Source organism: Cervus canadensis, chromosome 25, assembly GCF_019320065.1.
Source record: "Cervus canadensis isolate Bull #8, Minnesota chromosome 25, ASM1932006v1, whole genome shotgun sequence".
Taxonomy (NCBI): domain Eukaryota; kingdom Metazoa; phylum Chordata; class Mammalia; order Artiodactyla; family Cervidae; genus Cervus; species Cervus canadensis.
In genome coordinates, this window is record NC_057410.1 from 1,002,491 (window position 1) to 1,523,145 (window position 520,655).

The window sequence follows — 520,655 nt, forward strand, 5'->3', positions numbered from 1 at the left end:
GTCCCCCTGTTACAAACTCAGTCTCAAAATGCATCGGCACTTCTGTGGGTCCCTGCCACGTTCTACCTCCAGCTCACAAAAGAAGCTATGGAGGGAATTCCCCGGTGGTCCAGTGGTGAAGTCAGGAAAACAAGATCCCGTGTGATGCAACACCAAAACAAAACAACAACAACAAAAAGCTCTGGAGACGCAGAGTTAAAAGAGATCAAATAACTGTGATTCTGATCTAGAAGCAACATTTAATTTCTCTTTTCAGTTTAAAAATGAACATAAACAAGTTACAGCATCCAGTTGGGAATTGGAAAGTAAAAGGTAGATAAATGGGGAAAGATTACAATATCCTTCATGTCTAGTACGTAATACATCCCCAGTATCTGACAAACAGAAATTGGGGAGAAAAATAGAGACTAGGACTTATTAAGAGAGGGGGCAGAGCTGACTCTGGTCACATGGCTTTTAGCATTGGGATCAAATGAATAGAATTGGGATCAAATGAATAGATGCTTCTGTCCTAAGCTTCTCAACATTTCTAACTACCTGTTCTGCCCAGTCCTTGTACACGATCTTATCAGAGACGTTTGAGAAAGGAAATAGGGTGCCTTGGAGGCCTTCCCTATCCAAAAATATCCTGGACTTGCGTCTTTATGAACTCCACTACAATGTGCATCAGAATGGTTGAGAAGCGCTTGATAAAGTACAGCTGATCTTGTATAGGCATTGTGAAGTCTTTCATCTCAGGGCTGTCCACTAGCTGGTTGCTTACTGCTTGCAAATGCTCCCAGGACTCGTCCGTGCACTTCTGGGTGACATCAATGGCAGCAGCTTTAAGCTCTTTTACCAACTCAGTGTTAGGGAGCTTCTCAGCAAATTCAGCTATCATTTTTGCTGTCTCATAGAGCACCCACCTATCTTGCTGCCTACATGCTTCCACAAGGGTAACTGAGCGCCTCACTCGCCTAAGCTCCCCTGGGGATCCTCCCAGATCCTTCAGCATGACCTTAACTTTGCCAATCCCTTCTCCTTCACTGTGCTTTTTGCTCTCACGGATGAGGGTTTCAGTGGTGTCCTTTCCTCCTGTCTTAACAAGCTGGAGCTGCAGAATGTGAGCCTCAGTTGTGCAACCAATCTCTTCCAAGACCACCTCCAAAGCTAAGTTGGATAGGTACTCAGGCAGAGGGGCTAAGGAGGGGGCCACATGCAAGAGATCTTGGCAAGTTTTAGGGTCTGGCAGAAGGATCTGGTTGGAGAGCAGGTTCAAAGGAAGCCCAGTTTCTGATATAGACGGCGGGAAGGTCGGGACCCCTTCCTGGGCATTTCTCGGGAAGGCAGCCACCGGGGACAGCAAGATACAGCAAAGGAGCAGCGCAGCCTTCATCACGGTGGGTCCCGGAGCAGCCCTGCTGGAGAGAAGCAGTGCTCAGACTGGGCAGTGGGGAGAGGCTCGGGAGGAAGAGACTCCAGGACTGCCCAGAGATCGAAGTGACTCCGCCCTTGGAAACCTCAGTTGCCCTAAACGTCAGAACTTATGGGCTGTGGGAGATATTTACCTGCTCCTGGAAAAAAAAGAAGCCAGAGGAATGAGATGATCTGAGCACGTCCTTTGCCTCTGTGCCGCTCTTGATCTGAATGACCGCTTTCTAGATCTGACCTTCTCTTTATCTCAGTCAAAACAGTTGACCCCTCTGACAACCTCAGTTGACCTCACTGAAAACAGTGAAGGATGCAACCTTCACAAATATTTATCTGCCTCTTCTTAGTTCAGGCTTTGCCCTTACCTTTGCCCCGAAGCTGAAATCAGGTTTCTCCCTCTGTGGATACTGCGCCATATCCCTCTCATCTTAGGATTTCTCCAGACCTAAACTTAGATCAGGAAAATTTCCTCTGTGTCTTCTGGGGAAGAGGGAGGTGAAAGGCAGCGATGCCAGTGATTTCTGGATAGGAGACACCAAAATAGTTCTTTTAAATTATTTTTTATTTTCTAATTGAAGTATAGTTGATTTACAATGTTTTGTTAGTTTCAGGTGTATAGCAAAGTGATTCAGATATATATATATCTGAATTATACATATATTCTCCGGATTCCTTTCCACTATAGGTTATTACAAGATATTGAATACAGTTCTCTCTGCTATGCAGTAGGTACTTGTTATCTATTTTACATACAGTAGTGTGTGTTTGTTAATCCTAAATTCCTCATTTATCCACTCCTGCCTTACAGTTTCCCTTTTGGTAACTGTAAGTTTGCCCCAAAATACTTCTTATTCAATGGACTTAATAGGTAGAGAAATAGAACAATAGAATCCACCAGCAAGTCAGACCAAATAAGAGCAACTTCTGTTTTTACATTAATTCCAATGCAGTTCCTTAATTAAACATGTCTATTACCTTACTACCCCTTTCTAAGCTAATATCAAAATATAAGGAATTGGGCTTCATTTCTCAACCAGGGGTCTAGGAGAGAAACTGCAGTCTGAACAATGAGGAAGGATGGCATATGGTGCCTCCTAAAACTGGTACAAAGCCCACGTGTGATCATGGCGTCAAGGTTTCTCTCTGGTTCCACAACCACCATGGCACACAGCGAAAGGGAACAGATCAATGAAGGGATCCCAGGTCCCTCCTCCTATCTTATTTACTCCTCTCAGTCCCAGGAGGGCCCCCTAATAAGCGAGAAGAAATCAATCCCTAGAATAAGAGAAGTAAGTCTTCGAGGAGCTACAGGGACACATTCCTAAGACTGGGAGAACCAGATGTAGAGATATCCAACACCGCTGCCTGAAATTCTTGGACCCTAAATCCACAGGGAACCTCAAGACTCTGCTGCTTCTGTAAAGCTGTTAGGTCTTTGGATCCTGCCAAATGCTCCCACTTCTGACTTGAGTCCCCATCCATGACTGGACCTCCAGTTCTACGATCAGGTCATCCTCAATATGACAATTACTTTTCCTTGAAATTGCTTGCATTTCCAACTCTGGTGTCTTGGGAATGACAGGGGAGAGAGAATGTGTAAATGTGCAGGGGGTGGAGAGCAGTGGTTCATTCGTCTCCAGGACTGAGGAGGGGAATGATAGAGGGATGAAGACAAAGTCTGGTCCCTCCAATCAGACTCCCCACCTATGCTCCTGTCCTCATCTGCTACCTGTTCCTCATCAGTTCCCATCAGCTATCACTCCTTGAGTGATGGGGTTTTTTTTGTTTGTTTTAACTAACAGTTTATTTTTGGGAATTCTCTGGCTGACCAGTGGTTAGAACTCCAGACTTCCACTGAAGGGAGCCCGGGTTCAGTCCCTAGTCGGGAACCAAGATCCTGCAAGCCACACACCGTGGTCAGTAAAATAAAATAAAATGGCTCGAGAAATTGAGTAAAAAAAAAGTTTATTGTTATAGTAGAAAAACTGAGCAAGAACCACAGAATTTCCAAATATTCCCTCTTCCCCAGTCCCTAAGTTTCCCTATTGTTAACATCTTCTACTGGTGTGGTCACATTTGATTGTTATATTATTTAAAACGTTATATATTATTATTACCTAGGCCCATAGTTTACATTAGGGTTCAGTTCTTTGCATTTGCACAGTTCTGTCAGTTTTACCAAATGTATGTCATAAAACTTTACAGTATCATACAGAATACTTCCACTGTCCTGAAAATCTCCAGTGCTGTTTTCAGTTGCCAATCCCTATCAGCCTGGTCTCCCATCAAAGTAACTTCACCCCTACACCAGCATGGCTGGGACGTAAGTAATCAGTAGCGGTCTTGCTATTATCCCTTTGGGACCCCAGACCTGTTCTCCTTTTGCTGGCTAACAGGAGGGCCTTTGGGCCTTGCCCTAAAGAGACTTGGGGTTCCACACTGGCTGAAGCTTTCTTCCTCCTCTGAGTGACTCAAAGAAGCATCTAAAATACTCAGGATTCAGCTTATGCGGACTCCACAGGAAGTTCTCCTATAGGGTCAGAGAAGTTGAAGAAGCAGTAGAGTGAAAGAACCAGCCTGTTCTTTCTGGATCACCAGATTGTTAGTATTAAGGACCGCTTTATGCTTAATTCTGCACGGGTGAAGATCAGTAAGCATGGTGACTCACACGTGAAGTGAAAGCCACGCAGTCGTGTCTGACTCTTTGCCACCCTATGGACGATACCGTCCACGGAATTCTTCAGGCCAGAATACTGGAGCGGGTAGCCTTTCCCTTCTCCAGGGGATCTTCCCAACCCAGGCATCGAACCCAGGTCTCCTGCATTGCAGGCGGATTCTTTACCAGCTGAGCCACTGGGGAAGCCCATTGTTTACCGAGACCTCTCCCTAACCCAGACAGTTATTTCCTGCATCTCACTTCCACTCCACCTCAGCTGGAAACAGAAGAGGGCCAGAAAGCTAATCGTTTCCAAGAAAAGGGAAGCACATGACATTTGCAGTGTTTCCCCACCTTTCTTGCCCAGACTTCTTTCCCTGTGACCCAGGCCGCAGACTGACTTTTCCTCCGTGTCTCCTGCTTCCTCCTGACGCATTTTCTTTTCAAGTTTGGCTGTGTAGGGTCTCAGTTGCAGGATTGAGACCTTCTGTTGTGGTGCATGGATCCTCTAGTTGCAGTGCTCAGGCTTAGCTGCTCAGTGGTCTGAGGGATTTTAGTTTCCTGACCAGGGATTGAACCTGTGTTCCCCAAGTTTCAAGGTGGATTCTTAACCACTGGGCCACCAGGGAAGCCCTCGACGCATTTTTTTTTTTTTTTAAATAACTCGAGGTATAGTAGATGTACAATATAAAATATATGACATAGCAAGTCACAATTTTGAAGGTTATTCTCCATTTAGTTATTATAAAATTACTGCCTATGTTCCCTATTCTATACAATATATCCTCGTGGTTTATTTTATGCATAGCAGTTTGTACCTGTTAACTCTCTACTTCTAAATTGCTCCTTTCCCTTCTGTTTCCCAACCAGAAACTAGTTTGTTTTTTTCAGATTCCATATACATGTGATACAGGTTTTGTCTGACTTATTTCACTAAGCATAATACCCTTCCAGTCCCTCCATGTTATTGCAAATGGCAGAATTTCATTCCTTTTCATGGCTAAGTAATATTCCATCACATATTTGCCACATCTTCTTTATCCATTTTTCTGTTGATGGACACTTAGGTTACTTCTATATTTTGGCTATGGTAAATAATTATGAACACTCGAGTGCATATATCTTTGTGAATTAGCGTTCTCATTTTTCAGATATATACCCAGGAGTGGAATTGCCTGGTCATATGGTAGTTCTATTTTTAGTGTTTATTTTTAGGACCCTCCATACCATTTTCCACAGTGGCTACACCAATTTATGGGGTTGACAGAAAAGTTCATTTGAGTCGTGCCAGCCCAGTATGTTCCTATCAACAGTGTAAAGGGTCCCCTTTCTCTACAGCCTAACATTTGTTATCCGTGTCTTTTTGATGACAGCCACTCTGATAGCTATCAGGTGATATCTCACCGTGGTTTCAATTTGCACTTCTCCGATGGTTAACAACACTGAGCATCTTTTCATGTGTCTGCTCTGATGCATATTCTTTTAACCCTAAAGGTTTATCCTGGACAAAGGATCTTTGAGGTAAGAATGTTTTTGTGTCTTTTGCAGGGAAAGCAAGAGAAAAGGGAAGGCTGACCTTTTCTTTTAAACCTAACAGTTAAAAGTTCTTTCACAAAGATGCAGGTGGAGGGTTGGGGTATTTAGATTGGTAAGTCAGATCAACATTGGCAACTTTTAAATTTTACATGTTTAATTTGATGCCAAACACCAACCAAACATAATCATCTGAAGAATACTCCATCTCAGCCTTACTTCAGTGGCAGGAACTGGGCTCAATCTGGTGTTTTGAAGGTGATCACAGGAAAGAAAATGAGAAGGGGAGCCTTTTTAAAATGCTGCAGTACCCACACGTATCACATCACGAGACTCCCCACCGAGTGCTGGGACCCACCTCCCGCAGAAAGCCAAAAGAACAGACCACTAAGAGGGGTCCAAGGTGCCTTCTACACACCTTGGACCACACCTCTCCTTTGCCAGGGAGTGCTACTAAAACCAAAGCAGAGGAATAAGTCTCCAGAGAGCGACTGAGACACACGGATAAAACTGGGAGGAGGAGGAAGCAACAGGAGGCCGACACTGTGGCCTGGCCTTCCTGGACTCTAAACCCACGCGGAAGTCTGGGGCGCCACAGCTGCTGTCCAGTAAGAGGAGCTTCCAGGTCCTGTATGCCCCTCCAAACTCGGATTCAAATTCACCACCTAAAAATGGGGTTTATCTCTGCCCTGGGCATCTGCACCTTCAGTCGCTTTCATCATCATCCTCAATCTGAAACCGTTTCTTCTTCCGGATTCCTGGAACTCCCACCTCTGGTGCTATGGGAATGACAGGGATGAGACGAGAGAGGAGATCTAAGTATGTTATGGAGAAGGAGGCTGGTAGCATTTATCTTCTGGACTGGAGAGAAGAGTGCTAGAGGTTAGAAGATAAAGCAGGTCCCGACCAGACTCCCCACTTCCGCTCCCACCTTTATCTTCCTCCTGCTCCTCATCACTGTCCAGCAGTTGTCGCTTCTTGGGTGCCATCATCAGCTGCTCTTTCCCACCACTGGTCCCTTCCTCTGAAACAACCACAAGAGGCATGAAATTAGGGAACTAGGTTCTTGTAGTCTCAGAAGTCTTGTAGACCCTCTTGATCGATATGGCCAGCACGCAGTAAGCATACAGTAGATAAGTGGTCCTGGTATTACCCTCTGGTGACACCAGGCCTGCTTTCTTTTTCCGGGCTAACGGGAGGGTCTTCAAGGCATGTGCTCCGTGCTCCTGTTGGTGCTCCTCCTCCTGTTGGTGCTCCTCTTCCTGTTGGTGCTCCTCCTCTAGGCCTGGCTCCCCAGAGACCTTAGATTCTAATCCTAAATGAAGCTTTTCCTCCCCTTCTGCTTGGCTCAAGGAAGCTGCCATCCTCCGGAGCTGGGTGGGACTCAGTTTGGCTGGAATTCGCCAGAAGATTTCCTATAGTGGCAAAGGAGTTGAAAGCAGGAGCAATGGGAAAGGAGAAGCCTCTAGCTCACCAGATTTTTATATTACTCACTGAATACATACAAGCCTACATTGGTGAAGCGCCACAAGGGTTGTGAACTCATTGCTTATTAATCCAGCTGTTAATTACTTAAGTAAATGAATGGATTCTAGGGCCCTAAAAGTGAGTCAGATACGATCCATGCTTTCAAGGATCGCACAATCAAACAGGAGAAAGAACCAATGTACTGCAACAATGTACCGTAACACCACAGGACTGGGGCTATACTAAGGGGACAAACAAATCTCAGCCACCAAAATGATTACAGTTGGCTCTCTGCATCTGCGGGTTTCACATCCATGGATTCAACCAACTACGGACCAAAAATACTGGGGAAAGAAATGAAAAATTCCAGAAAGTTCCAAAAGGAAAACTTGAGCTTGCTGCACACTGACTATGATGCACATAGCATTTATATTGTATTAGTTATGACAGGTAATCTATAGAGACTACATGCAAAGACTGTACACCAATACTATGCCGTTTTGTATTAGAGACTTGAGCCTCTGGTGAATTTTGGTAGGGAGTGTGGTTGAAGGGGTGAAAGAGACTGCTTTCTTGAGGAAGTGACAGCTGAACTAAACTCTTGAAGGTCGGGTAGTCTGTTCATCAGGAAGATGGGTGATCGGCCACCTGTGTGTGTGGCTGGAACCTTCCAGTAGGGGGAAGGTTCTGGCATGATTGACTGTTTACAGGTATGAAAAGGTCTGTTTGGAGGACGGAAAGTAGCTCAGGATGACTACAGTGTGAGGCAGGTGTTGGGTGGCATGATTGTGAGGCTGCAAAGCTTGGCCAAGGCCAGCTACATCACTCAGAGGCTGTGGACTTTGTCCTGCAAACAGTGGGGAACACCAAATGTTCTGATCAGGGGAGGGATATAATCAAAACTATATTTTAGAAAGATAATGTGGAAGCAGTGTGGAAGATGGACTTAGGAGAAGAGAAGATAGGTGAGGAAGAAGATTAGCAGGACAGCTGCTGCAGGAGTCATGGTCAGAGATGACACGGAGTGAGAAGATGCATCTTAAAGAGGCAACACGATGCTTGGCTGATGTCCTAACTGGTGCATTTACCTGTCCAGAGGCAGGAGGCCGAACCCCTAGCTTTCGCAACAGCTGTTGGAACTGTTCATTTTCCATCGCTTCCTCATTTTCTTCTGTCAGTGGCACCACTGGAACTGCCTGGGAGCAGCCTAGGACAAGACCCGGTCACATGGTGAAGACGTGAAGAAGGAACTGGCCCTCCATCCCATGGCAGGTCCCCAGCAGCCTCCAGACCCCAGTCCTCCCAAATCCGTCACTTATTCACTCACCGACCTCTTCCCGATCATCTGCTGCTCGGAGGAGGCAGTTCTGGAGCCAGAGGAGGGGAGCGGAAAAGCCTGAGGGAGTATGGGAAACTCACGGCTGGTCCACACGACCAACCCTGCCATCTGAGACACCTCTCCCAACCAAGCCCTCACCTTCCTGGTGCAGACTTTGCCCCAGGCATTCAGCTGAAAGGACGGAGCCAGCCTGGGCTTGCTCTGCTTCTGAGCCGCCTTCTTCCTCTTCATCCTCTTCATCCTCTTTCTCTGGCACGTTTTCCTCTTCGTCTAGATCTTCCTGGCAAAAATCGTGCAACGATTCCTCTTCATCAGGCTCCAATTCATTGGGGTGAGAAATGGACCAAAGGAGACAAGATAAGGAACTGCGTGGAGTCCTCGGTTCCTGACGACCCCACTGGGGGCGCCTATTCAGAAGAGCCTGAGGCAGGAAGAATCTGGGTGGGCTACTTCTAAGGAGCACTGCAGGGGGAGAGGGGTGGGAGGGGGGCACGCCCAGCTGGCAGAGCCAGGGCAAGACTGTTACCAAGCTTGAGGGTGCCAGCTTCTTCCGGCGTTTCTTGTACAGCTCCCGCCGCTCAGCCACCAGCCCCAGAGCCAGCAGTTTATCCACTATTCGGGCCCGTGAGCGTTTGGCTGTAATGTTCTTCATGATGTTACCCAGGACATCTATAGAGAGAGAAAGTGTGAACGGCCGAGAGCAGCAGGGGAGAGGGACTGGTACAGAAAAGAGAGAGCAGGCTTTGGAAAGGGGATAACTCAGTTCACTCAAAAATGACGCCACAAAAAAGCAGCATGGAGGTCTTTCAAAAAACTACACATAGAATTACCATGTAACCCAGCAATTCCACTCTTGAGTGTATATCCGAAAAAAATAAAAACACTAATTCGAAGACACATGTACTCCAATGTTCTTGGCAGAATTGTTTACAGTTGCCAAGGTATAAAAGCAATCTAAGTGTCCATAAACAGACAAATGAATAAAGATGTAAAACACACACAGGTGCTTACATCTGAAGCCTCAGATGTAAAACACCTGAGGCTTCCCAGGTGCCTCAGACAGTAAAGAATCCATCTGCCACACAGGAGACGTGAGTTCGCTCCCCAGGTCGGGAAGATGCCTGGAGCGGGAAATGGCAGCCCGCTCCAGTACTCCTGCCTGGGAGATCCCATGGACGGAGGAGCCTGGCAGGCTACAGTCCACAGGGTTGCGAAGAGTCAGGTACAAATTAGCAACTAAACAACAACAGCAACATACACTTATACAGGAATACTGCTCAGCCATAAAAAAGAATGAATTCTCGCCATTTGTGGCAATATGGATGGACTTGGAGGGCATTATGCTAAGTGAAATAACTAAGACAGAGAAATATTATATGGCATCACTTATATGTGGGTTCTAAAAAAATAAAACGAATGAATATAATAAAAAAGCAGCAGCCTCACAGAACAAATTAGTGGTTACCAGTGGGAAAGGGGGAGCGGCAATGCGGCGGGAGGGGATTAAGAGTTGCAAACTTAGGTATAAAATAAGCTACAAGGACATATTGTACAACATGGGGCGTACAGCCAATATTTTTTAACAATGATAAATGGGGCATAAAATTAAAGAATTAGTGACTATAAAAAAAATTAGTGACTATAGTGAATCACACTGCAGTGAATTGTACACTTGTAACTTATATAATTAAAAAAAGAAAAAAAAATCCTTAAAAACAAGCAAATGCAAATGTGACACCACAATAGAGCAGGTGGACAGAAAGGAGACAATAAGCTTCCCTCGGGAAGAGGCAGCAGCGGGGGCTCTCCTCTCAGAGGCTCCCCGAGCCCCCCCCGCTCACCGTCGGAGTCCTGGAACTCCTCAAAAAGCCGCTGCAGCTCAAGCTCCTGGTCCTCCGTCCACAGCACAATCTGGGTTCCTTTCCTGTTCGGGGAGGGTCCGTGGGGGGGCGCTCAGGGCTGTGCGCTGGGTTCCCGGCTCAGCCCCCGCCAGGGCACGGCCGCTACCTCGGGAGGTCCTTGACGCTGTCGGCCAGCCCCAGCCGCACCAGGTGGTGGATGACCTGCCTGCGTGTCCGAGGAGCGGCCTTCAGGTGCGCCAAGATGGTGTCCACCACATCCTGACCTGAGGCGGAGGAGGGTGATGCTGGGAGGGGGGTCCCGGGGCTCTGGCTGCCTTCCTCCCTCGAGCTCCTCGGACCTCAAGGCCTCATACCTTCCACATCCTTATGCGCAAGGTACAGTTCCCGAAGCTGGGCCTCCTCCTCTGGGCTCCACCTGGGGAGTCTGCCGCCAGAAGATCTGAGTGGGGAAAGGAGGGGATCGTGGAGGCTGCTGGCTCCGAAAGAGGAGACCAAGGGCCTTCCCTTCTGACAGGAGCAAGGGCGGCCCAGGCATCTCAAAGCAGCCAGCCAGCAGAGGCCCAAGGTGTGCCTCCTTCCTTTCAGTCTCCTTCTATTTAAGAATCCCAAAATCAAACTACGATCCTCCAGGTTGGGCCCCTGGAAGCTAATACTGCAGGGGCTGAGGGTATTACGAGGAGAGAGAAGAGAAAAGGAGAGGAGCCGAGCTACTCAGAGAAAGAGGACAGACATTTCTGTGTGTCCTTACGGCTTCCCAGCACTTCTTGGCATAAGGCACATACAGAGTCTCTGTGGGCCCCCGACTCTGACCGCACCCCCCGAACGCTGGTGAAGGAGGAGGAAACGAGGGCAGACAGGACGCTTGGGCTCGATCCCCGTTTCTCTCTTGGGTGAAATTAGGTAACACACTTCACCTTCGGGGCTTGTTTTCTCACGTACGGAAGGGAAAGAAAGGGGACACCGGCTGATCCGCCAGGTCCCCCAGCTCTGACACGGCGCGCCGGGTCGCCCCCCACCACCGACCACCAGGCCTTCCCCTGTCCTCAAGCTCACCCGCCGTCCTGGGAGCCGTAGCCCTCGGTCATCTCTCGAACCACAGCGGTGTTCTTCCAGAACAGCAGCTCCACGAAGGCTTTCTGGTTGACAGCGGCCAAAGCAAAGAACTTGCCCAGGATATACTTGGCAAAGGTCACCAGCTCCTGCGGGAGAGGGAGGCTGCTGCCAGGCCCGTGGCCTACACAGACAGGAACACGGGCCTCTGGGGATCGTCTGGACACCTGTTCCCAGCTGGCCCTCCTCGCTTGGCCTCTTCTGTCCTTCCCCACGCGGCTCCCCCAACCTGCCTGCCTCCGTCCTCAGCGTCCGCTCACGGCTCAGCCCTGACGCCCCGCAGGGCCTTTTACCCCGGGCCCTCCCTAGGCCTCCAGACCCCGTTCTCCCCTGCTGCCTCACTTGGTAGGCCCCGGCGGCAGGGTCGCTGAGCAGACGGTTGAAGAGGTAGAAGAGGGAAAGCTGGAAAAGCAGGGCTTCCATCTTGAGATCGTGGGCCAGCCGGTGCAGCATCTTGACCACGCAGTGGTTGGTGTGGGCGCCGTTCTGCTTGTAGCTCCGCAGCAGCAGCAGGTAGGCTCGGAGCACGGTCGCGTTTGCAAAGCTGCGCCGAGACAGGGAGCGAGACGACGTGGGCGTGAGAAAGACACAGCGCGGCCGCCTGGCGCCCCGGTCTGCACCCCGACACCAGCCCCGTCCGCTGGGCGCGCACCGTTTCAGGTAGTCCAGAAAGTTAAATTCTCTCTCCGACACCTGGACCACGTCCAGCACTTCCTCCTCCTCCTCCTCCTCTTCGTCCTCTTGCTCTGCCCCTTGTTCCTCCAGCCCCTGCTGGCCTACAGAAAGAGTGAGGATTACCAGGTGTCTGCGAGGCTGGCGCTAGAGAAGAAAGGGAAGGTGAGCGAAGAGAAGGGAATGGAGACTCACGGGGGAGCGGGGCCCAGAGGATTTGCTTCAGTAGCTGGATCTCCTCCTCTGGGGAGATGTCCTGAGCACCAAACACATCTCTTTCTGGCCACACCTCCCTGCAGCACAGAAAGAAAAAGAAAAAAAAGGCTTTTTGCCAGAGGGAATTTGGGCTTCCCTGGTGGTTCAGATGGTAAAGAATCTGCCTGCAATGTGGGAGATCTCAGTTCAATCCCTGGGTTGGGAAGATTCCCTGGAGAAGGGAATGGGTATCCACTCCAGTGTTCTTGCCTGGAAAATTCCATGGAAAGAGGAGTCTGGTGGGCTACAGTCCATGGGGCTGCAAAGAGTCAGACATGACTGACTGACTAACACTTTCACCAGAGGGAATCTAAATTATAATTTGAAGTAGTAGATGGAATTTAGACTTATTTTCCAACTGGAAAGAGAACGCAAACTGTCATCTCAAAGATGAAACAAAGACTCTAGGGAAATTTTCCCTCGTAAGCCTCACTGCAATGAAAATCATAGAGGAACAAAATGCAAGTTATCTAAATGCATGACATTTAGTTGGACAAATATACACAATGGGGTTTTAAAGCCATTAACAATTGCAGAAATATATCTGATGAGAAATAATGCTCACAATATATTGAGAATTGAAAAAAATACTATAAATCGGTATCATAATATTTTGATTTTGAAAAAGAAGGTGCATATGTCTATATATAACACAGAAGGGGAAAATACTCTGGAATGTAATTCATCAAAATGTTAACGACGGCTATTTTTTTTTTAAATGTGGAACGCCTCATGAATTTGCATGTCATCCTTGCGCACAGGCCATGCTAACCTTCTCTGTATCGTTCCAATTTTAGTATATGTGCTGCCGAAGCGAGCACTGACGGCTATCTTTGGCTCATAGAATTATCTCTATTTTTTCCCCCAACTAACTGTGCTGATATTTTTCAAAAGTGAAACAAAACAAACGATAAACCTAATAAAGCAAAACCAAGACGCCCCGGACTCAGCCTCCCACACAGACAGAGCTCCTGCGCTTCTGAGGGGTCTGCTCTCTTTGGAAGACTGGGAACCCCGTGCCCCAGTGAAAGCCACTCTCCGCCCCCAGAAGCCCAGGGGCCGGATGCAGGAGGATGGCGGGCAGAGAGAGCTCTTACCGGGCAGACCTCAGGAGGCTCAGGGCCTGCGGGGCCTGGCCAGCCAGGAGGCAGTCCTGGATCCGCACCATGGCTTCTGCCCGCTGCTCTTCCACCGGCACCTCTGAGGCCGCGTCAAAGGGAACCGCAGAGTCCAAGCCGAGCTCAGAACCCTAGAGAGGGATGATCAAAGCCACGGAAACGTGGAGGGCTGAGGGGATGCCGAGACAGCCCGTCCAGGGCACTGGACGCAAGAGAAGGTTTCTGCAGCTACTTGCCTGGGCACAGCACTGCAGCTGCTCGGCCAGGGAGGGCCACACGGCCTCCAGCTCCTCTGGGCTGTAGGGGGCATCGCCAGAAGCAGCAGATGCCTTCTTTCTCTTCTTTCTTCTCTTTCGTTTGTTCTAAGGAGAAAGAACTGTGAGAGGACAGCAGGAGAGCCAGAGAGGACTTTCCCCGTCAATGTCCTCTAAGAACTAATTAGTCAGAAGTCTGGATTAATCAGACATTCACGGAGTGACCACCATGCGCTCCTTGCTGGCAGCGGGTAAGCAGCAGCGACCAGCGCGTGGCCTTCTCCTTGGGGCCCCGGTGGGGGAAGCAGGGAAGTGGGTGAACGACACCACAGCGTGGATAAGACCTAGAATGTGGCTGAGCATAAGGTGCCACGGCAGAACACAGGAACAGCACGTGACTCATTTCTCGGGGCGACACCCTAAGCAGAAGTCTACAGAATAGACAGATTTGCTGTAAGGATAAAAACTGCTACATGAAAGGGCTTTGTAAAAAGGAAAGCATTCTGCAAAAGTACACTACGATTGTTTTCGTCCTGAAAAGCAGAGGAATGAAAGCCAATACCCTGAGCCTGTCTCCCCAACTCATGGCTGTAAATCAGTCTTTGCTGTGGGTAAAGATGTGTGATGAGGTCCTTAATGACATTCATGATATATTCAAGGAACTTCAAACACACCAAAGGTCAGGAGCAGGAGCCTGGATTCCAGCAGGTCAGAATTAAGGATGGATGCTAGTCATTTACCCGCAAGACCTCGGACAACTGGCTTAACCACTCTGCGGCTGCGTCCTGATGGTGTTGTAGGGATTATGGGAAAATCTTAGCACCACCTCTGAGACATAGTAAACGCTAAACGTGCCATACAGTACTGAGGATACAACAGGGTTCTGAGTGAAAAAAGACCTTTTAGAAAAGTCTCATTGGTACTACGGCTGTCCTAGGTGGCGCAGTGGTAAAGAATCCGCCTGCCAATGCAGGAGACGCAAGAGACTTGGGTTCGATCCTTGGAGCATGAAATGGCATGTATTGTTGCCTGGGAAATGCCATGAACAGAGGAGCCTGGTGGGCGGCAGTCCATGGGGTTACAAAGAGTTGCAGTGGATAGAACTGAGTGACTGAGTACATTGGTACCACAGCCCCTTTCAAGTTCACTCCTGACCAAGTTTTAAGCTGTAGCAAATAGAAGTACAGGAAAATTTTTACAAAGCAGAGTCCTTGCGTCTCCAGGATAGAAATTCCTTGACGTTTTCTTCTTGTCCCAGATTTTTCATTTATTATTTCATTTCAGGCTCATATGGGTAGATATTATAATCAACTCTAAAGACCTGGAGACTCACACAAGCAGCTTGAGTTATTCTAACAGTAACTAATACAGGATGACATCCCAGGTCTCTGACTTTTTTTATTTTTGGCTTCGCTAGGCGGCATGCAGGGTCTTAATTCCCAGACCAGGGATCAAACCCTGGCCCCCTGCAGCGGGAGTGCAGAGTCTCAACCAATGGACTGCAGGGCAAGTCCCCAGACCTCTGACTTTTAATGTAAGGGAGGGCCTTTCTATCTCACGACAGTGAGCTCCTGAAGAATAGCCAGGAAATAGCACAGCATAATTACTAAATTCTAAAATTATGGACCCCCAGAGTCTTTGTGCTTTTAGCACAGAGCAGGTGTTTAATAAACGGTTCCTGAATGAAGATATTTACGGTAGATCAGGAATTAACCGCATGAGGGGAAATTCACAAGGCCAACTCACAATGGCAACACCAACAAAACTCTTGGCCTCAGTTGAGAGTCCTTCTAACAGATCAGCTTTCCCCTTCCTCCTTTCCCCCCAGCTCTTTCTACACCCCTGGGCCGCCCCATACCTGCACCATCAGGTTCCTGCGGTTCCGACAGAACCGCTCCAACATCTTGAGGAAGAGGTGGGTGGTTTCCACCAGGTCACGAAGGAAAGAGCGGGGCTGGAATCTCTCATCAAACTTCCGAAAGAGAGCCAGGAAGAGCTCCCGGTACTCCATCACGTAGAAAATGTTGTCTGCAAACAGGGAAGAGAAGGGGATGGAAGGACTGGTCTGGAAAGCTTGGGGATGGGAGAGACAGGTGGAGCTGGGATGGGAAGGGTGAGGTCTGGGTCGAGAGGCAGGGACGGCAGGACCAGCGACCAGGCCAGGCCTCACTCTTGATGATGCGGCTGCTCTCCCTCACAGCCTCGTCTGGGCACACGTCCATCTCGTTCACCGTGGCCAGCAGCTCCTGATACGCCTTCAGGGCCAGGTGCATCCTGCAAGAAGAAAGGAGGGGAAAGGGAGGACAGCTTAGCACCCTGGTTCATGGAAACAGTATCACCCCTTTGCACCCCCACCTCCCAAAATAGTTCCATCAAAAACTGAATGACCCAGCCTGTCCTTGCTCCCCAGCCTGACCACCTGAAGCCTGAAATAGGGAAGAAAAGCACCATCCCGAATTCAGGCGTTCTGATTCCCAACCTGCCCGAGATGCCCACTCTGACCCCAGTTCTCCTCCCGCTCACCGGCGTGCCCAGGAGGCGGCTTCCTTGCGGTCGGTCAGCATCATCTCATAGTAGTTGGTGAGGTTCTGCTCAATGAAGTGGAAGGTGCGGACACTGAGGGTCTCAGAAACCAGGCCTGGCCGGAAGGAGGCAGCTCGGTTGAAGGCCATGAAGAAAGCCAGGGCCCACATGTAGTAGGTCTCGTCGTGCTGTTGAGCCTTCTCCCGAAGCAGGTGGTCCTACATCCAGGAAAAACAGATCACTCCATGACCTCAGGGCTCCCCACTTCCTCCTGTCCTACCATGACCAGGTGGACCCTGGACACCACTGTGACAATATACCAGGACCCGAATTTCCATCCTCCTCTTATCCTCTCCACGTTCCCTTCCCTTTCCTCTGGGGCAACTACTCCATAGTCTTTTTTGTCCCATCAATAACCACTCCCTCCTGACCATGTCTCAGGAGCACCCGACACCCTTCCCGCCTGCTAGTCCATGCTCTTCGGCTAGCTTCCCGTGGGCTCCTCACCAGCCTGCCCTTCCCCCACCAGAGGCCCGAGTAACCTCTCTGCTCCACCCTTCCTAGGCTCTCACCTTCACCGAGCCCATGAGCCGGTTGTAACAGTTCTCTAGGAACTCTGAGCAGAAGTCCCGGAGGAAGAGTCTCACGTTGAGGGCGGAGCGGCGCTGGACGGACAGCTCCCGGGCAGCCTGGCGACGCTTAGGCACCCGTCGGGGCTGCTTCCCCAGGTCGGAAGTGTAGTTTTGGAGCTGGGGGTAGAGGTTGAGGGGATCAGAATTAGCCCTGAGCACCTCCCTCACTGGCAGCTCTTTCCACATCCTTGGTACTTCAGTTTTCTCAGAAGAAACATGTAGAAGGTTCTCTCCCGCCAGTACTAAGTGAAGATGCCAGTAAAGACAACGCCAAAACTCTATGCCTCCTACGCCTCCAACTTTCTAAGCCCAAGAACAGAGATGGCTTGACCTCCAGAGATGCTTACCCTTTGTAGGCCCCCTACTCTACAATGTCCCCCCAACCGCCCCGATGGGCCCATACTCACATTGTGGAGACCTTTATGAAAGATGAGGTCCCTCTCCCCAATGGATTTCAAGCCCTGGATGATGTAGGAACCCCCAAACCGAGAATGCCTGCAGAGGGGAAGAAAAAAACAAAAAAAACTGCAGGGTGACCCCTGCATTCTGTGGAAGCTCCGTCCTCACCCTCTTTCAGTGGCACACCAGAGCGCGCTGTGACCCAGCGTTCGGCCCGAGCCCTGGCATCCCACGCTGCAGGAATGGGAACTCGGCTCGAGCGGCTGTCTGCCACTCACCTGTTGCCTCGCTGCAGGGCTCGGGTCTTCTTTTCCGCCATCTCTCGCTGGCGCAACACCTCCAGCTCCGCCACATCTGTCCTCCGCTCCTGGGCCAAGCGTCCCTGCCCTACTCCTGCCAGCTGCTCAGGGCTCTGGATTTAGAACAAGGAGGGGCGAGTCAGAAGGGCAGTCATTCCCTATTCTGAGCTCACCTCCTGGGGGGACAGAAAGAGTGACCGAAAACAGGACTGTTGCTGGGACCCCGGACTTAAGACATGGCTACTCCACAAGTCACCTGCCTTCCCCAGACATCTCGGTCATGACTCAAGAACAATTCTGGCCGCACGGCAGAAAAGGATGCGAGGCGAGGGACGGCGGCAACAGGCCAGGGTCTCACCTGGTCACGAAACATCAGGGAGATGACCTCCAGCACGTGGAGGCCCCACTGCTGCTCCGCGGGCGAGCTGGCCAGGAAGAGGAGCAGGTCGTCCAGGCCACTGAGGTGCAGCGCCCAGAGAAGCCGGTCGTGGACGCTGGCGTCATCGTCGATCCGCTGAGCGGTGAGCGGAGAGGTGGAAAGGGGGCGCTCGGTCAGTTCTCCCGCCCTGCCTGGGGGTTCTTCAGCTCACTCCTTGACCAAGGTGCCCCCCACCCAGGCCGGTCAGAGGACAGGACAGCGGAAAAGGGGGCTGCTTACCCTGACCGAGCATGAGAGCCCAGACCGCCCCGGATCACCTGCTCCCGCTCAAGGTCGGCGGGGACGTGGAGGACGTTTCTGACCAGCAGCAGGATGCGCTCGATCAGCAAGTTGTCTTCCTCCTGCCGTTCCTCCCAGCCCTGATCAGAAGAAGGAGAGGCAGAGGAAGAGACCCCCTGGGGAAGGCGGGAGGGACCTACCCTGACGAAGGGGCAGAGGCACAGAGAAGGGTCAGGATTAAAAAGAAAGAAAGGAAGTGTTGTTCAGGCAGTCCCGAGGCAGCAGACTCAGCGCAGTGGACTGGACTGGTACCCCAGGGGCCGGATCGCCGTGACGACGCCCTGCCTGGGACTCCGCGGAGGAGGAGCAGGGCGTTAGCTGCACCCCCGCACCCAGCCCGCCTGGCATCTTGGGAGGCGGAGACTCACCAGCTGCAGTAGCTCATACAAAGCTTCACTGAGGACCCCAAATGCCTTCTCACTGGCAAAGGCCTACGAAACAGGGAAACGGACCTTAAGCAGGCTCCACGTTCTCCTTCCCCACCGCCCCCAACTCTGCCCCACGGACTCTGGGGGAAAAACCTCACCTCTTTGTAAGCCTGCAAGTAAGCCAGCACCTGCAGAAAGTGGTGCCGGAGGCTGGGCTCCTGGGGCACGCCGCCAAAACACAGCAGGGCTGGTTGTGTCAAGTTCACCATCAGCCTGGGGAGGTCACGAGGGGAGGGAGACGCTGTTAGGGTTCCTCACCGGGCACCAACACCAAAGGCTGGCCCACGGTAAACCTTAAAAAGCTGAGGGATCAACAGTGAGATCCTGCGGCTTAGCACAGAAACTAGATTCAACAGCCTGTGATAAAAGCCACAGTGAAAGAAAACATAAAAAACAATGTGTGTGTTTATATACATACACATGCACATGTGTGTGTAACTAGGTCACTCTGCTGTCAGCAGAAATTAACACAGTGTTATAAACCAACCATACTTCAATTAAAAAGAAAAGAAGCTGGGTCATCACCTGATAACGGCATCAAAGAGAGGCTTGTCGCGGCGATGCTGGGTGAGGATAGGCAGGAGGTCGCTCTGCAGGATCTGAGCCGACCCCAGCTGCTGCCGCACGTCCCGCGTCTCATCCTCGTGCCTCAAGTAGCGGATCAAGTCCTTCACACTCTCTTCAGGGACAGAACAAACACTCACATGGAGCCGCGGAAGAAGCTCCACCCAGGTCCCTGCGCCCTTCACACCCATGGCTTGAGAAATTCAAAAGATCGCGGTTCAAGTAAGTTTTTTTCCTTTTTTAATCGGTTTCCTCAAAAAGGGACTCACCTAAGCAGTCTGGCTCCTTGTGGTAAGTGTCTCCCTCCAAGTACCCGAGGGCGCTGCATGTGGCAAGAAGTTCACAGTTCATCATGCTCAAGCCCACACATCAGTGGACGAGCCGAGGGACAGAGAAATGACGAGGCCTACAGAGACAAGGAGAGAAAACAAATGTGGGCTCCTCCCCACAAAAGGGGGGGGAGCGCACAGGGCCTGAACGCTTTGGGTATTCTGAACAAAATCCTCAAATGCTTCACTTCCATCAGCACCAACAAGTGTTGTTCCCAGTCTCAGGGGAAGCTTTAAGTTAAGGCTTCAGCCAAGGAGGCTCCAAGCCTAAGAGTTAAGCCATCCCATCCTCTAAACTGGGGCCTCCCAGATGGTGCTAATGGTAAAGAACCTGCCTAGCAATGGAGGAGAGATGAGAGAGACAGGTTTGATCCCTGGGCCCCAGTATTCTTGCTTGGACAAGGAGCCTGGTGGGCTACGGTCCATGGGGTCGCAAACAGCTGGACATGACTGAAGTGACTTAGCATGCACGCATCCTCTAAATCAGGTCTGAAACTGTATGTTTCAGAGTCTAGGTGATGTAGTAGGAAAAAAGGCTGGTTAGGGAAGGGCATCAACACCAAGACTCTCACCCTGAGAAAGCTCTGCAGCTCTCCGAGAGGAACGAGCTTTCCTCTCCCTTAAAATTGCCAGCCCCAGTCCCCTCCACCTTCCACACACAGTTATGGCTCTTCTGTACAAGAACTGAGAAGACCCAGCTGTGACTGTGAGGAGACCCCACTGAGCATCTGATATATCCCAGGAGCCCCGAGGCTTCTAAGGCCCTAGGGCTGGGCAGAGGAAGTTCCTTCACTCTCCCCCCCAAGTGACTCGTAAGCTTTGCTGATCTCAGTAGAAGCCAGCACCTCACAGGGTGGACAAGGAAAGACGTGAATAGGAGCCAGTTAAACTTCTTGTCCCTCTAGGCAGAAGGACCATCTTCCTTTTCAGAAGCATGCCCCCCTTTATAAAGGTCCTTAAGTCTGCATCAGATAATCAAGTAGGTACAGGTCCTGGATGTTTCAGAACCCGACACTAGTAACACACACACACACACGGGACTGTCCATCAATCTTGTCCCCTTATCACATTCAGCCATACTCTCAGCTTCCTCTAAAAAGACCTTTCCCATATGTCCCATAGAGGTTCCATATGTACCTCGAGCCCAGCTCCACCCCTGTTCCCCCACGGGAATGGGCATGTCCACAGGACCAAGGTCTGAGGCCTGGTGCTGTATCCCCGCGTCTATGTAGCCGGGTTATCTCTCTAGGCTGCTGCTCCCCCTTCCCCAGTGTGTTATACCCTCAGCCGTGTCCAGTTCTTCTGCAACCCCGTGGACTGTAGCCCGCCAGGCTCCTCTGTCCATGGAATTCTCCAGGCAAGAATACTGGAGTGGGCAGTCATTCCCTTCTCCAGGGGATCTTCCCAACCCAGGGACTGAACTCAGGTCTCCTGCGTTGCAGGCTGATTCTTTACTATCTTAGAATCTGATTATCTGTCGTAAGTGATCTACTCACACACACCTGCCCAGCCCATCACTTCCTAGACCCATGCCTTAGCTGCCTCTCTGGCTCTCTAACCCTCCAGCTCAGGAACACAAACACACACATTCTTAGACACAGAGCCCCGCCTTGCACTCTCCAAACCTTGCTCCCACCTTCTGGAAAGTCTATCTCCCTTAACTCCAAAAGTTCTAAGTCTATCTGACATTCACAATCCAGCTCAGTACCACCCAACTCCTCATGAGGACAGGAGTCTATAGCAGGGCAGGTTCTGACAGCACATGTCATTCTAAATGGACTGCCTCCTCCAGCACTGAACACTTCTTTATGTTATAATTATCTAGAATATATCTTTTCTCCTCCATTACATGTTTTTTTTTTTTTTTTTTTAAATTTTTATTTATTTGGCTGCAGCAGGTCTGAGTTGCAGGATCTTTTATTCAGGTGCGCAGGCTTAGTTGTTCTGGGCAGGTGGGATTTTAGTTCCCAGACCAGGGACCGAGCCCCAGATTCTTAACCAATGCACCACCAGGGATGTCCCCAAACAAGCCTTTAACTTATCTTTGTTTCAATCAGAGCACTTTATTCTCCTTCGTGTTTTCTACTTTGAAAATAATTCTCCCATGCCCCCTCTCTGACCCACAGCAAAGGCAAAACAGTAAAACCAGAATTCTGGATTGCTAAAGAACCAATAGAAAAGCAGAAAGGAAATTCTTTTTTTTTCCCTTGAAAAAGATGTTAGAAGTAACAAAACATGCAAGTATGCAAGTAAAAGTACTAACATTATACCCAGTTAACATATACCCAGAATGCCTGCAGTTATTTGAGCCAGGCTGCACTTCAAAACCACCTTAGAGGGACCCCTCTGGTTGTCCAGTGGTGAGGACTCTGATCAAAGCAGGGGGTCTGAGGTTGATCCCTGGTCGGGGAACTAAGATCCCGCATGCCACCACATGCGGCACAAACACAAAAAACCATCTTAGAACGTCTGCTTAGGCCGGATCCAGATATTCAGAAACTCCAGGGGCTGAGGGAAACGGGCACAGGCACAGTATTCAGGAAATACTTGCCAAATGACCCTGTAATTGCAAACTGCTTTAAGACACACAAGCCTGTTATGCTGGAGAAAAACCAACATGCAAAGGCAGCTCTACAACTGGATTCCGCAGTCAGCAGTGAGTGCTCACCACTTCCTTCTGTGCGGCGCTTTTTTGGTGGTTTTCTTTTGTTTGCTTTGTTTTTAAATACAGACTGGTATAATGCAGTAGTTCCCAAACTTTTGGATTTCATGGATGGGTCTTTAATTTTTTTTTTTTTTTTAATTTAGGGAGACTAACCTAAGGTTGCAGTCTTTAAATTTTGTAACTTAAGGACATTAAAAAAAAAAAAAAATACAGGCACACAAACCTCATTTTTGCTGGCAGAGGACTATAAAACAGTGCAGCTGCTGTGGAAATTGGTTTAGCAATTCCTCAGAATGTTAAACACAGAGCTAACATAGGGGCAGGAATTCCATTCGCAGGTAAACACCTGAGAGAAATGAAACACATGTCCACCCAAAAAATGCACACAGCTGTAACAGCCAGAGTGTTAAAAACCCCAGTGTCCATCAACCGATGAATAAATAAACAAAAAGTGGTATATCTATACAACGGAATACTATTCGACAATAAAAATGAATGAAGTACTGATACATACCATAATATGGATGAAATCTGAAAACATTATGTTCTGTGAAGAAGTCAGACACAAAAGGTCACATATTGTACAATTCCATCTACATGCAATACTCAGAATAGGTAAATCCATAGAGACATAAAGTATTATAGTTCAGTGGCTGCCAGGGTCTGGGGGAGACGGGGGAATGGGGCTGATTGCTAGTAGTCAGCTTATGGTTTCTTTTTTGAGTGATGAAAATGTTCTAAACTTAGACAGCAGTAACTGTTGCATATCTCTGTGAATTGTACATTTTAAAAGGGTGAATTTTATGGTATGTGAATTGTATCTCAAAACAGCTATTATAAAAAATACTCACACAATTACTACACATTCTGTTTTCAGTATTTAAACACCAAAAAAACCCCATGAAAACCTAACAAGGACAAAAATCCCAGGATAAAATAGTCCTTTACATTTCATATATTTGATTTTATGAAAAAATTCATTATGCTGTATTTTCACATTTCATCATAGACAGATGAGAACTTTATCAAACACCTTAGACAAAGCAGACCTGGACATTTAAAAGGAATATTAGTTAAGTTTCCCACTCAGCAGAGTACTAAGCAGTTGAGATGAGGCAGTAATCATCTGAAATTAATACTTGCAGGCCTCAAAATGCAAGACCCAAAGGAAAACAAAGCATGAAACATTAAAAATGCTTGTAATTCAAAACAGAAAACTAACACACTTCTTGAAAACAAAACCAAACAAAAACTTTGGCCCCAAACCCACCCTGCTCTACAAGCAGCTTTGAGTATCACTAGTATGAACAAAATGACACTTGGCATTGGAATTCCAGTTCTGTCCAGTACTAAGGTGGTGATCTTCAGCATGTGGCTTAACCTAAAGCTCAGCTCTCTTATCGGCACACTAAGAAAAATAAGTAGGGGGTGGTTCAAATGAGGTCACGAAACTCATGTCATCTGTGGAGCGGTGGCCCATTGGTGGTCCAAACAGTTAGCTGTCTGCTTCAAGATTAGTACGAAAACAAAGCATAAGCATTTAGAACATCTTATAGCAAGCTGACAGAGCCGATGTACGTTGAATCTAATAGTGAAAAGCATGAAAGTGCTAGTCATTCAATCGTGTCCGCCTCTTCGTGATCCCATGGGCTGATAGTAAAAATGTCTCTATTCTGTATATCTTTTTTTTATGTTACTTCTCTAGTAATTTAATTTTTCTAATAATACTATTCAAGTTTTATTATTTTATTTTTAAAATTAATTAATTAATTTTAAATTTACCTTTTTGTGTGTAGGGGGTGGGGTGCAGCGCCATGCAGCATGTGGCATTTTAGTTACCTGAGCAGGGATAGAACCCATGTTCCCTGCATTGGAAGCACGTAGTCTTAACCACTGGACTGCCATAGAAGTTCCTAGTCCTACTATTTTAAAACAGTTCTTTATATGTCAATTATATCACAATAAAGTTGGTGGTGAGAGGGGGAGAAAGCATTGGTCTGCAATAGCTTGGGAGGGGAAAAACCCTGGTCCTTCACCAAGAAAGTCTGAGAAGCACTGATATCAAACTGATATTTACTGAGTGCTGAGTACAAAGACTTCTCAAAATATGAATTTCCTCTCCAACTACTGGACTCTACAGTCAGTCATTAAGTGCTTACAAAGAGCTTTAGGCAAAAGTCAGGGCTCTGTGGGTGCAGTGGCTACAGGTGTTGAAGATATGTAAGGAATTTAGTTGCACAAATAAAACTCACCTAATATAGAGGAAACTATATAAAAGGCAAGTCAGCACAAGCTCTAAATGAGTGATATTGAAAAAAGATTCTGAAAAACTAGGGCTCTTTTCAGGCTGAAGTAGTCAAGGAGGTTTTGTCAGAGAAGTGTGATTAGAACTGGGCCTTTGAAGGCTGCCTCAGAATTTCCGCAGCTAGGAGGAGGGGAATTTGAGCAGACAATCTTCCAGAGCAAAAGCAGAGAGGGAACCACTATGAATAAAGGAGCTTAACAGGAGAGCAATGAAAAAGATGGTTGGAACTGGGTTTATGGGAAAACTTATTGACAATCAGTTTAAGGATTTAGAATATAAGCGTGGGACTAATTGAAGATTTCTAAGCTGAAAAACAAAATGATCAGACGGGGGTACAGCAAGCGGGAGCACATATCCTACTGTTTCACTACACATCACTCTTGTAAGGTCTCAGTCTTTTTTCCTCTTACTGCATTCACTCCACAAAAGATCCCAGCCTCAGATCAATGCAACCATTTACTTTCCAGGCTCTTGGATTCAAATCTAGACTGGGATTTGCTGCAGGAAACCAAACAACCCTGCACAATGATACACAACAGATGTGGTCGTCCACCCGAACAGGCCTTCAGCCTGGCCCAGCATCCTTAGTGTGCCTGGTCCTCTCCCTCTTCTGAAGGAGCAGCTGTTTCCAACGTTCACGAATTACCCTTCAGTCCTTTTACCCCACGGCTTCCCACCCCTCTCAGCTGGCGTCTCTGGTCCTTTCCTCTCAGAACAGCAGAAACCAGAAATGACCTCTCTCAAAAGCTCTCCACCCAAACTGAAAAACACATATTTCAAATGCCCACAGTGACCTCTTTGCTTCGAATCTAAGCTCTCCATCCGTAACAGCTCAATTGGAAGCTCAGTCTTAACCACTGGACCGCGAGGGAAGTCCCTGATCAATCACTTCTTATCCCTCAGTTGGTTCTTGCTCATTTGTCTCCAACATCCTCTTTATACTGGCTCCTTTCCCGTATAAGATGCTCAAAGCTCTTCCATCTTAGGAGGAGGGAAATCCAATAAAGCGAAAACCAAAAAACCAAAACTTTCCTCAAACCCATACCGGCTGCTCCTCCTCTCCTCAAGTGGGACGCTCCTTTTTATGTGCGTATGGCTGCAAGGCTTGGGGATCTCAGTCACGGCCTGAACCCTGGACACGGCAGTGAAAGCCTGGAATCCTAACGACGAGGCCACGGGAGACTCCTAAGCCTACACCTTTAGTCCTCTTCCTGTCTCTCTACACAGCTCCTTGGGCAAACTAATCCACTCCCACATCTTCAACTACCATTTCTGGGCCATCAGCCAGCACATCCGGTATCTCCTGCCACTTTGAGCTCGCTGGTGCCAGTCCCACACATGAATAGCCATCTCCATCTTCTTCTCAAATCCTCACACTTAATATGTCCAAATGCAACATCTTTTCCCTTGGTTGTCTTTACTTTTCTGTTGGATTTCTCAGGAATTGACACAGGCTACTCAGCTATTCACAAAAGAAACCTAGAAGTCATTCTAAATGCCTTGAGTCAGTCACTCAAGCTAACTTGACTTCCTTACGCTCTTCTGTCTGGCCCTTGTCTGTCCCCATTGCTACCGCCTCGCTTCAGGTCCTGAGTATCTCTTGCTTAGATTACTCAGCTGCTACCTAGCCTCTTTCCCTGTGTCCAGTTCTCTTAAATCTATCCATAATATGGTTACCAGGGCTGGCCATTTAACCACACTGCTTAAAACCTTTCAATGACTACATAAGAAACTCATAGTAATTGTCTCTGGGGAGAACTGGGGGACCTAGGTCAGGAGAAATAGTTATCTTTCTCTTCAGTACTATTCGAATTGTTTACCTTCAGCATGCGCTAATGCCTACAATACAAAGTCCTTCCTGATCTGTCTGCTAGTTAACCTTCTAAGCGTCTCTCCCAAGACACTCCTCTGTCAGGAACACCCTTCTCTCACCCACCTAGAGCCCATCCACTCGCCTTTCAGAACTCTGCCCACCTGGCACATCCTCCTGGTTTCTCCATACAGAAAGCATCTCTCTTTTGTGTTTATTTTGTGCCATAAACAGACTTTCATCATGGCATCTGTAGTTCATGTTGTACATACTACTTAAACAGACCGTTTAAAACATCTATCTCCCTGAATCAGCCTTCGATTCCCTGAAGGCAGGAATTGTTTCACATTTACCTTTGAATTTCAGAGTCCAGTGAGTGAGTCAGAATCTCCCGGGAGTGGGGCATGGACAAGAGTGTTCTGAAAACACTCTTTGGGTGCCTCTAACTCAAGCTCCTGTTACCTGCACTAAAATATAAACTCTTCTGAGACTAGAAATCTTTGTGACCAGCACAACATAAGTGTCAATACATTCTTTCTAAGCTGAAGTAGACAAGTTTTGAAGCTGAGGGAGGAGAGGCTGGGGCTGGAGATTTGGAGGCATCGGGTAGTTAGGTGGTCTGTCAGGCTGTGAAAGTAGAGAAGTTTGCTCAAGACAATTCCAAGTGAGCAGAGGAAGGAAGCCAGGGTGGAATTCCCTGGCACCCTGTAACTGAGCTCACACCTTCCAGTTCCTTAAGGGCAGGAACTCTGCTCTATCCATCTCCATCCATCTGGTACGGAACACAGTGCACTGTAGGAGCTGAGTAACTTACTCAATTGTGTAAGTGCCACAGAAAATGTTTAGTCGTGAAGTTGTGTCTGACTCTTTTGGACCCTATGGACTGTAGCCCGCTAGGCTCCTCTGTCCATTGGATTTCCCAGGCAAGAATACTGGAGTGGGTTGCCACTTCCTTCTCCAGGGGATCTTCCTGACCTAGGGATGGAACCCGTGTCTCCTGCACTGGCAGACGGATTCTTTACCAATGAGTAACCAGTGAAGCCCGTCGTATACAGAAGGAGGTGAAATACTTCAGAGACACAAAGGAAAAAGTGACTACTTTGGCCTAGGAGGGCTGAAAAGAGAGGTTTTCAAAGGGACAGTTGAGTTCACTCCTGAAAGAGAAGCTCATTTGGCAGAGAAGTGGTAAGGACTTCAAGTTCAGGGACAAGTTGGAGCACAGGCCTCAAAGCATGACAGACGCCATACAAACACCTTTTCCACAGGGCTGGGATTCAACCGCACGAGATGGAAAAAAAATGACCAGAACCTTTAGGAAACAACTGAGTCAGAGTCAGACTGCCAAAGGCCTGGACACCCACCTAAGGATTTAAACTTGACCGTGGGCAGCCAAAGAGGAGCTTTAAATGTAATCTGAAATGACCAGATTGACTTTTTATAAAGGTAATTATTAGTGGCAGCAGGAAGGACCAAGAATTGAGAGACTAGAGGGAAGGAGCCTCATTAACGGCTGATGGTCCAGCTAACAAAGCCAAGCAGAGACTGCAACCTCCAGAAGTCTTCTACCAAGGGAAAGGTCAGAAGGGAATGAGAAACCCATTTTATAAAAACTCAAGATTTAAGTCAAGTGACCACTGGATCCCGGCTCCTGCTGACCACCAAGTCGCACATCTGTTTTTTTCGGGTCTGAATTGGATGGGAAGTTCAGAAGCGGAAATTCCTGGGGAGCTCCTGTCTTACAGTAAAGGTTGCAAGCCCCTTTCCATCACAGCCGCACCCTCGCGGGCGGCCCAGGCTGTGCGGAGTGACCTCGGGAGAACAAGGGGGCGCCCCAGGCGAGCTGGAAGCGCCCGGACACCCACGGAGCCCCGACTGGGAACTGCGCGTGCGCACCCGAGCGCGCGGCCCGCCCCCTGCCTTCAAACCCGGCGGCGGGAAAGGGGGCTCCGCGCGTCCCCGGGGAGCCCCCGTGGCCACGAAGGGACGCAGTCCACCTCGAGCCTTCTTGCCCACACACGCACTCACCCGCTCCCCGCCGCTCCTGCAGATCCCCGCGGAGCCAGCAGCCCGGCAGCACAGCTCCGCGGCTGCTCCCGCCACCAGGGTGGGTCGGACCAGACCCTGCCTACGTGGGGAGCGGGGCGGGGCGAGCCGGGCCGGTCCACGGGGCCCTTGGCGGCCGGGGCAGTTGGTGATGAAGCAAAAGACAAAGGAAGCGAGTACCAGTGTTGTTTTATCTGAGTCGATCCCTTAGATTGAGCCCGAGCTCTTGCCGCAATGGATTTCCTGCTGACTTATGATCATTGGGATCTAAGTCCGAATAGAGGTGAATTTACAATAGAGGTGAATTTACATTCTTCCCCTTCTCCTAGTCAAGTGGATTATTCCAAAGTCTTAACAAGGTTAGTTAGAAAAGTTTGGCTTTATTTGTGAGGAAATGGAGCGTGCAGCTATGCGCAATAGTGGTCTCATGTGGGGCCAGGGTGCCTGTCTTACTGTAGGTGTAGGTTTAAAGCTTGCGAGGTGTGCAGTTGGCTCCTAAAAGGAAGAGGTCAACGTAAGTATTCATCGTCAAGCCAGGGGCTCCTCTGGCTCCTGTTGAGATGAGTGTATTTTCCCAACAACGAAGGAAGATAGGGATCAAACAAATAATATCTCGTTAATTATTAAGATTTCAATAGAAGGAATCAATTTCTGGGACATGAGGCTTTAGAAGAAATTTGATGAGGATGAAAAGACAGATGAGCGGAAAGTGAAAAGACACAAAAAAATGGAAAATAAAGACTATAGAACTAGTGATAAAGGCAGAAAGATGCCATTTGAAGATTATTTTGGGCTGCTCTAAATTAAAATTCTGAGTGTCAAATCCTCTTTCTTCTATGCCCCCACCCCTACCTCTGCATTTGCTCTAGGCATCAGATTTCCTGTTTTGGCCTTAGGGAGCACTTCTGGGCTTAAACGCCAGTGTGTTTGGAGGTCACACTGGGGTTTGTCAGGCAGAACAGTTAAGCTGCTTAATTTTTCTAGGTTCTAGGCTCATCCATTGCTTGGGTTGGGCTCTCAGTCACCCAGGGCCTCCAAAGAGATCCATCATGCCAGAATAACCTCAAACCCAGCCAGTGGATGTAGAGAGGGTGATGTGGAATTACAGAACAGTCCCAACCCCAGTATTTACTTTTCTCAGAGCTATTTTGCCACCCAAGTCCGTGGGGCAAGCATCCCTGAGATAAGTAGGCTACACTCTCCTGTTAACTTCTTCAAAATTCTTGGTACAACTGCCTCCTAATCTGGGGCTGATACCTACACCAGGCCCAGCTGCTTCTCCCAGCTCTTGGAACGCCTTGTCACCTCCACTTCCCTCCGTCTGCCTCCTCTGAGGAGTAACGAAATGCTTCCCTGCTCCCTCAGAAACCTGGAGCTGAACACTCGGCTGGCAGCGGGGTAAAGGCCAGAAACTGAAGGTCTTCATGCCCTGTACTTACCGCGGTGGGTTGGGAGAGGAAGGTATAGGGTGACAGCTCTCTTCCGTTCCCTACCTTTCATGCCAAGCCCCCAAACTCAAGACACAGGCACATTCACTCACAGTCATACGCACAATCATGCACACGCAGCGGCGAAGAGAGGGGGCTGGGGAGGAAGGGAAGTGTGCACCAAACAGCTCAGGAATGCAGCTTGAAAGATTTCACACGGCAAAAGGCAAGAAAAACACACACACAAATTTAAAAATAAAGAAGTACATGCCCCTCCCCACAGTCTCTTTCTTCATCCAGGGGCTGGCTCAGCCCCTCCATGTAAACCCAGAAGCTTCCTGCTCCCTCTATCCAGCTGGAGCTTTTACAGGGCCTGGGTCTTCAGTTCAACAGGTTCCCCTGTGACCTCTGGTTGTCCATTGGACTCACTGGGCCTGGTACCCTTGAGAATAGACAGTCTCTCAGAAACACTCTTGAGCCGGGGGAAGAGGAGAAAGTCATAAAGGAGACTGCCCAGGCCTGCTCCAATGACCGGGCCCACCCAGTACACCTGTAGGAAGAGGAAAAAAATAATCAGGTTTGGGCAGCGGACGAAGAGCAAGGTTGCTCTTTTTGCAATCCCACTGTTTTAAGACAGACATCCTGCACTTGGCACATACAACTGGGCGCTGTTTAAGCAGAAGTCAGTGTTCTAACCCTAACTCCTGGACTGCTCCACAGCCTGCACTTCAGAATTCATTTCCTTTCTGACTTATTATTCCTTTATCCTATACCTTAACACGTGTATATTCTATTTTTTTGCTTTTTGCTATCAATTTGTACTAGTTTCCATATTGCTTTTTGTTTTGTCTTTTAATATTTATTTATTTGGCTGCCCAAGGTCTTTGTTGCAGCGTGGAGGATCTAGTTCCCTGACGTGGGATCAAACCTGGGCCCCCTGCATTGGGAGTTCAGAGTCTTAGCCAGTGGGCCACTAGGGAAGTCCCTCCATATTGCTTTGAAATTTCTTTTTAATTGTAGTCAGTTACACATAACATAAAATTTCCCATCTTAACCGTTTCTAATTGTACAGTTCAGTAGTGTTCAGTATATTCATGTTATTGTATAGCCCATCTCCAGAAATTTTTTTATCTTACAAAACTGAAACGCAACACCTATTAAACAACTTCCCATATCCGCCACTCCCTAGCCCCTGTTACCTACCATTTTGCTTGTTTCAATGAATGTGACCATTCTAAATACCTCATATAGGTAGAATTATATGATATGAGTCTTTTTCTGATTGGCTTATTTCACTGAGCATAATGTCCTGAAGGTTCCTCCATGTTTTATTTACCATGTATAGAATTTCCTTCTTTTTTAAGACTGAATACTGCTTCATTGTATGTATATACTACATTTTGTTTACCTTTTCATCTGTGTGGGGCACTTGGATTGCTTCCACCTTTCGGCTATTGTGATAATGCTACCATGAAAATGAGTGTACAGCTTTGAAAAATTTTTTGAATTATTTACATATGCTTGACTGGCATAGGGCCAGACAACACCAGAATAGCCATTTTTTATTGAGGACTTACTCTGTATCATATTCTGTGCTAAATATTCCATACATATGATTTTCACATTTATTTCTCATAACATCCTGTTCTGTAGTTAAGGAAACCAAGGTGCAGAAGGATTGAGTTATCTGTCACGGTCACACATGAGGCTAGTGACGTGTTAGAACAGGGACAAGGCCAAGGCCCATTTGTGCTTATCCATATCCCAGCCTCTTGAGAGCAGAAGCTTTTGTCTTCCTCTTCAGTAGTCTGTCCTCATATCTCCTAGCTTTGGAATCCAGCGAATATTTAGTAAAAGAAAAAGAAGCCCTGACTAACTAGTGAAGGAACGACATGAGCAAGAGTTCATAATGAACCCTGCTCACACAGGCAGGCAACCTCTGTGCCAGCCCCCTCAGCTGAGGGCTGGTAGAAGAGTCAGCACATCCAGATAGGAAGCGGGAACCAAAGCTAGAACCTGCAGGCCACACCCAGCCAGGAGGGCTTCGGGGTCTGGCCCTCCTCCTGTCACTCACCCAGTGGTTGGTGAAGTTTCTGGTAAGAATGGCAGGAGCGAAGGAGCGGGCAGGGTTCATGCCTGCGCCCGTATAATACATCTGCGAAGACAAAGGTCGCTGAGACACCTTCCCCCCGCTCCAGCCCAGCTCCTCTCCCCCCACCCACCGCCCTCCAAGGACTGGCACCTTGTCTGCAGCCAGCAGCGAGGAGGGGTGCCAGCGTGCATGGAGTCCCACAGTGGGGTCACTAATGCCCGTCGGAGGACAGGCTGTGGGTTCCCTGGCAAAGCCCATGCCTTCCCGGGAGGCACGCTTTCTACAGTGGGGTCAAGAAGGACTAGCTACAGCTGTCGCTAGAGAGGGGAACACAGCGGGATTCATTCCTCTGTGCTGATACAGACGGAGGGGGATCACGTTCATGTTTGACAGTGAAGTGAGCGGGAAGAATGCTCAGAGGTTGGCAAAGGTTTGGGGGCCCTGCAATTTTAAAACAAGAAGTTGCAATCCCTTCTCCTGCTTACCCCAAAGAGGTGCCCCAGGGTGAGGGAGAAGCCCACGGCCAGGGCCACGGAGCCCATTCGGCCATTCCGCCTCTCGTCGTACGTGGCAAAGATGCAGAGCACGAACTGGAGCGTCAGGAAGATCTCCACGATGGTGGCCTGGCCCACGCTCACCCCAGGGTGCAGCTGGGCAGAGGAAGAAGAAGAGAGGCGGTGTCTCAGGGCCGCCACAGCCTTACCTCCTCACGGCTTCCCAGGAACCCCTTTATGGCATCCGTTCCCTGGAGAGGAACGCTATTAGCACCTCCTTCGCAGTAGTTGTATTTGCTCCTTAATTTCTCCTACTAATATTCCTGCATAGTAGAAATAAATGTACCCATTTACATGGAGGAGAAACTGAGGCCCCATAAAGTAAAATAAGTTTCCTCAAGAACCTGCTAGGAGCTGGAAGAAAAGCGGGGACCCGAACTCAGGTCCAGGGCTGGATGGCTTCCACACCCCCCACAGTACGTGTTGATCCTCCCCACCCTAAACATCCATACACCACACACACACACACAGAATGTCCCAGACCCCCGAGGAACTGATTTACCTGCCCAAGAGGAAGTCAAGGCACCAAGTCCCCCGCCCCACTCGGCCCACCATTACCGTGTTGAGCGCTAGGTTTCCTCGGACGGCCGACGGGGTGACGCTGTACAGCACGGCGGCCCCGGCCACGGCGCCCAGGAGCTGGGCCACCATGTAGCAGATGGCGCGGAGCAGGGACATCTGGGAGCCCACCAGGAAGGCGAAAGTGACCGCGGGGTTGACGTGGGCGCCGCTGATGTGGCCCACCGCCTGCACCAGGGTCGCCAGGGCCAGGCCGAAGGCCAGAGCCACCTGCAGGACGTGCAGGGGGCCCGGGGTCCAACGCAGCGAGGCCCCCAGCCCAAAGAAGACATAGAAGAGGGTGGCAAAGAACTCAGCAAATATGGCCCTCCAGAAGGAGGCTGACCGCAGCTCCCACATGGCAGGGGGGATGGGCACGACGCCTGGGTCCCTGACACCCCCCTGGCCTGATCTGGATGGACAGTCCCCTTTATAGAGGACTTCTAATCCCTGGGAGGGGCAGGCTGAGGTGACCGGCCCAGCCTCTTAACCCCTTCACGGCTGCGGCGGGCCGGCCTGCTCTGGTGCATCAGAAAAAGCTGCAGCATTTCCCCCTCCCTCCTCAGTTGCGAGAGGAGCAGAGCCACGGGCGTGAGGGTGGGGATGGGGTCAGGGCTGGTGTGAGGCTCCGAGAAGAAAGGACCGAGAACGGGGGGACTGGAGGAGTCTGCCTTTCTCTTCATGTCAAAGTTGGGGTTCATAGTCCTGACTGACATCTACATTAGAACGTTCCTCAGCTCTGCTGGGAAGGTTAGTGAAGCTGAGTTCATGTCACAGAGCATGAGGCTATGCTCCTGGGGGCCTCTAGGCTCCTCTGAACTGGCCAGGGGTAAGGGTGGGGGTGGGGGTCAGGAGTGGAGTCCGGCAGGGAAGCTGGATAACTGAAGAGAATTCTTTAGTTCTCTGGGATTAGGGGGCCTTCTCCCATTGGCTGGTTTGGGCTGGAATCTGTGGATCCTGCAGCCCTGGGACAGAATAGTTCTGCTGCGTCTGGCTTTCTCTGAGCCCGGGCTCCCTACCCCTGACCCATGCCAACACCTCCCTTTCCAAGCCCTCAGCCTGGCCTTTTACTTTTATTATTTATTTATTTGCTATATCACATGGCTTGCGGGGTTTTAGTTCCCAGACCAGGGATCGAACCCATGCCCCCTACAGTGGCAGCACGGAGTCCTAACCACTGGGCCGCCAGGAAAGTCCCAGCCTGGCCTTTTAAACAACAGGGATGGCAGGAAAGAGCTATCTTCCATGGGTAGGTTGGGAGAGCTGTTGGGGAGCTGGGAGAGGAAATCAAAGTGTGAAAGTGTTGGTCATTCAGTCATGTCTGACTCTTTGCAACCCCATGGACTGTACCCGGCCAGGCTCCTCTGTCCATGGAATTTTCCAGGCCAGAACACTGGAATGGGTTGCCATTCCCTTCTCCAGGGGATCTTTCCTACTGAAGGACCAAACCCAGGTCTCCCACATTGCAGGCTAATTCTTTACCATCTGAGCCACCAGGGAGAGGAGAAGAGAGGTTATTAATTAAATCTCAGAATCAGCTTGTACTTCATCTTTCCTAATTCATAAGGTCCTAGCAGGAAGTACTGAAGGAAGGAAATTGAGTCTTGGCTATGAAGCAGCAGGAGGGTCTAATGCCCCCTAAACTGGCTATGATCAGGACATTAAAGTCTTAAACCTTGACCCGTAGAGAAAGGTCTGGGGATGTGGGTATCTGGGGTAGCAGGGTGGTCAAGGAGAGGGAAAAGGACAAGATGGGGAAGAAAAGCTTGGAGAAAGAAATTCAGTTGTGGTCAGGCTTAGTGAGGAAGTCGGGAATCTAGTGATGGGCGCTGTGTGGTGGTGGAGAAGGCAGAATGGAACACACTGTTAGGTTTCACCATCTCCACACGGTGGCTCGTCATAGAGGCCACAAGCTGTTCCCATGAGAAGTACAGGAATCGGGAGAAGGGGATGTCATGAACAAATGACTATTCTGTGCACTTGAAATCCATAAATAACAGCAGGAGCAACAAAAGTCCTGCCTTTACCACTTTCTAGGTGGGGAAGTTATCTCCACTAGATATAAGCTCCAGGAGGGCAGGGGACTTGTCAATCTGTTCATTCTGTAAACCCTGTGCTTGACACACACTATACAGTAAATAAATATTCACTGAATAAATCAATATAAGCTCTCTCAGCCTTCTGGTTGGCTTCAGTCAACCAGGGGTGCTCACAGTGAAGGGAGGGACTCATTGTTTCACTCCTATTCATCGCTATGAGCCTGGGTTTCAGGAGTCAGAGAGCCAAAGAGGAAAGCTAGTGGGCAGATCTGTAAGACAATGAGAAGAATCCTAGGAAAGGCAAGGTAAAGACAGTCCATCCCTCACCATAGACAGTCAGGCCGTGAGCAGGTCACAACGGCGAGCCAGCACTTGGGTCACTGGAATCGGCAAAGGAAAGCATCTTTGAGGAGTTGCATGGGACTGCAGGGGATTCCTAGGTCAACACTCCTGGGATCACCCAGGACACGCAGTGTTCAACTGGCTCTTCTTTTCTGGCTGGTTTGTTCACTTTTTTGCTATCATTCTACTTCTTTCTGTTTAAACACTATTTTTGGCCTCGCCCAGCTCGGCATGTGGGATCTTAGCTCCCCAACCAGGGACTGAACCCGTGCCCCCCCGTTATTGGACGTGTGGAGTCCAACCATTGGATCGCCAGGGATTTCCCCACTACGCCATTCTTGTGTTGGGAGTTCTTTTCGGGGGTTGGCAACAAAGTTTACTCCTGGATTCTCCACATTTCTCTCTTCTGGCTTTAATAAACCTACAAACATTTTTTAAAATAAGCACTTCTGACTGGGTCTTCGTGGCCGTGCGGGGCTCCTTGCGGCGGCCCCCCCCTGCTGCGGAGCGCTGGGGGCCCCGGGCGCCCGGGACCAGCGGGTGCGGCACGTGCGCGCAGCGGCGGCCGCGCCCGGCCTCCAGGGCGCAGGCGCAGTAACGGCGGCGCATGCGCACGGGCTTGGTTGCTCCTGGGCGGCTCGGGGGTCTTCCCGACCAGGCAAGGCTTCTCCTGCGTTGGCAGGCGGATTCTTTACCACTGAGTCACCAGGGAAGCCTCTTGTAAACATTTTTGACGTTTTTTCCACTAGGAACTATGGAAATGGAGAAAAGGAATTTGTAAGATAACAAACCTGGGGTAGTTGCAAAGTTATTTCAAGTTTTAATGGCTTGTGATAGTAATCCCTTCTAGAGTCTCCTCTATCTCTACACTTAGATTCAGTTATTTTTGGTTACTAACCATCAGCCTTTCAACTTATTTCTGTTCCTGGGGCTCTGAGCCTATGTTTACTCCCCACGTCAGAAGACCCCACTTCTGTCCCACGGAGGTGCCGTGGGAGCATAATCCACACGACCAAGGAGCAAGTGAGTCTGTAGCCGAGCAATCTGCCTTGCTTCATTTCTGTACAGGGGTCCTGTGTGATGACTACAGCTACCTCTGAGGTTGCCTAGGACCGACTCCCTACCTTTCTGAAGCTACTCCCTAGCCACCCTGTATCCCCTGGACCCAAAGAACAACCCAAGTTTGAGTTCCATGAAAAATCTACTTTGCTGACAAATGGAGAGAGTTGTTCGGTTGCTCAGTCGTGTCTGACTCTCGCGACCCGGTGGACTGCAGCACGCCTGGCCTCCCTGTCCCTCACTGCCTCCTGGGGGGAGCAGCATGGGAATATACACACTATCATATGTAAAACGGATAGACGGTGGGAATTCTGATGTATGACTCAGTGTTCTGTGAGGGCAGAGAGGGGTGGGATGAGGTGGGAGGTGGGAGGGAGATTCAAGGAGGGTACATATGTATACCTATGGCTGATGCATGTTAATGTATGGCAGAAACCAGCACGATATTGTAAAACATTTATCCTTCAATTAGAAAGAAATAAAAAAAATAGAAACCCCAAAAATCCACTTTGTTGATCATACAGGATTGTATGAGGATAGGATGATATACACCTGAGCAATACATCCATGTTAAGTTGACTGCCTTGAAGTATAAATGAACCGATTCATGAATTAATCAGATATAAACACAATTTCATGGTTATCAAGTATGAACCATCCTCTTTAGCAATTACAGTGTGGGTAAATAGTGATGCAGTACTGAGGGGCTGGGTGACCATCCGTCTCTGCTCCCACCACGTGGAATCTCCATCCCAGCCCTGTACTTAGAATGCCAGGTCAGCATTTGACCCAGCTCCATTGTGTGGACAGTTTCAGTAGGACAAAGGCCCCAGCACAGCACAAGCTAGCCTAGCAGCCCCTTTGGCTAGCTCCTGAGGGCCCCCCTTCTCTCTCTTTCTCTGGTAATGCTTTGCTGACTGCTGACTCCTGGCAAAGTCCAGAACAATCACCAAGCTCTGAGGGCATCATCCCTCTCCCACTCATATTTAAGGGCTCCAATTAGCACTTGGATCAGGCCAGGGCCCTTGTGTGTTAGAAACAGGATAATCCAAGAAATAGAGTAAATGGTCTAGTCTACCCTGTCCTTGGAAGGACTGATGCTGAAGCTGAAAGTCCAATACTTTGGCCACCTGATTCGAAGAACTGACTCATTGGAAAAGACCCTGATGCTGGGAAAGATTGAAGGCGGGAGGACAAGGGGATGACAGAGGATGAGAGGGTTGGATGGCATCACCGACTTAAAGGACATGAGTTTGAGCAAGCTCGGGGAGTTGGGATGGACAGGGAATCCTGGCGTGCTGCATGCAGTCCATAGGGTTGCAGAGTTGGAAATGACTGAGCGACTGAACTGAACTGACCCTCTCCTTGCCTCCTTCTCTACTTTTTTTTCTGTGGAGTCAGATACAACCCAAGCCAGGCAGACCAATGCTTGCTATGGGTCAGGTCCCGTTCTAAGCACCTTTGTATCTCAGATACTGGTACTCCCTAGGATCTCACCTTCAGCTTATTCCCTACTTACTCTAGTTTACATCCTCTCCTTGGATGACTTCATCTAAGTCGTCCCCTCCCTTGAAATTTATATCCATATACCTACAGAATGTCTTTACCTACTTGGGTGTCCCTCAGATCACAAATTCAGCCTGCTCAAAACAGAATTAATTATCTTTCCCCATCCAAGCATGTTTTTCCCTGTGTATCCCCTCATTAAAATTTTTTTATTAGAGTATAGTTGCTTTATAATGTTGTGCTAGTTTCTGCTATACAATGAAGTGAATCAGCTATATGTATACATATATCCCCTCTCTCTTGGGTTTCTCTTGCCCCCCTTCCCTGGCTGTATCCTCTCATTAAGTCAGAAACCTATGAATCAAGTTTCCTCCCCCTGCCTCTCAATCCCATCTAACAATAACCACAGTTCCATCAGTTCTACTTTCTGGACAGCTGAGCCCACACCAAAGACTCCCAGAGGCTTTGGACTCTGCTTAACTGTTTCTAGTCTTATCCCCTCCAATTCACTTTCCATGTTGCTGTCAGCTCTGTGTTTGAAAAAGGACCTGTAATTTGTTATTACACTGTGTTCCCTTTAACAGCTCTTGCATTCCTGAAAAACATTCTTATCAGGGCACACATGACTCTTCATCATTCGGCATCAACTTTTCTAACTCCTCTCCTTATCTCCCGAGCATGTGACTCTGGGAATACTGTGCTTCTTGTTGTTCGTCTAACACCCACTCTATTTCATAAGCCAGTGCTTTATCCTAAGCTGGTCCCTCTAGCTTAAATGTCTTTTCCTTCTTTCTCAAGTAAAATTCTGTCTCTTCCTAATTGTTTATTATGCATGGAAATGTTCAAGAGTTAATTACTTGTCCATTAGCAATGAGGCAGATAGATTAACAGAATGAAAGTGAGTTTATCAGATAGATAGTCTGTAAAAGTGAAATAATCCAAGAGATAACAGGTAAGAAACTATTCCCTGAGCAGGGAATAAAGTGATACAGTTGTGTTCTGACAGTTGAGGCACATGGAGTGATCACTTCAGCTCTCAGGACCAGGAGGAACAGGAGAAGTCCTACAGAAACACAACTCTGGAACTTTCCTCATTATTGAGTGCTGTGTTAAGTCGATTCAGTCCTGTCCGATTCTTGGTGAGTCTATAGATGGTAGCCGGCCAGGCTCCTAGCTTGATGGGATTCTCCAGGTAAGAATTCTGGAGCGGGTCGCGATGCCCTCTTCCAAGGGATCTTCCTGACCGAGGGATCAAACCCGCATCTCCTGTCTCCTGCATTGGCAGGTGAGTTCTTTACCACTAGCGCCACCTGGGAGAGGATGACTCTGCTGAAGGAAAAGTCACCTTCACACCTGTGCTTCTGGTCTTGAAAAGAATGGAAACCTCTCTTCTCACACCCTAATAGGGATGGAAAGGCTGAGCCAGGCTGACCCCTGGTGGAAGGAATGAGATAGTGCATGCAAGAACGTGGGCACAAAACTCCCTTATGTATGCCTTCTTTCAAAAAGCGAACACTTACTCTGTTCTGAGGAGATACTGAGGCCCAGGAGCACAGAGAACAGGGGACTTACAGCCCCTCGTGGATTCACAGCCTAAGGGGTGGGCTAGTCTCTGTAAATGTCCCCTCAGCCTCACTGAGGAGAATGGAAGACCAGGTGCAAAGCCAATGCAGCAGACCAGGGGAGAAATGTGAGAGGGATTTAATAACAATCGGATATGTGAGAAGCTGGAATCAAGATTTCTGGGAGAAATATCAACAATCTCAGATACTCAGATGACACCACCTTTATGGCAGAAATCGAAGAAGAACTAAAGAGCCTCTTGATGACAGTGAAAAAGTTGGCTTGAAACTCAACATTCATAAAACTAAGATCATGGCATCTGGTCCCATCACTTCATGGCAAATAGATGGGGAAACAATGGAAACAGTGACAGACTTTATTTTCTTGGGCTCCAAAATCACTGCAGATGGTGACTGCAGTCATGAAATTAAAAGACGCTTGCTCCTTGGAAGAAAAGCTACGACCAACCTAGACAGCATATTAAAAAGCAGAGACATTACTTTGCCAACAAAGATCCATCTAGTTAAAGCTATGGTTTTTCCAGTAGTCATGTATGGATGTGAGAATTGGGCTACAAAGCAAGCTGAGTGCTGAAGAATTGATGCTTCTGAACTGTGGTGTTGGAGAAGACTCTTGAGAGTCCCTTGGACTGCAAGGAGATGCAAACAGTCCATCCTAAAGGAAATCAGTCCTGAATATTCATTTGAAAGACTGATGTTGAAGCTGAAACTCCAATACTCTGGCCACCTGATGTGAAGAACGGATTCATTGGAAAAGACCCTGATGCTGGGAGGGATTGGGGGCAGGAGGAGAAGGGGATGACAGAGGATAAGACGGTTGGATATCATCACCGTCTCAATGGCCATGAGTTTGAGCAAGCTCCGGGAGTTGATGATGGACAGAGAAGCCTGGCGTGCTGCAGTCCATGGGGTCGCAAAGAGTCAGAGACGACTAAGCGACTGAACTGAACTAAGAAGTGAGGGAGACAAAGAAGTCAAGGACTTCCAGGTTTCTGGCCTGGGCACCATTGTGGGTTGCACTTCACCAACTCAAGGGATAAAGGAAGAGACAGTTTGTTTAGGAAAGCAAAATTAGCTTAACCACCTTTGCTTTGCAAGCCACAGATAATGGCTTCTGGGAAGGCTCTTGCCAACAGTCCCTCATGTACTACTCAACCAGAGGCTTCTCCTTGCTTCCTGAGGATCCTATAACCACTTCAGTCACAGCACATAGTCCATGACAACGCAGCTGCCAATATTCTCATCAACCTTCCCGCTAGATTCACAGACTTTTGAAAGAAGAACTGTGCTTTGTGGGGAAAAGATGGTAGGCAGCAGTCATATCGTGTAAAACCTTGTCACAGTGCAAGGGAATTTGATGCAGGCATAGTCAAACATTTAAGTAGAGAAAAAACAAACAAAAATCAAAAGACAAAAGTAGCATGGCATGAACAGATCTGTGATTTTAAAATATCATCCTGAGGCTTCCCCGCTGGCTCAGTTATGAACAATCCACCTGCCAGTGCAGGAGACGCGGGTTTGGTCCCCGATCCGGGAAGGGCCACGTGTCGCGGAGCAGCTAAGCCTGAGCACCACAGCTACTGACCCTGTGCTCTAGAGGCCTTGAGCTGCAATAACGGAAACCCCCTCCACGAGAGAAGCCGCCGCAGTGAGGAACCGTGGCACGGGGACCACAGAGCAGCCCCTGCTCACAGCAAGCAGAGGAAAGCCCACACAGCAGTGACAACCCAGCACAGCCAGAACCAAGTGAACAGAACTTTAAAAATTCACTCTGACTGTAGCGTGGACACTGGAGGACAGTTGGGAGTCCCAGCGGGAAGTTGGGAGACCAACTTAGAGGCGGCCATATTACATTTAAAACAAGAAAGTCCCCGTTCAGGTCAAGGATGACAGTGGCCTGAACTAGGGACATCGCCACAGGCCCAGTAGTTGGAACTCTGGAATAAGAGAATAATTTTTGGTAAATTAGACGCTGAAAGATCTGAAATCCCTTTTGCGGGGGAATAGGAGGAAGATGGTGATGCCAGAATCTTGGCTGTCTGTGTGCTAATGCCAAACAAAAATAGGGAGCTGGAGTTATGGAGAAGAGTGGTTTTATTTCTTTGCCAGGCAAAGGGGGACTGCAGTAGGCTAATGCCTCAAGAACTGTCCCACTCCCCTTTCCCCCTAGCCCTCCAGTGTGTAGGAAGAGGTTATATAGTTAGGCAAGTGTATGTGATAAGAATCAAGGCAGTAAGTTGCACATGCTTCTGTCTTTGCAAAGTTTCAAAAGAGTGGGGTTGTTGACAGTAATAGGGTGTGTGCTGGTTTTAGCAACCAGTCTCCTAATCTTGATGAGCTTCTCCAGTCCCTTTAATCTTGCCTCAGGTGGTTTTGTGGCTGGTCTGCCCTTTGGAACTCAAGTCATGGAAGCTGGAGTCATGTTTACAAGAAATGGGGACAAAAAGGCCTCTGTGCCTGGGAGCCCCACAGAACCCTGGTCAGCATCAATGGGATGTTATTTGGGTGGCCAGTAGAGTGTTGAGAAGAGCCTTTATAATCCTAGAAAGCAGGGATATAGAGACTCAAGCAAATAAAAACGTTCAAAATGTAGGCCCTCCATAATCACCCACTTAACTGATCCATTCTGAACCAAAATAGTGATATTTTGGGGTAAGCTGAGAAAACCAAATATGGAGTTAAAGCTTCCCTTGCCAGCCCTGAAAACACAAAACCAACATTTATTAGTATTTATTGTTAACAACCGCCAAGTACACAGTGGTTGTTATTTGTCAAGATGTACTCTAGGGTATTCTCTCACTTAACTTTTTTACTATGGCTGACAGCTAGCCTTTTTTTTTTTTTCCAATGAGACTATTATGGCACAGAAAAATTAAGTGGTTTGGAACTGTGGTGTTGGAGAAGACTTTTGAGGGTCCCGTGGACTGCGAGGAGATCCAACCAGTCAATCCTAAAGGAAATCAGTCCTGAATATTAATTGGAAGGACTGATGCTGAAGCTGAAGCTCCAATACTTTGGCCACCTGATGTGAAGAACTGACTCATTTGAAAAGACCCTGATGCTGGGAAAGATTGAAGGCAAGAGGAGAAGGGGACGGCAGAGGATGAGAGGGTTGGATGACATCACATACTCGATGGACATCAGTTTGAGCAAGCTGTCTGAGTTGGTGATGGGCAGGGAGGCCTGGCGTGCTGCGGTCCATGGGGTCACAGAGTCGGACACGACGGAGCGACTTAACAACAACCACACAGGTGGCGGGCTCGAACCCAATCATTGTTTAATTCTAGAATCTGTACTTATAACCATCTTGTTACACTTTCTAAACGTCCTATTTATTTAAAATAAGAACAGCATTCCTCTCCGCAAAAAATCCGATGAACCAACCCCCGAGGTAACAGAAACAGAGCTCATTAAGATGGCGGCTCCCTACGTCATCACACGGCGCGGCGCGCTCTCGGGCGCCACGTGCGAGGGCCGCAGGCGGGCAGGTGGAGCGGGGTCTCAGCTGGGGGCGTGCCCTGTTCATCCGCGGCACAAGATGGCGCTCCCCTTTGCACGTTCGTTGTGCCTGTGCCGCAGGGGAGCCAAACGATTGGGGGTTGCCGCCGCGGAAGCCCGCAGAGGTAGGATTCTATCCTTTTACTCTCTTTTACGTCCAAAATAGTTTCCGTCTGATATTCCTGGAGCCCGCGGGAGAAGCAGCCCCAGCCCCTTCGACTCATTCCCGTCCTCCACCTGCGTTGCAAACGCGGGACACTCTCTGGTTTCTTTAAATTACACGGTTTCTCCAGTCTGAGTTTTTCGGCTTCTCGGGCTGCCCCTACTAAAGCGCCCCCGCTCTCTTGTCCGTTCGACATTCTGACTCTAACGTGTTTCCTCGTGGTTTGTCTGCCTGTTAGACATCGGCTTGTATCCGTTCTAGAGTTCTAGCTCACGTCACCATCCAGTCTTTTTGCTCTGCCCGCAGGCATCAGTTTCAAATTGGAAGAAAAGACAGCCCACAGCAGCCTGTTACTCTTCAAAGGTGACACAGGTGTCAAATACGGCATGGTGGGATTGGAGCCCACGAAATTGGCCCTTAACGTGGAGCGCTTCCGGGAGTGGGCAGTTGTGCTGGCAGACACAGCTGTCACCAGCGGCAGGCATTACTGGGAGGTGACAGTGAAGCGCTCCCAGCAGTTCCGGATAGGAGTGGCAGATGTGGACATGTCTCGCGATAGCTGCATCGGTGTTGACGATCGTTCCTGGGTGTTCACCTATGCTCAGCGCAAGTGGCACACCATGTTGGCCAACGAGAAAGCCCCAGTTGAGGGCATGGGGCAGCCAGAGAAGGTGGGGCTGCTGCTGGAGTATGAGGCCCAGAAGCTGAGCCTGGTGGATGTGAGCCGGATTGCTGTGGTCCACACACTACAGACAGATTTCCGGGGTCCAGTGGTGCCTGCCTTTGCCCTTTGGGATGGAGAGCTGCTGACCCATTCAGGGCTTGAGGTGCCTGAAGGCCTCTAGTATGTCCATGACTGGAGTCCCTAATCACTCTCTTGGCCTGCCTCCTGCTCTAAGTGTCTGAAACCTTTTAACTGTGCCCGAAGAAACCGCTGGCTCCCAAAATTCAGTGACGGGTCCTCTGTGCAATATTTGTCATCTTCCTTTCTCCTACTTTGTGAAAGCTAGGCATATGGCCCCGCTCTCCCCTCCCCCAAACTACTGCCAGTTTCCTAGGCTACTATGAATGTACTTTCTCTGACTTGCATCCTTCACTCACTCTGCCTCCCTGTGTCCCGGTCTTTCTCAGACTGTATTCAGTCCGGGGGGGTCTTACCCTTCAGCTTTGTTTGAATTTCGTCACTGCACTACCTCTCCCTCCCTCTGCCCACATGTAACTCGTTTGTTTTGGGGGCTCTACCTAAATTTTCCCAGAGTAAATCCTTTCTACCTCTGGCTGGAGGAGTGGCACCGTGAGTGACTTGGCCCTTTCTGTATAGCATGTAGAGTTTGGGCTCTGGCTCCCTCGGGAAGTGCTTTACTGACCGTGTCAGGATGAGAACAGAGCCCTCCTTCCCTGATGCCTCAGTGTTAAGACTCAGCCTCACACAGCTGCAGGGCTCCTCACCCTGAGTCCATCTGCCTCAATCGCAGACCTCTGATAACCTGGTCATCTGTTGCAATCACTGGACCAGTTACAATCATGACCAAAGGGGAAGAGACACATGGGGGATATTGAGGGAATTAGTGCTAGAAACTTTTTTCTCCAGGCAGTCCATCTTCATTTCAGCCACAGTTTTGACTTCCAGAGCAAGGAAGGAGGCCTGAGGTGTTACACAATTCACTTGGGGGTTTGTTCAGACCCAAGCAGTTGCCCCCACTTGGCAGCGGAATACACTTAATCTAAAGCAGTATTTGGGATTGAGGAAAACCTAGTGGGGTGAGTATGTATGTGAAATATGTATTCTTTGGGCTCTGTCTGACCCTGTGGTTCCATCTTACTCTACAATACCTTTATGATGGTGATGCAGCTGGGTGGCCCTAGGGGAGAAAGAGGACTGGGTCTGGCAAAAATAATTTGTGTGATTAAAGTTTATTTGAGCACAAAATACTTCCTCTGTCTATAAAATTGCTATTAGCAGCAGCAGCACTTCTGGCCAAGGGGGAAGTCTCCAGACTACCAAAGCCCGGTACATAGCCCCCTCTTCCTCTGTGTATATACACACGTGTAGGGTGGCTAGAGCCCCCCGCTGGACACTCTCTCAGAATGGCTTCTTCGGAGAGAAGAGGGGACCTGCGTGAAGACCTGGGATGATCTGCAGTGGGCTAAGCCATTAGTCTGTACTTAGAGGAAGCCCACAGTCTTTGCAGGTAGCTCTACTGCAGGGGTCCACAAAAGGCACTTCTCTATCCTTTTTCTGCCAAGGGAACGGGGTATTTCAGCTCTTTCACAAAAAGCACTGGCCTTAGTCCTGGTCTCCACTGAAGCCGTGCGACCCTCCGTAGCATGTTTGGTGGTTATATGTTAAGTGTGTGGCCAGCTCGTGCTTTTTCTTGGGCAGGGACCATGCATGCCCCATGCTCACACCATGCTCTCTAAGTTCTCTTTGGACAGGGCCTCCGCTGCAGCCTCGGCCCAGGTCTCAGACGGTGTGTAAGACTCCTGGTAGTCTTGCAGCAGTCTCGCCACCTCCAGGTGGTTGAACTGCACCGCATCGTCCAGGGGGGTGTTGCCCCACCTGAGAGGAACCGAGACCGCCCCGGTTACCCGCCTGACCGGTGGCCGGAGCGCAGAGGTGGGGAGGTTGCCGCCCATTTTCTGAACCCCCCCCCCCCTGCAACTTTAGCTTAACCCTACTCACCTGTCCTTGACAAAAGGATTCACTTTGCAGGCCTCAATCAGGAATTTAACAACTTCAATGTGTCCTAGGAACATGGGCAGAAGGAACACGAGAGGGTACAGATCCTAATGCTTTGGTGTTAGCACGAATGCAGACACTCCACACTCCACTGGAGTCTGAACTGGAAGGGGCGGGGGAAGGCTTCTTCCCAGTTCTGCTCCCTGCAGCACCCAGTAACAGCCTGCACACTGGGGGCCACCCAGACAAAACTAGCTGTTGCCTCTGTAACCTTGAGGGCACACGTAATGGGGGTACTCTTGGTAGAAAAGAAAGGTCTTGGGATCTGCTTCCCCTCTTATTTTTAACCTTCAGATACCTTCAGCAGCAGCAACGTGCAGGGCGGTGCGGGAGTCATAGTCTTTCTGCTCCATATCCATGGCCGACAAGGCAAACCTAAAGGGGAGTAGAAAGTAGCTGGCGTTGCCCAGATCAGCCCGGAGTCAGTGGTGGCCTTTCTCAAGTGGGGTCAGACTGGATGAGTTCCAGAAGAAGCAAGACAGAGCTTAGGACGAGATCTGCGGACTCTGCACAGTCTGTGTTGTCCATCTGATGAGACTGCCAGCTCCTGTCAGGTGGGCGTGTGATGGTTGCGGGAACATCACTGCCTACCTGTAGGAGGTGCCCAGGACAGACTCATTGACGCTGGTAGTCCATTTGAGGCAAGGTCCTTACCGACCTCCTCGGACTCTGCTTTTATCACCCAGATTAATCACAACAGTGACTACCATTAATTAAGTTCTTATCACATGGCAGTCACTGTAAAGAGAAAACCTCCTTTAAATACAGCCTCTGACCATTCAGTCTGACTGTGAGGCTGAGGCACTTAACTATCTGGCTATGTTGACGGCTGATGAGATCTCTGACTAGGAGTACTTTTTTGTGTTCATTTGGTCAGAGAAGTACCTTCGAAGAGCTGAGACATCTCCACTAGAGGCAGCAAATAACAGGTTGACCACAGTCTTGTTCTGGAAAACAAATCAGACCCACCTGAGATGAACTGTGACTTTGAACCCACCCATGCCCAGCTCTTCCCAGTCAGCCTCCCTCACGGGTTAGCCTTAGGGGTTAGCTTAGCCTAGGGTTTTACTGAAGTGTTACATAATGTTCTCTGAAACAATCTTATGAGTCCCCCCCTCCCAGGGTCTTCCTTACCCGGACTTCTCCCCCTTCGCGCCGTGGGTCTAATTTTCGAGCGCAGTGCCTCAGGTTATCGTAGTTGTGGAAATTGAAGAGAGACACCAACCTCTAGAATTGTAAGGCAAGGAGACTGTTTACTCCCTCCCTGCACTTAGGAGGAGATCAAAATTGCTTTATTTTCTCATTCAAAAATAGGAAGTACTATATGCAAAGTAACTTACTTGGCAGAAGTTGACCCCCCTGTAGCTGTTCCCCAGCTTGTCCAGTGGAGGTGACAGACACATCATGCCCATGACGTTGGGCACCACCAGGAGGACGGCTCCTGACACAGCTGATTTGGCCGGCAGGCCCACCTTAGGGACAAAGTTGGAACTGAGGATGAACCAGAGATGCCCCAACTCCGGGTTAACAAGTTAGCCAATCCCAAATGACTGCATGGGCAAGGCCACGCCCATCTCAAACTGTTGGCTTGTCAAGTACCTTTTCTTATGCCTGTCCTCCCCCGCCCTCTTAAATTTGTGGCTTCAGTAAGGAACCTATCTACTCTGTGCCTGAAGCTGTCTTAGAGCTAGGACAAAGCCTGTCAGTTAACTTACATTCTGGTGGTAGGAGGTAGACAATAAACAGGTAGACAAAAATAAAAATAAACAGGTAGACAAAGGCAAAAATAATCACAACTTAGGATAACACTGGAAAAAGAGCAGGGTGCTGTGACTGAGGATGAAGTGGGAGGGAGGGATGTATCCAGCAGAGAAGTGGGTGGTCAGAAAAGCCTCTCTGGAAGTGACCGCCTGCATGAGACCTGAAGAGTCTGCAGCCATGTGAAGGGCGGCAGAGGAGTGCTTCTGAAATTGTACCCGCCTGCGTTCAAGTGTTTGAGGGGCCTGCTGTGTTTGGCAAAGTCCCCTGAGGGTTCTCGGCCTGAATTGCCCGGCTGGAGGTTAGTGAGAGGCAGGAAGACAGGGCCACCTCTCCACCTTCAGACTCAGCGCCTCTCCTTGGCTCTGGGCCCGTGACGAATGGATGGCAGGGCCAGACGCACTCACGTGGAAGGCAAACTGGCCCGAGAAGTCGTACATGCCGCAGGAGTGCATGAGGCTGAGGGTGTTGCGGACGGCTTCGGCGCTTAGCACGCTCTCCCCGGTGATGGGGCAGATGCCGCCATTGGCCAGGGTGGCCGCCATGACGCTGCCCGATTCGCAGGTCACCTCCACGGAGCACAGCTGTGGGGACGGGGCGGAGCTGAGGTGTGGAGCGGCGTTCCTGACACCCTGACCCCTCAACAGACTGCCCTGGTGTTTCTGAAGGACCCCGGCACCCCTGGTGACCATCTCGGGGGTCACAGGAAGGAAGGCGGTCTGTCGTATTCCCTCGGCCTTGGGCGGAGTGGCGGCGTTTGCTCACCTGGAAGTAGAGATCAAGGGCAGCCATCATGTCCACCCCTTTAGGAAAGCACTGCGAGGAAGGAGAGGAGGGAGCCATCAGCAGTCCCCGTCACGCTGCCCTACCACCGGCCGCAGGGTCCCCAGGGGCCTGCTCTCCCGCCTCTCCCGGTTACCTTCTTTTCCTTCAGATAATACCCGATGGCATAATTGCGATCCCCCGTTTCCTTCTCTGACTGGAATCTGAAGCAGACGCCCAGTTTAGTAGTTGACATTTGAAAGATGGGTGTGAGGAGAAGGGGGAAAATACCTTCCCTGAGCGAGAAAACTAGATGGCACACGTCAAGCTAAGTCAGCCCTTTCACAGATTCTCCCAGCGGCACTGGAGGAAGTGTCTGAGCCTACGCCAGCGCCGGGCCCAGCGTTATGGGGAAAAACACAACCAAACGCCATGGTGTGGTCACCTAGCCTCGGAAAACGGCGTTTTGGGCCTCGTGAAGCTTGGCAAGAAAGGGCCCAGGTGCAGACTCTCACGCTGTCTTTCACATTAAGTACTAAACAGAAATGGAACAAATTCTTTTACAAAGCAAACAAACGTCGAGGATGGGGCAGGCAGGAAGCTGGGAGGTCAGAGTTCCCCTGGGATCCCTTCCTCCTAACATTCTCTCTGTCCTCCTCCTTGATTCACCATGTCCCCCCACGGCGCCCCCCAGCAGGTGGGGGAACACACTCAGAACACCCCCACACACATTTAGCCAGTCCTGTGGACAGGGCCTTACGTGGCATTGCTGAAACCCATGTATTCATTCCCAGCCATTTTGTTCAGATATTGCAAGACCTGGAAGAGAAGAGGGCGCATGGGAGGCACCACATGCATGAGGACCCCTAGTGAACACACACAGGCTTCTGGGAGCCTCAGGCCTTATCCCAACAGGGAGTCTGAAGGGCTTCTTCCTCCCTGACACCAGATGCCCACACTTCTGGAAATAAGGCTTCCAGTACCGGCTGGTGCACCATCAAAGTGGGGTTAAAGCCAGGCACTGGGGCAGCTGGAATGGACACCTTGCCACGGAGAAGAGCAGCCAGGGGCTGAGCAGCGAGGGAACTTACAAAGTCAAACTTTTCTGCTATGTTACAGTCCATCTGCAAGGCAATGAAAAGAGCTGTCAGTGTTCTAAGCCTAGGAGGCTGACAGGGCAGCCCAGAAGGACCTAGCGGAGACAAACTGTTAGACTGGTTTTGCTACTCAGCATGTGTTGCGTTGTACAATGGCTTTTTTTTTCAAACTGAGAGTTTCTGTATCCATGTCTACGTAGTGATTTTAAAAACCATTTAGAGTTTATGATCAAGTAATGAGCCCAGGTACTTTCACCCCATCTGCGGGCCTCACCCGTCCCTGAGTTTCACTCCCATCTCCATTCTCAACGCCAGTCCTCATCCCTCACTGCCAGTTCCATGTTCCTGCTTCCCATCCCGTCCCCAAGCCCCGCCCCTCCTCCTGCGCCCCATCCTCATTGCTTATGCCCCTGCTGGAGCCTTACTCTCCTATCCCTGACGCCCACAGCCATCTCCAAGGCTGGAGTGAGTGATGGGAAAGGGAGGAGGGTGTGTGCGGCAAACACTGTAATTCTCAACTGTATAAACTGTATTGATAATTGAAGTAAAGTGAAAGATTTTAGCTGAGGGTCATGTCACTAGGGCCTGTTTAGATGGGAACGGGATGGGGCAGGTCCCAGATACAGGGTTGTAGACAGAGTGATCCCAGAGCAAGGGGAGAGCCTGGTCCCCGCCCCAAACCTCCAATTGCTTCCTGTCTGTGTCAACTACAGTGTCAACACAGCAGGAACTCTGACACCCGGGTCCCTGGGGGAGGGCTCCTAACACCACCTTCCTCGGGAGGGGCTGTGATTGGCTCTGGATTGTTGCTGCCCACGCTGCTCTCAGGTTCTTGCTCAAGCCCTGGGAGGCCTACAGCTGACAGGCTGGCCTGACATCCTTGCTCAAGGCCAGCTCACAGCTCCAGGTGACGTGAATAGCTGCCCTGGTCTGGCCATTCACCCTTCTTTCCTTGTGTCCCTCACCCAGAAGTGGCCAATCAGTACCCAGAAGAGCTGTCCTCCCCTTGTGTCTGGCATTTGGCCCGTGGTCCTAGGCTGGGGTCAGGACCTGCTGTCTTCTCTCTGGGCCAGGAAGCTCTGGGCTCCAGACTCAGGGGTGGGGGCAGGGATACAGTTCCTCTTACTAATGTCCTCGGCATAATTTATGAGTCCCTGCTGTGTCTTCACTGCCCCCTGGGCACCCTCAAAGGAAGCAAGGCCCCACCAGTCTCCCTGGAGAGACAGGCAGATATAAAGGACAGCTAGAGAGCAGTGCCTTCCAGAAGCCCAGGCAGCACTGACCTTGATCAGGGAGCTCACGACAATGGCGCCAGCATTGACCATGGGGTTATGGGGGATTCCTGGGGAAGCACAAACCACCCAGAGTCTTATCAGCCCCTGAGTGAAACCTTTACAGCCTGCCCACTCTGCAGGGTAGATGGGAAAGGGTTCTTTGCTGGGGAGGACGGCGTGACAGAGCTGGGCAGGAAGGCCAGAGGACTTCCCTGGTGGCCCAGTGGTACAGAATCCCCCCACCAATGCAGGGGGCACGGGCTGGATCCCCAGTTCAGGAAGACTGCACATGTCACAAGGTAACTAAGGCCGTGCGCTGCAATTCCTGAGCCCGAGCGCTGCTGCTGCTGAAGACGGGGTGCCCCAGGGCCCGTGCTCCGCAAGGGAAGCCACCGCCCTGAGGACAGCGCACCGCAGCTGGAGCAGCCCCACCGCCACGCTGGGGAAAGTCAGCACAGCAGGGAGGACCCACTGCAGCCAAAGAGAAAAAAAGGAAGGGCAAAGCAGCACAAGCCCTTGGGAGAGGGCTGGGACAGGAAGGGGCAGCTGTGAGTCTGGTCTGGGCCCAGGGGGTGCTCACCTTCCTCATTGAGGGAGAGCGTGTTGTAGCGCAGGCCGCTGGGCTCCTTGCCCACGAACCTGTGCACGTAGTCCGTGCCCAGGGTGCTTATGGAGATGGCGTAGGTGAGGGGCTTCACGCAGGACTGCAGGCAGAAGGGGACCTTCGTGTGGCCCACGGAATGCCTGGGGGCAGACGGGCCGTGACGGGTTGGCCCCTGCCCTGCACCGGCGCCCGCGCCCGCCCTCGCCCGCTCCTCACCGCTGGCCATCCACGGTGCACAGCGAGACGCCCCACAGGCCCGGGTTTGACTTGGCCAGCTGAGGGATGTAGGCTGCCACCTGGGTAGGGGCGGGTAGGGAAAACAGACAGAATGGAGAAACGGACATGGAGGGGGGAACAGAGCTGAGGGTCAGATCAGGAGAATCTTTTAGATAAGAGCTAAAATTCCGACTTCTGCAGGACAAGAGGGTTCCCTCATTCCTGGTGTTCCTAGAGACACCGAAGCCTTAAGTCCTAGGCCTTACCCTTCTGCAGACCCACTCCTATAGAGATATCAGTCAAGCGCATAAAAGGTATTAATACAAAGAGAATACTGGGTTAGCTTTCCTTTCTCTTCTTAGGCTCAACAACCCTATAGTCTCTTTCAAAGTTCTATTGAACCCTTATGTCAGTTGTCTCCAAAAAAACATCAGATTCCCTCACTTGCTCTAGAAATCACAGGTAAAAATACATAAAGCCCCTGTCCCCCACTTTTAGAGGTTCTGCTTCTCATCTCTTGTCAGTTGGGTTTCCAGCGCCAGGAAATCCCCGAGAAGCAAAGTATGCCTGGCCCAGCACCCTGGCCCTCACCTCGCCTCCAGTGAGCTCTTTGGCATCCTCAAAGATGCGGTCCACGTGGCTCGTGAACTCCTCAAAATCAGGAATGACAAACTTCTTCCGGAAGGCCTGAGTCAGTAACACAATGTTGCTGCTCACACACCTGGATCCCAGACATGACTGGGTTAGAGGGCTGGAGAGACACGGCTGTGACTCATGTGAGGCATGGGGCTTGGGAATAAAACGTGTGAGTGTGAGTGGTCGTGGTTTGGGACCAACAGCTGTGTCCCCTTTGGTCTATCACTGGATCTTTCTGGGTCTTGTTTCTATGCCTCTAAAATGAGGGGCTGTAATGACAGGGAAAGATATTCCAAGACATAATGTCCTGGGATGGGAGGAACAAAAAAACATGAATAATCTGTATAGTAGGTCAGTTTTATATTTTAAATCTTAAATGTTTACATGTGCATATGGATATGCATAGGACATTACCTAGAAGATACCTACTAATCTGTTTACTTCTGGAAAAAGGGACTGGGATCGGGGAGAGAGGGAAAAGAGAACATGTATTTCTCTGTTGTTTGAATTTTTTATATAAGTATAGGCATATTCACGTGTTGCTTGTGTAACCAGTAAATAATAACATTAAGTGAGGGGTTGACTTGAATCCCTAGGATCCCTCCCGGCTGTTAAAGTCTGTGTCCCCAGAACAGTTTTGAGAGGGGGTGCCCATGTTTCCTGGGCCCTCACTTTCGGAAAAGATCTCGGTCCAAGAGGCCACCACTGTTGGACTCTCGAACCATGCGGCGCATGAGGCTCATGCAGTCCCGGAGCCGGGGATCTGACGTCTGCAGTCCGGTGGCCTTCAGCGCCTTCCGGGGAAAGAAGCCTGGTAAGGTCAACTACAAGGACAACAGTCCAATCCTAATCATTTTCCACAATAGATAACAATGAACTCAACCCTAGCTACTGCAACAGGTGGAACAAATGGGTTTTCAGACTAAGAAAGGATGGAGTATAACAATTTTGAAGGCTAACATGGGTTTCCTGCCCTTTTTCATCAAGGCAGCTGGTTTCTGAACCCCAGAAACCCCTGGTTTCTGTCCCCTAGCTGGGACAGCCTAGGCTATCTGCTATCATCAGCTGTTTTTCATCCTCATAATGAAGCCGCCCATTAGCTGCCTTGTACCTGTCCTACCTTCCTTTTCCCAGTTTCCAGAGATCCTAAGGGACTAGTATCCTGAGTAGGTGGAGAGGAACTTACAGTGGTGAACTTGTGGATGGGGATTCGTTCCTGTCCCTCAGCAACCGTGTAGAAGAGCAGGTCACCCAGACGGGACAGCATGCCACTCTCTGAAGAGTCACTGTTTGGAGGCAGAGATGGGGAGGGGGACAGGAGCCTGAGAACTGCCCCCTGCTCCTCCTGCTCGCACAAGGGCTGATCAGCAGGGAGGCGTCCTTGGTCTACCCTCCTCCCTGAACCATCTGATCTATCCCTATAATTCTAACCTTCACCTTTGTCCTGTTCTCCAGCTTTCTTTTGTTCCTAAACTTCAGACATATGTTTCTAGTTGCCTCCTAAATAATTGCATTTCTAGATGTACCATAGCACTGCAAACTCAGCATGTCCAAGTCTGAGGTCATCTTGCCTGTCTCCCTCCCTCTGCTCCTCCTCTTGTGCTTCCCATTTGGATTAACAGTGTTACCACTTACCCACGGGCCAAGCTGGAAACGTGGAATCATTTGGAGGATCCCCATACCTTACACCCATAACCAAACCTGGATGAATCTATCAAATCCACACGCTTTTCTTCTCTCCCCCTCTGCTGGAATAGGGTAGTAGAAAGTACAGAAAGTAGAAAGTATTGCCTCATAATAGCTGTGTGATCTTAATATGGATAGTAAGTCAGGTTATTTAATACAGCTGAACCTGCTTCCTCATCTCTAAAAGAAGGGTTTAATACCTATTTCACATGGGTAATGTGAGGTTTAATTTCAACGACATTCCATGAAAAACTATCTTTCACAAAGTAGATGCTCAGTGGCTCCTTGTTTGTCCATTACACATTCTCTTGCAACCCACTGTTCACAATGTGACAGTTATCTTTCTAACACTCAAATATTATTTCTTTAATCAGACCTTTGATAGCTCCCTAGTACCTACAAAGTAAGTTCTATTTCTTGGTATGGCATTAAAGGTTCTTTAAAACCTGCCAACATTCCTTTCCTACTTTCTACCATGCCCCCACACTCCAGTTATGCCAGGAGTAATATTAAATAAAAGAAGCAAGCTGAAGAACACTGTTTATACTACGTTTACACTATGGTATTATAGTATGTATTACTATATATTATGGTACAGGTAATGAATACGGGGCCCCCAAAGGGGCTAAGGCACTGTCAGGATTCCTGGCCTTTGCTGTGTATACTGAAACTTCTGCATGGAAAGACCTTCTCCTCCTTCACCCGCTCATCCTGCTCATCCTACAAGGTCCATATCAAATGTTATTAACTCTGTAAAGGCTTCCCCAGACCCCTAGATTTTGCTTATGCTGCTGGTATGACACAACATACCATCTTATTGACAATCGTCCCTGCTCTACTGTCTTGTCTTCTTGGGTTTTTTTGGAGACAGGGCTGGGCCAGGCAGCATTCGGGATGTTAGTTCCCCTTCCAGAGATACCAACATATATTTGTTGATATTTGCATAGAATATCTCTAGAAGGTTGTACAAGATATCAATGAAAGATGTCTCTGCGGAGCAAAATTTCCTAAGAATTTACTCTAAGACATAATTGAACAACTGCATAAGAATATGTAGTAACCAAACTGGAGATTGGTTAAATAAATTAGGATATCTCAATACAACGGAATCTTACAATGACAAAACAGCAGCCATTAAAAGGACAATATCATGCATGCACACATTAAATCAGATTAAAAGCTGTTTATAAATGGAAAAGATAGGCTATCAAAGAATAGGAACACTATGATCCTACTTTTGTTAAATTTTTATATATCCATATATAGCATACAGTATATATGTGGATATAAATCATGGATTTATATTGAATACAGATATATGGTTACCTCTAATATTGGGACCTTAATTTTTTCCTTGATACTATATTTACCTTGTTTTTCTTTAATAATCAGAAATAAAGCTAAATATTAAAAAACAAAACAATAACCTGAATTACAGGGCTTTTCCTCTTGGCTGCCCTCCTTCTCCACCAAGAACATGTTCCTCTCATGGTGCCACCTTCCCAGAGCCCATGCCCCTCCATGCCCTCAACTCCTGCCCAAAGGAGGGTCAGTCCAAGGCCTTTACCAAGAAGTCTCTGGGCGCACAGGCAGCAATAGGTAGGAGAATCAAGTTTCCTAAGAACACTTCCAACTGTAAATCAAATACTCCAGTTAAACACACACACACCACTTCTATTACCTGAGCCACAGGATAAGGAAGGAGGTGTGTGTGTGCAGGAACCAGGGATGTCTCTTGCTCCCCATCCCACAGAAAATGTGAGGGTGAGGGAGATTAAACCTTTTCTCTATCCCACAACTGTTTCTCTCAAGGTGATTATTTGGGAAAAGTTTGGATGGAGAGTAGACAGGGAGACAGAAGGTTTATTCTTTACAGTTTAAACATTCTGTGTCTCCTTGAAAAGAGGCTGATGTATAGCATAGTAACAATTCTTACCAATAATAAATTGTTTAGTTGCTAACTCTTGTCTGACTCTTTTGCAACTCCATGGACTGTAGCCAGGCAGGCTCGCCTGTCCATGGAATTTCCCAGGCAACAATATTGGAGTGGGTTGCATTTCCTTCTCCAGGGGATCTTCCCCACCCAGGGACAGAACCGGAGTCTCCTGCACTGGCTGGTGGATTCTTCACCACTGAGCCATCAAGGGTAAATAGATAAAGCTTATTGCATGTTACCTGTCCAAGACAGGGGGCTTCCTGGGTGGATCAGACGGTAAAGAATCTGCCTGCAAAGTGGGAGACCTGAGTTTGATCCCTGGGTTGGGAAGACCCCCTGGAGAAGGGAATGGCTACCCACTCCAGTATTCTGGCCTGGAGAATTCAACTGACAGTCCAGGACAGGAAATCCAGTGGTGGCGAGGTAGAGGACAGAGTGGTCTGTCTGGTTCCTTTAATTATAGTGTGCATGTCTTTATGATTGCCATCAATAGATGTCAATGACAGGGAAGTTGGTTCATTTCTTATTTTTGCTATAAAAGAGCATGGGCTACCTGCATAGTGTCTGTGTTGGCTTCTGGGGATGACAAAATTTCCTGCTCAGTCTGTTTCTGCGTGCGGAAGACAAGAGGCTCATCCACCAAATGTTCCCGGGTTGTGGGGGAGCGAGGTTCAGCCTCGAGGGCTGAATGAGAGACCAAAGGAAGGAAACACCTTAAATCAGGGAGCCGCCTCAGCAGCACGTTTAATGCTGCTGGATCTGGTTTGGGAGATCTGCGTCTTATGCTCTTCCCCTCCATTACAGATTTTCCTCCTTCAAAAACCAATCGGAGAACCACCCTTATTCTAGATTAGGGAGTCCTGATGACGCACACAACACATACCCAGAGGACACACGCACGTATCTGCGTACCAATAACACTTGAGCATCACACATTACATGCCGAAACACAGACAGGCCACACACAGATCCAAGTACACCAGGACACGAGGCAGGCTGTTCCACACCCACGCATCCCCGAAAATACACACGAGGATCAGGGGGAAAAGGAGGGTGAGGATGGGCAGTGCTCACACTGCACTCAGACACGTGCACCAAGCAACACTCCGCGCCCACCAGCATTCCCAATTAAGTACGCACCTTGGATAGGCACCATCCCGAGCGCCGACCTGCCCAAAAGCCCTCCCGGGCGGACGGCGCGTTACCGCCCGAGCGTGGCGGACCCAAAGCCCCAAATCTAAAGGAAAAGGCATCGCAGGCCAGTAAGCGAGGAGAGGAGAAGGGAGATGGGAATAGGACTCGGAAGCTAGCGGGAGCCGCAGTGGGAGTGGGAGCGAGCCTGTCCCTTGCCCCTGTCCCGCGAGTCTTACTGGTCCTGGTGCTGCGTCTGGAGGCTGTGCGGCGTCTCCCTGCCCTGCGCCGCGGCCTCGCTGAGGTGGTGCCGGGCGCCCCAGCCAAGGAGAGGGTTCTGGCTCAGGTGACCCCAGCCTCCCCGCCGGCAGTGACTGCCGGCCCTGCTCAGCGAATTCTGTAGAGCCTTGACGGAGCGCATCCCCCCAGCTTGCCGCCCGCTCGGCCAGAGCGCCCAGGCCGTGTGAGAGGTGGTTGGAGCGAGGGGCGGAAGAATCGCAGACCAGGTGGAGAGCGCTCAGTGATGGAGCGCAGTGGAGAGGAGAGGCCGGTGGGTGGGGTTGGCGCAGGAGGAGGGGCCGGTCTCTACAAGGCTCGGACAGGGCCAGGCGCACCCAATCCCCCCGACACAGGCATCGCGGAGGCGCGCGCGGGCGCAGAGTACCTGGCGGGGGGCGTCTACCCGCGGGTGAGAAGGGGGCGGTGCTCGAGAGTTGGGATGGACAATGCCCAGGTCCAATCATTGAGAAAGTTAGAAAAAAAAAAACCAACTTGGGGGCGGAGATAAGATGAGGCTACCCAATGAAAGCAAGGCGGCGGGCCGTCCATAAAGGCGGACGGATTCCTCCGCGCCCCCGCCCGCTGCGGATAGCGGTACCTGCGGGCGCTGAGGGCGGGAAAGCCGAAGCGGGGGCAGTTGCGAGGGCCAAGGACGCGGTGGCGGTCAGGACGATGGAAGTCTCGGGGAGAGGGGAGAGCGGTACCCCTTTCCACTCGGATAAGAGTGAGCCCTGTTCAAGAGGCCTCTTAAGTGACCTTCGACATTCGAAGGCCAGAACCCGCCCTCGTAGTGCGGCATCGAGGCTGAACGCCGAGTCTCCAGCACGTGGTGTTGGTGAGTGAGGACTCAGATGGCTGGAAATTACCCGGGCTGCAAACAGCCCGCAGCACTTAAGTGAGATCAGTGGGCGGAGGAAAGATCCCCCTAGGTTGCTAGGGTGCCTGGGTTTTCGTTTTATCTCTACTACTTAGTGGCTGTTTAAGATTTAGGTGTCTTTAATTCCGAGCTCTTAAACATTTTATAAACCGTTAGGTGCTCCCAAAATTTTATTTTATTCGATTGCTTGCCTCTGTATTCCTCACGGTTAGAAAAGATGTACAAAAACAATTTTGAAAACTAAGCGCATTCAGAAATTTTATCATTTGCGACAAGGAGAGCATTCGCCTGTATCATGACAGCATTTAGTAGAAGCTCATGGAAATAATAACTCTTATGGTGTGTCAACCACTTTATATAGTCTCCCTCCTTACCAGAGACCTAAAGAATATCTGTTATTAGTCCCATTTTGAAGATGAGGAAACTAAGACTCAGACATTAAGATTTTTCTCTGACTCAGATAACCCCTCTAATAGGTACCAGGATTGGGAATCAGACCCAAGTCTCCTACCTCAAGGCCCGCTCCATCGTGCAGCCCTTACCAAATTTAACCATTGAATTATCCCAGGAAATGACCTCTTTCCTGAAGGAAGATTTGACCAGGATGATACACTACTAAGAGTTGGTTAGAGGCTCACTGTATCACAGAATGTCACTAGCTTTCCTTTTTGTTTTTGGAATAAAATGAGCATCAAGGGTAACTGTGGGAAAAGAAATATCAAAACCATACCCTGGTGTGTTCTGTGGAAAGGCAGTTCTCCTTTGGCTTGGTTACGGTTGGAATGTTTAGTTTGAAACCAAGCAGAGTGACCTTTCCTTTCTGTTTTTTCTCTGCTGTCGTCGCCGTTCCTTAACTGTCCCATCCCTTCTCCTTTAGGTAGGACTCTAACTCAGCGACTCCAGCATACCCTGACTGCCTTACTAATGACTTTGCCCATTACTTCTTTTTTTATTATTATTTTTAATTGGAGGATAATTGCCTTACATTGTTGCCTATTGATTCTTTAAGAAAGTTCTGGGTCTTAATACTTAGTGTAAACTTGAGCCACCATTGATTTTTCCAAATGTAGTAGGCTAATTTTATCCTTATTTCACAGGAATGTTGTTTCTCTGAAGCTTTTTGAGCTGTCAAGAAAAAGATGACATGCGTCAGGGCATTTCTAAGCATTACCCAGAAGGTATTTGCTTCTTTTTATTTCCTAGCCCCTGCTCTTTTGAATTAGCTTTAATGATAATCAGTAATAAGTTCCTCACTCTCTTTCTCCCTGGTTCTCTCAGATAGTGGAAACTGCTGGGGCAGTGAAAAAAATCTACTGGTAGAAGGGGAGGTTCTTTTCATAGAGACTTTGGACTCTGCATAGAGTTCTTTGGCTTTTGACCTGATTCTTCCACTATAATGTAGCTAGTTTTGCATGAGGATGACCGATGACTTGAGAAGCCTACGGCCTTTAAGAAGACACAAGTTTGTCATTCTAGGTGGTTAGAGTTTGGCAATGTCAAGTTCTTTTTCTGTTTCTGCTGGGAAAAGGTCCTATCTAGTTAAATCTTTGCAGAAGTATTCGCCAACTGTGACATGGCCAGCTAGATCTGATTTTTCACAAGTGAAGGAAAACTTTCAGGTATCTCTAATAGTAGATTTTTAGGTCAGTGCCTGGTTGTGCTAAAGTTTGTGGTATAAGGAGAAGGATTTCGAGTTTTTAAAATCAGAAAAACTGTATCTTCCGTGGTACAAAATTACAAACTTGATGCTTATCTTTGGAGGATGTTTATTTGTTATGATTTAGAGACTCATTTGTTCTACTCTTAGACTGTAGTTAGAATCTCAGTCCAAGTGAAAGATTATTTCATGTAAGTTATTTTTTCATTAGTGTTTGTTCTGCTAATGTTGCTTTCAGTTCAGTTCAGTCACTCAGTCGTGTCTGACTCTTTGCAACCCCATGGACTGCAGCACGCAAGGCTTCCCTGTCCATCACCAACTCTCAGAGCTTACTTAAACTCTTGTCCATTGAGTCAGTGATGCCATCCAACCATCTCATCCTCTATCGTCCCCTTCTCCTGCTTTCAGTCTTTCCCAGCATCAGGGTCTTTTCCAGTGAGTCCGTTCTTCCCATCAGGTGGCCAAAGTATTGGAGCTTCAGCTTCAGCATCAGTCCTTCCAATGAACACCGGGACTGATCTCCTTTAGGATGGACTGGTTGGATCTCCTTGCAGTCCAAGGGACTCTCAAGAGTCTTCTCCAATCCCACAGTTCAAAAGCATCAATTCTTCAGCTTCAACTCAGCTTTCTTTAGTCCAACTCTCACATCCATACATGATTACTGGAAAAACCATAGCTTTGACTGGATGGACCTTTGTTGGCAAAGTAATGTCTCTGCTTTTTAATGTGCTGTCTAGGTTGGTCATAGCCTTTCTTCCAAGGAGCAAGTGTCTTTTAATTTCATGGCTGCAGTCATCATCTGCAGTGATTTTGAAGCCCCCCAAAATAAAGGCTATCACTCTTTCCACTGTTGCCCCATCTATTTCCCTTGAAGTGATGGAACTGGATGCCATGATCTTAGTTTTCTGAATGTTGAGTTTTAAGCCAACTTTTTCATTCTCTTCTTTCACTTTCATTAGGAGGCTCTTTAGTTCCTCTTCACTTTCTGCCATAAGGGTGGTGTCATCTGCATATCTGAGGTTATTGATATTTCTTCTGGCAATCTTGATTCCAGCTTGTGCTTCATCCAGCCCAGTGTTTCTCATTATGTACTCTGCATCTAAGTTAAATAAGCAGGGTGACAATATACAGCCTTAACATACTCTTTTCCCGATTTGGAACCAATCTGTTGTTCCATGTCCAGTTCTAACTGTTGCTTCCTGACCTGCATACTGATTTCTCAAGAGGCAGGTCAGGTGGTCTGGTATTCCCATCTCTTGAAATGGGTAGCCATCATAGTCAACAAAAGAGTCTGAAATGCAGTACTTGGATGCAATCTCAAAAACAACAGAATGATCTCTGTTTGTTTTCAAGGCAAACCATTCAATATCACAGTAATCCAAGTCTATGTCCCAACCAGTAATGCTGAAGAAACTGAAGGTGAATGATTCTATGAAGACCTACAAGACCTTCTAGAACTAACACCCAAAAAAGATGTCCTTTTCATTATAGGGGACTGGAATGCAAAGGTAGGAAGTCAAGAAATACCTGGAGTAACAGGCAGACTTGGCCTTTGAGTACAGAATGAAGCAGGGCAAAGGCTAATAGAGTTTTGCCAAGAGAACACACAGGGTCATAGCAAACACCCTCTTCCAACAACACAAGAGAAGACTCTCTACGTGGACATCACCAGATGATCAATACCGAAATCAGATTGATTATATTCTTTGCAGCCAAAGATGGAGAAGTTCTATACAGTCAACAAAAACAAGACTGGGCGCTGACTGTGGCACAAACCATGGACTACTTATTGCCAAATTCAGACTTAAATTGAAGAAAGTAAGGAAAACCACTAGACCATTCAGGTATGACCTAAATCAAATCCCTTAACGATTATACAGTAGAAGTGAGAAATAGATTCAAGGGATTAGATCTGATAGACAGAGTGCCTGAAGAACTATGGACAGAGGTTCATGACATTTTTCAGGAGGCAGGGATCAAGACCATCCCCAAGAAAAAGAAATGCAAAAAGGCAAAATGATTGTCTGAGGAAGACTTACAAATAGCTGAGAAAAGAAGAGAAGCAAAGGGCAAAGGCAAAAAGGAAAGATATACCCATTTGAATGCAGAGTTCCAAAGAATAGCAAGGAGAGATAAGAAAGCCTTCCTCAGTGATCAATGCAAAGAAATAGAGGAAAACAATAGAATGTGAAAGACTAGAGATCTCTTTAAGAAAATCAGAGATACCAAGGGAACATTTCATGCAAAGATAGGCTCAATAAAGGGCAGAAATGATATGGACCTGACAGAAGCAGAAGACATTAAGAAGAGGTGGCAAGAATATACGGAAGAACTGTACAAAAAAGGTCTTCAGGACCCAGATAATCATGATGGTGTGATCACCAATCTAGAGTCAGACATTCTGGAATTCAAAGTCCAGTGGGTCTTAGGAAGCATCACTACAAACAAAGCCAGTGGAGGTGATGGAATTCCAGTTGAGCTATGTCAAATCCTAAAAGATGATGCTATGAAAGTGCTGCACTCAATACACCAGCAAATTTGGAAAACTCAGCAGTGGCCATACGACTGGAAAAGGTCAGTTTTCATTCCAATCCCAAAGAAAGGCAATCCCAAAGAATGCTCAAACTACCACACAATTGCACTCATCTCACACACTAGCAAAGTAATGCTCAAAATTCTCCAAGCCAGGCTTCAACAGTGTGTGAATCGGGAACTTCCAGATGTTCAAGCTGGATTTAGAAAAGGCAGAGGAACCAGAGATCAAATTGCTAATGTCCGTTGGATCATCAAAAAAAAAACAAGAGAGTTCCAGAAAAATCTACTTCTGCCTTATTGACTATGCCAAATCCTTTGACTGTGTGGCCCACAACAAACTCTGGAAAATTCTGAAAGAGATGGGAATACCAGACCATCTGCCCTGCCTCCTGAGAAATCTGTATGCAGGTCAGGAAGCAACAGTTAGAACTGGACATGGAACAACAGACTGGTTCCAAATAGGAAAAGGAGTACATCAAGGCTGTATATTGTCACCCTGCTTATTTAACTTAGATGCAGAGTTCATCATGAGAAACACTGGGCTGGATGAAGCACAAGCTGGAATCAAGATTGCCAGGAGAAATATCAATAACCTCAGATATGCAGATGACACCATCCTTATGGAAGAGAGCGAAGAAGAACTAAAGAGCCTCTTGATGAAAGTGAAAGAAGAAAAGAGTGAAAAAGTTGGCTTAAAACTCAACATTCAGAAAACTAAGATCATGGCATCCAGTCCCATCACTTCAAGGGAAATAGATGGGGAAACAGTGGAAAGAGTGACAAACTATTTTTTTGGGCTTCAAAATCACTGCAGATGGTGACTGCAGCCATGAAATTAAAAGATACTTGCTCCTTGGAAGAAAGGCTATGACCAACCTAGACAGCACATTAAAAAGCAGAGACATTACTTTGCCAACAAAGGTCCATCCAGTCAAAGCTATGGTTTTTCCAATAGTCATGTGTGGATGTGAGAGTTGTACAAAAGAAAGCCGAGTGCTGAAGAATTGATGCTTTTTATTTATTTATTTATTTTAATTGATGCTTTTTATTTATTTTTTTAATTGATGCTTTTTAAACTGTGATGTTGGAGAAGACTCTTGAGAGTCCCTTGGACTGCAAGGAGATCCAACCAGTCCATCCTAAAGGAAATCAGTCCTGGGTGTTCATTGGAAGGACTGATGCTGAAGCTGAAACTCCAATACTTTGGCCACCTGATGCGAAGAGCTGACTCATTGGAAAAGACCCTGATGCTGGGAGGGATTGGGGGCAGGAGGAGAAGGGGGCGACAGAGGATGAGATGGTTGGATGACATCACCGACTCAATGGACATGAGTTTGAGTAAGCTCTGGAAGTTGGCGATGGTTGGGAGGCTTGGGGTGCTGCAGTCCATGGGGTCACAAAGAGTCAGACACAACTGAGTGACTGAACTGAACTGAAGAATTTTCCACGGTTTGTTACTATCCACACAGTAAATGGCTTTGGCGTAGTCAATAAAGGAAAAGTAGATGTTTTTCTGGTGCTCTGTTGCTTTTTCGATGATCCAGTGGATGTTGGCAATTTGATCTCTGGTTCCTCTGCCTTTTCTAAATCCAGCTTGAACATCTGGAAGTTCATGGAGATTTTCCATTGTTCTGTTAAGATATCATATTACATTAATTGATTTTTTTGATATTTAACCAGCCTTGGCTTCCTGGAACTAACTGCAGTTGGACATGGTGTTTAAACCTTTTTTTATATGTTTCTGAATTTAGTTTGCTAATATTTCATTGAGGTTTTTTATATCTACATTCATAAGAAATATTTGTGTATAGTTTTTTCCTTATGATCCCAGTTTTTAATTTAATGATTTTTAGTACCCCTTGATAATCATTGCCCAGACCAACTGTTTTCACTAGCGTTTTCTATCATTCTTTATTTATTATTTTGAATTCTTGTATAAATAAGAACTTTGCTTCATCAACTATTTAGTCATTCAGGGATACAGTTCGTATAGAAAAGGTAGGCTGTATATTTGATTTGTTTCCCTTTACTTGCCAATTTATAGAATAATAAATTGGTTCCATAATGTCAAAAGTGATTAGTTAGAGTTTTAAAAATTACTATGAATTTGAACAACTAAAATGTTTACATTCTTGCAATTTTTATTCTTTCTGATGCTCAAATATCCCATCTCTGGATAGTGGGAGACCCCTGAAGTTGTCTCTTGAATCCTTTGACACAATCCTGGTAGTTTTTTTTTTTTTTTTTGATGGTTGACAGATCTTAACAGTAAAAAAAAAAAAAAAACTTCACACTTGTGGACTTCCCTGGTCCACAAAGACCCATTTCAGTACAAGGAACGTGGGTTTGATCCCTGGTTGGGGAAGTTCCGCGTGCCTCAGGGTGTGGCCCAAAATTAATTAATAAATTCAAAACAACAACAACAGCAAGAGCTTCACACTGTTTATGATAGGAGAGTAAGTGTTTCTTTAATGAATAATTAAATGAAAATTACCTGGGACCTTACAGGACTTTTAATGCACACTAGGTTTGCTGTATATCTTAGCTAAGACTAGCTTGCTGCTGTCATTAGAGTCTGACCGAAAGTTAGCAACAGTAATTTATAGAAGATTCACGTAGTAGATTCCTAAACATTAATTCTCCCGAAATAAAATCAGGAAATAGAATTCTATTATGCTTAGTTTTAGAGATGGTTCATAACACATGTCAATTCTATGATTTTGATGTTGCCTTTTCAAAGATGTGAAATACTCGGAATACTGGCCCCAAATAACTGAGATGCATATGAAAGAAATTACTTCAGCGAGCCCAGACTCCTGCATCTTTTTTTTTCCATTTATTTTTATTAGTTGGAGGCTAATTACTTTACAATATTGTAGTGGTTTTTGCCATACATTGACATGAATCAGCCATGGGTGCACATGTATTCCCCATCCCGATCCCCCCTCCCACGGACTCCTGCATCTTCCCTAAAATAGAAAAGCAATAAATTCCTTAACTTGAGAAACCTAGTTTTTCTTAATTAACAATAATCTTTTGATGTTCAGACTACTTGCCCCTCATTGCAAACTTCTGTGTAACCCTGACCCCTTCCTCCGCCGCCTCTGAGCAGTTCTGTCAGTCACTAGAAATGGCTGTCTCCTGGGCTTGAAGTCCTAAAAATTCCCTCCAAATAAAACATTACTCAGTTTTTAAGTTGTGACTATTTTTAAGTTGACAGAGGGTAAAAGTATATGTCCTTTTGCTTAATAGTGCAAAAGGAGACAATGCTATTTTACATTTGCACACACAATATGTGATAGCCTTTTCAGCACACTCTGTCCAATAGTCTGTTGTCAAGCTTCTGGATTTTTGCCAGTCTGGTGGGTGAGCAGTGGTATCTCCAGGTAATTTTAATTTTATGCTCAACAACGCATTTTAATAAGTTAATGACAGTCTACATTAACATATAAAGAAAGAAATTTGCCATTAGACATCTAAAATTTAATGATTGGCTCTGATCCTCAACCTGCAGGTTATTTAGTTAGATTTGTGGTAAGAAGATGGATTTGTTAAAACAACTATTATGTTAATAAAATACTCAATTAAAAAAAGATGGATTTATTATCCTCAACATGGCAGAGTAAATAATCAACTATGGTCTCATACTTGGAAAATGTTTTATAATCAACAAAACACTTTTACAGTCATTATATTTGACTGTCATGATTATTCCTGAGAAATAGGACAGGTGCTACGCTCGTTTTGTAGAAGGGAAAACTGATAGAGATTTTCCAGTTTAACACAGCAAATGATAGAGCTGGTTTAAATTTCAAATTTCTGATCTACCTCTATACAAATTCTGTGCTTTCTCTTCCTGGTATTTGCTAAAGAATGCACGACCTATATTACCCAGGAGGTGGCAGTGCTCTCTTAATGTTCGTTGAGATTCACTTTCACACTGGAGACACTTAAAGGAAATTGAAAATTGTATTCTTCCAGCTGGTATTCTTGAGCATAAGTTATGTTTAGGCGTTAAAGATAAAAGGATGAATAAAGTTGGTGTCTGCTTCCTAAGAAGTCACCATGTAGGTACAAGAGTTGGGGCAGTAAGTAGAGTTAAAAGCCTACAAAATTGTGCATAAAATGCTATGGGAATACGAATTTATAGTGGGCCTTTTGGGTGGTGTCTTTTATGTAATGGTGGGGGTATAGTTTTATCTAGTACACAGATGAGAGACACAGGTAAATTCTAGCTTTCTGATCTCCTAATGACAAAAAAAACAAAAACAAAACACACACACACACAAAAACCCACAAAAGGAAAATCATATGCATTGTAAATGTAAAGGAAAAAGCTCCTACATGTCCTAATGTGCCATTCCGTCACTGTCAACACTATATTCAGTATTTTTAACATCTTTTCAGATGTAAATTTAGTGTTGAAGTTCGTTCCATTTGTTCATTAACCAAAGTTTTTTTTAAGTGGTGTGTGTGTTTTCACGTGTGTATCCGAAATGTGTGTGTTGAGATGGTTTCTCATTTATCCTGATTTAGGGTGCTTTTATTTTTTCAAATTAATTAATTTTTTATTTTTGGCTGTGCTGGGTCTTCACTGCTTCACGAGAGGCCTTTCTCTGGTTTCTGTGAGCAAGGTCACTCCAGTTGAGTGTGAGGGCTTCTCTTGAAGAGCATGGGCTGCAGGGCGAGCGGGCTCAGTAACTGCGGCTCTTGGGCACAGTCTCAGGAGTTGAGGTGCACTGGCTTCGTTGTCACGTGGCGTGTTGGGGCTTCCCGGACCAGGCATCGAACCTCTGTTCCCTACATTGGCAGGTGATTTCTTAACCACTGGACCCACCAGGAAAGTCCCAGCGTGTTTTTGCTGCTGCTTCTGTCTACAGGAGCCTGTCTCTGTAAGCCCTGCTTTTTCTCCTGTAGACTGCCAGAGGACAGGTGAGCAGCCAGCACGCAAACCTGGCATCTGTGCATGACCAAAGAGAGTGTTGGTTTTATAGCGTCTGGGCATTTTACATCCACGAAGTAGAAACTAGGGTTCCACTCTAGACAGAGTTTCCTTTCTCCTCTTTTCTTCTAGAAAGGGATGAAGGAGATCCTTTTCAAGAAGCAAGCTCTCATGGGGAGGTTGTCACTGCTGACAAATATTTTTAAATGTTAATCTAGCCAGATACTGTTAAATACTGGGGGTATAATAGGGTACACAAAACAGTCACAGTCCCTGTCCTCATCAAGTCTGTGATTCTGGCAAAACCTCCTAGTGACTAGTAACCTCTTAAATAATGTATATTGATGTTTTAGAAGCCACTTCTTATGTTCAAATCTTCTTGTGTTTCATCTGAGAGTTTCAGGTACAAATTATCCCTGAGAGGAAAGCAGAATTCAAACAAATTACCTTCTAAATATATAATGAATCAAACCTCAGGTAGAATCTTGAATATTTAATTAGCAGCACTTCCCAACAACTGTAGTTTTCTATAAATCTTCTTGTTTGCATTATAGGTTTATCCCTAGAAATATCCTCCATTGTGCAATTTAGGAACAGACTGAAATATTAGATATCTCTGCTACTTGAGATAAAGAGTTGATTTGAGGGAAACAGTTGAACTTTCACCTCTGGAATCTTAGGATTATTCCTTTATTAATTATGACCCCTAAATATATATTTATCAGAATTTTAAATTTTACAATCAAATCACACTGATACGGGAACAATGCTGAATTAAGACAGAAAGTCTGGATTCTGGTGTCAGATATTATTTGACTCCCAGGACCTTATGGAAGTGAGTTTACCTCTCTAGGTTTGTTTTTTTTTTTTTCTATCTGAAAATAAGACAGTTCAAAGGAAAGGAGGTATCCAGTTCACCAGCGTTCTGACTCGTTATCATCCTTACTGCCTTACACTTTTTGCAGTGTTGGATTTAATCACATGAAATTACCAGTATTTGACTATTTGAAAAGATTCTGTGTTTAACCTACATAACCAGCCATTTCATTTGGTTCAGTCTAATTGTTGAATTCAGTTGTGGGCTTTTATTGTGATTATCTGAGTTATTTATTTTAGGGAAAGCTGAAGCTAAGCAAAATTAATGTCTCAAGTGTGAAGGAAACATGCATTTGGAGACTATAATATTACCTATCAACGCAGTCCATTCTGGGTATCCATAGAATCCAGTCTAGTCTTTTCTTTCTATATTATGCTAATTTTCTGGTCCATGAATGCTAAATGATTTGATTGCTGTATTTCTTTAGTGTCTGGCAAAGGAAAAGTTACTTGAAAGTTTTGTTAGGGTTTTCTCTGTAATAAGTTTTGGCCAGAAGTATCTTATTATGGAAGACGAGGATATACTATAAGTACTGATATCCAGGGTATGAGTTAAATAATGCTTCAGAGTTGCCTGTCTTTTCCCTCTCTTTTCTATGAGTTATGTCAAGGAGTTGAAAGACCGAACTTTCTCAATTTTTAGTTTTAGACCAGTTTTGTCATTTTGTCTTTGCATCCTACATCTGAAGGGGACAGGGCTAAGTTTTTCCAGTTGTTTGATGCAGATCATTAAATATTCCTGCTTGAGTAAGCTGATGTGTTAAACTTTTTTTTCCCCCACTTCTTGAGGCATTATTCATCTCTTTATCATTAAATAAATTGAACTTTTGGGTCTTTTGTCGTTACTTAGACTTTTGGATGCAGAAGTTAATCAGTGAGAGGAACAATAACCCAGAGAGAATTTTTTTTAGTTCCCCAACCAGGGTAAAACCCAAGCCCCCTGCAGTGGAAGTGCAGACCATCAGAGAAGTCCCAAGACCTCTGACTGCTCTACGTGAGACACTTAAAGCTGTTGTTTTGTTACTGAGTTCATGCTTGTACTGCTTGTCACGGGACAGGCCAATAAATCGAGAGACAAGTTGTTGAGGCAGGGAATAGTGACTTTATTTGGAAAGCCAGCGGACTGAGAAGATGGTGGATTATTGTCCCAAAGAACTGTCTTACCCAAGTTAGAATTTAGGCTTCTTTTATACTAAAAGGGGAGAGGGGATGTGGTTGGTTGTTACAAACTTCTTGGGGTCAGAATCCTTTCTTCTTGCATCTGTCCTCGTAGGTCAGGTTATATTGTTTCTGTGTACCTCCAACATGACAAATGTTTTTCCGTTCTGTAGCCTTTTAAATCTCTATGTGACGGAAAAGTGTTATACCTTAAAAGTCAGAACCTTGAAAATGGGCTATTCTTTATATTTCAGGCTATAGGCAGCATTCTTAACTTGTAGCAAAAGCAATAGAATACAAAGGTTAACATAAACAGATCCAGTATGGCGTCAGATTTGTTCTTCCCTATTACAGGTTTTTCTGGAGAAATCACATACTAGTCTATATAGAATCTGAAGTGTAGATATCTCTTTCTGAGAGATGTTCCAAATAACTATTTTACTTTTTCCCCTCAGAAAAACTCTTGGATGCTGGGCCCAAAAGAACCAAGAATTTGAGAGGCATCGACTAAATCTAGAAAAATGTAACAGTCATAATTGGCAAAGCAGATGGGGGGAGTGGGTATCAAAGTAAACCCACTGGAAGAAACAGGATTCTTCCTCTTCGCATACACTTTCTGAATCTAACTACAGAACTCCATCACCGTCTCTCTCGCTTCCGTAAGATTCTATCACTTCCATTCTTCCTCTTCTCATGCACTTTCTGAATCTAACCACAGAACTCCATCACCTTCTCTGTCGCTTCCATAAGATTCTATCACTTCCTTTATTTATTTTAAAGATATTTATTTGTTTATTTAGCTGCACTGGGTGTTAGTTGCGGTGAGTGGGTTCTCGTTCCCTGGCCAGGGATCAAACCCGGGCCCCCTGCATTGGGAGCACAAAGTCTCAGCCCCTGGACCACCAGGGGAGTCCCTGCCTGCTTTAAAAATACACCTGCCGGGGACTTCCCTGGTAGTCCAGTGGCTGAGACTCTGCAGTCTCAGTGCAGGGGCCTGGGTTCCATCCCTGCCTGGGAACGAGAGCCCACACACTGTGAGCAAGTAAAGCTCTTGAGCCACAGGCAGCAAGTCCGTGGGCCCAACAACAAGTCCTGCGGGCGGCAACCACGACCCCACACAGCCTAACGAATGAAAACATATATATAATAGAATTTATTTAATTGGATCCTTCTTTATCTTCCTTCTGATACTGTCTACTTTTAGAATGGCAAAAAGGTGTTAAATTTTAGGGTATATGAAGATCTTCCTTTTTAAAAAAATCTACTTCAGTTTCTTAAAGTAGCAGGACTCTAGAGAAACGGGAGCTGGGATGTCTTGTCTAATGTGCTTTGATTCTGTATTATCTTGTTTCTTTTTTTCCCCCTAGAGATAAGAGATATTCCACCAATTTCAAGAGATTGGAGTTATGAAAAGAATTTTCAAATAATCAGATTGTTTGCTTCTGGAAGATAGAGAAAAGAAATTGGGATGGATGATTCCTGAAATTTCTTATTCAGTATTTCCACTTATATAGTTCAGCCTATCTAGTCCTAGTATGATCTTTTGAATGTAACTAAAATACTAGTTTTTGGAAATGTTCACATCAGATCATAAAATCTGGGTTATGTAATGCCCAGAGGGATACACACTGGGAGACAGAGTAATTAATCTAAACGGAGCTAACGTCTGCTAGCTTTTTACCAAGTGTTTACCAAATGTGCCACGTACCTTCCTAAGGGCGTTATATGCACTGCCTTATTTCACTTCATTACAGTTTTAGGAAGTAGAGGCTGTTTATTTACTGTATTTTACAGATGAGCTAAGTGAGGTTCAGACATGTGAGGTCATTCTCCAGTGTCACTCAGCTTGTGAATGAGAGGACTGAACCAGCACTTAGATTTGACCCTAAAGGCTAATGAAGGAGCTATTATCTCCGTTTTGGAAATGAGTGCGTCAGAGATGTTAAGTAACTTGGCCTAGAGATAAATAACAGTAACTAACAGTGGTGTCAGGATCTGAATGCATGTCTGCTTTTCTCTAAAACTTATGGTTTTAACTATCCTAAATTCTAAGATATCGTTGAGCCTTAAGGAACACAATAAGAGAACACAGCACAGTGAGAATATTAGGATTTTTAAGAAATCAGGTTGGGCGCTGTTACACACCTCATCATATTTATTCATCTCTGCTGGGTCTTGGTTGTCGCACACAGAATCTTTTTAGTTGCAGTATGAGAATTGTGCTCTAATTACTGTATAGAGTTGAAGTGAAGTGAGGTGTGGGTCGCTCAGTTGTGTCCGACTCCTTTCGACCCCCACTTCACTTCAACTGTATATAGTAATTAGTTCCCTGACCAGGGATTGAACCCAGGGCCCCTGCATTGGGAATGCAGCGTCTTAACCTTTCAAAGATAAACCCCATTATAAATCAGGTCTTAAAGACTAAGGTTTTGTGCCACATTGCTAGATTAAGGGAGAAGGACCTAAATGGCAGTGATAACTTGGCATATAGTGAATGAGAACCTCTGAGGGCAGGAAAGGGACTTAAAAAAATATGGTGTCCGTGGGAGATGCCTTTATTGATTTATTGACTGCATTTGGCTGCTGTGCTTCCAGTCTCAGTTGCAATTCCCACATGGAGGCTGTTCCCACCCTTCCTGTGTCCCTTGAGCTTAGCAGGCACTTCCTGTCCTATTGGAAATGAAAGTTAGAGATTGGGGGTGTGGTGTGTGTGTATTTACTCTGCAGAATGTTGGTACTGTTTGTCCTTTTATTATAGCAAAAAGGTGACAGGAGAACTAGAATAGAGACTGGGACTTCATCTAAGGGAGGGTTTGGTCTTAATGTTTGTTGTGGCAAAGCAGACAGGTTAATTCATTTCTTAGAATATGCACTATGACAGGGAGGGGGCCTTAAGAAGGGATTTGAAGGCTTTCATCCTATATCCCTGTTCCACTTGGACTAGATTGGTAAATTACTGGATAGCGTTCTTAAATTTTTGGTTTCCTACAAGTTTATTTTATTGTTAAGGCACCTTCTACAGCACATTCCTTTTGTACTATTTAGAGGTAAGTGTTGCAAGTGTGTTAAATTTTTTACTCTTAAGTTAATGTTCCTTTCCTTCTAAGATCTTTGTATTTTTCTTCTCTGTGAAGCATGTCTTTATTTAAAATAGTTATTTATTTATTTTTCTGCAGTTTAGAGACAGCTTGAAGCAAACATCCCAACTCTGTGAACTTCAGCTCGGGCATAAACTTCAGATTGGGTGAGTAATCGTTTCAGTTTCATGGACCTTGAAGCTCGGAATAGTGGGATGAAGATTCATATAAGGTAGCTAACAATTGTCAAAGAAATCACTAGGCAATTATGTCTCAGTAAAGCTGGGGAAAAGAATAAAGAAAGCAGTAAGCATCAAGTTTCATGACATAGTCCAGTTTGAAAAATCCTTTTTGAAGTCGCACCTGGGGGAATCTGAAAGGATTAAGAAGCATCAGCCCATTAGCGTGACCCAAGAGGAATAAAACTGTCCGAGGGTCTGAAACTAGTTATTTTCCATCCTCTGTTTTGCTTGTCTCTGACCTTAGATGAGCTGTTTGTTTGTTATTCTGTGTGTTAAGCTCGCTGTAAATATAAAGCGGGGGGGGGGGGGGGGGGGAGTAGTGAGCTTATTTTCTTCGCTTGTTCTACAAGGCAGTGTCCCTTTAAAATCAAGCTTGGAATCTTACAGCTGAGATCTAAGGAGAAAATGTCCTCTTTTTTTCCATGAGAATCTGAACTTGTACAAAATAAATAGGGAAGGGGATAGAGTTGAAAGAGGTAGACCTAAAAACTTCTTTTTGGTCTAACTGCTAAGCCTATGAAAAATTAAAAAATAACATCTTGGGCATTAGGACCCAGTGGAAGAGCCTCACTCAGACTGGGGTTAACTTCTATCAGTGACGTGAACAAGCAGCCCTGGCTCATTCTTCACTCCCCCCCTCCTCCCTTCTCCCTCTCCCTTCTCTTCCTCCCTCCCTCCCTCCTTCTCTCCCTTCTTTCCTCTCCCTTTCCCTCTCCCTCTCTCTCTCTTAGCTTCCTGACATTAAAGAGAAAATGCTGCTATCAGTGACGTCCAGGCCTGGGATTTCGACTTTTGGCTATAACAAGAACAACAAGAAGGTAGGGAAAAGTGCTGTTTTGGAATTCGGCTACTTCCTTTTCTGGGGACCGGGGGCGCCCTTGGCTTTAACACTCTCCTTAAGAGGGAGCAGGCTTCCTCTCCTCTCAGCTGCTCTCTTTTTCCACCTCTTTTTTTTGGTCATCTTTTCTTACCTGGTTCTGGAGTTCCAGGAATTCACAGTCCCTTACCTGAGGCCTGAGAGTGCAGTGGAATTAAAAACAAATCACGCTTTGCAAGTTCGGAGCTTTCTGAAGTTAGTTTGACTTCCTGCTGATGTATCCAGTTTTCACAGGGAAAATATGTCACCTCAAACCCTGGCCCCCAGCCTGCTCACTCCAAGGTTATTTCATTGTTTTGATTAACTGCCTTCTCCTCCAGCCCACCTTCCTTCCTACCATTCCATCAGCATTATCAGGTAGCTTGAAGACAGTCAGTGAAATCACAGCTTCATCTGAGCACTGAGCCTACTCTTGGAGCTTAGATGGAGACTCTACTCCACCCAGCCTGTAGGCTAGGAGTTTTTAAGATAAGACCTTGGGAGTTGAGGCAGAAAGTTCTGGTCTTCTTTGGGGTCTGCTGCTAAGCTGGGGCTTCCTGCTCTGCAGATAGCCAGGCTCAGCAGGGGTCTTTGAAGGCTTTTTGATTAACCCACAGCTGCCAGAGAGCTGTGCGATGCTTGGGCACAGGGGCAGTCTGGGGCGAGGTACACAGCTGTGCCCACAGTTGCCAAGGAGTATCCCTGGGCGGTTTCTTGGCATTTCTGACGAGGAGGAACTTTATGCCGTAGCAGAAAGACCCTTTACCTCTGTCTTGATTTTCTAGCTGTTCTTTGTAGAAAAAAGGTGCCGTGTATATTTTAGGATATTTTGCTCATCTGATGGATTGTTGGGGTGTGGGAAGGGATTCTTGATACTTTCTTAAACACCCAAGGAGACTGTTACAGGTGAACAAAGTATCTGATCAAGGCGGTGAGTCAACGTTTGGAACCGAAACACCTGGTGTTAGTTTATCTGGCATTCATTCTGTCATTGCTTCCCTGGGGGCTCAGACAGTAAAGGATCTGCCTGCGATGCAGGAGACGAGTCTGATCCTCGGATCGGGAAGATCCCCTGGAGAAGGGGATGGCGGTCCACTCCAGTATTCTTGCCTGGAGAATCCCATGGACAGGGGAGCCTGCTGGGCTGCAGCCCATTGGGTGGCAAAGCGTCGGACACGACTGAGTGGCTAACACACACATGCGCACGGGTACACACACACACACACACACACACACACGCTCTATTATGTCCTTAAGAAATAGGGGTTCATGTGTTATCAATTTTATACACACACACATAAATCAATAGGATTTTCACAGAGGGATAGCTCATCTGTCTTTATTCTCTTCAAATCTTGTGTAGTACTGTATAAAAGTTTTCCTTCCTAATTTTTTCCCTCCAGGTCTCTCAGATTACCCATTAAAATACAATAAAATGAATTCCAGAAATTGGTTTTTTCCTATTAGTACCCATGGATTTGATGCTATCTAAAATATTCTTGTTTCTTGGCTCTGTACTTCCTTTTCCCCTTGTTGTATAGGAAACATTTAACCAGCCTCTAAATCTAGGATATTGTAGGGCAGGGGTCCCTAACCTCTGGGATCTAATGTCTGATGTCCTGAGGTGGAGCTGATGTAAGAGTAATAGAAATAAAGTGCACAACGAATGTAATGCTCTTGAAGCATCCGAAAACCATCCCACTCCAATCTGTGGAAAAATTGTCTTCCACAAAACCAGGCCCTGGTGCCAAAAAGGTTGGGGATCACTGGTGTAGGGGCGAGGGTTATTATTGTGGACTGGGATTCAAATATCATCTCTCTTTCTGATAACTTGTAAGGTTTGAGAAACGCATTAAGAACCCTGGGATGGGGTAGATCTGTGATTGCTCAGGGTATTTATCTAATGTCCTTTGGGTTCTTACAGGTCAGAGTTATGACGGCATCACTTTGTGACTGTGACGCCTTGTGTGTATATATAGGTTTGTAGGTACTGGGCTTATTTAAATGAAGTGATTACTGTGTTACTGTTTGTCTTTTTGTTGGTATGTACAGCTCAATGTGTTCATTTTTTGAGAAGAATGTTTCGAGTGAATCTGATCGTGTAATTTGGCTGTTTTATACCAAAGGTTAGTTTTTAAAATAAGTTGTTAGTTTTTAGTAATAAACATAAGACATATTTATTTTTAAAATTTAAGCATCAAGAGGTATATAAAACAAAAAATCTTCCCTTCATGTCCTGAAGTTACTTACCTAAATCCCACCCGTTAAGGGAAATAATTAGTAGCAGTTTGCTTTGTCTATTGTCCCACATTTTTTTCAATGACAAGTTAGTTTTAATTTTGACATTGGCTTACTTGCCATTTCTATTAATAACTAAGTTTATCAGGTAGGACAAGTCTATGTAAAAAGTTTTGGAGATGTCTGGAACATTTAAAAAACTGAAATAAAATTCTAAATTTCTGAAAAGGTACACATTATAAATATCTGCTTTTCTTTTCCATCATTTTGTTGTACCAAAATCTGTAAGTAAACAGATTTGTAGAGATCCGTTTTCTTTAAGGAGTATTTTTATATCATAATTTACTGTAGTTGTCACTTTGGGTTAGTGGAATAAAAATAATTTCTTGAGTGAGCTCAGTTTGAAAAGATTTATTTGTACCGCCCTTTGGTAACTTCATTAATTTTTGTTTAATGTCTTTTAAAAGTGGAATTGTTTGGGGACTTTCCTGGCGGTGCAGTGGTGAGGACTCGGCGCTCTCACTGCCATGGCTGGGGCTCGGTCCCTGGTCAGGGGACTCAAATCCTGTAAGTCCTGCAGTTCGGCAAAAAAAAAAAAAAAGGATTGTTTTATTTTGAAACAAATTTGTATATTTTATCAGAGAAATTGTTTCCTGAGGAGCCAAGGACAATTACAGTTTTCTTATTCTTTCTTGGCTGTTGTAAGTATAGGTATACAATCAACAAATGTATAATGCCTGATAAAGGCATGCACATTCTTTCTCAGGATGTAGTGTTGAATATCCATTCTTTTTAATGGAATTAAATAATCACAAGGGCTTCCCTGGTGGCTCAGTGGTAAAGTGTCTGCCTGCCAGTTCAGGAGACACTGGTTCGATCCCTGGGTCAGGAAGATCCCCTGGAGATGGAAATGACAACCCACTCCAGTATCCTTACCTGGAGAATTCTAAATCACAGAAAGGAGAAAATGTGAATTTCAAAGAGAGATTCTGAAAAATGATGGTATTTAAAAAAAAAATCTATCTTAATTATTCTTAGTTCTTAAAGAAAAAAAAGACTAAAGGTGAAAAGATCAGAGTTCTAAGGTCTCAGCACTTCCTTCAGCTTCTGAAAGAGTTGCCTCGGTCTAGAGATTTGTGTGTAGGTGAGTCTGAAAGAGGAAGTGTTTGTGAGTAAAGGAATTTCAGACTTGTAAAGAGCCTAACCACGCCTTCCCTGACATCATCCTCCTGGTATGTGTTATTATAAGTTAACTCCTCTGAGCATCAACAACCATTCCCTTTGGAAAAAAAGAAAAGAGACGTTGTTTAACTTGGGATAATTTGCCTTCCCTGACCTATTTTGCATAAATTTCTATTTCTTCTTGATCTTAACATATTGAAGGCCATATTGGGGTGGGGAGTTGCAGGGAGTGGGGTGGGGTGGAGGAGCAGAGGCAGTGATGAGTAGAACTGGCTGGTAGGCATTGCCAGATTTTCACTCTTTGAGAAGTTTGAGTCGCCTGAAGTTTTTGGAAGAGTTTACTCAGGAGAGCAGACAGTGGGAAACGATGCTAGGGTGGTTTATACTTCTAACAGGGAGAGGGGATTTCAGTGTGTTTGCTGCATTTTCATGGAGTTTTCATCGAATCAAATTCAGTAGAACTTTCACTTTTTAGTTTTATTTTTTGGCCACACTGTGTGGCGTGTGGGATCCTAGTCTCCCCCACCAAGGATTGAACCTGTGCCCCTTGCAGTAGAAGCTCGGAGTCCTAACCACGGGACTGCCAGGGAATTCCCTGGCGGAACTTTTAAAGTCCAACATCTCATGACCACTGGCAGCTAATAGTTCCGTTATCAGTGATAAAGTGAACTCAGTTGCTTACAGTTTACTGGTGATGTCTCTCCATTGATTCCCCCTTTTTTAGCTCTACTATGCTAACTTAGGCTTCCCTTGTGGCTCAGAGGGTAACGCGTCTGCCTGCAATGCGAGAGACCGGGCTTCGATCCCTGGGCTGGGAAGATTCCCCTGGAGATGGAAATGGCAACCCACTCCAGTACTCTTGCCTGGAGAATCCCCATGCGCAGAGGAGCCTGGTGGGCTACAGTCCACGGGGTCGCAGAGTTGGACGTGACTGAGCCACTTCACTTCACACTGACTTAGGCCCTTATTACCATAGTAATAAACATCCCACAGGATCCCCTGTCTCTGGTTTCTTCACTCCCTACCCCTTGTCCCCAAGTAATTTTATACCCGCTACCATAATAATCTTCCAGCATTCCAACAGCATGGTGCTGAGCATTTCTTGTATAAAAACCTTTGATGGGTATATGTGTGTTAGTTGCTCAGTCATGTCTGACTCTCTGTGACCCCATGGGGTGTTGCCTGCCAGGCTCCTCCATCCATGTGATTTTCCCTGCAAGAATACTGGAGTGGGTTGCCATTTCCTTCTCCAGGGGATCTTCCTGACCCAGGGATCAAACCTGGGTCTCCTGCATTGCTGGATGGGTATATATTACCTGCTAAACCAAGTCCAAATCCTTAGGCCCGTGCCCACTGATTTCCTTCTCTTCCCCACCTCCCCTGCATGCTTTCACTACACCGACGCTGCTTGAACCAGTTGTGTTATCTGCCGTTCTCTGGCAATACTCTTTGGTGGTTGGTTTATATTTCTAATCTCTTAAGAAAATATGCTGTAAGACAGAAAAATACAGAAAAGAAACAAGACAGAAGAAAATACAAATCAGAATAAGAAGTCAGGGACTTTCCCTGTGGACCAGTGGTTAAGGTCGTCATCTCCAGTGCAGGGCACCAGCTTCAGCCCCTGGTGAGAGTGTGCAGTGTGGCCAGAAAAAGTCAGCTGGAATTAAAATGCAGATGTGCAAACCGTAGGTAATCCTGGAAGATGAAGACGGATGAATAATCATGATTTTATCGGTGGAGAGGTGGTTGGTGACTTTAACAAGCAATTTCAGATTGGGGAGTAAAAGCAGGGTTGGAGTGGGTTGAGTGAATGAAAGTAAGGAAGTATAGATGGTAAATACAGACTGATCTTTTAAGAATTTTGATTAAGATGAAAGTGCAGGAAAAATAATTTTAAAACAGGCAAAATGTCTGAATAGATATTTCATCAAAGAAGATCTACAAATAGCCATGAAAAGGTGTCCAGCATCATTAGCCAACAAGGAAGTCAAAACCACAGTGAGATACCACCTCACACCCACAAGGATGGTTGTAGTCAAAAACACAGATAATAGCGTGGTGTAATTGTACCCTTATAACCTGCTGATAGGAATGTAAAACGGTGCAGCTGCTTTGAAAAACATTTTGGCAGTTCCTTAAAAGGTTAAACATATTCCTAGGTATATGCCCAAGGGAAATTAAAACATGATGTCCACACGAAAAGCCTGTGCATCAGTGTTCATAACAGCACTATTCATTATAGCCGAAAAGTGGAAACAATCCATATATCCATCAACTGATGCATGGATAAGTAAAATACTGTGTTTACCCATACAATGGAATTTTGGATTTTATTCAGTGATTAAAAAGTAGTAAGAGTACTGGGACTTTGCTGGAAGTCCACTGGTTAGGACAGAGGGCATGGGTTTGATCTCTGCTTGGGGAACTAAGATCCTACCTGCCGTGTGATATGGCCAAAAAAAGGAAAAGTCATAGGGTACTGATACAGTCTACAAAATGGATGGACCTTGAAAAAATTATGTTAGTGAAAGAAGCCAGTCACGAAAGACTACATACATTTGGACCCTTGAACATCGCAGGGCTTGTAACACCAGCCCTGTGCAGCTGCAAATCCACATATACGCTATATTTGATCCTCCGTATCCGTGGCTCCTCCATATCCATAGTTCTGCATCCTTAGAGTAAACCAGTTGCAGAAAACCCACACGTAAGTGGACCCGTGCAGTTAAATCTGTGTTGTTCAAGGATCAGCTTGATTTGATTTGATGCTTCCATTTATATGAAGTGTCCAAAATAGGCAAATCCAGGGAGGTAGAAAGGAGATTAGCAGTTGCCTGGAGATGGAGTAGGAGAGTTTGGAGGGAAAGAAAAGTGACTGGTAATGGGTATTGGGAGAAGGCAATGGCAACCCACTCCATTACTCTTGCCTGGAAAATCCCATGGACGGAGGAGCCTGGTGGGCTGCAGTCCATGGGGTCGTGAAGAGTCGGACACGACTGAGCGACTTCACCTTCACTTTTCCCTTTCATGCACTGGAGAAGGAAATGGAAACCCACTCCAGTGTTCTTGCCTGGAGAATCCCAGGGACGGGAGCCTGGTGGGCTGCCGTCTACGGGGTCACACAGAGTCGGACACGACTGAAGCGACTTAGCAGCAGCAGTGGGTATTGGGTTTCATTTTGGGGTAATGAAAATGTTCTAAAATTGATTATAGTGATCCAAATACCATTGAAATTATGTTTTAAATGGGTTAATTACATGGTATGTAAATTACATCTCAATAAAGTTATTTTTATTTTTTAATATTTATTTATATTTTTTTATTTGGTTGTGCTGGGTCTTAGTTCTGACATGTGGGATCTAGTTCCCTGACTCGGGATCAAACCCGGGCCCCCTGCATTGGGAGCATGGAATCTTAGCCACTGGACCATTAGAGAAGCCCAAAGTTGTTACTTTAAAAAGATGGGGAGCAGAGAAATGAGATAAAGGCTGGAAGAGCGTGGTAGTGTGGGGAGAATTTTCTCAAAGATGGGAGATACAGAAGCCAAAAGGTAAAAAGGTTCATGATGAGTTACTTGACACTTTCCAGATGTGTGTGTGTGTTCACAATCCCTCACATTCTCTGATTCTCTTGTCTTTGTGCTTCATGTAGTATTCAGCCTCTGATACTTTTTTGTTGTTGTTCCTTCCTTTTGGAATGGCCTTACTGTTTATTTGTTCATTGACTCACATTCATTAAATAGCTCCAGAATGTGCTAGGACCTATGTAAATAGACTGTTATTCTAAGCGTTATATATACTAGCTGTCTCCAGTTTATTTCCTTCCATTACTTCTCTTTTACTATCTTTAATATGTTATTTAATAACACAAAAGATTACATGTAACTATAAAGCATATCATGTACAGATATGAAAGTTGGACTGTAAAGAAAGCTGAGCACCAAACTGATGCTTTTGAACTGTGGTGTTGGGGAAGATTCTTGAGAGTCTCTTGGACTGCAAGAAGATCCAACTAGTCCATCCTAAAGGAAATCATTCCTGAGTTTTCATTGGAAGGCCTGATGTTGAAGCTGAAACTCCAATACTTTGGCCACCTGATGTGAAGAACTGACTCGTTGGAAAAGACCCTGATGCTGGGAAAGATTGAAGGCGGGAGGAGAAGGGGATGCAGAGGATGAGATGGTTGGATGGCATCACTGATGCGATGGACATGAGTTTGAGCAAGCTCTGGGAGTTGGTGATGGACAGGGAAGCGTGGCGTGCTGTGGTCCATGGGGTCACAAAGAGTCAGACACGACTGAGCGGCTGGACTGAAACTGATGGAGCACAATGAGAGGAACGCCTGCGCGCTTCCGCGGAGACGTGGGTTTGACCCCTAGCCCAGGAAGATGCCATGTGCCGCAACCGCTCAGCCTGTGCGCTTGAGCCCAGGCGCTGCAGCGCCTTACGCCCACACACCCCGGAGCCGGCGCGCCACCGCGGGAGGGACCGCACGGTGAGCTCACGCGCTGCGGGTGCTAGAGAGCGGAGCCCGCTGCCGCAGCTGGAGAGGCCCTGGCCGCGCAGAGACCCGGCGCGGCCCAAAGTAAAGACAGCAGTTACAAAGAGGCACAGCTGCAAACCCGTCTGCCGGCTTAGGAGCCGGAAGCAGCGCCTGTAGGTTACATGACTCGGGAGTGTTTCCCCATCCCACCGCCTACCTCCCTTCTAAAGGTAACTACTCTTAAATTTTATAGCTATCATTCTATTGCTTTTTAAAAATGTAGTTTAAAACCATGTTTAATTCGCTTTTTCACATTGTTCTAAGTGCTTTACATACATAATTACATCCTCATGACAGTTTCATTATTATTTTCCCTGTTTCACAGATGAGAGCAAATGAACTGCAGAGAGCTGAATAATGGATGGCCCAGCCGGGGTTTGAACTCAGGTCGTTGGCTCCTGATCTGTGCTGTCAGCCACTGCTTCATTGTCTTATGGCAGCACAGCCTTCTGTTGGTTTGTCTCCGTTCAGTATTACATCTTCATGGTTCATTCATGTTGTATATTTTACTCATTTTTTCTTGTATAATATTTCATTTTGTGAATATACCGTAGTTTATCCATTCTTCCACCAGTGAGCGTTTGGGCTGTTCCAGGCATGTTCGCTTTTGCTGTTCCTAACATAGCTGCTCAGAATATTATCATATATGTGGCACAGTCGTGTAAAAATTTCTTTGGAGTTTGTACGTAGGAGTGGGGTTGTGGAGTATAGTTTGTGAATGTTGACCTTTAAGAGATGATGCTGGAGAATTCCCTGGTGGTCCAGTGGTTATGACTGCAGGGGGCATGGCTTGGCTCCTTAGTGGAGGAACTAAGAGCCTGCATGCCCCATCGTGTGGCCAAAAAAATTAAAATACATGTGTGTGTTCAATCGTGTCTGACTCTTTGAGACTCCATGGACTGTAGCCCGCCAGGCTCCTCTGTCTGTGGAATTTTCCAGGCAAGAACACTGGAGTGGGTTGCCATTTCCTACTCCAGGGGATCTTCCTGACCCAGGAATAGAACCCGAGTCTCTTCATCTTGTGCGTTGGCAGGCAGATTCTTTATCACTGTGCCTCCTTGGAAACCCCAGTTTAAAAAGAGGCAATGCTAAATTGCTTTCTAAGTCTACTACTGTTGTCTCCATTAGCAATATAAAATTTACTGTAGATTCACAGCCTCCCTACTTACTGGAAATGTCATACCCCTCTCATTCTCTCTTAAATGCAATCTAGACTTTTATTCCCAATGCTCCACCAAAACTGCTCTTACAAAGGTCTGCAATGACTTTTCATTTTCCTGAGTGGTCAGTTCATAACCCTCATCTTACTTAATCTGTTATCGACACTTGACACATTTGATCACACAATTGCGTGAAACACTTTCTTCGTTTGGTTTACAGACCACCATAGCCTCCTATTTCTCTAGTGTCTGGCCTTTTCTCTGCAGGCTTCTTTGCTGGTTCCTCCTAATTTTCCTGATCTTTGAACGTTGGGAGATCCCCAGGGCTCAGTCCTTGAATTTCTTTTCTATCTACACTTCTCCATTCATAATTGTATTGAGTCTCATAGCTTTAAATATTATCCATATCTAATGGAAAATCTGAAAAGGACTGTGTGCATACATAATATGTAACAGCCCCAGGCGGCTCAGTGGGTAATGGATCTGCCAGTTCTACAGGAAACGTGGGTTTGATTCCTGGGTCGGGAGGATCCCCTAGAGGAGGGCACGGCAGCCCACTCCAGTATTCTCGCCTGGAGAACCCCATGGACAGAGGGGCCTGGTGGGCTGTAGTCCATGGGATCACAAAGAGTTGGACAAGACTGAGGCGACTTAAACACACGCTCACACATGTATAACCGAATCCCCTTGCTGTGTACCTAACACTACCACAACACTGAAAATCATCTGTCCTTACGTTAAAAAAGAAAATCACCCACAGGGTGACAAATCTCAAATTAGATTTCAACCTGGACTGCCCTTCTGCAATCCAGATTCGTATTCTAACATCACATCTCCATTTAGATGTTTATCCGACATTTCAAATTTAACGTGTTTAAAGCCGAGCTCCTGCCTGCTTTCTTCCTCCTCACTCTGCTGCAGCCGTCCTCCTCACTGTCTTCTCCATCTAAGTAAATGTAAGTTTACTGTAAATTTCATTTCTCCAGATGTTGAAGCCAAACTTCTCGACTTACCCATGACTGTTCTTTCTCCTACAGCCCCATATCTAACAGCATAACATACGAGTACCTACTTGATTGGACTCTTAGTAATTAATGCCTGCTACATAGTAAATGATCATTAAAATTACCCATGGAAGATATGATTCCATTCTTTTTCTTCCTGTGTGCATATAAACAAGCTTATAGTTTCTTTCACCTTAAAGCAAAACAATGGAAAACCTGCTTGATCCCGTCTCCTGCCAGTTACTGCCCCATTTTTCTGATCCCTTTTACAATCCACCTTCTTGAAAAAGTAGTTCCGCTAGAATCTCTGCTTCATTACATTCCACTCTTTTTCTCAATATTTGCTCTCTTTATATTTTAATTGTAAAATATGTATAACAAGATTTGCCATCTTATCCATTTTTAAGTATACAGTGTAACAGTGTTAAGTACGATACGTTTACGTTGTGCAGCCAGTCTCTAGTAGAACTTCCATCTTGCAAAACTGAAACTACCCCATTAAACGACTCCCCATTCCCCCTCCCTCCAGACTACTGGCAGCCACTGTTCTACTTTCTGTCTTTTATGGGTTCTCTAAGTCATATACATGTAGTCACACAGTATTTGTCTTTTTGTGATTGACTTACATAACTTAGCATAATGTCCTCAAAGTTCATCCATGTTGTAACATATCAAGATTTCCTTGCTTTTTAAGGCTGAATAATATTAAATTGAATGTACATACCGCATTTTGTGTATCCATTCATCTGTGAGACATACTTGAGTTACTTCCTTCTTTTCGTTATTGTGAATAATGTTTCTGTGAACGTGGGTGTATAAGTATCTCTTCAGACTCTGCTTTCAGTTCTTTTGGGTATATTCCCAGAATTGGAATTGCTGGATCATATGGTAATTCTATTTTTAATTTTTTGAGGAATTACCATATTATTTTCCTTAGTGGCTGTACCATTTTATGTTCCTACCAGCAGTGCACAAGTTCTGATTTATCTGAATCCTTGCCAACACTTATTTTCCATTTCTTTGATAGTAGCCATCCTAATGGGTGTGAGAAAGTATTTCATTATAATTTTGATTTGTATTTGTTTAATGATTAGTGATGTTGGTCATCTTTTCACGTGCTTATTGATCACTTGTATATTTTCTTTGGAGAAATACTGAACTCCTTTTCCCATTTTTAAAGTGGGATTTTTTTGTTGTTATTGAGTTTTAGGGGTTCTTTATATATTTTGGATATTAATACCTTGTCAGGTATATGATTTGCAAATATTTCTTTTTCAGGAAGTGAAGTTTCATAAACAAGTTCTACAATGAAAAGAAAAAAGCATCTTGATACATAAAAGTTTTGTGAAAGTTTCAAAAAGATTTTAAAGGGTTTTGAAATTTAATTTTACTTACTTACTTTTGGCTGTGCTGGGTCTTAGTCGCTGCTCAGGCTTTTCTCTAGTTGTGAGCGGGGGCTGCTCTCTGGCTGCAGCGCACAGGCTTCTCGTTGCAGTGACTTCTCGTTGCGGAGTACGGACTCTAGACCTGCAGGCGTCGGCAGTTGTGCCTTCCCGGCTCTTTAGCGCAGGCTCAGTAGTTGTGGCTAACAGGCTTAGTTGCTCCTTGGCGTGTGGGGTCTTCCTGGCCGAGGGATCAAATCCGTGTCTCCTCCACTGGCAGGCAGATTCTTTACCACTGAGCCACCAGGGAAGTCCTAAAATTTTTAAATCAGAAAGTGTTTAAGACTGCGTGGGTGCTAAGTTGCATCAGTCATGTGTGACTCTGCGACCCTCTGGACCAGCTGTAGCCTGTCAGGCTCCTCCTCTAGGCGTGAATACTGGGGTGAGTTGCCAGGCCCTTCTCCAGGGGATATTTCCCATCCAGGGATTGAACCCACATCTCTCACATTTCCTTCACTGGGTTCTTTACCACCAGTGCCACCTGGGAAGCCCCATTTAAGACTAAATTCTTCCAAGTGTTCAAACAAAACGAAAAGCAACCTATTCAATCTCAGTAATAAAATGTGTCCTTGGGGCTTCCCTAGTGGTCCAGTGGTTAAGAATCCACTTTGCAATGCAAGGAACAGTGGTTGGATCCCTGGTCCAGGAAGATATCACGTGCTGTGGGGCAAACGAGCCCACCCGCCACAACTCCGGAAGCCCACGCGCTTGGAGCCCACGCTCTGAAACACGAGGGGCCACCGCGGTGAGCAGCCCACGCTCGGTGGCTAGAGCAAGCCTGCTGGCAGCAGCGAAGACCCCGCACGGCCAAAGATAAATGAGTGTGAAAAAAGACTTGGTCTTGGTGTGTGATCCTTTTAACGTGCTGTGAATTTGTTCTGGTGTTTATTAAGAATTTTTGCATCTATACTCGTCATGGATGTTGGCCTGTTTTCTTGTAGTGTATGCATCTGGCTTTGGTATCAGGGTAATGTTGGTCTCATGAACTGAGTTTGGGAGTGTTCCCTTCTTTTGAGTTTTTTGGAAGAGTTTGAGAATTGGTGTTAATTCTTTGAATGTTGGGTGGAATCACTTGTGAAGTCATCTAGTCCTGGAGATTGACAGTCTCCTTACTAGTCTGTTTGGGTTTTCTGTATTTTTCATTACTAAAACTTGGTAGATCATACATTTCTAGGAATTTATTCATTGCTTCTAGGTTGTCCAATTTGATGGTATATGATTGTTCATAGCAGTGTCTTATGATCCTCTGTTTTTGTGATATCTCCTCTTTTGTTTTTAATTATATTTCTTTGAGTCTTTTTTTCCTTTATAAGTCTAGCTAAAGGCTTGCCAATTTTATCTTTTTTAAAAAACTAACGCTTAGTTTCCCATTGTCTTTCCATTCCTGATTTTATTTATTTTTGCTCTGATATTTGTTATCTCCCTCTTTCTTCTGACTTTGGGCTTAATATGTCCTTCTTTTTCTTGAGGTAGTTTGACATTTTTTTTTCTTCTTATCATGTGTGTTAACTTCCCTCTGTGCTCTATTTTTGCTGCATCCCATGAGTTTTTGTATGTTGTGTTTCTATTTTTGTTTCAAGATTTTTTTTTTACTTTATCTCTGACCCATTGGTTGTTCAGGGGTGTGTTTAATTTCCACACATTCGTGAATTTTCCAGTTTTCCTGCTGTTATTTGTTTCTAGTTTATACCGTATTGGTCAGAAAAGATACTTGGTATAGTTACGATATTTTTAAATTTACTGAGACTTTTTGTGACCTCATATGCTCTATCCTGGAGAATGTTCCAAAAGATGTGCTCTATTATTTTTAGATGGAAGACTGTTAGGTTAGGTTATTTGATCTAAAGTATAGTTCAAGTCTATTGTTTCTATATTGATTTTCTGTCTGGGTGATCTGTTCATTATTGAAAGTGGGATATTTAAATCCTCTGCTATTATTGTACTATCTGTTGCTCCCCTCAGATCTGTTAACATTTGCTTAATATTTTAGGTGCTCTGGTGTTGAGGTCCTCTTAATATTTTCAGTTTAGTCCAGTGCTCAGTCGTGTCTGACTCTTTGCGACTCCATAGACTGTAACACGCCAGACTTCCCTGTCCATCACCAGTTCCCAGAGTTTGCTCAAACTAATGTCCATCGAGTCAGTGATGCCATGCAACCATCTCATCCTCTGTCCTTCCCTTCTTCTCCTGTCTTCAGTCTTTCCCAACATCAGGATCTTTTCCAGTGAGTTGGTTCTTTGCATCAGGTGGCCAAAGTATTGGAGTTTCAGCTTCAGCATGAACCCTTCTGTGCTGTGAATCCTCCTGATGAACTGACCCTCTTATAATCATACAATGACTTTGTCTCCTGTTACAGTTTTTGACTTTTCCCCTGATGTAAGTGTAGTTACCCTTGCTTTATTTTGGTTCCGTTCGTATGGGATGTCTTCCCAGCCCTTCATTTTGTTCATTTTGTTCTTATGTGTGTCCCTGTAGCAGAGTCTTTGTCGGCAGCATAAACATCAGGCTTGTTTTTTAACCCATTCAGCCACTCTTCACTCTTGCCTTTTGACTAGAGAATTTAATCTATTTACATTTAAAGTGATTATAACTCAGTAAGGACTTATGGCAACCCACTCCAGTATACTCACCTGGGAAATCCCATGGATAGAGCAGCCTGGTGGGCTACAGTCCATGAGGCTGCAAACAGTTGGCCACGACTGAGCGGCTCACACACACCAAGGACTCACTGTTGCCATCTTGTTGATTGTTTTCTGGCTATCCCGTAGTTCCTTCCTTCCTCTCGTCTCTTACTGTCTTATTTTGAAATTGATGATTTCTGATATGGTGTACTTTGATTCCCTTCTCTTTGTCTCATGTGTATCTATTATAGGTTTTTGTCTTGTTACCGTCAGGCTCACCTGAAACATGTTACAGGTGTGACAGTCTATTTTTAAGCTGATGACAACCCCACTTTGATTGCGTACAAAACCTGCCCTTTCACCTCCCCCCCATTTTGTGTTTTTCATGTCACAGTTTGCATCCTTTTATATTGTGTATCCGTTAAAAAATTATTGTAGCTATAGGTATTGTAATACTTTTGTCCTTTAACTTTCATACTAGAGTTTAGTGGTTAATATTATGATACTAGAGTATTCTGAATCTATGTTAACCTTTATCAATGTGTTGTGTATTTTCAGGTTATTAGTTAATATCCTTTCTTTGCAGATTGAAGAATTCTTTTCAGCATTTCTTGTTAAGGCAGGTTAAGTGGTGGTGAACTCTCAACTTTTGTTAGGGAAAGTCTTTATTTCACCTTCACCTCTGAATGACAACTTTGTTGCGTAAAGTATTTCTTGTTTTGCATTTTTTTTTCTTTCAGCATTTTGAATATATCGTCCCACTCACTCTTGGCCTGCAATATCTCTGATGAGAAATCAACTCGTAGCCTTATGGAGACTCTCCTGTATGAGAGACATTTTTTTTTCTGACTTAAAAAAAGAAGTTTTTTGTTCCTGTATTTATTCTTCTGACTGCAGTGGGCCGTCGTTGCTGCGCGTGGAGGTTGGTTCCTCCGGCTGTGGCGCGAGGCCTTTCATTGCAGTGGCTTCTCGTTGCAGAGCGTGGGCTCTAGGCCCTGCAGGTCTCAGCGGTTACGGCGGTGGGCCCAGTTGCCCTGTGGCATGTGGGATGGTTTTGCTGTAATACATCTTGGAGAAGGTCATTTTGGATTGACGTTTTGAAGTGAGCTCTTAGCTTAATGAACCTGGATGTCCACATCTCTCCCCACATTTGAGAAGTTCTCAGCCATTATTTTTTGAATCAGCTTTCTACCCCTTTCTCCCTCTCTTCTTCCGTGACTCATGGTATGTGGACTCTGTTAATGAGCCCTGTAAGTCCCGTAGGCCTTCTTCATTCCTCTTCGTTCTGGCTTTGTTTTGTTTCCTTCTGGCTGGATAATTTCAAATGATCTCTCTTCAGGCTCACTGATTCTTTCTTCTGCTTGGTCTGGTCCGTAGTACTTTTAAGTGGTTTGTTGGTTGTCTTTTATCTTGCATAACCTCTTATCTTGCTAGAGTTGACCATTCCCCATTTCTTGGCTGTCTTTTGTTGCTTCTGGTAACACCACCTTCTTGGGTCTTGCCCTTTCCTCCTCCTCTTCTGACCTTCTTGTCAATTACCCTACTCAGCTTCTGAGTATGTTTAGTTCTTTAGGCTTTCTTGCCCTCTCTCTAAATATACCTTCTTTCTAAATTTCACTTATTACTATGCTAATATGTTTACTGATAACTACTAGATCAGACTTCTCTGTGTATCCAGCTTCTTAATTGGTATTTTTTCCTAGAAGTCTCAGAAGTTACTAAAATTAATGTATTCAAAATGTAATGATTGCTTTGTAGTCCTCAAGTTGGCTCTGCCCCCCATCTCTGCAGTAGTAGTGAATGATACCCATCCATCCAGTTACTCAAGCTAGACACTATACTTTCCCACATCTACTTTATTATGTAAGTAAAACCTTAGATTCTACCTGTAAACTAAGTCTCAAAGGTTTGCATTTCTGTTCGTCTTTATAGCCGTCTCTCCAATCATAGGCTGTATTGTCTCTGGTTTGGACTATCACAGTGACCTCCTAATTGAGCTTGCCACTTCAACTCCTGTCTTAACTCTTGTTTATTCTTCCCGTAGTAGCCAGAGTAGTATTTTGAAAACCTCCATCAGATCTTATAACTTCTCTCTTACATAAAATTATTCACTGTCTACAGGGTTGAATGAAAGCCAAACCCTTAAGACAGCCTGAGAGTTTGTACCTGTACCTTTGTCCTTCTCTACCCAAGTGTCACTGGCCTTCTGTTTCTTTGGGATTCAGTTGCAAATCTCACTTTTGCGCATTTCTCTTTCTGGAATGATCTTTTATTTCATTCTCTGAATGACTGGTTTCTGCTTATCCTTAAAGTCTCACTTAAATGTCACCTTTCCAGCTATAATAACTAAAAGTAGGTCACAGCCTTCTGGTCTTTTTTTTCTTCCCTAGCCCATTTATCACACTCGGTAATTATACAGTTACTTTGTGATTATTTGATTAATGGCTGTATCTCTGCTAAATGCTGAATTCCCTTAGGACCAAGACCATCTTACATCTTTGTCTCTAGATCATCTTTAAGTCAGCGTTTTGTTCTTGGTACCTGACATAGTGCCTGGTATTCTAACATGGGCATTAAGTATTCATTGAACGCATGAATGTGAGCTCCTTTCATATTTCAAGCACTATAAGAGCTTCTGTTGTTCAGTCTCTCAGTTGTGGCTCTTTGCGACCCCATGGACTGCAGCACGCCAGGCTTCCCTGTCCTTCAGCATCTCCCAAAGCTTGCTCAAACTCATGGTGATGCCATCCAACCATCTCGTTCTCTGCCGTCCCCTTCTCCTCCTGCCTTCAATCTTTCCCAGCATCAGGGTCTTTTCTAATGAGTCGGCTCGTTGCATCAGGTGGCCAAAGTATTGGAGTGTCAGCTTCACCATCAGTCCTTCTAATGAATATTCTGGGTCGATTTCCTATAGGATTGACTGGTTTGATCTCCTTGCAGTCCAAGGGACTCTTAAGAGTCTTTTCCAACACCACAGTTCGAAAGCATCAATTTTTTGGCACTCAGCCTTATTTATAGTCCAACTCTCATATCCATACATGACTACTGGGAAAATCATAGCTTTGACTAAATGGACCTTTGTTGGCAAAGGGATGTCTCTGCTTTTTAATACACTGTCTGGGTTTGTCACAGCTTTTCTTCCAAGGAGCAAGCACCTTTTTATTTCATGGCTGCAGTCCCCGTCTGCAGTGATTTTGGAGCCCAAGAAAATGAAGTCTGTCACTGTTTCCATTTTTTCTCCATCTATTGTAGATGCCATGAAGTGATGGGACCAGATGCCATGATCTTAGTTTTTTGAATGTTGAGTTTTAAGCCAGCTTTTTCCACTGTCCTGTTTCACTTTCATCAAGAGGCTCTTTAGTTCCCTGTTTGCTTTCTGCCATTAGAATGATGTCATCTGAGGTGTCACTTCATATCAATATCTGAGATTATTTATATTTATCCCTGTAATCTTGATTCCAGCTTGGCTTTATCCAGCCTGGCATTTCGCATGATGTACTCTGCATGTAACTTGAATAAGCAGGGTGACAATATACAGCCTTGACGTACTCTCTTCCCAGTTTTGAACCAATCTGTTGTGGAGTTCTAAGTATTGTCTCTTGACCTGCATACAGTTTTCTCAGGAGGCAGATAAGGTGGTCTGATATTCCCTTCTCTTTAAGAATTTTCCACAGTTTGTTGTGATCCACATAGTCAAAGGCTTTAGCATAGTCAATGAAGCAGAAGTAGATGTTTTTCTGGAATTCCCTTGCTTTCTTTAAGATCCAGCAGATGTTGGCAATTTGATCTCTGGTTCCTCTGCCTTTTCTGCGTCCAGCTTGCACATCTGGAAGTTCTTGGTTCACGTACCGTTGAAACCTAGCTTGAAGGATTTTGAGCATGACCTGGCTAGCATGTGAAATGAGTGCAATTGTGCAGTAGTTTGAACATTCTTTGGCATTGCCCACTTTATATGTATGTATTTTGATCCTCACACTAATCATATTACACAGTTGCTGTTACTGTCTGCATTCTGCAGGTAAAGTTAAGCAACTTACAAAGTCACACAGCTCACACATGGCAATAGTAGAATTAAGCCTCAGTCTTTTAATTTTTGAGCCTGTGTTTCAACTACTTTCTGCTAGATAATGGGCTCTATAAACAAATACACTTTTTGAAAAAACATTTAGTGAACATTGAGTCATTCCCTACTCAATTGCTAATTGAATAATGAAATAATTGAGTGCTTATATCAAAACTGAATCTTATTTTTTTCTTATTTGTAACATAAAGATCTTACATTACAAATGAAAATTATTTTCTTTGTTGTCCCAAATTTAGTTAATACTAAACCATTATTTTACATTTACAGAATTTGTAGACTGGTATGGCTAGGCGTGCTAACATTTTACCCTGGCCTCCACTTCAGCCATCAAATACTTGCCTAACCCTTAAAGACTGGTGGGGTTTGGGGGTTTCGGTTTGAAGCATCCCCCTTCTCCACTCCAGTTGAGAAATAAGAAAAACGTTTGACAAATGGAAATAAAACCAACAGCTTTATTACTGATAAAGCCGACATTCACCACGGTGCGTCCTCTCTGTGGGCCACTGGATTTTCTAACACTGCCAGAATTAGGCAGACTTTTTCATCTAGGTGCAGGCCGTGATCAAAACCAAACCAAACAGAAAGCTATGGTCTTCCCCTGTGAGGCAGCCCCTGTGAAGGCTCACCAGCGTGTCAGGTAGCGAAGCTGAGTGGTGCTCCCGGCAGGCAGCTGTGCCCCCGAGTGGAGCTGCCTGCCCCCAGGGACGGCGTGCTGGCGTCTGCCTCTCCTTAGGGAAGGGGGCAGTGCGGTGGGCACTAGGGGACCCCCAGTGAGGGTGCTGGTCAGATTCCTCAGTCCAGTTCCATTTTCACGCACCAGGCCAGTGCTCAAGTCTAGGAGATTTTTAAACACTCTGTCTCTGTTGGGCCCTCGTTGTTGCGCACAGGCTTTCTCGAGTTGTGAGGAGCAGAAGCTGCGTTGTTGTTGTGTGCAGGCTTCTCGTTACGGTCGCGTCTCTTGGTGCAAAGCACGGTCTTTAGGTTCAAAGGCTTAGCGAAATATGAGTTCCCCAACCAGGGATCGAACCGTGTCCCCAGCATTGCAAGGCAGATTCTGAATCACTGGGCCACCAGGGAAATCCCTAATCTGGTAGATTTTTTGATGATGTTTTAAAAATTTTATTTATTTTGAATTGAAGTTGTGTCGGTTTCTGCCGAACATCAGCATGAGTCAGCCACAGGTGCACACGTGTCCCCTTTCCTGACTCTCCCTCCCTCCTCGCTCCCCACACCGCCCCTCTCGGTGGTTACAGAGTTCCCCGAGTCACACAGCAAACTCTCCTGGCTGGCTGTTTTACCTGCGGTGATGTCTGTCTCCACGGTGCTCTCTCCGCTCTCCCTCCTCCTCCCCGCTCACGTCCGTGAGTCTGTTCTGCGTGTCTCCACTGCTCCCCTGCAAACAATGTCATCGGCACCGTCTTTCTAGATCCCACGTGTGTGTGTTAGTGCGTGATATTTCTTTTTCCTTTCTGGTGTACTTCCCTCTGTGTAATAGGGCCCAGGTTCATCCACCTCACCAGAACTGACTCACGTGCATTCCTTTTTATGACCGAGTAATATTCCATTGCATGTATCCACAGCAGCTTCCTTACCCATTCATCTGTGGATGGACATCCAGGCTGCTTCCATGTCCTGGCTACTGTAAATAGTGCAGTGAGCACTGGGGTACTTGTGTCTTTTTCAGTGTCGGCTTCCTCGGGGTATGTGCCTGGTGGTGGGACCGTGGGTAGTGAAGGGTGAAGAAGAGGAATGCTGATACTGTGTTAACAACCGGCTAGTTGTCAATTAAGGACACCGCTGAAAGCCACTGTCAGGAGTAAGCCTAAGCAAAGATAGAGAGGAAGGGAAAAAATGGAAGAAGAATGCAGAGGAGTAAGAGAGAGGATGGAGGGAAGAAGGGGGGGCAGTAGAGGGTTGCCTCTAAACTATAAGGCTGTTATTCTCATTCTAAATTTTCTTTCAGTTTCCCCTCTAAAGGATACCAAAAGTAAGCAGGAGCCTGAGATTCTGCTCTGTAAGTGCTATCAAAACTGTTTTGTAGTAAGGAGAGAGGAAAACACCTGTTTTGTTTTAGTAAATCAGCCTAAAAGAATAGGGATTTTCCCTTTTTCTATATTGTCTATGGATTAAGCATACTGTGGCTATTCTGTAAATAATGTCTTTATGTGGGTGTGGGTACTAGATCTTGCAAAAATTCTTACAGAACCTCGACATTACTATCCAGGGACTAGATAGAACTTACAGAACTTTCTCTCCCTCTTTTGGAGACCTCATCCCTTTGTTTATAGTTGGCTTTTGGTTTTCAATTGTTACTTTGGCAACCAATCCCTTATCTCCAACTTCTGCCCCATTCCCAATTGTGGTTTAAACCATGAGTTGGATAAACTAGGTTAACACTTTCCTAAGGACTAATTCTATTCAGATCACTGTCTTTTTTGAGATTCAAGGTATGTTAGGAACTCTGAGAGCATGGGTCCAGGAGTCAGGCTGTATGGACTCAAGTGTTTTAACATTCTATCCTAGTTAAAGAAAAAAAAGTATGTCAGACTTTAAGAGACTTTTGTTTGTTTTTAAATAGATAATAGATGTATGGACTTAGTATTAAATATAAAAGGTTCAAACGCGTATAAAGGAAACAAAGAAAAAGTCTGTCTTCAATCCATCCTCCATATACCTAGTGTGTCTTTCTAGTGGCCATCATTATTAACTGCTTCTTGTGTCTCTTTCTAGAGATATATCTATGTATATTATATCAAACTTTGAAAAATTATTTCCAAAGTCCTTTGTGATTTGTAAAACTAAGCCTAGATAAAGATCAAACTTGATATAGTTAATGTGAGGCTAGGTGGTTGCCTATATACATTTTATTTTGATCTGAAGATAGGCTAGGCACGTATGCCTTTCATATTCTTGGGCTAGGCTACTTCCTTCAAATGTGTAGTGTTGCCAGTATTTATTGTTTGGTGAAACAAAAATATTTCTCTAATGACCACAGGAACAGAATATTTTGACGACTTTGAGATTTTCGGCCTTGGTGAACCCAGACCTCTAATCTACCGATCGAAGTATTCTTTCTGTGGGTAGTGTGAGGGTGAAGAAGAGGGTGCTGGCGTTTCCTAACTAAGGGTCTGTCATCTCTGCACGTCTGACCAAAATGAAATTGTGTCAAATATGAAAACAGGGTAAAAGACAAGGTAGGACAAAACAAGCTCTAGGCAGACGTTATCTTTTCCTTCATCTCTTCTCTGTCTCAGGTGGCCGTTTTGTGGAGGGAGGCTCACACCCCTCTCTGCAGGCTCTGTCACCCTTTTCCGCCCGGCAGTGCCTTCTCCGGCCCTGTCCGCCCCCCGCCCTGACCACGGCTGACCCGGCAGCGAGGCTGGGTGGTGGGGGGGTTGGTCATGCAGAGTCACGCTCGTGGGGACTCAGCCGTGTCCCACCCACGTTCTGCCCAAGCAGTTGGTTGTCGTGTTCACACTTAGGCTGCTTAACCTTCAAAGCCCGTTTTCCTGTCCTGAAAATTAAACTTTGTCTGTGCTTCCTGGTACATATGAGATGCTGTCACACCGACGTGCACCCACACGCGGACGGCAGAGTCGGTCATTCCCCGGGACGCAGGCCTGGGCCTCTGCTGCCTGAAAGGGCCGTGCCCCCCGCAGAGCTGCCCGCAGATTCCAGCCGAGGGCTCTTGCTCTGCTCAGTCTGCGTAAGCACCAGTCTTACGTAGGTTTTACTCTTAAGTTATTTGGTTCCTGGTTCAAATGCCTTTGTTTCCTAAGTGTTCTGCTTTGGACTCGACATCACCTATTCCCAGGGAACTTAGAACTGCCCTCTTCCCAGAAGGGAGACGAAAAGAGGTAGGGTCATGTAAAGAATCGTTTTACTCAGCTCTCTGCACCAGTGTGGATACTGTCCATCTTAGGGTTTCCCTTACTTGGTTCTGCTTAATAAAAAGTGGAGTGACATACCAGTGGGAATGTTGAAATAAAATTAAGACTCAGTTTCTAAGTTTTAGAAGGAAACTAATAACATATTCCCTGCTCTACATCACAGAGTCGTTGGGAAGATCAAATGAAACCATAAATGTTATAGGTCTTAAGATACTGTTTAATTGTTAGACAAAAAGATACGGTCCAGAACTCTGCATCACACTGTGCCTAGGGGATGCAGTCTCGAGGAAAGCAGAGTTTCTCAGGAGTTTCTGGTACGTATCCCGTGCACCTGAGTCTTTAAGGTAGAATGGTTTGGTCGTCATTCAGGGCCCCAAAAGGAAACAGAGGCATACCCAAGCAGAGTAGTTTGAGAAAGATGTAGTGAAGGGACTATTTACAGAGAGACTTGGGGAAACCAGTGGGAGCGAGCAGAGCACGCTGTGGCCAGCAGTTACAGAGCCTGCGTTGCTCTAGGTCTAAAGGGGGAAGAGCTGAGGGGGATTGCCAGAATCTAAGAGGCGCTGTTCGGAGAGAACCTTGGGCCCTGTAGCAGTGTGCAGCAGATCATGGCGTTCTGGCAGGGGAAGGAGCCAGGAAAAGAAACACTCTGATCTCGTTCCCCTCCTGCCCTCTGATATCCTGCTGGTGTGTGTCTGGTTCACCAAACCCAACTGGACCCCAGAGGCCAAGGGAGCCTGTTCACACACTCTTTATAGTCAGCTTCCAAGCCACAAAGCAAGGTGGACAAGAGTGGCGAGCAGATCTGGAAGGGCGAATGGGTGGATCCCTGGGCAACAAGTTTGATTGTTTTATTAACTGAGGATTCTTTAGTTATTTTGACTTAGGGTTTAAAAATGTCGATTTTATATCTAAGACCTCGTTTAAGTATCACCTGGTGTGAATGTGAGTAACTCCCCCTGGCATTAAAGGAATGTGGAAAACAGATCACTGGAGCCGTGAAAGAGAAGTGGGGAGGAGATGAGCTGGAGGTGGTGTCAGGGTTACTTGAGCTGAGAGGAAGTGGTGGACGTGCTGAGTCAGGCTTTGAGACCAGGTATGTTGGGCGCATCGGGGCTGTGGGTTCTCTGGCTTAGGCTCCGCATGTTGCAGAGCATCCTTTCTGTTGTTACTGTTTTTTGATAATTTTATTTATTAATTTCTGGCTGTGCTGGTTCTTCGTTGCTGCAAGGGCTTCCCCTCGATGCGGCGAGCAGGGGCTCTGCTGTTTTGCACGGGCTTCTCATCGTTTGGCCTCTCGTAGCGGAGCGCAGGCACGGTCTCTAGGGCCAGTGGGCTTCATCGTTGCAGCTCGTGGCCTCAGTGGTCGTGGCTCCCGGGCTCTGGAGCACAGGCTCCGTGGTTGTGGTGCACAGCCTGAGCTGCTTCTCGGCCTCTGGGGTCCTCCTGGATGAGGGGTCGAGCCTGTGTGTCCTGCGTCGTCAAGTGCTTCTTCACGGCTGAGCCTCCAGGGAAGCCCCTTGTTTTGTTTTTAACGTTGTGGTTTCCTTTTTTTCCAGAAGGAAGGATTATTGAAAATACTCCTTTTTTGTTCTGATACGGTATAGAGTCTAATTCATATTTCTACTTGAATTTCAATAAAGTATGTTAATTTTAAGACTTCTCTACCTGTAAGTGAGGTAGGGTGATGCCAGCTTAGGCTGAATCCTGTGCTAGGTCACGCTAGCCCGTAGGACGTTTGCAGTGGTTGGAATGTCCTCTCCTCTCCACCCATCTCTATGAAATTTTTTTTAAATTTTTTTTAATTTAATTTTATTTTTTTTGAAAATTTTTTTTTTAAATTATTCACTTCTTTATTTGACTGTGCTGGAACTTCGTTGCTGTGCCTGGGCTTTCTCTGGTTGTGGTGAGCAGGGGCCACTCTCCAGTTGCCGGGCGCGGGCTTCTCATTGCAGTGGCTTCTCGTGTGGAGCTCGGGCTTCCAGCAGTGGTGGCTCCCAGACTCTAGAGGGCAGGCTCAAGTTCACGGGCTTAGCTGCTTCGAGGCACGTGGGATCTCACCAGACAGGGGATCGAACTCATGTCCCCTGCATTGAGAGGCAGATTCTTAACCACTGGACCACTGGGGAAGTCCCTCTATGAAATTTTTATAACAGCTTTATTGAGACATAATTCCCACGGTGTACAATTCACCCATTTAAATGGTACAATTCAGTGTTTTTTGTATATTTGCAGAATCATGCATCCATTACCATACTTTTAGGGCATTTTTGGTACCAACCCCACAAGGAAACCTCACTCACACCGCCATCACTTCCCAGTTCTTTCATGATCCCCCTCTCCTAGCCACAGGTAGTCACTCATCTACTTTCTGTTTCCAAAGACTTGCCTGTTCTACACACTTCATATAAACGGAATCATATAATTGGTGGTACTTTGTGATTGCCTTCTTTCACTTAGCATGTTTTCAAGGTTCACATCATAGCATGTATCTGTATTTCTTTCCTTCTTAATGACTGATAGGCTCATATGTGGATGTACCACATTTTATTCATCCATTTATCAGTTGGTAGACATTTGTGTCCACTTCGGGCTATGGTGATGCTGCTACTAAATTCTTGCACGGGTTTTGTGTGGACACATGTTTTCGGTTTTCTTGGGTACATACGTAGGAATGGAATTGATGAGTCATGTGATAACTCTGTGTTTAATTATTTTAGAAACTGCCAAACTGTCTTCCAGAGCAGCTGCATCATTTTACATCCCCACCAGTAGTGTACAAGGGTTCCAGTTTCTTCACAGCCTCACCAACACTTGTTATTTTTTACTGTAGCCATCAAAGTTACTTTGGATTGAAGCCATAATCTTTTTATTATAGCTATTCTAGTGGATATGAAATTGTATCTCATTATGATTTTGATTTGATTTTCCCTATGACTCCCTTTTAAAAGTTTACCAACCTACTGGTTTTTCAAAGTAAAACCCAAAACATTTTCTTTGAGAAACTTTTCCCTCAGGAATTGTTTCTTCTTTCCTGTTCTCATACCATTTTGCTTGGATCCCCATAAAAAGCTCACACATTTTGTTCTGCTAGTTATCTAGGTTGTATGCTCTGGTTTGTGAATTACTTAATGGCTGCTTGTGAAAGTGAAGTCACTCACTCGCGTCCTACTCTTTGTGACCCTATGGACTGTAGCCTTCTAGGTGCCTCTGTCCATGGGATTTTCCAGGTAAGAATACTGGAGTAGGTTGCCATTTTCTTCTCCAGGGGATCTTCCTGACCCAGGGATCAAACTCAGGTCTCCTGCATTGTAGGCAGACCCTTTACCCTCTGAGCCACCAAGGAATCCCAGTGGCTTCTTGTGGGTATGTGTTTAAATTTATTATGAAATATTTCACTTATACACTTATTCACCTATGATTCCCCACTGCATCAAGCAGAGCTTACACATAGTCATTCATATATTTATTGAATGATTCAAATAATGCAGAGGGCCTCATGAGTGAATATTAGGAGGATTGATACTTTGCAGGGAAAATGAACTTTATTAGGAAACATGAGAGAACTCAGGAAATAATGTACTTTTAGATAAAAATGATCAGATGTGTTATATGTCCCAGAGACCACTGGCTCCAGAAGCTTGTCTTGTGGATCATCAATATCCATATTGTAATAGGAATTTCAATGTCAGGCCACTGGATTATGTATCTGTGAGACTTTCTTAGGGGTTTATTAAGATGATACACAGTTAGCAAACCCCCTAAATTTGTTTTACGCCTTTTAGTAAATATCCATGCTTATATTCTGTGCCAGGAACTTAGCTGAGCACTAGACATGGGGCAGAGCTTTCTCCGGCTCTGGTGATAACTTATAAAGTTAAGGGCTCAGGATGGGGGTGACTTTGACAGCAAATGAATGGATACAGGGCTTGTGAATTTTCTTAAACCAGGCAAAGTGAACAGTTGATCTGAGAACCTTATTTTCAGAATAAAGACAGTGTTTTACTTGCATTATATTTTACTTAGCAAGTAACTCATCTGAATGGGTCATTCTTTTAAAGTTCTGATGAAAACTTAGTGATTGGGAAGTAGGCTGTGAATCTCTGCTGCCATTGTGATCTCTTGCAAGAGAGCAGAAGGAAGAACACACTCTTGTCTCCTCGTTTCCTGTAACTCAGCAAGTCAGGAAACATAAAGTTCCTGCTACAGGAAGAGGGGAGTTTGCTTTTTCTTTTTCTGGATGAAGATGAAGGAGTTATATATTTTTTTATCCCCATGCTATAAGCCCTTCCCCAGATTATCATGCCCCAGAGATTCTTACAGGATATTTTTACAACATAGTTCTCTAATCATCCTTTAAATACCACCCCACCAATCTTTAATCCCACCAATCTTTAAGAAATTCAAGTCTCTTCAATATTTTATCTTAAAGGTCTCAGCCTTAGACAGTAAATGAAGAACAAAACAGAAGGAGCTGTTTTATAATCGAGACATAAGTAACTGTCGAGGTGTCAGAGAGAGGTAGTTCTCGAGATGGTTAGGACCCACTCGCTGTCTGCCTCCTAACCTCGTATCTCTTCATGCGCTTTCCATAAAAACGTCTCTCCAAACTTTTCCTGGATCCTTAAGAACTGCTGGGGGAAGCATCAAGTCTCTGAAGACAGATGATACCTCAATTTGGGTGAGTTATCTATATTCTGAAAGGAAGGATTTTATCCTTTAATTATAGAACAACTTCATTTTTTTAAACGATTCCAACTTTTAAAAGAATAGCTGTAACCGACAGTTTGTGCTTGCCGCACGCCAAGGCCCGGGTTGAGGACTTTGTATCCATTCGCTCGTTTGTCTTGCCTTCTCTGCCTTCTCTTACGTGTGGCTGGTCACTCTGCAAGGGGAGTGGTCTGTCTGGGAAACAGCGCAGTCCTCCCCATGCTGGTGCTCCCGCACACCTTTTCCTGAGAGATGCTGGTCTCCAGCCAGCCTTCAGTTTGCTCTTCTCGGGCGTTTGCATTCAGTCAGTTCCCCTTTGCAGCCCAGCCAGTGTTCTCTGTTTTGCCTTGGTAACCTGTTGCCCATAGGCATCTGAGTTTCACTGGAAGATCCAAAGCCATAATGTCCTTGCCCTGAGATTGCCTCCCGTCTTTAGGGATCACAACTGAATTTATTCCATTTCCCAGGAATTAGTGCAATATTAGAGCTGTCTAAAAGCGTTAATACCTACTCTGTAAGCCTACATTTCTAAGGCGCTATGTTCAGTTTTAGCTAAGAAATCAAATTTTAAGGCTCTCCAACACTTAACTACTACGCTTTTCAGGCCTTCCCTGTGTAGTATTTCTAAGGTATTTAAATGTTTATTAAATGAATAAAATTAGCCAGTATTTATTCTAAAAGCATTCACATATATGTATCAAGCATATCACTTCAAATTCTGCAAGTTAAAATTTTTTTTCCAAGTAATTCCAGTAGAGAGCTTCCCTTTTTATTCCTATTATATAGCAATCTAAATCAACAAGAAAGGAAATTCCTAAAAAATTTATGAACACTAATTTAATGAAACAGTAACTTTTAAAAACCAGACACAGACAATGTGACATACACTCTTGGCAAAAAACTGAGAAACAGAATATTAACCCAGAATATTAAACAAAAACAACTTTTAGTCTCCCATTCCCTGTTCCTGTATCAACTAAAGATTCTTAAAATAATTTAAAGCACTTGGATATCCTTGGAAAGTAATATTAAAATGTACAATAATATTTCTGCATTACATTTTCATAGATAGGATTAGAAGGAATAGTAAATTGCATATTCTTTCATTCAGAATATGGAAATCTGAAATATTAAAACAAGTTTTACAAAATTATAATTGGTTTATGCTGGGTTTTACCTAGTTTTACAACAATTAGTTATGTTTATTACATACTACATACATTTGAGGGCGTAAGAAATATATTTTTCTTGATTGTACAAAATGATTCATTGAAAAATGCTTAAATACAGCTCTCTAGGAACATTCCCATGTTCTTATCAGTAACCATAAAATGAAGAGAAGGCATTTTTCAAAATTTTGAATGTCAGTGTGGAGGAAAGTGGGATGGAAGGTGACTGAGATCCAGAGTTTAGGTGACTGGCAAGGTCATCCGATTAGGAGGCTGCAGAGTTACGGGTGGACCCAGGATTTTCTTACCTAAAAGTGCTTCAGATTAGTGTACTCCAGGAGAAAGGGCTCGGGGATCTCATCACGACTGTGGAAACTTTCAGAACTCGATGAGGTGTGTGTTCGGCCGGCTGGTGCCGGGCTTTAACGCCGCCTGTTGCCGTAAGCGCCGCGTTCCACCACAGCCCCAGCTTCAGCACACGTGCTGTTAGCAGCTCATTCTTTTCCACAGAGATTCACAAACAGGGAACAGAGTTCTCACGCCTCTTCTCCAGAGTTACAGTGACGCTGCATGCTCCTTCCTCTTACTCTCCCGCCAGCGATGGCTTGAGGGGCGATAAGAATGTCGCCAGGCAGATCCAGTATAGAGCCCTGCTTGCCATTTTCTGTTTCCCTTAATTTCACGTTTAACAGTGTATTAACCGTTTGGGGAAGAAGTTCTTTACCAGCTCCCTTGAAAAAGCACACGAGGTCCCTAATCCTCCCTGGACCTCCACCGCGCACTCTGCCTGGACATTGCCCTCGGCCTGGCGAACCTGCAGCCGGGCGTCAGGCGCTCCTGCGGGGCCGGGCCCGCGCTGTCCTGCCGCCGTGGGTGTCCCGCAGGGTCCAGCCCCCCGCACAGGCCCAGCCCTGCAACTTTGAATTTAACTTCTGTTTTTCTCCTGCCCTCCCTTCATGTCTAATACCTCCTAATTAGTCTCACTACCTCTGGCCTCCTACCCCTCTGAACCAGCTGGGATAATGCGGCCAGTGTTAGCTTTCTTACATATATGATATCATGTCATTTCTCAGCTTATAATAAACCTAGTAGTGTTTCCCAGTCACTTCCAGACTTAAATCTCCTTCATGACATGGCTCATGCCTACCTGCTTCTATGGAATAACTTTACATATTTCTTTGCTACATCATTTATTTCTAAAGGCAAATTTAATACAATCCCAGGTGTCTTAAGATCCTAGGCCAAATGTGAGGGTCCTTGCTTTAAAGAGTTCAAATCTTGCCCTTCATTTTCTAGCTTAGGCCCTGACAGAGGACCAGTGGCCTCAGAGGACTATTTGAGACAAGGAAGACAATTCTGCCCTCCCCTTCCCACCCCCAGTGAAAATACCTCAGTCCTCTGGGCTCTCATATGTATTACCCTTTTCTCTTTTACATATATAGGTAAACATGGATCATTAGTTTACTTGGTATTCTCTCTCCAAATAGTTTCTTTTGGGAAGCCAGATAAGCTTTACTTAGAGGCTTGCTCAACTTTATTTCGTAAATTCTCTTGAAAAGAGAGTATTTTTCTGTTTTTTCTCTTTGGAGCCAAACCTGCATAGCAGTTTCAGAAGCTATTTGGGAACAGCAAGAGAGAAAAAAAATGTTTCTTTCTGAACTACGTTTTTTTTCTAGGAATTTTTCTGGCCTTTTTTTAAAATTAATGACTAAGTCATGTTCTTAGATTATGGCTAAGACCTTACTGGAAAAACCAAGATTACAAGCCTGGTAGGAAACCAGTAACTTGTTTTCGATTCTTTCTTTCCTCAGTGGCCCTGTGTTCTTCTCTGGACAGTCCTGGCATCGCTGATACTTCCTCTTGGGAATATTCTCTCACGCTGGGAAAGGGGGTGGGTGAACTCTGATTGAGATGATGACCCGTGGGCTTGTGCGTGGACACGATGCTGCTAGAGTTGCTCCTGCTGTCGCCGTCTGCCGGCTCCATCGTCATCCCCAGGCCTGGCCTCTCACACTGGTGACTGCCGGGGCGTGAGGGTGCTGCACACCGTCAGCTTTCAGGATCTTAGTTCCCCAACCGAGACTGGACCCAGCCCCAGCAGTGAAAGCGCTGAGCCCTAATCACTAGACCTCCAGGGAGTTCCCTAGAGTCTTATATTTAGAAGAAGCAGCTTGGCTTTCTCAGCTAAGAGGAAAGGCATGCCTTAGCGAGTGACCTCTAGCAGTGATCGTCTTATTCTGAATTCAGAAGCACTCATGATTAGAATATAGGTCATAATCTTCTTGCCTCTAAATCAGACGGTGCACTTACCATAGTAGTGACAATGGGGGAGGTCTTGACCGCTAGTATTTGATTATTATTACTTAGATTTGTTTATTTATTTATCTGTAAGTATTATTACTTATCTACTAATTCACTGGCGATTTCAACATCGTTCTTAAGTACTGCCGTTTCTAGCACTGGATGTATGACTTTGAGGCTTGTTTGCCCTGTGTTTGTCTTCTTGTCTGAAAGTTGCTAAAAAATACGCGTGCCTCGCCCTGCACTCATGGACTGTCCCTGCCACCGCGGGGGAATGATAATTCATATTCTGCCAGCATGTGGATCGTTTTCAGATTATGGAAAATCCTGGTATTAGTGCTGGCAAAGCGGTGGGGACGGGGATAGGAAATAGAGGGGCATGTCAGGAGCTGCAGTAGGTCGTGAGTCTGGGCCATTCCAGAATGCGACATTGAGTTTCTTCTTCGCTGTGTGTGGAGCTGAGGATGAACAGTGTGTTTGCAAGTGGATACAGGTGTGTCTTTGCACATTTTTTAATGACGGAAATAGGGAAATACTAGTTCCTGTCTGTCATTTTTGAATAGAACTTAGATTTTTATTAATCTTGTCTCGTTACACAGTTTACTTAAGAGGCATACGTCAATTGTATTTCCAGCATCTATATAATAAGAACACTTCTCTATCACAAGGTATCTTTTTTCTAAACCTTTAGCAAACATATTTTGACCTCTCATTTTCCGTGAAAAGGCAATTAAATATTTTCTTATTCAGAGTAGAATTCCTTTAGTTTATTTTTTTTTTTCCATTTTTTAAAAACCCTTCTATGACGTCACTGCTGTCCGGGTTTGGAATCATTCTTTCCGCGGGGCCGAGATCTTCTTCACTCCTGAGCATCTGAGCGTGTGATTTTTCTGACCTCTCGCTCTTCGTGTCTCCCTGCAGCCATATGTGTCCCTGTCTCAGCAAATGGCACCTCCGAGTCCAAGCCGCAGCACCCCGAGCAGCAGCAGTGGGGGCGCGGCCAGTGACCAGCTGAGCAAGACCAACCTCTACATCCGGGGGCTGCAGCCGAGCACCACAGACCAGGACCTGGTGAAGCTCTGTCAGGCGTAAGCCGGGCGCGTGCGGGTGGGTCTCCAGGGACAGTGCAGAGTCGCTGACGCTGGCTTCTCACCCGATGCGCTTGTCCTGAGACGCAGTGGTGTTGTGCTTCTGCCCCTATGGGGACAGGGTTACTCAGCAACCCCTCCTAAAGAAATCCTACGTGCTGCCAATGCGTAAAGCTTTCCTGTGTTTCTCTGAGCAAAGCCAGATCAGGCCGACCTGGAAAGCCTCGTTAGTACTGAGTTTGTTTCCAGCGTGTATCCAGAACCGATGGTCTTAGTGGAAAGATTTCTATCCTTACACCTTGAATAGAAATGCTCGGGGACGTCCCTGGTAGTCAGGTGGTTAGAACTCGGTGCTCCCAAGGCCGAGGGCACAGGTTCAATCCCTGGTCAGGGAACTAAGATCCCACATGCCAAAAAAATAAAAATTATTAAAAAAGCATAATTAAAAAAAAAAAGAAATGCTCACTATCTCTAAAGATATCGATCAGAAGATAGAGTTGGCGGTGAAGATAAAAGAAAGTGGGACTAAACTGATTTATGCTCTTAGGAGAGTTTCTGCTGCTAGAGATATTTCCAGGGACCCAGAGGGGCCCTCAAACTAGTGGATAAAGAAGAATATGAAGAGAGAGTTGTCACCTGGCATTTACCCCCTAAGGACCTTTGGGGTTCTTTTGCATAGACTTGAGTCATGAAGTAGAGATAACTACCATGGAATTAGTCCAGTTAGGAAAGCCAGAAAAATTGCAAGAATGCAGAGATACCAGCTCAGTTCTATGTAGCAGAAAAATACGTGTTTCAGATCACTTATGTGGGGGAGTCCTCAGAGGCTGGTAGGATGGGGGCACTAACAGGAAGGAGAAACCGAGCTTGTTTATCTGGCTGTGCCAGGCCTTAGTTGCGGCCAGTGGACCTTCATGCAGCACAGGGCTCTTTGGTTGCAGCACGGGTTCGCTATTGGGCCTGTGGGCTCGGTGGCTGCATCACCCAGCCTTAGCTGCTGCGAGGCGTGTGGGACCTTAGTTCCCCTACTAGGGATCAAAGTCACGTCCCCTGCATTGGAAAGTGGATTCTTAACCTCTGGGCCAGCAGGGAGGTCCCTAAATTTACCGTGGTTTAAAACTGTTGGCGTATAACAAGCATACAGAAAGTGTACAAATCCCAAGTGCTTGTGGAACAGGGAATTTTCGTAAGGTGAACACATCCTTGTAGGAGTCCCTTGTGACGGAGACCAGTGGAACATTATCAGCTCTTTAGAAGCTCGCCTCCTTGTGACAGTCTCTCTCCTACCCTCAGAGGTACCTACTGCTGACCTCTGAACGGCCACTGTGGCTTGTTTGAGCGTCACATAAATATAACGATGCAGCACAGACCAGTTCATGTCTGGTTTCTTTTTCTCGGTGTTGTTTGGCAAATGCATCCACACTGTTGCCTGTAGCAAAACTTTGTTCATTCTTCTTGCTTTCTAGAATTCCATCGTAGGAATATAGCACAGTTTATTTAGTTGTTCTACTGTTGCTGGATATGGGGTTGGTTTCCAGTATGTGACTGTTATAGATAGGAATAATGCTGCTGTGAATCTGTGCAAGACTTTTGTTGCGTGTGTATATACATTTATACTGGTTATAGACCTAGGAGTGAAATTGCTAAATCATAGGATGTACGTTTGTTCAGCTTTTGTAGATACTAGTAAACAATTTTCTGAAGCGGTCAAACTGACACAAACTCCCGTAACAGTATATGTGTGTGCCAGCTGTCCCAAATCCTGGAGAGGCTGAACATCCTTCCCCCAGAAGGCATGAGGCCTCGGAGGTACTCCGTAAATCCCTTAGTCTTCTGAAGTCGTGGTTTTGGAATTCTGTTTGCACCAGGCTGCACAGAATCAGTCTCTAAAGGCTGGATATGTGTACAACACTGGATCCTTTACCTCAGCTGACCTTGTTGGAAAAGTATTTAAATGAACTTAGGGGACTTAGTCTAGGGCTAGTAATTTTTGGGGGGAATAGGAATTGGCCAGAATGTCTTCAGGAGACATAAGAGACATGGGTTTGATCCCTGGGTTGGGAAGATCCCCTGGAGGAGGGCATGGCAACCCACTCCAGTCTTCTTGCCTGGAGAATCCCCACGGACAGAGGAGCCTGGCGGACTGCAGTCCATGGGGTCACAGACTCGGACACGACTAAAGTGACTTAGCACGTGAAGGAAAAGAGTACTGTGTCGATCTGGTTCCTTGATTTCTCTACCCTTTGTTTCTTGAACTAAATATACTGTGCCACAAAGATCAATTCTGTGACTCCACAAGACAGAGGAAAAGCTCGGTTCTGCTTCACGATACTCTTAGGCTTTCCTTTTGTCCTTACTGATCTTTGCCTTACCTTCTGTTGTGTCTGAAGGATGAGAATAATCAGGGTCTGCATAGAGGATGGGAGTAAGGAGCCCAGGAGGGGACCGTAAGTAGGAGTGCAGCAGAGAAAAACAGGTGCTAGATGAGTGATGATGGAAGGGCAGCTGAGAGGAGCAGGTGGGTGGAACCCTCACAGGCCTGTGAGCTGGGAGGTAAGCTCTCCAAGAATGGCGTTTCCCGTGCATAGAAGGACTTCCTGCCTTTGTCCCAGCTCACTCTCTAGGTCTTAGGGGAAGTAGCGGTGCTGGATCCTTAGCCCTGGTGGGCAGGAAAGAGAGGCGTGGAGTCTGGAACCGGAACCCCTGGCTCTCTCTTGGAGGGGCTCCTTCCGTGGAGGAAGCAGCGCGCTCCAGCTGTTGCCAGCTGCAGTGGAAACTCTGAGCTCAGACTGCTCAGACCACAGCGAGCCCCACCCTCGGGCCTGGGTGGGGAGAGCAGCGCGTGTGTTCTCCTTCACCCCTTCCCTTGCCTAAATTTGGGGAAGAATCCAAGTATGCAGCCCAGAAGGCTTAGGATCACATCTATTCTGGCCTCCAGGGCCCTGCTTGGCTTATTCTGTCTAATCCGAGGGTCACAGAGCCCCACCAGAGCAGTCAGGGGCTGCCAAGGAGCAAAGCAAATACATCAATCATCATGTGTTCTTTAGGGATGGAATGGGAGGAAAAGTAGGGGGAAAAAAGGCTTGTTTCAGGTAATTCAGTCCCTGCCAACTGTTTCCAGTTACATTTTATCCTCCTGACTTTGTTAGTGACTCTGTTCTGTCTCTGTAATACGGTTCACCCTCCTGAAGTGGAATGTAGAGACTTCTTCCGAGTAGAACACTTCTCATGTATCCCAGAACAGTGATACTCCACTGTTCACAAGTTTGGGGCACTCCACAGGACCCTGCATAGCTAAAGTATAATTTTATTTTATTTATTTTTTTTAAAGTATAATGTTAAAAGGTTGAAGAATATAACTCTCCTACAAATACAGGTGAGCCTATGCCAAATGTTTACTTTACTCATTAATGAGGGAACTAGCAGAATGGTAAAATGGGTTCAAAGAGCATTTGAGAGACTGAGTATCGATAGTACTGAAGAAAGAAAGTTGGAATAAGATTGCTAGGTTACAGAGAAAAATGCTTCATACCCTCTAGAACAGTAAAACAGTGACCTTTGGGATTATCTTTTCTAGGGGACAAAAATTACTTGTATCTCTACTAGATAAAAATCTACAAATTAATATGTATCTTCATAAAATCTGAACCTCACCAGTAATAAATAGCAAACCAAAGAAACATCCTTCTAGATAATAGAATATACCTTGAATGGGCCTTGTAGAGAGTGTTCCAGGATTGGAACACATTGGAAGAAGGTGAAATCCTCATTTTGCCTTATCATCAAGTTTTGGGTAATTTTCTTAACACAACGATTGCATTTAGTCTAATGCCCAGTCCCCTCCCTAACACACTGAAATCTTGACAGATAGAAATCAGGGAATTCCTCGGTGGTCCAGTGATTAGGACTCGGGATCCTCACTGCCAGGGCGCTGGATTCAGTCCCTGGTTGGGGAACTAAAATTCCGTAAGCCCCGTGGCTCAGCCGAAAGGAGAGAGAGACGTCTTAGACACTAAAGCCCAGAAGAGAGCCATCTGGTTAAATGTTGAGGTCCTTTGGATAGAATACTATAATAATAGCAATTAGCAACGTTCAGGTGCTTTTTGGTAGACGGTAGTGCTTTGTATTCATGATCTCATTTCATATTCCCATCAATCTCTCCATTTTACGGATGGTGAGTCTGAGGCACAGAAGGATTAAATGACTTGTCCAAGATCACACATAACTAAGAGGCAGAATCAGGATTTGAATAAATGCAGTTTGGCTTAAGTTGGCCTTCAATCAGGGGGCCAGTGGAAGAGAGGAGTGGGATGTTAGAAAAGAGAAATAGATTTTCATGGGAGAAATGGTGTTTGTCCAAAGGAAGATAAGTAATTTCAGGGATTACTTTTAGTCTTCAAGGAATTCTTGCCAGAGCTCTGCCCTTGCACGCTGCTGAATGGACGTCACCAAGCTTCTTTTCCCCCAGAAGGACAGGGGTCTCTTTCTAACTAGTGTCTGAGTCTTATTTGGGGGAGAAGAGAGAAATGTGTTGACAGTGTAGGGACTACAGTTACCTTATTTCTTGTAGATGCCTTTGGGGAACAGGTTTATATGAGAAGTGTGACATTTTAAATCCATTTGTTCTTACTGCTAAGGACTGAGGAAGGACAGTTTTTCCTCGTGGGAGCGAAGGCAGGGCGTGGATTCCCTCAGACGCCGCAGTCTCTGTCCTCGTCCAGACCCCTGCCCCCAGATGATCACTTTGCACTTTCTTCTCCCTTAGATACGGCAAGATTGTCTCCACTAAGGCCATCCTGGACAAGACCACAAACAAGTGCAAAGGTGAGTACAGCTCCCGCCGCTGGCGGAGGACCGCCCCGCCTCGCCTCCGCCCCTCACTGCTTCAGGCCCCTGGTTCCAGGACCGGCGTGGCGTCTCTCGGGTGCAGGCTTGGAAGTCAGGTAGGTATTTAGATTCTTTGGTGACCGGAGAGCTTCAGCTAAAAATGCTCTTTGGGGCACCCAAGGCTAGAAGCCTGCAGAGTGCCTTTGAGTCCTGCTCCCCTGGACCGGATGGTAGGTATGGGTACGTGAGACCATTTCTACTAGCAGAGCACTGTACATGTATTTTATTGGTGTAGATGGGGCAACTTAGTTTTGTTGGGGGTTTGAGCAATTCTAGGTGGAGAGGGAAAGAGGGAAGGGGCTGGATGCTGGGGTGAGAAGGGGCCTCTTCCAGCAGGTGGCTGGCTATCTGCAGTGGAGAGGCTGTATTTCCTACATGCCTAGCGTTTCTGGGAGGTGGCTAGAAAAGAGGAGGGAGTTCTTTTGGAAATAGAGGGGGCCGTGAGTTACTAGAGGAGCCTAGCTCTTGAAACCTTGGATTTTCTTAGGGGAGAGGGAGGAAGGCAAGGATTCCCCAAAGACCTTGTGGCCCTTGGCATTCTTAGCTGCAAAGTAGACCAACTCTTACAGGGTTTGGGGAGCCCAGGGATGACCACCTGCCACCTCTTAATCTCTCTTCCTCCCTGCCACTTCTGTCATGTGGGTCGTGACTCTTCCTCTGTTCCCTGAAAAGCCGGGGCCTCCTCCCTCCCTCACACCTCCTCCCTCCCAGTGATGCCGTTTCCCTCCTCCAGGCTACGGCTTTGTGGACTTTGACAGCCCTTCAGCCGCACAGAGAGCGGTAACAGCGCTGAAGGCCAGCGGTGTGCAAGCGCAGATGGCAAAGGTGAGGGTCCTGCCCCCGTCTGCTCCTCTGAGAGGTGGTAGTTAGCCTCCAAGGTGTCCAGAGGGTTTAAGAGCCGTGTGGTTGAAGGGCAAGGGCTTTCTGCCGTGCGTTTTGACTATATCCAGTCTCAACCGGGGCCCCACCGAGTGCCTCTGCTGCTGGCGGAAGGCGGTATTCAGAACCCACGGCAGGTGGCTCTGTCCGCTCTCTTCCTCTCATCAAGTATTATAAGCAGGCAAGAGGGTCCAGAGGCGTCTTCCCTTCCTCCAGCTGTTTCCCTCTCTCTACCCTGGTCCCACTTCCCTACCAAACAGCTTGTGGTATTTTTGCAACATTCTCTGAAGAAGCCAGTTGTGCAACTGCAAAGTTCAGAACAATGCTTCCCACCCCCCAGCGCTGTTCCCTGAGGAAGGGGCGGGCGGTGTGTAGGGCGTGGAGGGGCAGATGCTGCAGAGAGAAAGGAAACTGTCCCTTCCTTTCTCCCATCTGTCTGCAAGTTTTTTATTTTCATTTGGGCCACTAGAAGGCCAGAGACTTTTCCTTTCCAAAGTCATTGTGAATCCCTGAGAGGGGCTGATGCAGCAGGCCTGCCGGCCGTCCTTTTCTGTAACGGTTGAAGGAAAAGGAGCCCTGAAAGGGGAGGCAGGCGAGGGAGTCAGGTTGCAGGTGGCCCATGGTCAGGGCCGGGCGACGGCTTAAACTTCGCAGCCCAGCGCTGGGAAGTTGCCGTTTTCCAGTCTGCCCCCTGGAGGTGCTCTCGCAGCTCTTCTTTCTGGAGAAAACCCCTCTGACGGGGGAGCGGCTTCAGCCTCCGGTGAGACTGGAGCTTCCGGGGCTCCGTGCTGACCCGTGAGCTGTGAGCTGACCCTCGCTGCAGCCCCCAGCACCGTCCTTTTCTCCCCTCTCCTCTTCCAGCGCTCCCTCCATCAGGGAGTGTACAGACATTCCTCCTACGGGAGTCTGCTGTGGCCGGAAGAGGGGGAGGGAGATTACTCACAACAATCCAGCCCTGGAAGCGAAGGCAGTCCCGGAGAATCCAGCCCCTGGGGCAGGCTGCTGGGTGGAGAGGGGAGTGCTGCTGGCCTGGCTCTTAAAGCGACAGCCGGAGCCCCGTCCGTGACTTGTCTCACGGGCTCCTGCAGCGCTGGAAACGGTTGGCCTCTGGGGTTTCGGCCTGGACTCAGCACGTAGCCCGTGCCCCGTGGCAGTGGGACGAGGTGTTCCGGATGGCTGCTGAGATTCTCTGGTCAGTCATCCCTTCCTCCTCTCTCTTTTCTGAAATGTCACTTTGTGAATAATGGCTGAGGGTGGGAGAGGGTTAAGAGATACGAAATCCATTTTTTCACTTCTATTTCCATAGCAACAGGAGCAGGACCCCACAAACTTATACATCTCCAACCTCCCGCTGTCCGTGGATGAGCAGGAGCTGGAGGGGATGCTGCAGCCCTTCGGCCAGGTCGTCTCCACTCGGATCCTGCGCGACACCAGCGGGGCCAGCAGAGGGGTCGGCTTTGCTAGGTGAGAGAGGCCGAGAATGGCAAATGATGACGTTAATAAAGGATGTCACATAGAAGGTCGTCAAAAAGTCTGTGTCCTGCTCCCCCCGGGACCAAAACACTGGCCAGAAGTTCTTGACAGTAAATCAAAAGTTCTTTTAATTATAGGTCACAGGACTCAAAAAAACTATTTGCTCTCAAATCTCTATGCTTTCGCCACTATTTCCTGTTACTCTAGCCTTTGTTCCTTTGATCTAGAGCTAAGCAGAACAGAAGATTATGATTCTGTATCCTGTTTTAGTTTCCTGAGTATTTCTCATCCTATTATCTCATTTGGGCTTGCCTGGTGACTCAGACGGTAAAGAATCTGCCTGCGATGCAGGAGACCCAGGTTCGATCCCTGGGTTGAGAAGATACCCTGGAGAAGGGAATGGCAACCCATTCCAGTATTCTTGCTTGGAGAATTCCATGGACAGAAGAGCCTGTCAGGCTACAGTTTATGGAGTTGCAGAGAGTCAGACACAACTGAGCAACCCTCTGTCTGTCTATCTCATTTACTCTATGAAATAAATATTTTTTATTTAAAAAAATAAACTTTATTGATAGTAAATGCAGTGAAATTCAATTTAACTATACAGTTTGAGTTTTTACTTATGTACGTAGTTTTTTTAATTTTTAAAAAATTGGAGTATAGTTCCTTATAATACTGTTGAAATAAATACTAATTCTCTATTTTATGGAAAAGAAAACCAAAGTTCTCAATATGAAGTGATTTGCTCAAGGTCTCAGGAGTGGGTGGTAGAGTGGAGCCCTTACCCTCGTGACTTCAAAATAGGTAGGATTAAATGGAAGATCTGGTCTACCTTTTCAGCTCTGTTGAGAGCCTTAAATTCTCCATCCAGCTCTACCACTAACTGCCCCTGTGGTATCAGACCTTTATGAGCCTTGGTTACCCTGTGAAGTAGAGGTTTAGATGAGTGATTTTCTTTTTTTAGAAAAGTTAATTTGTTTATTTTAATTGGAGGATAGTTACAGTACAGTGATGGTTTCTGCCTTGCATCGGCACGAATCAGCTCTGGGCACACACGCGTCCCCGACCCTGGACCCCGCTCCCTCCCCGGTCCCACCTGCCCCCAGGCTGTCCCGGAGGCCGGCGGTGGGTGCCCTGCGGCGTGCGTCTGACCAGCCCTGGCCGCCGAGTGTTCGCAGGCAACGTGTGTATTTCAGTGCTGGTCTCTGAAACCAGCCACCCTCCCGCCGGGTCCAGCGTCTCGTCCGCGGCCCTGCAGGCGGGCTCACCGGCGCCGGCTCTCTAAGCTGTCTGCTGGAGCCGCCGGTTCTCCAGGCGCCTTCTGTGGGGGGCTCCGGCTTTCCCTAGCCCACTCAGGAAACGGTTTTTATTCAAGATTTTGCTTGAAAGGAGATTCTGATGCCCTTCTGAAAAGCCCTGGACTACGTGGTCTGAAAGTCCTTTCTTCTTTTATGATATCTCGTCTGCTCCGAGGACACTGCTTTCCTCGGCAGCCTTCAGACCTCGGGAACGTGGAGTAGACCTTCCCCAGCCTACTCAAGCCCGATGGCGCCACCTGCTGGTGACCCCGTGTGTAACTAAAGGGGTTTCTGAGGCTTGCGATCCAACTTTTTTGCTCCCACACTCGCTTAAAGCAGAAGCTCCATTTCGTCGCCATGATTTTTTTTGCCCTCAGTTCAGTTCAGTCGCTCAGTCGTGTCCGACTCTTTGCGACCCCGTGAACCGCAGCACGCCAGGCCTCCCTGTCCATCACCAACCCCCGGAGTCCACCCAAACCCATGTCCATCAAGTCGATGATTCCATCCAACCATCTCTTTCTCTGTCGTCCCCTTCTCCAAAAGAAATACTTAACAGTTTAATTTATCAAGTAATTAAATGGTCTAAACATTCAAGAAATGTTTACTGTTTTAACAGCTTTGTAGTTATTTGAAAAATACATTGAAAGAGAAAATATTTTTATCTCATTCTTTAAATAACTATACTTTGAGTGGATGTGGGCCTGTTGGACCCTGCACAGTTCTCAAACCGTGGAATCATACTGAACAAGGACACCCTCATTTCCTGTTACACATTGGTTTTCTTTTTTTTTTTTTTTTTGCACATTGGTTTTCTTATGGTACTTGCTTTTGTCATAGCAACTACTGAAAAACCAGATTGTGGAAATATTGAACTGTTTAGAGTCAGTAGTCTTTACGATAAATAGCCAATAAGTGTTGCTGTATTTTCTTCAGAAAGCTGAAGTATCCCTTGCTATGCCTCTCTGAGCTCATCACGATGACCCAGGGTGCCTCAAAGCCCAGTTTAGGAACTATGGCTTTGAAGTCTTGAAAAGCCATGAAATCTCTTGTATATTTCTACATTAATAACTTCAAATTTTCTTCATACATTTAGATTCTACAAAGTATAATTTCCAGCAAATTATAAATCTTATGTTAATAATATTTACATAGTGTTAATAATTTAGACTATGTTAGTCTAAGTAAAACTGTCATACTATTTTGAAATATATCCAAATGAAATCTAAATGTAGCAATTTAATACACAAAATCATTTCAAAAATACATGGGGCATTTCTTTGTTTTAAGTCACAACTCTTAAATAATTGTTACAGTATTCCTTTCTCTCTTCTTGATCTTGTATTGCCATCTTATTTCCCTACAGAATTGTATTTTAGTTTAAAATATTTTTATAGCCGAAAGTCTTTGTATGGATCATTCTGCTATACTTCTCTGCAACAGAAATATAAATTTATTTTTTTCTTGTGGGTCTGAATCTTTATGCATTAATCCATAAGGAAATTATCTTTATAAATAGTGCACAGTTGCCCCAAACAACATAAATATATTAAAATGTTGATACAAAGTTGTTTTACATGAAACAAATTTTATTGGAAATGCTTTTTTTAGCTTTTTATAATTAAATCATGTAGCCCTCAGTGACGATTGTTTATTGCTGTAACAAGACAGAATTTAATGTCCATTCTATTTGTATTTTGTTTTCATGGTAAGGAACCTTGTTCACATAAATAAATGGGAATGGAAAGAGTTTTGTTAAAATAGGAATTGTTTGAGTTCCTTCTGGAATTATATGCCAAGAGCCAGGGTGATCTGTCATCAAAATTGACTTTTTTTAATGTGTCAGTGGACAACTTGTTGAGTCCTTTAGCTTTGTGGGAAGGAAGAATTGGAAACAGGTAACTTAAAAAACACTTTGTAACTCAGTCCTCAGTGCTTCCTGTTGAGCTCTGGGATGAGTTGGAAGTAAGCAGAGCAGAGTAGTTGTGAAAGGGGCCCTCAGCCTCGATCATTAGTGAGATGAACTCCCTCAGACACATCTGTTCTAGGACAGAGTTCATGAGGAAGTTGAATTCCTGAAAGTGATTCTTTTAAAACCCTACATGCCTGTCACCCTTTTGAAAGACTCAAGAGTAGGAGTAACCCAACTAAACACTGTTTGCTCTAGAATGCTCCGCATGCTTTTCACTAGGAGGTTCCATTTAAGGTCTTTTTCTAAGTAACGGCCAACATGGAGCTTGTTCAAATCTTTGGTGGTTATTGGCATAGAAAATATGCTGACTGACTTTAAATGTGGGAAAGGGGGAAAACACTGTCCATGTCTTACGTAGATCTTCATATGATTTTTAGAACGCATTTATACACATTATCTCATAAGGGGGAAAATACTGTCCGTGTCTTACGTAGATCTTCATATGATTTATCGAACACATTTATACACATTATCTCATTTGAGCCCTGTGTAGTAAGGTAGACGGAGATTTCAAGCAGAAATGAGGAATGAGTCTGGAGGACTTCCGTGCATGTTCTAACTCACAGAGCCTGTGAGTGGTGACCAGGCACCACTAATTCCTTACTCGTTTTCTCTTTCCCCAACAAGACACTGTAGCTGCGTAGCTTCTAACATTGTTCTATCACCATAAACCCTGTCTTAATACTCTTTGTTCCTACAAAGTCATGAAATCTTTTTTTCCCTGTTTAAAAAATAATTGAAGGATAGTTGGATTACAGTGTGGTGGTAGTTTCAGGCGTGCAGAAAAGTGGCTTATATATTTTTCATATGTATGTGTGCACATGCACACGTCTGTCTTTTTCGTACTCCTTTCCATTTGGCTTATTACAGGATACTGGACATTGTTGCCTGTGTTCCACAGTAGGACACTGTTCATCTGTTTTACATTTAGTAATTTGTGTCTGCTCACCTCACACCCCTAATAAGCCTCCCTCCCCCGACTCATGAAATCTTAAGGAGGTTATCGGTAGCTAATTAGACCTTTATAATTATAACCAGAGCAAAAAAATAGATATTGGCCAACTCTTAGCTTGTACGGCTTTATCAGAGTGAAGGAGCAGGGAAGTTCCCTGCTGGTGCAGCGGTTCAGACTCAGCCCTTTCATTGTTGTGACTTGGGTTCGATCCCTGGTCAGGAAAGTAAGATTACGCAAACAGAGCCAAAAAAACCTAGGAAAGTTTCCATTAGGAATTTTGTAATAAAAAATAATGGTAACAGCCACTGTTTACTGTGTTCTGATTCAGGAACCCAGACACAAACTGGGTGCGAGACCCTCCCATCATGTCTTGGGAATAGTCGTGGCGTGCAGACCCCCAGTGTTCCTTTCAGGACCCCTAGAGGAACCAGTTGCGAAAACCTTCGTCAGAAGCTGGGGTTGCTTCTCTCAGATGCCCTTGACTTTGTGTGGAGGAAGCCCCGTTTCTGTAGTGACAATTCCTGGAGCGTTTGTGGGGCTGGGAACATAAGAGCTCTCTCTTTGAATGTAGGGAGGGTATAGATCCTGGAGAAGCTAGACCCTAACTCCTCTTGTGCTCCTTAGGATGGAGTCCACAGAGAAGTGTGAAGCCATCATCACCCACTTTAATGGAAAATATATTAAGACACCCCCTGGAGTACCAGGTGAGGCATCTGGGAATCAGGCTGAGAGGGCACAGGTTATGACTTCTGTGAAGATTCTGGAGGCTTTTGCATGAGTGAACGGGCTAAGTGAGGTGGGACTCAGCTGCCTGTCTGCTTTCTCTCTCGGCAGCCCCATCTGATCCCTTGCTTTGCAAATTTGCTGATGGGGGTCCAAAGAAACGACAGAACCAAGGAAAATTTGTGCAGAACGGACGGGCCTGGCCAAGAAATGGAGACATGGTAAGAGGCCCTCTCGGAGACGAGACCACTGGTGACGTTAAAGGGGAAGGGGTGGGACTTCCACAGCAGTTCAGCAGGTGGGGCTCTTCTGCTCCACTGCAGGGAAGGCGGTTCGATCCCTGGCCGGGGAACTAAGATCCTGCGTGCCGAATGGGGATGCCAAGAGAGAAAAAGCAGGGGTGGGAATTTGCATGGCTTGATTCCTGGGGTGGGCTTGAGAGCTCCAGCGTGTAAGTGAGCAATGCCGGCTGCTTCGCACACGCTTCGGTGTGAATGGGATTGTGCCCCCCGCACAAGCAGGCACAGCCCGGAGCGGTTACTGTGGGGGCCAGTCCAGGCTTGGCTGTGAACCAGTGGAGCCAGACGCGTCCCCGGCCGTGAGCCCTGGGCCGGTCCTGTTCGCACCTAAGCACTCACGGCGCGCCCTGTGTTCTTTCTCTCTAGGGCGGCATGGCTTTGACCTATGACCCCACCACGGCTCTTCAGAACGGGTAAGGGTGTCGTCTGTGAACGGCGCGCCTGAAAACGACACCGCCGCGTGTCCAGGCCCTCGCGTGGTTTACCTCGATGTTCGTGGCTGTATGTGCCGGGGGGGGGAGGCCTGGCCTTGCCGTCTGCCCTGCTGACATGGTCCCCTCCTGCAGGTTTTACCCCGCTCCTTACAACATCACCCCCGGCAGGATGCTGGCTCAGTCTGCACTGTCCCCGTATCTTCCGTCTCCTGTGACGTCGTATCAGGTACACTCATGCCCGGAAGAGGGCTCGGGGTTTGCCCGCCGTCGTGTTTTAGGCTGGACACAAATCGCTGTTTTTTCCGTTGTTTCCTTTGCACAGATTATATGCAGACAGTTTCACGTAAAGGTGTAGCGCGTGATCACCTCCCACGCGTCCAGGCTGTTGTGGAAGCGCCCTTTATACCCTGCCCACCATTCCCACAGCAAACGCATGTTAGTTTCCTGCTAGTTTCCCCTTTTTTGTCATTTTCATATACATATAAATATATGGTTTTGGAAGTCATTGTTTATGTTATAAAAACTTTCCATATTAAATGTCCTTTTTACACTTTTCCCACATACTCCACCAGTGACTCTCCAGGCGTGGTCCCTGGACCTGCAGTATCAGCGCTATCTGGGGGTTTGTAGAAACAAATTCTTGGAGTCTACCCTAGATCCAGAGGAACTCTGGGGGATGAGTCCCTCCCAGCCTGAGATTTAACAAGCACTCCAGGTGGTTCTGTGCAGCTCTGTTCTAATTATTTCTCCTTTAATAGTCACATTATAGTTCATGCTGCGTAAACACCAGAATTCTTTCACTAGACCCCCGTGAAGGGCATTCTTGGATTTCAGTTTTTTTTTTTTTTTTTTTGGATTTCAGTTTTTTTCTGGTGCAAACGATGCTCTGGTGAACATGCCTTTGCCTGCGTCCTCACAGATGAGCGCTTTTGTTTCTGGGGGCTCGAGTCCGAGGGGTGAGGTTGTAAGGTGGAATGATACACAGACTTTTGGCTTTATAGATGTTACAGATTTCTTTCCACAAAGGCTGTGCCAATTCCTATTTCCACTGGCCACAGATGAGAGTACCCATTTCCCTCCAGCCAGAGGGGGCATTGCTCTTGTAAAGCTTTTCCTATCTTGGTAGGTGTAAAGTACGATCTTGCTTTAATTTGCACTTCCCTGACTGAAGCTGAGTTTGAGCATTTTTTGATCATATTTTGATTTGTTCTTTCTGGATTACTCTTCATACACTTGGCCCATTTTCCTGTTTATTAGTTCTTTTCCCATCAGCTTATAAAAACCGTCAGTGTTACTGGGACATCTCTGTCGGTCCAGTGGCTAAGACTTCGTGCTTTCAGGGCTGGGGGCCGAGGTTCTGTCCCTGGGTGGGAACGAGACCCCACTGGTCACAAGCAGAGCTCCTGCCTGCTGCAGCATGCCGCAAGTAAGGCCTGGCACCGCCAAGTGAAAAACAAGACCAAACCTCCACGGTGCGTGCCCATCCCGTGGGACGTTCTGCAGGCTGGAGGGATTTATCTCTCAGTTACCCACATACGCATGTCAGACTGTCTCCTGGCTGGCTTCTGGGCAAGGAAGCAGGCTCAGCTATGGTTGTTTATCACGTGCTTTAAAAAAAACAAAAAACTGTCAATATTATTGGAATTTCCCTGGTGTTCCTGTGGTTAAGACTCTGAGTTCCCAGTGCAGGGGGCACCGTTTCAGTCCCTGGTCAGGGAACTAAGATCCTGCATACCTGGCAAAAAAAAAAACAACAAAAACACCAGCTATTATAAGTGCTAATCTTCTGAATGTTATCTTTGTTACAAGTTTTTTTCCAAATTTTTTTTCCCACTGACTTTGTGGTCCTCAAACTTCAGCTGTGCATCAGAATCATTTGGGGAGCTCATTCAGGTCAGTTCAGTCGCTCAGTCGTGTCTGACTCTTTGCGACCGCATGGACTGCAGCATGCCAAGCTTCCCTGTCCATCACCAACTCCCGGAGCTTGCTCACACTCATGTCCATCGAGTCATTGATGTCATTAAACCTAGGTCAGAGAGCTTATTAAACGTACGGGGCACCACGCTGAGAATTTCTGATTCAGCAAGTCTAGGGTGAGAGGTGTTTGTATTTCTAACAGGTTCCCAGGTGTTGCTCTTGCTGCTGGTCCAGAGAGCATACTTTGGGAATCATTAGTTTTTGCTATATACAAAAGTTTAACATTTGTATATAGTTAAATATGTGTGCTTTTTATTTATATTTTTTTACTTACAGCTTTCGAATTTCTTAATTCAAAAGGTCTTCCCAGTCTGTATGTTGTTCATGTGGTCCCCAAGATTTATTTCACTGTTTTACATTTAAATGTATAGTTACCAGGAATTTATGTTTGTATATGACATAAGATAGGGGTCCTATTGTATTCCCTTCAAGGTACTCACCAGTTGTGAATTCACCAGTAGCACCAAATTATTAAATAATCCATCCTTTTCCTGGGCTTCCCTGGTGGCTCAGCTGGTAAAAAAATCTGCCTGGAATGCCAGAGACCTGGGTTTGATCCCTGGGTTGGGAAGATCCCCTAGAGGAGGGCATGGCAACCCACTCCAGTATTCTTGCCTGAAGAATCCCCATGGACAGAGGAGCCTGGCGGGCTTTAATTGAAATTACGTTATACCTATATATTTGTTTAAGAGCATTGACTACTTAAAACGTACAGTCTTTTCACCTGAGATGTATTTCTTTTCATATTCTCAAATCTTTGCTATGTCCTTCAGTAGGATTTTAATTTTGTTTATGTAGGTCTATACATTTTGTCCGGAGAAGGCAATGGCACCCCACTCCAGGACTCTTGCCTGGAAAATCCCATGGATGGAGGAGCCTGGTGGGCTGCGGTCCATGGGGTCGCTAAGAGTCGGATACGACTGAGTGACTTCACTTTCACTTTTCACTTTCACACATTGGAGAAGGAAATGGCAACCCACTCCAGTGTTCTTGCCTGGAGAATCCCGGGGATGGGGGAGCCTGGTGGGCTGCCGTCTATGGCGTCGCACAGGGTCAGAGACGACTGAAGTGACTTAGCAGCAGCAGCATACATTTTATCATCATCTTTAGGTGCTTATTGATACACTGAAGAGAGGTTATTGATTTATGTTCATCTGTTTTATATACAGCTCACTTGGCAAATCCTCTCATTACTGTTAGTAATTTTTTAACTTAAATCTCTTAGGTTTTCTAGGTATGCAGTTATATCACTGATGCAAAATAATAGTTCTCTTCTCCATTTCGATTTTATGCCTGTTTTATCCCAGTTGTAACTCTTTGACTCCGCTACCTAATAGGTCACCATAATTGCAGTGTTTTTAATGTGGGTTAATGCTTGCAGCTAAGTTTTTGGTAATAGCCTTTAATATATGTGAGTAGTTTCTTTTTAGTCTCTATTTTACTTTGTGATATTTTTTAAAATTTGTTTTTTGGTTGTAACTCTCGGCTCTCAGAACCTTAGTTCCCCAACCAGGGATTGAACCCAGGTCATGGCAGGAAAAGCTCTGAGTCATAGCCACTGGACCTCCAGGGAATTCCCTACTTCATGATTTTTCTTTTAAGTAAATGGCTGTTGGATTTTATAAGATGTCTTTTCAGCATCTACTATTACGCTGACTTTTCCTTCAGTTTTGACTTGTTTGTAGAGTTTCTGATTTTGAACAATCCCTACGTTTGTGGAATAGACCTACTTGTTTATCAAGATGCATTTCTAGCTTCTCATTGCTTTTTTTCTTTTAAAATTGAGATATAAATTACAGACTATAAAAGTTTGCTTTCTTAGAGTATACTAGTCAGTAGTGTATCTTTATAGAATTATGCAGCCATCACTATTATCTAATTCCAGAATATTTTCACTACCTCAGAAAGAAACTCTGTGCCCATTAGTAGTCATTCCCCATTCTTCCTTGCCCCTGGAAACCACTGACACACTTTCTGTATCTATAGGTTTGCCTATTCTGGGCGTACGGTGAAAGTGGAAGTGTATAGTAAATGTCTCTCGGGTCTGGGCTCTTTCACTGAGCGTATTTTTGAGTCTGTTCACGTGTAGCGTGTGTCAGCGCTTCATTCTTTTTACGACCGAATCATGCTCCGCTGTGTGGACATGCCCCATTTTGTTAATCTGTTTCTCAGTTGATGGTCGTTTGAGTTGTTTCTACTTTTTGGCTCTTATGAATAATAATATTCATCGTATTATTGGGTGATACTGCTGTGAACTTTTGTGCATGATTTTTGTGTGGACGTATGTTTTCATTTCTCTAGGGTATATACCTAGGAGTAAAATTGCTCAGTACCTATTAACTCTACGTTTAACTTTTTGAGGAACTGCCAAACTGTTTTCCAAGGTCACTGTACCATTTTACATCCCCACCTGCAGTGCGTAACATTTGTTATTCAGTCCTTTTAAAATTGTAGCCGTCTCAGTGGGTGTGAAGTCCTATCTCATTGTGACTTTGGTTTATATCTCCCTAGTGACTAGGGGCTTCCCTGGTGGATCAGCGGTGAAGAATCTGCCTACAATGCCGGAGATGCGGGTTCGATTCCTGAGTCAGGAAGATCCCTTGGAGGAGGTAATGGCAACCCGCTCTGGTATTCTTGCCTGGAGAATCCCAGGGACAGAGGAGCCTGGTGGGCCACAGTCCCTGGGGTCGCAAAGAGTGGACGCAGCTGAGTGACTAAGCGCAGCGGGGCGGCGACTAGTGATGTCGAGCCTTTGACTGTGCTTGTTGGCCGTGTGTGTATCTTCTCAGAGAAGTACCTACTCAGATTCTTAGCCCATTTTAAAATTGGGTTACTTGAACTGTAAGAGTGGTTAATATTTTTAAAATATCCTTAAATATTTCTATTTTCTAAGGGGGCACTGAGATTGAAATTGTTAGTCACTCAGTCGTGTCTGACTCTTTGCGGCCCCATGGACTGTAGCCTGCCAGGCTCCTCTGTCCATGGAATTCTCTCCGCAAGAACACTGGAGTGGGTTGCCATTCCTTTCTCCAGGGAATTTTTCGCACCCAGGGATCGAACCCAGGTCTCCTGCGTTGCAGGCAGATTCTTTACCATCTGGGCCACCAGGGAAGCCCCACACTCCAAACTCAGTTGTGTTTTGCTGAAAATTCTCAGATCATTGGGTGAAATAATAGTCTCCAGGAAGTTAACATTTTGTCTGTTTATTTTTGCTTGCATTAGAGAGTGACTCAGACATCTCCTCTACAAGCACCTAACCCGTCTTGGATGCACCACCCCTCATACCTCATGCAGCCCTCAGTGAGTGTTCAGAAGTGGGCAAAAGCCAAAGCGGCAATTTGATGTAAAAGAGAACAGTGGGGTTTGATGAGAGGAGGTGTGGGTGTGTGTCCTGGCTCAGTCTCCGGTGTAACCAGGTGTCTGAGCTGAAATTCTGTGAGTTTGCTGTTCTTAGACCAGGATGCCTCCAGACCGGTGGTCAGAGCGCATGCTCCTGCTGCAGGGCCGGGTGGTTTCTTGCCCGTCGTTTTCCAGGATTTGTAAATGTCTGTCATCAGTGGTTCTGGTCGCCGTGAACCACTGCTTCCCGCAGCCTCACAGCATGCTGCCAACTAACTTTGCCTTTGTTGCTGCTTCTAGGGTTCAGTTCTGACACCAGGAATGGACCATCCCATTTCTCTCCAGCCTGCCTCCATGGTGGGACCTCTTACCCAGCAGCTGGGCCACCTCTCTCTCAGCAGCACGGGCACGGTAAAGCAGGATATTCCTCTTACAAACTCCTGCCACACAAGGAACACCTGTGTAAGGCTCTCAGGTTTAAATACTCTTGGATAGGGATGGGAATCACTTCACTGTCATCGACGACACACTCCGAAAAGGAGATGAACTGAAAAAGGGTCAGTCTGTGAGCAAGGAATGCAGCCTTCTACTCTGAAACTCATTTGTTTTAACTGATTCCTACTCATGTAACTAAAGGATCAGTGCTTCTGTCTACATATTATCAAGGAGGGGTTCACACACATTTCCTGAAAGCCTTATCAGAACAGTAATAGGAAGAATGGGCGAAGCCCGTTAGGTTTCTCAAAGCTCGGGTGAGTTTGGTTTGTGGAGGACTGCTTAAAGCAGAGCGGGCCTTGGGCTGAGAAAAGGCAGAAGACGGGGGAGGAGGAAGATCCGCCGTGTAGGTAGAAGCCTGTCTCAGCCGGCGGACTGCAGAGTCATCGCGTGGTTTTAAAAAGCACAATTGGGTTAGCCTCTCTGGAGAGGGAACACAGGCACTTCTAGCTCCCCAGGTGTTTTAAAGGTAGCCAAGGGTCACTGCTCCGAGCCTGTCGATGCGTCTCGTTCCAGTACGTGCCGGCCGCTGCAGCGCTGCAGGGGGCTTACATCTCCCAGTACACGCCGGTGCCTGCTTCCAGTGTTTCAGTTGAGGTAAGAACTTTATTGTCTCTTGGGGTTGAAGACTGGAAGGTGATCAGAGGCAGGTTTTCCACTGGTCACAGTCTTCCTCTGGCGGTGTCGCTGATTTCTGTGTTCGTAAATAGCTGGTGGGTGTGTGAAGAACGCAGGAGGAGAGACTTAGCCAGGCTCTTCCTCTCGTTTAGCCGGGCAGCAGTTCATCCCAGGGCGCTGGCTTGCGTTGACCGTGTGCCCTGGGATGAGGACAGGCTGCTCTGACGTTGGGGACGTGGCGCTGTGCGTGCGCGTGTGCGTGTGGGCACGTGCACGCGGGCAGGTGTGTGGCAGGGGTAGGTCGGGGCGGGCGCTCGGCTTGGTGCGGGGAGGGAGCGCGCGGTGACTCACGCCTCGCCCTGGTGCAGGAGAGCGGCAGCCAGCAGAACCCGGCGCCGGTGGACGCGCCCGCCGAGCACGGCGTCTACCCCTTCCCGTTCAGCAAGTGACGGCGGTAAGAGGCGCAGGGCCGCGAGCCGCCGAGGGGGACCGGTTCTCACGCTGTCACCGCCCCGCCCGCCCTCTCTGGCTTACGCCTTTTTTAGGGTCTCCCGCCCCGCCTTTGTGGAATATAAAAGAATTCTGGGAGATGCTGATGCTCCGGACTGCAGAGGGCTGCCCGGGAATACGGCCCCCGGGGGCCAGCTGAGCACGGACACGGTGGTCGGTTCGCACAGGCCTGGGCCCGGGAAGAGAAAGCCCTGCACCCCCGCCCTCGCTCTCCGTCCGGCGGTGGAGCCTGGGGAGGGGCGGCCCCTGTCGTGTGCGCTGCGGCCAAGGACGTCAGGAAACTTTTTTCCTTTGTGAAGAAAGTTTGCTGTTTTGCTTTTAACTGCAATATACTCTTATCCTACGCCAAAGAGACTGGTGCCTGGGACTTCTCATCTTTGTGAAAAACCATTTTTGATGTGTTGGACTTATTTGGGAAGGCTTTTTTTTTTTTATAAAAAAATTTATTTCTTAAAAAAAAAGATGTGGTGCTAGCACATTGATGGGGTCCTGTGTGGGCCCTTCTTTCTGAGTTTAGCAATGGACCTTTTTTGTGGGGAGGTGTGTGAAAGAATACAGACTTTCAATGTTTTGTTTTATAAAGCTCTTAGATCACGCATCCCATCTCTTCTTCACATACATTTTATGCCTTCTTTTTCTCATCCAGATTGTTCTTTTTCTCTTTTCCATACAGCAGAACCTGCTTGCTTTAACCTCTTTACAGCTTTTAATTTTGTGAATTTCTTTTTTGGATGAGACTTCCTATGGAATTTGGAGGGGCGGGGCTAGGAACAGGTGGAACCCTAAGTAGGCAGTGGAAGCGGCTTTTCCTGCCTCTGCCCTTCCGGAAGCAGAGCCTTGGCCTCGGCTGACCAAGGAGACGGTTCCACAGCCTTTGGAAGCCATCTTTGATCCACATTGGGATGAAGACTAGGTTTTCCCTGGCAAGTTCCAGAGGAACAGACCTACTGACTTCTGATTCTTCTCACTGCTGAGGCCAGCACCACACCCTCTGAGAAGGTGTCTTCCCCAGCTACAGCTTTTCAGGAACACCTGGCTTTTCTGCTTTTCCCTGAAGATCTTTCCTGCCCTGGGCCTCAGGGCCCCCGTCTTCCCTGTCGCATGTCGTTGCCATGCTCGGAGCCCTTGCATTTGTGACCTTGCTGAATCCACTTAGGTTCCTTCCCCACCGGGGACCATCAGCTGCTTCGCCTTCAGACCAGTGACTCTCCGAGAGGTGCCTTGTCCCCTGGAGGCCATCTGGCAGTCCATGGAGGCCGTCTTCAGGGTCGTGTCTGGGCGTGAGGCTGTGTGCCGCCATCTACTGGCCGCAGACTCGGGGTGCTGCCGCCCATCCTGCAGCGCCCAGGGGAGACCTGGCTTCCCACCAGAGAATCCGCTGACTCAGGATGTCAGTTGTGCCCGGCTAGGAGACCTCGATGAAGGCGGTGTCGAGCCTGCCTGTGTACCAGAGGGCTTGGTCAACTCCCAGCCCTGGACACAGTGCCTTTGGACCCCCAGGCAACTAGTTGAGACAGAGAACTGAGGTTCTTGAATTTTCCGCAGGCGCTGACCTTTGGCACCTCTGTGTATGCAGTGAGGGCTGCCCCTGAACGGCTTGGGCCACGTGCACATTGAGGGGATGAGGCGGGGTGGGAAAGGACAGAGTTCTTTGTAACTGTCCAGAGCATTTGGGCCCCTTTCCCAGGGAATCAGGATGTCAAACATAGTTTTCCTTGTGGAAGGGCAGCAGGGAGCTAGGAGAGAAAAGAGCAATACATCCATCTCCGTTGTCCCAAGGTCAGGAGCCCTTCACAGCGAGGCTCTGTTTCGCTCTTCAGCCCCATCTCTTTCTGCAAGACCTGACCTGGCGCCTGCAGACGGGGCGGAGGAAGCCTTTGCCCGCCGCCTGGGAAGTAGGTCCTGTACCTCCTCTTCCCAGTCGCTCCCTTCTGCGCGGAAAGGAGAGGGCCGCCCCCCTTCACTTGCAGGCCGGGTGGTTTCCCCCAGACAGGCAGACAGCCCGCCCGATGACGGAATGGAGGAGGGGAGAAGCTGTGATGTCCGTTGGCAGAGCCTGGGCCCAGCTTTCCCCTCCCTCACCCGGCTCAGGGTTGAGAGTCCTGATGCCCCCGCCCCGAGCGTCCCCTTGTGCATCCCGAGGGTGCGGGGCGGGGGCAGCAGACGGTAGGTAGGGATGGTGGGCGGTGTGGGAACTATCAGAGACAGAATGGCCACAGTTTTCTCACGGGTACGTCCCACCTCAGGAAGGGTTTATCTGGTGTCAAACAGCCCCAAGTCCAGTAACCTTCTGGGAGGGTTTGCCTGGGCAGGCAGCTCTTGCTCCTGAGTCTCTAGTCCTTAGTCAGGAAAGTACAACATAGATCTCGTCAGGGCCCTTGAAGAAAAAGAGAAAAGTCTAGACTCCTGTTCATTTAATTAATAGTAGTTTGGGGGAACCTTGCTTTGCCAGGAGGTTTGGTGAAATGATTCCCTGGTGGCTCAGAGGTTAAAGCATCTGCCTGCAATGTGGGAGACCCAGGTTTGATCCCCGGGTCGGGAAGATCCCCTGGAGAAGGAAATGCCAACCCACTCCAGTACCCTTGCCTAGAAAATTCCGTGGGTGGAGGAGCCTAGTAGGCTACAGTCCATGGGGTTACAGAGTTGGACGCGACTGAGCGACTTCACTTAGAGAAATGAGGGCCTTGCGTGTGTAGAAGCTGTTGTTGACATTACTGGTGCCCCTTCTCTGCTTCTCAGAATTCTTGGTTCTACTTTCTCTATTTAAGTGTCTAAATGGCTTTTACTTTGCATTGTTTTGCTTTAAAATTGTGAAGTTACCTTTTGTGCATTTTCCTCATGTGAACCTGCTTAATGGATTTTATTAATGAATGTTTCTGGTTTGGGCAGGTTTGGGCGTGGGAAGTGATGGAGTGAGAGCCTGAAGTTATTTTTGTAGTGGTTAATGGTATCGTGGAATTTCGTTTGGACCCTTTTGGGTTACACTCATGATACTTTCCCCCTAATTGTTAGTTCATTTCTTGACAGTTCATAACATGGGTGAGTGATTGGAAAAAGGAGAGAAGGAATGAGGGCCAGTTTTCCTCTCTGTCTCGAAATGGCCCACTGGGGGCAGGGGTGCTGCCGAGCAACTGTCGGGGGTCTTCAGGCTCATAGCCTTGGGCTGGGCCCTTTAAACGATGCTGGTGTTTTCTGAATCCTGTCTTCATGGAGCCCAGCTCATACTCTGCCTGTACTTCACATCTCACCCCTGGTCATTATGGTGCTCATGACATTCTTAAAATATTTTACTACTTTGCATTTCTCTCTTTTCAGTCAGATAGAACATACTAGAGTCACCTTCTCAGGTGATCTAGTCCTTTACTAGGCTTAGTGCCCGCCTGTCCCACCTCATGCCAATATCATTGCTGCGCCTCTCACTCTGGATACTCAGACCTGAGGCTTTTTGGAGGGTGTGGGTCGAGGTTAGGGGAAATGTATTTTTAACAAAGGATTGGAAGAGCTGCCCAGACTAGGAAGCCTAGTGGCTCTGAAGAGTAAATAAATACCCCTTGTCAGGAATCATGGGGCAGTAGGGGGACATTACGTGCACCCTAACCTACTGTGAGGACTAGACTGACCCTCCCTGGATCGGGCCACCTCAGCCCAGTTCCATCCTTCTTTTCCTGACTTACCGACCAGTGCGCTCATTTAGCCCCTGGAGCCTGCATTGCGTATCCTCTGCTGCTTCAGTGTCTGCCGTTTGGGGCGCCTGTTTGTGGGTGGTTATTTTGCTCCACAAAGGTGAAGTGAGAGGGCTTGCTGGAATGGAGTATAAACTTAAAAAAACCCGAAGCAGAATGTTCTCTTGTGCACGGGTGCCACCTTCTGGGAGAGCAGCGGCGTTGCGGACTGGCAGGTTGTCTCAGCCTCCTTGGTCTTGACCTTGACTGGGGTCAGTCATCAGGTCTAAACTTGGCCCGCTTCAAGGAAGAGGGTGGTATTGTAAAACCAGGCTGTAAGGGCTAGGTCTGACCTTGTGCCTTGCCACATTAACCCTTCCTGATTCCCTCCTAAACCAACTATGCCATTTCTGTGCTTTTGACTCCGTCCAGGCATTAGCAGATCCCGCCTTCACCCAGCCTTTACCCTTTCCTTTCGTAGGAGGGCCTTCCGTCAACAGCTGAGCCAGGCCTGTGAGCTCTCCCGCCCTCCTCCTCTTTGCTGAGTTCTGCGGCACCCCCTAGAGGTGCTCCCCACAAGACTAGTAATCAGAGGCAGGTGCCGTCTCAGCCCTGACCACTGCGGCTGCTCCGCGGCCTGGCCCCTGCATTTCAGATGAACCCAGGCGTGGCCCACAACCTCCCCGTCCTCGTTACAGACCTACCTCACGGTTCCACGCTCGGCACGGGCACGGCCCGTGGTTTACACGTGTCTCCTTCCTTCACTGTCCTTCGCATCACGAGGGTTAGGAAGCTGGGGGCTAGAAAGGGCTCACGATCAAATGCAAAAATTCCTCGTTATTTCTATTTCTGGAATGTCTTCTTTGAGACTTTTACCTCACTTATCGCCCTAGAATAGTGTGAAATCTTCAGTTAGATCTTGCTGTGGTAGGCCAAATGACGACTGCTTAGGCTGTCAGTGCTTGGGGCCGCCCCCGGGAACACCAGCACTGGAGCAGTTTATCACTTGATTAGGTTTGCCAGTGGCTGCCACTAGCTGAGAAGGTAAGCAGGCACCAAAGTGGCCATCTGAGGTTTTTGTGAGGCTGAAAACAGAGATATTCCTTCTCCTATTCCAGTTAGAGGGTCACCAAAACAAAACTTCCAGCCTTCAGTGTGATAAGCTTTCCCAGCTTGTAAAAAGTTCTCACAACATTTACTGGTGTCTGCATCCCCCAACACACACAATTTTGGGGGTGGCGAGTACACTCCTGCACGCACTTACCACCTTGGACAGGAAATAAGTTTAATTATCCTCAAAACACATCCTTGTACATTTTTTCTTTATCCAGAGGTTTCTAATTTTATACTCTTGCCATGTTTGTGCCAGTGCTACCCAGTCTAATTTTCCTGACCCTTGGTATTCTCATGTTTCTTCCCTATAATTTGGTAGAACTTTGTCTTATTTCAACTTGTGAAATAAAACACAAAAGTCTACCTCACGGTGTCTCATCCATGGGTGGGAAGCTGGGGAAGGTGGTGATGAGCACACACTTCCTGTTATGAGGAGCACAGGCAGCAGCCTTAGAAAGCCAAGGCCACGCCTCACACGGTAGGGACTCGGCGCACGTGAGCCCTGTTACAGCACCTCAGCCAGGAGCACCCGCTCCTTCACATAAACAGGAATTCTGCCCTGGACGCCTCCTGGAAAAGGAAGGGCCAAGCCTGGAGGTTGCGAGAGAAATGCTGACACTTAGGGGCACATTGCTCTCCTGTCTGCACTGGGGAACTGTCTTCTCCATCAAACCAGTCAGACACCACCCGGTTTTCCCCTTTAGGCAATTACAAGAACCTATGTTGAAGGAAGATAAATACACAGAGTCTTTTGAGTCTCTATCAAATGTGGTTTTTATTCAACTGACAAGCACTTTTCTACAGCTGCACTTGTGGAACATCACATGGCAAAAACAGGAGTTTTTTTTTATCTCTAGACTTTTTTTTCCTTTTTTTACCTTATTAAAAATGAGATTGGTCCTAAAAATATAGAAAGAAATAAATTTAAATTCACAAAAAACTGTACATTATCAAAAAGTCACTAAAACACCACATTTGGTTATATAAAAAGTCAAGTCCCTTTTGTTGTAAAAGGAACGTGGAGATTTGTTGGTGTTGATGGTGTGGTTTCTTCCTGTTACCAGACTGATGGGGGAAGGGAAACAAAGGGGCGGGGGTGGGTTTTATTTACTTTTAACACTTGCCTTCCCTATCAAACACTCTTGTCAAGGAGAGAAAACCCACCTAGCTCAGGGGCAGTGAAGATGAGGAAAGGAAAGTGAGAAATGGCCCCTTTGATCAGCCCTATCCCCACCCCCCATCAACCCCCACTCCAAACTGAGGCTAGGACTCCACCCCACCTTCAGAGCGCCTGGTCCCTAGGGAAAGAGATGGAGCTGGGAGAGGAACGCAGAGCAGGAACAACTGAAACTTCACTCCCCCGTCCACCTAACCTCCAACGGTAAAATTAATCTAGAACATTTTATACTGGGGAAAACTGCTGTGGGGAAGAAGAGCCCCCAACTATAACAGTTCCAAATGCCTGACTAACACAAAGTTTGTTACAGAGCAGTTATTTAGATAAAATATAAATATTTATGCATAATATAAAGTCAATTCAAATATTCTTCAATCCACCTCTTATTTAAAAGCAAAAAAAAAAAATCTCAAATAAAATTAAAAGTTCTGAGGTTTATCTGACAGAAAAGGCGACTTTAGAAATAGGCTATGGGGGAGTAGGGGCATAAAGAAAGAAAGGGGCTGCCCTGGGACCCACACCGCCCCACCCCCTTCAGTGGCTAGTCAGTGCTGCTCGAAGGACAGGAACGCTCCCCCTCGCCCGGCACCCCTCTCCCACCAGTGGGACATCTCTGGGATGCCTCAGCTCTCTGCTTGGGCCAGCCAGCAGCCACCTCCCCAGTGCAAGTACCCGTAATCTCTGATGGGAGGGGCTCTGCTGAGCAGGAAGGCAGGGGGCCAGGGGCCCATGGCTATAGCTGGGAGTTAGCAGCTTTCCTCTCACATGTCGGGCAGTGGTGGACCCAGAGCGTCTCCTCCCTACCCACTTGTGCTCTGGGGTCTCTGCTACTGGGGAAGGGGTCCCAGGATATAAAGTAGCTACGGAAGGAAAGCACAACTAAACCCACAGAAGCGCATGGGATCAGGAAGAGATCCAGTTCTGCCCCCTCCCTGCAAAGGCTTAGGACTCAGCGCTGCTCAAAGGAGAGGGTGTTCCTGCTAGAAGATTGCACAGTTGGAAGAGGCTGGAACAGAAACGACTGGGAGAGAGGGAAGAGACACAGCTTTGACCCAGAAAAACTGTTCCTGTGGTTTCCCAAAGACAACATGATCGTTTGAAACAATGAGAAAGGTGTTTCAATGGTTTGAAACAATGGGAAACAGATACTTGGGAAAAAACTGAATGGATGCCACCAAAAACAGGGGCACAATCACATCCTCTCTCTCACACACACACACCCACACACCTCTCTCTCTCTCTCTGAGGCCAGTCGATTGCTACCTGGCCTCCATCTTGGGGTGTGCCCAAACTCAGCAGTAGTTGTCCCTGAGGAGTTCCCAAGAGGGAGGTTTGGGTAAGAGGTGGGGAAGGAGGCTGGAAGGCCCAGGGTCCAGGGTGCCTCCCGGCCCTCTCCCCAGTTTACTGAGTTTCAGAAAAGGCTAGAAACTCAGCATTTGAGGAGTATCCAACATTATCGAGGGGCTAGCTATTGGCAGGAAGATGAGGACAGAGAGAAAGACAGGGACCTCTGAACTTTTTCCTTTGAAGGGAAAAAAGATTTGGGGGAAGAGAAAAGGATGGAGGAACCCGTACACAATAGTTTTACATTACTGGATGAGAGACAGAACTGAAGGGGAGAGGGGGCTGAGAGAGAGAGAGAAGCAGGGGGGACTGAGCATGGAAGCAGCATGTTCAGGGCCCGGTGTCCGGCTCGACACGCTTGGGAGTTAAGTCCACTTTACTGGCCGTCACTGCGGGTCCACACACAGTACAGAGTGTTTCTCGGTTTCACACATTCACTAGAACTATTGCTATTGTTAAATAGCCCCAGAATGCTGGGGCACGTACAGGGAAGGTGAGGAAGCTGGGAGGAGGAAGTAGGGGCTTCTTTCCTCCTCCTCTTATTTAATTAGGAAATAAAACAGAAAGGAAAAATTATTTTTTCTTTCTTTTTTGGCTTTCAGTCCAGAAGGACCTCATCTCTGCCCCTCTTACTTGAGGAACAAGAGGAGGAGAGGGAGAGAGGGTGTAAGGATGAGAAGACATAGGGTGCTGCCAAGGGCAAGGTCAAGAACCGGGGTTCTCCCTCTGAGTCTGGACCCAGGGCAGCATCAGCAGGTGAGAACGGCAGGGTTTGTGTGGAGGGCAGGGGGCAATGCCACAGGGTGACTCCCCACTCCCATGCCTCACAGACTGGCCTGTTTTCCCTGATAAAACTCCTCCCAGCGGCTCTCAAAGAAGCGGCGCATGGTGTGCCCAGCCCTGCCCACTTCAGAGTCGTCCTCATTGAAAGTCTGACAGTTGTCAAACACCAGGAGCGCATCAGCGGCAAACTCCTCTGAGCTGGCGTACCTGGGCAGGGGCGGAGACAGAGCCGTCAGCTGGGGCACCAGCAGGGGCAGAGACACAAGAGCCGGGAGCATCAGCGACGTCTGCTTACCCTCCCCGGAGCAGTCGCTCCCGCATGGTGGAAAAATCCATAGGGTTTTTGATGATACGCCGGTACCCGCTCACCAATCGTGGGTTCACAGGCTCTAGGAAAGGCCAAGCTGCATCATGGGACTCCATCTCCATCAAGATAATCCTATTACGAAACAGACAGTGATGATACACGGTCAGGAAGCAAATCACACACCCATCCTAGCCCTCTACTCTGGAAAACGTAGAGCTGGTTGTCTCCAGAATTCACTCAACTCACTCGCAGAACGTGAGATCACTGTGATGATTCCTCATGGAGACGCGCCGCCTCTTCAAGGGGGACAGCCCTTCCTCTGAGCACCGGGGCGCTGCTGGGCTCTCTCGGCCCCTTGGCAGCAGCCGGCGCCGGCGGCTGTCACCGTCTGGGAAGTTCAGCACATAACTGCTTTTCCGCTTCTGGCCTCGTTTTGGGAAACCAGATTTCTGAGTCAGTTCTCCTTCCACCTGCTGAGGATGAGAAAAAGGTGAGGTCAGCCGCAGCGAGAGATGCGTACTCTGCTTGCTCTCCACTTTGTCACAGTCCCTACTTGTCTGGGGGGGTCTCCCAAGTGGCACGGGTGGTAAAGAACCCGCCTGCCAATGCAGGAGACGTGGGTTTGACCTCTGGGTCAGGAGGATGCCCTGGAGGAGGTCATGGCAACCCGCTCCAGTATTCTTGCCTGGAGAATCCCATGGACAGAGGAGCCTGGCAGGTTATAGTCCACAGGGTTGCAAAAGAGTCGGACAGGGCCGAGTGACCTAGCACAGGACCACCTGTCTGAGTGTGACTGAGGTTTCAAAATACTTTCATGCGTAAGTCAGTGAATTTATTATTCACCCTTTCGGGTTACGTGAAAAAGGAAAATATAATCACTCCCATTTTATAAGGAAAGCAAGTCAGGTGGTAGAATTTAAGTGACTTGTGCAAAAAAGGACCAGAACCCAGGTCTCCTAGCACGTCATCTGGAACCTTTTCCCAGGAGAGATGGAAGGCATGGTAAGAATGATATTTTTAAGACTGGTGGTAAATGGGATGAGAAAGAAAACCTCTGCTTTGCTTGGGAGTGGAATGAGATAGCAGAAGATGTACCTGGGCCAGACAGACAGCACAGAACCAGTCTCCTTCTGGGACAGCCTCCATCTTGGGCCGAAGGCAGTAAATGTGGCAGCCACGATCACATCCATCACAAAGCAGAAGAAACTCATCGTTGTCACCCTTCCGGCAGACTAGACAGGTCTGGACCAGGGTTGTGAGGAGTCAGGGTGAGCCCTCGCACCTCTCTGCCTGCCACTCGCCCCAGCCATCCCAGCGCCACCTCCCCGGCTCCCCAGGCTCCTTACCACTCTGTTGACGGACTTCTCCCAGGCAATGGACCTCTCCAGCTGGCCCAGGCACAGACAGACCTGGGCCGCGCTCCGGCATCGCTCTAGCGTTTGGCGCCAGGCCCGAACGCGAGGGGTGATCTCATACGATCTGATGGGAGAAAGGGGTGATCTGGGGATGAGGAGCAGGATTTGTTAAATCGACGCCTTCTCCCCAAGACCCAGGACTGGAGGGCAGGCACTCACATCTCCGTGGGCGCGCTCTGCGGGGCGCTGCCGGGCGTGCTGAGCAGGGCCTTCTCCAGCACCACCTCGTGGGCGGGCCACAGGGGCTCCCGCAGGTACCGCCGCTCCACGTTCTGCTCCAGGGCAGCAAGCCGCGTCACCGCCAGGTCCAGGGGGTTGGTAGTTTTGCGCTGGGGTGCCAGACCTTCCTTGCCCCGACCCCGCCAGGTGATGTCCTCCTGGGAATCAGCTAGGTGCTCACAGTAGGCCAAGTCTTCACGAGTGGAGTCTGGGCTGGGACATGTCCAGCCCTGCAGGTGGGAGAAAGAAATAAAACTCATTATAAAGGAAGGACATTAAGCACAGAAAAAGATGTGACCCATTTAGGGCCATGGGAGGTCACTTTGCAAAATGGGAAGCCCAAGTTTTCCTAACAGCGTGTACGAGATGAACACCCTCTCCTCAGCAGCCCCCTACCCAGTGTCAGCCCAGGGTACCCGAATCTGCAGGTCAGACAGGATCACCCGCCGTTCCAGCTCCTCCACCCACTGAAGCACGGCCAGGTCTGTCTCGTACGTCTTCTCTTTGGGGGTCCAGCTCACAATCCCTTCTTCACAGGCAGGTAGCTGACTGGGCTCAAAGATGGGGTCTGAGAAGACAGAAGGCAGAGAAAACCCCGTCAGGCTGTTCACTACCCACAGCAGCAGCTCAGAACTGCCCTGGGCTCCTGCGCTCAGGCCTGACCTGCTGCGGGCCGCAGGCAGACTTCCTGCAGGAGGTCCCTGTGTTTGCTCAGGTGTTTGTGAAGCGCTTTCTCTCGGATGCCTCGGGGGTGCAGGGCCTGGAGCGTGGCATCCAGCGTCTCAGGATCCCGGATCCACCACCAGCCGGAGCGCATCTCTGTGAACACAGTTCACTTGTGTGACGTGGGCGATGGGAACTACAAGGTCCACATCTGATGCCACTCCCACCTGCACCCTCAGTCCATCCCGTCCCGAGCTCACTCACCGGGCGGGACAGGCTGGGCTGTCAGCTGCGTTAGGTAGCGCTGCTCCATCTGTTTGAAGAACTTACTGGGAGGCCTCCCTCTCCGCTTCGGCTGTCCCTGCCCTGCAGGGCTGTGTGGTGTTTCCCCAGGATCTCCTGCTCGCCTTTTAGGAGCCATGCCCAGCAAAGGCGTGGAAGAGAATGGCCCTGGAGAACAGGAGCTGGCGGCACTGGCTCTGCTCCCCTATGAATGAGATGAAACACAAGGTGATGGATGGGGGTGTCTGCATGTTGACAGGACCCCACTGGCCTCATCCCTTCCCCCCAGCCGTGGCAACAGCCCACAGTCAGGCAACCTAGCCTGTGGCCAGATGAATATAAGTGCATACCACGAATTCTGGCTACTTACTGGCTTGGAAGAAGCAGGTAGCTGAGGGGAAAGAGTGGGCTGGTCCTCAGAAACTGCAGGGGGTGGTGTAGGGGCAGCAATGCAGGGCATCTGGGCTGAGAAATTAAACCAGGGAGCTTGAGAATCAGGGCTGGCTTCTGTCTCGTCAGGTTCTGGCTCTTCCGGGGCATGTGACGGGGCCGGGTCGAGTTTTCCGGGACTGCTGTCAGGCGTGAGGACCGAGCTGCTGAGCAGGGAGCCGTGGTTCTGAGTCTGGCTCAGCCAAGACAGGAAGGCTGACTGGCTGAGGTCATGCTGGCTCTGACCCAGAGACAATGGGGAGCCTTCTGGCTCCAGGAACCCATTATGAGAGTGAGGATGGGACTGAAGCTGGGGCTGGGCATGAGCCTGAAGCTGAGGATGGGACTGAATCTCAGGCTGAAGCTGGGTCTGAGGCTCTTCTGAACCTTGACCCTTGGAAGGAGATTTCAAGTGCCTAGGTTGCATAGAGCCAGGCTTAGTTTTCCGAGGTCGGCCTCGGGCCCGGGCAGGAGAACTGGCAGAGGTGCTGGAGCCAGCTAACTCCCTCTTCAGAGAGAAGGAGGCTGGGCTGGTTGCTGAATGGGTTGCCACTTTTAAGGAGTCAGTTTCCTGCTTTATCACATCCTCAGGAACTGTAAAGCAAAGTGAAGAGCATAAGACACACACTGATATATAATGGGAAAGAAAGAGGGTGTACAAACACAGGACATATACTTTCTCTTGGGACTTAATCCCCCACTTTTTGAGACTGCAATGGAAAATGCTTATAGGGCAACCAGCATTGTATCTGCAAAGGAAAAACTATGTTCCCAAGTAATTATCATCAGCATAAACATAAGCTAATATTTATTGAGAACCAGCTATGTCACACATTATTCTAAGTTATTATTCTATTAACTTACTTTAATCCCCTCAATAGCCCTATAACATATACACTGTATTATTAATTCCATCTCACAAATGAAAACAGAAGCATACAGCTGGTAAATGGCAGAGCAGAAGGTAGGCTGTCTTACTCCAGAGCCTGCGCTCTTAACCACAGCATGCTAAACTGATTGTCACACAATCAGAAACGCCCAAGATGCTAGGCAGAGGAAAAGGAATCGCTTAACTTTGTCAGCCAGGACTCGACCCAGGGTCCTACGACACACCTACCTAAGCTCCCCTCTGCTCCTTCCACAAAGATACCAGTCAAACAGGGCAACACCCAGTAGCGGCGTCTGTAGCGGTCCTGACCCAAGGAGACTGCTCGAAGCATCTGGGATGAGTGAAGCAGCTTTTTTCTAAAGAAGAGCTGACGCTGGGTAGGCAGTGGAAAAGGAAGATGAATGAAAAACACACTTGCAGGGTGAGAATGGTGACTTCGTCCAGTACATGGGAGAAGGGCATGGCTCTCAGCTTCCCTATAAAATTGATACCATCGAGGCCCAACTCATAAGGTGACCAGTTCCCACCCAGCCCCGATCTCCAGCTCCTGGGAGGCTGAAGCACAATACCTTGCTCAGTTTCTCTATCTGGCGCTCTAGCTCTGGGATGCTAGCTGCTGTGATATCAACCTGGAGAAGAAACAAGTAGACACCGAGAAAAAGGGAATCATCAGATTCGAGAGAGAGGAAATCGCGTTCTCCACCTCCCGCTTCCCCGGGTCTGGGCTGGTACCTCTGCGTCCCTGCGAGCCCTGCGGCTGTGGACAGCGGCTGCGGCCGCCTCCTCCCCATCCTCCTCCTCCAGGCCGCTGGTCTCCTCCAGGACCCGAGGGCTGCGCCTGCGCCCCAGGCCTTCCTCCGGCCCCTGCAGCTCGAGCTCAGGTCGCCCCGTGCGCTTGGCCAGAGCAGTTTTCAATCTTGACACACACAGGTTAAGGGAAACTGTGGTGAGGAACATGATACCGCCACAAAAGGAACACCTTGAATCAATCCATCCTGGGCCCTGGACCAGTCTCAACCCCAGGAGAGGGGCTAAGGACACCAAGTTCCAAACAGAAGTCCTGGGTATGCTTCACCCCTTCCCCCTTCTCTCCTCTGTCCTGTCCTTACCTCCGCAGTCGGCCTTCAACAATCCACTTGTTTTTCCTGTAGCTGGACATACTCTCGAGAGTCTTGTCAATCTCGCTGCAGGGAAACGGGACAGTGTCTCGAGGGAGAAGTGTCAACACACACAGAAGCGGGGTCCAAGGGTGAGAGGGTCTCAGCCTAGAGCCCAGCCTGGGTGAGCGGCAGCGTGAGGCTCACGCTCTCCCAGGAAGGAGAGTGAGATCCGGTCCAGGTCATACCAGCATGCCCAAAGCATGGCTGCAGACACACATCACCCAAGATTTCTAGATGGTAAACCCCTCCTCTACCCCAGTCTGACCAAGGCACATGATAACCATCCCCACCCCAGCCACTCACTTGATGATGAGGGTGGAGCCATTGAGCTCATGCACAAGGAAGGCCAGGACAGCAGCCTTCTGTTGGGGTGGCTGGGCTTGAAAAGGCTGGGTGCGCAGGCTGTCACAGAGGGCTGGCTCCACTCCATATGCCATGAGGAAGCAGCGCAGGATCTCAGATACATTGTCTCTTGTTAGTGGGATCTCGGACACCTTCTCCCCCAAGATCTTTAAGGACTGTTTGGAGGAGAACATAATAGGGAGTTAAGAGAGAAAGAGGAACAACTTAAGTCAGTCTGGAGCAGGAAACATAGAAGGAGAGAACTATGGGGTTAAGACAGAAAAAGTTAAGAAGGAAAGCCGGTAGGATAAGATGAGAGAAGAAAAAGGACAGGGACAAAAGAAAACTGTATTAAAGGAAAATGAATAAAATAAGCAGAGGGAGATCAGAAGGAAAAATAAAAAATAGAGGAAAACAAAACCAGGAAAAAACTACAGCTCTTCCTCCACTTGGCCCTGGAGATAATAATGGAAACTCAGGACCTAAAATCATAAAGCAGCGAGAAGGAACCTAAGAAAAAAGGCAGTACATTACAAGGGAGAGCGTGTAGTATACAGATCTTCCTCAATTTATGATGGGGTCATGTCCCAAAAAATCCATCATAAATTGAAAATACTGTAAGTTGAAAACGCATTTAATACACCTAATCTACAGAACATGACAGCTTAGCCAACCCTACTTTAAACATGCTCAGAACATTTAAATTAGCCTAGAGGAAGGCAAAATCATCATTTAACACAAATCCACTTAATAATAAAATGCTGACTATCTCACACAATCTACTGCATACTGCATTGAAAGTAAGGAACAGAATGGCTGCAAAAGTGACGTGCGTGGCTGACTCGCTGCCCAGCACTCTGAGAGTGCGCTATCGCATGTCTCCAGTCCAGGCGAAGATCAAAATCAAAACCTTAGGACCTCTACTGAAGGCCTATCACTCTCGAACCATTGTGAAGTCGAAAAACTGTTACGTCAAACCACTCTTTTTGGGGACCATGTGTGTGTCTCCCTTTGCTTCTCCGGATCACTCTGGGAGGGGCGTTCATGTGCTCAACTCAGAGAACGCAAAACTGAGGAAAGCACGGACCCCAGCCCTCGGGCGCCAGGAAAGGGCCTCACCTGGCAGTAGCAGGGCAGGCCAGGGTCGCAGAGCGCAGCCTTCAGGAGTCGCACCAGGAGGTCCTGCACCTCGCCCGAGCTGCCGCCTTGACAGAGGAGCCCCTCCTGCAGGACCCCCAGACTAGGGACATCTTTGGCGGGGTCAAAGCCCAGCACCTTGCCGAAGCTGTGCAGGAACTCCACGATGGTCAGGCAGTCTGAGAAGGCCCCGCTCGGCAGGAGCAGACCCGGGATGCGGGAGAAGTCAGGCAGCGGCTGTAGGGATGAAAGCGGCGGGTGTTCCGTCAAACACGCGGGACGGCAACAGCCTGGGCGTCTAGGAGGCTCCTCCTTGAACACAAGTGTCTTCCCGGACGGCCCTCCAGGACCTGCTCGCCCCTCACTACCTGGTGGTCGGGCAGACACATGTCCTCCGTGGGCCTCTTCATCTCCTCCAAGATCATCTGCTGCCTCTGCCGCTCCTCCAAGCGCCGCTGGGTGGCCAGCACTTTATCTGCTTTCCCCGCCGGCGTGGTCTTGGCCGCCGCCTCCTTCTCCTTCGTCTTCACCTTCTCCTTCTTCTCCCTCTTGACTCTGTCCTTCAGTTTTTCCTGCTTTGTTTTCACCTTCTCCTTCTCAGCCTGTCCACCCAAGGGGGAGAGAAATCAGGAGTGCCGTGAAGACTCAAATCACCACCCTTCCCTGGTCCCCATCCTCCCCACCTTACACCTAGAAACATGACTATAAAACATGACCAACTCACATGTCTTGCAAAATCAGTTTGGTGACTTCCAAGTTATGCCTGTGCATATAAGTACCTACCTTGGATTTCTTCTTGGCTTCCTTTTGCTTTAAGCTCTTGGTCTCTTGTTTCCTCTTGGTTTTGGCCTGTAAACCATAAAGGAAGTCATTTCTCCTCAAACTCTAAAAGCATCACTGCTTGGGCTAGGATTCAAAAACAAACAAGGATGCTGAGGAGAAGAGCTGAGACATGGGATGAGGGGTTGGCAATGGATCAATTCTTTCACCCTGGAGATGCCCACATTATTTTTGAACAAGCCAAATTCTCTAACTGGCAGGTGGCAGGCGTGGGAGATGGAAAAGACGGCAGAGTAGCTGTAGGGGAAGCTAACCTACTGTGGAATCTCTCTGATGTCCCTCACCTGCCCTTGGTTTGTAGTCTGACACTCTCCCCGCTGCACCTTCTGCTTTATCTTCTTCTTGACTTTACACATCTTTGCTTTATCCTCCTCATTCAGTGTTTCTGTGAGAGCAAAAAGAAAAATGAAGAGTGAGGCAGGCAGACCAGTCTCCAGCATCCAGACCAGCACATGCCTTTCACAAAGTTGGCCTCCAAACAACTCCCTGAAGAAACTAGATGCCTGTCTTTTTTTTTTTTTTAAGTATACATAAAACACTGGGAGAAAAAAATGTACGAGAGGAACCTCCTATGGAGGTAACACAAATGGCATCTCATGCCCAGAAGCACCAGCCTCTGAAACTTAGACTGCTGCAGAAAGGGTCCTGGAGGCCAGAACAGCAAAGCAGCCTTAGAGACTGTCCCTCTCCCAGGCTGCCTGACAAGTTGATTTTAGAACTAAGAAAGGAAACAGAAAACTGCCAGAGAAAGCAGGTGGTCTTGAGTTGGAAGCACCAATTAAGCAGGAATGTGCCAGAAAGGAAGGGCCCAGATAATGGACACTTTAGTAGAACCCTATCAAGTCTGACATAGTTATTGCCTATGTTCAGCTCCTATGTCTTGCTCCATTAAAATATCTGAATTTCTTCTCCTTTGGAAGATGATGTTGAGGTGTGATTCTGCAGACAACAGTGTTTTAGAACTGACGTTTTTGATACAGTAGTACCTATCCTATTCTGGCACAGAAATACTACCACCACCACATCTGTGCAGCAAGCCTCTAAGTTTAGATAGATACTATCTGCAGACGAACCACTATGAGGCTTTCAAAATATAAGTGACTTGCTCCAGGTCATACAGTCAGAATCTGGCAGAGCTGGAATTCTGAATAGGAGATACTTAATTCCAAATTCTTTCACATTCTTCATACTATATAAGGGTAAGGGCAATATGTACTGAAAAATTATAGACACTTCCTACCTGTCCATCCCACTAAAACAGTACCAATTATCTTTTGGATTCAGATGTGAATTCTGAACCTCTATGATGGTGGCAATGAGTGTTTACACAAGACAAGCCAGACCAGTAAGACAGGTAAGAAGCTAAAGACGGTCAGAAAGAGCATGAACGCTCTCTCCTTTCATAATTATTCCTGGGATACCACCCCCACCTCCCCACACAAGGCTCCACTAAAGAGAAACTCAAGAAAGGAACTGGTTGTTTAAAAAAAAAAAAATACCACAGAAGTGCTAGGACCCTGATGCTGCTTTCCAGAGAGGGGAAGGTAATTCAGATTAATTCCATCCAGATGTCAGTCACACTCCTGGGAAACCCAGGCGTGAACCAATTCATCACCACTTCAGATGCCTCAGAGCGAGCAGAACCCGCGGGTTAACACGGCACCTGGGGCCTCCAGTCTCCTCAGCAGGCGGGTGTCTGTCTTGCTCAGCAGCTCGGCGCCTTTGACCTTGGGCGGCCGACCTCGGCCCCGTTTCACCTTCGGGGCTTCCTTGGTCTTGGCCTTCTCAGTGTTCCGAGGTCGGCCCCGTTTCCCAGTGATTGCCTGAATCCTGGATGGGATCTCCTCAGCTGAGAGCTGTACCCACTGCAAGCCCTGAGGTAAGAAGGAAGACATTGTTACAACCGAAGTTCGTGCAAGCCACCAGAACCTCAGAACCATTTGATGCCGGGGAATCTCCAAACCCCGTGAGGAAGCTGCAGCTTGTCCACCAGCTCCTCCTCATATTTACAAAAGTATATTTAACCCTTGGGTGTGCACCTCTGGTGTGTCTCTCTCTTCGAAGAAATCACCGACAGGCATACGGGGACTGAAGCTGAAGTGCTCCCGACGGACGTTGTGTACCACGTTGCGGCTCAGGTACTACGAGGAGGAGGTAAAGTGGCGTCAGTGAAGTTACAGTCCTGCCATGCCCTTTGGCCAGCAACACGAGCAGAACAAGCCCCAGAGCAGACAATGCCAGCCTGCTGCCACGGGGCCTGAAAGAGGAGCCTGCGCTTTCCTACGCGAGCCCACGGGCGCCCCGTTACCTTGATCACTTCCGGGAACTGCTTCATCCTCTTCCCACAAGGGCCGTAGTACCAGGTCTCCCCCTGCCACCGGTGGCTGCCCTTCTTGATGCGCACCTCTCTCCGCCATCTGCCAGAGAAGCACACGGGCCCTGCCGCCAGGTCACACCCCTACCCACGCTTAAGCCACCCAGAAGCCAACCCCACTAAGCAGATGGCCCTCCCCGCACCTGTCTCACTAGAACTGCAGGTAGATGCAGAGGCCCATTCTGAGATACAAGCTTGGCCAGAAAGCAGGCCTGAGCCTCAAGCCCCTCAGTGCCTCAGCGGAAAGCAACACGCCACACTGCACAAGCCCAGACAGACCTCCACCCGTCCCGCACAAAGTCAGTGAGGGGAGCAGTCAGAAACCCCTCCCTAATGCCATTCGGGACAGATTACTGGGCTTCCAGCAAAGAGAATACAGACCTAAGAGAATAAAGGCAGAAATGACAGAGGACAGGGAGGCAAGCAGAGGAATAAACTCACTGCTGACTCCATGAAATGACTCCGTAGAGGCCAGGGTTTAGTAAGGAACTCTGTGTTCTGAGCAACAGATTATTCTAAGACTAAGCCTTATCTTTCTCTCAAAACTTAAAGCAGAACTCAGACTTGGTGACCACAAGTAGCCTAGAGGGGTGGGGGTGGGGAAGATCAGGAAGGCAGTTATTCCTACAAAGCCCTTGGTGTTAGCTGGCTTGTTCATTCTGGTCACATACTGTTCCTGCCCTTAGAGTACATTAAAAAAAAAAAATCCCAATTCATGGGGATGAAGCCACTCCCCATTCACTGCTCTTCCTTCTCCAAACATAATAGGACAAATTAACTCATTTGGACACCTGAACCCCAGACCCACCAGCTGAATTTGGAAAAGATAACAGCACTACCCCTCGAGGAAAAAACTAAGTGGCCACAAAATGAGGAAAGAATGGGTGAGGGAAGGAAGACCACGACAAAGGAAGAAAGAACGCCTAAGCATCTTGTGCCCAGAAACATCATCATTGCAGATAACTATCCTTTAACCCATTCTTGTCTAGTCCATTCCTCCCCCATCTCAGATGAGAGCTCCCTGCCCTTCTTCCTAGAATCATTCATTAAATGTGTCAAAGGTCAAGGCATGTAACAAATTAGAGCATTTACCCATGTTGGAGGGGAAGACGAACTTCTTCCGGGGTAGCAATACGTCTCCTCAGGACATCACCTGGGGGAGGAAAACAGGGATACCCAAGTTAACAGGTCAAGCAAAATACTGAAACAACAGGTCAATGAGGACCTGGAACCAGTCAGGGGTGGGACAGAATCTAGAGACTCACCGCTCCCAGAGGGAGGGACTCCTTCTACAATGGTGTCTTCCAGGTCAGCAGTTGTTTCAGGAACACTGCTGATATCCTTGTCTGCTGGGGAGGCCGTCGGGAAGACAGCTGCCGGGGAAGCTGCAGGGGAGGCTTTTGGGGAGGTCACTGGGGAAGCTGTCAAGGAGACTTCTGAGGAGACTGGTGGGAGGGCTGCTGAGGAAGCTGGAGAGACCGCTGGGAAGGCTGCTGGGGAGATGGCTGGGGAGATTTCTGGAGAGGCTGCTGTGGAAACTGCCAGGGAGACTTGTGGGGAGATTTCCGGGGAGGCTGCTGGAGACACTGCCAAGGAGACTGCTGAGGAGGCTGTTGGTGAGACTGCTGGCGAGGTTGCTGGATGCAGCTGAACAGTGGACGACTGGTCAGGGGCTGGCTGGGTCAGAGGTGGGAAGTCTGGAGCCTGAGTCTCCATTTCCTCCTGTTCTGCATCACTACCATTATTCAGGTCAAAGCTATTATCTAGAATCCAAAGGGACAGGATGGATAAAGGAAAAATGACCCTATAAAACAAGAGAATCCACTCAGACAAACCTGGACTAAGTTAAGCCAGGTTACTTCAAGGGCTTTCCCCTAGGATGGGAAAAAGAGAAACGGCCTCTGGCTGTCCTGCCCTACCATTCATGAAGGTTAAAGGGCAAGACTGCTGCTGCCACTGTCTGAATACCTTTCACCTGGAGCCAACAAAGGCCTCTGGGCTCCTTTCTCCGGTAAACTCCAAGTCTTATCCCACACGTTCTTTTGCGCACAGAGCAGAAGTCAGAATGCCTTTTCTCAGCCCCACCATACACCGTCCCACGGCCCCTGAGCTCCCAGCAAGGTGTTCTCATAGACCCCCGGCCCTCAGGCCTGCATGTTCACCTTTCCCTAGGTCAGGACTCTGTCCAGCTCTCCTCACTCACCTTGCAGAACAGACTCCCCGAGGACAGGTGGCGAGGTGGGGCTGGCAAAAATAGAGGCTGAAGTCTGACTGTCATCTGCCAGGAGACTGAAGGCCGTGGCATTATTGAGGGAAGGGCAATCAAGGGCAGATATCACAGGGCTGTCCTCTAGAGGCAGCTTGGCCTCTGCACCCATCAGCTCTGTGTCATCTATGCCGTAGAGTCCTCCACTCACTGGCTCTTCAGGGGTAGAAAATCAGGAAGTGAGATTTAAGAAATATTAGTGTGAATACATCCAATTCTAGTTCCTACGGGGTGAAGGTTCTTTCTAATATTAGGGAAGGAAAGGCAACGGTTCTATTAACCCACAGACCAACACAAAATTCTAGAATCTATCATAAAACAGTATGGTAAAACGTAATGTTTTCTTTCCAGTTAGTGAGAACCCAAACAGCCCAACTGTGTGGTAAGAAGTCCCTATCCAGGGCTCCTGGCCAAAAGGAACACTGGGAGAGAATGTGGGAAATGAACCAATTCAGCTCAGAGTGCAACTGGCGCAGTCAGGCCAGGGGCATGAATCTTTGATCTGCCACAGGATCCCAAACAGTTTCCCTGGATTACCATCTCTTCTAGGTGGTGTAAGTCAGTTACCCTCTGCACGGACAGGTTGAAGGGAGTCAGTCTCCAAGCCTACCCGGAGCCAGAGTGCTGAAAGACTCGAGAGAGACTTCACTGAGGATCGGAGTGCCTTCCAGTTGGTCAGGAAGATGTGAAGGATCATCTAAGCAGCTCACTGTGGGATCAGGGACCAAGACTGAGACCTCCTGGTGTAATGATTCCACAGAAGGGACGGAGCCGTTGTAGCCACACATCTTTAGCTCTAGGATATCCCAGGAGAGGGCAAAGGTCAGAGTCAGTGCCTCCAACGGCTTAGTCAGCTACAGTAGGCAATCTTTGCTAGAAGGACGGATGATCCTTCTTTCAACATTTATGGGTGCCAGTTCTATGTTGGGTACCGAAAATACCAAGAACTTTGATTAAACCAAGATGTGTAAGGTCTCATAGCAGATAAAAAGGGAAAAGAGTGGGGTCTGAGATAAGAACCCATCATGTTTTCAGCTATTTTCTCCCGTCCAGTGGGAACAGGTGTCAGAGAAAACATCCTGTGATTTTACAGGGTGGTCACCCCTTGTTCTTGGAATCAACAGCAAATTACATTCTGAGGGAAAGGATGAAAGGGACCACACAGGTACCCATGCCAAGGACAACAGAAAAGAAAGGAGACCGAGGAGACACCACGTGTGCTCTGCGCGTCCCTCCCTCCTTCCCGTGCGGATCACTGCTTAGGGCTCAGCCCGCTTCAGTAGCCAGCCTGGCCCTGCCCCAGTCAGACTGAACTGGCCCCTGTGCCTCCTGCTGATGCCCCAGCCCCTGCCTGTGTCTGAGAAGCAGCCTTTCTTGACAGAGGGCGTCTGCTGGGGCTGCTTCGGGTGCGCCCACCTGCCCTCTCCAGGCCAGCAGCTCTGCATGAGCTTGAAATAATTTGCACTCCCACTCTCGAGCTGGTGCTGCTGCCACAAAAACACCAGCCACTTGGCTCTGCTAATCACCAACATGCAAATCAGCCTCCACTGCAGAGAGCTGGAAAGACAAGTTTTCCTCACCTCAAAAAGCCACTGCCCCCCACAGCCCCATTTTCCCTCTCCCAACCCAGCTCACGGACCCACATGAGTTATACCTGGCTGCTCTTCTTCCAGCTCCAGGCTGCCTACTAAGCCAGCACCATTCTCTGCCACAACGGAAGTAAGTTCCTTTTCTGCTGCCTCATCAGGATGGATACCACTGCCTACTTCCTGGGAGGAGGGTGCAAAGGTCTGGATGCTGGATCCCAACATAGGAGAAGTCTGTGGGGAGGTGAAAAAACTAGGGGGTCCATTGGGCATAATCTCAAAATTCTGGTCAGGAAAGGAATCATAGAGTTCCTGTGAGTCGAAGTTAAGCCCCATGGGACTCTGGGTACCGTTGGCCCAGAACTCCTGGCTCCCAGCCCGAAGGTTAGTGTTGTGACTTGGGGATGAAGGCTGCCGGCTGCCCCCAAGGATGCCGTTGAGTGGGTACTGTCCCCCCGAGAACTGGGAGAGAAGGGGTGGGTCCTTGAGGTTGCTGCCAGGATTGGCAGATGAGTACTGTGAGTAGTTCCAGAGACAGTCGTAGGCCACGTTGGGGTGATGGAGGTGTGAGGTGCTGGAGGAGTGGGGAGCAGAGTTCAAAATCCCTGAAGTAGTAGTGTGAGATACAGTAGATAAGCCATTAACATTCACATCCCCATTCAAACCTGGCAGAGAAGGAGGGAAAAGGGTCAGTTTCAGATATATATGCAAGTAACAGTATCAATTCTACCAAAGGAACAGCACTGACTAGAAAAAGAAAAGGGAAAGGGGTGGGGGACTCCCCCTCTACTCTAGTTACAGTTTTTTTGGTCTCCAGGGAACACCAAACCCAGATGCTCCTGGATGTAAGCTTAGCAACTGCGGCTGAGGCTGCTGAGTAGAGGGCTGGGGAACTCTCTTGGCCTACTACAGAAACGACCAGCAGGGAGATGGATGCTGCTGACGCTCAGGGCTTTTTAATTTTTTTTTTCTTTCCTAAATAAAACTGTCTGCAGAATCCCTACAGTGACTTGCGTTCTTCCCCACCCTCACCCCCTGGAGGAGTTCTCCCCTTGGAGTGGCATGACTGCATTCTCCGTTTCCCTTCCCCCGCCCCCTGCCTTCCCCAGTGCCTGTCTGGCCCCACGGTGGCACCAGAAGGGACAGCCTCCACCTCACTGGCACATGCAGACCCAGCACTTTGTGCCGGGCTAAGAATAGAATCTGCAGTCACCACGGCAGCAAGATCCCAGCTCAGAAGAGACCGGACTTGGCCCCTCCCCATAGGCACTGTACCCCACAGGGTAACAGGCACCAAGTGGAATCTCTGCATGACCAGTACTGCAGACTTCACCTTTCAACACCCATGGCAGCCTCTGGACTGGAGGGCAATCAAACAAAAGAAACCAAAACACTAAGGAAGCTTCAGGTGAGGTGGGGGTGTGAGGGAGTTTCTATCTGCAACCCTCTTGTTGAAGACAGGAGGGAGTGGTGGTTAAGCATAAGCCTATGGCAGTCTTTTTCTGCTGCAAGGAAGGAGGGAAGCATATGCGCTTCCCATAAAGGACCTGACTGAAACCGAGGCAAGAGTAGAGAGGTACTTGGCAGAGCCACTGCAGAGAGCAACTGATAAGCCAAACCCAGCGGAAGACCTGATCCTGGCAGCAGCACTTCCGTCTGGAATTACAGATGTTTCTCTCTGGGGAAGTAGGTAAACTTAAAACTCTCCCTGTCCCTCTCTTCTATCCACAAGGACAGGAAGCCGCACACACACTTCAAGCATCTGCCCTCTTCTCCGCTGCACAAACTAAAAGGCAAACACATCCCAACCCTCACCCAACGCCTCCTCCTACAGTCCCAGGGGCGGCTACTCCAATCTCTAAAAACAGTTTCTCAGAGGACTGACCCTTTATCTCTTTCTCACGGGTGCAACCTGGTTATCAGAAGCAGTAGCCACCTCACCACTTTGGGGCAGTAGCCAGGGAACCAGGCTAACAGAAGAACAAGCTAAGATGAAAAGGCCAGTATATTTTTCCAATCTCTTCCAACCTTAAAACTAACAGCGGTTCTTCCATAAACCCCTAGAACTTGCTCTAAGAAGCTTGATTTCTCTCCAGCAGCTGGAGTTCTGAGGATTCACTTCCTCCCTTCCCACCTGACATAAAAGAGAGCTGCGGTGAAGTAGCCAACCCAGAGGAGAGCCCGCTGACCCCATCAATCCACTCTAAAGAAATGATGCCCACTCCCTCCCAGGCCACATGGCCCTCACACTCACTTTTCCCTTGCTGGGGGAAGTTCATGGGAGACCCGTTAGTGTAGAGCCCCTCCCCTGAGGAGGGAGAGGGTTTCAGTCCTGAGGCAGCAGGTGCAGGGGGAAGGCCAGTAAAGTTAAAATGGTCGTTTGCCTCCATTTCTGTAGGAGGGGAGAGAAAGGGGAAAAAAATACTGGCGGTTAAACAAGGTTATGTCACCTGAAATATTCTAGAAGGAATGCCCCCACCCTTCCATCTACCTTACTTACCCTTCTCCTACCTAAGCATGGACAGGGCAGAGTGGGGAGAGAGGGGGTTGAGGAAAAAGAGCAGAGAAGAGGAAGCATGCTCCTAATCTGGGCAGTGACCGTATGGCAAGTATTCTTAAAAAGTCAGCCTTGTAGTGATACAAAGAGTTAGGGAGAAGAACCAAAATAGCCGCCTAGAGGAGTCTTTCCCCGGTATAAGCACCACTCTTTTAACTCCCAGCCCAGGTTACCCCTCTGTGTTAGATATTAGCCCTCAATCGTTAATATTTAACATTCTCCATCCTTTTTTCTCCCCCTCAGTTAAGGCCAGAGTCCCATTCTCAGGGTCTACAGAAGATTCCCAAAGCCATTTTTTGACAGGAAAGCATGGACATGTTGGCAGAAAAAGTATATTTAATACATATCATGTTTCATTATTATAGTTGTTAATTTTCACGTTATCCTATCTATAGCCTCAGACATCAGAAGAAGACAGTATAGTTACCCGACTAAAGGAATTTGAAAAGCACACAGTTCAGGAAAAGTGATCATAACGGCAAAACTCAAATCATCAATCAAGCAACACTTCTACTCCTTTTTCATGGGAAATACTATGGTCTCAAGAACACAGCTCTGAAAAGTGTCAGAGCTGGAAAACTGATTAAGAGTGCCCTAAGGAATAGTATTTTGTTGTGTCTACCATGACTACTTTCCCATGTTTGGGTTTTGTGGCTTAAATGTAAAGAAAGGGTTGCTGAGAGAACTGCTAGTACTTTTTTTTTTTTTACTGCTAGTTACTTAAACTGTAAAATGCAGTGGCTCATTGGGGAGAAGTATGGTTAAAAAGTTCTTTACCCTCTACTGAATATGAGGTGATACACTAGTAGGAATGATGATCAGAACAAATTTATCTTTGGAGCTTCCCTGATGGCTTAGTGGTGAAGAATCCGCCTGTCACTGGAGGAGATATGGGTTCGATCCCTGGTCCAGGAAGATCTCACAAGCCACACAGCAACTAAGCCCGTGCACCACAGCTATTGAGTCTGTGCGCTGGAGCCAGGGAGCCTAAACTGCTGAAACCCACGAACCCCAGAGCCTGCGCAGCACAGTGAGATGCCCGCACACTGCAACTACGGAGAAGCCCCCTCTGTACAAAACTACAGAAAAGCCCTCGCAGCAACAAGGACCCAGCACAGCCAAAAATAAATAAATACATAACATTATTTTGAGGAACTTCCCTGGTGGCCTAGTGGTTAAGAATCTGCCTGCCAATGCAGGGGACGTGGGTTTGATCCCTGGTCTAGGAAGAACCCACATGCAGTGGAGCAACTTGGCCCACGCCCCGCAACTGCTGAGTGTGACCACCCCAGAGTCCGAGCTCCACAAGAGCAGCCGCCACAATGAGAAGCCCACACGCCACAATGAAGACTCGCCCCCGCTCGCTGCAACTGAACAAAGCCACTGTGTGGCAACTAAGACCCAGTACAGCCAAAAATAAATAGATCTTAATAAAAATTTAAAAAAAAATTTTTTTAAAGAATAAATTTATCTTTGATAGAGCAAAGAGAAAAAGGAAGAAAGATAGGAAACAGAAGCTAGGATTACTGACAAAGTCTGACACATCAGATACTTAGGATATACTAGCACACACTAATTTGACATGTGAGAGACATGATCTGTTGTGATACAGAAAAAGCAACTCCTCTGGTTACTACATTTTGAAAAAGGACAGACAAATTCAGGTAGAAAGATTTATCAAGCTCCCAAGATGAAATAATAAGCAGACCGAGGTTATGTCGGTTTTTAATGTGTAATTTTGTTTACTTATGGCTGTGCTGGGTCTTCGCTGGCGTGAGGGCTCTCCCACAGTGTGGAGAGTGGGGGCTACTCTGTGGCAGGCCCTGCAGCACGCAGATTTCAGCAGTTGTGGCACATGGGCTTAGCTGCTCTGCAGCACGTGGAATCTTCCTGCACCAGGACTGAACCCGTGTCCTCTGCACTGGCAGACAGAAGCTTGCCCACTGCGCCACCTGGGAAGTCCTAGGTTATGTTTTTTGTTTTGTTTTTATTCGGTTGTGCATGTGGGATCTAGTTCCCTGACTAGGGTTCAAATCTGGGAGCACAGAGTCTTAACCACTGGACCACCAGGGAAGTCCGCTAGGTGAGGTTTTTTAAGTAACTTCTTAAAAAAATAAAACAAAAAAACTAGAAGTAAAGCTTTTTAAAGAATGAATAAATTAGTTAAGAATACGTAAGAATCATATTCTTGACCATGCCAGATAATGCAAATTGGCCACCATCAGGTGAACCTGAGACAGTTCTGAGCACGAAACAAAGCCCAGCATAGCGCACGGTGTGGCAGCTAAGAGACTTCCCACGCTCAAACCGCAACTGTCTCCACCTCCATCAATGTCAACTAGAATGTGAAAAATAAAAGCCATTCTGTATTTTGTCAACATAAGGGAGGAAAAGTTTTTAGGATAACCTTATTTTCCATATAGGATTTCCTATCTTCATTCTAAAATAAGCAGCAGATCCAAACTTGCTAGGCATCAATGAAGAAACTGCGACTCTATAGAGAAGACCTCAGGGCCCTCCAAGATTTCCCTATAAAGGCCTCTCCTCAGCACTGACAGTCTGAAAAATAAGCATCGTGAGAAAAGTGATCCTTCCAAAATGAAAGACATTAAGGAAGAAAAGTTCATCCTCTATCCCGTAGGTTGCATGCACGCTCACTCACTAAGTCATGTCCAACTCTTTGGGACCCCATGGATTGTCGATCCTGTAGACTATAGCCCACCAGGCTCCTCTGTTCAGGGGACTTCCCAGGCAGAAATACTGGAGTAGATTACCATTTCCTTCTCCGGGGATTTTCCCAGGGATCAAACCCACGTCTGCTGCATTGGCAGGCAGGTTCTGAGCCATTTGGGAAAGCGTACGTCACAGGGAACTCCCTGGTGGTCCAGTGTTTAGGACTCAGCACTTTCACTACCAGGGCCTGGGTTCAATCCCTGGTCAGGGAACTAAGATCCCTCAAGCCAGGCAGTACAGCCAAAATAATAATAAGCAAAGCTATAAGCAAACTTATATCACAGAGAGGATATTCAGTAATTCATTACACACGTCTAGAAATGCTATGCTTGATAATCAGATGAGAGCCAATCTCATCTGATCCCCTCTCCACTCCTCCAGTTGCATGCACAGCCACACCTCTGCTGGGGTGTGTGAGACACACATCTTCTCTCCTATATCCTCTGGACTATATTCTCCCACTCAATGACAGGCCACAGTTTGTTGTCCTTTTTCTGTTTGAATCCATGAGGAAACTAGTGACTTTTTCATCTCTGCTAGTCTGGGACAGTATACCATTTCCTGTCTCACAAATTATATACTAATAAGCTTAAATGGGGAGAAGGAAATGGCAACCCACTCCAGTATTCTTGCCTAGAGAATCCTGTGGACACAGGAGCCTGGTGGGCTGCTGTCCACAGGGTCACACAAAGTCGGACACGACTGAAGCGACTTAGCATGCACGCGTGCATTGGAGAAGGAAACGGCAACCCACTCCAGTGTTCTTGCCTGGAGAATCCCAGGGACGGAGGAGCCTGGTGGGCTGCGTCTATGGGGTCTCACAGAGCTGGACATGACTGAAGTGACTTAGCAGCAGCAGCAAGCGTAAATGGATGGCTTACAGAAATCAGGTAAGTAAAAGGGATGACAAGTTATCCAGTGCCTGAGGTCTGTTTCTCCAGTAGCCTCTACTGAGGGGTCACAGGACCAGAGTCACTTCATTTATAAGCAGCTCCGAGAAACATACAACTCTGTGCTGGGCAGTGACATCAGTGGAACAACAGTGGCTCTAGGTGCAAATTCCAGCTCTACTACCACTGGCTGTGTGACCTTGACAAGTTACTTTAAAACTATCACTATTTTACTACTACGAGAGATATTACAAAAGCAGGGATGATCCTCCCAGCCAGACTCACTGTATACTTTTGTTGTTCAGTCGCGCAATCGTGTCCAACTCTTTGCAACCCCATGGACCGCAGCACGCCAGGCTTCCCTGTCCTTCACTATCTCCCAGGGTTTGTTCAAATTCATGTCCATTGAGTCGGTGATGCCATCCAACCATCTCATCCTCTGTCACCTGCTTCTCCTCCTGCCTTCAATCTTTCCCAGCATCAGGGTCTTTTCCAATGAGTTGGCTTTTTGCATCAGGTGGCCAAAGTTTTGGAGCTTCAGCCTCGGCATCAGTCCTTCCAATGAATCTTCAGGGTTGACTTCCTTTAGGATTGACTGGTTTGATCTCTGTGCTATCCAAAGGACTCTCAAGAGTCTTCTCCAGTACCACAATTCGAAAGCATCAATTCTTCACTGCTCAGCCTTCTTTACGGTCCAACTCTCACATCCATACACGACTACTGGAAAAACCAGAGCTTTGACTATATGGACCTTTGTGTCAGCGAAGTGATGTCTCTGCTTTTTAATATGCTGTCTAAGTTTGTCACAGCTTTTCTTCCAAGGAGCAAGCGCCTTTTAATTTCAGATGTCACTTAAATATGGCATCACAGTACAGGAATGCAAAGAAAATGTGGGCAGCTCCTCTCAGCAATAAAATCAGGGTTATTTTATTTCAACCTTTCTACCCAAGATGATTTTCACGATAAGGCCTGAAGGTAAATCATGTCTTCCCATCTAGAGCTAATGAGAACGGTAAAGCAAAGGAGAGTGTCTCCCTTTAAACTAATAGGATCTTGGCCAAATGAAAAAAGGAAATCAGTTAGTGCCCAACCCCTAGAAGAGTAGACAGCTTTCCTGACCAGGAAGTACAATCAGGCCAGAACCCAGCCCAGTCCCAGTAATATGTAAATGTACCTCTTAAGAGCCTTTAAGCTTCATTTATAAGAGTTAAGGGAGGGACACTGCCCCTTAAGCTTGAGGCAGTAAAGCTCTTGCCACATGGCCAAACAGCCTGCTCTTTCTCTCAGTTGCAACTAAAGGGGTACTATTCTGTGGACCTGTGACAGGGCTTTAACAGAAAAAGGCTGACAATGCACAAAGTGTTGAAATAAACATTGCAAATTTCAACACTGTTGCAGGTGCCCTGACCAACACAACACTCAGACCTCTGAGGCTACCTACCCCCAAACAAGACACATCATCACCACCATACAGCTGGACCCTTGAGCAATGCCTGCAGCTTCTTGCTTCATTTTTCCCATACAGAATGCTAAAATTCCACAGAGAGATTTCTAATATGGGGGGCTAGGAAGAGATTTCAAACACCTGTCTTTACTAAACGGTGAATGTAAATCTTGCAGTATAATAAATAAATCATATTACTACATTTTAGATTTGTAATGGTGCATGTTATGTTATTTCTGAACACTGAACATCTCTGGATTCACCCACCATACTCTAACACAGTAGTTCCCAACCAGGGTGATTTTGCCCCCAGGGAACATTTAGTTATGTAGAAAGGTATATGCTACTGACATCTAAGAAACTGATACTGGGGATGCGCCTAATGATCATGTACAAGACAACCCACCACAACAAAGGATTATTTGGCTCTTGCTCAAGGTTGAAAAACTCTGCTGTAATACAAAAGCTGCCTCATTTCCCATTCCTATCCTATTCTCTGGGGAAGATCCAAAAGTTCTCACTCATTCCCAATTCCTGATGCTGCAAACAAGGATGCCTTGCCTTTCAAACCTAAAAACCCCTTCCCTGGTTAGGCTGTCTTCCTCCACCAATAGAGTTCCAAGTGTCAAGCCACAAAATCAACATGCCTTCTTCTCCTGTCAGGATAGCCCATTCCGACAGTACTGGTAACTGACTTCCCGTGGAACGCTGATTCAGACTACAGCCATGCTAAATGAGGCTCATTCTCTCATAAAGTCCTCTCCTTAACCTCCCTTTCCTAGTCAGGACAGCGAGGCAGAAGGAAGATGATGAAAGAAGGAAGGTTATTATACTAAGGGAAGCTATTCAAAGACAACTGCCATGTCCAAGTTGCACAGAACACAAAGATGACTGTTCTCTGTTCTTATTTTTTTCTATACTATGTAGGTTCTAGGGGGCCCAGGTGGCGCAGTGGTAAAGAATCCACCTGCCAATGCAAGAGTTCGTCATCGGTTCAATCTCTGGGTTGGGAAGATCCCCTGGAGTAGGAAATTGCACTCCAGTATTGCATGGAACACTCCATGAACTTGAAGAGCCTGGTGGGCTACAGCCCACGGGGTCACCAAGACTCAGACAGACCGAACGACTGAGCACACACGCAGGCTCTACAGCGACACCAGGGTTTGTTCTCTCCTTGCACCCCCAGCACTTAGCTCAGCACTGAGTACCTAAAAACTGAAAGGAAGTATTTGTTAAACCTGTAGATTGAGCAAATGAATGAATAAATCTATCTTTTCTGTCACTATCAATTTACTCATCCAATACAGAATATGGTTTTTTGCTCCTACCATTCTCAGAGAATCAAAAAATTCAGTTTCATTCTTCATAGAGGTAACTCTTCCAGAGGGAAGAAAGGCCCCAAATCTTGACATATTTTAGACAGATGTCTCATGCATAAAATAAGGCCTAGAAACAGGGAAGCATGATTTAACTGAACACTCAAGGTATATAGCAGGCTTTAAAATATTTGGTAACTGAATAAAGGAACCACATACCAACCATCTAGGCTAGGTTTTCTGCCACTGCTCTGGTCACTTCACCAGAGAACTGGAAATGCCTTTAAGACTGCAGGACATTAAAAGCCACACTCCAGAGGCTTTAACAAGGTTATTTCCTTTTCAAGCTCTGTTTCTCAATTTCAGCTTTAACAGTTAGACTTCACCCCTTTTCAAAAATATATTACCCTCCTCCTCAAAAAAAAAAAAAAAAAAACTGAGCTGAGAAGGCAGGTTAAAGATCCCATTTAGTGAGGCAGGTTTTATAAATTTACAATTTTATAAACCAGAATTATGAAAAAAAATCAGAATTATGAAAAACAACAAGTTGGTGAAAAATGCTCCCTCTGACCCATATGCAACAATGCTAAGAAAGTATAATCTTGGGCTATGAGGTATATGAGAACATTCATATCCTAAAAAACAAATCCAGAAGATTATTTGCCCCCAAAAATCCTCAAAGAGTTTTATAAGTCACTCTATCTCATAGGAAATAAAATTTCTGGCATTACTGCCTCACTGTACACATCTCACACAAGACTGAGCAGCATACCAGTTACTGGAATAACTTCCACACTATTTTAACTATTTTATTATTTTAGTAAAAGAGTATAGCAGACCTCTTCAGAGGTGAGAAGAAAGGTCAACAGGAGCAAGACACAGTAACCCTAACAAGCTTTGCTTCTCCCTTGGCAACACCCGATTCCAGAACCACAAGACTGCAAGATGAGCCTCTCAGGGCATTCTAGATTTCTGACTGACTCTGAGGTTGGCCCACATAGTTCTTTCTACACCTCAAATTTTCTCCTCTACAGAGAAGCTTAAAAAAAAAAAAAACAAAGTCAATATTCAGAAATCCACTTCTGAGAGAAAAATACATCCATTTTACAAAAAGGCCACGAAAGCTTTACTTCATTCAGCTTTCTGATCAATCATGTATAGAATGAAGCCATAGCTATCTCAAAAATCAACTTCTCTTAAAGAGTCCAAAGAAACAGGAGTAGTCTTTCTCCTTCCTTCACTGTTTTAATTTCCAACAGGGAAAATCAATTGACTACTCTGTCAGGACCCAATCTAGGTAAACAAAGGTTGAAGAAAGGGGAACTTAAAAATCAGTGTCAAGTCAACCCTGTCAGAAAGCAACTCAAAGGAGCCAACCAGTCAAGCAGAGGGGCAAGAAAAAGGGCAATGACACTGAACTTGTTTTTACTGTTTCCAGAATATCAACTCCAACAGCCCCAGTAAAAAGAGCAATGCTGCTATCCTAACAGTGATGCTGCTGCTGTCACATAATCATATGTCTACCAGGTCCTTCCTGGACCTTTAACCTAAGAATCTACAATTCAGGTGGAAAACATTGAAAAGATTATTTAAATGTTAGGCTTAAGCCATCTTCAGGATAGTTCAAATGATCTCAATACTTCCATCTCTCAAAATATAAAATCCTGTGGCCAACTCATCTCAAACCAAACCCAGGGTCTAGCTAAGCGCCTGGGGGCACAGTACACAGAGTCCATCACTGTACGCTGCAATAAAAATCTCCTGGAGTTATCAGGTGGGAGAAAGAGAAAATCTTTGCACAGACACATGACTTTGCATAGAACAGGGGAAAAGGTTACCACTCTCCATGAATGGTAATGAGAGAATGTCTTTTATGAACTGAGGCGTAAGTCATATGATAACTAACTCTCCTAATGAGTTGTTTCTGCAGAAGGTAAACCATCCCCTATGTTAACTAGCAGGCTTCCAACAGGGACTTATTCTTAGGCTAGAATTACCACTGAGGAACAAGCCCAAATCAGTCCTACCCCAACACACAAATCCCACTCAGTTACATCTTCCCCCTTCCCTCCTCTTCTTCCACATCTCAGAATTGACTTCTTCATAAGCTCACTTGCTCAAGTGGTCTGCAATACAGAAACTGTCATGTAAGAATATATTTAATATTCATATACACATATAAAGCAAGATCCCCAAAAGTCACTCTCATGCCACAAAAGATCCCAAGTCTTCCTGGCTGCTCTTTACACTCAGGGAATTTGCATCACTTGTACTGAAAGTGTAGCCTTGCTGGTGAATGAGTGAGTTTGATTTTCTATGACCTCTAGCTCAGGAGAAAAAAATCCAGACAAGGAGACAGAGATGCTTTGGAGGGGGAATTGGGATCAGTGAGTCAACCGCAGTGACTACTTCCAGTTGACAAATTAAGTTTACTAAAAAGAAAAAAAAAAAAAGTCGAACGAAAGGACTCTCTGACCACATGGTTGGCAGGATCCAAGCTTGCCTGAAGGCCTCAGAAAATGAAACCAAATCTGATTAAAATGGACATTTCAAAACAACAAGAGACGCAGCAGCAAACGCACAGCTGCCATTTCCCGGCCACTTCCTGCGGGAGGCTTGGGGGAGGGGCTGTTTGTGTACAGATGGAGGTGGAAGCTATCCCCCCGCATCGCCCCCCGAAGGATGCAAATCTCTCACTCCAACAAATCCTACAAAGGATGACTACTGATGGCACTGCCTTCCTCTGAAAATTGGGGACCTCAGGAAAGAAAGGGATGATGCGGGATCATCTTTTCTGCCATGGAAATGGGGATCCCCTTAGCGAGGGATCCCCCTTGGAAAGGGTTCCCTCTTTATTCTTCGCTCCGGCCCCTAAGCCCAGCTCAAATCCGGACGCCTTAGCACCGGCCCTACCAAGCCCCATCCCTGGAATGGGGGATTCTCCCTGGACTCGAGGGCCCCAAGCCAAGCACAGTTTCACTCCAGCAAGGCTCGCTCCTGCTCGCCAAGCTCAAGAGAGCGTGCACCCCACCCCCCACTCCGCCAAGGAGACACCCCGAGACCCCTGGAAAGCCCTTCAACCTCCACTCACCGTTGCCAAAACGCCCCAACCCCCACAAACGGAGTGTGTAACCCGTCCAGGGAAACCCCTCACCTACCCTTCGCACTCGGGCAATCCCCACCCCTTCGGAAGAGGTGGAGCCCCTCCCGGGGATTCCACCCCGAGTCCCCCACAGGAGTCATCTCCACCAGCCAGGCGGCTTCTCCGCCTCCTCCTCGCAGCCGCCGCCGTCGCCGGGGGCCTCCACAGCTCCTCTCGCTCCCGCCCCCGCCGACCCATCCCGGGTCTACAGCAGGCCGGCCAGCCCCCTTCTCCTTCCAGCCCCCTGGGCGGAGAGACCCCTGCCCAGGGATGGGTCCTAACTAGAAAGTCGGCGTCTCTCCCCCTACTTCCCCGCAAGGCTGTAGGCGGCTCCAGTCTCCGTTCCCTGAGGGAAACCTCGGATGAAAGCGGGGCTCCCTCCCCTCAGGCCCCCAGCCACAGACCCAACAGACCTGAGGCGGCGGCGTCCAGCCAGGCTCGGGGCTTGTCTCTCCCCGGGGGACGGGCGGTTCACATGGCCGCGCTCCGGGCGCCAGGAGGGGAGGGGAGCGCGGGGGAGGGGGTCTGGGGTCCGGGAGGGGGGAGGGGGACGCGGCTCAACCGCGGGGCCCGAGCGGAGCCAACATGGCCGGCGGGGGAGGAGTGAGCCGAAGCCGGAGGGGGCGGGGAAGCTGCGGCCGCAGGAGAGCCGCCTTCCGCCGCCGGGTCCTAGCGCCGGGCGTCCCGGCTCCCTGACCCGGATCTGGGTCCTAGCGCCGCGGCGTCACCCTAGCCTACCGGTAAGCTACCTCTGCACTGTTTCATTGTGGGCGGTAGCCCCGCATCACGTTGAGCAAGCTGAAAGGCGTGCCCTGAACCCAAGGCTAACCTAAAAGACTACACCAAATTTCTAGGACCGAGATATACGCCAGTCCCCTAAGGGGGGGCGGGGCGGGAGATGGGAGAGGGAGATCATTTCGGGGGCAACTATTTCCCATGGCAAGTAGTGGAAAAGTGCAAGTGCAGAAGCGGAAAGGTTAGGAAAAATTCAGTCCTGGTAAAGAGGTGGAAAAAGGCAAGCTCCATCTGCTGCCCACTCACCTGTCCCGTGGATGGCAGCCCGGTCCTGCCTGGATCACAAATTTCCCGGCGACATCAGCAGGACCCTGAGGGTCAGGAAGATTCCTGTGGGTAAGAAAAGGAACCTTGAGCCAAGAAAGGGAAGGCCAGAGTCTAGCCTAAATCTGGTCAGAGGGACAGGGGAGGAACAGGAAAACCTACCAGCAAATAAGGTGCCCCAAATCACCACTTTTTAGATAGTTCCAGTACTTTTTCTGATAGGGCTATATGTGAAAACTTCTGAGAAGAGGAAGGAAAAATCTAGCAGAGGACTAGAGATTGGCTATCACCTGAAATGTCTATTGCAGAGGCCCAGAATGGAGAACAGTGTCATATGTGATGTTATAATTTAGAGAATTTCTAGCTCAATCTTCTCTTGTTAGATGAAGAAATTATGGCCTGAAGAGAGTAACCAACTCGTCCAAGGTCAAACAGTGGATAAAATGTGACCAGAAACCAGGTTTTTTTTTTTTTTTTCCTTGCAACTCAACAGACTTTGGAGGCATCAAGATAATTCCTATTCAATTCATTGCAATGCAGTTCTACAAACAACTGCCTAACTGTGCAAAACTCAGGCTGAATTCTCTGGAAGAGGAACAGTTTCAGAGTGGGGATGATGAAACTCTGGCAGGTTGCGGGGGTCAACAAATACTTTTTTCCTCTGGGAGTCTGGGGAGGAAGAAGATCTGAAAACTGGGTGATACCATAGTAAGGTAGGACCAAATCCATCAGTCTAGATTGGATTTTCTTACTCCACAGAGAAGTGAGTTCTTCCTGAGTTTTGACAGACTTCATTCACCACAACAAACCAATGGCTCAGAAAAGCTAAGAAGGAGGTGAGCTTCAGCAAAGCTCAAAGTGTGTAGGACAGAGACAGGCTAAGGAGGGTTAGGAGGATGTCTCTCCTGAAAAAAATAGGTTGCCAGTGGGAAGGAGCAGACAGAAATAAAAATCCTTTTCTCCTCCACGACTCAACAACAGATTTAAAGGGTCACCTTGAATAAAAAATCAAGACCCCTAACAGCCTACTAACCTGAAGTCTCTGGGTAAACAGGGATCACACTCAGGGTAGAGGGGGGGGTCCTTTCTTTTGGTGAAAGGAAGGATCCAGCAAACTTCTGCTAAGGAATGCCTCCCCCATCCCCCAAATAAAGACAAGTGAAGAAGAGAGCCCAGGGCGTGGAACTGGCTTCCTAAAGGGCCGAGAGAGCGAGCTAGGTATCCTTTTTCTTTTTTTCTTGTTCCTTTTCCAGGGCAGATGAGGGCGAACCTTCCTACCTCCCGCCCCCAATCAGAGGGCAGGACAGTCGGAGGCGGGCGGCAGGGGAGGAGCCTGCGCCAGTCAGACGGGTGTAGCCACGCCCCCCCCACACCACACACCCACACACACCCACCCGCTGGCTCCGCTCCTCTCCGGAAGAGCCGGTTACTCTTGTGCCCCACTGACTACCCCCACCCCTTCCGAGCCTCAGGCCTAGTCTCCAGGGCAACCCCTAGGACTATCCCAGCCAGGAGCCGTTGGGAAGGACGGTGTTGGATAGCAAAGGGCCACCCGGGATTAGAAAAGAAAGTGAGGCAGGATCCATTCTTTCCCATCTGATGCAGAAAGACTACAGTCACCTTCCTCCTTGAAGGAGACCCCTCCTCGTCCCTTCCGATCAGAGGTCTTCCTTGCTCTTCGAGGAAGGGTGAGGGTGGGGTGTCAATATGCCCCCAGCTGGGTGTTTACCTCTTGCCAGAAGCCACCCCAACCAGCAGCTGTGCTTCTCCCCGACATCCAGACGACAGAGGGCAGACTGATCCTTTAGATCCCCAGACAGTCCTCAATCCTATCAGACGTGGACAATTCCTACCCCGTCTCTCTTTAGGAAGCTACTAGAAACGGGAAGGGGCAAATGGTCATTTTTTTTTTCAGCAACTTGTGAGAAGAGTAGCTGGAGAATCCTCTGAACCTCTAACAAGCCAGGCCAGTGGGCGGGTAATAAAGAGAATGGGGAGGGAGGAAATGAGCACCTGCTCTCCCTGTCTCACCCTCCCTGTGTTCCTGCTGTCCCACCCTGACTGGGGTCAGCTGCCGGAGTGCATGGCTCCACTGAGGAGCCAGATGGCTGGAGCTCAGAGCGGGAAGAGACAGAAAGGAAGAGAGGGCGGACTCGTTTGTAGCCCTCTCCCTCTCCTTGTCCAGGTACTCCTGGAATTGAACCCCAAACACCACTGCTGATCACCCTCTCCTTCATCCCCCACCCAGCTCCCTCTCGGCCTGTGAAACATGACTCAAATCCAGACACCCTGTCCCTTCATTCTGGAGTGTGTTGTGCTGGGGACAGTGGGGAATGAGAGGGCAAGAAGAAAAGGGGCAGAGCTAAGGTCTCAGCTGGATTTGGGCGGTGGGGAATTCTCTAATGGAGATGGGGTAATTATCAATATTAAAGACCTCCCTCGCCCTCACTGGCTGAATGGTTCACATGTTAATAGGGTCTAGTGGGGAGACAGCCTTCAACCTGGTAACATTCCAACTTGTCCCACTTTCCTCTCCAGGTCAATGGAAAACAGTCTCCTCCCCCCATCCCCCCACCCCGTATTTTGGGGAGGCCAGATTCTCCCCATCAAAAGGACCACAACTCATCCCTCTTCTCCCCAAATTGGTATGGTCCCCTCAGATTCAGCAGTCTTCTTTCAAACTCTCCAAGGAGCTTATCCAGACTGGTCTCAGAAGAGGATGGGGAAAGACCTAATTTCCTCAGGATTCCTTTTGCATCTGAATAGAAAAGGCCGGGCTTCCCAGGCCTTCCTCACCACCCCCAACACCCTTAGAGACTTAGTCCTAGCCCTTCAAACACTGTTCTCCAACAGCCCCTTAAGCCCATAATCACAAGATTCTGGGTGCCCCCCCCATTCCCTGACTCTGGGGTAAGAGCGGTCTTAGGCGGGACTGGCCCACCCCAAGCTTAGAAGGGCCGTTCCCACCTGGGCTGGTGCTGGGGTCGCACCCCCGGAGTCTGGGAGAGATGCGGTAGGGTCAGGGCGTCAGGGAAGCTTTAGATGAGAGTTAGTTGAACTTGAATGGCTAAACGGAGCAGGGCCTGAAAGTGACTCTAGGCTATGCTAACCCCCACCCCGCTTACTACGGGGAAGGAGAGGGGTTGGGGTGGCGGTTATTCCCCCTCCCAATGAAGGTTAGGATGGCGTGGGAAAGCGATGGTTCCAGAGGGGAGGAGGCGAAACCCAGACCGCGGGAGATTTTTCTGGCGAGGAAGGCGCGGGGGAGGGGGAGATCCTGGGTCCAGAATAGGAGGGGTACCCGGGAGAGGTTGGCCGAGAAGCGTGAGAAGCCTCCGGATTCCGGTCGCAGAGGACAGGGGAGAAATGGGCGAGGAGATAGTGCGGGGGAGAGAGGAAGGGCAGCTCCCGCAGGGGGAGGATCAGATCCGGAGTCCCGGGCAGCGCGGATCCCGGGTAGGAGACCGCAGGGGCGGCCGGCCGAGGGACTCCGGGACCGGACGTGGGTGCCGGGCCTCACCTGGAGCAGGGCCGGGCGGTGGCGGCAGCGCAGGTGGCCGAGCCGGGCGGCGGCGGCGCCTCCTCCCCCAGCCCTGGGCCGCCGGCGGGGCGGGCGGGGGGGTGGGGGGGAAGCACTTAAAGGGGCCGGAGCTACTGGGGTAGGGACAAGCGCGCGGGCAGGGCTGTCGCGAAGAATCCGCTGGGGGAGGGGGAAGCGGGTGGCGTCTCCTAGGGGCCAGAACCAGGAAGAATCCCAGATGGAGGAAGAGAGCAGATCCCCAGGAAGAAGAGACAGAAACTTCTGCGGTGAAGTGGGGGATGGTGGTGGGTTCGAACTGGAGGACCTGGGATAGCTCCACCCGCACTCCGGGAGACACCGGCCGAGATCTCGTCACAAAGGAAGACCAGGAAGGCAGTGAGGGTCACAGGGACTCCGGAGGAATAGAGGTGTCCGAGAGGAAACTCACGGCCGAGCCTGCTGCGGGTGACGCACAGCGGCCCTCCTAGGTGAACAGGTTCAACTCCCCGGGAGCTCAAGCCCTACCGCTGTGGGGAGACGCAGCCTCCTTCCCCCGGCACGACCCAAGTGTAAAAGCTTCTGGAATCAGGAAGCCACGAGGGCAAAGACCTCCTAGGCCTTTCAACCTCAGTCTTGCCTCGCCCTGTCTCTCAGTGCCTGGAACGTGGGGGCCGCCAGGAGCTGCGCTGGTGAAGCTGATGTGGGACCGTGAGAATCGGCTTTATTCTAGTTCAGTTTTCCCCCAACCACCGCCACCCTTGCAGCAACCTCTGGGGCAACAGGAAGCAGCTGCTCGGCGCGGACCCCACCTGGTGGTGGGTCGGGGGTGGGGTAGGGGGGAGAAGACAGGGGCTCAGAAAGGCCTGGGAAAAAACAGAGGGACGGGCACCTTAAAAATTCTCCAACGTGACCCAAAGTGGGCTTTACTTTGAGGGGGAGGCCACCAATGAGTGCTGTAAAATATTTCTTGAATCCCAGCAGCTTAATGGGGAGGCACAAGGAACTGGGGGGCTGAAGGGGCGGGAGTTGGCGGGAGGGAAGCCCCCATCTAAGGTGCAGACCAGGATCTTCCCTGAAGCTGGCGCTTGCCAACGCTCACGATCCCTTGGTCAGCAGCCTCACCAGCTGAGCCCTGTGCCCCTACAGTCTGGTTTCCCCTCCTTCACCCCCCAAAAGAGCAAAGGTTAGGCCCCACCCCTGCTGAGTCAGCCAGGGAGGGAGGTAGGCATCCCTCAGGCCTTCCCGGGGGCTGGTCCTCATACGTACTCATGTCAGGCTGGCAGGGCTCCAGGGCTGGGACCACCAGCTCCTCGCTGTCCTTGGTTCCCCCTTCACGTGCAGGCTGGTGTTAGAGCCTCCCAAACTATGAGCTGTGAACTAGCACGAATCAAAAAGCCAATGAATGCCTCCTGCGAACCACAGCCCGAACTGCCGTGATGTCCCCGTGTGACAGGCCGGGGCGGGGAGGGCGGAGGGGGCGGGGCTTTCTCTGGGTGGGGAGGGAGGAGGCGCTGAGCGCAGGGCAGAGCCGGGAGAAATATGGAGGAAGGTTAGATCTGTGTTGACACCCTAGTGGCGTGGCACCAGGAGTGGTGAAGGGGGAAGGAAATAAATAGTTGCAGCTAGTGAGAGGGAGAAGGTTCTCGATGAATGCTAAGAGACAGAAACGTGTGGGGGGAGGGGTAGAAGTGTGGGAGAAACCACCTTTAGGATCACAGTTCCTAGGTCCATCTGCATCTAGATAACATGGGAAAACAGAGCAGAAAGGGTGGACCCACAGCCTGGGGACTTCTGCGTCAGCTTCTTACCCACTCCGGAGTCAAAACCTAGAGGATGTGCCCACACCCCCGTAACTCAGCATTTCCCCAATCCAGGCTTTCCTAGGGGCAAACTTCTGAGCACGGGCGGCGCAGGGGCTCCACCTTCCGGCCAAACCGTGACACAGGCCAGACGGGTGCCACGGACGTCAGAGGCAGATGGGAGGAAACTTAGAGGCCCCTACTCCACCCCTGGCACCTCTCCCAAGGCCCCTCCCCAACCTTCAGCCCCCAGGGGCCTCTGAATTGGGATCTCAGCTTATCCTGCCCTGCTTTTACCCAACTTGAATGCCTCGGGGTGGAGCTTATAGATTCGGGCTCCTCCTCAGGACAAAAACCCCAGCTGGTTTGTAAACAGTCATTAGCAAAGAACCACATCCCAGCAAATGGCCTTCATGGATTTCAAAATGGTGAGATCAGAGTTCTTGCAGAGCCTCCGGTCCTACCACCAGAGGGCAGATGGGTCTGGGTCTGGGCCTGGGCCTGGCCCTACAAAAGAACATCTAAGGGGAACACCTAAGGGGCACCAAACCCGACCTTGCACTTTAACAGGCACTTGTTAGGCAGCTGTTCTGTAGTCCTTGCAATCGTCATTTTAGTAGCCTAAAATGAAGGGAAGATCGTCTAAATTCCATTATTTAGCTCAGAAACTCAAGCCCAGCAACCCTGGGCTTACCTCTAAAAAATTTTATTTTGGTCCCACCACAGGGCATGTGGATCTTAGTTCCCCAACCTGGGATGGAACTTGCACCCCCTGCAGTGGAAGCAGTCAACCGCTGGACCACCAGGGAAGTCTTTGAAAATTACTCTTCCTTTAACATTCTTTCCCCAATTTTCTTAAGGAATTTTAGCAAACCTCACAACAGGCCTTAAGGCACTTTATATTCAGCATTGCCTCAAGGAATCAGACAAACAAGTCTTGCCCAAAATATGTTAGGAGGTAGTAGTCAGGGACACCTTCTGAAAAAAATGAAGGTGGTAATAGAAGAGAGCCCTTTTGACTCAGCTTTAATCCCTCAGAACATACATCATTTCCAAAAAATTTAATTCACTGATTAATCTGTGCCTTCTCTTAGAATAGCAGTTATTTCTAAACCCATTTTCTCCAAAATGCTCTTCTAAAAATCCTTTTGCTTTTTAAAAAAAGTAGGACTGCACTACATATATTTGAGGCAAAACTCAACTTGCTTTGAATGACATAAAAGGGCCAAAAATGAGGCCCTGTTAGGATCCCGTCATCCCCAGAAAACCCCTTCACAAGACCCAGCTATTCAACAATCCAAGACGATGGCTTTTCTTTTCGGACGACCCCATTCCAAACATGTATGTATGGCCTCCTTTGTGCTGTTTCTTGCGGCTGTTCTAAAATACTATTAAAAACTTCAGCACTGGCTGTGTTGTCAGGACCAAGAAAAACAGACAGATGTTGAGGGATGTACATTTTATTGGAAACCTTAAATATTCCTCAGACAGAACACAATATCTTCAATCGAGGCTCTCACGTGGCCTACAGAGAAAACTGCAATTTCTGGATTAGGAGCAAGGAGATGGACATCATGGAGGATGAGTGCTTAGTTTGCCAGAAGGACCCCTCACGAGTGCTCCTCAGCCAGCTTATCAGCTTTCGCCACAGCTTCTTCAATGGGTCCCACCATATAGAAGGCCTGTTCTGGGAGGTGGTCATAGTCACCTATATGGAAAAAAAAAAATCCAACTGCTGAGAAGTGAAGGACATCAACTTCTACAGTGTTCACATACCTCACCACTTGAGGCCACCAGTCAGAACGTGATGAAATCCTGTCATCTTAGGTTCTTTTCTTAAACTTGCCTCACAATTTACAAGAAATGCTACAGTACAGATTAAGAACATATGGTCTGGAGTCACATAACTCAGGTTCAAATTCTTTCTGGCTGTATCATATTGGGGCCAGTTAAACTTTCCACGCTTCAAGCTTCCTAATGTGTAAAATAGGATAATAATGCCTTCTTTATAAGGATGTTGTAATTCACTTAGAAGAGCAGCTGGCACTGAAAACCAAGACTCACTAAATCTAAGGCTCACTCTCAGATGGCACTTTCAAAGCAAACTGATGGAGAATAACTTATTTTCATATAAAAATTAAGTAATTAGGCACAATATATTTATATACTGCTTGATGGTTCCTTGAACAGGAACACAGCACAGCATTCAAGGGAGTTCGGCTTCTATGCCACTTTATGTTCAGCCTTATACTGGAAATCCCACCTGCCAAAATCTGCTGGAATCCTTTGATGGTCTCCTTGAGGGGTACCAGCTTCCCCAAATGACCAGTAAAGACCTCAGCCACCTGGAATGGCTGAGACAAGAAACGCTGGATTTTCCGTGCACGGGACACAGTTAACTTGTCTTCTTCAGAAAGTTCATCCATACCCAGGATGGCAATGATGTCCTGGAGGGATTTGTAGTCCTATGAAAAAACAAGATTAGAGAGGCCAAGTAAATATTTACATTCCTCAAATTTGGACAAAAACTTAAGGGTTAATACAACTTTATATTCACAATGAGCTTTATATAGAGCATTTTAGCACTTTACTGCACTTCTTAACTGAAACAAATCATGAGGACCCTCAGCTAACACTGGCATCTTGTTTCCCCTACTCTGAATCTACCGGGTGCTGTTATAAAAAACTGTGACTCCAAACCCGGAAACTCAGGAGACCTCATTAACACTCACTAGGAATTCTAGTCTCTTCTTTCCTTGCTCTAAAGCAAATCACACAAATTACCAGGGAAAATCTTGTCCTAATATAGCCCCCAAATTCTATGACTTTAGGGCCACTGATCTCACCTGCAGAATCTTTTGCACCCCACGGGCAACATCATAATGCTCACTGCCAACAATGTTGGGATCCATGATACGAGACGTGGAGTCCAGAGGATCCACAGCTGGATAGATGCCCAGCTCAGCAATAGCACGGGACAGCACAGTGGTAGCATCCAAATGGGCAAAGGTAGTGGCCGGGGCAGGGTCAGTCAAGTCATCGGCAGGCACATAGATAGCCTAAAGTGAACCAAGAACCCATTATGAGCAGCAGGAAGCCAAGTAATTCTACTTAAACCATCCCCTTTCCTGACCCCTCCTCATTATGTTACTCCATGTTCTCAACATTCAAGAGTCCAACAGAGACTCTTACCACTCCTCACGCAGAGTATTAGTGGTTATATATTATCTGGTTCTTCCCAGCTGTAATGGAAGAATTTTATCGGCAGGCACATAGATAGCCTAAAGTGAACCAAGAACCCATTATGAGCAGCAGGAAGCCAAGTAATTCTACTTAAACCATCCCCTTTCCTGACCCCTCCTCATTATGTTACTCCATGTTCTCAACATTCAAGAGTCCAACAGAGACTCTTACCACTCCTCACGCAGAGTATTAGTGGTTATATATTATCTGGTTCTTCCCAGCTGTAATGGAAGAATTTTCATTGTTATTCCTTTTGTTCTTCATCCTACTTTTTAACTCTAAACCAAAAAACTCACAGTACTCTATCAGGAAAATGAATCATGAAAGTTAAAAAAATTTAGACAAAGTTTCTGATAATTTTACTACATACACCATCTACATAATTTGAAAATTGTAGTAGCTAGTGTAGTACATATTTAAAGCTCACTTCAAAGTTCCCTTCAGATTGGAAACCACTATTTTGTGATCTACATTTACATATATACCTTCAATTAGTTCAGATGAGTGGTTTCTTAATCTTTTAGGGTCTTAACATGCACACACAGAATTTTAAATATTATTTAAGCTCCAGTACCTACTTAAAAAAACTAACGAGATTTTATACCTCTGTACATGCCTTTACACAAACTAGACCTTCATCCATTTAATTGTTCTGACCTGTACAGAGGTGATAGATCCCTTTTTGGTGGTGGTGATTCTTTCCTGCATGGTACCCATGTCAGTGGCCAGGGTAGGCTGATAACCCACAGCAGAAGGGATTCTGCCCAATAAAGCAGACACCTGGGAAAAAAAAGAAAAACCATATCATTAGCCTTATCTGCATCATTTCATAGAAAGGTCAAATGAACCAGGTTCTCTCAAGCCTACCTCTGAGCCAGCCTGGGTGAAGCGAAAGATGTTATCAATAAACAGCAACACATCTTGACCTTCTTGGTCTCTGAAGTACTCAGCTACAGTCAGTCCAGTCAGCGCGACCCGGGCCCGAGCACCAGGTGGTTCATTCATTTGACCATAGACCAGTGCGACCTGCAGCAGTGATAAACAGTCAGGAATCCTGGCAGAGGGGTGTGAGAGTCATCTATCCAAGGTCCCCAAATCACAGGCACTACCAAAAACCCCTCCTCCTCAGGTGTCTAGGTTTTTGTTCATAAATTTCTTTTCCCTTTTAGAGCTGCAGTTCAAAACAAAAGATAATTTCTTTTATTACTGAGGCAAAATTCTTCTGGTAGGAAGGAAATAAACTGTAAATATGTGAAAGGCACAAAATAGGGTTATTTGAGACATTAAGAACCATGCTTAATGCCCCAGAATTAGCTTTCAAATGATGGGTCTATATATCAAAAAAAACAAAAACCCTAGAAATGTTATCTAATATTAAAAAGGAAAACACAATGTACATGAGTGTATTAGAAACGGGGGAAAATACTGATAGAACTTGCCTTTGTACGTCCTAGGACAATAAAATGAAAATACAAAACAAGTCAACTTCAATAGTTTCCTGACACTACTTACAAGGACACCAGCTCAGTGCCCACCTTAGAGGTAGCATCTTTTAAGTTGATAACCCCAGACTCAATCATTTCATGGTATAAGTCATTGCCCTCACGGGTCCTTTCTCCAACGCCAGCAAACACAGAGTAACCACCATGGGCTTTGGCAACGTTGTTGATTAACTCCATGATCAGTACTGTCTTGCCGACTCCAGCACCACCAAAGAGCCCTACAAGAGGTTGAGAAAAAACAAATTAAGAATTTCGTTTCCATATAAGCAAACTTCAAAAAAAAATTTTTTTTGTTTCTTTCCATCTTTTCCCTTCTCAGAAATGGCATCTGGCTTCAGCAAACTCAGAAGAACGAAAGTCAGAAGCTGTTCATCAGTGAGGGACGTATCTCAGTACCCACTCATAACATGGTAGGATCTGTGTCCCACATTAGGTTTGGAAAATATCTACCTGTCACTTAACATACCAATTTTGCCACCCTTGGCATATGGAGCCAGCAGATCCACAACCTTGATACCAGTAACCAGAATTTCCTGCTCAACACTCATCTCCACGAATTCAGGAGCCTCAGCATGAATAGCAGCAAATCTGTAAAGGCAGATGAGAAGATCAGTATCTATTCACCTCATTAAAAAGTTCTTCTCAATTCTCAAGCCTAACCCTTTACTCAGAGTCTCATCTCTTAAATAACACTCTAGACAAATTACCACCCACCATCAAGCCCAAATACTCTGCAATAAAAGGAATACCATTATCTCAGGAAGCAATAATCCCATTCCCTGACAACTCTGTCATAAAGTTTTCCTTTTACAGAGTCTAAACATCACTTCTTCACATACCAATATGAAATACAAACACCACTGGTATTAAGATGAACTGACATAATCAACCTATGGAGTTCAGTTTTCTCTTTTTTATAATCAGAATTTCTGCATCACTAATTTTCTTCATAAAAAATTGCATTGTGTGGTTTAAAGAAATGACTAGGAATTTTAGGGATTCTCTGCAGAAAAATTCTGCTATAGAGGTTGGTGCCCCCTTAACGTATAAAACTGCTAGGCAAAAGTTCCTTTGTGTGTAGATACAACAACAGGAATACTTACTGCTTGGTTTTGATGGGACCCCTCTCATCAATGGGTTCTCCAATGACGTTCATGATTCTACCCAAGGTCTCAGGGCCAACAGGAATTCTGATTGGAGCGCCAGAATCCAGGACTTTCTGGCCTCTAACCAAGCCTTCCGTGCCGTCCATAGCAATAGTCCTGACTGTGCTCTCACCTGTCAGATACAGGCATTGTAGGCTTACACAGAAGCACAAACTGGCTTCGTGGCATTTAATTAAGTTGTAGCTGGCCTTAAACACCTAAATCGACCAAGACTTCTTCTCAGTACCGAAATGTGGCTTCAGCAAACTCAGAAGAACGAAAGTCATCTTGATAAAAATCATCATAGAAGACAGCCTGGTTTTGAGGGATATTTGGGTCGAACAAGACCTTTACTATTCCTAACAAATTCTACTTACCCAAATGCTGGGCCACCTCCAAAACCAGCCTGGTCTCCCTGCCTTGCACCTCCAGGGCATTTAGGATGGGAGGCAGTCCCTCATCAAACTGGACGTCCACCACGGCACCAATGACCGCCACGATGCGCCCAGTGGTGGCGCCTGCCTTTGGCGATGGAGATGCTTGAGCGGCATAGTCTCTGGCTAACAGACAAAAAAGATATTGAAGAAGTTGGCGTTAGGACAGTTAAAGGTCATCGGACGCCCGGACTTAACTCACAAGGACTGGTGAACGCAGCCCAGGCCCGGCCCCCTTCCGCTTGCACGGAAGGCGGGTCCAGAGGCAGGGCCGCGCTAGAAGCGGAGAGCGAGCCGGCACCATCTTCCCATCCTCATGCACAAAACTCCACTATTCGAGAGCGCGCGCAGTGCCCCCATTCCACGGGAAGGTCAATGCACCTGCTCGCACTATTACGTCACACAGCGCCCCTCTTCCAAAATAAGACAGAATTAGATCGTCCCTGTTCTTGTTCTTCCGCCGTTAGAGGGCAGGGCGCTGGCCCTGGCGACCTTCTAACACCACAGATCCCTTAGGCCGGTGCAACTATGGGCCCCCAGGCTCAAGGTCATGGGACGACAGACGCGAACCCAGCTGCTAGAGCAAGGCACTTACCAGGCTGGAGGGCTGCAGGAGCGGCCCGCAGTAAGAGCTGCGCTTGCGGTAGCGGCGCTGAAGGGCTGAGTCCCCGCAAGGCCCCGGAGGCCGAGGAAGCAGCCACACGACCCACAAGTCCCAACATGGCGGAGCCCGGGTGGAGACTGAGCGCTGCAGTGGTCTGGCCTCCAACTGCCAGCAGTTGGAGGCGGGACCTACTCTGCAGTAGGCACGGCCATTGGGTGATTTTTCTGCTTATCACTCTGGCCGCTGCTCCTATAGGCCAATAGTCTCTCATCTTCTCAGCCATTGGCCAAAATTCGTGCTAATCTGAATCCTTTTTTTTATTGGACAGTGACTGGCTCGGTGCAACCCTCAGAGCTTTGAAACATAATTGGACAACAGGGATGTCAGTCGGAGAGAGCACTTGGAGGAACTGCGTTTGCGAAAGGGGCCGAGTTCCTGGGCGGAAGCACGTGGGCTGTCTTTGGCTGTCCTTGGGCTCTCTCGTTAGATAGGACCTTGAGCTAGGTGACAGTCTCAGAGGCGGTTTTAAAGAAGTGGTAGCCTCATGAGGCAACACTGACTGACCTTGGCTAGTTAGGAGTCTTTCTAGAGTCAGACGGTTTTTCTTCCGCAGTAGGGAGTTTGGAAGTTTTTAGACAATTCAGCAGGTCAGGAATCTGGACAGAATTAAAGCTACAATGAAAGACAGTCATGTAAACCAGTCTTTTAAAAAAAATGTGTGCTGGCCATTTGAGGAATCAAAGATAAATAAGACTTAAAGAAAAACAGATGAGCAAAAAGTGCAATAAAGTGTAATAGGTCTTGGTTAGCACAGGGTAAAACAGAGGAAGGGATCAATTTAGGTCATCTAGAAATGTGAAAAAAAAAATAAATAAAAATAGAAATGTGAAATGTAGGTGGAATTGCCTTTAAAGTGGAAGAGGCGGACAGACCTGTTGGGAAACACCGGTAGAATTCCTAGCGTAAAGCAGGAAGGAAGACTATTCCATTATATATTTGTATTACACAGCATGTTTCTTTTGTGGTACTGCAGGTGAGGAAGGGAAAAAAGAGGTGAGTAAAGAGATGAATATAGAGAGAAGAACCAGTTCTCAGGGACTTGGATGGGAGTGGAGGCAGGGCAGAGGTAAGTGTGTGGTGCTTGAACAAGAAAAATCATAAAATAAACAGGACATCCATCCTTTAATGTAGTATTGATTTTATTTAAGGTATTTTGGAGCAGGGTGGAGGAAACCCTTAATCTATTGCAACAAACATGGCTAATGACAAACATGGCTGCTGGTCAGCATGAAACTACTTCCCCAGACTTTCTACAACCAGGACACATTAGTTCTCATTTTTCTGCGTGATAGTGAAAGTTTTCTACTGTTTGGTAGCAAGAACTATCAAAGAACTTAAAAGGAGAAAGCGGAAAAAAAAAAAGGAGAAAGCAGGAACAGAAGAGAATTAGAGAAAGTTTAATTTGAAGTGTCTGTGGTTTCCCAGGTGGCACTAGTGGTAAAGAACATGCCTGCCAGTGCAGCAGACTCAAGACCTGGGTTCCATTCCTGGGTTGGGAAGATTCCTTGAAGAAGGGCATGGCAACCCACTCTAGTATTCTTGCCTGGAGAATCCCATGGAAAGAGGAACCTGGTGGATTACAGTCCATGGCATCCCAAAAGTTCACATCTAAAGCAACTTAGCATGCACACAGGTCATCTTGCCTAGTAAGAGGGAAAGAACCCAAGAAAACAGCAATGTGTATGGAGCAGGTAGAAAAAAATAAACCATCTTAGGAAACGGCAGAGGAATAATGAAATCAAAGAACATACACTATGTAAGAATCAAGTAGAATATTGAGAAAGTGGTCAATAGTATCAATGACATAACTATGCTATAAAATAAGGGCTCAAAAGAACTAGTTGGGTTTGGCAACTAGGAATTCATTCTGCAGTGATACAGGGTCAAAGAATTTCAATGGGCTGCATGCAGGATATACATTTTTGGTTTGGAACTTGTGCTTTTCTGATTACATGGGGGCAGCATCCCATTTAATAGGAACCTATACATTTCACTTGCTTTTCTCAACTATTAGAGTTGAAGTTTCTGTAGAAAGGGTAAGATACTTAAGAGTATTGCCCCTGGAGCCAGACTGAGTTTAAAATCTTTTTACAGTTACTAGACATCATTGAGCAAGTTTAAAATCTCTGTATATCATCTTCCTCATAATAAGAGATGAGGATAATCTCATAGAGTTGTCTCAAAAATCAAGTAGATTAAAATGTGAAAGAAGCATTTAGAAAAATGGCACATAATCAGCACCATATCTGTGTTGACTAGTATTTTCACTTATTATTGACTTAGGGTTAAGATCCTTTGTATCATCACTTTTGGTTGTGGCCAAAATTTTTAACCATCAAACATTTAAACTGACACTTCACTTAATCCGGGTGTCCAAGGAAATATTTCAAAATAGAATTTCAGGTAACTGAGGCTCATGAATACTTGAAATGTTTTTACACATTTAGGATATTATCAGGAAACCTTATTCTTTGGGCAGTTGGATTACATTAAACAAATCTTTGTATCACAATGCAACGCTAAATACTCTTACTGTTACCGAGGTGGATATATAAAGCTATTTCTCCACTATGCTCATTTGTAAATTTTTTATTTTTCTAACTCCTTTGCTGTCAGTGTTTGCCCCAGCCACCTCCAGTCCTCTTCTGAAATTAACCTGCTAAATTTATAAATAATACTATCTAAAATCTGCCTACAATGCAGGAGACCCCAGTTTGATTCCTGGGTGAAGAAGTTCCCCTGGAGAAGGGATATGCTACCCACTCCAGTATTCTTTAGCTTCCCTGGTGGCTGAAACTGTAAAGAATCTGCCTCCAACGTGGGAGACCTGGGTTCAACCCCTGGGTTGAGAAGATCCCCTGGAGGGTATGGCAGCCCGCTCCAGTATTCTTGCCTGGAGAATCCCCATGGACAGAGGAGCCTGGCAGGCTACAGCCCATGGGGTCACAAAGAGTCAGATACAACTAAACACAGCACACTTAGTTTTGACATATTTTGGTCTTGCTTATTTCTTGATTTCCAGATAGCCCAGGTAGTATTTCATGTAAAATACAAGTTACTTTCCATGGGATAAGAGAGACCACAAAGGCTGAACCTGAAGTTAATTTCAAATTAACTAACCTCTCCACTTATGACTGGAAACCTTAGGAATTTCATCTTAAGGTGAAAATTGTGTTTGCTATGAACTTTTTCTTTTGGCTGAGCAGCAGCTTTTGGAATCTTAGTTCCCTAACTAGGGATTGAACGCACAGCAGTGAAAAGATAGTTCCAACCACTGGACTGTCAGGGAATTACTTACAAACTCATTTTAACTGCCATACGTAACGGTCAAGGCCCACATTCTTTCAGTACTTTGTCTCTACCATATTTTTTGACAATCATGTTGGGTGATTTTCAAAAATAATCCAACCAATCCCCTGGCTTCAGAGTTTTTTAATCTCTTCAATTCCAATTAGTTTTGAACTGACATTCCACTTAAGTATCCTACTCAAGTTGTACCTCGAAAATCTAATATTCTCTTGTCAGATCACAATTTTTTTTAATGCAAGTAATACATGAACAAATTGTAAGCACACAGGATCAGGATAAATCCTTCCATCACTACCCAAATCTCATTCCCAGAAATAACCATTAAAAAATATTTTGCTTCTATGCATTCACTTTCATTCCATCCCATGTCCATAAAACATATATTCTTGTCTTTTAAAAAACTTCAGTGGAGGTACACTACAGAAAACATAAGGTTTCCGATCTTTATGTTTTTGAGAACTTTGTGTCAGTTTACATTTTTGATTGTAGCTACACCTTATGCCACAGAAATGTGTAATAACGTACTGCATTAATGGTTATTTGGATTGTTTTAAATGGCTATTATATGCAATATTGAAGGAAAAAAGGAAATCTTATAAACATGAGTACACAATCTATTGCTTCTTTAAAATTACTAGAAATAAAATGGTTATGTTCACTTAATTTAAAAATTTTTATTTTTGGCTGTGCCGCAGGGCTTGTGGGATGGGGGAATCTTAGTTCCTCAACCAGAGAGTGAACCCAGGTGCCTGGCAGTGGGAACACAGGATCCCAACCACTAGACCAGCAGGGACTACCTGACCTGTGTTTTTTTAGATCTCTCCTTTGTTCCTTCTAGATTTTGTATCATTATTGGGAGAATTTCCCATCGTTAATAAGAACTTGACTTTTTTGCAGTGAGTGGGCCAGGAACCACCAGCACCAGAATCATCTAAACCTACATTATCTACTATGGTAATCACTAGCTATATGGGATTAAATTTGTTAAAATTAAGTAATTGTTTTTAGTCACACTAGCCACATTCCAGATTTCCAATAGTTCTATGCAGCCGGCACTCACTGTATCAGACAACGGAGAGACACAGAACAATTTCATCAGTCACACTAGATGGGATTGCCATCTCAGTAGGACCAGCTGATTCAGAATCTGCATTTTAGATCTAAAGGAAGTTGTCAAATTTCAGCGCACATCAGAATCAGCTAGAGGTCCTAAGACCCTACAGTTGTTTCTGATTTGGAAGATTTGGGGGCCCAGGATTTATACATCTAACAAGTTCCTAGGTGAGTCGGATGCTGGTAGCCAGGACACTTAAAAAGAAGCCCAAACTACATCTCTTGTGGCTGCACCTTGTGGCGTGTGGCATCTCAGTTCCTTGACTAGGCAATCAATCCACTGCCCTGTGTACCAAGAGCATGGAGTTTTAGCCACTGGACCAAGGAAGTCCTGGGATCACACATGTCAACTATCAGTTAAATTGCACATTTCTGCACCCCACATGTACCTACTATCCTAAGGCATATCTTCTGGTTGGGACTTCTGAATCCACATTGACCCAAGGTGGTTCTATAGCTACAGGGCTACAGGTACAGGACAGGAACTAGAGCTTTGAGATGAAACTTGGGAGAACACAAAAAAACAAGGCTGAGAGAGGTAAACTCAAGGGGCTAACTGTACTGGCAACAGCTTTACAGCAACCCCTCCTAAACCTGTGACTCCCGAGATATGGGAATGGGTAAGAGAGAAGGAAGTCCAGGTCACTGGACTTGAGGCAAAGAAATTTGAGCTAGAGGTCTGGATAGGTTCTTCACATAAACAATGAAATTATCCAGGCTGACACCAAAAGCTGTGAGCAACTGACATTTCGTCTTCACTTTAGCAGGTACTGTCCTCAGGGTGGGATATTTAGTGGTGACAAACACCCTTCACTGTTCCTGAAGAAATTACCAACTATCATCAAGTATGCAAGCCTATCAGAGTAAAATAATTTGGGAGTTAAGAGTAGGCCTTACACAAACCTGTCTACCCTCTCCTCCCCAGCCTTTATGTTCTCAAGGGTAGTACAATACTGGGAGAGCGAAGGGGAACAGCAGCTGATATTCATATACAGGTGAAGTTCATCATCACACATCAAAAGAACTCCTGCTAAACAGAAAAACAACCTGCGCAAAACAGAACAGGTAAATAAAACCTAAGCTGTAGCAACTAATCACTTCCCTTTCTTCCTTGAAGGTAACTTTACAGTTCAGGAAGTTGAATATAGCCATCTTTATCACAAGTCACAATAGCCAAATGGTAATAGAGATGCTATCTCCCTTATTCAAGCTTAAATTCACCAAATGATCCTCTCCCCAGTGACTCTTTAAGGCAAAAGTAGCCACGGTTCAGATTTGCAATGCAAGGCCAAATAGTCCTCCTTGTTTTGGCCTGTCAACTCACCTTTTGGCATGATATCCTTTTAACTTAAAGAGGGGTCAGATACCATTGAGAGGCCTTCGTGCAGCTCTAAGGATTACTGAAATCCCACTATGGTATTTGAGCACAAAGCAGGTTTGAAAAAATCTAAAGAAACAGGATGAAATTAGAAATCCATCATGCTGTATTTTAATGCTGTAGCCCAGTGGCTGGCATTAAGCCAATAAATCATTAATGACACTCTAATTTCCAAAACATACAAAAATAATTGAGAGAATGAAACTAGAGTTTACTTCTTTGGGAAAATTTAAAGTTTTTCTATGAAGCAGTACATTATCAATCATACTGATACCTCTGGCATGCTCCAGAGAAAGGGGACCAAGTTTAAAATAATTTTCTAGAAGTACAGAAGTTCAAACATACCTAATATGGAAAAAACTAAGGCTTTGAAGAAAAATTGTATTCCCGTAAGAGGACCGATGTAACAAAAGAGTTGATTGCCCAGTCTCTTAAGTAGTAAGATTTTCTATTTGTACCATTTCAAGAAAATGGCTTTGAGTATCATTTAGAACAATTATATACTTAACAAGGAAAGAATACGCTATCCACACCTATTACTACATTGGCTGTTTCCCAAGTTTCTCTTCACTATTTGTGCTGAGGCTTAGCTTGTGATGTGTGCTCCCTAAGAATACAATTACCTGAAGGATTTATCTTTGTATCCCCTGCCCCCAGCACTTGAACACTGCCTGTAACAAAGGTCCTTAGTGTCTGACATGAGAAAGTACTGAAATATGAAGCATTTCTATGCTATGACAAATACACAGAAGCTGGAAGGAATAAAAAGTGCCAAAATGCGAAAGCTCAGATTTAGAGGAGGACAACACATTTAGTTTTATTTCAATCAAATCACAACACTTTCTTTTCCAACTGTTGCAAAGTGCATCTACAATGTTCTATTACAGATCCACTTTTAAAAGGTTTTCTGTGACATTACAGCAAGCCTTTGTTTCCCCCAAACAGAGGAATATTCCCAAATTCTTCCTCAAGTAAAAATAAAAACTCCATTCCAGTAAATGGCAATACATGAAATTACAGTAAACCAGACACTTGAAAGGATAGCCAAGAAGTCTTCCAACAGTTTATTAGAAAGAATGTAGACATTAAAAAAAAAACCCTCATTGTCATGAACATAAATTGAGGTTTTCAGCCCAGATACAAGCTGAATAAAAAAAAAAAAAAAGGGAATTAAAAAAACCCAATAGTGTATTAACAATTTTTCCACTCATCTGCCATACTGACAGTGCAAATACAAATTTGGTCTAAATGTACAGACTCTCAAGCAACAATGTACAGCCTTTCTTCGTCCTCCATGCTAAGAGATGTAAAAGTTTAAGGGTCAAACAATACCAAATGTACAGGCTTCAAAACCATCTAAGTTAGGGCATTCACTAGTTTTAAGCTAAGATACATCTGAACACTGACAAGTGATCACTTACATACAATAATGTGAAGTAAATTTTTTGAAAAATAAAACTTTAGTGGAACAATCCTGAAGGATATGCCAGAGGAACATGTTACCAGTTTAAAGTATCAACCAATTGTTTCAGCCACTTTGAGTCCATGTTCTAAAATCTAAAATTTAGTTACTTTCCCTAAGCCAGAGAGCTTCCTATCATGTCAGTATCTATGTTATGAGTAAAGGAGACTTAGGTGAGATTTTTATTTATCACAACTGCTGTGTCAATTGCCTAGGACCTCAACAGCATCATGGAAATCTGGGAAATGTTCATGCACAAGGTTATTGCCTTAGCTGACTTAAAACTGCCCCATACAATGGTACATGTCAACCCTTAGTGAAGCCTTTAAAAAAACAAACAGGTTGAAAAATGGGTTAAAGGAGGCAAATACAGCATCTGCCTTTAGAGCTATCAACTCAGGAATTCTCTCAATTATGAAATCTTGCAGAGAAGTTACTTTTCTTTCTCAAAATCCAGCGATGACAACATTCCTTACTCCAGATCTGGCATTTCTGAAAAGATTTTTAAAAGATTAGTATAAATTACAAGGATAATAACCCAACTACTTTGAATCATTCAAATTTTTGCTTTAGCTATTTGTTAGAGGCCATAAAGAAATAGTCACGTATCTTCCATAATCACGGATCTTCTTAGAATTTTAAACAAGTTAACTTCTCTTATTTTGAGAGTTTGGTCTTTGATGTGAAATATCTCTGTGTAGATTTATTTTTACAAAGATACTTACTTTCATCATCACTGTCTTGTGAATCCTGCAGAAAGAGAAATAAAAAATTTCAACCAAATTGATCAAATATTCATCTGCTAACTGAACAGTTTGCCCCCCCCTTTTTTTTAACAGTTTGTCTTAAAGTTGAAGCACTACCCTTTTGACCAAAGTAGCAGAGACATGTGGTTACATTAATCTCATGAACTTATCAATGGACTGAAAAACAGGTTTATTTAAGATGAACAGTATGTACAGCTGAGGATAATATATCTTCCTATAAGGGAGGGAATAGAACCCATCCTTTGAATTTCTTCCTACTAATCGAAATGAATTTTTCTATAAAATGGTTTCTTTTCTCTCTTGGCATTTAATGCAAGAGAAAAATGGCTCAACATGAAGACCACTGGAATGACAGAAAACAATGAAGTCTAATCCTAACTGTTGAACTATTTAAATAAATATTTTCCAAACTAGATAGAAAAACTTTCTTAAAGATGTTAACAGGATGCCAGGTGGGAAAATGTTGAGAAGAGTGGACCAGTATATCCTTACAGATTCACAACATCCATCTGTTTACTGTATGTCTCTCTGACCATCCTGCTGTTAAAACCTGTTTAACTTTGTCAAAATATTGCCTAAACTGTTAATTGAATAAGGCATATGTCTCTGTACAATAATTATTCTGAACTATAAATCTGGTGGTCCCTTTAAGAATGATCCATGGGACACCTGTTTCCTTCCTAGTAGGTATCCATCCCTCTAAAATGAACACTTCTAAAGAATTGGTTTTCCCTGTAATATTTTTTAGGAAAAAAACCAACCAATGGCAAAAAAAAAGCAGTCTCGATTTAAATAAAACAGCCTGTAAATACATTATTTCTTACTATTTTATTAAACATAGAAAAGAATTTATAGACTTACATCATCTGCTCCATCTACTTCTGGTAAATCTACATCCTCATCACCACCCATGTTGTTCATCATCTATTTGAAGTGTAAAAATTAGTTTTAAAAATGATGTTAAATAAAGCCCTAATTATTAGGTTGCACACTCCAGAATAAACCTTAGCTCTGCCGTAGATTTCCACCAATTAAAAAAAAATTCAACTATAGGTAAGTTAGGTATTTTCCTTTCTGGAAAAGGTAGATTTTATGTAATTACATAAAATCCTGAAACTTTGTAGGAAGAATAAGTTCTCACTGAAGAAAAGTGAAGTTTTTAAAATTCATCCAACAAAATACATATATATGATGCAGAAATTAAATACCACAATCCTGAATAGCAGGTACCTCTGGTGATTAATAACGGGATTATTTTTAGTTGTAAAGTTTTGTATGTTCAACTAAGTGGCATATGTATTATGGTATTCTCACTGTAGTTTTAAATATTGTGAAGAATCAATGGTAACTTAAAAGTCCTTTGGGCTGAGTAGTTTGTATAAAAGGCCTGAATACTGAATTCAGCTAAACACCAGTAACTAAGTTAAAAACAGAAAATAAACATAATCCTTGAAAGAAAACATATAGGCTGTGTAAAATACTCTTATATACTTAAACTGGGACCAACAGAGTGTAAGAACTGCAACATATTATGTAAAGAGGTATAAACAAGCAAACTAAATAATTCATATGAAACTTCAAAAACACATGTTTACCTGAACTTCAGAGTTAGAAGGGGTCTTAAAAAGATACTGAATCAAAAACCTTTCAGGATAAAAATCCTGAGCATCTACTCTCAAATAATATGAGTAACTAGCGAAGAGTTTTCCTACATCTGAAGACACTACATACTGATTAAGTTTCTTTGAGCAGGAAAAATACTCAGAAGGCTCCAAGTGGAATACTAGATGTCAAGACACGATGGCAATAGATGTAGAACTGAATACATTTAAGAGTTTACTTAGGAGATAAAAAACAGACAACAAAGACAGCAGTTAATGTCATACCGGATAGAGAGAATCAGAGAACGAGAACAGTGTTAAAAGTTGGCACATGCACATCTGGGTAAATGGTGGCACCAATTACTACAGGTAAGGAGTAGCACAGTTTAGAATGAGTATCATTTCTCCCTTCTCTCTTTTGAAATCAAGGTGCCAGAGCCATGTGAGGGATGTTAAATAAGCAACTGCATACATGAAGTTGGGTACTTACTTTTTAACTCTTTGTTTTCAAAGAAACAGTAAAAACCAGCTGTGTTGTACTGACATAGTTTATTTTTTTCCCTTACACATCAAATTTAGAACTTGACACTAATTTTTAAAAACTCATAAAAGAATGTTAAATGACCACTGTTAAAATCTCACTTGATTTTCTGCAAAAGTCTTGAAAGTAAAGTAATGCAGGTCCTTACATATCACTAGGCCTTTAAAACCAAATTAAACTGACTAGAAAGAAGTATCCTGAAAGGGAGGTGGAAGAATGCATTTAAAAGAACTTACCTCAGAGAAACGATCAAAATTAGACATGTCTTCATCGGAATCATCTTCCCAGTCTTTCCAATTATTAAAGTCCACACTAAGCCAATTAAGCTATAGATCAATACAAATATCACCCTATGATTAGATTATTGAATTGTGGGGTTCATACTCACTAGCAAGGCACTGAATCAGCAGAAAAAAAGAACAGACTAGAAAAATCAGTCAAGTCAAATGCAATATATTAATATTAGTAAATAGTTTCATGAAGTCTCAGTTGTCAGAAACCTTTTTTTAAATTAATAGAAACTATTCAAATTCATATAATCAATTACCTTATTATTTTTTAAATGCCACCATGATACACTCTGATCTGATATTTGAGTAATTTATACTTTAAGTCTTTACTTTGGCCACCTCATGCGAAGAGCTGACTCACTGGAAGAGACCCTGATGCTGGGAGGGACTGGGGGCAAGAGGAGAAGGAGACGACAGAGGATGAGATGGCTGGATGGCATCACCGCCTCGATGAACTTGAGTTTGAGTAAACTCCAGGAGTTGGTGATGGACAGGGAGGCCTGGCGTGCTGCGATTCACGGGGTCACAGAGTTGGACACTGAGCAAGTGAACTGAACTTGAATGCAAAACAGCCTGCATCAATTAGTGACTGATCTTATTCTGACCGTCCTCAGTATTAACAATAATAAATCTCAAAGTAGAGAAAAGCATATGGAACACAGGGCCTTAATAGTATTATGCCATGAAATAAACACACTATAATTCTTCATACCAATTTTTAAAAATACCAGTTCCAGGTGTATAACATTGTCACTCGACATCTGTATACAACTACAAAGTGATTCCCTTCCAAGTCCACTTATTGTCTGTCATTATAAAATTGACTCCTTGTACCCCTTTATGTCGAAGGTAATGGCAACCCACTCCAGTACTCTCGCCTGGAAAATCCCATGGACGGAGCAGCCTGGTAGGCTGCAGTCCATGGGGTCACTAAGAGTCGGAGACAACTGAGCGACTTCATTTTCACTTTTCCTTTCATGCATTGGAGAAGGAAATGGCAACCCACTCCAGTGTTCTTGCCTGAGAATCCCAGGGACGGGGTAGCCTGGTGGGCTGCCGTCTATGGGGTCGCACAGAGTCGGACACGACTGAACCAACTTAGCAGCAGCACCCCTTTATCCACCCCTTCAACTCCCCCTCCCCTGCTGGTAATCATCAATCTGTTCTCTGTATGTGTCTTTTAGTTTTGTTTGTTGTATTTTTTAAAATTAGGTTTGTCTTTTTCCTTCTGACTCATTTTATTTATTACCCTCAAGGTCCATCCATGTTGCTGCAAATGGCAAGATTTCATTCTTTCAAAACGGTTAACTACTAATCCGATGAACAGACACACACACACATCGGTTTACTATTCATTCATCAATGGATACTTTGGCTGCGTCCATATTTTGGTTATTTTAAATAACCCTGCAATGAATAGAGATGGCATTCATCTTTTCCAACTAGTGTTTTTATGTTCTTCAGATAAACACCCAGAAGTGGAATGCCTAGATCATACGGTAGTTCTACGCTTAATTTTTTGAGAATCTCCATATGATTTTCCATAGTGGCCACACCAGTTTATAATCCCAACAACAGCATTTCTTTTGGCCTTCTTGACATTAGCCATTCTAACAGTTAGAAGATGATATCTCATTGCGGTTTTAATTTGCATCTCTCTAATAATTAGTGATGAACCTGGGCCAAGGCAATGAAAGCCTGGAATCCTCATCACTAGGTCACCAGGGAACTGCTCTACCTGCTCCTTTGTTGTTTAATTTTTATTTTATATTGAGTATGGCAGATGTATGCCGCTTTTTTAATTGGATTTTTGTTGCCGAGTTGTAGGAGTTCCTCATATACGTTAGATATTAACCTTTTATCAGATACATGATTTGTAAATATATTTTCCCATTAAGTAGGTTGTCTTTTCATCTTATTGATGGTTTTCTTTGCTGGGCACAAACTTTTTTGAGTTTGATGTCAATGTATCTCTAATTATTTAAAAATACCTAACTTTCTGGTGGGAATGCAAACTAGTACAGCCACTATGGAAAACAGTGTGGAGATTTCTTAAAAAACTGGAAACAGAACTGCCATATGACCCAGCAATCCCACTTCTGGGCATACACACTGAGGAAACCAGATCTGAAAGAGACACGTGCACCCCAATGTTCATCGCAGCACTGTTTATAATAGCCAGGACATGGAAGCAACCTAGATGCCCATCAGCAGATGAATGGATAAGGAAGCTGCGGTACATATACACCATGGAATATTACTCAGCCGTTAAAAAGAATTCATTTGAATCAGTCCTAATGAGATGGATGAAACTGGGGCCCATTATACAGAGTGAAGTAAGCCAGAAAGATAAAGAACATTACAGCATACTAACACATATATATGGAATTTAGAAAGATGGTAACGATAACCCTATATGCAAAACAGAAAAAGAGACACAGAAATACAGAACAGACTTTTGAACTCTGTGGGAGAATGTGAGGGTGGGATATTTCAAAAGAACAGCATGTATACTATCTATGGTGAAACAGATCACCAGCCCAGGTGGGATGCATGAGACAAGTGCTCGGGCCTGGTGCACTGGGAAGACCCAGAGGAATCGGGTGGAGAGGGAGGTGGGAGGGGGGATCGGGATGGGGAATACGTGTAACTCTATGGCTGATTCATATCAATGTATGACAAAACCCACTGAAATGTTGTGAAGTAATTAGCCTCCAACTAATAAAAAAAAAAAAAAAAAAAAAAAAAAACCCTAACTTTCAAAAAAAGGAAAAGAAACCTACCTTTGCCCTTTCTTTTGTTAACCTCGGCCATGACTGGCCAGATTCTCCTTTTCGTAAACAACATAAAATCGATCTGTCCGTTCTTTTATGCTTGGAATCCTAAAACAAAATAAGTGTTATCACACTGTTATAACTCTCTAGTATCAATATAGGATACAAAGTTGCTTGTTGTCATTTCTTTCCTCCTTTCTTTCCCTACACCCTGAAACATCCCCTAGGCTACTGAAGATTTTGTAAGCTATCCAATAGTAAAATGATCATTTTTTCCCTCCCCTGAATAAGGTGAATAGCACAGAAAGTTTGAATTAGTGAACATGGTGTAAGCATAGAACATACTTAGCTACATCTATGCTTAAATAAGACAAGCATCAAGAGTACTGTCCTTACATTAACTACACTGCAATTTTAAAAAGGTTAAAAAAGACAGTACTGTCCTGAGTCCAAACATTGATGACAACAAAAATAATATGCAGAGTAGTAGTTACAAGATGGAAAACAATGCAAACCATATAATTATATTTAGCCTCTGAACTGTTAAGAACTAGTATTTATCTCTAAAATGAGTATTTAAATTATGTCCATTTTCTCACAATTTAAATCGGGATTAAAGTTTCAAAACTACTTACATTTGGATCAATACAGTGAAAAAGATCAATTTCATTTAAATGTTTAAAATTATCACTTCCTCCAAGACAACTGTACAAAAAAAAAAAGGGGGGGGGAATGAAGTCTCTTCAAAGAGGTAAAAATTAGTAATAACTTCAGAGAAAACACAAAACAAGCAAATGAAAGCTATTCAAGCTGTCTGAAACAAGTTTTTCACCCAACGATGTAAAAATGGTAATTTACCTGAATGTAAGTTTTGATTTTTCAAAATTTACATTAACATCTTTACTGTCTTCAACACAAAATTCAATGAAGACATAGTCCCTCCGATCGTACCACTTTGCAGAAGCAGGTTGCCTATAATGAGATAAAATTAGACAAAGTTAAGCTGAGATTCACTAAGTAGGTATTTACATAACCTCCAAAATTTAGCATGTAAGTAACATACTTCTCCATCAGAGCATTATTTTGAGGCAGTATATTAAAATTTCAAATGTGAACTATTAATATGTTTTTTCCCTAACAGCTGCATTTCAGTTAAAATGCAATGATACGGTTTCATCATAGGAAGGGATTTTAAAACATGAGAACCCCTCCAACTAATAAAAAATTAAAAAAAAAAATAAAAACAAAAAAACACATGAGAACCAAAATGTTCAATGGAGTTAACCACCATTTAGGTAGCCCTGTTAAAACTTGTGTGCTGCTTCTTTACAGTCCTACTCTTAAAAATTCAACTTCACAGGATTAAAAAGAACTAACTGTCATCTGAAATACAGTATGCAACATTTCTACTTCCAATTCTAGAAAACTGTGGGGGGAATTTTTTAAAAGTATGAGAAATGACAGCATTTTAAAGTTCTGCCTAAAGCTCTACTCATCCATTAAAAACTATGCTTTAGAATATAGCTAAAAATCTGCTAGAAACAAATACAGTCAAATATGGTTAATTAATAGGCAGTAAAGATTATAAGCGCTTCCCAGGTGGTGCTAGTGGTGAAGAATCCACCTGCCAATGCAGGAGATGCAAAAAGACATGAGTTCGATCCCTGGGTAGGGATGATCCCCTGAAACATGAAATGACGACCCAAACTGTATTCTTGCTTGGAAAATCCCATGGACAGAGGATCCTGGTGGGCTAGAGTCCATGGGGTCACAGAGAGTCAGACAATACTGAGTGCACACACACACATTACATGTGGTAAATAAAATTTTTTCTTTGTTATCTTCAAGGCCAAGACAGGTTACTTCAATAAATATTTACACACTCATAAAAACTGCAAGAATAATTCTCACACACACATACACACAGGCATGCACGCACGAAGAACAGGTAGATTAACAGCACTTGCCTCTAAAGCATGAGCCAGAAAGAGAAAAGAAAGGAAATAGAGCCATATCCATCTCAACTGTTCCAATTATTTAAAAAACCTTTTATTTTGCATTTTGGGTGCAATTACTTTTTAAAAATAAGTATGTGCCACTTTGAGCACCTAAAAATCAAAGTTACAGAATTATTTGTGGCTTTGAAACTTTTCTATAAACCCAAAACTTTTAAACAAATTAGTTATATATATGTTCAAACACTACTCACAAATCAACTCAACATAAAGGAATTGCTTCCTTCCGAAATTCCCAATCCTAAGGTGTAACCGTTTCAAGTTCTAAAAAGTTACAGCCACAGCTCATTAATATTCTCACACAATGGTTAAACTAGTCACCACACACTACTCTGGAAACAGTGATACCAGATCTGAAATTAAAAATTATTAATGACGGGACTTCCCTGGTGGGTCCACAGGCTGACTCCAAGCTCCCCATGCAGGAGATCAGGTTTGATTCCTGGTCAGGGAACTAGATTCCACAAGCCACAACTAAGATCCAGCACAGGTAAATAAATATTAAAAAAAAAAAATTATCAACAGCAATTCCAAAGCCTGAATACCAACAAATCAGCAAGAGTAACAGCTATTTCTTTAGGCATCTACTGGCAGAGGGGGGTAGGATTTATTTTATTTTTTTTGGGGGGGGGGGGCGGTTAGGATTTAAAAATATCTCTGAAAAATGTCTATGACTTCCCTGGTGGCTCAGACGGTAAAGCGTTTGCCTACAATGTGGGAGACCTGGGTTCAATCCTTGGGTCAGGAAGATCCCCTGGAGAAGAAAATGGCAACCCACTCCAGTACTCTTGCCTGGAAAATCCCATGGATGGAGAATCCTGGTAGACCACAGTCCACGGAGTCGCACACAGTCGGACACGACTGAGCGACTTCACTTCACTTTGAAAAAGAACCAAACTTCTGTGGACTAAAAACAATAAAAATAACAACTTCTAATGTTACCATGTCAAGGTACATAAAATAAATGATTTAGGAGTTTATTAATAGGTTCCAATAGGCCACACATTACCTCTAGTTCATTTTCTTGCCCAAAGAGCTTTCTCAATATGTGGTAACATGTTTGGCCTTTTCTATGCAGCTTGTGGGATCTTAGTTTGCCAACCAGAGATCAAATGGGTCTTCAACAATGAAAGCACCAGAAGTCCTAATCCCTGGACTGAAAAAGAATTCCCCCCATGTTTGCCCTTTAACGGAAAATATTTAGTATTTGTTAACTTAACTCATTATTGACTAGGAAATTTTTGCAAAAACACCAGTGGCTGGAAATTCATTATATAAATGAATATTTAAGCATCTCTGATCAATAATGTTGGGTAAGAAGTGTTTGGGCTTCCCAGATGGCTCAGTGGTAACGAATCTGCCTGCCAACGCAGGTTCGATCCCAGGGCTAGGAAGATGCCCTGAGTAGGGAATTGGCAACCCACTCTAGTCTTCTTGCCTGGGAAATCCCATGGACAGAGCCTGGCAGGCTACAGTCCATGGTGGCCCAAAGAGTCAAACATGACTTAGGAACTAAACAATAAAACAAATTAATATCTCTTTGGTCAATAATGTGTTGGAACTTCTCTAGTGATCCAGTGGTTGAGAATCTTCCTTTGAAGGGAACTTGGGTTGAGCTCTGGCTGGAAAACTAAGATCCCATATGACTCAGGGAAACTAAACCCACTAACCACAATTACTGAGCCCGGGGCTCTGCAACGATAGGCCTGCACACAGCAGAGAGGCCGCCACATGCTACAACGAAGACCCAGCACAGCCAAAATTTAAAGAAATAAAAATAAAAACAATGTTTTGCCCACTTGAGGCAAAAAAAGTAGGGTGTCTCTCTCCTTGGCCAGTGACAATTTGAAAGAAGGACTGCAAATTGATCCAAATACACTGACTATAAATACTCCAAATTTATACTGATTAAAAAACTACCCACAATTCTAGATCACCAGAAGATGATATAGCTCCAATTATTTACAAAAACGCAACTAAGAAGAAAGAACAGGCGTCTACCCTCTTTTCCCTTTATGAATCTTTAAGTTTTACTCGTTTATATTTTATTTTCGGTCGCACTGGGTCTTCGTTGCTGCCCTCAGGCGTCCTCGGTCTGCAGGCTGAGTGGGCGCTACGCTCCAGGCGCAGCGCTCAGACTCCTCCTGCTGCACAAGTGCGAGTTCTGGGGTGTGCAGGCCCCACTCCGGCTCCAGTGGAGCGCGGGCTCAGCGGCTGTGACGCACAAGCTCAGCGGCCCTGTGGCATGTGGACTCTTTCCAGGTCAGAGAGAGAACCCACGTCCTCCCCATTGGCAGGAAGATTCTTTACCACTGCACCACCAGGGCAGTCCCCTTTATGAATCTTTATTCATGATACCTGAATAGGACCATTTCACGAAGGAAGCTTCCTTACAGAATTCTAGCTCTGGTGTGGAATAAAATGTGAGAGGCAAAAACAAAAAATAAAACCACCATTTTTCAACGTTTATACTGATTTGGCAATTATTCATCAATAAACAGGACCATGAGTAATGATTAGATGAATAGCAGATAAAGAATGTATGATCTCAGCATCACCAGAAGTGGGACAACCAGACATTTTCCTCCTGATTTGATCAACATGATTCATTGCAATCTAGAACTTAACTGTTCTAGATTAAAAGAGACCTAAGAACTATTGAACAAGCACAATTTGTAAATCTGGTATGCATCTCGATTCAAAGTGAATATAAAAGAAAGATTCCTGAAATGGTGGAAACCTGTCCTAGATACGGACAGAGTATTAGACAATGTGAAAACTGATAGTTTTGTTAGCTGTGAAAAGTACTGCTCTACAATAGGAAAAAAAAAATTTCCACTCAAGATTAAAGGGAGAAGTACATGAGGCTTGCTTTAAAATAACTAAGGAAAGGAAAGGAGGAGAGAAAAAGCAACGTGGCAATGACCTGCTAAATGTTCAAACTGCTAAGGGTAGATGGATTTATTATTTTCACACTTTAGAAAAATGATATTAAATGGTTTTGACATAGAATGGTTTGTTTCTTTAGAGCAACATAGTCTAATGGCGAAACTGTGTTATTTAAAAAGAAAAATCAATCTTTTCCATTCAATTAAGACATAAAACAACAAAGACTGCAATAGCTACAGCCCAGAAAATCTGTCTAGGATTTATTGTCCAACTGTCATTTATTCTCAAGTTTTAGAAATTGTTGTTTTTGTAAACAAGAGTTGCCCGTTGCCAAAGGTATACAGATTGCAGATGCTCCTTATTTAAAGGAACATGTCTGGGATTTTCTTCAATATAAAATCCACTGGGGGAAAGGGAGGGGGGTAGATAAAATAAGAATAACCTGTACTGAGAAAGGTTGAGACTGAATAATGGGTTTCTGGGTTTCTGAAGAATTCATTGAAATATTCTACCTTTCCTGTTTGGGGCGGGCGGGCGGGCGGGCGGGCGTGCGTGCGTGTGTGTGTGTGTGTGTGTGTGTGTGTGTGTGTAGTAACGCTAAAAACAACTACCCAGATTTTTTAAAAAAATCAACTTTTATTGGCCCAAGGTGACTTATTACAATGTTGAATAAGCCTGATTAATGAGAAGATTCTTCTCCCATCATGTTTACCAATGGCTATTTCAATACTGGTAAACACGCTTTTCCAGCTAATTTAACAACGTAATCTGAAATAGTTAACAGTATCATTTACTATGTTAAAGTAGAGTATTTACCTTCTTAAAGTGGAGTTACGCATTAAGAACCTATAGTAATGGAGGAGAAGCACCACTGGTGACCTGGCGGCTCTATCAAAAACCAAGTACATAAACTCCTCAGTTTCTGTTCATACCAAGGACAGTGGAATCAGGGAGAATCTTTCTTCTTTCCTTGAATTCACATTCTGTAATCTAGATTTACATCATTGTTACGGCCTGAATTGTGTCCCAAATACCTATGCTTAAGTCCTAAACCCCCAAATTCCTATGTTAAGTCCTAAACCTCATGTGACTTTATTTGGAGACAGGGTCTTTAACGTAAAATGAGGTCTTAGAGTGGGCCATAATGCAGTATGACTAATGTCCTTGTAAGAGATCAGAATAGTTACAAAGAAGCAACCTAAATGTCCATAGAGGAACTGATAAAAAAATGTGATAGGTATATACAATGAAATATTACTCTCAGCTGTAGAAAGGAATGAAATAACACCATTTGTAGAGACATGACTGAACCTAGAGTTTGTCATACAGAGGGAAGTCAGAAAGAGAAAAATAAGTATAATATCGCTTATATATGAAGAAAAATGGTACAAAAAACTTATTTGCAACACAGAGAGAGTCAGATGTAGAGAACAAATTTATGGTTACCAAGCAGGGAAGGGAGTAGAGGGAAGAACTGAGAGATGAGGACTGACATATACACACGACTGCATATAAAATGACAACTAATGAGAACCTGTCGTGTAGCACAGGGGGCTGTGGTGACCTAAACGGGAAGGAAATCTGAAAGAAAGAGGGCATGTGCATACGTAACTGATTCACCATGCTGAACAGCAGACACTGTAAAGCAACTGTACTTCAATAAAATTAATTTTATAAATAAATTAATTTTTTACAAAAGATTAGGACCATTACAGAGGGAAGACCCTGTGAAGATAGATGAAGGCCACTTGCAAGCCAAGTAGAGAGGCTTCAAAAGAAACCAACCTTTCTGACACCTTGATCTTGGACTAACCACCCTCCAGAATTGTAAGGAAAAAATTTTTACTGTTTAAATCACCCTTCCTCTAGTACTTTGCTATGGCAGCCCTAGCAACTAATACGATCATTTACCAGACAATAAAAGCAAAATCAAATGATCCAAATCGGAGGTTAGCCCAGGAGCCATTTGGGGTATATATACACATACGCATACATATATGAATAAATCACTGTTTTTGGTTGTCCTGGTCTTCACTGCTCTGTGCAGGCTTTCTCTGGCTGTGCTGAGCGAGGCTGCTCTCTGCTCCGATGCTCCACAGCACGTGGAATCTTCCTGGACCAGGGAATGAACCTATGTCCCTTGCACTGGCAGGCAGATTCTTATCCACTGTGCCACCAGGGAAGTCCTAACTTCTGTAATGTTTAAGAGTTGCAAAAATAAGAATGTGAGACAGGGATAGTCGTGGCCTGTAAATCCTAATATTTACCAAGTGACCCCGATCTAAACCATCAGAAAATACAAAAGAGGAAATCCTACCCTTAACCTAAACAGTAACAGGCACACATATTCACTCACTTGAAAGGCAAACCAAGTGTTTATGAAATTCCTTTTTGTCTTCTGTGAGGATCATATCACATTACTCGTTTTTCCTATTAACCCAGAGAAAGGTTGATTTTAAATTCTAGCATCTAAATTATGTTGGATTTATCTCTAGTCTTACACAAACCCTGGCAAAATCCCACACTACCATTCAAGCCTGTTAATCCATTTTTTAATACTAACATAGATGCAAAACCTTTCTCATCTCTCTGTGCATTATGTGAATGAGCCACTAATTATACCACCACCCAAAATCCCTGAAGTGGGACATTCCAAGTCCTTCTGACAAGTATTTTCAAGTTCAATATTTAGGGCTATGTCATTCGAACAATTAAAATTTGCATCACTTAAAATTCTCCTCTGTAGTTTTGACTAGAATTTCTTAGTTTGTCTTAGAATGACAGAGTGGAAACCACATTTGTTCCCAAATACTGCTTTTAACGTACTAGAATCTGGTGCATCTTAACTATGGTTTGTGGGAAAACAAGCACCTCTCTCCTTATTTTTAAATTGGAAAATGAGTCTTTACAATGTTGTGTTGGTTTCTATCTTACAACGTGAATCAGCTCTAAGTATACATATGTTGCTTAGCTGCTCAATGGTGTCTGACTTTTTAGCAACCCCACGGACTGTAGCCCACCAGGCTCCTCTGTTCATGCTTTTCCAGTCAAGAATATCGGAGTGGGTTGCCATTTCCTACTTCAGAAAATCTTCCAAACCTAGAGATCAAATTCACATCTCCTGCATTGCAGGCAAATTCTTTACCATTGAGCTCTCAGGGAAGGGCACATCTCCCTTTAAAAAAATGGACGCACCACTGACTTCCCCTAGTGGTCCAGTGGTTAAGACGTCATTTCCCCAACGCAGGGGTCACGGGTTCGATCCTTGGGCAGGATCCTGCATGCGGCACAGCTTGGCCAAAAAACAAAACAAAAAATGTTCTACTTTTGTAAAAGTACTTAAGGGGCTGAAAAATGTGATATGAGCACATGCTAAATAACAATAATGTTTGTGATAAAACAAATACTGTTAAATGTGTTAAGTTTTGGGACTTCCCTGGTGGTCCATGCTCCCAATGCAGGGGACCCAGGTTCAAACCCCGGTCAGGGAACTAGATACCACACACCTCAACTAAAGATCCCACATGCCACAACTAAAAGATCCCGCATGTCACAACTGAAGATCCCACATGCCACAATGAAAACTGGAGACACGATGTGCCACAACTGAGACCTGGCACAGCCCAAGTACTAAGTCCATTTTGAAAAGATAAATCTGGGCTTCCCTTGGGGCTCAGTGGTAAAGAATCTGCCTGCCAATGCAAGAGACACAGGTTCGATCCCTGGTCCAGGAAGATTCCACATGGCACAGAGCAACTAAGCCTGTGCAGACTCTATTGAGTCTGTGCTCTGAAGTGTGAGAGCCACAGCTACTGAGCCCATGTGCCATTACTAGAGCCCACGCTCCCCAACAAGTGAAGCCACTGCAAGGAAAACCCCGGGCACTGCCACTAGGTAGCAGCCCTCCTGCTGGATGCAACTAGACAAAAACCCATGTAGCAACAAAGACCCAGCACAGCCAAAAATTAAAAAAAAAAAAAAAAGTATTAGGTTTTATCTTCAACTGATGGGCACATATAGAAATTAATCAAGTAGGAAAAGTCAAAGCATTACTATTTTACTGAAAGGCCAATTTCTTTGGATGTTAAAAAAAAATGGAGGGGAGAAGAAAACGGCAGAATCTTTTAAAAGAGAATCTATGGTAATCATTCAATTAAGAGAAAGATCAGTCTGATCAAATTATAACTAATAAATATTCCCAAAATAAACATTTCCCTAATAAAGGGCTCACAAACAAGTCACATGTAACTTGAGGGTATATAGTCATTTGGTGGTACTTCTTTTCCAGATTTCCCCCAATACAGCAAAGTCTCAGTTAACAGAATCTAAAAGCTCACATTCAAGCTGGATGACATTTAGCCCAAAAGTCTTCTATGAAACATGGGGGTAGATGGTTCAGATCCATTACTAGCTATGGCTTATCTCTCTTAAAGCATAAATATGTGATACACCATAAGATACTCGTGTTGGTTAGCACTTTGAAAGGTAACTCATCTGTGTATTTAATTGTAAGATACATCATGACAAACAACCTCACATACTTTATTCAGAAGTAATGATAGTTCCCTATGAGTTCATTTTTAATGGAACATGAGGTTTGTTTGAATTAAAAGATTACTTTGAATTCTAAGATACAATAGTAGTCAGAAAACTAAATTTTTTTACTTAATGTAGTAAATATACTCTATGTTTAGAGGATAAACTGAACATTTCTAGTAAATGAAAGCTTCTTCAAGACTAGAATCACTCATTTTTAATATGTCTAGAGTATTTTTAAGCATCTAGAAAAATTACAGGGACTTCCCTGTGGTCCAGAGGCTAAGACTCCACGCTCCCAATCAAAGGGGCCCAGGTTCTATCATCCCTGATCAGGGAACTAGATCCCACATGCTGGAACTAAGACCAGGCACAGCCGAACAAATAAACATTAAAAATAAAAAAATTCAAAAAAGGAAAAAACTGGAAAAAAAAAGTTTAAATAAGATGTCACAGAAGGTCAGAATAACTGAGCTTTAAGTCTGTCAACTGGTCTATCATTTACAAAAAAGAAACTGGTAACCTATTTCAGTTTGTATCAAGTGAGGAATGATATGGAAACATGAATATTCTTTTTTTTTTGGAGACATATTCTGCTAAAAAAGAAAAAAATCAGTTCCAGTTAAGTATTATCAAAAGTCCTGCCTATAAACATCTAAAACCAAACTCTCTTTCACATATTCTTTGCTCATAGAAACCCTGATATGCTTCTCATATTTTCAGATCTTCTGTATGTCAGTTGCACTACTATGTAAGATTTTCTGGAAAAGTGACCTGAACATACATACAAGTCCAGTGATTCCCAAACTGAGCGCCAAGATGGATCACAGCTCTATGGGAGAATTTACAGAGCTGCCACAGGAGACTTCAAATTTAAAAGGAATTCAGCGATACTCAGCTTCAGTCAAGATACCAAGTAGCTCAGTTTCAACAGTAGATTGCACTATATCCCTCTTCTCCACTAAGTTTCACCTTTGCAAAGCTGAATTTCTGGAGGCTGTTCTAATTTAAAACTAACAAAATAATACAACAAACAAACCAAAAACAAACAAAAAAATCAATGAGGAATTGAGATGGAAGTATCCAATCTGATTTCAAGGTATAACAAGTTATAGAGTGCCCAAAAGGCAGACATCTTCCACTAATAACCATAATTATACAAGAAACTACATTTTTCTCACAATTTATGTGTATTAGTTTTCCAAAGAGTTAAGAGGTTGTTAGGACAAAGCATTTAAGTTGTTTGGCTCCAACTACCTAATAAACAGAACTGCTAGGTTATGCCATTTGGCAGCTAGCAGCACCATTAAAAAACTAACCAACCCCAAAACTTAAAACAGTTAACAACAAAAACAGAAACACTACCAAGACACCAGGGAGGAGTGAACCAATCAAGTCTGTGAACCTCTGTGCTAGTTCCTTTCTTTGGTAATTACCACTCTAAAAAATAACAAAGGCCAATGTGTTCTTAAATACACTATTCCCACCCCAACATAGTGCCTTTCTTCCCAGCAACTCTATGACTCTCTCACATTCCCACTTTTGTGCACACATCCTTTCAACACTGTCAAACCAGGTAAAATTTTTCATTTTTCTTCATACAAAGAAAACTGAAGTAAGGTCAATCTCTCATTGCTTCCACTACAGACTTCAGAGCCTCATATCTCAGGAAATGGCAAGCTTTTAATAGAAGCAGTTATATTAGATAATAAAACTGAGCTACAGACATGATTACTTATTGGAAATAAAAGAACCACTTGGAGAATTATTCTCCCTTTTCATAAAGTGGGGGGAAAAAAAACTTTGTCAGAGATTCTAGGTTCAAATCCTAGTTGAAGAACTAAACCTTGTAATAAAACTAAAAATTTAAAAAACACCTCTATGACTTACATCCTTTCAGTACACAAAGATAATTAAGCATACTGAGGTGTAAGGAGCCCTGACAAACACTTTCTGGCAATCAACTATGGGTACATGAGAAGATCAACTATGGCACAGAAAATTAACAACAACACGTTTTATTTGGCTCTGGAATACAACACAGGTGAAGTAGCATCTTCCTGGAAAACCAAAAGTTCAAAGGTGTTCTGGGGAAGTCCGCTTCAATGTAAAATCTATCACTGCCAATCTACACAGCAACTAAAAAGACTTTAAAATACACTAGATACAACAATTTTCAATGTAGTGTTTCAGAACTAGATTGATTCTAACAGTTGATATTACAAAGGGATTTTTTCCTGGGAAGCAATTATCACTAACCACCTATGACCCCACAATGATACAGGTTCTAGAAGATCGTTAAACACAATTCAACAGGAAAATTTTAACAATACATACTGGTCTGCACTCAAGTGATCTGTCACTTTGCTTCTACTGCCTTCTAGTGCAAACACAGAAAAAAAAAAAAACAAAAAGAAAATCCAGTTGCCAGGTTACAGTGGTTAGGAAATCAACACTGAACAAAAGCCATCATCATCAGTTACTCTTAGTTTATAGAAATTAACCATATGCTGTATGGTCATTATTACCACTTGTTTTGGAGATTGAAAACAGATGGACTTTATTTTGGGAACAATCTTACAAAGCTGAATGATGGCAAAGTAAGTAGGATGTTAACCAATGGTAACAATAGTCACAGTATGTTTCTGGACAGTGTAATAATTTAAGTAAAAGACATTGAAAGAATGACTTCAAATAGCTCAAATCTAAACATTTCACTCCCTCTCTTGTTAATAGGTCCAACTTAAATGAAAACCAGCTACAATAGATTAAAAAAGAAAAAGTAAAGTAGCACCCCCTACAGGGGATTTGTGTGGGTCTCAAACAGAGGAGAGGTCCTCAATTCCCAGCTTTCTCCAAGGTAGGAGGATGACTCCCCTGGTGGTTCAGACGGTAAAGCGTCTGCTTATAATGCGGGAGACCTGGGCTCGATCTCTGGGTTGGGAAGATCCCTTGGAGAAGGAAATGGCGACCCACCCCAGTTCTCTTGCCTGGAAAATCCCATGGATGGAGAATCCCGATAGGCTACAGTCCGAGAGTCGGACACGACAGAGACTTCACTTCTATGCAAACTACTCGACAAAAGTTTAAAAACTTGACTGAAAGAAATTTACCTAGGAAATGACGACTGAAGAGCTAAGAAATAATAAAAAGCAGACCCTAAACCCTTGAGATGTCTGGCAAAAATGTCTTTCTCCACAACTAAAACAATGTTTACAGCAGACCAATACTCATCTTGTAAATTCATTCAGTCATTAATAACGTCTCCTAAAGAATTTGCAAGAGGCTATATATGGAGTTATCGTAAAAAGAATGAGATTTACCTGGACTCTTCAAAACACTCATTTTGTAAGTAGCATTCTTAACTACAGACAGACTGCTTTTAGAAAGTGATTGTTACACTTTTCCCGAGTTCTTAATCTATTTACAATACTTAATCTCTTACCTATTTTAACTATTTCATATGACCTCCCAGAGTGTCTCTATTTCAAACCATATTCAACGTACTATTTCTTCGTGAAAAGATTTGCTTGGCTACATTAACCTATTACAAGTTGGTAATGCCTTAAGTGAGGATTCATGTTCTCAGTTTTAAAACTTGACAATCCTCGTACATTATCTGGAATACGGATTTCTTAGGGTAAAACACAAACTACGTAGATTAAAATCTATTATATACTTTTGGGGGTGTAGGAATTCTTCCAAATTCTAACATATTACTTTACAATAAAACACGCCTTCTTCTTAAGGCTTATTTTCCATCGTTAACTGGCTCTGCTGTTTTTTTCCATATCCATTTAGATGTCTAACTAAACATACTCACCGCAATATTATTTTATTAAGTAAACCCTTCAAAGTACATTATTTTCTCCAGGAATAAAAATTGTTCCCCTCAATTGCTCTCCATATGCAATTTTTAGGAAGCATTTAGTGCCAAAAAACTCTCACATCTGAAAAGGTAAAGCTTTCCCTGAGAAAAATTTAAAGGCTGAAAGTGGCGGTGCCAAGAATTCTAATTTGGTTAAAGTCATCAAGGTTTCCCTGTATCATAAAACTTCTAAAGTATCTAGTCACCTCAGGTAAACAAATTTGAGGCAAGGTAATAACATACCTGTTTCATCCTTAAATTAAGCTAGGATAACGAAAGCTCGCCTAAAGTTTAATATAGAACACAGAAAATGCCCACAAGTATCTCTCGGCTCCAACACGTGCAGAACTCCCCGCTCAATGGTAATTCCTCGCTGCCAGGGACACGATTAGGTTTTGGCAACCTTCACTCCCTTAGAGAGACTGGAGTCAGAAGGAAGTCTGGAAAGACCACACTCAAGCAATCACGACACCCGAGAGGGAAGTTAAGTTGCGAAGAAGGTATGGCATCCCTCCAGTCGCCTAGAAGTACCTGTCGCTCGCGGGGGAGGGCCGCGTGGTGCTCTACGACGAGCCCCAGCAGCCTCGTGGTAGCACCCACCGCAGGTGCACTTGGCCCCGGGCCTAGTCCCAGCATCACAGAGCGACAGGGCAAACTGCTCCTGGAGCAGAGCAGAGGCCCACGAGGGTCCACGCCTCCAGGGCGCCCGCGTGGTCAAAAGCTCACGGGAGATTAAGGCCTACGGCTAAGTTACCGAGAGTTACGAGCGGCCCGCCCAGCCCATGAGGGGTAAGTGGGATTTCCGGCACGAGGAAGCCAAAGGCCAGTTTAGAGGTGGGGGAAGCGGACATCGGAGGAAAAATGTCCTCCACCCGCCAACGGTAACCGGAACTAGGATAATGAACCTCCCACCCCCAGGCAAGAACGATTTCCACCGAGGACTAAAGCCGAGGGGGCCGAAAGCGGGGGAGGGGAAGGGACGGCTTCCCGGCAGCCCCCCGCGCGGCCTCGGCCTCCCTCCCGGACGACCTTCTGTCGGCGGGGTATCGCACTCACATCGTGAACGGGGCAGGGGGACGGGCGAACGGGTGGGCGGGCCTCTCCGGCGGCAGCTCCTGGGCAGGCGAGTCCTCTCCGGTGGCGACTCCGGCGTCTTCTCCCCAGTCGCGGCCTCTTCTCGCTTTCCTCAAGCGACGGCGGCGGCGGCGGGCTCGACCTGGCTCCCCAGAATGCACCGCGCGGGGAGAGCGACTCCTCCGGTCGGAGAGAAGAGGAAAGTGTAGGAAAACGGGCGCGAGGACGGAGAATGAACGTGCGTGCGTGCGAGCGAGGGGTGGTGAGGCCGGGCGGCGGCTGGTGACGCAGCAAAATGCCCGGGCCTAGCCGCCGCGCGTGCGCACTCTTTGTTTTCGGGCTCCTGCGCGGCTTTCTAGAGATATCTACGGAAAGGGCGGGGCCTCCCAGCTCCTTCGCGATCCTTCCCGGCGCTGGCTCCGCCCTACGTCCGCCGCCTCTGGCAGGACTGGTTCCCGCCGGTCCTCCCGCGCTACCCCCTGGCGGGGGAAAACCGTTGGCCGTCTAACCGCCGCGCCACGCGCCTCGAGCTATCTCCCAGAGAAACGGCCGCGTTGATCGCGGGAGAAAGGCTGAGGCGGAGGGTGCGGAGTCCAGAGTCTCGGAAAGTGAAGTGGCGGTTCGGTTCCTCTTAAAGAGAGCAAACCAGTCCGCTCACGAAACTGCACCGCAGAAGCCTCTGCTGTTGATATTTGCGGAGACGGGCTAACTTCTGAATTAAGGGCCTGGGTCCACCTCGCCATTTTTCTGAGGGTTGGAGACCCTGTTAAGAGGCAGCGAAAATTTGAGGTCTTTTGAGGGGGAAGTTTTTACCCTTTGGGCCCGGCATTTGCACCTACTCTGAGAAATTAGTGCTGTAGGTGAGACCGGAAGGTTATTAGCCGTTTAAGTTTGTAGGATGGAGAGATTAGGACACTCCTGTCTCCAGGCACATCAGTTGGGGGATAGGCCCCCTCCCATCTTTTTTCAACAGTTATTTGTGGAGCTGCCGGTTTGTGTAAGGCACTGGTTTAGGATTTTGAGGGTTGGTGATCAATCAAAACAGTTCCTTGTCTACTCTAGAAGGTCACTTAACCCTGGAGCAAGGAGAGACACACCAGTGCACCGCTCATTAGCAGATACAGTTTAAGGAAAGTGCAATCGACTTGAGAAGTGTTTGGGGGTTTGCATGTTCAGCATTGAGGACTTAGTGTTTATTCTGTGCAAGGCAGATGTAGGGAGCTAGAGATTGACCCAATACTCAAATCTCAGAAAAAGGGGAGGTTAAAGGCCAGCTCTCATATACTATGATTCTACGGAGCCTAGTACTTGTTGGGGAAAACGGAGGACGCACACAAGTCAAGATATTTGAGTCCTATAATGGAGGTACAAAATACAATGGGTACATCAAAGGAGAGGATGAATTTGACTGGAAGGGTTAGAGGCCTTATGGGGAAAAAAAAAAAAAAGATCTAAAACATGGAAATGAGTGGAGACATGAATAACCTTTCAGTTCACTCTGGGACATGGTTTAATGTCTGCCCAAGGATGAGTCTCTAAGAGAAGGTACCTGTGTTTAACTTTGCTACTTGTTATATAATTAGAGCTCAAACGTTGTGAAGTTACTTGAGTTGCAAATTTCTGACTGATAGAAAAGGTAACCCCAAAGTTTAGGGTTTTATTGCTCTGTGGGACGCTATCCAGTTTTGTTTAACATGCAACCTTATTTGAATTCTTTTATGCCCATAAATAACTAGTCCCACAAATCCCCTTGGAACCAGCTTTACCATCTTACTGGGTCCCTCAATGATTTGAGTACATGCTTAAGTGTAAATGTTAGTTGCTCAGTCATGCCCAACTTTATGGACCCCATGGGCTGTAGCCCCACCAGGCTTCTCTCTGTCCATGGAATTCTCCATGCAAGAATACTGAAGTGGGTTGCTATTTCCTTCAGAGAGCATCTTTCCGAACCAGGGATCTAACCTGGGCCTCCTGCTTTGCAGGCAGAGTCTACCATCTGAGCCACCAAGGAAGCTTAAGTTAATGCTTGGCTCGTGTTGATTTTATATTTGTGGGAGAATCATGTTTTGAAAGTTTTTGAAACTTTTACCTTGAATGAGTGGGAGTAGTACATTCCAGGCAGGGAGGGATCTTGATAGGTTAAGCGATAGGAACAGAAGTGGATCTCCGTGGGACTGGCAAACTTTCTGGAAAGGGTCAGATAAGACCACAAGGTCTGTACTGGAACTTTTGAACTCTACTATTGTAGCGTGAAATCAACCATAGAAAATATATAAGAAAACCAGAGTGATTGTGTTTAAAAAAAAAAAAAAAACTGCTGAAATTTGAATTTTTTATGTCCACGTGCCACATTATTTTCTTTTCCATCCGTTGTAAATGTAAAAGTCATTCTTGAAGGCCATACAGAAATTAACAGCCTGAAGCCTGCAGGCCAATCCTTGGCATAGGTAGTCCAGAGGGTAGGGGGAAGGTAGGTTGCAACCAAATAATGGTGGCACTGAGTAGCAGGCTAATTGTTTTCAACTTATTTCTCTGACAATGGGAAATTATTGGTTTTATTTGAAGGGGAGTAACACTTGTGTTCTAGAAAGATTAATTTGGCAACAACATATAAGATGAACTGAAAATGGAGGAATTGAAGATAGCATTTGGAAGTCTGCAAGCTGAAACAACTGGCAATTTCTCTAATCAAAAGAAAGTGCGATGGGAAAAATTGCTTTCCATATAAATCGTTTGAAAATTCAAATCCACTGCATTGTATTTTATAGTTTATTTACTACCCCCGTTGCACATATTTTAAAGGATTTCATGTTAATGTAGCTCTGGAAGTGGCTTCTCACTCAGAAGTTTCACGAACACCTTGTAATCAGGATTATCCATGCATTTACAGCTTATCTATTAACTGATGGGGACCCAATTTGTACCAGATCTGTTTTTCAAACAGATTGACTGAAACGTTTTATTATCTAGTAAGGAACAAAATCTAGTTTCAAAGATGTGTAGCTATGGTGTCAGGGCTCTGGGGAGGAAAATATACAACCCAAATTGGCAGAAACCAGAGAATAGTTGGTATTAGCTGCCATTTCACAAATTTGATCTAACAGTCTTCCAAGAGAAAAGAATTCCCAGGCCAGTTTAACAAACTATTGGACTTCCCTGGTGGTCCAGTGGTTAAGAATCCATCTGCCACTGCTGGGGACACCAGTTTGATCTGTGGTCCGGGAAGATCGCACGTTCCTAGGAGCAACTTAGCCCACGTGCCACGACTACTGAGCCCCAGGGGCTGCAGCTGTTGAAGCCCCAGCCTGGAGCCCGTGCAGCGCAGGAAGAGAAGCCGGGACAGGGAGAGGCCTGTGCCCCGGTGCAGCGAGAGAATAGTCCCTGCGCCACAAGGGGCGGAGCAGACCCAGCGCTGCGCAGGAAGAGAAGCCATTACAGAGAGAGGCCTGTGCCCCAGTGCAGCGAGCGAGTAGCCCCTGCTCCACAGCGAGAGGAGCAGACCCAGTGCTGCGCAGGAAGAGAAGCCATTACAGAGAGAGGCCTGTGCCCCAGTGCAGCGAGCGAGTAGCCCCTGCTCCACAGCGAGAGGAGCAGACCCAGTGCTGCGCAGGAAGAGAAGCCATTACAGAGAGAGGCCTGTGCCCCAGTGCAGCGAGCGAGTAGCCCCTGCTCCACAGCGAGAGGAGCAGACCCAGCGCTGCGCAGGAAGAGAAGCCGTCACAAAGAGGCCTGAGCCCCAGTGCAGCGGGAGAGTAGCCCCTGCTCCACAGCGAGAGGAGCAGACCCAGCGCTGCGCAGGAAGAGAAGCCATTACAGAGAGAGGCCTGAGCCCCAGTGCAGCGGGAGAGTAGCCCCTGCTCCACAGCGAGAGGAGCAGACCCAGCGCTGCGCAGGAAGAGAAGCCGTCACAAAGAGGCCTGACCCCCAGTGCAGCGGGAGAGTAGCCCCTGCTCCACAAGGAGAGGAGCAGATCCAGCGGAGTGCAGGAAGAGAAGCCGTCACAAAGAGGCCTGACCCCCAGTGCAGCGGGAGAGTAGCCCCTGCTCCACAAGGAGAGGAGCAGATCCAGCGGAGTGCAGGAAGAGAAGCCGTCACAAAGAGGCCTGAGCCCCAGTGCAGCGGGAGAGTAGCCCCTGCTCCACAGCGAGAGGAGCAGACCCAGCGCAGCCAAAAATGGAATTTTAAAAAATAGCAGTAAAAAGGAGCACAAAGAATTTGTCAGTTTCAGTTGTAGCATCCATCTTTCCCCTGATATTTTTCCGAGGCCGGAATTTAAGTGTGTGTCCACAGTCACTAATAGCAACTAATAGAACTTTATAGATTAGATTGACTTGAGCCATTTTTTAAAAAGTCCAGTTTTATGAATGGGTTTTCTAATAAGACAAGAACTTTTGTAAATAAAAGGTAAATAAAAGGAAAAGGAGCTGGAGAAGAAAATGGCAACCCACTCCAGTATTCTTGGCTGGAGAATCCCAGGGACAGGGGAGCCTGGTGGGCTGCTGTCTGTGGGGTCACACAGAGTCGGACACGACTGAAGAGATTTAGCAGCAGCAGCAGCAGCATAGTGCAGATATTCCCAACAAAATTAATATATTTTGTGAGATTAAACAGTGCTTATATATGCTTGGCCTTTCTTAAAATATGTTCATTTCAAACTACATGAATGTACATTTTTATAAAACATACATATTTTCAAAAGCATATCAGGCCCACGAATTATTTCCTCACTTTTGCAGTTGATGAAATGCTGAAATATGAACCACAGAAGTTTGTCAAATAAATCATTTTAAACTGAAAAAAAAAAAAGGAAAAGGAGCAAAATAGTAATCTGTTCTAGGTATAGGGTATAAGAAATTGGTCAAAGTTTAAAGGAGACAGCACATGTTGTAAATATCACATATCCCATGATATAAACATAACATATACCAACTTAAATTACTTTATGATCATAAATTACTTTTTTTTTTTTTTACTTAAATTACTTTATGATCTCTGATACCATCATATCTTCCTGCTAGAAACATACCCTGCCAGCCTAGTTGGCAGTAATAGAAAGGGGTAAAAAAATGACTGTCTTATGTTGAGCTTTTTCATATCCTGAGTTTTGCTGCTACTTTCTCACAGTAGAATGACAAAGGCATGAACTGCTGTAAGTGAAGGAAGAGGCTTTAAAAAGCTAATTTCATTTGAAAATAAAATACATTGAAATAGCCTAAAAATGGTCTTCTACCCCAAACATCACCTGACTGCAGTTCATATTGTAGAAAATATGACAATAAATAGTGACATATTCTTAATTCTATGTAAATTATCAGTACTCTCTGGGATCAGAAAAAATGAGGTAATAGTTTTTTTTTTTTTAGGTAATAGTTTTAATTTCAGAGTCTTCATGACACAGAATGTATGTTCATGGGTGACTCTGTTTGCCATAGGTAAATAGGTCATTGTGCTTTTTCCATTGTGTAAGGTGGGAAGTGACCAGAAGGAGGTTACATATACATTCAGACATTAGATTTTGGTAGAGTATTAATATTTTGTTCAGCACTTTGCAGGATAATGGGATGATGGAGAAAAAGGATTACTTTTGAAGTTAAAGGAGCCTTTTTTTTTTTTTTCCCCTGATTTTTTAGTTGTTCACTTGAATTTTTTTTAATGCTCCCTTTCCTAGGAAATAAAGACTACCATTTGGGGGAAATAAGAAAAGACCAAGTGCTTAGAGATTTCATGTAAAAAATATTTGGAGGTAATTCCTTGGTGGTCCAGTGGTTAGGATGTTATAGCCACGCTTTCCGGGAAACAAACTCACTCAAGGACAATACAGATAGTGGAGTGCAGTTTATTACACCGGCGGGCCCAAGGCAGAGTCTCCTCTTAGCCAAGGACCCCGACCAGCATTTGTGAAAATCTTTTATACCCCATGTGTACGTGTCCAAACCCACCACCCCAATCCCTTGATGCTTACAAAGGAAGGGTAAATACAATCACAATAACCCCATCATTCACGTGTTATGTGTTCAAACAGTTAATAATCAATAAGCCTGTGGTTACATTCCAATCAGTTAGTAACCGATAAGCCTGTGCTTACATTCTGATAGATACTGTCCGGAGGCAGGGGTGATTAGTGTCTGTTTTCTCTTAGGTGATGAGTAACCTGGATATAATCTTCAAGGTTCCCCTGTCTGGAGGGGGTCTTATCCTTCCATTGTTGTTCCCATAGGCACTAAGCAGAGAGTTCAGAGTCCACTGGAGAGGTGGCCGAGCACGACCAGCACGGACAGGCCTGTGATGGAGTCCAGGCCCTATGAATTCCTTCTTCAAGGACTCTACTCTTTCCCTGCTGTGAGCCTGGTTCATCCCTGATCAGGGAACTAAGATCCCACAAGCCACCCAACGTGGCAAAAAAAAAAAGGAATTTATCATATGCCTGATACAGCAAAGCAACACTGTTCCTGACTTGCAGGAACTCTAGAAAAGATAAATGAGTAAATAGATAAACTATAATGCATGGCGATGAGCACTGTATTAGAGCTGTGAACAGAGTACCGTGGGAACAGCAAGTGGTGAAGTCTGGGAAAGTGTCAAAAGGGGGTGATGATCAAAGCTTGAGTTTCAAAGGCTGAACTACGCTATGGAAAACAGTGTGGAGATTTCTTAAAAAACTGGAAATAGAACTGCCATATGACCCAGCAATCCCACTTCTGGGCATACACACTGAGGAAACCAGATCTGAAAGAGACACGTGCACCCCAATGTTCATCACAGCACTGTTTATAATAGCCAGGACATGGAAGCAACCTAGATGCCCATCAGCAGATGAATGGATAAGGAAGCTGTGGTACATATACACCATGGAATATTACTCAGCCGTTAAAAAGAATTCATTTGAACCAGTCCTAATGAGATGGATGAAACTGGAGCCCCTTATACAGAGTGAAGTAAGCCAGAAAGATAAAGAACATTACAGCATACTAACACATATATATGGAATTTAGAAAGATGGTAACGATAACCCTATATGCAAAACAGAAAAAAGACACAGAAATACAGAACAGACTTTTGAACTCTGTGGGAGAAGGTGAGGGTGGGATATTTCAAAAGAACAGCATGTACACTATCTATGGTGAAACAGATCACCAGCCCAGGTGGGATGCATGAGACAAGTGCTCGGGCCTGGTGCACTGGGAAGACCCAGAGGAATCGGGTGGAGAGGGAGGTGGGAGGGGGGATCGGGATGGGGAATACGTGTAACTCTATGGCTGATTCATATCAATGTATGACAAAACCCACTGGGGAAAAAAAAAAATGTGATGACTAAAATAAAAAAAAAAAAGAGTTTCAAAGGCTGAACTAATATCTCCCAGGCCAATGGTGAGAGGCAGAGAAGAGGTTATTGCAGGCATAATTTAGCACATAAAAAGCAGTGGAATTTTCAGGGGTCTATGCAAAGTTCAGCATGGCCAGAGCTTAGGAGAGACTGTAGGTAAAGGAAAGTAGTGAGAGATCAGGCAGCAAATTCAGTGGGCTCAGGGCAGCTGGTAAGTGGCCCTATATTCTTGCTTGAGGAGTTTGGATTTCATTCTGCAGGCAGCACGTTTCTTTATCAATTGCACAGGAACTGCAGTGTTGAGTGGACAGGCTTGACTGTAGGGACTGGCGTCATATCTTTGCGTTTCCAGTGCCAGACATGTAACAGACGCTCAGAAGTTTGTGGAATATAATTTGCTGTAAAAAGACTTCAGACAGGCCAGTTGTGGTAGTTTAGGCAAGACAGTAGACCCAGAACTAAAACAATCACTAAAGACGTGAAGAGAAGTGCTCACCCAAAATTTTGACTAATTTCTGACCTTGGAGACCAGTTAGAAAAGGGGGAAGAGATAAAGAGGCTTCTAGCTTGGGCGAGTGGGTGAATGACACCATTAGCTGAAACTAAAAGGGATAGATGGAGGAGTAAAAAGAGACACTTTAATGTTGTATACGTTTAGTAGTTGAGGGAAGGTTTTTTGTTTTTGTGGCTTGTTTAGGAATGAGGAAGGGTTTTTGTTTGTTTTGTTTTTATCATGTTTGAATAGTAAGAGAAAAAGCCAGTGGAAAGGGAGTGGTCGAAGACAGGCTAATTGAGAGCACAAGGTCTGATCTGAGGCAGGAGAAGATAAAACCCAAAGGAAAGAGGGAAGGGATGAATGTCTAAGGGCTTTTAAATTACTATATAAGCAAGTTCTAAACCCCTTAACATACAAAAACTCAAGGCTTGGCTTGTAAGGAGATCTCTTATGTAGTGTATACAGATAGAACTATTTTGGTACTCTAATCCTAAATTTTGGATTTCTGTGATAGACTGAATGCTTGTGTCCCCCCAAAATTCATAGGTTGAAATCCTGGCTCCCAATGTGATGGTATTAGGACGTGGCAACTTTGAGAGGTAATTAGGACATGCGGGGGAACCATCATAAATGGGACTAGTGCCCTTTTGGAAGGGAACCCAGAGACCAGCTGCTCTCGCCTCATCTTCCCACCCTGTGAGGACACAGTGAAAAGTCATGGTCTGCTACTAGGAAGACAGACTTCAGCAGAACCCAACCATGCTAGTACCCTCATCTCAGATTTCTTAGCCTCCAAAACTGAGAAGTAAATTTCTATTGTATCTAAGCTACCTAGTACATAGTACTTTGTTAGAGCAGCCCAACCTAAGACAATTTGCCAGAGATGATCAGTCATATATCAAAGTGATGATTTCATACAGATCCAATCACCTTTGTATGAACTTTAATGATAATAGGAATGAGGGTATTCCTTTTTTAGTATTTATTTTATTTTTATTTATTTGACTATGCCTAGTCTTAGTTATGGCACAGGGGATCTTCGATCTTCATTGTGGCACACAGGATGTTTAATTGTGGCATGCAGGATCTTTAGTTGCAGCATGCGAATTCTAAGTGGTGGCATGTGGGACACAGCTTCCTGACCAGGGGTCTAACCCAGGCCCCCTGCCTCGGAAGTGCACTGGACCACAAGGGAAGGCTCAAGAATGGGAGTACCCTTGATAGAGTCCTGATATAGACTCAAGAGTATTTTGTACTGAAGCTCATATAATGTTATGTGTCAATTGTATCTCAAAAAAACAAAAGAATACTTTGTTACCTAAATCGTGAAGTTTCATTACTTTAATATTCTTATTTTCAGTATAAAATTGTAGGTTCCAAAGAGTCAGAGATTTTGTCTTGTTTGTTGTATTCCTAGGGCCTGATATGTAATAGATATTTCTTCCATTCATTTATGCAACACATTTATTAAGCGCCTTCTATGACCCAGCATTGCTGTAGATGCTAAGGATATAACAATGAACAAAAATCCTTACCCTCAAAGAGCTTACACTATAGCCAGGGAGATGGTAAAGAAGCCAGAAATATGCTGAGATGTGTTATTGAACGTCTTTTACAAAAATATTTAAGAAGTTACAATCACTGCCAAGTATCTAATATATATTAAAATTACACAGTCTCAAGTGTGTGGCCAAAGAAGTTTGCAAAGAAATGAAGTTATGGATAAGTTACAGTTATTGGTGATGATAAGGCCAAGACCATTGAAATGAGTGGCTCAGGTATGATGTAGAATATCATTGGGGGAGAAGAGGTCAATGAACTTGAAACATAAGGTATTGAAGAAATATTGATATCACCAAGAATTCTGACAGTTTTGTCCCTGGAGAGAGTCACAGACAACCAGGATCTAAAATCTTAAAGAAATGAGTAGAAGTGACCTGGGGGAAGGCAATAAATTACAGGAGGAGCTAGCGAGTGTGTAGTATACAGATCTTCCTCAACTCACAGTGGGGCTATGTCAAACCCATTGTTAAAGATGCATTTAATGTACAACCTACTGAACAACATAGCTTAGTTTAGCCTACCGTAAATGTGCTTAGAACACATTAGCCTACAAGTTAGGCAAAATCATCTAACACAAATTATAATGTTGACATAAAAAATTGCTCAGCATCACTAATAGAAAAATGCAATTCAAAGCTACAGTGAAAGGGACTTGCCTGGTGGTCCAGTGGTTAAGAATCTGCCTGCCATTGCAGGGAACACAGGTTCGATACCTGGCCCAGGAGGATCCCACATGCTGTGGAGCAATTAAACTCCTGTGCTACAGTTACTGAGCCCGCACTCCAGAGCCCATGCTCCACCACAAAAGGAGCCGTTGCAGTGAGAAGCCTGTGCACCACAACGAAGAGCAGGCCCCCACTTGAGGCAACTAGAGAAAGCCTGTGAAGCACAATAGAACAAGGTGTCCCTGAATTGTACTAAAAGTGAAAAGCAAATTGATGATGTGGGTACAGAATGGTTGTCCGCGTATGGCTTGTTTACCCTCTAGATCACATGGCTGATGGGGAGCTGTGGGTCCCTGCACTGCCTCGTATCACAGGAGAGTATTAATACCAAATAATGCTAGCCCAGGAAAAGGTCAAAGTTTAGAATTTGAAATATGGTTTCTACTATATGCATATTGGGGCTTCCCAGGTGGCCCTAGTGGTAAAAACAAACAAACAAGCAAACAAAACCCACCTGCTAATGCAGGTTAGACATAAGAGACACAGGTTTGATTCCTAGATCGGGAAGATGCCCTGGAGGAGGGCACGGCAACCTACTTCAATATTCTTGCCTGGAGAATCCCATGGACAGAGGAGCCCCAGGCTACAGTCCAGAGGGTCACACAGAGTTGGACATGACTAAAGAGACTTAGCACGCACACATATGTATATTTATTTTGCACCATTGTAAAGTTGGAAAATCAACCATAAGTTATACAGTTCAAAGGTGGGGGCTGTCTGCAGTCTGATAACTTCTGCTTTTTTAAAGAAATTTATTTTGGCTGTGCTGGGTCTTCATTGCTGGGCCAGCTACTCTCCAGTTGCAGTTCAAGTGCTTCTCATTGCGATGGCTTCTCTTGTTGCTGGGCTCAGACTCGAGGGCCTGTGGGCTCAGTAATTGCAGCTCCCGGGCTCGAGAGCACAGGCTCAGCCGTGTGGCACATGGACCTAGCTGCTCTGCGGCCTGTAGGATCTTCCCAGATCAGGGATCAAACCCGTGTCTCCTGAATTGGCAGGAGGATTCTTTACCACTGAGTCCCCAGGGAAGTCCAACTTGTGTAAAGAGGACACCCACCTCCAGGCCCCATGGTCCCAAAGACTGTAGGAGAATAGTTACATTCAAGAAGGCTGCGGGGAGACGCTGCCATCGAAGGAGAGCCAGGTTACACTTAGAGCACTAAGGTGAATGTTCAGAAAAGAGATTGAGAATGTAAGTGATTTTGCAGATATTTGATCTTGAGTTCAGTTGTGAAAGGATTTCAAAATTTAGGAAGGGGTGTGAAATAAAGTTAGAAGTGATGATATGCAGACTGTAGGAATTTTAGAGATCAGGATATAAGGCATGGCTGGGGAACCCTGGATTCTAATGATAACTGACTGAACAGGGATAAAGGGCATAATGATCTCAAGGGAGATGGCAGTAGAGAAGCCGTGAATGTTGAGTAAAATGGGGACTTTTGCCAGGACATGCACAGTTCTGGGGTTCCTACTTGACTGCTGCTGACAGAGGTCAGCAGGGAAACATGCAGAAGCTGTTCTTACCCTGAGGATACTGACTCCCTCATTTTTTTAAAAAAATAAGGTTTTGGGAGTTCCCTGGTGGCCTCATGGTCAGGCTTCCAGGCTTTCACGGCTGTGGACTGGGCTCAGGCTCTGGTTGAGGAACTGAGATCCCACAGGTGACATGGAACAGCAAAAATAAAAAAAATTTAAAGTGTACAAATCTGAGTCCTCTCGACTTATCAGGAAACTCTACTCCACCCTTAAAGAGGGACATTTTTAATTCCTAGCCCATGGGTCACTCTCTTGACTCCCGCAGTTGCCAAAAGCATCTGGTTTTATTTCTAGTGGCTTTTTTTTTTTGGTCATGCTGTGGGGTATGCGGGATCTTAGTTCCCAACCAAGCATCAAACCTGTGCTGCCTACAGTGGAAGTGTGGAGTCCTACCCAATGGACCACCAGGGAAATTCCTATTTCTAGTAGCTTTATCTTGATTCTTGCTCAATAAATAATTTGTTGAAAGAGTGTGTCAGGTGCCAGATCTGTGAGGGAAATAATTTTTTAAAAGATCTTTAAAGTCCTTATTCTTGACCTCTTTGAAGCATGTGACATAATTGATCAATCACTCCTTTTTCTTGAAATGGCTCCCTTCTAGTTCTCGTCCGTCTCTGTGACTGATGACTGACTGGTCTTTCTCTGTCCTTCACTGACTCTCTGCTGACCTCTAAAATATAAGTGATCTCCTAGATTCTACTCAGGAGCTCTCCATTCCATCACTAATGGTTGCCAAACTTTCTTGGTCACAGTAACTTATTAATATATATATCAATCAACATATATATTTCTCTGCACATATCTGTAAGATTACCACTAATTCATAGATATGAAATCTGTGAATAATAATGATTAGCTGTATATGCACATATATTTTGTTGTTGTTCAGTCGTGTCTGACTCTTTGTGACCCCATGGACTGCAGCACTCCAGGCTTCCCTGTCCTTCATTACCTCCTGGAATTTACTCAAATTCATGTCCATTGAGTTGGTGATGCTAAACCATCTCATCCTCTGCCGCGCCTTCTCCTTTTGCCTTCAGTCTTTCCCAGCATCAGGGTCTTTTCTAATGAGTCAGTTCTTTGCATAAGGTGGCCAGAGTATTGGAGCTTCAGCTTCAGCATCAATCCTTTCAATTAATATTTAGGGTTGATTTTCTTTGGGATTGATTGGTTGGATCTCCTTACAGTCCAAGGGACTCTCAAGAGTCTTCTCCAGCACCACAATCTGAAAGCATCAATTCTTTGCTGCTCAGCCTTCTTTATGGTCCAGCACTCACATCCATACATGACTACTGGAAAAACCATAGCTTTGACTATATAGACCTTTGTCCGCAAAGTGATGTCTCTGCTTTTTAATATGCCGTCTAGGGTTGTCATAGCTTCCAAGCAGCAAGTGTCTTTTAGTTTCGTGGCTGCAGTCACCATCTGCAGTGATTTTGGAGCCCAGGAAAATAAAATCTGTCAGTGGTTCTACTTTGTCCCCATCTATTTGCCATGAAATGATGGGACTGAATGCCATGATCTAGTTTTTTGGATGTTGAATTTTAAGCCAGCTTTTTCACTGTCCTCTTTCATCTTCATCAAGAGGCTCTTTAGTTCCTCTTCACTTTCTGCCATTAGTGTGATATCATCTGCATATCTGAGGTTATTGATATTTCTCGTGGCAGTCTGGATTCCAGCTTGTGAGTCATCCAGCCTGCCATTTCACATGATGTACTTTGCATATAAGTTAAATAAGCAGGGTGACAATATACAGCCTTGACATACTCCTTTCCAAATTTGGAACCAGTTAGTTGTTCCGTGTCCACTTCTAACTGTTGCTTCTTGTCTTGAATACAGGTTTCTCAGGAGACAGGTATGGTGTTCTCGTGTTCCTGTCTCTTTATAAATTTTCTAGTTTGTTATGATCCACACAGTCAAAGGCTTTAGTGTAGTCAATGAAGAAGAAGTATTTTTTTTAATTCCCTTGCTTTTTCTATGATCTAACGCATGTTGGTAATTTGATACCTGGTTCCTCTTCCGTTCAGGTCATTCACTCAGTCAAGTCCAATGCTTTGAAACCCCATGGACTGCAGCACACCAGGCTTCCCTGTCCATCACCAACTCCCAGAGCTTGCTCACACTCATGTCCATCAAGTCAGTGATGCCATCCAAACATCTCATTCTCTGTCTGCCTTTTCTAAATCCAGCTTGTACATCTGGAAGTTTTCAGTTCACCTACTGTTGAAGCCTAGTTTATTAGGACTTTTGAGGATTTCCTTGATAGCATGTTAAAAGAGTATGGCCATAAATAAAATAAAATCGTTTCTTCTCATACTTCAGGGCTTCCTTTCTCTGTTGGCTTTGAGGCATGAGGGTGGTAAGATATCACTTTTTTTTCTGGCCATGGTGCAAGACTTGTGGGATTTTAGTTCCCCAACCAGGGATTGAAACCCAGGACCTCAGCAGTGAGAGTACAGAATTGTAGCCACTGGACTGCCAGGAAACCCCTGAGATGTCTTTTTTGTTTTTTGGCTGCATTGGGTCTTATTGTAGCATGTGGGATCTAGTTCCTTGATCTGGGATCAAACCCAGCCCCTCCCACCTCGGCATTGGGAGCTTGGAGTTTTAGCCATTGGACCACCATAGTAGTCCCAGGCCTCATTTTAAAAGGAGCTTGAAAGCTATACCTACTTAATTGAAATATTGTGGGGATTTAAAAAAATGTACTTAATCACACGATGTAGCAGATAATAAAAACTGGATTAATGTCAGTTGTTGTCATTAAATCTACTGTCCATCCTCATTTGGTAGAAAATCTTCCAGTGGAATAGCATAGGGGAGGGTTATAGCCCAGTGCCAGTCTAAGTTAATTATTTTAGCTTTCTGGGTTCTGTTCAGTTCAGTCACTCAGTCATGTCGACTCTTTGTGACCCCATGGACTGCAGCATGCCAGGCCTCCCTGTCTATCACCAACTAACAGAGATTACTCAAACTCATGTCCATTGAGTCGGTGACGCCATCCAACCATCTCATTCTCTGTCATCCCCTTCTCTTTCCGCCTTCAATCTTTCCCAGCATCAGGGGCTTTTCCAATGAGTCAACTCTCCGCATCAAGTGGCCAAAGTTTTGGGGTTTCAGCTTCAACATCAGTCCTTCCAGTGAATATTCAGGACTGATTTTCTTTACGATGGACTGGTTGGATCTCCTTGCAGTCCAAGGGACTCTCAAGAGTCTTCTCCAACACCACAGTTCAAAAGCATCAATTCTTTGGCGCTCAGCTTTCTTTATAGTCCAACTCTTACATCCATACATGACTACTGGAAAAACCATAGCCTTGACTAGAGGGACCTGTGCTGGCAAAGTAATGTCTCTGCTTTTTAATATGCTATCTAGGTTGGTCATAACTTTCCTTCCAAGGAGTTAGTGTCTTTTAATTTCATGGCTGCAATCACCATCTGCAGTGATTTTGGAGCCCAGAAAAATAAAGTCTGACACTGTTTCCACTGTTTTCCCATCTATTTCCTATAAAGTGATGGGACCGGATGCCATGATCTTAGTTTTCTGAATGTTGAGCATTAAGCCAACTTCTTCACTCTCCTCTTTCACCTTCATCAAGAGGCTCTTTAGTTCTTTGCTTTCTGCCAAAAAGGTGGTGTCATCTGCATATCTGAGGTTATTGATATTTCTCCTGGCAATCTTGATTCCAGCTTGTGCTTCATCCAGCCCAGCATTTCGCATGATGTGCTCTGCACATAAGTTAAATAAGCAGGGTGACAATATACAGCCTTGACGTACTCCTTTCCCAATCTGGAACCAGTCCATTATTCCCTGCCTGGTTCTAACTATTGCTTCTTGACCTGCATACAGATTTCTCAGGAGGCAGATAAGGTGGTCTGGTATTCCCATCTCTTTCAGAATTTTCCCCAGTTTATTGTGATCCACAGAGTCAAAGGCTTTAGTGTAGTCAATAAAGTAGAAGTAGATGTTTTTCTGGAACTCTCTTACTTTTTCAGTGATCCAACAGATATTGGCAATTTGATCTCTGGTTCCTCTGCGTTTTCTAAATCCAGCCTGAACATCTGGAAGTTCTCAATTCATGTACTGTTGAAGCCTAGCTTGGAGAATTTTGAGCATTACTTTGCTAGTGTGTAAGATGAGTGAAATTATATGGTAGTTTGAATATTTTTTGGCATTGCCTTTCTTTGGGATTGGAATGAAAACTGACCTTTTCCAGTCCTGTGGCCACTGCTGAGTTTATCAAATTTGCTGGCATATTGAGTGCAGCACTTTCACAGCATCATCTTTTAGGATTTGAAATAGCTCCACTGGAATTCCATCACCTCCACTAGCTTTGTTCATAGAGATGTTTCCTAAGACACACTTGACTTCTCATTCCAGGATGTCTGGCTCTAAGTGAGTGATCACACCATCATAGTTATCTGGGTCATTAGGATTTTTTTGTGTAGTTCTTTCATGTATTCTTGCCACCTCTTCTTAATATCTTCTGCTTCTGTTAGGTCCATATCATTTCTGTCCTTTATTGTGCCCATCTTTGCATGAAGTGTTCCCTTGGTATCTCTAGTTTTCTTGAAGAGACTTCTCATCTTTCCCGTTCTGTTGTTTTCCTCTATTTCTTTGCACTGATCACTGAGGAAGACTTGCTTGTCTCTCCTTGCTACTTTGGAACTCTGCCTTCAGATGGGAACATCTTTCCTCTTCTCCTTTGCCTTTGCTTCTCTTCTTTTCTCAGATATTTGTAAGGCCTCCTCAGACAACCACTTTGCCTTTTTGCATTTCTTTTCTTTGGGGATGGTTTTGATCACCGCCTCCTGTACAGTGTCAGGAACCTGCTCTTTTATTCCAAGGCAGCTATTCCAGTTCCTCCACTATCCTGCTACTCCTTTTGCTTTTTGTTTTCTTTCCCCTTGTTTAGGCAGGGGCAGCAGCCCTCAAGGCATTTGGCTGGCTGACCTGGGCCCACAGGCAAAGTTGGATCCAGCCCTGCCTGTAGGGACATGGCAGCCTCAGAGGACAGAGTCTATGAGCAGCCAGACTGAACTCCTGAAGAGCAGATAGATCTGGAGAATGTCTCATTGTTGATGCAGAAGCTGCTGCCGAGATCCACCGCCTGTGGTAGGAGCTCAGTGAAGCCATGAGTGAGGGTGCCTGGAGGCCACTGAGGGCAGTGAGTCCTTGCAAGGGGATCAGAACATGGCAATAGTTAGAAAGAACTTCAACAGGGATCCCAAGAAGGGGGATCAAGTTCTTGGTGGAGAACAAACTTCTCCAGTGCACACCCTCAGGGGGTCACTTCCTGTTTCCTGTTCAAGGGCAAGGGCCTGAACAAGACAGTCATGGGACTACTTAGGGGAGAGGAGAGAGCTGAACCTACCAATGCTCCATAGCTTCATGGTTCTGCATGACTGCTGAGGCCCTCAGGCAATTGCTATGGAGCTTACTGTCTCCCCAGAGAGGGCCAGAAGTTTGATCAGATGATGGAAGCCTTTGCCTGTGGATACTGCAGGTGCCACCCTGGGATTATCCAGTCCACAGATGCCTACTATGTACTGTCCTTCACCAGAGATAATGCTGAACACCGGCCTTCACAATCCCAACATCTGGAACAAGTCAGGCCTGGAGCACTTTGTGGCCATGAACCAGCACAGCAAGTAGGGTGGGACCTGCCTAAGGAGCTGATTTGGAACTTCTAGGACCACACCCAAAATGATCCCTTCGAGAGGCCTGAGGATGATCAGGAATGATAATCTGAAATTCTTCAACAGTGCCCAAAATGTGGAAGCAGCACTGGTTAATCCTCCCAGACAACTGTCTCTACTATTTTGAGTACATGATGGATAAGGAGTCCAGAGGAGTCATCCCCCTGAAGAATCTTAGCATCAGAAAGGTAGGTGACAGCCAGAAATGTAACTACTTTGAGGTTTATATCCGCAATAACAAGGAGCAGCTCATCAAAGCCTGCAAAACACAGGCAGATGGTTGGATGGTTGGGGGAAACCACGTGGTGTACTTGATCTTGGCCCTATGCAGAAGTGGACCAGAGGATCAAGTCCACCCAGGCAGCTGTGAACATGGGCCCTTTCCAGAGTCATTGGTGGCAAGGAAGAAGTGGCTTTATGTTAACAAAAACCAGTAAGAGCCCTGCCACTTTGTACCCACTCCGTTATTTCGTAGAGCTGCCTACCCCAGTGGCTGACTGGGCCCTGCAACTGTGGATCCTGGTGCCCTATTTAGAAAACTGTGGAAAAAAAAAAGAAAGAAAACTGTGCATCCTAGCACCTCGCTCTGATTTGTAATAAACATGCAGTTAGTAATCATTAATTATTTAAACATCAAACAAATTAATAAACAAAAGTAGGAGAGTCCCTACTTGGTGGGGTGGTTATTCTAAATAACACATTAGCAAAGAGAATCCATCAGTGTGCAAAAGAATAATACTCTGCAACTAACTCAAGATTATTTTTGGAATGCAGGGGTGGTTTAATATTAAGGAAACCAATTACTATAATTTATTATGATTGTATTTGGATTATTATTAATGAAAGCTGAAAAACTTTTTACAAGTCAGTGTTTATGCATAACAATATAAATAATAAGTCTAAGTAAATAAGAATTCAAGGAAACAATTTAAATAAAAGCTATGTTATATCCAAACAAATTGCAAATATTATCCTAAATGGTAAAACACTACAGCAATGTTTAAATCATAAACTAGTAGGGATGGCCTATTACCATTTATTGTTATTGTGTAATTTTTATCAAAATTACAGAAGAATGTGGTTTAAAAGAGTCATTCAATTCTATATATTATGAAAAAATAACCAGCCCCCACAGCCTTACTCCCCATTTCCAGTCAGAGACAACCTCTTATAAAGGCAAACATATAGAAATCAATATCTTTTCTCTGTTTTAGCAATAGGCACCTGAGAAACCACCATAGACTGCTAATGAGGAAGGAACTATGCGGGAAGAGTGCCAGGACTACTGCTCTGGCCAACAGAAAGTAACAGGGATTTAGTCTAATCATACCAGGCTGTTCGTGAAACGATTGTTTTCAAGACTTTGAACATCAGATAACAAAGGCTAGTGGTTACTTAAAAATTACAGATCAATGAAGTGAACCCTATGATTGTCTCAGTTTAGTGCCTGGAGATAAGTTCCGGGTCATGGCACGAGGAGGAAGAATCTAGGAGGAACCTGGCCATTACCTTGAGTAAAGGAGGTGGATAAGTAAATTGATGCTTTTGAGAATTGACGCTTTTGAACTGTGGTGTTGGAGAAGACTCTTGAGAGCCCCTTGGACTTCAAGGAGATCCATCCAGTCCATCCTGAAGGAGATCAGTCCTGGGTGTTCATTGAAAGGGCTGATGCTGAGGCTGAAACTCCAATCCTTTGGCCACCTGATGCGAAGAGCTGACTCATTTGAAAAGACCCTGATGCTGGGAAAGATTGAGGGCAGGAGGAGAAGGGGCCGACAGAGGATGAGATGGCTGGATGGCATCACCGCCTTGATGGACATGGGTTTGAGCAAACTCTGGGAGCTGGTGATGGACAGGGAGGCCTGGCGCGCTGCGGTCCACGGGGTCGCAAGGAGTCGGACACATTGAGTGACTGAACTGGACTGAGAGCAGCTGGAGGCCGAGGTGTCGTGGGGTGAAGTGTCAGAAAAGAGAGATGCACACGGAAAGATTTCTAGAAGTCTTTAGGGGTTCCCTCTTAGGTCTTTTCCTGAGTATTGTTTAGTGCAGATACCTGAGGAAAGAACCTTTAGGGTGGGGAAAGAACCACCTGAAACAAAGACAGCTTTGAATGTAAGATAAGATCAGGAATGATGCTTATTCCCACCAGCCAGGGTAGAAAACCTCATAAATGATTGAGTAGGTGTACTTAGGAGAGTTTGCTTCAGTACTGGGAAAAAATTAGCCCTAGACCAAGCTCTGCCCTGCCCTCATCTAACAAAGTTTGAAAGTAAGACCTAAAAGAATCAAACTGTTTGCAAGTAATTTAACTGCACCTCAGAAAAAAATCTCAAGAATGTTTATAGAAATACAAAAACATCGAGAATCCAACAAAGTAATATTCATGTCAGAGTACTCAATCAAAAATTAACATAAGGGCCTTCTTGGTGGCTCAGTAGTAAAGAATCTGCCTGCCAGTGCAAGAGACAAGTTCAAATCCTGGTTGGGGAAGATTCCACGTGTGGGAGGGCAACAACTACTGAGATCATGCTCTAGGGCCCCTGAGCTGCAACCTTTGAGCCTGTGTGTGGCAACTATTGAAACCTTTCTGCCTAGAGCCTGTGCTCTTCAAAAGAGGAGCCACTGCAATGAGAAGCTCATACACGATGAAGAGTTCCACTCATTGCAGCTGTAATATTGCAAATGATGCTGCCAACAAGGGGTTAAATTCCAAAGTACACAAACAGCTCATACAACTCAGTATCAAAAAAAACAACCCAATCAAAACAATGGGCAGAAAACCTAAATAGACATTCCCCCAAAGAAGACACAGATGGTCCACAGGCACATAGAAAGATGCTCAGTATTGCTAATTGTCACCTCACACTAGAGGAAGCCCACGGGCAGTAATGAAGACCTAGCACAGCCGTAAATAAGAACAAAATTATTATTTTTAAAAAAGGACTGCCCAGGTAGGGGACATGGGCTCACCCCTCGTCTGGGAAGATCCCACATGCCATGTGTGCTAAGCCTGTGTGCTATAGCTACCGAGCCCACGCACCCTAGAGCCTGTGCACCGCAGCAAAGAGTAGTAGCTCCCTCATGCCGCAACTAGAGAAAGCCCACGTGTAGCAACGAAGATCAGCACAGCCAAAAATAATAAGATTTTTAGATAAATGATTGTTTAAAAATACACGCACCCTAGTGTTCACAGCAGCACTGTTTCCAAGACATGGAAGTACCTATATCAACAGGAGTCTGTGACGGGGTCAGGATGACAAGACTTTTCTTTAAAAAAAAAAACACAAGATAAAATTTACCTTTTTAATCATTTTTTAAGTGTACAGTTCACTGGGATTATGCTCTTGTCATTGTGCAACATCACCACCATCCGTCTCCAGAAATTTTTCATATTCCCCAACTAAAGTTCTGTACCCGTTAAACACATTCTCCCTTCCTTTCTCCCCCAACCTCTGGCAACCACCGTTCTGTTTTCTGTTTTTGTGAATTTGACTAATCTAGGTACTTCATATACGTGAAATCATATGCATTAATATTTGTCTCTTTTGACTGGCTTATTTCACTTAGCTTAATATCAAGGTTTACTCTTATAGCATGTGCCAGATTTTCTTCCTTTTAAAGCAGAATAATATTCCATTATACGTATATACTGCATTTTGCCTTTTCCTTCATCTCCAAGGGACACTTAGGTTGTTTCTTCGTTTTGACTATTGTGAATGATGCTGCATGGGTGTATAGAAGTCTCCGAGGCCCTGATTTTGACTGGAGTGTACATACACCCAGAGTGGAGCTGCTGGATCGCACAGTAATCCTATTGTTGATCTTTAAGAACTGCCATACCATTTTCTGTAGCAGCTGAAGTCCTATATAGTCCCATCAGCAGAGCAGTGTTCCCATCCTTCACATCCTCGCTTGTCATCTATTTTATTTTTTGATAGCAGTCATTCTAATGCTTGTGAGGTGGTATCTCACTGTAGTTTTGATTTGCATTTCCCTAATGATTTGTGATGTTGAGCATCTTTCCATGTGCTTATTGGCTATTTGAATAACCTCTTTGGAGAAATGTCTATTCAAGTCCTTTGCCCAGTAAGTTGTAGTTATTTGTACACTGTAGATACTAACCTATTATGGCCCCCAAATTGTCATTTGCAGGTACTTTCCCCCAATTTCTGAGTTGTCTTTTTACTTTGTTGATTTGTGTCCTTTGATACAAAGAAATTTTAAATTTTGGTGAAAAATCTAATTTATCTAATTCCTTCTTTTGTTGCTTGTGCTTTTGTGGTTTTATAAAATCGTCGCCAAATTCAAGACCATGAAGATTTCCCCCTGTTTTCTTCTGAGAGTTCTATCATTTTAGGTCTTACATTTAGGTCTTTGATCCATTTGTAGTTATTGTTTATTTTTTATATATATTTTTGGCCACACCATGAGGCTTATGGGATCTTAGTTCCCTGACCAGGGGACTGAATTTAGGCTCACAGCAGTGAAAGTGCTGACTCTTAACCACCAGACTGCCAGGGAATTCCTTGCAGCTAATTTTTGTATATGGGGTAAAATAAGGGTCCAGCTTCATTCTTTTGCATGTGGATATCTAGTTTTCCTGACACAATTTGTTGCAAAGACCAAGTTACTTTTTTTTTTTTAATTAATTTTTGGCTGCACTGCATGGCTTGCAGGATGTCAGTTCCCCGACCAGGAACTGAGCCCATGCCCTCGGCAGTGGCAGTGAGGATGTAGTGTCCTAACCACTGGACCACCTGGGAATTCCTTTTTTTTTTTTTTTAACGTGACTGAATGAATAGCTGTGTCATTCATTAACTGTATTAGCAGAAAATACATAAGGGAAAATTTTGACAGGCTAGATAATGTTAAGAAAGTTAATTTGAAGAAAGACAAATGCAGCCATGCATGAAGTGTCCGTCCACTGGACTTAGCAACTAGGTGCCCTGGATGAGAAACAGTTCCTGGAGAAGTAGAGATAAAAGGAAGACAACAGTGGACTGGGAAGGGAATGAATATATCTATCATCATAGATAAATCTTGGAAAGTAAGTTGAAATGAAAAGCAATTTGCATGAAGATATGTAATATACAATTTTATTTAAAGTTTTAAAATTGCAGAACACTAACTTTTTTGGTATATTATAAATGTATGTTAGGAGTAGGAACCCATGTATAGGAGTTTAAAAAGCCAGTTTTGGGGATTTCCCTGTCGGCCCAGTGGTTGTCTGTCTCCCAGTGCAGGGGGGCGTGGGTTTGACCCCAGACTGGGGAACGAAGAGCTCAAACACTGCACGGCATGGCCTAAAAAAGCAAAATGAAACAAGAATCCATTTTTAAGTGAATGGGGCTTCCCTTGTGGCCCAGTGGTGAAGAATTGGCCTGCCAGTGCAGGAGGTACAGGTTCAATCCCTGGTCAGGGAAGATCCCGCTAAGCCCCTGAGCCACAACTACTGAGCCCACACACTCTAGAGCCAGTGCTCTGCATCACGAGACGCCACTGCAACGAGAAGCCCGCGAAACTCAGCTAGAGAGTAGCCCACGCTCGCTGCAACTAGAGAAAAGCCCGTGCTGCAGTTAGGACTGCAGCGCAGTCAAAAATAAAGAAAGAGAATTTAAGTGAATGGTTGAAACATGAACTCTCGCTAAGTAAATAAACTGGCCCATTAGGGAGCTTTTCATTTTTCATTTAAAAACACATGTTTGCCCAGGTGGGATGCATGAGACAAGTGCTCGGGCCTGGTGCACTGGGAAGACCCAGAGGAATCGGGTGGAGAGGGAGGTGGGAGGGGGGATCGGGATGGGGAATACGTGTAAATCTATGGATATCAATGTATGACAAAACCCACTGAAATGTCGTGAAGTAATTAGCCTCCAACTAATAAAAAAATTTAAAAAAAAAACAAAAAACAAGAAACAAACAAACAAAAACCACATGTTTATCTCTACCTTTGATTGCACTGGGTCTTCGTTGCTGCATCCGGGCTTTCTCCAGTTGTAGGGCATGGGCTTCTCATCGCAGGGGCCTCTTGCTGTGGGCACAGCCTCTGTCTAGGCATTGTGGTCCTCCGTTAGGCATTGCGGTCCTCTGTTATAGGCATTGCGGTCCTCTGTTAGGCGTCGCGGTCCTCTGTTAGGCGTCGCGGTCCTCTGTTAGGTGTTGCGGCCTTCTGTTAGGCATCGCGGTCCTCTGTTAGGCACTGCGCTCTTCTGTTAGGCGTCGCGGTCCTCTGTTAGGCGTCGCGGTCCTCTGTTGGGCGTCGCGGTCCTCTGTTGCTGCAGCATGTGGGTTCAGCAGTTGTTGCACATGGGCGTAGTCGCTCTGGGGGCGTGGAGCCCTCCAGGACCAGGGATCGAACCTGTGTCCCCTGCATTGGCAGGAGGACTCTTATCCACTGTGCCACCAGGAAGGTCCTCGTTTCTTATTTTAATTGTATGTATTTTTGGTTGCGCTGGGTCTTTGTCGCTGAGCAGAGACTTTCCCTAGCTTCAGCGAGTAGGGGCTACTTTTTTTTTCAACGTGTGGGCTTCTCATTGCAGTGGCTTCTCTTATTGGTGTGCGGGCTCAGTAGTTGCAGCACACGGAATTAGCTGCTCCGTGGCATGTGGAATCTTCCTGGACCAGGGATCAAACCCCTGTCCCCTGCACTGGCAGGCAGGTTCTTATCCACTGTAACACCAGGGAAATCCTTTTCATTTTTATTTTAAATCAGAAGGGTGATTTAGTAAATAACCTGTGCCAATTTCAAATTCTTATCAAATGCTTCTAACCATCCTATATATGTTTGGGGAGTATTAGGTCTACTGTTACAGATGGAGGCAGAGATTACTTGAGATTTCACTGATAAGTGGCCTATTGAGTATTTGAACATAGGTATTTAATCCGTTTGAGAACTAAGAAGGAACAATTCCTCTTTAACAGGTTTATCCAAACTATACATCCCCTAATTTGAGAACTAAATATTTAATCATTCTGTAGCAGAGGAGGTTAGTTGTCCATTTTAAGGGTAGTAGATAAAAAATGGTTGAAGGAGTTATAGGCATTCTTAGTTTTATTTTGCTTTGTAGACACCGTGTTTTTTTTCTCCAAGTTGAAGGCTTGTGGCAACCCTGCGTCAACTATTGGCGCCATTTTGCCAACAGTACTTGCTCCCTTCATGTCTCTCTCACATTTTGGTAACTCTCACAATATTTCAAACTTTTAAATTACTATATTTGTTACAGTGATCTGTGATCTTTGATGTTACCACTGTAATTGTTTTAGGACATCATGAACCATGCCCATATAAGATGGTGAACTCGATAAATGTGTTTTGACTGCTTTACTGACCAGCCATCTCTTTCTCTCTCTCCCCTCAAGCTTCCCTATTTCCTGAGACACAAGGATACTGAAATTAGGGCTAATTAATAACCAAACAATGGCCTTTAAGTGTCCAAGTGAAAGGAAGAGACTCACATCTCTCATTTTAAAGCAAGAGCTAGAAATGATTAAACTTAGCGAGGAAGCCATGTCAAAAGCAGAGATAGGCTGAAACTAGGCCTAAATTACCAAAACAAAGCTAGGCCTAAATTGCCCAAACAATTGGCCAAGTTGTGAATGCAACAAAAAATTTCTTGAGGTAAATTAAAAGTTCTATTTCAGCAACACACAAGGGAAAGCAAAACAGTCTTATTGCTGATACAGAGAATTTCTAGTGGTTTGTATAGAAGATCAAGCCAGTCACAACATTCCCTTAAACCAGAGCCTAATCTGGAACAAGGCCCCAGCTCTCTTAGATTTGATGACAGTAGAGAGGTGAGGAAGATGCAGACAGAAAATCTGAAGCTGGTAAAGTTGGTTCATGAGGTATAAGGAAGTAAGCCATGACATAAAAGTGCAAGATGAAACAAGTGTTGATGCAGAAGCTGCAGCAAGTTATCCAGAAAATCTAGCTTACATAATTAATAAAAATGGCTACACTACATAACAGATTTCAGTAAAGATACTATTCAGGACTTTCATAGGTAGAAAGGTCAATGCCTGGCTGAAAAGCTTCAGTGGGCAAGCTGACTTTCTCATTAGGGGATAGTGCAGCTGGTGACTCTAAATTGAAGCCAGCTCTCATTTATCAACCATTCTGGAAATCGTAGGGCTCTTAAAAATGCTAAGTCTATGCTGCCTTTGCTCTGTAATTGGGACAACACAGTCTGGATAATAATAGCACATCTGCTTACAACAGGACTTACTGAATACTGTAAGCCCACTGTTAAGACTTAACTGCCAGAAATAAGGATTCCTTTCAAAATATTACTGCTCATCAACAATGCACCTGGTCATCCAAGAGCCCTGAAAGATGTATAGTGAAATTAACGTTGTTTCTGAACATATCCATGATGCAGTTCAGGAATCAAGGAGTAATTTCAAGTCTTATGACTTAAGAAATACATTTCATAAGGCTGCAATGATGATTCCTCTGATAAATCTAGGCAAAGTAAATTGAAAACCTTCTGGACAAGATTCACCATTCTAGAAGCCATGAACATTAGTGATTCAAGAGGTCAAAACATCAGTGTTAAGAGTTTGGAAGAAGTTCATTCTAGCACTCATGAATGACTTTGAGGGGTTCAAGATTTCAGTGGAGGAAGTAGCTGCTGATGTGGAAATAGGAAGAGAACTAGAAATTAGAAGTGGAGCCTTAAGATCTAACTGAATCGCTGCAATCTCATGATGAAACTTGAATGGATGAGTTGCTATTTAAGGATGAACAAAGTAGTTTCTTGAGATGGAATCTACTCTTGGTGAAGATGCTGTGAAGATTATTGGTATGATGACAAAAAATTTAGAATATTACATAAACTTAGTTGATATGGCTGTAGAAGGGTTTGGTAAGATTGACTTCAATTTTGACAGAAGCTCTTCTGTGGGTAAAAACAGTATCAAACAAGCATTGCAGGGCCTTCCCTGGTGGTGCAGTGGCTGGGACTCCACGCTCCCAATGCAGGGGGCCAGGGTTTGATCCCTGGTTGGGGAACTAGATCCTATATGCCAAAACCGAGTTTGCATGCAGCAATGAAGATTGAAGATCCCAAGTTGCTGGTGCAACCAAATAAATAGTAAATGTTAAAAAACAAATTAAAAAAAAAAAACAACATTGCAGAAATTGTTCTTGAAAGGAAAAGTCAATTGATACGGCCAAACTTCACTGTTACCTTAAATTCCTTGGTGGTCTAGTGGTTGGGACCCCAGGCTCTCACTGCTAAGGCCCAGGGTTCTACCCTGGTCCAGAATTAAGATCCTACACACCGACTTTGAACCAAATGGCATGGCCAAAAAAAAAAAAAAGTTACTCTCAATCTTCAGAAACCCCCACCTGATCAGTTGGTAGCCATCAAGACTTCCACCAGTTTAAAAAATCCACCTGCCAAGCAACAGACACGGGTTTGATCCCTGGGTTGGCAAGACTCCCTTGAGAAGGAAATGGCAACCCACTCTGGTATTCTTGCCTGGGAAATCCTATGAACAGAGGGATCTGGTGGGTGATAGTCTACAGGGTCACAAAAGTCAGACACGACTTAGCAACTAAACAACAAATGCCTGTAATACATGATATAAAGGGTAGCAATAGTTTGAAACGGGAATACACTACAGTTATCAGCGGCAGTAATAGCCTTGAACAAGATACTACTCTAAAAATGTAACCAAGAACTGGCAGTTTGTTCTCTCTGTAGAGGGAAGGGTGAGGAAATGGGAGTTAATATCCCTAATTTCTCCTGAAATAGTTACTACCTGACTCAGACTTGGCAGACTTCAGCCTCTTGAGACTTCTGTTCATTTAATGATTGTTTTACTCCAGAGAAATAGAAGCAGATCATTATTTTCAGCCAGACGTCAATCTGTTCTTCTCTAGGATAGCCTACCAGTGAAAAGGCTTTGCTCTTTGGGGAAGTCATTTAACCTTTTGGTCCTCATGTCTTAATCCCAACTCCTAAAATAATGCCTACTTTCTCAAAGGGACTGAGAATAGTAAAAAGATTTAAACTTTAGTTCCCAAAATGTACCACAGCGTCTAATTTTTTTAAAATGTAGCCTTCCTATTTTCAAATTTTAGCCCTCTGCTCTCCGCCAAACCACTTCCTAGTAACTAAAGAGCTTCTAGATGAAAGTGAGAGAGCAGAGTGGAAAAGCTGGCTTAAACTCAACATTCAAAAAACTAAGATCATGGCATCCAGTCCCATTACTTCATGGCAAAAAGATGGGGAAACACTGGAAACACTTTGACTTTTTCTTGGGCTCCAAAATCATTGCAGATGGTGACTACAGCCAGGAAATGAAAAGACGCTTGCTCCTTGGAAGAAAAGCTATGACAAACCTAGACAGCATATTAAAAAGCAGAGACATTACTTTGCCCACAAAGGTATATCTAGTCAAAGCTATGGCTTTCCCAGTAGTCAGTCATGTATGGGTGTTGAGAGTTGGACCATAAGGAAAGCTGAGTGCTGAAGAATCAATGCTTTTGAACGGTCGTGTTGGAGAAGGCTCTTGAGTCCCTTGGACTGCAAGATCAAACCAGTCAATCCTAAAGGAAATCAGTCCTGAATATTCATTGGAAAGACTGATGCTGAAGCTTCAACACTTTGGCCACCTGATAGGAAGAACTGACTCATTAGAAAAGACCCTGATGCTTAGAAAGACTGAAGGCAGGAAAAGGGGATGACAGAGGACGTGATGGCTGAATGGCATCAACTCAACGGACGAGTCTGAGAGTTGGTGATGGGAGTTGGTGATGGACAGGGAAGCTTGGCATGTTGTAGTCCATGGGGTTGCAAAGTTGGACACGACTGAGCAATTGAACTGAATAACCTAAACTCACAAACTTCACTGTTCTTATGACTTCTAGAGTTATCTGTATTGTGTATTTATCACGACTGGCTAAACTGTATGTGCCAGTTTGCCTGAAGCAGTTTTGATTTCATTTACTATCGTAGCACAATTATGGCTACCCTAATCATAATTTATAGATCAATATGTCTGTACGTCTAAAAGCACACAGCATGCGCACTGTCTCTAGTCAAAAATCTCTCTTCATGAGGTACCTTCCTTTAAAAAAATATTTAACCTGGGCTCCCTGCATCGGGAGTGAGGAGTCTTAGCCACTGGACTACTAGGAAAGTCCTAGTATCTTCACTTTTTTACAAAGTACTATCTGAATACATACTGGGCCTCATCTGGCCTCTGTGGCAAGCATTTCACATCTGTTACTTCCAACCCTGTACCAAGCTATTACCTGACAAGACGCCAGATGAGTCCCAATGTTTTCAGAAAGATCATAGGTCAGAGGAGGGGATAATTATTAATAAAGAAAAATCAGGATTTGCTAAGAGTTAACATCTAGGAAAGAAATGAGAAACTTATAGTTAAGTTGCAGTCTCTGAAAACAAGTTTCTAATAACATGAACAGTATCTTCTTACAAGAGGTGAAAAGGCTGAGACGTTAAGAGGGAAACCTGTGGCATTAAACCTGTTTAACTGAAGCTGAGGTCTTAAGAGTTACAAATAAATGTGTTTTCATTTCTAGAGCTTTTGTCCCCCCACCTCGCTGAAGAGATCAAGCACCCACCGAGTTCATCCAACAAGAAGCCATAACTTTATTAATGATAGAAACAGTACAAATTTCAAACCCAGCTGCAGTTACTCTTTTGAAACACCAAAAAAAGGTCCTCTTTTCAGATGGTTACATTGTTAATTCCTGTAAGAGAAAAGAGATCATCAGAAGTGGTTACAGGCAAATTCAGAGAATACAGGTCACTAAAATCCAAGAAAACGCAGAACAGGCTCTGGAAAGAGGCTTCTTAATTGGCTGATATTAAGCACAAAAAATAGTCACCCACAACTGGTCAGGGCAGAGGGAGCCCAGGAAGAAGCCGGACACTCACCATAATAGCGTTTACGATGTCATTGCTGTTGTTCTTCAGGGCTCGGACTGCCTTTGCTCTAGACACGTTTGCTTGTGACATGACCAATTCTATGTCCTTAACTTCCACACCTGTTTCATCAACCTAAGATAAGGAAAAAATACTTAATAAACTAAAGGCAAGAACAACTTCAATAGTTGCCAGGCATCTCCTGAATCAACAGATAGTACTTAACATAAGTCAAAAGCTACTTAACTCATGGAGAGCCTAAAACCATATAGAACACACCCATCAATACAAACACAGTATTATCTTGAGAGGATTTAAGGTACAAAAGATTTCCTTATATACCTCTTCCTCTTCACTCTCCTCTTGTACAGTTGGAGTCTGTGTGTTTTCTTGGATGTTTGAGACAGCTTCACCTTGAACTTTGAATTTCTCAGCAGCTGCTAACTGTGCTTGCTGAGATAAATCCTCAATCTATAGGACAGAAAGTACAGATTCAAATGAGTAGATCAATCGCAGTCAATCAACAAAATGATATCTTTCCCAAACTCTCACTCTAAATCTAACTTAAATCTAAATCACATTAACTTACTACCTAGCCTTAAATCACTTGATCTAACTCAGATTATACTGAGATATCCCTGTAGACAAAGAAATAGCTTATGTCTAAAGCAGTGGCCCTCCATTGGAGGGTGATTTTGTTCCCCAGGGGATATCTGTCAAAAGCCTGGAAATTTTGTTGGTTATCACAACTACAAGTGATACTGCTTAATGGATAGCCCTTCTACAACAAAAAATTATTTGACCCAAAATGTCAACAGCACTGAGGTTGAGAAATCCTGGTCTACAGCAGTTCTCAAGAAAACTTTCCTTACCTTGGCTTCCCCAAAAACAATGTAGGTATCTGAAGCTGGGCTCTTGTACACATCTGGTTTTGTGATGACAAAAAGGATATTCTTAGATTTCCGGATAGTGACTCTAGTAACCCCTGTAACCTGTCGAAGGCCCAGTTTGGACATAGCCTAAAGAATGAAAAAGAATAATAGGTTGTCAACTTCTTTAGAACCAGCTTCAGGAAATACACTCAACAAAACTACATTCTAAGCAAAGACTTTTTGTGGATAAGAAAGAAAAGTTTATACAGGAATACATCATTGATTCTCAGGCTTCCTGCCACTACCTTTTCAGTTCTACCACAGATCCCCCTTTCGAAAGCTGCTCCATCAGAACCTCTAACTTTATAACCTCAATTCTTACCTTCCGTGCCTTCTTTTCACTCCGGCTCTGTTTTGCTTTACTGACTGGTTCTTCATCGATTTCAGCTGCCGCTGCCAGCTAAGAAAATAAAATAGCTGTGAGTAAACTGGAATGGAAGACCTGGATACCAAAATCCCCACGTGGTTTTCCCTTTATGAAAGTTCACAGCTCCAAACGCATAAGCCAGCTTTCTCTGATCAACACTGGTTCACCAATGTTTCTCTGACCCTAGTACTTACACTAGTAAGTTAATACCCACCTGAGCTTGCTGTGTGGTTGCCTGTGTAGAATCCTGCTCTTCAAGCTCTGGGACTGATTCATCACTATCAGATTCTGTTCCAGACCCTAGAATGGCAAATAACTTTTACTAGTTTACTAAGTAAAGATTACAAGAGGACGTCACCATGGCCTGCCCACACCAAAAGTCACTGGTTTACACCAGACCTCAGAAAATTTAGTGCAAACCAGTGGACTTATGTGAAGTTGGCTCATGCAGTATGACAGCCTGTAAGTCAGTCACAAACTAGTGTGCACACATCCATTAAAGACCCCGCCCCAGAAACGCTCGGCACAGCTAAGCAGTTTGCGTAACTGCGACTTCTCCTTCAAGTTCTTCCCTTCTCGGCACAGGCAAATACCAATGATTTATGCAACGCCAGATTCCACCCAACAGCCCATCCGTCTCAGAAAGGTTCTGGTGGGCAGGGTGCCTCCAGGAATACTTCAGTGAAAACAGTTACGATGACATCGTGGAGGCAGTCTTGAGGGCGTTGTGCGGAGAGACACTTTCCCCTCATCCTTTAAACTGGTTTGGGGGAGGCCAGAAGCAGTTGTGTACACATTTAGCTTTATTTTGAAACTGCTAACCCTAGCAGTTTGATCTAATCAACACGACTCGAAGATGCTAAAAATGCTGATCTATAGTTCTAATAGTCACTTCTAGATAATTGTCCTATGACCTCAACCATTTCTTCCAAATGTAACTCACATATTTAAGTTTCCCTCAATTCAAAGGCCAAGCATCAACAGACTACTGAGGGAAAAAGCATACACCTCCACCATTCTCTGGCTAGGAAAAATAGGGCTTGGAGGAAAAGAGTCCCTGGGCACTGTTATTACCAAGTTTAAGATGTGAAGAAATTCAAGCAGTTCTACATTTCCCAATATTTTAGCAAATCCCAGGCCCAGGGACAAGGTTAGTGATGTGGTAGAGATTAGAGCAGATTAAAGGTCTAGGAGGTCTCGGTTTTCAGTGTCAGATCAGTCAGGTAAGGAAGATGAGGGACCCAGAGTTAGTCTGGACCACGTTACACAAGATAATACACAATGGACTATCTGAGGCGAAAACCAAGACTGTCTCACATTCCTAGAGTTTCTGCATTTACACTTATCGTTCTATGCCCAAACACAAGCAGATGTCCTGGAGAAAGCGGCGCACCCTATGGTTAGTATCGGTGGGTAGCCCGGGAGGGTTGTGGGCAACACACCATGCACACGGCAAACCAAGGCAAATACCCTTATTGTTCTTCAAAACAGGCTGCTTGGCAGAGGGGGTCGGGGCAGGGATCCCGGCAGGTTTGGGGGTGGGCATGTTGACGAGGACCGGCTGGAAAGGCACTCCCCCTGAGATTGGTTCCGGGGGAATCAGAGGCGGCAGCTCATCCTCATCAGCAGGGGCTGAGGGCTTACAGGGTGATTCCAGCACCAGCCCAGGTGAGGACGGCAGAAATTGCTGTTTAGGAAGCAGAGGGGGAACTGGGGAGGAAGCAAGAGGCAGAGAGACTGACGGGGTAGGTGCTGGAGAGACAGACGCTGATCCAGCTCTAGGAAGGACCTTCTCTGGGGCAGCTGTTGCTGAATGGGTAGATGTCTCTGACTCAGGAGGAGGAGCCAAGGGGCCCTTTGGGGAATGGAGAGAATCCTTGCCCTTTAAGGGAGAGACAGGGAGGGCTTTTGGAGCCTTTGGAGAAGAACCTTTCTGAGTAGAGACTGTCAGTAGAGGAGCTGGAGCCACTGCAGGAAGGGGTCCTTTAGTACCATTCTGAGCTGAGGGATCTGGGCAGACAGGTGGTGAAACAGAACTCTTCTTGGCTGGTGGACCTTTCTGAGTGGGAGTTGTGATGACCGGTGCACTTTCTGGAGCTGAACCATCAAGCGCTGCTTTGACAGCTGTGGGGCCTTTTTTTACTGGGGGCCCTTTAGATGCCTGAGGGGCAGTGGACCCCAAGGGACATGTGACTGAAACTGGGGAAGCAGGGGCCTCTTTGGGAGAGAGAGGAATCACAGTTGGGGGAGTGGGAGCCCCTGTGGAGGATGAGGTTGCTGGGCCCTCTTTGGGGACTGGAGACTTTTTTGGGGAGGGAGGAATTACAGCTGAGGGAGTGGGTACCTCTTTGGGGACTGGGGTTCCTGTTGCTTTTTTGGTGGAAGGAGTCACAGCTGGGGAAGTAGGGACCTCTTTGGCGGCTGGAGTTACTGAGGCTCTTTTGGGGGTCGGAGTCCCTTTGGAGGAGGGAGGAGCCACAGCTAAAGGAGCAGGGGTTCCTTTCAGTGATGGTGTTGCTGAGGCCTCTTTGGGGGAAGGAGTCATGGCTGCGAAAGTGGGGAGCTCTTTGGGGTCTGGAGTTGCTGGAGACTCTGTGGGAGCCAGAATTGCTGAGGCTCTTTTGGGGGAGAGAGGAGCCACAGATGGGGGAGCAGGGTCTCCTGTGAGAGGTGGGGTTGCTGGACCCCTTTTGGGGGGAGAAGTCATAGCAGATGGAGTGGGGGTTCCTTTGGGTGATGGAGTTGCCGGGGCCTTTTTTGGAGATGGAGGAGTCACAGGTGGGGGAGTGGACTCACCCTTTGGAGGTGGGCTAGCTGGGGCTTTTTTGGGAGATGGAGTTGCTGGGCTCCCTTTGGGGGAGGGGGGAGTCACAGGTGGGGGAGTGGACCACCCTTTGGAGTGGGCTAGCTGGTTTTCTGGGAGATGGATTGCTGGGCTCCCTTGGGGAGGGGGATGTCAACAGGTGGCGGATGACTCACCCGTTTGGGTGGCTAGCCGGGGGCTTTTTTGGGAGATGAGTTGCTGTGGCTCCGTTTGGGGAGGGGGGAGTCACAGGGGGTTGGACTCACCCTTGGAGGTGGGCTAGCTGGGGGCTTTTTTGGGAGATGGAGTTGCTGGGCTCCCTTTGGGGGAGGGATGGGGCACAGTTGGGGGAGTGGACTCACCCTGTGGAGGTGGGCTAGCTGGGGCTTTTTTGGGGGATGGGGTTGCTGGGGCCTTTTTGGGGGAGGGAGGAGTCACAGGTGGGGGAGTGGACTCACCCTTTGGAGGTGGGCTAGCTGGGGCTTTTTTGGGAGATGGAGTTGCTGGGCTCCCTTTGGGGGAGGGGGGAGTCACAGGTTGGGGAGTGGACTCTTCCTTTGGAGGTGGGTTAGTTGGGGCTCTTTTGGGAGATGGAGTTGCTGGGCTCCCTTTGGGGGAGGGGGGAGTCACAGGTGGGGGAGTGGACTCACCCTTTGGAGGTGGCTAGCTGGGCTTTTGGAAGTAGGGAATGCTGGCTCCCTTTGGGGGAGGGGGGAGTCACAGGTGGGGAGTGGACTCACCCTATGGAGTGGCTAGTGGGGCTTTTTTGGGAGATGGAGTTGCTTGGGGCCTTTTGTTGGAGAGGGAAGGAGTCACAGGTGGGGAGTGGAACTCACCCTTTGGAGTGTGGGCTAGCGGGGGCTTTTTGGGGATGGAGTTGCTTGGGCTACTTTGGGGGAGGGGAGCACAGATTGGGAGTGACTTTTCCTTTTGGAGGTGGTATGGGCCTCTTTGGGAATGGGTTGCTGGCTCCCTTTGGGGGAGGGGGGAGTCACAGGTGGGGGAGTGGACTCACCCTTTGGAGGTGGGCTAGCTGGGGCTTTTCTGGGAGATGGAGTTGCTGGGCTCCCTTTGGGGGAGGGGGGAGTCACAGGTGGGGGAGTGGACTCACCCTTTGGAGGTGGGCTAGCCGGGGCTTTTTTGGGAGATGGAGTTGCTGGGCTCTCTTTGGGGGAGGGAGGAGTCACAGGTGGGGGAGTGGAGTCCTCCTTTGGAGGTGGGTTAACTGGCGTTCTTTTGGAAGAGGGAGGAGCCATAGCTGGGGAAGTGGGAGCCTCTTTGGGAGGTGGAGAGGCTAGGGTTTGTTTTGGGGAAGGGGTTGCTGGGGCTCCTTTTGGGGAGGAAGGGGTCACAGCAGGAAGTGGAGTCTCTTTAGGTAATGTGGTTGCTGAGCTCCCTTTGGGGGAAGGAGGCGTCATAGCTAGGGGAGTGGGAGCCTCTTTGGGGGAAGGAGTTGCTGGGGCTCCTTTGGGGATGGAAGGGGTCACAGCTAAAGGAATAAGGGTTTCTTTAGGGGATGGGGATGCTGGCCCCTCCTTGGGGGAAGGAGCCATAGGTGGGGGAACAGGAGTCTCTTTGGGGGATGGGGGAGTAGGGGAATGCTTCTCGACTAGTGATCCTTTAGAGACATGAAAAGGAAGATCGGCCTCTGGAAGAGACGAAGCTTCAACTGGAGAAACAGTGAATGAGAGATTTCCAGCAGGAGTATCAGGGATAGCAGGTACACTTTTAGAAGCAGAAGGGGCAAGACTTAAGGGAGCAGTAGCTGAACCCTTCTTGGTTGGAATTCTTTTAGGCTGAGGAGACACAGTAGTCCCTAAAGGAGACGGGGAGTCAGCAAGGCACATTCCTTTGGAAGATGCAGTAATAGAAGCACCAGAGTCCTCAGTTGGGCACCCTTCAGGAGGGGAAGCCACAGATGCCAATGGTGAGGTTTGAGAAATGCCATGAACTTTCTTTGCACCCTGAGGAGTATGAGTTGGAGGCAGAAGGGTAGAAGACTCAGACTTGGGAATCTCAGGGACCTGTGCCATAGGAGCTAGAGAAGGAGAAGCACTCTGGGGAAACAAAGTCACTGCTGGAGCCACAGGGCAACTTTCAGAGGCTGGAGGCATCAGTGGTAAAGTAGGAAGAGTGGAAGGACTGGCTAGAGTGGAAGGAGTGGAAGTACCTTTGGCAGCTGTAGGAGCCATTCCATCAATGGCAGCACTTTCCAAAGGAAATGGAGCTACAGTTGGGGTAGTGAAAGAACTTTTGAGAAGCAGGTTAGCTGGGTCTGGGCTTGTGTAAGAATCTGTGTTGATCACAGAGACTGGGGAGCTAGCACTCAGAGAAGAGGGAGAAGTGCTGGCTGGCTTCACTACAGGGAGAGGCTCTGGGTAGCTTTTTGCTGCCAGGGTGGCTTCAGGAGAAAGAGCCGTCTCTGGAGAAGGTGATGTACTCTGGGGAGAGGGGGGATTCTTAGGCGCTGCCAGGGCTGCTGCACTAGGAACATCTTTGAGAATGAGAGGGGCGGGAGGAGATAATGGAGAAGAGGCAGCGACATCTGAGGAGACCAGGTCAGGGACAGCAGAGATGCCTTTGTCAGCAGACAGAGCCAGAGAGGAAGTGGGAGCCCCCCCTGGAAAAGCAGCCACAGCAGTAGGAACCACCTCATTTCTGGAAGGAAGGGGAGGAATTACAGATCTCTGAGAAGTGTAACAGGGATCCATAGAAGAATGATCTACAAAAATAGTACCTTCTATGGGATCTGACAGAATATTAGAACTTGAAGTTTGGACAGGAGAACTCTGATGTAAAGGTGTAAGATGAGAGCCCAGAGAAGTGAGGAAAACTGGGGGGGACGCAGCAGCCACAGCAAAGGACTGAGTTGGAAGAGATGGAGCAGCAGGTGGACCCTTCAGGCTGAGGCTCACAGGGTGTTGTGGAGTAGTCAGAGCTGAGGAGATGGGGACACCTTTGACTTGAGGGGAAGGGATGGCGGGTGGTATCTGAGAACATGAGGCTAGTTCAGACGGAACAGAGGCCAAAGGAGTTACAAGATGGGAAGGGATAGCACTGACTATACTTGGAGGGTTGGGGGTATCCTTTGGATTAGGAGTTAGTTGAGAGGGAGCCTGACTAGGAGAGGGCTTTGGTTCTGAGCAAGCAACTGGAGCTGACAGCGATGTCACTGGCCCTGACTCAACCACGGCAACTGAGGGAGGTGCGCTGCGGGGGTGAGGGGGGCCGTCAGGGCTCTTCTGAGCTGAGTGGGGAGCCACGGCCACCAGAGCCAAGGGGGCTGAGGAGGAATGAGCACCTTTCAGAGTTGGAGTTATCATGGGAGAGGCCAGAGCTAAGGCGGCTGGGGAGATAGGAGGCCCTATTAGGTTTGGTAAGAAAATGGGGGGGTCAGTGGGAGGGGCAGCTCCCAGAGGCAGGGCCGTCCCATGGGATGACTGCAGAAAAGGAGCTTCAAAAGGGGCTGAGGTCATGGTCGAGGGAGAAAGGAATGGGGAAGGCTGGTTAGGGGCTGCCACAGGGCACTGCTGGGAGGCCAGGGAGCAGGGAGGGGCGGGGGCGGGCTTGGGCTGCCCTGGAGCAGCAGTGACGCTCAAGGTTGGAGACACAGGCGGCACAGCTGGAGGAGAAAAGCCAGGAAAGGGGGGGATGGAGGAGGAGAGGGAGGAAAAAACAAAAGTGAGTTATACAGCCCGACTTGGTACAACATGCCTCACACAAGAAACACTGGAAGTTTAAATCTGAGAACGAATGTGACCACGCAGGATTAGACAAAGGTGACAAGCAACAGCGACCTCCCCAAACACACTTCAGAGGTCAAGTAGAATACCTCATTCTTCTCCTTTCCCAAATCTACTAAAATAAGTAAACCACTTTAGGGTGAAGAACAGTCCAAGAGCCGTCTGTTGGTCTTTAACTGGGGAGCTCCAGCCCAGGAGTAAGTTGGCAACAGCAGGCTTCCTACCGTTCCTTCCGAGATGTGCCCTTCTCTTCCCACCTCAAAGGGACCCTAAGACCTTCTCACAGACCACGGAGTCACCACTAGAAAGTTCTACTCTATCCAGTCAAGGAGCATGAACTGAAACAAATGCTGAAAACTAGAACAAGGAAGGTAGTGAGTGGCAATAATAATGGAGAATCAGAGCTGAATGAGAAAAACAGGTCTCTAAATGCTCAGGCTTCAGAATACTCAATATTAAATACTAAGTCACCGAGCTTCCCTATACCTCGTTTTACTCACCCAAATCAAACAAACCAAAAAACCAACCGCAAAAGTGCGGACTCCACAGTCTCTAAGCAATGTTAGCTCTTCAGACATCAATCTGGATGAATCAGACCACGAGTAACAGAGCTTAGTCACAAGCGTAGGAAACTGTAATCCAACTTGTCAAACTAGACTGTGGAGAGAATACACTGGGTCCCCACCCCTTAAGCTGGATGAGTATGCCACTGTGCCAAACAGGCATTACTTGGCACCACAATGAAGCTGTGCAAAAGATTCTGAATGACTGCTCAACACCTAGAAGGGAGTATTATTATTATTTTTTAAAAAAGCCTAGAGCATCCAGATTCACAGTTCACTCAACCAAGAGTACCCTACTACAGAGGTAGGCTCAAACCAGTCTTTCCTGGAAACTTGGTAGCTCAAAGTCTCTATGACTACAGTGCAAATGCTCTCAAACGTATTAATCAGAATTTGAAACTTAGAATGTTTTCTTCTCACTGAACCTCAAAACTCCGGGATAAGGCCCAAATGACTTGCTTTAGACACCATAACCAACTTCCTAAGTCCGTTTCCTCACTTACTCTAATAATTATTTAGTTATAGTTATGTATCAACCCCCCCCCCCCAAAACAAACCCTGAGTATTCATCACAGGCACTTAATCTAACCTACAATGCAATCTCAAAATACTCAGGAATAAGTTTAACAGTTCTGAGGACTGCTTCGGAAGCAAACAGCATTAGTTTTGAAGCTTGATTCAGATTATTTAAAATTCATCTGAATTTCAGTCTCCACACTTGTAAAATCAAGTTGAGATTCTCTTAAAGTTTTGTCCAACACTGAAACTACAAATCTTCAGAGACTACTCCTTTATTTTTTAACCTTCCTTAAGTCCCAGTAGTTCAAGGATTTCACATAGCTCATTCCCCAGCTCAGAGGCCCCCTCCTTTTTCTTTTCCAGCAGCTGTATTAATCCTTTCAGCTGCTAAAATCAGACAGGTGGGGAGGGAGAACCTTAATGCTTTCAACTATTTTAATTCCAGGAGACAGAAACTGCCCTTAAGTGACAGGTGGAGTTTAAAAAAAAAAAAATTACCATGGGGGCGGGGAGAGGCAAGAATGGAGGTCATAGCCTGAAGATTCCCTTCCTTTACTTCTGCACAACTGAACAGCAAGAAGACTACCATAAAAGTTTTTTTCACTACCCCCTCTCAGGTTTTGTAGAGATGTATTTTAAACAGAATTCAAACCTTGCATTTACACTACCTTCTACATTCATTAATTTCAAAGCCGAAGAGCAGTCAAAAGAAGGCTCTAATTCATTCCTGGGTTCCAGATAAGCTGTTGATGCAGGCATTGTTCCGGGACACTGGAAACAGCTCAGCACCAATCCACAAAACAAGTTAACCAATCTAGGAGGTTCCCAGGGCCCAGAACACATTTACCACCAGCACACACCTCATCCATGCATGTGATGAGGGCACAACGCCAAGCACCGCCATCTAAAACCTTGATTCAACTTGCTGGCTGGGACCTCACAAAAGCTCAGGTCTCCTTGGCCTGCCAGTGCATCACCTATTTCCCATAGGTGAGTTACTATTATGGACTCTCCTCCCTGGTAAAGCTACAGACCCATCTTCTTTAATGAGAACCAATACTAAGTACAGTCTATTTGTCACTTAACCCACCAAATGATTTTAGGGCCAATCTTACAATCTTAATTAAGGGCAAGGGGTCCAGGGGGAACCTACCTGTCTCAGCCTGGGGCTGTGGCAACTCCTGCTCTGTAGCAGGGACGGTTTCTGTGGCTTCACCGGGCATTTCTGAAGGGAATAAAAAGGAGGCCTGAATTGACTAGGATCCATTCTGCTGTCCAATCCAGAGTCACGCTTAAAACTGCTGAGGGCTGTTAAATACCGTAAAGGTGTGTGGGACAGCCCTCCCCAAAGTAGCTGGAATAGGTGAAAAACACGACGTAACCCTCACATTTTTGATCAAGAGAATCACCTTTTTTTTGTCGCTCCTCTTCACTCCGCGGAGAGCGGATTTCCCAGTGCCCAGGGATTCGTTTTATTCCACACTCCAAATCCCACACAGAAGCAATTATCACTGCGTTCTCAACCCGAGGGAGAGGATCCCGGTCTGGCTCCTGAGCACGGGATGGGAGACTTCAGACGCTACCTTGAAACGCCGCGCCCCCTCTCCCCCGCGCGCTTTCTGGGCGAGGACCTCCACGACCCGCGTTTGCTGACTTCCGGGACTCAGAAGGGGACAGAGGGTGTCTTAAGTCCCAACACTGGCTTGTCACAATAAGGGTGTGTGTGTGTATACACGCGCGAGCGCGCGCGGGGGTGGGGGTGGTTGTTCCAAAGCTGTGACCCCTTAACCTCCTCTGGGTTCTGGCGAAGCCGGTCCCAACAGCAGACGCACCCCACTTCCATCCCCAACGGCTCCCATCTCCCCAGCTCTGGACTCCCTGGCCCTTATGCCCTACTCTTGCCAGGACACCAAGAGCAGACCCCATTTTGTCCGGAGGCCCCAAGGCCACACTGCCCAGGGTTGAATAGGAGCCCCATGACCCCATAAAACCTCTAATTATCCTTAGCTCCTATTCTGCGCGGCGCCTCAGGCCGCAAGAAAGACGGATGGCTATGGATAAAAAAGTAGCGGCGAAGACAAGCACTTACTGTGCGGGGAACGCGGAACCAAGATGGCGGCAGAAAGAGAGCGAGCGAGCGAGAGCGTGACCCACGCCTGTTGCAGAGCGAAGCCTGGCGGAGGGGGCGGGGCCAGGATCTAATTCCGGGTCAGGAGCTGCTTGCAGTCACTTCCTTTAACCAGTGAGCCATCCGGCTGTTTCCAGTTGGGGGTGGTGCCGAGGTCTAAATAAGGGTATGAATTTAGAACAGGAGTCGCTGGCCTGGCAGAACTCTCTATCCTGAGCTATGCAGTCCTTAGATAGCCGACCCCTTCGCGTCCCTCATGTCGAGGCATTTTTGATACGCGAAAGCCAGCAGCCTCTGCTCTCGCGTCAGGAAAGTAGCCACATTATTACTTTCTGACTTCATTTTATCAATTAATTCAGTAGAACGACGTTATTAAATAATGCCGAATACACGGAGATTGTAGTCACACCAATGAAAGGTAGCTGTGACCTAGGCTGTCAATTATTTTACTTTGGAATACATAATTTAAAGTGAGATTATCGTGAAGGTGTAAATTTCTATACTCAGTATATTTCTTTTTGCCTCTATTTTGGACACTGTATCCTGAAACTCATCCGTTCTAGAGGATCCCATTCCTTATACAGTAGAGTTATTGAAAAGTAGAATGTAAATGTTTTGTTAATGAAAAGGTTAGGGGTCCTGAGTCCCATATCCTCTCTCCAAAAGGACTCAACAAATACAGTATTCACACTTTCAGTTCATTTCAGTCACTCAGTCGTGACTCTTTGAGACCCCATGGACTGCAGCACACCAGGCCTCCCTGTCCATCACCAACTCCCGGAGTCTACCCAAAGCCAGGTCCACTGAGTCAGTGATACCATCCAACCATCTCATCCTCTGTCGTCTCCTCCTCCTGCCCTCAATCTTTCCCAGCATCAGGGTCTTTTCAAATGAGTCAGCCTTTCGCATCAGGTGGCCAAAGTACTGGAGTTTCAGCTTCAACAGCCCTTCCAATGAACACCCAGGACTGATCACCTTTAGGATGGACTGGTTGGATCTCCTTGCAGTCCAAGGGACTTTGAAGAGTCTTCTCCAACACTACACTTTATTTATTTTTATTTTATTTTTTTATTTATTTTTTAACACTACACTTTAAATGCACTTAAAAGCTAGTGGCTTTAAGACAATTGTGGCTACCTTTTAAGAAAAGTGGGCTTCCTATTGTCTCAGATGGTAAAGAATCTGCCTGCAGTGCAGGAGATGAGGGTTGGATTCCTGGGTGGGGAAGTTCGCCCGGAGAAGGAAATGGCAACCCACTCCAGTATTCTTACCTGGGAAATCCCATGGACAGAGCCTGGAGGGCTACAGTTCATGGGGTCCCAAAGAGTTGGACATGACTGAGAGCCTAACACTTTTAAGATAAGCATTGAATATTTTAAATGCTCTAAAAGCTACTTTAAAATTTCACCATTTTACTATAGTGGTGAGGATTACTTCATAGGATTGTTAGGAAGGTAATGTAAGCTAACTGATTGTTACTATTAAAATTTTTGATAGAATTTCTGCTTAGTAGTGATCTGGGAGGCTTTCAGTGCATTCCATTTACCGTCAGAAGGGCCCATAATAGCCAACTGTGGCCTTAGATACCTAAAACATTCTGACTACGCCCCTTTCTTTCCTAGCAAGCCCACTGACTTATAACTGTTAATCGTTAGCTAAGGAAGGATGAACTTTCTTTGGGTTTCTTTATAAACTGGGCCTTTAACTGGCCCTTTGTTTCTACAATTTTCATACATGGATGAGTTGGCAAATCAGAGTTAGAGAAGTCAATTGTCTTTGAGCATGTTTCTGCTATTTTCAAGAACCAGACATTGTTATATACAAGCACAATATATTCTGTAATTTAGTTTATTGGCTGTTATACCAGTTTTTATCAAGGACTCTAATATTAAAGCGTTAAAATGCTTTAATGCTAAAACATCTTTTGTTGAACGGGTAATCCCACCCAGTTTTTCTCCTCTCATTCTGAGTACTTAAGATGGACTAACTTGTCTTTAGTAATTTTGTATTCAGGAGTTTTAATTGACCAGTCACTGTTTTCCAAAAAGAATGAACAATATGTAGCAAACAGAAGTTCAACAGAGGAATTATACAATAGTCTTTTTTTCTTAAAAAATTAGAAAAGAGAAAGAAATGCAAGCCATTTCAGTGTGTTGACTGTATTACACAATCTGTTTTATTTAAGTCAAAAGACAAAAGAAAAAAAAAAAGACTGTGGCTATGGTGAAAACAATGTTATAGGTAATGCAAAGGAAAATTTTCATACCCCATGGAAAGCACCAGCCTGAAAGCCTGCTTCTCAATGTTTCTCAAAAGACAATGTAAACTAGAATGACTGTTTTGTTTTTAGACTGGCTGTAAAACCAGGCAAAAGAAATCTGACATTTCAGAATCTATCACATGAAATCAAATATGGAAGAAATGAAACCTTTAAAATTAAATGTAAGTGTCTAGAGATATACAAAGTCCAAGTGTTTTGACAAGTATAAAAGTTTATGCTGGTGAAGTGGTTTATTTTTTCTAAATTGCTTAGAAAATTATTCTCTGAGGGAAGAAGTTAGGAGCTACAATTGCCAACAGTTATAAAAAATACTCTATTTGACTCTAATATTGTAACAGTATTAAGTCATATCTTTTGAAGTAAAGTTATTGTAGGTTTGGATGCCCATTTTAAAATGATTTTTTAAAAGACAGGGAGTGGGGTATGGCCTGACCAATAAAAATATCAGTAAACAAAATGAGGAAGTTACTGAATACATGCTCCAGGTATAATTAATCAAGTGTTAATTAAGAACAAAACCTTCATACACCTAGAAATATGGAGGTTGGATCTGGTGAGCTGACGTTAAAGTCTTGGTCATATTACTACTCACTTACTTCTATATATGGCAACTACTAGAAGTTAGTGCCTGTATCAGTAATCTTAGCATTATAATATTAAATCTTACAGATTAATCTGCATTCACTTATATCCTCCCAGTATTGCTCCTTCCAGGAATCTGAACATTCTCCTTTGGTGGTTTCCTGAATCTTTTCAACATAATTATTTCTCAAGAAAAGGAAATTTTGCTTCGAGCATTAAGACACATACACAGTTCTGCTACGTTTATTAAATGGCTCTTGAAGTATTTGATTCTTGGTTGAAGGTAGAAGATAATCCATATTCATATAAAAGGAGTTGTTTGTTATCTTCAGAAGTCTTTTTGTAAATCTAAAATAGAATAGATTTTTATCAAGGATAGTAAAGGAAAACAAAGCTCATTTATTTCACATTCTGATTTGCTTAATGCTTCCATTAAATTCACATCATGCATAAAGATTTGCTTTCACATTTGCTGAAGCCCACATTATAGGCTGAGTTAGTACAGAACGAGAATACAAAGGACTTAATATGCCCCATTGGAATGGCAGCTTCAGTGAGGCTTTCCAAGTTCAGAGTCATCACTGTTCATTCAACAAGCATGTATTTTGAGTGTCTACGATGAGTAAAACATTATCTTAGGCACTACTATTTAGTCATCACACATTTTATTAAAAAATGAAGTGGAAAGGGGGCTTGTATTTCTATAACATTGCCAATTTTCTATGGTATTCATCAATCTCTTGAATAATACTCACTACTGATTTTTTTCCTTTTGCCTTACACATAAGCTTGGGTGTCTCCTAGTCAAAGAACTTGATAAGCTCATTGAAACTTTCCTCTTGCTTGGCTTCTGTGACACTTATACTTAGATCTTTCAGCTTCCAAAAAAAGTCATTACCAAGTTTCAAGGATGGCTCTAGTATCTGCACTTTTTGGAGATCTCCAGCTCTATTTGTCCTAATACTAATAGCTCAATCTATTCCCTGTTTCTCCCCAGATACAGCTAGTAGATTTATCTTTCTAGATACAACTACAAATCATGGCACTCCCTTCCTCAAAATGCTTTACTTGCTTCCCTGTTCATGTGAATTAAACTCAAACTCCCAAGACTGGAATTCAAGGCAATCTACACTGTGGCTTCTTTGAATTTCTATCTCATCACTTCCTGATGCATCTTTTCCCAAATAAGCTATACGACTTGATGGCCTCTAGAGTGACTGATGCTTTCCTGCTTCTATGCCTTTGTTTCTGCTGTTCCTTCGAGAATGAGCAACCTGTCTCCTTCCTCCACTCCTGTATCTTTATCTCATCAAATCTCTGTTTGTGGAATTCCTACTCATACCTCACTCAAGCCATGATATATTGGCACTGGGGACTAGAATTCATGCAGTAGTTCACTGAATAGAGTTAAATGCCATTCTTTTCATATAAAATCTTCCCAGATTCTCTCAGTCAGACGAGACCTCTATCGCTTTTTTAGCATTTTATACTTTTCTTTTTTTTTTGGCATCAGTTAGTATTCCCTAAGGGCAGGGAGCCATGGTGTGGAATTCATCCTTGTATAATTCATTTTTATTTTTCTCATAGAACCTGATATATAGAAAGTGTTAAATAAGTATGTGCTGAATTGAATTAAGGGACCTCAGTTTTCAAAACACTAAAGATGGTAAGATAAACTAGTAACTTTTCTTGAGAGGGCAAAGATTAGAGCTCTAAAAATTGTTCACTCGCTAGATGTTTTAAACTGCCCATACTAAGATCAAAATAGCTATAAGAGAAATAGAATCTTACCACTCTTCTTGAGAAGTTCTCCTTTTCGGGATTTATCCAGGTTTTCAAGAAACTGCTCGAAAACTTTTACAAAAGGAGCTAGACTGGTCTTCTTATAATCTAAATTATGAAGACCATGAGTTATAATTAGCATTTTGGCAGCAAGAATAACACGAAAGTATAACTTTTAATCTCTTGTAAAAATTCTGTACAATGGTGCTGTGTCCAATAGAAAATAATGAGAAATGTATAATTTAAAGCATTCTTGTAGCCACCTTAAAAAGGTGAAATTAATTTTAATAGTATATTTTTTTTAACCCATTATATCTTAAAATATTTCAACATATGATAAAAAGTGAGTGAAGTCGCTCAGTTGTGTCTGACTTTTGCAACCCCGTGGACTGTAGCCTACCAGGCTCCTCTAACCATGGGATTTTCCAGGCAAGAATACTGGAGTGGGTTGCCATTAAAGATTGAAATATTTTACATTCTTTCATACTAAGTCTTTGAAATCTAGTATTTTCTACTTAAAGTATAACTCAACTTATTGACAGATACTATATTATCATATCATTGGAAATACTTGATCTAGATTTAAATTATAATATATGTAGGTAAAAAAGCAAGCTCATATAACTAATTTTTCTAACATGCTTAAAAGTTTTCCAATAATTGAACCAGTTATCAGTTTTTAAGCTTAAATTAATTAGAATTAAAAAAACAAAACAAAACCCTGTTCTTTAGTTATACTAGCCACATTTCAAATGCCTAATAGCCACATATGGCTAATGTATTAATAGACAATGCTGCTCTAAAACATCCAAACTATATGTATATAACTACTCTAGTAGTCCGGCTTTCTGGTATTAGACCAGCATCATCTACTGCTATGTATTAAGTCCCACCAAACACTCCTTTCTTTGGAAATTGTGGCTTCAATAATAAATAGTTTTACCAATAGATCAAAACACTGAAAATGTGAAGTGAGGGCCATACCTTCTGGAAACAATCAGAAGTTTATAGTCACATGCATTAAGTATAGGTATTCTCTGATTTGTAAAATAGTCTTAAAAATGTATATAAAACTTTGAATATAGAATCTTAATCATCCATTTAATTATACAATCTATAATTAATACCCAAAGGAAGGGAAAAATCTAATTGAGATCAAGATGAGATTTGGATTTTATCTGCATGGAATTAAGACTACTCATAATAGTTTACTAAAAAGAATTTAAAGAAAAAAAAGGAAAGGAACCAGGGACTTCTCTGGAGGTCCAGTGGTTAAGACCCCATGCTTCCTCTGCAGGGTAGGGTTCCATCCCTGGTCAGGGAACTAAGATCCCACATGCCATAATTATATAGAGCACTATGCTAAGTTATAAAAAAGTATAATCCATACATACTACTTCATCTCAAGAAATTTTTATGCTTTAAAATATTTATTTATTTATTTGGGCCACTCTGAGAGGCTTGCAGGATCTTAGTTCCCTGACCGGGGATGGAAGCTGGGCTCTTGCAGTGGAGGTATGGAATCCTAACCACTGGACCATCAGGGAATTCCTTCAAGAAGCTTTTAAATGAATTGGAAAAACAACCCCTATAGAGGAGTAACAGAAGACAATATATAATTAAAGGCCAAACAGGCATACAGATAACTTTGTGTCCAAAGAACTGACCAATCAAAGTTGACTGAGGTAGCTATGAACTGGGTCTTAGAAAAAAGATTTAATTAGATAGTCAGTGAGGAGGGTAGAGAACATACCAGTATTTGGGAAGTAGAAGGGAAGGAGCAAATGGTACTAATATGAAAATGGACAAAAGTTTAGAATCATAGAAATTAAAAAAATAATAAGGAACTTAAATATCACCTATGCCAGCCTCCAACCTTATCTAAAGCATCCCTGACTTACTGATGGTTAATAGCCTTTATGAATACTTTAAAGTGCAGTTTATTTCTGAACACATATTATAAAGCTTCTCCTTATAGGGAGCCAAAACTTGCTTCTTTAAAACCTCTGAACAAAGTAAAAAGATGTCCACAAAGAGATCCTATTAAATTTAAAAAGTTGTGTTAAAAGTAATTTGTTAAAAAAAAAAAGTAAAATAGTACTAACAGGTTTATGTGGAAAAAAATAGCAGCTCCCTGCCCTAATTCTAACCTTTCCATCTTCTTGAATGGCAACTACTTTTTTCTTTTCTAGCACTTACTTCTAAAAATGAATACTTCCATTTTTACTTAGAAATTTAAGGTCATTCTTCCTAGGTCCTTGGCTTTTTTGTGGGGAGGGACTGTAGGAAGGGGGTCTGAAAGCTCTTAAGATCTTCTCTTAATTCTCAGTGTTAAATTTCAAAATGATGTGCCTTGGTGTAGGCATATCATTCTCATTATGCTGAGCCCTTTCAACAAAGGGCTTATTTCTGGGATGTTTTCATATATAATTTTGACAATTTTTTCCCTCCCTGTTTTATTTGTTCTTTTTCTGTCAGATATCAGACCTCCTGAATCAGTCTTTAATTCTGTTTATCTTTTTCCTCCTTAAAAAACATAACTAACTTGTCTTTTTTCTACTACTTTCTAGGAAATCTCCTCTTTTCTTTTCCAGCCCTTCCAGTGAAAGTTTTATTCTAACGATTATGTTTTTGATTTCTAAGACCTCTTTCTTATTCTGAATGTTTTTTTTCCCATAGCATTCTGGTCTTGCTTCATGGGTACACTGTCTTCTCTTAATCTCTGAGGATATCAGTTTTTAAAAAAAAAAAAAAAAGGTTTCCTCTGTTCCTTGCATTGTTTACTTTCCCTGAGTTCTTTTTTTTTTTTTTTTCAGTTTATTATTATCCAGTTTATTTGTTAGAGACTTTTGTCCATTATTTTAAACAGAATGCTTGTAATCATTCTATAAATATTGATGGAGGAATGTACCTTGTTTATGTTAGAGCTGAAATATATGAAGTGACATTTGAGCTTGGATTCTGAAAGAAAGGTAGCAACATTTGACTAAAAAGATCAATCAGAGATCTGTTCTGCCCATTACAGTAGTCATGAGTCACATGAGGCTATTTAAATTAAATGAAGCTAAAAATTCAGTTTCTCACATTTCAAGTTCTCCAAAGTCACGTGAAAAGGCTAGTGATTACATTTGGACAGTGCGTGACGTTTTCAACATAGAGCTCACTGTTGAACTACTGCTATAGTGTCTCTTGGGTGTTGGTATAAGATTTGACTTTCACTAATAGGCAGTTTTCAGAGAAGGCAAAGGCACCCCACTCCAGTACTCCTGCCTGGAAAATCCCATGGACGGAGGAGCCTGGTGGGCTGCAGTCCATGGGGTTGCTAAGAGTCGGACACGACTGAGCGACTTCACTTTCACTTTTCACTTTCATGCACTGGAGAAGGAAATGGCAACCCACTCCAGTGTTCTTGCCTGGAGAATCCCAGGGAAAGGAGCCTGGTGGGCTGCCGTCTATGTGGTCGCACAGAGTTGGACACAACTGAAGCGACTTAGCAGCAGCAATAGGCGGTTTTATATTCCCAGCTCCTTCAAATTCTTGGATATACAATTCTGTTACAGTTTAGACATATATTTAACATAACACTCATCTGGATACAAAGACAAAGTACAGAACAAAATACTGCACACATAGTAGTTGTCAAGTAAAGAGTTATTGAATCTAAGACTATGAGATTCAAACAACTGTCAAAATCAATTGACAATTTAATCTTTCAGTATAGATCCTGGCATTAAATGTTACTTTGTGAATATCTGTTGACTCAACATTGGATTCAACAGCACCATTTGGGCAACTGATGAAGGAGAGAAACATTGTGATCATATTATTTGCTACTGAGCTGGTTTCAGGATAAACAATGATCCATTCTGGTCTGAATCCAAGGCAAATTAATTACTGGAGTCACAGAAAGATGTCAATATAAAAAGACTATGTTAAAGTGAGACTTCAATGTACTAACCTACCTCTGGTTCTGGGTTTAATATCAGATTCAGCTCCCTTCTCTTTTTCTTCTTTAATAGAAATAACATCCAATTCATGGCAAATGGAACTAAAAATAATAGAAGAAGATAATTTTAAAGTTGATTCTTGGTCAACATTACCCAGTGTATGAAAGCACATGAATCTCACAAGATTTTCTGTGAAAAAAATGTGGCCACATGAATTTGGGATATTCTAAACATCATACTCTCTTTCTGGAGTTTTCCATGCATGTTAGCATATTAAAGACTAGGAAATTTTGCTTAAGTCAACATTTCTCAAACTTATTTGAACTTTTTTTTTTTTACATAATAGTAGCTGAAAAACTTGTGTTCTGTAGAACTCACTAGGAAATGCTCTTCTGGAAGGGCACCATCATACAGCCTCAGAGAAGCTGCCTCACCAGAAGGGATCTAATCCACTTCACTTCACATTTACAATAGCCACAAACAAAAAAGGAGTGATCAGTGATCTGGAACATACCTTATGGTTGGAACAGTGAGTGGATCAAACTGATCCACTTTCTGTAAGTCAATAGGCACAGAAATGCGACCTGTGAGAAACAAAAACTATAAACTGAATACTGTACAATACAAACAATTATAGGCTGTGTCCTGTGAGTTATTTTTGGCTAAAACTTTAAGGCTTAGAAAGAGGGTTACACTAATCTGTTAAGAATATTTATTTAGAAATATAAATTAAAAGTACTTTCGGGACTTTCCTGGAGGTCCAATAGTTAAGACTCCACACTTCCAATGCAGGGGGTATGATTCTATTTCTGACTGGGGAACTAAGATCCCACATGCCATGTGGCCAAAATGTTTCAAAAAATACATAAATACAATAAAATTGGGTCTTAAAAAAGTACTTTCACATTTGTGCCTTTATCTCTCTAAAAACACCAAAAAATAGATGTGAAAGACTGTTGAGCTATTACCTAGTTGCTCTTATATCTATTTTGATTTCTGTTTTCCTCTTCGCTATATCCTTCAATATTTAAGTATGGAACAATCTCAAATTTAGTGAGTCCTGAAGATGGAACACAAAACAGATGGAAGTAGTTTACTTCATTACTTTGATTAATTTGCTGAAATCAAAACAGACACCTATGTGTTGAGCATCTTTGGAAATAATATAAATGACATATTACCCTTTTACAAAATCCACAACTGGGACATGACATAAAACTCATATCTGAAAAATGAGATAATGAATTTAAAGAATGGCAGGTGACTAACAAAATAATTAAGGGAATTGGGAGTTACAGGTGGAAGGCAGAGTGAAAAGACTATACCCATTTAATGGGAAAAAAATATAATAAAAATGTATACTTACAAGTGAATATAATTTGTTACTCAAATCTTGAATATTAAATAAGGGGAATACTCACTGAAGCTTTAGAATATTAAGATAAATATTAAGAAACATTAAGCTTATTACCAAAATAAACTAAAAACACATAATTGGAAGATTTGAAAAGGGGCAATATAAATCTATACACTACAGAGTCACTGTAGACTATTAAAGAACACTAGGCGATTTGGGAGTATTGAATATGTGACAGACACTTTTCTAAGCATTTTACCTTTTAGATCTTCACCATAAACCACTGAGGTATCTCCACTGTACAGATGCTAAAACCAAGGGTAGTTTGCTTAACTTCCCACAGCAAGTGGCAGAGTTGAATTGTTGACACTAAAAAGGACAACTAGATACTTCTAATTGTGTCCTCTAGTCGGATGGAGCAAAGTTTATGCCAATATATCTACTATCATACTTATTGTAAAGTCAGTTTTAGTCCATCAAATCTTATCCAGAAGAGTGAAAGAAGAAAGCTAAATCTACTGAAAAAGACCTGAGGGAGGAGCATAGTGGAAAGAGCATGGAATTTTTTTTTAACTGGAGTATAGTTGCCTTACAGTGTTGTTAATTTCTGCTGAACCGCAAAATGAATCAGTTCTATGTATACATGTATCCCCCCTCTCAAGATTTCCTTCCCATTTAAGTTGCCACAGATAACTGACAGGTTCCTGAGCTACACATAGGTCCCCATTACTTATTTACATAGCAGTGTATATATGTCAATCCCAGTCTCCCAATTCATCCCACCCCCTGCTTCCACCTTGGGAACCAGAAGTTTGTCCTCTACATCTGTGATTCCATTTCTAAAAAGCACGGAACTTTGAGTCTTAAGAACTGAACTCTGTTATCAGTTCTGACATAATTTTTTTATTTTTGGCCATACTACAAGGCTTGTGGGATCTTAGTTCCCCGCATGGCAATAGAACCTGGTCCCCGTGAGTCAAAGTGCCGAGTCCTAACCTCCCTGGATCACCAGGGAATTCCCCAAAATTTGTTTTAAGACTGTGGACAAATCCCTTTAACCTCTGGAGTCACTGTTTTCTCATCTGTACAATATGTGCTGTTGTTCTGTGTTTTAAGTTCCTCTCCAACTCTACTTCTAACGCTGAACCTTAGAAACCCAACTGAAAATTATTTACATAGTGGAAACTCATTGAATAACTACTGACAATAGAAAAATAAGTTAATTCAGATATTAGTTGACAGAACAATTCTTCAAGGTTTACTATTTCAGACTTTCACATCCAGTGACATGCTTTCTATAACAAAAAATAACTTTGAGTTTTCTTTTTTCTTTTTTACATAGTACCTGTTTTAGGATGAACACTAAAAGGGCTCTTCAGTAAATGATTGATTCCTTTGCTAACATTGATATCCAGTCGTGGAAAGCAATATTGGAGCATGATCTCCCACTCAAGCCAGGGTCCACATTTGTCATTTTTGTTGTTTTTCTAAAAACAGATGCAAGTCCAGCATGAGGATCAGTAGGAACTTTTGAAGATTTCTTTAAGGTGGTGAAAAAATGATCTTCAACCATCTCTAACTCAGTAAGTGAAAAAATGAGAATTCAATTAAGAATTGCATTATTGTATTTGTAATACAGATTTCAATGGAATATACCTGAAATTTGTTGATGGTGTTCTTCAAATTCTCCCAACGCTGAAGTGAATTGCTATGCCTTTGGAAGCCTTGTTGAAGTTCATCACGCATTGGTGATGGATCATTAAGGAACACACTCATTTAGGGTACATCAATGAACAACTTATTTTCAATGTGTATTACCACAAGGATATCTAAAGATTACATAAAAAGTAATTATTGTTTTCTAAAATACAAATATTAAACATAAAACCTTAGAAAAATTCCTGTTAAACTGTATTAGGTACGACAGAATGAATGCCAAAATAGCTGTAAGGTTTAAGGTAAAACTGGTCCGTGATCTGTATATATTTTGATGATGATTTTGCATCTGTTAAGTAGTCACTAATTTTAGGAGGATCAACTTCCAAAATGAGGAAATTTATTTACAAAACAGCCTCACTTCTTATTGTATTCCAGACTAGAGATTAAAAAAAAATGCAGAAATACAGGAGATGTATTGTGTAAAAAAGATTAAAACTATATAAGTACATGAGAACATACAGGTAGAACAAATTTATAATATCATAGGTCAGTACAAGTAGCTCACATAGAAATGGTCTTGGGAAAGGATATTTTCAGGAACAAGGGCTAAAATTTTATCCCAGCTTTCTTTATTCTCAAGAATATCTTGATCAACTAAGGCATATTGTTCAAAGTATTTTTTTATTATGTTTATAGATTTTCTGTAGGAACAATAATAACAAAGTCCCAACACTATTAGTGACATATATGGCACATGGCTTTTGTTCACTAGGGAGGCTAGTACTTATTTTCACTGAATTTCTAGAACTTAATTAGATAAAATGGTAATTATACCTCTTCACAGGGTTATGAGAGTTAAATGAAACATTCTAAGGGGAAAGAACCTAGCAAAGTATTTGGCTTAGACTAGATATTCAAGAAATGTTTACTTCTTAAATCCCACAATTTAGAAGGTTAATAGCATCAGAGACATGTAACAAGGGCAGAAAGCAACCAAGTCAGGACAATGTAATAATACATCAGTAGTAGGATGTGGGATACAATCTACAGTTTCTATTCTGAATTGCTTGCTTTAGCATCTCAACACTTACAACGTGCTTTGCATTTTGAAAATAGACTTTGTATCTACTGTTTTATGTGTATATATTTGTATGTTAGGTTACTAGCTTTTATTTTATTTTATTTATTATTATTATTTTTTTCGCTGTGCAGCATGCAGCATGCAGGATCTTAGTTCCCCAGTCAGGGACTGAACCCATGACCCCTGCAGTGGAGGCAGAAAGCCTTAACCACCGGACTGCCAGGGCCCTCCTACTGCTTCATTTAATCTCTGCCGCAACTCTGAGGTAGATGGAGTAGACACTGTTCTCCCCATACTGATAAGAAACAGAGTCTCTAATATTTTATCAGGGTCATATTAAAGTGGGAGAGTAGGGATTCTTACTTCTAATGCAATGCTCTTTCCATTATCCTAGAGAAGTAGTGAATTCAATGGAAAGGGTATGGTCTTTGGAATCAAGCAGACAAGGACATGTGTCCTGATTTTAATAATTACTTGCATAAAGCCAAACAAATTATACAATCTCTCCAAATCTCACTTCTCTCATCTGTAAGTGGAGATAACCATTATGTATCTAATGAGGTTGTTGTGAAGACCAATAAGAACATTTGTGAAACACCTATCAAGAATACTGGAATGTACAAAACAGGAAATTAATTCTGGCTATTAATGTTGTAAAATGCTACCCTGGTACAGAAAATTGATAAGGTAATTCTAAAAGCACATACAGGTAAATCAGACACAACTTAAACTTCATGGAGTCTTCCCCAACAGACCTGACAAAAGGGTGAATTTTTTCACTTAGGTGAACTTTCTTTTTAACATCTTGACCACCCTGAAAAACAAACCATCAAAAACAAACAAACAAACAAAACTTCATGTATATTATATAACATAAATGAAATAAATCAAAATTTTCTTTAACGTGTTCTAAAGATACTGATTAAATTCTGTCAAAGTATAGAATCTTGCATGCCATTTTATACAGTCTCAATACCTGTAATTTTCTTGGTTAACTTTACTTGACATACTTGGGCCAGAAAAGTAAACTAAACTTCCTTTTGCCACAAAGGAGGATACTTACAGCAAAATATGAGATATCTTAAAAAATGTAACTACTATGATTTTAACTGATCTACTGGTAAAATCATTTACTCTGAACTATGAATGCTTAAAAGATAGTTTGCTTTTGTTACTAAGCATACAAGGCTGGGTCTAGCTAACGAAGAAATGTAAACTATCATTAAGAAGACCTTACCTTTACAAGACTCAAATATTCAACTATCCCAGAACGTACTGCAGAGGACAGTTTTCTAACTGATTCATCACAGACCCAACAATGAACACCTCTCCTTCCAGAATATACCCAGAGACGATGTTTAAATCCAAAGTCCTCTGAGGAGGGAAGAAATAATCAGTTTTAAAATAAATTTGTAAATTTCTGGTTCTTGCATATTTCTCTAGCTTGATTTTTTTTTTTACCTCTTATCTGTACTCATTTTAACTATACTACAGTTGATCCTTGAACAAACTGGGATGCCGACCCTCCCACTAGAAAATCCACATAAAACTTATGGTTGGCCCTCCATAGAAACAGTTCCTTGAACTTCCTGGGTGGTCCAGTGGTTAAGAATCTGCCTGCCAATGCAGGGGACACAAATTTGATCCTTGGCCAGGGGAAATTCCACATGCTGTGGGGGCAACTAAGCCTGTGTGCCACAGCTACTAAGCCTGTGCTCTGTGGTAAGAAAAGCCTGCGCACCGTAACGAAAAATAGCCCTCCCTGTCAGCTGGAGGAAGCCCACGCCTAGTAATGAGGACCCAGTGCAGCCAACAAATAAGTAAGCTGTATGTGTATGTATATATATATAAGGACGCATTCCTCTGCATCAGCAGTTCCTCTCTATTTGTGGTTCCACATCTGCAGATTTAACCAACTATGAAGCATACAGTATTGCAGTATTTACTACTGAAGAAAATCTGTGTATGTAGACTTGCGCTGTTCACACCCGTGTTGTTCAAGGGTCAACTGTACATCATTTGTAGTTTCCCATGCTCCCTGGGCTCTTGCCTTCAGTTCTTTACGTATCCTGGTCACTCTGCTAAGAATTTCTTCGTGCCCCAGTACTTCTATTTCTCTCCCTGACCAATTGCCGTTTCTCTCTAAAGACCCAGTCTAAGAATACTAAAATAGGTAACAAGTGTTTGGAACAGTGCCTGGTACATAATAAGCCTCTTATATAAGTTAGCTGTTATCACTGTCATCCTCGCCATCACCTCTTCCAGGAAGCCTTTTCTGATCTAACATCTTCCCATCCCTGTATGCACTCCTGCTGTTCTCCACCCCCACAGCACCCTGTGCCTAGTAACACATACGTAATCCTGAATTTTCTGGTTTCCTCTTTAGACTGCATAACTTACTCGAGGTAAGAATTGTTATCTTTCATAGTTCCCTCACTTAGGACAGTAATGGGCATGCAAGAGTTGCTCAACAGATGACTGAATTGGGGAAAAAATTACATGACTTGATCAATAGCTTTATCAAAGACTTTAATCTTTTATTTTCCCATCATATATTTCAAAGAAACATGTCAGAAATTTATGAGAATTGATTATAAAATGGTGTAGACAGATTAATATTCAGAAAAAAAAAGATTCTTGCATGTGACCCCACTGAGATACTGCTAACACTTGCCTTTCAGCGCTCGGTCGATGATACGTATGGCCATCGTCATGAGGGTCCAGCACTTGGAGCATATGTCTGCAGAACTGGGGCAGAATGCTCGTTACTCACTGTCAGTGATATCACCCCCCCTACTCGCAAAGCATGCGGAACCCACCTGCAACATCTCCTCACATCGTCATAGTCTGTCATGTCAATGTCAAACACCAGTTCTTTTTCCTGAGCCTGGAAAGCTCCCAGCTTCACTGTATTGTGTTGGTTGGGCTAAAGGGACAAGATATCAAGCAGTTTCTATAAGAGCCACCACACTGTCAGATATGCTTATTTCCTACCTATAAAGAAAAAGGGGCCAAAGAGAAGGAGAGAAACCATCTAATGCCAAGTCTGTCCGTGACTGACAGAAAAGCAGCTCACTGATGTGATCCTACACAGCCAGAAGTGATCACAGTGTAACTTTCATAAAAACAAAGCTTGATAAATGCTTTACCGTAAGTATTTGTTTTCTTATAATCCTACTGAGATATAATTGACATATGACATTGTATAATAAACATTTGTTGATCAATAGAAATCATAATAAAGCATTTTTAGGTTTCTGATAAGAAAAGGTCCATACAAATAATTAGTAGCCTACTGCAAGATATTTTAAGGACCTTTAATTGTTATTGGGCATGTAAGTAACAAAAATGTGTTTAAAATTTTTCTATAATTCAAAAAGATCTCCCAAGACAGTCTGGCTCAAGTTCTAAGTAATTTCCTTTGAGGCTATGGACTATCTGGTAAAGAAAGCAGACTGAATGCAAATACTTATTTGGCTTCCTCTAAACCTGCACAAAAATAATTTTTTATTTTTAAAGACAGGTATAAGTCTTTTTAAAAAGAACCAGAGAGGAGACAATACCACCACAATTTTTATAAGGAGATTCAAAAAGCTGAGTCTTCAGCTCTCAGTAAAGAAGAACAAGAAGAAACCCAATTTACATCTCAGAATCCCCAAGTCTTAGGAATAGGTGACAACAGGTATCTCTGGAGCTGAGATTAAAAACAGGAGGATTGATTACAAACCTATTTACAAAGCAGTTAGTGCTAAACCTACTCTGTGGAGCTAGGTGACTGTGCTTCCATTTCCCTGGTGAAGACACCTGAATCATTACCTGGGGAGCATAAAGCAGAGGGTTCCTGGACTGAGAAGGGGAGTGGGCACAGCTGAAAAAAGGCTGTACTGTGCAGATATTCAGGGGACTAATTAGACATTTACTTGTGGACTGCTGAGACCTAGCTCTCTCCTCTGTACCTTCCCGCTGCCACCCCAGGAAGGAGACAGGAAGATTCCTCTCTCAAGACCGACCAGGTGTATCAGGCATTGTTATTAGGCTCTAGGAACAGATCAGTGATCAACGGGAGTTTTCATTCTAACAAAGACCTGGAGAAACTGACATCAGAGCTTCCCACAATAAAATGGCCCAGTCAGATCACCCTGTAGTAAAGAAATCTCAGCCACGTATACAGAGCTTCCAATCAGCTCTTTGGTACTCTATTCTTAAATATAAGCCACAAGCAAGAAATCACCAGATATATGAGGAAAACCTCTGATAACAGTGGAAAAACAGAAAAAAATGTAACTGTAGAGAAAACAGCCTGTGTAACGGAAGAAAATGTAAAAAACTGTCATTGCTATCTTCAGCAAGATAAGATATATCAACGAAAAGAGTACAGGATATGTTAGGAAAAAAAGGTTCTTGGAAATGAAAACATAATAGCAGAAATGAAAACCTCTGAGGAAATTCCCCAGAAAGCAGAGAAAATGAAAACAAAAAGTAGGAAGACAGACTTCCCTGGTGGTCCAGTGGCTAAGACTCTGCACTTCCAATACAAGGGGGCCTGGGATTCAGTCCCTGGTCAGGGAACTAGATCCCACATGCCACAGCTAAAGATTCCATATGGTGCAATGGAGACTGAAGGTTCCTTGTGCCTCAGCTAAGACCCAGCACGGCTCCCCCCCGAAAAAGAAGGTTGCCTCTTGGGAACAGAAAATAGGGGCAAAAGTAGCAGACCAAAAAAAGAAAGCTTAATTAATAGTAGTTGATTTTTGTAAACTACGTGCATATATAACTAATAAAAACACACAAAGATGATGTATAGATGTCTGTCTTGGCCCAGTTTAAGAAATGACACCTTTTCCCCCTTCTGTGCTAGAAAGAAGGAGTAGAGTGAACCTTGGCTCTTCTATAGAGACTTGTTTTAATCTCCATCCCTAAAAGAGGAGTAACCTGCTCCAAAGTATTTTCCCTGCCTGCCTTTTCTTACCTCCTCTCCCTTTCCTTTGGGATTTAGAGTCAGAAAACCTGGATTCAGGTCCTATCTCCCTCATTTAGAAATTATGTAACCTAGGCCAAATTATCTAAGTTCTCCTTTTAAAAAAAGAATAATGAAGAATGATATGAAAAACAAGTCATACAACATTAAGAAAAGGCTCCATACAAAAGCTATTATTCTATGTGTATCTTTTCCCTACCTGTGTGTATTTTTAAGGAGAGGAAGAAGGGCAGTTTTGGGCAATTACGTTCATTCATTCCACAGACACTTATGATGTACTCTCTCTGCCTGGCAGTATTCTAGGCACTTAGGATATATCAGTGAGGGGAAAGGGTAGGAGGAAAGGCAGGCTACAGGCCTCTCTGAGTAAGGACTTGAAGGAGGTGAGAAAAATGAACCAAAAAGATGCTTCGGGAAATGGTTCTAGGCAGTGGAAATTGATTGAGCACAGACCAGTGACAAGATTGGAGTGAGTGAGGGAGAGAGAGGGGCTCGAACTCTGGGTGAAATGAGAAGCCACTGGAGAATGGTTTGAGCAGATGAATCAAGATGATCTTACTTGTTTTAAAAGGATCCTTTTGGCTGCCGTGTTGAGAATACAGTCTAGAGTCTACAGGAGCAAAGTGTTAGGAAGTTTTTACAGTAATTCAGATAAGAGGTGATGATGATGGTAGTGGCACTAGCAGCAGTGGTTAGTAGATATTATTATGGTAGCGCTAAAGAGATTACCTAGTGAAACAGATATAGGCGTGAGAGAAATGGAGGAATCAAGAATGATTCTCCCCAATATCCTCTGTGTTCAACCATACTGACTTCTTCATTTAGTCTTTAAAAAATGTTTTTTCACCTATTTATTTTGATTGTGCTGCATGGGCTTTCTCTAGCTTCGGTACGTGGGGTTCTCTTTGGAGTGGCTTCTCCTGCTGAGCAGCATGGGCTCTAGGGCGCCTGGGCTTCAGTTGCAGCTCCCAGGGTCTAGAGCACAGGCTTGTTGGCTGTGGCACACATGCTCAACTGCTCCACGGCATGTGGGATCTTCCTGGGCCAGGGATAGAACCCAAGTCCCCTGCATCCACTGTGCCACCAGGAAAGTCCCTCATTTAGTCTTTTTTTTTTTTTTTTAACATTTCTTTTTTAATGGACCTCATTTAGTCTTTCAGCCAGATATTGGCTGAAAGTTTTTTGTCCTACAGTGAATATAGCCAATCCATTTCCAAATGATTTCCAGTCAGTCAAGTATCAAAGGACATTGAAAAAACAACTTCCTTGCAAAAATGGTTGAAACGTGGCTCTTCAAATAAAATAAACACTACAAATTTATCTCAAAATGCTAGGGGCACCAATCCTTTCTTGGTTTAAAAAACAACAAACTACATACAAAACCGATTTCTTACTCTGTGGGAATATACTGCGCCAATATCAATCTTGTATGGATTCATTTTCTGCATCTCCTTTTCCAGCTCACTTTGGTTGTTGAAGGATTGGTAGCGAATGTAAATATCATCTTTCAATGTGAATGAAAATTCACGGTGCTGAAAGTAATTCTTTACCACTGCAAAATAAATGTACACCTTAAAGTTAATTTGGTACTTTATCCAGCTCAGAGCGTTAAAACATTAACCAATGAGAAGATATTTTTAATGAGTCCTCTGTTACATGTTAAAAAAAAAAAAAAAAAGACAAGCACTAGTTCCTAATTTGAAGGGGTTTACAAAGATGAGGATAAAGATGCAGAAATATTTTCAATATGTAATACCACCTCTCTTTTCTTGGTGGGCACTAATAAATTCAAGTGGGAAGAGTTAAGTACCCCTCCTCTTTTAGGAGATGCCCCTCTGTCCCTGAGCAGATCACGACTTTGCAGCTTCATGCTACGACCCCGTACCTTCCCCCACCCCTCCCCTCCCGCCCCGTGGTTGCAGGTAAACACCAAACGGAAAGTGAGTCCGACCATTCGGGCCGGAAAAATTTCACGGACAGAGGAGCTGGTGAGCTATAGTTCACAGGGTCGCAAGAAGTCGACATGACCGAGCGACTTAGCACACACCTTCCAGTGTGCGGCGGAGGCTGGTCAGCACATCCTCTCTCGGCCCACTCACCCCCAGAGGCGACGGAGAGGGCGCGAGATAACGCACGACAACGCCTGGCACACAGGAGGCACTTCACATTGTCATTCCGAGGTGCCCTCCCCAAACCTCCTCACACGCCTTTGCAGACACACCACCACCCCCTCCCTGCCTCCATCACCTCCGCCATAGTTGAGCCAGCGATAGTATTGGCCGTAGGGAAAGAGCCTTCGGTAATAAAGCTTAAGCAGCTCGGGCAGCTCGGCAGGGTCAAACGCCTCCATGGAACGCAGAATTCAACCCTCGGAGGACTACCGCAAGAATTGGCGGGAACCACACAGGGCGAGCCTGCGCCACTGCGCAGGCGCATCGTGGCCACGGCCCGCCGTCCGCAGGGGCCTCTGGGAATTGTAGTTCCTATTTGGAGGCTGGCCTAGGCGAGGCCGCTTCTGACCGACTGGGCTTCCATGGTAGCTCAGCTGATAAAGAATCCCCCGCAATGCAGGAGACCGCGGGTTCGATTCCTGGGTCGGGAAGATCCTCTGGAGAAGGCATAGGCTACCCACTCCATTATTCTTGGGCTTCCCTGGTGGCTCAGACTGTAAAGAATCCACCTGCAATGAGGGAGACCTGGTCTCCATCCCTGGGTTGGGAAGATGCCCGGGAGAAGGGAATTGACTACCCACTCTGGTTTTCTGGCTTGGAGAATTCCATGGACAGAGGCGCCTGGCAGGTTATAGTCTATGGGGTCGCAAAGAGTCGGACTCGACTGAGCGACTTTCCCGTTCACTTTCTGGTCGAGGGCGCTGCTCCTGTGGTCTCAGCCCATTTACTTCTTCGCTAGGTTCCCTGCACAGGTGGGACGAGGAAGACCACGCCCATTCCTGGGCGATTTACTGCGGAAAGATGAGCCCTGGCGCATGTGGTTGTTGTCCACTCGCTCAGTCGTGTCCGACTCTTTGCGACCCAATGATTGCAGCACTGCCAGGCTTCCCTGTCCTTCACCATCTCCCAGAGCTTGCTCAAGCTCATGGCCATCGAGTCGGTGGTGCCATACAGCCATCTCATCCTCTGTCGTCTCCTCCTCCTGCCTTCAATCTTTCCCAACATCAGAGTCTTTTCCAATGAGTCAGCTCTTGCCATCAGGTGGCCAAAGTATTGGAGCTTCAGCTTCAGCATCAGTCCTTCCAATGAATAGGGTTGATTTCCTTTAGGATTGACTGGTTTGATCTCCTTGCAGTCCAAGGGACTCTGAAGAGTCTTCTCCAACACCACAGTTCAAAAACATCAATTCTTTGGTGCTCAGCCTTCTTTATGATCCAACTCTCACATCCACAGGTGACTACTGGAAAAACCATAGCTTTGACTAGATGGACTTTTGTTGGCAAAGTAATGTCTCTGCTTTTTAATACGCTGATGAGGTTTGTGGTAGCTTTTCTTCTAAGGAGCAAGTGTCTTTTAATTTCATGACTGCATTCACCATCTGCAGTGATTTTGGACCCCAAGAAAATAAAGTCTTTCACTGTTTCCATTGTTCCATCTATTTGCCATGAAGTGATGGGACCGGATGCCATGATCTTAGTTTTCTGTATGTTGAGTTTTAAGCCAACTTTTTCAATCTTCTCTTTCACCTTCATCAAGAGGCTCTTTAGTTTTTCTTTGCTTTCTGCCATAAGGACGGTGTCATCTGCATATCTGAGGTTATTGATATTTCTCCAGGCAATCTTGATTCCAGCTTGTGCTATATCCAGCCTGGCATTTTGCTTGATGTACTCTGCATATAAGTTAAATAAGCAGGGTGACAATATACAACCTTGACGTACTCCTTTCTCAATCTGGAACCAGTCCATTGTTCCATGCCCGGTTCTAACTGTTGCTTCTTGACCTGCATACAGGTTTCTCAGGAGCAGGTAAGGTGGTCTGGTATTCCCATCTCTTTAAGAATTTTCCACAGTTTGTTGTGATCCACACAGTTAAAGGCTTTAGCATAGTCAATAAAGAAGAAGTAGATGTTTTTCTGGCATTGTCTTGCTTTTTCTATGATCCAGTGCATGTTGGCATGCTGGGAGCCAGCACACGAGATCCTACCCATGACAAGGTCATGGGGAGAAAGCCTGACGGGCAAGGTGGATCAGGTTTTCAGGGATTTCGAAAAGCTGCCCCCAGCTCTCACCTTAAAGATGATATCTGTCTTTCTGATGCCTGCCTCAATAGACTACTCCCTAATTTCTCTGACACAGGCAGAAGGCCTTCCCCCATCTCTTCCCAAATAAGAATCAATTTAGAACTTTAATCAATAAGTTTCCCAGGTGGTGGTATTTTATGAGATTATCCAGGGTGAAAGGAGTGTTGTAATTTAAACTCCTTTGCTGGTATTTTAGTTTGTTTGGCAAATGCATCTTTGCCCTTGGTACTAATATGCATGACTGCTTATATTAATACCCTAATCATAAAATAGCATAAAGAACCTGATCATATAAAGGCCCTAGTAGACATAGAGCCCTTTGGGGAGTGAGGAAGTCCTATTAGAAAACATAAGAAAAGTTATTCTAAAGGTGGTTATTGGGTTGATGTTTGCTTGCTGTGTTTTTGCTTTTAATGTGCTAAGGTTGTGTTATAGAAACCATTGTTAATATAGCTAAAGATCTGGAGAAATAAGAGCCTAGAGAAATACCACCCTAGTGTGGTAACAATGAGATGGTTGTTAATTGTCAGCCAGGAGTGCTAGGCAGAAGCTGCCTCACCGAAGCCGCAGAGTCTGTGTGGGGTAAACTTCTTAGATAAATGCGACTGACAACTTCTGCAGAAGGATTAATTTTTGTGCTAACAAGGTTATACTTCCACTCTGTACTGTTGCCCTGTTAGACTGCTACCTTTCAGTTAAGGTCACCATAGAAACAGAAAATAGGTTTACATTCACCTGACCTGCATAAAATGTTAATAGGCCCCAAGGCCAGAAGATAATGTACAAGACCCTCATAAACAAAGAAGTATGCAGAAAACACCCTGGTTTCGTGATGTACAAGCTGATGTAATGTTAAACTATCTTCCCCTTAGAAATGTACTAATTTAGGGTATAAAAGCTACGGTAAAAAATAAAGCATTGCCAGACTCTGCCAGACTCTGCCAGACCCTGCAAGCACCCCCGTCTGGTCATTCTCTCTCTCTCTCTCTCTTTCTTTCTCTCTCCCTCGCAGACTGGGCCCTATCAAGGCTGGTCTCATGTGTCTTCTCTCTCTCTCGCCGACGCCGTTCATCCTGAGGGTACCCCCTGGATACTGCCGGGGCTGGACCCCGGCATTGGCAATATGACCTCTGGTTCCTATGCCTTTTCTAAATCCAGCTTGAACATCTTGGTATTCCGGGTTCACATACTGTTGAAGCTTAGCTTGGAGAATTTGAGCATTACTTTGCTAGCATGTGAAATGAGTGCAGTTGTGCGGTAGTTTGAACATTCTTTGGCATTGCCCTTCTTTGGGGTTGGGATAAAAACTGACCTTTTCCAGTCCTGTGGCCACTGGTGAGTTTTCCAAATTTGTTGGCATAGTGAGTGCAGCACTTTAACAGTATCATCTTTTAGGATTTGAAATAGCTCAGCTGGAATTCCATCACTTCCACTAACTTTGTTTTAAGTGATGCTTCCTAAGGCCCACTTGACTTTGCATTTAAGCATGTCTGGCTCTAGGTGAGTGATCACAGCATCATGGTTATCTGGGTCATTAAGATCTTTTTTGATATAGTTCTTCTGTGTATTTTTGCCACCTCTTCTTAATATCTTCTGCTTCTATTAGGTCCATGTATTTTCTGTCCTTTATTGTGCCAGTCTTTGCTTGAAATGTTCCCTTGCTATCTCTAATTTTCTTAAAGAGATCTCTAGTCCTTCCTATTCTATCGTTTTTCTCTATTTCTTTGCATTGTTCACTTAGGAAAACTTTCTTCTCTCCTTGCTATTCTTTGGAACTCTGCATTCAGTTGGGTATATCTTTCCTTTTCCCCGTTGCTGTTTGCTTCTTTTTTCTCAGCTATTTGTAAGTCCTCCTCAGACAACCATTTTGCCTTTTTGCACTTCTTTTTCTTAGGAATGGTTTTGATCCCTGCCTGCTGTACAGTGTTACGAACCTCCGTCCATACTTCTTCAGGCACTCTGTCTATCAGACCTAATCCCTTGAACCTATTTGTCACTTCTACTGTAAAATCATAAGAGATTTGATTTAGGTCACACCTGAATGGCCTAGTGGTTTCCCCTACTTTCTTAAATTTAAGTTTGAATTTGGCAATAAGGAGTTCCTGATCTGAGCCACAATCAGCTCCTGGTCTTGTTTTTGCTGACTGTGTAGAGCATCTACATCTTCGACTGCAAAAAATATAATCAATCTGATTTTAGTTTGACCATCTGGTGATGTCCATGTGTAGAGTCTTCTCTTGTGTTTTTGGAAGAGGGTGTTTGCTATGACCAGTGCGTTCTCTTAGCAAAACTCTGTTGGCCTTTGCCTGCTTCATTTTGTACTGCAAGGCCAAACTTGCCTGTTACTGCAGTTATCTCTTGACTTCCTACTTTTGCATTCCATTCACCTTTGATGAAAAGGGCATCTTTTTTTGGGGTTAGTTCTAGAAAGTCTTGTAGGTCCTCATAGAACTGTTCAACTTCAACTTCTTCCTTATTAGTGATTGGGGCATAGACTTGGATTACGGTGATATTGAATGGTTTGCCTTGGAAGCCAACCAAGGTCATTCTATCATTTTTGAGATTGCACCCAAGTACTGCATTTGGACTTTTGTTGACTATGATGGCTACTCCATTTCTTCTAAGGGATTCTTGCCCACAGTAGTAGATATAATGGTCATCTAAATTAAATTCATCCATTTTAGTTCTCTGATTGCTATAATGTCAATGTTCATGCTTGCCATCTCCTGTTTGACCACTTCCAGATTACTTTGATTCATGGACGTAACATTCCAGGTTCCTATGCAATATTGTTCTTTACAGCATCGGTACTGCTTTCATATCCAGACACATCCTCAACTGGGTGTTGTTTCTGCTTTGGCTCAGCCTCTTCATTCCGTCTGGAGCTGTTTCTCCACTCTTCTCCAGTATCCTGTTGAGCATCTACCGACCTGGGGAGTTCATCTTTCAGTGTCACATCTTTTTGCCTTTTCATACTGTTCATGGGGTTCTCAAGGCAAGAATGCATATAGACTTAGGTTATCAAGATGAAGTAAAAGAGATGTTCTCTGCTAACTTTATGACTGTTTTAGGAACAACACAATTAAGCAATTGAAGAAGGTTTGGAAATTAGTTCTTCATAGAATTTCTAGGTCCAATATATGGAAATAAATGACCAACCAAATGAGAAAAGCAGGATCTATGTATTCAAGAACTTGTTTTATACAGAAAGGGAGTCAGCCACCCTCACTTGTCTTTTGACAGACTCAAATGTAGGCAGAGGAATGGGAAAGCTTTAATAGGGACAAGAGAGAAGGTTTCGGGTATATCCTGAATCAAGGCTCTTTGCATTGGTCAGGTATAAGTGGGCTAACACACATTGGGGCATCCTATGTCATTGGTTAGGTGTGCATATTTGGCTTTCTCTGGTTGGTTATAAATTGGAAGTGGGGAAAAATTAGGGAAGCTGTCAGTTTTTAATCAAGTCTTGACTCTTTTGGGTGGATCATTATATGGGTTATTTAGCTTCCTGGACTAATACTCCAGACTGCAGTCTCACTTCCTACAAGTATGACCTAGAGCAAGCTGGCTTCCTGGGCTGTTTATTATAGATAAGGGAGTTGGTTTCCTGGGTATGCTTTGGGCAGATTGTGGATCAGAGTTCTGTTTTTGTATATGGTCTGGTCATTATTTGTTTGTATATTTTATCTGTCATATAGAACATCCAGGAATACTAAAATCTGAACCCAAGGAAGCTTGCAGAACCATGGAGTTTTGTGTAAGTGTGAAAGGAGCCTGTTTACTATTGATGTGCAGATTTGCCAATCAGTCTTACCAGGTAAAGATGCACGCCACTACAAGTGTGGGCCGGGGTGGGCAGTCTGATAATTACATCAGGATTGTGTTGCTTGAAAGCTATTATTTTCATGAACTTTAATTTTTGAAAGTGGTCATGGTCCCTCATTTTCTGTAGGCAACATGGTGAAAAATAGTCTCTAGGCAGATCATATTTATTTGAGTATTTCTAGAAATGTGATGTTCTGCACAATATTAGTTGATTTTCACAATCCCCAGAACACCTGTTTTGGGTAGAGTGAATTTCATTTCTGGGAATGTCTTCACTCTAATAACAGTAGCAAGAGTGCCAATAGAGGGACTTCCCTGGTGGTGCAGAGGTTAAGACTCCATGCTTCGAATGCAGGGTTTACAGAACCTTGTTGGGGAACTAACTGAGCTTCCCACAATTAAGACCTGATGCAGTCAAAAGTCAAAAATTAAAAAAAGAACAAAAAAGAGAGCAACATTAAGAGTTATCTTTTCCAGAGCTGCATACCCTTGGGCCTTTTAATGGAGGTTTTGGTGTTTCTTTACTGGAAATTCCTTATTGCTGCCTTTAGGAACTAATTTCTTTTAGCTATTTGGGAGTCCCCTATTTGAATTTCAGGGCCATTAAAGAGGGCACAGTGTAAGGAGCTAAGACATCAGGGAAGAAAGCAAAGGAAGTTTATTTACTGAGTTCCTATTGTATGCTTGGTTTATTTAACATTTGTTTTTCTCATTAGGCAAAAGGACATAATAATAGCTAACATTTGTATAGCATTTGCCATGCTCTCAAGGACATATGTGATCGGTACTAACCATATCCCTATTTTACAGATGGAGACATATTTGTTGTTGTTCAGTCATTCAGTTGTGTCCGATTCTTCATGACCCCATGAACTTCAGCACGTCAGGCTTCCCCGTCCTTCACCATTTCCCAGAGTTTGCTCAAACTCATGTCCATTGAATCAGTGATGCCATCCAATCATCTCATCGTCTGTCATCTGCTTCTCCTGCCTTCAGTCTTTTCCAGCAACAGGGTCTTTTCCAATGAGTCAGCTCTTGCCATCAGGTGGCCAAAGTATTGGAGCTTCAGCATCAGTCCTTCCAATGAATATTTAGGGCTGGTTTCCTTTAGGATTGACTGATTTGATCTCCTTGCAGTCCAAGGAACTCTCAAGAGTCCTCTCCAGCCCCAGGTGGAAAGCATCAGTTCTTTGGTGCTCAGCCTTCTTTATGGTCCAACTCTCACATCCATACATGACTACTGGAAAAACCATAGCTTTGATTAGACAGAACTTTGTTGGCAAGTAATGTCTCTGCTTTTTAATATGCTGACAAGGTTTGTCATAGCTTTTTTCCCAAGGAGCAAGTGTCTTTTAGTTTCATGGCTGCAGTCACCATCTGCAGAGATTTTGGACCCCAAGAAAATAAAGTCTGTCACTGTTTCCGTTGTTTCCCCATCTATTTGCCATGAAGTGATGGGACCAGATGCCATGATCTTAGTTTTTTGAATGTTAAGTTTTAAGCCAGCTTTTTCACTCTCCTCTTTCACCTTCATCAAGAGGCTCTTTAGTTCCTCTTTGCTTTCTGCCATTAGGGTGGAGACATATGCCGAGATCTAATTTGTCCCAGTCACAAAGCTAGTAAGTGAGAGAAGCAGACATCCTGGCTCCATAGTCTGTGAGATTAACTCCTATGCTGCAAGCTATTTGTCTACAAGGGGTTGTTGTGAGGGTTAAATGAGATAAACTAAGAGGTGCCTGGCACAAGTTCATAGCCCAGAACCACTCAAAGTGAGAAAGTTGTTTTGTGGAAGTGCTTTGATATAGAGGTCTTTATCCCAAGGGCCACTGGGAGGCGATATTGCCTTTCAGTTGGTTTCCCCTTGTGTTTTCATCCTTGTACTTGCAAAACCCCTTTGTCCTTCTAGTCTTCCACTATCTGCCATCTTTACATTTACTGCTTATGTCTACTGTCAACCTCTTTGGGTAATCTGTCAGCCCTCCATCACTCTCTTCAAGTTCTTTGCAGACTTGGACACCTACTTCATGGACTTTCAGTCCAGCTCTTATTGTTTTTCTGGATGTTTTTAGCGTGTAAAAGGATGATCTTGTTTGGGAAAGATATGGTTCATCCAGTCATTTTTTAACTAATTCATTTATCCTGCAGTTAATAAAAATTTGTGTTGGATATTTAGCTAGGCTCTGGGGAGAAAAATGACATGGCTTCTGCTTCCAAGAAAGTTATAGTCTAATGGGGCAATTGATAGAAATCAAAAAGTAAAATAAACTGTTATAGATGAATTTTTAACCCAGTTGTCTCTTGGTGTCAGTATCGTTTTTTTTTTTTTTTTAAAGACCTGGGCAAGATTGGTGCAGGAAGGAAGGGCTCCAAAGTTTAAATGGCTTGGTGTTCCCAGGAAACTGCCTGTGACAGCTCCACACGGTCAGAACTCATTCAAGGAAGGCCCAGTAAAAGATGAGAGTGTTAGGTAGTTAGAATAGGGAAAAGGAGTCCAGAATGGTGGTGGCTAAAAGACCTGGAAGAGAACCTGAGGTAAAACAAACAACAGTCCTGGCTGGCCCAATTTACATAGGACAGGCCCAGGGACAGAGAAACATATAAAAAGAGGAGCCAAAGCCCTCTTCTCTCTCTCCCGCGCGATGGGGCGCTCTTCTCTTCACGTCTTTGGGTTGACGTGCCCTCATGCCTTGAAGATGGATTTTCCTGCTATTATCTAAATAAAATAGAGCTGTAACACTGATTTATTTAAGAGCTATAACACGGTCTGTTCGAGACCTGAGAGCTGTAACACGGCCTGTCCTCTGAGAGCTGTGACCTGCCAGGGGGCTTTAATGTCCGTCACTCCAGATTTTTGTTGTGAGGGGACAAAGCACCGAGGAGCACCCTCGCCTGACAGGACAAGGGGCAAGCGACGGCCAGAGCATTGTGTGCCCAGCTAAACAGTGTGGAAATAAGTCATTTGTCCATTTTAATTCAGTTTTGATTAAAATTAAAATGAAATATTGATCATATCTGTATTCGATGAGAAGCCTTGGGGATGAATAATACTGTTGAAACAAGTTGAAAATTTGAATTACCCTGTGCTAGTTATTTTCCTCCTCAACAAAGTAAGAGAAGATAAGAAAATCTGTTATGTTCACAGAAGAGCAACATCGACCAGGGGAGACTGTCTAGGTGGAGCCAAGATCACACTTCAACTTATGATAACTTTTATTACTTGTCATCAACTAAAAAAAGTAATAAAGAGTACCCTCATTTTTCTTAATGACAAAGTTTTAGTTAAATCTCACAGGAATGATTCCTTTAACCACAAGCAAATGACGACTTCAATGCTGATAAAACGTGTTATAGGACTTTACAATTGTTTTTTAACCTATTTGATGGATATAATATATGAAATTGAATTTTTTCACTTAAGCTATACATGAACCCACAATATTAAAAAAAATTTTTTTTAAATTTTATTTTTTTTAACACCAAAAGCATTTTGTATTGGGGTATAGCTAATTAACAATGTTGTGACAGTTTCAGGTGGACAGTGACGGGACTCAGCCATTCATATACACGTATCCATTCTCCCCCAAACCCACCTCCCATCCAGGCTGGCACACAAGACCAAGCAGAGCTCCATGTTCTGTACAACAGCAAACCCACCAGATTTTTGATGAGTAACCTGCCAATGCACCTCCTGAATAGATTTCTTGTTAATTATAAAGTTATATACATTTTGGGTCTAGCTTCCTCCTTGCAGACTGCTTAAAATAAGGGATGGCAGATTCAAATCAAAACACAACATCAAAGTTTGTTCCTCCTCAGGAATCTGTAGTTGTCTGAAGATTGTGGGGACTCTTGGAAGGCTTTTAAGCAGGGAAGAAACTTAATCAGAACTGCTGTTTTTAGAAATAAACTGTGGGGACTTCTGTGATGGTGCAGTGGGTAAGAATCTGCCTGCCAATGCAGGGGACAGGGTAAGATCCCTGGATTGAGAAGACTCCACATGGCACGGAGCAACTAAGCCTCAACGTACAACTGCTGAACCCTGTGCACTCTAGGGCCCGTGACCGCAGCAAGAGAAGTCATCGCAACGAGATGCCCGCACACCACAACGAGCAGTAGCCCCTGCTTGCTGCAACCAGAGGAAACCTGCACACAGCAATGAAGACCCAGGGCAGCAGAAAATAAATAAATAAAATTTAAAAAAAGAAAGAACCTCTCAGTTCAGTTCAGTTCAGTTGCTCAGTCGTATCCAACTCTTTGCGACCCCATGGACTGCAGCATGCCAGGCTTCCCTGTCCATCACCAACTCCTGGAGCTTACTCAAACTCATGTCCATTGAGTCCGTGATGCCATCCAACCATCTCATCCTCTGTCGTCCTCTTCTCCTCCTGCCTTCAATCTTTCCTAGCATCAGGGTCTTTTCAAATGAGTCAGTTCTTCCCATCAGGTGGCCAAAGTATTGGAGTTTCAGCTTCAGCATCAGTCCTTCCAATGAATATTCAGGACTGATTTCCTTTAGGATGGACTGGTTGGATCTCCTTGCAATCCAAGGGACTCTCAAGAGTCTTCTCCAACACCAGAGTTCAAAAGCATCAATTTTTTGGCACTCAGCTTTCTTTATAGTCCAACTCTCACATCCACACATGACTACTGGGAAAACCATAGCTTTGACTAGATGGACTTTTGTTGGCAAAGTAACGTCTCTCTCTGCTTTTTAATATGCTATCTAGGTTGGTCATAACTTTTCTTCCAAGGAGCAAGCGTCTTTTAATTTCATGGCTACAGTAGACTGCAGTCATCATCTGCAGTGATTTTGGAGCCCAGAAAAATAAAGTCTGTCACTCTTTACATTGTTTCCCCATCCATTTGCCATGAAGTGTTGGGACCAGATACCATGATCTTAGTTTTCTGAATGTTGAGTTTTAAGCCAACTTTTTCACTCTCGTCTTTTGCTTTCATCAAGAGGCTCTTTAGTTCTCCTTCGCTTTCTGCCATAAGGGTGGTGTCATCTGCATATCTGAGGTTATTGATATTTCTCCCAGCAATCTTGATTCCAGCTTGTGCTTCCCCAGCCCAGGATTTCACATGATGTACTCTGCATATAAACTAAGTAAACAGGGTGACAAAATACCGCCTTGACGTACTCCTTCCCCGATTTGGAACCAGTCTGTTCCAATAACCTCTGGAGCCCTGTAAAGGGCAGATAGAAGGGGAAAGAGCAACCAGAGGCAGCACCATCCCCAGAAAGTGTTGTTGGATCCAGGGCACAAACACTGTGGCCTGAACTAAGGCAGTAGAGGTGGATGTGACTGGGTGGACATAAGTGACGAGAAATATTGCAAAGAATTAATGTTGATTGGAGGTAGGGGATGAGGGATGGGTCTAGGATGATCCCCCAGGTTTCAGGATTGGGCAGCTGGTTGGAAGGGAGTTGTTTAGCATCTAGTGGGCAATCATTAAATTTGTTGAGTAGCTGTTGAATACATGTGGGGATAGGAAACAACATGAAAATGAGGAGGATCAGATATTTATTTGTAGGAGTGTATATTTAATGTCTATTTTCCTACTAAAATGATAAGTTCTAAGATTTCAATTATCATGCCAAATTACTCTCCTCTATTAGCTGCAGAGGCTTCCCTGCTGGCTCAGTGGTAAAGAATCTGCCTGCCAATACAGGAGATGTGGGTTTGATCCCTGGGTCGGGAAGATCCCCTGGAGAAAGAAATGGCAACCCACTCCAGTATTCTTGCCTGGGAACTCCCGTGGACAGAGGAGCCTAGCCGGCTGTAGTCCACGGGGTTGCAAAGAGTCAGACGCGACTTAGTGACTAAACAAAAGCAACAACATTAGCTCCAGTAAATAGCACTGGACCTAGCACATAGTAGGATCTCTATATTTATGGAATGAATGAATGAATGAATTCAAGTGAAAGATGCCCAGCAGGCAGTTGGATATGAGGAGCTAGATGTCAGGAGAGATCTTGACTGAAGGCAGAGACTTAAAAGTCATTAGAATGTAGATCAGGTTGAAGTTGATGATGACTGAGGTCCCCACACAAGGAGGGTGTGTGCATTGAGAAGAGAAGAAGGGCCTGGATAGAACTCTTAAAGATACTGACTTTAAAAATTGGGTGGATGAAGAGAAGCCAGAGAAGGACAAGGAGAACAAATAGAAATAGAGGCGGGAGAGCTAGGAGATGGTGATTTCATAGGAGCCGAGAAAGGAGAGAGTTGTGAAAGGGTGCTGAAGAATTTTATACCGATTCCAATGTGAGGGAAGCATGTGTTTACCCACACCTCTAAACCAGTTCTTTGGATACCAGCTGTGTGTAGTACAATTCAACTCAGTCCTGATACTATCTACCCAGCTTCAGGAGACAGGTTTGATCCCTTGGTCGGGAAGTTGCCCTGGAAGAGGGCATGGCAACCATTCTAGTATTCTTGCCTGGAGAATCCCATGGACAGAGGAGCCTGGTGGGCTACAGTCCATAGCATTGCAAAGAAGTGACTGAACATCCATGCCGCCAGAGGTAGTGTCAGATTCCATAGATCCAAGGTTCATCCCACAAGACTCCCCGCACCTCAGATGCCAATCGCAAGCCCAGGTTGTTACCTGTGCTTTTGACGGACTGGCTTTAAATTGAAGGTTCCCACGACTCCCTCCTTGGGTTTGACTGATTTGCTAGAATGGATTAGGTCACAAAGTAGCAGCAGGTCTTTTGGAAACGTGTCTGACAGCCTTAAGGCCCAGAGCCCCAGTTCGCAGAAATTGATCTCGGGTGGGCAGTCTAAGAGCGGGCTCTGCTTCCCCATTCCCTGACTCCAGCAGAGGCTCCAACTTAGAGAATGGGGGCTTTCCTGTTTTGATTTTGACGGTAACAGGTCTGATTCTGCAGCTGAACGAGGCTGGCACTGTTGAGAACTGCAAGCAGGGCACAGGCGAGTGCGGCGCCCTGAACTCTGACCACAGCGAGGTGTTGTGAAAGCGGTGCCGAGGGTTGGGACGGGCAGCACGCAGGGAAGGGGATGGACCTTGCCCGGTGGGGTTCGTGAAGTCCTCCGGGAACTCTTCCCGGACAAATGGTGTGAGTGTGTGTGTGTATTTTGGGTTGGGAATAAAATCTGTTTGGAGAAAGATCTTGATTTTGGCCTATAATTTTCTTAAAAGACCCTTCAACTTTGATTTCTGAAAGAAAATTCATCACCATGACTTTTCCGATGCTGAAGCTGAAACTCCAGTACTTTGGCTACCTGATGCGAAGAACGGACTTATTGGAAAAGACCCTGATGTTGGGAAAGACTGAAGGTGGGAAGAAAAAGGGACAACAGAGAGTGAGATGGTTGGACGGCATCACCGACTCAATGGACATGAGTTTGAGTAAACTCCGGGAGTTGGTGATGGACAGGGCGGCCTGGCGTACTGCAGTCCATGGGGTCGCAAAAAGTAGGACATGACTGAGTGACTGAACTGAACTGATGGTTTCCTCTGCTTTTTTGATCTTTATTATTTCGCAGTTTAAATGTTGTTTAGAAGTTGAGAGTGATTTTATACTTACACATAAGACCGCTTGGATATGTTCTGTAAACTGGGAATCTTGACAGTGTGGAAAACCAGTTCTTTTTTAGTTAATGCTGGAAGCTGTGGAGTAAGTTCGTGAACTTTTGGATAAGCAAAAGCAGCTTTATGTAATTAAGCCCTGAGAGTGTGTTGCTGAAGCTCTGTGATCTAGTTCTGTCCTGAACTTACCCTACCCCCATTTCCTACACTGAGCAAGCTCTTTGCAGTGGGAGTGGTGAAATTTTTTTTTTCTCTTTTTTAACCCATGTGACCAGTAAACGAGGGTTTAATAGTCCCATTATTCCTTCTCTCTTGTTACATTTCTAACCCTGTGGAGAACAGAGAAGACATAAAATTCCAAAGGTAGGTGAAATGAGATGTATATTCACAAATAAAAATTCCTCAGGTAACATTTTTCCTTTCTCTTTGTGGAATCTCATATACTGATATGAAATGAAGTATGATATATATATGTGTATATATACATTTTGTCATATTATACATAGATAAATGTGTATATATGTGCCAGTACATGGCATCAACTACTGTAGTATTTGCTAATTTTTTTCCCACTTGGCAGAGGGATTGAGTCAGCTTTTGGGATGAGACTGAGGTTGGCGAATCTGTTAGATTTTATTCTTGGACAAATGTAGCATCTTCAAAAAGAGTTTGAGGTAATCTATAGTAAAAGACACATACACACAAAAAAGTTATTAAAATGCAAATGGAAACATAAATAGAAAAAGAAAATTAATGTGCTGAAAGAGAAGAGAGAGGAAGAAAAAAATACTATTTATGAGGATTAATAGAATTACTATGACTGAACATTAAATTTGGCCTTAAACCACTAAGATAATATGGAAAAATTAGATAATTTAAAAATAGTCAATAGTATATACTATTTACTTAGAAAAGACAAAATCTTTCCTGGTACTAAATGCATGACAGGATTTATCATGTGGGATCTTACACAGTGTATAGATGGACAGTGTTCTTGATAAGAATTTTATGACAAAAAAAAAAAAGAATTTTATGACAGATGCAGAAGTGATTTTCTTCAGACTGTTTCTTTTCTTCTCTTTTTAATCAAGGTGGTATTTTAATTTTTTAATTTGAGCGGAGAACACACAGGGGACAGTTCAATGAATTTTTACAAAATTCGCACTTCTGTTACAGCCATACGGGTCAAGTAATAAAACATGAGCACCAGACAGTCCACTAATACCTTTCTCATTCGTTGAACCCTACCTCCTCCCCAGAGTAACCAGTAATATGATTTGTATTAATATCAACATAGATTAATTTTAAAAGTTTTTTATAGCTTTTAAAAAATATTTATTTTCATTTATTTGGTGCTCCAGGTCTTAGTTATGGCTTCGGGATCTAGTTCCTCAACCAAGGATTGACCCTTGGCCCCCTGCACTGGGAGTGTGGGATTTTAGCCACAGCACCGTCAGGGAAGTCCCAACATATTTAGTTTTGTCTTTTAAAACTTTGTGTAGATGGAATCATGTAGTATGTGTTCTTTTGTATGACAGTATTATGTTTGTGAGACTCATTCATGTACCTGTGCGTAGCTATAGTTTGTTTTTGTCACTGCATAGCATTTCATCGTATGAACATACCTCAACTTATTTATCCATCCTACTGTTTGTGCATGCGTGGGTTGTTTCCAGCTTTTGGCTATCACAAGTAATGCTCCTCAAACACATCTTACGGTGTACATATTTTGTTGTGGTTATATACCGAAAATGGAATCTTTGGGTATAGGGAAGATGGATCATTATCTTTGGTAGATAATGATAATTTGCTTTTTCCAAACTGAATGTATTTACTTGTTCAATAGCAACGTTTGCTTGTTCTTGTGAACTCTTGTTTTTTAACTTTTATTTTTGGCTGTGCTGGGTCTTTGTTACTTTGCTCAAGCTTTTCCCCTAAGTTGCGGTGAGCGGGCGTCACTCCTCACTGCGGTGACCTCTCCCTGGGGCGCAGGCTCTCCAGCGCGGGCTCTGTGGTTGTGGCGCTCAGGCTTAGTTGCTCTGCTGTACCTGGAAACTTCCCAGACCAGAGATCGAACCCGTGTCACCTACACTGGTAGGCAGATGCTTATCGACTGCACCACCAGGATCAGTATCTGAATTAAAGATTTAAGAATTGATCTATGTATTTATTTGGACCGCGCTGGGTCTTCACTGCTGCCTGTGGGCTTTCTCTACTTGTGGCGAGCAGGGGCTGCTCTCTAGTTGTGGTGCGTGGGCTTCTCACTGCAGTGGCTTCTCTTGTTGCAGGGCAGGGACTTGAAGGTGAACAGGCTTCCGCAGTTGCAGCTCTCAGGCCCCAGAATGTGTGGGCTTCAGCAGTTGTGGCCTATGGGTTTTGTTGCCCCCGTGGCCTGTGGGATCTTCCCAGACCAGAAATCAAACCTGTAGCCCCTGCATTGGTGGGCAGATTCTTAACCACTGGACCACCAAGGAAGTCCTCAGTTAATGATCTTGGTGCTTTTTTTTTTCTGTATGAGAAGATGCAAAAATCTGGGTTCATTAAATTTTTTCCACCTGAGATATCTCGAACTAAGGCATCTGTTTTTCCAAAGTAAAAAATGCCTTATCACATTCTTCATCCTGAATTCTTTTCAGAGTGTACTGCCAGTCAGTGACTGCAGAGGCTAATGACTTGATCCTTGTAGAACTGGATAGTGGGCAACATTCTTTGTTTTACAAGAAATGCCTAGTTTGTATGCCCAGTGTGTGAACAAAGAACGTCACAATGGATCAGTCCATGAATCCGTGTGTTGTTGATAGACTCACTGTTAGCATCAGTGACTAGACTGATCGAACCTTATAGATAAATCCACGTCTGAAGATTTAAAAGAAGAGAATAAAGGCTATTCCTTATTTTGCCTTGTGCTATATTGCAGAGAGACAGGTCCTCTACCTGAGACTCAAGAAGGTCAGGGTGAACTAGTATGGCCCAGTGTAGTGATAAAAAGCATATAGAAAAGACCAAGGATGTTGCAATGCTTGGAGTTGCACACACTGAAAAAGTGACTCTGATAGGACCTGGAGGAAGAGGCAGGGTTCAGGGATAAAAGCCCAGAATGGCAATAATAAAACAACCACCACCAAAGTAATCCTAATAGCATCTAGAAATTACATAGTGCTTTACATGTGTTAACTCACTTAAACTCTCCCAGCACATCACTGAAGGGTCCTTTTCCCATTTTGAAGATGAGCTCACAGGTAGAGGACTTCCCCATGGTGCAGCGGGGAAAGAATCTGCCTGCAATGCAGGAGCTGCAGCAGACTGGGGTTCGATTCCTGGGTCAGAAAGATCCCCTGGAGGAGGAAATAACAACCCACTCCAGTATTCTTGCCACAAAAAGTCCCATGGGATGGAGGAGGCAGGCGGGCTACAGTCCATGGGGTCGCAAAGAGTCAGACACGCCTGAGCATGCACAATAATAACACAGGTAGAGAGGTTAATTCACTTGCCCCAGGCTACACAAGTAAATGGTAAAGCCTGATTTGAACCCAAGTAATCTGACTTCAGAATACATGCTCATATTCCTATGCTATCCACAAAATCAGGGCTGAGGTCAGGGGAACTCATGCAGATTGGAAAGGAATAAAAGCAAAGGTAGGCAGGGTATTAGCCAAGGGTCTCATTGGTATAACAGACTCCAAAAAAAGTGTTCTGAGAAATGGAATGTGTTCTGGACTATATATATTTTTAATTCAGCTGCACTGGGTCTTCACTGTAGTATATGAGGTCTTTAATTTTAGCGTGAGGGCTCTTAGATATGGTCTGTGGGATCTAGTTTCCTTACCAGGGATTGAACCTGAGCCCTCTGCATTGGGAATGCCAGAATCTTAACCCCTGGACCCCCCAGGGAAGTCCTTGCTCTGCATAGTTGCTGAAGAGGAAAGTTACAGAAGCCTGAAACACCTCCAGGTTTGGATGTGAGAGTCTTCGGCACATACCAGGTACAGTGAGTGGGTTGGGAAGCCCAGTTTAGCAGCGAGCCTAACCTTGAGGATTGCCAGCCTCCCAAGGACTTTTCCTGGATTTTTCCTCTCAGTTTCACACCTCTGTCAGGTTTTAATGGTTGCTCTACTGAGAGATAGATGACACAGTATTATGGCTAGTTTTTGCTGGTATTTTCAGGTTTTAGAGAAACCAATCAGGGGTAGTAGTCTATATTAATATTTCTAATATTCATACCAGTGGCTAGTGACCCTGTGTTCATCTCAGATTCCAAGGCATCCAGAGGGGTCAGTTCATGGGGCCCCAAACCTTCCTGCTTCCTCCTTGGGGCCCTGTCACTGAACAGGACCTGGGCTGGTGAGGATGGACTCCGAAGACTGATGATGGCGGGAGGAGAGACAAAGAAGGGACGTCCTGGTGGGTGCTTAGGCAGAGATTAAGCCATCTCTACTTTCTCCTGGAGCCCCTGGACACCCCCTACTTCCCCACACCTTTTCTACCTTTCTTTCCTCCTCTGCTATACTCTCCCTTTCCTTTCATGCTTACATGGCCCCATCCACAAAAACAAACACCGTTCCCGTAGAGAAAAGCTCACTCTGCTAAGTGGGGAGAGCAGTAAGGGAATCTCAGGCAGGGGGATGGCCAGATGAGCTCTACGGTTCATTGCAGACATTCTTAGGATGAAGTCTCCAAGACAGAATGGCCAATGACTTTGCTGTTGGTAAGGAAAAGGCTCAGAGGAAACACCTATAGAGTCATGTTTCCATCTGAGAGTCTTCAGTCCAAGGAGGTGGCTTGGTGAAGACACCTGCTAAGCAGAGCCCAGCCCTCAGTCCTGGCCTGAGACTTCCCCTAGGCTTTCCCTCTCTTTCTCCCAGCCTCTTTAGGCTGTTCTAGTTGTTCAACATTGGGACTGTTGACATAGGTGGATTTTTTCCCTTATCCTTGGAAACACTTGTTAACTCTTGTCTTTTTGATAACAGCCATTCTAACAGATATGAAGTGATAGCTCGTTCTGATTTTGATTTGCATTTCCCTGATGATTACTGATATTGAGCTTCTTTTCACATATCTGTTGGTCGTTTGTAGGACTTCTCTGGAAAAAGTCCACTCAGATCCTCTCAGTTCAGTTCAGTCACTCAGTCGTGTCCGACTCTTTGAGACCCCCATGAACCGCAGCACTCCAGGCCTCCTTGTCCATCACCAACTCCTGGAGCCCTTTTGTAATTGGATTTATTTTTCCTATTGAGTTTTATGAGCCCCTTTTATATTTTGGATGTTAACTCCTTATCAGATATACAGTTTGCAGATATTTTCTCTCATTCTATAGGTTGCCTTTTCATTTTGTTGATTGTTTCTTTGGTTGTGTAGAAACTTTTTAGTTTGACGTAGTCCCACTTATTTTTGCTTTTGTTGCTTTTGGTTTCACATCCCAAAAAAAATATTGCCAAGGCCAACATCAAAGAATTTTCCCTATGTTTTCTTTTAGGAGTTTTATGGTTTCAGGTGTTACGTTTTAGTTGTTAATCCATTTTGAATTAATTTCTGTGAGTGGTGAAAATAGGGTCCAGTTTTCTTCTTTTACCTGTGAATATCCCACCACCACTTATTGAGGAGATTATCCTCCCTAGCTTGCCAGTGGCATAGTGGTAAAGAATCAACCTGCTAATGCAGGACATGCAAAAGACAAGGGTTTGATCCCTGAGTCCAAAAGATCCCCTGGAGGAGGAGTTGGCAACCCACTCCAGTATTCTTGCTTGGAAAATTCCATGGATAGAGGAACCTGGTGGGCTACAGTCCATGGGATTGCAAAGAGTTGGACACAATTGAGCGACTAATTGCACACACACGTCCTTTCCCCATTGAGTATGCTGGGCTTCTTTATTAAATATTAGTTGACTGTATATGTGGATTTATTTCTGGGCTCTTGATTCTGTCCCATTGATCAAAGTATCTATTTTTATGCCAGTCTATATTACTTTGATTACTAGAGCTTTGCAATATAGTTTGAATTCAGGAAGTGTGATACCTCCAGCTTTATTCGTCCTTCTCAGAATTACATTAGTTGTTCCGGGTCTCTTGTGGTTCCATAAGAATTTTAGGATTGCCTTTTCTGTCACTGTGAAAAATGCCATTGGAATTTTGATAGGGACTGCGTTGAATCTCTAAATGTTTTGGGTAGTATGGACATTTAACAATATGAATTCTTCTAATTTGTGAATGTGGAATATATTTCCATTTGTTTGCATCTTCTACAGTTTCTTTGGTCAAGTCTTGTAGCTTTTCATTGTATAGTCCTTTCACCTCCTTGGTTGAATTATTCCTAAGTATTTTATTGTTTTTGATACTATGGTAAATAGAGTTTTTCTTTTTTGGATTGTTCATTGTTAGTGTATAGAAATGCAACTGATTTTTATACGTTTCTTTTTTTTGACCCTCAAACTTTACTGAACTTTTTCATTAGTTCTAACCGTTTTGTGTGTGTGTGTGTGTGTGTGTGTGTGGAATCTTTGGCATTTTCTGTGTACAAGTCCATGTTATCTGCAAAAGGAGACAGTTTCACTTCTTTTCTGACTTGGAGCCTTTCATGCGTTTCCTTTCTGGTTGCTCTGGCTAGGACTCCTTGTCCTACACTGAGTAGGAGTGGTGAGGGGCACCTTGACTTATTCCTAATCTCAGAGGAAGACGTGCCTCCAGTCTTCCACCATTGAGCATGATGTTAACTGTGGGCTTGTCATGAAATGCGTGCATGCTCAGCTGCCCAATCACGTCTGACTCACTGCAATGCCATGCACTGTAACCAGTCAGGCTCCTCTGTCCATGGGATTCTCCAGGCGAGAATACTGGAACGGGTGGCCATTTCCTCCTCCAGGGGATCATCCTGACCCAGGGATCAAACCAATGTCTCCTGCATCTCCCGCACTGGCAGGCGGATTCTTTACCACTGTTTCCACCTGGGAAGCCTGTGGGCTTGTCATATATGGTCTTTATGATGTTGAAATATGTTTCTTCTGTGGGGCTTCCCTAGTAGCTCAGCTGATGAAGACTCTGCCTGCAATGGAAGAGATCCCCGTTCAATTCCTGCGTTGGGAAGATCCCCTGGAGAAGGGCATGGCAACCCATTCTAGCATTCTTGGCTGGAGAATCCCCATGGACAGAGGAGCCTGGCGGGCTACAGCCCATGGGGTCGCAAAGAGTGGGACACGACTGAGCGACTAAGCACAGAACATGCTTTTCACGTAGTGACATCAACAGGGCTGTGCTTGAGGAAGGTGATCAGACAGCACTGCGTGGGGGTGAGGAGGGACCAGCACCCTGGGATGGTGAGAAGGCTTCTGTGGCAGGTCAAGCAAGAGGTACTCAATGGTGAAGGTTTGAACAATGGCTGTGACCATGGGAGTGAAGGGTAGGGGACACGGGCTCCAGATACTAGAGCGCTGGACTCTACAGCCTCATCTCTGGCGGGAATGCATGGGGCAACCAAGAGAAAGTGTCAGAGCCTGAAGACTAAAAATGATACAAATAGAAATTGGGAATCCTGGAGGAGAAACAGTTTTAGGAGAAAATATGATGTGTTCTACCTTGGATATATTGACTGTCTGATTCAACATCTGGCTGGAGAGTACTTAAGGAAATTAGATACACATGGTAGAGCCTCAGAAAATGGTCAGGTCAAGGGAGATAGATATTTGCAATAGTCAAGACATCTCAAGGCTTTTGATTCATGTTCAACGTTGGCTTATGTTTTGGGATTCTACCTGGCCTGGCATATCTCTTTCTCAAGTTTAGTCTTACTATGTGGTGGTTGAATAGTAATACATAGAAAGGCTGTGGGTTCCAAGCTTCCTCCTCACGAGGGACATGGATTCTCATCTTTGCCTGGCATCAGGAAATTACCCTTTTAGTCGATACACAGGCAGGATGAAGCTCTGTTAGTACAGTGCACCAGAGAATGATGACAGGGCAGAACAGAGGCGGTTGGGGAGAGGACACAGGACTCTTATTGGAGAGAGCAGAAAACATGGGGGAGGGGAGAGAACATGGAGGTAGGGGGAGGAGGGAAAGGGAGAGAAAGAGAAGAGGAGGGAGGGAGCGTTAAATGTCTCTATCCACTGTTTTCTCCCCTTCATTGGCTCCTCGTGTTCTATTCCCCTCTACCTTCAACAGTTCTGGACCTAATTATAAAAAATGATTCTCTGCAACACCAGCTAGGTGTTTCACAATACAGCTCAGTTCTGACGCTAACTACAAGCAGACAACATTAGATTCCACAGGTTAAGGGTTCAGTCCTACAAGCCTACTCTCTTCACCCCTCACTTTGGACACCAGCTGCAAGCCCAGATTATCACCCGTGCTTCTGACGGACGGTAGATTGGAGGATCCAGCAACCCCATCCTTGGGTTTGATTAATTTGCTATAGTGGCTAATAGAACTTACAGAGGGACGTTTTCCTTATCTGAACACTGGTTTATTATAAAAGGATATAACTCAGGAGCAGCTAGACAGAAGAGATGCTTAGGGCAAGGTCTGAGCTTCCCTCATAGCTCAGTTGGTAAATAATCTGCCTGCAATGCAAGAGACCCAGGTTCAATCCCTGGGTCAGGAAGATCCCCTGGAGAAGGAAATGGCAACCCACTCCAGTATTCTTGTCCGGAGAACCCCATGGATACAGGAGCCTGGCAGGCTACAGTCCATGGGGTCGCAAGAGTTGGACACGACTTAGTGACTAAACCACCACTGTGGGGAAAGGACCCAGAGTTTCTGTGCCCTCTCCAAGCCACCTTCCCTGAATCTCTGAATGTTCATCTCGAAGCTCTCTGAACTCTATCCTTTTTGGTTTTGGTGGAGGCTTCATTACATAGGCATAATTGATTTAAATCATTGCATGCTTAGTCGCTCAGTCATGTCTGACTCTTTGTGACCCCATGGACTGCAGCCCACCAGGTTCCTCTGTCCATAGGATTCTCCAGGCAAAAATACTGGAGTAGGTTACCATGCCCTTCTCCAAGGGAACTTCCCAACCCAGGAATTGAACCAGGGTCTCCTGCATTGCAGGCCGATTCTTTATGGCTGAGCTACCACGGAAGCCCCTTAAGTCATTGGCCATTAGTGATTAAGCTCAATCTCCAACCCCTGTCCTCTCCCTGGAGGTCAGGAGGTGGAACTGAAAGTTCCAACCAGTTCAGCCCAGTGTAGGACTCTACTGGGCAGTCTTTGTTCAAGGACTCTCATCAGCCTGGCTGAGACTTTCTCAGGGCTGAACTGCAGTTTAAGTTTCTCCCTTTTAAATCCTCTTTTCCTTCTCTTTCTTGTTTCAGACCTGTATTGGCACCCACTCCTGCACTTTCCACCTTTAGTCTCTTTAGGTATTTTCCCCCAGTGAGTGCCTTGCCTGTCTGTTTCTGTCTTGGCATCTGAACTGACACGCGGGGATATTGATAGGACCTACCTTAATGGGCTGTTATGAAAATTCAATGACTTCATATGTATGAAATGCTTAGAACAGGACCTGTAATATAGCAGGTGCTTTGCAAGTGTTAGCTGCTCTTACTATAAGTTTATTAAGCTTTTGATCTCAAGTTATATTTTATCCTCACTAGGAAACCTCTCAGTTCCTGGCCTGGCTTGGAAGCCTCTCCTGAATGCTTCAAGAGCATCTGGCCCTTACTTCTGCTATGGTTGGCCCTCCATATCTACAGGTTTTGCACCTGCAGATTCAACCAACCACAGATTAAAAATATTAGGAAAAAAATTTCCGGAAAGTTCCAAAAAAGCTAAACTTGAATTTGCTTCATGCCAGCAACTATTTACATACCATTTACACCGTATTTACAACTAATTACAGGCATTTACTTTGTATTTTCACCTATTTCCATATCATTTACATTATATTAGGTATGGTAAGTAATCTAGAGATGATTTAAAGAGGATGTTCATAGGTTATATGCAAATGCAATGTCATTTTACATAAGGGATGGAACATCCTCAGATTTTGGTATTTGTGAAGGGTCCTGGGACCAACCGCTCATGGATACCAAGGGATGACTGTATATCGCATTGTTTTCTTGTCAGTCTTTACACTTAGACCCTGAATTCAATGCATAATGGAATCTTGTTCTGTTCACTTTTGTGTATCAGTGCTTACCACTGTGTCTGACTCATAGTGGATGTTGAATTGACGTTGTTGAATGAAAATGATTCAGTGGAGTCTTAACAGATGAGTATTATTCGTCAAATGGATGAGAGCTGGGAAAGAATTATAGAGAGAATTGTATACTGGGGCATGAAAAGCCTGTACTGTGTGGGTTATTGAAAGGTGCTTATTACAACTAAAGAGTAGGGTGCAAAAGAGGGTGGTAAAAGAGGAGGCGAAGAAAGAAATCTGGGACCAGAGCACTGGGGAGACCTTAAAGCCAAGCTAAGGTAAGCATTGTGTAGGCCTTGTGATGTCCTAGTGGGCCCAAACCCATCTATTTTAAGAAAGCTTTATTTACGGCTGCTCTGGGTCTTTGTTGCTGCACTTGGGCTTTCTCTAGTTGCGGTGACGGGGGCTGACTCTCTGGATATGGCGCATGGATTTCTAGCAGTGCTGGCTTCTCTTGTGGAGCATGGGCTCCAGGCATGCAGGCTTCAGTGTTTGCCGCGTGTGGGCTCAGTAGTTGTGGGTCTCAGGTTCTAGAGCACAGGCTCATGAGTTGCGGTGCTCAGGCTGAGTTGCCCCATGGCAGGTGGGATCTTCTCAGCAGGGATCCAGCTGGTGTCCCCTACATTACAAAGTGCTTCTCAACCACAAGACCACCAGGGAAGCCCCTACACTCATCTTTGACTTCTATCTATTACTTTCCCGGTGGCTCCGTGTTAAAGAATCACCTGCCAATGCAGGAGACACAGGAGATTCAGGAGATTCGAATCTGATCCTTGGGCTGGGAAGATCCCCTGGAGAAGGAAATGGCAACCCACTCCAGTATTCTTGCCTGGGAAATCCCATGGACAGAAGAGCCTGGTGGCTACAGTCCCTGGGGCCGCAGAGAGTCGGAAACGACTGGGGACTGAGCACGTACGTGACTTTATGAGTCATGTTAGTTCAGCCAGAAACTACAGATTGTCCCCAAAAGGTGGATGCTTCTCTAGAACTACTTATAGAAGTGTAGGCATCTCTGAACATTCATTTCAACAATGCATATGATTGATCTTATTTACAAACTGCTTTGGCTGCAATGTCTCACCAAACTGTTGGGTCTCCTAACTAATCTCTTTGCCTTCATCACACCGCTGGTTAATCCATCCTTCATTCCCACTGTGAGACAGATCTTTCTAAAGCTAAATCTGGCCCTCTTAGCCTTCAGTTTAATAACTTCTAATGGCACACCCTTGTTGCCTATAAGATAACATCCAGATTCCTTAGTGTGGCTTACAGGACCCCTCCTGGTCTGGCCCTTGACCACTTCACCTTCCATTTCTTCTTCCATATGCTCTCTACATCACCTGAACTGCTTGTAGGGATCAGGAAGTTTTATGCTGCTCACCCCTCCATTCATGTACACATCATTGCTGCCTGGAATGTCATTTCATCCTTATCGACTTTTTGAAATCTTTACCTATTTTATTGGAAGTATTTCAGAAATCATTGCCTCTGTGAAGCTAGGTCTAACTTAGCAGGCAGTGGGGCACCCTCCCTTATAGCTCCATCAGACTGTGTGTACTTCTGCTTGGCACCTACCTCATTGCAATGCAGTTGTTTGGTTACTGCCCTGACTCCCCTCTCTAGACTGTGGCCAGAGGGTAGGACCATGTATTAGTTAATACAGAGTCCTAGCACATAGTGCAGTGGTTGGCACATAGCAAATACTGGTTAAAGAAAAAAGGAAGGAATAAAATGAAAGCTGTCTTTTTCTTTTGAAGGAGTCCTCTCACCATGTGGCTGCACCTGGTGGTCCTCGTGGGCCTCTACTACCTCCTGCGCTGGTACCGGGAGAGGCAGGTGGTGACCCACCTCCGGGACAAGTTCGTCTTCATCACGGGCTGTGACTCGGGCTTCGGGAACAAGCTGGCCAGGCAGCTGGACCTGCGAGGCTTGAGGGTCCTGGCTGGGTGTCTGACGGAGCAGGGGGCCGAGCAGCTGAGGAACCAGACGTCAGACAGGCTGCAGACGGTGATCCTGGACGTCACCAAGACAGAGAGCATCGCTGCGGCCACCGAGTGGGTGAAGGAGCGTGTCGGGGACAGAGGTATGGGGAAGTTTTTTCTCCTTTCATTTACTCAGGCATGAAGATGTTAACATTTTATGTGCATATATATTACCCATATATAATCTCAAAAGCAGGGCTTGAAAGACTGGCTTTGTCATTTGAAACAGTTGTGATCTTTGGCAGTGTTTCCTTTCCTTAACAATGTTTGTATTAAAAAATGAACCCAGTAGATTTCAGGCTGTTATCTCACCTTGCAAGTGAAGTATTTACAAGCACAATTCTTTTCTTCACAATTCTTTATGTTTGCAGAATTTTCAAAGGGTTCTTAAGAATTAGCTTCTTCTTCCCTTGGCTAGCATCTAAAAATAGAGACATTCCTAGAAGCCAGCCTTTGATCATCTTCTTTTTTTAAAATAAATTTTCATTTTATTTTTTCTAATTAATAGACTGTATTCCTTAGAGCAGTGATAGATTTACAGAAATGTTAGAAAGCATACAGTTCCCATATGCAACCCCCCTCTTATAGTTTCTCCTATTATTAACATCTTGCATTGGTGTGGTACATTTATCACACTGATAAACTGATATTGATACATTAGCATTAATGAAAGTCTACAGTTTACACTAGGTTCCACCTTGTGTTGTATGGTTCTATAGGTTTTGCCAAATGTGAAATATCCTGTATTTACCGTTATAGGATGATTCAGAATACTTTCAGTGCCCTTAAAATCCTTTGGCTCCACCCATTCATCTCTTCTGCTCTCCCCACCTCCTCCCCAATCCTGGCAACTGTGCAGCCTTTTACTCTTTCCATGTTATTGTTGTGCAGTCACTCCGTCATCTCCGACTCTTTGCAGCCCCAGGGACTGCAGCACGCCAGGCTTCCCAGTCCTTCACCATCTCCCGGAGCTTTCTCAAACTCATGTCCATCGAGTCAGTGATGCCATCCAACCATCTCGTCCTCTGTCGTCCCTACTCTTTCCATAGTCTTGCCTTTTCTCAGATGTCATGCAGTTGGAATCATATTGGATGTAGCTTTTTAGACTGGCTTCTTTCATTTAACAATATGCGCCTAAGGTCCCTCTGTGTTTCTCTGTGGCTTGAGTACTCATTTAATTTTATTACTGAATAATATTCCACTGTATGTACTACAGTTTGTTTATCCATTCACTTACTGAAGGACATCTTGGTTGTTTTGAAGTTTTTGGCAATTATGGATAAATCCTCTTTTCTAAAGTTCACTTTCTCTGGATATTATCCAAATCCTCTTTGATCCCCTTTTCCTTCTCTAGTTGTTTTATGATTCATTAGGACCTGATAATTGGACCTCCTAGATATCTACTCATCCAATGAGTTCTAAAATAGTAATAAAATTATTTTTTTGGATTGAAGAATGTTTATTTTTTTTTAAATTTACTTAAATTAGAAAACTGATTTTAAAATGTTACTCCTACCTGAGGATGTTCTTGACTCCAGAGTCAGAAGTTATGCTTAGTTATAGCCTCTGTGCTGTATATAGTGGTTTATTTCAACTGTACTGTTACTATTATTGTTACTGGTTTCCCACCTGTTAGAGAGTGTGCTCATCAAGGACGTGGATCTTTCGTAACTGTCACTGTATCCCCGTTTCTAACATATTGTCTGCTACATGTTAGTGGCTCAACAAGTGTTGATTGGATCTCATTTACCCATAGTTTAATCTATTACCCTTATGCCCTTGATTTCTAAATTATTTCTTGTTCATCACACCTAAATTTCCAACTACTTGCTGGTTTTCCCAACTGGAAATTCTACTGGAAGCTCAAACTCACCATATCTGAAGGAGAACTCTTATTGTCTCATCTTCACCAAATCTGTGTTTCATTTTGGTCCTGAGACTGATTCTTCTCCTCTCCCTCCAACCCCAGAGCTCAAGACAGGAAGTTATACTTTCAGTCCTTTGGAAGTACTTTCTGTCTCACCCTTAAAGTGATAATATAGCCATTTAATCCAGAAAGAGTCTTTTTTATTAGACTCCTTACCTTACTGGGCCTTGGACTTCGTATCTTCTAATTGTGTATATTTTTTGATGCTATAAATACTAAAGTTCAATTCACATTGGTTGGCAAATTCCCTCAAATCAAAAGCCATCATTAGGGTTCTGTTTGTCCTCCCTGGATTCCTGCCTTCTCTTTGTTTTTGGCTTGACCTTCTTTTATTTTCTTACTGATAGACATGTTTAAGATTGAAAGAACTTATTTTGATTTGTTTAAGATTGAAAAAGTATATTTTGTCTAGCATTTTTAGCTGTTTTCAGCAGAAAGATTGACCAAGGTAGCAGTCTGTCATTTTTGTCTAAAACTAAACTCCTGCCTTGATTTTTGTTGTTTCAGGGCTCTGGGGTCTGGTCAACAATGCAGGCATTTTTCACTCCCATGGCTGCGCTGAGTGGCTGAAGATTGAGATCTGTAGGGATACCCTTAGGGTGAACCTCACTGGTTTGATAGAGGTGACCCTGAGCATGCTTCCCCTGGTAAGGAGAGCACAGGGGAGAATTGTCAATGTCTCCAGCATTCTGGGAAGAATTGCTTTCTTTGGAGCAGTCTATTGTTGTTCCAAGTATGGAGTGGAAGCCTTCTCAGATGTTCTGAGGTAAGACTCTACAGTTAAAACAGTCTAGAAGAGTGGGATGGGGAGGGAGATGGGAGGGAGGTGTGGGAAGGAGGGGACATGGCTGATTCTTTTTGATGTATGACAGAAAGCCACAAAATCCTGTAAAGCAATTATCCCTCAGTGAAAAAAACTAAAGTGGCAAAGAAACCCCCAAACAAACAAAAGCAACCACTAAGCACTTAAATATGTGTTAGTCACCACTACCTACTAGTCACTAGTCTCTTTCACCTATGTTATCTTACTTCATCACTTCCAAAATCTGGTATGTTTACTAGATATTATTTATTAGACAATAATTAAATACTATTGTTTACTAGATATTGCTAGTCTGTTTTATACAGAAAGCCGAGGCTCAGATTTGGTATCTATTCAAAGCTCACCTGCAACAGCGATGATTTGGCAGAACCGTGTTTCAACTCCAAGTCCTTGTCTCCTGTTACCACACCACATTTTAACTCTCAAGATATATCCTTGATAAAATTTTGTTTCTGAAGAGAGCATGACTGTCCTCTTTCCTCCTGTCCTCCTCTCTTCACGGCAACTCTTTCTGGTGCTCATCTGCTTCCAGTTAACTTATTTCATCCCTTTATTCTGTATATCTTCTCTTTATCAAATCGTTTCTTTTCTTTCTTATAACTTTAGTTTGCCACAACCCTCTAATGGCCCTGCCTCTACCTCCTGGCTTTTAAAAATACCTCATTTCAGCTTCCTGCTCCTCTATCAGCAGTTCCTTCTTTATATAGTCCCCTTTGTATTTTAATTTCTGAGACAGAGAATCCTGTTGGGCCTGAGACCACTTTTGTGTGTGTTCTGTGTGACACTGCATGGTGTGATTTTTTTTGCACTTGCTATCTGTTAGGCACTGCTGTGGGTATTTTGCATCTAATGAATCATTTAATTTTCATAGCAACCCAGTGAGGAAGAAGTTATTTTTATCCTTATTGTATGTCTAGGGAAACTGAGGCACAGAGGTTCAGTAATTTGCCACGGCCATCTCGCTAATAGCAGGCTGAGCCACTGTCCAGTCCTAAGAGGGCTCTCCTCCCATCAAGGACCCTTCCCGGTCCTGCCCGCTGTAGACATGAAGATGCAGTCACGCGGTGCAGAAGAGTGTGACTCTCCTTTAGCAGAGGCTGGCTCTAGGGGCAGCTTCTCTTAGAGACAAGCTGCAAATATTACAGACACCATGAATTAACTTCCTATGGCAGTTGTAAGAAGTTTCCACAAGTAATTTACGGAGCATGGTATCTTACAACAGCACACATTTATTCTCTCACAGTTCTGGAGTCTAGGAGTCTGAAATCAGCATCACTGGGCCAACGTCAGTTGTCGACAGGGCTGTGTTCTTCTGAACGCTCTAGGAGAGAATCTGTTACTTGCCTCCTGCTTCTGGTGGCTGCTGGAATTCCTTGGCTTGTGGCCAATCAACCTCTGCCTTTATGGTCACTTTGCCTTCTTTTCCTCTGCCTCTCTTATAGGGACAGTTGTGATTGCATTTAGGATACACCCAGATCACCTGCCACAGTCTCCCTAGCTTAAGATCCTGAACTCAATCAAACTTGCAAAGTCTTTGCCACATAAGGTAACATTTACAGGTTTCAGGGATTAGGACCTGATATGTTTGGGAGTCATTATTTAGCTTACCACACGCCATGACTGGTATATATCTAATACAATGTGCATATCATATTATCTGCTTAGGAAAGGAGTAGGGAAATAACCGAGGACATTACATCAGTTGTTACTATACGGCAGGCATCTTTCCTGTCTTCCTGCATATCCAACATTTTGACCACCTCCATGGGGCCGCGGCCTGTCGATTTACGACCGCTCATGACTCTTGGACTCCTTGAATCATTCCCAGGCCAAGAGCGAAGACATGCCCTTCCAACCTTGAAATCATTATTTAGTTCCTTTAGGAAATTCCAGTTTGCCTTAATTATGCTAAGGATAAACAGAAAAAGGAAGTTTTGTCCCCCATTTGAGTTAGAGTTTTAAAGGGGATGGTGATGTGGTATGTTGGCAATGTATGAGAAAGCTGCATGGGGAAGTGAAATGCAAAGGGCCAAAGCACCCCTGGCTTGCCTAGCCCCTCCTTCTGCTCCAATGCACACAGGCACCTGGAGAATCATTTTCTGAAGCTCTAACTTGAAAGGTTTTAGGCTTTGGATTGATAAGGGAGGGTTTTCCTTTAGAGCAGTGGTTCTTAACTTTTAGTATGCCTCAGAGTCACCTGGAAGTCTACTTTGGACAGATTGTTGATTCTTAACCCCAGAGTTTCTGATTTAGTAAATTTAGACTTGGACTCAGTAATCTGCATTCTCAATGCTGTATTCCTAGATGCTGAATCTATTGATCTGGGGTCCACACTTTGAGAACCATTCATTGCTTTAGAGGATCACGATGCTTTGTGTTTTATATTCTTATGAAACACTGCTCCAAACCTTTCTCCTTGACATCAGCTTGGGCTTCATCTTCTCTAGAAGGTGCTCCAACGTCTAGAGCAGGGAGCACCCCTCATCACAGTCCCGGAGTACTGAAAGCATACCTCACAGGGTGCACAATGCCATCTTACTTCACTCGGTGAAGGCAGCACTTCGCGTAGTGCCTGATACACACACAGCCCCCTGATGAATACTTCTGGAAATGTTTTTTGAACTAACCCGAATATTCTGGAGTGACCAGTGACTTGTCAATTTAATGCCCACGTCATGTTCCACTAACGGCCTCTTGCAGTCTTTGAGCACACTGTAATTTTCACAGCCCCTGCTTCTGTGTGTGCAATTCCATCAGTATGGTACTCCACTCCACTCGTTCTTCACTTGGAAATTTCCTCTTTATCCTTGGAGGCTCAACTGAAACATTTTCTCCTTACTGAAGCCTTCTTTGACTCCCTCAGAAAATCTACATCCTCTTTTCTACTATGTAGCCCCCTGAATTGGAGAAGGCAATGGCACCCCACTCCAGTACTCTTGCCTGGAGAATCCCATGGATGGAGGAGCCTGGTAGGCTGCAGTCCATGGGGTTGCGAAGAGTTGGACATGACTGAGCGACTTCACTTTCACTTTTCACTTTCATGCATTGGAGGAGGAAATGGCAACCCACTCCAGTGTTCTTGCCTAGAGAATCCCAGGGACGGGGGAGCCTGGTGGGCTGCCGTCTATGGGGTCGCATAGAGTCGGACCCCACTGAAGTGACTTAGCAGCAGCAGCAGCCCCCTGAATACCTTGCCTTTATAATTCTTTTGACTTGTGTTGCAATTATTTGCTTATTTATCGGACTTACTCACTGTGGGCTTTTCAGGCGTGGTGAGCAGAGTCTTAATTTACTGAGATTGTGCATGCAAAACACTTAGCCCAGTAGATACCATAAAAACGTTAATTTTCCTTATTATTCATTGTATTCTTCATTTTTCCAGTGTATAGCACATGGTCGAAAGTGAACAACTCTGTTAAATGAATGGATGTGGAATTGAATGGTTATGGTAGTTTGTATAATCATATCCCAATTATTGCACCTAGGGATGTATAAAATTTTATTTTATTCCCCTCCATTTCTTTATCCTTTAAAATATTCAGCAAAGGTGTTTTTATAACTATTTTCTTTTGTTTTCTCCCTGAAAGCATTGAAATTGTGGTATCTTTCAATCAGAGGAGTTAACTTGAAGGTTTTCGTTTTTTCCCCTAGGCGTGAGCTTCAACATTTTGGGGTGAAAGTCAGTATGGTTGAACCTGGCTACTTCAGAACAGCAATGACAGATGTGCAGAAGTTCTTAGAGACAATGAAACAAGCCTGGAATGAAGCCCCTGCGCATATTAAGGAGACCTACGGACAGAAGTTTTTTGATGCCTGTGAGCTTTTCTTTTAATGGCATGATGGATAATCTTGCATGAAAAGGGCAAAGGCGGTTGGTAGAGAGTGATTGGGAGATCTTCTAAGAAGAAATCACCTTCCATAAAGCCTTCCCAAGACAAGAGGGAAGGTTCAGGAAGGTCCCAGTGCCTTCATAGTTGGTGTGGTGATGGCTGCTTGGCTGGGGAAGAGGCCGTACAAGCAGCCTCAGGCCAGAGCTTGCCCTGCCTTGTCACCTGTGGGCCAGGACCCCGGAGCACCAGGGAGGTCTTATGTGGCTGGAGGCGTGGAGCCTCTGGATTTTGTGAGGGGGTGCCTCTCCACAGATTGAAGGGGCTGGTGTGGGAGGCCTGCTTAGCTGAGCATTCAGTATTATGTACTCTTTGGGTAACAGCCTAGCCACAAACTCCACATTTTATTATGAGAGGTGGGAGGATGCATGTAGGTGGAGCGAGGTAACTGGGTTAGGACAGGATTTGCAGGGCACTGTCAGCCACTGCCAGAGGCTGGGCCTCATGTGCAGGCCATGGGAGTTTTGCAGGAGTGAGGAGGTTTAATTTCATGGCATGGAGGAGGATCGGTTTTGGGAGAAGAGGGAGGGCTGTCCTTTAAGTAGAAGAAAGTCATGCACACTAGTGTGGGGTGCACCTTCCTGGGGAAGGGGTACTTTTTCTTCACATAAAGAATTTAGCAGCTTGCCACGGCCAAAGGGAGCAGCTCTCTTTTCCCGTTCACAGAAAGGCCCTGGGGCAGGTAGCAGTAGCCCTGGCCTTGACTTTGGGTGATATCTCAGTGCAGAGAAAGGAGAAGGGGAATGTGCACATGAAAGACTCCTGACCTACAGCCCTGTCTTCTGGGTACATCAGGCTTAGGAGGGAGACTCTCCACAGAGGGGAGAAATTGGATCAGGGGAAGGCTGGTGGAAAACTTCCCGAGCCTCTCAGAATACAAAGCTAGGGATCTACAATTCTTAACAAGTCAGGCGGCCAGCTGATCTTCTGAGCTCTTCTCTACCTAAACTTTTGAACTATTAGAGAATTTGTCTCCCCTTGTGGGTACATATATTTGACAATAGAAATCAAAGGAAAAGAGAATTTACTAAGAAGTGGCTTTATGTAAAAGGAGGGATATATGTATTTAATGATTTAAAGGAGTTGAAATTTTTCATTTATTTGTCTTTAGATCAGAATAATTTAGATCAGTGCTATCCAATAGATATATGAGAACCATATATATAATCTTAAATTTTCCAGTAGATACTTTTTAAAAAGAAAAAAAGACAGGTTAAATTAATTTTAATACATTTTACTTTAACCACATATATATATCCAACATACTATCATTTAACATTTATTATCAATATAAAAGTTATTGCTAAGATATTTTATATTTTTTTCCCTATTAGTCTTTGAAAATTGATGTGTAGTTTACACTTACAGCACATCTCTTAGCGACCCCATGGACTACAGCCCACCAGGCTCTTCCATCCGTGGGATTTTCCATGGATTTGCTCTGTCCACGGGGCAAGAGTACTGGAGTGGGGTGCCATTGCCTTCTCCGCATCTCAACTGGGATACTAAATTTTCCTAGGAAGTACTTCTGTATTTGGATTATTACAATTGATAGTTGCCAGAAGCATTATTCATAATAGCCCCAGAGTGGAAACAACTCAAATGTCTATCAACTGTTGAATGGATAAACGAATGTGGAATAGCCATACAATGGAATATTACTTGGTAATAAAAAGAAATGAAGTACTGATACACACTGCAACATGGGTAAACTGTGAGAACACTTTGCTCCCTGAAGGAAGCCAGTCACAAAAGCCCATGATCTACGATTCTATTTATATGAAATATCCATAAAAGGCAATCTGTACAGACAGAAAGTAGATCACCATTTGCCTAGGGCAAGGGCGGGTTGGCAGGAAATGGGAGGGTGATTGCTAATGGGTATAAGGTTTCTTTTTGGGATGATGAAAATGTTTTAAACTTAGACTGTGGTGATGGTTGCATAATTCTGGATAAACTGAAAGTCATTGATTTGTATATTTTATTTTTATTTATTTATTATTATTTGATTATGTCATTTGGCTTGTGGGATGTCAATTCCCTAATCAGGGACTGAACCCGAGTCACAGCAGTGAAAGCATTGAATCCTAACCACTGGATCACTATAGAACTCCCTGATTTGTATAATTGATTTTTAAAATTTTTTATCTACTTATTTATTTTGGCTGTGCTGGCTCTTCCTTGCTGTGCATGGCTTTCTCTTTAGCGGCGAGCAGGGACTACTTTCTGGTTGGGGTGCCGTGGCTTCTTCTGTTGCAGAGCACGGACTCGGGGCACGGGCTTCCGTAGTTGTGGTGGCCAGGCTTAGTTACCTGTGGCATGTGGGATCTGCCTGGACCAGGGATCCAAGCAAACTGAATTCTTAACCACTGAACCACCAGGGAAGCCCTGACTTGTTTACTTGAAATGGATGATTTTTATGAATGTGAATTATCTCAATAAAGATGCTAAAAACTTTCCAATTGAAAAGTAGATTCACATACCTATATTGTTCCAAACATATTTAAAAATTTCCAATAACAGAATTGAGCTTTAAAATTAATTAAATTTAAAAATTCAATTTTCAGTCATACTAGCTATGTTTCATGTGCTCATTAGCTACATGTGGCTAGTGGCTGTTATACTGGGAAGCATAGGTCCCATAGGCCTAATTCTTGCGGAACTGAAGTGTAGTTAGACTTCTGTGACCGCGTGCAACAGGATCTTAGAAATATCAACAATAAGTTGAGAGTGAAAGTGAAGTTGCTCAGTCGTGTCCGACTGTTTGTGACCCCACGGACTGTATCCTGCCAGGTTCCTCTGTCCATGGGATTTTCCAGGCAAGAATACTGGAGTGGGTTGCCATTTCCTTCTCCAGGGGATCTTCCCAACCCAGGGATCAAACCCAGGTCTCCTGCATTGCAGGCAGACTCTTTACCGTCTGAGCCACTAGGGAATCCCTAAACAGTAAGATTGGTAACCACCAGTTTTCTTTTTGTTTACAGATCACGACATCATGAAACAAGGGATGCTGGGTTGTAGCACAAACCTAAACCTGGTCACCGACTGCATGGAACACGCTCTGACATCTGTGCATCCCCGCACTCGATACTCAGCTGGCTGGGATGCTCAGTTTTTCTTTGTCCCTCTATCTTATTTACCTACATCCCTGGCAGACTACATATTGACTAGATCTTGGCCCAAACCAGCACAGGCAGTCTAAAGAAAAATGATTTGATGGCCCTTGAAATAAAAATCTGCAATTGACGGTGTCTCGATAATCCTAATGCATAATCTGTAATTTTTCTAGCAATCAACTTTCTTGCTTAAATTCATTTATCTGACACCATCAGAGAACCAACATGTTAATGTTATAGATAATCAAAGCTTACTCCCTTTAGCTGCTAAATCTGTACTATTTTAGTCATTTTTGGATGACAATATTTCCAAAATGCATCAATCTTCCTTGCCCTGTTAAAGTATACTAAAAAGTTTAGCTTGCTTTGATGCTATTTCTTTATGTAAGTGAATCGCTGTTCTGTGCTGTGATCAGCTGTTGCTCAGGTACTATTGAGAAACATGGGTCTGTTAATTCTTACTTGAAACAGGTCTGTACTTTGGAACTTTTAATAAATGATTAATTTCATCTTCTTCCTATTAGCCAGCTGTTTTTGGATATGTTTCTCCTTTATTTAAAAAGAACTGATTATTAATTTTTAAAAATTTAAAAGTAATGTAGTTATTAATTTAATATAGTTAAATTTAAAAGTAATATATGCTTAGTTAAAAATTCAGTTATTACTCAAAAGCTTAAAAATGAAAATATAATTGTTTCCCACCTGCATTGCTGCTCCTCAGAGATGAGTGCTTTTGACTTTCAGGTATTTCTTCTGGTATATATCACTGTATTTTTTAATAATATACTTCATACCATTATTTCTTGATTTATTAATATTAGATGCTTTTGATTAAGTTACTGTTAGGATAAATGAGAATTTAGCTCTTTACACCACTTTCCTGACCATTTTCTTTATCTCCATACTTCTTTCTTTTTTCTTAAATTTATTTTTTATTGAAGTATAGTTGTATTACAACATATTAATTATTTCTGTTCAGCAAAGTGACTCAGTTATACATATATATATATACTCTCTTTTTCATATTCTTTTCCATTATGGTTTATCACAGGATATTGAATGTAGTTTCCTGTGCTATACAGTAGGATTTTGCATGTTACCAACAGAGGATTGGGTAAATACAATGGAATATTACTTAGCCATAAATGGTACACACACACACACACACATATATATATAATGGAATATTACTCAGCCATAAAAAGAGTGAAATAATGCCATTTGCAGCAACACTGATGAACCTAGAGATTATCATATTGAGTGAAGTAAGTCAGACAGAGAAAGACAAATATGATATTGTTCATATGTGAAATCTAAAAAAAAGGTACACTTGTAAATCCATGGCTGATTCATGTCAATGTATGACAAAAACCACTACAATTTTGTAAAGTAATTAGCCTTCAACTAATAAAAATAAGTGAAAAAAATAAAAAAAAGGTACAAATGAACTTACCTACAAAACGGAAATGGAGTTACAGTTGTGGAGAATAATCTTAAGGTTACGAGGGGGTGAGGGAGGGAGGGACAAATGAGAAGAATGAGACTGACAGATGGTCAGTCCTACACATAAAACAGAGAATGAATAAGGACTATGTAGCACAGGGAGCCCTGCTCAATCCTCATGTGATGTCCTACATGGGAAAAGAATCTAGAACAGTAGGTATCTGTATATGTGTCACAGGTTCACCTTGTTGCACACCTGAAACTAAAATAATGCTGTGGATCAACTCTACTGCAGCAACAATTTTAAAAGATCTTTTCCGAGTCGGGCAGTTTTGGAGAGTATGCTGTGCTGTGCTTAGCTGCTCAGTCATGTCTGACACTGTGACCCCAAGGACTGGATGGAGCCCAGGTCTCCCACACTGTAGGCAGATTCTTTACTGTCTGGGCCACCAGGGAAGACCAAGAATTCTGGGGTGGGTAGCCTATCCCTTCTCCAGGGGATCTGCCTGACTTAGGAATCGAACCAGGGTCTCTGCATTGCAGGCGGAGTCTTGACCAGCTGAGCTACCAGGGGAGCCCTTTGAAGAGTATGCACTGTGTCTGCTTAGTCACTCAGTCATGTCCGGCTCTTTGTGACCCCATGGATTGTAGCCTGCCAGGCTCCTCTGCCCATGGGGATTCTCCAGGCAACAGTACTGGAGTTGGCTGCCATGCCCTCCTCCAGGGGATCTTCCCAACCCAGGGATGGAACCCAGGTCTCCTGAATTGCAGGCGGATTCTTTACTGTCTGGGCCACCGGGGAAGAGTACAGGCCAGTTATGCAAAGCGTCCCCCAGTTTGGATTGTGTGATCCAGTCTCATGGTCAGATCCAGGTTATGCCTTTTAGCAGAAATGACATAGCAGTGCATCACTGTGTCCCTCTCAGTGCCTCCCATCAGTAGGCACACTGAGGTAAGTTTATCTCAGTACTGGTGATGTTAAGTTTGAACCCTTGGTGAAAGTAGTCTGCCATTTTTCTCCACTATAAAGCTAATTTTCCCCCTATGTAATTAATACATAATTTTTGTACAATAATAAAAAATTTAAAAATGTCATACAGCTTGGAGATTTCACAGCAAATATAAACACCTAATATGTGTACAAAACAGTAAAAGTAAAAACAATGATCAAAAAGATCATGATCTTGATATTTCAGAAACACAGAAAGTTATCACCAAACACCTTCTGAGTTTTGGCACAGTTTTTACATTGTATTTTCCATTAAAATAAATGCTTATATTGAAAAAAATAAAGTAATTTTTCAGGATATTTCAACATTATATAAATGCCCCATTCCTCATCAAACGTTTACCCGCTCATTTTAGAATTATTTACAATTCTTTTAAAATCAGTTCTTACTATGATGGTTGCAAATGGTGATTTTTTAGCTCCATCCTTTCATCTATGTTTACAAGATGAAATTTCCATTTCCTTTATTTTTTATTTATTGTAAGAATGGATTGATGGATTCTTATCTTATTCAATTAGTTATAGACCATTTATGTCATAATATGTTTCATATTTTTATAACTCCTATATCCATAGCAATTAAAAAAAGCAATCTACTTTTGGGGTTCAATATTTACTTGTGGTTTTTTTAACTTTAAATTGAAAATATATTTAGAACTTCTAAATATTTGTTTTTTTTCCTTCCCATTCAATGTTGTTTATTATTCATTTGGGGCTTCCCAGGTGGCTCAGCTAGTAAAGAATCTGCCTGCAATGCGGGAGACCTGGGTTCGATCCCTGGGTTGGAAAGATCCTCTGGAGAAGGTAACTGGCTATCCACTCCAGTATTCTGGCCAGGAGAATTCCAGGGGCTGTATAGTCCATGGGATTGCAAACAGCTGGACGCGACTGAGTGACTTTCACTTTTACTTTTTCATTATTCATTTGAAGTATAATTTGGCTCATTCTTTTCCTGTTAGTATTTAATTTGGTATCTTCCCCCACTCCTGCATCCTTATCAATATAATTTTATTTTGTGAATCCATAAAACATGAACATGATTCTAAAGTCCAACCTGAATTATTTTGAAGAAATCTCAGACATCATACAGAGACTTAAAATGTCACTATTTGTAATAGCAACAACAGAAATATAAAGTACCTAGGAATAAATTTAACAAAAGATGTATAGTATCTTCACATAGAAAATTATAAAATTTTATTGTAAGACATTAAAGAAAGTCTTTGTAAAAAGATACAATATTCAGGAACAGGAATTTTTGAACATCAGGAAAAGGTATAGATGTATCAACTTCCCTGCAAATAATTTATGAGTTCAGTGTACTGCCAGTCCAGTCAATGTTCCAACAGCATTTTATTCAAATTGGGAAGTTTGTTTTTAAATTTAATTGGAAGAGCAGAAAGGCATGCAGAACCACGAGGATTTTGGTGAACAAGGTGAGGAAAACTTGCCTCCCCAAGCATTAAGATTTGCTATAAAACAGTAATAATGTACACAAAGCAAAGACAGACAAATAGATGTGAAGAACAGAGTGAGGAGCTGATGCACATGTGGAAACTTGGTATGACAGCAGTATCATAACAAGGTAGTGGGGAAACGATTCAGGAACGGTGATAAAACAACAGCTTTTTCTTAAAGAATACATTAAAATTAGATCCCTACCCCACCCCACATACAAAAATGAATTCCAGAGGAACCAATACCTAAATGTGAAAAGCCAAAATTTAAAACTGTCAAAACCTTGAGAATATATTATGTCTTTAGGATAGGAAAGGCTTTTTATATAAGATAGACACACAAAAACACAATCATAAAAGGAAGAGTATCAAGTCTGCCTATAGTTAAAATTCTTCCCAGGTGGCACTAGTGGTAAAGAACTTGCCTGCCGGTCCTAAGATGGCAGAGGAATAGGACGGGGAGACCACTTTCTCCCCCACAAATTCATCGAAAGAATATTTGAACACCGAGCAAATTCCCCAAAACAACTTCTGATGCTGGCAGAAGACATCAGGCACCCAGAAAGACAGCCCATTGTCTTCAAAAGGAGATGTTTTATCATCAGTGCTATATGGATGGAGAAGTCTTGAGGCTACTGTAAGAGTAAGACTGAAAACCAGAGGCAGGAGGCTTAGGTCCAAATCCTGAGACCAGAGAACTCCTGACTCCAGGGAACATTAATCGATAGGAGCTCATCAAACGCCTCCATACCTAAACTGAAACCAAGCACCACCCAAGGGCCGACAAGCTTCAGAGCAAGACATACCACGCAAATTCTCCAGCAACACAGGAACATAACCCTGTGCTTCAATATACAGGCTGCCCAAAGTCACACCAAACCCACTGACATCTCAGAACTCATTACTGGACACTTCATTGCACTCCAGAGAGAAGAAATCCAGCTGCACCCACCAGAACACCGACACAAGCTTCCCTAACCAGGAAACTTTGACAAGCCACCTGTCCAAACCCACCCACAGCGAGGAACCTCCATAATAAAGAGAACTCCACAAACTGCCAGAATACAGAAAGGCCACCCCAAACACAGCAATCTAAATAAGATGAAAAGGCACAGAAATACTCAGCAGGTAAAGGAACTGGATAAATGCCCACCAAACCAGACAAAAGAGGAAGAGATAGGGAATCTACCTGATAAAGAATTCAGAATAATAATAGGGAAAATGATCCAAAATCTTGAAAACAAAACGGAGTTACAGACAAATAGCCTGGAGACAAGGACTGAGAAGATGCAAGGAAGGTTTAACAAGGACACAGAAGAAATAAAAAAGAGTCAATATATAATGAATAATGCAATAAATGAGATAAAAAACACTCTGCAGGGAACCAACAGTAGAATAACGGAGGCAGAAGATAGGATAAGAAGATAGAACAGTAGAAATAAATGAAACAGAGAGGAAAAAACAATTAAAAGAAATGAGGACAACCTCAGGGTCCTCTGGGACAATGTGAAATGCCCCAACATTCAAATCATAGGAGTCCCAGAAGAAGAAGACAAAAAGAAAGGCCATGAGAAAATACTTGAGGAGATAATAGTTGAAAACTTCCCTAAAATGGGGAAGGAAATAATCACCCAAGTCCAAGAGATCCAGAGAGTCCCAAACAGGATAAACCCAAGGTGAAACACCCCAAGACACATATTAATCAAATTAACAAAGATTAAACACAAAGAACAAATATTAAAAGCAGCAAGGGAAAAACAACAAATAACACACAAGGGTATTCCCTTAATGATAACAGCTGAGCTTTCAATACAAACTCTTTAGGCCAGAAAGGAATGGCAAGACATATTTAAAGTGATGAAATAAAATAACCTACAACCCAGATTACTGTACCCAGCAAGGATCTCATTCAAATATGAAGGAGAAATCAAAAGCTTTATAGACAAGCAAAAGCTGAGAGAATTCAGCACTGCCAAACCAGCTTTCCAACAAATACTAAAGGATCTTCTCTAGACAGGAAACACAGAAAGGGTGTATAAACTGGAACCCAAAACAATAAAGAAAATGGCAACGGGATCATACTTATCAATAATTACCTTAAATGTAAATGGGTTGGATGTCCCAACCAAAAGACATAGACTGGCTGAATGGATACAGAAACAAGACCCCTATATATGCTGTCTGCAAGAGACCCACCTTGAAACAAGGGACACATACAGACTGAAAGTGAAGGGCTGGAAAAAGATAGTCCATGCAAATAGAGAACAAAAGAAAGCAGGAGTAGCAATACTCATATCAGATAACATAGACTTTAAAACAAAGGCTGTGAAAAGAGACAAAGATGGACACTACATAATGATCAAAGGATCAATCCAAGAAGAAGATATAACAATTATAAATACATATGCACCCAACATAGGAGCACCACAATATGTAAGACAAATGCGACCAAGTATGAAAGGGGAAATTAACAATAACACAATAATAGTGGGACACTTTAATACCCCACTCACACCTATGGATAAATCAACTAAACAGAAAATTAACAAGGAAACACAGACTTTAAATGATACAATAGACCAGTTAGACCTAATTGATATCTATAGGACATTTCAACCCCCAAACAACGAATTTCACCTTTTTCTCAAGCACACACGGAACCTTCTCCAGGATAGATCACATCCTGGGCCATAAATCTAGCCTTGGTAAATTCAAAAAAATTGAAATCATTCCAAGCATCTTTTCTGACCACAATGCAGTAAGATTAGATGTCAATTACAGGAGAAAAACTATTAAAAATTCCAACATATGGAGGCTGAACAACACGCTGCTGAATAACCAACAAATCACAGAAGAAAAAAAAAAAAGAAATAAAAATATGCATAGAAATGAATGAAAATGAAAACACAACAACCCAAAACCTATGGGACACCATAAAAGCAGTGCTAAGGGGAAGGTTCATAGCAATACAGGCTTACCTTAAGAAACAAGAAGAAAGTCAAATAAATAACTTAACTCTATACCTAAAGCAACTAGAAAAGGAAGAAATGAAGAACCCCAGGGTTAGTAGAAGGAAAGAAATCTTAACAATTAGGGCAGAAATAAATGCAAAAGAAACAAAAGAGACCATAGCAAAAATCAACAAAGCCAAAAGCTAGTTCTTTGAGAAGATAAATAAAATTGACAAACCATTAGCCAAACTCATCAAGAAACAAAGGGAGAAAAATCAAATCAACAAAACTAGAAATGAAAATGGAGAGATCACAACAGACAACAAAGAAATACAAAGGATCATAAGAGACTATTATCAGCAACTATATGTCAATAAAATGGACAACTTGGAAGAAATGGACAAATTCTTAGAAAAGTACAACTTTCCAAAACTGAACCAGGAAGAAACAGAAAATCTTAACAGACCCATTACAAGCATGGAAATTGAAATTGTAATCAGAAATCTTCCAGCAAACAAAACCCCAGGACCAAACAGCTTCATAGCTGAATTCTACCAAAAATTTAGAGAAGAACTAACACCTATCCTACTCAAACTCTTCCAGAAAATTTCAGAGAAAGGTAAACTTACAAACTCATTCTATGAGGCCACCATCACCCTAATTCCAAAACCTGACAAAGATGCCACAAAAAAAGAAAACTACAGGCCAATATCACTGATGAACATAGATGCAAAAATCCTTAACAAAATTCTAGCAAACAGAATCCAACAACATACTAAAAAGATCATACATCATGACCAAGTGTTCTTTATCCTAGGAGTGCAAGGATTCTTCAATATCCATAAATCAATCAACATAATACACCACATTAACAAATTGAATAATAAAAACCATATGATTATCTCAATAGATGCAGAGAAAGCCTTTGACAAAATTCAACATCCATTTATGATAAAAACCCTCCAGAAAGCAGGCATAGAAGGAACATACCTCAACATAATAAAAGCCATATATGATAAACCCACAGCAAACATTATATCAGTGTGAAAAATTGAAAGCATTTCCCCTGAAATCAGAACAAACAAGGGTGCCCACTCTCACCACTACTATTCAACATAGTTTTGGAAAGTTTTTGGCCACAGCAATCAAGAGCAAAAAAAGAAATAAAAGGAAATCGCAGAAATTGGAAAAGAAGAAGTGAAACTCTCGCTGGTTTGCAGATGACATGGTCCTCTACATAGAAAACTCTAAAGATTCTACTAGAAAATTACTAGAGCTAATCAATGAATATAATAAAGTTGCAGGATATGAAATTAATACACAGAAATCCCTTGCATCCTATACACTAACAATGAGAAAACAGAGAAATTAAGGAAACAATACCATTCACCATTGCAACAAAAAGAATAAAATACTTAGGAGTATATCTACCTAAAGAAACAAAAGACCTATACATAGAAAACTATAAACACTGATGAAAGAAATCAAAGAGGACACAAACAGATGGAGAAAATTACTTGTTCAAGGATCAGAAGAATCAATATAGTGAAAATGAGTTATACTATGAAAGCAAATCCTAGGATTCAATGCAATCCTCTGTCAAGCTAACCAATGGTTATTTCAGAGAGCTGGAACAAATTAATTTCACAATTTGTATGGAAATACAAATCCTTGAACAGCCAAAGCAATCTGAAGAAAAGAATGGAAATGCAGGAATCAACCTGCCTGACTTCATCTCTACTACAAAGCTAAGTCATCAGAACAGTATGGTACAGGCACAAAGACAGAAATATAGACTCAATGTTAACAGAACAGAACACCAGCAGATAAATCCACACCACCTATGGACACATTATCTCTGACAAAGGAGGCAAGAAACATACAATGGAGGAAAAGACAACCTCTTTAACAAGTGGTGCTGGGAAAACTGGTCAACCATTTGTAAAAGAATGAAACTAGAACACTTTCTAACACCATACACAAAAATAAACTCAAAATGGATTAAAGATCTAAATGTAAGACCAGAAACTATAAAACTCCTAGAGGAGAACATAGGCAAAACACTCTCCGACATAAATCACAGCAAGATCCTCTATTACCCACCTCCCAGAATATTGGAAATAAAAGCAAAACTAAACAAATGGGATCTAATGAAACTTAAAAGCTTTTGCACTACAAAAGAAACTATAAGTAAGGTGAAAAGACAGCCCTCAGATTGGGAGAAAATAATAGCAAATGAAGAAACAGACAAAGAATTAATCTCAAAAATATAAAAGCAACTCCTGCAGCTATCAGAAAAATAATGACCCAATCAAAAAATGGGCCAAAGATGTAAACAGACATTTCTCCAAAGAAGACATACAGATGGCTAACAAATACATGAAAAGATGCTCAACATCACTCATTATCAGAGAAATGCAAATCAAAACCACAATGAGGTACCATTACACGCCAGTCAGGATGGCTGCTATCCAAAAGTCTACAAGCAATAAATTCTGGAGAGGGTGTGGAGAAAAGGGAACCCTCTTACACTGTTGGTGGGAATGCAAACTAGTACAGCCACTATGGAGACAGCATGGAGATTCCTTGAAAACTGGAAAATGAACGGCATATGACCGCAATCCCCTGCTGGCATATACAACGAGGAAACCAAGAACTAAAGAGACACGTGCACCTCAATGTTCTTCGCAGCACTGTTTATAATAGCCAGACATGGAAGCAACCTAGATGCCCATCAGCAGATGAATGGATAAGGAAGCTGTGGTACATATACACCATGGAATATTACTCAGCCATTAAAAAGAATTCATTTGAATCAGTTCTAATGAGATGGATGAAACTGGAGCCCATTATACAGAGTGAAGTAAGCCAGAAAGATAAAGAACATTACAGCATACTAACACATATATATGGAATTTACAAAGATGGTAACGACAACCCTATATGCAAAACAGAAAAAGTGCACAGATGTATAGAATAGCCTTTTGCGACCTCTTGTGGAAGAGGGCGAGGGCAAAGCGAGGGTGGGATGATTTGAGAGTATAGCTTTGAAACATGTATATTATCATATGTGAAACAGATTGCCAGTCCAGGTTCTATGCATGAGACCAGGTGCTCAGTGCTGGTGCACTGGGATGACGCTGAGGGATGGGATGAGGGGGGAGCCGGGAGGGGGATTCAGGATGAGGAACACATGTACACTCATGGTGGATTCATGTCAATGTATAGCAAAACCAATACAATATTTTAAAGTAAAAAAAAATTAATTAATTAAAAAAAAAGAAGATATGCATAAATGCAAGGGGAAAAAAAAAAGAACTTGCCTGTCAATCAGGAGACATAAGAGACACGAGTTCCATCCCTGGGTTGGGAAGATACCCTGGAGGAGGGCATCCAGTTCCACTGAAGTGGCAACCCACTCCAATATTCTTGCCTGGAGAATCCCAAGGACAGAGGAGCCAGGAGGGCTACAGTCCATAGGGTTGCAGAGTCAGACGCAACTGAGTGACTAAGTACTGATTACAGCAGAGCTACATCAAACGCATGCCTTGGGACTTCCCTGGTGGTCCAATGGTTGGGAATCTGCCTTGCAATACAGGGGATGTGAGTTCAGTCCCTGGTCTGGGGACTAGGATCCTATATGCCATGAGGCAACTAATCCCACGTCCACATCAGAGAGCCAGTGTGTGGCACCTAAGACCATAGATGGCAACTGCATTTATTATGAAGCCAAATAAATAAATAATATTAAAAAATGTATACCTTACATAGGTCAAAAGACAAGACGCCGGTTGGCAGGTATATTTGCATCAGAGGTAACCACAAAGTCTTACTGTTAAGAAATAGAACTCCTTGAAATTAATAAGCAAAAGAAATTTTGGTAGAAAAATGGACAAAGGGAAAGAAAGTCTGCATGGCCAATAAATATTCAAAATATGCTCATTTTAATTAGCAATAGGAGAAAAGCAAAGTAAAACCATAGCCAGATACAATTTCACATTCATCACACAGCAAAAAATTAAAAAGCCAGCCAATACAAAGAGCGAAATTGTAGATCAAGGGGAGATCCTACACTTCTGGTGCAAGGGTTAATTTGTAAAATCCTTTGGTGAGCAATTTGGAAAATATTTGATGAAGCTGAAATGCATTTGCACTCTCAGATGTGTATCATTAGTATCATGTACACAAGAAGATTAGTATGAGAATCTTAACTGCTCTATTGTTTGAATCAGGATAAATTGGAGACAATTGGTCTGTCCATTCACAGGAGAATGGATAAGCGGTAGTATGTTCATACAATGGTCAGTCTATCTGTCTCTGTCTCAGTATCTCCCTGTCTATCCATCTGATGCTTAACATGAATAAAGCTAAACTATGTGTATTAATGTGGGTAAAACTTAATAACATAATAATGAAAAAAATAAGTTGCAGAAGATATGAATAGTGGTATGATATCTTTTGCTTAAAGTATTAAAACTAGCAGGAAGTGTCATATACTATTCATGGATATGTATCTATATAGGAAAAGTACTAAAGATTTTCTTAAGAAAAAAAAACAGCAAATTCATGATGGTAATTACCTTTGAGGTTTGAGGAAGACTATATTGGAAATGTCAGTTGAAATAATAATACTGTATTTCCCAAGTTTGGTGGTCAATACACAGGTGTATCTGTATGCAGGTCAGGAAGCAACAGTTAAAACCAGACATGGAAAAACAGACTGATTCCAAATGGGTAAAAGAGTATATCAAGGCTGTCACCCTGTTGATTTAACTTATATGCAGAGTACATCATGAGAAACACTGGGCTGGATGAAGCACAAGCTGGAATTAAGATAGCTGGGAGAAACATCAATAACCTCAGATATGCAGATGACACCACCCTTATGGCAGAAAACAAAGAAGAACTAAGGAGTCTCTTGATGAAAGTGAAAGAGGAAAGTGAAAAAGTTGGCTTAAAGCTCAACATTCAGAAAACTAAGTCCATGGCATCTGGTCTCATCACTTCATGGCAAATAGATGGGAAAGCAATGGAAACAGTGACAGATTTTATTTTTGGGGGCTCCAAAATCACTGCAGATGGTGACTGCAGCCATGAAATTAAAAGATGCTTGCTCCTTGGAAGAACAGCTATGACCAACCTAGATAGCATATTAAAAAGCAGAGACATTACCTTGCCAACAAATGTCCTTCTAGTCAAAGCTATGGTTTTTCCAGTAGTCATGTGTGGATGTGAGAGTTGGACTATAAAGAAAGCTGAGCACCAAAGAATTGATGCTTTTGAACTGTGGTGTTGGAGAAGACTCTTGAGAGTCCCTTAGACAGCAAGGAGATTCAATTAGTCCATCCTAAAGGAAATCAATCCTGATATTCATTGGAAAGACTGATGCTGAAGATGAAGCTCCAATACTTTGACCACCTGATGCAAAGAACTGACTCATTTGAAAAGACCCTGATGCTGGGAAAGATTGAAAGCGGGAGAAGGGGACGACATAGGATGAGATGGTTGGATGGCATCACTGACTCAATGGACATGAGCTTGAGTAGGCGCCGGGATTGGTGATGGACAAGGAAGCCTGGTGTGCAGCAGTCCATGGGGTCGCAAAGAGTCGGACACGACTGAACGACAGAACAGAACTGACTGAACTGAACACAGGTGCAGATGTTAATTAACATACATACTGTTTTGTAGTACTCAAATATTTAGTAATAAAAACTAAAATTAAAAAGAAGTAATAATCTGTTTAATCTCAAACTATAGGAACAACCTCTTTAAACACATTTTCCTATGCCTTGCGTGTGGCTGGCTGGCCAACTAAGTCCCTTTAGTCGCTTCTGACTCTTTGCAATCCTTATGGACAGTGAGCTGCTAGTCTCCTTTGTCCATGGGATTCTCCAGGCAAGAACACTGGAGCGGGTTGCCACTCCCTTCCCCAGGGAGTGTTCCCAATCCAGGGACCGAGCCTGGGCCTCCTACGTCTCCTGCATCAGGCAGGTGGGTTCTTTACCTGCACCACCTGGGAAGCCCCCATGCCTCGTGTGTAGTAACAGTTCAAAAAAAAAAAAAAAATGTTGACTGTAAATAATAAACTTTTTTTCAATAGAGAGTAGTTATTTTAATCTACTTCTATATATTCTCATTTTAGTGGATATTGTTGGAAATTTTAGTGAGGCCAAAGAATGTTTTAAAAAATTTGTTCAAGTAGATCATTGATAGACGGACTTTTCTATCTTGTCAACTGATTGAGGAATAGAACATTTAGAGGGCACCAGCATTATGAAATAGCTTAGTCCCTGGGAAGGAAAACATCAGTAAATATGTCAATAAAATGTGGATCTCTAGGACTTTGCCTAAGTTACTTAATAACCCAGTAGTTATTAAATAAATACTTGCTGAATGAAACAAATATAGGAAATGTAAAATTATGTGAAAAGTAAAGGCTTTTTCTCTGATGCTTTGGGAGGGAGATTTTCTTGAGAAGTTAGCAATTCTAGCAGCAAGAGTCAGAATTTAAATTGTTGACCGGACACAGAAGAGTAAGATCTCTCTATGCATGGTTAGGAGTCTTCCCCCACGGACCACACTATTGAGTAATGCTGGAAGCCTCAGAACATTAATTTAGATCTGGTGGACAGGGTAAACAAAACAGTGATCTTCCTGGAAATGGCTTCAGCAAAATCTGTAAATCATTAACTTCTTATCTACATGAAAGGCTGTGTCTGAGACACATACATCATTAAGTCAAAAACACAGGGTCACATGTATAGTGTTGGGAAGAGGAAAAGTTGCCTTACCCTTCCATTCTTTGGATCTTTTTTACTTGTCAAATAATTAAAATGACATGAGACATATAAACTCAAGAAAATTGAATTGAATTTTATATGTGTGAGAACCCCACAGACATGAGAGGTTCAGAGACAGAAAGGTAAAATGAGATATGTATGCCATCCCAGGCTAAGGAATGGGATAGGGCCTTGGGGCTTCCAAGGGCAAGAGAGTTATTAATAGTACACAAGAGCAGCCGATGTTAGTAATTAGAGGTTTGCTCTGCCACATATATGGGGTTACTTAGATAAAAGCCATATGTGACAGGGACTTCCCTGGTGGTCCAGTGGTTAAGACTCTGAGCTTCTACTGTAGGGGGACACGGGTTCCATCCCTGGTTGGGGAATGAAGGTCCTGTATGCCATGTGGTATGGGCAAAAGATGAAAAACAAGTTGTATCTGGTAATAATTATTTTTCTGGAAAAAGTTCCCCAATTTAAATTCTTCTAGGAAGTTAGTTCAGTTCAGTCACTCAGTCGTACTGACTCCTTGTGACCCCATGGACTGCAGCACACCAGGCTTCCCTGTCCATCACCAACTCCTGGAGCTTGCTCAAACTCATGTCCATTGAGTCGGTGATGCCATCCAACCATCTCATCCTCTGTCGTCCCTTTCCCCTCCTGCCTTCAACCTTTCCCAGCATCAGGGTCTTTTTCAATGAGTCAGTTCTTGCATCAAGTGGCCAAAGTATTGGAGTTTCAGCTTCAGCATCAGTCCTTCCAATGAATATTCAGGACTGATCTCCTTTAGGATGGACTAGTTTGATCTCCTTGCTGTCCAAGGGACTCTCAAGAGTCTTCTGCAACACTTCTCCACAGTTCAAAAGCATCAATTCTTCGGTGCTCAGCTTTCTTTATAGTCCAAATCTCACATCCATACATGACTACTGGAAAAATTATAGCTTTGATTAGATGGACCTTTGTTGGCAAAGCAATGTTTCTGTTTTTTAATATGCCATCTAGGTTGGTCATAGCTCTTCTTCCAAGGAGCAAGTGTCTTTTAATTTCATGGCTGCAGTCACTATCTGCAGTGATTTTGGAGGCCAAGAAAATGAAGTCTGGCACTGTTTCCATTGTTTCCCCATCTATTTCCCATGAAGTGATGGGACCAGATGCTATGATCTTAGTTTTCTGAATGTTGAGTTTTAAGCCAGCTTTTTCACTCTCCTCTTTCACTTTCATCAAGAGGCTCTTTAGTTCCTCTTCACTTTCTGCCATAAGGGTGGTGTCTTCTGTGTATCTGAAGTTGTTGATATTTCTCCTGGAAATTTTGATTCCAACTTGTGCTTCATCCAGCCTCGCATTTTGCATGATGTACTCTGCATAGAAGTTAAATAAGCATGGTGACAATATACAGCCTTGACGTACTCCTTTCCCGATTTGGAGCCAGTCTGTTGTTCCATGTCTGGTTGTAACTGTTGCTTCCTGACCTGTGCACAGATTTCTCAGGGGGCAGGTAAGGTGGTCTGGTATTCCCATCTCTTTAAGAGTTTTCCACAGTTCGTTGTGATGCACACAGTCAAAGGCGTTGGCATGATCAATAAAGCAGCAGTCGATGTTTTTCTGGAATTCTTTTGCTTTTATTCTATGATCCAGTGGATGTTGGCAATTTGATCTCCAGTTCCTCTGCCTTTTCTAAATCCAGCTTGAACATCTGGAAGTTCATGGTTCATGTAGTTTTGAAGCCTGGCTTGGCGAATTTTGAGCATTACTTTGCTAGTATGTGAGATGAGTGCAATTGTGCAGTAGTTTGAACATTCTTTGGCATTGTCCTTCTTTGGGATTGGAATGAAAACGGACCTTTTCCAGTCCTGTGACCACTGGTGAGTTTTCCAAACTTGTTGGCATATTGAGTGTAGCACTCTCACAACATCATCTTTTAGGATTTGAAATAGCTCAACCTTTAATTCCATCACTTCCACTAGTTTTGTTTGTAGCGATGATTTGTAAGGCCCACTTGACTTCACATTCCAGGACGTCTGGCTCTAGGTGAGTGATCACACCATTGTGGTTATCTGGGTCATTAAGATCTTTTTTGTACAGTTCTTCTGCATATTCTTGCCACCTCTTCTTACTATCTTCTGCTTCTGTTAGGTCCATACCATTTCTGTCCTTTATTGCACCCATCTTTGCATGAAATGTTTCCTCATATCTCTAATTTTCTTGAAGAGATCTCTAGTCTTTCCCATTCTATTGTTTTCTTCTATTTCTTTGCATTGATCACTGAGGAAGGCTTTCTTATCTCTCCTTGCTATTCTTTGGAACTCTGCATTCAAAGGGGGTATATCTTTCCTTTTCTCCTTTGCCTCTCACTTCTCTTCTTTTCTTAGGTATTTGTAAGGCCTCCTCAGACAAGGGAGAGGCAATAGTTTCTCTTGAACTCGGACTTCCATTGCCTTTCATTCAAAATAATCCACATGCCAAAGTATCATATCTTGGGGAAGCCTATTCTTAACTCCCACAATAGTATGAAACCTCTGTAAAATTAAATTTGTGTGTGTACATATACATATATCAATTTCTGTAGGGTTGTGTGTGAAATGCTTCTAACTGTTTTGGAAGAATTAATATTGTTAAAATGGCCATACTACCCAAAGCAATCTACAGATTTAATGTGATCTCTATCAAATTCCCCATGATATTTTTCACAGAACTAACACAAATAGTTTGAACCTTTATATGGAGCCACAAAAGACCCAGAATTGCCAAAATAATCTTGAGGAAAAAGAACAAAGCTGGAGGCATAACCCTGCCAGACTTTAGACAATAATAAAGAACCATAGTAATCAAACCAGCAGGGTCCTGGAACAAAAACAGACATATGAATCAATGGAACCAGATAGAGAGCCCAAAAATAAATCCACACACCCATGGTGAATTAATTTTCAACAAAGGAGGCAAGAATATACAATGGAGAAAAGATAGTCTCTTCAGCAATTGTTGGGAAAGTTGGACAGTCACATATAAATCAATGAAGATAGAACACTCCCATACACCATACACATACGTACAAAAACTCAAAATGGCTTACAGACTTAAATATAAGACCATAAATGATACCATAAAACCCCTAGAAGAGAATGTAGGCAAAATTTTTTCTGACATAAATTGTAGCAATGTTTTCTTAGGTAACTCTCCCAGGGCAATAGGAATAAAAGCAAAAATAAACAAATAGGACCTAATGAAACTTATAAGCTTTTGCACAGCAAAGGGAATCATAAACAAAATGAAAATACAACCTATGAACTGGGAGAACATATTTACACATGATGTGATTGACAAGGATTTAATTTCCAAAATAAACAAACAGCTCGTTCAACTCATTATCAAAATGAACCAAACAACCCAATTGAAAATGGTCAGAAAATCTAGAGAAACATTTCTCTGAAGAAGACAAACAGATGACCAGTAGGCACGTGAAAAGATGCTCAACATCGCTAATTATTAGAGAAACACAAATCAAAACTACAATGAGGTATCACCTCACACTGGTCAGTATGGCCATCATCAGAAAGTCTACAAAAAATGAATTCTGAAGAGGCTGTGGAGAAAAGGGAAGCCTTCCACACTGATGGCGGGAATGTAAATTGATACAGCCACTATGGAGAATAGCAAGGAGGTTCCTTAAAAAAACAAAAATAGAGTTGCCATATGATCTAGCAATTGTATTCCTAGCATATATCAGGAGAAAGCTCTAGTTCAAAAAGATACATGCATCCCAGACTTCCCAGTGGTTAAGAATTTGCTTGCCAATGAAGGGAACATGTGTTTCATCCCTGGTCCAGGAAGATTCCACATGCCACAGGGTATCTAAACCCATGAACCTAACTACTGAGCTTGTGCTCTAGAGCCCCCAGGCACAACTGCTGGAAGCCTTCATGCCTCATAGAGCCTGTGCTCAGCAGCCAGAGAAGCCACTACAACCAGAAACCCAAGCCCCTCAAACAGAGAGGAGCCTCTGCTCACTGTAGCTAGAGAGAAGCCAGAGCAGCAATAAAGATCCAGTGCAGCTGTATGTAAATAAATATTTTTTAAAAGTCTCATTTGGCTTAAAGACAGAAACAAACAAACAAACCAAAAAAACAAAAAAAACCTAAGAAAGTACTAAAAAAAGATACATACACCTCAATGTTTATAGTAACACTATTTACAATAGCCAAGACATGGAAGCAACCTAAATGTCCATTGACAGAGGAATAGATAAAGAAAAAGTGGCATATATACATATATATATATATATATATATATATATATATATATATATATATATATACACACACACATACACACACACACACACACACACACACTAGATTATTACTCAGCCATAATAAGACTGAAATAAAGCCATTTAGAGCAACATGGATAGACCTGGAGATTATCATACTTAGCGATATGAGTCAGAGAAAGACAAATACCATTATGATACCACTTATATATGGAATCTAAAAATGATGCAAATGAACTTATTTACAAACAGAAACAGATTGTTGACATAGAAAACAAACCTATGGTCACCAAAGGGTAGCTAGATATAAATTAGGAGTTTGGGATCAGCAGGTACAAATGACCATAGATAGGATCATTTCAGTTCAGTTGCTCATCATGTCCGACTCTCTGTGACCCCATGAATTGCAGCACACCAGGCCTCCCTGTCCATCACCAACTCCCGGAGTTTATTCAAACTCATGCCCATCAAGTCGGTGATGCCATCCAGCCATCTCATCCTCTGTCATCCCCTTCTCCTCCTGCCCCCAATCCCTCCCAGCATCAGGGTCTTTTCCAATGAGTCAACTCTTCACATCAGGTGGCCAAAGTATTGGAGTTTCAGCTTCAGCAACAGTCCTTCCAATGAACACCCAGGACTGATCTCCTCTAGGATGGACTGGTTGGATCTCCTTGCAGTCCAAGGGACTCTCAAGAGTCTTCTCCAACACCATAATTCAAAAGCACAGATAAACATTAAGGTCCCACTGTATAGTACAGAGAAAGTGAAAGTGTAAGTCCCTCAGTTGTGGTCTACTCTTTGTGACCCCATGGGTAGCCTGTCCCTTCTCCAACAACCTTTCAACACCAGCTCTGTTCACTACATAGACCCAACTTTGTAAACTTCTTTATTGAGTTAGAAACTGAATTTCTATTTCAATGCTGTTTAGTTTTAGGAGGAAGAGTAATGTGCTTTGTTGCAGCAGAGAAGTTCTTCTATTCTGCTGGTCTAGTGAAAGGTTGTTGCTGAACCACAAAAGATGCCAGGATTCTTGGCCTCCGGAGGAGAAGAAATCAATCCAGGGCCAGAGACGAGGCTTGATTGCTCAGAGCTTTTGTGTAATAAAGTTTTATTAAAAGAGATAGAGAATACTTCTGGCATAGACATCAGAAGGGGACAGAAAGAGTACTCCCCCAGCTAGTCTTTAGCTGGATGTTATACAGCTTCTAGCAGTCTGCTAATAAAGAAAGGAAATGTCTCAAAACTCAGAGAATGGCACAAGGCCCCTCACCCACAGATACATTTTGAGATAATCTTGGCACCAGGTGAGTCATCCTGGGCCATAAACCGATTGACATGAATCTTGAAGAAAGGCAGATTTCCATACAAATATATAGTTTCATTAACATAGATTAGGAGAACAATGTATCAGTATAACATACTGGTTCTGAGTCTTTAGGCGGAACTGACTTGAAGACAGAGTCAAGGGTAAATACATAGTACCTTAACATAGCTTAAGACAAACATTTCCATAAGAAAAATGTATTGGTTAGCTCAAGGTTTGAGAAAAGTTAAGTTCAGGTGGAACCAGCTGTCATTAGGCAGCACAGAATTTTCAGAGAAACTGCTTTTTACATTTGTATAGAGAAGAGGAAAAAATACAACACGTTTGTTTTCTCCTGCCACTTAAGAGAGAGAGAGAAAAAATGTCTGACACTTGCAGCCTATTTCCTCCGTTTGGAGACCCCTGGCCTTCCTGCCTGTTAGCCTCTCATGAGGATACACTGTACACTGTACAATACACAGACGTATGTATTGTAGCCACTTCTCACTAACCATAGCAGCTGAAAGGAGAATATATGTGCAACATAGCATAGCGGTGAAGAAACCATCTGCCAGTGCAGGAGACGCAGGAGATATGGACTCAATCCCTGGGTCGGGAATAACTCCTGGAGGAGGAAATGGCAACCCACTCCAGGATTCTTGCCTGGAAAATCCCATGGACAGAGGAGCCTGGCAGGCTACAATCCATGGGATCGCAAAAGAGTCAGACACGACTGAACACATATGCTTCATGTACAACAAAGTTTCCCTAAAGTTTAATAGCCTTACTTTAAAACGTTGTTTCTAGATGGCTTGTATCATGCTGATATTACAAGTTATAAAGGTTTAAAAGGCACAAGGAAAGCTGGGACACAGGAAGTACAGGATGTAATGACTTTGAAAGCGTGAGTTGCAGAAAGAAAGCTGGATGCACCCTCATCCATCATTATTCAGTGTCTGGATGTATGTTTATAATAGCGCCTTTGTTTGTCTGAAGCAATGGGTCTCAAGGGTACTGCAGGGGATGTCAAGAGAGATTGTTCCCTGAATATAATAGTTGCTTAATAAATATTCATTGAATGAGAAAGCAGAGACAGGCACTTCATAGCTTTGCTGATATGAAAAGTTGTTCATTGAGATTGCTGCAGGTTTTTGGTGTGGGAGGAAGTGGTAATAAGATGGTGGTTTTATGTGGAACATGTAGGACATGGAGGCAGTTGAATGGAAAATAGTGCCATAAAGTTTCTGATGTGATTATGCAAAAAAAGTTACTCAGAGCTGAGGACTCTTGAGTCTATGCCCAAGGAAATCTGATGTCCCCTAAACTTTTCTTTCACTTTTCTTTTTTCAAGTTGGTGTCCATGTAGCAATGCTGAGTCCCTTTAGGCCAGGTACTGGGGCCACAGAGGCCAGGAGGCAGAATTCCTGCTTCTGGAGAGCATATTGTTGAGACTGTGGCAGGCACCTTGTGTGGTGCCTATCCCATTGTGGGGTTGTGACGATGACTGAGACTAGGACTGTAGGGCTCAGAGAAAGAAGCCACTACTTTGGAGGGGTGGGAGGAAAGAAAAGAAGCTGGGGGAGGTTTTCTCGGAGAATGTCACAGATAGATGAGCTAGACCATGAAGCAGAGATTTGCTGCCAAAGAAACTGCACGTGTATGTGTGTTAAGTTTTAAAGAGAAAGGCCTTACAAGCCACAACTGATTAAGCATGAAGTGGGTGGTCAATGAAATCTGAGGTCGTCAAAAATCATCTTCAAGGATTTGGAATCAGTTAAAAGTTATGCTGAGTCATTCTCCCTGTGGCTGGAGTTTCTTTGGGCTGGTCTTTTCCTGAGAGGGTCGGGGAAAGTAAGTGAAAACAGAGTCTCCCGATGGAAAGAGGAGTAGGGAAGAGAAATTTCTACTCTCATTTGAAGAACAGAACATGGAGACTAATAGACAACAGACAGAAGGGAAGAGGCCTAAGTGCATGTCATGCTCTTTCAAGACAGCCTGTCCTTGCTGAGCCCCCTCGCCCCATGTGCCAATCCCTGCTCCCTGACCCCCTCCCATCCTCTTACGAGTTCTTGCAGAGCTAGTTTCTGGCTTCACCCTGGGTGCTTTGCACTGTACATCTTCTTGTGTGCATTTGTTGTGCTGCCCTTGAGAGCTAGCACCTTTTGCATTTCTCACGGTCTCTCTAGGAGCTTCCACAGGCTCTGGGAAGATTATCCTGGCCTCTGAATGGGCCTTCCGTGTCTAGCTTTCACTGCTCCAACCTTCTTTTCAGAATATTTTTTTGGTGGCAACCTCAGTTCTCTTGCTCATAAACTTCATGCATACTTTATCTGTGAAAGAGTAAAAAAGAGCCATTAAAAATCAAATGGTAGAAGGATGATGCTTAATAAATGGGAGATGTTTGTGACGTATGGTTAAGTAACATGTAGATTATGTTTCATAGGACCCATATTTTGTTAAAAATACAGGCCAGGGACTTCTGTGGTGGTCCAGTGGTTAAGAATCCACCTGCCAATGCAGGGGACATGGGTTTGATCCCTGCTCCGGGAAGATTCCTACATGCCATGGGGTAACTCAGCCTGAGCGCCAGCCATAACATCTGAAGCTCATGTGCTCTAGGACCCACACACTGCAAAAAGAGAAGCCCCCACAATGAGAAGCCCGCACACCACAGCTAAGAGTAGTCCACACTCACCACAACTAGGAGAAAGCCCATACACAGCAACAAAGACCCAGTGCAGCCCAAATAAATAAATAAATAAAAATAAAATTTAAAAAATAGGTCAAATGACTGAAAGCATATAGATCAAGATGAAAGGCAGCACTGCGGCTTTTTGTGAATAGGCTGCAGCTGGTGCTTTTTCCCTTCTCTAATTCTGCTGACTAAAGATACTGAAACCTTTATTCAGCTTCCCTGGCATTGTTCCTGCTCCTCAGTATAACATTTTTTTTCCAAAGAGACTGGCCTCCTCCCTCTCCCTGTTAATACCCAGCTTGTTTTTTTTTTTTTTAATCACCATCTGTGCTCATGCTATCCCTCTTGGATCATCTTCCCTTCTTTTTCTTTCTTAAGCCTCTCAGAAGCCTTTTCTGACCCAAACTTCTTCCTTCTTAGATTGTTCCCTGTGGTACCTGTAGTCTATATCACACACTTTGGAACTGTACAAGGAATGAAACTTGTTTAAAGATGAATGAAAATGCATAAAGCCACTAAAGTTCATCAGTATAGGATATATACACAGAAGAGTTGCTTTTTTTGATTAACCAGATGTGGTGGTTCTCTGTCCTCTAGCTCTGGTAGTGTCTGTGTGTTTGCTCCACTTAAACCGCAAAGCAGAACATCTCTCCAAATTTTCCCCAGAGTCCACTTACAAAAGAGTAGTGGTGAGAAATGTAGCTTTTACTGAGGATTCTTGTGGGAGAGAAGCCACAAGGTAGTTATATGCCTCAAAGCAAGGAATTTAAAAAGCATAATTGACTTTGATTTGATTTCCTCAAACCTATTCTCTACTACATTCGTTACAGGGGCTTCTCTCCCTGAAGCTCTTTTAGCTGCACCCAGCCTCTTGACTTCATTCCATTGCTCTGAGTTTTCCCTGAAAATATCAACTTCTCCACCATGCAGACTGATTTAGCTTGGTCCCACTTCCTGTCCCACTTGGTCTCACTTCCTGCCCCATGTGGCAAGTCCAAGTCCCTCTTACTCTTCAGCAAACAAAGGGTTCTTCAGTAATGCAGATCTGTTCTCTTTATGGGATTCATATACCTACTTTATTTCTACTTCTTGCCCACTTTATCCTTATTACCTCAGCACAATTATTCATTCTCAAAAATGAATTGGTTTGGACAACAAATTATATGTTCTAAGTTGTAGATAACTTTTCATCCTTAAGTAGCTAGTTCTTTAGCATCTACTTGGTTTCTACCACACAACTACCACATAGTTGCACTCATCTCACATACTAGTAAAGTAATGCTCAAAATTCTCCAAACAAGACTTCAGCAATACATGAACCGTGAACTTCCAGATGTTCAAGCTGGCTTTAGAAAAGGCAGAGGAACCAGAGATCAAATTGCCAACATCCGCTGGATCATTAAAAAAGCAAAAGAGTTCCAGAAAAACATCTATTCCTGCCTTATTGACTATGCCAAAGCCTTTGACTGTGTGGATCACAATAAACTGTGGAAAATTCTGAAAGAGATGGGAATACCAGACCACCTGACCCACCTCTTGAGAAACCTGTATGCAGGTCAGGAAGCAACAGTTAGAACTGGACATGGAACAACAGACTGGTTCCAAATAGGAAAAGGAGTACGTCAAGGTTGTATATTGTCACCCTGCTTATTTAACTTATATGCAGAGTACATCATGAGAAACACTGGGCTGGAAGAAGCACAAGCTGGAATCAAGATTGCTGGGAGAAATATCAATAACCTCAGATATGCAGATGACACCACCCTTATGGCAGAAAGTGAAGAGGAACTAAAAAGCCTCTTGATGAAAGTGAAAGAGGAGAGTGAAAAAGTTGGCTTAAAGCTCAACATTCAGAAAACTAAGATCATGGCATCTGGTCCCATCACTTCATAGCAAATAGATGGGGAAACAGTGGAAGCAGTGGCTGACTTTATTTTTTTGGGCTCCAAAATCACCGCAGATGGTGACTGCAGCCGTGAAATTAAAAGACGCTTACGCCTTGGAAGGAAAGTTATGACCAACCTAGACAGCATATTAAAAAGCAGAGACATTACTTTGCCAACAGAGGTCCGTCTAGTCAAGGCTATGGTTTTTCCAGTTGTCATGTATGGACTGTGAAGAAAGCTGAGAGCCGAGGAATTAATGCTTTTGAACTGTGGTGTTGGAGAAGACCCTTGAGAGTCCCTTGGACTGCAAGGAGATCCAACCAGTCCATCCTGAAGGAGATCAGTCCTGGATGTTCATTGGAAGGACTGATGCTGAAGCTGAAACTCCAATACTTTGGCCACCTGATGTGAAGAGTTGACTCATTGGAAAAGACCCTGATGCTGGGAGGGATTGGGGGCAGGAGGAAAAGGGGATGACAGAGGATGAGATGGCTGGATGGCATCACCAACTTGATGGACATGAGTTTGAGTAAACTCTGGGAGTTGGTAATGGACAGGGAGGCCTGGTGTGCTGTGATTCATGGGGTCACAAAGAATCGGACACGACTGAGTGACTGAACTGAACTGAACTGGTTTCTCAGAAGAGACTGATGGCTCTTTTAGGCAAGGGACCCAATCTTCTACATGTCTGTGTCATTGTACTTGGTAGCAGTTCAATAGGTACTTGTTAAATTGGATAACGTGAGTCAAAGTGTTTGAGCAGACCTCTGCAGGTGTGAGTTGGGGCAGAAGGTACCTTCCCTAAAGAGAACATTCATGCTGGGGAACCCTGGTGAGAGATCAGGTTTAATGGAAAATGTGGGGCCTGTAAGAGGCAGGAACCACACGAAGATAAATGAGATTGTGTGTGTGTGTATGTATGTGTACATGAATGTAGACAGATTTCACTACAGTGGCATGTAGTAGGTCTTCAATGAATGTTCATTTCATTCTGTCATTTATATCTCACTAGATTTTTCTCCCCCCAGCTTTATTGAGGTATGTGTGCATGCTAACTAACTTCAATAATGTCTGACTCTTTGAGACCCTATGGACTCTAGCCTTTCAGGTTCCTCTGTTCGTGGGATTCTTCAAGCAAGAATACTGGAGTGGGTTACCATGACCTCCTCCCGGGGATCTTCCCGACACAGGGATCAAACCTACATCTCTTAGTCTCCTGCATTGGTGGTGGGCTCTTTACCACTAGTGCTACCTGAGAAGCTCATGGTATATACATGCAATAGAATATTACTCAGTCATAAAAGAATGAAATATTGCCATTTGCAACAATATGGACTCAGAGAATATAATGCTTAGTGAAATAAGTGAGAGAAAGATAAATACTATAACACTTATATGTAGAATCTTAAAAATAATACAAATGATTGCATATACAGAACAGAAACAGACTCTCAGACAGAAAAAACAAACTTACGATTACAAAAGCAGAAAGGGCAAGGGGAAGGACAAATTTGGAATATGGGACTAACAGATACTGAATACTATTTGTAAAATAGATAGGGACAAAGATTTGTTTGTTTTGGTTACCCATTATCCAATATCCTATAATAACCTATGAAAGTGAAAGTCATTGCTCTGTCGTGTACGACTCTTTGCAACCCCATGGACTACAGAGTCCATGGAATTCTCCAGGCCAGAATACAGGAGTGGGTAGCCTTTCCCTTCTCTAGGGGATCTTCCCAACCCAGGGGTTGAACCCAGGTCTCCCACATTGCAGGCAGATTCTTTACCAGATGAGCCACCAGGGAAACCCTAGAGTTCAATTATAAATGAAACCGTTCAGACAGCTTCCTCTCCCTCTTAGTCTCCAAAGGAAGAGAAGATAATGTATAACAGAATATAATCGGTAAAAGACTGAATCACTGTTCTGGGCACCTGAAACTAATGTAGTATTGTAAATCACCTATACTTCAATTAAAAAAAGAAAGTAAGCTATCAGAGTTAATAAATAAGTTCAACAAGACTACAGAATGCAAGATTGATATACAAAAATCAATTGTATTTCTTCACAATAGAAATGAACAATACAAAATTGATTTAAGAAAATAACTCAATTGACAATAGTACCAAGCAGAATAAGATACTTAGGAGTAAGTTTAATCAAACAAGTGTAAAACTTGCACACTAAAAACTACAAAATATTGTAGAGAGAAATTAAAGAAGATCTAAATAAATGTAAAGACATTACATGTTCATGAATGGAAGACTTAAGATTCTTAAGATAGTTCAGTTCAGTCGCTCAGTCGTGTCCAGCTCTTTGCCATCCCATAGAGTGCAGCACGCCAGGCCTCCCTGTCCATCACCAACTCCCGGAGTTTACTCAAACTCATGTCCATTGAGTTTGTGACGCCATCCAACCATCTCATCCTCTGTCGTCCCCTTCTCCTCTCGCCTTCAATCTTTCCCGGCATCAGGGTCTTTTCAAATGAATAGCTCTTCACATCAGGTAGCCAAAGTATTGGAGTTTCAGCTTCAACATCAGTCCTTCCAATGAACATTCAGGATTGATTTCCTTTAGGATGGACTGGTTGGATCTCCTAGCAATAACCCCCAAATTCATCTATAATTTCAATTCATTCCCCCTTAAATTCCAAGCTGTCTTCTTTGCACAAACCGACAAACTTATCCGAACATTCACATGGAAAGTCAAAGGACTCTGAATATCAAATGCAATATTGAAAAGGAAGAACAAAGCTGGAGGAGTCATACTTCCTGACCTCAAAACTTAATGCAAAGCTGCAGTGTGGTATCAGCATAATGATAGACAAATGGATCAAGGAGATAGAATTAGAGACTTGAAATAAACCCTTACGTTTATAGTTAACTGATTTTCAACAAAGATGGCAAGACAATTTAATAGGAAATGAACAGCCTTTTCAAGAAATGGTGTGGGAAGAATTGGATATACACATGCACGAGAATGAAGCGGAACCTCACTTTAGACTGTATGCAAAAGGTAACTCAAAATGGATCAAAGTTTAATTAGGTCCCAATCTGAGTTTATTTTTGTGTATGGTGTCAGGAAGTGTTATAATGTCATTCTTTTACACATAGCTGTCCAGTTTTCCCAGCAACACTTACTGAAGAGGCTACCTTCTCTCCATTGTATATTCTTGACTTCTTTGTCAAACACGAGGTGCCCACAAGTGCATGGGCACAAGAGATATCTGGGTTTTCTGTCTTGTTCCTTTGATCTATATTTCTGCTTTTGTGCCAATACCATGCTGTCTTGGTGACTGTAGCTTTGTAATATAGTCTTAAGTCAGGGAGGCTGATTCCTCCAGCTCTGTTTTTCTTTTTCAAGATTGCTTTGGCTATTCTGGGTCTTTTGTGTTTCTTAAAAAAATTGTAAAATTTTTTGTTCTAGTTCTATGAAAAATGCTATTGGTAATTCAATAGGGATTGCATTGAATCTGTAGATTATTTTGGGTAGCATAGTCATTTTCACAATATTGATTCTTCCAATCCAAGTATATAGCATATCTCTCCATCTGTTCATGCCATCTTTGATTTCTTTCATCAGTGCCTTATAGTTTTCTGTTCATAGGTCTTTATATCTTTAAGTAGGCTTATTCCTAGGTACTTACTCTTTTTCTTGCAATGGTGAATAGGTTTGTTTCCTTCATTTCTCTTTCTGAATTTTGGTTGTTAGTGTATGGGAATGCTAGGGATTTCTGTGTATTAATTTTTTATCCTGTGATTTTAAAATGCATTGATTAATGCTAGTAATTTTCTGGTGGCTAAATCCTAATTCTTTGGGCTTTTCCATGTATAGTATGGGCTTCCCAGGTGGCTCAGGGGTAAAGACCACCTGCCAATGCAGGAGTGGCAGGAGACGCAGGTTTAATCCCTGGGTCAGGAAGATCCCCTAGAGAATGGAATGGCAACCCACTTTAGTATTCTTGCCCATGGACAGAGAAGCCTGGTGGGCTACAGACCAGGGGATTGCATAGAGTCAGACAAGACTGAGTGACTGAGCATGCACACACACATGTATATATCATGTCATCTGCAAACAGTGACAGTTTTACTTCTTTTGCAGTCCAGATTCTTTTATTACTTTTTCTTTTCTGATTGTTGTGGCTAGGACTTCCAAAACTATGCTTTGATGAGTGACAAGGGTGGGCACCCTTGTCTTGTTAGAGGAAATGCTTTCAGTTTTTCACCATTGAGAATAATGTTTGGTGTCAGCTTGTTGTATATGGCCTTTATTATGTTGAGGTAGGTTCTTTCTATGCCCACTTTCTGGAGAGGTTTTTTAAAATCATGAATGAGTGTTGAATTTTGTCAAAAGTTTTTTTTTCATCTATTGAGATTATCATATGCTTTTTGTTTTTCAATTTGTTAATATGGTGTGTCACATTGATTGATTTGCATATATTGAAGAAGTTTTGCATGCCTGGGATAAACCCCACTTGATCATGGTGTATGATTCTTTTGGTGTGTTGTTGAATTCTGTTGTAGTGTTTTGTTGAGGATGTTTGCATCTATGTTCATCAGTGATATTGGCCTGCAGTTTTCTTTTTTTGGTAATATTTTTGTCTGATTTTGGTATCAGGGTAATGGTGACCTTGTAGAATGAGTTTGGAAGTGTTCCTCCCTCTGCGATTTTTTGGAAGAGTTTGAGAAGAATAGGTGTTAGTTCTTCTCTAAACATTTGATAGAATTCACCCATGAAACCATCTGGCCCTGGGCTCTTGTTTGCTGGAAGATTTTTGATCAGTTTTGATTTCAGTGCTTGTGATGGGTCTGTTCACATTTTTTACTTCTTCCTGGTTCGGTCTTGGTGGTGGTGGTGGATTAGTAGCTAAGTCATGTTCAACTCTCGTGGCCACATGGACTATAGCCTGCCAGGATCATCTGTCCATGGGGTTTGCCAGGCAAGAATACTGGAGTGGGTTGCCATTTACTTCTCCAGGGGATCTTCCTGGCCCAGGTTTAGAACCTGGGTCTCCCATATTGCAGGCAGTCTTCAGTCTTGGACTGGTGAAATTTTCTAAGAATTTGTCCATTTCTTCCTGGTTATCCATTTTATTGGCATATAATTTCTTGTAGTAGTCTCTTATGATCCTTTGTATTTCTGTGGTGTCTGTTGTAACTTCTCCTTTTTAATGTCTAACTTTATTGATTTGAGTCTTATCCCCCACCTCCTTTTTTTTTTTTTTTTTGATGAGTCTGGTTAATGGTTTATCAATTTTATCTTCTTAAAGAGGCAGCTTTTAGTTTTATTGATCTTTGCTATTGTTTTCTTCATTTCTTTTTCATATATTTCTGCTCTGATCTTTATGATTTATTATTTCACTAATTTTGTGGCTTTTATTCTTCTTTTTCTAGTTGCTTTTGGTGTAAAGCTAGGTTTTTTATTTGCGGTTTTTCTTGTTTCTTGATGTAGGATTGTATTGCTGTGAACTTCCCTCTTTGAACTAGTTTTGCTGCATCCCATAGGTTTTTGATTGTCAGGTTTTCATTGTCATTTGTTTCTATGTTTTTTTTTCTTATTTTCTCTTTGATTTCTTCACTTATCACTTGGTTATTTAGAAGTATATTATTTATTCTCCATGTGTTTGAGTTTTTTACAGCTTTTCCACTGTAACTGATATCTAATCTCATAGTGTTGTGATCAGAAAAGATGCTTAATGTGATTTAAATTTTCTTAAATTTACTGAGGCTTGATTTGTGACCCAAGATGTGATCTATCCTGGAGAATGTTCCATGTGCACTTGGAAAAAAAGTGTATTCTGCTGCTTTTCAATGGAATGTCCTATAAATATCAATTAGGTCCATCTGGTCTAATGTGTGATTTAAGGCTTGCATTTCCTTATTAATTTTCTATTTGGATAATCTGTCCATTTGTGTAAGTGGTGTGGTAAAGTCTCACACTACAGTCCATGGGATTGCATAATATTCTCTGGGGCCTCCTCTTTTATATATGTTAGCATTTGTCTTATATATTGAGGTGCTTCTGTGTTGGATGCATAAATATTTATAACTGTTACATCTTATTCTTAAACTGGGGCTTCCCTGGTGGGTCAGTTGGTAAAGAATTGCCTGTAGTATGGGAGACCTGGGTTTGATCCCTGGGTTGGGAAGATCCCCTGGAGGAGGATATGGCAACCCACTCCAGTATTCTTGCCTGGAGAATCCCCAGGGACAGAGAACCCTGGTGGGCTGCAATCCCTGGGGTTGCCAAGAGTTAGATACGACTGAGCGATTAAGCACACACACACTCTTAGATCGATCCCTTGATCCTTATGTAGTGTCCTTCATTGTTCCTTGCTGGTGTTGTTCAGTCACACAGTTGTGTCTCTTTGTGATTCCATGGACTGCAGCACACCAGGCTTCCTTGTCCTTCACTATCTCCCAGAATTTGCTCAAACTCATCTCTATTGAGTTTGCCATCCAACCACCTCATCCTCTGTTGCCCCCTTCTGCTCCTGCCCTCAATCTTTCCCAGCATTAAGGTCTTTTCCAATGAGTCTGCTCTTTGCATCAGGTGGCCAAAGTACTGGAGCTTCAGCTTCAGTATATATCCTTCCAATGAATATTCAGGTTTGATGTTCTTTAAGATTGACTGGTTTGTTCTCCTTGCTGTCCAGGGGACTCTCAAGTCTCTTGTAATTATCTTTATTTTAAAATCTATTTTGTTTGATATGAGTATTGCTGCTCCAATTTTTTTTTGATTTCCATTTGCATGGAATATCTTTTTCCATCCCCTCACTTTCAGTCTGTATGTGTCCCTAGGTCTGAAGTGGGTCTCTCTCTCTAAAATACTTATTTATTTGGCTGTGTTGGCTCTTCGTTGCAGCATGCAAGATCTTTGTTGTGTAATGTGGGATCTTTCATCGCAACATGTGGACTCTTTAGTTGTGGTGCATGGGCTCTGGAGCACAGGATCTCAGTAGTTACAGCACATGGGCTTGGTTGCTCTGTGGCATGTGGGATTTTACTCGCTGACCAGGGATCAAACCCACCTCCACAGCATTGCAAGGTGGATTCTTAACCACTGAGCGACCAGGGAAGCCCCTGAAGTGGGTCTCTTGTAGACAGTATATATACAAGTCTTATTTTTGTATCCATTCAGCCAATCTGTGTCTTTTGGTTGGAGCTTTCAATCCATTTATAGTTAAAGTAATTATTGATACATATGCTCCTGTTGATATTTTATTAATTTTTTTTGCATTTATTTTTGCAGATCTTTTTCTTCTCGTGTTTTTCCTGCCTAGAGAACTTCCTTCAGCACTTGTTGTAAAGCTGGTTTGGTGGTGCTGGGTTCCCTTAACTTTTGCTTCTCTGTAAAGCTTTTGAGTTCTCCTTCAAATCTGAATGAGATCCTTGCTGGGTAGAGTAATCTTGGTTGTAGATTTTTCCCTTGCATCACTTTGAATATATCCTGCCACTCCCTTCTGGCTTGCAGAGTTTCTGCTGAAAGATCAGCTGTTAACCTCATGGAGGTTCCCTTGTATGTAATTTGTCTTTTTTCCCTTGCTGCTTGTAATATTTTTCTTTGTGCTTAATTTTTGTTAGCTTGACTAATATGTGTCTTGGCATGTTTCTCCTTGGGTTTATCCTGTATGGAACTTTGTGCTTCCTGGACTTAATTGATTTCTTCCTTTTCCATGTTAGGGAAGTTTTTGATTATAATCTCTCCAAATATTTTCTCAGACCCTTTCTCTTTCTCTTCTTTTTCTGGGACCCCTATAGTTAGAATGTTGGTGCATTTAATATTGTCCCAGAGGTCTCTGAGACTGTCCTCAATTCTATTCATTTTTTTTTCTTTATTTGGTTCTTCAGCAGTTATTTCCACCATTCTATCTTCCAACTCACTTATCTGTTCTTCTACCTCAGTTATTCTGCTATTTATTCCTTATAGACTATTTTTTACTTTCAGTAATTATGTTGTTCATCACTGTTTGTTTATTCTTCATTTCTTCTAGATCCTTTTTAGATGTTTCTTTCATCTTCTCCAATCTATCTTCGACATTTTGGATCTTTACTAGTAAGGTTCTGTATTTCTTTTCGGGTAGTTTGCCTATTTCCTCTTCATTTATTTGGTCTTACGGGTTTGTACCTTGACCCTTCACCTGCATGATATTTCTCTGTCTTTACATTTTGTTTAATTTTCTGTGTTTGATGTCTCCTGTGCTCAGGCTACACGGTCGCAGTTCTTGCTTCTGGTCTCTGTCCCTGGTGGGTGAGGTTGGCTGGGGGCTAGTGTAGGCTTTGTGGTGGTGGGGTTTGCGCCTGAGTCCTGGCAGATGGAGGGAACTTTCCCTCCATGTCAGGTGATGTCATGTGACATGTCAGGGCCACGTCAGGTGATGTGTTTTGGGTGTTTGTGGGCTTAGTATGACTTTAGGCAGTCTGTCTGCTGACTGCTGAGTTTGTGTTCCTGTCTTGTTTATTGTTTGGGTGAGGCATTCAGCGCTGGGTGCTGCAGACACTTTAGTGGAACCAGGTCTTGGATTTGGAAGGAGGCCGTTGTGGGAGTTCTCACTGATTAATATTCTCTGGGGCCGGGAATCTTTGGTGGTCTAGTGTCTGGACTTGGTGCTCTCACCCCAGAGACTCAGCTCCGACTTTTGGCAACCAAACTGAGATCCCACATGCTGTTTGTCATGACAATAAAGGGGATTTGAAAAATACAAAAAAGCAAACATGCACAAAAACAAAAAAGAAAATATGAAACCCAGGTAAATGGTAAAAGAAAAATCAGCCAAACAGAAACAAGCAGAAGCAAAGACAAAGGAACACACACACACAGAAGAACCAAAACTGAGCCGACGAAAGCGAAGTACAAGAGAGCAACCAGATGAAAAAGAGAAACCAAAAGTGAGATTGGCCAATTAAAAAGAAAACCAACTAAACACAAATGGAAAACAAAGCCAAAGCAGAATGCCAACTGAGGAATAAAGCCAAGAAAACAAAGCAGACAGAAACGATTTAAAAAAGAAAGAACATGGAGAAGGAAATGGCAACCTACTCCAGTACTCTTGCCTGGAAAATTCCATGGGTGGAGGAGCCTGGTAGGCTACAGTCCATGGGATTGCAAAGAGTCGGACACGATTGAGTGACTTCACTGGTGGTAGACTGAAGGAATGTAGAGGGATAAAAATGTTTGTCCTTTTCTCCTCCTTGAGAATTCCAGACTCCTTTCTCCTCCTTGGGGACCCTGGACTTTATCAATCTGCCTAGGAATTGACTCTCTCAATGCTACAGAGGGGAAACAGATCATAATAAAAAATATCATAATAAAAAAAATAAAAAAGAAAGAACAACAGAAAGGCAAAGTTAAAATAGAAGTATATATAAAAAAGATCTGTATTTGGTAAACAACTACAGCAACAAAAAGAACCAAAACAGCAACAGCAAAAACACAGAACATCAGAAAGCCAAAGTAAAAGTAGAAATACATAACATAATGAAAAGCATGATTAAAAAATCCTCTACACTTAAACAGAAATAATAATGAAAGCGACCACCACAACAGGGGAAAAAACCCAGAATCAACAATAGAATGAATCAAAACATAATAATAATAAATGTTTTCTTATGGTTCCGCCTGTCAGTGTCCTTGCCCCCGCCGTGAGCCGCAGCCCAGCTCTGCCTGGCTGGGAACCCTCCCCACGCTGGGGAGAGCTGGCCTCGGGACCCGCTGTGGGGCCTGTGGGGCAGCTTGGGCATTAATCGGGCCCTACTCTTGTGTGTGCTTGCCTGCCGTATCCACAGCCGCCAGAGCCAGAGTGTTTTCTTTGTGGGAACACTGCACTGTCCTTTCACATTTTCCACAGACACAGAAGGTACCTAGTTAATCATGTGGATTTAACCTTCAGTTTGTGCAGCTGATGGAAAGCTCCTCAATCCTCTTCCTTAGCTGCTCCACTGCCGGAACTCAGCTGTGGTTTTAGCCCCACCTCTGGCTGTGGGCCGGCCACGGGAGTCTGCTTCTGAGGCTGCCCTGGAGGACTGGGGTAGGGCGTGCAGGGGGCACGGCTGCCTGAATCGTGGGGGGCCCAACGGAGCCAGGTGTGCAGGGAAGCTGGTGACCACGGTGCAAGAGGCTTTGCAAGGAGCCCTTTAGCCTCCTGCAGCAGGCGCGCAAGAGGCAGCTCTGGCTGGTCCTCCTTGGGCTCCAACCCTTGCACATGACTCGGTAGCAGTGCCCTGCTTTCGTGACAGTTCGGTTTTCCTCCAAGGCATTTCTTATTGCAGATTTCCTCCATCCTGTTTCCTCGAGTCATCTCCCTGCTGCCAACAGCAGTGCTTGCCCCAGGCTTGCTCTCCAATACCCACGCTCTAGCTTCCAGGCCCTGTGCACACCAGTATACATGTGTTCCAGTCCAGGGTACGTACAGTTCGTGGGGTACAGATTGTCTGTGTGGTTCTTACTCTCACCAGACTGTCACAGATCAGCTGCTTCACCCTCCTCCAATAGCCTCAAATGCTTCCCTTCCGTCCCAGCCAATTCCCCAGACGCAATAATCCATTTCCTGCTTCAGCCCCCCACCCTGGGGTTCAGGTCCTGTCCTGCTTGCTCTTCTACTCCCTTCTTTCTTTCGTCCTACCCAGGTATGCGTGGATCCATATGGCCCTTTCCGGTGGTCAAGGACCCTGGCTGGTATTCAGCCAGTGTTCTCTGAGAACTGTTGTGTCTGTAGATAGATTCCTGATGCATCTGTGGAGAGAGATGCACTCCATGACCACCTACTCCTTTGCTCCGCCATTTTGGAACTCCTTATAATGATATTTTGAAGAAGTTTAATTCGTAAGGAAAGTGCTTCAGTTAAAAAGGCAGGACACAAAAAAAAGCTGCATATCAAGCATAGTCTCAACCATGTATGTATAAACATTATTTAAAAACTAGAAGGAAACACATCAGTAATTTAAATATCATCTTTAATTGATAGGACTATGGATAACTTTTTTCATGTTTTCTGTATTTTCATAGTGTGTGTGTATCATTTTATAATTAATAAAACAAAATGTGCACATTCTATTATTATTGTAGTAAAATATATATAACATAAGGTCTACCATTTGAATCATTGAAAATGTACAGTTCAGTAGCATTCAGTTCAGTTCATTTCCGTTGCTCAGTCGTGTCCGACTCTTCGCGACCCCATGATTCTCAGCACGCTAGGCCTCCCTGTCCATCACCAACTCCTGGAGTTTACCCAAACTCATGTCCATCGAGTTGGTGATGCCATCCAACCATCTCGTCCTCTGTCATCCCCTTCTCCTCTTGCCCCCAATCCCTCCCAGCATCAGGGTCTTTTCCAATGAGTCAGCTCTTCGCATGAGGTGGCCAAAGTATTGGAGTTTCAGCTTCAGCATCAGTCCTTCCAATGAACACCCGGGACTGATTTCCTTCAGGATAGACAGGTTGGATCTCCTTGCAGTCCAAGGGACTCTCAAGAGTCTTCTCCAACACCACAGTTGAAAAGCATCAATTCTTCAGCACTCAGCTTTCTTCACAGTCCAACTCTCACGTCCATACATGACCACTGGATAAACCATAACCTTGACCAGATGGACCTTTGTTGGCAAAGTAATGTCTCTGCTTTTTAATATGCCGTCTAGGTTGGTCATCACTTTTGCATTCATATTGTTGTGCAACCATTACCACCATCTGTCACCAAAACTTTTTCATTTTTCCCACCTGAAACTCTGTACCCATTAAATATGAACTTCCCATTTCTCCTTCCTCCAGACCCTGGTAACCACTTTTCTGTCCCTATGAATTTGCTTATTTTAGGTACCTCATGTAAGTGGAGTCATATGATTTTTGTCCTTTTGTGACTGGCTCATTTCACTTAAACACAGTGTCTTTTGAGGTTTATCTATGCTATTTGTTATAGCATATATCAGAGTTTCATTCCTTCTTAAAGATTGAATATATTCAACTGTATGTATATATCACATTTATTTATCCTTTCATCCACCTGTAAATACTTAGGTTGCTTTGTTGCTATGAACATGAGTGTACAAATAGCTGTTTGAGCCCTGAATTTCAATTCTTTTGGCTACATACCTAGAAGTGGAATTGCTGGATCATGTGGTAATTTTGTTTAATTTTTTAAGCCATACTGTTTTCCACAGTGGCTAATTTTTTTAAAGGAATTTTATTTTTAAGTACTTAGGAAGGGTGATATTGTGAATCTATCCATGTTAACAAGTGAATTTAATGTAAACCAACTGGGTTTGGCAAGTTGATAACAAAGAACACCTGGAAAAAAAATGCTTGGGAATATTACAAAACTAACTGAAAAGCAACAATGAGGGGAAATTTGCCTCAACAAGTGTCAAAACTCGTTTGTCTCTAGTGATAGAACCACGTGGTACTGAGACTTCCCTGGTGGTCCAGAGGTGAAGAAGCTGCCTTCTAACGCAGGAGACGGGTTTGATCCCTGGTCAGCGTGCTAGGACCCCACCTGCCTTGCGGCAACTATGCCTGTGTGCTGCGGCTACCAGCCCGCGTTCTAGGACCTGTGCTCAGCAAGTAGAGAAGCTTAAGCTGCAACTAAGACCCAGAGCAGCGGGAGGAACAAAGACTTCTCCAAAGGTCATAGATGGTGCTGGCTAGAAGTGTGGTGTACAGACTATCATGCTCTGGCTCCATCTTGTTCTTGACAATTTGGCCTCGTTTCCTAAGCCTTTCCTTCCTGGGAAAATAGAAGTAAAGACCATACAGGCCAGTAAAGCCCCAAGACTCTGAGAAAGTTTAATCTGTGATTCAGGAATCTGTAATAAAGGCACGCAAGGGAGACAGTGGCATTGGAACTGTTGGAAAAATACTGTCCAAAGTGGGAAGCAGGCGAGAAAAAAACAAAACAAAAAGCAATTGTGTGGTGCTAACACAGAGATTTGCAAATAGCTTTGTAGGAGACAGAGTCCCTGAACAGAACCAGGAACATATGAAAATGTAAGGATAATGCTTTAAATAAGCATTTAAATTTAAATAAGAATGAATGTTCACTAATTGGTATTGGAACAATACAGTGTCTGTGCCAATTATCAATTTATTGCCTCTGAACTCCAAATTCATTCTTCAGAAACTGCTGTAAGACTTTGGACTGGACTTTTCAACAAGCAGTTTCCTAAATTATGCATTGCCAGTAGATGCCAGTAGAGGGTGCTGGAGGGACATTATAGGAGAAAGGGGATTTTTCCTGATTCAAGCTGTGTGTGTGCGTGCGTGCGTGTCTGTCTGTGTGCTCCATGACCCTTAGTGACCTCACAGTTCTAGTCTAGGCCTGGTGACCACCTTACTTTGGCCCTTAAAATGCAGACAGTTTATTTTTATAAATTTCTTTTTTTAAATTGAGATATAGTTGATATAAGTTACAGTACAGCAAAATTTTTAAAATTCACAATTTTTAAAGGTTATAGTCCATTTATAGTCATTATAAAATATTGGCTATATTCCCTTCTAAAGAACTAGAGAACCTCTTGATGAGAGTGAAAGATGAGAGTGAAAAGGCTGGCTTAAAACTCAACATTCAAAAAACAGATTATGGCATCTGGTCCCATCAGTTCGTGGCAAATAGAAGGGGAAAAAGTGGAAGCAGTGAAAGATTTTATTCCCTTGGATTCCAAAATCACTGTGGGTGGTAACTGCAGCCATGAAATTGAAAGACACTTGCTTCTTGGAAGGAAAGCTATGACAAACCTAGACAGTGTATTAAAAAACAGAGACGTCACTTTGCTGACAAAGGTCCTTGTAGTCAAAGCTACGGTTTTTCCAGTGGTCATGTACAGATGTGAGAGTTGGACCATAAAGAAAACTGAGCACCAAAAATTGATGCTTTTGAATTGTGGTGCTGGAGGAGACTCTTCTTTGTTGTTATTGTATTTATTTTATTTTAATTGGAGGATAATTACTTTAGAACATTGTGATGTTTTTTGCCACACCTCAGCATGAACCAGCCACAGGTATACGTGTTCACCCCCTCCTGCCTCTGCACCTTACCCCTCCAGGTTGTCACCGAGCACCGGCTTTGTGTGTCCTGCATCACACATCAAACTCACACTGGTTATCTGTTTCACGTGTGGCAATGCATACGTTTCAGTGCTATTCTCTCAAATCATCCCACCCTCTTCTCCCACTGGAGAACACTCTTGAGAGTCCCTTGGACTGCAAGGAGGCCAAACCAGTCCATCCTAAAGGAAATTAACCCTGGATATTCATTGAAAGGACTGATGCTGAAGCTGGAGCTCCAATACTCTGGCCACCTGATGTGAAGAGCCAGCTCATTGGAAAAGACCCTGGTGTTGGGAAAGATTGAGGGTAGGAGGAGAAGGAAGTGACAGAGGATGAGATGGTTAGACAGCATCACCAACCCAGCGGACGTGAATTTGAGCAAACTCCAGGTGATGGTGAAGGACAAGGAAGCCTGGCGTGCTGCAGTTCATGGGGCAGCAGAGCCAGACGTGCTTAGCAACTGAACAACATTAACAAATATTCCCCTCCAGGCTTCCTCAGCCTGCGGCTCAGTGGCAAATAATCTGTCTGCAATGCAGGAGATGCAGGTTCCATGCTTGCGTCAGAAAGATCCCCTGACGCAAGGAGGAGGAAATGACAACCCACTCCAGTATTCTTGCCTGGAGAACTCCACGGACAGAGGAGCCTTCCGGGCTACAGTCCATAGGGTCACAGAGAGTCAGACATGACTGAGTGACTGAGCAGGCATATACTCCTCTCCCAGTGATAACCACTAGTTTGTTCTGTTTTCCACAGTGGCTCCACCAACTTGTATTTCCATTATCAGTGCACAAGAGTTCCCTTTTTTCCATATCCTTGCCAGTATTTGTTACTTGTGTCTTTTTTGATAACAGCCATTCTGTCGGGGGTGAGGTCATATCTCATTGTGGTTTTAATTTGTCTTTCTCTGATGATTAATGATGCTGACCATCTTCTCATGTGTTTGCTGATCATCTGTATGCTTTTTGTCTATTCAGGTCTTCTCATTTTTAAATCAGGTTGGGCTTTTTTTGATGTTAAGTTGTATGAACTGTTTATATATTTTGGATATGACCCTCTTATTGGTCATATCATCAAGAAATATTTTCTCCCGTTCAGTAGGTTGTCTTTTCATTTTGTTCATGTTTTCTTTGCTGTGCAAAAATTTTAAGTCTAATTAGGTTCTATTTGGGGCTTCCCAGGTGGGGCTAGTGGTAAGAAAAACCCACCTGCCATTGCAGGAGAGATGCAGATTTGATCCCTGGGTGGGGAAGGTCCTCTGGATGAGGGCATGGCAACCCACTCCAGTATTCTTGCCTGGAGAATTCCATGGACAGAGGAGCCTGGTGAGCTACAGTCCACAGGGTGGAAAAGAGTCAGACACGATTGAAGTGTCTTAGCACACACACACAGATTCCATTTGTTTATTTTTCAGTGCAGACCACTCTTGTTTGAGGCGTTGAGCCCAGGGCTTTTCCAAATCTTGTTGATTGGAACCAAATTCAGGCTTCCACACAAAAAACTGATGAACGTGTTCATCACTACTTTAATCAACTTCAGATTGTTTTTAAGGAAAGTTCTGGTCTTTCGTCCAAGGTGGTTTTTAACTCTATATTTATTAAGGGGTAAACCAGGAGCTTTCCCTCTTAGTAAGAAGGACCAGGATGGAATCAGAAACTATGTCCACTCCAAATTTTGTTAATTTGGTAAAGCAGCTCTCTTCCACTCTCTAGATGAGTCATCTCTAAGGAAGACCACCAAAATTCTTAATCTTCAACTCTGGAAAATGAAGGCTCCTAAATGAAACTAAACCCTCCTATTTTCTACTATTTTTGCAAAGATCCAGGATATTGGGAAAGAGACTGTTCCAAATTTAATCACTTTCCAACTTCCTCCCAACTCTTACGGATGGGGCTCCAAGGAACTACAGGTGCTCTTTCCAACCCTCCTTCTTAATCAACTTTGAGAATCATTTCTCCAGATTGGGGATTAATTTCTTCCAGTCCTAACTGACACTGTAGCCACATTCTTGATGCTCAATCCCACTACTGTAAAGCAGCCACTGCCTCAGAGAACTAAAACAGTTCAAATAGTGGAGATCTTTAATGAACCTCAAGAGGGCCTGTCTCTGAACCAAATAGGTTTAGACCTTTGTTTAGACCCTTTGACAGAGACACACCTTTTTTCCCTTAGGAACTCTGCCCCTGTCCATTCTGATATTCATTCTGTATTTGAGACTTCTTAGAAGTATTACACCAGAATTTCTTTCTCCCAAAAGGAGGAAATAATTCTAGAATTTGACAATAGTCATCAAAGTAAACCATCAGGTGAATTGAATGGCATTTTGACATCTTTTACTTGTTCTATTTCTGATAGTACTAGAGCTGATTCTGGAAATATCCAACGTTTGTGTTTATTGAATCAACTACCATCCTTCTTACAGGTAAAATCTCCAAATGATGTTGGCAAAATTTACAGTGCATCTCCCATCAAAATTCAAATAGGTCTCTCAAAACCTCTTCCCAGAATTAATCAATTCCCTGTCAGTAAAGAAAGCCTCCAAGGCATAAAGTTCATAATAGAAGATTACAAGGCTCTGATGCTGCTGTTACAAGGCTCAAGGCCTCATTATTCCTTTGCACTAGCCCCTACAACATTCCTATTTTGCCAGTAAGAAAACCTAAGGATCGAGGGTGGAGGTTTGTCTAGGCCTGAGCAATAAATAACGTTTTTATCCCATACCCTGTTATCCCAATGCTCATGTAGTACTAAGACCATTCTCACTGAAAGTAAACTCTTTTTTAACTTTTATATGGAGCAGGGCTGATTAACAAGGTCGCGTTAGTTTCAGGTGTACGGCAAAATGACTCAGTCATACATACACATGCGTCTGTTCTTTCTCAAATGATTTTCCCACTTAGGCTATCACAGGCTGTCGAGCAGAGCTTCTGTGGTGCACAGCAGGTCCCTGCTGGTTACCCGTTTTAAAAACAGCGTTTGTAACGTCAGTAGAATCCTTTCTGAGCTCTCACCACGTCAGCATTTCTCAGCCAGTCACCTCAACTCTTATGAAGTTTTGCTAACTGCCCCTCACATTACTCTTTCATATTGTGGTAATCTTAACCTTGCTACTCATTTTTTATATTATTTTAATAAAAATTACATAAATTTAAATGATTCTCAGGGAAGGATTAAAAATACCTCCATGTCCATATTTCAGCAGAACTCATTTTATACCTGTTATTCTGTTTTAAAAATTGAGATATAATTGACATTATGCCTTAGATTCATACATTATAATGTGCATATTATACATTATATTAGTTTTAGGTGTACAATGTAATGATTTCATATTTGTTTATATTGTGACATGATCACCACAATAAATCTGGTTAACATTCATCCCCATACACAGCTACAGAATTTGTTTCTCTTGTCCTGAGAACTTTAAAGGTTTACTCTTTTAGCAACTTTCAATATGCAGTGTTAATAGAATTGGCATGCTGTATGATCCATCCCCGTGACTGATGTATTTTTAACTGGAAGTTTGGTATGTTTTCATCCCCTTTGGCTTTTTTCCCTCCATTACCAACAAAGTCCATCACAGTGTCTTAATGCTGACAGATCATCTTCTGACTCCTGCGATGATCTACAGGAAATACCTTTAGGTAACACTGACTTCTTATGGTCCCCGATGGTTCTTACTTAAAAGGTGACGATGCCAACACTGCTAAGTATGCTGCTGCAACTTCCTTTGATGTTGTTAAGACAGTATCTTTAACTAACGGCAACTCTGGCCCAGCTGTCTGAATTATATGCTCTTACGTAGGCTTGCACTTTAGCCCGGGACAAAGCTGCCCGTATTTACGTTGACAGTAAACATATTTTCTGTTCAGTTTTGGTGAGTCCTACTATTCCCTGCAAGGTCACTGATTCGTTCGTCCGTATCATCTGCCGTTGACCTTCTAGTGCGTTTTAACCTTAATTATTGTGCCCTTCAGCTCTGTTTGGTTCTTCTGTATATTTTCTGACTCTTTGCTAAACTTCTCACCATGGTCATCCATCCTTATTCCAAGTTTGTTGGGCATATTTATGAACTTTACCTTGAATTCTTTACTGGGTAGATTGCTTGTCTCCACTTTGCTTAGTTGTTCCGGGGTTTTGTCTTGTTCTTTCATTTGGAATGTCTACCTCTGCATCCTCAGTTTGACTAGTTTTCTGTTTTTATTTCTATGGACGACTAAGAGGTAGGTTGGCTACATTTCCCAATCTTGGAGAAGCGGCCTTATGGAGGAGACGCCCTTGGGGCCCAGCAGTACACTCCCCTCTGGTCATCAGAGCTGTATTCTCTAAGGCTGTCCCTACGTGGGCTGCATGGACCTTTCTGTTGGGACAAGGCAACAACTGCGGGCAGGCTGGTCGGTGGGGCTGGGCCCAAGCGTGTCCTGGGGCTTGTGACAGCCTGCTGGTGGGTAGAACTGGGTACCCACTTGGCTTGGCCTGCTCTCTGACATTTTAAACTGCCTAATGGAGCATCAAGTTCTGGCAGACGGATTTCTTACAACTTCCCATGTCTAGTGGATATAAATATGTTTTAGTCATTATCTGTATGTTTTCACACTGGACTGAAGCCTTCTTTTGCAAGCAGGCTTCTGCCTCTTCTGTGACTAAATTCCATCTGGAAAACATTATCCCTACCTGGGGAACTCCTCTCAAGCTACATAGTGATCAAGGAACCCATTTTACTGGCCAGATACTTTGGCAAGTTTGCACTGTTTGGCCAGTTTTACAACACCTTTATTATGATTACCATCCTCAATTGGCTGGCTTAGTTGAATGCACCAACTGCATTATTAAAACTCATTTGGCAAAATTTGTAGAGACTCTCCAAATACGTTGGCCAAAAGCATTGATGTTGGTCGTTTTTTATCTTGCATCTGCCTGTTTTGGAACTCATAAACTCTCACCCCTTGAGATAGTACAGGACACCTAACACAGTTTGCTCTTACTTATTTTGACCCACAACCGATAAAAGGAGAGATATTCCAGTATTGCAAAGGCCTAAACGTTTCTATGAAAAATAACCATGTTTTGGTAGAGAAAGCTTTTCACAGTGGACTCGCAGGAGGTGAAGACCTTAAGTACCACAAGTTGGAAACTGGAGATTGCATCTTTTGCAAAAGATACCTTCAGAATAACTCCTTTCAACCTTGTTGGAGAGGTCCCTATCAGGTACTGCTAAGCAGCACCTGTGCCACCGAACCCCAAGGAATAGACTCCTGGATTCGTGTGATACACTTAAAGAAAGGACTGAACCTTGACTGGACCTATACATCATCTGTTAACCTAAAAGTAAAGATTTCCTGGAATCGAAGCAGATGACATCTGATGAGACAATTTTCCTAAGATATCTGGGTCAGGCTCCTTGAAAATTTGTTGCCAAACCTTTGATGATACACAATGGTGCAGATGGTCTCCAATGTCTGCTGCAGCTGCTGCTAAGTCGCTTCAGTCATGTCCGACTCTGTGTGACCCCGTAGACGGCGGCCCACCAGGCTCCCTCATCCCTGGGATTCTCCAGGCAAAAACACTGGAGTGGGTTGCCATTTCCTTCTCCAATGCATGAAAGTGAAAAGTGAAAGTGAAGTTGCTCAGTCGTGTCCGACTCTTCATGACCCCATGGACTGCAGCCTACCAGGCTCCTCCGTCCATGGGATTTTCCAGGCAAGAGTACTGGAGTGGGTGCCATTGCCCGCTCTGCTCCAATGTCTATTTTCCTTAAAAAAAAAAAAAAAAAAATCGTTTTTTTGACTGTGCTGGGTCTCTGTTGTGGCACACAGGCTCTTTGCTGCAGCCCAAGGGCTTTCTCTAGTTGTGGCTTGTGGGCTCCTCATTGTGGTAAGCAGGCTTCTCTAGTTGTGGCATGCAAGCTTTCTAGCTGCAGTGCACAAACTTAGTTGCCCCACAGCATATGGGATCTTAGTTCCCCAACTAGGGATAGAATCTGCATCCTCTGCATTGGAAGGCAGATTCTTAACCACTGGGCCACCAGTGAAACCCCACTTTGATAATGATCACTGCTTTGAGCCCTGTCTTGGGTAGATTATCTATCTCTACTTCACTTAGATCTTCTTCCTCTGGGATTTTATTTTGTTTCTTCATTTGTTAATGAGGCTATTGCCTCATTTTTGCCTAAGTTACCATTTTTTGATTTCATGTATTAACATGTTTTCATGTATTAATATTTTGTATTCGTGTATTAATATTTTTTTGTGTATTATATCAGGTTGTATTTCCCTGCCTTGGAGAAACGGCTTTTTGTAGAAGAAGTCCTATGTATCCCAGCAGCATATTTTCTTCTTGTCCCCAGAGCTATGTGCTCTCAGAGCTCCCCGTAAGTGGACCGCATGGGTCCTTCTGTTGCGGTGGGTGACACTTTGAGCAATCTGGTAGGGTTGGCTGGCCCCTGGTCTGGCCGGTTGCTAGGCTCTGCCTTGTGCAGAGACTGCTGGCTACTTGTTAATGATTTGGGACACAAGGCAGCGGGCGAGGAGCCCCGGGGACCCTGTCACTAACTGGACGGTTGGGTTCAGCAGACCCCAGGGCCGGTGCCTGTCCACCAGGCCCTGGTGCTTGCGCCAGCCCACCGGCAGGCAGAGCCATCTCCTGGTGTCTGGCTTCAGGGTCAGGAGGCCCCAGAGCTGGTATCAAATCACTGGTGGGTGGGGTCAGTTCCTGATGATGGTTGCAAGGTCTGGGGTTCCCAGAACTTGTGTTGGTCTGCTGGTGGGTGAGTTGGGCCCCCAGGCTACAGGGCGGTGGTGGTACTGGGGCTGATGTTCACACACTGGTGTGTGAGGCTGGGGTTCAGCTAGTGCCAGGGTCTGCTTGTGAGTGGGCTGGTTGGATGTGAGTGGCTACAGTTGTTCTGGGGCTGTCATCTGCCCACTGGTGGGTGAGGCTGATTCAGAGCTTAAAGCCTAATTTTCTTTCTACTTCCCTGGATAATTTCAATTGATCCATCTTCAGGCTCATCTATTCTTTCTTCTGCTTGATTAAGTCTGCTGCTGGAATTGTCTATCAGATTATTTTGTTCAATCATTCTGTTCTCTAGCTCCAAGATTTCTGTTTGGTTCTTTTGTTTTGTTTTCTCTTTTTTGAACTTCTCATTTTGTTCTTGTACTACTTTTCTGATATCATTAAATTATCTGTGTTCTCTTGTAGCAATGTGAGCATCTTTTAGATCTATTATTTTGAACTATTTGTTGGGCAGTTCCCACGTCTTCATTTCTTCAGGGCCAGTTACGAGAGGTTTACTGTAATCTTTTGGTAGAGTCATGTTTCCCTGATTCTTTGTGATCCTTGTAGCCTTGTGCAGATGTCTGTGCATTTGAAGAAGCAGTCCCCTCCTCCAGACTTTGTGGGCTGACTTCAGTAAGGGAAGACTTTTACCTGCCGTTGGGGGCACTCTGGAGTGCTGGGTCATGGGGTGGCACAGAGTACAGGGTGAAAACCTGTGTAATCTCCGGGGTGACTGTGTTGAAATCTGCTGGAGAGCAGGTCACTGTGGACCGTGATCGCTCCTGCTGTGTGGCTGCTACTGGCAGCCCCTGCTTTTCTTCCTTGTTCCTCGATATTTCTATACATCTCAGCTTTTTTGGTCTGGGTGGGTTGAAACAAACATGGGATATTTGTGCAGCACCCCAAAAGGCTGAGGAAGCTGGTTGCTTACCCTGCTCTTCTGTTCCTGGTGAGGGGAACTCTTTCTAGTTGGAAAATTCCCTTTTGACCCTGAGCAATGCCCATTTGGGGGATGGAGTCAGGCAGGCAAAATGGGATCAAAAAACAGTGGAAGAAAAAACCTGAGAATAACTGCACAAGAAGAATCATTGTGAAATCTGACATCCGGTCAATGTGGGGGTTGGTCACCAGTCCAAATCCCAGCTCTGCAGTAATTTTCATGTTCCTGTTCAATTTAACCTCAGCTATGCTCTCTTTGACTTTCTTTAATACTTTACCCCACCCTTCTCCACTTTTTTTTCCTCAAAGGAATTATATTATTTTTAAATATTATTATGCAATGGAATACTACTCAGCCATAAAAAAGAAGGAAATAATGCCATTTACAGCAACATGGATACAGCTAGAGGTTATAATACTAAATGAAGTAAATCAGAAAAAGAAAGACAAATGCCACATGATATCACTTATATGTGGAATCTAAAATATGACACAAATGAACCTATCTGTAAAATAGAAACAGACTCGTGGACATAGAGAACAGACTAGTGCTTACCAAGGAGGAAGCAGGCAGGGGAGGGAAGAAGTGGGGATGTGGGATTAGGAGATGTAAATGACTATGTACAGGATGGATAAACAACAAGTTTCTACTGCTGAGCACAGACATCTATATCCATATCCTGTGATAAACCAAGAGGATATTAAACTAAGAACGTCTGTATGTGTATAACAGTCACTTCACTATACACGGCACTGCATTGTAAATCAACTATACTTCAATAAAAACTTAAATATTATTTTATTCTGTTATTCATTTTTAAAAGTCAAATCACTGTTGACTTACAACGTTGACTCACAAAAATCATTGTTGATTTACCCTATTGTGTTACAATGTGTGTCCAGCAAAGTGACTCAATGACACAGGCATATATATTTTCTTCAGATTCCTTTCCCTCACAGGTTGTCACAAACATTAAGTACAGTTTGCTGAGCTCACAGTAGGTCTTTGTTGGTTGCCTCCTTTATATACAGTAGTGCGTTTATGTTAATCACAAGCTTCTAATTTATCCTTACCCCCCATTTCCTCTTTGGCATCCGTAGGTTCATTTTCTATGTTTGTGAGTCTATTTCTGTTTTGTATATAAGTTCATTTTTATCTTTTTTTTTTTTTTTTAAGATTCCACATTTAAGCAATATCATAAAATAGTTGTCTTTTTCTTTCTGGCTTACTTCACTTACCATGATAATCTCTCAGTTCCGTTCAGTCGCTCAGTCGTGTCCGATTCTTTGTGACCCCATGAATAGCAGCACACCAGGCCTCCCTGTCCATCACCAACTCCCGCAGTTTACACAAACTCATGTCCATCGAGTTGGTGATGCCATCCAACCATCTCATCCTCTGTCGTCCCCTTCTCCTCCTGCCCTCAATCCCTCCCAGCATCAGGGTCTTTTCCAATGAGTCAACTCTTCACATCAGGTGGCCAAAGTATTGGACTCTCAGCTTCAGCATCAGTCCTTCCAATGAACACCCAGGGCTGATCTCCTCTAGGATGGACTGGTTGGATCTCCTTGCAGTCCAAGGGACTCTCAAGAGTCTTCTCCAACACCACAGTTCAAAAGCATCAATTCTTCAGCACTCAGCTTTCTTCACAGTCCAACTCTCACATCCATACATGACCACTGGAAAAACCATAGCCTTGACCAGATGGACCTTTGTTGGCAAAGTAATGTCTCTCCTTTTTAATATGCTATCTAGGTTGGTCATAACTTTCCTTCCAAGGAATAAGCATCATTTAATTTCATGGCTGCAATCACCATCTGCAGTGATTTTGGAGCCCAGAAAAATAAAGTCTGACACTGTTTCCACTGTTTCCCCATCTATTTGCCATGAAGTGATGGGACCGGATGCCATGATCTTAGTTTTCTGAATGTTGAGCTTTGTTGCTGCAAATAGCATTATTTCATTCTTTTTTAATGGCTGAGTAGCAACACAATTTATAATAAGAAAAAGAATGGAAACATATAATGAAAGCTTAATAGGCTCATTATTTTCATTAAAATAATTCTTTTAGTAAGAAAAAATTGGTTGGTTTCTATGTGAGTCAGGTTCTGGGGACTGAGCTGGAGACAAAATAGACACTGCCCTTGCCCTCCTGGAGCCTTGCAGGGGAGACATACATTAAATAACTAAAGACACAAATAGATACATAATTACAAACTCTGACAACTACTATGTAGACTAAGGGAAAAGACCACTTAGAAAAATCCAACAAAATGTGGGTAGCGGAACAGGCAGCAGTGTAGAAACTCAGAAGGAGCCTCACAGAAGACAGAAGTTGGATATCTTCATGTGCTAAAAAAGAGTTCATTGCGGGTATGCACAGTAAGGAAAGCCTGTATGGCTTGGGTAGAAGTCCATGTGTGATTGGTTAAAACAAGCTCCACTGTTCTTTAGTCAGTAGTGATTCTTCACTTAGGTCTAACGAAGATCTGACATACCCCATTTGCTCGAAGTTCACAGTTCTCTAGTATCTTTGGCTGTTACAGTTACAGTAAAGGCACCGTGCTCAGTTCTGATATCCCGTGGGTGCATGTTGTCTCTTGGGACCTTTCTTTATCAGCTGGAAAGACAAATGGATGATGAGAAGTGATCCCGGAAGGTCTGACTAATTCGAATTGCTGGGTCAGAACAGTCCAGATGTACCGAAAGTCAAGAAATGAAAATGACTAGACGTTTCCTCAGATGAAGACTGGGGAAAACAGCGTCCAGCATAGAGGTCACAGGGCATCTTCCATACTCTGGAAGCAGTGAGCAAGGGAGAGCAGGGTGTGAGCTGGAGAAGGGACTTGTCCCATCAGGCCTTGTCACTGGTTTGACAGGAGGCTTTGTGCTAAGGACAAAAGGAGCCGTGCCGGGGCGCCGTGACCTGCGTTGTAGCTTTGTGAGACCACTCCAACCCTTGGGTGGAGAAGGACTATAGAAAATCAAGCAGGATTCAGAGACCATTGAATTCCTGTTTGAGGGACAATTGTAAGGTTCAGCCTAGGTGTGGTAGAGTCTCTGGACAGACTGTGGAAATGGAAAGAAGTTGTTGGATTCTAGGTTTATTTTAGAAGCAGAATCAATGAGACGCAGTGGAGGGGACTCTACTCCATGCTCTGTGATGGCCTAAACCGGAGAGAGAAGCTGCTCAGTGGCGTCTTACTCTTTCAACCCTATTGACTGTAGCCCGCCAGGCTCCTCTGTCCACGGGATTTTCCAGGCAAGAGTACTGGAGTGGGTCACCATTTCCTTCTCCAGGGGATCTTCCTGACCCAGGGATCAAACCTGGGTTTCCCGCATCGCAGGCAGACGCTTTACAGACTGAGCCACCAGGAAAGCCCGAATGGGAAGGAAAAGCAGAGAAGAGCGGATATATGATGCGCGCATGCTCAGTCGCTCAGCTGTGTCCGACTCCACGTGACCCCATGGACTGTGGCCCACCAGGCTCCTCTGTCCACGGGATTTCCCAGGCAAGAACACTGGAGTGGGTTGAGCAAGCTCCGGGAGTTGGTGATGGACAGAGAAGACTGGCGTGTTGCAGTCCATGGGGTCGCAAAGAGTCGGACACGACTGAGCGACTGAGCCGAACTGGGTTGCCATTTCCTTCACCAGGGGATCTTCCTGACAAACCCGCGTCTCCTGCGTCTCCTGCATGGGCAGGCGGATTCTTTACCGCTGCGCCACCTGAGAGTTCCAGGATTTGTGTGTATAGCTCAGTCGGGAGAGCATCAGACTTAATCTGAGGGTCCAGGGTTCAAGTCCCTGTTCAGGCGGTGTTAGGATATTAGGCTTCCCTGCGTCTCAGCGGGCAAAGAATCCGCCCGCAATGCGGGAGACCTGGGTTTGATCCCTGGGTTGGGAAGATCCTCTGGAGAAGGGAACGGCTACCCACTCCAGTGTTCTGGCCTGGAGAATTCCATGGACCCTATAGTCCATGGGGTTGCAAAGAATCAGACACGACTGAGTGGCTTTCACTTTGGCTTCCCTGGTGCCTCAGACGGTAAAGCATCTGCTTTACTTTGCAATGCGGGAGACCTGGGTTCGATCCCTGGGTCAGGAAGATTTACTTTGCAATGCGGGAGACCTGGGTTTGATCCCTGGGTCAGGAAGATCCTCTGGAGAAAGTAAACGGCAACCCACTCCAGTATTCTTGCCTGGAAAACTCTATGGACAGAGGAGCCTGATAGGCTACAGTACATGAGGTCGCAAAGAGTCGGACACGACTGAGCAACTTCACTTCATGTAGTTTTTTCACTGTTCTGCAGAAACTAATGCAACAATGTAAAGCAACTATACCCCAATTAAAAAAAAAAAAGGTACATCTAATCAACATCTGGATTGCACATGGAGCCTGAGGGAGAAAGAAGGGTTAGGAATGACTCAGGTGTCTGGTTCGTGTAACTGGGTGGAGAGATGCTATTTATTAAAATAAGAAAGATTTAAGAAGGAAGTAATTTGGGGCAGGAAGATGAATAATGGTTCTCTTTCAAGATGTTAAATCTGATATGTTATTTCTATTTGAGTGTTGTATTTTATATTTTATAGGTTACCATTTTTATGAACCTGTGATTCTGTATAACAGAGATGTCAAGAAGACAGTCGGGTACATGAATATGAATTCTCTAAGAGAAATATCAATTAAAGTTACTCTGGGAGAGTTTCAGCCCTTTGGAAGTTACTCATAGCTTTCATTTCTCCAGCCATATATAATCTATCTTTCTTCTTTGATCTTGGTACATCTCATGGCTTTTATCTTTCTCTCTCTCTCTTTTGATTTTAAATTTAGAGAAGTTTTAGAATCACAGCAGAATTAAATAGAAAGTATAGAGTTCCCATATACACTCTGACCCCATGCATGATAGCCTTTCTCACTATGAAATGCCCCACACCAGAACAGTGTATTTGTTACAGTTGATGAACCTACATGGACACATCACTATCACCTGTAGTCTATAGCTTACACTGGCTGCACTCTTCGTGTCATGCCTTCTGTGATTTTTAACAAATACATAATGACAGGTATATCTGTGGTAGGAGATAGGTGGGCCTGTGGCCTGGACAGCTAGTGTTTGTCAAGTGGAGTAGAATTGAAGCTTTTTTTTCCCACCCTGACACTCCAAGAACAAAGCTAGTGGTAGAAGCTGAGCTCTGCTGAAGTGAAGAGATAAAATGACCCCTCCTGAGGTCAAGAAAAGCTCCGTTGTCTGAACACGTGGAGGAAGGCCTCTTGGGGGTCAAAAAGGGAGGGGGTGCCACCCAGAATTAGTGTGGACATACACCCACAGGCCTCTGTGGTGGGGTCCATCTTAGCAAATAGTTGTGCTCGAATGTTGCAGAGGGTCCTAGAACCAATCAGGTGTGGGGAAAAAAAAAACACAACAAGATAATTGGCTAAAGGTGAACAAAGACCAGGAAAGATCATCCTATATAAGTGATTTAAGTCACCTCTTTACTGGGCTCCTCCTCATTAGATAGGATGCCCACACTCTTTTTCTTTGGGTGTGTAATATCTACCTTGCTTCTGTCTTAAATAGTTTCTCTGTATGCTCTCCTACAAGTAATGCTGTGTCTGCAAAAATAAACTTTGTACCTATTTTTACAGTTTTTGCCTCCTTGAAATATCCTTGCTTTCCATGGGAATAAGAGCCAGGAAAAATGTGCTTCTGGCTTCTATCCCCTGGAGGTCTAGTGGCCAGGGTTTCCAGTTTTCATCCAGGCTACCCCGGTTCAACTTTCAGGCAGGGAACAAAGAACTCTTTTCAGTACTGCTCATTGTTGGCTGTCTGAGATCATGCCCACCATTGCACTAGCATCTAGAATAGTTTCACTGTCCTAAAAATTGTCTACCTTTTACCCATTCATCCTGCTCTCCTCCCAGCATCTAGTTATCACTTCTTAGTGTTTTTACAATAGTTTTTGTGTATTTCTTGAGTTTCCCTTCTTGATCTTAAGTATGCATATTTACTTATTTATCTTTCCCCTTCACTGTCTTTACATAATAGGGATGTTAAAATAAATTAATACTTTTGAATTGAACATTAAATATCAGATAAAATTAAGATTAAATTAATTATAGTTATGATCTCTATTCTATAAAGTTGCTTAAATGTATTTTTTTTGTTTGTTTGTTTAAAGGAGGAGAGAACAAAGAAGGAAAAACCAATTTGCAGTCTGCATATCTTAATAGCAACACTTTTAATTTTGACAAACTCAATTTTGAAGAATCAAGATGTATCTATTTCTGAATGCTTGAAGTTGCCAACTGACTCATTATCTCCTTTCTTTACCTAATATCAGTACATCTAAATTTTTGTCAGATATTCCTTTTTTAAAACAGCCTGACCAGAATAGGAGTTTCATATTAATTCCTAAACCTGATAGAATCATCCTGCTTTCCCATTTTCAAATACATTCCTCAAAAGCCTCTTAAATAACCAAACTTCAGAATTATTATATCGAAAGTTAATCTTTATAGGAGTCATTAACTAAATTGAGTAGATTAAGGGTAAACTAGAAAACAATAAAAAAGCAGGCAAACATACATTAACCTGTTTGAGTCTGGAAGAATTTTCTTTTTTCTTAAAGGGAAGGACAGGTTTCTGCCTTCCCTGTGGCTGCACCTGGCGGTCCTCGTGGGCCTCTACTACCTCCTGCGCTGGTACCGAGAGACGCAGGTGGTGAGCCACCTCCGGGACAAGTTCGTCTTCATCACGGGCTGTGACTCGGGCTTCCGGAACCTGCTGGCCAGACAGCTGGACCTGCGAGGCTTGAGGGTCCTGGCTGGGTGTCTGACGGAGCAGGGGGCCGAGCAGCTGAGGAACCAGACGTCAGACAGGCTGCAGACGGTGATCCTGGACGTCACCAAGACAGAGAGCATCGCTGCGGCCACTGAGTGGGTGAAGGAGCGTGTGGGGACAGAGGTATGGCCAGGGGAAGTCTGTCCATTGGATAGGCTGCTTTGTCCTCGGTGTTTTAGAATTAACAAAAATCCTGCCAGGTGAAAAGTCTTGGGGATCAGGGTGAAGATATATTTGGGACACGTTTAATTACATGAAGACCCCAAAATACATTAGCATTCATGGAGTAAGTGAACATATTTGGGACTGGCCTAAAAAAGTCAGGTTGTACGGAATATGTGTGTGTCAGAGCGGAAGGTAAAACAGTGAGGAAGCATGTTTAACAGGTAAGAGTATGTATAGGTAGGGAAGATAGGATGAAGGCTAGAACGGCAATGAGGGGAAAGAGGTGACTGTGGTGCAGAAACTGTAATTTGCATGTGTGGTGTCCTCTGAAAACCCAGAGTAAAAGTGTTAACTCTGCCTGAGCAGGCTGCCATTATGTTGCTCATATATAATTTCACATGTCTTTTCTTGGGAACAGTATAAACCTGTCTTTCTCAAACTTAGCAAATGGTGAGAATCAGAAAAACCTACTGTATACGGGGAGGGTTCTGGAAATGTCTTTATTGTTCAGTCTGTGCCGACAGTGAATTTGAGAAAATAATTGAGATCAAGGTATAACCAAACTCTTGTCACCAAGACCCAAGGAAAATCTGTGTGTACTGTCCCCTCTTATCAGTCCTGGCATGAGTTTCTCAGACAGCCCAGGCAAGCAGCAGAGAGGGCTTCCTGTGAAGCTGAGTAGGTGCCTGACCTTTGGCAAGGGAGCAGCCAGATTTCTCAATTTTCTAGAAGAAAGTCCAGGGCCAACCATTTGGGATCTGAAAGTGGTGTCCTTCAGCTGAGTGAGCATTCTGCAGACTAATAGCTGTAGGTGTTGGTTCTTTCTCCCTTCCTTGCACTCACCTGGCCTTGACCCATGTGCATCCTGGGCAAGAACTCTGAATACAGGGGATCCCTGAGAGAGAGGCTGAAGCCAAGGAAAGGCACGTTGACCGTCCCTCTGCCCGTGCTGCGCTCAGCATGAAGGAACTGCTGTTGCTGCTCAATCACTAGGTCGTGTCTGACCCAGTGGGCTGAAGCCTGCCAGGCTCCTCTGTCCATGGGACTTTCCAGGCAAGAACACTGCAGCGGGTTGCCATTTCCTTCTCCAGGGGATCTTCCCACTCCAGGGATCAAACCCACATCTTCTGCATCTGCTGCATTGGCAGGCGCATTCTTTACCACTAGCACTACCTGGGAAGCCTGAAGGAACTGCTGCTTTCTCTCAAGTTCTGCAAGTTTCTTCCTTGCATAGCCCTTCTGCTCCCAGTGCTGAAAGGAAATCAAGAATTAATTCCCTCTGTCCATGCTGTGTGGTCCTCTCAGCTGCAAGTGTTCCAGTCGTTGGCACAGGTGGAGGACACTTTATCCTTATTTTTGTAAAAGGCTCTGGGACCATTTTGTTGGTGGGGGGGTGGGGCATTGCTGTTTAAATGTCTTCTTTGGGCACTTTGGCAACATGCTTGTTCACAATTACTGAGAGCAGCATGATTTTCTAGTTTCAATTCATGACCAAAAAACTTATTAAATTTTTATTTGAGCTACATAGCTACTGAGGCCACATAAAAGAGGGTGAGATATTGCCTTGCTTCAGGCTGAATGTCCAGCTGGTCGCTGTAGAGGCCCCGCACTGCACCTCAGATCAAAGGCGTGGGAATGCATCCACACCCACGTAGAGAAAAGACTTTCTCTTAGTTAAAAAGTAAATTTTAAAATAAAGCTTTATTTGAAAACAAACTAGTGCTGGAAATAAAACTATCACAACTAACTATAATTCATTTTAATTGGTGATTGGCTGTGACTCTGTAGCTATCGTTACCAACACTTGGAAATTCTGCTGATGTGAGAAAATTGAACTCTTAAATTGTTTACAGAACAACGAACCATTAATTAGGTTGCAATGTATTTTGTAATCATTTATTTCAAAAAGTGTTCTATTTGGTCACTGTTGTTTCAAGATCTTGGAGTGAATAAGGACTTTTTACTGACTCAAGTATTTTTACAAACACCCCAAAATTCCTTGAGCCCCAGGATGCATGTCTCCTGTGAAGTTTCACTTTTCTCTCCCTCTCCCATAGTAATGAGAGAAAAATGAAAAGGGGGTTTGGCCCTTTCAGAGATAAGCCTCCACATGTTAATGAAAGGTTGAAGCCTCAAAACCTCACACCCTCAATGTTCCAGAAATAAGCCTCCTCCTTAAGGAGCTAAGTCTGATGCCTTTGGGGACTGCTGATGCCCATGGCTTCCTGTGGTCACTTTTTTCTTCATTCTTCATCTCTGAATTAGAGCCTCTCCTTTAAAGGCCACTCCTGGCTGAAGCCTTCTCTCTTAATCTAGTTACGCATACTTTTCTGACTTTTTGGAATTTAATCTTGGTTGTACTAATTATCCAGCGTAGTCCCTTTTTCCAATACAACTTTTATTGCAAGCAATTTTAAATTTCTTGAGGGAATGATTGATGTCTTAACTATTCGCATATACATTATTTACACACACAGTCTCCTATGAGACCGGATGACACTGGCACATAAGAACCAGTGAACACCCAGCACAGATCCCCACTCTCTTCCCCTTAAAAGAAAATGGGATATACTTGCTTTCCAACATTCTGTTGGTCTCTGCTGTACTGCAAAATGAATCAGCTATAAGCACACATGTTCCCTCTCGGACCTCTCCTCCACCCCGTCCCCCATCCCACCACCTGGGTCATCACAGGGCCCTGCTCTGAGCTCCCTGTAAGACGCAGCAGGTACTCCCTGCCTTTTGAGAATGGGATCTCTGAAGTGGAGAGTGGCCTCTGTTGAGATTTTGAGCCAAGGACATAAATTGTGGCAGATGTCACTTCTTTTCTATTCACATCCCCATCCTCTGCAAAGTTCTAAAAAATGAATAAAGGAGAGAAAGGAATATTGTTAAAAAAAAAAAAGTAATACTGATATTGGGGAATCATTACTTAAAGACCATTCTCACAATACAAGAGCGTATATTCTCTTCCTTCCAGTCTTTTTGGGTTATGAGAGTGGTGGAGAGAAGACCAGGAATTGTGAGACAGTGAAAGAAATGTGAAGGGGTTTCCCAGGTGGTGATAGTGGTAAAGAACCTGCCTGCCAATGCAGGAGATGTAAGAGATGTGGGTTTGATCCCTGGGTTGAGAAGATCCCCTGGAGGAGGGCATGGCAACCCTCCAGAAGTCTTGCCTGGAGAATCCCATGGACGGAGGAGCCTGGAAGGCTATGGTCCCTGGGGTGAAGCGGCTTAGCACACACACACACAGGAAGTAACATGAAATTTAAGACCTTTCCCTGTGTTAACTTTTGTAAGTTACAATCTGTTCTCTCTGAGTTACTGCCCTGTTGCCAGGACCCTGCCACCTGGGTCAGTTTACTCTGCACATCGCCCAACATTGGCAATTCTTGGTCAGTGTGTGTGAAAATGCCAGGATGTATAAAAAATCACGGGGATAGTACAGTAATTTATTGGTTAAAAATTAATATTTTAATTAAAATTAATATTGGTTAAAATTAATATTTGAGTTACTAAGTTTGTCTTCCCTGGTGGCTCATAAGGTGAAGCGTCTGCCTGCAATGCGGGAGACCTGGGTCCGATCCCTGGGCCGGGAAGATCTCCTGGCGAAGGAAATGGCAACCCACTCCAGTGTTCTTGCCTGGAAAACTCCATGGACGGAGGAGCCTGGTAGGCTACAGTCCGTGGGGTCACAAAGAGTCGGACACGACTGAGCCACTTCACTTCAAGGTTGTACAGGTTTCAAGATAAATTGGAAAGGAGTTAAGATTATCTTTGATTTCACTCTCTGTTGGTCACTCACATTTCCATTGCTTTTAAAAGGAAGGGAAGTGTAGTACTATCATCTCAGGTATGGGGGAGTGTGAGAGTTAATAACTGAGTCACGGGAACATAGTGCTTCAGGATATCGCATGCAAAGCTTAATGACATAAAAATAAGTAATTTTTGGTCCTGTTGTTTACTGAGCTCTGCAGGGTTTTCTACTCTTGCCTGGCAAATCCCATGGATGGAGGAGCCTGGTAGGCTGCAGTCCATGGGGTCGCTAAGAGTCGGACACGACTGAGCGACTTCACTTTCACTTTTGACTTTCACACATTGGAGAAGGAAATGGCAACCCACTCCAGTGTTCTTGCCTGGAGAATCCCAGGGACGGGGGAGTCTGGGGGGCTGCCATCCATGGGGTCGCACAGAATCAGACACGACTGAGGCGACTTAGCAGCAGCAGCAGCAGCAGCAGCAGCAGCAAGGTTTTCAAAGCAAAGACAGGACAATGGGGCTGAGGCCTGCTCGGCTCATTACTTTCCTAGAAGCCTGAGACATCTTAGTTGCATCCCATTCTTGTAACAACCACCTCTACTTTTTCCAGCTCACTGCATCTCTCCCCCAGATCCCAAGTTTTCAGACCCACCAGGACTTCCAATCCATTGATCCAAGTATTTTTCATAAATCTTCACCCCTTGATATTACCTGTCTTCATTCCTTGATCTGTTACTATGATCACCCCATTGCATACGCCTGACACTCTCTCATCCCCTTTTCTCGCTTAGTAGTACTTGGTCAAACCACGAGCCTGGGTAATACCGTCTCTCACTGCCCCATGCCTGCCCTTGTGGAAGAATTCATGACCACACCCCTCTAGGGAGCTTTTATGCTGTTGCCGTTGTATACGGTTATACTCCTTTCATTCTCCTAATTTCCAAACAACTATTTCAAACTTTTCCTCTCTTCATACCTCCAACTTATTCCCTCAAACCCTTGCTCTGGGTTGATGACCTACTTAACTGAGAAAGACTGAAGCAATTGGGAGAGAATTTCCTCAGACTCTACCTATCTCCTCTACCCACCTACCATCATCTGTACCAACACAGCCTGCCCTAACTTCCCTGTATAAATCCAGTCCACTCACTTGTGCAATAGAGCATATCCCTTTCAGCCCATTCAGCACACCCTTCCGGTGGTTCTACCCTCTATCTTGTCTGCTGAACCATTAATGCTTTGCTCTCCACCACCTATTTCTCCCATCTTGCCATCCCCTACCTGCTACCTCTAGTCACCACCACCAAATCTTTTTCTTGTTACCACCAAATTCCTCTATGGATTTGTCTATGCTCACGGCCTTCAATCCCTCTTCCTATTTTCTACTTAAATGTTTCCAATCATGCACCCACTCTTCCGAAACTGCTTTTATCAAGGTATTCAATGACCTCCACCTTCTACACCCAAGGGGCAATTCTCAATCCTTACTCTACTCACCATAGCAACATTTGACCACTTTCTCCATATCTTCCCTTCTTGATACACCCTCTATCCTTGTTTCCATAACACCATTCTCTTACAACTTATTTCCTTTGTCTCAGTATTTTCTCTCAGTTTCCTTTGCTGGTTTCTCCATTTCCCCCAGATCTTTAATGTAGAATGCTCTCAGGGTTTAATTTTTGGACATCTAGGGTAAGAAAAGCTATGACAGATGGCCCTATTAAAAAGCAGAGACATTACTTTGCCAACAAAGGTGCATCTAGTCAAAGCTATGGTTTTTCCAGTAGTCATGTATGGATGTGAGAGTTGGACTATAAAGAAAGCTGAGTGCCAAAGAATTGATGCTTTTGAACTGTGGTGTTGGAGAAGACTCTTGAAAGTGCTGTCGACTGCAAGGAGATCCAACCAGTCCATCCTAAAGGAGATCAGTCCTGGGTGTTCATTGGAAGGACTGATGTTGAAGCTGAAGCTCCAATACTTTGGCCACCTGATGCGGACAGCTGACTCATTGGAAAAGACCGTGATGCTGGGAAAGATTGAGGGCAGGAGGAGAAGGGGACGACAAGAGGATGAGATGGTTGGATGTTATCACTGACTCGATGGACATGAGTTTGAGCCAGCTCCCGAAATTGGTGATGGACAGGGAAGGCTGGTGTGCTGCAGTCCATGGGTGCAAAGAGTCCGACACGACTGAGAGACTGAACTGAACTGAGGATATTTACACTTATATTTCCAAGCCATATCTCTATCCTGAGTTCCAGACTCAAATTTCTAATAGCTTCCAATTGGATATCTTGAGAAACATCTCAAATTTAACCTTAGTGTGCCAAACACCTGATTATTGCCCACCTCCCAGCCTTTCCCATTTCATTAATCGTAACTTCATTCTGTTGTTCATTTCAGAAGAATCATTCTTGGTGTCACTTCTCTCCCTCACTATATTCAAAAAGTCAGAGATTTATATTGTGTCTTTAAAATTTGTTCAGAGGTTTTTCTGTTTCTCTGATACAGCTGTTCTAGCAACCCAGCTCCAGGCGTCATCATTTCATGCCTGGATCACTGCAATAACATCCTTCCAGGTGCTTCTGGATCAACTCTTGTCAGTTCAACAGAGCAGACACAGAGTACCTTTCAAAAAATAAATTCAGTTATGTCACAGCTCTACTCAAAACCTTACCGTGGGACTTCCTTGGTTTCCCAGTGGTAAAGAATCCTCCTGCCAACGCAGGGGACACGGGTCCAGTCCTTGGTCTGGGCAGGTTCCACATGCTGCAGAGTGACTAAGCCCAAGTACCACAACTCCTGAGTCTGCAAGCTGAGCCACCACAGCCCGTGTGCCTGGATTCTGTGTCCCGAAAAAAGAGAAGCCATCACAGCAAGAAGCCTGTACACTGCAAAGAGTCACCCCCGCTCGCTGCTTGCCGCAACTAGAGAAAACCTGCTCACAGCAATGAAGATCTATCGCGAAAAAAGAAAAAAAAACAAAAAAAACAACCAAAAAGTCCTACAATGGCTTCCTTTGTTACCTGAAGTAAAAGCTAAACTCTTTAAAACAACCTGCAAGGCACTGTATTATCTGGCATCCCACTGCGTCCCTGACCGACTCTCTGCTGTCCCCCAACTATTGCCTTCTGCCCCAGACACGTTGGTCTTCTTGCTGTTCCTCCATCAGGCCAGGCATCCTCCTGCCTGGCAGTATTTATTGCAGCTGTTTTTTTTTTCCACTTAAACCTACCTAAGCTCCATATGGTTCTTTGACCCATTTTTCTTCTGTAACATAAAACTTGCTCAGTTCTCTATTTTACTAGGAAGCTTGTCCCAACCACCTCACTCAGTATGGTGACAAACAGTCCTCAGCAGCCCACCCAGTCATGCTCACCAGCTTTTTAAATCCATTACTATTTACCACCATCTTGGCAACCCACTCCAGTATCCTCGCCTGGAAAATGTCATGGACAGAGGAGCCTGGTGGGCTGCAATCCATGGGGTCGCAAAGAGTCCAGCACAACTGAGCGACTAACACTTACTAACACACTTTAGGTCTTTCCTGTAGCTCAAACCGTAAAGAATCTGCTTGCAGTGCAGGAGACCCAGGTTCAACCCCTGGGTCAGGAAGACCCCCTGGAGAAGGGAATGGCAATCCCCTCCAGTGTCCTTGCCTGGAGAATCCCAGGGACAGAGGAGCCTGGCAGGCTCAGTCCGTAGGATCGCAGAGCTGGACTCGACTGACAACTAACACTACTAACATTCTTTATCAGGCTTCCCAGGTGGTGCCAGCAGGAAAGCATCTGGCTGCAATGCAGGAGGCCACATGCCATTCGATCCCTGGGGCGGGACGATCCCCTGGAGGAGGACATGGCAACACACTGCAGTAATCTCGCCCGGAGAATGCCCTGGATAGAGGAGCCCGGCGGGCACAGTCCATGGGGCCACACAGAGTTGGACACAACTGAAGTGACTTACCATGCACACGTGAAACATAATTTGCCAACCTATTGGATTCATTGCTTATCTTCCTCAAGAGGATGTGGTTTGAACACTGAAATGATTCACAGATGGGTTTTCTGTCTCTAACTAATACCGTTTGTTTCTACCCCAGGCCTCTGGGGTTTGGTGAACAACGCCGGCATCCTCCTGCCTGCTGCCCCGAATGAATGGCTGACCAAAGATGACTTCTCCAAGATCTTGAATGTGAACTTGATTGGCCTCATCGAGGTGACCCTGAGCCTTCTTCCCCTGATCAGAAGGACCAGGGGAAGAGCAGTCAGTGTTTCTAGTACAGCTGGGAGACTGTCCCTATTTGGCGGTGGCTACTGCATTTCTAAGTATGGGGTAGAAGCTTTTTCTGACAGTCTGAGGTAAGGCCTAACCTCTGAGGAAGACTTGACTGTGGCTAAGAGTGTATTTGTGAATGGTGAGCCTGGGTTCCTGATATGTAGATGGCAACTAAAATGAGAAACTTTGGAAATGGAATGTCCAAATATTTTCACAATATAAGGTAGTACATTGGGGAATGTGAAAAATGTATTAGGATTAATTTGGTCTTAATTGCCACTCCTATAAGATTTCTATGTAATTTCAAGTAAATTGGATATATTTCTGTAAGATATATATGTGTATAAAATATAAATGAATATTATGTGTGTAATGTACACTTCACATGTGAATGATAAGAGTCTGTCACTAAAAAATTATTTGCCTTATTAATTAAGTGCCTTAAGTCACTAAACCTGACTGACAGTTCTCGTAAGGAAAGACTGAACCTTGGTGGGTTAAAGGGAAAGCTCTGGGCCAAGCATTCTATCCGCTCCTCACAGAAAACTCATGCATAAGACATGATGATTCTCTACGGTCAAGCGTGAGGTTGAGCCAGGATCTGAGCTCAGTTCTGTGGGTGAAAACCTCTGGGGTGGGCGTACAGCAAATGTGAACGTGAGTGTGTGCTGGTGCATAGAGGCCCCGACAAGGGGGTGACTTACCTTTCCCTGGGCAGAGGCCAAGGATGGCCTCACAGAGACGCTGAGTTCTAACCTCAGCAGTGGGTGAGGAGGAAGAGGCTCAGGGGCTCAGGGGGCTGTCACGGACGGGGCAGGCTCTGTAAGAGAGCGGTGCGGGATGGGCAGCAAGAGGCAGCATCAAAGCCCAGACCCGGAGCTTTTCAGAAAGCAATCTCTGGGTGTTGGCCCTTCTCATTTTACTTCAACATCTTCCCAAGATGCTTGAGTGTACGCCCTCATATTCTTCCCTGACCCAGATGCCTTTCTTGGAGCATTTTGCCTTGGGCATTCTTTGCTTAAGCAGGGGTGGGATTGATTAGGTCAGACATCGATCTCGCTTCCTTGGTTAACAGTCTCTCACCTCATGTTTCAGAAGGAAGCTCAGTCACTTTGGCTTTCGTGTTGTTCTCACAGTACCTGGAAAGTACAAAACATCCGTTTTCCCTGACAATAGGCAGGATGTACTCGAGGGGATCTGGAGGCGAGTGTCCCCAGGGGTGAAAGAGAGCTACGGACAGAAGTACTTTGAAGACTGTGCGTTCTTCTCTATCCCCAGAGTGGCGTGGCAGCGTTGTTACCTCCTCAAGCCCGTGCGTGCACAGCAGGAGGCCCCCTCACGGCCGCCGTCCCTCCCGCTCCACGGGCTGTCCGGTTCCCCGAGCCCCAGCACCTGCTCAGCAGATGCCAGCTCTGTGCCAGGTGCGGGGGCAGAATTAACCCTGTCAGTTCTCGCGGCCCTCGAAGGAAAGTGCTGCGGTTATCCCTCATTTACACACAAGGAAACTGAAGCCTGAGATATTGAGTCATTTCCCAAGATTACTCTGCAAGTCAGTGGCAGAGTGATGAATTGAATCCCGCAATGTTTGGACATGACTGAGTGAGCATGCACACAAATATACATGTGTGTGTGTGTTACACACACACACACACAAACACACACACACAAACACACGCGCACACACACATACACAGAAACACACACACATACACACATACACAAACACACGCATACACACATACATACACACACACATAATGTTGCTCGAGACAACTTTAACCCAATAGAAATACAATGTTAGCCACAACCTGTAAGCCACATATGCAATTTCAATTTTTCTAATAGCCACATTAAAGAAAAACAACAGGTGAATTTAATTCAGAACAGACTATCCAGAATGCTGTCATTTCAACAAATCAATATAAAAAATTACGACTGAGATATTTTACATTCTCTCTTTGCACTAAGTCTTTGCAAGCCAATGTGAATTTTTACATTATTGTGCATCTCAGTCAGATTGACCACATTTCTTTTGCTCAGTTGCCATATGTGGCTCTGGCCACAGTGCGGGACCGCACAGCCTGTGCCCTGAGCCCTGCCCTGCACCCTCTTGAACGGCCTCCAGCAGCCCCCACCCAGCCTCAGACCTGGAAAACGAGACCACTCTCTTCCTGTCTTGCACTCCCCCACTCCCCCAACATTGCTTGTACCTTGTATTTCCTCCTACTTCTTTTCAAGTTAATGTGTTACCACAGTTCTAACTTTCCCCCTCCTCTGTAACAGATTGCCAGGATTTTCATGGCCTCAGTGCTAAAGGAAAGGAGAATCTGAGCCCCGTCACCAACTGCACGGAGCACGCCCTGACCGCTGTTCACCCTCGTATCCACTACTCTATTGACTGGGACAGCAAATGCTTCACTTTTGCTCTGTCTTACTTACCAACACCTGAGGCAGACTTTATCCTTTGTCATATGTTATAGGCAATCAGGCCCTAAAATGCTTTGTAGTCTGTGGGTTCAACCTAAACACTTGATTCTAGATAGGGAGCAGTCGTCAGATTTTCCTCTTGAAAGGGGAACGAACAGGCAGCTCTCTGCTCCAGTGGGTCCTCAGAGATGATGCCATATTTTAGTTCACAAATTTTCAGATTCTTTCAAAAAATACTTGGTGTAATTACTTTCAAAAATTCCAGGCACAGTTCTGGGTGCTAAAGATTCATCCATATACAAAACAAGGTCCCCGCCTTGTGGCACTCACTTTCTAGCTGGATCACTCCAGTGTGGGATGACTCTGCCCAGAGAATTTTCAAAGTTCAAAGGGCTATCGGGTCTCTTAACAACCTGGTGTAAGAGGTGTGGGCATGGTCATAGCTACTAACTTGAGAGTCTCACATTACTGGTGGTTTTCTATTTTAAGTATAAATTATTTTCTTTCCAACAGTTTTTTTTTTTTTAAATCTTAGTTTTCTAAAAATTAAATTAGCTAATCATTAAATTAGTTTATCAAATAAATCAGTGGATTAAATAATTTAGTCCTCTTCTTGTCAACTTCTGAAATACTCAGACTTAACTACTTCTGCCTGGGCTTCCCTTGTAGCTCAGATGGTGAAGAACCGGCCTGCCATTCGGGAGACCTGGGTTCGATCTCAGGATTGGGAAGATCCCCTGGAGAAGGAAATGGCAAGCCACTCCAGTATCCTTGCCTGGAGAATCCCATGGATGGAGGAGCCTGGTGGGCTACAGTCCACGCGGCGGCAGAGTTGGGCACGACTGAGCGAGTAACACACAGACTCACACACGACTACCTTTGCCCAGATCCCCCAGCAGTGGTCACCTGCAGACTCTGCGACAGTGTTCCTCTAGTTCTTGCCTTTTTTTTTGACTCCTGCTCTGCCCCAGGTCAACCTCACTCTCCTCCCCTCACCCACTTCTTCTCAGTCCTGCTCCCATCCCAATTTAGCTTTGGGGAGAGTACGTTGAGCGTAAGGAAACTGGCCTTGGGAATCAAAAAGGGCCGAGATCGGATCCCAACTCTGCTATTTCTGACTGTGTAACTCTGGGCAAAGGTATTGCTCTGAATTTACTTCTCTTAAATGAGAATAATATTGTCCCATATGTCTGTTTCAAGGGTTCAGAAAGACTCAAGGTGCTCTGAGATGGCTCCTTCCTTCTGCCTCTGGAGGATGTTCTTGGAAGTTACTCTTCAAATATTCTAAAACTAACCATTTGTCCTGCCTCTCTCTTCATGCTTGATCGCTCAGGCATGTCCAACTCTTTGTGATCCTGTGGACTGTAGCCCACCAGGCTCCTCTGTCCATGGGATTCTCCAGGCAAGAATACTGGAGTGGGTTGCCATTTCCCTTTCCAGGGGATCTTCCCAACCTACGGATTGAACCTGCATCTCCGGAGGCTCCTGCATTGGCAGGCAAATTCTTTACCACTGAGCCACCTAGGACTCTATTAGCAATAGCTAATTATATGATGCTTTGGACTCATCATACCATTTAACCATTTGGACTCATCTACATTTAAAAATACTTAGCTCATGGGGGGTAATGCTATGAGGTAAAGTGAGTGAAGACGCTCAGTCGTGTTCAACTCTTTGCCACCCCATGGACTGTAGCCCACCAGGCTCCTCCATCCATGGGATTTTCCAGGCAAGAATACTGAAGTGGGTTGCCATTTCCTTTTCTATGGGATCTTCCCAACCCAGGAATCGAACCCGGGTCTCCCACATTGCAGGCAGACGCTTTACCGTCTGAGCCACACTGAGACAGGTAACCTCTTATTATCCTCACTTACTTGTGTGACAACTCAAACTGAGGATGGCTCATTTCTCTTAATTCTGAGAATCTCCAGCTAAGGGCAGGACAGGTCTCCTGACTCCAAGTCCCATAGTTGCCTAAATGGATAATAGAACTCTCATGCTATGCCAACATTTCTATTCTTGTAGTGATAAAATCATACATTTTTCATATTGAAGAATTATTCATTTGATGTCCTACCCAGGCAGAATCTTAGGTATTTCAAAGAGAAAATTAAGTCTGTGCTGGAATTATTGCTATGTTTGGAGACATGGGAACTTGCTGTCTGCATAATACATTCATCCTGTCAGAATTATTCTGCTTTGTAAATGAGAGAATATTGATTTCTGCTATCTTTGACTGCACAGACCTGGTCTGAATCAAGTGGACATTTATAGACGAAAAGTTGTCATCACCGTTCTGCCATTATTTTCAATAAGAATAATTCTAAAATGAGGTGACCAATGAATCAAACCATCATAAATAAATCATGATATGTTAAGATCCTCCTAAGTTGGAGATTTCACATGAATATTGCTACCATTTAAACAGTATGCTAAAAGAGTCAAATATGTGAGATATGTGGTAAGTACAGTGATCTCACTGTAAGCCCTGATAAGCATAGCATTTATCCTCAGAGTTCTGGTGGTAGAAAAATCTAACTTCTTTTCTTCTGATAATTTGGCAGATTAAAAAAAATTTTGCCTGGTTGGGAGGGGACTTTGGGGGAGAATGGATACATGTGTATATACGGCTGTATCCTTTCACTGTTCAGCTGAAATGCTCACAACAATTTTTGTTAATTGGGTATACCCCAATACAAAATAAAAAGTTTAAAAAATAAATAACTTGATTTCTGAAATCTAGCTTAAGAAATCAAATTAGAACAACACTTTATTGAGTAACCACTACATCCTAGTCATTGGGCCAAGTGCTGGAGGAAAAGTAAAATACAGCTCTTGATTTTAAGACGGCAGCAGGGGCTTTCCTGGTGGCTCAGTGGTTAAAGAATCCGCCCGCCAACGCAGGAGACACGGGTTTGATCTCTGGGCCGGGAAGATCCCACACACCTCAGAGCAACTAAGCCCAAGCTCCACAACTACTGAGAGTGCTCTAGAGTCCAGGAGCTGCAACTGCTGAGCCCACATGACCTAGAGCCGAGTTCCACAGCAAGAGAGTAGGCCCTGCTCACGGCAACTAGAGAAAAACCCGCACAGCATCCAAGATCCAGGACAGCCAGAAATAACTAAATAAAGTTATTAAAAAAGATGGCAGCAGACTGAAATTACTGTAACCTTCAGCTCTACACTAAATCCTAGAAAAGGGGGAGCCAAGTGAAGGGGAAAGACCGTGAAAGTGAAAGTGTTAGCTGCTTCAGTTCAGTTCAGTTCAGTTCAGTTACTCAGTCGTGTCCGACTCTTTGCGACCCCATGAATTGCCACACGCCAGGCCTCCCTGTCCATCACCAACTCCCGGAGTCTACCCAAACCCATGTCCATCAAGTCAGTGATGCCATCCAGCCATCTCATCCTCCGCCGTCCCCTTCTCCTCCTGCCCCCAATCCCTCCCAGCATCAGGGTCTTTTCCAATGAGTCAACTCTTCACATCAGGTGGCCAAAGTATTGGAGTTTCAGCTTCAGCATCAGTCCTTCCAATGAATATTCAGGACTGATTTCCTTTAGGATGGACTGGTTGGATCTCCTTGCAGTCCACGGGACTCTCAAGAGTCTTCTCCAACACCACAGTTCAAAAGCATCAGTTTTTTGGCGCTCAGCTTTCTTCACAGTCCAACTCTCACATCCATACATGACCACTGGAAAAACCATAGCCTTGACCAGACGGACCTTTGTTGACAAAGTAATGTCTCTGCTTTTTAATATGCTATCTAGGTTGGTCATAACTTTCCTTCCAAGGAGTAAGCGTCTTTTAATTTCATGGCTGCAGTCACCATCTGCAGTGATTTTGGAGCCCCCAAAAATAAAATTTGCTTACTTGTGTCCAACTCTTTGTGACCCCATGGACTGTAGCCCCCATGTTCCTCTGTCCATGGAATTTTCCAGGCGAGAATATTGGAGTGGGTTGCCATTTCCTTCTCCAGGAGATCTTCTTGACCCAGGGACCTAACCTGGGTCTCCTGCATTGCCCGCTGATTCTTTACTGTCTGAGCCACCAGTGAAGTCCATGTAAGATGTACATTATGCTTCTTTGGGGAGCATATACATATATATATGAATATAAACTTCAAAAATACAAGAATATACATTAAGCTAATGGCAGGCAGGTGTTACTACTAGAGAAAGAGAAAACACCATAAGTCGAGGCCAATTGTCAAAAGAGACTTAAGTATTATTTGCAATGCTATAATTAAAAAATAAGGACATAGATATACATTATAATTTAATACCTAGTAATAAAATAACATTAAAAAAAATGAGGTGCTGAATTCACTCAACGCCGTAACGATGAGTCAAGTTAAGGCAGGCATTGACACTGCGGAGGGTTTGGGGAATGGGTGGAGTGTCTTAGAGAATCTGAGCATGAGCTGAAGGAGGGGACTGCATGTGCAGGAGAGCTGTCCAGATTCACCTGGGTGAGTATTGTGGTCACATAGGAGGGCTGCCCAGAGGGGCTTGTTGGAGCCCAGTGAAAGTAAGGAGGGTGTTTGCACATGGAAGAGGGTTGCGGCAGTGATGGGAAATTGCTTTCGTAAAGGGGGCAGATTGAATAAATGACTACATTAATAAGATTTCTTACTTATAGAGAAAGGAGCTACAAATATGCAAAGGCAAAAACTCTGCTCTGATTTTGGACTGAAACTGGAGGTATTGTGAGCCCATGGTTTTCCATACAAGTAAATATAGATTTAAATATGTATACACACTTATACACATGTATACACATATCCATATATATACATTTTGTTTTTGTTCGGACGCCAAGTCGTGTCCGACTGTTTGCGACCCTGTGGACTGCCACCTGCCAGGCCTCCCTGTCCCTCACCATCTCCAGGAGATTGACCAAGTTCATGTCCATTGCATTGGTGATGCCATCCAACCACCTCATCTTCTGTCACCCTCTCCTTCTGCCTTCAATCTTTCCCAGCATCAGGGTCTTTTCCAATGAGTCGGCTCTTCGTATCAGGTGGCCAAAGTATTGGAGTTTCAGCTTCAGCATCAGTCCTTCCAATGAGTATTCAGGGTTGATTTCCTTTAGGACTGACTTGTTTGATCTCCTTGCTGTCCAAGGGACTCTCAAGAGTCTTCTTTAGCACCATAGTTTGAAAGCATCAATTCTTTGGTGCTCTAGTCTTGTTTACTGAAAGGGCTTGGGAAGAATAACACAATACCAGTAGCAACCAGAAAACTTTGTATCTAGATCTTGACTTCTAACTACCATTGTCTACTAAAAGGAAACAAGACTACTTAGAGAAGTGGTTGACTCTGGACAGGTGCTGGGAATATGCAAGATGAGTTTGGACCATGTTGTTGAAGGAGAAAGGAAGTAAGCATTCAAAGGATGAAGAAACTTGTCAAAATGACACAGAAGGTAGATTCCAGGGGCTCCCACTGAACAAATCTGTGACTATTTGAGCATCAAAATAAATATCTAAAAAACAGATATTTAGCCAGTTTATCAAAACAAAAAACTGTAAGCCGTATTGATGTGGAGGATCTGTTTGACCCATCACAAAGCTCCGTCCCCTTGGCCATAGCCTTTTGTTTAGAGATAAGCACATGACTCATATAAGGTTAATAAGGTAGGTCATTAGTAGGGATTGATATGTGGCTACAGCAAAAATTTCATTTTCCTCTAGGATTTTTTATCTGGGGACAGGAAGTATAGGACACTGGTGGCCATCTTGCCTACCACATGGAAAGAACCAATTCTTTTTGAAGCGCAAAGCCAAGCAGTGATAAGTAGAATTGAGAGCTGGGATGAGAAACCGTGAAGACATTATTTGGTCCCCTGGATTCAGTAGGGCCAGAAGCTAGTTACTTCCCTAGATTTCCCTGCCCTGGTTATGTGGAGATGTTTTCTTTTTTTTGTATATTTGTTTCTCTCTCAATTTGTGAAAATGTCCTTAATTTGTTGATGTAGCAAGCAAACTTCAAGTCTGATTGCTATGCAAAAGAACAAAAGATAATCTGCTTTGCAATGAACTTTAAAGTTCAACTGCACACAGGCAACATGCTATATACGAAAAAATTGCTAACTGAACTACAGGTATTAAATACTGAAAAAGAGTTAGCCATTTGTTGTAATTTATTTTGTTTAACAGTCTAGGAAGTTCGCAGCCATCAGCAGTTCCAGTGGAATTTCAGGTGCAATTGGGAATTCAGGAATCTCCTTGGAGCTGTTAGTGTATTGAATCTCGTAGGTAAAATACATGCATACTTTTGATAGCACATGTGAAGGGAGCTCTCTAAAACTGACTTCATTCGTTTTGTTCTCAGCAAGCTGACCTGGGCCTCTCAACATGGTTTTTACTGGTCCTGGTGTTAGCACATGTTCTCTCTTTACAATAAATTCACAACCATCTGAAGATATCAGTTTGACATACATGGCATCAGGGCCCTCAAGCCACCATAGGTTTTCTCTTCTCCACCCATTATGTTCTTATGAAATTCTATTTGGCTTCCACAGGAACTTTAGTAGTCTCTCATCAGCTCCACAGCAATCCCAGCCACTGCACTGGGTCCCTGCACACCGCCACAGCCCCTACTCCAGGGATGCCCCGCACCCCCACCCTGGCACCCCCCACCCCCCATCCCCCCCCGCCCCCCCCACCTAGGTTCCGGGGTAGCAGCTGTTTCTTTTATTCTTAAGATAGTTTGGTTTGGATTTCTATCACTTGTACCCCAAGTGTTCTGCTGTAGAGAGATATACACTTAAAATGATAATTTCAGTAAAATAAATAATTAGATATTGATCAGAGGAAGTGTTATTTAGCCCAACCTAGACCTTTAGAGTGGGCTTCCCATGTGGCACTAGTCATAAAGAACCTGCCTGCCGATGCAGGAGACTTAAGAGATGGGGGTTTGATCCCTGGGTTGGGAAGATCCCCTGGAGGAGGGCATGGCAACCCACTCCAGTAATCTTGCCTGGGAATCCCAAGGACAGAGGAAATTGGCGGGCTACAGTCCATAGGGTTGCAAAGAGCTGGACATGACTGAAGTGACTCTGCAAGCACGCCCAGAACTGTAGAGTACGTTTTCTGAAGAGCTCTGCTTGGGTCACTCTTGCCCAGCTGAGTCTTTCAGGCCAGGGAGGCTTAAAGATCCCTCAAGGATCTAGAAAACTCTGGCAGAACCTCATCAGTGAGATTATTTCTCCAACTCCATCTTCTGGAAGCCATGGAGACAAGGTAGCTTCTAGTTATGAAGCCAGAGAGGTGCCTCTAGGAAGCTGCCCGTGTGCAGGAACTGGCCTCGCCCCCCCTCCCCGCCCCCAGAGTGGAACCTCTCACCCAGGTATGCTCCCTTGAGGATCCTCATTCTCCCGGAAGACTGAGTACCTACTGGATGTTAAGCGCCATATGCTGGGGGTAGAGCATCAGGAAAGGTAAGCAGAGCCTCCAACCTCAGGAAAGATGGACAGCTAAGCCACAAGTTACAACACAGTGTGAAGAGTGCTGTGATGGGAGACGTCAGGGCATCAGTCCTAGTTTGGGGGATCTTCACCCTAGCAGGAAAGAAAGAGAAAAACAGGGATGGCAGGCAAGTATTTTTTAAGGTGTTTAAATGAAAAGTTCCCTTAGGGTGACTTCTAGTTCCTCCATGGGGGCCCAGCACATCCACTGCGAGGATAGAGGCAGAAAGTTGAAGAAAGGGTCAAAGGGAGCTGGAATTTGAGGTCAGATTGCATTAAATTGGACACAAAAGAGTCCAAAATGCAGTACTTGGATGCAATCTCAAAAATGACGGAATGATCTCTGTTCATTTCCAAGGCAAACCATTCAATATCACAGTAATCCAAGTCTACGCCTGACCAGTAATGCTGAAGAACCTGAAGTTCAACGGTTCTATGAAGACCTACAAGGCTAAGAAGACCTATAAGACCTTCTAGAACTAACAACAAGCAAAAGGATGTTCTTTTCATTATAAGGCACTGGAATGCAAAAGTAGGAAGTCAAGAAATACCCGGAGTAACAGGCAGATTTGGCCTTGGAGTACAGAATCAAGCAGGGCAAATGCTAATAGAGTTCTGCCAAGAGAATGCACTGGTCATAGTAAACACTGTCTTCCAACAACACAAGACAAGTCTCTACACATGGACAACACCAGATGGTCAATACCAAAATCAGATTGATTATATTTTTGCAGTCAAAGATGGAGAAGCTCTATACAGTCAGCAAAAAAAACAAGACTGGGAGCTGACTGTGCCTCAGATCATGAACTCCTTATTGTCAAATTCAGACTTAAGTTGAAGAAAGTAGGGAAAACCACTAGACCATTCAGGAATGACCTAAATCAAATCCCTTATGATTATACAGTGGAAGTGACAAATAGATTCAAGGGATGAGATCTGACAGAGCGCCTGAAGAACTATGGACGGAGGTTCATGACATTGTCCAGGAGGCGGTGATCAAGACCATCCCCAAGAAAAAGAAATGCAAAAAGGCAAAATGGCTGTCTGAGGAGGGCTCACAAATAGCTGAGAAAAGAAGTGAAAGGCAAAGGAGAAAAGGAAAGATATTCCCGTTTGAATGCAGAGTTCCAAAGAATAGCTAGGAGAGATAAGAAAGCCTACCTCAGTGATCAATGCAAAGAAATAGAGGGAAAAAAAAAGAATGGGAAAGACTAGAGATCTCTTCAAGAAAATTAGAGATACCAAGGAACATTTCAAGCAAAGGTGGGCACAATAAAGGACAGAAATTGTATGGACCTAACATAAGCAGAAGATATTAAGAAGAGGTGGCAAGCATACATGGAAGAACTATGCAAAAAAGATCTTCATGACCCAGATAATCACAATGGTGTGATCACTCACTTAGAGTCAGACATCCTGGAATGTAAAGTCAAGTGGGTCTTAGGAAGCATCACTATGAACAAAGTTAGTGGAGGTGATGCAATACCAGTTGAGATTTTTCAAATCCTAAATGATGATGCTGTGAAAATGCTGCACTCAATATGCCAGCAAATTTGGAAAACTCAGCAGTGGCCACAAGACTGGAAAAGGTCAGTTTTCATTCCAATCCCAAAGAAAGGCACTGCCAAAGAATGCTCAAACTACCACACAATTGCACTCATCTCACACACTAGTAAAGTAATGCTCAAAATTCTCCAAGCCAGGCTTCAACAGTACGTGAACTGTGAACTTCCAGATGTTCAAGCCAGATTTAGAAAAGGCAGAGGAGTCAGAGATCAAATTGCCAACATCCGCTGGATCATCGAAAAAGCAAGAGAGTTCCAGAAAAACATTTATTTCTGCTTTATTGACTATGCCAAAGCCTTTGACTGTGTGGATCACAGCAAACTGGAAATTTGTGGAGAATTCTTGAAGAAATGGGAATACCAGACCACCTGACCTGCCTCTTGAGAAATTTGTATGCAGGTCAGGAAGCAACAGTCAGAACTGGACATGGAACAACAGACTGGCTCCAAATAGGAAAAGGAGTACATCAAAACTGTATATTGTCATCCTGCTTATTTAACTTATATGCAGAGTACATCATGAGAAATGCTGGGCTGGATGAAGCACAAGCTGGAATCAAGATTGCCAGGAGAAATATCAATAACCTCAGACATGCAGATAACACCACACTCATGGCAGAAAGCGAAAAAGAACTAAAGAGCCTCTTGATGAAAGTGAAAGATGAGAGTGAAAAAGTTGGCTTAAAACTCAACATTCAGAAAACTAAGATCATAGCATCTGGTCCCATCACTTCATGGCAAATAGATGGGGAAACAGCAGAAACAGTGACTGACTTTATTTTGGGGGGTTCCAAAATCACTGCAGATGGTGACTACAACCCTGAAATTAAAGGACGCTTACTCCTTGGAAGAAAAGTTATGATGAACTTATACAGCATATTAAAAAACAGAGACATTGGAGAAGGTGAGGGTGGGATGTTTCGAGAGAACAGCATCGAAACATGTGTATTATCTATGGTGAAACAGATCACCAGCCCAGGTTGGATGCATGAGACAAGTGCTCGGGCCTGGTGCACTGGGAAGACCCAGAGGGATCGGTAGAGAGGGACGTGGGAGGAGGGATCGGGATGAGGAATATATGTAAATCCATGGCTGATTCATGTCAATGTATGACAAAAACCACTACAATATTGTAAAGTAATTAGCCTCCAAAAAAAAAAAAATAAATAAATAAAATAAAAAAACAACAGAGACATTACTTCGCCAATAAAGATCTGTTTAGTCAAAGCTATGGTTTTTCCAGTAGTCATGTCAGAGTGGACTATAAAGAAAGCTAAATTTCTCCAAAGAAGACATACAGATGGCTAACAAACACATGAAAAGATGCTCAACATCACTCCTTATTAGAGAAATGCAAATCAAAACCACAATGAGGTACCATTACACGCCAGTCAGGATGGCTGCTATCCAAAAGTCTACAAGCAATAAATGCTGGAGAGGGTGTGGAGAAAAGGGAACCCTCTTATACTGTTGGTGGGAATGCAAACTAGTACAGCCACTATGGAAAACAGTGTGGAGATTTCTTAAAAAACTGGAAATAGAACTGCCATATGACCCAGCAATCCCACTTCTGGGCATACACACTGAGGAAACCAGATCTGAAAGAGACACGTGCACCCCAATGTTCATCGCAGCACTGTTTATAATAGCCAGGACATGGAAGCAACCTAGATGCCCATCAGCAGATGAATGGATAAGGAAGCTGCGGTACATATACACCATGGAATATTACTCAGCTGTTAAAAAGAATTCATTTGAATCAGTTCTAATGAGATGGATGAAACTGGAGCCCATTATACAGAGTGAAGTAAGCCAGAAAGATAAAGAACATTATAGCATACTAACACATATATGTGGGATTTAGAAAGATGGTAATGATAACCTTATATGCAAAACAGAAAAAGAGACACAGAAGTACAGAACAGACTTTTGAACTCTGTGGGAGAAGGTGAGGGTGGGATGTTTCGAAAGAACAGCATGTATATTATCTATGGTGAAACAGATCACCAGCCCAGGTGGAATGCATGAGACAAGTGCTCGGGCCTGGTGCACTGGGAAGACCCAGAGGAATCGGGTGGAGAGGGAGGTGGGAGGGGGGATCGGGATGGGGAATACATGTAACTCTATGGCTGATTCATATCAATGTATGACAAAACCCACTGAAATGTTGTGAAGTAATTAGCCTCCAACTAATAAAAAATAAAAAAATTAAATTAAATTAAAAAATAAATAAATAAATAAATAAAAGAAAGCTAAGTGCCTAAGAATTGATGCTTTTGAGCTATAGCGTTGGAGAAGACTCTTGAGAGCCCCTTGGACTGCAAGGAGATCCAACCAGTCCATCCTAAAGGACATCAGTCCTGAATATTCATTGGAAGGACTGATGCTGAAGCTGAAACTCCAATACTTTGGCCACCTGATGGGAAGAACTGACTCACTGGAAAAGACCCTGATGCTGGGAAAGATTGAAGGCGGGAGGAGAAGGAGATGACAGAGGATGAGATGGTTGGATGGCATCACTGACTCAATGGACATGAGTTTGAGTAAACTCTGGGAGTTGGTGATGGACAGGCGGGCCCGGTGTGCTGCAGTCCATGGGGTCGCAAAGAGTCGGACACGACTGAGCGACTGAACTGAACTTCATTATATCAGAAGGCAGAGCTTCTGTGTGTAGGCTGGGTATGAGGGACTGAAGAGTCTGCTCTCTTCCCTCATGTCAGGGCCCTCTGAAGCCATGGCCAATATCAGAGGGGACAGTCTCAGCACTCTTTGGCCCTTGTTTATGCTGAGGTGAGAGGGCAGGGAGAAGATAAAGGGTTATCTGTTTGGGGTGGGGACCAATTTGTGTGTGTGTGTGTGTGTGTGTGTGACTATTGGTAAAGAAACTGCCTGCCAATGCAGGATATGTAAGAAATATGGGTTAAACCCTTGGTTTGGGCCCTGGAAGAGGGCATGGCAACCCACTCCAGTATTCATGCCTGGGGAATCCCATGGACAGAAGAGCCTGGCGGGCTAACAGTCCATAGTTGCAAAGAGTTAGACATGACTGAAGCAACTTAGCTCAACACCTGATTACAGTACCTTATCTTTGCAACCTGTCTGAGAATTTCCTCCAAAGAATTTGGCAAACTTTACTATGAGGTCAGCCCCTGAAACATGAGTGACAAAGGAGGGAATGGGGCCAGGATTAGGCCTCTTTCAACTGAAGCAGTTTTATGGATTCAGGGAGATTAGGAGGGAAATCCCACATCTGCCACACCCAAGTCACACAGTATGGACTTGAATTGGTTAAGCTGCATCAAGGGGAAAAATACTCTCATTGTACTGTCAGGCCAAGTTCCCACCCAGCGAGGATAAATTTCTGATCTGGAAGTGGCTATGGAACTGCCCAGGGAGGACAATGTGCAGCTGGCAGCAAGCCATGGGTGGCACGCATGGACAGGGATCCTACTTGGATTGATCTGTCCCAGCTCTTGCCCAGACGTACCATGAAGGTGTTTTCTACTTCCCTCTTCTCCAGGTCTTCGAGATCCCAATAAGTCACTCTCTGAATCATTCCTTCAGAGACTCATTAAATCCTTTTCTACCTCCTTCAGAGTCAATCCCCAGACCCCTTGTGGGACAGCATTCTAGGCCCTTTGATAAATGATCTTTTGGGCCTCTCCTCAGACTTGCTCTAGAACCTCCTACAGGTCATTTCCTTGTTGGTTGTTTCCTGAGTTGCTCACATGAAAGTTTCTTGAGCGCCTCGACACTATAACCCTTGGAGTTTTGCTCATTTGGTCCTTAACCAAGAAGCCACGAGAGTCCATTTTTGCTCTTGGACTGCAGTATCTTTGGAAATTTGCTCTGATGTTTCATGAGTGCTCCAGACTCTTGATTCTTGTGGGCCACACCCCAGCAGACAGCTGCTTTCAGAACTTGCTACTGGGGGAGGGGGGAACGCTGTGGGAAGGATGGAGGCTGATCCACAGAAGATGAGGTTGTAAGCAGAAAGATTAGGAGATAAAGGACTAAATACTTTCCAAGATTCTTGAACCTCGGGGGGCTGGGGGAGGGGGGCAAGCCCCACCCATTGTCCAGCTGCCTCTGCAGCAGTGCCGCTCTGCAGAGTTTGCTGAGTTTCAGTTTGGGTTAGAGACCATATCTCATTTTGGTTTATGGAGGACACCTAACTGACTCTTTGTGGGGAGAAGGAGCAGAAACTGGAGAAAAAGTTTCAAGGTGAACTTGGGGCAGACATGAACCAGAGCTTTGGGCTTGGTTTGAGGCAGAATTTGTGGCAAGTGTAGAGTCTGGGCCTCGGGGTGTGGCATCTCTGGAACTGGGGAAGCAATGGGAACGCTTCAGCCTAAATTTGAATGTGGAGAGTTATTACCGAGTCCTTTGAATAAGATAAAGGGAAACTTTGGGGAAACAGCTATCAGATAGAAGCCATCAGGGACCAGCTGTACAGAGAAAGGAGACCCTGGAAGGGCTGGCCTCATTTCTGCTGCAAATGTTTCCTCTGACGTTCTTGGAATCAGAGTGCTGCTGAAAATTGTGCTACGGTCTGACTTGCTTTTGCTCCTCCAGAAAGAACGGAGCTCAAGCGTCCTGCCTGTCATTAAGTGACTCCAAAGCAGTGCTTCTCAATGGAAGGGCAGTTTTGTCCCCCAAAGGCCACTTGACAACATCTGGAGACATTTTGGATTCTCATACTTGAGGTAGGTGTCACTGTCATCAAGTGAGTAGAGACCAAGGATGCTGCTAAATACACCACAATGCACAGAGCAGCTCCTCACAGCAAAGAATTATCTGGTCCAAAATGTTAATGGTGACAAGGTTGAGAAATCTTGCCCAGAAGTACCCCCAGAAGAATTCAGATGGTAAGCCAGCGTGAGTTATTTGAAAATGATCCCTTTCTTTCCCTTTTACTTCTTCCAAGAAAGATTTTTATCTCCAGAAGCTCTGCAACATCAGGGCTGAGGAAAAAGGCTATCAGCTTCAACATGCCTGGATTGCTGGATTTCTCAAAAGATAGGTCTCTGGCAACCTCAGAGAAGGAAGGTTTTGGTGGAAATCATCACATGAAAAGGTAGAGAGGAGCAAGTTGTTCCCTGATGCCTGCCAAGTGGAGAAGGCTGAAATGAGAATGCTCACACAGCCAAATGCCTAAAATTATTGGGACAGAAGAATGCAAACTAATACCCGTTATCTGGAGATGAGCTCTCTGGGACAGTGATTAGCTGGATTTGAACCAAGTCTGACTGAGTCAGAATTCAAGTGGAGTGAGACAGCAGTGAGCAGTATAGAGGGTTGATGGTGGGCTAATGAATTACTGGGATCCATGGTACGGGTCAAGTATACTGAGAGGGTGACATTCTGAGCAAGGGTGCTATCAGCTGAGGAGGCACCATCCAGAGAGAAAGAAAGCTCTGGTTGGGATTTAATATCTGAGGGTGACCTGGGGAGGGGGCAAGTGATGGGGTAAAATGGTCCATTAAGAATTTGGGATTCAGGGCTTCCCTGATGGCTCAGTGGTAAGAATCCTCCTGCCAATGCAGGAAACACAGGTTTGATCCCTGATCCAGGAAGACCCCACGTGCCACAGAGTAGGTAAGCCCGTGTGCCACAGATACCGAGTCTGTGCTCGAGGGCCCGTGAGCCGCAACTACTGAAGACCGAGTGCCTCAGAGCGCGTGCTCCACGCGAGAGAGAGTCCCCCGCTCACCACAACCGAGAAGAGCAGCAACAAAGACCTCCCATAGCCAAAAAAAATAAATAAAACAGTAAAAAATGAATTTTGGGTTCACTGATTTAAAAACAGGCAGAATTGAATAGACATTTTTCCAAAAAGGACATGCAGATGGCTAACAGATACATGAGAATTAGTTCAACATCACTAATTATTAGGGAATAAATTCACATTTAAAAACAAATATTCCAGCAGAGCTGACTGTATTTTCTTTTATTAAAAAATTAAATTGCTTTAAAGTGAACTGTATTTTATATTTATTATAAATTATGTATACAATATTGTATGCTCATTACAAAAATAACAATTACAGACAATACATAATAGTCATGAAGAAAACTAATCCATTATCCTACTAGTAAGAGATAATTAAGATTTAAATTTTGGTATATTTCCTTCTAGATTTATTTATAATGCATATATGTACATTGTTGAGTTCCTACTATACACACAGTTTTATTTCCTGCTCTTTTTTATTTAACATAAGCCATTTTTTGTTTTAATCTCTTTTATTATGCCATGAATTTAATGGCTGTGTAATAGTCTTGTCTGTTAAAAAGGAAAATAACTTTTCAAAACTACTGTGGAACATTTAGGTAATTACCAACTTTTCACTGTATACATAATGGTTTGACTAAGATGTTTGTGCAAAAGTCTTCTCTATTTGCATATTTTAAAAGTATGGATTATAGGAAGTGAAATGATAATACCAACAGTAAAACATTAAGAATCTTGATGACTGTTCTCAAAATAATTTTTAAAAGAGTTGTACTAATTTACTTTGCTTATTAGAAAAGCAATAACGAAGAGTGTTCAAACTACCGTACAATTGCGCTCATTTCACATGCTAGCAAGGTAACGCTCAAAATCCTTCAAGCGAGGCTTCAACGGTACGTGAATTGAAAACTTTCAGATGTACAAGCTGGATTTAGAACAGGCAGCCAACATCTGTTGGATCATAGAAAAAGCAAGAGAATTCCAGAAAAAACATCTACTTCTGCTTTATTGACTACGCTAAAGCCTTTGACTGTGTGGATCACAACAAACTCTGGAAAATTCTTAAAGAAATGGGAATATCAGACCACCTTAGCTGTCTCCTGAGAAACCCCTGTATGCAGGTCAAGAAGCAACAGTTAGAACCGGACATGGAGCAACAGACCGGTTCAAAACTGGGAAAGGAGCACGTCAAGGCTGTGAATTGTCACCCTGCTTATTTAACTTACATGCGCAGTGTTGGTGGTGTTCAGGTGCTCAGTCCTGTCTGACTCCCTGTGATCCCAGAGACTGCAGCACGCCAGGGTTCCCTGTCTTTCACCATCTCCCAGAGCTTGCTCAAACTCATGTCCATGGAGTCTATGATGCCATCCATCCATCTCATCCTCTGTCACCTCCTTCTCCTTCTGCCTTCAATCTTTCCCAGCATCAGGGTCTTTTCAAATGAGTCAGTTCTTCGCATCAGGTGGCCAAAGTATTGGAGCTTCAGCTTCAGTATCAGTCCTTCCAATGAATATTCAGGATTAATTTTCTTTAGGATGGACTGGTTGGATCTCCTTGCATTCCAAGGGACTCTCAAGAGTCTTCTCCTACACCACAGTTCAAAAGCATCAATTCTTCAGTGCTCAGCCTTCTTTAGGTCCTACTCTCACACCCATGTAGATCACTGAAAAAACCATAGCTTTGACTAGACAGAACTTTGTTGGCAAAGTGATGTCTTTGCTTTTTAATATGTTGTCTAGGTTTGTCATAGCTTTTCTTCCAAGGAGCAAGCATCTTTTAATTTCATGGTTGCCGTCACCATGTGCAGTGATTTTGGAGCCCCCCAAAATAAAGTCTGTCACTGTTCCATTATTTCCCCATTTATTTGCCATGAAGTGATGGGACCAGATGCCATGATCTTAGTTTTTGAATGTTGTTTTAAGCCAGTTTTTTCACTCTCCTCTTTCACCTTCATCAAGAAGCTCTTTAGTTCCTCTTTGCTTTCTGCCATAAAGGTGGTGTCATCTGCATATCTGAGGTTATTGATATTTTTCCTGGCAATCTTGATTCCAGCTTGCGCTTCATCCAGCCCAGCATTTTGCATGACGTACTCTGCATAAACATCATATGAAATGCTGGGCTGAATGAATTACATTCATTGGACTTTATTTTGGGGGGCTCCAAAATCACTGCAGATGGTGATGGCAGCCATGAAATTAAAAGACACTTGCTCCTTGGAAGCAAAACTATAACAAACTAGACCACGTATTAAAAAGCAGAGACATCACTTTTCGGACAAATGTCCTTATAGTCAAAGTTATAGTTTTTCCAGTAGTCATGTATGGTTGTGAGAGTTGGACCATAAAGAAGGCTAAGCAGTGAAGAATTGGTGCTTTTGAACTGTGGTGTTGGAGAAGACTCTTGAGAGTTCTTTGGGCAGCAAGGATTCCAAACCAGTCAATCCTAAAGGAAATCTATCCTAAATATTCATTGGGAGGACTGATGCTGATGCTGAAACTCCAATACTTTGGCCACCTGATGCAAAGAGCTGACTCATTGGACAAGACCCTGATGCCAGGAAAAATTGAGGGCAGGAGGAGAAGAGGGCAATAGAGGATGAGATAGTTGGAGGACATCACTGACTCCATGGACATGAGTTTGAGCAAACTCCGGGAGACAGTGAGGGACAAGGAAGCCTGTTGTGTTGCAGTCCATAGGGTCACAAAGAGTTAGACACAACTTAGTGATGGAACAAAAAGAAGAATTAAGAGATCTAAGATCTATCATGTCAGTATAATCTAAGAAAATCAAGTGTTATCAATATAACATCAAATTTCAGAGCAAACTCATTAAGAAGATAAACAGAAACACTCAATAATGATAAAAATAGCTTTAAAAATTAATGATCTTGAGCATCTAGACCCAAACTATATTTTTTTCAAGAGGAAAGGAATGAGAAGAAATCAGAAATAGGTAGAAATAGAATTAAAGACAATGCCTGACTATCAAAATATGATATTTAGTAAGCAAAATTTTTAATGAAGAGTGTATTATATACTCTAGGGTTTTGTCTTATGCCTACAAGTTATATATTACAATAAGTAACTGACAAATAGGATAAAGATAGTTATTTCTTTTCAAGAATAAATGAATGTCACAAATTTGATTGTATACTAGGACACAAAGATGCACTCCAAAAAATTTAAAGGCAGGATATTTTGCTTGTACAACATCTTAAAATGAACAACAAGCAGAATAGGAAAATGCCCAACATGGAAAATGTATTAAAATATTCTCTTGACTAGTATCTAGATCAAAGGTGAAATTCAAAGTGAAATAATTCTTTAGCTGCTAAGAAAATTAAATACCACAAACATATGCAATTTTAGGAAATTTGAGCCAAATAGAACATATAGTAAGGTTAATCACACCAACTGGTGCAACTGTTTCAGAAATCAGTTGAGCAGTTCCCCAAAAGTTAAACATATGTCCCAGAGTTACCATATGACCCAGCAATTCCCCTCCTAGATACATATCCAAGAGAACTGAAAACATGTTCACACAAAGACTTACATACAAATGTTTGCATCAGCATTATTTATAATAACTAAAATGTGGAAACACCCCAAACATCCATCAATTGATGAATGGATTCTTTTTTTTTTTCTCTTTTTCTTTTTTTTTTCCCCATGGACCCTGGTGTCCTAACCCACTTTCAGTGGGTTGGGAGATCAAAGTCTTCTAGAAAGCTGTGAAGTCGCTCAAGTCGCCTCTGACTCTTTGCGACCCCTTGGACTGTAGCCCACCAGGCTCCTCCATCCATGGGATTTTCCAGGCAAGAGTACTAGAGTGGGTTGCCATTTCCTTCTCCAGATGAATGGATTCTTAAGTGAGGGATAAGGTATGTAATGGAATATTATTCATCCATAAAAAGGAATGTGTGAATGAGGACCACAGTCAGATATGGTAAAGCAGCAAGGTCTAAGGGCAGGATTCCTGACGTCTTAGACCTGTCACACCAACCTGGTGTGACATAAACCTGGTGACATAAACCTGGACTGTTTATGCTCAAACTACTGCAGAGGGGGGAAAAGCTATTTCTGATTAAGCTACAAAATGATACTTTAGATACCTGTCTTGCAACTTAATCTACCCTTGAACTCTGAAACTACTAAATACTGGTTAGGGTAGGTTATTAACCTTCTCTATTTGATCATCAAATTCATTTGTGCAGTATATAGTTGAGAATGCTTCCATTTGCCACTTCCACTTGCAATTTTGAATTCTTTCATATTCTAGGCTTAGAGTTCCAATTCTTATTCATTATTTTTCTGTTTTTATTTCTAAAGTAACCATTTGGTCAAATTTTTTGTTTACTTTTTATTGATTTAATTCACGTACTACAAAATTCACCCTTTTCAAAGTGCCCTGGAATGTTCCAGGACAGAGTTGGGAATACATCCTTTCGATTTGCCACCTAGAATTGCACAATGTGGTAGCCTTACTCAGCAAACCAAAAACTTGTTCTGTGGGATACTAGCTGGAATATCTTCTTTTATTTAAAAAAAAAATATCTTCTTGGTAGATAACATCCTCCTTCCCTATGATTGTACATTGCCAGTAGATGAATATCTTACTACTATAGCTGTTTTCATCCCCACTGCTCTGGCGGACTTGCATTGACTGCTGACTTAGATACGCATGATGACACCATCCGGGTCCTTGCTATTTGCCCAATGTCCTTATACCTTGAATTTCCCGGTTTTATGAGCCAGTGCATTTTTTTCTACTAGCTACTTTCTTTCCAGCTCCTTTGAGCTGGATTTCTATCACTGGCAGGCAGAAGTTATTATTTTATTGTTTTGACACTCAGTCGTGTCTGACTCTGTGACTCCATGGATAGTAGCCCGCCAGGCTCCTCTTGCCATGGGATTCTCCAGGCTAGAATACTGGTGTTGGTTGCCATTTCCTTCTCCAGGGGATCTTCCCAACCCAGGGATTGAACCAATGTCTCCTTCATTGGAAGGAGAGTTCTTTACTACTGAACCTCCTGACTAACGCTCCCAGTAAGTTTTGTTCAAGGAAGAGGAGACATTTTGCCAGACTTTTTAAGTATTCTGGTCTCAACAGCTTTTCTTAAAGTGGAGGGCAACATTTTAAAGATTAGATTTGTATTATTTAAAGAAAAAATTTGTATATATATATATTTTGGAACATATATATGATTATAAATTTTTATTAAAAGCTTAGGAAGATATACATCAAACTAGTACCAGTGAATTATTTCTGGAGACAGAATAAGCAGAGCAGAATTGGGGATAATGATCAAAAGAGGCTATAATTTTTTTTCTTTTTTAAAAATATATTATTTATTTATTTGGCTGCACCAGATCTTAGTTGCGGCATGTGGGAATCTAGTTCCCTGACCAGGGATCAAACTCAGGCCCCCTGCATTGGGAGCTCAGAGTCTTAGTCACTAGAATACCAGGGGAAGTCCCGAGGTTATGGTTTTATCTGTAATGCTCTACTTTAAAAAAACAAATGTGTAGACATAATTGTGATATTTAAATTAGTCATAAAATAGCAGTTTAAAAGAGCAAGCTTCACTTTTCCTCTTCTTTGCCAGTTCATTCCTGAATAATTCAGTTCTAATGCAAGGCAAGTGTTCATTCCGGGTGAAGGTGGTAGTGTACGGCAGAAGCCAGTGGCCAGAAATGTCAGAACCCAAGCAGGGTAGCCCACAAAGAAAGGCTGCTGGTGTGGAGTGTTTTCACGTGGAGTGTGAAAAAAATACGCACACAAGAGAGGGCAGTGGAGACTTTGTTATATACACAGGGGTTTTGCTAAAATAAGTAAATCCACTAAGGAAAATTGAAACCAGAGTTCTCACTGAGAAAGTAGTAAGAAATAAGGAAAAGGAGAAAGCTAGAGTGAAACCTGAGATATTAGGCTGGAAATGGAGATATCTGTGTGAAGACAGGATATTTTCTATTGATAGATCGATTCAGAAGGGAATATGTTTGTGGGTGTATGTGAACACATATGTAAGTTCTGTAACTCTCTCACTGAGAGGGCTTGGGAACAACAACCTGCTGGTATCAGTGAGAACACCTAGCATACAGATCTTGGCTTTTAAACATCATTCTCCACTAAAAAGAAACAAGATAGTGAAGTCAGGGCTGATGCGGAGAAAGTAGAAGTAGAGCCTGGAACACATATTTGTGCCAGAAAATAAGGAAGATGCTGAAAGAATGATGGGGACATGATAACTGGGTACAGAAGCTGGTTTGAAGGGGTTCCACTTGCTAAATGGGTGAGCATCAAAATAATATTAAATTTAATAGAAAATAACCAATTGAATAAAGTAGTAAATCGTGATATAAGTTAATTAGGTAATGAGTAATATAATATTCAAATAGTTTCACCATCATTTCACAAAACACTAATTAGCAAGAGAAATAAATTTTACAGTAGAGAAATTTGGCAGACGCCACCTGAATCAGTGATGAAAGTGAACTCTGTCAGTAATGGGACAAACTGAAATTGTGTGCCACCTGAGGATGCAATTAGAGAAACATCGCCTCACCTGTGTGATACTCATACATAGCCTAAATCCAGCCTTCAGGAAATGGCTGCTGCTGCTGCTGCTAAGTCACTTCAGTCATGTCCGACTGTGTGCGACCCCACAGACGGCAGCCCACCAGGCTCCGCCGTCCCTGGGATTCTCCAGGCAAGAACACTGGAGTGGGTTGCTATTTCCTTCTCCAATGAGTTAAAGTGAAAAGTGAAAGAAGTCGCTCAGTCGTGTCTGACTCTTCGTGACCCCATGGACTGCAGCCCACCAGGCTCCTCCGTCCACAGGATTTTCCAGGCAAGAGTACTGGAGTGGGGTGCCATTGCCTTCTCCGTCAGGAAATGGCAGACACACCCAAACTGAGGTACATTCTACAACATAACTGGTCTGTAATCTTCAAAAGTGTTTAGGTCATGAAAGCCAAGAAAAGACTGAGAAACTGCTTCAGACTGAAGGAGATAAAAAGACGTAACAAATGAATACAACCTATAATTCTTAACTGGATCTTTGCCTACAAAGAACAGTACTAGGACAACCGGCAAAAGTTAACCAGGGCCTAAGATTAGACGGTAGCCCCGTAACACTGTGGATTTCCTGTTTTTGATGACTGCCTGGTGGTTATGTAGAATGATCCTGTTGGTGGGAAATACAACCAAGGGTGATGTGGCGTTATGTTAGCAACTTCCTCTCAAATAATTCAGGGGAAAAAATAGTTTTTTACTGTAGGTGAAGCTTTTCAGTATTTTTTAGATTGTTTCAATGTAGAAAAAAACAAAGCATATAACAGAATGTTCCAGAAAGCAATGTTTATGTTGCCTAAGAAACTAGCAATAGCTCTTGTTTCTAGGGAAGAGAACTGGAGAACTAAGAGATAGTTATAAGGGAAAGAGTACTTTTTATTGCATGCCTTTTATACTGAATTTTTACTCTTTCATGTGAATGTGTGAAATATGTGTTTGGGAATACGGTCAGACGCTGAGTAAGGACATGGAGTATTAACTGGACAGCTGAGGCCCCGACTGAGGAGTTTTAATGTCACTGACCCCCACACGTAATTTTATTCTGGCAGAGTTCAGCAATGAGGATGATAGCAGAGAAGAGGACGAGTAGGTTAAACCAGAATTGAGGTTTTACTTGGCAGATGGTGCCAGAGTATGGAAGATATTTGCTGTAGCAGTTTCAGAACAATAGCTTTGGGTCTGGGCTTTGATTGGTCAGGCGAAGGGCTAGGAGGAGTCAAGGGCCCATATGGGTTCATTTCTTTAATCCATAAAATATATTAAAAGCTTATAACTTTAATTAGAATAATATCAAAAATCCATCTCTTAAGAGAACAGAAAAAATCATGAACAAAAAATAAAAATGACAAACTTTTGGAGAATGTTCAAAATAAGTGGATTTAAGCACTGAGGTTATCATTTTTTCACCTGGGATAGTAGTAAAAAAAAGTTTAATGCAAATACTCCATGCTAATGAATCAGAGATAAACTAGTACAATCAAACTCAATAGGCAGAGTGTTGTTGCGGTTCAGTCAGTCAGTCATATCTGACTCTTTGTGACCCCATGGATATGTGAAGTTGTTGATACTTCCCCCAGCCACTGTGACTCCAGCCTGGCATTTCACATGATGTGCTCTGCATATAAGTTAAATAAACAAGGTGACAGTATACAGCTTTGATGCACTCCTTTCCCAATTTGGAACCAGTCCATTGTTCCATGTCTGGTTCTAACTGTTGCTTCTTGGCCTGCATACAGTTTTCTCGGGAGGCAGGTAAGATAGTCTGGTATTCCCATCTCTTTAGAATTTTCCACAATTTGCTGTGATCCATACAGTCGAAGGCTTTAACATAGTCAATGAAGCAGAAGTAGATGTTTCTCTGGAATTCCCTTGCTTTTTCTATGACCCAGTGAATGTTGGCAATTTGATCTCTGATTCCTCTACCTTTACTAAATCAGTTTGTACATCTGGAAGTTCTTATTGCCAGAAAATTACTGAATCTCTTAAAAATATTCCCAGTAACTCTTCTTTTTACATGAGAATTTAATGCTCTATTTGAGAGATATTTTTACTACCCTCCATTTTTATGATTGCTTGCTCTTTCCGTTCAGCTATGTAATTTCTGTATTGCACATAACACTCATTTTCCTTGTAACCCGAGAAGAGAACAGTCTTGTCTAAATGAGACAAGATGTTTTTCCGTGTCAACATCAAAGATTTAAAAGTCATCATCATCATATAGGGTTGGCCACAAAGTTCATTCCGTAAGACGTTATGGAAAACCCCAATGAACCTTGAGTCAACCCCATATTTTTTTCTGTAACTGATTTTTATTATCTAAGCAACCTTTGAACTTATTTCCAGAAGTGATAAAGAGCAGAGATATCTTTACCAGCTAGCCTCCCAGCCAACCAGGAGTCTTATCTATCAATTACATTCTGGAAGACAGCATGTCTGGGCTGCTCATGGAGGCTCAGCTCTTGGTGTAACCTCTCTGCCAGGCCTTTTGGCAGTATTTTAGAATCTTTGAGATGCAGGCACTGGAAGCTGTCATTTAGGGGGAGATGAATGTTATGACTTCTTTGCTCAGTCCCAACTAAGGAGCCTGGCTTTACCCAGAAACCTTACTTACCCTGAAACAAGGTGTTAACCTTAAGTACTTAAGAGGTTATCTCTTTTAATTCAGTAAAATTTTACATTTTAAATTTCTTACACTCCAATATTGTTCATCTGTTTTTTGCATTGCTTAAACATGTTTTGTCTTTTTGTCCACTCAATTTTTATATTTCTTATTGTACTGTATATTTTATGTCTAATCAACTGGAATTTACTTCTTATTAAGAATAATTTCTTCATTTTAACTGTTTTTTCCTCCTATCTAAATTTGTTCTCTGAATTCAATAATCTTATATTTATCTTTTTATTTTATTATAACTGTGATCAGCATGTTAAACTTCAACTTTTATATATATAATCTTTTATATTTTATTTTCCCCTAATTTAAAAAATAATTTTTATAATTTTAATTCTCTTTTAATCTCACTTTATCTTTATTATTCAGAGTATTTTCTATTTTAATTCAAGACTCCTTGATTTACTTTATCAATTTTATGATTTTTTAATCTTTTAGCTGTTGGTATCAAGCAAATTTATTTTTAATTAATTTTATTACTTACTGTTAAGCAGTGGTTTTGGTTTTTAATGACAAATTTTTCCAGCTTAATGAGATGTAACTCATTACATATAACTGTGTAAGTTTAAGGTACATAATGTGATGCTTTTATTATGTATGTAATATGAAATGATTAACAGAATAGGGTTAGTTAACACCTCCATTACCTCACATATAATTAACATCTTTTTGTGTGTGGTGAGACTATTTAAGATCTATTTGTAGCAACTTTTAAGTATACGATATAGTACTTCTAACTATAGTCAGCCTGTTGTACATTGAAAGTGAAAGTTGCTCAGTCATGTCCGACTCTTTGCAACCCCATGGACTATACAGTCCATGGAATTTTCCGGGCCAGAATACTGGAGTGGGTAGCCTTTCCCTTCTCCAGGGGATCTTCCCAACCCAGGGATCAAACCCAGGTATCCCTCATTGCAAGCAGATTATTTGCCAGCTGAGCCACAAGGGAAGCCCAAGAATACTGGAGTGGGTAGCCTATCCCTTCTCCAGGGGATCTTCCCGACCCAGAAATCCAACTGGGATCTCCTGCATTGCAGGTGGATTCTTTACCAACTGAGCTACCAGGGAAGCCCTGGTATATTGTTGTATATTAGATTTCCTCAATTTATTCATCTTATAATTGGAAGTTTGTATCCTTTGACAAATATCTCCATTTTCCTCACCTCCCAGCCTGCAGCAGCAGCCATTGTTTCTATGCATCCAGCTTTTTTTTAATTCCACATTTAAGTGATATCATACAGTAAATGTCTTTCTCTGACTATTTCACTCAGCATAATGCCCTCACTGCCCACCCATGTTGTCATACACGACAGGACTTCCTTCTGTTTTTAAACAGCTTAATAATATTTCATTATATGATATACACATATATATGTGTGTGTGTGTATATATATCACATTTTCTTTATCCATTCATCCATCAACAGACACTGAAGCTGTTTCACCTCTTGGCCACTGTGAGGAATACTGCAACGAACATGGAGACACAGATGTCTCTTTGATATAGTGATTTCATTTCCTCTGGATACATACTCAGAGTGGGATTGCTGGATCACATGGTAGTTCTGTTTTTAATTTCTTTAGGAACCTCCACACTGCTTTTCCATAGTAGCTGTACCAATTTACATTCCTACTCATAGTGCTTAAGATTCCCTTTTCTCCACATCCTTGCCAATCTCTTGTCTTTTTGATAGTAGCCATTCTAATAGATGGGTGCACTGTAGTTTCTATTTGAATTTCTCTGATGACTAGCGATGTTGGCCATCTATTCATGCACTTGTTGACCATTCAATATCTTCTTTTGAAAAATGTCTATTTGAGTCCTCTGCCCATTTTTATTTTTTATATAAATTTATTGATTTTAATTGGAGGCTAATTACTTCACAATATTGTATTGGATTTGCCATATATTGACATGAATCTGCCACGGGCGTACATGTGTTCCCCATCCTGAACCCCCTCCCACCTCCCTCCCCATCCCATCCTTCTGGGTCATCCCAGTGCACCAGCCCCGAGCACCCTGTCTCATGCATCAAACCTGGACTGGCGATTTGTTTGACATATGATAATATACATGTTCAATGCCATTCTCCCAAATCATCCCACCCTTGCCCTGTCCCACAGAGTCCAAAAGACTGTTCTACACATTTGTGTCTCTTTTGCTGTCTCTCATACAGGGTTATTGTTACCGTCTTTCTAAATTCCATATATATGCGTTAATATACTGTATTGGTGTGTTTCTTTCTGGCTTACTTCACTCTGTATAATAGGCTACAGTTTCATCCACCTCATTAGAACTGATTCACATGTATTCTTTTTAATGGCTGAGTAACATTCCATTGTATATATGTACCACAGCTTTCTTATCCATTCATCTGCTGATGGACATCTAGGTTACTTCCATGTCCTGGCTATTATAAACAGTGTTGCAATGAACATTGGGGTGCACGTGTCTCTTTCAATTCTGGTTTCCTCAGTGTGTATGCCCAACAGTGGGCTTGCTGGGTCATATGGCAGTTCTATTTCCAGTTTTTTAAGGAATCTCCACACTGTTCTCCATAGTGGCTGTACTAGTTTGCATTCCCACCAGCAGTGTAAGAGGGTTCCCTTTTCTCCACACCCTCTCCAGCATTTATCGCTTGTAGACTTTTGGATAGCAGCCATCCTGACTGGCGTGTAATGGTACCTCATTGTGGTTTTGATTTGCATTTCTCTGATAATGAGTGATGTTGAGCATCTTTTCATGTGTTTGTTAGCCATCTGTATGTCTTCTTTGGAGAAATGTCTGTTTAGTTCTTTGGCCCATTTTTTGATTGGGTCGTTTTTATTTCTGGAATTGAGCTGCAGGAGCTGCTTGTATATTTTTGAGATTAATCCTTTGTCCGTTGCTTCGTTTGCTATTATTTTCTCCCATTCTGAAGGCTGTCTTTTCACCTTGCTTATAGTTTCCCTTGTTGTGAAAAAGCTTTTAATTTTAATTAGGTCCCATCTGTTTATTTTTTTTATTTCCAATATTCCAGGAGGTGGGTCATAGAGGATCCTGCTATGATTTATGTCGGAGAGTGTTTTGCCTATGTTTTTCTCTAGGAGTTTTATGGTTTCTGATCTTACATTTAGATCTTTCATCCATTTTGAGTTTATTTTTGTGTATGGTGTTAGAAAGTGTTCTAGTTTCATTCTTTTACAAGTGGTTGACCAGTTTCCCCAGCACCACTTGTTAAAGAGATTGTTTTTTCTCCATTGTATATTCTTGCCTCCTTTGTCAAAGATAAGGTGTCCATAGGTACATGGATTTATCTCTGGGCTTTCTATTCTGTTCCATTGATCTATATTTCTGTCTTTGTGCCAGTACCATACTGTCTTGATGACTGTGCCTTTGTAGTAGAGCCTGAAGTCAGGCAGGTTGATTCCTCCAGTTCCATTCTTCTTTCTCAAGATTGCTTTGAATATTTGAGGTTTTTTGTATTTCCATACAAATTGTGAAATTATTTGTTCTAGTTCTCTGAAAAATACCGTTGGTAGCTTGATAGGGATTGCACTGAATTTATAGATTGCTTTGGGTAGTATATTTATTTTCACTATATTGATTCTTCCAATCCATGAACACAGTATATTTCTCCATCTATTTGTGTCCTCTTTGATTTCTTTCATCAGTGTTTTATAGTTTTCTATATACAGGTCTTTTGTTTCTTTAGGTATATATATTCCTAAGTATTTTATTCTTTTCATTGCAATGGTGAATGGGATTGTTTCCTTAATTTCTCTGTTTTCTCATTGTTAGTGTATAGGAATGCAAGAATTTTCTGTGTGTTGATTTTATATCCTGCAACTTTACTATATTCATTGATTAGCTCTAGTAATTTTCTGGTGGAGTCTTTAGGGTTTTCTATGTAGAGGATCATGTCATTTGTAAACAGTGAGAGTTTTACTTCTTCTTTTCCGATCTGGATTCCTTTTATTTCTTTTTCTGCCCTGATTGCTGTGGCCAAAACTTCCAAAAGTATGTTGAATAGTAGTGGTGAGAGTGGGCACCCTTGTCTTGTTCCTGACTTTAGGGAAAATGCTTTCAATTTTTCACCATTGAGGATAATGTTTGCTGTGGGTTTATCATATATGGCTTTTATTATGTTGAGGTATCTTCCTTCTATGCCTAATTTCTGGAGGGTTTTTATCATAAATGGATGTTGAATTTTGTCAAAGGCTTTCTCTGCATCTATTGAGATAATCATATGGTTTTTATTATTCAATTTGTTAATGTGGTATATTATGCTGATTGATTTGCGGATATTGAAGAATCCTTGCATCCCTGGGATAAAGCACACTTGGTCATGATGTATGATCTTTTTAATATGTTGTTGGATTCTGTTTGCTAGAATTTTGTTAAGGATTTTTGCATCTATGTTCATCAGTGATATTGGCCTGTAGTTTCCTTTTTTTGTGTGGCATCTTTGTCAGGTTTTGGTATTAGGGTGATGGTGGCCTCATAGAATGAGTTGGTAAGTTTACCTTCCTCTGCAATTTTCTGGAAGAGTTTGAGTAGGATAGGTGTTAGCTCTTCTCTAAATTTTTGGTAGAATTCAGCTGTGAAGCCGTCTGGTCCTGGGCTTTTGTTTGCTGGAAGATTTCTGATTACAGTTTCAATTTCCGTGCTTATGATGGGTCTGTTAAGACTTTCCATTTCTTCCTGGTTCAGTTTTGGAAAGTTGTACTTTTCTAAGAATTTGTCCATTTCTTCCAAGTTGTCCATTTTATTGACATATAGTTGCTGATAGTAGTCTCTTATGATCTTTTGTATTTCTGTGTTGTCTGTTGTGATCTCTCCATTTTCATTTCTAATTTTGTCGATTTGATTTTTCTCCCTTTGTTTCCTGATGAGTCTTGCTAATGGTTTGTCAATCTTATTTATCTTCTCAAAGAATCAGCTTTTGGCTTTGTTGATTTTGCTATGGTCTCTTTTGTTTCTTTTGCATTTATTTCTGCCCTAATTGTTAAGATTTCTTTCCTTCTACTAACCCTGGGGTTCTTCATTTCTTTCTTTTCACAAACTTTAAATGATACAATAGATTAGTTAGATCTAATTGATATCTACAGGACATTTCACCCCAAAACAATGAATTTCACCTTTTCCTTAAGCACACATGGAACCTTATCCAGGGTAGATCACATCCTGGGCCATAAATCTAGCCTTGGTAAATTAAAAAAAAATTGAAATCATTCCAAGCATCTTTTCTGACCACAATGCACTAAGATTAGATGTCAATTACAGGAGAAAAACTATTAAAAATTCTCTGCCCATTTTTAAATTGTGTTGTTTTGTTTTGGCTTTGTTTTTGAGTTGTATGAGTTTCTTATATTTTTGGATATTAACCTCTTATCAGATATATGGTTTTCAAATATTTTCCCTCATTCTGTAGGATGACTTTTTATTTTGTTCACTGAGTCTTCTGCTGTGTAGAAGTTTTTAGTTTAATGTTTCAGTTTATTTTTGGTTTTGCATCTGTTTCTTTTGATATCATATCCCAAGAAATCATTGCCAAACCAATATCAAGGAGCTTGTTTATTTTTGCTTTTGCATTTGTTTATTTTGGTATCATAGTCTAAAAATTGTTGCCAAAACCAGTGTCAAGTAGCTTTTCTGCTATATTTTCATCCAGACATTTTACAGTTTCAGGTCTTATACTTAAGTTTTTGATCCATTTCAAATTAATTTTTGTGAATGGGGTAAGATAGTCAATTTCAGTCTTTTGCATGTAAATATCTAGTTTTCTTATCATCATCATCTTTACTGAAGAGATTATCCTTTTCCCTTTGAGTATTCTTGGCTTCCTTGTCAAACATTAGTTGAATTTATTTCTGAGCTCTCAATTCTATCCCATTGATCTATGTGTCCGTTTTTATACCAGTGTCATCCTGCTTTGATTACTATACCTTTATAGCAGTGGTTCTGATTTTCTTGCTCTACAATATATTTGAAAGATATAAAACATTCCCACAAGTGGCTCCTAATATCTAAGGGAGCTATTACTTCATTACACTATTAATAATTATGTCAGGACAACAGGCACAAATCAGTATATTTCCAGACAAACTGGGACATAATAGGTGCCCAAATTACAGCAGTGATTTTCAACTGGGGAGATGGCTTCATCTCCTAAAAGGGTAGGGGTGTGTCAGAATAGCTAGGGGTATGAGTTTCCATCAGGGTCTAAGTAGAAAAACATAAAACACACCAGCTCGTTTTAAGAGAGAGAATTTAACGTAAAGCATCATTAACCTGTGATTGAGAGGACTGAAAAGACAAAGAGGGAACACAGAAGTTTTCTGGTGGTAGAACTGCAAGAAGTAACTGCCACTCCTAGGGCTGGGAGAGAAATGATTGGGGGATTATTTGAATCTCTGTGCTCCAAAGAGAGACTCTCAAGGAGCTAAAACTCAGATCCCTGAGGATGAGGCACTGGCTGGAAGGTGCCAGTGCCCTTGGAGCTTGGAGTAAGTCCCTGCAGAGTGGAGACTCAGACCTCTGGTGTGGAGGTGTCAGCAGGATGGTGTTGGTATCTCTGAAGAGGCATAATGATGCCAGTGTGGGGAGCAGAGGAGAGACCTGCAACCTGCAGCCAAGTTGTTGTTGTTGCTCAGTGGCTCAGTCTTGTCCAGCTTTTTGCGACCCCGTGGATTGCTGTGTGCCAGGTTTCCCTGCCCTTCACCATCTCCCAGAGCTTGATTAAACTCATGTCCGTTGAGTTGGTGGTGCCATCCAACCATCTCACCCTCTGTCGTCCCCTTCTCCTCCTGCCTTCAATCTTTCCCAGAATCAGGGTCTTTTCTAACGAGCTGGTTCTTTGAATCAGGTGGCCAAAGTATAGGTGCTTCAGCATCAGTCGTTCCAATGAATATGGACTGCAGTCAAGTATTGCTACTGAAACCAAGTGCTGATATGAGAGTGAGGACCAGTTGCTAAGAGGACAATGATAGGAACAGAAAGCAAACAGGAGGCTGTAAATTTCTCACCACCCAGCCTTCTAGTCTCCTTGTAGGACCTCTACTAGAAGATCCTAACAGGGAGAGGGGCTAGAGAAGCTTGCAGGGTCCAAGGCACAGCAGGATAAAACAGAGCAAAGCAGGGGAGAAGCTTAGAAAAAACAGCTTCATAACCAGCACGTTCCCTCCCTTTGGCTACTCAGCATCCAACCAACCCTTCTAATCATGTTGAACTTCCATACAAGAACAAAACAAATTTATGCCTTTAATGGCAAGACATAACTTTCTTTTGTATAAATGAACACAGTCTCATTCTCTCCCTGTAACACAAAGACACAAAATCCTAACACTCTTTGATCCATCCCTGGTAACAAGCATAGTATCTTTCTCTGGAAGACAGGTGAGAGTGTGTGTCACTGCTAGTCTCTCAGTCCTGTCTGACTCTTTGTGACCCCATGGACTGCTGCCCGCCAGGTTCTTCTATACATGCAATTTTTCAGGCAACAATACTGAAGTGGGTTGCCATTCCCTTCTCCAAGGGATCTTCCCCACCCAGGGATTGAACCCACGTCTTCCACATTGCAGGCAGATTCTTTACCATCTAAGCCACCAGGGAAGATAGACATATAGCTGGTTGAAATAAAACCCACTCTGATACCCTTATCCTATCCTATACTTCATTAAAATGAGGACTCAACTCATTTTTCATTTCCCAAGAGAGGGAAAGATTCCATTTTGAGACAGCATCTCTGGAACATAGTTTCATTGGCCTTCAGGTGTTAGTTTGCAGTGATTATTAGTCCATTCAGTAACACTATGTTTACGAAACTTCTGTTTATCCAAATTAGAGATCCTATCTAAGAGAACATTCTCTCCTACACCAGAAGTTGTCCAGTTGAAATCTCCAGAGCTAACATCTGACCCCATGGAGGTCTTTGAAGTAGCTACTGCAGGAAATGCAAGAGTCAAAGGAACTCGTTCCTGGTCTTTGTTCTGCACCATTCTCCAAACTGCTTCTCATACCTGATCCAACACTTCTGACATCCTTGAAAACTGCCTTGTGCTCACTTTCACCTCATCTACTCAGCTGCACTTCTGAATCATTTTTTTGACTTGATGCTTGGCACCAACACCAGCCTGAGAATGCTTTTACAAATGACATGGTTCTTTTTCTGTCTGTGTAACCTCTCAAGTAAAAGTTCCTCTTGCTGAGCTCAGCCCAGGATGCATCCGGCTGATGAAGCAGGATCGGGCACTGACAAGGTCCCTGTAATTGTACGATTACACTTCTGCTCACTCACTTTCCTTATTTGTATGTTCAAGGCAGACTCTACACAAATGCTTATTTCTACCTTCCGTTGTGGCTATGGTTTGCAATAATTCACCTGAGTCAGTCGACTCTCTTATGAACTCTGCTCTTATGGCATTAACTTGTTCTGCAAACCTGACCAGTTTGGCTAATCTTATTAGCCTTTGGCCTGCTGGTGTTAGGCTTGTTCATTTCAGGTCAGTGCACTCAATCTGTAACCATTATTTGATAATCCCAAGTGATATAAAGCTAATAGCTGCTGGGAGCCAACGCACGAGACCCTACCCCTAAAAAGGCCATAGGGGAGAAAACCTGACAGGCAAGGCGGATCAGGTTTTCAGGGGTTTCGAAAAGCTGCCCCCAGCTCTCACCTTAAAGATGATATCTGTCTTTCTGATGCCTGCCTCAATGGACTACTCCCTAATTTCTCTGACACAGGCAGGAAGGCCTTCCCCGATCTCTTCCCAAATAAGAATCAATTTAGAACTTTAATCAATAAGTTTCCCAGGTGGTGGTATTTTATGAGATTATTCAGGGTGAAAGGAGTGTTTTAATTCAAACTCCTTTGCTGGTAGTTTTGATAGCCAAATGCATTTATGCGCTTGGTACTAATATGCATGATTGCTTATAATATTCTAATCATAAAATAGCATAAAGAACCTACTTATATAAAAGCCCTGATATAGAGCTCTTTTAAGGGGTAAAGGAGTCCTATTAGAAAACATAAGAAAAATTATTCTATAGGTGTTATTGGGTTGTGATTTGCTTGCTGTGTTTATGCTTGCTGTATTTTTGCCTTTAATGTGCTAAGGTTGTGTTATAAAAACCATTGTTAATATAGTTAAAGATCTAGAGAAATAAGAACTTAGCCCTAGTGTGGTAACAATGAGATGGTTGTTAATTGTCAGCCAGAAGTGCTAGGCAGAAGCTGCCTCACCAAAGTCGCAGAGTCAGTATGGGGTAAACTTCTTAGATAAACGCAACTGACAACTTTTGCAGAAGGATTAATTTTTGTATTAACAAGAATATAATTCTACTCTGTACTATTTCCCTATGAGACTGTTACCTTTCAGTTAAGGTCACCATAAAAACGGAAAATAGGTTTACATTCACCTGACCTGCATAAAATGTTAATAGCCCCAGGCCAGAAGATAATGTACAAGACCCTCATAAAGAAGTATGCAGAAAACACCCTGGTTTCGTGAAGGACAAGCTGACGTAATGTTAAACTATCTTCCCCTTAGAACTGTACTAACTTAGGGTATAAAAGCCATGGTAAAAAATAAAGCATTGCCAGACTCTGCCAGACTCTGCCAGACCCTGCAAGCACCCCCATCTGGTCATTCTCTCTCTCTTTCTCTCTTGCAGATTTGGCCCTATCAAGGCTAGTCTCACGTGTCTTCTCTCTCGCGCGCGCGGATGCCATTCATCCTGAGGGTATCCCCTGGATCCTGCTGGGGCTGGACCCCGGCAAATAGCTACATTGTTCCAGTCCTAACGAGATTTCATAGAGCATGCTCCTTCCCACACCTTGAGCCAAATGACCAAATTTCAGTCTGTGAGCTTTTCTTCTGGAGGTTTAATATCCTGGATCTGTAAAGGGCCTGGACTGGAGAGAACAGATGGCTTTATTTTCAAGGCAGCAGGTGCCTCTTTCTAGTTCTTCAAAGTCAAAATTTGGCAAAGGGTTAATTGACTGTTGTAATCTTTGTCAATATCACATATTTATCAGGCATTTATAATAAGAATAAATTCTTTCCTTTGAAAATTTGGTTCCCAATTAGAAGCATAAGAAATACATCACTTTACATGTTTTTCCAGTAAAGTAAACTGTGTCTGTATTTGGCATTCTTTTGAGTCTTTACCCTGAAAAATGCCATAACTACTTTCAGAGCTGAAGTCCCAGGATCTGTTCTGGATCACCACTCAATTTGTATTACTAAACACTGTTTTTTCTTGTAGGTCATAGCCCTAAGAATAGTTGTGTGAATTGATTTGAAAGATCCTGATCAACTGATCTCCAAATCTAATTTCATACTGCTGAATGGAACATTAGGGCTATTGCTATGGATTAGTGCTTCTTGATTTTTTCATTTGGCCATGAATTAGCTGGAGATCTTGTTAAAATATGGATTCTGATTCAGTAAATTTGGCAGGGGTGGAGGCTGAGTTTTTGCATTTTAAAATAAATTCTGGGCTACCAGAACTATTTTAAATAGCATGGTTCTAGACTGTGTGATAAGTGGCTTCTCTTCACTTTTCAGCATACTCGGGGTAAATGTTGTGACACTTTCAAAAGCAGGTTTCCAGAAAAGCTGGACAGCTACATGTAAAAGAATGAAATTAGAACATTCTCTAACACCACACACAAAAAACCCCCTCAAAATACATTAAAGACTTAAATGTAAAAATGGATACTATAAAACTCCTAGAGGAAAAACAGACAAACCACTCTTTGACATAAAACACAGCGGTATGTTTTTGGATCCATATCCTAGAGAAATGCAAGTAAAAGTGAAAGTAAAGAAATGAAATCTAATTAAACTTAAAATCTTTTACACAGCAAAAGAAACCATAAACAAAACAAAAAGACAACTTACAGAAATGAAAGAAAGTCTTTGCAAACAACTGGCAAGAGATTAATCTCCAAAATAGACCAACAGCTCATACAGCTCAATATTAAAAAAGCAGACAACCCAATAAAAAAATAGGCAGAAGATTTAAATAGACATTTCTCCGAAGAAGACATATAGATGGGAATTCCTTGGTTGTTCCAGGGTTTAGGACTCCACATTTCCACTGCAGGGGTCACAGGTTCAATCCCTTTTTGGGGAGCTAAGGATCCCACAGGCCACATGGCATGTCCCCCACAAAAAGAAAAAGGAAACACACAGATGGCTCAAAGACACATGAAAAGATGTTTAACATCGCTAAATATTGTTGTTGTTCAGTTGCTAAGTCATGTCCAACTCTTTGCGACCCCATGGACTGCAGCATGCCAGGCTTGCCTGTCTTCCACTATCTCCTGGAGTCTGCTCAAACTCATGTCCATTGAGTCAGTGATGCCATCCAACCATCTCATCCTCTGTTGCCCCCTTCTTCTCCTGCTCTCAATCTTTCCCAGCATCAAGGTCTTTTCCAATGAGTTGGTTCTTTGCATCAGATGGTCAAAGTATTGGAGCTTCAGCTTCAGCATGAGTCCTTCCAATGAGTATTCAGGGTTGATTTCCTTTAGGATGGACTGGTTTGATCTCCTTGCTGTCAAGTGACTCTCAAGAGTCTTCTCCAACACCACCGTTCAAAAGCATCAATTCTTTAGCACTCAGTCTTCTTTATGACCCAACTCTCACATCTGTACATGATTACTGGAAAAACACTTCCTGGTGGCTCAGATGGTAAAGAATTTGCCTGCAGTGTGGGAGCCCAGGTTTGATCCCTGGATCGGGAAGATCTCTTGGAGAAGAGAATGACTATCCACTTCAATATTCTTGCCTAGAGAATTCCATGGCCAGAGGCCATACAGTCTGTGAGGTCGCAAATAATTGGACGTGACTGAGTGGCTAACACTTTCACACTTTTGCTAATTGTTAGAGAAATACAACTAAAAACTGCAAACTAGAGTGAAGTGTCACTCACACCAGTTAGGATGGCCATCATCAAAGTCTACAAATAAATGCTAGAGAGTGTGTGGAGAATAAGGAACCCCCCTGCACTGTTGGTGAGAAAAAAACTGCTGCGGCCACTGTGGAGAACAGTATGCCCAATGTGCTCAGTCGTGTCCAGCTCTTTGCGACCTCATGGGCTACAGTCTGCCAGGCTCCTGTGTCTATAGGACTTTCCTGGCAAGAGTACTGGAGTGGGCTGCCATTCCCTTCTCCAGGGGATCTTCCTGGCCCAGGGATGAAACCTACATCTCCTGTGCCTCCTGCATTGGCAGGTGAATTCTTTACCACTGAGCCACCTGGGAAGCCCATGGAGAACGGTATGGTAGTTCCTTAAAAAACTAAAAATAGAGCTACTGTGTGATCCTGCAATCCTACTCTTGGGCATATATCCAGAGAAAACTATAATTTGGAAAGATACATGCACCCCAATGTTCATTGCAGCACTGTTTTCAAATAGCCAAGACATGGAAGAAACCTAAATGTCCAATTACTGATGAATGGATAAAGAAGATGTGCTCTATACATATACAGTGGAATATTACTCAATCATAAAAAGAATAAAATAATGCCATTTGCAGCAACATGAATAAATCTAGGGGTAGGGAAGGGACAGAGAAAAGAATTGATGGAAAGCCTGTTTAAGAAACAGAACATTGGATCCCCTCCCAAATATGTTGTATAGCAATTATCCCTCTCACACCTGGGAGGAAGTGGTGTAGTCAATATAAAGATACAACAGGGAGTATCTAGATGAGAATGGGGTTGGGCATTTGGCAGAGTTGAGGGCATAGATATTGTCCTGAAAAATGAGATGGAATGAAATGTCAAAAACGAGCACAGAAACCATGAGCCCAGCTTTCTTCCTGTGTTTGGCAACCAAAATGGTGGCAGCCAGAGATACTCTCCAGGTGAGAGACTGGAAAAGCTTCTCTAGGGAATATGACAAATCCGAGAGAGAAGGGGAAAAAACCAGCCTAGGACACTGATATCAGGTATTCACTGAAACAATCAGTCAGAGCAAAATAGCGACACGCCCCACCAATTTGCAGTTCTTTAGTTCCCCACTCAAATGTGAGCAAATAGCTAACGATCAACAGACTTTAGAAGCAAACATTAAGTATGAAAGGTAAAGACCAAAATGAGCTGAGAGAACAGAGCCACCTGAAGGAAGCAGAAAATGCAAATGGGAAAACATACAAAAAACATCCTCAGTGTCTTCACAGAGGTAAGAGAAACACTACATGCATGAAACAAGAAGAGGATACTATTAACAAAGGGACAATCGGAGAACAAAAAAGAGCGCTTGGAAATTATAATAGCAAAAATGAAAACTCAGGGGTTGGGCTAAGGCAAAGAAATGGAATGCAGGAAAGAAAACCATAAAAATGTAACTTCCAAATACTAGAAATTCTAGAAAGAAGGCACACAAATAGTGATGTATAAAATTTTCAAGGAAAAATGTAGTAAGATTTCTAGAAATAAAGGACATGAATTTCCAGATTGATGGGGAGCACCAAGTACCGTGGGTGAAAGCAGACCCTGGCTCTGGCCCTGGGACATGTTACAGTGAAAGTCAGGAACAGTGAAGATGAGGAGAAGATCCTACAGACTTCCAGAGAGGGAAACATGATTCTTGTAAAGGTTCGGGAGTCAAAGTGGCATCAGGTTCCTTTATGGTAATGATAGAAGCTATAAGAGAAGGGAGTTATGCCTTAAAATTTCAGAAAGAAAGGAATCTCCATTCTGGGGTTCTATATCCAGCCAGTATTAATTAAAGATGAACAGGAAGTAAAGGTATTTTCAGACATGGAAACTCTCAAAAGTATTATCTCCCATAGACCCTTTGTTAGAAAGATACTCTAAAATGAGAGAATGAATCAAAAAAGAGGAACGCATAAAGATCCAGGCAAAGGGGGTCCAACATGGAAAAAAGGCAAAGGAAGTCCTAGGATGTCTGTGAAGAGGAATCCCAAGCTGTCCAGCAGGCCTCGAGAAGTGAGCCCAGATTGGAGTAAGCCAAGAGGCTCCAGAAGATGAAATTAGAGAATATCTAAGATATTTGAATGTACTGAGAAGTGGTTTATAAAATGATGGGGTAGGGAGGATGAAGGGAAGAAGGTCAATTTAGTGGTAAAACATCAAAAACTAAGCCAATAAGGGAAATTATTAACTCTAGAGAAAATAAAATGTTGTTCACAGAATCAAAAATATTTACCAAGTTAGCATAATGACAACACTGAACATCAATCTGGCCAAATTTCTGCAAGGATGGGGGTGATTGGAATGTCCCTGGCAATGGGGTAACAGTGGTGAAACACGTTAGTCTCATCACCCCACAAAGAAATCAATGGGAGATTCAAAAATAAAAAACAAACAACATAAGCATGTTATTTAGTTATGTAGAAGTACATACCACAATAACTGACTAAAACGATCTAAAGAGTGTCTTCATTTGCTCTTGGTAGAACTATTTGACTATCTGTGCCCATAAAATTTTTGTAAAATTACCAATTTTGTAAAAATAAAACCCACATATTAGAAACGAATGAGATAAGGAGAAGGGAACTCTTTCCTATAAGCAGTCATCTGTTGTAGTCTACAGCAGTGGTTTTGGAAAATAGCAAAAGGATAAGGAAGGAAATAAAAAAGCACAAGAATCTCACTACCCAAAGATAATTGCTGTTAGGCCAGTAATAAAATGAAGCACACTACAGGCTAATCAGGAATTAACCAAATTTAATTCATATATACTCACTGCATGCTCAGTTGTATCTGACTCTCTGTGACCCCATGTACTGTAGCCCATCAGGCTTCTCTGTCCGTGGGATTTCCCAGGCAAGGATGCTGGAGTGGATTCCCATTTCCACCTCCAAGGAATCCTTCCAACCCAGAAATCGAACCTGCATCTCCTGCATTGGTAGGGGGATTCTTACCACTGAGCTACCACGGAAGCCCTCTATACTCACTACCAGCACAAAATGTCAAGTATAGTAAGTGCTTGCAGCCCTTACTTTGGCCGATGTAACAGAGTAAACACTTACCTTCACTGTTTTGTCACTGGTAAAGCCTATTAACAATTCCTGCGGAAGTAAAAAAGAATCTGGGTAGTAAAGTCTAACCTTTTCTTGTTTCTTTTCCTTTGAGTCTGTCTTGTTTCACCTGCTCATATGGTGCCAATTGCAGAGGCCTTGCAGCGGGCACTTCAGACCCAAGTTATTTGTGTGGAATGGCTGTGATAGACACCTCAGCTTTGCGGACCATGTGGAGAAGCGCTGCACATGACCCTGCAAACCAAGATGGCAGCCGTGGGCTGTGTGCAGAGATGCTGCCCCCAGCGCTGTGATCTAGAGCCTCAGCGCAGCCGCGCGGCTCTCCGGAAACTCCACCCACTCCCCGCCGCTGCTGTTTTTGTTGTTCGGTTGCCAAATCATGTCTGACTCTTTGCGACCCCATGGACTGCCACGCGCCAGGCTTCCCTGTCCTTCACCATCTCCTGGAGTTTGCTCAAACTTATGTCCATGGAGTCGGTGATGCCATCCAACCATCACATCGTCTGTTGCTCCCTTCTCCTGCCCTCAATCTTTCCCAGCATCAGGGTCTTTCCCAGTGAGTCTTCGCTTCAGGTGGCCACACTATTGGAGCTTCAGTTTCAGCATCAATCCTTCCAATGAATATTGAGGGTTGATCTCCTTTAGCGCTGACTGATTGGATCTCCTTGCTCCAGGGGACTCTCAGAGTCTTCTCCAGCGCCACAGTTTGAGGTACCCAGCCTTCTTTGTGGTCCAGCTCTCACATCCGCACATGACTACCAGCTGCTGCTGCTAAGTCGCTTCAGTCGTGTCCGACTCTGTGCGACCCCATAGTCGGAAGCCAACCAGGCTCCCCCGTCCCTGGGATTCTCCAGGCAAGAACACTCCGCTGTCCATGGGATTTTCCAGGCGAGAGTACCGGAGTGGGGTGCCATTGCCTTCTCCGACTGACTGCTGAGAACCCTATAAAGCAGTTTTGCTCATGGCCTATAGAGGAGAACTTCACTCTGCAATAAGGATCTACACCTGTCTGTTCTCGGTCAAAGAATTAAACTTTTCTTTGCTCCTGAACTGCACTGCCTCATTATATTGGTTCTAAAGGCACTGAGCAGAAGGACCTTTGTTGTGCCAATTGAGGGTCAGTTAACAGCTTTGTTACAAAGCTGGGCAGGGCAGTGGCCTGGTAACCAGGCCTGGGGTTTATTTCTCCCAGCTTTATACTTTTAATAGGAAAATTAAATTCTGCACCCTTTAAGCCCAATTCATGTCAAAGCCATAACTTCTCCTATCCCAACCTGATGAAGGAAAAGAAATAAACAAGGCAAACCGGTATGAAAATGTTTTGCACCAGAACTGTCTGTTGGTGCTGGGCTCCAGCCACATCCGTCTACTTTCTCTGCAGTAGCAGTCCTGTCTGAAGACAGGGATGGGCAGCATCCCACGTGTCTCTGGAGTCTGACTGCAGCCCTGTTCTCCTACTTGGCTCCTCATTTATGGAATGGGCCTGTTCACAGGATCAAGCTTTGTTGTTGTTTGGTCCCTAAGTCATGTTCACCTCTGTGACCCCTGGACGGCAGCGTGCCAGGCTCCTCTGCCCTCCTCTGTCTCCCAGACTTGCTCAAATTCATGTTCACAGAGTTGGTGTTGCTATCTAACCATCTCATCCTCTGCCACCCTCTTCCCTGATCTTTCCCAGCATCAGGTTTTTTTTTTTCCCCAGTGAGTCGACTCTTTGCGTCAGGTGGCCAAAATATTGGAGCTTCAACTTTAGCATCAGTCCTTCCAATGAATATTCAGGGTTAATTTCCTTTAGTACTGACTGATTTGATCTCCTTGTAGTCCAAGGGACTCTCAAGAGTCTTCTTCAGCACCACAATTTAAAAGCATCAATTCTTTGTATTTGTAAGGCACATAGACCAGTGTCTGGCACCTAACAGGTACTATGTAAGCATTTCCTGTTTAATGGAAATAAATCCTGTGTGATTGGGGTCAAAAGCCTGTGCCCCGGGGCGGGGGGCGGAAGAATAGGGTGTGATGAATTGAGAGAGTAGCATTGAAACATACATATTACCATATGTAAAATAGATGGTGGGAAGTTTCGTGTAACAGAGAGCTCTACTAGGCCTCTGTGACAACCTAGAAGGGTAGCTGGGAGGGAGGTTCAACAGGGTGGGGACAGATGTATACTTAAAGCTGATTCACATTGCTGGGAGAAACCAATACAGCACTGTAAAGAAATTTTCCTCTAATTAAAAAAAAAGTAGTCTGTGCCCTTTACTAGTCAGAAAAGATTACAGTCTTAAGAGTTTGGCTAACCATTTCTTCTATTCTTTATGCCAGCTTCTTAACAAGCTGTTGGTTGGCTTTCTTCCCCATCTAATTCATGAGAAATAAGCGACTCCACGATTATTAGATTATAAAAATATCTTACTATATGTCAGATGCAATTTTAACCATTTTGGGTACACCATCTCATTTAATCTTTACAACAATTCATTTTAGAGATAAGGAAACCAACGCACAGAGAAATTAAGTTGCTTTCCCAAGGTTACACAGTTGGCAAGTGTTGGAGCCAGGATTCAGTCCTAAACAAGCTGGCTACAGGGACCATGCATTTCACATGACAATAGGCTACACCTCAAAGAGCATGCTCTGTTAGGAATGACATGCAACTTTAAATGCTACTGATCTTTGTCTCTGCTGTGAATAGAAGCCAGTTATTCCCAAAGCCTCAACAAAACTCATCAGTTCCCAGTTTTCATTTGCCACAAAGCACCAACTTCTTCCCTATCTGAAATTTTCTTTCCACTTTCATAAAAATTAGTCTTATTCAACTGAAAGATCAGAACCTACTGATTTTGAATTCTACATTCACCAGATTCATAGTCAAAGTACAGCTAAAGAAAAGTCAGCAGGGAGGTTACTTGGCCATTTGCCTCAGTCTGAACTCTACTAGTGGGCTTTGATGGTAAACGGTCCCTCAGCTAATTCTGTATTTATCTTTGCTGGTCCTTACCTCTAATTCCAACCATTACTCAAGAAGATCAAACTGTGGTGGGAAACTGATCTACAAACCAAGAACCCCATTTACAGGAGAGACTGCTGCTGGGTATAGAAGCTTTCTAGGGTGTTTTCATAGGACTTATTCTGGGTGAGACCAAGAACACCTGGAGTCCCTACTATTGATCAGAGAGCTGTTTATGGAGAGGGCAGATTTAGCGCCAAACCAACAGATCCGTGACCTTCTCTCTCCACACTAGGACTTTGGGGTCCTGAGGATCAGCAGCAGCCTTAGGGCCAGAACAGCCTGTCTCTTGGGTGAGGGCAGCAGACCATCTGGCACGGCTCTCTTCTTTGGCTAACTTCTCCTAGGCTCCATGTTACCTGTCACCCCTCTGTCATAACCCTCCCATACCACGCTTGTGGCAGTGTAAGTGCATGCATGTAATGCACACACATCACAGGTCCGTCTTGCCTTCTTGGGGAACTGTCTTGCCCAAATAAAACAGCGGAGTTTCTCATCCCCACACTTCAGGGGGACACTAGCAAACCGTTTCTTGGGTAGGGTTACTTCTAAAGTGACTCACCCCACTTTATTTCTAACTTTATTTCCAAATTCTGAGATCAGCTCCCTACATAGAGCCGATTTCTAGCCAATTAAACATTTAGGGATTCAACATTTATACGTGTTTATATGGATGCGTGCATGTACATATATATCTGTGTGTATATGTATATGATCATGTATTAAAGAGACAAGGAAAAGTTCTGGGAAATTACCCAAAGTTCTATATTTGAGATGGAAAGGTGCCGGAAAACTGAAATAAACAAGACGTTCCCATGCAATTAATTTTAGGCCAGTATTTCTTATTTCTTACTCACAATGCACTTTGCTTCAAACCCAGAAAAAGTTAATTTCATCCTAAGGACTAGAAATAGTTTTAGCAGAGAATATCACTGTATTATAGGTATGCATATTAAAATCATAGATATCTTTGTACTGGTCCAAGAATTTAATTTAAAAACTGTCAAAGTAAGCAAGATTGCTTATTTTTTAATTTATGTACTAATATTTACTAAAATTCACTTGCTGCTTGTTCATTTATTTTTGTCTTGAATGTAGGCACACACTAAGCCGCAAATATCCAAAGCTTTAGAAGGTTCCAAGTTAGACCATTCAGCAGAAGTGGAGTGATTTTGTGGGATTCAGATAATTTTGTAGCAAGTGTTATCCCTCCTTTTTGCAAGGATTGTTCATCAACTTGCTCTTGTGGCTATAATGTGATGAGGGGGGAAAAAATCAGCATTTTCAAAACAGCATTTGTTAAGGCCTCTGTGAAGTGATTGTATTGTTAAATGAAAATTTATGAAAATTGTCAGTTTATATTTGGGGTGCATGAGTTAAACATTAGGCCACTATGGAAAAGTTTTACTATAAAACTGTCTTGTGCTAGAAGCAATAAAGCCATACACTGGTCATTAAAAAAATTATAAGTGAAGTGATAATATATGATTGTGGTGATTTGCAGGAGATGGGAGGCAGGAAGAAGGAAAGGAGGACTCTGTGGTTGACCTTGTTGCTTAGTCACTCAGTTGTGTCTGACTCTCTGTGACCCTACGTACTGTAGCTTTCTAGGCCCCTTGGTCCCTGACATTTCCCAGGCAAGAATACTGGAGTGGGTTGCATTTCCTTCTCCAGGTGATCTCCCTGACCCAGGGATCGAACTCACATCTTCTGCATTGGCAGGCAGATTCTTTACCGGAGCCACCAGGGCAGCTCATGTGGTTGAACTAAACCTGGTTAATTGCCAGTGATTATTTATTGCAGTAACTTTTAAACTTTGTACTTATCCTGTTTTATTTGCCTTAAAAAAAAAAGTGTTATCTGTTATCACAAGAATGATGTTAGAATTCTGACCTTTGAATCAGGTAGACATAGATTTTACAGAATCCAAACAGCTGTCCTTTAAATACTGTAAGATTTGTAGCGCTACAGATAGGAAGAATATAAAAATCATTCAGCCTAGAATATAACTAGATATGACCCATTGGATCAGAACAATTAGTGAAGCAATGTGGATGAGGATTGTGGGGTTAAATCATATGTGAAAATTAGGGCTCATACACTCTAATGCAAGGTCAGTGGTTTGTGTGAGATCCCCTTATCTGGCATAGGGACATTAAAGAGACTTCTAGTAAGACTAGTGCTCCATCATTGTGAGAAAATTCATCCTAGATGTTGTTGAAATAAACTTCCAGACTCAAGATGGAGCTGCTCCTGTCCGGAGTGTTACATCAGCAAACTTTTGTATTTCTGTAAATGTTTCATGTGACCAGAAACATGGTGTATCCAATCAGACAATTCCATATATTGGGCCAGCTGTGGACTCTGGACTCATTTCCTTGTTCCTTGATCTTTCTAAATAAGGTCAGATATACAATCCTAGTCAACCATGTCTTCTTTCCACGTTGGAACTTGTAAAGCTTTGCAAAACTCACTGTTACCCAAAATACCTCAGGAAAGGTGTTCCACGGCTTGTGAGGCACTGTATGCCCCCAATCCATGAATAAAGGGAATTAACTCATCACTAAATTGCTTAATTTTTCATTTGACAATGTCTACTCTTGCCTGGAAAATCCCATGGACAGAGGAGCCTGGTAGGCTACAGTCCATGGGGTCGCAAAGAGTCGGACACGACTGACAGACTTCACTTACTTACTTACAGTGGTAAATATTCTTATCCCACCCAAAGTGTCGAGTCTACATACAACCTCAGCTATCCAACAGGGCAATGGCAAATTACTTGGGAGGAAATAATTTCCTCCTTCATGGGTAAATGTCTGAGGAGATTTAGAGTTAAGTATAGAGATGGTAAAATTAACCAAACTCTGAGTTATTACTATTTTGAGTTAAATTTGGGAATAGTCTATATCTATCTAGTATTTTAAGTACAGGCACAACTCAGAGATACTTCAGGTTTGGTTCCAAACCGCCACAACAAAGTGGGTATTACGGTAAAGCAAACACATGAATTTTTGGGTTTCCTAGTGCATATAAAAGTTACGTTTACACCATGCTATACTCTGTTAACTGTGCAGTAGCATGGAGTTTAAAAAACAATGTACATACTTTAATTTTAAAATAATTTATTGCTAAAAATTTATTGCTAACGATCATGTGAACCTTCAATAAGTGGTAGTAGTAACATCAAAGATCACTGGTCACAGGTCACCATAACAAATACAATAGCAATAAAAATAAGTAATGTGACGCACTATGGATGCGTCACATTAAGTGACACATAAATGTCACATGAAGAGACATTAAGTGAGCAAATGCTGTTGGAAAATGGCGTTGACAGACTTGCTTGACACATGATGCCACAATCTTTTTTTTCCCCCCAGTAAAGAGCTCAGCTTTTTATTAAACGTGTTACTATAGCGGTTTAATCAAAAGGACCGAAGTCCTAGTGGCCAGCTGCTGTGAGGCACAGGGAGCCCAGCTCAGAGCTCTGTGATGACCCAGAGGGCGGGGCGGGCTGGGGGCGGGAAGGAGGCGCAAGAGGAAGCCAGTGTGTATACAGATAGCTGATCCACGTTGGCGTAGAGCAGAAAGCGGCAACGTTATAAAGCAATTATCCTCCAATTAAAAGAGGAAAAAAAGACCAAGGCCCATGTCATCATCAGACTCTTCAGATTCTGCTCTCTTGGCTTCTACCTTTTTTTTTTTTTAAATTTTTCAAATTTACTTTTTAATTTTCTTGGTTATCAGATAAAGCACACTTACTAGAGCATGCACACATGCACACAGCATGAATGTGCTGCTGAGCAGTTTATCGTCAGACATCCATGGAACCACCAGCCCGTCTGAGAAAGGGAATATTGCTTGGACCCTAGAAGTCACCCTCATTTTTCCTATGACTACCTTCCCCCCCCCAAAATAACCATTACCCTGACTCCTGTGATAACTATTCTTTGTATTTCATTATAGCTCTTCAGCTTATTCATGAATCCTTAAATACTGTAGATAGTTATGAAGACTGTTTTCAGTTATATTTAAGTGGAATTACACAGCATAGACTGTTTCATGCTCTGCATTCTGTCTGCGAGAATCATCCATGTTGCGGTGTATAGCTGTGGTTTATTTATTTTGAAGGAGTTGAATTGCCAGCTCATAGGGGAGGCCAGGCTGTTTCCCACAGTGCTTGTGGTCTATCTGTCCCCAGCAGTATATGAGAATTCCAGCTTCTGCACATCCTCATCTTCTCTGAGTGTTTTCCATCTTTTTCACTTTACCTATTCTGATGGGTGACTAGTGATATCATATTGTGTCCACGTTGTATTCCCCTGATTAAGGAGGCTTAAATTCTCTTACATGTTTATAAAAAACTGGGGCAATAGTGGTGGAGGGGGCAGGATCTCTGCTGGCACAGCGCCAGCTGCTGGGGCAGGTCCACCAACCCCACATTGCAGGTGAGGCTCCCAATGCTGACATTGGCCAAGCGCTTTAGTGAGGACAGTGATCTTATCATCATGGAGAGACAGATACCAAAGTGCAGGCGAGTGCTAGGTGGGGGCTGCCAGGTTCAGGGCTAATTCCCTGGAGAGAGTGAGGGCCAATCCCAACATGTCCTTAGCTTCCTTGGAAGAAAGGACCGAGCCTCTTAGCGGCATCTGAGGAAAGCACCACAAATCTTCACTTTGTAAAAAACTTCATGTCTGCAAGCTTCACTTTAAAGTGAGGCACAATAAAACAAGGTTTTCCTGCACTTAAAACAAGGAAGAGAATTTGGTTTATTAAAGGACAGACAGACTAACAGATTTGCCTTATAATTACATTTTTTCCAAGATTTTTTCTTTTATTTTTTTGATGTGGGCCATTTTTAAAGTCTTTGTTGAATTTGTTACAATATTGTTTCTGTTGTTTGTGTCCTGGTTTCTTGGCAGAGAGGCATGGGGAATCTTAGATCCCCAACCAAGGTTTGAAACCGCACCCCCTGCATTGGAAGGTGAAGTCTTAATCACTGGACCATCAGGAAGGTACCTCAACTTTAAAATCCATAATGAGTATTAGCTTTGTGATTTTAGATAAGAGAAAATTGTGCTAAATTCATAAACCATATTAGAAAGTTTAAGATAACAATTTTGCCATATTTATACGTTGTTATTTGATTTATAAAGCTTATTATTTGAGGTTTATTTATCACACAATTGATGTATTTTCAAAGAAAATTAAATACATTAAATTTACAACTGTACTTTAAATTTTTGAAGCGAGTTTAATTAGCAAACCAACTGTCAATCCAACACCCCCTTAAAAACTGAAAAATCTTGCTAAAATTTATGGTTGCAATAGATCTATAAAATGAACCAGTTGGTAAAGAAAAAATATGCAACACCATGGACTGTATAGTCCATGGAATTCTCCAGGCCAGAATACTGGAGTGGGTAGCCGTTCCCTTCTCCAGGTAATCTTCCCAACCCAGGGATTGAACCCAGGTCTCCCCCTTTGCAGGCAGATTCTTTGTCTGCTGAGCCACAAGGGTAGCCCAAGGATACTGGAGTGGGCAGCCTGTCCCTTCTCCAGGGGATCTTCCTGACCCAGGAATTGAACCGGGGTCTCCTGCATTGCAGGCGGATTCTTTACCAACTGATCTGTCAAGGAAGCCCATTCTTAGTTACAACTTTACTAAATTAAACATTAATTTTAATAATCAAAGTAGCCTCAGGAAATCTTTTCTCTCAGTAATGCCTTTCTCTCACATGCACACACACAAAACCTAGTTTAATACCTATCATTACACAAACGGCTTTGAGTCCCAGGAATCCTGCGTACTGACCTAATTTTCAAAAGAAGCAAGGCATTCAAATTGCTCTAGAAAAATAAGCAATAGATGAGAACCCTCACTTTAAAAAGGAGAAAAGCATCAGTATACATATGAAAAGAAACTTAATCTCCTTAGTGGTTAAAGAAATGCCAAGTAAAACAAGAATGACTTTGCAATAAGCTAATGTTTTGTTTGAGCTTTCCAGGTGGCACTGAGTTAAATTCACCCATTCCAGTCCATTTTAGTTTGCTGATTCCTAAAATGTCGATGTCCACTCTTGCCATCTCCTGTTTGGCCACTTCCAATTTGCCTTAATTCATGAACCTAACATTTCAGATTCCTATGCAATATTGCTCCTTACAGCATTGGACCTTGCTTCTATCACCAGTCACATCCACAACTGGGTGTTGTTTTTACTTTGGCTCCATCTCCTCATTCTTTCTGGAGTTAGTTCTCCACTGATCTCCAGTAGCATATTGGACACCTACTGACCTGGGGAGTTCATCTTTCAGTGTCCTATCTTTTTGCCTTTTCATACTGTTTATGGGGTTCTCAAGGCAGGAATACTGAAGTGGTTTGCCATTCCCTTCTCCAGTGGACCACGTCTTGTCAGACTTCTCCACCATGACCCGACCATCTTGGGTGGCCCTACAGGGCATGGCTCACAGTTTCATTGAGTTAGACAAGGCTGTGGTCCATGTGATCAGATTAGTTTTCTGTGACTGTGGTTTTCAGTCTGTCTGCGCTCTGATGGAGAAGGATAAGAAGCTTATGGAAGCTTCCTGATGGGAGAGACTGACTGAGGGGGAAACTGGGTCTTGTTCTGATTGGCAGGGCCATGCTCAGTAAATCTTTAATCCAATTTTCTGTTAATGGGTGGGGCTGTGTTCCCTCCCTGCTATTTACCTGGGGCCAGACTATGGTGGACGTGATGAAGATAATGGCGACCTCCCTGAAAAGGTCCCCGGCAGGCACTGCTACACTGAGTGCCCCCAACCCTGCAGCCGGCCACCGCCAACCCACGCCTCCACTGGAGACTCAAGTCCCTCCTTGTTCAGGGATCAGAAGATCTATCTCCTGTCTGTTTTGGAATACAATCTCTGCCAAGCTGTGTTGGCTCTTTAGAGCTGTCTTGAGAAATCTTATCCCCAGAGACCAGATTTTGGGGTTGTTTATTAGAGGGGCACTCATTTGTAGTTCTGAAGAGGTATCTGAGATCTCCCAGGGGCTCACAGGTGTATTGAGTGTCCTCTTCTGTTTTCTTCCATGGCTTGACTCGTGAGTAGTGAATCTGGAGTCATGTCCTGGCACCTTGACTGCTGGTGGCAGAGGCTTAGCCTCTGTGATCTCAAAATTTGAGACTACTGCATATCCGGCTCTTCTTTTTCCATCCAAGACAAAGCTGCTTCCATCAGTGTACCAGATTTCTTCAGGATTGATCAGAGGATCTTCTGACAATCCCTCTCGGGGTTTTGTCCAGTGGTCCAAGGTTTCTAGACAGGAGTGAAAGGGGAGAGAGCCCTCGGGGGTAGGCAGGAGGGTGGCTGGGTTAAGAACCTCACAAGGGGATATAGTGAGGCCTGGATTTTCCATCAGTATTACTTGATATCTGAGGATTCTTTGATCAGACATCCATAAATGGCCTCTCCCATTTAGGAGCTGTTTTACTTGGTGGCTGGTAAAAATAGTTAGTTTGCCCCCAAAGGAGAGTTTTAAAGCATCTTCTATCATGATTGCAATAGCTGCAAGATTTAGAAGATAGGGGGGCCAGCCTTGGGTGGTTGGATCAAGTCTCTTGGATAAGTAAGCTACAGGCTGGGGCTCAGATCCCAACCTTTAACACTCCCAAGGCTATTCCCTCTCTTTCATGGACATAAAGTTGGAATGCTTTCTTTGGATCTGGCAACCTCAAGGCAGGTGCCTGCATTAAGGCCTGTTTTAGTGTAGCCTCTGCCTTCTTTTGAGGAGTTCCCCACATTAGTGGGGTTGAATCATCTCGCCCTTTAAGCTTTTATATAAGGGCTGGGCAATTAGACCATAATTGGGTATCCAGATTCTACAGTACCCAGTTAGCCCCAGGAAAGCTCACAATTGTTTTCGAGTCGTGGGGGAGGGCAACTGGAGGATTCCTTGTACCCGATCAGAGGACAGCCTCCTGGACCCGTGTGTAATCTGAACTCCCAGGTAAGTGACCTTTGTCTTGACCATCTGTGCCTTAGCATGGGAGACTTTATATCCCCTTTCTGCCAAAAAGTTTAGAACCTGAATTGCATGTTGTTGGGCACTTTTCTCATCTGGAGAGCAGATTAGTTGGTCATCTACATATTGTAATATTTTCCCATTAGGTTCCAGGTCCAGATCTAAGAGATCCCGGCTAAGGGGCTGTCCAAACAAGTAGGGGCTGTCTCTGAACCCCTGAGGTAATACTGTCCAAGTCATCTGTTGGTGTTTTTCTCCTGGGGCCTGCCACTCAAAGGCAAAAAGATATTGGGATTCTTTAGCCAGTGGTATGCAAAAATAATGCATCTTTGAGATCCAAGACTGTAAGCCACTTGGCACTGGGTGGGATTTCTCCCAAGATTACATAGGGATTGGGTACTGTAGGATGGAGGGGGAACTACAGTTTCATTTACGATCCGGAGATCTTGAACCATTCGCCAGGTTCCGTCCTTTTTCCTTACTGAGAAGATTGATATGCTACATGGTGAACTGGTGGGGACCAATAGCCCACAAGCAAGGAATTTATTTATTAAAGGCTGTAGTCCCTCCCGAGCCTCTCTTTTGAGAGGATATTGTTTCCGGTTAGGAAACAGAGTGGGATCTCGGAGGACAATGGTGACCGGTTCGGCTTGGTGGGCTCGTCCAGGAATCCCCTGGTCCCACACCTGGGGGTTAATTTTGTCCTCCCATAGTCTTTGTTCTCTCTATTGGAGGTGTAATGGGTTCCTCAGTAGTAACCAGAAGCTGTAGGGCCCTAGGGGTTGAAAAGCTTCCCATCACAAGGGTGGTCCCAGTTTAGTGAGTACGTCTCTTCCCATTAAGGGAGCAGGACACTCAGGGACCACCAGGAACTGGTGGGAGAATATCTGCCCATCCCAGCAACAAAGAAGTGCTTGGGTGAATCTTCTAGTAGTTGCTTTTCCTGTAGCACCCAAAATGGTACAGGTTTGGGAGGAGAAGGCTCCGGAGTAGGAGATCAAGACAGAGTAGGGAGCCCCTGTGTCAACCAAGAAATTTTCGGACCTACCTGCCACATCCAGCTGCATCCTTGGCTCCAGCCCCGTGATGGTTATCTGTGACAGGTGGGCTGGCTGGAGCGGGCTGCTTCAGTCCTCTTGAACCATCGTGAGGGAAGGCTTGGAGCTTGACCTTGAGGCTCTTGGGTCCCCAGGGCAGAGTGCCGCCCAATATCCCAGTTGATGGCATTTGTGGCAAGCTGTTCTAGGAGACTTGTCACGGCTAGGACACTCTTTGGCCCAATGCCCCGCCTGTCTACAGATTAGGCATTTGCCTCGTGCCTTGTCATTTAAGGTCTCGGGGTGTGCCATAGGGCTTCCCTGGAGGGCGGCCAGCATCTGGGCAGGCCTTGTCTCTTTCCTTCTCTCCCTCTCCTGGGCCTTGGCCTCCTTCTCCTGTTCTCTGTTATAAAAGGTACTGGTGGCTGTCTGGATCATCTCATCTAGAGAGGCAGCGGAGTCCTGCTGCTGTAGCTGTTGTAACTTAATTCTGATGTCTGATGCACATTGGGACAGGAATTTGTCCTTTAAAATCACCTGTCCTTCATAAGAGTCTAAGTCCAAATTGGTAAACTTTTGGAGGGCCTCTTTTTGCCTTTCCAGAAAGGCAATGGGGTTCTCATTGGACTCCTGAGTTATTGCCGAGACCCAGGCATAGCTGATTACTTTTTGCTGGGCTGCTTTCAGTCCTGCCTTTATACAGATTAGAAAATGATCCCTTTCCCAGATGTGCTCAGGGTCATTATAATTCCAGTTAGGATCGGAGGAGGGGACTGCAGTTTCCCCTACTGGGTATCTACCACTTGACATGTGAAGCCCTGTTGCATACCTCCGGGCTTCCTTTAAGACCCTAGTATGTTCAGGGTCATCTAGTTATCAAGGATGCATCTCAAGGGCGTCTGCCGGGAAGTGGATTGGTTATTTCCCATCTGAAAAACAGTCATGTTAGGGAGGAAAAGGAAAAGAAAAAACGAATAGGCTTTTTGAAGCTTATCCTACCCAATACTGTCGCAACCTGAGAGCCAGGTGTCCCCGGGTCAGGATGCAGATCTCCAGGCAGGCTGAGGCATGACAGCCTCCTAGAGATCGAATCCCCGGGCAGGTCGAGGCGTGACGGCCTCCTGGGACCCTTGGGACTAGCGGATCCCCGAAAGGCTGAGGCGTGACAACCTTTCGAGGACCAGATCCCTAGGCAGGTCAAGGCGTGATGACCTCCTGGGACCCCCGGGCTGGAGTTTGGGCGTCCCCAAGGTCTCCAGCGTGACCAGTGCTGGGTAGAATTAAGGGTTTGTAACTTATTGCTAGTTTGTCCACCGTGGATGGGAATAGATGCCATGATATAAGCTCATCCTACCTAGTACTGTTGCAACCTGAGAGCCAGGCATCCCCGGGTCGGGATGAAGATCCCCAGGCAGGCTGAGACGTGACAGCCTCCTAGAGATCGAATCCCCGGGCAGGTCGAGGCGTGACAGCCTCCCGAGAATTGGGCCCCTGGGCAGGTCAAGGCATGACGACCTCCTGGGACCCTTGGGACTAGCGGATCCCCAAAAGGCTGAGGCGTGACAACATTTTGAGGACCAGATCCCCAGGCAGGTCAAGGCATGATGACCTCCTGGGACCCCCGGACTGGAGTTTGGGCTTCCCCAAGATCTCCAGTGTGACCAATGCTAGGTAGGACTAAAGGGTTGGATATTATACAGTTCTTCTCTCCCAATGCCAGCTATTTTTTTGTTATCCCTCTAGAAGATTGTAGAGGCAAAAATGTGGGCCCGGATGGGGCTGAGGAAAGGAGCATGAAACAGGAGGGTAAGGGGTGCAGAGCACAACCTTTGGAAGAATGACATAGCACCAGGGCATAACATAAACAGATTAAAGTCAGTTGGGTCCAACAGGACAAGTCAAATTCGAGCAAACCTTAATCCCCAATCTGTAAACCAAAAGATACACCCAGAGGTGGCAGAACAGCTCTAAGGCACTGTCAACAGAGGGAGGAGTGGGTGGTTCCCCAATGGCTGGGATGATCCTCCCGCTTATTAGCATATGAATTCGCCCCCACTGGCAAAACTTACTTAGGCCACTTTCCATGTAGAATGGGCACTTCTCTCTGGATTTCAGCAAATCCACCTCCCACTTATCGCTTTGTCTCTCACTGAATTTTTGCAATAAGATCTCAGAGCCTGAGCTGGGCATCCTGGGTTTTGGTTGGGCTCGAGCCCCGGGAGAAAGAGCTGAAGGAAAAGAGGGAAAAGCAGTGGGAAAGATGTGCCAAGGAATCCCCTTCACAGCCTACTGGAAAATTTGCTAGATATCTGACCGGTGCTCAGTTTTCATTGGCCTGATTTTTGGCACAAAGAGTAAGGACAGAAGAACACCCACCGGCTTGGGTAACCGCTACTGGGGCCCAGCAGATAGTGCCTTTGGCACATACCAAAGAGTAGCCTCTCCAGAGTCCCTCAGTTGCACCCACTGCTGCCTGCCTGTTCGTGGGGGGTTCAAGGAAACAAGAAACGAGAGATTGTAAAGGAATTAAGATTTTGTTAGGCATGTCCCTCCAGCCATGGGAGCGAGGACCTCCTACCTTAACCAGAGGTCCTCTGGAATCTGGGGCTGAGCCGCGTGGGCTTTCTGCTGAGTTCTTTTTTCGCTGCTCCGATTTCCAGCACGATGGGCCTTCCTTTGCGCTGGGTTTTCTTCACTTTCCTCTTCTACCGCAGGAGCTTCGCTGAGCTGGGCTCCTGCTGCGCTTGGCCTCTTGCGCGTGGAGGTTGTCTCAGCCAGGTTAACCCCGAGTCGCGGCCCCACAGACGTCAGGCGAGGGTATGTTCCTCGGTTCTTTGTCTCGTCACAACAAAAATTTGGAGTGACGGACATTGAAGCCCCCTGGCAGGTCACAGCTCTCGGAGGACAGGCCGTGTTATACCTCTTAAATAAATCAGTGTTACAGCTCTATTTATTTAGATAATAGCAGGAAAATCCATCTTTGAGGCGTGAGGGCACGTCGATCCAAAGACTCAAAGAGAAGAGCGCCCCATCCTGCGGGAGAGAGAGAGAGAGAGAGAGAGAAGAGGGCTTTGGTGCCGGGCCTGCCGGCAAAAGGAACAGGTCGAGGATGCAATCACCAGAGCACCTGAGAAATAAAAGACTAGGAAAGATGGGGTTGAGAGGGACGGAGTCAGCTTGTGACTGATTCCGACGACTTTATTGAGGGGTAACATACATATATATGCTAACAGGATTCACCAAATTTTAGATCAAAGACTTGCATACATGCAGAACTGCAGACACTAGTTTTAGCTCAGGAGTTTTATCTCAACTCCAGCAGAGCATGGCACCAGTGTCTTACAATCAGTTAAAGACTACCTAGACATAAACCATTCACAGGAGCCCGATAATCTTATCAGAGTCAGGAAAATGGGCAAATGGTGGCTATAGCGATTTCCTTGAGGGAGGTGAGAAAGGCCAATTTGCACTTTAATAAATCAGGGGTGGCGGGACAGAGAGGGACCTCTTAGATCTCTGTCAGGGCCGAGAAGGGGCCTGAGCAGTCAGGCCGGCTCCCCGCACTTTGGCGCCTCTTTTTATATGTTTCTCTGTCCCTGGGCCTGTCTTATGTAAATTGGGCCAGCCAGGAGTGTTGTTTTACCTGAGGTTCTCACTCAGGTCCTCGGACCTTCCTTTGTTCTATTTTCGCAGGCTTTTCCCTTCCTTGTCTTTTAGCCACCGCCATTTTGGACTCCTTTTCCCTATACTAACTACCTAACAAAATTAAAAGACACTTGCTCCTTGAAAGAAAAGCTATGACAAACCTAGATAGCATATTAAAAAGCAGAGACATCACTTTACTGACAAAGTCAAAGCTATAGTTTTCCCAGTAGTTATGTACAGATATGAGAGTTGCACCATGAAGAAGGCTGAGGGCTGAAGAATCGATGCTTTTGAACTGTGGTGTTGGAGAAGACTCTGGAGAGTCCCTTGGGCTGCAAGGAGATCCAACCAGTCCATCCTAAAGGAGATCAGTCCTGGGTGTTCATTGGAAGGACTGATGCTGAAGCTGAAACTCCAATACTTTGGCCACCTGAAGCAAAGAGCTGACTCATTGGAAAAGACCCTGATTCTGGGAAAGATTGAGGGCAGGAGAAGAAGGGAGCGACAGAGGATGAGATGATTGGATGGCATCACTGACTCAATGGATATGAGTTTGAGTAAACTCTGGGAGATAGTGAAGGACAGGGAGGCCTGGAGTGCTGCTGTGGGTTGCTGACTCAGGCACAACTGAGTGACTGAACAACAACAACGGCCTAGACTTCAACTCCCACGTCTCGTTGCACCAGCATGTGCAGGAAAAATGAGCAATGACTTCTGCTATGGGTCTTCCTTTTGAAATCAAAGATCTTTAAACCGGACATGCAGTAGTGTATATACAGGAATTTTGTAAAATTGTGAAGTGCAATGCAAAAGGAAATGGCAACCCACTCCAGTATTCTTGCCTGGAGAATCCCATGGATGGAGAAGCCTGGTGGGCTACAGTCCACGTGGTCACAAAGAGTTGGACATGACTGAGTGACTTCACTTCCACACAAAGATAACTTGTTATTAGTTTGCACTTATTTGAAGTGTGTTTGGATGCCTTTGGTCACATGCCATGGAGTATGACTAAATAGAATCAGCTGCTGTCTTGGACCCATATGATTGTTCTTTTCTCTCAGAGTAAATAATTGAGTACATTTTATAACTTGATAATATCTCTCTCTTATTTAGTGGGCTGGTGTCATCTCATGGGACCAGTGCTTGGAATAAGAGGACATCTAGATTAAAAGAAGTATATCTAAGTCATGGGCTTCCTAAGTGGTGCTAGAGGTAAAGAACCTGCCTCCAAATGCAGGAAACCTAAGAGAAGGAGGTTTGATTCCCTGGGTCGGGAAGATCCCCTAGAGGAGAACATGGCAACCCACTCCAGTATTCTTACCTGGAGAATCCCATGGACACAGGAGCCTGTCAGGCTACAGTCCATAGGGTTGCAAAGAGCCAGACATGATTGAGGCAACTTAGCAGACCACGTACACACATCTAAGTCATACCTCTGTCCTCCACACACTCCATTACTCAGTGGGACAGCAATGCTATCTTGGTGACATCCAGGATCACCATCTCCAGCCTGTCTGATGCTTGGCTCCTCAGCTGCTGGACTCCCTTGCCCATCAGACACCCAATCAGCAACTTCAAGCCTCACAGGTCCACCTTCCTGGCCAGCAGGCTCACAAAACCTACACCACATTGTTAGCTTATGGTGAACAATGTCATATTCGTGATCTCTGAAGGAGGTTTAGCTTCAGGACCAGGGACCAGGCTTGATCACTCAAGAGCTTTTGTGTAGCAGAGTTTTATTAAAGTGAAAGGGGACAGAGAAAGCTTCTGACACAGACATCAGAGGGGGGATGGAGAGCGCCCCCCTCATTTAGCAAGAAAGCTATATGCTTTTTCATATATGCTTTTTCAATTGGTTATTACAGTAAATCAAAAGAATGTCTCAAGGTTGTAAAAGTCTTCCCAGACCCACTTCCATAATATACATTTTAAGGTAACAGGATTAGTCAGAAGGTTCTCAAGGAGAAACATGTCCTCAAGCAGGATACATTGTTGTTATATACTCCTTATTACAGACTTTATTTATTTAGTTTTTAATGATAGTTCTTTATTAGAAAGAGCTGTGCTACAGAACTTGGACTATTTCGTTCCTTTGAATAAGCTTCTTGAAGAAGTGATGCACATACGAAAAGCAGTAGTGCATAGTCGTGGCCTGCCACAGCAAAGTATAAATCAGAAGTGATCACTAGTTGGGCTCAATTTCCGAGAAGTTAATTTTCTTCAAACTGTTACAAGCTGACAGGCAGAACCATTTGCCTTCAAGCTTTCTGACAGATCCCATTGAGACCAGCCAAACGGCAGCTAGAAAGCTAAATGGACGCCTTTAGCCAGCTCCTTGCCTTTCTTCCGCTATTCAAGATTGCGTTACCAGGGACTTCTATTTGAAGATGGCCTTGACACTCCCATCCTCACACAGGAAGCCTGGGTATCTCTTACAAGGGTGATTTTTACAGGACTACTAAAGCACTCTGTAGCTTGGAGTGTCCAGAGGTAAGTCACAGGGACCAGAGTAGCTTTGGACAATATCTTCATCCCAGCAGGGAATGACCACAGCCGGGCTGCAGAGTGGGTCCATCCACTGTGTGGGAGGGCGGTCAAGATTTCTTAACAGCAAGGTCAGTGTAATACAATGTTTTTGGTAAGAAAGATGGAGTTGGCCTTGAGGAAAAGGAAAACGGTTTTATAAAAACACAATGCCATACATTGATGAAAAACCACCACAATATTATAAAGTAATTAGCCTCCAATTAAAATTAATTAATTAATTTTTTAAAAGGAAAAAAATACTTAGTAAAAAACAAACAAACAAAAACCATAATGCCAAAAGGTACATCCTTTCGTGGAATACCTTCCTATTGTAATAATCACAGTAATTATCCCATAAAATATCCTCACTTACTTTTTTTTTCATATTTAGCCCCAATGTTTTTGGTTTTCTACCAGGGTTAGAGGGGAAAGCGAACTTTAAATTTGGAGTAACAGGATGGGCTTGCTGAAAAGGAATACTCTGAAATAGAATGGATAGTGGAGAATGGATGGCAGGCAAGGAACAGTGATGTGAAATCAAAGGAAACGGGCAGAGGTAAAGCTGGTGAACTGGATGGCATCTTGACTGCGATTGGCTTTTGCCTGGTGGGAGGTGCCAAGCTACAAGGCGCCGTGCAGGCTCAGGGCTCTAAGTAGATGGAATCCCTTGATGGGTTTCTACCCTTGTCTTCACGTTTTAGACAGTACAGTTGAGTTGGTACCACGATCTTACATGGAAAGTGGTTTCAGAAAACTAATTAGGCAAAAAAAGAAGCTGAGGTTCATGTATTTGTATTAAGACCGATTTCTCTTTTCCTCCTCGGTGTGGCAGGAAATGAAAGACTGAGAGGAGAACATGAGCAGAGGTGACCAGAATCACCTCCTCACCACGGTCCAATGGAAACTGGTAGTTTTGATCTGAGGTTTCCATTTCTGAGGGATGAATTCAACCAAACTAACCCTACTGTTTGGGATCACAGGAATGATTTATTAACAGAAACAAAACAAAACAAAACAACCCAAAACATTGGTTTTCATGGAGATCTTAATAAAGTATAATCCCATAACAAATCCCACACAAATTTTGTGTACAAAATTTACCTTAATTGAAGCAAGTATCTTAGATGCTCTCCTTTTAACCAAATATGCCTCAGTTAAATGCAAAACTGTGTGTGTGTGTGTTAGTCACTCAGTCGTGTCATGGACAGTAACCTGCCATTCTTCTCTGTCCTTGGAATTTCCCAGGCAATAATACTGGAGTGGGTTGCCATTTCCTGCTCCATATTACAGACTTTAAACTGAGTTTTTGTGTGTGTGTAATCATCAGCTCTGGGCTTAAAGAAAAGAACATTTTCTGTGATAAAACTAAGGAATGTAGGGAAAAGTGTGTCCTTTTCGCCTCCTTGAGAACTCCAGACCCTTATCTCCTCGAGAGTCCCAGATCCCTTCCTCCTTGAAGGCCTTAGACACCTTATCAACCTACCTAATAATTAGTTCTCTCAACCTGTCACAATTGAGTCATAGTTGTCTTGGAGGTGGCTGACCCATCACTGGCCTCTCAGATACCAGTCAGAAGATGAGAGAACCACCCAGGGGAGTTTTTTCTCCTCCTCCTTTGGCAGAAGGAAATTCAGATCTTTTTTCCTGGCAACCTTGGAAGAACTGGCATTTCCCTCCTTACCTACAAAGCCCTCTGAAATGTTTGCTATGTGGAGTTTCAGTTCTGCCTCTGAAAATTTATAGTTGCAGTTCATATTCATCTCCTGGTTGAAACTTGTCCCTGACTATTTAAACAAACATGTACAAAAAAAAAAAAAAAAAAATTCCTACTCCTCCTGTTCTTCTGTAAGAAATTCCAAAAGTAACATTTTACAACAGTTTTAAGTTTGGCATTAAAATTCTCATTCTTCAATGGTAGCAAAACTGATCTTCTTTAAAACTATGTAACCTCAGAATCTATTGTGTCTCTTTGGAGCAGTTTCTTCGAGTTATCTGGGGTGCTGTCTCCTGGACTGTAGTCTCATTTTGCCCCAAATAAAATTTAACTTGCAATGCTTATGTTGTGCATTATTTTAAGTCAACAGCGAGGTCACCCAGAGTCTCACAGGCCTAAACACAATGCAGCTGGGACTCGAGTCTTGCCACCTCTCCATCATACTTCCAGAAAGTGAACCCTGGTCCCTCCTGCTCTGGAAGCTTCAAACCTCACTTCTTTCCACATCAGAATTCACCAGAGTGAATTTTCTAGTCTTAGAGAAAAGGCTCTGCTTCTCTGAGGCATGGTATAAACTGTTGTTGACTTTAAATAGTCTCAACCTGAAAGTTGAGAGTTTGGCAGCCTGATGGCTGCTGGATCGCAGGTATTAGTTTCTTTTCTGGTTTCCCTTAGGGCTCAGAAATTCACATTTGGAAGGCCAAAAATCAGTGATGACTGTGACATCCTTGTTTATTGATATGGCAGGACTATTTCATTTCTCACCCACAAGATGCATTTCCTGTTGCTTCTTTCTCTAAGTTCTGTAATTTCTTTAAAGATATTAAGGTTGAGGGAAACTAAATCTGGAGAAAGTACAAGAAATGTAATTGTTTCATTCCATTAAATATCTCACCCTAGGTAAAGATGTACTAAATTGGCTCCTTACTTGAGTGGGGAAAGGGGAAATGAGAAACCAAAGAGCAATGAAAATCTATAAATTAATATCTCAAAGTATTACCTAGCTATAGGTAATATGGCCAATCCCCCTCATAAATTTTTGAGTCTTCAACAAGAAAATTTATTTTTGACCTAGATTTAACCCTCTCAATAGCATGAAGTCTGAGGTTTGAGTTTTCCAAGGCAATAGGCACTGTGACAAACGTTCCCATTCTGTCTCGTGACTAATCTAAACGACTTGTAGCAAGTTAGGCCCTTGTCAGTGCGGGCCCACAGATGCACAAATCTGTCCCATCTGGGTCTCTTTTGGGTCACTAAGCTCCAAGGAACGCACTGGTGAGGGCTCTGAGAAAGACACTTCCTTGATCTTTAGTGTCATGGAAAGATAGGCTCTTGCTTCTCTTAAAAGTTGTGGATGAGTTCCCACTGGCAGTAATGCCATGACAATAAAGGTAACTGGATTTGGGAGAATGACTACTGGGCTTCCCCAATGGCTCAGCGATAAAGAATCCACTTGCAATGCAGAAGACCTTGGTTCGATTCTTGGGTTGGGAAGATCCACTGGAGAAGGGAATGGCAACCCACTCCAGTATTCTTGCCTGGAGAATCCCATGGATAGAGGTGCCTGGCGGGCTACAGTCCGTGGGGTTGCAAAGAGTCTGATACGACTGAAGCAACTTAGCATGCATAACGACTACACTGTGGACGGCAGAGCAAAGAAGTAGTAAGATGATGTAGTTAATAGCTGTGGGGTCCTGCTCTCTTTCTTTGCTGTTTAAACCAATGTGAGTGGACTTTTCTGTCACTTGATGCTCAGTGCGTCCTACCTGATACAGAATTTGGCGCCAGGAATAGAAGTGATGCAAGTTAACAGACTTAGTGGGTTGTGTGCTGGTTCTCTGAAAAATGTCCACATCCTAATCCCTAGAAGCTGTGAGTGTTACCTTATTTGGGAACAGGGTCTTCTGCAGATGTAATTAAGTTATATTTAGTTATTTTCAAGTTCAGCTGGATATTGAAGAGACACAGACTAAAGATTTTTTAATTAAATAAAAATTCACATTTGACTTTATCACATGATCATTTCTCAAGATCAAGTGTTTTCAACAGAACTTCATATGGCTCAAGAGTTTAAGCCTTTTTAAAAAATAATAATTGAGTTTCATGACTCATATGACATTGTTGCAAATTTCAGAAATTTATTCTTCTACAACTAAACTTCTAGTCTGGGGATCTGAACACCTGAGTTCTGTCAAGGCTACTATGGTGGAGGGGCCCCTTGTAAGTCATTTCCTCCCCTGAACATTAGTTACTCCTGTGGATATCAGCAGTTTCAAGTACCCAGAAGTATCAGAATCATCTAGGTCCTTGTTAAGAATACGGATTCCTAGGCCCCACTTTAAGCCTAATGAATCAGATTTTTTTTAACACCGAGGCCCAGAAATCTGTATTTTAATTAACCAGATGACTATGTTATACAGACAAGTTGGAAAACTACTGAGTTAGATTACTTCTGGGGTTCCTCGACTTGCCCATGAGTGTCCAGGAGTCTCCAGCAGAGGCATGGGTCAGCGGTGGCCTGCTGCAGGGTTGGGGGCAATGTGTAGCAGTGCCTGCAAGGGACCTTTTGAAGGAGGTCGCCATTATCTTCATTCAGTTCAGTTCAGTTGCTCAGTCTTGTCCAACTCTTTGTGACTGCATGGATGGACTGCAGCACACCAGACATCTTCATTACCTCCACCATAGTTTGGCCTCAGGTCAAATAACAGAAGGGAACACAGCCCCACCCATCAACAGAAAATTGGATTAAAGATTTACTGAGCATGGCCCTGCCAACCGGAACAAGACCCAGTTTCCCCCTCAGTCAGTCTCTCCCATCAGGAAGCTTCCATAAGCTTCTTATCCTTCTCCATCAGAGCGCAGACAGACTGAAAACCACAGTCACAGAAAACTAACCAACCTGATCACATGGACCACAGCCTTGTCTAACTCAATGAGCCATGCCCTGTAGGGCCACCCAAGACGGACAGGTCATGGTGGAGAGGTCTGACAAAACGTGGTCCACTGGAGAAGGGAATGGCAAACCACTTCAGTATTCTTGCCTTGAGAACCCCATGAACAGTATGAAAAGGCAAAAGGATAGGACACTGAAAGATGAACTCCCCAGGTCGGTAGGTGCCCAATATGCTACTGGAGATCAGTGGAGAACTAACTCCAGAAAGAATGAGGAGATGGAGCCAAAGCAAAAACAACACCCAGTTGTGGATGTGACTGGTGATGGAAGTAAAGTCAGATGCTGTAAAGAGCAATATTGCATAGGAACCTGAAACGTTAGGTCCATGAATCAAGGCAAATTGGAAGTGGTCAAACAGGAGATGGCAAGAGTGAACATTGACATTTTAGGAATCAGCAAACTAAAATGGACTGGAATGGGTGAATTTAACTCAGACAACCATTGTATCTACTACTGAGAGAGTCAATTCCTAGGCAAGTTGATAAGAAGTCTGGGAGTCACCAAGGAGAGAGGGGTCTGGAATTCTCAAGGAGGAAGAAAGTACAAACGTTTTTTCCCCTCTACATTCCTTAGGATTATATAACAATAATGTATCCTGCTTGAGGACAGTCTCTGGAAAAAACTTTCTGGCTAATCCTGTTATCTTAAAATGTAAATTATGGGAGTGGGTCTAGTGAGGTCTTTACAACCTCCAGACATTCTTTTGATTCACTGTAATAAGTAATTAAAAAGTATATACCTCCATTTCTAACACTAGTGAGGGGCACTCTTTCTGCCCCCTTCTGATGTCTATGTCAGAAGCTTTCTCTATCCCTTTTATACTTTAATAAAACTCTATTACACAAAAGCTCTGAGCGATCAAGCCTCATCTCTGGCCCCGGATTGAATTCTTCTCCTATGGAGGCCAAGAATCACAGCGTCTTTCATGGTTCAGCATTAACCTTTCACTACTGTGGGTAAGAATCCCTTAGAAGAAATGGAGTAGCCATCATAACCAACAAAAGAGTCTAAAATGCAGTAGTTGGATACAATCTCAAAAATGACGGAATGATCTCTGTTTGCTTCCAAGGTAAACCATTCAATATCACAGTCATCCAAGTCTATGCTTCAACCAGTAATGCTGAAGAAGCTGAAGTTGAATGGTACTGTGAAGACCTACAAGACCTTCTAGAACTAACACCCCCAAAAGATGTCCTTTTCATCATAGGCAACTGGAATACAAAAGTAGGAAGTCAAGAAATACCTGGAGTAACAGGCAAATGTGGCCTTAGAGTACAGAATGAAGAAGGGCAAAGGCTAATAGAATTTTGCCAAGAGAACGCACTGGTCATAGCAAACACCCTCTTCCAACAACACAAGACAAGACTCTATCTAGACACGGACATCACCAGATGGTCAATACCAAAATCAGATTGATTATATTTTTGCAGCCAAAGATGGAGAAGCTCTATACAGTCAGCAAAAAAAACAAGACTGGGAGCTGACTGTGGCTCAGATCATGAACTCCTTATTGCCAAATTCAGACTTAAATTGAAGAAAGTAGGGAAAACCACTACACCATTCAGGTATGATCTAAATCAAATCCCTTACGATTATACAGCGAAAGTGACAAAGAGATTCAAGGGATGAGATCTGACAGACAGAGTGCCTGATGAACTGTGGACAGAGGTTCGTGACATTGTACAGGAGGCAAGGATCAAGACCACCCACAAGAAAAAGAAATGCAAAAAGGCAAAATGGTTGTCTGAGGAGGCTTTACAAACAGCTGTGAAAAGAAGAGAAGTGAAAGGCAAAGGAGAAAAGGAAAGATATATCTATTTGAATGCAGAGTTCCAAAGAATAGCAAGGAGAGATAAGAAAGGCTTCCTCAGCGATCAATGCAAAGAAATAGAGGAAAACAATAGAATGGGAAAGACTAGAGATCTCTTCAAGAAAATTAGAGATACCAAGGGAACATTTCAAGCAAATGTGGACCCAATAAAGGACAGAAATGGTATGGGCCTAACAGAAGCAGAAGATATTAAGAAGAGGTGGCAACAATACAATACACATAAGAAGTATACAAAAAAGATCTTCATGACCCAGATAATCACAATGGTGTGATCACTCACCTAGAGCCAGACATCCTGGAATGCAAAGTCAAGTGGGCCTTAGGAAGCATCACTACAAACAAAGTTAGTGGAGGTGATAGAATTTCAGTTGAGCTATTTCAAATCCTTAAAGATGATGTTATGAAAATGCTGCACTCAATATGCCAGCAAATTTGGAAAACTCAGCAGTGGTCACCGGACTGGAAAAGGTCAGTTTTCATTTCAATCCCAAAGAAAGGCAATGCCAAAGAATGCTCAAACTACCCCACAATTTCACTTATCTCACACACTAGCAAAGTAATGCTCAAAATTCTCCAAGCCAGGCCTCAACAGTACGTGAACCATGAACTTCCAGATGTTCAAGCTGGATTTAGAAAAGGCAGAGGAACCAGAAATCAAATTGCCAACATCTGCTGGATCATTGAAAAAGCAAGAGAGTTTCAGAAAAACATCTATTTCTGCTTTATTGACTATGCCAAAGCCTTTGACTCTGTGGATCACAACAAACTGGAATATTCTGAAAGAGATGGGAATACCAGACCACCTTACCTGCCTCCTAAGAAATGTGTATGCAGGTCAGGAAGCAACAGTTAGAACTGGACATGGAACAAGACTGTTTCCAAATCGGAAAAGGAGTATGTCAAAGCTGTAAATTGTCACCCTGCTTATTTAACTTATATGCAGAGTACATCATGAGAAATGCTGGGCTGAATGAAGCACAGGCTGGAATCAAGATTGCCAGGAGAAATACCACTAACCTCAGATATGCAGATGACATCACCCTTATGGCAGAAAAGGAAGAAGAACTAAAGAGCCTCTTGATGAAAGTGTAAGAGGAGAGTGAAAAAGTTGGCTAAAACTCAACATTCAGAAAACTAAGATCATGGCATCTGGTCCCATCACTTCATGGCAAATAGATGGGAAACAGTGGAAACAGTGGCTGACTTTATTTTTCTGGGCTCCAAAATCACTGCAGATGGTGACTGCAGCCATGAAATTAAAAGATGCTTGCTCCTTGGAAGAAAAGTTATGACCAACCTAGACAGTATATTAAAGAGCAGAGACATTACTTTGCCAAGAAAGGTCCATCCAGTCAAAGCTATGGTTTTTCCAGTGATCATATATGGATGTGAGAGTTGGACTATAAAGAAAGCTAAGCACAGAAGAATTGATGCTTTTGAACTGTGGTGTTGGAAGAGACTCTTGAGTATATGTGCTGCCGAAGCGAGCACTGGAGAAGACTCTTGAGAATCCCTTGGACTGCAAGGAGATCCAACCAGTCCATCCTAAAGGAAATCAGTCCTGAATATTCATGGGAAGGAGTGATGCTGAAGCTGAAACTCCAATACTTTGGCCACCTGATGCAAAGAAATGACTCATTTGAAAAGACCCCGGTGCTGGGAAAGATTGAAGGCAGGAGGAGCAGGGGACGACAGCGTATGAGATGGTTGGATGGCATCGCTGACTCAATGGACAGGAGTCTGAGTAAACTCCAGGAGTTGGTGATGGTCAGGGAGGTCTGGCGTGCTGCAGTTCATGGGGTCGCAAAGAGTCAGACATGACTAAGCGACTGAACTGAGGGTCCCTTGGGGCTTCCCTGGTAGATTACTTGGTAAAGAATCTGCTTGCAATGCAGGAGACCTTGGTTCGATTCTTGGGTTGGGAAGATCCACTGGAGAAGGGATCAGCTACCCACTCCAGTATCCTTGGGCTTCCCTTGTGGCTCAGCTGGTAAAGAATCCGCCTGCAATGTGGGAGACCTGGGTTCCCCACCTGCAATGCAGGAGACACTGGTTCAATTCCTGGGTTGGGAAGATCTGCTGGAGAAGGTATCAGCTACCCACTCCAGTATCCTTGGGCTTCCCTTACGGCTCAGCTGGTAAAGAATCCGCCTGCAATGTGTGAGACCTGGGTTCGATCCCTGGGTTGGAATAGTCCAAGTTCCACAGGAGAAGGGAAAGGCAACCTACTCCAGTATTCTGGCCTGGAGAATTCCATGGACTCAATAGTCCATGGGGTCGCAAAGAGTTGGACATGACTGAGTGACTTTCACTTAGGGGTTCCTCACAGCTCCAAACATTTGACTTACTGATTTCTGTTTCTTCTACTGTTGTCCTGTCTCTGCTACTAGATGCTATGCTAAAACAAACAAACAAAAAAACAACAAAACAAAACCGCAAAATAAAGAGTGAAAAACCAATATCATGATTTAATCATATTGTATCCTTCCTTGGTGATGGACGGGGAGGCTGGTGATGGACAGGCAGGCCTGGTGGGCTGTAGTTCATGGGGTTGCAAAGAGTCGGACACGACTGAGCGACTGAACTGAACTGAACTGAATCCTTTCAGCTCCTACACAGTGTTAGTCTGTAGTAGGCCCTCAGTAAATAGTTGAAGAATTAATCCATGGTAATTAAATAAATAAATGTTATTTTGAGTCCCAATCACCTATGGATACAGAAATCCATAAAAGAGAGAGAAAATACTATGATAAATTTTATGTGATATAATCTTGCACTCCGTGTCTGTCCTCATACATACTTTAAGTAAAGGCTGTGTGAATAAGGCTAATGCCTATTTAGAGACACAAGAGGAAAGCGGTTGGGCTTTCCTGTGGGCTACAGGATCCCACAGTTCCCCAGTGGTGGTGATGGCTGAGGGAGGCTGACGGCTCAGCAGGAGCTAGCGTTCCTTTCCCTGACTCTTCTGGGTCAGGAAAAGGCACATCCTGGCTGGGAAATAGATGTTCTCGGAGCCATGCTATAGGCCTTTAAGTAACTTTTTAAAAAATTTTACTTTTTGGCCACATTGTGTGGCATGTGGGATGCTAGCTCCCTGACCAGGGATCCCACCTGCACCCCCTGCACTGAAAGTGCAGTTTTAACCACCAGAGAGTCCTCGTGCTTTATATTAGCTCTTTGAACCTGCAACGGCCACCTCAAGTTTCTGTGGCCCCAGTGAGTGAGAAGAGGCGTGCATCTTCTGTTAGAAGTGACCCATAAATTTGCCAGCAGCGGGCAGGGTGTCAGCTAAGCAAAGTGCCCCCAGAACATCTGACCCCTCTTCTTGTGACCTGATGGTGGCTTCTCTCACCCCCCTCCCCTACACTCCACTGATCACCCCCTGAGGTTCCCCTGCTCAGACGCTGTCTGCTGGCCTTGGAAGGTACCGGCTCAGGATGAAATCTGTCACAGGGGTGGGAAACTTAGCCAACGGGAGATACAGGAGTTTGGCATCCAGGCCAGGGTTGTAACGGATGCGAGGGCTCCGGGAAACAATGGCGTGCTCCATGCTGTTGGTGACTTCGCTGATCCTTGGTTCTGCCAGCTGCATTGTGCTCTTTAAGTTGTCAGTATCTGTTTGAGGGTACAAGACAGGAAAGCAACCAAAGGCTCTATTATTCCTCATTAAAGGTCATGTCTTCTGAATTCCATCCAAGCTCCTTTTCCATCAGATTACAGATCTAACATTTCAGGCAGATCTCACAAGCTCCAGGCTGTTCCTTAAACAAACTATAAACAATCTTATTTCCCTTCCCCAATTCAGTAATTACGCATTGAATACCTACTATTGTGTTAGACTAGCAATGAGAAGAACTGTGCCCGGTTCTGCCACTTTTTAGCTGTGTGACCTTGAGCTTAAACTGTTATCATTTGTAAAATGGGAATGATAATACCCTGCCCTAGAAAATAAAGATGACTATTAGCAGGGTAGACAGTGGAGAAGAAGAGGATAGAAAATGGGTGAATATAAGTGCACAGAAAAATTGGAAGGAAATAAGGAAAACCGTCTGGTGAAATTTCTAGTCACTAGAGGGTTTTTATCCTCCTAGATACTTCCTGGAGTTTACAAATTTTCTGTAAAAGCCTGCAGAGGGAGGCGGGGGGAAGATGTTATTAAACAATAGTCACACTGCCTTTGCTTTGGTTATACGGTCATTATGGGGCTCTGCTGAGCTAAGGCACTGACGAATGTGAGGGCCATTCTGCTAGCCTGCTGCACGTGCATGTGGAGATGGTCCAAGTCCACCACACTCACAATACAGACAGGAGACAAGCGACATGATAAGCTTATGTAGCCCTGATCTTCACCCTCACCCCTGATGAGACAGGAACAGCTCAGTGGGACTCATACTTCACTGAGTGCCCCAAGAACTCAGGAGGAAGTGATGCCTGAGAGCCAGGATTCGTGATAAGTACTTAGAACTTGAAAACAAAGAGACAGCAAAAGCTGTCCTGATTTTGGGCATGGTCCAGGAAGCAGAGAAGTCACCACTTCCACGCAGGACACTGGTGGGTGGTTGATAAGGGCAGAACAGAGTTGTTCACGTATCCTTCACCCCCACCCTAACTCCAAGGAACTCCCTTTCTCTTTCCTAGGGAGAAGACTGCAGTGAAAAGAGGCAAACTACATTTTGAAAGTGAAAGTCCCTCAGCTGTGTCTGACTCTTTGCCACCCCATTCTCTAGTCAAGAATACTGGAGTGGGTTGCAATTCCCTTCTCCAGGGGATCTTCCTGATACAGGGATTGAACTGGAGCAATGGGGTCGTCTGCATTGCAGACAGATTCTTTACAATCTGAGGTAAGCCCAAATGGGGTCCCCCAAAAGAGCCATGCTGACTTAAAGCCAGAAGGTCTATGGTGAGATAATGTCCTAGGAATCCATGGGTCTGACACCACAAGCAGGGCCCGGGCAGGCAGGTGAGTGTCAGAGGCCTCATCCAAGAAGCTCAGGGTCAAGGCTCCCTCAGAGGCAGGGAAGGCTATGCCGTCATCAGGGGAGGCAGGTTGGTGGGATGAGATGGCTTTGGAACCAGGTTCTGAAAGAAGGGAGGACCCACAGAAGCAGCGGGGTGGAAGAAGCTATCTGAGACCTGGAAATAGTCTATGGCACATTCTTTCCTTGTTCTCTCAAATATTTACTGTGCTCCTGCTTTGCACTCAGCATCTAGCTTGACACAGATTGGAAGGGAGACAGAGGTACCCTTTAGCCCCTGTCAGTCTCCTGGACAGTGAGAAAGAACATGAGCTTTGCATTCAGACATCCAGGAAACGTTTGTGCTATTGTGAAAATTAAGCAATATAGTCTATAAAGGGGCTTCCCAGGTGGTGCTAATAGTGAAGAACCAGCCTGCCAAGGCAGGAGACATAGAGACTGGTCAGGAAGACTGGTCGAGCCCTGGGTTGGGAAGCTCCCCTTGAGGAGGGCATGGCAATCCACTCCAGTCCTCTTTTGCCTGGAGAATCCCATGGCGAGAGGAGCCTGGCAGGCTATCGTCCACAGGGCTGCAAAGAGTCGGACATGACTGAAGCAGCCTGGCACACACGCAAATCAGCGAGAGTGAGGCTTTGGCACCAAGTGTGGACCAACAGTCCTCCCCTCCCTAGGAAGAGGGGAGACTAAAAGGGCAACTTTGGGTGGCTTCCCGGCCAGAGTTGAGATAAAGAAACTTGGCAGGTGGCTATGTTGTTCTGAAGCATGCTAACCAAGCCAGGCTGTGGCTCAGTTCCAGGCTGTGACGACCAGAACACTGTGTCCTGTTCACATACCTGTCCCAGTGACTCTGTGTGCGGCTTCTCAGGAATGTGCCTATGTTAGACCGCAACTAGCTGCCACTTCCAATACAGTTCTATTTTGGGTACGGCTAATGGAGAAGACTCTTGAGAGCCCCTTGGACTGCAAGGAGATCCAACCAGTCCATCCTAAAGGAGATCAGTCCTGGGTGTTCATTGGAAGGACTGATGCTGAAGCTGAAACTCCAATACTTTGGCCACCTGATGCAAAGAGTTGACTCATTGGAAAAGACCCTGATGCTGGGAGGGATTGGGGGCAGGAGGAGAAGGGGACGACAGAGGATGAGATGGCTGGATGGCATCACCGACTCGATGGACATGGGTTTGAGTAGACTCCGGGAGTTGGTGATGGATAGGGAGGCCTGGCCTGCTGCGATTCATGAGGTCGCAAAGAGTCGGACACAACTGAGCGACTGAACTGAACTGAATGGTGCTAGTGGTAGAGAATCTGCTTGCCAATGCAGGAAATGCAAGAGATGCGGGTTCAATCCTTGGGTCTAAGATTCCCTGGAGAAGAAAATGGCGACCTGCTCCAGGATTCTTGCCTGGAACATTCCATGGACAGAGGAGTATGACCGGCTCCAGCCCATGGGGTTGCAAAGACTGACTGGGTGCGCGTGCGCGCGCACACACACACACACCCACACCATTCCAAGACACCTGGCCTGATCCTGGGATTCACAAGCCAGGAGGCTATTTGGTTGGCCATAATAACCAATAGCTATGAGGGCCCCTCTCCACTCTCCAAAGAGACCTGAGATTCACAGGATTCCCTTAGCTCAGGGAGAAACAGAGCTGCCTAGAGTGCCTTCCTTTTAAATACTGGGTGCTTTTTCTCTTTACTGACCTAAGAAGCACTTAGTGCGTTGGAGATACTTCACAGATACCAGTCCTCACAGAAGCCCTGGGAGGTGAGCACTATCACTAACTCTATTCTCTAAATGAGAAAATTGAGGCTTACGGTGACTAGGTAGCATTCCCCAAATCTTCTAGCTGGGAAGTGGCAGAACCGGGATTCAAACCCCGGCAATCTGGCCCAAGCAGCTGTGCTCTTATTAACTTCTCTGTAGCCAGGACAGATTCACCTGCAGCTGATTCACCAGCATAGGGATGTTTGGTGCGGGGGATGTGGGGTTGGGTGGTGGTGGTGGGCGCTGCGGGGAGAGGCCGAGGTGGGGATGAAGAAGGAATTCATAGGGCCTGGACTCCATCTCAGGCCTGTCTGTGCTGATTGTGCGCGGCCACCTCTCCAGTGGACTCTGAACTCTGTGCTTAGCGCCTGTGGGAATGACAATGGAAGGATAAGACCCCCCTCTGGGCAGGGGTATCTTGAAGAACAGACACTAATCACCCCTGCCTCCGGACACTATCTATCAGAATGTAAGCACAGTCTTATCAGTTATTAACTATTTGGAATGTAACTGCGGGCTTATTGATTATTGACTGTTTGAACACGTAACACGTGAATGATGGGGTTATTGTAGTTGTATTTACCCCTCCTTTGTTTATGTAAGTCTCAAGCGAATTGGGGTAGTGGGTTTGGACACATGGGGTATAAAAGATTTTCACAAATGCTGGTCGGGGTCCTTGGCTAAGAGGAGACTCTGCCTTGGGCCCGCCGGTGTAATAAACTGCACTCCACTCTCTGCATTGTCCTTCTGAGTGAGTCTGTTTCCCGGAAAGCGTGGCTACAACAGGGAGATCTCCCCTAACAACCCCATCTCCCCGCAGTTATGGTTCTGGCACTCCCAGCAGTTCTCAAACCCCCAGCTCTGCCGCCAGCGGTGTGGCCTGAGGCTCATAACCGCTCTGAGCCTCCATCCCAACAGCTGGAAAATGAAATCGGGTTGGTGACTCCCACGACCTCTCCACCCCGTCCAAAGACCCCTTTCCCTTCCGGGGCGCTCACAGAGCCGGAAGTACTCCTCTCCGTAGCTCTCGCGGGTCTCGGGAGGCAGGCGCGCCCACAGCCTGCGCATGCGCTCCTCCAGGTCCTCCTTGCCCAGAATGGCTGTCCGGTAGTTGCCCGGCTCGATGATGCTGACTTTCACCCCGAAGTAGCGGAGCTCACGCCTGGGGAAGAAGAGCCTGGACTCAGTCTGGGACCCCACGACGACCAAGGGTCATCAGGGAGAGTCACCTCTGACACCTCCAGAGGAGCTCATCTCCCCGGGAGATCAGGAGCCTGGGGGTGTGACCTCCACCCCTGCCCCAGGCCCAGTGCTGCTTTCATGCAAGTAAATCCTTTCCCAAGCCTGCCTCTGGGCAATTCACGTTAGGCCAGCCCAGCCCGGAGGAACCTAGACCACCCTTGCTCCCACCAGGTCCCGCCCACTCAGCCCCACCCCCAATACCCAGGTGGCGAAGGAATGCGGGGTCTGTACAAGGCTTGCCTTTTCCTTGGAAGGTCGCCCACAGTGCGTCTGCCTCCAGGCCTCTCTGTCTCTTTGGGGGACTCTCCCTCCTACTCACACAGGCCCAAAGCAGTCCAAGGGAAGGCTGCCCATCACCACCCCACCTCTATTCATCCCTTTTGTTCTAGGTCCCTGGCGAAGGCCCCTGGTGGGCTAGTCTTTTTCTTGCTACTGTTTTAACATCTTCCCTCCATAACTGCCCCCACCCAGCTCTCTTTTCCTTGGGTGAAACCCCCCGGAACTCCCACCCTGAGTGGTTTGGCACTTGGGCCCTCACCTGATGCTGTCAGAGAAAGCCTCAACACCAAACTTGGAGACGCAGTAGCCTCCACCAATGACAGCAACACGGCCCCCACAGCTGGACATGTTGACAACCCTGCCCCGGGCTTTCTTGACCATGGGCAGCATGTGGAGGGTCACTTCAATCAGTCCCACCAGGTTCACGTTGATCACCTTCACAAAGTCCTCCTTGGTCAGCCATTCATTGGGACCACTGGGCAGGCCCACACCAGCGTTGTTCACCAGGGCCCAGAGGCCTGGGGGTAAGATGGAGGGAGAGAGAACAAGACAGAAATCAGCAGTGTCTCTGGAACATCACCAGGGCCCACTACCCCCCAGCTCTGGGCTGCTGAGGGTGTTCAGAAAGCACACAGCCAGACTGGGGGTGTGGGGCGGGGAGCAGCCCAGAGGAGCGGGTACCTAGAGGGCGCTTTTGCTGATTCACACAGTCTACCCGCTTAGCTGTGCCCTGTACCAGCTATGATCTAGGCTGAATAGGATCTCAGCTGTTAGCTCAGGGAAAAAGAGATCTCATCTCATACCAATGAATTAAAGTTTCAATTCCTTCCCCCATCGTACTTCTCCCTCTCTATTCACCTGAGTATAAGAAACCAATTCTACTTCACACATTACTGAAATTGCTCCATTCATTCATCCATTCACACATTCATTCATTTCACGCATCTGTCAGTTATCGAAGAAGGTGCCAGAGGCACAAAATGAACAAAACAGGGTCTTATTTTTCTAGGAGTTCACAAACCAGAAAAGAAGTAAGATTTATAAATAAATATATAAAACATTTAAATAATTTTGGAAAAATGTGAAAAGAGCTCTCTTTGAAATATTTAAATGAGTTGGTATTAATATAAATGGAGACAAATAATGCTAGGTATTATCATTTAGCTCTCCAGGGGCCAGACTTGAAGAGCCTCAAGTTCTAGTCCTGGTTCTAACTCCAGCCTTGAAATCACTCCCTTTCCCTGGGCCTCAGGTTCATTGCTGGCTGGATTAGGACAGTCATTTCCAGCCTTTGGTCTGCAATCCTGAGAGCTTTCAGGCTGAACCCCATAATGTGTTAAGGAAGGGAGATTCAGGAGAACCTCAGTTTTCATTTGTTTTACATACTGAGGTTCCAAGTAAAATTCCACCTGGGGAGGGGCTTGGGGTTCCTTTACCTTCCCCTCCCCCTGTCTCACTACCCCACTTGGGCTATGCAGCCTCAAGATAGTCTTCCAGGCACACATGGTCAGGTCTGGATGTACACACCAATCCTGTTCACCCCTTCCCTTAGGGTAGGGGTCCCCACACGAGCTGTGTCCCCACCCTCTCTTTCTGCTTTCCTCCAAGTAGAGACCACAGGAGACCCCTGGCGGGCAGGACTCAGAACTTCCCAGCTGGAGGAGATTCTCTTGCCTTGCAGTGAATGACATGAGCCCCTGGGACCCAAAGACTGTAAAACCCGAGCAGTTCTGGTAAAAAGCTCTGCCTGCTGGTAAACCAGGACAGCCTTAAACTTTTATTTTTTCCCTCTGCAAAGAGGTCTAGAGAACTTTTATAACTCTGTGAACAGCTTCGGGGTCAGGTCAACTTGTCATGTCCAGAGACTCTAAGTGGCAACAAGAAAGCATATGAGGACCCCTTCCCCCATTTCCCAGTGCTGCTTAGACCCTGTACTAATTCCGGGAAGCTGTGTAAGGTGGGTTACATGGGAAAGAGGAATTAAAGTAGCAGATGAAATTTAACTCAACTGACCTTAAAATGGGGAATATATTCTGGATTAGCCCGCTGAGCCCAATATAATCATAAAGGTCCTTCTAAATGGAAGAGGGAGCCAGAAGACAGAGAGCCAGAGGGATGGCAGCATGAAAGGGACTGCACCCGACCTCGCTGGCCTTAGTGATGAGGAGGTCATGAGCCAGGTTGTGCAGGCGGCCTCTAGAAGCTGGAAAAGGCAATGAAAGCAGTCTTCCCTAAAACTCTGTTAACACGTTGATTTTAGCCTGGGGAGACCCATTTTGGACTTCTGACTTCTGGAACTAAAAGATAATAAGTATGTGCTCCCTTAAGCCTCTAAGTTTGTGTGCATTTATTACGTGTGCTCAATCACTTCAGGTCGTGTCCAACTCTTTGTGACCTCATGAACTATGTAGCCCAGGCTCCTCTGACCTTGGGATTATCCCAGCAAGAATACTGGAGTGGGGTGCCATTTCTTTCTCCAGGGGATGTTCCTGACCCAGAGATCAAACACTCTGCATCTCTGCATTGCAGGCAGATTCTTACCACTGAGTTGCCTGGGAAACCACAGGAAACTAGTATTACCTGGTGAATCATTAACACAACGGGCTCAAAGCTGAATGTAGGGTGCTGGGGGGAGGCAGCCTGTGGAAGAAAGGAACTCACTCTTGCTGAATTATTTGTTACCTAGTTCTTTTCACAAATATCTACTGAGCACCTTACTAGATGCCAGACACAAGTAAGTACTCAGGATATATAGCAAATAAAAGGAACAACACTCACCGCCCCCCCCCCCCACACACACACACATACACGCCAACCCCAGAAGTTTTATTCGAGCAGGAGAAATAGATAAGTAAGAAAACTAAATAAAACATTGAGTATTGAATAGTGGTAAATGCCAAAGAGGGAAATCAAACAAGAGTCACTGTCTGCCCATCCTGGGCCCCAGAGTTCTCAGCTCTGACTCGCGTGCACAGTCCCCAGTTTAGTTCCCTCAGGAGGCAGGACTTCCCCCAGACTGCTGCTTCTACAACTGGGCCACGCTTTCCTCCCATTCCTACACCCACGTCTTGTATGTGGAAAACTCCCTGGGCTGGTCCCCATGCAGTCCTATCCAGCTCTAGCCCACAGACTCCTTTCCCAATGAGAACAGCCCTCCTGACATAGACACTTACCCTCAGGTCAACCCGGTATCCATCAGGATATGAGAAAGAGGACGGTCTCGCTCCTCACCCTGCAACCTCGCCGATATAGTCAAGGAGAACAAATGCCCGACTCAGGGAGACCAACCTCATGTCCCCTCTTCCCTCCCTCCAGCCTGATCCCAGCAAGAAACGTGCTCACGTTTCTACAGGAGCTGATGATTGGAACAACCGAAGTCCCAGTGAGACATTTAAAGGTTTGGACATTCGGAACACAGGTTCCCTCCCTGATCTTCTAGTGCAGCTACCCACCAAACCCTGCCATCACTCTGAGTTTCTGGGAGAGGAAACTTCCTTGGAAAACCGTCTCTTCATGTGGCCAGTGCAGCGCGTTTCTCTGGTGACACTAGTGGTAAAGGACCCCCTGCTGATGCAGAAGACACAAGAGATGCGGGTTTGATCCTTGAGTCTCCAGGGAAGATCCCCTGCAGAGGGGCATGGCAACCCACTCCAGTATTCTTGTCTGGAGAATCCCACGGACAGAGGAGCCTGTCTACAGGGCTACAGCCCATAGAGTCTCAAAGAATCAGGCACTGCTGAAGCGACTTAGCATACATGCTTGTGGACAGTCCAAACCACGCAGCAGTTTCCAATCCCACTAAGCTACAGCCTCAGTCCCTTTCTCTCCCACCCTACCTGGACAGGGTCCCTGATAACTGTCAGATGCCTGTGGCAGACAGAGAGAAAAAGAAGGATACACTGAGAAAACCAAAGAATGCAATTTGTCCCACCTTGTTCACCCACTTGGTCCCTCACCCACTGGGCTGCCGCTTTGATGCTCTCCGTCTTGGTGACATCCAGTAGGGTGGTCTGCAGCCGATAGGAGGTGTCTTGCTGAAGCTTCTGGGCCCCTTCCTCAGTGAAGCAAGCAGCCAGCACCCGCATGCCCCGATCAACCAGCTGCCTGGCCAGGAGGTTCCCGAAGCCCGAGTCACAGCCTGTGATGAAGACGTACTTGTCTGAGAGGTTGCGGACCAGATTGCAGTTCTTGAACCAGCGGTACATAAAGGAGAGGTCCGAGACAGCTGCCATGGTGTGTATGGGGGGGCCGGCGATGAGAGGGGATGGCCAAGAAGAAGCGGGGTCCGGGGACAGCGGGAGAGGCGTGCCCTCTGAGCCACAGCCTGCTAGAGCCTGCCGAGAAGGGCTCTCCTCCCTCCGGCCGCCAGCAGCAGACGCACAGCCGCCGCCTGAGCCACTCTGTAACTTGTATAGGTGGAGGCAGCGCCACACCAATTAGCCAGAGGCAAGAAATTCAAGTTCAACCTGAAGCTTTGTTACTTCAGACAGCCCTGGTGGCCGCCTCTCTCCTCCAGCCCTGATGGGCGAAGGTGCCAGGGATGGGACAAGCCGCAGTGGTGATGCTGGTGCTAAAACGTGGCTCACCTGGGTGGCCTGAGCAGGGGAAGGAGCAAGGAGGACTAAGCCCAGAAGACCCATCCTGGAAACTCCCCACCTCCAGCCCGGGGATCAAAATCATTTGTTATGAATGCAGGCATGTAAAGAAATGTAATTGTTATTTTGAGTGGAAAGATGAGGACGAATCTGTTAACGCAATACAAACAGAACTGGTTTTGTGTCCTTCAAACCCCAAGGGGAATGAGTTCCGGTGTATCAGCTCTTTGGAATTCTCTGTTCTTAAGTGAGTCTCCCCTGATGAGAGAGGAAGAGAAATAAAGGGTCTGCTCCAGGGTGGATGCGCCTCCATCCTCTCCAGGTCAGAGGCAGCAGGCCCTCCTTAAGGGAAACTGGTTATGTGAGACCCCGAGCTCCCAGAAAGCAAGAACTCCTGAGGGGCTCAGGGCCTGGACCCTTGGGAGATGATGCTTGAGTCACCAATGAGGAGTCCCCACTTCACTCCAAGCGATCCCAGCAACCCCCCCAGCAGCTGGGCAAGCAGAGGGCTTCAAGGACCGAGGACACATCAGCCTCCCCTGGCAGGGCCCCCAGCGGGCATTTTCTTCTTCCCCCAGGTTCAGGCACCTGGCAGGCTGAGTTGAGGATCCTGAAGGGGGGGTGATGTCAGGGGAAGCAAGAGACTATAAAGTGGAAGCAAAGGACTATAAAGTCAGCTGACACAGTGCTTAATGGAAAGTGCAGAGGGAAGGGAGGCCAGGAGCCAAATGATTCTAGGGCATGAGGCTGATAACAGGTCCAGCCACAGGTGGCAAGAAAAGTCAGGAGGAGATGCTTGGGGCACAGGGAGGGGAGGGAGGAGGATAGAGAGCTCTGGGAGAAGCATGATTGAGACTGAGGCTCAGCCAGATGAGGAAGGGTGCCCTGGGCAGTTGTAGGAAGGACCTTGGGCCGGGTCCTTGGCTCTGAGAGGGGATGACATAGGAAGAACTGAGGACGCAGGTCAGGGGCTTGGGAAACTCTTTGTGTCAGGTCTTTGAGGGAAAGGAGAGATTCCAGGCCATGGGGCAAAGAACTCACACAGAGGTAGAAGAGAAGCCAGTAAAGCAAAGGAAGCAAGGAAATGAGACAGAGGTGTGAGTCATCCCACACCCAGGATTGCAAAAATATGGGGGCAGGATGAGGCTGGGGTCTGTACTGGTTCTCTGGACAAACCTCTAGGGTCATCATTCTGCAGGACCATCCTGGTGACCAGCCTGAAGGACCCAGGACCAACTGCCTACGCCTTGCCAGTCTAGAAGGTCTGACATAGAAATGAAGCCACGAAGTCCCCGAGAGTGAAGGACAAGGACGCTGGTAAGCTGCACTCTCTACCAAGGCTAGTTAGCTCTAGACTCCAATAAAGGAGGTGTCATCTTGGGAAATCGCAGGGAGTTTGGGCAGTCTATACCAAGGGTGCTGGGATTTGGTGGGGGGTGGTGTCAGTTCATGGACCCATTCCCTGGGGAGCAGACCCAAAAAGCCTGTAGGATATGCAGATGGGAGATGGGAGGTGGAGGCAAACCTCACTTCCTTCCTACTCACCCCAAGGCACCACCTACAGTTGATGTGGGAGGCATCTCAGAATTGTGTCTGCCTCCTTGGTGAGTGAACAAGGAAGTTTTGGCTCAGGGAAGTCGGTCAATGTCACTCAAGGGCTGAGCAGGCCCAGGAATGTCCCAGTTCTTAAGACAGCCCCAGATGGGGAAATCCAGGGGATTGTCTCTAAATCTGAAAAAGAATAAGTTGGAACTGCCCCAGCACAGGCCTGGGCCTGACCTACCATCTCACGGGCCTGTCTGCTGATTGCCAGCACACACAGCGCTTCCCTGGACTCAAACTTCCAACATCAGAAAAGGCAGGTTGTGCAATGGGAGGTTGGGGGGCTGCAGGGCAACACAGAGGGCTCTTCTCCCAGGATAAGAGGGATAAGAGTGCTGCCCCCTCTGATGACCGGCCCTCCTCCTCCGCTGGCACATGAGGCTGCTGGGTGCCCTGTGCGTCCTTGACTCCCGCCCACAGGTATTTTCAGTGGAGACAGGACCCTTTACCTCCTCCAAGCCATTTCCACCCCATGGGATGGGGAAACCAAGGCACACCCTGAGGAGGTTTCCAGAGACAGAGCACGTGGGGCTGAGCCCCTTCCCAGAGGTGCAGATTCCTCAGGGTGGCAAGAGGGCCGTGAGGCTCAGAGCTCTGAGATGCTGCCCAAGAAACAGGGCACAGATGTGTGCTATCAGATCACTGTTTCTTCAGCCACAAAACTTTGTCCTTCCTTCCCAATATCCCAGAGCCTCAGGAGAAGCCTGGGGCAGAGATGAGAAGGAGGATGACCTTAGAAATGGAAAGCTCCCTCCTTCCACCTTCTTTCCTTCCTCTTGAAGCATCATCCCTCACACAGCACCCCAACTAGACCACTGTGGCCCCCAGTCTTGACTTGATAGGGCCCTGGCCCTTGGGGAGCTCCAGTAGACCATAGCATCCATCAGGAAGGAGGGCAGGTAGCTCATGGGAAGTAGACGAGCTTGGCATCCCAGTTAGGTGAGTATCAGGTGTGTGGGTGGCGGGCAGTCAGGGTGTGTCCATGCAGTTCATGACCAAGCACAGAGATTCAGTTTGCATTTTTCCCAAATATTTTGATGTCTGTTCAGGATGAGAAAGTTTCTGTGTGTGTGTGTGTGTGTGTATGGAAAGTTTCCACATCCCTCCATTCCAACTCACGGTTTTAACACAGGGAGAAAATTTCAAAGAATTCCTGCCCTCCCCTCCCCTGTAAATCCATGCCCCAGATTAATCTTTCAAATTCCCCAAGAAGCACCCAAACTCTTACCCCAGGAATAACTGTTCTACACTAAGCAACCTCTGGCTCCATTCCTGAGACTATCCAATATATAAATTGGATATTTCTATAAACACTAGCGTGGGCTTCTTTGGTAGCTCACTGGTAAAGAATCTGCCTGCCAATGCACAAGACCTGGGTTCCATCCCTGGGTGGGGAAGATCCCCTGGAGGAGGAAATGGCAGCCCACTCCAGTATTCTTGCCTGGAAAATCCCACGGGCAGAGGAGTCTGGAGGGCTACAGTCCATGGGGTCACAAAGAGTTGGACAAGACTTGGCTACTAGACAACAATGGACACTGAAATCTAAGCACATGAAAACCAGCTGCTCTAATGTCAGTTTGTCTTGAGTCCACAAGTCTCTGTCCTCCCTAGATTCAGTCTCTTCCCCAAACAACAAGGGATTCAGATGAGACAGTGGTCCCCAGGTCTACCAAGCCTGAATCCTTTCCTTCTGTCACCAGCTGACCACGTGGGACCCTGAGGACAGAGCTAATGTCCTCACTGTGTGGATGACTCCGGGCCTGGAGGATGGACCTAAGCCCAGAGGAGGTGCTGATGATGGACCCAGGCTTCCAGACAAGGGTTTCCTTCTCACTCCAAGGTCCACAGCTCACTCACCTGGTGCCAGCAATGGCTCCCCACAAAGTTCTTTGGCCTGTGGGATTGCCCGATCCCATGCCTCCTGGAAGCCCCCATCCAGAACCTCGGGATTTCTCATGCTGGTCTTGAAGTAACTGTGCTTGATCCTAGCCACCTTTACCCCAAAGGTGGTAGGAGAGTTCCCTGCTCGAGGCCAAGAGGCAGAGAGGCAAGGCATTCAGAACCTCAGGAAACAAACAGAAAACAATAGAGTCTCAGTTCAGAGTGGAGTGGGATAAGCTTGAAAGTTTGAGGAGTTGTGAAGTGTAGCAGCCAGGGAGAGAAAATTGATGATGATGGTACTGTTTTTATAAAGAGCTTGAATAATTTGTGAAATAGTTTATTTATAGGGACTTATCAACTCTGTGTGTGTCTTAGTTGCTAAGTTGTGTCTGACCCTTTGCGATTCTGTGGACTGTAGCCCACCAGGCTCCTCTGTCCGTGGAATTCTCCAGGCAAGAATACTGGAGTGGGTTGCCATTCTCTTCTCCAGGGGATCTTCCTGACCCAGGGATCGAACCTGGGTCTCCTGCACTGCAGGTGGATTCTTTATGGGCTGAGCCACCAGGGAGGTCCCTTATCAATTCTAAATCCTACCAACAGTGAGGCAAGACACCAGTTATAAGCAATCTCCTCCTGCTCTCTGCACATGTATTCAATTATCAGAGTTTGCCGGTATCACCTCATTCATACTCCTCAGCTCCCTCTCCCCCCTCTCCTGCTCCAGTCAACGACCTGGCCATCTGTCAGCTGGGTTATTTTAACTGTCCCCTAAGGAGCACCTCCCTGCCTGTGGTCTCGGCTCCCCCACTTTCAAAGCCATGCCTTGCTCTAGAGGCTGATTTGGCTATTTTAACTCCCCTGATTAAATCTCTTCTGTGGGGTTCCATTGCCATCAGAAAGATGGTCCCCAGCCTTTCCAGTGCCTACATCTTTCTACAAGCCCACCCATGCCCACCTGCCCCTGGTGGACCCCACAGCTTAGGCTGCCCACAGTCACTCATTGAGCTGGGCGAAGGCTGACACCACTCCCACATCCTGAAGCCTTCCTGCCCTACTTTGCCCTGTTGCCAGGGTCTCAGGTTCACTTCTTCAGTCCTCAGTTCAGACCCTTATCTCCTGAACCCTCACCTCATTTCACTGGCTACCAAGGCTACCTACCTTCGCTAACTTAGTCACAAGCAGCAAAAAAGATGATAATGGCATTACTGTATCTCTTTTTCCTTTCTCAGCGGTCAGACACTTTAGGCAAAGAGCCAAATCTTGAACCAGGAACACTTTTTGAGGACTCACAGAAGTGCCCAAGAAGTATCTGTTGATTCGCATTAAGTGTTCCATGCCCCCCTTCGAGGGCTCCCTGAAGCTGAATATCGCAGGGGTTATGGACATGGGCTCCGCAGCCAAGTAATCCAGATTCCAGTTCTGCCTCAGATACTCTCTGAGTGTGGGCCCACATCAAAGGTGGTGAGTGGTTGAAGCAAACTCTGTAGTCCTGGAGCCCATTCTGACACCCGAAACTTAGAAAGGTGCTTCCCAATGAGGCCTACACAGAGCAAGAGAGAGGGGTTGGAAGGTCCGTGAAGAAAGGAAACCCCTGTAAAAGTTGGCCCCCACCCAGAGGCACAAAAGTGGGGAACAAGGGAGGGGCTCCGTGCCAAGCCAATACCTGAGGGACTCTGAGAAGGCCTCCATGCTGTTCTTGAACGCGGAGGAGCCTCCAGCCAAGAGGCCCAACCGGTCCATGACGCTGGAGGCATTGACCACATGGCCCCTGCCTTCTGCACCAGGGGCGGCCGGCTCAGGGTCACCTCAGTCACCCCCAGCAGGTTCGCCTCTAGCAACTATGCAAAGCCCTGTTTGGTCAGCCACTCATTGGGTGCACTGGGTGTGCGAATTCCCCAGACCTCAGAGTCCTGGGAAGAGTGAGGGCAGGAGGGCAACAGTGTGCTGGGCCCAGGAGAGAGGACGCGGCCGTGGTGCCAAGTCACCTTCCAGCTGGGATTTTTAACTGAGTCAGCAACAACGTGCCAGGAGGGAGATGGGAAGAGCGTTCAGCAGAGGAAAAGAGGGTGTGGCGGCTGCAGGGCTGCCAGGGTTTGCATATTCTTGGAGCTCTTGGAAGGCAGGGATGGTCCTACCCAGTGTTCTGCCCATCCGTAGGCAATAAGCCCCTTTACTAAGGTCACAGACGGAGTTTGGGAAAATAGAGTGATGCTCACAAATATCAGAGGAGAGAGACAGGGACTAGGAGAGAGGAATGGTAAGAAACAGAAATGAAGGGGAAACTAGAGAAGAGAAAAGAAACAGGAAATGAATGAAAAGAGATGCAAAAAAAAAACACCAAAACTATGAATAATCACTTTCTGCAAGCTGCTTGGGAAAGACACAGTTGAAAACCCCAGATGGGAGAATTTAGAGAACCGGCCTGCATCGCGCATCAGGAGACAAGCTTTGAAACAACCTGCACCAATTCCTAGGCAGTATCAAGGCTTTGAAAATCAAAACACCTTGGGGATCTTCCCAGTAAATGAACAAACATAACGAAATCTGGATGGTATCTCTGTTCCCCACATGCTCCTTCATCCACTGGGTGGCCACAGTCATGCTCTTTGTCTTGGTGATGCCCAAGATCCCTGTCTCCAGCCTGTCTGACTTCTGGTTCCTCAGCTGCTCGGCCCCCTGCTCTGTCAGACACGCAGCCAGGACCCTCAAGCCTCACAGGTCCAGCTGCCTGGCCAGCAGGTTCCCGAAGCCCGAGTCACAGCCCGTGATGAAGACGAACTTGTCCCGGAGGTTGTTCACCACCTGCCTCTCCCGGTAGCAGCACAGGAGGTAGTAGAGGCCCACGAGGACCGCTAGGTGCAGCCACAAGGCTTTGCAGGGGACAGACTCTAAAGGCTCCAGTTGAACTAGAGTTCCAGCACTGTCTGCCGTGGAGCACTCAGACATCCTCCTGTTCATGCTGGAGTCCCTTCTGATCTAGATTTTACAGTTCAAACTGTCTGTGCTTCTGTCAACTCCACTCAGTAAATGTTTGCTTCTGTTACGTTCCAAATGATTCAATAACTCAATGCATCTTTAAAAAAAAAAATTTATTTATTTATTTGGCTATGGCAGGTCTTAGTTGCAGCATGCAGGATCTCCGTTGCATTGTGTGAGCTCTTTCAGTGGGAACGTGGACCTGTAGATGTGCCTTGTGGCCTTCAGTAGCTGTGGCCCCCAGGCTTAGTTGTTCCACAGCATGTGGGATCTTAGTTCCCCAACCAGGGATTGAACTTGCATCCCCTGCATTGCAAGGCAGATTCTTAACCACTGTAACACCAGGGAAATCAGAAGTCAATGCTTTTTTAAGGTATGAAATACTAAAACCTACTGTTCAATGGCATAAAATCCCCCAAAGTCTCTATAACCTCATTTTTATAATCAGGAAGGTGAACTAAGAGGACTGGGAGATACCTCCCACTTCAATTGCACTCAGTCAAGAAATCTGTATGACTTTGTACAAATGCCTTCTCCACTGAGTCCATACTCAGACCATCATGAGAGGAGAGGACACACAGTCAGGGTCTCTGGAAGCACTGGGACCTCAGGGGAATTGCTGTCCTGCACATAGTAGGTGCTCAGTAAGCGTTAGCAGAAGACATAAGACTGGCCTCCAGAAGTGACTCCCACGCTCCTCCGTTGGAGGCTGGGGGAAGGGGATCTGGGCTGGGGGACCTGGCAGGTGGCAAAGGATGGAGGGTGGTGACTCTATAGGAGGGGACAGAGGGAAGACGGCAGGGAGGGTTCCCGTGAGAGAGAGGCTGCGTGCCCCCAGGGAAGGGTTCCTGCCCTGCCTCTCCCTTACAGACCTCTCTTCTTCGTCCATCCTTGTGTTAACCCTGGGACCCCTGGTCGTATGATAAGCCCCAGAAAGACACGTTAGCCCCTCACTTCTGTGGACAAAGGGGTGACCTCACTTCCTTCTTCAAATCCTCCTCAGGTCGCCCCATGCACCCCTACACCTCCACGAGGTCACCTGACTCTCCCTCTCATAGACACACACCCAGCACTGCCCAGGGCCTTGGTCACAGTCACTGAGCCTGGGTAAGCATCTCAATTTTTATTTTAAGGGAATATAATCAATGGAAATTTAAGGTTTCAAGACAAAACAAGAATTGGTTTCTGTGTTCTCTGTCAGGACCTCCACTGATGACACCACTTTCCAGGCAAAGTAGGCTGGATGTGCACCTCAGCTCCTGACTACAAGTATCTAGGGGAGAGGGGCCTTTACCTCCCATGTCCATTTCCATCCAGTGGGACAGGGAGACTGGCCAGGGCCAAGGCACACCTGGAAGAGGTGGACAGGGGCAGAAGATGGGGGGCCGGGGCCCTCGCAGCTGTTCACACCCTCCAGACAATGCAGATTCCTCAGGGTGGCAGGAGGGCCATAAGGCTCAGAGCCTTGAGAGGCTGATGAGGGAACAGGACACAGAGGAGAGCTACTGATCTCAGCTTCTCACTACAAAGCTTGTTTCTTCCTAATATCCCTGAGTCCTAAGTAATGTCCCAAGAGGAGACTGGGGAGGAGATGGGAGTGAGGTGGGATGGGCATCCTGGTGACACCCATCCTGGAGAGCTCCGCTCTCCACTGTATTTCCCTCCCCTGACGCATCCTCTCCCCACTCTGTATGTGATCCCCACTACAATGCACCCCAGTCTTGGCTTACAGGGCCTTAGCAGGCTGGGGGTTATTCCAGTACATCATGAGATCCACCAGGAAGCTGGGCAGGTAGCTCATGGGGAGGTAGATCAACTTGGCATCCCAGCCAGGTGAGTATCGGGTGCGGGGGTGGCAGGCGGTCAGGGCATGCTCCATGCAGTTGGTCACAAATGACAGATCCTGGCAGCAGGTTGTCGCCAACAAGTCGACTGATTTCAAGACTGTCCAGAATGAGAAAGAATCCAGATATATTTTGACCTCCGTCATTTCTGACTTAGGGATCAAATTATGGAGCAATGTTCTTAAGAATCCCTTGACCACATAACTTGAATCAACCTACATTCTCAAATGAGTGCCCCAATTCTTACCCCAGGAGCACTGGTTCCACACGAAGTCACCTCTAATTCCATTCCTGAGAATATCAGGAGTACATAAACTGCAGATGTCTACAGACAATAAATCTGAGGACATGAAAACCACTTGTTCTAATGCCAGCTAACCATGACTACACAGGTTCTCCCCTCTCCAGCTTCAGTGACCTCCCCAAATAATAAGGGGTTCAGGGAGACAGTGGTCCCCATGTCTACCAAGCCTGGAAACTTTGCCTATATCGCCAGGTGATTACATGGAACCCTGGGGACAGAGCCCATGTCCCCACTGTGTGGGTGACTCAGAGCCTGGAGGATGGACACGATACTGAAGGAAGTGCTAATGACCAACCCAGGCTTCCAGACAGGCTTTGCCTCTCTCCCCAGGGTCCACAGCCCACTCACAGTTATCCAAGAACTTCTCTCCATAGAGTTCCTTGATCTCTGGGCTGGTCTGATTCCAAGATGCCTGGAGGCCCTGAGAAAGTGCCTGAGGGCTGGTCACAGCAGTCTTGAAAAAACCAGGCTCGATCATAACCACCTTCACCCCAAAGTAGGAGAGCTCCCTCCTGCAAGGCAAACAGGCAGAGGGGCAAGGACTTCAGAGGTCTTTCAACATAAACACAAAAACACACCCCAAATTAGTAAGATACCAAGAAAGACTGCAGTGGGATAGCAGAAAACGCTGGGAGGTTGTGAAGTACAGAAAGCCAAAGGGAGAAATGTAATGATGCTGTTATTCTGAATAGAGTTTGAATATTTTTCCAAATATTTTGTACACATGTGCCTATACCTGTAAATCTTACCAGCTGTGTTCCAAGGTACCACTTAAGTACCATCTCCTAATATTCCCCTCGCATCTAATTGGTCACCAACCTTTTTCTATTTTTATCTGCTCCATACTCCTCAATTTCCTCTCTTCCTCTCCTAACTGGTCTACTTCCTGGCTATCTATCAGCTGGACTGTTGGAACTGTCCCCTGAATATCATCTCTTTACCTCAATACCCCCTTCCCCAACATTTGGAGCTATTTTCAGCCCTGCAAAAGGTAGGGTCTCTACTGCTGATACGATTAATTGGTTCGCTTGATTAATTGCTTCCATGAGGTTACACTGCCTACAAGGTTCCCCCTACCTAATATTATAGCAGCAATAAATGTGGAACTTGCTGTAGCCAATTATATCAGTGACAATTCTGCCTCATGTTCAGACTGTGGGACGGCATCCAGGCCAAAGTAAGTTCATTCAAACTCTAAAGAGTCATGGAGCCCATCCTGACATCAAGAACTTAGGGAGGAGCTTCCCAAGGAATGCCTGGCAAAGTAAGAGAGACAATTGCAGAAAAAAGAGCTCCAGTCAGTGATGAAAGGAACACTGTGAAAGGCTCCCCCAGAAGCACAGAGGCAGGAGGACCAAGGTGGGCAGTCTGTCCCAGGCCATCACCTGAGGGAGTCTGAGAAGGCCTCCACGCCGTATTTGGACATGCAATAGCCTCCACCAAAGAGGGCCACCCGGCCCATGACGCTGGAGACGTTGACCACACGGCCCCTCGCCTTCCGCACCAGGGGCAGGACATTCAGGGTCACATCAATCACCCCCAGCAGGTTCACGTCCAGAATCTTCACGAAGTCCTGTTTGGTCAGCCACTCATTGGGTGCAGTGGGCATGGAGATGCCGGCATTATTCACCAGACCCCAGAGTCCTGGGAACAGTGAAGGCAAGAGGGCACCGCTGTGCTGGGCCCAGCAGTGAGGACCCCATCATGGTGCCAAGCCTCCTTCCAACCCGGGAGGACGTTAGGAGAGAGGCCGCGGGGGAGCGGCTGCAGCAGAGACGACCATGCTCCTGGGGGTTTGGGGAGACCAGACCCTGCGAGCAGTGGGAGGACAGAGGGCGCCTCCCTCCTGACGCCGTCTTCACACCCCACCGCCTGCCTGGGGACAAGGGACCAGAGCTGATGAGGGCGGGTACTGAGCTTCAGAAGATCGAGTGTGTCTATAGTCTGGAACTGAGAATGAAATTGTGAGTTTTCACAATCCATGTTGCCTTTGCAGACTTTATAAATATTCCTCTGACTTGTCAGATTTTCTGAGTGCTCAACAGCTAGTATGAAAGAAAGAGAGAAAAACAGAGAGAAATAATGAGGAATAGAGGGAAAGAGAGGAAGGAAGGAGAAAACAGACAAAAGACAAAGATAAAAAGATGAGTGAAGTTAAAGGCAGATTGGTTGAGGAAAAGAGACCTGAAGTCCCAGGTTTGGGGGAACTGGTTAGAGGCGTGGTATTGACCTGCAGGGCCTGGCCTTGAAGCACCCGCATCAATACTGAGTTATATTCCTACAAAAATTTGGGAATTCAGTGAGTAGGTTTTCAGGAGAAGCCATGTTTCCCCAAATCAGAAACACATCTTTTTCCCAGAAAAATCTACCCTCTCCCTCCCACAGGAGGCCACTCTGGCCCCAGTCCCCTCAGATCACCGGTTGCCCAGCTTCATAGGAACCTGTCTGTGAGACACAAAGACACATCAAGAGCTTAAAGACTTATCAACTAAGAGAACTCAGGGCAGAACAGCAAGGTCAGGGCACTTGGGAACAGGGTGTTGGGGTGAACACACAGAATTAGTCCCTCCACTGCTCAGCACCAAGCCTGCCCTTGTGGAAATGGGTATTCCTCATCATTTGACCAGAGATCAAATTAGTACCCATGATTAGAGCTTAGGCAATTGGGTAGAAAGAAGTTTACCTAGACATCATTTATGTTCGAGGCAATGAATAAAATATGGGAACCAATTACATTCATACCATGAGGTAATTTTCATGAAGTAGAGCTATTCTAAAGAATACAATATTCTCGATCATTATTTATTATGTTTTTGAACACATTTTTGTTACCTGTAAAATTGTTCACCTTCTTTCACTGGAAAATTAGGGAACAGACTATGTCCAAAATGTAATATCATGTATGTCAAAATGTTATCAGCAGTCATCTGTGGGTGGTAGGATTTGGGGTGATTTGGTTTTCGTCCACATACTTTTCCCACTGTCCACCGTGTCATGTTTAAAATCTGTATTTAGATAAATTAAAGTTCTCTCCTTCTCCCATAAAACACAGGCACAACTGTAGTGCCACAAAGAGACACATCACACATAGAGAAAAACAAAAAATAAAAAAAAAGAGAATGTGACCCCACAATAGTTTTCAGGCCTTCCTTAGACAACTCCTGAAAGTTCAGTGTCAGCACCGAAAATGGGTGACGTTAAACCTCAAGTAGCCTGGCTATGGGTCACCAGCAAGAGTATGTTTAGGTGCTGAGAACACAGCCCAGCTCCAGCCCTGCCCCCAGCCACCCATGCAGCCTTCCAGCCAGAGTCTGCCTCTCCACCCCTCCCCGAGAAAGTCTGCCCTGATTACCCTGGTCACACAGTAAGAGAGCCAGACTTTCGCTGAGAGAGGAGGGGACACCAGACCGGTAGTCTGCAAGGACACAGTCTCATCAGAGAAATCTCTCCCCCAAACTACAGAGCTTCAAAGTCAGGAGGTGGGGGTATGGTGTGGCAGAGGTTTGACTGGTCACCTGGGTGAGGTGAAGAAGGAAGGTGGATTTCAAGTCACAGAAACAGCTCGGAATGTTCCCCAGGGAGCTGACAACAGGTCTTCTCTCACACAGAGAGAAGAAATAAACAAACAAGAAATCCGGGTGTTACCTCTGTCCCCCACACGCTCCTTCACCCACTCAGTGGCCGCAGCGATGCTCTCTGTCTTGGTGACGTCCAGGATCACCGTCTGCAGCCTGTCTGACGTCTGGTTCCTCAGCTGCTCGGCCCCCTGCTCTGTCAGACACGCAGCCAGAACCCTCAAGCCTCGCAGGTCCAGCTGCCTGGCCAGCAGGTTCCCGAAGCCCGAGTCACAGCCCGTGATGAAGACGAACTTGTCCCGGAGGTGGGTCACCACCTGCCTCTCCCGGTACCAGCGCAGGAGGTAGTAGAGGCCCACGAGGACCGCCAGGTGCAGCCACATGGCCTTTTACGGGACACACACAGCCTGGGGTGAAGAGTGGCTGGTGATCAGACAGGACAAATGAAGCACACACAGGATTACTGTTGGCAAATCAGGGCCCAGGCCGTCTGGCATGGAGTTCTGAAGATTGTCCTGTTCACCCTCTGCAGTGAGGATGACTGACTCTGACCCGGATGCGTGCTCTTTGGTACACTTAACCCGTCTCTAACAGATGTCCATGCATTTACCACTCGGTCTCTCAGGGATGACAATAGGTTTCCCACCCACCTCCGTCTGGTCCTCCCACACTCCCTGCTTGCCTCTGCCCTCCTCTGCCCTCCCCTCCCCTCCCCCACACACTGGGACCCACACGTCGCACGGTTCCCTGGCTCATGACTATCTGCTTCCCTTTGTCCCTGTCAAGTCTGGGACCTGAGTCTCCCAGATCCAAAGAATACTCTTCAGGGGGAACATCCTTAGATTCATGAAACACACGGCTTCAGCACCCAGTGCATCTGCCAACTCGCTGAGCGGCTTACTCTGACCTGGTTCCTCCTCTGGCTCAGCTCCCAGGAGTCCCTCCTGAAAGACTAAGTCCCGCAGCTTCTCTAGCATTAGAAGGAGAAGGCAAAGGAGAATAAGGTCTCACCTGGTTCCCCAGACCAGAAAGGTGTTCTGGGGTGCAGCGGGGGCGTCTAGGGCACTGAGAGGAGACAGAAGGGGGTGAGGGGACACAGGTGAGGATGAGACTCTCCCAGATGCTGGGACCGGTCCTGGAAGGACTCACACGAAGCTGCTCTCATAGCTGGTCCCCTTTTACTCCGTGAAGAGGCCCTGCCCACAGCCCTGGTGCCCGGCTCCATTGGCCTCTCCCTTCTGTGCCCAGCCCCCGCCCAGCCCAGCTCCACACCCAGGATCCTGACCACTCAGACACTCAGCAGAGGCTGATCTGACCCGTGGCAAGCATTCACTGGGATTCTAACTCTCCCAAGCAGGAGATCTATAAACCACCATGACGGAAAGGGATAATTGCAGTTTGTATTAGCGTGACAGTGGAGAGGAGGAGGGAGCTGACTCCTCAGGAGACTAAAGAAAGGATCTGAGACCTATAACTCCCAGTAAGCAAAGAAAACAGACGCTGGGAGGAAGGAGAGGCTTCCCCAAGGACACAGAAGCTCAGATGCTCCTGGAACCCGCTCCAGCAGCCAACAACAGAGGAGATGGCAGATTAGCCTTTACTGGTCATTTCCACCCACAGGGAGCTGACTGTCATCCTGAAAGGGGTTGTCCCTCCGGTGGGAGTCAGCAGCGGTAATGGAAAGGATGGTCCTGCAGAAACCAGCCTGTGCATGCTTCCTGGGTCACCAGCGGGACCCTCCTACAGGGGCTCCCCAAAGGGTGAGGTGGAAGAAGGCCAGGATGTAGGATGGTGCCCTGGAAACCGTCAGAATGTTAGGGGGATGTGCAAGTCTTTCACAAACACTAACCCCGCTAAGGGAGAAGGTTGTGGTTTCTTTATTGAAAGAAATGAGATATATTTTTTTTCAATTACCACGAATCCCACCACCATAACTTCCCAAGGGGCCATTCAGCAGACACATCCCAGCTTTCACCCCATCTGCTTCCCTTTTGTGAATCTGAAAGTAATGTTATCAGTCACTGGGGTCTCAGGAGCTTGAGACCACATTCTGGGTGGGACAGCCACAGGAACGTCAGGAGAGAGGAGAGAAGGAATCTTAGTGACTCTCACTCATCTGAGAGCTGCAAGGGGCAGAACAAGAAATCTCAGACGTGAACCCCGCTGGGAGACTCACTGACATAAATCTCTGCAGGAAGTCCTGCGAGGGGGAGCTGCCCTTTGTACTGAGGCAGCACGCCTCTGAGCTCCCTGTGAATTGGAGTGACGAGGGGCGCCCCCTGGTGACGCCCTGCAGAGTGTCATGAGATGCACTTGTCAAGAGTCAGGGCCACACACAATTCCTCCATCCACCCAGGAAGGGTCCTGCGAAGAGGGGAAGGCATCTGTAACAACAGGAGGTGGTAGGACTGGGGTGAGAGTTAATTGTGCAATTTATTTTCAGCCCCCCGTGGACTCAGTCCCACTACCTGGCGATATAACACTGCCTTCCAGGGCCGAATTTCTGGCCCTTGGAAGGCTTGAGGATTGGGAGTGGGGAATTACTGACCACATTCAGCTCACAGTGGGCCAGGACGGCCTGTGGAAAAAGTGACCACAGATTCCTATGGCACTACTGGGGATGTCCGTAGCATGGGTTCCTGCCTTGCACACGTCCATTAAACCAGACCCACTTCCCTCCCCAAGGAAGGCGGCCAGGAAAGAGGAGGATCTCTGCCGAGGGTCCAGGCTGAGGATGTGCGCGGGTGTTCACTGCACTTCCTTTTAATGCACCTGTTGTTCTGCCTCGTCTGAACTGGGGCCCTGAGTCTCAGTCCACACTGTCCGCCATGACACGCATCTCATGCAGCCTTCGTCCCCCACCCCGGCCCCTGTGTAGGATCAGCAAGGAGGGTCATGGGGTTTAACATCACAAGCTCTCTACAATCTGAAGAGGATCCCTGAGGGTTAGTCCCAAGGTCCTAAACACCTACCTTCAAGTTACAAAGTGAATCAATGATTATTCGATTTCAGTTGGTTTATTTCTGGCATTCTATGTGTGTGTGTGTGTAAATAATAATATGAAAATCTTAAGTCTTCAGATCAAGCATGAAGTTCCAGGTCCACATCTGAGTAGGGGACATGGAGTGACCTGAGGGCCTGACACCACAGCCTTGAAGGACTCAGAGACTCTTGATCCTCCTGGTCATGCTGACTCTTCATCAGTCCCCTGTCTGACACCAAGGACCAGACTCAGAACTCAGACACTTCAACCCTATCCTCTCTCTGCTCTCCTCCCCTAGTGATGCCCTGGCCATCTCTCCTCTGGGAAATCCCCTACCCGGGGACATGACTCCCACACATTTGGAAGTGCCCTCACTGCAGCCCCTGGAGTCTCACCCACAGTTGTGATGCAGCAGTTCCCCTGATGAGTTACCTCATGGTTACCCTCCCCACAGGGCGCCCGGAACCTATATATGTAGCAGTTAAGCACACTCAATCATCAAGTGTGCAGGACTGCACGCTGAAATCATTTCAGTCCCCACTCTGCCTCCAAAACTGACCGTGGGCCCTCAGGCAGGCAGTGATGTGTTTAATCAAACTCCTTAGTCCTAGACCCAAGTGGACACCAAATAGATAAAAAGTTTCTTCCCGGTGAAAGACCTACACAGAGCAAGAGAGAGAGACTTGGAAGGAACAGTTTCCAGAGAGAGGAAAGCCCTGAAAAACAGTGCCCTGCAAGCACAGAAGCAGGAGGACAGGGAGGACGTGCGTTCAGGCCGTAACCCGAGGGTCTGAGAAGGTCTCCATGCCCTACTTGGACGTGAAGTAGCTTCCAGGGTTCACCCAGCCCACGACACTGGAGACATTGACCACACGGCCCGCTCACCTTCCACACCAGGGGCAGCAGACTCAGGCTCACCCCTAATAGGTTTACGTACAGAGTTTTCATGACGTACCAACCGCTCATCCAGTGGGGGTGGACGTGGAGATGCTGGCATTATTCACCAGACCCCAGAGTCCTGGGAAGAGTGAGGATGGGAGGGCAACAGTGTGCTGGCCCAGGAGCGAGGACCCAGCTGTGATGCCAAATCCCTTCCAGCCCAGGGAGGACTTTGGGAGAGAGGGTGCAAGGGGAATGGCTGGAACAGACACCGCCATGATCCAGCTGGCTGGGGACCAGAGCCTGGACCCTGTGAGCAGTGGGAGGACAGAAGGTGTGCCTCCGTCCTGACTCAGCCTTCACAGCACAGTCCTTTGCCTGGAGACAAGAAACTGGCACCCCAGAGCTGGTGAAAGCAGGACGGACAAAAATGAAATAAGACGGATCCATAGTCAGGAAGTCGGTGTGAGAAACTTCATAGTCCATGTTGTCCTCCTGGATGTTATAAATATCTCGTTACATAGATTCTCAAACAGCTTCAGGATGATGCTCAACAGCTAGTAAGAGGGAAAGAGAGGAAAACATAGACAGACAGTAAGGTAGGAGGGAATGAGAGAAAGAATATTGAATAAAAGGGGAAAAAAGTGGTGAGTAAAATCTGGGTGCAGGTTGATTCGGTAAAATACACCTGAAATCCAGGTTTAGGGGAACATGTTGACAAGCCTGGTATTGGCTTTTTGGACCTGGGCTTGAAACACTTTCATCAACACTAAACTGCATTCCTGAAGGAATCTGAGGGATTCTGAGGGTAGTGTCTCAGACGGAGGCAGGCATGCCTCTATTAACCACCATCACCAGAACTGGAATTCACACTTTGCACTAGGAAAATCCACCCTCCCTCCCACCATAGGAAGCCACTCAGGCCCCAGTCCCTCCCTCAAGTGCTGACCAGTCCCCTCCAATCACAGGTGCCCAGCTTATGGAAACCTGTCTAGGAGAAACAAAGACGCATACCAAGAATTTAAAGATGTACCAATTAACAGGATTCAGGGCAGAGAGCAGGGTCAGGGCAGTTGGGCACAGGAATTATTAACACACATAATTAATCCCTCCCCTGCTCAGCAGCGAGGCTGCCCTTGTAGGAATGGTCATCCTCCCTCCGTATTTGACAAAATATCAAATTAATATACATGACTAGAGAGTAAGGAATTGGGTGGAAAGAAGTTTACCAAGACATCATTTATGTTGAATACAATGAATAAAATGTGGGAAGCTATTATATTCACACCAGAGTACTTTTTACTAAGTACTGCTGTTCTGAGGAATACAATATTTTCCATTTGTAGAAGAGCTAGTGCCTATCCTTCTAAAACTCTTTCAAAAAATTACAGAGGAAGGAACATTTCCAAACTCCTTCTATGAGGCCACCATCACTTTGACACCAAAACCAGACAAAGACAACAACAATAAAAAAGAAAACTACAGGCCAATTTCAATGATGAACATAGATGCAAAATTCATCAACAAAATTTTAGCAAACAGAATTCAGCAACACATCAAAAAGCTCATACACCATGGTCAAGTGGGCTTATTCCAGGGATGCAAGGATTCTTCAATATATGCAAATCAATCAATGTGACACACTGTATTAACAAATTGAAAGATAATGTGGTAGCCATGAGTTCCAGGAAACACACACTCAGAAGGACAATGCAGATGGTGGAGTGCAGTTTATTACACCGGCGGGCCCAAGGCAGAGTCTCCTCTTAGTCAAGGACCCTGACCAGTTTTTGTGAAAACCTTATATACCCTAAGGGTATGTGCTCAAACCCACCCCCCCAAATCCCCTGAAACTAGTCTGAACAAAGGAAAAGAAAGATACAATCAAATTTAACCTGTGATGCCTTAAGCCTAGGAAGCTAACAGTGGACAATTATCAATAGGCCTGTGGTCATACCCCAATAAGCATAACAGAATTTATGATTCTATTCGGTCACACAGATAATTAGGGTATTCTTTTAGGCGATGGAGAGTAGGTAGGAGCCCTGGGACTCTTCCATGGGGTGGGGGGGCTCTGGTTTTCCAGTTGGTATGTCGTTTCCGTAGATCCTGGGCATAGAGCTCAAAGTCCACAGTCTGGTCCAAGATGGAGTCCTGCTTTCAAGACGGAGCCTGTTCTGTCTGTTTCCTCCTTCATTGCCCCCTCCTGATGCTCTTAACTCATAGTGTGAGCATCACTCATAGGGATATATTGCACCCTGGCTCTCTGACTGCCAATTTGGGAGAACGACACCAACCTTTGGGTCACAAAGTTCACTATACATTGTACAATGCAGGGTCCACAAAGCAGAACTATCAAGGCAATTGTAACAATGGTAAACATAGTTTCCCACCAATCACTGTTCACCGAAGATAGGACCGAAGTCCAGAAAGGAATGTTTTCATTTGACATTGATTTTAGCTGGTTTTTCATGTCATCTAAAGCAGCTGATACATTGCCAGATAAATCAGGAATTTACACACAGCATTCAACCTTAATTATAGCACAGGTCCCTCCTTGAGCAGCTGTGAGCATGCCCAAATCCATTCTATTTTGAATTACCACTTTTCTCATTTGGATTTGTTCTTCATTTAAGGCTTGGATGGCTTTAGCGCCATCTAGAAGGGCCTGTTTTGCGAAATTAGTCAAGGCCTCTACTTTATTTTATTTATTTATTTTTTAATGTTAATTGGAGCCTAATTACTTTACAATATTGTGATGCCTTTTGCCATACATTCACATGAATCAGCCATGGTGTACATGTGTTCCCCATCCAGACCCTCCCTCCCACCTCCCTCCCCATCCCATCTCTCAGGGTCATCCCAGTGCACCAGCCCTGAGCACCCTGCCTCATGCATCGAATCTGGACTGGCGGTCTATTTCACATATGATAATATACATGTTTCAATGCTATTCTCTCAGATCATCCCACCCTCGCCTTCTCCCCCAGAGTCCAACAGTCTGTTCTTTACATCTGTGTTTCTTTTGCTGTCTCGCATATAGGATCATCGTTACCATCTTTCTAAATTCCATATATATGCATTAATAAACTGTATTGCTGTTTTTCTTTCTGACTTACTTCACTCTGTATAATAGGCTTCAGTTTCATCCACCTCATTAGAACTGATTCAAATGCATTCTTTTTATAGCTTAGTAATATTCCATTGTGTATAGGTACCACAGCTTTCTTATCAGGCTTCCCTGGTAGCTCAGATGGTAAAGCGTCTGCCTACATTGTGAGAAACCCAGGTTCGCTTCCTGGGTTGGGAAGATCCCCTGGAGAAGACAATGGCAACCCACTCCAGTATTCTTGCCTGGAATATCCCTTGGATTGAGGATCCTGGTAGGCTACAGTCCATGGGGTCACAAAGAGTCGGACATGACTGAGCAACATCTCATTTCTTATCCATTCATCTGGCGATGGGTATCTAGGTTGCTTCCATGTCCTGGCTATTGTAAACAATGCTGCGATGAACATTGGGGCACACGTGTCTCTTTCAATTCTGGTTTCCTTGGTGTGTATGCCCAGCAGTGGGATTGCTGGGTCGTATGGCAGTTTTATTTCCAGCTTTTAAAGGAATCTCCACACTGTTCTCTATAATGGCTGTACTAGTTTGCATTCCCACCAACAGTGTAAGAGGGTTCCTTTTTCTCTGCACCCTCTCCAGCACTTATTGTTTGTAGCTTTTTGATAGAAGCCATTCTGACCAGCGTGAGATGGTACCTCATTGTGGTTTTGATTTGCATTTCTCTGATAATGAGTGATGTTGAGCATCTTTTCATGTGTTTGTTAGCCACTTGTATATCTTCTTTGGAGAAATGTCTGTTTAGTTCTTTGGCCCATTTTTTGATTGAGCCCACTTGAAGAGTGGGTCTTTCGTGGGGGGAAAGGTCACCTGTGCCCCCAATTTAGACAGTAAGCCCCTTCCCAACAAAGGTACTGGGCATTCAGGGATGTATAAAAATTCATGAGTCACTAGGTGTCCCCCCATCTGACATTTTCAGGGTAAGCTTGAGACACAAAGGCTGCATTTATCACCATCTGAGACCAAGTAGCCTCTGGATGTATTGGTGTGTAAAGTCTACAGGCCTTGCACAGTCTTTTGTAAAACTCAGGGTGATTCGCTTTCCCTTTGAATCACTTCGGAGGGTTTTGCCATATTCATAGGTTTTGGGGCCCCCCTCTTGAGACCTTGTAAAATAGCTGCCCGATATCTCTCCAGGCGGCCCCTCCTTCCTCTGGGTCACAGCCCCAGTTGGGCCTCTCCCCGGGGGTGGCTGGTTCTCCCACCGCTGCGGGTTTGCAGGCCCCTCAGGTGCCGTTTCTCTGAACCATTTTCTGGCCTCAGTGAGGATCCTGTGTCCTTCTTCAGTGCTGAAGAGGGAGACTAGTAGTTGGATTATGTCATTGCATGTCGGGCGGTGGGTTCGAACAATAGTCTCCATCGGCCTAATCACGGCTGTGGCTCCCCTGAGTATGGTGGAGTGTGTCTGCCGGTTTAATATATCCATAGAGGAAAATGGCTGGTAATAATAGGCTACAGGGGGCTGATGGTAGTGCCCACATGCGTCCTGACCCGGAGGCTGCTGTAGCTCTCTGAGGGGCGTCTATAGTGGGGTTCTTTCCCCTGTTCCTTGGCAGAGTGCAGCCTCTGTCTAATTCCTGTGCTTTCTTCCCCTTCCCCATCGGTACTCACTGGGAGAGGTGGATACAATCTAGGACGTCTGGCTGAGGTGGAATTCTGGGGGCGTTGACCAAAGGTCTCCATTGCTGGGATCGGAGCCTGCAAAAACGGCAGCTCTACGATCTCTGGGAGAGCTGGTGGAAGAGCAGCGGCTGCTGCAGGAACTTCCCCTGGCCCTGGATCGGGCATTAAGGCGGCCTCCGGTCCTGGTGGAGCACTGGGAGGCAGGTGCGTCATTATCCAGTATGGGGGAGGGGTGAGGCCATCCCTGTCCAAATCCTGTAGAATTTCCTTTTTCTTCATCAGCCAATTTTTGTGCCATTAATATTTTTCCCTTTCCCTTCTGGATACAGAACCTTGTCCAAGTAGGAGGGTCTTGAGCTAACCCTAGGCATGAGTCAATATATGGATATTGGTCTGGGTGTCCTGGCTCTCCTGTGACTACTGTATGGACTGCTTCCACTATTTTTAAGTTCACAGTGTTCTCTGGTGGCCATCCTACTCCCATAGGGGGCCATTTGACCTCACAGAGTATGTGAAGGTGGTTAGGCATCATTTTCACCCCATAGTCTCCTCCAAATCCCTTCTTTAAAATTTTAATCATGCACTCCAATACAGTTACCTTAGATTCACTCCCCCCCCCCCACATCTTGCTTACCTTCTCCGACCTTCTACTTTTCCTTTTCATTCTGTCTATGAATTTCTCAATACCCTATGTACTTCTGATATTGCCACTCAATGAAACACTTAAATTGCCAATTTGCCTCCTTCCTAATTGGGGTGAGAAGAGCCTTACTTGGCAGACCCCAGAGGGAGAAGGGGGATCAGCATGTGTTCACCTGCCAATCAGCACAGCCAAACCAGAACACCACGTGGTCCAAGACTGTTGATCCCTTAAGTTTTTAGGTCCGTTCTGCCTTGGAGGGCTTGATCAGGTGTGGATGAAGACACAGATGGGTTATATATCCCACGTCCAGGCCGTCTCCGGAAAAGCTAATTCATACTCACTTATGTATCCACCTTCTTCTAGCCTGACAATTCCGAGGGGGCCAAGAACTTCACAGCAGATGGGACACCTTCCGGGGGAGGGCAGAATACAAGCACACAAAGACCAAGTTTCTTTTCCTAAAAATCCCCTGGCGATTGCTTGGTAATAATTTTCCCCAAGACGGCGTGGACACGGCCTCCTAGACGACCTTCACACATTTCCTTCCTAAGCCCTAACATGCTCGTCAACCTGTGTACCAAGCAATCGCTGCCACGTGCCTATTTCAGGCTCCTGTGGGTCTGGGCCCCTTCTAGCCCCTCCCGGGGTGGGGGGAGGGGTGACCAGGCCCCCTTTTCCACCCTGCTGGGTGGGTTCCTCCTCACCTGAGTGCTCAGTTCCCCACTACCTGCTACCTGCCCCACTATGTGCCTACGTGGAAGGTCTGGGCGTTGAGAAACATAATCCTCCCAGAAGGGTGAGGTTCATCAAATGTTGTAGCCACACGTTCCAGGAGAGAAACTCACTCAGAAGGCCAATGCAGATAGTCGAATGCAGTTTATTACACCGGTGGGCCCAAGGCAGAGTCTCCTCTTAGCCAAGGACCCCGACCTGTTTTTGTGAAAACCTTATATACCCCAAGGATATATGCTCAAACCCATCTCCCCAAATTCTCTGAAACTAGTCTGAACAAAGGAAAAGAAAGAGACAGTCAAAGTTAACCCGTGATTCATATGCCTTAAGCCTAGGTAGTTAACAGTGGACAATTATCAATAGCCCTGTGGTCATATCCCAATAAGCAGAATTTATGATTCTATTTGGTTACACAGATAATTAAGGTATTATTTTAGGCGACGGAGAATCTAGGTCCGAGCCCTGGGGCTCTTCCATGCGGGGGGTGGGGGGGGGGGTGGCGGGGGGTCTGGTTTTCCAGTTGGTATGTCATTGCCATAGATCCTGGGCATAGAGCTCAAAGTCCACAGTCCGGGCCAAGGTGCAGTCCTGCTTTCAAGGTGGAGCCTGTGCTATCCAAAAGTCTACAAGCAATAAATGCTGGAGAGGTTGTGGAGAAAAGGGAACCCTCTCACACTGTTGGTGGGAATGCAAACTAGTACAGCTGCTATGGAGAACAGTGTGGAGATTTCTTAAAAAACTGGAAATAGAACTAGCATATGACCCAGCAATCCCACTTCTGGGCATACACACTGAGGAAACCAGATCTGAAAGAGACACTTGCACCCCAATGTTCATCGCAGCACTGTTTATAATAGCCAGGACATGGAAGCAACCTAGATGCCCATCAGCAGATGAATGAATAAGGAAGCTGTGGTGCATATACACCATGGAATATTACTCAGCCATTAAAAAGAATTCATTTGAATCAGTTCTAATGAGATGGATGAAACTGGAGCCCATTATACAGAGTGAAGTAAGCCAGAAAGATAAAGACCAATACAGTATACTAACACATATATGTGGAATTTAGAAAGATGGTAACGATAACCCTGTATGCAAAACAGAAAAAGAGACACAGATGTACGGAAAAGACTTTTGGACTCTGTGGGAGAAGGCGAGGGTGGGATGTTTAGAGAGAACAGCATCGAAACATGAATACTATCTAGGATGAAACAGATCACCAGCCCAGGTTGGATGCATGAGACAAGTGCTCGGGCCTGGTGCACCCGGAAGACCCAGAGGGATCGGGTGGAGAGGGAGGTGGGAGGGGGGATCGGGATGGGGAATACATGTAAATCCATGGCTGATTCATGTCAATGTATGACAAAAACCATTACAATATTGTAAAGTAATTAGCCTCCAACTAATAAAAAAATAAATGGGAAAAAAAAAGAAAAAAAAAAGAATAATGAGAGGCTCAAAAATCTTAAAAAAAAAAAAAAGATGGAGCCTGTTCTGTTTCCTCCTTCAATAATAACCATATGATAATCTCAATAGATGCAGAAAAATCCTTTGACAAAATACAGCACCCATTTGTGATTAAAGTTCTTCAAGAAATGGGCATAGAAGGAACCTACCTCAACACAGTAAAGGAAACATATGATAAGCCTACAGCAAACATTATTTTCAATGGTGAAAAACTAAAAGCATTCCCTCTAAGATCAGGAACAAGACAAGGGTGTCCACTTTTGCCACTATTATTCAACATACTTCTGGAAGCCGGGGCTACAGCAATCAGAGAAGAAAAAGAAACAAAAGGAATCCAGATGGGAAAAGAAGAAGTAAAGCTCTCACTGTTTGCAGAAAATTACTAGAGCTTATCAGTGAATTTAGCAAAGTTTCAGGATACAAAATGAATACACAGAAATCACTGGCATTTCTTTTTCTTTTTTTTTAAACCTCCCTATAAGTATGAAGCCTCCCTGATCCCTTTCGGCGCTCAGCCTGGTCATTAGGCTGACTGTCACCCCTCCTTGCCTGAATAAAGGTAACCTACTTCTGTTGAGGTCGTCTTTCCTTTTCTGCCTCGCCGGAACTATGCCTTACACATGTCCCTCGAAAGAGTCTAAGTCCAGATTGGTAAACTTTTGGAGGGCCTCTTTTAGCCTTTCCAGAAAGGCAATGGGGTTCTCATTGGGCTCCTGAGTTATTGCTGAGACTGGGCACAGTTCCACAAGTAACAGGCTTCTTTCTGCTTCCATGGATGGACTTTCTTAGGGCTGAGTCTTTCTGAAGCTTCTCCTACCCAGAACTGTTGCAACCTGAGAGCCAGGCGTCCCCGGGTCAGGGTGCAGATCCCCAGGCAGGTTGAGGCATGACAGCCTCCTAGAGATTGACTCCCCGGGCAGGTCGAGGTGTGACAACCTCCCGAGAACTGGGTCCCTGGGCAGGTTGAGGCGTGATGACCTCGTGGGACCCCTGGGACTGGCGGATCCCCAAGCAGGTTGAGGCATGACAACCTTTCGAGGACCAGATCCCTAGGCAGGTCAAGGTGTGATGACCTCTTGGGACCCCCGGACTGGAGTTGGGCATCCCCAAGATCTCCAGTGTGACCAGTGCTAGGTAGGATTAAGCGGTTGGATATTATACAGTATTTCCCTCCCAAGTCCAGCTATTTTCTGATTGTCCCTCTAGAAGATTGTAGAGGCAACATTGTGGGCCAGGATGGGGCTGAGGAAAGGAGCATGAGACAGGAGGGTAGGAGGTAGAGCACAACCTTTGAAAGAATGACATAGCACAAGAGCATAAAGGAAACCAATTAAAATCAATTGGGTCCAAGAAGACAAGTCAAATTCCAGTAAACCTTAATCCCCAATCTATAAACCACAGACACGCCCAGAGGTGACAGGACAGCTCCAAGGCACTGTCAAAGAGGGAGGAGTGGGTGGCTCCCCCAGGGCTGGGATGATCGTCCCACTCATTAGCATATGAATTCACTCACAAAACCTATCCAGACCACACTGCCCTCGGCAATGGCCCACACCCTGAAGATTCCCTCTGAATCCTAACAAATCCACCTCTTACCTTTGGCTTTGTCTCTCACTGAATTTTTGCAATAAGACCTCAGAGCCTGAGCTTTATTAGGTCCTGATACCAGACATTCTGGGTTTTGGCTGGGCTCGAGTCCCGGGAGAGAGCTAAAGGACAGGAGGAAAAAGCAGTGGGAAAAACGTGCCAAGGGATCCCCTTCATAGCCTGCTGGAAAGTCTGTTAAATACCTGACCTGTGCTCACAGTTTTCATTGGCCTGATTCTTGGCACAGACAAGAGTAAGGACAGAAGAACCCCCACCGGCTTGGGTAACAGCTACTGGGGCCCAGCAGATAGCGCCTTTGGGACATACCAAAGAGTAGCCTCTCCAGAGCCCCTCAATTGCACCCACTGCTGCCCGCCTGTTTGCAGGGAGTTCGAGGAAACAAGAAACGAGAGGTTGTAAAGGAATTAAGATTTTGTCAGGCATGTTCCTCCAGCCATAGGAGCGAAGACCTATCTTAACCAGAGGTCTTCTGGAACCTGAGGCTGAGCTGCGTGGGCTTTCTGCCGAGTTCGTTTTTCGCTGTCCCGGTTTCCAGCACGATGGGCCTTCCCCTGCGCTGGGTTTTCTTCGAGTTCCGGGTTTTACCGCAGGAGCTTCGCTGAGTTGGACTCCTGCTGTGCCTGGCCTCTTCTGTGTGGAGGTTGTCTCTGCCAGGTTAAATCCGAGTCACGGCCCCATAGATGTCAGGTGAGGGTATGCTCCTAGGTTCTTGTTTCGGCACAACAATGATTTGGCACCACGGACATTAAAGCCCTCAGCCGGTCACAGCTCTTGGGTCTGGACAAACCATGTCATAGCTCTTAGACAAATCAGTGTTACAGCTCTATTTTAGTTAGAAGATAGAAGGAGAATCCATCCTCGAAGGAGAAGAGAGAGGAGGAGTGTGCCAGTGCGGGGTGGCGGGTTGTGGAGAGAGAGAGAGAAGGAGCGTGCGCACATGGGCGGTGGGGGGGGGGGGGAGGAGAGAGAGAGAGCGCATACGCATGTGGGGGGGGAAGAGAGAGAAAGAAAGAGCGAACACACATGGTGGGGTGGGGGGAGAGTGAGAGAGAGAGAAGGAGTGAACGCACGTGGTGGGCTAGCGGCGGGGGAGAGAGATCGCTGGCATTTCTATATACTAACAATGAAAAATCAGAAAGAGAAATTAAGGAATCAATTCCATTCACCACTGCAACAAAAAGAATTAAATATCTAGGAATAAACTTACCTAAGGAGACAAAAGAACTGTACACAGAAAATAATAAGACTCTAATGAAAGAAATCAAAGATGACATAAACAGATGGAGAGATATTCCATGTTCCTGGGTGGGAAGAATCAATATTGTGAAAAAGACTATACTACCAAATGCAATCTACAGTTTCAGTGCAATCCCTATCAAATTACAAACAGCATTTTTCACAGAACTAGAACAAAAGGTTTCACAATTCATGTGGAAACACAAAAGACCCTGAATAGCCAAAGCAGTCTTGAAAAAGAGGAATGGAGCTGGAGGAATCAACCTTCCTCACTTCAGATTGTACTACAAAGTTACAGTCATCAAGACAGTATGGTACTGGCACAAAAACAGAATACAGACCGATGGAACAAGATAGAAAGCCCAGAAATAAACCCATGCATCTATGGGTACCTTATTTGTGACAAAGGAGGCAAGAATACACAATGGGGCAAAGACAGCCTCTTCAATAAACGGTGCTGGGAAACTGGAGAGAGATTAGATTAAAAGAATGAGATTAGAACACCTCCTAACACCACACACAAAGATAAACTCAAGATGGATTAAAGACCTAAATGTAAGACCAGAAAGGATAAAACTCTTAGAGGAAAATATAGGCAGAACACTCGATGACATAAATCAAAGCAAGATCCTCTATGACCCACTTTCTAACGTAATGTAAATAAAAACAAAAGTAAACAAGTGGGACCTGATTAAACTTAAAAGCTTTGCACAGCAAAGGAAACTATAAAGAAGGTGAAAAGACAACCCTCAGAATGGGAGAAAATAATAGCAAATAAAACAACTGACAAAGGATTAATTTCCAAAATATAGAAGCAGCTCATATAACTCAATACCAGAAAAACAAACAACCCAATGAAAAAGTGGGGGAAAAGACCTAAACAGACATTTCTCCAAAGAAGACATACAGATGGCTAGCAAACACATGAAAAGATGCTCAACATCGCTCATTATTAGAGAAATGCAAATAAAACTACAATGAGATATCATCTCACACTGGTCAGAATGGCCATCACCAAAATGTCTAAAAGGCCAGCCATCACAAAGGCCAGCATCAAAAATGCTAGAGAGGGTGTGGAGAAAAGGGAACACTCTGGCACTCTTGGTGGGAATGTAAATTGATACAGCCACTATGGAAGACAGTATGGAGATTCCTTGTAAAACTAGGAATAAAATCATCCTATGACCCAGCAATCCCACTCCTAGGCATATACCCTGAGGAAATCAGGGCTGAAAAAGACACAAGTATCCCATTGTTCATTGCAGCACTATTTACAATAGCTAGAACACGGAAGCCACCTAGATGTCCATCGACAGATGAATGGATGAAGAAATTGTGGCACTTATACATAATGGAGTATTGCTCAGCCATAAAAAGAAATGCCTTTGAGTCAGTTCTGATGAGGTGGACGAACCCAGAACCTATTATGCAGAGTGAAGTGAGTCAGAAAGAGAAAGACAAGTATCGTATTCTAACACATACATATGGAATCTAGAAAAATGGTACTGAAGAATCTATTTTCAGGGCAGCAATGGAGAGACAGACATAGAGAATAGACTTATGGACATGGGGAGAGGGGAGGAGAGGTGAGATGTAGGGAAAGAGTAACAGGGAAACTTACATCACCACGTGTAAAATAGATAGCCAACGGGAATCTGCTGCATGTCTCAGGAAACTCAAAGAGGGGCTCTGTATCTACCTAGAGGGGTGGGGTGGGGAGGGAGGTGGGAGGGGGGTTCAAGAGGGAGGGGACATATGTATACCTATGGCTGATTCATGTTGAGGTTTGACAGAACAGAGCAAAATTCTGTAAAGCAATTATCCTTCAATTAAAAATAAATAAATTTTTAAAATACAATATTCTCAATCATTATTTCTTTTGTTTTTAAGAAATTTTTGTTACCTGTAAAATTGTTCACCTTCTTTCAGTGAAAAACTAAGATACAGACTAAGTCCAAAATGTAATATCATGTATGTCAAAATGTTATGAGCACTTATCTGTGCGTAGTGGGATTTGGGATAATTTGGTTTTCATCCACATACTTTTCCCATGGTCCACATGTCATGTTTTAAATCTATATTTAGATAAATTAAAGTTCTTTCTCCCATAAAAAACAGGCACAATTGTAAATACACACACTCAGGGGGGAAAAACTAGAGTAAGTAACCCCACAGTAGTTTACAGGCCTTCCTCAGACAACTCCTGAGATTCAGTGTCATCACTGAAAATGGGTGATATTTAAACCCAAGCCAGATGAATCTGGGTCACGAGCAAGAACTGGATCAAGGGCTGAGAACACAGACCAGCTCCAGGTGTGCCCCCAGCAAACCATGCAGCCAGCCAGCCAGAGTGCCCGCCTCCACCCCTCCTCCAGAAAGTCTGCCCTGATCACCCTGCTCACACAACACAAGAAACCCAGACCCTCTGCTGAGGAAGGAGGGGACGCCAGATAGAGAGTCTTGCGAGGACACATTCTCATCAGGGAAATCCCTCCCCCAAACTGCAGAGCCTCAAGGTCAGGAGGTGTGGGAGCAGAAAGGAAGAGGCTGGACTCATCTGGTGGGTAAAGGCAGGTAGGACTTCAACTTCTGGAAAACACCTTGAAACTCTCCAGGTTGCTGTCAAGGGTCTCCTCTTCAGAGAGAAAGAAAAAATAAACAAAAGAAACCTGGATGGTGCCTCTGTCCCCTGCATGCTCTGTAAAATCTACTGGGTGGCCACAGTGATGCTTTCTGTCTTGGTGAAGTTCAGGATCACCATCGCCAGCCTTCAGGCCTCTGGTTCCTGAGTTTCTCCACCCCCTGCTCTGGCACACACACAGTCAATACCCTCAAGACACGCAGGTCCATCTGCCTAGCTAGCAGTTCCCTGAAGCCCCAGTCATAGTGTGTGATGAAGATGCACTTGTCCCAGACGTACTCACCTCCTGCTTCTCCTGGTATCAGCACCGGAGGTACAGCAGGTCCAGGAGGACCACCAGGTACAGTCACATGGTGAGGGGACAGACACAGACAGGCGGGGGTGAACTAGAGTCTGGCTAGTGTTCAGACAGGAGGAGAGAAGAACATGCACAATTATTATTGGCCTGTCGGCCTCTAGGCTCTCTGGCGTGGAGTTTTCAAGACTTTCTTGTTCACCCTGTTTAGTGAGTATGACTGACTCTAATGACAGTGCATTCGCTTTAGTACATTAACCCATTTCTTTTTTTTTTTTTTTTCCATTTATTTTCATTAGTTGGAGGGTAATTACTTTACAATACTGTAGTGGTTTTTGCCATACATTGACACGAATCAGCCATGGGTTTACATGTGTTCCCCATCCCGATCCCCCCTCCCACCTCCCTCTCCATCCCATCCCTCTGGGTCTTCCCAGTGCACCGGCCCTGAGCACTTGTCTCACGCATCCAACCTGGGCTGGAGATCTGTTTCACCCTTGATAGTATACTTGTTTCAATGCTGTTCTCTCTGAACATCCCACCCTTGCCTTCTCCCACAGAGTCTAAAAGTCTGTTCTGTACATCTGTGTCTCTTTTTCTATTTTGCATACAGGGTTATCATTACCATTTTTTTTCCGTTACCATCTTTTTAAATTCCATATATATGCGTTAGTATACTGTATTGGTCTTTATCTTTCTGGCTTACTTCACTCTGTATAATGGGCTCCAGTTTCATCCATCTCATTAGAACTGATTCAAATGAATTCTTTTAATGGCTGAGTAATATTCCGTGGTGTATATGTACCACAGCTTCCTTAGCCATTTGTCTGCTGATGGGCATCTAGGTTGCTTCCATGTCCTGGCTATTATAAACAGTGCTGCGATGAACATTGGGGTGCATGTGTCTCTTTCAGATCTGCATTAACCCATTTCTAATGGACACCATTGCATTTCCAACACAACCTCTCAGGGATGACAATACTCTCCCCAGCTACTTTTCGCTGGTCCTTCCACCCCTGCCTGTTTCACTCTGCTCTGCTCTCTTCAGCCCCATGACCATACATTTTAAGCCTTACATCCTAGGTTTCATGGTTCACAACTAAATTCTTCCCTTTTTCTTATTGAAGCCTGTGACTTGGGTCTCCAAATCTCATAGTCTTACAAAGAATAGTCTTACAAAGAGACATACTTGAAATAAACACGTGGCTTCAAAACCCTGTTCTCCCGCCAACTAGCAGTGTAACACGGGGCAGCTGGCTCAGCCTCTGACCTGGTTTCCTCTCCGGCTCAGCTCGCAGAAGTTCCTCCTGAAAGACTAAGTCCCCTCAGCCTCTCTAGGATTAGAAGGAGAAGGCAAAAGAGAGTAAGATTGCTCCTGATGATGTGGTTCTCTGGACCAGAAGGGTGTTCAGAAGAGCAGTGGGGGTGTCTGAGGCAAAGAGAGGGGACTTAAAGGGAATGGGGAGACACAGGCAACGGTGAGACTTCTCCCAGATGCTGGGACAGGTGTTGGAAGGACTCACACAAGCTGCGGTAACAGTTGTGGCCCTTTTATTCCGTGAGATGCCCTGCTCACAGACCTGGGTGCCCGGCCCCATTGCCCCCTGCGCCTCGGGCGCTCAGACCCCGCCCTGCCCCGCACACACCCAGAAAGCATAGGCTCAGACACCGAGAACGGACGGGCAGTAAGGACAACCTGCACAGGGACCACGGGATGGGGAGGGTTCGCCTCCCCTGAGCAGGGAGGGCTGTACACCCCCAAAACCTGAAATTAGGTGAGCTTCTATAAGGGTGATGGTGGAGAGGAGGCGGGAGCTGACCCCTCAGGGGACTGAAGAAAGGACCCGAGACTGGACCCCGCAACATCTGTGCATGGAGGGAGGATACCGTCCAGGAACCGGGGTGGGCCACCAGGGGCGTGGAGCTGGTGAGAGGGGCAGGGACAGAGGAGCCGGGGTCGGTGCGTTTATCACACTCACCGGCCACGTTTATCACAGCGCCGACTGCCAAGTCAGGAAAGAAGACGGGCGCTGGGTGGAAGGAGAGGCTTCCCCAAGGACACAGAGGCTCAGACGCCCCTGGAGCCCATCCCAGCGGCCAACAAACTCTTAAGAGGAAGACAGATTCATCCTTTAGTGGTTACTGCCTCCTGCAGGGGGCGGACAGTCTTCCTGAAATTGTCCCTCAGGTGGAGTTGGTAATAGTAATGCAGAAACAATCAAGGATGAAGGATGTGCCCTGGAAACTGGCAGGAAGCCAGGGAGCCATGAAAGTCTTAGACAAACACAAACCCTACTAAGGGGTAGAGTCATGAGTTTATTACTTGAAAGAAACAGGAGCTTTTTTTCTCAGTAAACACGAATTTCTTCAACCATAAATTCCCAAGGGGCCAAGCAACAGACGCGTCCCAGCCCTCACACCATCAGCTTCCCTTTCGTGAATCCTGAAAACTGTATGATGGTTGTGGGGGTCCCGGGAGCTTCAGGCTGGGAACAACCACAGGAAAGTCGGAAGAGACAGGACGCTGGGGTGACTCTCACTCATCTGGGAGCTGCAAGGCCCAGAACTAGAAATCTTTCAGGGAGACTCACTGACAAAACTCTCTGCATCCTTGTCCTGGGAGCCGCAGGCGGCCACATTCCCAGTCCGCAGCTGTCAAGCCTGCACGCTGGGGAGCGGGGCTATCGCCCCCTGGTGGCGATCTCCCAATCTCAGGAGGACCGCCGTCCAGACACAGGGCATTGCACACCCATCCCCTCCTCTCCTCCCAGGATGAGCGCTCTGAAGAGAGAGAGGCTTCGGGAACAAAGGGGGCTGGAAGGGGCCACGAGTGAGGGCTAATTGTGCAACCTGTTTCCAGCCCCACCTATCTGCCGTCCCCCTGCGGCTGGGAGCTTCCAGAATGGACAGACAAAGCCTGTCTTCACGTCCTAAGGGTCTGATTCTGGGAGGAGATGATATTTGCGGTGGGGAGTCACTGAACCTGTTCTCCAAAAGCACCAGGACGGCCAGGGGAGGAGGAGAAAAAGTGCCTTGTGGGTGCTGTGTGGACTCTGGCACGGGTTCCAGCCGTTGCTCACGTCCATCAGACCAGACCTGGCTCTGCCCCCAAGGAAGGCATCCTGGAAGAGGAGGTTGGGGATCTCTGAGAGTCCAGGCTGAGGACTCAGGATGGTGTGCATCGCACTTGTTTCTCTTGCTGATCTGGGTCTTTGCTGCTTTGCGTGGGTTTTTCCTGGCTGCAGGGGGCAGGGGTGCTCGTTGCTGTGGTTTCCCTTGTGGAGCACAGGCTCCAGGACCTGTAGCATGCGGGCTCTGGATTTGTGACTCGCGGGCTCTCGGATCCCATGCTCAGTAGGTGTGGCACACGGGCTTAGTCACTCTGTGGCATGTGGGTTCATCGGGGACTAGGGTTCAAACCCGTCACCTGCCCTGGCAGGCGGGTCATTATCCACTGCACCACCAGGGAGGCCTGCACTTCGTTTTCAATGCATTTGCTGTTCTGCCTTGTCTGAGATAGGGCCCTTGAATGAGAGTCCACACAGTTGGCCATGGAACCCATCTCAGTGAAGCCCTGCCCCCACCACTTGCAAGACCCGCAGGATGACCAGGGCCTGGTAAACTCAGAAGCTCTCTACATTCTGGAGAGGAGTTCTGGGCGTGGGTCCCTACTTCCGGAACACACACCCCCAGGGCATAAAGTGAATCAGTGATGCTTTATTTGATATCAGTTGGTTTTGTGATATTGGGTATGTATGTGTGTGTGTGTAAATAAGAAATTGAAAGTCAGGAGTCAGATTAAGCATGAAGCTCTAGCATGCATTCGAGTAGTTGAAATTTTCTGCTATAATTTTGAGGAAAAAAATAATCAGTGGAAATTCTTGCTTTTATTTCCTCTTCAGGATCCTATTCCGGCTGAGGTCTACTGAGTTGGCACTGGGCTGATGGCTTGGGCTTGGTCGCCCTCCACTGTCCACAGATACCTTCAGGCAAGAAGGCCTTTGTCTCCCTTGCCCACTTCTATCCTGGGGAAGAAGGAGACTGAGTATAAGAAACATACATGTGAAGAGGTGGACACGGGCAAAGCAAGGGGGACTGGAACCCCCAGTGTCTCATACCCTCCCCAAAATATGGCTTTTCACAGCTGGATGTGGGTCATAAGGCACAAGGAACAGAATGGAGACTGGACTGCTGACTCCAGCTCCTCAGCCACAAAACTTGTCTCTTTCTTCCTAATACCCCTGAATCCTAAGCAATGTCCCAAGAAAAGCCTGGGGTGGAGGTGGCGAGTGAGGTGAGATGGGTGTCCTGGTGATATGAGAAGCCTCTTGTCCACTCTATTTTCCTCCCCTGATGCACCCTCTTCCCACCCAGTACCCAACTACCGCCTATCACGCACCCCAGTCTTGGGTTACAGGGCCTTAGCAGGCCGAGGGTAACACCAGTACACCATGAGATCCACCAGGAAGCTGGGCAGGTAGCTCATGGGGAGATAGAGGAACTTGGCGTCCCAGCCAGGCGAGTATCGGGTACGGGGGTGGCAGGCAGTCAGGGCATGCTCCATGCAGTCGGTCACCAAGGACAGGTTCTGAGGCCACGGTGGCTTCAGCAAATTCAATATCTTCAAGACTGTCCAGAAGGAGACAGCATCTAAGTTATTCTCATTTTCCAACTCTACCAATTCCAGATCAACTTGAAAGTTTCTAAAAATTCCTTTCTCTCCCCAAATCAGCCTCCAAATTAAATCAATCGATTTCACTGGAAAGTGTCCCAACACCCCCATATTTCTATCCACACTAAGTAAGCCCACTCTAGAGCTCATCCTGTAGGTGTACCACATAATCTGAAGATCTCTACAAACACTAGAAATTGAGGCACCTGAAACAAAGTGGTTCTAACACCAGCTTGCCATGGTTCCACGGGTGGCCATCCCCCTGTGACTTCAGTTACCTTCCCCAATAAAAGAGCATTGTAAGAGAAACTGGTCTGGTCTGCCAAGCCTGGATCCTTTCCTTCTGTCATCAGTTGACCACATGGGACCCTGGAGATAAGCTCATGTTCCCACAGTGTGGGGACTCAGAGCCTGGAGGGTGGACCCGAGACTGGATGGGGCATTAATGATGGACCCAGGCTTCCAGACAAGAGCTGGTTTCTCTCCCCAAGGTCCATAGCTCACTCACAGTCAGCAATGAAATTGTCTCCATAGAGTTCTTTCACCTCTGGGCTGGTCTGATTCCACGATGCCTGGAGGTTTTCAAGAAAATTGTCACCTTGGGTCATATTGGTAATGAAGTAACCGGGCTCAATCATGCCACCTTCACTCCGAAGTAGCAGAGCTCCCGTCTGTGGACAGGATGAGGGGCAAGGACTTGAGAGGTCGTGCAAGTAGAACGTGAAAGAACAGTCAGACACCAGTACTGGGCTGGGTGAGATGGGCTGGGAGCTCTCAGAAGTTGAGGCACAGAAGCCAGGGAGAGAAGCTCATGGTGATGTTACTGCTTCTCTATGGAGTTTGACCATTTTCCCGATTGTTTCATGCCCTGTGCCTGTCAGCTCTACATCCTGCCAACTGTGCTGCAGAGCACCACTGAGATGCTGCCTCCTCCTGTTCCTCTCACTCAATCAGGCACCACAGCTGTACATCCTGTCTTTCCATAGTCCACGTCCCCTGTCTCCCCTCGCTCACCCCAGTAACCCCTCTGTCCTCTAAGGAGTATCCCCCTGCCTGTGGACAGAGCTCCCACACATCAGAGCCACCCTCTCTCCTCAGCCAGTGGTCTCTACCACTGATTTGATGAGGTGCCTCCCTTAACTAATTGCTTCAAGGGGTACACTTCCCCCCAGGGCTCCCAGAGCCTAAATACCACAGCAGCTGAGTACATGGAAGGCCTGCACAATCAAATCTACCCATTATTGTGCCTCCAATAATTTCTGACCACGGGCCCTCCTGCAAGGCAAGAATCGGTTGAATCAAACTCTACAGGTCTAGGACCAACGGGGTGTGCGAAACATAGGAAGGTGTTTCCCAGCTTCCCAGTGAAAGACATACACGGAGTAAGGGAAAGGGACCTGGAAGGAAGCACCATTCGATCTGTGATGGATGAAAATCTCTGCAGAACCTCCACCCCACTCTCGGCCCCCCCCATCCCCCACCCCCGGCTCAGAGCACAGAAGCAGATGAGAAGGGCCTCCCTCCCAGACCATCACCTGAGGGAGTCTGAGAAGGCCTCCACACCACACTTGGATATGCTGTAGCCTCCACCATTGAAGGCCACCCGGCCCATGATGCTGGACATGTTGACCACACGGCCCCTCGCCTTCTGCACCAGGGGCAGCAGACTCAGGGTCACATCAATCACCCCCAGCAGGTTCACCTCCAGAATCTTCACAAAGTCCTGCTTGGTCAGCCACTGGTTGGGTGCCGTGGGTGTGCAAATGCCGGCGTTATTCACCAGACCCCAGAGTCCTGGGAAGAGTGAGGACGAGAGGGCAACACTGTGCTGGCCCAGGAGAGAGGACTGGGCCATGGCCCCAAGTCACCTTCTAACCCGGAAGGAGTTCAGGAGAGAGGCTGCAGGGGGAGCGGCTGGAGCAGAGACCAGCACTCTCCTGGGGGCTTGGGGGAGTCCAGACCCCGTGAGCAGTGGGAGGACAGGAGCTGTGCTCCCTCTTGACGCAGTCTTCATACTCCGCCTACTCCCTGGTGACAGAGAACTCGCACCCCGGAGCTGACGAAGGCAGGCACTCAGCTTAAGGAAGTCTTGTGTGTCCACAGTCTCTAACTCAGAGGGTGAAGCTGTGTCTTTCACAGTCCCTGTTGTCTTTGCAGACATGATAAATGTTCCCTAGCTTTTCAGATTTTCTGACACCTTCAGGACTGAGTGATTAACAGCTAGTATAAGGGAAAGAGAGGGAAACAGAGACAGACAGTGAGAGAATGAGGGCAAGAGAGACAAAAAAGAGACATTGGATAAAAGACAAAAAAAAAAAAGTGAGTATCATATAGCTGCAGATTGTTTGGATAAATAAGACTTGAAATCCTGGGTTGGGGGGAAATTGTGGATAGGCCTGGTATTGACCTCTAGAGCCTGGGCTTGAAACACCCCCATCAATACTGAGTCATGTCCCTGCAGGAATCTGGGGAATTGCATGGGGTATTTGGAGGGGAGGCTGGGCTCCCTCTCTTTACCCATCACCCACAGAACACAGGGTTCACCCTCTACCCCAGAAAACCCCACCCTGTCCTCCCACTAATATAAGAGATCACTCTAGCCCATCTCCTCGGGAAAGATTCACCAGCTTGAAGGAAACTACACTGCGGGAATCAAAGACACAATCCTAAGGATTTCTTTTTTGTTCTTTTTTTTTTTAAGTTTTAATTGAAGGATAATTTCTTTAATTGAAGGATAATATTGTGCTGGTTTCTGCGAGACTTCAGTGTGAAACAGCCATGGGTATACAAAAGTTCCCTTCCTGTTGAAGCTTCCTCCCACCTCCCATCCTATCCCCTCCCTCTAGGTGGTCACCAAGCACCTGATCTGAGCTCCCTGCATCACACAACAAATTCCCCCCGGCTTCCCACTTGACATATGGTAATTTACACTGGTACTGACGAGCCTGTTAGCAGGGCAGCAGTGGAGACAGGGACGTAGAGGACAGATTTGTGAACACAGTGGGGAAGGAGAGGGTGGGAGGGATCAAGAGAATCTCAAGGTTTAATTTAGGGTAAACACTTGGGAACCTTAAGCCTCAGGGCAGCGAGAGTAGGCATTCAGGGTTGCTGGGGTAGGACTGTCAGAAATATCCACACAGAGAGCTGAGTTCCTCTTCTGCTCAGAAACACACCTGCCTTGTAGGAAGAATATTCTCCAACCATTTGCTATCAGAGACACAATCAATACACACGATTATAGTGTAGGGACTTGGGTAAAAAGAAGTTTGTTGAGATATCATTTATGTTGAATGTGGTGAATAAAAGGTAGGAAATGATTATGTATCTTACCATAAAGTACATTTTCGTAAGTAATACTATTTAAAAGTATAGTATTTGCTCAATCATAACCTATGATGTTTTTGAAGAAATTTTTGAAATGTTCCAAATCTACATATACTCATTCAGAGGAAAGAAAAAGATACTAACACGTGAAAACAGAAGACTATGTACATCAAAATGTTAACATTACTTATCTTTGGGAGATGAGCTTGTTTCAGAGTGTTTGGTCTTAATCCCTACACTTTTCTGAGTTTCCACAATGATCACGTAGTAAGATAAGAGAAATTAAAGTTCTTTTCTTCTCTTGCAAAACTTGGGACGATTGTAGTAATGAAAAGAAAATGCAGAAGAAGAAAAACTGAAAAGAGAGAGAGAGGAAGTGACCCCAAAGTAGATTTCCGACTTTTTCTGACAAGTCTTGAGAGCACAGTGTCATCCCCCCAAAAGGGTGACATTTAAACCCAAGTGGGACGGCGATGGGTCACCAGCAAGAACATGACGAGCAGCTGAGAACACCACCCAGCTCCAGTCCTGGGCTCCAGCCCCTCAACCACACCCCCTCCCCCACCTCAAGCTCTTTTTCAGCCAGACTTCTCCTCCAGAAAGTCCACCCTGATCACCCTGCTCACTCAGCAGCAAGAAACCCAGACCCAGAGAGGAGGGGACACCAGACAGGTCGTCTGCAAGGACACAGTCTCATCAGGGAAACCTCTCCCCAACTGCAGATCCTCAATGTCAGGAGGTGGGTGTGGGGAATGGAGGAGGTTTGGCTGGTCAGCTGGGTGAGGTGAAGAAGACAGGTGTGACTTCAAATCCAGGAAAACACCTTGAAATCTTCCCCAGGGAGCTGACAACCAGTGCCCCTCACACAGAGAGAAGAAATAAACAAACAAGAAATCCGGGTGGTACCTCTGTCCCCCACACGCTCCTTCACCCACTCGGTGGCCACAGCAACGCTCTCAGTCTTGGTGACGTCCAGGATCACCGTCTGCAGCCTGTCTGACGTCTCGTTCCTCAGCTGCTCGGCCCCCTGCTCCGTCAGACACGCAGCCAGGACCCTCAAGCCTCGCAGGTCCAGCTGCCTGGCCAGCAGGTTCCCGAAGCCCGAGTCACAGCCCGTGATGAAGACGAACTTGTCCCGGAGGTGGCTCACCACCTGCGTCTCCCGGTACCAGCGCAAGAGGTAGTAGAGGCCCACGAGGACCGCCAGGTGCAGCCACATGGCCTCTTACGGGACAGACACAGCCTGGGGTGAACAGAGTCTGGCTAGTAAACAGGCAGGAGGAATTAAGAACACACAGGATTATGGTTGGCCAACCAGCTTCCACACTTCCTGGCATGGAAAGATTTCCCTGTTTACCCTCTTCAGTCAGTATTACTGACTCGAACCCCAAAGCATACTCTTGTCGCTGGCCAAAATCTTGGCTCTCTCTGTCCACAGAAGCCGAATGAAAAATACAGACAGAGTTGAGAGGAAATAGAAAGGTGGCTTTCATTCTCAGCCAGTGGAGAGGGGAACACAGTAGTCTCATGTCTCAAGTACTGTGCCCTCCCACACCCACTCCATGAGGAGTGTACTGCTGCTAAGTCGCTTCAGTCGTGTCAGACTCTGTGCGACCCCATAGACGGCAGCCCACCAGGCTCCCTGTCCCTGGCATTCTGCAGGCAAGAACACTGGAGTGGGTTGCCATTTCCTTCTCCAGTGCATGAAAGTGAAAAGTGAAAGTGAAGTCGCTCAGTTGTCTGACTCTTTGCAACCCCATGGACTGCAGCCTACCAGGCTCCTCCGTCCATGGGATTTTCCAGGCAAGAGTGCTGGAGTGGGGTGCCATTGCCTTCTCCGATGAGAAGTGTAGGGGCTTACATAAGGCAAGGGCTCACAGTCAGGAATCACTGATGAGGAACAAAGGTGATCAGATCTTGATTTCTCCCTCTTCAATTATTTCGAAGATAGTCATAAACTAGCGTCAGCAACCCAGTAATTGAGTCTGGCAGTTCGGCGGCTCTGCAGCCTTCTTTCTGATATGGAACTACAGGGGGAAGGATGTTTTAAGGGTAAACAGCAAGTAGGAGATGTACTTAGCATAGAGTCAAAGGAGAACATGTCAACTGTAGCTCCTAATGAGTTAGGGGGCAGAAAAGCAAACTTAGTTACAGACGTAGAGGGTTAGAAACAGTTAAAGTGAAAAAAAAAAAGCTAGGAATGTTGAGGCCTGCTCACTGTTCTCTTTATCTTCTTTGTTCTCAGGAAAGGAAGAGAGAAAAACCCATTCCTCTTTTTTCCTTCTCACTACAACACTCTTTGGTACAGTTAGCCCATTTCTAACCTAAGCCATTATATTTTCAACACAACTTCTTAAGGATGACAATAGTTTTCCCAACCACCTAAGCCTGGTCCTCCCTATCCTCCCGGTTTCCCTCTACCCAATTCTCCCCTCTCCACCCCCACCTCCATACATTAGAACCCTTACGTCTCTGGTTTCATGGTTCACAACTATCTATATACCAAAAGAATATAATCACTCTGATTTCGGTGTTGACCGTCTGGTGATGTCCATGCGTAGAGTCGTCTCTTGTGTTGTTGGAAGAGGGTGTTTGCTTTGACCAGTGCGTTCTCTTGGCAAAACCCTGTTAGCCTTTGCCCTGCTTCATTCTGTAGTCCAAGGCCAAATTTGCCTGTCACTCCATGTATCTCTTGAATTTCTACTTTTGCATTCTGCTCTCCTGTGATGAAAAGGACATCTTTTTTGGGTGTTCGTTCTAGAAGGTCCTGTAGGTCTTCATAGAACCATTCAAATTCACCTTCTTCAGCATTTCTAGCTGGGGCATAGACTTGAATTACTGTGATATCGAATGGTTTGCTTTGGAAACGAACAGAGTTCATTCTGTCATTTTTGAGATTGCACCCAAGTACTGCATTTCAGACTCTTCTGTTGACTATAAGGGCGGGGCCGTGCCCAGTAATAAGGTTCCTGATGGGAGAGACTGACTGAGGGGAACCTAGGTCTTGCTCTGAGAGCCGGGGTCAGGCCCAGTAAGAAGCTTCCTGATGGGAGAGACTGACTGAGGGGAACCTGGGTCTTGCTCTGAGGGGAGAGGCCAGGCCTGGTAAGAAGCTTCCTGATGGGAGAGACTGACTGAGGGGAACCTGGGTCTTGCTCCTAGGGGCGGGACCATGCCCAGTAAATCTTTCATCCACTTTTCTGTTGATGGGCAGGGCTCTGTTCTTTCCCTTTTGTTTGACCTGAGACCAAAGTATGGTAGACGTAATGAAGTTAATGGTGACCTCCTTCTAAAGGTCCCGTGCACGCACTGCTGCAGTCAGCAGCCTCGACGCTGCAGCAGGCCACCGCCGACCCACACCTCCACCGGAGCCTCCTGGACACTTACAGACAAGTCTGGGTCAGTCTCTTGTGGGGTCACTGCTCCTTTCTCCTGGGTCCTGGTGCGCATAAGGTTTTGTTTGTGCCCACCAATCTGTTTCCCCAGTCCTGTGTATGTTCTGGTGGCACTATATAATCGTTAGATCTGGGCTTAAAGAAAATAAGTCTCAAGTGACTAAGACAAAACATTGCAGAAAAAAATTTTTGTCCTGTTTTCCTTCCTGAGGGCCCTGGACTCCTTATCAACCTACCTAAGAATTAAGTCTCTCACCATGACACTAAAGACATCAACCACACGGCCCTTCGCATTCTGCACCAGGGACGGAAGACTCAGGGTCACGTCAATCATCCCCAACAGGTTCATGTCCGGAATCTTCACAGAGTCCTGTTTGCTCAGCCACTGGCTGGGTGCAGTTGGCGTGGAGATGCCAGCAATATTCACCAGACCCCAGAGTCCTGGGAAGAGAGAGGGTGAGAGGGCAACACTGTGCTGGGCCAGGAGAGAGGACCCGTCTTGATGCCAAGTCACCTTCCTACCCAGGGAGGACTTTAGGAGAGAGGCTGCAGAGGGGGCGGCTGGGGCGGCTGGAGCAGAGACCCCCAGGCTCCTGAGGGTTGGGGAGACCAGACCCTGAGAGCAGTGGGAAGACAGAAGATGTGCCTCCGTCCTGACTCTGTCTTCAAGGCCCAGCCCTCTGCCTGGTGACAAGGGGCAAGAACCCCAGATAGGATGAAAGTGGGGGATGAAGATGAGGAAACCTAGTGAGTCCGTAATCTGGCACTCGGAGGGTGACGTTCTGGCTTTCCACAGTTCATGTTGCCTTTGCAGTCCTGATAAATATTCCCCTGCATTTTCAGATTATCTGACAGCCTTCAGGACTGAGTGCACAACACCTAATATGAGGGAAAGAGAGGAAAACAGAGAGAGACGATGAAGATGGGAGAGGAAGAAAAGAAATCTTGGATAAAAGATAGAAACAAAAAGATGAGTAAAGTCTGAGTGCAGATTGGTTTGGTAGAACAGACTTGACATCTCAGGTTTGGGGAACTTGTTGACAAGGCTGGTATTGACCTCTAGGCCTGGCCTTGAAACAACCATTTCGAAACTGAGCTTACACCTACAGGAATCTGGGGATTCAAGCGTAGTCTGTTGGGGGCACACACCTGCCTCTATTAACCTGCCTCTCCCAGAATCAATTTACACTTTGACCCAGAAAAATCCACCCTCTCCTCCCACCCACAGGCGGCCACTCTGACCCTTTACCCACAGTTCACAGGTCACCAGATTCATGGAACCTGTTTGTGAAACACAAAGACAATACCAAGAGCTTAAAGACTAACCAACTAACAGAATTCAGATCCAAGATCAGAGTCATGCGAGTTGGGTACAAGCTGTTGGAATTATTAACACACAAACTTGGTCCATCTGCTGCACCGTTCCCAGCCTGCACTTGGAGGAATGTATATCCTCCCACCATATTTGACCAATGATCAAATTAATACATGTGATTAGAGTGTAGCAAAGTGGTAGAAAGTTTACCAAGACAACATTTATGTTGAATACAGTAAATAACACGTGGGAACCAATTACATTCATGCCATGATGTACTTGTGACTAAGCAGTGCTATTCTAAAATGTATAATATTCATAATCATTATTTATTTTGTTTTGAAGAAACTTTTGTTCCGTGTAAAATTGTTTGCCTTCTTGGTGGAAAATTTGACTAAATTTATAGGCAAAATGTAACATGGATGTATAAAACGTTATCAGTTCATATCTCTGGGTGGTGTGATTGGTGTGACCGTAGTTTTTAATCTGTGTGCTTTTCCCATTTTCCTCAATAATCATGTTTTACATGTATTCTAGAATGAAAGAAATTATAGTTCTTTCTTACTCTCTGATGACACGTAAAGATTGTGGTAAAACACACACATACACACACAAAGAGCAAAACAAAAGAGAGAGAAAGTGACCCCATCGTAGTTTTCTGACCTCCTTCAACGAGGGCCGGAGGGCACAGTGTCACCACTGAAAGTGGGTGCCACTGAGCCCCAAGCAGGATGACTGTGGGTCACCAGCAAGATCATGTTCAAGTGCTGAGAACACAGGCCAGCTCCAGCCTTGCCCCCAGCCAGCCATGGCCCTTCCAACCAGAGTCTCCTCCAGGAAGTCCACCCTGATCACCCTGTTCACTCAACTTCAAGAAACTCAGACTTTCTGCTGAGAGGCGGGGACACCAGACAGGAAGTCTGCAAGGCACATTCCCATCAGGGAAAACTCTCCCCCAAAATAGAGAGCCTCCAGGTCAGGAGGTGAGGGTGGGAGATGGAAGAAGCTCGTCTGGCCAGCTGAGTGAGGTGAAGAAGGCAGGTAGGACCCCACGGCCTGAGAAAACCTTGGAATCTTCTGCCGGGAGCTGTCACGTGGACTCCCCTTCACAGAGACAGGAACCATCTGTCCCACACACACTCCCTCACCCACGGGGCTGCTGCAGCATTGCTCTCTGTCTACGTGATGTGGCAGATCCCCTTCTCTGGTCTGTCTGATGTCTGGTTCCTCAGCTGCTCGGCCCCAGACACCATCAATCACGCAGCCAGGACCCTCAAGCCTTGTGGGTCCAGCTGCCTGGCCAGCAGGTTCCCGAAGCCCAAGCCACAGCCCGTGATGAAGATGAACTTGTCCTGGAGTTGGCTCACCATCTGCCTCACCCGGTACCAGGGCAGGCAGAACAGGCCATCAACACCACCAGGTGCAGTCACGTGGCTTTGCAGGGGACAGACACCCAGAGGCTGGAGTGAAACCAGAGTCTGGCTAGTGTTCAGACAGGAGGAATTAAGAACACGTATGATATTGGTTGGCCCATCAAGCTCCAGGCCATCTGGCATGGAGTCCTCAGGTTTATCTTGTTCATTTTCTTTGGTGACTATTAATAATTATTAATAATTCTGGCCCCAATACTTGTTTTTTATCTTTTTAATGCACTTGACCCATTTCTACCAGATGCCTTTGCACTTCCAAAACAGCCCTTCAAGGATGACAGTAGTTTATACAACCTCATTTTCCTGGTTTTCCTACTCCTCTTTATTTCATTCCAGCCACAACTCCCGTCCCCACCCCTACTCCCACACATATAGAACCCTTACATCCCAGATTTCATGGATCACAATCATCTTCTTACATTTATTCTATTTACCTCTCGGACCTGGATCTCGTAGTTCTTATAAAAGGAACACAGTGAAATCAAGTCACCTGATTTCAAACCCAGCTCTGCTGCCAACTAGCTGTGGGACATTAGGTAGCTGGCTTAGCCTCTGACCTGGCTTCCTCCTCTGATTCAGTTCACAGAATTCCCTCTTGAAAGTCTAAGTCCCCTCAGCCTCTCTAGGATTGGAAGGAGAAGGCAAAAGAGAATAAGGTCTCTCCTGTTAACAGTGGTTCTTTAGACCAGAAAGGTGTTCAGAAGAGCAGTGAGGGTGTCTGAGGCAGAGAGGGGGCCACCAAGGGAATGAGGGGACACAGGCAGTGGTGAGACTTCTCCCAGATGCTGGGATGGGTGTGTGCAGGACTCACACAAGCTGCTCCAACAGCGTGAGAGGGTAACAGCTGGAGGGTAAGGGGTCCCCAAACAGGGGGGGAAATAGGCTGCAGGAAATAGGCTGCAAGGGTCAGACATCTTTTACCTCTCTCCTAAGTGGCAGGAGGAAACAAACTAACTAGTGTTATACTTTTTCCCCTTCTCTATGCACATTTAAAAAGAGGTTTCTCTTGAAATTCTGTGTTGCCATAATGACACCTGGTTCTACCTGAACATAACTTCTTTCAAACCTTGAGCTAACCAATGCATTTTTCTTATGGAAATGTTTGTCTTAAGCTATGTTAATGTGCTGTGTGTTTACCCTCCACTGTGTCTTCAAGTCGTTTCCCCGTAAAGGCTCAGAACCCACTTGACAAACCAGAATGTTATACTGATACCTTGTTCTTTTAATCTATGTTAATGAAACTATATATTTGCATGGAAATTGCCTTTCTTCAAGATTACTGTCAACCATTTTTTGCCCTTGGATGACTCACCTGGTGCCATTCTCTGAGTTTTGAGACATTTCCTTTCTTTAATTAGCAGACCGCTATTACCTATTTAACATCTAGCTAAAGACTAGCAGCAGGGCACTCTTTCTGCCGCCTTGTGATGTCTATGTCAGAAGCTTTCACTATCTCCTTTAATAAAACTTTATTACATAAAAGCTGTGAGCGATCAAGCCTTGTCTCTGGCCCGGGACTGAATTCTTCTCCTCCAGAGGCCAAGAATCTTGGTGTCTTTCATGGTTCAGCAACAACCTTTCAAATGTTCCCCTTTTAACCCAAGAAGATATCCTGCTCACGGACATGGGTGCCTGGACCCATTGCCTTCTCCCCCTCTGTGCTCAGACCCCGCCCAGCCCAGCACCACAGCCAGAATCCTGACCAGTCAGACACTGAGAAAAGGCGGTCGGAACCCTGAGAAACATTAGCTGGAATGCTAACTTCCAAGCAGTGAGATCTGTAAACCACAATGATGGAAAGAAATTAGCTCAGTTTGTATGAGGGTGAGGGTGGAGAGGACGAGGGAGCTGACCACTCAGGAGACTGAAGGAAGGTCCCAAGATTGGATCCCAGGACAGCTGTGCATGGAGGGGTTCACTGGGAGGCGGAGGATCCCATCCAGGAACGGGGCTGGGCCACGAGGGGCGCGGAGCTGGTGAGAGGGGCAGGAACAGAAGGAACTGGGGTCAGTGCCCTGGGCATCTCCTCACCGTCCACGTTTACTCCAGCTCTGACTGCGAGGTGGGAAAGACCACAGGTCCTGGGTGGAAGGAGAGCTTCCCCAAGGACACAGAGGCTCAGATGCCCCTGGGGCTCACCCCCCCAACAAGCACAGAGGAAGACAGATTCAGCCTTCAGTGGTCACTGTCTCCTGCAGGGAGCTGACTGTCGTCCTGAAAGGGGTTGCCCTTCAGGTGGCAGTCGGCAGCAGTAATGGAAAGGATGGTCCTGCAGAAACCAGCCTCTGCCTGCTTCTAGGTAACCAGCAGGAACCCTCCTACAGGGGCTCCCCAAAGGGTGATGAGGAAGAAGGCCAGGATGGAGGATGGTGCCCTGGAAACTGTCTGGAAGCCAGGGAGACATGCAAGTCTTATACACACACTGACCCTGCTAAGGGAGAAGGCTGTGGTTTCTTTACTTGGAGATTTTTTTTTCTCAGTGACCTCCAAAGCATCAACCATAAATCCCCACGGGGCCACGCAGCAGACTGGTGCCAACCCTCCGGGCATCTGAGTCTGTCCTGTGAATCCTGAAAGTCACAGCCTGGCTCTGGGACCTGTCAGGAGCTTCACGCTGCATTCCAAGTGGGGAAGACCCCAGGAAGATCGGGAGAGACCCGAGACAGGGGGCTGGGGTGACTCACTCACCTGGGAGCTACAGAGCCCACAAGAAGGCATCTCTCGGGGCCCACGCCGTCAGGGAGACTCACTGACTAACGTCTCTGCACCTCTGACCCTGGCAGGTGCAGCTGGGCCACATTCCAAGGCAGCAACTGCCAAGATTACACGCTCGGGAGCAGGTGTCGCCCCCTGGTGGCGCTCTCCCAGTTTCAGGAGGTCCACACTCAAGACAGGACATTCCACACGCATCCCCTCTTCTCCTCCCAGGACGAGTCCTCTGAAGAGAGAGGCTTAGGAAACAACATGGGGCTGGAAGGGGCCACGAGTGAGGGCTGACTGTGCAACCTTGTTCCCAGCCCTGCCTGCCTGCTGTCCGCCCAAGGGAGTGAGCTCTCAAAATAGACAGACTAACCCTGTCTTCACGTCCTAAGGGTCTGATTCTGGGAGGAGATGGTGTTTGCTGTGGGGAGCCACTGAACCTGTTCTCCAAAACCACCAGCACGGCCAAGGGGAGGAGGACGGAGACTGCCTTGTGGCTGCTGCGTGGACTCTGGCATGGGGTCCAGCCCCTGATCACGTCCTTCAGACCAGACCTGGCTCTGCCCCCAAGGAGGGCAGCCTGGAAGGAGGAGGACTGGGAATCCGCTGAGCGTCCAGCCTGAAGACTTGGCTGGTGTGCACTGCACTTCTTTTTCAACGCATTTGATGTTCAGCCTTGTCTGAGTTAGAGCCTGTGAGACAGATCAAACAGGTGGCCATGGAACCCATCTCAGTGCAGCCCTGCGTGCCCCAACCCCGTGTGGGACCAGCAAGGAGGGTCAGGGCTTTATAACCTCACAAGCCCTCTGACATTCTGGAAAGGATTCCAGGGGGTGATTCCAAACCTCCTGAACACACTCCCCCAAGGCCTAAAGTGAATCAATCATGCTTTATTTGAGTTCATTTGGTTTGCTGAGACTGGTACTATCTGTGTGTGTGTGTGATAAATAATAATCTGAAAATCAAGCACCTTCAGTTTAACCATGAAGCCCTAGCATGCATTCTAGTAGCTGAACTTTTCAAATGAAATTTTAGAGAAAAAATAATCAATGGAAATTCTTGTTTCCAAGATGGATCAAAACCTGGTTTCCGTGTCCAAACCTGCCAAGGCCACTGCACTGGCACCCAGGCTATTGGATCAGGCTGGTGGATACCCCCCACTGTCAACAGACACCTCCAGGGAAGAGGGGCTTTTATCCCCCTGCCCATCATTTCCGTCCTGGGGAAGAGGGAGATAGGACACGGGAAAGATTCATCTGGAACGGTAGACAGAGCCAAAGCACAGGGACTGAAGCCCCCAGTGTCTCATGTCCTCCCCACAGTATGGCTCTTCACAGCTGATGTGGGGCATAACACACAAGGGACAGAATGGAGACATGATCAGCTGACGCCAGCTCCCCGGGGACAATTTGTCTCTTTCTTCCTACTGTCCCCGAGTCCTAAGCAATGACCCAAGCAAAGCTTGGGGATTGGGTGGGGAGTGAGGTGGAATGTGTGTTCTGGCTCCGTGAGAATCCCCCTCTCCACTCTATTTCCCTCCCTCCTTGTGTCCTCTCCCCACCCACGACCCAACTCCTGCCTACCATGCACCCCACTCTTGGATTACAGGGCCTTAGCAGGCAAAGGGGAACACCAATACATCATGAGATCCACCAAGAAGCTGGGCAGGTAGCTCATGGGGAGATAGAACAACTTGGCGTCCCAGCCAGCCGAGTATCTGCTGCGGGGATGGCAGGCGGTCAGGGCATGTTCCATGCAGTCAGTCACCAAGGACAGATTTCCAGCCCACGGCGCCTTCAGAAAATCCGTTGCCTTCATGACTGTCCGGAAGGAGACACCATCCTAGTTATTCTCATTTTCCAGCCCTCCCACTTCCAGATCAACTTGACTTCCCAACAGTTTTGTTCTCTTCCAAAATCATGGTCCATATCATATCAGTAGATTTCACTGCAATATGTCCTAGCATTTAGCAAAAATACACTTCCACACTAAGTTAGTGCCCTCTAGTACCTTTCCAAGAAATATGTATACTACATACTGGAGGTCTCTACCCACCATAGAAATAGAGGCACCTGAAAAAAGGTGGTACTAACACGAGCTTGCCATGATTCCAGCGGTGTATTCCTCTGTTGCATCAGTCTCCTTTCAAATTAGAAGGGTTTTGGAAGAGAAACTGTTCTCTAGATCTACCAAACCTCTATCCTTCACTTCTATCACCAGTTGACCAAAGAGAGACCTTGAGGATGAGCTCATATCTCCACTGTGCATGTAACTCAGAGCGTGGAGGTTGGAAATGAGACTGGAGGAGGTACTAATTATGTATTTCTGAATATTTTTCCAAAGCCCACAGCTTACTCACAGTCAGCAAGAAAGTTGTCTCCATAGAGTTCCTGGATCTCTGGGCTGGCATGATCCCATGATGCCTGGACGTTTCCATTAAACACCTCATCTTGGGTCATATTGGTCAGGAAGTAACCGGGCTCAATCATAGCCACCTTCACTCCAAAGTAGCAGAGCTCCCTCCTGTAATGTAGACAGGATGAGGGGCAAGGACTCGAGAGGTTGTGCAAGCAGAACATGAAAGAACTGTCAGACACCAGTACAGGGCTGGGTGAGATGGGCTGGGAGCTCTCAGAAGTTGAGGCACAGAAGCCAGGGAGAAAAAAAAAAAAAAAGAAGAAGCCAGGGAGAGAAGCTCATGGTGATGTTACTGCTTCTCTATGGAGTTTGACCATTTTCCCGATTGTTTCATGCCCTGTGCCTGTCAGCTCTACATCCTGCCAACTGTGCTGCAGAGCACCACTGAGATGCTGCCTCCTCCTGTTCCTCTCACTCAATCAGGCACCACGTCTGCACATCCTGTCTTTCCATAGTCCACGTCCCCTGTCTCCCCTCGCTCACCCCAGTAACCCCTCTGTCCTCTAAGGAGCACCCACCTGTCTGTGGACAGAGCTCCCACACATCAGAGCCACCCTCTCTCTGCACCCAGAGGTCTCCACCACTGATTTGACTACGTGGCTCCCTTGACTAATTGCTTCAAGGGGTACACTTCCCCCCAGGGCTCCCAGAGCCTAAATACCACAGCAGCTGAGCCCATGAAAGGCCTGCACAGGCAAAACCACCCGTTATTGTGCCTCCAATAATTTCTGACCATGGGCCCTCCTGCAAGGCAGGAATAAGTTGAATCAAACTCTATAGGTCTGAGACAAACTGGGGATGCAAAACACATGAACATGCTTCCCACCAAAAGACCTACACAGTAAGTGAGAGGGACCTAGAAGGAAGAGGCATTAGGTCTGTGATATATGAAAATCCCTGTAGAACATCTGCTTCTTACCCCTTCCCTGCCTCAGTGCATATAAGGAGGAAAGAGAAGGTCCTCCCTCCCAGGCCATTACCTGAGGGAGTCTGAGAAGGCCTCCACGCCGTATTTGGACATGCAATAGCCTCCACCAAAGAGGGCCACCCGGCCCATGACGCTGGAGACGTTGACCACACGGCCCCTCGCCTTCCGCACCAGGGGCAGCACGTTCAAGGTCACATCAATCACCCCCAACAGGTTCACCTCCAGAATCTTCACGAAGTCCTGTTTGGTCAGCCACTGGTTGGGTGCCATGGGTGTGCAAATGCCAGCATTATTCACCAGACCCCAGAGTCCTGGGAAGAGTGAGGACAAGAGGGCACTGCTGTGCTGGGCCCAGGGGAGAGGACTGGCCATGGTGCCAAGTCACGGTCTAATCCGGAAGGACTTTAGAGACAAATATGCTCTTGGGGGTTTGAGGCGGCCAGAACCTGTGAGCAGTAGTAGGCACCCGCAGAAGGTGTGCCTTCCTCCCAGCCCGGTCTTCACACCCCGCCCACTGCCTGGTACCACGAAACAGGAGCCCCAGAGCTGATGAAGACAGGTATTGAGCTTGGGGAAATCTAGTGGGTCTATAATCTGGAACTCAAGAGTGAAGTTTTGGGTTTTCACAGTCCATGGTGTCTTTGAAAGTGAAAGTCACTAAGTTGTGTACGACTCTTTGTGACCCCAGGGACGATACAGTCCATGGAATTCTCCAATCCAGAATACTGAGTGGGTAGCCTTTCCCTTCTCCATGGGATCTTCCCAAGCCAGGGATCGAACCCAGGTCTCCCGCATTACAGGCAGATTCTTTACTGGCTGAGCCACAGGGAAGCTCAAGAAGACTGGAGTGGGTAGCCTATCCGTTCTCCAGTGGGTCTTCTGGACCCAGGAATAGAACCGGGGTCTCCTGCATGGCAGGCTGATTCTTCATCAACTGAGCTACCAACGGTGTCTTTGCACACTAACAAATATCCCCGGCTTTCAGGATTTTCTGACAGCTTCAGGCCTGAGTGCTCAACAGTTAGCATGAGGAACAGAGAGGTAACATAGATGGACAATGAGGATGGGTGGGGAAGAGAGGAAGAAAGGAATCAAGAGATGAAGGCAAAATCAAAAACAGATGACCATAACCGAGTGCGGATTGGTTGGGTAAAGCAGACCTGAGATCTCAGGACTGGGGGAACTTGGTGGTAGACCTGGTATTGGCCTCTAGGGCCTGGGCTTGAAACACCCGCACGTCAATGCGAGCAATGTGTCTCAGGAATCTGGAGAATTCCAAGGGCTATTTTGGGGGAGGGCAGGGATGCCTGTTCTTACCCTTGACACCCAGAGCACAGAGTCCACTCCCTACCCCAGAAAACTCCACCTTCTCCCACTCAGACAGGAGACCATCCTGGCTTCATCTTCTTGGTGCAAATTCACCCAGCTTAAAGGAGACCTCTTGCAAGAATCCAAGACACAATCCCAAGAGTTTAAACTAAACCTTTAGCAACCATGGGCCTCATGGCAGCAGCATCAAGCATTCAAGGTTGCTGGGGTAAGGGAACCAGAAGTTCCACACATGTTGTTCAGCAACATGCTTGGCTTGTAGGACGAATACAATCCAGTCATCTTTTACCAAAGACAGTCACCAGACGTGGTCATAGTGCAGGGACTGGGGAAGAGGCAAGTTTGCAGAGATATCATTTCTGTGGAATGTGGTGAATAAAAGACAAGAAATAATTATGTATCATACCATGAAGTACTTTTTAGTAAGTGATGATGCTGTTTTAATGTGTAGTATTTTCTCAGTCATAATTTATGATGTTTTTGAAGAAATTTGTATCATGTTCTAAATCTATGTATTTTCATATAGTAGAAAGAAAAGGATAAATGTGTGCAAATATAAGATCGTGTATGTCAAAACACTAATAACCCTTATCTCTGGGTGGTGAGATGTTTAGAGTGTTTGGCATACACTCTTAGTTTCCACAATGATCATTCTTTCATCACTTAGTGAAAGAAACTAAAGTTCTCTCCTTACCCTGCAAAACATAGGCAGATTTATAGGAATTTAAAAAAAAAAAAAAAAAGCAGTAGAGAAAAGAAGAAAAGCAGAAAGCAGAGAGAGAAAGTGACTCCATAGTAATTATTTGACTTCCCCTAGGGACGGGGGAACCTGGTGGGCTGCCGTCTATGGGGTCACACAGAGTCGGACACGACTGAAGTGACTTAGCAGCAGCAGACAAGCCCTGAGAACTCAGGATTGTTATTTGAAGATGAGTGACATTTAAAGCCAAGTGGAACGACTATGGGTCAACAACAAGAACATGGTCAAGTGCTGAGGACACAGCCCAGCCCAAGAGCCGCCTTCAGACACCATTGCAGCCTTTCAACCAGAGCCCCCACCTCCAGCCCTCCTCCAGAAAGTCCACCCTGATCACCCTGCTCACGCAGCAGCAAGAAATGCAGACTTTCTGCTGAGGCAGGAGGGAACACCAGACAGGGAGTCTGCAAGGACACAGTCTCATCAGGGAACTCTCCCCCAAACTGCAAACCTTCAAGGTCAGGAGGTAGGGGTGAGGGTTGGAAGAGGCTCGTCTGGTCAGCTGGGTGAGGTGAAAAAGGCAGGTGGGACTTCACGTCCAGAAAAACACCTTGGACTCGTCCCTAGGGTGCTGACAACAGATCTTCTCTCACACAGAGAGAAGAAATAAACAAACAAGAAATCCGGGTGGTACCTCTGTCCCCCACACGCTCCTTCACCCACTCGGTGGCCACAGCAACGCTCTCAGTCTTGGTGACGTCCAGGATCACCGTCTGCAGCCTGTCTGACGTCTGGTTCCTCAGCTGCTCGGCCCCCTGCTCCGTCAGACACGCAGCCAGGACCCTCAAGCCTCGCAGGTCCAGCTGCCTGGCCAGCAGGTTCCCGAAGCCCGAGTCACAGCCCGTGATGAAGACGAACTTGTCCCGGAGGTGGGTCACCACCTGCCTCTCCCGGTACCAGCGCAGGAGGTAGTAGAGGCCCACGAGGACCGCCAGGTGCAGCCACATGGCCTCTTACGGGACAGACACACACAGCCTGGGGCAAACAGAGTCTGGTCAGTGCTCAGACAGGAGGAATTAGGAACATGCACCAGGCTGGTTGGCCTGGAGGCTCAGACTCTGTGGCATGGACTTCTCAAGACGTTCCTGTTCCCTGTCTTCAGTGAGTGTGACTGACTACGGTCCCAGGGCTTGCTTTTGATACTCTTGACCCGCTTCTCATCGATACCATTGCATTTCCAACACAAAACCTTAAGGATGACAATTCTTTTCCCAGCCTCACTTTCCTGGTCCTCCCACTCCCCCCTGTTTCCCTCTGCCCACCTCTCCCTCAATCCTCACACACCCACACACACATTACACGTTCTGCATCCCAGATTTCATGGTTCACAACCAAACTGTTCCCTTTTTCTTACTGAAGCCTGTGACCTGGGTCCCCCAGGCTATTTTACATTACGGGAGGCTTTTTCCAATGAAGAGTCGTATGATGGGATACACTTGGAATCAAGACACACACGACTTCAAAGCCCAGCTCTGGCGCCAACTAGCCGTGTGACCTTGGCAGCTGGTTAGCCTCTGACCAGGTTTCCTCTCTGGCTCAGCTCACAGAAGTCCCTCCTGAAAGACTAAGTCCCCTCAGCCTCTCTATGAGTAGAAGGAGAAGGCAAAAGGGAATAAGGTCTCTCCTGATACAGTGGCTCTCTGGACCGGAAAGGTGTTCAGAAGAGCAGTGGGGGTGTCTGAGGCAAAGAGAGGGGACACGAAGGGAATGAGGGGACATGGGCGATGGTGAGACTCTCCCAGATGCTGGGACGGGGTTGGAAGGACTCACTCAAAGCTGCTCTAACAGGTGTTCCCCGCCAGTCGGTGCCCTGGGCATCTCCCCACCACCCACGTTTATCACAGCTTTGACAACGAAACAGATGCCCCCGGAGCCCATCCCCGCAGCCAGGAAACACAGAGAGAAGGACAGATTCAGCCTCTAGTGGTTGCTGCCACCTGCAGGGTGCTGACTGCCTCCTGAAGGGAGTTGTCCCTCAGGTGGCAATCGGCAGCGGTAATGGAAAGGATGGTCCTGCAGAAACCAGCCTCTGCCTGCTTCCTGGGTGACCAGCAGGACCCTCCTACAGGGGCTCCCCAAAGGGTGAGGAAGGAGAAGGCCAGGATGGAGGTTGGTGCCCTGGAAACCGTCAGGAAGCCTGGGGGACATGCAAGTCTTATACACACACCAACCCTGCTAAGAGAGAAGCTGGTGGTTTCTTGGAAGAAACAGGAGCTTTTTTCTCTGACCACGAATTCCTTCACCGTAAATTCCCACGGGTCCATGCAACAGCCCCATCCCAGTCCTCACACCATCGTCTTCCCTTTTCCATATGAAAGTCATGTGATGACTGGTGGGGTTTCAGGAGCTTCAAACTCTTGTTCCAGGTGGGTACAATGACAGGCAGGTCGGGAGAGAGCAGTAAGAGGCAGGAGCTGGGGTGACACTCACCTGGGATCTGCAGGGGCCAGAACAAGAAATCCCTCAGAGGCAGCTCTGTCAGGGAGACTCACTGACAAAAATCTCTGCATCTCATGTCCTCGGAGGGGTAGTTGGACCAGATTCCAGGGCCGAACCTCTGACCCACACGTAACCCAGTGCTGACGCACGCACCCCTTGGCGTAGCCCCGGAGCATCTCAGGAGGGACCACTGTCAAGCTAAGGCCACCCCCCACCCACTGCCTGTTCTACACCCGGGACAGGTCCTCTGAGCCGGTGGAGGTGGAGGTAACAAATGGAGGAGCAGGAAGGGGTAGGGAGTGAGGGCAGACTGCCCAAGCTTGTTCCCAGCCCCGCTGTCTGAAGTGGAGATTCTAAAATGTGGAGACAGGTTAGTGTGTTTCGGTGACTGGAGGGGTTGGGGAGTCACTGACCCCAAGCAACTCACAAAAGCCAGGACAGCCCAGGGAAACAGTGACAGCGCCTTCCCTCTGGCACTCCCGTGGGTCTTCACGGTGTGGGTTCCTGCCCCTGCATGTGTCCATCAGACCAGACCTGGCTCCCTCCTCACGGAAGGCGGCCTGGAAAAAGGAGGAATGGGGCTCTGCTGAGGGTCCAGGCTGAGAATGTGCCCTGGTGTGCACTGCAGTTTTTTTCCAATGCATTTGTTGTTCTGCCTTGCCCGTGAATCACAGTCCCCAGAGTTGGCCATGGAACTTATCTCACGGCAGCCCTGCATCCCTCAACCCCTTGTAGGACCAGCAAGGAGGGTCAGGGTTTGTAACCTCACAGGTCCTCTGACATTCTGTAGAGGATTGCTGGAGATGAGTCCAGACCTCCTGAACACAAACCCTCAGGGCATAAAGTGAATTAGTGATGCTTGACTTGATTTCAGTTGGTTTGGTAGGTCTGGTGGTGTGTATGTGTGTAAATAAATATATGAAAATGTGGGGTCTTCAGATCAAGCAAGAAGCTCTAGGTTTGCATTGAAGAGGAGAACGTGGATCGACCTTGAGGGGTTGGCACACTACAGCCTGAAGGATTCAGAGATCCTTGAGGATCCTCCTGGTCACGTTCATCTCTTCAGCAGTCCCCTCTCTGACACCAAACCATTAAAACAGGTTTGAGTTTCAGGGGTCCTGCAGCATCTGACCTCACTCTCTTTGCTTGAAAATGGTGATATTGTTCTATAGTGTAAGGTCCCCCTAAACACGCCATAATCTCAATTTTGAACAAAAAGAAATAAAAATTCAGTTTTTTAGTTGACTCTTGGAGAAATCCCTCCCACTCCAATTTGCCCTCAGCCCAGAAATCTGTATGACTTTGTACAAATGCCTTCTCCACTGAGTCCATACTCAGACCATCATGAGAGGAGAGGACACACAGTCAGGGTCTCTGGAAGCACTGGGACCTCAGGGGAATTGCTGTCCTGCACATAGTAGGTGCTCAGTAAGCGTTAGCAGAAGACATAAGACTGGCCTCCAGAAGTGACTCCCACGCTCCTCCGTTGGAGGCTGGGGGAAGGGGATCTGGGCTGGGGGACCTGGCAGGTGGCAAAGGATGGAGGGTGGTGACTCTATAGGAGGGGACAGAGGGAAGACTGCAGGGAGGGTCCCCGTGAGAGAGAGGCTGCGTGCCCCCAGGGAAGGGTTCGGGTCCTGCCTCTCCCTTACAGACCTCTCTTCTTCGTCCATCCTTGTGTTAACCCTGGGACCCCTGGTCACATGATAAGCCCCAGAAAGACACATTAGCCCCTCACTTCTGTGGACAAAGGGGTGACCTCACTTCCTTCTTCAAATCCTCCTCAGGTCGCCCTCCACACACACCCCTGACTACAAGTATCTTTAGGGAAGAAGGGCTTTCATCTCCCACGTGCATTGCGGTGGGAGCGCAGACTGGCCAGGCCCAGGGCACAGCTGGAAGAGGTGGGCAGGGGCAGAGGGCGGGGGCCTGGACCCTCCCAGCTGCTCAGCTCTCCCCTAAGTGTGGATTCTTCCAGGTCGCAGGAGGGCCATAAGGCTCAGAGCCTTGAGAGGCTGATGAAGAAACAGGACACAGACAAGAGCTATTCATCGCAGTTTCTCACTACAAAGCATGTTTCTTCCTAAGTAATGTCCCGAGAGAAGCCTGGGGAGGAGGTGGGAGTGAGGTGGGTGGGTGTCCTTGCGACATGAGGACCCTGCTCTCCACCTTATTTCCCTCCCCCCATGCATCCTCTCCCCTCCCAGTACCCAACGCCCTGCTACCATGCACCACAGTCTTGGGTTATAAAAAACACAAAAGCAAGGAATATCACTCACAGTCTGGTTCTACAAGGACTAAGTCATTCACCACTACATTGCCGGCTTATAATGTACAATGAAAGGAATCCACAGCAAAGAGCAGGAGACGGGACTCTGCTCTGGGAAAAACAGCAAACAGGCCATTAGAGAGAAATATTTCCAAAGAAATTCTTTATTACCATCGAATCTTGCATCTTTCCATACTTAACAAAGCACTTAAATCATTAACTGAGATATATGTTCCTTGGGACTAACCATAACCTTCTACTGAGATGTATGCTTGATTGTACATATCCTGCAACCAAAGTTACTGGTTTCTGTTTCTGCCTCTTTGGGGCAGGACCTCAGAGTTATCCTATAAACTCTATCCTGGGACATTGTCCTCATGGGGCATTGTCCTCAGCAAAACACTAAATCAACTTAACTCACAGCTCTTACATTGTGGGATTTCTTTTGTTGTTTTTTTTAAGCTGATGATTTCATGGGCTTCTCATGCATCTCCAGTATATCGTGAAGTCAGTCAGGAAGGTGGGCACGTAGCTCATGGGGAGATGAGTGAGCATGCATTCAGGCCAGGTGAGTAATGGATCTGGAGGTGGCTCGTGGCAGGGAGTGCTCCATGGAGTTTCTCAAGAGTATGACTCAGATCATTTTGGCTTCAGTATTTCAATTGACTTCGTGACTATCCAGAAGGCAATCTCATACAAATATATTCTCATTTCCCAACCCTCCAACTTTGTTTTGTATTATATTATATAGTATGCACATTATATTCCCCTTCTTTTTTCAGATTTTCTGGCCCCTTTAGGACTGAGTGCTCAACAATCAGTATGAGGAAAAGAGAGGGAAACAGGAAGAGACAATGAGGAAGGGCAGAGAATTCAGGGAGAAAGGAGACAACAGATGAAAGACAAAAACAAAAAGATGAGTCGAGTTTGGTGAAGACTGGTCGGGTAAAACAGACCTGATGTCCATTCTCTGCATCTGTGTCTCTTTTCCTGCCCTGGTAATAGGTTCATCTGTACTGTTTTTTAGACTCCACATATACACGTTAATTTTGAGGCTTCCCTGGTAGCTCCATGGTAAAGAATCCACCCACAGTGCAGGAGATCTGGGTTCAATTCTTGGGTCAGGAAGATCCCCTGGAGAAGGAAATGGCCACCCGCTCTCGTATTCTTGCCTGGGAAATCCCATGGACAGAGGAATCTGGTGGGCTACAATCCACGGGGCTGCAAAGAGCTGGACATGGCTGAGCAGCTAACACTACATGTGTTAATACGTGGTGTTTGTTTTTCTCTTTCTGACTTACTTCACTCTGAATGACAGACCTAGGTCCATCCACACTCTACAAATGACCCAATTTCATGCTTTTTATGGCTGAGTAATATTCCATTTTATTATGTACTACCTGACATACATAGTAACACATATAAAACAGATAGCTAGAGGGAAACTGTTTGGTGCCCTCTGATGGTCTAGATGGGTGGGAATGGGGAGGGGAGAGGCCTGAGAGGGAGGGGATGCATGCATACATATAGCTGATTTACTTTCCCGTACAGCAGAAATTAACATTGTAAAGCAAATATAATCTAACTTTAAAACTGAAAAACAAAACCCAGAAACCCCAAGTTCATGCAAATATGTTGACAGGCCTGGTATTGACCTCTAGGGCCTGGTTTTGAAATACCCACATCAATACTGAGCAATGTTCCTACAGGAATCTGCGGAATTCCAAGGGTAGGCGTCCAAGGGGAGGCAGGGCTGCCTGTATTAACCACCCTCCCCAAATCGGAATTTACACTTTGTGCCAGAAAAATCCACCATCTCCTCCCACCCATAGGAGGCCACTCTGCCCCCAGGCCCCTCATTTCACAGGTGCCCAGCTTCGTGGAAACTTGTCTGGGAGACGCAAAGACAAATACCAAGAACTTAAAGATGTACAACTCACAGAACTCAGGGCAGAAGAGCAGGGTCAGGGCGGTTGGGAACAGGGCATCGGAACTATTAACACAGAGAATTAGTCCCTCCACTGCTCAGCTCTGAACCTGCCCTCAGAGTGTATATTTTCCTACCATCTTTGACACCAAACGCCCAATCAATACACACGGTCATATTATTGTACCACACATGGCTTATGTATGTGTACGCTCAGTCGTGTCCGACTCTGCAACCCCATGGACTGTAGCCCTCCAGGCTCCTCTTCTCCATGGAATTTTCCAGGTAAGAATACTGGAGTGGGTTGCCATTTCCTACTCCAAGGGATCTTCCCGGCCCAGGGATCAAACCTATGTCTCTTGCGTCTCCCGCTTTGCCAGGCAGATTCTTTACCACTAGCACCACCTGGGAATTTCTACCATACAAGGAATGTTAGTGAATATTTTGTAATAACTATAATGGAATGCAACCTTTAAAAATTGTAAAATAAAAAATAAAAAATTTTAACAAGGCAAAAACAAACAAACATAACCAACCAAACCGAAAAAAATAAAAAAGTAAAAAGTATGGTTATACTAGAAAATTGGGTAAATAAAAGTCTACCAAGACATCATCTATGTTCAACATAATGAGTAAAATCTAGGAAACCATTATGTATCATATCCATTACATACCACTTTAGTAAGTAATGCTACCCTACAGGATAGACTGTTCCATCATTAATAATTATGTTTTTGAAATGTTTCTATTATGTTATAAAATTGATTACCTTCTTTTAATGAAAAGAAGTACAATAACACTATTCGCAAAATATAGTTCTATGTATGTCAAAATGTTACCAGTACGTATATATGGGTGGTGACATTTGGGGTGATTTTGGTTTTCATACTTGTACTTTTCTGTATCCACAATGATCATGTTCTACATTTATACCAAGATAAAAGAAATTAATGTTCTTCCTTTCACCAATAAACCACAGGCAGAACTGTGTGAACAAAAACAGAGGAAGAGAAGGTGACCCCATAGTACTTTTCTGACCATCTCTACACAAGTCCTGACACTGCACCATCATCTGAAGATGAGGGACGTTTAAACCCAAGTAGGACGACGGTGGGTGACCAGCAAGAACATGACCAGGGGGACTTCCCTGGTGGTACAGTGGATAAAAATCCGCCGGCCAATTCAGGGGACACAGGTTCGATCCCTGGTCCAGGAAGATCCCACATACCATATGCCACAACCACTGAGCCTACTCTCTACAGCCCGTGCTCCCAAAAATCAAAAGAAGCCACTGTAGTGAGAATCCCGTGTACTGCAATGAAGAGCAGCCCCCACTTGCTGCAACCAGAGAAAAGCCTGTGCAGCAATGAAGATCCAGTGCAGCCATAAGTAAATAAATAAAGGAAGCTGTTTAAAAAAAAAAAAAGAACATGACCAGGGCTGAGAACACAGCCCAGCCCCAGCCACCACGCAGCCTTCCAGCCAGCGCTCCCACCTCCTCACCTCCTCCAGAAGTGCACCCCAATCACCCTGCTCACTTAGCATCAAGAAACCCAGGCCTGCTGAGAGAAGAGAGGATGCCAGACGGGAAGTCTGCAGGGACACACTCTCATCAGGGGAAGCTCTCCCCCAAGCTGCAAAACTTCAAGGTCAGAGATGGAAGTAGGGGGTGAAAGAGGCTCCTCTGTCAGCTAGGTGAGGTAAAGAAGGCAGGTGGGACTTCAAGTCCTGGAAAACACCTTGGAATCTTTCTTGACAGGGGATCTCCCCGTCACATTGAGAGAAGAAATAAATACAAAAGAAATCTGGGTGGTACCTCTGCCCCCCACACGCTCCTTCACCCACTCAGTGGCCGCAGCGATGCTCTCAGTCTTGGTGACATCCAGGATCACCGTCTGCAGCCTGTCTGACGTCTCGTTCCTCAGCTGCTCGGCCCCCTGCTCCGTCAGACACGCAGCCAGGACCCTCAAGCCTCGCAGGTCCAGCTGCCTGGCCAGCAGGTTCCCGAAGCCCGAGTCACAGCCCGTGATGAAGACGAACTTGTCCCGGAGGTGGCTCACCACCTGCGTCTCCCGGTACCAGCGCAGGAGGTAGTAGAGGCCCACGAGGACCGCCAGGTGCAGCCACATGGCCTCTTACGGGACAGACACAGCCTGGGGTGAACAGAGTCTGGCTAGTAAACAGGCAGGAGGAATTAGGAACATGCATGATGACGCTTGGCCAACCAGGTTCCAGGCTCTCTGGCATGGAGTTACCAAGATTTTCCTGTTCCCTGTCTTCAGTGAGTATAACTGACTCTGACCTCAGCGCATGCTCTTTGGTATGCTTACGTCATTTCTAATAGATGTCACTGCATTTTAAACACAAACCCTTAAGGATGACAGTACTTTTCCCAACCTCACTTCCCTAGTCCTCCCTGTTCCCTTGGCCCACCTCTCCGCTCTCCACCCCCACCCTTACCCCCACAGATTAGAACCCTTACATCCAGGCTTCATGATTCACAGCTAAATTCTTTCCTTTTTCATATTGAAGTCTATGACCTGGGTCTCCCAGATCAAGTGGAGATTCTTACAAGGGAATACACCTTATAAGGGAAGACACACGTGGTTTCGAACCCAGTTCTGCTGCCGACTATCTGCGTGACGTTGGGCAGCTGGCTCAGCCTCTGACCAGGTTTCCTCTCTGGCTCAGCTCCCAGGAGTCCCTCCTGAAAGACTAAGTCCCCCAGCCTCTCCAGGATTAGAGGGAGAAGGCAAAAGAGAATAAGGTCTCACCTGGTTTCCTGGACCAGAAAGGTGCTCACAAGAGCAGTGGGGCTGTCTGAGGCAAAGAGAGGGGCCACGAAGGGGCTGAGGGGACATGGGCGATGGTGAGACTCTCCCAGATGCTGGGAGGTCACAGAGAGCTGCTGGAACAGGCGTTCCCCTTTCACTGTGTGCAGACGCCCTGCCGGCTGCTCTGGGTGCCCGGCGCTGCTGGCCTCCCCCTTCGGTGCTCAAACCCTGCCCGGCCCGGCGACACACACAGAACCCAGACCATGCGGACACTGAGAAGAGACTGATTTGAACCATGACATCATTAACTGGAATGCTAATTTCCCCCAAGCGGGGAGGGCTGCAGAGCCCAATCATTGGAAAGCAATTAGTTCACTTTGTGTGAGGGTGACGGTGGGGAGGAGGAGCGACCTGCCCGCTCCGGAGACTGAAGGAAGGGCCTGAGACTGGACCCCAGAGCAGCTGGGCCTGGAGCGGCTTTCTCCGTGGGGGCGAGGATACCATCCAGGAACGGGGCTGGAATTCTGAGTGGGGCGCCTCCAGCCTGGCACCCCTGCAGCCTCTGATAGATGGGGCTGCAGTCCCTGTTCAAGTCCCCAGCGGGACCTGCTCCACCCCTCAGGGGAAAAGCCAGCACCCTCAGGAGGCCAGTGAGGCATGCTGCGGCTCCCAGGGTCTCTGAGGAGAAAGACTTCTTTGTCGATGTGGTTCTCCCTCCACGGTGACTGGCTCCCAAGTTGTAGCCCTACAAGAAGCATGCATGCGTGGTTTGTGTTTCAGGAAGTCCTGGCAGAAACCAGAGTTCCAACCAGTCCACCATTCCCTGACTTCTGGAGAGGATTCCTGGAGTCAGGCCAAACCTCTTGAACACCTTTCCCCTAGGGCTACAACAGTCTTTGGGGGAAGAGAAATGACAGGCATCAAATAGTTCCAGGTGAAGCCCGAAGCAACGGCCTAGTGTTCCTGAACCTACGGGGACTGTGCTTGTCCTGGGTGCTAGAGAACTGCTGCCTCGGAGCCCCGGAGAGCAAGGGCTGAGGCTCATCATCTTCTGTTTCCAGGACCTGGCAGTGTTTGGCATCTGACAGAAATGAATGAACCTTTACCGCGACATCCTCTTCCTCTCTCCTTTTGCCCCTGCATTTCTGACCTTGTCTGACAAGATGAAATCCCCAAAGCCTCCATCTCCCTCATGTTTATTATAAAGGAGGGAATGCAGAAGGCCTCAGCAAATCCTCTCCACTCCAGCTCTCCAGGAGTCTAAGCATCCTTATGTTGTCTTCAGAAGCGTGAAACTTTACGAAGGTCAGGTCTCAGGAAGCACCGGGGAATTTGAGGGGAATTTCTGTCCAGCACACATTAGGTGCTCAAAATGAGTTACTAGGGGGCTTGCCTGGTGGCTCAGATGGTTAAGAATCTACCTGCAATGCGGGAGACCCGGGTTGGATCCCTGGGTTGGGAAGATTCCCTGGAGAAGGGAATGGCTACCCACTCCAGTATTCTTGCCTGGAGAATTCCATGGACAGAGGAGCCTGGCAGGTTACAATCCATGGGGTCTCAAAGAGTCAGACAGGACTAAGCAACTAACACATACACACAAGTTAACAGAAACTGAATAAATATGCCATCAGCCAGGGATTGTCAGAACACCTACAGAGACCCCGGGAAGGTGCTTCGGGTCAGGAGGTGGGGCAATCTGAGGGAGGAAAAGAAGTAAGGGGCAGGATGGACAAGTGAAGGAGGGGGATGCTGAGGCATTCCAGGAGGCTGCTGGGCGGGGCTGGTTTCCCTGGAGGAATGGTACCCGGGGCCCTGCTGGTCTCTGTCTGTCTCTCCAAGCTTCCTCTTCCTTAGACTAACGTGCATACCCCCACACACATTTTCTTGGGAAATCACGAGAGGAAACGGCTGTCCTTCATCTTGTGAAAGGATAAGGGCTGGGAGCAAAGGCAACTCACTTCCCCTTTCTCACGTCCTTCCACAGATTAAACCACTCTTCTCTCAGCCTCCATAAAGGGGGCTTCTCCCCAACTCAGGAAATGTCCCAGAACTCCCAAGGCTGAGTCCCCTCCTTGGAAGCGTCGGCCCTACACCACTGTTTTTTATCCTAGCCTTCATCCATGAGAAGCTCTTCTAGGGTGGTCTTTGTTAACCTTCTGGACATCATGGACCCCTTTGAGCATCCAAGGAAGGCTCCAAGCCCCATAAAAATGACTTCACACAACAGACAGGTTTTGGTATGTACTTTTCACTGAGTTCACAGACCATCTAAAGCCATTAGGTGCCAGCATCCAGCTCAAAAATCCTTATAGTAAGAGTTTACTGAACTACTAGCAGCGTGGCTCGGGCAAGTTGTTTAATCTCTCTTTGAACCCACCTCTTTAAGTTGTGAGGATTAAATGAAGTGGTTGCAACTGGCAAATGAAAAGGCAGCAGCTGTGAGCTGTAACTGTTACTACAACTCTTCTTTGGCGAGTCTTTGGCACTGAGGGCTCTTGACCTTCTGTGTAAGAAACACGCTGTCGCAGGACAACTAAATAGAAGAGGATGGTGGTGTTGAGCCAATTTGCTGCTGCTGCTAAGTCGCTTCAGTGGTGTCTGACTCTGTGCGACCCCATAGATGGCAGCCCACCAGGCTCCCCCGTCCCTGGGATTCTCCAGGCAAGAACACTGGAGTGGGTTGCCATGTGCTTCTCCAATGCACGCATGCATGCTAAGTCGCTTCCGTCATGTCCAACTCTGTGCGACCCTATGGACAGCAACCCACCAGGCTCCTCTGTCCACGGGATTCTCTAGGCAAGAACACTGGAGTGAGTTGCCATTTCCTTCTCCAGTTGAGCCAATTTTAGAGGGGAAAAAAATTGATAGTGTTGGTGGGAACGTGGAGAGGATCTTGGTCAATTCCATTAAAAAGGGATTTTTCCAAGAAGTGGAAAAGGGGGCATGCCTACGCCAGACGCTTTACATATACGACGTTATGTATCTCATACAATAATCCTGCGAGGAAGCACCGCCATCTTCATTTTATACATAAGAATGTGGGCTCAGAAAGATACAGTGACGCCCAAAGTCACACGGCTGCTCACTGCTGGGACAAGGCGTCAAAGCTCGGTCTGGTCCCCAGGCTAGGGTTCTCTCCACCGTCTCCAGAATGAGTGAGGGAGCAGGAAGACCTGTGCAGAGCCAGGATCCGGCCGTTGGACCACATCCATCACTGGGGAGCCTGGGGAGCCCCTGCTCTGACAAGGCTGCCTCCCTGGCATGGGGAAGCCACTGCAGGCAGGCAGAGCAACTTCCAAGCTGGGGCTTGCCTTCTGCACTCAGTGACCTTCAGGAAGCTCAGGTTGGGGAAGGAAGTGCAGTTGTTGCCAAACCCCTCTGCCTTGACCTGTCCACAATCCACCTGCCCTCACACACGAAGTAGGGTCCTTGGCCACACAGGCCGGGCAAGTGGGGCAATTCCTGGGACAGCTCACACTTGCCCCTTTCTCCAATGTCCAGACACAAGCCCCTGGCCCCCTCCCGCCCCTGGGAAGCTGCGTGCCTTTATCTGTGCCTCCCAATAACTCCTTCCTGGTACCTTCCTTCCTTTCTGATTGTTGATTACAATGTCTTGTCTATATATTTTTGAAAAAAAAAGGGGGGGAGGGGAGGGAGGCGGTTGGGAGGAGAGAGAGAGGAAAGAGTAAATTTCCAGGAATTGTTTGGCTGCTGCTGCTCTTACTGCTTGGAGCAAAGCTGTGTGCCGCCCCCTCCTCCTGCCCTGCTCCCCGAGAAGCCTGGGCTCCTGCCCCTCCCTCCTCCCCTCCCTTCCAGTCTGTCTTTCCAGCTGCCTCCTCCCTCCTAAGAAAAACACCCACAAGAAAACTGCAGAGCCATCGCTTATTCCTTCCTGAGGGAGCAGCTTTCCCTCTGGGCCTCTGCCAGAAGGAACCACCGGTATTTCCTCTTGCTGAAATGAACACACTTGGGTGATGGGGATGGGGGAGGGGGCTGGGGAGCAGGTGGAGGTGAGGAACCAAGGGGTGATGTCTCCCTGTGGGAGGGAAGAGGTCCTTGGTGGAAGATCAGAGACCTGGGAGTGAGCCACTAAAAGGCAATCTTGAGAGGAAAGGAAACGACCACGGATCAAAATGTGTGGTCCACGTGGAGAGAACAGAAGCCAGAACTAAAGGTCTTTCTGGAGGGTGTTCAGTCCAGTGAAGCCTCCATCTGTTTGGGTCAAAGGCACCGAGAAGGAAGTGAAAATTCTCAGAAGGTTCCTTACTGAAAAGAGGTAGCCCATAGGATAGAAACTGAAATCCTAAACAGAGAGAGTAGAACTGTCTGAAAAATAGAAGTAAACCTCATACCAGGGGCTTCCCTGGCAGTTCAGTGGTTAGAAATGGGCACTTTCATTGCCAGAGCCTGGGTTCTGATCCCTGGTCAGGAAACAAAGATCCCACAAGCCACACCACATGGCAAACACACACACACACACACACACACCGCATTTTATCTGTTTTTTAATCATTTTCTTCCTCTCTGCCTTTTAAAAAATTATCTATTTATTTACTTATTGCTTCCCAGGTGATGGCAGTGGTAAAGAACCTAGTTGCTAACGCAGGAGACACAGAGACTCAGGTTCGGTCCCTGAGTCGGGAAGATCCCCTGGAGTAAGGAAATAGCAATCCGTTCCAGTGTTCTTGCTTGGAAAATTCCATGGACAGAGGAGCCTGGAGGGCTAGTCTATGGGGTCGCAAGGAGTCGGACATGGTGGGGAGAACGCACTTATTTATTCATTTTTGGCGGTGCTGGGTCTTCGTTCCTTCTCTGGCTTTCCTCTAGTTGCAGAGAGCGGGACCTGCTCTCCAGCTGCGGTGCACAGACTTCACGGCGGTGGCCGGCCTATTTGCGGAGGCCGGGCTCTGGGACACCCGGGGTCCAGGAGCTCCTCTCTCAGATCTCTCACCCTCTCCTCCCCCACCCCCACCCCCGCTGTGTCCACAAGTCCAGTCTCTATGTCTGCGTCTCTATTCCTGCCCTGCAAATAGGGTCATCAGTACCATTTTTCTAGATTCCATATATACACATTAATATACAGTATTTGTTTTTCTCTTTCTGACTTACTTCACTCTGTGTAACAGGCTATAGGTCCATTCACCTCACTAGAACTGACTCAAATTCATTCCTTTCTTTGGCTAAGTGGTACTTCTTTATCCATTCTTTGCTGATGGACATCTCGGTTGCTTCCCTGTCCTGGCTACTGTAAATAATGCTGCAATGAACTCTGGGGTACATGTGTCTTTTTGAATTATGGTTTTCTCAGTGTATGTCCAATAGTGGGAATTATGGCTTTCTCAGTATATGCCCAATGGTGGGATTTTAGTGCTTAATCGTGTCTGACTCTTTGTGACCTCATGGACTGCAGCCCACCAGGCTCCTCTGTCCATGGAATTTTCCAGGCAAGAATTTTGGAGTGGGTTGCCATTTCCTCCTCTAGGGGATCTTCCTGACCCAGGGATTGAACCCACATCTCCTGTGTCTTCTGCATTGGCAGGCAGATTCTTTACCACTGTTGGGTCACGTAGTAGTTTTATTCCTAGTTTTTAAAAATAACCTCCATACGATTCTTCATAGTGGCTGTATCAGTTTGCATTCCCACCAACAGTGCAAGAGGGTTCCCTTTTCTCCACATCCTCTCCAATGTTTATTGTTTGTAGATTTTTTGATGATGGTTTTCTGACCAGTGTGAGGTGATACCTCATTGTAGTTTTGATTTGCATTTCTCTAATAATGAGTGATGTTGACCATTTTTTCATGTGTTTATTGGCCATCTGTACATTCACATGTGCTTGATGCCACCATCACCACCAACCATCTCCATGGAAAAGGATATTTTAAATCTTTCAGTTTTCTTACAGCTTTCTCTAGAAAAACTGTTTCTCTACTCACGACGCTTCTGACACCAAATGTGTAGAGTTTCCCCCCCAACACCAGCCGGTTTTCCAACTCTCCAGACACCGACTGGCTATTCTGTAATTTAATTCAATTCTGACACCAACCGCCTGGAGTTAGTGTCAGACTCGACAGGTTTAAGGGCTCACAAGATTGCCCTTACTTCAGGTGCAAGCAATGGGTTCCTCTAGGTACCCACACTTCTATCCAATGTGACTACAAAGTTGGGGGTCCCCACAACCCCCTCCTGCCAGTTTTCATAATTTGGTGGAATGGCTCACAAAACTCAGGAAAATATTTACTTGTGTTTACTGTTTTATTGTAAAGGCTATAAATGAAGAGCCAGAAAAAGAGGTACACAGGGTGAGGTCTGTCCCCATGGAGCTGAAATATACCACCCTCCTGGCACATGGATGTGTTGTTCTCCAAACAGGAAGCTCTCTGAACCCCACAGTTTAGGAATTCTTATGGAGGCATCGTCACATAGACATGACTGATTAGCAATTTAGCCTCCAACACCATTCTTCTCTCCAGAGGATGGTGGGAGTGAGGCTGAAAGTTCTAAGCTTCTAATCAAGGCTTGGTCTTTCTGGTGGGCACCCCCATCCTGAAGCCATTCAGGAGCTGGCCAGGAGTCACCTCATTAGAACAAAGACATTCCTATCACCCAGGAATTTCCAAGGAATCTGGGAATTCTGTGTAAGATGCTCTCATCACTCAGGAAACTCAGTATGTATCGTTGAAACGGATACATTCCCGCAGGTAAAACAGATGGCTAGCAGAAGTCGCTGTGTAACACAGGGGGCTCCGCCCGGTGCTCTGTGCCAACCTAGAGGGGTGGGCGCGGCGGGGGGTGGAGGCAGGTTCAGGAGGGAGGGGGCAGGTGTGTATTCATGGTGGCGATGGTTGCATCGTCACATTATGGTCACATTATTGTACAGCAGAAACCAACACAACGCTATAAAGCAATTATCTCCCAATTAAAAGTCAGAAAAGAATTTTTAAAAGTACATGTGAATGTACTTAATTCTACTGAACTATATACTTTAAAATAACCACAATGGTAAATTTGATGTTATGTTTATTTTACCACAATTAAAAAGGTCAATTAGCAGACTTAATTAAAAAAAAAAAAAACACTCTTTGGATAAACAAAATGCACTATATCCACACAATGGAATATTACTTAGCCATAAAAAGAAATGAAGTATGGATACAAGCTACAGCACAGATGGATCTCAAAAATGTTACGCTAAGTGACACAAATCAATGAAGTTAGAACACTCCCTCACACCACACACACCCATACGCACATACAAGACTCAAAATGGCTTAAAGCCAAGTATAAGACATGACATCATAAAATTCTTAGAAGAGAACATAGGCAAAACAGTTTCTGACATAAATTATAGCAATGTTTTCTTAGGTCAGTCTCCAATAAATACAGAAATAAAAATAGAATAGAAATAAAAATAAACAAATGGAACCTAATCAAACTTATAAGCTTTGCACAGAAAGGGAAGCCAGAAACAAAATGAAAAGACAGCCTTGAGTGGGAGAAAGTATTCTTGCCAATGATGCAACCAACAGGGCCTATATTTCCAAAATATGCAAACAGCTCGTATAACTCAATAACAAAAAAATCAAAAAATGAGCACAAGACTTAGACATTTCTCCAAAGAAGGCATACAAATGGTTGATAGGAACAGGAAAATATGCTCAACATTGCTAATCATCAGAGAAATGCAAATCAAATCTATAATGAGGTACCACCTCACACCAGTCAGAATGGTTGTTTTTTAAAAGTCTACAAATAATGAATTCTGGAGAGGATGTGGAAAAAAGGAACCCTTCTACACTCTTGGTGGGAAAGTAAGTTAGTGCAGCCATTACAGAAACCAGTATGAAGGTTCCCTAAAAAACTAAAATTAGAATTGCCATATGATCCCCTCCTGGGCATATCCATAGAAAATTCTTTCAAAAAAGATGCATTCACTCCAATGTTCATAGTGGCACTGTTTATAATAGCCAAGACATGGAAGCAACCTAAATGTCCATCAACAGATAAATGGATAAAGAAAATGTGGAATACTAGTCAACCATAAAAACGAAGGAAATAATACCATTTGCAGCAACACGGGTAAATCTAGGGATTATCAGACTAAGTGAAGTCAGAGAAAGACAAACACCATATGACATCACTCAGATTGGACTCTAAAATATGATACAAATAACTTTATTTACAAAACAGAAACACTCACAGACATAGAAAACAAATTTATGGTTACTGAAGGGGAAAGGTGGTAGTGGGGGATAAATTAGGAGTTTGGGATTAGCAGATACAAACTATCATGTATAAATAGATAAGCAATAAGGTCTTACTGTGTAGCATAGGAACTATATTCAATATCCTATAATAAACTATATAACCACTGGTGGTCCAGTGGTTATAACTCCATGCGTCCCCTGCAGGGGGAATGGGCTGGATCCCTGGTCGGGGAACTAAGACTCTCTGTGCGGCATGGTCCAAAAAGGAAGAATATATATATATAACTGAATCACTTTGCTATATACCAGAAACTAACATAACATTGGAAATCACCCATACTTCAAGTTTAAAAATCTTTTAATATTATGGTAAGGGAAAAAGAAAAGACACAAAGGTCACACATTGTATGATTCAACTGATATTAATTATTTTTAATACATAAATGGCTTGCCAGGTGATGCTAGTGGTAAAGAATCCACCTGACAATGCAGGAGATGGGAGATATGGGTTCGATCACTGGGTCGGGAAGCTCCCCTGGAGGAGGAAATGGCAACCCACACCAGTATACTTGCCTGGAAAATTCCATGGACAGAGGAGCCTGGTGGGCTACAGACCATGGGGTCACAAAGAGTCAGACACAACGGAGCAACTGGGCACAATGCATCAAACCAGAGAGAAAGCAGAACAGTGGGCGCCAGGACTGAAGAGAGGGCAGACTTGGGAGTGCAGGCTTAACGGATGTGACAAAACTTTCTTCTGGGGTGATGAAAATATTTTGGAATTACACAGAGGTAGTGGTTGCACAACAGTGTGAATACTTAATGCCACTGAATCGTAAGCTTTAAAATATTAATATTGTCATAGGGATTTCACCTGGATTAATTTATGTATGTCCAAGCCCCTCCAGCCAACACACCCCGGGCCCCACAAAGCGTGGGCTCCGCTCTCACGACGATGCCGCTGTGTGGCTTGTGTGAGACAGGCAACATCTCTGGATAAGGAAGCCCATCCTCCCTCCCCACAGGGGTTCCTGGGGGATCAAATGGCTAGCTGAGATGAAAAAGCTCAGCTGACACAAGATGCTCACCAAGAACACACACCCGCCCGGGGCTCCGAGCCTTCCCCTCGGCTTGGAGGGAGAAAGAAGCCTGGTGTCTTATCTTCTCTCTCTCTCCTCCACACTTGGCTGGAGCAGCATGGAGCTTGGGGGCTGGAGAATGCTGTTCACCTCCCCCTCCCCACCCAGGAGTCTCCCTGGAGCTCAGCACAGTCTCCTCCCCATTCAGTCTTGCCTCTCCCTCCAGAGTCTCACCTCAGATCACAGAATGAAGGCTGGGGGAATGGCAGGGTGGCCATTCAGCAGAAGGGCCAGAGTGACTACATCTGGGTAATTTTCGGATTTACTTTAGCCCTCCTACCCCCATCCAGTTCTAGTTCAGTAGGAGTCAAGACAGACAGGGAAGAGTGGGATTCCAATCCAGTTTATCAGTGGAAAATATATACTGATACAAAGCTTTAGCATGTCACTGTGATGGCTCGTTTAATTCTCACAAGCACCCTTATTAGTAGCTACGATTGTTGTCCCATTCTGCAGAGGAGAGCACTGAGGCTTAAAGAGGTTAAGTTCACCCAGCCACAGGAGTCTGGATTTTAATGTTTGCAGCCTGACTCCTCCCTGTCACCACCACACTGGAACTTTTGCTGTGACTTCCCCTCTAACTGGATTGGGAGAAGGCAGGAAAAACCCCGACCCTCTCCCACAGAGCCTCAGCCAGTGATACTGCTTCCCGGATGAGAAGGGCGGCTCTGAAACCTGCAGCAGAGCCAGCTCCGCGGCCACAGTCCCTCCAGCCTCCCTGCCGCTCCCCACCGGCCCAGACCCACCGGCCCTCCCCCACCGGAGGCGCTCTCCACGGGGAAGCTCAGGTGAGGGTCGCCCGCTCTCAGGGAAGCAGGGCGTGGGGTCTGGAAGTGATTGGTTTTCCTGCATGATCCACAAATGTCCCCAGGGATGAAGCGGAGGGGTGTGCGCGCATGTGTGTGTGTGGGTGGGTGGGTGTGTGTGTGTGTGTGTGTGGGTGGGTGGGTGGGTGGGTGGGTGTGTGCGTGTCTCACACGCAAGGCCCAAATAGCAAGACAAAGCAGGAGCCCCTAAGGAAGGCCCGCACAAAAGGGCCAAGCAGTGAAGCTCCAGGAGAGAAGCGGAGATGGAGCCCACCTCTGGGACTGGTCGCTGGGAAGAAAGCGGTTGGGCTCTGGCCTCTACCACCACGGAGACCCCTTAACAGAATATTTCTGTTCGTGCGTCCAAGCCAGCAGTGAGTTGTGTGCTATTTATTCACGGTTCGAATGTTACACTTCCCTTTCTTCCTCTTCAGACTCAGGATCTTTCCCCAAAACCTCCCGGCCCGCCGGGGCCTGTGACCTTGGGGACAGAGGGCTGCCGTCGAGGCTCCCTCGCTGCTCCAGCCGTCGCTTCTCCCCATCAGGCACTCGCCAGCCCTCATGTCGGCCACCTTGGGGCCCAGCCTGGCGCCCAGCAGGGACGTGGGCGAGATCTACAACTGGTCGGAGCTGCTGCACTTCTTCAACCACACCCTGCCCGAGTGCCACGTGGAGCTCAATGAGAACACCAAGCGCGTCGCCCTCTTCGTGGTCTACCTGGCCATCTTCGTGGTCGGGCTGGTGGAGAACCTCCTGGTGATCTGCGCCAACTGGCGGGGCTCGGCCGGCGCGGGGCTGCTGCGCCTCTACGTCCTGAACATGGCCATCGCCGACCTGGGCGTCGTCCTGTCGCTGCCCGTGTGGATGCTGGAGGTCACGCTGGACTACACCTGGCTCTGGGGCAGCTTCTCCTGCCGCTTCGCCCACTACTTCTACTACGCCAACATGTACAGCAGCGTCTTCTTCCTGGCCTGCCTGAGCGTGGACCGCTACCTCAGCCTCACCCGCGCCTCCGCCTCCCGGCAGCGCCGCCAGCACCGCGCGCGCCGCGCCGTGTGCGCCGCGGTCTGGGTCCTCTCGGCCCTCATCCCGCTGCCCGAGGTGGCCCACATCCGGCTGGTGGACAGCTTCGAGCCCATGTGCCTCTTCATGGCGCCGTTTGAAACGTACAGCGCGTGGGCCGTGGCGGTGGCCCTGTCCACCACCGTGCTGGGCTTCCTGCTGCCGCTGCCGCTCATCGCCGTCTTCAACGTGCTGACGGCGCGCCGGCTGCGGCAGGCGGGGCAGCCCGAGGGCCGGCGCCACTGCGTGCTGCTGGGCGCCTACGTGGCCGTCTTCGTGGTCTGCTGGCTGCCTTACCACCTGACCCTGCTGCTGCTCACGCTGCACGGCGCGCACCTCTCCCTGCACTGCTACCTGGCGCACCTGCTCTACTTCTTCTACGACGTCATCGACTGCTTCTCCATGCTCCACTGCGTGCTCAACCCCATCCTCTATAACTTCCTCAGCCCCAGCTTCCGCGGCCGGCTGCTCAACGCCGTGGTCCACTACCTCCCCAAGGCCCAGGCCAGGGAGGGCAGACAGGCCTCCTCCTCCCCCTCCTCCTCCTCCACGCAGCATTCCATCATCATCACCAAGGAGGGCAGCCCGCCCCCTGCAGCCCGCCCCCACCACCACCCCAGCCTGAACTTCCAGGCCGCACCTACCCCACCCGCCTCCGTAGCCAGCTGAGGGGGAGTCCTGCGTCCTCCAGCGGTGAAGTAGAGCTGGAAGTGGGTGAGAGATCTGGGGAGGGGGTGGGCGTGGGGGGTGCGGTGGGAGAGGCTCAGAGCACTCATGGCCAATATTGAGTTTGTCTTCAAATACTGAGGTGGGGATGGGGAGGGAGGCAGGCAGGGGAAGACAGCAGACCCTTGGCGTTGTACTGTTTGAAACCATCCTTGTGCCGACGGGAGAGGCGCAGGGAAAAAGGTGAAATAAAGAATAGAGACACGACTCTGAATCTCTGAACAAGTCTGCACTGCAAGCTGGGATTGGGAATGGAGCTGAGGCCAAAGAGATGCTCAGCAAAAACCACCCCGGCCGGAAAGAGTGAGCTCCACAGGAACCGCACACAACCTTCCTTTTGTGCTTGCGCTTGTTGACCTCCCAGCACATCATGCAGGCGGCAGGGACAAGAGGCCAGAGGCCAAGGAGGCAGGAGGCCTCAGCAGGCTGTTTCCCAGCAGTGCATCCTCAATGCGATAATAAATGGAGCGGGTGGGGACCGCAGGGGTGGGTGAGGCCGAGGTCTGGGACAGGCACCCCGCAGCTGGGCCGCTGGGTGGACTCTCCTCCCCCACCATTCAGGAAAGGGCTTGCTGACACGCTCCACCCTGGTCCCCTCCCCCGACAAGCAGAGGAGCTGTCCCGAAGTCCATGCCCCTCTGCCCCCAGCTCTGGGTCTAGCACGTTTCCAGACTTCTGCCCCCAGTCCCTCCCGTTCTCTCTGGATCCCAGGAAAGTATCAAGGGACAACCCTTCTGGGAGCAGACTTCAGGATGGGCAGCAGCAGGCGCTCACGGGGGGCTCTGACCCTCAGTCCTGCCCCTGCAAGGGATGGGAAGCGGAAATCCTCCGGTTCTGTCACAGGGCAGAGGCCTGGAGTCTCCTAAGCCAGTTTTCACCCTCAGCCTTCTTTCTTCCTGGCCAAGTCTCCTCATAACCTTCCTGTCCAGAAACTTGTATTCACACTTGTCCTATAGACAGGATCGGAAGTCCTCTTGGGAACGTGGAGGTCTTCTGGAAGCGGCTCTGTATACCAGTTTGGGGAACCAGGACCTTGTCCACGAAGCGCTCTGACTGAAGTAAAGCCTCAGAGAAGGCCCCAGCCCACCAGTCCCGAGCCGTCTGCCTCTGCACCCTGCCCGTGGAGAATTGAGGGGCTCGTGGACACAATCAGAGACCTTTTGTCCTGCTCAAGTGCTCAGTTATGTCTGGAATGTTTAATTTGGAACGGCTGCTCACTGACCTGCAGGGCCTCCCCCTCTGCTCTTGGAAATCTGAGACGCATTAAGCAGATTCACCAGATGCATTAAACATGTGCCCCAGCACTGTATGAGCCCATTTGTCAGGAGCACCAAGGGAAGTCCATTTAACTCCCTCTGCTCACTGGACCCAAACCTGAAAAACGGTCTTTTTATTTAAAGGGTCCCATGCTAAAAACTGCTGGTTGGTGGCACAGGGCTGAAGCCTTTTTCAACGAGGGGAGTCCAGGAACCTAACAATGCAAAGAATGTATTATAAAGACTTTCCTCCCCTGTGCCCACATAAAAACCCAGCCCAGATCCAATGCCCTTATCACTGTCGTCCCCAAATCAGACTCCAGAAGTTCCCTCAAGGAAACCCAGATCTACATCTCTGTTACATTCTAGGTTACCTGAGGCCACTTTCTCAACATCTTCTTTTCTCACAGATTCCACTTGGCAACCAGTGATCACTCTGATAACACAGGTACTTCCTCAGGCCCCGAGAAGCAAGCAAGGGGCTGAAGGCAGCAAGGCCCCTGGCTCTGTGTGCTGAGGGCTGATGGGGGCCGGGTCCCACCAGTGTGCCCTGAGGCCAAGGGGACCGTGTCACGTCCTAACTCTAGAGGCCTGTCTCCCCTCTGTAGGGGGACGTTGGTTACCAATCTCATGAAATTAGGCCAAACCTCCGCCCCCTCTCTGAATCTGCCTCTCTCCATTCCGACACACCATGTCATGGTGAATGGCACCAGCAAGACAATTTGTGACCAACCCTCTGGGCCAACAGAAGAGTCCCCTTACAGATGGTCCCTCTGAAAAGGTTGGGTCATCGAGTTAATTTTCCACTAAAAACAGATCAAGTCAACCCCGGGGAATTCCAGCTACAGGAAAGGAAATGTGCTACCTGAAAGAACTCTGGCATCCGCTGAGCAGAATATTGCTGCTGAGAGGATGATGGCCCAGATACTCTGAACTGTGAGGGGCGAGCAGACCACAGTAAATAGGAAAAGAACTGCCATTTCAAATTCCCTTTTTTTTATTCTAAATAAAAACCACACTTTGTGCTGAACAATGGAATATAAAAGAATCAGATGTACAACGATTTTAGACATCTACTATTTGAGAAAAGAAGTTTACAAAATATACAAAACTTTACAGCAATAGATAGTAAACACTTAAATATTAGGAGGTCAGTACTTATTAATTTAATGGAAGGAGTTAAATGTCAACAACTCTTCTCAGTTTCATAAGAGATGTAGCTAGTAGAGGTGGGAGGGGAGGGTGGACTGGACAGGGGAAAGGTGTTAAAGAAACATCCAAAGTAGAAGTTGCATTTTCATGGGGATATTAAGTTTACCATGAGTAAGCACACTGAAACAAACGCTGTGTGCCCTGCTTCCTGATTTAGTCGGTGCAGGATTTAGGGAAAAGGACACACGAGGATTCCCAGATGGGCACATTTCTGCACACAGCCCACTTCCATGCCAACAAAATCATGTCCGTATGTAAAGAAGTGTGAATTCACTTCCAAAGTAGAATAGTCTGGGGGCCGGGGGTGGGCGGGGCGGTGATAGTGCACAGCGGGTGGTCAGAAGAGGAATATTCACCAGCAGCAAAACCTGCCTGGGGAGAAGGTCGTTCAACTCAGAGGTCTCCTAGAGACAAAAGGGTACCCATAGACCAGAAGAATGTCAGAAAGAATTTTTACCTATTTCCTGACCCCCACCCCTACCTCCTTTCTTCCCAACTAGCCATGAACCAGAGACTCCAAGGAGTCTGAAACTTCAGAGCTTCCCGACAGGTCCCGCAGCATCAGTGAGTCACCGCCGGGCAGAGGAGCGCCCCGACGCTGACCCCTTCCTCTGGCCGCGGCAGCTGCTTACAGTGGGCCATTAGGATAACAGGGGCTTCCCTGGAGGCTCAGATGGTAAAGAATCTGCCTGCAACGCAGGAGACCTGGGTTGGATCCCTGGGTCGGGAAGATCCCCTTGAGATGGGAATGGCTACCCAACCCAGTATCCTTGCCTGGAGAATTTCATGGACAGAGGAGCCTGGTGGGCTACAGTCCATGGGGTCGCAAAGAGTCAGAACGACTGATCGACTAACACAAGAACATCAGAGTATCATCCTTTCCCTTAGGAAAAAAGGTGAGAATGGCCTTGTGTTTGCTTTAATGCTCTAGTTGCCACAAAATTCTTAATAGTTTTTAAACAAAGGGCTCTATAAATTATGTAACCGGTCCTGAGTACTGAACAAGAAAAAGAGGTGGGGGATGAAAAAGAAAAGACATCCAAGGATCAAACAGAACGAACCTTGGAACGATACAGCAGAAGACAGTGCTAAACTGGGCTCCAGGGCAGAGAGGGCAACACAACCCAATGAACAGACAATTGAAAATATTTTAAATTCAGAATAAAATGAATACCTTCCACCAGGTATCCTAGAGCGCCCTTTGCCACAACATAGTGTTTCAAGTAAAACAGTGCGGAAGAGAGTGGCTGGTGGCAAAGGAAGCAAACGCGACTCCAAACAGAGGAAGGGCTGAGGTGTGAACAAGGGGCACACGCGGGGGACAGTGTTTGGTCAGCGAGCCTCATGAGCTACTGACCCTGCTACACGTCTGACTGCAGCCAACCATGTCACCCTGGTCAGCCACTTGGCCTCGGGAGGATCAGGGGGTGCAGTCTTTTATTTAGTGTTTTAGGGGTAAAGTTTCAAGGATTTGCTTTTTGGTTTACTGGCAAAAAGGGAAAACTTCACAGTTTCAGGTTAAGTATACAGACTACCCAGCATCAGTGATAACCCTCTGTTAAGGAAAAGGGTTTCTCCAGCACACTGATCCATTCTCAACTACCCAGCTGGCTTCCAGGGAGTAGGCCCACTCTCAGATCTGGCCATTCAAAACTCAGTCCTCACCCACAATCTGGGAGAAACCACTCAGGCTTGAAAAGCTGAGAAGATCGTTGACTGTGGTCTTTTACACACTTCCCTTCTTAAAGGACTAATGGGAAGAAAGGAAGCAGTCAGTCAGGGATGAAAAGTCTCAGCACTGCTTTCTAACGAGAATGTCCCACGGGAACATTTAACTCATTGGATTCTGACAGTGAATCTGGCCACTGGGCAAGTCCCTTCAAGTAATGGTCACCTCACTGGAGAGCCATGCACACAAAACTCCGAGGCTTTATCAGTTAGGGCTGGGGGTAGATCCAGGGGCAAGTCCAAAAGGGACAGGGCTTTGGTTCACTTTCATGTGTTACTATAACTTCCCAACTTCAGGAAGAATGAGAAAATATGCACACAGGGCCTTCATGTGATCTTATCCCCTCAATCCAGTCCCCAGCCGACTCAACCCCAGGATGGAAAGGGGGTAAGAGGTCCAGGGATTTAACAAGACTCAACTTTCTAGAATCTACATCCATTTCCTAAAGGGCTCCCTGGGTTTATTCTGCAAGAGACTTATCTGGAGAGAAAAGCATTTGCTTGTTTAAAGGCTTGACCTGTTCTCCCCTAGTTCAAGCCCCTGTTCCCCAAATACCTGGCCAGGACTGTCCCCTGGAATATGGCTACTTGCTGGGGAGAAGCTCCTTTTCCTGAAGTCTCTCAGCCAACAGAGATGCTGGGGAATATGTATACAAAAACAAAAATAAATAAATATTAATGTCCACAAAGGCTTTGTGAGTTAATTAAAACTACTTGCTTGTAAAACAGCCCGGGGTGCTGCTGAGCCCCACGAGGGCCAGGGGCAGGGCCGAGGCCAGGGGCCCCCAGAGCTCGCCTGAGCAGGTGAGGTAGTATGGGCTTCGGAGGTGCCGCCTTGTGAGAGGCGAGACCTGAGGGCTGTCTCCCTCAGGCCTTCTTTGGGCAAGATCCCCTCAAAAGGCAACTAAGAACAGTCAACCAGCAAGCCCGACTGGGAGATCCATCACCCAGTCACCTGGAGAGGGCCTGAGCCAGCTGTTGGCCAAGAGCACCCTCTGGTGGCCATGCAATGACAGACCAGGATAAATCTAGCAGGTCAAAGCCGCCAAAGCTGCCAAAACTCTGGCCCAGTTAGCAGAGCAAACAACAGGTTCCCTGACTGGGGCAGACAGAAAGTACATCCAGCTACTTGGGTCCCTTTAATCCTGAAGGGCTCACAGTCCACCCCTCCACCTCACAGGGTCTTCCCGCCTACACTACAGGCCAAACACACTTCTCGGTGGGAGACTGGATGCAAATTAAGGCAAGGCTGCTGCTTCAGAGACATCCCCACCCTTCCACCAGGAAACTCAGGGTCGAGGGAGGCAGCCAGACAAGTGATGACTACATCAGAGTAGCTCCCTGTCTTTTTTGCCCACAGGGAAAGCCTAACATCCTGGGCCACCACTCCATAAGATCACATTTCTTTGGAATTGAGGGGAAAAGAGAAATCTCCCTTCCTGTCCGTCCCAGGCTGCTGCTTTCGGCAGCACTGCAGGACTCCTCTTAGCGGCTGGCAAGGATTCATCCCAAAGCTTTCAGACCTAAACAGAAAGCTTTGTCCCCGGTTTGGATCTAGCTGCCAAGAGATTTTACCGTCCAATCAGCAGATTCGAGCCCTGGAACAAGCAGGCCCCTCATCCCTGACAGCATGCCCCGATGAGGGCTGGGACCAGCACCCAAGGGGGAGTTGCCTTGTCTTTTCTGAATGACCACATTCCCAAAATCTCTCTCCTAGCTGGCTGTCCCGGTTGGAGGTCCGGCAATAATACCCACAGTGAAAACCTCTCTCCACCTCCTGTTCAGTGAGGCTGTTGGTTGGATTCTTAGCAGCATAAAACCTATCAGTAAACTAAAACTCAAGAGGCTGGGGAAGGGAATCTAGCTGACACCAACTGCCTGATGAGATCCCAAAACCAGCCTCCAAAGAATCAAAGACACAGCCCTCCACGGACAAGAACAGGTAAGGAGGTAAGCACGACAGGGCCGCTGCTTCTCAGAAACAGTTAGTGTTCATGTGCTATATATTCTTTTGTCTTCTTTAAACACAGGACAGAACAGAATTCCTAGCAAGGCAAAACTGTAACTTCAGGTGGGGCAGGACCAACAGCCACTAGGAAACCAATGTCCTGGCTGCCGCCTGGGAGCTCCCCCGGCTCTGTGGGGACCCAGTCAGCTGTCCGGATTCTTGTCCGCTTCTTTGGAATGGATGATGTACATGAAGGTCTGCTCGATGGTGAAGTCAGGGGGGAGGCTGCCTTTGTGCACGCCGACGTGCTTGCTCATGAGGTTGAGCGTGGAGCTGTAGTGGCCGCAGACCGTGCAGCGGTACATGAGCGCCCCCGCGTGCGTCTTCAGGTGGCACTTGATGGTCGAGCGGCCGCGGAAGAACTTGTGGCACACCTTGCACTGGTACGGCTTCTCGCCCGTGTGGATCCGCCGATGGTAGTTGAACTCACTCGTGTGGGCAAACCTTTTGCCACACACCTTGCAGCTATACTTGCTGTTCCCAGGTTGACCCTGCAGCGCCAGCTCCTCGCTCAGGAACTCCTCTGCTGGCAGCTTCCGCTTCTGGAGAGCTGGGTTCTGGAGCCCAAAGCCAGGCCGTGGGTCAAGGCCACTGTTGCACTTGTGCTGGCTGACGTGGTAGCGATAGGCAGCCTCCGACTTGAAGCTCTGGCTGCACAAGTGGCAGTGGAAGAGGGCGTCTTCCAGGCTTTGGTGCACAGCCATGTGCTTCTCCAGGAGATGCCAGTCCACAAAGCTGTTTGCACACACAGAGCAAGAGAAGACAGAGATGCCTAGGTGGGCAAGTGTGTGCCACATGAGGCTGCAGAGGTTGAGGTGGCGCTGGTCACAGACGCTGCAGGCCTGGCCCTTCAGGTTCAGGTGGTCAAGGATATGGCCCCGGACCACGTGGAAATCTTTGGCCAGTGCCTTCCCACAGGCAGCACATTTCAGCTCTGCAGAGACCGCCCCTGCAAAGAGACCCAGCTTCCCAGGCAAGGGGTCGTTGGGGTGGACAATGGTGTTGTTCTCAAATATTCCATCCCGTCGGTGGAGGGTCAGTTGCCACTGGGTAAAGAACTTAGTTTCACACATGTCGCAGGAGAAGAGGAAAATCCCGATGTGGGAGAGAACATGGGTGACCCGGGAGTTCCGGTCCTGGAAATGGGTCTCACAGACCTTGCAGTTGCCAGTCAGCAGGTCCACGTGGTCCCGAGCATGCTGTCGGATCAGTTGAATGTTGGGCTCTAGAACCTTCTTGCATACCTGGCAGGGCATGGCCTTATTCTCTCGGTTTTCACTCTCTCCAAAAGTTAGCTCATCCTCACTGTCGTCACTCAACTCAATCACCTCCTCAGCTGTGCCAATCTCCTCGGTGGGGTCTTCAAACTGCAGGTCGTCATCCCCCAGGTCCTCCAGTTGGAGCTCATCCATCTGCCCAAAGCTTGGGTCTTTGGAATGGTCGCTGTTGCTCAGACAGGAGTTGGTCCCAGTGGTGATGTCTACTGCACTGTCAGGGGTGAAGAAGCTGTTCTTACCGAAGTCTCCGTTGCTCTGGACTTTGTACGGCTGGCAGGAGCTGGTGCTGGTTTGCATGCCGGTACTGACAGTGCCCAGGACTGGCTGGCCCCCCACGCTGGGGACGGATGTGAATGGAGCAGGGGCATCGTGGTCTTCTGACTTTGGTGGCAGGGGCTGCAGGCTGTGGTTAGTGTCACTGGTAACATTTCTCTCCTCCTCTTTATAGCTTCCTCCAGCATCACTAGGTAACACATAGTTTCTATCAGGACCAAAGTGCTCCCCGCCACCCCGGAGTTCTCCAAGGGGATGGGGGTGTTCTGCTGAGCTACAACTCGGGGTACCAGAGTGGTTCTCGCTGGTGCTGCTCAGGGGCTTGGCCACAGCAGTGCTCTCCAGGTCAGGAAAGGTGGAGTGACAGGCCTGGAGGAGATCCTCCATACCCAGACGCTCCGCTACCTCATAGATGACCCCGACGTTGATCAGGTCCGTGAACAGTTCCGACGTGTAGACAAAGCTCAGAATCTTCTCGAAGTTGGCAGGGGTGATGAAGTCCACCACGTAGGTCCTGGCAGCATCAAGCCCAGTGTTGAGGAAGAGGTTCTGGAAGTAGCCAGCCGCGCAGGCCAGCACAGCTTTGTGGGCCGGGAAGGAACGGCTCCCCACCACGATGGTGACATCGCACATGGTCTCCGAGAGCCGGCACTTGTTGAGTTCTTTCAGCAGGTTGTTGGGGTGGTTGGTGCTTTGCAGTTTGATCCTCATGCCCATCTTAGCAGCTCCTGTGAAGTTGCCTCTTTATCAGCACAGTTAATCTGCGGATAGCAAAAGGAAAAGGTGGATGGCCAAACACATCCTTGTAGGTGAAGAGCTCTGCGGGACAAAATGCCACCGTCTGCATGTTTTCAAGCCCCAGGGAGAGAGCAGGCGTGAATGGACACACACTTGCTCCATTCTGCTGGAGGGGACAATGACAGCACAAGTGATGGGACAGTGACCTTTCTCCCTGCACATCCCCCAAGACAGAGTGATCACGAAAAAAATCCAAAAATATTGAAAAAAAACTGATAAACTGGCCTGTAAGAGAAGCTGGAGGCCTGACTCGACAGAAGCTAGTGCTTTAAAGCCAAGTCCAAAGCATCCTCTTGATACCTTCTTATATTTCATTACCAGAGCAACTGGTTCAAACTATTCTCATATTAATTTCCTAATTTCTTCCTGAATACAAGCCTTCCTATCTCATTGAGTATATTCTCTTCCCTTACTAGGCCAAATGCCATACACATACTTGAACACAATGATCAAGCTCCATTAGCTACTAGGGGAAAGATAAGCATGCTTTATCCTTTCCTTTCCTCTCACTGCTGCATTCTTTCAAGCCCTAAAATAAATCACTTGCTTATTCTTGAGTTCCCAGCTTTCCCTATCCAAGCTACCTGCCTCCTAGCCCAGGGCCATTCAGATACTGCTCTATCACATTCCCTGTAGCTTGTGCATGAAGCCAGAGAAGTAAAGTAAAGAAGAACACAACTATGGTATTTAAAATTACCTAAATAGTCTTCAGGTCTTTTTTCCCCCTACCCTTTTCAGGAGCTATGCTTATGTTGACCAGAACTGAGAGATTTACCTGATGCCTGGAGATAGGGTTTGGAATAAGAAGCTACCAATTACACAGGTAACTCCGAAAGTACCATTTCCCCCCCCTTTTTGAGTCGTGCAGGCCAGAAAAAAAGCCAAACTCGTTGCCCTCTCCTTCTGCCTCACGACTCGCCCTGTGCAACACAGCCCCCTTCCTCCACCTCACCACACTGGACTAACTCCCAACTTTTTCTGGGGCCCAGGAAGCCTCTGAGCTTTGTTGGGTAGCAGCGAAGGCTCTCCGGGGCCCCGGTGGCCACACATCAATGGTCAGCAGGTCGGGGCACCGGGAAGCCCGAGCGGCAGTGGGAGGGGACGGATTCGGAACTTCTGAGAAGGGACCCCAACAACCGCGCGGCGCCACGGTCTCTGGAGGGTCGAATTCGGGAGGAAGGGCGTTGGATCCGGCTGGGGCACTCCATCTGAGGGGCATCGAGCACCTCGATCCCTCCCCTAAACAGCCGGGAATTCCTCAGGGCGACCTCGGGCGGGGGTGAGGGGGTGGCGGCGGGGCGCCAGGCCGGCCGGGGGTCGAAGGGATCAGCGGCGGGGCCGGCGGGGGTCTTTGCGCGGCGGGGGAGGATGGATCCGGCCGAGAGTAGCGGGCGGGAGGGAGCCCGGCGAGAGCGAGAGAAAGGCCGGGCCGAGGGTCGGGCCTCGGCCAGGGCAGCCCTCGGCCTGGCCGCGCTTACCCGGCTCCGCGGGGCCCGAGCACCATCGCCGCCGCCGCCTCACACAAAGGCCCCGGCCCGCCGTGCCCGGCCCGACGAGGAGGCGGCGCCGCCGGCCGCGGCCAGACTCTCCATCCGCCGCGCCGCTCGCCGCGCCGGCCCGGGCCGCCCCCACCGCCCGGCCCGCAGCGCCCCCCGCCGTCCCGGAGGAGGCAGCGCCCCCCGCCGCTCGGCCGCAGCGCCCCCCGCCGCCGGGGAGGAGGCAGCGCCCCCCGACGGCGGGGCCGGGAGCGAGGCAGGCGGGCCGAAGCCTCCGCGCCCCCGGGGGACCCCCGGCCCCACCTCTGACCGCCGCGAGGCCCCGGGGCCGCCGCCGCCGGGCCCCCGCGGGCGTTTGCCAGGACGTTTCCAGCCCTCCCCGCCACCGCCACCCAGGCCTGCCTCTTTCTGAAGCACTGATCCTGTAGATGCGGGACCATTCCCTCCTCGCCCTGGTACCTGGAGAAGTGAAAAACCCTCTCCCAAGGCTAAGCTTAAATCGCCTCCCCGGTTCTACATCTCACAGTCCCAAAAGTTTGCTCTCAAAACGTCTGCTGGTGTAGTTTCAGAAACAGTCGTAAGGTTGCCACTGTGACTATTTGTCTCCTCCGCTAGGCAGTGCGCTTCCTGAAGGCAGGCGCTGTGGTTCTGCACACGGCTGTCTCCGCCCGCCCACCCCCGACACCCAGGCTCTGGGTCACAGGAAAGGTGCGTAACAAAGCCTGTTTGAATGACGGAACCAGTGCTTGAGCGCTGGGCTCCCGGCGGACCACCCTCTGGAAGTTCACTGTGGACCCTCCTTCCAGCTGCGCCGCCAAATGAAGGATTTCACAGGATTCCACCGCACCTTGGCAGCGCAGGCCTGTTTCGGGCAGCCTGTCCTTCCAACATATGCTTCTTTGGCATAAGGATTATTTTTTAAGAAGCAGCAGACAGCGGAGACGCTCTGAAAAATGAGCAGAGGTTACCCTTTTGTAAGAGCTATTTACATTTATAAGGGAAATGTCCATTTGTCTCTGAACCGGGAAGAGAAGGGTAGATAATGTCAAGAAAGTCTTCGTTTTCCTGGGTATCTCCCATGTATATAGGAAGTATACATATTGTTATACTTCTGTTTCTTTTTTCCTGTTATGCTGTCTTTTATTATTTACTCAGCCAAGAACCTCCAAGGGTAGAGGGGGAATTATTTTTCCTCCACCACTTCCTCAACTCTTTGTAGAGCTACATTTCTCTGCTTCCGCCCTTTACTGCAGCACCTACCCTTCACATCTCCCCAGATGTTCCTGCCCAAGATTTGTCATCAAACCGAAACTTTGCCTGAGTTTCACTGAAAGATGTGATCAAAGCTTAAGGCATGAGCACCATTGCCAGCTATCACTCTGAAGTTCTTTCTCCCACAGCTTTTACTGTGACAATCCACAGGTCCATGAAGGTTTTTTGGCTGAATCTTTCTGTAGTCACAGGTCATGACTTCAGGCTTACAGGTTTTTCAGTCAATCATACTTTTGATTCCCTTTTTGACATTCCAGTCTTAGAGAAATCATTGGCTTGGTGGTTAGCAGCTGAGGACACACATTTAAAGCTTTTAGGAGAATATAGGATGCCGGAGGGACTACTATGATGATTACAAGCCAGACAATTCCCAATGTCTGGAGTGCACTTCAGAGCCATGGTCCCCAAGACCCAAAGGAATCAAAATCAAACCAGTCAAAGAGAGATCACTTTGAGGGGTCTTTAGAGGGATCACCTTTCAAAGTGGCTTATTCAGTAATCTTAGGTAGCTGAGTTCAGCCTCCCCAGAAGTGTTAATTTAGGTATGATAGGTGGTGGTGGCCATAGCATAGATACCTGCTTGTTCAGCTAAAAGAAAATCTAGAACAACTTCGGCTAGAGAGCCTAAGGATTTTTGTTTGGACAGGTATTGCTCTAGCAGTACATTCAGCAAAGGCTTCCAGAGTTGAGGAGAGATTCCTGATCATATAGCCTCATCTGTACTCACTCCTAACCAGGAGCAGAGGGGCTTGTAAGCAAATCCTGAATCATGAAGGCCTCCTGGTAGATCCTTTCTAATTTGATGATGTAAATTCAGGGGAGTTGACGCAATGAGGTGAAGAGTTTGCATAGGGCCTTAAAGAACAATCTCTCTTCCAGCATCACCATTGATTACAACTGAGATATCAATCCCTGGGGAAGCATTTTGATGATGGGTCCCTAGGAGGATGTAATAGGGGAGGCCTGGGTGTTGTTCTAGATACTTTTTGTGTTTTTAGTAAGATTTTGCCGTTTTTGTGGTATTTATAGCTTCTGGAACCGTCATCTTAGACATAAAATAGGCAGGTATGCCAGAAGACGGTGTGCTTCACTCTTTGGAGCTTACGAATCCTGTTCCGTTTTTAGCTAAGATTTTGGGTCTCTTGAAGCTAAACTAATACCTAAAAGGAATTGCCACTGGGTTGGAGATTATGTGGTGTTTTACAAGTGTTGTCTCTTTGCATGGAAATTTTATTGATGTTGGCATTCTATGACCAAATTTTCCTAGAATGGGAGTCTCTCTGTTAGGTGATGAGCACTTTAACAGCTTTTAAATGCTCAGCAGTTTTTGTGGTTTGTTGGCTTGGAAGCTTCCC

At 45.2% G+C, this 520,655-nt stretch overlaps 19 protein-coding genes, 1 long non-coding RNA gene, 3 other non-coding genes and 4 pseudogenes across 53 annotated transcripts; 7 read left to right on the forward strand and 20 right to left on the reverse strand.

Moving 5' to 3' along the window:
* Nucleotides 1–219: 219 nt before the first annotated feature.
* LOC122427406 (apolipoprotein F-like) lies at nucleotides 220–1,697 on the reverse strand. Of its 2 annotated transcripts, none has more exons than XM_043446857.1 (2): nucleotides 1,548–1,697; nucleotides 220–1,397 (listed from the first exon to the last, which is right to left on the reverse strand). In XM_043446857.1, the coding sequence occupies exon 2, from the start codon at nucleotides 1,373–1,375 to the stop codon at nucleotides 614–616; it is 762 nt and encodes a 253-aa protein (XP_043302792.1). In that variant the 5' UTR covers nucleotides 1,376–1,397; nucleotides 1,548–1,697; the 3' UTR covers nucleotides 220–613. The 2 variants fall into 2 exon arrangements, with proteins under 2 accessions (XP_043302792.1, XP_043302793.1); XM_043446858.1 differs by having other exon boundaries at nucleotides 220–1,400; nucleotides 1,548–1,666.
* A 4,038-nt stretch (nucleotides 1,698–5,735) lies between these two features.
* On the reverse strand, nucleotides 5,736–28,483 carry TIMELESS (timeless circadian regulator). 5 transcript variants are annotated; one of them, XM_043446854.1, is made up of 30 exons: nucleotides 22,457–22,579; nucleotides 19,509–19,645; nucleotides 19,201–19,354; nucleotides 18,774–18,888; nucleotides 18,616–18,678; nucleotides 18,226–18,327; nucleotides 17,888–18,043; nucleotides 17,509–17,642; nucleotides 17,239–17,326; nucleotides 16,772–16,948; nucleotides 16,200–16,417; nucleotides 15,847–15,950; nucleotides 15,535–15,704; nucleotides 13,659–13,784; nucleotides 13,402–13,553; nucleotides 12,245–12,342; nucleotides 12,030–12,153; nucleotides 11,720–11,921; nucleotides 11,321–11,466; nucleotides 10,621–10,706; nucleotides 10,413–10,530; nucleotides 10,247–10,329; nucleotides 8,932–9,074; nucleotides 8,544–8,721; nucleotides 8,394–8,462; nucleotides 8,155–8,273; nucleotides 6,753–7,014; nucleotides 6,531–6,623; nucleotides 6,303–6,378; nucleotides 5,736–5,843 (listed from the first exon to the last, which is right to left on the reverse strand). In XM_043446854.1, the coding sequence occupies exons 2-29, from the start codon at nucleotides 19,591–19,593 to the stop codon at nucleotides 6,305–6,307; spliced, it is 3,639 nt and encodes a 1,212-aa protein (XP_043302789.1). In that variant the 5' UTR covers nucleotides 19,594–19,645; nucleotides 22,457–22,579; the 3' UTR covers nucleotides 5,736–5,843; nucleotides 6,303–6,304. The 5 variants fall into 5 exon arrangements, 4 of the variants coding, with proteins under 4 accessions (XP_043302789.1, XP_043302788.1, XP_043302787.1 ...); XM_043446853.1 differs by lacking the exon at nucleotides 22,457–22,579 and adding an exon at nucleotides 28,374–28,483 and having other exon boundaries at nucleotides 5,736–6,378; XM_043446852.1 differs by having other exon boundaries at nucleotides 5,736–6,378.
* LOC122427923 lies at nucleotides 13,019–13,125 on the reverse strand. Its single transcript, XR_006265613.1, has one exon. It is a non-coding gene; the product is annotated as a U6 spliceosomal RNA (small nuclear RNA).
* Nucleotides 28,484–30,011: 1,528 nt separating the features above from the next.
* LOC122427417 (major intrinsic protein of lens fiber) lies at nucleotides 30,012–33,425 on the reverse strand. The gene is made up of 4 exons (XM_043446881.1): nucleotides 33,023–33,425; nucleotides 32,396–32,560; nucleotides 31,893–31,973; nucleotides 30,012–30,368 (listed from the first exon to the last, which is right to left on the reverse strand). Exons 1-4 carry the CDS (start codon nucleotides 33,380–33,382, stop codon nucleotides 30,183–30,185), a joined length of 792 nt encoding a protein of 263 aa, XP_043302816.1. The 5' UTR covers nucleotides 33,383–33,425; the 3' UTR covers nucleotides 30,012–30,182.
* A 9,419-nt stretch (nucleotides 33,426–42,844) lies between these two features.
* Nucleotides 42,845–45,144, forward strand: SPRYD4 (SPRY domain containing 4). Its single transcript, XM_043447071.1, has 2 exons — nucleotides 42,845–43,174; nucleotides 43,519–45,144. Exons 1-2 carry the CDS (start codon nucleotides 42,967–42,969, stop codon nucleotides 44,055–44,057), a joined length of 747 nt encoding a protein of 248 aa, XP_043303006.1. The 5' UTR covers nucleotides 42,845–42,966; the 3' UTR covers nucleotides 44,058–45,144.
* On the reverse strand, nucleotides 45,108–57,706 carry GLS2 (glutaminase 2). 2 transcript variants are annotated; one of them, XM_043447070.1, is made up of 18 exons: nucleotides 57,062–57,706; nucleotides 53,486–53,585; nucleotides 52,972–53,093; nucleotides 52,255–52,384; nucleotides 51,664–51,743; nucleotides 51,424–51,587; nucleotides 50,853–50,911; nucleotides 49,564–49,596; nucleotides 49,233–49,291; nucleotides 48,630–48,696; nucleotides 48,476–48,526; nucleotides 48,118–48,294; nucleotides 47,293–47,424; nucleotides 47,087–47,179; nucleotides 46,838–46,899; nucleotides 46,251–46,327; nucleotides 45,896–45,959; nucleotides 45,108–45,772 (listed from the first exon to the last, which is right to left on the reverse strand). In XM_043447070.1, the coding sequence occupies exons 1-18, from the start codon at nucleotides 57,172–57,174 to the stop codon at nucleotides 45,616–45,618; spliced, it is 1,740 nt and encodes a 579-aa protein (XP_043303005.1). In that variant the 5' UTR covers nucleotides 57,175–57,706; the 3' UTR covers nucleotides 45,108–45,615. The 2 variants fall into 2 exon arrangements, with proteins under 2 accessions (XP_043303005.1, XP_043303004.1); XM_043447069.1 differs by having other exon boundaries at nucleotides 57,292–57,691.
* Nucleotides 57,707–72,116: 14,410 nt separating this feature from the next.
* On the forward strand, nucleotides 72,117–129,976 carry RBMS2 (RNA binding motif single stranded interacting protein 2). 7 transcript variants are annotated; one of them, XM_043447228.1, is made up of 15 exons: nucleotides 72,117–72,423; nucleotides 72,553–72,620; nucleotides 73,427–73,513; nucleotides 104,816–104,982; nucleotides 109,748–109,806; nucleotides 110,603–110,694; nucleotides 112,055–112,212; nucleotides 117,068–117,147; nucleotides 117,278–117,387; nucleotides 117,832–117,878; nucleotides 118,032–118,125; nucleotides 123,099–123,176; nucleotides 123,516–123,677; nucleotides 124,227–124,307; nucleotides 124,697–129,976. In XM_043447228.1, exons 3-15 carry the CDS (start codon nucleotides 73,448–73,450, stop codon nucleotides 124,775–124,777), a joined length of 1,275 nt encoding a protein of 424 aa, XP_043303163.1. In that variant the 5' UTR covers nucleotides 72,117–72,423; nucleotides 72,553–72,620; nucleotides 73,427–73,447; the 3' UTR covers nucleotides 124,778–129,976. The 7 variants fall into 7 exon arrangements, with proteins under 7 accessions (XP_043303163.1, XP_043303165.1, XP_043303164.1 ...); XM_043447225.1 differs by lacking the exons at nucleotides 72,117–72,423; nucleotides 72,553–72,620; nucleotides 73,427–73,513 and adding exons at nucleotides 81,227–81,683; nucleotides 81,839–81,968 and having other exon boundaries at nucleotides 124,697–124,782; nucleotides 124,874–129,976; XM_043447230.1 differs by lacking the exons at nucleotides 72,117–72,423; nucleotides 72,553–72,620 and having other exon boundaries at nucleotides 73,319–73,513; nucleotides 123,516–123,626; nucleotides 124,697–124,782; nucleotides 124,874–129,976.
* A 393-nt stretch (nucleotides 129,977–130,369) lies between these two features.
* On the reverse strand, nucleotides 130,370–164,941 carry BAZ2A (bromodomain adjacent to zinc finger domain 2A). Of its 6 annotated transcripts, none has more exons than XM_043447222.1 (30): nucleotides 164,754–164,941; nucleotides 159,950–160,033; nucleotides 149,081–149,218; nucleotides 146,895–147,491; nucleotides 145,851–146,036; nucleotides 145,178–145,396; nucleotides 144,240–144,737; nucleotides 144,067–144,127; nucleotides 142,909–143,017; nucleotides 142,640–142,741; nucleotides 142,264–142,474; nucleotides 140,885–140,985; nucleotides 140,544–140,609; nucleotides 140,129–140,362; nucleotides 139,743–139,997; nucleotides 138,585–138,799; nucleotides 138,231–138,305; nucleotides 137,854–138,037; nucleotides 137,691–137,750; nucleotides 137,350–137,494; nucleotides 136,174–136,826; nucleotides 135,786–136,008; nucleotides 135,522–135,677; nucleotides 135,275–135,426; nucleotides 134,799–135,088; nucleotides 134,571–134,703; nucleotides 134,320–134,466; nucleotides 133,471–133,694; nucleotides 133,213–133,356; nucleotides 130,370–133,124 (listed from the first exon to the last, which is right to left on the reverse strand). In XM_043447222.1, exons 3-30 carry the CDS (start codon nucleotides 149,214–149,216, stop codon nucleotides 132,959–132,961), a joined length of 5,742 nt encoding a protein of 1,913 aa, XP_043303157.1. In that variant the 5' UTR covers nucleotides 149,217–149,218; nucleotides 159,950–160,033; nucleotides 164,754–164,941; the 3' UTR covers nucleotides 130,370–132,958. The 6 variants fall into 6 exon arrangements, with proteins under 6 accessions (XP_043303157.1, XP_043303153.1, XP_043303155.1 ...); XM_043447218.1 differs by having other exon boundaries at nucleotides 133,471–133,697; nucleotides 164,754–164,940; XM_043447220.1 differs by lacking the exon at nucleotides 164,754–164,941 and adding an exon at nucleotides 163,488–163,573 and having other exon boundaries at nucleotides 133,471–133,697.
* A 1,789-nt stretch (nucleotides 164,942–166,730) lies between these two features.
* ATP5F1B (ATP synthase F1 subunit beta) lies at nucleotides 166,731–172,428 on the reverse strand. Its single transcript, XM_043446545.1, has 10 exons — nucleotides 172,206–172,428; nucleotides 171,554–171,736; nucleotides 171,135–171,309; nucleotides 170,498–170,619; nucleotides 170,065–170,249; nucleotides 169,397–169,555; nucleotides 169,187–169,309; nucleotides 168,133–168,345; nucleotides 167,550–167,751; nucleotides 166,731–166,994 (listed from the first exon to the last, which is right to left on the reverse strand). Exons 1-10 carry the CDS (start codon nucleotides 172,330–172,332, stop codon nucleotides 166,897–166,899), a joined length of 1,587 nt encoding a protein of 528 aa, XP_043302480.1. The 5' UTR covers nucleotides 172,333–172,428; the 3' UTR covers nucleotides 166,731–166,896.
* LOC122427862 lies at nucleotides 170,342–170,412 on the reverse strand. Its single transcript, XR_006265564.1, has one exon. It is a non-coding gene; the product is annotated as a small nucleolar RNA SNORD59 (small nucleolar RNA).
* On the reverse strand, nucleotides 171,412–171,487 carry LOC122427863. The gene has a single exon (XR_006265565.1). It is a non-coding gene; the product is annotated as a small nucleolar RNA SNORD59 (small nucleolar RNA).
* A 6,437-nt stretch (nucleotides 172,429–178,865) lies between the features above and the next one.
* On the reverse strand, nucleotides 178,866–200,224 carry PTGES3 (prostaglandin E synthase 3). Its single transcript, XM_043446643.1, has 8 exons — nucleotides 199,874–200,224; nucleotides 186,368–186,481; nucleotides 186,145–186,214; nucleotides 185,519–185,617; nucleotides 182,682–182,771; nucleotides 181,165–181,227; nucleotides 180,262–180,286; nucleotides 178,866–180,028 (listed from the first exon to the last, which is right to left on the reverse strand). Coding segments are annotated over exons 1-8 (483 nt in total). The 5' UTR covers nucleotides 199,876–200,224; the 3' UTR covers nucleotides 178,866–180,008.
* Nucleotides 200,225–216,529: 16,305 nt separating this feature from the next.
* LOC122427799 lies at nucleotides 216,530–217,668 on the forward strand (annotated as a pseudogene).
* An 11,163-nt stretch (nucleotides 217,669–228,831) lies between these two features.
* NACA (nascent polypeptide associated complex subunit alpha) lies at nucleotides 228,832–240,285 on the reverse strand. 5 transcript variants are annotated; one of them, XM_043446823.1, is made up of 9 exons: nucleotides 240,148–240,270; nucleotides 239,468–239,609; nucleotides 239,212–239,283; nucleotides 230,645–230,730; nucleotides 230,386–230,463; nucleotides 230,004–230,150; nucleotides 229,474–229,602; nucleotides 229,144–229,266; nucleotides 228,832–228,956 (listed from the first exon to the last, which is right to left on the reverse strand). In XM_043446823.1, exons 3-9 carry the CDS (start codon nucleotides 239,279–239,281, stop codon nucleotides 228,942–228,944), a joined length of 648 nt encoding a protein of 215 aa, XP_043302758.1. In that variant the 5' UTR covers nucleotides 239,282–239,283; nucleotides 239,468–239,609; nucleotides 240,148–240,270; the 3' UTR covers nucleotides 228,832–228,941. The 5 variants fall into 5 exon arrangements, with proteins under 5 accessions (XP_043302758.1, XP_043302754.1, XP_043302755.1 ...); XM_043446819.1 differs by lacking the exons at nucleotides 239,212–239,283; nucleotides 239,468–239,609; nucleotides 240,148–240,270 and adding exons at nucleotides 231,901–233,318; nucleotides 233,592–233,745; nucleotides 234,207–234,582; XM_043446820.1 differs by lacking the exons at nucleotides 239,212–239,283; nucleotides 239,468–239,609; nucleotides 240,148–240,270 and adding exons at nucleotides 231,901–233,318; nucleotides 233,688–233,745; nucleotides 234,207–234,581.
* On the forward strand, nucleotides 233,188–234,413 carry LOC122427385. Its single transcript, XR_006265409.1, has 3 exons — nucleotides 233,188–233,304; nucleotides 233,674–233,892; nucleotides 234,258–234,413. It is a non-coding gene; the product is annotated as an uncharacterized LOC122427385 (long non-coding RNA).
* Nucleotides 240,286–242,329: 2,044 nt separating the features above from the next.
* PRIM1 (DNA primase subunit 1) lies at nucleotides 242,330–260,298 on the reverse strand. Of its 2 annotated transcripts, none has more exons than XM_043447047.1 (13): nucleotides 260,101–260,298; nucleotides 259,248–259,405; nucleotides 255,695–255,801; nucleotides 255,550–255,623; nucleotides 254,113–254,249; nucleotides 253,631–253,689; nucleotides 252,386–252,495; nucleotides 251,792–251,883; nucleotides 251,481–251,622; nucleotides 249,293–249,362; nucleotides 248,794–248,879; nucleotides 244,841–244,939; nucleotides 242,330–243,397 (listed from the first exon to the last, which is right to left on the reverse strand). In XM_043447047.1, the coding sequence occupies exons 1-13, from the start codon at nucleotides 260,201–260,203 to the stop codon at nucleotides 243,378–243,380; spliced, it is 1,257 nt and encodes a 418-aa protein (XP_043302982.1). In that variant the 5' UTR covers nucleotides 260,204–260,298; the 3' UTR covers nucleotides 242,330–243,377. The 2 variants fall into 2 exon arrangements, with proteins under 2 accessions (XP_043302982.1, XP_043302981.1); XM_043447046.1 differs by having other exon boundaries at nucleotides 253,583–253,689.
* An 8,283-nt stretch (nucleotides 260,299–268,581) lies between these two features.
* Nucleotides 268,582–295,870, forward strand: LOC122427641 (17-beta-hydroxysteroid dehydrogenase type 6). Of its 4 annotated transcripts, none has more exons than XM_043447254.1 (5): nucleotides 268,582–268,879; nucleotides 285,370–285,695; nucleotides 288,029–288,287; nucleotides 291,996–292,159; nucleotides 295,216–295,870. In XM_043447254.1, the coding sequence occupies exons 2-5, from the start codon at nucleotides 285,383–285,385 to the stop codon at nucleotides 295,431–295,433; spliced, it is 954 nt and encodes a 317-aa protein (XP_043303189.1). In that variant the 5' UTR covers nucleotides 268,582–268,879; nucleotides 285,370–285,382; the 3' UTR covers nucleotides 295,434–295,870. The 4 variants fall into 4 exon arrangements, with proteins under 4 accessions (XP_043303189.1, XP_043303188.1, XP_043303191.1 ...); XM_043447253.1 differs by lacking the exon at nucleotides 268,582–268,879 and adding an exon at nucleotides 273,713–273,846; XM_043447256.1 differs by lacking the exon at nucleotides 268,582–268,879 and adding an exon at nucleotides 277,349–277,466.
* A 47,406-nt stretch (nucleotides 295,871–343,276) lies between these two features.
* Nucleotides 343,277–358,419, forward strand: LOC122427800 (retinol dehydrogenase 16-like). Its single transcript, XM_043447500.1, has 6 exons — nucleotides 343,277–343,283; nucleotides 347,529–347,863; nucleotides 351,731–351,758; nucleotides 355,764–356,022; nucleotides 357,116–357,360; nucleotides 358,223–358,419. Exons 1-6 carry the CDS (start codon nucleotides 343,277–343,279, stop codon nucleotides 358,417–358,419), a joined length of 1,071 nt encoding a protein of 356 aa, XP_043303435.1.
* Nucleotides 358,420–364,514: 6,095 nt separating this feature from the next.
* On the reverse strand, nucleotides 364,515–364,956 carry LOC122427620 (annotated as a pseudogene).
* Nucleotides 364,957–424,528: 59,572 nt separating this feature from the next.
* SDR9C7 (short chain dehydrogenase/reductase family 9C member 7) lies at nucleotides 424,529–434,728 on the reverse strand. Its single transcript, XM_043446816.1, has 4 exons — nucleotides 434,284–434,728; nucleotides 430,612–430,870; nucleotides 429,830–429,993; nucleotides 424,529–425,702 (listed from the first exon to the last, which is right to left on the reverse strand). The coding sequence occupies exons 1-4, from the start codon at nucleotides 434,582–434,584 to the stop codon at nucleotides 425,485–425,487; spliced, it is 942 nt and encodes a 313-aa protein (XP_043302751.1). The 5' UTR covers nucleotides 434,585–434,728; the 3' UTR covers nucleotides 424,529–425,484.
* A 3,514-nt stretch (nucleotides 434,729–438,242) lies between these two features.
* Nucleotides 438,243–441,388, reverse strand: LOC122427801 (annotated as a pseudogene).
* A 1,089-nt stretch (nucleotides 441,389–442,477) lies between these two features.
* LOC122427630 (retinol dehydrogenase 16-like) lies at nucleotides 442,478–481,283 on the reverse strand. 2 transcript variants are annotated; one of them, XM_043447239.1, is made up of 6 exons: nucleotides 481,190–481,283; nucleotides 476,013–476,197; nucleotides 447,200–447,536; nucleotides 444,940–445,198; nucleotides 443,903–444,066; nucleotides 442,478–443,350 (listed from the first exon to the last, which is right to left on the reverse strand). In XM_043447239.1, exons 3-6 carry the CDS (start codon nucleotides 447,510–447,512, stop codon nucleotides 443,133–443,135), a joined length of 954 nt encoding a protein of 317 aa, XP_043303174.1. In that variant the 5' UTR covers nucleotides 447,513–447,536; nucleotides 476,013–476,197; nucleotides 481,190–481,283; the 3' UTR covers nucleotides 442,478–443,132. The 2 variants fall into 2 exon arrangements, with proteins under 2 accessions (XP_043303174.1, XP_043303175.1); XM_043447240.1 differs by lacking the exons at nucleotides 476,013–476,197; nucleotides 481,190–481,283 and adding an exon at nucleotides 448,141–448,246 and having other exon boundaries at nucleotides 447,200–447,552.
* LOC122427628 lies at nucleotides 468,065–481,211 on the reverse strand (annotated as a pseudogene).
* Nucleotides 481,284–482,275: 992 nt separating the features above from the next.
* Nucleotides 482,276–489,537, reverse strand: LOC122427393 (retinol dehydrogenase 16-like). The gene is made up of 6 exons (XM_043446833.1): nucleotides 489,500–489,537; nucleotides 489,064–489,070; nucleotides 487,268–487,608; nucleotides 484,600–484,858; nucleotides 483,561–483,724; nucleotides 482,276–483,021 (listed from the first exon to the last, which is right to left on the reverse strand). The coding sequence occupies exons 3-6, from the start codon at nucleotides 487,578–487,580 to the stop codon at nucleotides 482,804–482,806; spliced, it is 954 nt and encodes a 317-aa protein (XP_043302768.1). The 5' UTR covers nucleotides 487,581–487,608; nucleotides 489,064–489,070; nucleotides 489,500–489,537; the 3' UTR covers nucleotides 482,276–482,803.
* Nucleotides 489,538–494,960: 5,423 nt separating this feature from the next.
* On the reverse strand, nucleotides 494,961–495,454 carry LOC122427394 (17-beta-hydroxysteroid dehydrogenase type 6-like). Its single transcript, XM_043446834.1, has one exon. The coding sequence runs from the start codon at nucleotides 495,395–495,397 to the stop codon at nucleotides 494,990–494,992; it is 408 nt and encodes a 135-aa protein (XP_043302769.1). The 5' UTR covers nucleotides 495,398–495,454; the 3' UTR covers nucleotides 494,961–494,989.
* Nucleotides 495,455–505,603: 10,149 nt separating this feature from the next.
* Nucleotides 505,604–508,184, forward strand: GPR182 (G protein-coupled receptor 182). 2 transcript variants are annotated; one of them, XM_043446965.1, is made up of 3 exons: nucleotides 505,604–505,635; nucleotides 506,012–506,174; nucleotides 506,738–508,184. In XM_043446965.1, exon 3 carries the CDS (start codon nucleotides 506,754–506,756, stop codon nucleotides 507,921–507,923), a length of 1,170 nt encoding a protein of 389 aa, XP_043302900.1. In that variant the 5' UTR covers nucleotides 505,604–505,635; nucleotides 506,012–506,174; nucleotides 506,738–506,753; the 3' UTR covers nucleotides 507,924–508,184. The 2 variants fall into 2 exon arrangements, with proteins under 2 accessions (XP_043302900.1, XP_043302899.1); XM_043446964.1 differs by having other exon boundaries at nucleotides 505,605–505,635; nucleotides 506,627–508,184.
* Nucleotides 508,185–510,210: 2,026 nt separating this feature from the next.
* Nucleotides 510,211–518,629, reverse strand: ZBTB39 (zinc finger and BTB domain containing 39). 4 transcript variants are annotated; one of them, XR_006265420.1, is made up of 3 exons: nucleotides 518,011–518,155; nucleotides 512,733–516,495; nucleotides 510,211–510,852 (listed from the first exon to the last, which is right to left on the reverse strand). XR_006265420.1 is itself a non-coding variant. In XM_043446962.1 (2 exons), the coding sequence occupies exon 2, from the start codon at nucleotides 516,449–516,451 to the stop codon at nucleotides 514,328–514,330; it is 2,124 nt and encodes a 707-aa protein (XP_043302897.1). In that variant the 5' UTR covers nucleotides 516,452–516,495; nucleotides 518,488–518,629; the 3' UTR covers nucleotides 510,211–514,327. The 4 variants fall into 4 exon arrangements, 3 of the variants coding, with proteins under 3 accessions (XP_043302897.1, XP_043302896.1, XP_043302898.1); XM_043446962.1 differs by lacking the exon at nucleotides 518,011–518,155 and adding an exon at nucleotides 518,488–518,629 and having other exon boundaries at nucleotides 510,211–516,495; XM_043446961.1 differs by having other exon boundaries at nucleotides 510,211–516,495.
* Between the last annotated feature and the right edge of the window lie 2,026 nt (nucleotides 518,630–520,655).

Excerpts from the sequence above, each read along its gene's own strand:
- NACA (XM_043446819.1), bottom strand. The coding sequence starts at position 234,489 with ATGGCTCCTCCCTCTTCCAAAAGAACGCCAGTTAACCCACCTCCAAAG. Across the intron at positions 230,464-230,644 it reads CAACCACACAGCAAGCTCAG|CTGGCAGCGGCAGCTGAAAT; the intron begins GTGGGTATTAAC and ends TTATTTTCTTAG. Across the intron at positions 229,603-230,003 it reads TTGTTTTTGGGGAAGCCAAG|ATTGAGGATTTATCTCAGCA; the intron begins GTAAGGAAAGTT and ends TCTGTCCTATAG.
- BAZ2A (XM_043447218.1), bottom strand. The coding sequence starts at position 149,216 with ATGGAGGCAAACGACCATTTTAACTTTACTGGCCTTCCCCCTGCACCT. Across the intron at positions 142,475-142,639 it reads AAGAGAGAGACACACCAGAG|GGCTTGCAGTGGGTACAGCT; the intron begins GTGCACACCCAA and ends TTCTTACCTCAG. Across the intron at positions 135,678-135,785 it reads AGCCCAGCCTGTCCCGCCCG|AGATGCGCTCCGGCTGGTGG; the intron begins GTGAGTGAGCTC and ends CTGTGTTCACAG.
- RBMS2 (XM_043447225.1), top strand. The coding sequence starts at position 81,849 with ATGAACTGCAGAGAGCTGAATAATGGATGGCCCAGCCGGGGTTTGAAC. Across the intron at positions 110,695-112,054 it reads TGCAAGCGCAGATGGCAAAG|CAACAGGAGCAGGACCCCAC; the intron begins GTGAGGGTCCTG and ends CTATTTCCATAG. Across the intron at positions 123,177-123,515 it reads CATACCTCATGCAGCCCTCA|GGTTCAGTTCTGACACCAGG; the intron begins GTGAGTGTTCAG and ends TGCTGCTTCTAG.
- ATP5F1B (XM_043446545.1), bottom strand. The coding sequence starts at position 172,332 with ATGTTGGGACTTGTGGGTCGTGTGGCTGCTTCCTCGGCCTCCGGGGCC. Across the intron at positions 170,250-170,497 it reads TGCCAAGGGTGGCAAAATTG|GGCTCTTTGGTGGTGCTGGA; the intron begins GTATGTTAAGTG and ends AACCTCTTGTAG. Across the intron at positions 166,995-167,549 it reads ATTCCAGCAGATTTTGGCAG|GTGACTATGACCACCTCCCA; the intron begins GTGGGATTTCCA and ends TTTTCCATATAG.
- PTGES3 (XM_043446643.1), bottom strand. Across the intron at positions 185,618-186,144 it reads TTCACTGTATTGATCCAAAT|GATTCCAAGCATAAAAGAAC; the intron begins GTAAGTAGTTTT and ends ATTTTGTTTTAG. Across the intron at positions 182,772-185,518 it reads TAACAAAAGAAAGGGCAAAG|CTTAATTGGCTTAGTGTGGA; the intron begins GTAGGTTTCTTT and ends ATTGATCTATAG.
- SDR9C7 (XM_043446816.1), bottom strand. The coding sequence starts at position 434,584 with ATGGCAGCTGTCTCGGACCTCTCCTTTATGTACCGCTGGTTCAAGAAC. Across the intron at positions 430,871-434,283 it reads GGACCAAGTGGGTGAACAAG|GCCTCTGGGCCCTGGTGAAC; the intron begins GTGGGACAAATT and ends TCTTACCCCCAG. Across the intron at positions 425,703-429,829 it reads AGAGGAGTACTTCCGGCTCT|ATACTGACAACTTAAAGAGC; the intron begins GTGAGCGCCCCG and ends ACCCTCAAACAG.
- LOC122427641 (XM_043447254.1), top strand. The coding sequence starts at position 285,383 with ATGTGGCTGCACCTGGTGGTCCTCGTGGGCCTCTACTACCTCCTGCGC. Across the intron at positions 285,696-288,028 it reads GGAGCGTGTCGGGGACAGAG|GGCTCTGGGGTCTGGTCAAC; the intron begins GTATGGGGAAGT and ends TTGTTGTTTCAG. Across the intron at positions 288,288-291,995 it reads GCCTTCTCAGATGTTCTGAG|GCGTGAGCTTCAACATTTTG; the intron begins GTAAGACTCTAC and ends TTTTTCCCCTAG.
- LOC122427406 (XM_043446857.1), bottom strand. The coding sequence starts at position 1,375 with ATGAAGGCTGCGCTGCTCCTTTGCTGTATCTTGCTGTCCCCGGTGGCT.
- PRIM1 (XM_043447046.1), bottom strand. The coding sequence starts at position 260,203 with ATGGAGGCGTTTGACCCTGCCGAGCTGCCCGAGCTGCTTAAGCTTTAT. Across the intron at positions 248,880-249,292 it reads CTCACTGTTCCAACCATAAG|TTCCATTTGCCATGAATTGG; the intron begins GTATGTTCCAGA and ends TATTATTTTTAG. Across the intron at positions 244,940-248,793 it reads TATTAAACCCAGAACCAGAG|ATTATAAGAAGACCAGTCTA; the intron begins GTAGGTTAGTAC and ends TTCATAATTTAG.
- GPR182 (XM_043446965.1), top strand. The coding sequence starts at position 506,754 with ATGTCGGCCACCTTGGGGCCCAGCCTGGCGCCCAGCAGGGACGTGGGC.
- LOC122427393 (XM_043446833.1), bottom strand. The coding sequence starts at position 487,580 with ATGTGGCTGCACCTGGCGGTCCTCGTGGGCCTCTACTACCTCCTGCGC. Across the intron at positions 483,725-484,599 it reads GCCTTCTCAGACTCCCTCAG|GAGGGAGCTCTGCTACTTTG; the intron begins GTAATGGCCTGG and ends TCTACATTACAG. Across the intron at positions 483,022-483,560 it reads AGACAACTTTCTTGCTGACT|TCATGAAGGCAACGGATTTT; the intron begins GTGAGTAAGCTG and ends CCTTCCGGACAG.
- LOC122427800 (XM_043447500.1), top strand. Across the intron at positions 351,759-355,763 it reads GTGTAGTACTATCATCTCAG|GCCTCTGGGGTTTGGTGAAC; the intron begins GTATGGGGGAGT and ends TTTCTACCCCAG. Across the intron at positions 356,023-357,115 it reads GCTTTTTCTGACAGTCTGAG|GCAGGATGTACTCGAGGGGA; the intron begins GTAAGGCCTAAC and ends CCCTGACAATAG.
- LOC122427417 (XM_043446881.1), bottom strand. The coding sequence starts at position 33,382 with ATGTGGGAGCTGCGGTCAGCCTCCTTCTGGAGGGCCATATTTGCTGAG. Across the intron at positions 32,561-33,022 it reads GAAACCTAGCGCTCAACACG|CTGCACCCTGGGGTGAGCGT; the intron begins GTAATGGTGGGC and ends TCCTCTGCCCAG. Across the intron at positions 30,369-31,892 it reads GAAACTTCACCAACCACTGG|GTGTACTGGGTGGGCCCGGT; the intron begins GTGAGTGACAGG and ends CTCTTCCTACAG.
- TIMELESS (XM_043446853.1), bottom strand. The coding sequence starts at position 19,593 with ATGATGAACTGTGAACTTCTTGCCACATGCAGCGCCCTCGGGTACTTG. Across the intron at positions 17,643-17,887 it reads CCCTGATGTTTCGTGACCAG|AGCCCTGAGCAGCTGGCAGG; the intron begins GTGAGACCCTGG and ends TTCTAAATCCAG. Across the intron at positions 10,330-10,412 it reads AGCGTCAAGGACCTCCCGAG|GAAAGGAACCCAGATTGTGC; the intron begins GTAGCGGCCGTG and ends CTCCCCGAACAG.
- SPRYD4 (XM_043447071.1), top strand. The coding sequence starts at position 42,967 with ATGGCGGCTCCCTACGTCATCACACGGCGCGGCGCGCTCTCGGGCGCC. Across the intron at positions 43,175-43,518 it reads CGCCGCGGAAGCCCGCAGAG|GCATCAGTTTCAAATTGGAA; the intron begins GTAGGATTCTAT and ends CTCTGCCCGCAG.
- ZBTB39 (XM_043446962.1), bottom strand. The coding sequence starts at position 516,451 with ATGGGCATGAGGATCAAACTGCAAAGCACCAACCACCCCAACAACCTG.
- LOC122427630 (XM_043447239.1), bottom strand. The coding sequence starts at position 447,512 with ATGTGGCTGCACCTGGCGGTCCTCGTGGGCCTCTACTACCTCCTGCGC. Across the intron at positions 444,067-444,939 it reads GCCTTCTCAGACTCCCTCAG|GAGGGAGCTCTCCTACTTTG; the intron begins GTGATGGCCTGG and ends TTTGCCTTGCAG. Across the intron at positions 443,351-443,902 it reads AGAGAAGTTCTTGGATAACT|TCTTGAAATCAGTCGACTTG; the intron begins GTGAGTGGGCTG and ends CATTCTGGACAG.
- GLS2 (XM_043447069.1), bottom strand. The coding sequence starts at position 57,473 with ATGCGCTCCGTCAAGGCTCTACAGAATTCGCTGAGCAGGGCCGGCAGT. Across the intron at positions 50,912-51,423 it reads GCTCTCCCTCAATGAGGAAG|GAATCCCCCATAACCCCATG; the intron begins GTGAGCACCCCC and ends GTGCTTCCCCAG. Across the intron at positions 47,180-47,292 it reads GGGGGGTCAACTTCTGCCAA|AGGTTGGTGTCTCTCTTCAA; the intron begins GTAAGTTACTTT and ends TTACAATTCTAG.
- LOC122427394 (XM_043446834.1), bottom strand. The coding sequence starts at position 495,397 with ATGTGGCTGCACCTGGCGGTCCTCGTGGGCCTCTACTACCTCCTGCGC.